At 41.2% G+C, this 474,833-nt stretch overlaps 6 protein-coding genes, 1 non-coding gene and 1 pseudogene across 23 annotated transcripts; 5 read left to right on the plus strand and 3 right to left on the minus strand.

Moving 5' to 3' along the window:
* Positions 1-7,470: 7,470 nt before the first annotated feature.
* On the minus strand, positions 7,471-21,066 carry LURAP1 (leucine rich adaptor protein 1). Its single transcript, XM_047728155.1, has 2 exons — positions 20,653-21,066; positions 7,471-10,585 (listed from the first exon to the last, which is right to left on the minus strand). Exons 1-2 carry the CDS (start codon positions 20,854-20,856, stop codon positions 10,055-10,057), a joined length of 735 nt encoding a protein of 244 aa, XP_047584111.1. The 5' UTR covers positions 20,857-21,066; the 3' UTR covers positions 7,471-10,054.
* A 3,507-nt stretch (positions 21,067-24,573) lies between these two features.
* On the plus strand, positions 24,574-33,845 carry POMGNT1 (protein O-linked mannose N-acetylglucosaminyltransferase 1 (beta 1,2-)). The gene is made up of 22 exons (XM_047725287.1): positions 24,574-24,705; positions 25,208-25,377; positions 26,002-26,116; positions 26,270-26,388; positions 27,030-27,095; positions 27,185-27,298; positions 28,092-28,209; positions 28,403-28,501; positions 28,668-28,795; positions 29,135-29,205; positions 29,434-29,509; positions 29,694-29,777; positions 29,867-29,908; positions 30,124-30,182; positions 30,513-30,585; positions 30,670-30,798; positions 30,884-31,009; positions 32,019-32,083; positions 32,281-32,325; positions 32,554-32,689; positions 32,963-33,072; positions 33,172-33,845. The coding sequence occupies exons 2-22, from the start codon at positions 25,258-25,260 to the stop codon at positions 33,257-33,259; spliced, it is 1,983 nt and encodes a 660-aa protein (XP_047581243.1). The 5' UTR covers positions 24,574-24,705; positions 25,208-25,257; the 3' UTR covers positions 33,260-33,845.
* A 2,143-nt stretch (positions 33,846-35,988) lies between these two features.
* On the minus strand, positions 35,989-40,794 carry TSPAN1 (tetraspanin 1). Of its 2 annotated transcripts, none has more exons than XM_047725290.1 (8): positions 40,647-40,794; positions 40,138-40,202; positions 37,541-37,747; positions 37,257-37,331; positions 37,060-37,158; positions 36,825-36,980; positions 36,641-36,724; positions 35,989-36,469 (listed from the first exon to the last, which is right to left on the minus strand). In XM_047725290.1, the coding sequence occupies exons 2-8, from the start codon at positions 40,192-40,194 to the stop codon at positions 36,422-36,424; spliced, it is 726 nt and encodes a 241-aa protein (XP_047581246.1). In that variant the 5' UTR covers positions 40,195-40,202; positions 40,647-40,794; the 3' UTR covers positions 35,989-36,421. The 2 variants fall into 2 exon arrangements, with proteins under 2 accessions (XP_047581246.1, XP_047581247.1); XM_047725291.1 differs by having other exon boundaries at positions 40,615-40,787.
* P3R3URF (PIK3R3 upstream open reading frame) lies at positions 38,700-45,372 on the plus strand. 2 transcript variants are annotated; one of them, XM_047725292.1, is made up of 4 exons: positions 38,700-38,837; positions 41,514-41,698; positions 44,642-44,944; positions 45,227-45,372. In XM_047725292.1, the coding sequence occupies exons 1-4, from the start codon at positions 38,773-38,775 to the stop codon at positions 45,268-45,270; spliced, it is 597 nt and encodes a 198-aa protein (XP_047581248.1). In that variant the 5' UTR covers positions 38,700-38,772; the 3' UTR covers positions 45,271-45,372. The 2 variants fall into 2 exon arrangements, with proteins under 2 accessions (XP_047581248.1, XP_047581249.1); XM_047725293.1 differs by lacking the exon at positions 38,700-38,837 and adding an exon at positions 43,640-43,698 and having other exon boundaries at positions 41,551-41,698.
* A 23,700-nt stretch (positions 45,373-69,072) lies between these two features.
* PIK3R3 (phosphoinositide-3-kinase regulatory subunit 3) lies at positions 69,073-219,698 on the plus strand. Of its 2 annotated transcripts, none has more exons than XM_047725289.1 (10): positions 69,073-69,218; positions 169,686-169,792; positions 171,885-171,983; positions 182,891-183,071; positions 183,695-183,820; positions 199,805-199,947; positions 202,836-203,012; positions 206,663-206,737; positions 207,167-207,337; positions 215,973-219,698. In XM_047725289.1, the coding sequence occupies exons 2-10, from the start codon at positions 169,734-169,736 to the stop codon at positions 216,169-216,171; spliced, it is 1,230 nt and encodes a 409-aa protein (XP_047581245.1). In that variant the 5' UTR covers positions 69,073-69,218; positions 169,686-169,733; the 3' UTR covers positions 216,172-219,698. The 2 variants fall into 2 exon arrangements, with proteins under 2 accessions (XP_047581245.1, XP_047581244.1); XM_047725288.1 differs by lacking the exon at positions 69,073-69,218 and adding an exon at positions 78,400-79,254.
* A 4,054-nt stretch (positions 219,699-223,752) lies between these two features.
* Positions 223,753-432,394, minus strand: MAST2 (microtubule associated serine/threonine kinase 2). Of its 14 annotated transcripts, XM_047725732.1 has the most exons (31): positions 431,895-432,394; positions 404,056-404,203; positions 399,507-399,649; positions 351,486-351,517; positions 319,122-319,319; positions 283,434-283,525; positions 261,773-261,848; positions 260,372-260,392; positions 258,466-258,544; positions 256,090-256,244; positions 254,150-254,225; positions 242,471-242,680; positions 237,222-237,323; positions 236,279-236,411; positions 235,406-235,467; positions 235,053-235,138; positions 234,375-234,583; positions 233,194-233,332; positions 231,155-231,287; positions 230,225-230,390; positions 229,587-229,688; positions 229,229-229,351; positions 228,944-229,053; positions 228,455-228,609; positions 227,926-228,209; positions 227,620-227,817; positions 226,787-227,010; positions 226,483-226,605; positions 225,930-226,066; positions 225,622-225,815; positions 223,753-225,315 (listed from the first exon to the last, which is right to left on the minus strand). In XM_047725732.1, the coding sequence occupies exons 1-31, from the start codon at positions 432,081-432,083 to the stop codon at positions 223,811-223,813; spliced, it is 5,604 nt and encodes a 1,867-aa protein (XP_047581688.1). In that variant the 5' UTR covers positions 432,084-432,394; the 3' UTR covers positions 223,753-223,810. The 14 variants fall into 14 exon arrangements, with proteins under 14 accessions (XP_047581688.1, XP_047581689.1, XP_047581686.1 ...); XM_047725733.1 differs by lacking the exon at positions 260,372-260,392; XM_047725730.1 differs by having other exon boundaries at positions 225,622-225,812; positions 227,620-228,209.
* On the plus strand, positions 244,320-244,427 carry LOC125099405 (uncharacterized; annotated as a pseudogene).
* LOC125099455 (U6 spliceosomal RNA) lies at positions 326,757-326,860 on the plus strand. Its single transcript, XR_007127182.1, has one exon. It is a non-coding gene; the product is annotated as a U6 spliceosomal RNA (small nuclear RNA).
* Positions 432,395-474,833: the final 42,439 nt, after the last annotated feature.

Here is a 474,833-nt window from a genome sequence, read left to right on the forward strand (position 1 = left end):
AAGTGCACATTCATTTCAAAGGGATATGGAACATTCACTCAGGTCATTTTCTGGACCATAAAAATAAATCTTAATAAATTTTTAAAAAATAGATATCACACAGAATGTATTTTCTGCATTTAAACTTGAAATCAATAACAAGCTCTCTAAAAAGCCCCAAATACCTGGTAAGCAATATTCTTCCAATTAACTCATAGGCCAAAAAAGAAGTAGCAAAGGAAATCATAAAACATTTTTAACTGTATGATAATAATAAAATATATTTTAAAATGTTGAGATGGGGGCACCTGGGTAGGTCAGTCAGTTAAGCATCCGACTCTTGATTTCTGCTCAGGTAATGACCTCAAGGTTGTGGGATTGAGCCCTGATTCAGCCTCTGTGCTGGGAGTGGAGCCTTGCTTAAGATTCTCTCTCTCCCTCTGCCCCTTCTGCTTGCTCGCTCTCTCCAAAAAAACATATGACACATAGGCAAATCAGTGCTTAGAGAGAAATGTATAGCTTATATTAGTAAGGAGAGGCTTAAAAATCAATGATTTTAGGGGTTCCTGTGTGGCTCAGGGGGTTAAGCCTCTGCCTTTAGCTCAGGTCATGATCTCAGAGTCCTGGGATAGAGCCCCAAATCAGGCTCTCTGCTCAGCGGGGAGCCTGCTACCCCCCCCACCTACTTGTGATCTTCCTCTCTGTCAAAAAAAAAGAAAGTGATTTTAAGTTTCCACCTAAGAAACTAGAGAAAGATGAGCAAATTAAACCCAAAATAGAATAGAGGAAATAAAGATTAAAGTTCAAGGACATACAAAATGAACAACAGAGAAAATTAACAAAGCCAAAATTTGGTTCTTTAAAAAATATTAATAAAGTGGGCAAACTCCTAGGAGGATTGATCAAGAAGAAGCACAAATTATTTACAACAGGAATGAAAAAGAGGATGTGACGACAGATATTATAGATATCAAAGGATAAAAGGGAGAGGATCCTGGGACAATGATGACAATGTTGGCAGTGTAGTTCTATGTCTACAGATCCCCACATAAAAACTTATGCCGTGACTGGAGAGTAAAATTACAAAGAAAAAAAACAGGAAAACATTTATAACAAAATTTGGTGACAAAGGCATCTCCACAACCCCCAAATACAAGCAAGTAGGAACGAACCACCAACAGCCACCAGACCTGCACAGGATCAGGATCTGTGCAGGAGAAAGAAGGAAACAGAGTAAGATCAGGAGAACTCAAAAAAGCCTACAGAGAGTCACTGGAATCAAGACAGGCCAACTGAGAACAGTAAATGAAACTAGGAAGGATCTGCGGCCTAAAATAGCAGATGAGCGCCAAGGGCCTGCAGTGAGAAAGAAGGTCAAAGGCACTGGGGCAGATCTGGGTCCTATGAACTGTCAAACTGACCCACCAAGGCTTCCTTCTGGTACCATGGCCCACACTGAGGAGAAGTTGCTTGGAGTGGAATCAAAATGTAGTAGGGTGGGGACAACACAGAGGAAGGAAAGGAATAAGGCGACCAGCCTAGCGGAGGGAAAGAGAACCAGGATATCCCAGAAAGCAAGCCAGACAAAGTAACAGAAGAGGGAGCTCTGTGATGTGATATAAGTTTTTCTGAACCCCACCTCATTTTTTAATTTCAGGAAAACTAATTTCATAGAAAATGAACAATAGAAAAGTATCGGGGCGCCTGGGTGGCTCAGTGGGTTAAAGCCTCTGCCTCCGGCTCGGGTCATGATCCCAGGGTCCTGGGATCGAGCCCTGCATCGGGCTCTCTGCTCAGCGGGGAGCCTGCTTCCTCCTCTCTCTCTGCCTGCCTCTCTGCCTACTTGTGATCTCTGTCTGTCAAATAAATAAATAAATAAATAAAATCTTTAAAAAAAAAAATAGAAAAGTATCAAGGCCAAATCCCATAGAAAGTTATAAAAGCTCCGTAAAAGTCACATTACTACTGATAATGAAGCACACCAGAAAAGCATACCACAAAACTGCTAACTTCTCTTTCAAAATAAGCCAAAAGACACTAAGAACACAATATGATACATGCAAGGACAACATAAGTCAGAATTAGAAGAATTCAGATGTGATGCAACAGTACTCAGGACGGAATGAGAAACGAAAGAAAAAAATAATTTTAAAGTGAAGACTAAACTAGAAAGTATACAAGAACAGTGAACATGAGAGATGATGCCTTAGAAGATGGAAAAGAGGAGATGTTTAAAAATAAAAAATATGAAGAGATAAAGAGTTGGACACTGACAAATAATAAAAACAGGCAAAAAGATTAAAAAATTAGATATATGAGTCCCAGAAGAAAACCAGAGCAAAGGAACAGAATATTAAAACTATTCAAGAAAGTTTTCTAAAGTTTCCTAAAATAAAGAAAAACTCAAAAAGCTGAGAATGTGGTCCCAACATGACCAGCAAAAAGACATTCTAGTAAAACAATGTTTATTTCATTTTAAAGATTTTGTTTTTAAGTTATCTCTACACCCAACGTGGGGCTTGAACTCACAACCCTGAGACCAAGAGTTGTATGCTCCATCTACTGAGCCCGCCAGGTGCCCCTAAAATGACTGAACTTTAAAGAAAATGAAAAAATCTTTCGGGGATCTGAACACACACACATACACACACACACAGGAAAAAGTAAATCATCATTAGGCTTTAATAGAAACACTGTATGCCAGAAGAAAATGAAGTAACATTTAAGAGACCCAAGAAAGGAAAGTGTGAACCTAGCAAAACAAAACAGACTTTGTAAGCATAAAGGGCACAAACTTATCAACATGCAAGATCTCAGAGAACACTGTTGCCAAGTACCCTTCCTGGGGAATCTACTAGAAAATCAGCTCCGACAACCAAAGTGAGTAGAGATTTTTTTTTTTAAGATTTTATTTATTTATTTGACAGAGAGATCACAAGTAGGCAGAGAGGCAGGCTGACAGAGGGGAAGCAGGCTTCCTGCTGAACAGAAAGCCTGATGCAGGGCTCAATCCCAGGACACTGAGATCATGACCCGAGCTGAAGGCAGAGGCTTAACCCACTGAGCCACCCAGGCGCCCCAGAGAGCTATATTATATAATGATTATATTCCCTGACAATGATTTACTACAAAGGTTTTTAATGAGGTAGAGAATGTGAAATGCATTTGTAAAATACTTTCTTCATGTTTTCAGTACTCATACTGGTGGTGGTATTAATATGGTTATTCTGAGAGAGCTTTGTGGATGAGATCAAAGAAATGAGTAATTATGGAGTATTCTAATTCTATTATCACCTGTGTCCTTGAAAACCAGGATTCTTGGTACAGAAAAAAGGAGCTAGACAAGAGACTGAGAAAAAGCTCTTTAATCTTGAATTTGAATTGAAAGTATAAATATGGGGGCACCTGGGTGGCTCAGTGGGTTGGGCCTCTGCCTTCGGCTCAGGTCATGATCTCAGGGTCCTGGGATCGAGCCCCGCATTGGGCTCTCTGTTCAGCAGGGAGTCTGCTTCCTCCTCTCTCTCTGCCTGCCTCTCTGCCTACTTGTGATCTCTCTCTCTGTCAAATAAATAAATAAAATCTTAAAAAATATATATTAAAAAAAGAAAGTATAAATATGTACTTAAGAGGTATTTTACTATGTGTGTGTGTGTGTGTGTGTTTATACATAATACAGTTGACCTTTGAAAAATGGGTTTGAACTGTGCAGGTCCACTCATACATGGATTTTGTTTTTCTAAAAATACAGTATAGTATTGTAAATGTATTTTCCTTGTGATTTTCTTAATAACATTTTCTTTCCTCTAGCTTATTTTATTGTTAGAAAGAAATATATAATACATATAACACAAAATATGTGTTAATCGACTATTTCCTGTAATCAGTAAGGCTTCCAGTCAACATTAGGCTATTAGTGGTTAAGTTCTTGTGGAGTCAAAAGTTCCATGCAGGGGCACCTGGGTGGCTCAGTGGGTTAAAGCCTCTGCCTTCGGCTCAGGTCGTGATCCCAGGGTCCTGAGATCGAGCCCCGAATCGGGCTCTCTGCTCAGCAGGGAGCCTGCTTCCTCCTCTCTCTCTCTTGCCTGCTTCTCTGCATACTTGTGATCTCTGTCTGTCAAATAAATAAATTAAAATCTTAAAAAAAAAAGAAAAAGTTCCATGCAGATTTTCAAAAGGGCACGGGTCAGTGCCCCTAACCTATGGCATTGTTCAAGGGTCAACTGTACTATTTTGTGTACTTTTGTCTATGGTTGAAATTTTATATAAAACGAAACAACTGCAAGTGATTAAAAGCCATTAAATACATTAAAAACTAAAAATTCACAATAATAATTTAAAGAGAGAGCAGAGCAAAACAAAATTGTCGAACACCAAGTTGCCAGGGCATCAATTTACTACTTTAAAAGTGATAAATAAGGAAAGAGAGTTGAGCATTCATCTTGCTATTCTGATATAAACTTTATTTTAGGGTAACCTAATAGTCCTAGAGGATGTGAAAAAGCTTTTCTGTATTGAAAGAGCTACTAAAAGAGGGCATAATAGCATTAGAAAAGTCATCATTTTGTAATCTCTAGTGAAATAGCCAATTTATAAAGTGGACTTTAATGGATTTAAAACAATCTGGCAAAAAGTTGACAGGAAGCTTAGGATGCAGAATCAGGCTATCACAACCTGAAAAATGGAAGGAGCCTGGGACCTGAAACGGACAGTGGAAGAGAAAGAGCCGAAGCATCACACCTGTGATCCCCTGCAAGTGAAAAATAAATCTTTATTGTGTGGAATCACTGACATATGAGGCAACTCATTAGGAAAGTTAGCTTATTGTAAAAGAATACCATTTATATATATTAAAACACCTAAGTACACAGTTATATATACATATTTAAAGATACAAACATATCCAAACACATACTAAAATATTAGAGGGGATGCCTAGGTCAGGGAGAGGAATGAGAAGAGGGGTCAAGGATCAAAAGAAGAAAATAAAGCAATAAAGCAGCTAGTATCAACTGAGAATGAGAGTACATCATGCTCTAAGGAGAACTTATGAAGGAATAAAAATGATAATTTTGGGGCGCCTGGGTGGCTCAGTGGGTTGAGGCCTCTGCCTTCGGCTCAGGTCTGATCCCGGGGTCCTGGGAACGAGCCCCGTATCGGGCTCTCTGCTTAGCGGGGAGCCTGCTTCCTCCTCTCTCTCTGCTTGCCTCTCTGCCTACTTGTGATTTCTCTCTGTCAAATAAATAAATAAAATCTTTCAAAAAAAATGATAATTTTAAAAGGTGACAAGGAGAAGCACCTGGGTGGCTCAGTTGGTTAAGCATCTGCCTTTGGCTCAGGTCATGGACCCTGGGATCGAGCCCCACATCAGGCTCTCTGCTCAGTGAGGAGCCTGCTTCTCCCTTTCCCTCTGCCTGCCACTCTCCCTGCTTGTGCTCTGTCAAATAAATAAAATAAAATCTTGGAAAAAATTCAAATTAAAAGGTGACAACGAATCTACCCTTCCCAGAGACAGCCCAGGCTAGTGTGCTGGTAATGATCTTCTGCCTTGAACACAAAATGGTTCTAGAGAGGAGGCAGTACTGAAGACAGAACCTGCTGGAACCCTCTACCATGTTCACCGGGAAAGTGTCAAGCCCGAAAATTCCCAAGCTGGGAATTTCTCCCTTCAGCTTCAGCTCTCCCTGGTGGTGATGATGCATTCTCCAGACACGGGAGCCTGGACCTTGGCCATCACCTTCCCACCACCCTTCACTCCAGGCCTAGGGAGGCTAGACAAAACATAGGGGCTTATTCTGGGCCTGGGTGCTTCCATCCGCCTACCCTCCATCTCTGTCTTTGGTAGGCTGAATAATGGCCCTTCCTCCAAAGACATTCATGTTCTAATCCTCAAAGCCTGTGAATATTTCACCTTTTATGACAAAAGGGACATAGAATACAAGGTTACATTAAGGATCTTGACATGGGGAGAGGATCTTAGATCATCCCAGTGGGCCCAATAAAATCCCAAGCGGATGTAATCACAACATAATCCTCGTAAGAGAAAGGAGAATTAGAAAGAGATGAAAGATTAGAAGCAGAGGTCAGAGAGGAGAGAAGATGCTATCTGCTGCCTTGAAGATGGAGGAAGTGGCCATGAATCAAGGAATGAAAGCAGCTTCTAGAAGCTGGAAGAGGCAAAGAAATGGATTCTCCCATAGAGTCTCCAAGAGGAATACAGACAGGTCAACACCTTGACTTTAATTGAGCTCAGTGAAACTGATTTGGGACTCCTGACCTCCACAACTGGAAGATACTAAATTTGTGTTCTTTTAAGCCAAGAAGTTTGTGGTCATTCATTACAGCAGCAGCAGCAGCAGCAGGAAGCTAGTACATTGGTCCTGCTGCTGGGCAGGGTAGCCTGTTCTAGAGGAGTGACGTCTGTGACACTGAGAAGAGGGGAATCAGAGAAGACTTTTTGGAAGCCCAAGCAGCCAGACTGACCCAGGTTCATATTACAGTTGTTTTATTACCTATCTGACCTTGAGCAAATGTCTAAGCAACAATACATTGTTAATAATCCATTATTTATAGGGTTGCTAAGAATTAAATAGAATGTTTTAAATTACCTACTACTACCTAATTACCCACTTTTTAACAAAATAAGTCATACCTCCTTGTGGGTTTACACACATTCATTCTTCCATGCGTTCAGGAGGTGTCACTGAGCATCCAGTAGGGCCTGGCCCCGTGCACACAGTGACTTGTGTGCTACAAGCCCCTAGCATTTCTCACCCGAGCTGCCACTGAGCTTCCAGTCTGTCCAGTGCTCAACCTTACCATCCCATCCTAAATGTGGGCCCTTACCCTTGCCCATTCCCGTGGTCGCATATCTCCTTGATGGTCCGTCATTCTGTCAGCCCCACCCTTTACCCTCCTAGGCACTGTTTCTGCAGCTGCCACAAGTGGTCTCATCTCTGCCTTTACCCAGTTGTGCCTATCCAACTGTGCTGTATTCCCTTGACCTGTGGAGCTCCCCAACTCCACAGGACCCATATGGATCTCCTCATCTCAAAGCTCCCCATCCCCACCCCACTTCTAACTTCCAAGTCGGAAATGCTGAGCTCTCTGCCACCATCATATCTGGGCCTACTGGCCCTCCCTGGAAAAATAGTTGGTCTGGGATAATTTTTCTTCTATCTGCTGTCCAGATTCACAAACCCTTTACCCAATCTAGGGCCAAGGTTCTCTTTCCTGAGAGCCTTTGGCTCTTTCTCCCAACACTAAGCTGCCTCTCTAGGGTGGGGTTAAGAACCCAAATATTGGGGCGCCTGGGTGGCTCAGTGGGTTAAGCCGCTGCCTTCGGCTCAGGTCATGATCTCGGAGTCCTGGGATCGAGCCCCGCATCGGGCTCTCTGCTCTCTCGGGGAGCCTGCTTCCTCCTCTCTCTCTGCCTGCCTCTCTGCCTGCTTGTGATCTCTCTGTCAAAAAAAAAAAAAAAAAAAAAAAAAAGAACCCAAATATTGAACCAGAAAAATTGCTTTTGGTCCTTCGGGCTTGAGTGGTGTTGACTGGGTGGGGTGAGGCAACAATCAGTCTGGCCAAGTGGCACTGTGGATCTGGGTTCTCTAACCCAGGCCATTGCCATGGATCTACAGCAGGTGACACTGGGGAAATCTCTGCCCTCTCTAGGCCCGTCTCTCCAGCCTGTTAGTGCACTGAGAAGCTGGTCTTCTTTAAGGCTCTATGCATCTACTCCTGGCAATGGTGCATAATGGCCACAAGAGGGCGCGCAACCCCTTCAGCTCGGAAGTTTGCAGCCTAATCAAACAAGCAAGCTTCAAAAGGGATACAAGCCTTCTAAGTGAAAAGGTAGCTTACCCAAGAGCACGCTACAAAATGGCAACAGAGTAGGGACCGAAAAAGGGTATTTGAATTCCCAGCCTGAGGGGAAGTCCGGAGCCCCAAGACCAGGAGAGGTGGTATGGAGAGGGCTGGTAGGTAACAGAGGAGGAGAGGCTAAGAATATATTTCAGAGATTTGGATCACTTTGAGGGGATGGGAGAAGGGAGGGTCTTTAGGGAGAGAGCCATAGGCTGAATGCATTGCCCCAAAACGACTGGAATGGTGCTTGCAGAACAAAACCTGAGGAATTTGGGGGAAGTGGAGATGAACTTAGCTTCTTTCCCTTCCCCAGAATGAAAAGTAAAGAAATTGCAGAAGTTACTCTAGGATCTGGGGGGAGACTCCTCCGTACACGACAGCACAGCAGCTAGGCAAGGATCACCCGACATCCTTCTCTCTCCTTTTTGCTTTTCAATAATTAGTTTCAGGCCCCAGGAAAGATAAGGACCAAAATATGGGCAGTTAGCTGGGGTTTAAAGGGATAATCTCCAAGAATTCATTCTCTGACATCAGGTACAGCCTCCGCCTCAGACCTGTCCCCTCCTGGGCCCCAGGTTGGCAGCTTCTGTGAATTCTTTCTTTGCTGTAATTCACTAGGGCCCTAGGACCCAGGCCCAGAGCCGGTCTCCTGCTCTCTCCTCAGGTCCCAGGAGTCTAGGGCTTGCTCTAAGGGAGGAAGGAAAGCAGCCTTTCTCTGGATCTCTCCCCCTCCCAGGACGTGGGCCCTAGGACCAAAGAGCCTCTGTCTTTCCCTGCCACACCCCCACCATCACCACCACTCATTGTAACCCAGACAAGGGGATTTCTTGTGTCTCAGCCTCTGGCAGGCATCCTTGTGACCAAATGGTGGAAGGTCCGAGGCAGAATGGGGGAAGGGAAATCACAGGATCAGAGAAGACACCTCCCCCTTTTGGAAATTATGATACACCCCCAGAACTCCCAGACTTCAGGTGTCTCCTTCCTCTGATTTCCATCAGCAATAGGGAGAGAAGGGGGTTGGATGGGGGATCATCTGCATATAAAAGGCCTGTGGAAGTGGAAACCTAGAAGGTGTGGAGACACAAAGGCTGAACCTCCTGGCAGACAGATCTGGAGCCAGAATACAAGAATGAGGGCAACCCAGGGACAGGGAAAGACAGGGGGCCAAACAGGGCAGGCCAAATTTTGAGAGCCGTAGGTAGAGGGCCCTGCCTTTCCCTCCCTAAAAGCACAGATACAAGAGTGTCACATCGACAGGGGTATGGCCACAAAGGAAGTGAACCCTCTAGAATAAAATGAGAACACCCCATTTAAAAAGCAAGAATCTGGGGTGCCCGGGTGGCTCAGTCAGTTGAGCATCTGCCTTCGGCTCAGGTCATGATCCTGGGGTCCTGGGATGGAACTCCGTATTGGGCTTCCTGCTCAGTGGGGAGTCTGCTTCTCCCCTCACTTGTGCTCTAACAAATAAATAACATCTTAAAAAAAAAAAAGTAACAATCTTTCTGAAAAGAAACACAAACCTCTGACAGTGAGCTTTCCTACCAGGAAGGGGGAAGGGTATGTTCCCACTTGCAAGAAGTAACGGTATGGAGAATAAATGGTATGGTCTTGCCTAGCAGCAGGGGCTCAGCTGCCCGATACTGGCCTCCCACCCCTGAGAGATGGTACAGAGGAAAGCCTACTCCATCCTGGCAGGAAATGACATCACTCACCAGATAGGAAGGGATGGTTCTACCAACCCCAGAGGCTTCTGGGAGGGCCAATCCATGGAGGGTTGGCCCTGAATGTCCATGTCCCCCGACAGTTCTCCATCTTGGCCAAGAGGGGGGGCCAAGACTCCTAGATGTTGGTTGAGGTAATCGCACCCCCAACTCTTCATCATCAATCTCGTAGGCGTCCTAAATCCCTCAAATCCTTACCTAGTTCCGGGAGGAAGGGGGGGCACGGAGGGGGAGGGGAAGTTACTATCTTACGAAAAGCCACAGGTCAAACATCTAGAGTCAATGTATCTATGGAAATAGCTCTAGGGTCCCAATAATTGAGGGATAAAGGCAAAGCCTCCTCAGGGACCAGAAGGATGATAAGGTCAGATTTCCATGGTAACTGATTTTGATGCAGCCTCTTCCTAGACCCAGAATGAGGGAGAATAAATTTCCAGGGAGACCAGGGCCTAGCAATGAAAGAGCCACAGGAATACAAAAGGGTGGGAGAGTTACTATAAGAAGGTCACGTCATCCTGACACTGCCAGTACCAGTGGGCCTCAAAGCCCAGTTTGGCACTCTCATCCTCTAGTGGCTCAGGAGGTCCACCTTGGAGCCCCTCCCCTGGGGGCTTCCATACAGCCCTCAAATTCCCTAGCCTGCTGGCTGTCAGGTCCACCTCAGTCCTGGCCCTGTCCCCACTGGGCCCTGTCCCCACTGGATATAACCTTTGCCCAGTCTCAGGACGGGGAGCCCCAGGGGGGCCCTGTTCATCCAGCTCGCTGGGGACCACCGTGTCTAAGAAGCTGCCAATGGAGAGACTGTCCAGCCGGTCAGTGGAGCTGGTGTCCGGCAGGCTGTCCCAGCTGCCTCGCCTTGAGTGGTCTGGGCTCCCGCCTGTCAGGCTATATTGGCTGCTGGTGAGGCTGCTGCAGTGGCTGGTCACTGTCCCCCTCTCCTCCAACAGCCAGCGCACAGCCTCGATGCCCTCATTCAAGGTCAACAGCTGCTGCAGGATCTTCACATCGATGGCTCGCAGGTAAGCCTGGGGGAGTGGGAGAAGGAGTCAGTCTGAGGTTCTGAGCCATGGGTTTCCCAAATGTTTCCAGGGGGCCCCGCTTTGTAGTCCAACCAACCATGCTTCAAAGGCAAGAAGCTTGGGAGCAGAAGCATGGCTGGTTTAGAGCATGGGGTCTCAAAGCAGACAAGATTGCTGTTTAAAATCTCAGTTCTGGGGCGCCCCTGCCTGGCTCAGTCAGTGGAGCACGTGACTCTCGATCTAGGGTTGTAAGTTCAAGCCCCATGTTGGGTGCAGAGATTACTTAAAAACAAAATCTTTACCAAAAAAAAAAAAAAAAAAAAAAAAAAAAAATCTCAGTTCTACCACTGACTAGCCAGATGACTGTGGGCAACTTTCTTACATTCCTTGAGCCTTGTTTGTTTGTAAAACAGGGCTAAATTACTCATTTCACAGGATGGCTGTGAGAATTTGGAGATGCTGTTTATTGAGTACTCAACACAGTGCTTGACACAGTCTCAGTAAATGTTTAGTATTGAAATCTGATCCTGCTAAGCTTTGAACTTAGGTAAAGTATTAACTACTGAAACAGTCCAGATTCAAAGAATAGCCTGATAGGGAGCCTGGTGTTAATTACAAAGTAGGGCCAAAGGGAGGCAAAAGCTGGGGAAGAAAGAGGAAGTGAACATGGTCCCCCAGACTCTTCAGGGTGTCTGTAGCCATTGTTCAAAGGGTCAGAAGCCTGCTGGCTGGGGATTCGGGGCTTCTCTCCACCACACACCCGTCTCCCTTCCGTACAGGGAGTAAGTCTGATTTTCCGGGGAATCTCCAGGGTCCCTCCCAGTTCAGATGCCCTAAATATCTTCCCCAACGACAAGTCTGAAACTGTCCCTTTCCTGCTCAAGAGCCTCTCCGGGCTTTGCACTCCTCTTGAAGAAGAAGATCCAAACCCTTCAACAGCTGGGATTCCAAAGCTATCACAATATAGCCCTTGTGCATCTCCCCAGCTTCACCTCTAGCTCACTGACCCGGGAGACTCTGGTCTTGTCACACATGACTTTCCGATTGCGTTTTATTTGGTTTCCTTGTAATCAAAGTAATGGATGCCCATGGATTAAAGAGGCAAACAGTTCTGTGAGAATTATCATGGACGTAATAGGCCTGCACCCTAACCCTAAATCTCGCTTCCCAGAGACAACTATTATTCATTTTTTTAGCTGTTTATTTTGGTACTTACCTTCGAATCTCCAAATAACATGCTACTTAGTGACTTTTAAGTTTTAGGTGTTTTCTGTTGACTTCCCACATGATGGAAGGTTAAGGGTTTAACTCTCATCCTACTACCCACTCCTCTGCCACATAGACACCTTTCCCATCTTCCAGTTTTCCCAACATATGCAATAAAATGAGTTGTTGGGTGATTACCTTATAAGGATTTGGAAATGCCATTCACAGCTAAATTGTACAGTTTACTACGGTTACTTTTCATTCCCTACTTCACATTTTCCTTAGAATAATAATAATAAAAATTTTTAAATGATTTTTTTTTAAGATTGTATTTATTTGTCAGAGAGAGAGTGAGAGCATACACAAGCAGGGGGAGCGATAGGCAGAGAGAGAAGCAGGCTCCCTGCTGAGCAAGGAGCCTAATGCAGGACTCGATCCTGGGACCCTGGGATCATGACCTGAGCTGAAAGCAGACACTTAACCGATTGAGCCACCCAGGTGTCCCAATAATAATTATTAATCCTTAGAATTATGCCTTAGAATAATAGTAAATGATATATAGCGTACCTTATATATTCCATTATTGTTATATTATTATCACTACAATATTACTCCTCTTCTTTTGCTTCATTTCCTACATAGTGATCAATAAGTCATCCCCACACCCTCTCCCAGTTGTCTGAATTTTCCTCTCAAGGCATTTAAACATATCACATTCTAACTATTGCTGGTTCTTAGAGGCAGCTCTTCAGGAGCCCTCTGATTGGCCCCAGTGTGAACCAGTTGCACAACTGTCCCCTAGGGATTCCCCCTTCACTAGCCTCCTGGGCTTCTCCCTAGTTGGATCCCTTGTTTCCTGGGTCCATGTCTTCTTCTTTCTTGGTTTACTCCTTCATTGTGTGTGGGTGCTTTTCCTCCAGTTCCTCCAGTAGCTTCCTGAGAAAGTCTACAGAGGAGGTACATTTGTTGAAGCTTTACACGTTTTAAAATGCTGTTCTTCTCCTCTCACACCACTGACAGTTTCTTGGGTATAGAATTCTAGGTAAAAAATAATTTTTCCTCAGGATTTAAGGCATTGTTCCATTGACTTTTTTTCCCCCAAAGATCTTATTTATTTATTTGACAGAGAGAGAGAGAGATCACAAGTAGGCAGAGAGGCCAGCAGAGAGAGAGAGAGGAGGAAGCAGGCTCCCCTCTGAGCAGAGAGCTCAATTCGGGGCTCGATCCCAGGACCCTGAGATTATAACCTGAGCTGAAAGCAGAGGCTTTAATCCACTGAGCCACCCAGGCGCCCCTGTTCCATTGACTTTTAATTTTCAGTGTCACACTTGGAAAGTCTGATGCCATTATGATTCCTGGTCGTTCATATGGGACCATCTTACTATTCTTTCTGAAAGTTTTCAGGATCTTCTCTTTGGTCCCAGTTCTAAATTAGCCCAATAATTTGCCATGGTGTGTCTATTTTCATCCATTGAATTGGCTACTTGTTGGGCAATTTTAGTTTTTAAAGATTTATTTATTTATTTCAGAGTGGGAGGCAGGAGCAGAGGGAGAGGAGAACGGAAGCAGACTCCCCGCTGATCCTGGACCCTGACACAGGACTGCAGTAGGGAATGGGGGGAGAACATGACCTGAGCTGAAACCAAAAGCTGGATGCTCAACCGACTGAGCCACCCAGGCGCCCCGTATTGGGCCCTTTTATTTTATTTATTTATTTTTTTGTTGTTGTAATTGCTGTTTTATTATTGGGCCCTTTAAAAATTGGAGACACATGTTCCTCAGTTCTGGGAGATTTTCTTTATTTCTTTGGTGATTATTTCTCCTCCACTAATTTTCTACTTTTTTTTTTTTTCCTGGAAATCCTATTATTTGAATAGAGGGTGTCCTGGATGGATCCTTTTTTTTCCCCCCCCCCCTTCCATCTTTTTCTATATTTGTTCTAGTTTCTGAAGTATTTCAACATATTCAATGCTTCTGTTGAGTTTTTTATATTTTCCTATCATGATTTATTTCTAAGTTGTTCTAGTTCTCTGAATGTTTTCCTTTTAAAATAAAAAATTTTTAAAAAGATTTATTTATTTGAGAGAGTGAGAGAGTTCAGGCACGAGAGAGCAGGGTGGGGTGGGGGAAGGGCAGAGGGAGAAAGAGAATCCCCAGCAGACTCCACATGGAGCTCAGTCCCACAACCCTGAGATCATGACCTGAGCCGAAATCAAGAGTCAGATGCTTAATGGACTGAGCTACCCAGGCGCCCCTGAACACTTTCCTTTTTATAGCTTCCTGCCGTGCTGCAATAGTACCTCTTATCTTTTTAAGGATATAATTAATGTTTTTTTAATAAGTTCTCATCTCCCGGTATTATCTCCATCTCATTCTAGGTGTTTTTTCTGTTCGTTTATGTCTAAATAGTCGGAGGGTCTCATCAGATGTCTTACAGTCTCTAGCAGCTACTTATACTTCAGAGTTGTCTCTAAAAAGCTGATTGCAAATTTTACATACGTACGTGAGGCTTGCCAACTCTGAGCCTCACTTGGAATTATCTGGCTGGGTTATTTGGGTTAGCCCTGAAGTCAGTATCTCTAGTATTTTTCCCTTGGGTTCACCATGTTCATCCATCTCAAGAATATAATGCAAGCAAAGCTGCTAAGTAAGGGGAAAGGCTGGAAGGGTATTTAATAACATTTAGTACATTTTTACTTAATCCCTCTTTTTAAAAAAGATTTATTTATTTATTTGAGAGGGAGAGATAGAGTGTGCATGCAAGGGAATGGGACTGGGGGGGTTAAGTGGGGGGTGGAGGTGGGGGAGAGGCAGAGGGAGAGGGAAAGAATCTCAAGCAGACTCCCCACTGAGCATGGAGCCCCACTGTGGGGCTTGATTTCACCATCCTGTGATCATGACCTGAGCTGGAATCAAGAGTTGGATGCTTAACAACTTGAGCCACCCAGGCACCCCTACCTAATCCCTCTTGCTCTCAACTTGTTGTCTCTAATCTAGAGACATTTGGTTCGAGTTTTTAAAAAATATATAACAATTGGGGTGTCTGGGTGGCTCAGTCAGTTAGGCAGCTGCTGTCGGCCCAGGTCATGATCTCGGGGTCCTGGGATCGGGCCCCACATTGGGCTCTCCGCTCAGTCAGCAGCGAGTCTGTTTCTTTCTCTCCCTCTGTGAACTCTCTCACTTTCTCTCAAGTAAGTAAATTAAAATCTTAAGGACATAACTGTCTTACAAGTAGAATGATAAATCAGAATATGACTAAGTATTTGTACATTGAGAAAAATACAGGCACTGGAATTAAATAGACCTGGATTCAAATTCCAGTTATGCCATTAACAAACCACAGGGAATTAGAATTTTTTTCCCCTTTAAACCTCATTTCTTCATTGTAAAATGAGGATACTATCTCATTTAGAGGTTTATATCAAAAAATGGAAGGAACATGGGGCGCCTGGGTGGCTCAGTGGGTTAAAGCCTCTGCCTTCAGCTCAGGTCATGATCCCAGGATCCTGGGATAGAGCCGCACATGGGGCTCTCTGCTCAGCAGGGAGCCTGCTTCCTTCCTCTCTCTCTCTCTCTCTCTCTCTCTCTCTGCCTGCCTCTCTGCTTACTGGTGATCTCTGTCTGTCAAAAGAAAAGAAAATAAAATCTTTAAAAGAAAAATGGAAGGAACATATTAACCCGCACAGGATAGTGCTTGGCAGGTATCAGTTTGTGAACGGTAGCTACGTGGCTTTAGATGTTACTATGGTCAACTTATTCACCATGGCATAAGCACAGAACAAAATTCTGTACCTGAAATTATTTGTGATTTTGGAATAATATCACAACTCTAATTCAATTAAGCAAATGAGTATTTGGCACCTGGGTTGTCTAATAATAACAAAGATCATGAAGAAACTGTCCCTGCTTGACAGAAACTTGCAGTTTCAATAAGGAGATATGGACATAAATAACTGAAATACTACAGGCTACGCAGATTATTAATGACATGCAATAAAAGATGATCTTCAATTATTTTGTACTGGGGAAATTTTTTTTTTTTTTTTTTAATTTGAGAGAGAGAGAGACAGCAGAGGGAAGGGCAGAGGGAGAAGCAGACTCCCACTTAGCAGGGAGCCTGACATGGGGCTTGATCCCAGGACCCTCGGTCATGACCTGAGCTGAAGGTAGACTCTTTAACCAACTGAGCCACTCAGGTGCCCCTAAGTTTTGTTTTTTCTTTTAAATATTTTATCCATCCATTTGACAGAGAGAGAGAGAGACAGTGAAAGAAGGAACACAAGCAGGGAGAGTGGGAGAGGGAGAAGCAGGTTCCCCACTGAACAGGAAGCCTGATACAGGGCTCGATCCCAGAACCCTGATATCATAACCCAAGCCGAAGGCAGATGCTTAACGACTGAGCCACCCAGGAACCCCAGGGAATAAATTAACAGTGAAACCAACAGTCCTAGTCCATAACCAAACTAAATGTATTAAACAAAACTTCTCATACTAAAAATGCTTCTCCTGCTATATTGTCTCCTTCCTTTCTTCCCCTTCTTCCATTCCCTCTGTACTATTTTTTTCCGAAACTTATATCCCTAATCTTCTGTTCGGATAAAGAAGTGGCTGGCACTTGGTTGGCCAGTTAGGGAGGGGATCTTAGAGTACAATTCGTAAACAGACATTCACAAACTCTTTTGTTTTTAGCTTCACTTGTGCCCCCCAATTCCCTAAACACTGGGTTTTCCCAACTCCTTGAAAGCTTTGAGTCTCTGCAGTGCAAATCATGTTGCTTTTTCAGCTTTCCTCGCTGCTGGTTTGGAATTCAGCTTTTTTCAGGTCCTCTAAGTTACCACACTTCCTTCTGCTTTTCAGCTTCCAAAATTTTGTTCCTATCATCTTCTCTCCTACGTTTGTCATCATAATAGTTTCATGGCTTTTATTTTATTTTTTTTTAAAGATTTTATTTATTTATTTGACAGAGAGAGATCACAAGTAGATGGAGAGGCAGGCAGAGAGAGAGAGAGAGGGAAGCAGGATCTCTGCCGAGCAGAGAACCCGATGCGGGACTCGATCCCAGGACCCCGAGATCATGACCTGAGCCGAAGGCAGCGGCTTAACCCACTGAGCCACCCAGGCGCCCCTAGTTTCATGGCTTTTAAAATAATCCTTCTACTGGCTTTCTAGTGACATTTCAGAAGGAAATGGAGGTAAATGCATGTGTTCAATCCGCCATCTTGAATTAGAATTCCCGCTGACTTTATTCATCCTTCAAGCCCCAGCCTCAAATGCCATTCCTCCTCTAGGAAGTCTTCCCTGCTCTTCCTTAAGACAGAATTAATCCATTCAGTTATGACACAATATTTAGTGAGTCTTTTTATAGGCATCACATTGTGTTCAAGGAAGAAAAGACACCGTTTCTTAACCTCAGAGAGTTCACAGTTTATGGGTAGGATAAGACAATGATATAGGCACTTAAGACTCAGCATGGCAAATGCTAGGGGAAACAAATGCTATCCAGAGGGCCATGGCTATCTAGAAGGCAATGACCCAATCAAAGCAGGTAAGAAAATGCTTCCTACAATAAGGCACATGAGCTGAGACATAAAGGTTGAATAGGACTTCATCAAGTAAACAGTGGAGAGAGGCATTCCAACTAGAGGACTCAGTATGTGTCCCCTCCAATTCAAAGTGGCCTTTCCATGAGTGCCCGGCTGGCTGAGTTGATAGAGCATATGACTCTTGATCTAGGGACTGTAGATTCGAGCCCCACATTGGGTGTAGAGATTACTTAAAAATAAAATCTTTTTTTTTTTTAAGATTTTATTTATTTATTTGACAGAGAGAGAGCTCATGTAGGCAGACAGAGAGGGGCAGGCAGACTTCCTGCTGAGCAGGGAGCCTGAAGCAGGCTCGATCCCTAGACCCTGAGATCATGACCCAAGCCAAAGGCGGGCGCTTAACCAACTGAGCCCCCAAAAATAAAATCTTTAAAAAAAGAAGGAGGAGGAGGAGTCGTCTCTCCAGAGTACAAATCTGACCACGTCACTCTTTAATGAAGACTCTTCCAAGAAGCCCACCCTGGGTTCTAATAACACTTATCATCCTGTACCAGAGTTATTAGTCTGTCTCCCTCCTTCCTGTGAACTCAGCTTGTGAGCTCCCTGAGAGCAGTCCTACACAGTTCATTGGTGGCACTTAGCCTCATACTGTATAGGTCAGATTCGGCTTTGTGATTTTCTTGCCTTTACTATCCTTGGCCCCTCTGGTGGTCTCCAGGATTCATCTGGTTGAGTTTTACTGTGTTGCTGGGAAATGAATCTGAGAACTAGATTCTATAGTCCTGTGACAGTGGGATTCCCTGACTGTGACAGCAACACTTCCCAGAATAGAAAAAAAGCAAGGCTTTCTTGCCAGAAAAAGAAACACTCATTCCATACCGCCTCTTTGAAAACAGAAAGGGGATAAATCCTCAGGAGAGATGCAGCCTCAAAGACCACTCCAACCCAGTTCTCTTCTCAGGGGGATTCAAGTCCCCCACTAACCCTCTTAACAAAGACACATCAGACTCTGCCCAGCCCTGGGGTCACAAGTGTGGCCTCCTCCTTGCTCAATCCCAATCAGGCCCTGGGGTAAAGCCCGGAGATCCCAGGCTCAGCTCCCTGGCCGTGGATTGAGATTCTTAGACAACTGTTACTAGAACTATCTGATCCCATAAGCCCCTGTCCCCTCATCCTCAAAGAGGCAGAAAAACTGAGGCCAACAGAAAGTCAGGGCTCTGCTCAAGATCTCAAATGATTCAGGAGCTGGGCCAGAACTTGAACCCATGACTTCCCCCTTCTTGCCTAAAGCTTTTTTTTTTAAGCCAGCTCTGTGGGGGTGGGTTGTCTGCAGCAACAAGTTTTTTGGGGTAGGAGGATTAAGTAGGGAAGGTTTCCATTGTTTCCCCTTCCCACAAATCCCACAGTCTGCCTGGTTCACTCAACCTGTGAGAGGGGGAGGGAACCAAGAGGAAAAGAGCCTAGAGGCAGGAATATCCTTGGCTTTAAGAGCGGGCCTGTCCCCCGGCCCTGCAGGATTGCTGGGAGAGGGACAGTTGAAGGACTGTGCTTAGAGAGCTCTGACCTGTTCTGCCACTAGTGGCTTCAAGGGAAACCCTCTGCCCAGCCCTGCCGCTCCCCCACAGTGGGCAGGGCTGAGTACACAAAGACATCAATGACATCTTGGTCAAGGAAGGAGAAAGGAATCGGGGTAAGGAGCGCTTCCCTGTTCTGGCCCCCAGTAGGTTCCCTCCTGTGTGCCTTTAATGGGCAGCTCAGGGTCCCAGACCAGGCTAGGTCAAGAACGCAGAGACCTAATCAGAAGTTAAATGAATGTACGCCCTTAAAGTTTACAAACAGCTAATCACCACCAAAGGCAAAAGAGTTAGAGCCAGAGAAAAGGCATGGCTTCTCCACTGGCTCCCTGTGTGAGCCCAACTGAACCCCTTTAACACCTGCAAGCATACTTCATCTACAGGATGGGGAAAAGATGACCGCTTTTCTCACTTCAGTGGCATAAAATGTCTTTAAAGCGCCTGGCACGAAGCAGATCTCAATGGTAAAAATGTAAAGTGCAGGAAGATCATGTGAGTTCAAAGCCTGGCTCTGCTTTTTACTTTTTTGTATGACCTTGGGCAGTTACTTAATCTCTTTGTGCCTCAGTTTCTTTATCTATAAAATATCATTTGCTAATAGGGTTACTGTGAGGATTAAGTGAGTATTTTGTAAAGTGCTTAGCATGATGCCTGGCACCACTCTGTACAAAGAAGCGAAGCAAGCCCCTCCCTTAGGTGGGCAGTCACAGCCCTGCTCTGAAGAATCTGGCATTCACCTCCAACCTTCAGGGCCGAGTGCACACACGGCATTTAAGTTCTTCCCCCATGGAGCCTTCCCTGATTGCTCTGCCCAGAAGGCTCTCCTCCCTGCCTAAGAGCCCCCATGCCCTCCTTCTCTGTTCTCTCACAGCCTAGCTAGGCAGATGGTGGGCTCAGAAAGACCTATTAGCTGACACACTCACTGTGGCCTCCTGGATCTGAGCCAGAGGATTCTTCAGTTCCCCAGAACTGGCTGCAAATTGGTGGCAGGTGTAAATTACCCCCCTCACCGGAACCAGGGCCTTGGGGAGCCTGGACAGCCCCAAATGCCCTTCTGGCTCTGAATCTAGACCAGCAGCAACAGGGGAGGGGGAGGGTGCCTATTTCCTTCTCTTCTCCCCAAGAAGGTACAGATGAGATGCAAAAATCCTGTATACCTGGGGGGTTATACCAGGAGGTGATGGAGCCAATAGCCATGGCGCTGCTACTCTGACCACCCAGGTTCTAGGGACTTCCAAGTACTTTATGTGGGGATTGGGGGAGTTGGGGAAAGGGAGGATGTTTTGGGTAGCCCTAGATTAGGGGGTTTTCACCCTGATCTCTTCTGTGCTGAATCCTATCATGAATACCCAGGTCTCAGACTAGCAAACCCTGGGCCCAGTGTGCAGTAGAAGAAACTGAGGGCCCTATAATGGTGGGCAGGGCATAGATGGGGGGGCAGGAGGAGGGGGCAGATTTGTGCTGTGCTAGGTTCTCAGTGCTTCTCAGCCTCACCTCTCCCCTCCCGATTATCTGGCAGGAAAAACTTCCAAGAGCTAGTGCCTCCCACCTCAAGTCTTCAGGACCCACTCACCCTTGGAGGGGCAATTAATGGACCCCAGGGTTTAAGGATTGATCTGGGAGGAATCCTGAGGAGTTAGGTAGGGAGTTCTAATTCGCTCGTCTCCAGTCCAACTCTGGAGGCATAAGTCTGTCCCTTCCAACCCTAGCTGGGAACTCCGTCCTCCTGGCCCATGGAACCCACACTCACCAGCTCCATCCTCAACGCCATGATCTTGTCCCCCAGGCTGTGGCCGTGGCCGGTGCTAGGCGCCCCCGAGAGCATCAGGGCGCCGGAGGTTCCCGGCTCCCATTCGCCTCGCAGCCCGCGGAGCAGCCCTTCAGGGGTCTTCCTGCCCACCTTGCCCTCCACATCTCGCAGGTCAGGCGTCTGGAACTCCGCAGTCCCCTCCATGCGGGCCTATGGCTGAAGAGGACTGGGCCACCGGACGGCGGGGTCTCGTTCCCGGGGGTCCTCCTTTGCCGGCTGCTGGTGCTGAGCGGAACCGGTGGGTCCCCGCCCGCGCCGCGCGGGGGCGGGCGGAGGGTGCCGTAACACTCAGAAAAGCCGCGCAGAGCCGTTCGTGCGTGCGTGAGCGTGTGTGTTCGTGTTCGTGTGTGTTCGTGTTCGTGTGTGTGTGTGTGTGTGTGTTCGAGTGCTGCGCACACAATGTACCTAGAATGGGTGGGGCTGGGCGATTTGTACTTGGATTTGCACTTGAAGGAGCACTAGGAGAGTTCAGTGCCTTCTCCCTACACTGCCAGCTGAGTCTAGCCAGTCACATAGCAGGCGCCCGATAAATGTTTGCTGAAAAAAGCTAAGCATCTTCAGGGGTATGGGAGTTTAAGGAACAGTGGTGACAGAAGCTGCAGAGGATTTTGAAAGGCTTCCTGAAGTGGAGAGGCTGGGTGTACAACAGTGGTTAGAATTTAGCTAGTTACGGACACACACACACGCACACACACACACTTTCAGTGTAACCACTGGATTTATTTATTATTTATTTATTTATTCATTTATTTTGAAATATTTCTCTACACCCAACATGAAGTTTGAACTCAGCCGGGAGATCAAGAGTTACATGCTCTTCTGACTGAGCCAGCCTGGTGCCTTGCCTCTGAGTTTAAATAAAAGGAGAAAATAAGGTTCTTCTGGCCAATGAGAAGCAACCAGTATTGAAGATGAAAAGGTCCACATGGACCAGATCATGTTTGATCCTGTAGACTGACGCTTTTTTTCTTCTAAGATTTTATTTATTTATTTGAGAGAAAGAAAGAGCACAAGCAAGGGGAGGGGCAGAGGAAGAGAAGCAGGCTCCCCACTGAGCAGGGGGCTCTCTTGATCCCAGAACCCTGGGATCACCACCTGAGCTGAAGGCAGCCACTTATAACCAACTGAGCCACCCAGGCATCCCTAGACTTATGCTTCTTAAGCTTGACTGTGGTTATGAATTTTCTGCAAATCTTGTTAAAATGCAGACTGTGATTCTGAAGATCTGGGATGGAGCCTGAGGTTCTTTTCTAACAAGCTCCCAGGTGATGGCCATGCTGCTGGGCCAGGGACCATACTTTGAGTAACAGGGTAACAGAAGATGGTTCTATGGTGCTTGGATTATATTTTGTAGGCAATGGGGAGCGATGAAAAACTTTTTTTGTTTTGGCTTGATTTGGATGTTTTATCCAAGTAATTCCAGCACAGGGTCACAGAAGGATTTACAAATGTAAAGATAGTTAACTTGGTCTATCGTTTTCCACCTCTAGCCCCACTCCCCAAAGGCAACCACATTCAACTACTTTTTTCTGGTGTTTATACATATAACCCCACATACACTTATACAGGACTACTATTTATTAATTTTAAATATTGTCTACTGACTTCCTATTATGATAAATATGATTTATTTCACACTCTGTGCTTCCCCTCTTCCACTGGCCCTATATATTTCTATCACTATTTTAAGTTCATTTAATGGTTACCTCTGTAATATTAAGTAAAATATTTTTCCTTAGTGTCTCTCAGTCCACAGAAGGGTTATCAGAGGTTAAAAAAACAGATTTGCCTTTTTGAAAAATTACTCTGGATTTTGCAAGGAGAAACGATTGGAGGGGTACAAATCTGGAGTCAAGGAAACTGGAAGGCAAGAAACTGAAATGGCCTGGACCAGGGGCTGTTTGTGAGGTTGGAAAAGAGGCCAGAATGGAGAACTCTTAAGGAGGTAAGATTGACAAGACTGGTTATATTCATTTAATTATAGTGGCATTCATGATGGCTTGTTCAAGAAAACAAATGATTCGAATAAATATTATGGAGAGTCTACTATTTGCTAGCCAGTGTGTGTGGTACAGAGAATACAGTGATGAGCAAACAGACCCGGACTGGCTCCTAGAGAAGAGGATTCAAGGGTGACTCTTAGCCTTTTGGCCTGGTGCCATTCAAAAAGGAAGGGAACCCAGAAAGAGGACTAGGAGTGGGAAGAGATGATCACAGCAGGGATGGCTTTGAGTTGGAGGGGTCTGTGAAGATGTCCAGCAGGCAGCTGGACACAGGTCAGCCTAGAGCTCAGGAGAAATGTTAGGACTGCAGAAACAAGTGTAAGAATCTAGGCGGTTAACAGGTCAGGAGAGTGGATAAGATCTGTGAAGAGGGAGACTGAGCAGCAAAGATCAGAGAGGAGCCCTGAGCGACATCTTTTTCAAATGCTAATAAAATGTGCTGGGTTTTCTTCTATTCTCTAATACATACCTATTTGGAAAAATCACCGCCCCCCCCCCAAAAAAAAACAGTAAAAATCACCCATGTTAACATTTTGGGGGATACCATCCCACCATTTAGGAAGCAGGTGGAATATGGAGAGCTCAAAAAAATCTAACTGGTCTTCTGGCTTCCTCCATTTCCTTTTAAAACATTCTCCACCAAACAGTAAAGTTTCTGTTAAATAGTACTATATCACTTTTCTGCTTAAAACTTCCCTGTCTACCTACTCACTTCGGATAAACATCACCATCATCTAGAAACTTGTTAGAAATGCAGTATTCTGCTCTGCCCAGACTATTGAATGGAAAACTCTAAGAACAGAGCCTAGCAATTTGTGTTTTAAGATGCCCTCCAAGTGATTTTTTTTTTTTTTAAAGATTTTATTTATTTATTTGACAGAGAGAGATCACAAGTAGGCAGAGAGGCAAGGGGAAGCAGGCTCCCTGCCCAGCAGAGAGCCCGATGGGGGATTCGATCCCAGGACCCCGGGATCATGACCTGAGCCGAAGGCAGAGGCTTTAACCCACTGAGCCACCCAGGCGCCCCCCTCCAAGTGATTCTGATGCAAGGTAAAATTTAAGAACCACTGTGTTAGGCTAAGTTCTTTGTATGTATTATCTCATTAAACCTTCAGGACAAGTCTGTATTATTCTTATCAGTGTAGGGGGAGGGGGTCTTGAGAGAGGAATCGAGCCGGGATACCTCAGTTTGAATTCCAGCTCCCAGCTTTGTGACACTGGATCTCATTACTAACAGTACCCACCTCATGGGATTGTTGTGGAATTAAACGAGGTGGTGTTAAGTAAAGTGCTTGGAACAGTGACCGGCATAGAGTAAGCATTATATAAGCATACCCCCATTTCACAGATTAGGAAATCCAGGCTGAGACGTGAAGTGACTTGCCTAAGGTCTAGCTAGCGTAGTGGTAGAATCAGATTTTTAACTCTCCTTAGCCTCCAAAGGCACACCCTAAACCAGGGTGCAAGCCTTGCCGAAGCAAGGGAAGCGGGTAGCTGTGCCGAGGCCTGTAGGCCCTCTGACCCTGGCATCCCGAGTGGTCTCATCCAAGGCTCTAGGGTTCGCCATCCATGATGCTGGGGGCCAAGGATAAGTTGGGGGGAGGGGCTGCTGCTGTGTTCCAGCAGCCATCCCGCCCGCCAGTTGCGAAGCTGCCGGGGAACTGAGTATTCCGAGTGCTCGCCGGCCTCTGACACCCGCCGCTGCCGCCGCCGCTGCCGCCGCCGCTGCCGCCGCCGCTGCCGCCGCCGCTGCCGCCGCCGCTGCCGCCGCCGCTGCCGCCGCCGCTGCCGCCGCCGCTGCCGCCGCCGCCGCCCTAAGCACCGCCCGCCGCCCTCTCACCCCGCGGCGGCGGCGGCGGAAGCGGGGAGGCGGGGCGGACCGGGCCGGGGCGGGGCCGCGAGCGGCATGGAGGAGGCGGAGGCCGCGGCGCGCCGGGCAGAGCAGTGCGGGCCGGAGAGGGGCCCGAGCGGCGCCCGGGCCCCCTGAGCCGTGAGTCCTCCTGGGCGGGAGTCCGGGAGGGGTGGCGCGGCCGGGGCAGGTCTCCCGAGTCCTCAGGCGGCCCCGAGCCCTGGAAGGAGAAGAGCGGGGCCAGATAGGAGAGGGCGAGAGCGCAAGCAAGCGGGTGGAGGATTGGGGGCCAGGGTTGGTGGGGGGTGGTGTTTGTGCCCTATGCCCACCCCCAGGACTGGGGAGTCCTGGAGCTTGGTCTTTTTAGGGGCTGCTGAACATTGAGAGTCGATTACTTGGCCTCTGTTCTGGGGGCCCTGGGCAGCTCTGCCAGTTACCCCAGGCACCCCAGCCCCAGGGGAGTTTCCAGGTGACCCGACCCCTCTGAATGGTTCCTTTCCAGAGCAGTTGAGCCACTTTTCCCAGGTCACACAACCTGGATGTCTGCAGGAAAGAGTTGTTGGGAGGTCCTCCCTGGTCTCCCCAGAAGGCATCAGACTTTGGGAGGTACACCCTAGTCCCTGTGACCCTCTGGTCTTCTCAGATTCCTGAAGGCATGGGTTGGCCAGGACAGTGGTGACTCCCCAATCCGGCATGGACGACTGGAAGGCCAGCTCCCTCATCAAGCCCTTTGGGGCTCGGAAGAAGCGGAGCTGGTATCTTACCTGGAAGTATAAACTGACCAACCAACGGGCCCTGCGGAGATTCTGTCAGGTACAGAGCTGTCCCAGCGCCCCTGGGGGCTCCCTCCCAGCTTTACCCTAGCCTACACTATGGGCACTGGGACCTACCTTGGCTGCTCCCAACCCTGGAAGGAGGCAGCAGGTTCCTAGAGAGGAAACCTCTTTGTGTCATGCCCCTCCGAGGTGGTGGTTTGGGCCCAGAGTTCTGGAATCAGAACCCAAGTACAACCCCCTAGGCTTCTGACAGAAACCTGAAGTCTAATCAGGAAGGCTTTGCTCAGGGGCACCCACCTGTCAGGCCGTTAGAGCTAAGACCCAGGTCTTCTGATCCCCAGCTTGGTTCTCTGGGATTGGCTCCATCTGTGGGAACTAATTGTGGAGGGGACCAAGAAAATCAAGACCTCAAATGGAAGAATACAGGAGCTCTGGGTAGGGAAGGCCCTGATGAAGAGAAGGGTCAGGGCTGGTTCCCTGGAGGAAGTGATCTTGAAATTGGACCCTGGTTGGGGGGAGTAGAACTGGGTGGACAGAGGAAGGAGAGACAGGCCTCAGGCTCTCCCTGTGTCCTCATTACAGCCAGGGGCCTTCCTTTCAGGAAGACCCTCAGTGATCTGGAGGAGCACCCCTCCTTAGTCATCTTTACCCCTCCCCTCAGACAGGGGCAGTGCTTTTCCTACTGGTCACCGTCATCGTCAACATCAAGTTGATTCTGGACACGCGGCGAGCCATCAGCGAGGCTAATGGAGACCCAGAACCAGAGCAAGACTATGGTGGGGCCAGGCTGAGGATGAGATTGGCTGGTGGGGTGAAGGATGGGGTGGGGGTGGGGTTCCCCTGGGATCTTATAACTGAAATGGTAGGCAGATGCCAAGGGATGAGACTCTGCTGGAGAGAGTATCTCCATAACTGTCGCACCCCCACAGATGAGGCTCTGGGCCGATTAGAGCCCTCACGGCGCAGAGGCAGTGGTCCCCGACGGGTTCTGGATGTGGAGGTATACTCAAGCCGCAGCAAAGTGTATGTGGCAGTGGATGGCACTACGGTGAGTGGGCCACTGTCTGGTGTAGCGGCCCTGTATTCTCAGGGTATGGTTCCCTGGCTCCGGGATCCACAGCCTGGGTGGGTACTGCCTCTCTGACACTTTCGAGCTATGTGGCTCTGGAGGCCTCAGTTCCTTATCTTTAGGCTGGGACTAGTGATGTCAACTTGTCAGGATTTGGTGAAAAGTGTGTGAAATGTGTTACATGTAGTGGCATCTTATCAAAAGTGAGCATTAGCAGTAGTAGGCAGACAATTTATTGATTGCTTTATTTCATAACTATCTTCTGGTCCCTTCTTTGGCTTTGGCCTTGTCTGGGGCATTGGGGACCAAGGGGGAAATCAGACCTGGCTCCACTTTGAGGGGCTCAGTCTGATGGATTATGAGGAAGAGACATTCAGGGGCTCTAGGAGCTTTGAAAGCCGTGGAAAGGAGGGTTGTAGAAAGATCTGGTCTCTTTTTTGATGGGTAAGTTAAGGTGGTTTTCTGGAAGGGGTGGCCTTCAGGCCGGATTGGAAAAGAGCTGTTCACAGAAGCACAGGCAGGAGGGAGGTTTCCCACAGCTGGTTTTTTGAGTTCCTGTAAGGCAGAGAGGCCTCGAATGCCAGTGTGAAGAGCTGGCCTTGGTCTCTGCTGCCCGGTAGGTGCTGGAGGACGAGGCTCGGGAGCAGGGCCGCGGCATCCACGTCATCGTTCTCAACCAGGCCACGGTGAGGTTCTAGGGGTGGGGGGCCTGGAGGGCTGAAGCTGAGCCCTCCTTGCTGGTGACATTAACTCACGAGAGATATGACCCCACCAGGGCCACGTGATGGCAAAGCGTGTGTTTGACACGTACTCACCTCATGAGGATGAGGCCATGGTTTTATTCCTCAACATGGTGGCACCTGGCCGAGTGCTCATCTGTACGGTCAAGGTCAGTGACTCTGCCTGGATCCCTTTGTCTGTGCCCCCAGCTCCGACCTTGCTCATGGCCCTGGGTTCTCTACCCCTAAGAAAGCATAGTGGGAGGAGCCTCTGGAGGAAAGTAATGAATGTTCCAGTCTTGGCCTTGTCATTTATATTTAGCAGGTAGTTATTAAGCACCTACTGTGTGCCAGGCACTGTTTTGGGTGTTGGAGATACAACAGGAAGCAGCCTTTATGGAGCTTACATTCTGCAGGGCAAGATCAACCACAAAAAAGCCCAGTACAACGATAATGTCAGGAAACGATAACTTAATGAAGACAGTAAGGCAAGGAAGACAGAGTTATGGGTGATTCCTTTTAGAAAGAGAAGGTCTCTGTAAGGAAGTGACCTATAAGCAGAAAGCAGGAGGAAGTAAGGAGAGGGCCCAGCAAATACCTGGAGGAAGAGTGTCTCAGTAAGAAGGTGGCGAGGGCACAGGCCCTGAGGAGGGAAGGTGCTGTCATGCTTCAGGAGCTGCAGGGGTGCCTGTGGAACTGGAGATTCAGGGAGGGGAGGTGCAGATTGTGTGGGATCCTAGTAAGGATTTACTAGCCTGGTGACCTTGGATGATTCTCAGAATCTCTCTAAGCAGTTTTTTTATCTGTGAAAGGAGAGTAACCTCAGAGAGTTGTCGTGACTGTTTAATGAGCTAATGTAAAATAAAAGGTTTCGCATGGTGCCTGACACAGAGTGAGTGCTCCGTGCAGCCAGGTCTCCCAGAAAAGTGCCAGTGAGGCTGACTGCCTTCCCTGGTCTCCCAGGACGAGGGCTCCTTCCACCTCAAGGACACAGCCAAGGCTCTGCTGAGGAGCCTGGGTAGCCAGGCCGGCCCTGCCCTGGGCTGGAGGGACACGTGGGCCTTCGTGGGACGCAAAGGAGGTATGGGCACCATAGACCATCCACCCTGTAGTATCAGGGGCGCGGAAGGAGCAGAACCCCAAGAGATGGGGTGGGGTTGGGGGCAAAGAGGAGCCAGAAGCAGTGGGCTGGATGAAGGTGGGCAGAGAGCCAGGAAGAAGCTTTAAAACTGGAGCTTGGGCCTCCGTTGCACCTCATTCCTTTCCCTTGCTAGGTCCTGTCCTTGGGGAGAAACATTCTAAGTCACCTGCCCTCTCCTCCTGGGGGGACCCAGTCCTGCTGAAGACAGATGTGCCGCTGAGCTCAGCCGAAGGTGGGGTTAGTGGGGACTGGGTTCCAGGGCAGTGCCTGGGCTGGAGGTGGGCCTTGGGTCCTATTTATGAAGCTTTATTTTCTTGACTGGGTGCCTGGGGCTCTGTAGATCACACTAGCCTCGTGCCCCCTCACACATCCTCCCGTTGACCCCATCCCTCTGTCAGAGGCAGAGTGCCACTGGGCAGACACGGAGCTGAACCGTCGCCGCCGGCGCTTCTGCAGCAAGGTGGAGGGCTATGGGAGTGTGTGCAGCTGCAAGGACCCCACACCCATCGAGTTCAGCCCTGACCCAGTGAGTGGCGCCTGAGACAGGGAGGCTTAGACCCCTTCTCCGCTTGGCAGGGAGATCTAGGAAAGAGCCAGGCTGGGCTCTGCTGATCCCAGCCTGAGAGAGGGAACCAGAACCTGGGGATTTACCTTGACACGGAAAGATCGGGGGAGGGGAGGCATGTGAACAAAGGCCTGGAGTTGGATTTGGGTTGAGTGTGTGGAAGGGCCTGGACAGAGAGACAGACCCCCTGCCATTTCCCTCTCTACTCTGGAGTCACCTTCTCTCCAAAGAACTCTTCCCTAGGTGGGAATCCTGGTTTGAAGAGGGAGTGAGGCAAGAGCTAAAAACTTTCTCCCTCAGCTCCCGGACAACAAGGTCCTCAATGTGCCTGTGGCTGTCATTGCAGGGAACCGGCCCAATTACTTGTATAGGTGAGCCTGGGAGAGGGCCATTCAGCGCTGAACGGGAGGGTGCTTAGCACGGGGGACCCTTGGGCTCATCGGCCTGCGGGAAGAACTCTTGAGGTGGGAGGAAAGGCAGCAGATTCTGGGCCCATTCACCCATGTGGGGGGACAGGGGGAACGTGAGCCCATCTGTTAGCACAGAGGGGCCCTGAACTGAGGGGACAGAAAGGCCTAACACATCCCTGGGCTCCCCAGGATGCTGCGCTCTCTGCTGTCAGCCCAAGGGGTGTCTCCCCAGATGATAACAGTATTCATCGATGGCTACTACGAGGTGAGTGGGGTTTGGAGGCTATGGGAAGAGCAGAGCCTAGGGCCGTGGGTGTGGGGTAGCAGTGATTACAAGAGAGACAGCCCGGGCAAAGGCTGTGCAATATGGACGGCTTGGCATGGCAGATCCTGCAAGGTGGACGGGGGGCAGGTGGTTCACATGGTGACCAGTAGCCATGTCCCCCCAGGAGCCAATGGATGTGGTGGCACTGTTTGGTCTGAGGGGTATCCAGCACACGCCCATCAGCATCAAGAACGCCCGTGTGTCTCAGGTACTGCCTAGGCAAGGATGGAAGGGGCAGACGCCTGACCCCACCATCCACCCCAAAGCTCATATGCCCTCTTTCCACTCCCCACCCAGCACTACAAAGCCAGCCTCACTGCCACTTTCAACCTGTTTCCTGTGAGTAGTAAGGACAAAGCCCTTGGGCCTGGGGTGGGGAAACATGGGTATAAAGTCTGGTCTTAATAGACAGCAAGCTCTTGCCCTCTCTGGGCCTCAGCCTCCTGATCTGGAAAATTGGGGTAGTGCTGCCTGAGAAGTGAGATGGGGGTAGAGGAGGCACAGGATGGGAAGGGCCCCCTTGGGGTCATGCTGTCCCCTACCTCTCCCTGCAGGAAGCCAGGTTTGCGGTGGTTCTGGAAGAGGACCTGGACATTGCTGTGGATTTTTTCAGGTGAGGGAGTGCCACTTCGTAAATGCCTCTGTGAGTTGCCTCAGGCCTCTTTGCTTAACTGGCTTTCCAGGGAAGAAGGCAGTAGGGTGTCTGGGAGAGCTCTGTGGGAGAAGTCAACTCAAAAGTGGGGGGAAAGCCTGAGCACAAAGGTAGGATGGCAGATATTGGGGTTGGAGTAGAGTGTAGAAAGGATGGGCGAAGATAGTGGGGATCTGGGGGATGGGACACACAGGCATGATTCCTGAGTCCCATCTCCAGCTCTTCCAGCATTACTGTGTGACTGTGTTTGTCCTTGCCCTTCCCTGAACCCTTGGACCCTGCCTCTCTCAGTTTCCTGAGCCAGTCCATCCACCTTCTGGAGGAGGATGACAGCCTGTATTGTATCTCTGCCTGGAACGACCAGGTAAGCCCAGGGGATGGGGTCAGCTGGGGCATTAGTATAAGCCCCAAGCTAAGACCTCCCACCGTGGCTCCCCCCTGTCTCCAGGGATACGAACATACAGCTGAGGACCCAGCACTGCTGTACCGCGTGGAGACCATGCCTGGGCTGGGCTGGGTGCTCAGGAAGTCCTTGTACAAGGAAGAGCTTGAGCCCAAGTGGCCCACACCAGAAAAGGTGCCCTGGCAGGGTAGGGGGAGTGGGCTGGAGCCCCCCCGCCAACTCCAGACCTCTTCATCTTCATCCTCTTCCGGGCCCGTAGCTCTGGGACTGGGACATGTGGATGCGGATGCCTGAACAGCGCCGAGGCCGAGAGTGCATCATCCCTGATGTTTCCCGATCCTACCACTTCGGCATCGTTGGCCTCAACATGAACGGCTACTTCCACGTGAGTGGGAAGCGGAGTGTTGCGGTGGCAGGCACCGTGTGATAGACGGAGCAAGAATGTGGACTCCAGAGCCATCCCAGCTCTGCCACTGACAAACCTTGGGGAAAATCCCGTACCTCTTTTGCCTCAGTTTCTTGATTTGTAAAATGAGGATAAAAATCCTACCTACCTCGTTAGGTTTTGAGATGATGAGCTTTAAATGAGTTAATATATGGAAAAGGCTTTGGACTGCAAGCATTATGTAAGGGTTAGCTGGTATTATTTTTATTATTACCATTCTTAGTGTCAGACTGCCGGTGTGGGGAGGGTATTTCTGCCACCAGACACTTACATAGCCCTGCCAGCTCTGCCCTCTCCTGTCCTTGCAAATGTGGGGGGGCTCAGGCCTCTGCCTGAAGTGTACAGGGATGTCCCCAGGCCCCCATGCCTTACCTGGCTGTGTCCAAAGGGCCACTCCCCAGTTACAGCAAGAGTACGCTTTGAGACAACCCGGCCCAAAGGAACAGATGGATGGCTTGGAACCTCCAAGAAGCCAGAAGGACCCTGAGAGGCTGGCTTATACAAGATCCCAGTCATCTCCTAGAGAGGGGTAGGCATTTACCTGAGGTCACTGTCAGTACCTTAGTCACAGCACTTTCCTCCCTCTCAGCACAGCCTGTTCTTTTGCCCACCATGCCTGGTAGGGCCTGTTCTGGCTTCTGGGGCCCTACAGCAGCAAACCCCAGGACAACTACTGGGAGCAGGGACTAGGTCAGGGGTCAGTAGCACGAGCTGCTGGTATGGGCCTGAGCTCTCTAGCAACGGTGGAGCCCAAACTAAAGCTAGTAAGAGCCTGTCAAGGATGTGACAAAGAAGAGGATGGGGAAGACAGGAGAGGCTGGGAGGGGGCGGGTTAGAGGGACCTCTGTGGGTCCAGAGCTTCATCTGTGGGCCTTGTGGGTATGTGGTCAGTGGGTAGGTGTGGGCCTGACCGTGGAAGGCCTGATGCTTACTTTCACACCCACTCCAGGAGGCCTACTTCAAGAAGCACAAGTTCAACACGGTTCCAGGTGTCCAGCTCAGGAACGTGGACAGGTAGGGACTGGGGACAGGGCAAAGGGGAAGATGTCTGGGAGCCTTGATGACCAATCCCCAGTATTCCCTTCCAGCCATGGGGCCTATTTTTTTTACCCCCAGCCCTGCTGCCGCCCAGTACCCATGTGATCCTTTGCCTTGCCCCTGGAACCTGAAGGGTGACCCCTTCCCCTGACCCATTTTTCCTTCTCCTTCAGTCTGAAGAAGGAAGCTTATGAAGTGGAAATTCACAGGCTGCTCAGGTATGGCCTCTGCCAGTAGGGATATATGGCAGGGAGTGAGGAGGCAAATATTGGGTGTCTTGGCCCCATAATTTTGGGGCCCACTGCAAAATGAAAATCAGCACCTTGTTCAAAGATTAAGAATTTCAAGACAGCAATAGCAGAGCATTAAACTAAGCATGGGGTCTTAGGGTACCCACCTGTGACATAGGCTCTGTCTTGGCCTTTCTCCCCTACCCCCTGCTACAGTGAGGCTGAGGTTCTAGACCACAGCAAGAACCCTTGTGAAGACTCTTTCCTGCCAGATACAGAGGGCCACACCTATGTGGCCTTCATCCGAATGGAGAAAGATGATGACTTCACTACCTGGACCCAGCTTGCCAAGGTGCCCCACCAATACACCCACCCCATGCTTACTCCTCCCCACCAGATATAGGGAGCCTTTGTTCTGGGATCATCTTCTACCCTTGAACCTTCTCTTCATACTCTGGGAACCTCTCTTCCAACCCCTTTGTCCAGTTCCATATTCTAGAAGATGCTACATCTTGCAAATTGAGGAGACTATTGAGGAGGGGTGGGGGGTTGGGCCAAGCGTCCTCAATGCCCCCTCCCCGAAGCTCTCTGACCACTGCCTCTCCCCCTACCCCGCTTTTACCAGTGCCTCCATATCTGGGACCTGGATGTGCGTGGCAACCACCAGGGCCTGTGGAGATTGTTTCGAAAGAAGAATCACTTCCTGGTGGTGGGCGTCCCAGCCTCCCCCTACTCGTGAGTGACTCTTTTCTGCCCTGGAAAATGGGAGACTAATGGGATTAGAGGACATAGCTAATTACCTCTTCCCTATACATTTTCAAATTATCTTCCCAGGGTGAAGAAGCCACCATCAATCACCCCAATTTTCCTGGAACCACCCCCAAAGGAAGAGGGAGCCCCAGGAGCCGCAGAACAGACATGAGACCTCCTCCAGGACCCTGCAGGGCTGGGTACTGTGTACCCCCAGGCAGGCTAGCCCTTCACCCCATCCTGTAGGATTTTGTAGACACTGGTAGGGGTCTGGGTTGGCTTGTTTTTAACATGAGACTTAATTACTAACTCAAAGGGGAGGCTTCCCCTGCTCCAACGCCCCTGTACCTGAGTTGGAGGTCTATTTATTTACTTCCCTGTTGGGAAGGGCCAGGATAGTACCTGGGAATCATTGGGGTCCCTGGGCAGCTGATCCTGCCCTTTGCACACTCCCTCCTCCCAGGCCTGGTTCAGAATCTAACCTATTTATTGACTGTCCTGAGGGCCTTGGGAACAGGCTGAAGCCCAGAGGGCCTGGAATCCTTTCTCGGCTGGGGTGCTGCCCTGGGGATGGGGCTGGCTCTTACTCAGGAACCTGCTGTGCCCAACCCACGGATAGGCCCGCTGGGGCCCAGCCTGCTGCCACAGACTCACTCAGAGACCCTCAGACACAGAACCAGGCCTCTTCTCAGCCTCCCCTTTGTCCAGATTTCCAAAGCTGGATAAGGTGGTCATTGATTAAAAAAGGAGAAAACCTCCAGGGATGTGTTTTATGGTTATGTGTGAGGTGGTTTGGGGTGGGGGCATTTGTGTGTGAGAGAGAGAGAAAGAGAGATAGGAAAGTGAATGGTCATGATAGTTTTCCTTACTGTCCTCCACAGGGTTTAGCTTCGTTTGGGGCCATTTGGCCACCAGGGGATGCCCAAGTCTCAAACTCCCAAGATTTTTCCCTAAGCTCCACCTTAGGACAACAGAGCCTGACCTTAGCCCCACCCTACTTGGGGCTGAGCTTAGAACAGCCACCCTAAACCCCTTCCCTACGGAGCTTTTATCTTGCCTAGCTTGTCTGGTCAGATACCTATCCCCAAAGATGGAGCAGGAGAGCAAAAAGAGATGCTTGGGGGATGAGGGAGGTGATGGAAGAGCAGGTGAGTCTAGTGGGGATTGAAAGGAAGGTTGCGGGGGTGGCCTGAACTGGGCCGGCATTATTCAGGAGGCTGGGTCTGGGTTGCAGATAGAGTTATAGGAGCAAGGATCTGTGGCCCTCAGGCAGGGTACTCCGTGTGCAGATTCCATATCTAGGCATTTTTCTGGAGAGAAACCATTGTTTTCATCAGATTCTCACCTAACCAGTGACCTGAAGAGATGAGGAAGATATAACTTAGATAGCTCTGGAAGCACCAGGAAATGAATGCGATTGTCTGGAGGTAGTGGAAGAGAAAGCACTAAGGCAGGGGGCAGGACATTTAAGGGATCTGTCCAGGACTTGGGATCAGGAAGCTGAGTGTAGAACACGCCTCCTGAGAAGGGGTCAGCCTGCAGAGTCCTTTCAAGGTGAGCCTCGTGAGCTCCTTATAGAGAGCCTTGGCCAGGGAGGCAGGAACTGTCTAGAACCCCCGCCTTTTCACCAGCTCCACCCCTCCCACACCCACTGGTGCCTGGAGCCCAGCTCCCTGATGGCATAGGTGGCACAGGTGGTGTGTTGCTTGGACCATTTGTCGCCACCCTGACGCCTTCAATGTTTACTGGAGATAGAGCTAGTGCTTCAGGTGCCCCAACAGCCAGGTTGAGGGGAAGTTAGCCCATGACTAGGTAGAGTTCCCGCCCTGGGCAAACAAATCCCTTACAGCCTCTGTGTAGGTACCTGGTGTGTGAGAGAGGTCAGGTGCTGAAGCAGGGAGAGGGACTAGTGGCGACTTGCTCTCCCTGCCAGCCTCCCACCCCCAGTAGGCTTCTGATCTAGGCCTCAGACTAACTCTCAGGCACTGTGTGTGGCCCTGGCCAGGTTGTTGTTCCTTCTTGGGCTCAGCAGGGGATAGTAAATAGTTCTGGGCTGCCCTGGAAAAGCCATGGAGGAAAAATCAGGGGTCAAAGGGAAGCAAGGAGGAGCATGGTCTGCCAGCCTGGGTCTTGTTGGTCATAGCCTCCCTCGTTCGTGATGTCAGTCCTGGTTCAGCAGCTATCAGATCTAGGTCTGGGATCTTCTGGCTTTCAAGTAAATCTGATCCCACACCAGCCAGGACCCCACTAGGCCCTGGAGTCAGAGAGCCTGGGCCCAAATCAAGGCTCAACTCTTCAGGGAAGGTTGTAGATGTGGAATAAGTCACTTGGGCTTTCTAGGCCCAGTTTCTGGAGCATGGGGTAGTTAAAATTAAATAAGAGATCAGATCTGTAGAGTCCCAGAGGCAAGCCAGAACGAAGAATAAACAAAGTTCTTTCTAAAATCCCCAAGGCAGGGACAGGTGTGGGGCTTTGCCCCAGTGAGAAGGGTGGACAGCTTGGATCTCTGATGGTGGCTTCTGGAGGACTTCCAGAGCCTAAGAAGTGACCCTGTCCCATTGCCTTGGCAGTATTTCTGGTGACTCCGCCCCCACTTGGGCAAAGCCTTGTTATTTTCATAGCTTTCCAGTCCATTGCCCCTACTCAGGAGGAGGGTGGTTTCAGGCCAAAGTCCTCACATGTTATAGGAAGGCAGACTGGCCCAGCCCCCATGTCCTCCCTGAGTGACCTCCTGGTCATCCCTGTTAGGCTCCCTCCCAGGCCTGGAATTCAAGGGAAGGAGAAACAGGCACCCACCTCCACCCTACTTCTCTTCTGAGGCTTTTACAGGGGCCTTGTGAGTCATCAGCCCCTCAGGAATCTGAGGCAAGGCGTCCTGCCTCTCTAAGGATACACAGAAAGTTCCGAATGGAGACATTTTAATTGCGTGATGAGTTCTGTTGTGCCTTCTACATCTCCGCCCAGTGCCTGCCGGTTTTACATATGCCTGTGCGATGGTTATCTTTCTCTCATCCCCCAGGGGCTGCTGGGATCACCAAGAGCACCCCTGTGCCACAGGGTGTCAAGGGTTTGAGGGACAGACTGGAAGTATGGGCAGGAGAACTGGCACCTTAGAGGTTCTGTCCCCCCACCCCCTCCCATGGAAGGAAAAGTCAGGCACAGCCTGAAGCGGGCCGTCCCGTTTGGCCCCAAGTCCAGAGCAGCAAGGCCAGCCCTCTCTGGCCCAAGTGACACTGCTGGATCCTGTCCCCACCCCAGCCACTGCTGCTTGGCAGTGCCAGGGTGCCCTCCCAGATTCGTGGGTGGCAGCCGTGGCAGCGGAGGTAGAAGCAGACTATTTCAGGTTGCAGTACAGATACATGGACACGATCATGGCAGCCAGCTGATGGGAAAGGAACCGACAGAGGTGAGGGATGTGATCAGGGCCCTTATGCTTTAGTCCCCCGCCTCCTAGACACCCCACCAGAAGTCTCTCCTCCAGCAAGGCCTCCAAGATGGGTCAAGCACCCTGGTCTAGTGGGGTTACCCTGCCCCACCCTCCTCACCCTGTTACCTCCAAGCCCCCAATTCCAGCTGCCACACCACCCACAGTGGCAGCATTGGTCCGGATGTCATACAGAAGCTGGCTGAAACAGCCCTTGGGGGAGAGGGGAGAGCATCCACAGTCAGCCGCTGCACCCCTCCCTCATTCAGCACTTTGTGGCCATTAAAGCAGCCCCCAACCTTCCATACCACACCTGTACAGTCTTGTCCTTAGCCTTCTCCTCGGTGCAGGGTTCTACTGCTGTGCCATTGCCGTTGTCAGCACAGCAGTACGGGGGAAAGGTATGGTTCTTCATGAAGTAGGGAGAGCCCTCAAAATCTGTGTAGTTGTTGAAGCCACAGCACTTGAGCTGAAGAGGAGGAGGGCAGGGTGGTCAGCAGGGCCTTGCCTCTTTCCCCCACCCCAAAATGTCCCCCAGCCCACCTTACCCCTTCCATGGTGGTGTTCCACACTTGGGTGAAGTCCTTCTGGGACCCGTAGTCTTGCTTGATGGCGGGCACCACCAGCAACGTCAGGAAGTGCTCAGCCTGGGTGGGGCAGGCCGGTGCTCAGGGCCCTGGGGGCCACAGCCCACTTGCAGGGCTCTTCCCTGTCTTTCCCCCTTGCCCTGTCCCCTGCTCCTCACCATGGTGGTGTACACCAGGGCGACCACGGCAGCTGCCACCTCCGCGATGAAGATGAGGAGGAGGATCAGGAAGAACTGAATAGGGACCAGAGGTCTGAGTTTGGAAAGAGGTGGTCCCTTGTGCCTTACCTATTGCAACCCACACCCCGTATGGCAAAGCAGCGGCGCCCTCTGCTGAGGGCCCTGGAGTCCAGAGCATGGCTTGGGGATCTCCAGGGCCTGGATTCAAGGGTGAGGGGACCCTGGGTCTTGGTTATGGGCCCGGGGAGCTGGGTTTGACACACCATCATGAGAGCACACTTGTTCTCGGTCTGAGCACCGTAGCAGCCCAGGAAACCGAGAGCGAAGAGCACAGCACCGGCCGCGATGAGGAAGTAGCCCACATTGACGAACTGCATGGCACTGGACGACAGCGGCCCGAAGATCTTCAGGAAAGACGACCCGTCGATCGACACCCAGATGCCCACGGCCAACAGGGCGACACCACATAGCTGGGGACAGAGAGGCAGGCCTTAAAACGGTGTGGGCAAGCAGCTCCTTACCACTCATTTGAGATAGGAAGATGGAAAATGAGAAGCTTCTCCCTTTATTGGCTAAGGAGTCTAAAAACTCATCCTGTAGGGAGGAAAAACATTCTGTAGAGCCAGAAGGATGGGAGCTGGGCCACCCAAAGCCGGCACCAGGCTGCACAATATAAATGGAATCGTGGGTTCTAGAAATATCCACAGAAAGGGGGAGGGCAAGGCAAGACTTTCCCTCACTGCTGTCAGGGTACTGCTGCATAGCTAGGAGTGAAAACAAGTGGGTGAAGCCAGCTGGGGAGTGAGGGGGGGCCCTACCCCATTTCCTTGCTGAGCTGACTGCCTCTGTTCTGGGACAGGTGAAACAGTGGGGTGGAAGCCACAACAGGCTCAACAGTCACCATAGCAACAGAGGCGGGGCTGAGGTTTACACCTGCTACCAACCCTGGAGGGGGACTCAGTGAAAAGGGACACCTACCTTGGGGCTCTCCAGGATCAAACTCCTGGCCTGCCCTTCATCTAACCTAGACCTCACCTTGCCTCACAGGGAAAACTGAGGCACGAGGGAGGGAGTGCCGTTGGGGCTGCTCTCAGAGGCTCTCTGGCTCAACCCCAAATCACATGGAATTCAGAAGCCCAGATCAGGGGGAGGTACGGTCCAGATGCCACAGCTTTTAGAGAAAAGCCTCAGTGATCCAGGCACCAGTGGATAAATCAGCCTGATTCCACCTAGCTGTCCAGTCCCCAGCTGTAGAAACTGAGGCTAGAACCAGGAATGAGATGCCAGATTGTGGCTGGATCCCAGGCATGTTTGCCCAAGGATAGAGGGCTGGGCTCCCAGCCTACAGGGTCAAATTTCAAGGAGCCTGAGACTTGCCCTGCCTTGCCCAGCCAGGCAAAGCCTGAGCAACAGAGGCCAGAAACCAAACCGGATTTGCCTTTAACCCTCTCGGGCCTCTCCATATTGCTGGGATCCCCCTGCCTTCTCCAGATACATGGGCAAAGCCTACTTCTCTGAAGCCAAAAGAGGCCCAAGGCATGCACCATATCAATCTGAGAGGTAACACACCCGCAGCCCAATTTCTCCAAATCTCTCTATAGGTCATGTCTCCACCTCCTCACCTTCCACTCACTGTAAGCCCCTCTAATGTAGTTCCAAGATCTGTGGTGGCATCCTGCACTAAATCAGGTAGACACTTCATGAACCAGACCCTTCTGACCTCTCTGAGATCGTGGGCTACTTGTTTTCCTCTTGTTGCTCTTTCTCTAGCTGCTTCCAGGTGACCATTTCTCCACATACTCTTTGTAAGTTGGGTTTTGCAGAACTCACTTGGCCTGAGTGCTCTTCCCCGCTCCCATGGTTTCACTGACTGTTTGTGGTCCTGTGACTTCCAAACATCCATGTCCAGCTCCAACCGGAGCTGCAACCCCATTGGGTACGCAGCTGCCTGGAGGACATCCCCTGGGTTGCTCAGACCAGAGACATGGGCTTTATCTTCAAAGCTTCTGTTTCCCTCACCCCTCCTTCCGTCCCTCAGCCGCCATCTGAGGGCTTTGTCCTTCATCCATTTTTTCCCGTCTCCACCGTCATCTCCAGGGTCATGCCTCATTACTCAGTTTCCTCTGTTCCTGGTTTCCTGAACAATACCTGATTTCATTACCTCTGGGCCTTTTTTGCATGCTTTACAACCCCTTCACCCAGCGCAAATGCCCAGCCACAGCTGTTTCCTCCAGATAGTCTTCTCAGACCAGGGTTTAAGTCCCTCATGGGTCTCCTATAGCCCCTGTGCTAAGGCCAGACATTATATGTTGCAACTGTCTACCTGGCCTGCTGGACCTGAGATCCTCAGGGGCAGAGAAAGGGCTCACTCACCTTTCCCCCAGCACTTAGCACAGAGTCTTAGGCAATAACTGTTTGTTGAATGAATAAGTGTTTCTTGATCTCTGCACTGAGGTCTCCGGGCGTCTCTCATTTCAACTCCCCATCTGTCCTACAGAGCCACTAAATTTCCTTGTACACCAGGTAAGCATGGGAAAACTCTTCCCCCCTCCCTGGGCCCCCAATGCCATGAAACAGCGGCAATTATTCCTGTTAGCCTATCCCACCTTGCCCTAATTTGGGTCTGAAGCTTCCTGGTAGGGAGGAGCTTCTCCTAGGCTTTTCTACCCCAACTGTGGCAGCCAGGCTGCTCCTGAGACCAGGACTCAGCATTTGGGGAGACTTCTGCACTCTATCTGAATGGGAAAAGTGTGCAACAGAGTCTGGGCCCAGCAATCTCCCATTTCCCAGCTTGGGCTCTGCTGTGGTTGTGACCCCCTCCCATAGGGAGGCCCGAACAGCCCACAACTCCCATACTTACAAAGATGAGGAAATTGAAGAGGATCATCATGGTCTTAAGGAAGCTGAAACACTGCATGGTGGCTCCTGGGAGGCAGACAAGTGGGAGTTAGGGATTCCTGCTGCCCACCTCTGCTACTACCTGGGCCGGCCCTTGCACTGGGAACCTGTCATACCAGATTCCAGCATCTAGGACCCCTAAATCACCCTGTTTCTCCTACATCTAGCCTCTGACCCCTCAGGGCTTCTCCAAAGTCCTATCCTGACACCCCTGCCTCTCTGTAGGGCCCAGGTCCTCTCCCAGCACCCGACACTGGGATACTGATCCCCCAGCTCTCTCCACAGGCACCCCAAGCCCAACTCCCACACCATAGGTCACTCCACGCCCTTCCCTCGCCCTGATATATCCCGGACCCCTCCATCAAACCAACCCTAGGCTCTCAGGACCCTCCCCCATTGGCCTTCCAGTTTCCCAAACCCGTTTCCAGGTTGATTTTACTTCATAGGATGATCTCAATCCTGTGCCATCACCTGTTCAGGGCTCTTGGTAGTTCTGAAGGAAGGCTCTGCTGAGGCTCCAGAGGGGACAGCCTACGCAAGGGATTTGCCACTCCAGTGGGCAGGCAGTGAGACGGGGCTGGCTCTCCCGCTCCACCGCTCACCTACAGGAGGGGCAGCCTTTTTAAAGTCCTGGGCTCACCTTCCTGCCCGCCCAACCCTACAGCCAGCCAACCTCTTCCTTCCCTGCTGCCCCCTGCTGCCTGGAGATCTGTCCCCATAGCCACCGGAGCCGCCGGCCTCGTCGTCGTCGGCCTGGCAACGCCAACCACAGCAACACCCTTCCTGATCCGAAGGAGGAAGAGAAGTGAGAGGGTAAACAAGTGGCCTCCAGAACCTCGAACCTCACGCGCCCTCGACCACAGAGGCTCTGGCCTGCGGATCCATTCCTCCATACCCCGTGGGCTCCCGGGCCCACTCATCTGCCCAAGCAGCCGTCTATGGAGGCACCCACAGATCCACACACAAACACCTAGCCGTGCCCATGAGTGCCCATGAGTGCCCATGAGTGCCCATGAGTGCCTATGAGTGCACATGCACTCTGTGCTGTGTGTGCACTGACTCCCAGCAACTGAGAAACCACAAAGCAACCTCAGAGGGACATACTTAAAGTCTGTCTCCCCGTCTCTGCAAGGAAATGACCCAGGTTTAGCAGCTTCTACCCCCTTCTCTGAGGAGCAAATGACTTCTGGTCCTTTTCCCTATACAGAATCTCAATTTCCCCATCTTTCTCCTCCCTTCCTCTTTCCTCCTTACCCATCTCCCTCCCCAGGCTTTGCTTCCTCCCATCCAGTGTTCTTAGCAATGGGCGTCCAGCACCCCTTTCCTTTCTGCCAGCAGGTGGCGCCATGATCCCACAAAAGCATCACCCCCACTTGTAAGACTCCGCAGTCCCAATGTGACCTCTTCAACGGCTTCACTTGGACCCCCGCCTGTCTCTTTCCACTGCCGGTCCTCCTTTCCACTCCAGTGCTCCGGATATCGAGGTGCTGGGGAAGTTCTGGCTTTGGAGTCATGCAGACCAGGTACTTCCATGTTACTTCTGCTGCTGCTTAGCTGTGCGATCTGGGGCGGGGTTTGGGGGGGCCGTGTGGATTTCTTAGGATTGATTTTAAGCTCAGGCTGGTCTATATAAGAAAATAGTTATAGGGAACTTAAAGATTTTATTTATTTATTTGACAGAGAGAGCTCACAAGTAGGCAGAGAGGCCAGCGGAGAGAGGGGGAAGCAGGCTCCCGGCTGAGCAGAGAGCCGGATCTGGGCCTCAGTCCCAGGACCCTGAGATCACTACCTGAGTGAAAGGCAGAGATTTAACCCACTGAGCCACCCAGGCACCCTATAGGGATTTTAAATAAGATTTTATTTTATTTTTTAAAAAAGATTCTATTTATTTATTTGACAGAGAGAGATCACACTGAGCCACCCAGGCACCCCTTAAATAAGACCTTAAATAAGATTTTCTCTGGGACAAACAGGAATGACCACAGAGTGGGAAGGTCAGAGTGTGGAGAATCACAGCCAGAGGGGGTGTGAGATGGATGAAGTGGACTTTAAAAAAAAAATTTAGGGGTGCCTGGGTGGCTCAGTCATTAAGTGTTTGCCTTCTGCTTAGGTCATGATCCCGGGGTCCTCAGGTCTAGCCCTGAATTGGGCTCCCTGCTCAACGGGGAGCCTGCTTCTCCCTCTCCCATTCCCCTTGCTTGTGTTCCTCTCTCCCAATGTCTCTATTCTGTCAAATAAATAAATAAAATCTTCAAAAAAATTTTTAAAAATGTAAATATAGTTGACATTAATTATGTTTTTTTTTTTTTAAGATTTTATTTATTTATTTGACAGAGACAGTGAGAGAGGGAATACAAGTGGGGCAAAGGGAGAGGGAGAAACAGGCTTCCCACTAAGCAGGGAGCCTGATGCAGGGCTCTATCTCAGGACCCTGGTCTCATGACCTGAGCCAAAGGCAGATGCCCAATGACTGAGCCACCCAGGCACCCCTAATTTTTGTTTTCTATAATGGGAGGAAACAGCTGAAAAAACTTGAGATAAGGGGCCAATAACATTAATATCTGTGTAGATCATATATTTTTTTTTAAGATTTTATTTATTTATTTGACAGAGAGATCACAAGTAGACGGAGAGGCAGGCAGAGAGAGAGAGAGAGAGGGAAGCAGGCTTCTTGCTGAGCAGAGAGCCCGATGTGGGACTCGATCCCAGGACCCTGAGACCATGACCTGAGCCGAAGGCAGCGGCTTAACCCACTGAGCCACCCAGGCGCCCCTGTGTAGATCATATTTTAAATGCATTACATATATGGTCTTTTCCCCCCTTGTCACAGCAATCCTATGAGATAGATGCTCTTTTCTCCCCTTTTTAAATATGGGGAAACATAGGCACAGGAAGGTCAAGTACTTTCCATGATCACACAGCTTGTAAGTGGCAGATCCAGGATTCACCCCTAGTTGGTCTGATGCTAGAGTCTCTAATTTAACCACCAAGCAGACTGTCTATAGTGATGGGATCTCTAAGTGAGGAAGAGCCGACTTCCAGAAAGAACAGGAGAGGAGGCCTTGGTCTGGGACTTGAGGAAGAAAATGGCCAAGGCCAAGTGGGTTTATAGGTGCAGTGGCTAGAAGTTGATGGGAGCAAGGACCATTTTCTAAGACTGAGGATAGCAATAGAAGATGGAAGGGGTGTGAGGACTTTTAGGGTGGTGCTGAGGACCCCAAAATCTCCTAGCAAGTTCCTACAGGAACAGAGAAGATGGAGGCTCGGAAGGAGGGCTGGAGGTGGAGTAAGAGGGAAGAGAGAGGGGGCAGATGTCCACCACTCCACAACAACTCAGTGCAAGGCCTGGCTGAGCCACTCACATTCCTGTCTGCTATAAGAAAGGGTTGACACAACTTACGTTGCCCTGAGGACCTAGGTGTTCCTCCAGCTGCACTAATTCATGGCTTTCTCTTTCCCCTCAGGAAGAATGGGAGCCAGGTCACCTCCATCTATGATCCCAGCGCCCAGCACATATGAAGTTGTTAGTGAACAATTCCTGAATGATTGAATGATTAAATGAGTGCAGAACAGCAAGAGTTAAATGTCTGGGCTTTGTACTGTAGCCATCAGGGATTGGAACCCCTGCCTGCCTCTAATTGTGCGACCTCACCTAACTGAGCCTCAGTTTCCTTATATAGCTGATCATTATTCATGGCTTCCATATCTTCCATATCTGTGAATTGACCTACTCACTAGAATTTATTTGTAACCCCACGCCAATCCTCATGTCACTTTTGCGGTCACTCACAGACATTCACAGAGCTGCAAAAATGTTGAGCTGCCTCCTTCCCATGTTCTTAGCGGAAGCTGAATAGGAGGGTTCTCTGCCTCCTTGTTTGACCTCTTAGAATGTATACCTGTTCTTGTGGTCCATTCAGTGTCACATTTTCCCCATTTTTGTGCTTGTGGTGGTGATTTTGCTGTTTATTGAATAATGCTGAAGTGCTATCTAGTGTCTCTGAGCACAAGAAGGCTGCAATGGGCCTTATAGCCGATGTGACCAGAGGCTGATAGGAACGTAACCCTGTAGGAGCGTTGGCTCCATTTGCTAATGTGCTATTTGTGGTGGGGACTTTATTAGACTAGGACTACTGTGAATAATGAGAACTGACTGTATATGAAATAGGAATAATGATAGAGTAAGGTTGTTGTGGGATTAATGAGAGAGTGTTTATAAAGTACTGGGTGCTCTTTGGCACCACAGTAAATGCTTAAGAAACGTTGTTAATATTGTCAATGTGGGTAAATGAGAAAGCCAGGAAGTAATTTTCCCCTCCTCAGAGTTCCTTTTCCCTAGGGGCCAAGCTGAGGTTTTTCTGGCCCTTGGGCTGGACCCATGGAGAGCACTGTGACCCATGGGGTGGGGCAGGGGACCAAGACCTATAAAAAAAGAGCACCACCCTTATGTGGACTCTATGTCATAGAGGCTGCAGCTGCCCTGTCCAGGCGCACCCTCGGCACACTACAGAAGCTTCCTGTGCCCATGGGGCCTTCTCAGCCTTTCCGTGCCCCTCGGCCCCGGGGCCTAAGCTCCCCCTACCGTAGGCCAAGGCTAGGCTGGCCTCGGCCTCGATTTCCGAAGATGTTCAAGTGTAGCCGCAGAACATACCGGCAGAAACCCCAAGGTCCAACTGCCACCCCTGCAGCCACCAATCCTGCCACTGTGGCCACAGATATCAACAACACTCCTACCGCCACCACCAGTGTGTGGATCCTTCCGCCACAAGGTTAGCCAAGGGCCTCCTGGCAGGGTGGGAGTTGGGAAAACCAGGGCCATTCGTTTTCCCCCATCTTAGCCCTGCAGAGGCACTCTACAGGGCATACCCTGTGTGAAATACCACCCTCAAAGTATGGTGGGGTCTTGATGGTAGACGTCCTAAAGGCTGAGAGCCTTAATAGAGGGTGTATTGTCTGAGAGAGGAGGGCCTGGGGAACTGTGACTCTAAGAACGGTGGAGCTTCCAGGACTGCTGTCTTCCTCACACTCTCCCCTCTCCTTTCTCTCCTCAGTTCTCAGACACCTCTGTCAACCTGGCAGCTTTCTGATCTTCTAGAAATGTCCAGAAACTAGTCCAGAAGCTTGGCTGGCTCCAGACCTGCATCTCCTAGGGGCCATGGGTGGTTAACAGCAGGCAAATACAATCATTTCTGTTGCAGCTGCTTACTCCACTGTAAGGTGTTTCCAGACAACTATGCTGGGTAGGAGGGTGGGTTTGGGGCTGAATGCTCCCAGGGACAGGCTTCAGTGAGGACAGCTGGGATCACAGTTAGACAATGGAAGGACAGGACAAGGTCAGCAATGCACACCATTTCTCAACGCACACCTCAGCTTTTGGTCAGCCCCATGAGGTAGGGGGCATTTCCCCCCACTGCACAGGGAAAAGGGTTTCCACAGACATCTTGGAAGTTACAGGGAGCCAGGTCCTTGAGGAGGGAGGTAGAGGCATGGATCAGACAGGGACCGGATGAGAGATTTCAGGACTTGAGTCTAACTCCAGGAGTGCTTCAGTGTGAGCTGTATGTGGCTCTGTGGCTGCGGTGGTCAGTGTGTGGATGTAGTTGGGGTGTGTGTATGTGAGGCCAGGACAATGGGAGTGTGAATGGATGTGTGGGTGGGTGTGCCTCCGTGCATCCAGGTGTGTTTGTTAGGGTACAGCCGTGTGCCGGAGGGAGGCATCCCTGAGAGGAATGAAGGTCAGGAATGGGGTGTGGGCAGCCTGAGGTGCGAGAGGGTTGCTTCTGGGGAGGGCAGGCCACCTTTAACCCCTGAGCTATTCCCTGAGGCCAGTGTGTTCCAGGACTGTCAGCTGCGCTGGGTGCTGGGCGGTTAGGGGTGGGGCGAGACTGAGTCCAGTCCAGAAAGGGGGAGGGTGCTGAACTCCGGCCTGGGGATTTTCCATTTGGCTTTCTGAGTGTGTGCCCATGTGTCATCAGGTGTAACTGAATTGCTGTGGGGTGTGTCTCCATGGCGTTGTGTCTTAGTGGCGGGAAACACTGTGAGGGACTCTTCTCCAAGGTGTCACTGTATGAATGGGTGTGTGTCTGGGGCTCCCCTTCCCTGAGGGTTGGGGGTGGGAATGAAGCCTGAAAGCCATGGCCTGGCCCCCTGGGGCTTCAAAAAGCCTGGGAGGAGAAAATGAATTGTGTCCGTGTCCTTCCATTCCAAGGCTTGCCAGACACCAGGACCCAGAGAGGCAGGACCAGGCAGAGACGTCACTGCCACATTGCACCCAGACTGCACAGGCTGGGGGATGAGGCTCCTCTGGTGTGGGGAAAGTGGTGTTGAACCTCAGTCAAAGCAGGAAGGTGGCTGGGCTGCTGCCCAAGGCCCACCAAGGGGCCCACACGTTTAAAGACACATGTCACAGTCCATGAACATATGCAGACGTGTAAACAGAAGTAGACTCACAGACACACAATGCAACAAACACAGGTGCATGCAAGTACAGGCTTATAAACAGAGCTACACACTGCCACTAATGCACGTGGACCTCCCCAGCTGGCAGATGCACCCACACATACACATGTTTATGAAAGAACATACGCTGACATAAACATGCGTGCATCTCGAACGAGCACCTAAGCATATAGACGGACACATGCAATCACACTCATGCAACCCAGGCACACACAGACACACACACACATGCAGACACACTCACCAGACTTCCCTGCCTGCAGCCCCGGAACCCAGAAGCTTCCCTCCCCTAGAAGAGTGGGTGTGTGTGTGTGTGTGCGCACACACTTGTGTCTGTGTGTATCTGTGTCTCTGAGAATGTGTGTATATGTGTGTGTGTGTGTGTGAGTATGAGAGAGACGGGGTGGGGGGGTGGGGAATGCTGAACTGTGGGAACCTGATGACATCATCTCTTCTGGCTATTTTTAGCTCCCTCTGCAATGACGGGCTCCTCCAGGGCCCCTCCCCTTCCAGGCTCCCAGAGGCAGCCGCAGCCAGAGGGCACCCACCACTCCAGTCTAGGTGACCCCTGGATGACTGGGTACCGGTCACTCGTTCCCACCCCACCAGAGCTCCTTGGGGGTTGAGAACATCAGAGGAAGAGGCTTGGGCCATGTGGCAGCCTGGAGCAGGGGCCTGGGTTAGGTGAGCAGACCTGGCTGGTCTCTAGCACCTAGGGTTCCTCCACTTCTGCTTTTCAATCTGAAACTCGGTCTCAGTCAGTAGTGCCTGCCATGTGCCAGGGAGGGTGCCAAGTTCTGGAGATAGAGCAGTGTGCAAGACAGCAGGAGTTCTTCCTGGGGGGTGTTACAGCTCAGTGGGAGACAGACATGAGACAGATTACACAGGTACTGCACCGGGCTGTGGCAAGGACTCCGAACATTGGTGGCAAGGGGACTTAGTCTGGGATGATGTTCTCTGTCTCTTTCTAGCTCCTGGAGATAACCTGAGGGAATAAGAGGGGCACCCTCCCTAACATTGCACCTTCCACCCTGACAACCACACTCTAGAATTCCATAGAGCAGAGCTTCCTCCTCGTACCCTAGGAAGTGCTCCCAACATCTCCCCAAACCAGCGTCCAAGTGGTGCCCCCCCCCAATTCATGGTGTGGTTCTTTGGAACCTTCCACGAGTGATCCTTAGGAGCCTGTCCTGAGTCCTCCATCTGTAGATGAGAGGGGCAGGGCTGGCCCACACCTCCTAAGGCCCGAGCAGCAACGTGAGGTGAGAGGCTGAGGGAGGAAGAAGCGCTAGAGGCACAGATGTGGGAAGAGCGAGGGGGTGGGGTCAGGAGGGGAGGACAGTGGCCTGAAGGGTCCTTGCCCAGAGAAGGCTTCCTGCTCCAGCCCACCTCTGGGCAGCCACCAGAAAATCCGGTTTGGCAGCTTCCGGCCAAGAGCCCAGGGGCTGGAGGAGGGGTCCAGACAGCTCCTAGAAGGCTGCCTGGGGGCGGGCTCATCTTCCAACCCAGAGTCCAGTCAGGCCCCAGGCTGAGCAGTCCTGTTGGGGTAGCATTTTGTAATATTGGGACCCTTTGGAGTGTGGGGGGAATAGCTCTGAGCTGCAGGCAGGAGCCTGGAATTCCTGTCCTTGTCTACCCCAAACCCTAGTGTGATCCGTGGAAAGTCCTGCCCCCTTTCCAGAAAGGAGTGCAAGAAGGCCAGTTTCCCCATCCCCAATTCCTGCCCTCTGGGTTTTCCTGGGAGTCTGACTCAGGCAAAGAAACACAAAGTTTGTGTTTGGGACAATGGGTAAGGACTGGAACGACCGCCCCCAGGGCGCCAGGCTGGAGGTCCCTTGTCACCAGTGGGTCAATGACAGGAAGCCTAGCTCCAACCCTACAATGCTATAGGGGTCACCCCACCCTTACCAGTACCCTCACCCACACCCCTACTTCCGTCCTCTGTTCCTTCCTCACCTTCAGAGAAAGCTCCCGGGCTCCCTGGGGAATCTCCCATACCTACTTTGCTGGCTACTTGCCCTGTGCTCAACCCTCCCTCCCCCTCTGCCCACTTGACCAGGCCAGTCTCCCAGTTAACTTTCTGGCCCAGGATCCTGGGGCAGGCCTGGGAGGAAAGGAAGCTGGGTGGAAGGCCTGCCCAGGAGCCTACTTTTCCTGCTACCGTCAGATATTCGAAGGCCCAATGAGGAGCTTGGGAGGAGTGGGGTGGGCTGATTGCTGGGGACTAGGCCTAGGCTGTCCTGGGCATATTCCAGCCCCAGGGCAAGTGGGAATGCTACGTTTTATCCAAAAATCTTCTGTGCCTTCAGCGAATACAGAGAAGAGAGCCCAGAGCTGAGACTTGCTTCCTCTGGAAAACAAACACAAAAACCCAGGACAAATGGGTCCTGGTTATGGTCACTAAGTCCATGATAAATTCATGAAAACACAAAAAATGTAAAATTCTAAATGCATAGAATCCACAGTCATGGAATCTTAGCATCACAGAATTCTAGAGTGGTGAAATCTGAATTAGAGTCAGAAATATGGAATTCTGGCATCACTGATTCCCAGATCTCAAGGTTAGAGTATCCTCGAATAGAGAAGTCTTGAGAAGTCAATTAGTCAAACCCTTACCTTCAGGTGAATGTCTAAACTAGAGGACGGGCATTGGCGACAGGGAAAGGAGTTCACACATGAACACTGAGGAGGAGGCAGAGAGCTCAGGACACATGAGCTTAGAATAAGTTAAGAAGCCTGCAATAAACCAGACAAAGGACAGACATCTTCCAAGAGAACACATTCTTGATTTCTGAGGATGAGGGGAGTGGAACAGCAGGAGGGGGACCCAGAGAGCGGAACAATAGAAACAAAGAAAACATAGCCTAAAGAAAATATTACCAAGTAGCCTAACCAGTCACAATGTGACACTAGTCACAATGCCTCCCGATTTCTCCATGACTGGGGTTAACAGCAGCCCAGGACATTTTTAAATGTTAGTAAGACATCTTATCACACTGGAATGGCAAGCCACATCTGGCTTTTTTTGGAAGAAAAATACTAAGTAGAAAATATTCTGTAGGGGCGCCTGGGTGGCTCAGGGGGTTAAGCCTCTGCCTTCGGCTCAGGTCATGATCCCGGGGTCCTGGGATCGAGCCCCGCATCGGGCTCTCTGCTTGGCAGGGAGCCTGCTTCCCTTCCTCTCTCTCTGCCTGCCTCTCTGCCTACTTGTGATCTCTGTCAAATAAATAAATAAAAATCTTTAAAAAAAAAAAGAAAAAATATTCTGTATACCACAATTTTGGGGGGCTGCTGGGAAGAGCCAACTCTCCAAAGAGGATGTTGAGGGGTGCCTGGGTGGCCCAGTCATTAAGCATCTGCCTTGGGCTCAGGCCATGATCCCAGGATGCTAGGATTGAGCCCCACATCATCCATCATCATCATCATCATCATCATCATCATCATCATCATCGGGCTCTCTGCTCAGCGGGGAGCCTGCTTCTCCCTCTCCCACTCCCCCCTACTTATGTTCCCTCTCTCATATGTGTCTCGCTGTCAAATAAAGAAAATCTTTAAAAACACAAAAACAAAACAAAGAGGATGCTGAGCTGTGACCAAAAAAGCCACGCTGTGGGGTGGGGTGTGAAGCCCCTAGCAAGGCCTTGGTAAGGGACCCCGTGGGGGAGGGGCATCTCCCTGGGGTGGTGCCTGGGAGACGTATCTCTACAGAAAGAGCCAAACTGGAGACAACACGTGGTATGGGGACTCCCGCCTGATTATGGGGTTGGTTACTCAGTAAACGACACGGATATTTACCTAGCATTTCTGGGAAACTACTGCAAACTCAGGAACCCAGAAGGAGCATTTCCAGAGAGAGGAAAATGCCAAACTCTTCTGGGCATGGAAAATGGGGCAATGTCAGCTGGAGATCCTCTTGCTCGGCTGCCTGTCCTTGGATTCAGCTCAAAACCTCAGCCCCAACCCCTACCCACATCCTCATTTGCTTCCATCTCCCTGCTTGCCTGCCATTCTCCCTACCTCCATTTGCTGTGTGACTTTTGGCAAATCATGTCCCCTCTCTAGGCCTCAAACCACCTTTGCTTTCTTTTGAAGTTGATAATTGGGTCCTAAGCACAGGTTTTAGCATTTTATACTCCTGGTTTTGTCCTGTTCCCTTTCAGATCTCTCCATGCTCAGCTTTCAGACAAAGTGTTAGACAGCTTCAGGGGAGAAAGCAGGGAATAAGGAATATAAATTAATGCTTACATTTGACATCCTATATACATCAGTTCCTATGACAGGTGTTTTATAAATCTTACATGATGCCTGCAACCACCCTGTGTATATAAGTCATTGCTCCCATTTTATGGTTGAAGGAACTGAGGCTCAGGGAGGATAAATAACATGTCCAAGGTCATTAGGCTAGGGAAAACTGGAATCTCAGCGATGGTCTTAATCTGAGGGCGGTGGTTTCAGATTAGCATTAATCCATGTGGCTTCAACAGGTCAAAGGAAAACCCCTGGATGGAAGTTTCAGGGAGGAGTAGTCCATGTGGCCGGCCCTAGGTAGGTAGGGAGGTCCATTTAGGGAAGTGTGCGATAGGGGTTGACAGTCTGTGCTGTGAGAAAAGCTGAGTCTCTTCCTATTGGGTGTTCCCACCTCAGACTACTGAGAGCTGGACTGGGGCGGGTATCTGCGGGATCCGGATTGGAATGGAGAGAGAGGGGTGGTCCTGGGCTGGTCTTCAGGGGCTAGAGAGGCTGGTGCCACTGCTCCTGGAGAGAGTGTGTATGTTTTGGGGAGGGGCGGTGAATGGGGGCTTCTTCACTTTCTGGGATGGCCTAAACACCCTTCCCCCCTCCCCCCCAACGAAACTGGTTTTCAGGGCTCTGGAATCTGGTCTGGGTGTGGTGTGGGGGGGGGACTTTCCAGCTGGGATAGCATTGTGGTGCCTTGGCATTAGACTCACCTCTAGGAACCTTTTGGATCCCTAAGCTTCAGCTACCTTGCACAGCTGTCTCTATTAACTGACTCGGCGGAGTGTAAGAATTTCAAATGGAGCCCTGACTTTTGCCCTTCCCAGGGTGGGTGTCATCACAGGAGGCTTGGAGATCCGATAAGTCATTGGCTCACAGCGTCAGAGAGGCAGGCAACCCTGACGGCCATCTCATCCAAATGCTTCACCGTGAGGGTGAGGGAGGAGTGTGAAGTCCTGAAAGGGAGCAGGACCTGCCAAAGATTACACAGCAGCCAATGCTGTCCCCACCAAGTGCCTGGCACTCCCCTTGGCACTGAGGACACAGTTAAGTCTCCTTCTTCAAAGCTTGCAGCCCAATGCTTGGTAGATACACGGAGAGAAGTGTCAGGGTTAAAAAAGAGGTTCAGACTTGGGACACTGGGGGCTTAGAAAGGCAGGGGCATGGACCCCTACAGGCTTCACTGAAGATGTATAGGTGGTTTTGGAGCTGGACTTAAAAGGAGCAACATTTTAGCTGATACAAAGGGGTAAAAGACTTTGCGGCTGAGAAAGCAAGAGCCGCCTCACCTAAGGACGCGAATGAATTGCCCTGCAGACTGGCCCATGGGGGTGGAGTGGAAGTCTGATGAGTGGCAGTCTAGGCCCGGGCTAGGACCTGAGGTCAGGACTGTCGCTTTGTGAGCACACAGTAGTCACAGACGTGCAGGCCGCAGGGATACAAGGGCGCCAGCAGACGGAGGGCGGGGGATTCTTAGCAGTATGGGTGGGGACTGCAAAGCTCTCCTACCCCCGGGCCGGGGCTGTTTCCTTTAGTCCAAGTTGCACGCATGCACAGAAAACCTTGGTCCCCACTTCCCTCGACGAGGACCCAGGCCGAGGCTGAGGTCCGCCCAGCCAAGGGGAAGAGATTACTCCCCGCTAGCTGGCTTCCCGCCCCAGGTTTCACGGCGGTGTGCACTCCTCTTCCCTTGAAGCAGCTTCCCTCCCACTCCCCCACTGCTCCCAAACCGGTCACTGGTCAGGGACAGGACCGGGAAGTCCTTCGTTATAGAACTTGGGTGGCTGCGAGCCCTCCCCTGCTGCTGTGATGCAAATCCGCTCCGGATTTATTCTCGGGCGTCCTTTCCGTAAAGTGCGACGCACCCGGCGCCAGCACTAGTCTGGAAGGGCCTCCTCCCGCCCTGACCCAAGGGCGCCAGGGCCTTGAACGGGGCAGGGGAAGGGGACGGTACTTTCCCCGGCCAGGGAAGCAACCCGGGGGCGGGGTGGCGGTGGGAGCCCGGGAATGGGGCTGCCGCGGCCCTAAACCTGGGGGCGGGGCTGTAATTGATCGTGCGGGGGAGGGGGGGGGCTAAGGGTGGGAAGCCGGAAGCCGCGGTGTGGAAGACCCGAAATGCAGAGTGGGAGCCACCAAGAGCCTGACTGGGAGTGCGGGGGTGGGAGCACCTTGGGCAGGTAGAGCCCCTGGTCCCCAGGTCTGGGCCGGAGGTTTCGGTAGAGAGATTAGAGGTGTAGGGCTGGAGAGCGTTGGGGGTGGAGCGAGGGGGAATCCTCCGGCCTAGGAGGGGCTATCCCAAGCCTGAGCGCGGCTTGGGCACCTCACTTGGTCTCTGGTGTCTGGTCTCTGTACAGTTGTGGTTTGTGACCTGAGAACGAGTTCCAGCGATCCCTGTCCTCATCTCGCAGGGAAACCAAGCTGTAGTTTGGAGACCTCGGAGGCCTGGAGCCTGAGGCTACTAGGGGCTAGATGGATGCGGGAGTGGGGGTGCTCGGTGCACTCCCAGGAGCTCCAGATTCAGGAAACTGCAGGATTGGTGTGAGCAGTTTATATAAAATGCTTTCCAAATCAGCATGTATACATAGGCATAGAGAAATGGCATTTACTGAGTGCCTACTGCATGCCAGACCAGGGGTATTCACCAAATTGACAAAAAGAAGAGTGATTTTTACTTCTTTCTCGGTACTTTTACAATCAGAAAAGAACAATGCAGGTCTTTTTATTGAAGAAAAAAAAAATAGACCGGGTTTCAGCACTGCTAAGCCACTGATTTGGCCTTGGAAATGTTACTTTAACTTCTGCAAGCCTCAGTTTTCTTATCCAAAGATGAGGATAATAATAGGAGAACCTAGGTACAGGGTTTGCTGTGAAGGTTAAATGAGTTACAAGCATCAAAGGTGCTTGGAACAGTGCTCACACTAAGTGGCAACAATGAGGACACTTAGTTTGGGAGTGTGTGTGTTGGGAATGTGGGAGTAAAAAGCCTTCTGGAAGAATGGAAATCTGAGCTAACTCTTAAAATATGAAAAGGAACTAGTCAGTGGAAAAGGGAGGAAGAGAAGGACATTAATGACAGGGAATGACATGAGCAAAAACAAGCTGGTGAGAAACAGGACAGTGAATTAGGGGAAACTACAGACAGGAGGCGGGGAATGGAGATGAGGTTAAAAAGGTAAGCCTGGATCAAACTGGAGCAAGGTGCGGGGCTTAAACTTACTGAGACTGGTTTTCTGAGAGATATTGAGGGGTCTTCAGCAGCAGCAGAAGGAAAGAGCCTCCCTGTGGGGCAGTGTGAAGTCCGAGAGACCTGTGAAGAGGTGGATAGTGATGTGAACTACAGCGGGAAGCCCTGGAATGGAAAGAAATGTGGATTTGAGAGATGGAAATGACAGGACTTGGTGACAGAGGGATTGAATGGGAGACAAGGAGATGTGAGGACCTTATCCTGATTTCCAACTTGGGTCCCCTGGGTGGTGCAGCAGGAAGGGTAACACATTTGAGGGGAAGCTGAATTCAGTTTTGGACATGCCTGTGACCACACCCCTGGACAGACCCTCAATAATTGGGGTCCTGCCATCCCACCTGGCAATTACTCTGTCCAGAAGATGGGAGAGGTATCATTAGCCACCACTGGCTGTCTGTTCCCTGGCTGCGGCTGGCTGGAGGTCTGGGTGGGGAGGTTGGGGGGGGTGCTGCCACCACTGGGCTGGGCCTAGGGAGTATTTTGTGGCTCTGGGCTGGCTGGCAGTTTCTTTGGGTACAATCATGTCACAGGAGCCTGGTAAGGTTGTCAGGTCCCAGGATGGGGACAATTCTCTGTGCTGCTTACTGTCTCCATTTTAGAGCTGAGGAAACTGAGGTTCAGGAATTGAGTGGCAGAGCCAGAGAGGGAACCAAGGTCTGTGGGATGTCTTCTCACAGTACCGGCTGCCACATCATCACTGGTGACATTTGCTCCAAGAGGGGCAAGGGAAGTACCCAGAGCCACGGCTCCTTGTGGGAGAAATGTAATCTGGAGCGGTAGTGAGGCTCAGGGAAGGAGGCAGGGAAAGCTTCCTGGAGGTAGTGCCATTTGTGTAGTCATAAAAGCATAATCTTGTTCTCTCTCTCCCAGGCCAGCAATCATTGGCAATTAGCCATTGCCTGCAGTGAGGGAGACCTTGTCTTCTGAGGGCCCTCTAGGCAGACCGTGTCCACGGAACCCCAAATAGTGGCAGGCTAGAATTCTTGGAGGCATTTCAGGCCTACAATGGGGGCACTTTTACCTACCTCTGGCACCCATCAGCCTGGGCATCCCTTCTGCCCTGGCACTCCATTGGCAGCTGGAAGCCCAAGGCCTACCCATTTTCATATCAGGGTTCAGCACAAGTTTATGGTCCATTCCCAGGTTTTGTTTACTTAAAAAAAAAAAAAAAGCATCATGTGAGGAAGTGATGGATTCTTTCTAAGGGTGGACTGGCAAATACAAGAAAACTGATCTTTCTGTGAATGATGGGGGAAATGTTGTAAGACACAAAAAGAGTTGCTAACCTTATGTCATCCACCAAGTGTTTTTCCCCAGGTGTCCAAATGGCTGAAATGGTAAGTGGGTGGCCAAATTCTTGGGAGCTAAGAAGGGGTTACTTTCAAAGTAATGTTTAAGTAATATTTGATCATTGTGGAAAATACATGCAAGTAAGAAGAAAAAATATATAAAGCATCTATCATGGAGACATAAATGCTACCAGCAATTTTAATATATTTATCTTTTTCATTTCTGGGCATAGGTGGCTTTCTTTTACATGGTTAATATACTGTGTAGACAGTTTTGTATCATGCTTTCTTACTCAACAAATTGATATGAACTATCCCATATCTTTTAATGACTGCATAATCTTCTATATAGAGCTACGTTTTACCAAACCCTAATCCTTACACATATAGATTTTCTTTCTTTTCTCCTTCTTTTCCGTCTGTCTTCTTTGCTTTCTTTTTTGCTATTATTAAAACTCTGTGATGAAAATCTTGGTGCCTAAATCTTTTTATTTATTTATTTATTTTTTTTTAAGATTTTATTTATTTGTCAGAGAGAGAGGAGAGCGAGCGAGCACAGGCAGACAGAATGGCAGGCAGAGGGAGAAGCAGGCTCCCCGCCAAACAAGGAGCCCGATGTGGGACTCGATCCCAGGACGCTGGGATCATGACCTGAGCCGAAGGCAGCTGCTCAACCAACTGAGCCACCCAGGCGTCCCAATGTGCCTAAATCTTTTAAAAAAAAAATTGTTTATTTATTTGAGAGAAAGAGAGTGTGTGCACAAGTGGGGTGAGGGCCAGAAGGGGAGAGAGAATCCTGAAGCAGATTCCCCACTGAGCCCAGAGCCTGGCATGGGGCTCATCCCAGGACCCTGAGATCATGACCTGAGCTGATATCAACAGTCAGCTCCTCAACTGGCTGAGCTGCCTAGGTGCCCCCTTGGTGCCTAAATCTTTGCCCATATTTTGGATTTATTTTTTTACAAATTTTTCTAGAAGTGAAATTACTGGGTCAGAGGATCAAAATATTTTTTGAGATCTTGATATATATTTCCAAAATGCTTTCCAGGAAGAAAGTTTCTACCGATTATACTCCAGCATCCTGATAGAGGTATTAACATTAAAAAAAAAATCTTGGGGCACCTGGGTGTCTCAGTTGTGGTTGTGGTCTAAGGGTCCTGAGATCGAGCCCTGCCTCGGGCTCCCTGCTCTCTGTGGGGAGTCTGCTTCTCCCTTTTCCTCTTGCCTTCCCCGCACTCTTACTCTCTCAAATTAAAAAAAAAAAAACCTTTAAAAATAAATTCTTGCTAATTTGATAAGTAAAAAATGGAATCTCAGTTTTTTGGTGCTGAGTAGTTTCTTGGAGGTCAGAGCAACGTGGGTCTACTAGGTCAATGATTTGGTCTATTTGGACTGGTGAATTCATCTACAGATCAGAGTGTCTCCTTCACTAAATTGGTAGGGTTTGGCTATTGTGAATATTTATTGTTTTTACCTGCCTGGAATTCTCTCTTCCTTTCGTTTGCAGTCTCCCAATTTTTTGTTGGAGTATCCCTCCTCCATTTTGATCCATATAGTTCAAATGGGACTCCTTTCCCCCACCCTGCCCAATTCCAGGGATAGTCATTGAGACCCTGGCCCAACCAATCATCACAGTAATTGGCTCAGTGATGAGCATTTCTAGTCCCTTTGACACCCCCACCCCGCCCCACCCCATGACTATAACTTTGTCATCTGGCTTTGGAGTCAGAATTGGCTTTAAATCTGGGCTTTGGCCCTGACTGGGGGATTATTTGCCATTTTATATAGGGTGGCCAGAAGAGAACTCATTGGTAAAGTGATGTTTAAATAGAGACCCACAAGAAGGGAGGAAGCAAGCTCTGCCTGTACTGGGGGAAGAATGTTTCAGGCAGAGGGTAGAGCAAGTGTGAAGACTCAGAAGTGGGAGTATGAGGGGCACCTGAGTGGCTCAGTGGGTTAAAGCCTCTGCCTTCGGCTCAGGTCATGATATCGGGGGTCCTGGAATCGAGCCCCACAATGGGCTCTCTGCTTGGCAGACAGCCTGCTTCCTCCTCTCTCTATTTCTGCCTCTCTGCCTACTTGTGATCTCTGTCAAATAAATAAATAAAAATCTTAAAAAAAAAAAAAAAAAGAACTGGGAGTATGTGGGATATATTTAAAGACCAATAAGGAGGCCAGTGGCTGAAATGATGAATTCACCCTCTCGGAGCCTCAGTTTCTCATCTGAAAAATGTCAATGATAATAGTATCTGTATTTTAGAGTGGTTGTGATGAGTAAATGGGATAATGCTTAGCACAATTCCCGGGCTTTCCAAGCTATTGTTATTAAGATGTCAGCTCAGTATTCAAACTTGTTGGCCTTCTTTTTTTTTTTTTTTTTGGTGACTTGTGCTTCTCCTTCCAACCCAGTTCCCTTCCTCTGATTCATGCTCTTGTTAGCCTATTAGCCTATGATCTTCTACTGCAGTTTGTTCATCTGTCACTCATGATTACCAACACCTACTATATGCTACACTAGGTTATAGGGCTTTTTTTTAATATGCCTATTGTCCCGTGGGGGAAAGTGCATCTGTACATTAATAGCCACCATAGAAAGCAAAGCAGGCCCAAGAGAATAATAAAGGGCTCTGGCAGTTCAGAGGTGAGCTCTTAGAAGGCTTCCTGGAGGAGGTAGCATTTGGACTGACTTTTTTTTTTTTTAAGATTTTTATTTATTTATTTGACAGAGAGAGAAATCACCAGTAGGCAGAGAAGCAGGCAGGGGTGGGGTGGGGGTGGGAAGCAAGCTCCCTGCTGAGCAGAGAGCCCAATGCCAGGGATCCTGAGATCCCAGGACCCTGAGATCATGACCTGAGCTGAAGGCAGAGGCTTAACCCCTTGAGCCACCCAGGCACTCCCCGGGCTGACTCTTGAAGAAAGGTTTTTCATGGATGCAGATGAGGTAGAAAGGGCATTCCAGAAGGAAGGAAAAGGTGTGAGCATGGGCACAGAGCCTGGCATGTCCAAGTCACAGGTGGGGAAGGGGGAATGGCCTGGTATGGTACAAGCAGAGTGTGTTGGAGTGGGGACAAAATTTTGAAGGGACTTGATTGTCTGGTTAGGGAGTTCAGACTTACTCTGCCAATGATAGAGAGCCATTAAATATTTTTAGGCAGTGGGTGATATTGGTCACAATTGTGTTTTGGGATGATCTGTCTGGCTGTTGAGGAGGAGAGCTGGGAGTCAGCAGGGGCACGGGATGGTAGCAGGGACCCAGGGAAGAGGCCCTAACAGCTACCCTGGTGAGAACTGATGGGACTTTAGGAAAGGAGATGGAGAAGGATGATAGGCAGAGAGAAACAAAATAGTCTAACTGCTCTCTAAGCATCATCAGGGAACATAAAGGAATTGACCAAATATGGCTACAGTGAAATTGTGCTGTTAATTCTTCTGAAATTGGGCTTTGGGCAATTGAGGTCAGCTATTTTCAGTCCCACCCCACAGAAAGACCTTTGAGAAGGGGGAGATGGATAGGAGTAACACGCGTCTGCCCCTGGGCACCTTCCTGTTTTGGCATTTGATAACTGCACGAAACTTCAGCAATTGGGGCACTGTAGCCGACATCCTGTCCTTCAGGGATTAACTTTCTGAACAGGGATTTCTCAAAGCAGCTTGAATTGAGAGGTGGAGAATTGAGTTTTGGCCCTAGGAATGTCAGGCTTAAAGCTCTGTAAACTTGGAGCAGATAATGCTATGATTCCCACATAATCTTTTCAAAAGGCTGTTTTGACTTTCTAAATGATCCATCTAGCTGAAGAAAGAAATCAAACATCATCCAAAATTTGATAATTTGGGGGAATCCTAGATCTGCCATGGTGCCTTTTTTTTTTTTTTTTAAGATTTTATTTACGGCGGCTGGGTGGTTCAGTTGGTTAAGCATCTGCCTTTGGCTCAGGTCATGATCCCAGGGTACTGGGATCAAGACCCATTGGGATTGGGCTCCCTGCTCAGCAGGAAGCTTGCTTCTCCCTCTCCTCCCTATTGCTGTTCTCTCTCTCTGTCTCTGTCTCGTTCAACTAAATAAATGAAAAAATTTTAAAAATTTTTAGCTTTTTTTTCCTTTAAAGATTTTTATTTATTTATTTGATAGAGACACAGCAAGAGAGCAAACACAAGCAAGGAGAGTGGGAGAGGGAGAAGCAGGCTTCCTGCTGAGCAGAGAGCCTGATGTGGGGCTTGATTCCAGGATCCTGAGATCATGACCTGAGCCAAAGGCAGACGCTTAACGACTGAGTCACCTAGGCACCCCTAAATAAATGAAATCTTAAAAAAAAAAAAAAAGATTTTATTTATTTGGCAGGGAGAGAGAGAGAGCACAGAGCAACAGTCAGAGGGAGAGGGAGAAGCAGGTTCCCCGCTGAGCAGAGAGCCCTATGATGTGGGACTCAATCCCAGGATCCTAAGATCATGACCTGAGCCAAAGGCAGATGCTTAACTGACTGAGCCACCCAGGCACCCTGCCAATTCCTTTAAATAAGGAAAGTCAATCCAGACCATGGGCTTCAGGATTTATAATACCAGCTGGCATAGCATCAGGAGGCTAGGGGGCCTCTGGCCTTAAACATGGGTGACCATTCAATGACCTCCTACAGTTTTCTCATCCGCAGACAGAAAGGAGTCCTGTGGGCTGACTTTGGGGTAGAGGGAATTGGAGGGAGGGGAGCCAGCAGATGATTATCATAATAGCCCAGCTGCGCATTTTTTCAGCTACGAGCATTTTTACCCACATTAGCTAATTAACTGACAGTTTGTCCAAGTGGAGATGAGGGATGGTAGGAGACAGGGAGCTCATGCCTGATCACGCTTCCAGGGTCTGGAGGGGACTGATAACGTGACTACGGTATTAGGGCCAGAGTGTTTGGACAGGGGCTAATGGACAGGAGCTAATTCACAGGCTCTTGGGCCCATGTGCATGATGGTCAGCTGGTTTGCCCGAGACAGTGTGATAAATGCCCCATTCAGTCCAGGAGCAGTCATGGTCAGAGAGACCCAGTCAGACCCCGTTACTGATCTGATGACAAGTGCACGGGGTATTAGCTGCTTCATCACAGATGTCTTCTCTGGAGAAGAACTGTCTCTGTGTCCAGGAAACTGAATGAGATTCTTCATGGTCAGAGATGTTGCATATGATTTTTTTTTTTAAAGATTTTATTTATTTATTGGACAGACAGAGATCACAAGTAGGCAGAGAAGCAGGCAGAGAGAGAGGAGGAAGCAGGCTCCCTTCTGAGCAGAGAGCCCGATGCGGGGCTCGATCCTAGGACCCTGGGATCATGACCTGAGCTGAAGGCAGAGGCTTTAACCTTCTGAGCCACCCAGGCGCCCCTGATTTTTTTTTTAAATAGGAAAATTTCACATCAGAACCCAATCAGTGATAAATTCCTGTTATTCACTATTTACCTTCTATCAGAAAAACCAGGAGGGACATGCACATTTACAGAAATGAGTGTTGGCACACAGCTCATACTAAATCAGTGTAGGCATCTTATAATTTAACTTTTAAATTCACTTAAAAATTTTATGTATGTATATGTATATACATGTATATATACCTTTTTTTTTTTTTTTTTGGTGTACATTTCCATGGTTTAGATGGTTAAAAAACTTAACCATAAAGAGCTAGGTAGTAAATATTTTACACTTTGTGGATACATAGTCTCTGTCATAAATACTCAACTTTACTTTTGGAATGCTGGAACGTCTGCAGATAATACATAAATAAATGATCATGACTTTATTTATGGACACTGAAATTTGGATTTATATAATTTTCATGAACTATTCTTTTGATTTTCCCCCTAATCATTAAAAAATCTCAAAACTATTCTTAGCCTGTGGGTTGTACAAAGACAGGTGGTAGGCTGAATTTAGCCCTTGGGCTATACTTTCTGACCTCTGGCTTCGACCAGGGTTTCTCAGCCTTGGCACTATTGACATTTGGGGCCAGATAATTCTTAGCTGTAGGGGCTGTCCTGCTGCAGAATGTTTAGCAGCATCCCTGACCTCTGCCCAAAGATGCCAATAGCATCCACTCTCCCTTTTAGTTGTGATAAGTAAAACCGTATCTAGACATTGCCAAGTGTCTCCTAAGGACCAGAATTGCTCCCAGTTAAGAATCACTGGTTTAAACAATTGTACAGTCATTTAACCACCACCACAATTAAGATACAGAACAGTTCTTGGATGTGAGGGCAATCTGGCTGCGACTTCTGTCTCTGCATTCATCACTAGGGTTGACACGGCCGATCTGGTTGACTAGGCGGGTATCCCCTTCCTCCCTCACAGCTCCATGTGTGTCCCTCCTGAAGCTGCCAGAACTCTGTCAAGGAGGGCGACCTTCCCCCAATAGAGGACAGATCTTTGGTCAAGGGCGTGCTAGTAGCTGCATTCCCCTGCTAACACCTCCGAACAAGATCCCAAGATACAGAACAGTTGTATTATTCAAAAAAAGTGTCTCTTGGGGCACCTGGGTGGCTCAGTGGGTTAAAACCTCTGCCTTTGGTCATGATCCCAGGGCCCCACATCGGGGCTCTCTCCTCAGCAGGGAGCCTGCTTCCTCCTCCCTCTCTCTCTGCCTGCCTCTCTGCCTACTTGTGATCTCTGTCAAATAAATAAATAAAATTTAAAAAAAAAAGTGTCTCTCAGGCTACCCTTTTATAGTCAACACCTCCTTCTCTCCCAGTTCATGGTAGTCATTATTTTCTGTTCCTATAATTTTGTATTTTTCTGATATAAATGGAATCATATGGCCACTCACCTTTCTTGGCTTCTTTTACTCAGCATAATGCATCTGACCTTCATTCATATTGTTGAGTGTATCAGTAATTTATTCCTTTTTATTGTTGAGAAGTATTCAGTTATATGGATATATCACAATGTGTCCATTCACCAGTTAAAAGATATTTGCATGGTTTCCAGTTTTTTGTGATCATGGATGAAGCTGATTTCATTTGTGTGGGTTTTTTTTTTTTTTTAAGATTTTATTTACTTATTTGACAGAGAGAGACACAGCAAGAGAGGGAATACAAGCTAGGGGAGTGGGGGCGGGGAGTAGGCTCCCCACTGAGCAAGAAGCCCGATGTGGGGCTCGATCCCAGGACCCCGGGATCATGTGTGTGGTTTTTGTGGGAACATATGTCTTCATTTTTCTTCTGTAAACACCCATGAGTGTAATTTATGGATCATATGGTAATTGTATGTTTAATTTTTTCAAGGTGACTGTATCATTTTAAATTCCTACCAGCCATGGTTGAGAGTTTTATTTCTCCAGGTTCTTACCAGCACTCAGTATGGTTAGGTTTTGTTTGTTGGTTTGCCAATCTGATAGGTGTGTAGTGGTGTCTCAGTGTAGTTTTAACTTGGTTCTCTAATCATAAATGGTGTTGAGCATCATTTTATGTGCTACCTGTATCTCTTCTTTGGTGAAGTGTTCATATTTTTGGCCCATTTTTTTAATGAAGTGGGGTTTGTCTTCTTATTACTAAGTTCTTTATGTACTCTAGGTACAAGACCTTTGTTGGATAAGTGATTGGCCAATATTTTCTCTCAGTCCATAGCTTTTCTTTCTTTCTTTCTTTCTCTCTCTCTTTTTTTTTTTTAAGATTTTATTTATTAGAGAGTGAGAGAGGGAACAGAAGCAGAGGGTGTGGGAGAGGGAGAAGCAGGCTTCCCGCTGAGCAGGGAGCTTGATGGACCCTGGGATCATGACCTGAGCCGAAAGCAGACACTTAATGACTGAGCCACCCAGGTGCCCCCATAGCTTTTCTCTTATTCTCTCAACAGTGTCTTTTGCAAGCAGAACCTTTTAATTTTAGGAAGTCCAGTTTACCGATTTTTTAATTTTATGGATTAAACTTTTTAATTTTTTTAATTCTTAAAAAAATATTTGATTTATCCATTTGACAGAGAGAGAGAATGTACAAGTAGGGGAAATGGCAGTCAGAGGGAGAGTGAGAAGCAGGTTCCCCATTGAGTAGAGAGAGCTGGATGTGAGGCTCGATCCCAGGACCCTTGGATCATGATCTGAGCTGAATTCAAGAGCCACCCAGGCACCCCTATAGATTGTACTTGTATGTCATTTCTGAGAAGTCTTTGCCTAACCCAAGGTCACAGAGATTTTCTCTTATGTTTTCTTCTAGAAACGTTACAGTTTTAGGTTTTACATTTAGGTCTATGATCCACTTTGAGTAAATTTTCATATAAGGTATGAAGTATATTTGGGGTTCTTTTTTTTTTAATGTGGACATTTAATTGTTCTAGCACCATTTATTGAAAAGACTATCCTTTCTTCATTGAATTGCCTTTGCACTTTTGTCAAAAATCAATGAGCTTATATGTGTGGGACTATTTCTGGGATCACTATTCTGTTCCACCAATCTATGTGTCAATGCTAATTTTGCTAATACCATACTGTCTAATCACACACTTTAAATAAAATTCCTAAAGGTGAATTCTTTTGGAATGATTATTTGTCCAGTAAGTGTTCTGGCATGCTTAACACATCCAAGATTGTGAAATATTTAAAACCTAAAACTAACATTTTGGTGGAGATACTGTAACAAATTTGGAGGGTGGCAGAGTGATGACTCAGACATGTGAAGGTGCTTAGAGAACACTGAAGCACCCATGGCTTCAAGCAAATCTCGTAACTTCTCTAGGTCACAACTAAAAAGAACAAAGGAATGAAACTAAGTGCATTTGATAAACATTTATGGAGCAGTGTTCTAGGTATTAGTTATACAGAAATACAAAGCATACATCCGAACATCTAACTTCATAGAATTTACTTTCTTTCTTTAAAAAAAACTGTATTTATTTGAAAGAGAGAGATTGAGCGTGAGAGACTGAGCACAAGCAGGGAGAGCAGCAGGCAGAGGGAGAAGCAGGCTCCTTGCTGAGTAGAGAGCCCAACATGGGTCTCAATCCCAGGATGCTGGTATCATGACCTGAGCTGAAGTCAGACACTTCACCTTCTGAGCCACCCAGGCGCTCCTAGAATTTACTTTCTAACTGGAGGTACAGTCAATTAAAAAAAAAAATGTAAGCCACATTATTTCAGGCTGTGGTTAAGTCCTAGTAGTAAATGAAAATAGGTGCTGGAATAAAAGTTGATTCAAGGGGACTACTTTGGCTAGCATCATCATGGAGGGCCACTTTGAGGAGGCAACTTTTGAGCTGAGACTTGAATGACGAGAACTTATAATGAATATCTGGGATAAAGAATATTCTACAGAGAGGGCCCTGAGGCCTCTCTGATCCTGATAGGAGGAAGGCCAAAGCTGATGATGCAAAGGTGTGAGTGGGTGTAGGGAGATGGGTAAGAAGATGAGGCCGGAAGTAGATAAGGGGACCTTTACAATCAAGCTTCCACTGGGCCTCCTCATCTCCCACTGGTCTGCCCCTCACACTCTACTCTCCAGGCATTCTGAACTTTTCTGTTCTCTAAATAAGCTGTTCTTGGGGCGCCTGGGTGGCTCAGTGGGTTAAGCCGCTGCCTTTGGCTCAGGTCATGATCCCAGGTCCTTGGTTTGAGCCCCACATTGGGCTTTCTGCTCAGCAGGGAGCCTGCTTCCTCCTCTCTCTCTGCCTGCCTCTCTGCTTACGTGTGATTTCTCTCTGTCAAATAAATAAATAAAATCTTTAAAAAAAAAATAAATAAGCTGTTCTTTTCCTGACATTTCCATGGTCTGTCCCCTCAAGCCAGCATGTGTGGCTGTTACTATTCTTTCCTTCCTTTGAATAATAGGATTTCCCTGAATTTAAGCTGAGGGCAAGTGCATAGAGCCTTCTACCTTATCTGGACTACTGGCTTACCTCCGGCCTGTGATATGATGGAAAAAAACCCAAAAAACAAAAAACTTCTGTCTTGTTTGATATGCTGTATGTTGGCTTAGAGCACCTTTGCTTCTACTCTTACTTTTCCTCATCTTCTTGGTGAACCCTTCTTTATTCTTCAAGACCAGGCCTTAAGTACGGCTTTTTGCATCCTTTCCAGGGAATGTTAATTGTTTCTTCCTCTGTGGCCTCACAGTACGCTGCATATATGGCTACCATAGTGTTCTATTCCATCAGTGAAACTAATGTAAGGCCTGCACTGTGGTAAACAAGGAGTTTGTGGTCCGGAGAGAAAAACAGGCCTGTGACGGAGTAATTGCAAAATAGTGATAGTACGCTCTCTGTGAGGAGTGGGTTGGAGGGGAGCACAGGTATCCCTCATTCTTCCTTCCTCCTTGACTCCCACATCCGATTCTAATGAGGCGTCAGGGAGAGTAAGGCTGAATGATTCAGATCTTAGGAAACCCCCCTAAAGGTGGGAACAGCCAGGACACAGTGTGTCTTCTCTCCTGGAGACCGGAATGGGTTGCTGCTTGTGGCTACCCCTGGAGACACAGTAAACGCCTAGGAGCTGCCAGCTCCTGGGAATCATCTGTCACCAAAGCTGAAAATATCGTGGCAAGATGACCAGCCTTTGGACTTATTCTTGAGGACTCAAGAGGCCCTGGAAGAGACTCTGAGAAATAACTGAGAGACATTTTGAGGTGGGGTTAATTCCTTATAAGTAGGCAAATGGGGGCTTATGCTAGAATAACTTGGTACAAAAATGTTATTAAATAATATAACCTTGTTTCATACAGGCAAATGAGCCCGAGGACATGTGGGTTATGTTTTGGGGGTTCTAGCTGGGATTTCTACAGGCTATTTGTATATCTGTATCTGTGTATCTTTATATCTTCCTGAAGTTTATATCTGTACCATGGACTTATCACTACTGCTAGAAATAAAGCCAACTAAACTGTTTAGGGCAGTGACCAAGATAACATTTGAAAATTGCACATGGAGGTAGATAAAAGACTTCTAGAAGCCTCTATGAATTGTGAGATTCAAAGGAACTGTGAAAAACCTGAAACTGAAGAAGCTGTGCAAACTTCTTTTGGGCCTAAGGCAGATGAAGAGGGCCCAGCGAGGTCTTTAGAAGGGGTGAGAACACAGTCCTACTCAAGTTTGCTAAAGACGTTAGCTAGCCTGCGGTCTTGGAAATAACAGGGAACAGAGTTTCTGTCTTGGATATGGTTAGAAGTTCTCCTGTATGAAAAAAGCCCCAGCTGCCACCAGAATTATTGGCCTAGGGACTGGAGCAGGTGAAAGGAAAGGCCTTTCAGTTAATATAGAGATTTATGAGGATCCAAAAGTTGGGAGTATTTTTGAGGAAGACCATCCCTGGCATGAGGAAAGTGTGTTCTTTGTGGAGTGCTCTGCTGAGATGCTGTGAGTGGTGGATACCAGATATGGAGAAGTGATAGCAGAACCTCTGAGCGACAAAGGAAGTTTTCAAGGTTATCAAGCCTTCAGTGTCAGTTGGCTGAGTGTTGAATGTTCTGACCAAATTAGTAGTTCAGGGGGTTTAATATCTACTATCTATCTATCTACTTATTTGAGAAGGAGAGAGAGAGAGGAGGGGCAGAGGGGGAGAGAGAGAGAGAATCTTAAGCAGGTTCCATGCCAGCATGGAGCCCAACGCAGGGCTCAATGAAAGGCTAGATGTAGGGCTTGACATGGAGCTTGATCTCACAACCCTGAGATCATGACTGCAGCCAAAATCAAGAGTCAGACACTTAACTTAATGAGCCATCCAGGCACCCCCTGCAGGATTTATAACCACAGGTTTGCTCAGATTTTTTTCTCTCTGCTCTATCAGAGAGTATGAGAAAAGATACCTGCTTTTGAATTGGGGCTAGAGATACTTTTATAGAAGGCGGAGGAAATAGGAGCTGAAGATCCAAGCAGTATGAATCAGGTGCCCCAAGGGAAAGGGGCTTTAGGGAAAATTTCAGCTGCCAGATCCAAAGTGGTCTTTTAGATTGTGCCAACTGTTGAAAGTAACGTGAGAAAAGGAGGAGGGGAGGCAGCTCAAGTCTTGGAGTAAGGGAAACTGAATCAACTGACGTGATTGTAGCTATCCAGCAAAGACTCCAATGACAACTATACCTGAGGACTAAATGGGACAGTTGAAAGTGCTAATGATGGCCCTATAGGTCTAGAGAAAGAGGTATGAAGATGGACACTTCTGAGGCTCTAAAAAGCAGAACACTGGAGGAAGTTGGGGGTCAGGGAGCTGCTGGCCAAGAAGAAATCCTGGCTCTAGCATCCCTAAAGCTGAAAAACATCAGGGAAAGAGGAAGTGAAGATGGGCCCAGAGTTTGAGCTATTTTCAATGCTCACAAGAGGAGGCCCTGGCCAGGTCTCCCAGAAGGTCCCATCTTTGTCTTATGGAGACAGAATCATAGGAGGAAGGCCAGCCAAGAAAGTCATTAAGTCCCAAATGTTGCTTAATGGTGAATTTACAAGAAGCAAGCACACAAGTCACCTCCCATGGCAGAAATTCAGTGGGTCAGATGCAGTTTTTAGTCCTGATTGTGAGACTACAGGTTTTGTGGAGATGAGGGAAGAGGTGAAAAATCTGTAGTTATATGTTGACCCTGGTGGTATTCAGGAGAGGTAGGCACATTGGTAGGGATCAAGTGTAGGCTAGAGTATTTACCAGAATTCTGCAGGGACAGAGCTTCTGGATGTTTTCACCTCATCCAGAAGTAGAAGCCACAGGAAAATCAAGGCAATGAAGAGCTAAAAATTCCCACCCTCTCTGTTTCCACTTTGAGTCTTCTACCTTAAAGCTTTAATTTAGAGGATTCCCCAAATTCAGAAGTGGAAAGAGAAGGTGTCATGGAAGGACCAAAACCAGGAATAGTTTTCTCTAAGAATGAGGAGTGACTGGGCTTAGGATAAGCAACATAAGCTTGAAGCTGGAAACCCACGCCCTTTAGAAAACAGTGCAGGAAGTCTATATTGTCTGAGATGGGTGATTTTTTAGCTCACTTTGAAGACCTACTGATTAACTGCACCATCTCTGAGTTTCACATCCCATTGATTCCCTTTTGTGATAGAGAAGAAAAAAAAAAAAAAAAAACCAGGTAGGATCTGGGATTGTGTGGATTTCCTGGCTCTGAATAGACAGTCTGAAATAGTCCAGCACACTGTGTTCCTTATACAGGATGGCTTAGCCACTTCCTATGGAGTCAGTTGTTTCCAGCATTGGATGTTAGAGCAGGTATTATAAGTCCCTAGACTGCAGAGGACATAAACAGGGTGGATTTTATCTGTCCTGTGTAGATTTAACAATATGAAGGGATGGGGGTTTCGGGACCCCTGTTCCTGTTCAGGGTTTACTGGACAAAATGATTGGTCATGTGAATTTATCAGGGAAGTGTTTTATTTATTCATTTATATATAATATTTATATAGTCATTATATATACACATATATATATACACACTCATATGTAAATTCTCCAAAACCTTGAAAAGCATGAACAATGGCTCTTCAAGAGTAGTGAAAGTGTTTCTTGTTTGCCCAGATTGTTTTTGAATCTCAATCTATGTAGCTTGGGTGCAGCTGACCCCATACTCTGCTTCCAAGGGTGCCACATGACCTAGGCCTGTACAATTAGGACATTCCATCTCACTGGACTCAGTGATTGGTGCAGGGGTGATCATGTGACCCAAGCTAGGCCAATAAGACTCAACCCCCAGAATTTTTCTGCACTTGTATGGAGAAACTTGCATTCTGCTGGATGGAGTTGCTAAGCAGGTAGAATGTAGCCTGCAGGTGCTGGAGACTATCCTTGTCACCACCTGGGGAAACCTCAGAGGGAAGGAGAACTGAGAATGAATCTGGTTCCAGCTAACACTGTTTGAACACCTCTACTTAGCTGTGTGTCAAGTAAGACCACCCTTTTATTTGGTTTAAGTTTGTTTTCTGTCATTTATAGCTAAAAAAGTCACACCAATATAATGGTGATACTAGACCAGGTGGGAGATTTTACAACTTGAGTATTTTTATTCGATCTCAATGAAAGGTGATGACATGTAATTACACAGGGGCTAAACACAGGTCATGAGAAGATATCTGTTGTTAATAACTAGTCCCACCCTATCAAATATGGGAAACTAGAAATATTCATAATGTTTATGGGTATGAACAACTCTTCTAGGATTACATTGGAAACATTTTTTGTTTTCTAACTTGGTATTATCAAGACAGACCCAGAACACCAATTCAGAAATTAGCTTAAAATTCAGAAGGAAGGGGACGCCTGGGTGGCTCAGTGGGTTAAGCCGCTGCCTTCAGCTCAGGTCATGATCCCAGGGTCCTGGAATTGAGTCCCGCATCGGGTTCCTTGCTCAGCAGGGAGCCTGCTTCTCTCGCTGCCTCTGCCTGCCTCTCTGCCTGCTTGTGTGTACTCGCTTGCTCTCTCTCTCTCTCTCTGGCAAATGAATAACATCTTTAAAAAAAAAAAATTCAGAAGGAAGTCAATTCCCTCACTCCCTTGACCCCTTTCTGGAGTTCATGGCCTTGGTAACCTTGATGACCTACTTAGTTCAGGCTTGTCCTAGCTATTGTCCACCTGCCCTGATAATATTTTTGAGGGTATCAGAGTAGGGACTATGTTAGAAAAATAAAGAAGAGGAAAAGTTTATATTTTTTGTTAACTTTGCTTCCAGGGGTGCCAAATTATTTTGTCCAATAGTGAGGAGCAACACTATTAAAAAAAGCTTTCCTGGATCAAAAGAGGGAAGTCACAGATAAGTTCTGAGACAGACCAGTTGTGTCAGGTACTAGACTACACCTCAGGGGCTCATGTTTCCCAGTGTTAGGCTGGTTGCTTCTTGTAACTGGGTGATGTAGATCTGTGAGCATGCTGGTGATTTCTCTTCACTCATATACTCATGGGCCTCTAAGAGTCAGGCTCTGAGACAGGTCTAGCAGGAAGCCTTAGATACCATGCTTACAGTGACATTTGACTGTATGGTCCAGGGCAAATCATTACTACCCTAACTGTGAATGTGGAGTTGGGAAGAGGAGTGATTGGCAGGACCCAAGCCAAGCATATGTGTATGGGGGTTGTCCCCAGAGAAAATGCTCTAAGTTTCCCAAGGGAGAGGACCAGAACATCCTCCAAAGGAGATGTTTCAAGTCCTGATTAATGGGGTTATACAGAATATTTGACATCTTTGGCTGCCTAGCATTTGAACACCCTTCCTATTTTGGAGGACTCCCAAATCAGATGGGAGGGAAGGCCCATAAACTCTAATATGAGGTTGAGTGTGGTGGTAGAAGATGCAAGAATGAGATAAAATGCTGTTTTAGGATTTGGGGCTGCCCATTAAACTCAAAATAGCTAATGCGTGATATAATGTATAGCCTGAAAGAGGGAGAGGAAAATCACAGTGACTGATCAAAATAATTTGCCACTGCAGGGAGAACCTGTGAAAAAAGCTGTTTGCCTGTTTGTAGCCCACACAGTAAGCATTAGGGTTCTTGAGGAAGCCCTCTCAGGCACTACTACGGGCCCTTTGGGGAAAGAGTGAGAAAATTGGGCAGTATTTCAGAGGGTAAATGTAGTGGCCTTAGTTAGGATTCTTGGGTTGCAAGTAACAGTATCTAGTTGAGCCTGCTTAAACAAACAAGGAATTTCACACATTGGTACTAAGAGGGGGAGAAACAGGATCCAAAGGGAATAATAGTGATTTTCACTGAGTGCTTCCTTTGCAAGAAGCACAAGATGAGCAGAACACAAGGTAGTCCCTATTCTTGAATTAAAAAAATGTAACTGTGAGTGTATCATTTTTCAAATTCTCAGAGCTGAAGATATAAATGACCAGGCCTTTCATGTTCTATACTTGTACTTTTCTTATTCAAATGGTGATCTTAAATCCCAGAGGTTGCATCATTTCCCCAGACTTCAAAGATGATGGCCCTACAAATGTATCCAGGGAGGATGCAGGAGGCCTTGTTTTAACATATTGATTTTATAAAATATTTCTAAAGGATGCTTGCAATTTTATTGTTCATAGAAGCTGGGATAATGCTTTTTTTTTTTTTTAAACCAAAATGTCCAAAACAGGAACTGCACTGATTTTGCCCTGTAATAAGAAAACAGGTAAGACAGTTCAGATTTGAGACCTGTGGAATTATAGTGTAATTATTGTACATTCCAGAACAGAGGCAAGAACTGCAAATCGTTCCAAACTATTGAAATAATGACCACAGGAAGTGAGCATACTTTAAAACCCTATATGGTGTTACATTTCAGAAATGAGCTGGGTTGGAAAAAGAAACCAGCTTCTCTTCTCGCTGCTGAGTTTTCCTGAATTTCCTACAAGCGGCTTGGAATTTCGCAAACAATTCACAGCTGATAAAATAGAAGGGCAGCAGAACTCAGAGGTAGCCAAGCAGGATAGAAGGGTCACTGTCCCTTGCATTTCTGTAACCAAAAACTGTACAATTTTTAAATTTTCTTTTTGTCCTCTTAAATAAACAGGAATCAGCTGAAGACCTACAGAAAGGATTATCAGGGTAACCTGAACTTAGGCTGCCCCAGAACCTTCTTGGAGAGTTTAGTTTCTTCTTACAGCTTTTGTTTAAAGAACATTCGCTGGCTACCCACTGTGTTCCAGGCCTGATGCTGGACACTAATGATTCAAGAACATGGTCTCCACCCATGAGGAAATCCCTCATCATGGGGAAGAGATAGACCTGGAAACAGACATTTTGAACATGGTGTGCCAAGGGCTGTGCAGAGGCTGGCATATGAGTGGGAGTTTGCCACTTAACAGTGGAGTGTGTTTTTGAGGAGAAATTTCTACTGTTTTGAGGACTGCAGTATGACTAGTCTTACGAGTGACAGGAAAAAACTGTGAGAAGTGATGGGAAGAGGTAGGCAAGGGCTAGATCATCAAAGCCTTGAATGCCAGGCTGAGATTTAAATTTAGGCTGAAGGTAGAAGGAATTAAGGCAGGGTTTATGCAAGGAAGCTTTCTTTTTTTTTTTTTTTTTTTTTTTTTTTTTTTTACCTGAGCCAAGGCAAAGGCTTTAACCCACTAAGCCACCCAGGCACCCCGCAAGGAAGTTTTTTATTTAGAGTCATCATTCCCTGCGGAGTATGGACTGGAGGGGGCCAAGCAGAGAGATTATAAGGAGGTTGTTGCAGAGTCTGTTTAAAGATGATGAGGGACTCTCTGGTTGACCTGATTTTTTGGGTCAGCTTTCAGTGAAAGTTTTTCAGGCTTGGAGGTAATCATACAGATTTGGAAAACAGAAATAAACAGACTATATGTTTAAATCAGGCATATATAGGTTTGGGCAGCCGAGATGTCACCTCCTTTAGGAAGCCTTTACTCACCTGCAGGTGGGCAGAAATCATCACTGTTTGGGGCGCTCACATAGAACTTTGTCAATTTACTATAATTATTTATTCCTTTGTTGGCCCCTCCTCTATGGGCTCCAGACTCAATGTTAGGCACTCTGCCTTTTTTCTTTTTAAATTTTATTTATTTGACAGAGAGAGACATAGGGAGAGAGGGAACACAAGAAGGGGTAATGGGAGAGGGAGAAGCCTGCTTCCCGCCGAGCAGAGGGCTAGATGGAAGTCTGAGGATTCTCAGATCACAACAGGAGTGGAAGGCAGCCGCTTAACAACTGAGCCACCCAAGTGCCCGTAGGCACTCTGTTTTATTCATTTTTGTATCCCCAGTGTTTGGAAGCATCAATAAACATTCATTAACTGAATGAAGGGGGGAGGGAAGCTGTGGAAAAGGTACTGAACTGGCTGTCAGGACATGGGGCTGTAATCCTGGCTCTGCTACCAAGTGACTTCGAACATGTCCCCTCACTGCTCTGGGTCTCAATTTCCTCATCTGTAAAATGAGAATAAAAATACAACCCTCCTCCTCAGGGTTATGGAGATTAAATGAGGTAACAGAGCTCACCAGCTGCCTGCCCAGTTTGTGCCCTGCCCTTGTCAAACAGCCTAGACTATTGTTCCTGTCGTTTGGATCTCATTTGCTCTCTCTCTCCTGGTGAGAGCTGAGCTGAAAGCCGTTGCCTTGATGGAGGGGAAGTTTGCAGCAGCCGCATAGGTACCATCCAGGTGGCCCCTATGTTGCTGGAAGGGCAGACAACAAAAAGAGAGGAGTATGTTAAGCTAGAGAGAGAGAGACTCCTGCTTTTTTGTGATACCCTAAAGCTGAAGGAGGACTCAAAGTGGGGAGAGTAAGGCAGGGAAGAGAGAGAGCATGTCTGAGGGGTCTGAGGAAGCCCTTAAATGGTGTCCCCTAAACCCAGGAGTTTAGCAGCATCTGGAGGAATGCCACTTCTATGAAGACCACTCATTCATTCAATGTTTTTTTTTTTTTTAAAGATTTTATTTATTTATTTGACAGAGAGAAATCACAAGTAGGCAGAGAGGCAGGCAGAGAGAGAGAGGAGGAAGCAGGCTTCCCGCTGAGCAGAAAGCCCGATGTGGGGCTCGAACCCAGGACCTGGGATCATGACCTGAGCCGAAGGCAGCGACTTAACCCACTGAGCCACCCAGGCGCCCCATTCATTCAATGTTTTAATTTTTCAGTGCCTTGGGCTGCTATCATTAACACTATCATAGTTTTTTTTTTTCTTTCCCTTTTAAAAAAATTTTTTATTTAAATTCCAGTTAGTTGACATACCGCATATTATTAATTTTGGGTGTACAATTTAGTGATTCAACACTTATATACCACTCCTGGTGCTCATCACAAGAAATGTACTCCCTAATCCCCATCACATAGTTTTTCAAGTTTTAAGAAAGATGTGCAGGAGAGAGAAAAAAATTGTAAATGCCAAGTAAAAGGAATACCACTCTGAAAAAAAGGGAAAATCATGATTTTAGACATTACTATCTTTAACCACTGAGCCATCCAGGCGCCCCTAGACATTACTATCTTAAGAGATGACTATCCATTCCCAGGTGAGAGGTCTTTCTAGAAGATCCACTAGCACTGGTCTTTTTACATTGGTCTTTTTACTTTTTACAAAAGTAAAGGGAAACTTTTTTTTTTTTTCTAAAGATTTTATTTATTTATTTGACAGAGAGAGATCACAAGTAGACGGAGAGGCAGGCAGAGAGAGAGAGAGAGGGAAGCAGGCTTCTTGCTGAGCAGAGAGCCCGATGCGGGACTCGATCCCAGGACCCTGAGATCATGACCCGAGCCGAAGGCAGCGGCTTAACCCACTGAGCCACCCAGGTGCCCCTAAAGGGAAACTTTTATGTCAAAACTTGATATGTGCCCAACCTACAAGGCATATGGCTGAGGAGGTCCTCAAATTTCCAGCTGATGATTTGTAGAGTTTTCTTGGAATACCATTTACTGAGTTTATTTAGCTGCTGGACTTGGCCTTATCATAAGATATTTGGTCAAGAAAGATGATGAGAGAGGGGGGAAAAAAAAGAGGGGGATTGAGGCCAGTGATTCTTCCCCAAAGGCCAAAGTCAGTTCTGGCATTAAAGCTAGTGACCTTAAAAAAATAATAAAAGTGTGTTTCCATTTTGCAAGGCTTTTAAAAAATATTGTGTGCTCAGATGGCACCTTTAATCACGAAGAACTTTTGGCTGAGTTCCAGGCTGATTCTGCTGGCACAGAGAGCTCTGAGATCATACCCTATATTCAGTGCACAGGAGAAATATTTCATCCATCTCTGAAAAAAAGAGGGGGAATTGGAGCATATTTGAACAGTTTGATAGCAAGACCATACCAGGGTGAAAAGTGAAGGACACCTTATTCATTTGGAGTTATAGAAAGGTACTATTAATTCTAAATACTTAAGTGGCAATTTTTAAAAAAAATTTTCAGTGTTTCACAGTAAGCTAAGAAGCTTGCATAAATCTGAAGGCAATCTCTTATTTCACAGATAAATGAAGGCAGACAGATTTTTTTACTTACCTAAAATTACTTTAAATTAAAAAGAGTGGCACCTGGGTGGCTCAGTTGGGTTAGGCGAGTCTGACTCTTGATTTCCACTCAGGTCATGATCTCAGGGTTGTGGGATCTAGCCCTGTGTTGGGCTCTGTGCTTAGTGGGGAGTCTGCTTGAGATTCCCTCCCTTTGCCTGCATCCCCACCTTTTTTATTTTAAATAAATAATTTTAAAAAGTGTTTATTTATTATTTATTTGATACACAGAGAGAGAGAGAGAGAGAGAGAGAGAGAGCAAGAGCACAAGCAGGGAGAGCAGCAGAGGGAGGGAGAGAAGCAGGCTCTCTACTGAGCAGGGGGAGCTTGATGTATGGGGCTTGATCCCAAGATCCCAGGATCATGAATTGAACGTATGGCAGAGAGTTAACTGACTGAGCCACCCCAGCACCCCTAAACAAATATTTTCTTAAAAATTAAAAAAAGAAAGGAAGGAGGCAAAGAGGAAAAAAAGAATCCAAAGTAGCAGGTTGTGACCCAGGAGTTTGAGCTCTTAGAGCTGAATTTAATCCACACCCAGGCCAAATATAATTCTCCAGGATGGAAATGGTCCAGGACACCAGAGCTAACATTCTCTGCCTTTGCCAAAGAGCCTGAGGTGGTTTGATGACATGCAGTCACAGCCTCACTTTTATTTCTCAACTGAAGGAAAGTAAGGCCAGCTTCATATGACAGGTGCTTCCCACCATAGCAGGGCAGTGGTTCCAGACCCATTCAAAGGAAATGTGCTTCCTCTTGATTCATCGTTGCCTCTTGCATTACTGTTATTTTTTGGAGGTCTATTCAAAGCTTTGCTTGTTGGATAGTTGGGTCATATAATTTTAGGTGGCAAGATTGACTCAAGCTTTACCCCAAGTGCCAGTGTTGAGGATCAGACTATATACTGTGCTGCTTCTTCACTGCATTTCTCCAAGTCTTAGGCTTGGGAAAGGCTGGGTGATTGCTCTGCATTTTAAAAATTGAAACCCCACCACTAAATGATGTAAAGTGGTCCAGGCGAAAGCTGCTGTGGAAATCTGAAAGCCATTATCTTTTCCACACTTCCTCTCTTCACCTTCATTTTGTTTGGGAATGCACAGGGACACCCGTGAACAAAAATAAACCAACTTGCCCTTGACTGATCGTTCTGCCTTTCGAGTTATCACATGTGAGTACTTCTGGCTCCCAGATATGGTGAAGTAGAGACTGCTGGGAAGCCGGCCACAAATTAGAGTTGATCTTCCAGCATCTCTTACCTAGAGAAAGGGCTCAGGACATTCAAATTAGCAACATGCCCTATCCCAAAGTTGATCTGGCTTTTGAATCAGGTTTGGATTTCAGAAATGTAAAAAAAAAAAAGAAAGCATGTAAGAATCCTGATGTATTTCCTCAGTTCAACCCTGTCCACTTACTCTTACCCGCCCTTTTAAATTCAAGACTCTACACAGAGACCATACACATTTTGACTGCTGGCTCCCAGGACTGTCTCAACTTAGAACACCTTTAAGGAAGGCAGGCTCACTTTAGGAGGTAGAGGGTGAAACGTGGCAACTCTTCCACAGGAAGGAATCAATAGAGTAGAGCCACTCAGGGTAGGAGGTTTCACTAGGGCTTAAATCAGGTTGTCAACCCAAACACAATGGGCTTTGTTACTCCTGTGTAAAGAGGAAATGGAACAATTATTGGCCTCCCCAGACTGTATTGTAGGGTATGCAGGATGTCAATTCCAGGCATAACCTTTGGGAGACAAAAATCTGCTTTTGGCTATTCAGTGTTCCCCAGCAAGTTAATTAGCTGTTTCTGAAATGCATGGTAATATTCAGCATTTTCATAGTGAAGCCCATTATAGTTTTAAGCTTGAGGAAGGGACTGGGTGTATACGGAAGGGGGTCTGTTAGGGAAACAGAATAGGGCCCTTTTGGCTGGGGATTCTAACACCTGTGATTTATCTCAAATCACACACGCACTGTAATTTCAAGGCATGTTTTCTGGCGTGAGCACTCGAGCTGAGGGGCCTGCTGCAGCTCCCTATTTATTTCAAGTGTGGGGAGTTACCTTTGGGTTCAAAAGTCCTTGGGTGGGAAGCGCAGAGAAACTGCGAAATGCCCTTAAGAAAAGCCTAAATGCTCAAAGGAGGAAGCCGGGACTGGGTTGTGGTAGCGGTCTGGGAAGGCTACCGGGCGCCATGGGCATTTCCTCTCACCGAGGGGTAACGGTCCTGCAAGTGAGTTTAGGGACCTTTTCTTTATTTGACAACTTATTGCGGGGGATGGGGGCTGTCCCAGTCCAGTAAAGAGGTCTGTGGGGGAGACACCCTGCCCGGGGACTTCCTAAGGACCAGAGGAGCGCACGTCCCGCCAAGTGACAGCACGCGCCCCTCTCAGTCCGCTCCCCTCCCCCGCAGCGTCTCAGGGCAGAGGTGTCTCGCACCAGCTCGTCCCCCCCCCCAACCCCCCACTCGTCCGGCCCGACCGAGCCTCAGCGCGAGCCCCGCCTGTCTCCGGGCAGCCTGAGCCCCTGAGCGCTCGCCCAGCCTGTCAGTAACCGCCGTTTGCGCTTTCTTTCTTTTTTTTTTTTTCCTCCTCTTTTCTTTTCCCCCTCTGCCTTTGTCCCGCTTAGTAACTGGGCTCTGACCAATCGCCGCCTTGCCGGCCAGCGCCGGCTGGCTCCTGATTGGTCCGCTTGCGGCGCGCAGCCGTCTCCCGCTCCTTTGCTGGAGGAAGGCAGACAAAAGACGCAAGCTCCGGGCTCCGGCAACCCGGCTCAGCCAATCACCACTCACCTTATCCTCTCTTTCTACCCCCTCCTTCCCTCTCTCCTCTCCCTCCCCTCCTGGCTCGCGTGCTCCCGGCACTGACTCCTGGCGTGCGGCCAGCGCCCGGACTGTACCATTCTGATTGAGGCTGGGGGGAGAGAGGATGAATGATTAAGAAGTCGAAACGCAGAGAGCGTTGGGGAGAGTTGAAAGCCGAAGTGGAGGACGGCTTTCGGAACGCTTGCACAGGCACCTGATAGAATCCCCCGTTCATCGAGTCGGTATAGAGGGGAAGGAGCAGTAGTGATGTCGCCTTCCCCCCCTGCCCGGTGCGGTTGGGTGGTACCTCAGCGGGGGAGCGTGAGGCGGGGGAGGGTGTCCCTCTCCGCGCCGTTAAAATGAAACTCTAGTGGCTGGACTCAGGGCAGAGCGTGAGGGGAGCCGGCACTGGCGGGCTTACTTACGGCCCTGCGGGAGCGCCCAGCCGGGCAGAGCTAACTGGACTTTCCGACGGGCCCCCATCTCGAGGCTGCAGCAGCTTCGGTTCCGAGCTTGACTGGAACGGAGCCCGAGTCCCGGCCCCTGAGGGGATCGCTCTCTGCAGACCAGTGGGGCCCCCGAAACTTGAACGCAATACCCACCCCCCCTTTTTATGCCTTCCTTTGTCACTTCCTCACCTTTCTCCCAGCGCGTTCTTTTTATCTCCCCCTTTTCATTCTCCCTCCCTCGAAGGACGCAAAAGTGGCTGCCGAGGAAAGATTTGGAGGCAGTGGGAGCTTTTCTCTTTGGAGAGCGACAGTGTGGAAGGGATTTTTGGGAAGCTGCTTTTTAACATCTCAGCCCTCTGCCTCCACCCCCCACCCCCCGCCCGAAGCCTCCCTGTACCTCTCTGAGGAGAAAAAGCCCGTAGATTGAAAGTTCGGGGGGCATTTTGCTGGGTGCTGTAAGAGGAGACGGGGGAGGACCCCATCCTCGTCCTGGTAGTTGGCTGGACTTGTACCGGCCGTTGGAAACCCAGAAGTATATATCCGTGTGGGACTTTACAGATCTATATTTTTAGATTTTTAAATATCAGATAAAAAAATATATATGCTTTCTATATATTTCCTGACGACCTGCCCCTGACAGCGCGATGTACAATACGGTGTGGAGTATGGACCGCGATGACGCAGACTGGAGGGAGGTGATGATGCCCTATTCGACAGAACTGATATTTTATATTGAAATGGATCCTCCAGGTACTTGGGGAGAGAAAAAGAATCTTGTGATGGGTCTGATTTGTATATAACGAGACCTTGGTGGTGTTTTCAGGGCAGAAGTGTTCCTGGGAGCGCTAGGTTTGGGATGAGGGGCAGATTTGCAGTTAGAGCTGCAGTAAAACTGCTTCTGGTTTATCCGTTTAAAGTTTGCAGTTAGGACCCTGATCCTATTGTCCTGCGAGGGTGGGGGTGGGGGCTGGAGTGGGGGTGGGAGGAAAGACCCGTTTCTTTTACTTCGTGTCGTTCAGGTTTTTGTTGTGCCCCCCCCCCCTTCAATTAAAGATTCTTCTACCTGCAAAGGATGCTTTATACCCGAGCCTTGAACTCAGCCTTTTCCTTTGGGGGAATTCTTTAAAGCTTGTCATTTCATAACGTTTGTCTTACTTGGTTCCTTGTGTTTTACCTTCGTTAACTTCTGAAACTGGGTTGCCTATGTGATTATTCATTTTAAGACCCCCTTTTTCTCTTACAGAAACCAAATGCCGGTTAGTAATTTTCAGGGATTGGGCGTTTTTATTCAGTCATGGTCTTAGTCTGAGGTTTTTCTTCTCAGGACATAGTCTCTCAGACAGATCTACGTGCAGTATTTTATTACTCGTTAATTTATGGTGATTTCACTTAATTTATGGGATAGGGTTTAATGTAACTTCAATTCTTAGACTAAAAAAAAGGAGGAATCTTTTGTGTGTGAATCTATGTGATGTGTACATATATGTGATAGGTTCGAATACACATAATGTAAAGTATACATATACTGTATTTTTACTTCAGAGCTTTGTCTGAGACCCTTACAGACATTTTGTGTATCTGGTAAGAAAGGAAAAGGAAGGGAAAATGGAAAAGTTGGGTAATTGTTTTTCTTTAAATTCTAACCTCATTTTATGATTATTAGCTGTCAGATTTTCAAACCCCTTTTTGCAGTTACAGATAGTGCTTTACGTAATGATTTGAATAGGTAGAGGGCCTTTGTGACTCCTTATTTTTGTTGAGATTGAATTGGTTATGTCTTAAAAATGTGTTGCAGTTAAGCTTACAAAATAAATTGTGTGTCATTGGGGAGCCTCAATTATTATAAGACTATGTATTTTTGGAAACATTTGAAAGGATTGGAGCCCATGCAAGTACAATGAAGTATAACTGTTTTGTAGAATGTTTATAGAAATTATTTGTGCCCTTGTGAGCTGTAAATTATCTTTTTTTTTTTCCCAGTTAGAGTGTTAAATGATGCTGTATTAAAAACTCCTATTAAATCAGCCTTTTTTACTCTTTATGATAATTTAGAATTTTTCTCTTTCCCTTCATTTTGGAGCTTTCTTTATTTGTTTTTGTCATTGTGACTGCAATCCAGATGCAGCTTTTCAGTGTTTTGCAAAGTTTGTAAGATTTGCCACCCATCTATTGTGTGTATTTCCCCCTTTGTTTCCCCCTAACGGTAAAGCATCATTTCTATTAGATGCATTTGTCATTCATGTAAATGAAAATTTAATACATCATTGATTCCTCCTGTAAAAAGTAAAGTTAATAATTCTAGGTTTTTATTATAAGAATTCTATATTCAAACTGCCTCAGAATCACTATATTGTAGTATCTTGCCTTGCAGACATACAAAGGGAATTTGTTGGGCGGAGAGGTGAATAGGGAGGAGGGGAGAAAAATGAAGAAGGAACTAATGTTTGAAAAATTTGGGCCCAGTGGAAAAATATTGGCCAAGTTCAGTTGAGTTGTCCAAAAGTGGTTTAAAAAAAAAGAGTTGACTATTATAATTATGTAGTGATGTGGGTCTTATAAGGTTGTATAGAAAATTCTGATCCAAACGTTGTGCATTTACATAGAAATAAACTTCTGAGTTTAAAATGCTCATCCTTGGATGAAATTTTGCATACTGAGATTCTATTCAGAGTATTGGAAGTATGCATATGCGCTCTTTATTACTCATTTTGTAGTCTTAGTGTAGATTATGGTTAGTTATGCCTAACAGCTCTTAATAAAGGAAGCACACTTGAGTATGCTGGAATATTGCCTGTGATGGGAATGGCTTTTAATGGAAATAATGTGATGCCAGTCTTGTTTTGTGTGATAAATCAAGGTTTTGAAACACTTAAAACTAAGTAAATTATTAGTGAAGAGGTTGCAGCATGTCTTGTATCTGTCTTCTTCCTACCTTCTATCCCAGCTCAAGCTCTTATTTCCTGACTGGACTGCTTTGATAGTGTTCTAACTGTTCTTACTGTTCTCCCCGTTTCTACTTTGTTCAGTCCACAGTATTCTTCAAGTACCGTCTGATGATTTGCCTTCCAGTGGTAAATCTCCCAATGACTTTGAAAACCTTCCAGTGCCTTTCCTTTGTGTATTAAAAAGAGTACCAGATTGCTTACCTTGTCATTTAAGTCCCTGTTTTTTTTTTTTTTTTGTTCGTTTGTTTGTTTCCAACCAAGTTTTCCAGTCTAGTTTCTTACTAGAGTCCATCATATAGGTTCTGTGGAAAGCTATTTTATACTTGCTGTTTCTTGAATGACTGCTTTTTCCTCTTCCAGGGATGCTTTTCACTTGTTGAAATCTTATATGTTTAATATCTACGTTAGATGCCTTCTTTGCCAGGATATATATTTCCTGATCCCTGATATTAGAAGATATCCTTCCTTTCTTTTCCTTTTCTCTTCTAGCACTTCTCAGAACTCCTTTTCATTCTATGAAGTAGATTCTGTTTTTATGTATACTATCCATCCCATGGAATTATCTTCCCATCAAGTTATGAGCTTCTTATCTTGCTCAAGGTCTTGCAAACAGTAGGGAATTTAATAAATTTGTGTTGAATTAATAAATATCTAAGGAGCACCATTTCTTTCTAACCTCTAAGTGCTTTTCTACTTACTGTCCTTGGTCACCTCATTCCTTGGCTATTGCAATAACCTAGAGTTAAATAACTTGAATTAGACAGTTGTTGACTTAGGGTCTTTAACTGTAATATTAGTATTACAGTTTTAAAAATATGATTTTCAAAAAAAATAAAAAAATAAAAATATGATTTTCATTTATATTTAAGACTGAACCATAAATGCAAAATTGTTACCTATTATTGCTTCCAGTGGCCTCAAAAACTGTTTTCCAAAGGTGTTTCCCTCCAGCCTATTTTTTAAAAAACTACCATTACCATGCATCCTAAAGGTTTATAATAACTGCATGGACTGCTGTATCTACTGTAATTCACTGACAATGTAAGGATTGGATCCAAATGGAAATCTGATGTCTTAACCTTTATGTATTTCCCAGAAGCAGTAGAAATAGTGAACAGTTTAGATGAAACAAAAGTTTTTATTTTGGAAATGTTAAGAGTGTGGTACAGAGAATTGCTTTTGAGCATCTTGGTTAGTCCTCTTGTGATTTGGGAATCAGGATTATTCCATAACAGAACAGTTGCTGGGTAGGCCTCTCAAAGAGCCCAATCTCTTTGTATAGGAGCTCTTGGAGGATTACAGATATACAGATGATGATAAACTCATGCCCAAAGCTTATAGATTAGTTGTCTGTAAGCTAGCACTTTCAGTTTTGACGTTGTTGTTTTTATTTTGGGAAGATACAACAGGTGATTTCTTTTTATAATTTAATGGATACAATGCTTTTAAAGATTACCTATAGACAGTTTTCTTTTCTTTTTTTTTAAGATTTTATTTATTTGACAGAGAGACACAGCGAGAGAGGGGAACCCAAGCAGGGGAAGTAGGAGAGGGAGAAGCAGGCTTCCTGCCAAGCAGGGAGCCTGATGTGGGGCTCGATCCCAGGATACTGGAATCCTGACCTGAGCCGAAGGCAGACGCCCAACAACTGAGCCACCCAGGCGCCCCAGCAATTTTCTTATCAAGACAAATTTCTGAAATTGGAGGGCAGCAACATCTTAGTATAATTAGAAAATTAAAAGTTTTTATTGGCAAAATATAAATATAGGAAGGTCTAGAAAAGTGGTTCTCAGTTTTTTTTTTTTGGTTTGAGTACCCCTTTTATAATCTAAAATTGAGGATCCCAAAGAGGCATTTACTAATATTTACTGTATTAGAATAAAATTAAGAAATTTAAAAATATTTAATTCCTTTAAAAATAATAAAATGTTACATGTTAACATCTTTTTTTTTTTTTTTAAGATTTATTTATCTATTTGAGAGGGAGAGTGTGTGTGTGTAGGGAGGGGGAGAGGGAGAGAGAGAATCCTCAAGCAGACTGCCGCTGAGTGTGTGCCTGTCAAGAAGCTTGATCCCAGGACCCTGAGATCAGGACCTGAGCCATAGTCAAGAATTGGCTGCTTAACCAACTGAGCCATCCAGGTACCCCTAATATAATTTATTTTAATGAAAAAATAACTATATTGAAAGGAAACAAGTGGGGTGCCTGGGTGGATCAGTCAATTGGTCATCTGTCTTAGGCAATGGTCCTAATGCCAGGACCCTGAGTGGGGCTCTTTGCTCAATGGGGAGCCTGCTTACCCTCTTCCTCCATCTGCTGCTCCCCCTGCTTGTGCTCTTTCTCTTTCTCTCTCTCTCTCTGTCAAATGAATAAATAAAATCTTTAAAAAAAAAAAAGGAATCAAGTGATGAGAGTGGCATTGTTTTACATTTTTGCAATAACTTTAATGTCTGGCATTTTAATCTTTAATATCTGGCTTAATAGGAAATGTCTAAATTCCCATGTCTGGGGTGCCTGGGTGGCTCAGTTGGTTAAGTGTCTGCCTTAGACTCAGATCATGATGCCAGGGTCCTGGGGTCAAGCCCTGCATCCAGCTCCCTGCTCAGCGGGAGCCTGTTTCTCCCTCTCCCTCAGCCTGCTGCCCTGCATACTTGTGCTCTCTCTCTCTCTATCTCCCTGTCGAATAAATAAATAAAATCTTAAGAAAAAAAAAAAGTGTCTGCCTTTGGCTCAGGTCATGATCCGGAGTGCTGGGCTGAAGTCCCACTTCCGGGTGCCTGCTCTGCTCACTGGGGCGTTGTCTTCTCTCTCTGTCCTTCACCTTTCACCCTGTGCCTGCGCTCATGTGTTCCCTCTCTCAAATAAATAAATAAAAATTTTTTTAAAAGAGTTTATTTATAACAGAGAGAGATAGCAAGAGAGGGAACACAAGCACTGGGGAGTTGGAGAGGGAAAAGCAGGCTCCCTGCTGAGCAGGGAGCATGATGCGTGGCTTAATCCCAGGAGGCTGGGATCACAATGTGAGCTGAAGGCAGATGCTTAAGGACTGAGCCACCCAGGCACCCCAGTAAATAAAATCTTAAAAAAAAATCCCATGACTGCTCATTCAGTCTGTTTGAGATACCACAGGTCTTAACCACTGGAAAACTCCACTGTACAGATGTGAGAGAATGAGAGTGCAAAAGGCAAATAATGTCTTAGTAATACTATGAAACTATTTTTGATCCCTTGGATCATCTGAAAGGTTCTTGGGGATATACAGGGGTCTCTGGACTAGACTTTGAAAACTACTAGTCTAGAAGTTACATGGTTTGCAACTACATAGTTTGATGGTCATTCTAGGAAACTATTTTCTGACTTTTTTGAATACAGATGAACAGATTGTTTCAGGAAACTTACTTGCTTACTCTGGCATACTTGGTATTTTCATCGTTTAGATTAAGTAACATTCTGGTAGAGAACTAGCACACTGGCTGGCTTTGTGGTTGAGGAAAATATTTGCTGAGAAACACACTAAAGAAATAGGTCACCTGCCACTATGTGGTCCTTACTGTTAGCAGGTTGGGCATTCTACTGTGGTTGAATTTTTGTCTGTAACTGAACATTTGATGGGTTATTATATAAATGCTTCTCCTGTGTGTGGTAAGATATTTCTTTTATGAGCTTAGTGTCATTTTTAAAATGATACTGTAGTGTGGGACAAATGTTAATATAATCAAATGATGTAAAAGCCATGCCAAATTTGTTTGCATTTTCTTATTGAAAAAGATTAGTCATTGCTTTCATTTAACGTATTATAGTTTAGAGTATACTCAGCTATATTTCATTAGAAATATGATAATTCTCCATTTGATAATGCTTTTAAAATTCATTCTTCTTGTTTTCATGCTGAATACCTTTATATTTTTCTTAGAATATAGAAAAGATTGGATATGTTTATTTAAGAAGGTAGGTAGAAAAATAACTACCAAGTATAATTATGTGATACAATTTTATTGGTATTAAAGGGGGATGCAGTGTGAGTGAAGTAGAAAGAACACAGGCTTCGGAAACATGATCAAGCTTCCAAACCTAACTTTACTTCTTACCATTACCAAGGTTATATGGCTAGGACTTAACCTCTTTCTGCATAGAGAAGCAAGATGCAGTGCTCTTTTATAAAATTGATTTAATACTCTTCCTTTCAGAGTTGTTCTGGGGATTAGATGTACTACATCAATATCTAACGCAGTCTTTGGTACATGGTATGGACCCAATTCATTGTAGCTTATATCTTTTTTTTTTTTTTTAGTTTATTTTTTTAGTAATCTCTATATCCAACATGGGGTTTGAACTCCCGTCTCCAAGATCAATAGTCACATGCTTCTCTGAATGAGCCAGCCAGGTGCCCCAATTGTAGCTTATATCTTCTTTGAGCAGGGAGCCTGGTGGGGGCGGGTGTGCAGTGGGGACAGGGAGTCCAACACTGGGCTCAATCCCAGGACTCTGGAATCATGACCCAAGCAGAAGGCAGATGCTTAACAACTGAGCCACCTAGGCACCCGTGTAGCTTATATCTTACAGCATATTGTTAACATGTAGTTATCCCAAGTCTACCTCTTGGAATATTCTTGGGCAGTGAAAACCTTTTGAGTTATCTTACTCCATTTTTTCCCCCCTTCATCCCTGACATTTAAACTGGGGTCATTTTGTTTTTGGAAGAGTTCTTTAGGGTCTCTTCTAATTATAGCATCTCATGAGTCTATGGAAATGTCACTCCAAGTATCCTTTCTTTTTAGTTTCTATTGTCCTTGTTTAGTTCCTCATCGCACACATTTAAAATGATTCATAATGAAGGTAATAGTTACTAACATTTGTTGAATGTATAGACCAAACACTATGTTAAATGTTTTTACATGTGCTATTACTGTTTGCCACACAACAGCTTTATAAAATAGGCACTATTATTACCTCACTTTACAGACAAGAAACTGAGACTTAGATGTATTTAATAACTTATTCAGTGCCTCACAGCTAGCAAGTGGCAGAGCTGGTCTGTCTTGCTAATGCCCTGGTTCTTAACCAATAAGCACCTCCTAACTGGTTGCTGGGTTTCTAATCTCTTCTTTTCCTTCCCCATAAATTTATCCAGAATTCTTCAGCCACATTAATCCTGCTCAAATGTTATTTTGAAATAATTTTTGAAATAATATAAGGAAATAATCAGCGCTATCCATTTCTTTTAAGCAGAAGCCATATTCTTAAACTAGGCATACATGATCTTTAGCACCAATTTACATTTCCAACTTAATCATTAATCCTCTATTCTCATTTTTTTTTTTTAAAGTAAACTCTACTCTCAGTGTGGGGTTCAAACTCACAACCCTGAGATTAAGAGTCACCTGCTTTACTGACTGAGCCTGCCAGGTTTTCCCCTCACCCCACCCCCTGCCTGCCCCATTCTCATTTTTACTTTTATTAGCCTAGTTCCTTGGTATCCACTGCATACACTTTCTTATTTCCATCTCCAACCTTTTGCTTATGCTGCTGCTTATGTTAGATTAAGCATTATGCCCATCCCACCCCCCCCCCCATCTTCAAATTTGGATCCTTTGCAGGTCCCCTTTCTTTCTTTTCTTCCTCCAAAAATTAGAGAATTGAGGGGCGTCTGGGTGGCCCAATCAGTTAAGTGTCTGCCTTCAGCTCAGGTCATGATCCCAGGGTCCTGCGATGGAGCCCCGCATCAGGCTCCCTGCTCTGCGGGAAGCCTGCTTCTCCCTCTTCCACTCCCACTGCTTGTGTTCCTTCTCTTGTTGTCTCTCTCTGTCAAGTAAATAAATAAAATCTTTAAAAAAAATTATAGCACTGAATCCCACAATTATCTAGGACTATGGTCTATTGTTTTGATACAGAATCATGTTATGTTAATGACATTTAATTATTTTGTGAATATAATTTGTCTCCCCAATACAAGATCAGTTTCTTGAGGTCAAACTATGTATTTCTTTCTTTTTTTGCTTGAAATACCCTGTTCTCCAATATTTTGTTAAAGTCTTAGGCCTGTGGACCCAACCAGTTTCATTTTGTGACTTAAGTTTTAAGTTTGCCTACTGCTTTCCCACCTGGGGCTAGTGCGCTCCTGCTCGCTCGCTCTCTCTCTGACAAATAAATAAATAAATAAATAAATATATGAATAAATTCTAAAAAAAAAAAGATTTTATTTATTTGACAGCGAATAAACCCGGGGAGCATCAGAGGATGAGGGAGAAGCAGGCTTCCTACTGACCAAGGAATGCAATGCAGGGCTGCATCCCAGGACCCTGGGATCATGACTTGAGGTGAAGGCAGATGGTTAACCAACTGAGCCACCCAAGCACTCCAAGATAATTTATTCTAAAAAGGGAAATAATGAAAAAGTACAATCCTTAATGTTGTTAGCAAAATGTTTTTGAGTTTGAATTAAAATTATTTTTGAAATTTTGAAGAATTAGAAGTGAGTAGTAAACTTTTTAAAAAGTTTGTTAGGCTAGTTGTACACAGCACTGTGCCAAATGTAGATTTAAATTACCCAATGTGTTACCATACCAATTAAATTTAGAAGGTGTGGGACTTGATTGGGATAACAAGGTAAGGTCAGCCATGTAGCCTCCTAAGCTTAGTTTCCAAATTGTTTGCTGATACATATGATCTATTTGTTGATCTTTGTGAATATTTATAAATTAATATAAAGTAATAGTTTGGTTTTTTTTTAAGTATTAAAGAGGCAGTAGGCTAGGTCCAGCCTGCTACATCTTGCCATTTTGCATGTGTCTTGTCAATATAAAAATTGCCCTGTGCCCTGTGAATAGAAGCAGCACAAAGCTAAAGTCAATACCATGATGTACTACCATCCACCTTTTCCAACCTTGGACTTCTGTTGGTGGGACAGATTGTTTACCCTTGTTTAAGGGTATAGGGCAACAAATCCAGAACTTGTGGCTATGTCATCTTAAATACTTTATAGTTTTTGTTTTTAAACTTAAGAAAAAGTAAATTCAATCATGAATCAAAATTTAAAATTTGTGTATAAATTGTTTTGGAGAACAGCTTATTGAAATGAACTGTTTGTGCTTGGAAAATGCCACTTTAGAGTTTGTTCTTTCGTGTGTACTATTCTTTTTAACTTTCTTATTCCTCAAAGACAGTATAATATTCATATTGAATTTCTAATATGCATTTGTGGAATTAAGCACAAACCTTTTTTTCTTTTTCTTTAAAGACTATTTTTAGATAATCTCTACACTCAATGTGGGGCTCTAACTCACAACATAAATCAAGAGTTGCATACTCCACAACTGAGCCAGCCAGGCATGCCAACCACAGACTCTTTTTGAGATTAGTTCCGGGAGACGTTTCATAAAAAAATAGTATATTGTCAGCTACAAGCATCAGAAATCTAATTTAAAATGGATTAAGAAGTAAAAAAATTTTGTCTTCTCATATGAGCAGCTTCAGGTGTTGGTTGATTACATCAGTTCAACAATGTCAGTAAAATCTATTCTTTCCGTGATTCAATTTTGCTCTCCTTGGAATTGGCTTCATCCACAGGCTAGTAGCAAAATGGTATAGTGATTCCAGGTGTCCTATCTGTACAGAAGAACTTTTTTTTTTTTTTTTTTTTTTGTGAATAGAATTGACTAGAAATTTTTAGAATTATTCAAGTATAGTTATATACTATCCATATATATATTTATGTATATACTATATAATATCATATTGGTTTCAGGTGTACAATATAGTGATTCAACAATTCTATACACCTACACAAGAACTTCTAAAAGAAGAAAGATCTCTCTTCCTATGCCTCTTTTCAGAGAGAAGAAATGTCCTCTAAAAACGTCTAGCAGACTTCTTTCACACCTTTTTGGCCAGAATTGAGTCCTATACTCATTCCTGCCTCAATCACTAGTGGCTGCCCTTGAACTAACCATCGCCGTGCTTGAATTTGGGAGTGGTAATAACTTCTCCTGAGGCCTTGTATTGGGGACGGATTCTGTTAGGAAGGAACATGGAGGGGATGAATGCTAGCTAGGTAGATCATCAATAGTGGCTGAAAAGTAATTTGGAGAACTATACCGCCTTCCAGAGTTCTTTGTGTTTGTAAATAGAAAGAATTAGCATTTTTTTCCCTTTTTCAGAACTGTAATCTAGTTGTGGGAAACAGGTTTCCTTATTCTAAATGGGAATTCACAGGGTCACATAGTGTTGAGAGTTAATGTAAGACAGGCCTTTTTGGGTAACCTGGGTAGCTCACTTAGTGAAGTAGTCACGCTTGATTTTGGCTTGGGTCATGATCTTGGGGTCCTGGGATGGAGTCCCACATTGGGCGCCATGCTCAGCAGGAGTGTCTGCTTGAGGATTCTCTCTCTTCCTCTCCTCCTTCCTCTGCACATGTTTCATCTCTCTCCAAAACAAATAATATATATTTAAAAAAAAGCCTTTTTGTCAGTTGCTTACTAGAAGATGAGGAAGCTAACTTCTCTGGTTGACCGTTTCCTTGTTTGAGGCATGCAGATATTGGAAATAGAGTATGTTAGTGCATCAGTTAAATGAGTATGAGAGAGCATTTTGCCAAACCATAAATTCCATATTCTTTTTTTTTTTTTAAAGATTTTATTTATTTATTTGACAGAGAGAAATCACAAGTAGGCAGAGAGGCAGGCAGAGAGAGAGGAGGAAGCAGGCTCCCTGCTGAGCAGAAAGCCTGATGTGGGGCTTGAACCCAGGACCTGGGATCATGACCTGAGCCGAAGGCAGCGGCTTAACCCACTGAGCCACCCAGGCGCCCCATAAATTCCATATTCTAAAGTTTAGTAAATGAAGTAATAAGCTTGAGACCTGTGGCATGTATTATGATTTGAATGACTAGTCTTAAAAATTAGGACACTACTTTAAAGTAACCTATAGGTCATGTCTTTCAGTTAAAATGTACTGTGTAGCTAAGTATTGACTTTTCAGTATAAATTGTATAGTGGGGTGGTTAAGAGATGTTTTCGGAATCAGAGTGCCTGAGTTTAGATTGTGTCTTTGCCATTTTCTAGTTTATGTCCTTGGGCAACTTAATTATATTTTCTGTGTTTTGGTTTCTTCACCCCAAAATTAGGGCTGATAATGGTCCCTACTTCAATGGGATTATTGTGAGGATTTAGTAAATTCGCAACTGTAAAACACCTAACATGGTACCAGGAACATATTAAGTGCCCATAAATGTTTTTGTTCATGTATTCATGTTTTTCAACAAATATTTGATGGCCAGGCACTGCTCTAGGTATAACAGTGAACAGAACAGGAAAACTTGATATATTCATGGAGTGTTTTAAGGGAGGGGAGAAAGTAGAGAATAAATAAATTTATGGGGTACCTGGGTAGCTCACTTGGTTAAGTATCTGACTTCGGCTCAGGTCATGATCTCAGGTTTTGGGATTAAGCCCTGAATCGGGCTCCCCACTCAATCTCTCAAATAAAATCTTTTTAAAGAAACATAACATACAAAAAAAAAAAAAAATCATAACATGCTATTTAGGGACACCTTGGTGGCTCAGTCGGTTAAGCTGCTGCCTTTGGCTCAGGTCATGATCCCAGAGTCCTAGGATCAAGCCTCATCTGGGACTCCCTGCTTAGTGGTAGTTTGCTTCTTCCTCTCTCTCTGCTGCTCCCTGTGCTTGTACTGTCTCTCAGATCCAGAGCTTGTGGCTATGTCATCTTAAATACTTTATAGTTTTTGTTTTTGTTTTTGTTTTAAAGATTTTATTTATTTATTTGACAGACAGAGATCACAAGTAGGCAGAGAGACAGGCAGAGAGACAGGCAGAGAGAGAGGAGGAAGCAGGCTCCCTGCTGAGCAGAGAGCCTGATGTGGGGCTTGATCCCAAGACCCTGAGATCATGACCTGAGCCGAAGGCAGAGGCTCAACCCTCTGAGCCACCCAGACGCCCCAGTTTTTGTTTTTAAACTTAAGAAAAAGTAAATTCAATCATGAATCAAAATTTAAAATTTGTGTATAAATTGTTTTGGAGAACAGGATTGGGGGCACTATTTTTACTTTTTTTAAAGTTCTAATTTAAATTTGTTAACATACAGTGTAATATTAGTTTCAGGTGTACAGTGGTGATTGAACATTTCCATACAACACTCGGCACTCATCACAAGTGTCCTCCTTAATCCCCATCACCTACTTAACTCATGCTCCTGCCCACCTCCCCACTAGTAACCCATCAGTTTGTTCTCCATAGTTAGGAGTTTGTTTTTTGGTTTGGCTCTCTTTTTTATCCATTTGCTTGTTTGTTTTATTTCTTAAATCCCACATGAATGAAATCTTATGGTGTTTGTCTTTCTCTGACTGCCTTATTTTGTTTAGCATAATACACTCTGGCTTCGTCATGTTGCAAATGGCAAGAATTTATTTTTTTTATGGTTGAGTGACAGCCCATCGTGTGTGTGTGTGTGTGTGTGTGTGTGTGTGTATTTGTGTATCACATCTTCTTTAGCCATTCATCAATCGGTGGACACTTGGGCTGATTCTATAATTTGGCTATTGTAGATAACGATGCTATAAACAATCGGTGGCATGTATTGCTTTGATTTAGTATCTTTCTATTCTTTGGGTATATATGTAACCATGCAATTGCTGGATTTTAAGGTAGTTCTATTTTAAACTTCTTGAGGAAACTCCATACTCTTTTCCACAGTGGCTGTACCAGTTTGCATTCCCAATTCCCATTAAAAGTGCAAGAGGGTTCCCCTTTCTCCACATCCTCATCAACACCTGTTGTTTGTTGTGTTGTTGATTTTAGCCATTCTTTTTTTTTTTTTTTAAGATTTTATTTATTTATTTGACAGAGAGAAGGAGCACAAGTAGGTAAAGTGGCAGACAGAGGAAGAGGGAGAAGGACAAGCAGGCTCCCAACTGATCAGGGAGCTCAATAGGGGCTTGATCCCAGGAACCTAGATGCTTAGCCGATTGAGCCACCCAGGTGCCCTGATTTTAGCCATTCTGACAGGTGTGAGGTGATATCTCATCATAGTTTTGATTTGTATTTCCTGGTGTTCAGTGAAAGACATTCCATGCTCCTGGATTAGAAGGACAGATATTGTTAAAATGTCTCTACTACCCACAGCAATCCATAGATTCAGGGCAATCCCTGTCAAAATACCAACAGCATTTTTCACAGAACTGGAACAAACAATTCTAAAGTTTGTATGGAAGCACAAAAGACCCCAAATAGCCAAAGCAACCCAGAAAAAGCAAAGCTGGAGGCATCACAATTCTGGACTTGAAGTTATATTACAAAGCTATAGAGATCAAAACAGTATGGTACTGGCACAAAAACAGACACACAGAGTAATGGAACAGAAAGAAAACCTAGAAATGAACCCACAACTATATGGTCAGTTAATCTTCAACAAAGCAGGAAAGAATATCCCATGGGAAAAGGACAGTCGTTTCAACAAATGGTTGGGAAAACTGGACAGCAACATGCAAAACGATTAGACTGGATCACTTACGCCATACACAAAAATAAATTCAAAATGGATTAAAGACCTCAGTGTGAGACCTGAAACCATAAAAATCCTAGAGGAGAACACACGCAGTTAACTTCTTTGCCATCAGCCGTAGCAACTTCTTCCTAGGCATGTCTCCGAGGCAAGGGAACCAAAAGCAAAAAATAAACTATTGGGACTATATCAAAATAAAAAGCTTCTGCACAAATATAAATAGCTTCACAAAATGAAAAGCTTCAATAAAATACGAAGGAAACAACAACACTAAAAGGCAACCTACTGAATGGGAGAAGATATTTGCAAATGACACATCTGGAAAAGCATTCATATCTAAAATATCAAACAATCCAATCAAAAAGCAGGCAGAAGAACAGACATTTCTCCAAGGAAGATATCCAGATGGCCAACAGACACATGGAAAGCTGTTCAGTATCACCGATCATCCGGGAAATGCAAATCAAAACCATGATGAGATATCACCTCACACCTGTCAGAGTGGCTAAAATCAACAACATAAGGAGTACTATTTTTTTTTTTAAGATTTTATTTATTTGACAAGAGACACAGAGAGGGAACGTAAGCAGGGGGAGTGGGAGAGGGAGAAGCAGGCTTCCCTCTGAGGAGGGAGCCTGATGTGGGGCTCCATCTGAGGACCCCAGGATCATGACCTGAGCGGAAGGCAGATGCTTAACGACTGAGCCACCCAGGCGCCCAAGGATTACTATTTTAAATAGGAAGACAGTGAGGGCCTGATTTAAAGGAAATGAGGGAGCAAGGCATAGATCTTTAAGTATGAGGGTGGGCCAATGTGCCAGGTGGAGGGAATACCAGATGGCTTACTATGAGGCAGGAGCATCTCTGTCTTGTGTTCAAGGATTATCTGGGAGGCCAGGTTAGCTGGAGTGGAATAAGGGGAAAGTAATGAAGATAAGTAGGGGCCCCTGGCTGACTCAGTCAGACAAGCATGTGACTCTTGATCTTGGGATCATGAGTTCAAGCCCTTGTTGGGTGTAGAGATTACTTACATTAAAATTTTAAAAATATGATATTTATTTTTAAAAAATGAAAACAAGTATTGTGGATGGTAGGGAAGACCATATAGGACATTGTAAGAACTTGGCTTTTATTTATTTATTTATTTATTTTTTTAAAAGATTTTATTTATTTATTTGACAGAGAGACAGTGAGAGAGAGCATGAGCGAGGAGAAGGTTAGAGGGAGAAGCAGACTCCCCGTGGAGCTGGGAGCCCGATGTGGGACTCGATTCCGGGACCCCGGGATCATGACCTGAGCCAAAGGCAGTCGTCCAACCAACTGAGCCACCCAGGCGTCCCAGAACTTGGCTTTTAAAACTCGACTAAGATGAGATGCCATCCAAGAGTATTAAACAGTGACATATTATGATCCCTGGCTTAAAATTATCATTTGGGCTGCTGGGGAAGGATAGGAAAAGGTGGAAGTGGAGAAAATGGTTAGGAGGCTATTGCAGTAAACAAGCTGAGGGATGATGGTGTCTTGGACAAGGGTGGAAGCTCCAAAGGTAGAGAAAAGTGGTTGGATTCTGAATATTATTATTATATAATAACTATTTTATAATTTCTTAGCTTCATGTTTCTCTATAAGCTTTAATAATTAAAAGATTTAACTTTTAAAATAATGCTGAACCATTTTTATTTATTTATTTATTTTTTAAAAGATTTTATTTATTTATTTGACAGAAAGATCACAAGTAGGCAGAGAGGCAGGCAGAGAGAGAGGGGGAAGCAGGCTCCCCACTGAGCAGAGAGCCTGATGCGGGGCTTGATCCCAGGACCCTGAGATCACGACCTGAGCTGAAAGCAGAGGCTTAACCCACTGAGCCACCCAGGCGCCCCAATGCTGAACCATTTATATATATGTGTATGTGTATATATATATATATATATATATATATAAATTTTTTTTTTTTAAGATTTTATTTATTTGACAGACAGAGATTACAAGTAGGCAGAGAGGCAGGCTGAGAGAGAGGAGGAAGCAGGCTCCCTGCTGAGCAGAGAGCCCGATGCGGGACTCGATCCCAGGACCCTGGGATCATGACCTGAGCCGAAGGCAGAGGCATTAACCCAGTGAGCCACCCAGGCGCCCCTATATATATATATATATATATATACTTTTTTTTTTTAAGGATTTTATTTATTTGACAGAGAGGGAGAGAGATCACAAGTAGGCAGAGAGGCAGGCAGAAAGGGGTAAGCAGGCTCTCTGCTCAGCAGAGATGTGGGGCTCGATCCCAGGACCCTGAGATTAGAGGCTTAATCCACTGAGCCACCCAGGTGCCCCATTTTTATATTTTTAGATGTATTTTTCTCTTTAAGATTTACTAGAGAGTGTGCTTGGGGGAGGGACAGAGAATCTTTTTTTTTAAGATTTTTTTTTTTTTTAAATTTATTTGACAGACAGTGAGAGAGGGAACACAAGCAGGGGGAGTGAGAGAGGGAGAAGCAGGCTGTGCACCAAGCAGAGAGCCTGATGTGGGGCTCGATCCCAGGACCCTGAGATCATGACCCAAGCTGAAGGCAGACGCTTAACAACTGAGCCACACAGGCACCCCGGGACAGAGAATCTTAAGCAGACTCCCCAAAGAGCCCAACACAGGGCTAGATTGCAGGAACCCAAGGCAGTGACCTGAGCTGAAATCAGTAGTTGGATGCTTAACTGACTGAGCCACACAGGTGCCCCATTTTTCTTTTTTAAAGTGTTAAGATTTCTAATCTATGACATCTGGGTACAAAGCAGCATAATCTGTGTTTACTTAATGAAGACCTAGTCATGAGTTACTTTTATGAACACTACTGTATAAATTTGGAGTGCACTATAATTTACTTTCAAAAGTAGCTTTGGAAAGAAGTTATCTTAAGGTTCTTAGCTTCTATGGTGGGCTCCGAAGGGGAGAAGAATTTTTTTTTTAAAGATTTTATTTATGGGGGGGCGCCTGGGTGGCTCAGTGGGTTAAGCCGCTGCCTTCAGCTCAGGTCATGATCCCAGGTCCTGGGTTCAAGCCCCACATCGGGCTTTCTGCTCAGCAGGGAGCCTGCTTCCTCCTCTCTCTCTGCCTGCCTCTCTGCCTACTTGTGATTTCTCTCTGTCAAATAAATAAATAAAAAAATCTTTAAAAAAAAAAAAGATTTTATTTATGGGTGCCTGGGTGGCTCAGTGGGTTAAGCCTCTGCCTTCGGCTCAGGTCGAGATCTCAGGGTTCTGGGATCGAGTCCCGCATTGGGCTCTCTAGCTCTGCGGGGACCCTGCTTCCTCCTCTCTCTCTCTGCCTGCCTCTCTGCCTACTTGTGATTTCTGTCAAATAAATAAATAAAATCTTAAAAAAAAAAGATTTTATTTATTGGGGCGCCTAGGTGACTCAGTGGGTTAAAGCCTCTCCCTTCAGCTCAGGTCGTGATCTCGGAGTCCTGGGATCGGGCCCCACATGGGGCTCTCTGCTTGGCAGGGAGCCTCTCTCTACCTGCCTCTCTGCCTACTTGTGACCTCTCTCTCTGTCAAATAAAATCTTTAATAAGAAATAAAAAAAAATAAAGATTTTATTAATTGACAGAGTGAGAGAGAGGGAACACAAGCAGAGGTAGTGGGAGAGGGAGAAGCAGAAGAAGCTGAACAGGGAGCCCGATGTGGGTCTCAATCCTAGGACCCTGGGGTCCCAACCTGAGCCAAAGGCAGACGCTTAACGACTGAGCCACCCAAGCACCCCAAGAAATTTTTTTAAGGATTTTATTTTTAAGTTTTCTCTACACCTGAGGGGGTGGGGCTCGAACTCACAACCCCGAGATCAAGAGTTGCACTCTCTACTAACTTAGCCAGGCTGGTAACCCAAGGGGAGAAGAAATTAAAGAGAATTAAAGTCATGCCATACATCTTTCATTTTATTTTGTATGCTAAAGTTTAGAATAATTAAAATATGCTAAAGTTTAGAATAATTTATGTGATTTTGATTATTTTTTTTTTAAAGATTTTATTTATTTATTTGTCATAGAGAAGCGAGAGTGAGCACAGGCAGACAGAGTGGCAGGCAGAGGCAGAGGGAGAAGCAGGCTCGCTGCCAAGCAAGGAGCCCGATGTGGGACTCGATCCCAGGACGCTGGGATCATGACCTGAGCCGAAGGCAGCTGCTTAACCAACTGAGCCACCCAGGCGTCCCTGTGATTTTGATTATTAATGTAATGCTTAAATGCTTGAGTATAGAGAATGCTGTAAAATAGGGAAATGTTGCTCACTGTTTAGGAGCTCTAGACTCAGATTGCTTGGATTTCCAATTCTAGCCCTGTCTGTTTATAGTTTGTGACCCTGGACAGTTTCCTAACGTATAACAGGGAGAAGAATATGAACCCCGTTGTAGGGCTGTTGTGAGAATTAGTACCTGTAAGACCCTTAGAGCAGATATCTGTTGTTTTATTATTATTTTCATTATTATTGACCTGAGATGCTTTGTGATATATCTTCTCTCTTCCATTCAGAGGAAGCACCAGCCTAACATTTTCAGTTAGGTTGAAAAGTAATCTTTTTTTTTTAAGATTTTATTTATTTATTTGACAGAGATCACAAGTAGGCAGAGAGGCAGGCAGAGAAAGAGAGGGAGGAGGAAGCAGGCTCCCTGCAGAGCAGAGCGCCCCATGTGGGGCTCGATCCCAGGACCCTGGGATCATGACCTGAGCTGAAGGCAGAGGCTTTAACCCACTGAGCCACCCAGGCGCCCCTTGAAAAGTAATTTAAATCTTTATTCCAGCCTCTCAAAAATGCCAAAGGGGATAATATCCATACCATACCATAATACTACTTAAAATCTGATTTTTCCATTTGTGATCAGTGTCTTTGCATGGTTAATCCCAAACTTCCTTTTCTTTTTCAAAACTTGCAAATTCATAATAATTTGAATGGTCTCATTCTTTTTGTCTTTTCCTCTCTTTCTCAAATTTATTCTTCCTTTTCCAGGAATATCCGTCTCTATTTTATTTTTTTAGGTTATCTGTCTCTCTTTAAACTCTCTCCTTTTCCTGAGTCATTGCTCTGATTTGTATAATAAGGGTCAGGAACCAAGGGAGTAAAGAAAGGAAATTATGAATGCTCACACAACAACGTTTTTGGTTTTGTCACACTTAGCTGCTGTAGAGGATATAGTATGTTTTGTCTTTTAGAAAGAAGTCTACTTAGCTTTAAAAGCATTATCAGGTGGTATAGACCATTGCAGGACATTAGTTCTGGACTTGGGTTTAGTTTTTTCTCCTACTAGTCATAAACCGTAACACTGACCCAGACCTCTCTTTTGATTACTAGGGATCAACCATGGGCATTTAGAATAGAGTTGCTGGATAAAATACATGCAATGTCCCATGCAATATTTGTGATGAAAAATTGTTAATCTGAAGTTCAAATTTAACTGGCTGTCCTATATTTTTATTTGCTAAATCTGGCAACCCTAATTTAGAGAGAGGGTAGACAGTTGACTAGATAGTATTTCCCAGTATACTTTCCCTGTGGTGTTTAGCGATAGGTGTTTACCTGTAACTTGATATAGTGGCTATTAGTATACTTTTAGTTTCCATGACAAAAAGTCCAACTGAAATTGGTTTAAACAAAGAGAATTTATAGTTTCATATAATTGAGACGTCCAGAGGGAATAAGGGCCCCTGACATAGTTTGATCAGGACTATCAGGCTTTGGCCCTATTTTTCTGCATTTCTCTTGGCTCTCCTATCTATCAGTTTCTTTCTCAGGCAGGCTTCCTTGGTGTAGTACAAGATAACTGCCTTTGGCTGCTGAGATTACATGTTTCCTAATATCTGGGGGAGAAAAAGGATGCTTCCCACAAATAAAACACAGATATCCTGAGCTTGACATTAGACTGTTCCAGGTTCTAAAGGATCACTCTTAAAATCTGAGCTATTAATTACAGCTTTCTGTCTAGACCAGTGGCTCTTAAACTTGAGCATGTATCATAACCACCTGGAGGACTTGTTAAAACAGAGATGCCAAACCCAACCCCCAGATTTCTGATTTTAGTTGGTTTGGGGCTGGGTTCTAAGAATTTGTAGTTGAAACAGGTTTCCAGATGTTCTTGATTTGCTGGTCTGCGAACACTTTGAGAACCACAGCTGTGTCAAATCAGAGCCTACTCCTGGAGCTGGGGAAAGGGTCAGTCCCACACAAATACCTTACCAGTGTGTGGAAGGAACAAGACACTTCTTAAAAAAAAAAAAAACACCCAGGGTGCCTGGGTGGCTCAGTGGGTTAAAGCCTCTGCCTTCGACTCAGGTCATGATCCCAGGGTCCTGGGATCGAGCCCCGCATCGGGCTCTCTGCTCAGCGGGGAGCCTGCTTCCCTCTCTCTCAATCTGCCTGCCTCTTTGCCTACTTGTGATCTTTCTCTGTCAAATAAATAAATAAAATCTTAAAAAAAAACCACCCAGATTTATTTATTTATTTGAGAGAGAGAGAAAGAGCAAGCAGGAGCATGGGAAGGGGCAGAAGGAGAGAGAGAAAGAATCTCAAGCAGACTCCTTGCTGAGCACAGAGCCTGATACGGGGCTTGATCTCACGACCCTGAGATCATGACCTGAGCTGAAATCAAGAGTTGGATGCTTAACCAACTCAGGTACCCAGGTGCCCTGGAACAAGATATGTTCTGAGGAAATAATTACAATGTCCACTAAGGAGAGGAGTGCTATTTTTTTTTTTTAAAGATTTTATTTATTTATTAGAAAGAGAGAGAGAGAGAGGGAGCGAGCATGAGCATAGGTAGAGGCAGAGGGAGAAGCAGGCTCCCTGCTGAGCAAGGAGCCCGATGTGGGACTCGATCCCAGGATGCTGGGATCATGACCTGAGCCGAAGGCAGCCGCTTAACCAACTGAGCCACCCAGGCGTCCCAAGGACTGCTAGTTTTAATCTACCCAGCTCTCCTGCCCTCTTTCTTGGGTAACAGCGTCCTATTGTTTTCTTAACCACTCATTTCCCATTTATAATCAATGTGGCTTGGGTAGAGTTGATTTAACCCACTGGCTTTAATGGTGGGCACAAGACCCTGGCCTGGTCATTAAGATTATTGCATTCACCTGTCCTCAGTGATTAGCTCAAGAATTAATAGGGCAGCCATCTTTGTAAACAGTCAGTGCACATTACTATACATTACTATTTACTGTCCTGGCTATTGATATAAAGATGGCATAATTCCTGTCTTTAAGAAGCTCAGATTGTGGTGAATACCAACATGTAAACAAATGCGTGTAGTATTTCTCTTTATAACTCCTTTCTCCTGGCTTCCATCTAATACACATTTCCATTATATACTTCATTACTTCCTTTGTAATCCTTAACCACATTTATTATCAGTTGTTTAGTGTCTTTGGTCCTCATTAGATTATAAATTCCATCAGGATAAGGGCTATAATTTCCGGCTGGGTTTCCAGTACTTAGCACTTTCTGTGGCACATAGAGGTGCTCAGTAAATGTGGGTTGAGTGAATGTTTTAACTGTCCTAATAGAAAAATATGGAAACAGAAGAGGGAATGATTGGTTTACTGGTGGGGTAGTGGAGACGTAACAGCCTGGATAAATGCATAGGACTGTTAAAACACCTTGGTATATTTTGGGAACTGTAAGTAATTCAGTTTTGTTGAAACATGATGTATGAGGTGAGAAGTGGTGGCAGATGAATCTGGAAAGATAGGTGAGGGCCAAATCCTGAAGATCCCTGAAAGCTACCCTACAGGTTGGGGAGCCATTGACTGGTTTCAAGTAAGAAAAAGAATATATTAGCAGCAAAGTGATAAATGGATCAGAGGGGAGTGAGATTAAAGAAGTGAAACTGGTTAGGAGGTTATTTCAGAACAGATGGAAGATGTTATGAAAGCCCAAGGTAAAAAAGAAAAATATGGAAGAAGCGGGGAGATGGAGACTTGGTGTAGAGTTCATTTTCATGTGGACTCATGGAGATTTCCACTGTTGTACTAGCCACTCTTTTATTTTTTTATTTTTTTTGAGAGAGAGCACAAGTGGGAGTAGAGTGGGGTGGTGCAGAGGGAGAGAGAGAAGCAGACTCCTCGCCAAGCAGGGGGCCTGACATGGGGCTCAGTCCCAGGACCCTTGGGATCATGACCTGAGCCAAAGGCAGACTCTTAACCAACTGAGCCACGCAGGTACCCCACTATTAACTATGATTAACTAGTGATCCCTAGTTCTGCTCCACACCCACATAATATTTGTAACTGGAGATTGTATTTTTATTTCATTTTCTAATTAAAAAAAGAGATTTCCCACCCCAAAGCCTAATATAAGGTAGTAGCAGTGAGAATAAATAGAATTGTCTAAAAAGTAGAATTGATGGAACTTAGAGACTATCCTGAGAAAAACGAGAGAATCTAGGATGACATTTAGTTTTCTGGCATAGGAGATGGTGGTGCTGTAAACCAATAGACACAATTTAAGAAAGAATAATGGGTTTGGGTCATGTGGCTTCTTAGATCCAAATGAGGCAGAGGTGAAATGGAAAATGTTTTCTCCTTTTGGAGGAGTTGTTTTTCTCGTAGACTTTATTGGGGGAAGGAAAAGAGAACAGCTTTTACTGCTTCTAGGGTTGAAGCCTAGAGCAGATGGTAGTAAATCAGATACTATTAAGTTCCTAAAGGTGTGGGAGAGATTGCAGTGGGTCCTTGACTACTCCCAGGGTACTAGTTGCCAAGGTCAATTTAAATTTCCAGAAGTGGGGCACCTGGATGGCTCAGTTGGTAGAGCATGAGACTCTTTTTTTTTTTTTTTTAAAGATTTTATTTATTTATTTGACAGAGAGATCACAAGCACGCAGAGAGGCAGGCAGAGAGAGAGGAGGAAGCAGGCTCCCTGCTGAGCAGAGAGCCCGATGCGGGGCTCGATCCCAGGACCCCGGGATCATGACCTGAGCCGAAGGCAGCGGCTTAACCCACTGAGCCACCCAGGCGCCCCGAGCATGAGACTCTTGATCTTGGGGTCATAAGTTGGAGCCTCACATTGGGGATAGAGTTGTCTAAGAAAAAAAATTCCAGATATTTAATATGCTTCATCTTATTTAAACAGCTTTTTAAAAGCAAGTGGACATAAACTTTATTTTGTATGTTCTTCTTTTTAAAAGTTTTTATTTAAATTACAGTTCATACACAGTGTAATATTCATTTCAGGTATACAATATAGTGGTTCATAGTTTCATGTATCACCCAGTGCTCATCACAGTAGTGTATTCCTTAATCCCCATCACCTTAACCCATCCCCCTCCCCCAACCCAACTCCCTTCTGGTACCCATCAATTTGTTCTCTTAACTATAAAGAGTCTGTTTCTTGGTTTGCCTTTTTCTCTTCTTCCCCCTATGCTCATTTGTTTTGTTTCTTAAATTCCACATATGAGTCAAATCATATTTGTCTTTGACTTACTTAGCATAATACTCTCTAGCTCCATCCATATTGTTGCAAATGGCAAGATTTCATTCTTTCCTATGGCTGAATAATATTCCATTGTATATATATACCACATCTTCATCCATTCATCAGTTGGTGGACACTTGGGCTGATTCCGTAATTTTGTTAATACAGTTAAGTCTGCTGTAAACATCAAGAAGCATGAATCCCTTTGAATTAGTATTTTTGTATTGTTCGGGTAAATATCTAACACTGCAATTGTTGGATTGAAGGGTAGTTCAATTTTTAACTTTTTGAGGCACCCCTGTATTGTTTTTCACACTGGTTGCACCAGTTTGCATTCCCACCAACAGTGCAAAAGGATTCCCTTTTCTCCACATTCTTACCAACACCTGTTATTTCTTGTGCTGTTGATTTTAGCCATTCTGATAGGTGTGAGGTGATATCTCATCATGGTTTTGATTTGCATTTCCCGGATGATCGGTGATACTGAACAGCTTTCCATGTGTCTGTTGGCCATCTGGATATCTTCCTTGGAGAAATGTCTGTTCTTCTGCCTGCTTTTTGATTGGATTGTTTGATATTTTAGATATGAATGCTTTTCCAGATGTGTCATTTGCAAATATCTTCTCCCATTCAGTAGGTTGCCTTTTAGTGTTGTTGTTTCCTTCGTATTTTATTGAAGCTTTTCATTTTGTGAAGCTATTTATATTTGTGCAGAAGCTTTTTATTTTGATATAGTCCCAATAGTTTATTTTTTGCTTTTGGTTCCCTTGCCTCGGAGACATGCCTAGGAAGAAGTTGCTACGGCTGATGGCAAAGAAGTTAACTGCGTGTGTTCTCCTCTAGGATTTTTATGGTTTCAGGTCTCACACTGAGGTCTTTAATCCATTTTGAATTTATTTTTGTGTATGGCGTAAGTGATCCAGTCTAATCGTTTTGCATGTTGCTGTCCAGTTTTCCCAACCATTTGTTGAAATGACTGTCCTTTTCCCATGGGATATTCTTTCCTGCTTTGTTGAAGATTAACTGACCATATAGTTGTGGGTTCATTTCTAGGTTTTCTTTCTGTTCCATTACTCTGTGTGTCTGTTTTTGTGCCAGTACCATACTGTTTTGATCTCTATAGCTTTGTAATATAACTTCAAGTCCAGAATTGTGATGCCTCCAGCTTTGCTTTTCTTTTTCTGGGTTGCTTTGGCTATTTGGGGTCTTTTGTGCTTCCATACAAACTTTAGAATTGTTTGTTCCAGTTCTGTGAAAAATGCTGTTGGTATTTTGACAGGGATTGCCCTGAATCTATGGATTGCTGTGGGTAGTAGAGACATTTTAACAGTATCTGTCCTTTCAATCTAGGAGCATGGAATGTCTTTCCATTTTCTTGTGTCATCTTCAGTTTCTTACATGATTGTCTTATAGTTTTCTGAGTATAGATATTTCATCTTTTTTTTTTTTTTAAGATTTTATTTATTTATTTGACAGACAGAGATCACAAGTAGGCAGAGAGGCAGGCAGAGAGAGAGGAAGAAGCAGGCTCCCTGCGGAGCAGAGAGCCCGATGCGGGACTCAGTCCCAGGACCCTGAGATCATGACCTGAGCCGAAGGCAGCGGCCTAACCCACCGAGCCACCCAGGCGCCCCAAATCTTTCATCTTTTTGGTTAAGTATTTTATTGTTTTTGGTGCTATTGTAAATTATATTTATTCCTTAATTTCTCTTTTTTCTGCTTTATTATTGGTGCATAGAAATGCAGATTTCTGTACATTGATTTTGTATCCTGCAACTTTATAGAATTCATTTATTAGTTGTAGCAGTTTTTTGGTGGAGTCTTTCAGATTTTCTATAGAGAGTATCATGTCAACTGCACTAGTGAAAGTTTTACTTCTTCCTCGCCAATTTGGATGCCTTTTATTTCTTTTTGCTTTCTGAGTGCTATGGCTAGGACTTCTAGTACTTCATTGAATAAAAGTGGTGAGAATAGACATCTCAGTCTTGTTCCTGACTATGAAGGAAAAGCTCTCAGTTTTTCCCCATTGAGAATGATATTCACTGTGGGTTTTTCATATATGACCTTTATCATGTTGAGGTTATGTTCCCTCAAAACCCGCTTTGTTGAAGGTTTTATCATGAAGGGATGCTGTACTTTGTCAGTGCTTTTTCTGCATCTAATGAAATGATCATATAGTTTACTTACCCTTTCTTTTATTAATGTGATAAATGTATCACATTGATTTGTGAATATCAAACCACCCTTGCAACCTAGGAATAAATTCCACTTGATCATGGTGAATGATTTTTTTAAAGTATTGTTGGATTTAGTTTGCTAATATTTTGTGGAGAATTTTTGCATTTGTGTTCATCAGTGATATTCGCCTCTAGTTCTCTTCTTCAGTGGTGCCTTTATCTGGTTTTGGGTACTGCTGGCCTCAGAGAAGGAATTTGGAAGTTTTCTTTCCTTTTCTATTTTTTGAAATAGTTTGAGAAGAATAGGTAGTAACTCCTTTTAAACGTTTGGTAGAATTTACCCGTGAAGCTGTGAAGTCATCTAGTCCTGGACTTTCGTTTGTTGGGTGTTCTTTGATTACTGATTCAGTTTCTTTGCTGGTTATTGGTTTGTTTATGTTTTCTGTTTTTTCCTGTTTGAGTTTTGGTAATTTATATGTTTCTAGGAATTTATCCATTTCTTCTAGGTTGTCTAATTTGTTAGCATATAGTTTTTCATAATATTCTCTTACAATTATTTGTATGTCTGTGGTGTTAATTATTTCCCCTGTCTTATTTGTAATTTTATTTATTTGGGCCCTTTCTCTTTTCTTTTTTGATATATCTGGCTAGGGGGTTCATCAATATTGTTAATTTTTTCAAAGAACCTGTTCCTGGTTTCATTGATCTGTTGTTTTTTTAGTTTCTATATTATTTATTTCTGTTCTAATCTTTATTGTTTCCTTCCTTCTGCTAGCTTTAGGCATTGTTTATTGCTCTTTTGGGTGTAAGTTTAGGTTGTTTATTTGAGATTTTTCTTCTTTTTTTTTTTTTAAAGATTTTATTTATTTATTTGACAGAGATCACAAGTAGGCAGAGAGTCAGGCAGAGGGAGAGGGGGAAGCAGGCTCTCTGCCGAGCAGAGAGCTTGATGTGGGGCTTGATCCCAGGACCCTGAGATCATGACCTGAGCCGAAGGCAGAGGCTTTAGCCCACTGAGCCACCCAGGCGCCCCGAGATTTTTCTTCTTGAGGTAGGCCTGTATTGCTATATACTTCCTTCTTAGGACCATTTTTGCTGCATTGCAAGTGGGCATAAATTATAAGAAAACTGTTACACCCTACGACCCAGCAATTGCAGTACTACTGGGTATTTACCTCAGAAATACAAATGTAGTGATCCTAAGGGGCACCTGCACCCCAATATTTATAGCAGCAATGTCCACAATAGCCAAACTATGGAAAGAGTCCAGCTGTCCATTAACAGATGGATGGATAAAGAAGACCTTGTATATATACATATACAATGAAATATTATGCAGCCATCAAAAAAAATGAAATCTTGCCATTTGCAATGACGTGGATGGAACTAGAGGGTATTACGCTAAGTGAAATAAGTCAGTCAGAGAAAGACAATTATCATATGATCTCAGTGATATGAGGAGTTTAAGAAACAAGACAGAGGATCATAGGTGAAGACAGGAAAAAAAACAAGAGGAAACCAGAGAGATATACCATAAGACACTCTTAATCTTAGGAAACAAACTGAGGGTTCCTAGAGGAGAGGGTGATGGGGAGATGAGGTGGCTGATGGACATTGGAGAGGGTATGTGTTGTGGTGAGCGCTGTATGTTGTATAAGACTGATGAATTACAGAGCTGTACCCCTGAAACAAATAATACATTATATGTTAATAATTTTAAAAAATTAAAAATGTTAATAATTTTAAAAATTTAGAAAAATGTTAAGATTCATGAGTTAGGTTCAGTATTGGTGAAAATGTGATTGCTATAGCCATTTTGGAAAGTTTGGCAATAATAATTGGTCAGATTCCTCTTCTGGTAATCTGTTCTGTAGAAATGAAAGTATCAACATGAAAAGTATGTTGTTTTTAATGGGAAAAATTGGAAATACCTGAATGTCCATCAATAGTGGGCATGGATATAGAACGTAATGTACTTATATTGTGGAATATTATGCAACCTCAAGAGAATGAGTTAAATCTGTATATTTTGACCTAGAAGGATATCTGAGAGGTTGTAGATTAAGACAAGCAAGTTATAAAGAAATGTGTATAATATCTTTTATAAAATAAAGATGTAAATATGTAGGGTTTTTTTTTTAGGATTATATGAAAATGGAGAAAGGTATAAAGGTGTATTTTATTCTTTTTTTTTTTAAAGATTTTATTTATTTATTTGACAGACAGAGTTCACAAGTAGGCAGAGAGGCAAGCAGAGAGAGAAAGAGAGAGAGAGAGAGGAGGAAGCAGGCTCCCCGCTGAGCAGAGAGCCCGATGCGGGGCTCGATCCCAGGATCCTGGGATCATGACCTGAGCCGAAGGCAGAGGCTTTAACCCACTGAGCCACCCAGGCGCCCCGGTGTATTTTATTCTAAGTACTCTTCTAATGGCTGGGAATATAGCAGTGAACAAAACCAAGTCCTTGTTTTATGCAGGAGCAGGTATGATAATAAATTAAGAAGTAAATATATAGTATGTTAGGTGAAGATAAATGCTGTGGAGAAAAACCCAGCTGGCTAAAGGGAATGGAGGGCAGAGAGGAATTACTGTTTTATTCTGGATAATCAGAGGCCTCGCTGATATGGTGGTTTAACCTTCTTTTTTTTTTTTAAAGATTTTATTTATTTATTTGACAGAGATCACAAGCAGGCAGAGAGGCAGGCAGAGAGAGAGGAGGAAGCAGGCTCCCTGCTGAGCAGAGAGCCCGATGCGGGGCTCGATCCCAGGACTCTGAGATCATGACCTGAGCCGAAGGCAGCGGCTTAACCCACTGAGCCACCCAGGCGCTCCGGTGGTTTAACCTTCTTATTGTGAAATAAAATACATGCTAATAAGTATATAAAACATACATGTAGTTTATGTAGTATAGAAACATAAATGTAGTTTATTAACATTTGTGAACAACTATGTAACTACCATGTAGATAACGACGTTGAAGGTGGCCAGTTTCCTAGAAACCAAAGGCATGCCCCTTTTCAAATATATCCCCCCTTCTTCCCACCAGAGTAACCACTGACTTAACTTTCTTTGGTAACTATTTTCTTGTTTTTCCTTATAATTATATTCCTAAAGAATATATTTTAGTTTTGCCTGTTTTTGAATTTGCTGTATATGGAATTATACTGTATGTATTCTTTTGGGTATTTTGCTCACTATCATGCCGAGGCATCTATACTGTTTTTATGTAGCTGTAGTTTCTTTTTTTGTTGTTATTATATGGTATTTCATTGTAGAACACAGTTGATTTCTACTTTTAATAGACATTTGGATAGTTTCTATCTTGGTTATTATGGACAATACTGTTATGAAGATTTTGCACATGTCATGTGAATGCATTTCTGTAAGGTATATCTAGGATTGAGAATTCTGGTTTATAAAATGTGTGTATCTCAGCTCTTCTAGAGAGTGCCAAGTTATTGCCATCTGTAATGGTATTTGAGCATTAATGACACTTAGAGGAACCCTAGATGTTGTCAGACATTCACATTTTTGCACATCTCCTAAGTGTGTGGTGGTATCTCATTATGGTTTAAATTCATTTGCATTTTCCTTATTCCTAATGCGATTGATCATCTTCTCACATATTGGCCATTTGGTTATTCTCTTGTATGAGACACCTTTTCATGTCTTTTGCCCATTTTTTCTATTGGATTGTCTTTTTTTCTTACTGGTTTATTGGAGTTAAAGATTCTGGATATTCTTGTCTATTACATGTATGTATTGCAAAATCTTTTTTTTTTTTTAAGATTTTATTTATTTATTTGACAGATAAAGATCACAAGTAGGCAGAGAAGCAGGCAGAGAGAGAGGAGGAAGCAGGCTCCCTGCTGAGCAGAGCCCGATGTCGAGCTCGATCCTAGGACCCTGGAGTCATGACCTGAGCCGAAGGCAGGCTTTAACCCACTGAGCCACCCAGGCGCCCCTGTATTGCAATATCTTAAGGTGACATTTTGGGCAGAGACTTGGAGAAAGTGAAGGGTTGAGTTGTGAGGATAGCTAAATGAAGTGTACTAGAGGTAGAGTGAATAGCAGTTGCAAAGAACCTGATGCAGGAGTTATTTTTGAAATGTTGCAAGAGCAGCAAAAGATGCTGACCTGAGGTTGGAAAGGAGAACAGGTTAAGGGGATCTCAGAAAAAAAATGAAGCAAAATGGGGAAAAAAACTCATGGAGTAAGCATTACTAGTAAAAGTATAGATTATAAAATTATTCCTTGATATTACCACAAATATGTACAAATAGACTTTGGTGAAGGAAAAGACCTAGAATATGATCAAATGAAAACATTGATTTGATAACAGCATTGTGGACAATTTTTGTCCTTGATTTATTATTATATAGCAAAAACAATATCAAAAGTACATAAAAATTACAAGATTTACAAGTAAATACTAAATACAAAAAATTAATCTTCAGAAAGATAGACTTAGAGCTGCCCCTTACTCTTAGGCATTGATAAGTAGAAACTTCTTGCTAGTTTCCTATTGTTGCCATAATGAATTACTATAAATTTAGTGGCTTAAAACAGCTCCTATTGGGGCACCTGGGGGGCTCAGTGGGTTAAGCCACTGCTTTTGGCTTGGGTCGTGATCTCAGGGTCCTGATCTCAGGGTCCTGGGATCGAGCCCTGCATTGGGCTCCCTGCTCAGTAGGGAGCCTGCTTCCTCCTCTCTCTCTCTCTCTGCCTGCCTCTCTGCCTACTTGTGATCTCTGTCAACTGAATAAATAAAATATTAAAAAAAAAAAAACAAAAAAAAACAGCTCCTATTTCTCATCTTAAGAGTTTTGGAGGTCAAAAGTCCTAAAATCAAGATGTCAGCAGACTGCATTCCTTTTGGAGGCCCTAGAGAAGGATCCATTTTCTTCTAGGAGCTTCCTGCATTCCTTGGCTGCTGGTTCCAGTAGTGTTGCATCTTTAAGTCTCTTTTTCTATCCTCTACTTCCTTTGTCATATCTCTTTCTCTGACTCTGATATTCTTGCCTCCCTCTTTAACGACTTTTGTGATTTCTTTGGTCCATATGGATAATCCAAGGTAATCTTTCTGTGTCCATGTTCTTAACTTAATCACATCTGCAAAATCCCTTTTTCTACATAATATAATATATTCACAGGTTCCAGGGATTGGGATATGGACATCTTTATAGGGCTATTATTCTATCTACCTTACAGACTCTAATCTTGAGAATAAAATTTTCACTAACCCTGTTTCTTAGGTTTTGATGAATGAGGAATTGGAGGTACAGATAAGAGAGAGGACCCTTAATAGCAGAGAATGAATTTGATGAATGTCTTGTCTTGAATTTTGTACATCTGCTGTAGAAGGCTAGCTTAGAGTTAACCTTACACATGATGTGAGGGGTGCCTGAAAGACAACTGGAAACTTTCAAATCATATGTTCATGGAGTTGCTGCCTTGAGCGGATAGAGGATTGTACTTTGTTAGAAGACTGGTTTGAATTTAGTCTGCTTAAAAATGGTGTGGCATTGAACAATTCTCATCTATAAAATGGGAATAGTAATACTTAATTCACAAAGATCTTTGTAAGAATTATAAAACTATTCCATATACACACATATATACACAAATATAATAAATCTTACCTTGGATATGGCATATAGCAGGTACTCACTTTTCTGAAAGATGTTTTTGTGATACAGTGAGAAAATGTTAGGTTAACGCGAGGGGTTTATGCTAGAAGTTTTGCTAGAGGCCACTGCATACCTTACTTGCTAGAAGCTAGGTGACTCGTATTTGGCTCTAAGATCAGTATGGGTAAAATTTTGGGCAAAAGGAAGCAATGAGTTAGTATTTATAGCAAGTGTGGCTGATTATCATTTTTTCTGTTTAGCCTATTTTACCTTTTTCTATGGGAAATTTCAATTTTTTTCTCTGTCCAGGCTGATCATTTTTTCCCCCTGCCTTCAGTAAAATTTCATGTGGTACTTACAGCATGATTATTCTTGGATCTTCATTTCTCTCTGGTAAGCCTAAAAGCTGATCATCTTGTGTATAAATTCAACAAATATTTGAGTGCCTTCTCTCTGTGAGACACCCAGCACTGGTGATTGAAATGATAAATAAAAGAATGTGTGTCCTCAAGGAACTCACAGTTGAGCACAAAGACAGGTCAATAGCTAAACTATAATGAATAAGCTTTACATTAGAAGCTTGAGAAAAGCTCTATGGAATAAAAAAAAAATAGTGGTGTTTAAAGATGTGAGGGATGGTTTCACAGAAAAAATAAGGTATGACCTGAGTCTACCCCCCCAGAAGTAGCTGGATATAAAGGATCCTGGTGAGAGAAAGGGGTTGAAGGGAGGGAGGAAGGAATGAGTGTTTTGTGAAGTACAGGGAGCCATAAGTACAAAGATATAGAAAGTGTTGTGTAGGGGCGCCTGGGTGGCTCAGTGGGTTGAAGCCTCTGCCTTCAGCTCAGGTCATGATCCCAGGGTCCTGGCATCGAGCCCCGAGCCCCGCATCACATCAGGCTCTCTGCTCCGCAGGGAGTCTGCTTCCTCCTCTCTCGCCAGCCTCTCTGCCTACTTGTGATCTCTGTCTGTCAAATAAATAAACAAAAATCTTAAAAAAAAAAAAAAAAGAAGAAAGTGTTGTGTATTTGGATGAGCTGTGGGTGTTTTTGGTGTGGCTAGGGCAAAAGGTGCCTGTGGGAAAGTAATAGGAGAATGAGCTTAGAAGAGTAAGCAGAGGGGTACCTGGGTGGTAGAGTCGGGTAAGCGTCCAACTCTTGGTTTTAGCTCAGGTGTGATCTCTGGGTTGTGGGATCTAGCCCCATGTTGAGCTCCATGCTGCTTGATTTTCTCCCTCACTCTGCCCCTCCCCCCTTGCTCTCTTTTCACGCTCTCCCCCTTCTCAAAAAAAAAAAAAAAGAAAGAAAGAAAGAAAGAAAGAAAAAAGGATTAAACAGGGGCCAGACTATGAAGGGCCTTATAGTCCATGTTGAATGAAGAGTTTGGCATTTATCCTATGGGTAGTGAGGAACTCTTGAAACATTGTGTGGTGAACCAACATGTTAGATTCCAGACTCAAAAGCAGCAGGAAAGGTAGGAAATGAACAAGGAAACTGGTCTTTGGGGAAGCCAAGGGAGAGCTTTTTAAGAAGGAAAAAATGGCTAATGGTGAAAAATTTGAAGTAATTGTGAAATAAAAATAGAAAATATTCTGCTGGACTCTGTTGTTGAGGAGACCTTAACAAGATTATATTTCGTGAATGGGGTAGAAATCAGATTACATTAGATTCAAGAGTGAGTGGGAGGTAAGAGAATAGAGACTACAAGTATAGACCACTCTTAGGAAACTTGCTATGAAACAGAAGTGAGTAGATAAAGAGAGGGATGTAAATCTAAAAAACAAAAAAAAATTTTTTTTTTTTAAAGATAGAAGAGTTTCATGTGTATTATGTTTTGGCAGAGATGGTAAGGTAGAGGTAAATTTGAGTTATATGAGGTGTGATTTGATGGAACAGGAAGGCTGAGTTTGGTGGTAATAAGAGATTATAACCCCAGGGAAGGAGAGATACTTTTAGCCAACACTTTTTTTTTTTTTTAAGATTTTTTTATTTATTTATTTGACAGACAGAGATCACAAATAGGCAGAGAGGCAGGCAGAGAGAGGGGGTGGGGGAAGCAGGCTCCCCGCTGAGCAGAAAGCCCGATGTGGGGCTCGAACCCAGGACCTGGGATCATGACCTGAGCCGAAGGCAGCGGCTTAACCCACTGAGCCACCCAGGCGCCCCTTAGCCAACACTTTTAAGGAAGAAGATGGGTTTGAAGAAGAATGTAGATTGGAAAACTGGGTAAGGTCAGCATGTAGATAAATTACTAATAGGGTAGTTGATCTCAAAGAGTAAAGACTTGTAAATTTGTAGTGACACAAATTGCCAGCTTGTGATTTTCTTGAATTCAGCAGGTGGTTGGATTGATTCCCCATGGTTGAGAAATTTACTGGGCTGGTGTTGTGAAAGAACAAGAAGCTGGAGATAGAAGAGAGTAGTTGATGTACAACTTTGAGGGACTAGTTAAGTAAATTATGACACATTCATGTAAACTCTTTTGTAGCTATTGAAATTTATGTTTATAGTTTATAAAGTGCTTATTTTATAATGGTAAGGTAAAGTGTTGTATGTTGTATAAAGGTTTAATAATGATGAACTAGGGGCACCTGGGTGGCTCAGTGGGTTAAACCTCTGCCTTTGGCTCAGGTCATGATCCTGGGGTCCTGGGATCGAGCCCCGCATCGGGCTCTCTGCTCAGCAGGGAGCCTGCTTCCTTTCCTCTCTCTCTGCCTGCCTCTCTGCCTGCTTGTGATCTCTCTGTCAAATAAATAAATAAAAATCTTAAAAAAAAATGATGACCTAGAATAGGCAAGGGATTGTGTTAGGCATAATGATGAAAAAATACTCTGAAAACCAATGAGTATTGGTCATCCATATTAGCACATAGACAATCATTTGACAGAGGTTATTATTTCTACTTTACAGATGAAGAAAATGAGAGTTAGCAAAAGTGACTTGTTCAGAGTCATAAAGTTGGTAAATGGCAGAGAGATAACTTTTACAGTACTTATTGAATAGTTACTGTGTCAGACATTATTTTATATACACAGTCTAACTTAATATTTTCCTCATGTATTGCTCTAATTTTTACTTTCCAGTTAAGAAAACAGATTCTGAGGTGAATAATAGTATGAGGAATAGATAAGTTTCAAAAGAGTGATACCAACAAGTGCTTTAGAAGTTCAGCCGAAGGAGGTATTGTGGACTAGGGTAGAAGAGTCTTTGGAGACGATGGTATTGGACTTAAGGATATGTAGACTAGTCTTATTTTTGGGGTCTCTTTGACTTGTTTTTTTTTTACCTTAAAAAAAAGGTTAATAGTCTATATCATGTTTCTGGAGCATTTGCTCAGATTTAAAAAACAATATTATTCTTGCTTTTTTTTCCCCCTTATTTTTTTGCCTTTTTAAAAAATTTTTTATTTTTTATTTTATTTTATTTTTTTTAATTTTATTTTTTTTTTAAATTTTATTTTTTATAAACATATATTTTTATCCCCAGGGGTACAGGTCTGCGAATCTCCAGGTTTACACACTTCACAGCACTCACCATAGCACATACCCTCCCCAATGTCCATAACCCCATCCCCCCTCTCCCAACCCCCCTCCCCCCATCAACCCTCAGTTTGTTTTGTGAGATTAAGAGTCACTTATGGTTTGTCTCCCTCCCAATCCCATCTTGTTACATTTATTCTTCTCCTACCCCCTTAACCCCCCATGTTGCATCTCCTCTCCCTCATATCAGGGAGATCATATGATAGTTGTCTTTCTCCGATTGACTTATTTCGCTAAGCATGATACCCTCTAGTTCCATCCACGTCGTCGCAAATGTCAAGATTTCATTTCTTTTGATGGCTGCATAGTATTCCATTGTGTATATATACCACATCTTCTTTATCCATTTGTCTGTTGATGGACATCTAGGTTCTTTCCATAGTTTGGCTATTGTAGACATTGCTGCTATAAACATTCGGGTGCACGTGCCCCTTCGGATCACTACGTTTGTATCTTTAGGGTAAATACCCAGCAGTGCAATTGCTGGGTCATAGGGTAGTTCTATTTTCAACATTTTGAGGAACCTCCATGCTGTTTTCCAGAGTGGTTGCACCAGCTTGCATTCCCACCAACAGTGTAGGAGGGTTCCCCTTTCTCCGCATCCTCGCCAGCATCTGTCATTTCCTGACTTGTTAATTTTAGCCATTCTGACTGGTGTGAGGTGATATCTCATGGTGGTTTTGATTTGTATTTCCCTGATGCCGAGTGATATGGAGCACTTTTTCATGTGTCTGTGGGCCATCTGGATGTATTCTTTGCAGAAATGTCTGTTCATGTCCTCTGCCCATTTCTTGATTGGATTATTTGTTCTTTGGGTGTTGAGTTTGCTAAGTTCTTTATAGATTTTGGACACTAGCCCTTTATCTGATATGTCATTTGCAAATATCTTCTCCCATTCTGTCAGTTGTCTTTTGGTTTTGTTCACTGTTTCCTTTGCTGTGCAAAAGCTTTTGATCTTGATGAAATCCCAATAGTTCATTTTTGCCCTTGCTTCCCTTGCCTTTGGTGATGTTCCTAGGAAGATGTTGCTGCGGCTGAGGTCGAAGAGGTTGCTGCCTGTGTTTTCCTCAAGGATTTTGATGGATTCCTTTCTCACATTGAGATCCTTCATCCATTTTGAGTCTATTTTCGTGTGTGGTGTAAGGAAATGATCCAATTTCATTTTTCTGCATGTGGCTGTCCAATTTTCCCAACACCATTTATTGAAGAGGCTGTCTTTTTTCCATTGGACATTCTTTCCTGCTTTGTCGAAGATGAGTTGACCATAGAGTTGAGGGTCTATTTCTGGGCTCTCTATTCTGTTCCATTGATCTATGTGTCTGTTTTTGTGCCAGTACCATGCTGTCTTGATGATGACAGCTTTGTAATAGAGCTTGAAGTCCGGAATTGTGATGCCACCAACTTTGGCTTTCTTTTTCAATATTCCTTTGGCTATTCGAGGTCTTTTCTGGTTCCATGTAAATTTTAGGATTATTTGTTCCATTTCTTTGAAAAAAATGGATGGTACTTTGATGGGAATTGCATTAAATGTGTAGATTGCTTTAGGTAGCATAGACATTTTCACAATATTTATTCTTCCAATCCAGGAGCATGGAACATTTTTCCATTTCTTTGTGTCTTCCTCAATTTCTTTCATGAGTACTTTATAGTTTTCTGTGTATAGATTCTTAGTCTCTTTGGTTAGGTTTATTCCTAGGTATCTTATAGTTTTGGGTGCAATTGTAAATGGGATGGACTCCTTAATTTCTCTTTCTTCTGTCTTATTGTTTGTGTAGAGAAATGCAACTGATTTCTGTGCATTTATTTTATATCCTGACACTTTACTGAGTTCCTGTACAAGTTCTAGCAGTTTTGGAGTGGAGTCTTTTGGGTTTTCCACATATAGTATCATATCATCTGCGAAGAGTGATAGTTTGACTTCTTCTTTGCCAATTTGGATGCCTTTAATTTCCTTTTGTTGTCTGATTGCTGAGGCTAGGACTTCTAGTACTATGTTGAATAGCAGTGGTGATAATGGACATCCCTGCCGTGTTCCTGACCTTAGCGGAAAAGCTTTCAGTTTTTCTCCATTGAGAATGATATTTGCGGTGGGTTTTTCATAGATGGCTTTGATAATATTGAGGTATGTGCCGTCTATCCCTACACTTTGAAGAGTTTTGATCAGGAAGGGATGCTGTACTTTGTCAAATGCTTTTTCAGCATCTATGGAGAGTATCATATGGTTCTTGTTCTTTCTTTTATTAATGTGTTGTATCACATTGATTGATTTGCGGATGTTGAACCAACCTTGCAGCCCTGGAATAAATCCCACTTGGTCGTGGTGAATAATCCTTTTAATGTACTGTTGGATCCTATTGGCTAGTATTTTGGCGAGAATTTTTGCATCTGTGTTCATCAAGGATATTGGTCTGTAGTTCTCTTTTTTGATGGGATCTTTGTCTGGTTTTGGGATCAAGGTGATGCTGGCCTCATAAAATGAGTTTGGAAGTTTTCCTTCTATTGCTATTTTTTGGAACAGTTTCAGGAGAATAGGAATTAGTTCTTCTTTAAATGTTTGGTAGAATTCCCCCGGGAAGCCGTCTGGCCCTGGGCTTTTGTTTGTTTGGAGATTTTTGATGACTGTTTCAATCTCCTTACTCGTTATGGTTCTGTTCAGGCTTTCCATTTCTTCCTGGTTCAGTTGTGGTAGTTTATATGTCTCTAGGAATGCATCCATTTCTTCCAGATTGTCAAATTTGTTGGCGTAGAGTTGCTCATAGTATGTTCTTATAATTGTCTATAATTGGTGTTCGTTGTGATCTCTCCTCTTTCATTAATGATTTTATTTATTTGGGTCCTTTCTCTTTTCTTTTTGATAAGTCTGGCCAGGGGTTTATCAATCTTATTAATTCTTTCAAAGAACCAGCTCCTAGTTTCATTGATTTGTTCTATTGTTTTTTTGGTTTCTATTTCATTGATTTCTGCTCTGATCTTTATGATTTCTCTTCTCCTGCTGGGTTTAGGGTTTCTTTCTTGTTCTTTCTCCAGCTCCTTTAGGTGTAGGGTTAGGTTGTGTACCTGAGACCTTTCTTGTTTCTTGAGAAAGGCTTGTACTGCTATATATTTTCCTCTCAGGACTGCCTTTGTTGTGTCCCACAGATTCTGAACCGTTGTGTTTTCATTATCATTTGTTTCCATAAATTTTTTCAATTCTTCTTTAATTTCCTGGTTGACCCATTCATTCTTTAGAAGGATGCTGTTTAGTCTCCATGTATTTGGGTTCTTTCCAAATTTCTTCTTGTGATTGAGTTCTAGCTTCAGAGCATTGTGGTCTGAAAATATGCAGGGAATGATTCCAATCTTTTGATAACGGTTGAGACCTGATTTAGGACCAAGAATGTGATCTATTCTGGAGAATGTTCCATGTGCACTAGAGAAGAATGTGTATTCTGTTGCTTTGGGATGAAAAGTTCTGAATATATCTGTGATGTCCATCTGGTCCAGTGTGTCATTTAAGGCCTTGATTTCCTTGTTGATCTTTTGCTTGGATGATCTGTCCATTTCAGTGAGGGGAGTGTTAAAGTCCCCTACTATTACTGTATTATTGTCGATATGTTTCTTTGATTTTGTTATTAATTGGTTTATATAGTTGGCTGCTCCCACGTTAGGGGCGTAGATATTTAAAATTGTTAGATCTTCTTGTTGGATAGTTCCTTTGAGTATGATATAGTGTCCTTCCTCATATGTTATTATAGTCTTTGGCTTAAAATCTAATTGATCTGATATAAGGATTGCCACTCCTGCTTTCTTCTGATGTCCATTAGCATGGTAAATTCTTTTCCACCCCCTCACTTTAAATCTGGAGGTGTCTTCAGGTTTAAGATGAGTTTCTTGTAGGCAACGTATAGATGGGTTTTAGTTTTTTATCCATTCTGATACCCTGTGTCTTTTGATTGGGGCATTTAGCCCATTAACATTCAGGGTAAGTATTGAGAGATATGAATTTAGTGCCATTGTATTGCCTGTAAGGTGACTGTTATTGTATATTGTCTCTGTTTCTTTCTGATCTACTACTTTTAGGGTCTCTCTTTGCTTAGAGGACCCCTTTCAATATTTCCTGTAGAGCTGGTTTGGTGTTTGCAAATTCTTTCAGTTTTTGTTTGTCCTGGAAGCTTTTAATCTCTCCGTCTATTTTCAATGATAGCCTAGCTGGATATAGTATTCTTGGCTGCATGTTTTTCTCATTTAGTACTCTGAATATATCATGCGAGCTCTTTCTGGCCTGCCAGGTCTCTGTGGATAAGTCTGCTGCCAATCTAATATTTTTACCATTGTACGTTACAGACTTCTTTTCCCGGGCTGCTTTCAGGATCTTTTCTTTGTCACTAAGACTTGTAAATTTTACTATTAGGTGACAGGGTGTGGACCTATTCTTATTGATTTTGAGGGGGGTTCTCTGAACCTCCTGGATTTTGATGCTTGTTCCCTTTGCCATATTGGGGAAATTCTCTCCAATAATTCTCTCCAACATACCTTCTTCTCCCCTCTCTGTTTCCTCTTCTTCTGGAATCCCAATTATTCTAATGTTGTTTTGTCTTATGGTGTCACTTTTTTTTTTTTTTAAAGATTTTATTTATGTATTTGACAGAGAGAGATCACAAGTAGGCAGAGAGGCAGGCAGAGAGAGAGAGAGAGAGAGGGAAGCAGGATCTCTGCCGAGCAGAGAGCCCAATGCGGGACTTGATCCCAGGACCCTGATATCATGACCTGAACCGAAGGCAGCGGCTTAACCCACTGAGCCACCCAGGCGCCCCTCTTATGGTGTCACTTATCTCTGGAATTCTCCCCTCGTGGTCCAGTAGCTGTTTGTCCCTCTTTTGCTCAGCTTCTTTATTCTCTGTCATTTGGTCTTCTATATTGCTAATTCTTTCTTCTGCCTCATTTATCCTAGCAGTGAGAGCCTCCATTTTTGATTGCACCTCATTAATAGCTTTTTTGATTTCAACTTGGTTAGATTTTAGTTCTTTCATTTCTCCAGAAAGGGCTTTTATATCTCCCGAGAGGGTTGCTTTAATATCTTCCATGCCTTTTTCAAGCCTGGCTAGAACCTTGAGAATCGTCATTCTGAACTCTAGATCTGACATATTACCAATGTCTGTATTGATTAGGTCCCTAGCCTTTGGTACTGCTTCTTGTTCTTTTTTTTGTTGTGAATTTTTCCGCCTTGTCATTTTGTCCAGATAAGAGTATATGAAGGAGCAAGTAAAATACTAAAAGGGTGGCAACAACCCCAGGAAAATATGCTTTAGCCAAATCAGAAGAGATCCCAAATCGTGAGGGGGGGAAAAAGGGGATCAAAAGGGGTTCAGAAGAAAAAAAAAAAAACTATTAAAAAAAGAAAGCCGATAAAAAAAATAAAAAGGAAAAAAAATATATATATATTAGATAAACTATTTAAAAAACGTTAAAAAAAGAAAACGGTAAAAGTTAAAAAAATTTAGTAGAAGAAGAGAAAAAAAAATTGAAAAAGAAAAAAAAATTAAATTAACTGCAAGGCTAAAGAATCATGGGGAGAAAGCCATGAGTTCCATGCTTTGCTTTCTTCTCCTCTGGAATTCCGCCGCTCTCCTTGGTATTGAAACTGCACTCCTTGGTAGGTGAACTTGGTCCTGGCTGGGTTTCTAGTTGATCTTCTGGGGGAGGGGCCTGTTTTAGTGATTCTCAAGCGTCTTTGCCCCAAGCAGAGTTGCACCGCCCTTACCGGGGCCGGGCTGAGTAATCCGCTTGGGTTTGCTGGGTTTGCTTTCGGGAGCTTTTGTTCCCTGAGCGCTTTCTGTAGAGTTCCAGAGGACGGGAGTGAAGATGGCGGCCTCCCGGTCTCCGGCCCGGAGGAACCGAGAGCCCGGGGCCCCACTCCTCAGTGCGCCCTCAGAGAACAGCGCCCAATGACTCCCATCACCCTGGCCTCTGGCCGCGCTCGAGCTGACCGAGCCTGCGACCGTTTCAAGGTAACCCCGAGTTTAGAGCTCACTCCTCGGCTCTGTCTCTGTAGCCGGCTTCCCCGTTCTAATACCGGTAAGCTCTGCGACACTCAGACACCCCCGATCCTTCTGTGACCCTGTCGGACCTGAGGCCGCGCTGACCCCGCCTGGGCTTCACCCCAGTTAAGCTTCTGGAGCGATGTCCCTCAGCGGAACAGACTTTTAAAAGTCCTGATTTTGTGCTCCATTGCTCCGCCGCTCGCCGGGAGCCGGCCCCTCCCCCCGCGGTCTATCTTCCCATCGCTTTGGATTCACTTCTCCGCCAGTCCTACCTTGCAGAAAGTGGTTGATTTTCTGTTTCTGGAATTGCTGTTCTTCTTCTCTTCAATCTCCCGTTGGATTTATAGGTGTTTGCAATCTTTAGATAAGCTATCTAGCTGATCTCCCGCTACCTGAAGTAGTCTCAGCCTGCTACTTCTCCGCCATCTTGACTCCTCCTCCCCCCTTGCTTATTTATTTTTTTTTTTAAAGATTTTTATTTATTTATTTGACAGAGAGAGATCACAAGTAGACGGAGAGGCAGGCAGAGAGAGAGAGAGAGGGAAGCAGGCTCCCTGCTGAGAGCAGAGAGCCCGATGCGGGACTCGATCCCAGGACCCTGAGATCATGACCTGAGCCGAAGGCAGTGGCTTTAACCCACTGAGCCACCCAGGCGCCCCCCCCCTTGCTTATTTTTAATGAAAGACCAACTTACATGTAGATGTCATAAAGGGACTGAACATAATTTCTGGATCTCTAGTGCATCACTTTTGAGACTGCTTTGGAGGGAATGGAAGAAATAATGTCTTCCAACTAACTTTACAAGTTGAATCATGAACTCATTGGTAGGCTTCTAGAATGGGTTTCAAATATAAGTATAAATCTCTCTATCTAGTTCTTTTTCCCCATTACACAATCATTTATATTTCAGTACTTATTATGGTTAATGGAAAAAAACACTTCATTTGAACCACAGAACCTGAGATTTCGCTCTTCCATGCTGAGCTAAAGGGGGAAAAATTAGGACTTTTTTTTAGTTAAATTTCCACTTACCTTTTTCCCCATTCTTGGCACTTTCATTCTGTGGTTTTAGTGGAAGAAGCATTTCAATATAAAACATTTTACACATGAGGAATCTTCAAGAATTACCAGAAAGGACTTAATAAGATTGATCTCACTTTATTCATAGTTAAAGTAGGGATTGCCATATGTAGATATATTATTTATCAGTTTTTATATTTGGAGATATCTATAATTGGCATCTGTAGATTTCTATAAGAAGTAGTCCCCATTATAATTTGTCTAATTTTTAGATCAAGTCCATATGTAATGGCTTATGGCTTTATTTAAAAAGATTTTATTTATTTATTTGACAGAGAGAGATCACAAGTAGGCAGAGAGGCAGGCAGAGAGAGAGAAAGTAGGCAGAGAGGCAGGCAGAGAGAGAGAAAAGGGGAAGCAGGCTCCCTGCTGAGCAGAGAGCCCGATGTGGGACTCTATCCCAAAACCCTGAGATCATGACCTGAGCCAAAGGCAGAGGCTTAACCCACTGAGCCACCCCGGCGCCCTGGCTTATGGCTTTAAATGAATACTTGATACTTTTTAATAGGGCCCATCTGATAACTACAAAGAAGTAAAGGTAATGTAGTCATTTTAATGAGCCATGAAAAGGTAACTTCAGTAGCAAAAGCACATTCTAGAAACATTACCAAAACTGACTTGAGAAGAAATTTAAAATCTTTATAGTCTTTTAGCCATAAAAGAAATTGAATTAGTGATTAAAAAAAAAATCTACCTACCAAATAAATTCCAGGCCCATATAATTAATTACAATTTTTAAAACACCATAAAATTTACCAGCATAAAAATTTTTGAGTGCATAGTTCAGTAGCATTAAGCATTATGCACATTGTTGTTGAATATATATCTACAACTTTTTCTTCTTGCAAATTTGAAATGCCATCCACTTTATTTTTTCTTTAAGATTTTATTTATTTACTTGACATAGATCACAAGTAGGCAGAGAGGCAGGCGGGGGAGGGGGGAAGCAGGCTCCCCCCTGAGCAGAGAGCTTGATGCGGGGCTCGATCCCAGGACCCTGGGATCATGACCTGAGCCAAAGGCAGAGGCTTTAACCCACTGAGCCACCCAGGCACCCCTGCAATCCCCTTTAAGTAACAACTCCCCTTTCCTCCTTTCCTCAGCTCCCAGTAACCTCCATTCTGTTTTCTGTTTCTGTGTATTTTATTTTTGGTTACCTCATATAAAGTGGAATCACAGTGATTGCCTTTTTGTGATTGGTTTATTTTACTTAATATAATGTCCTCAGGGCTCATTGCTGTTGTAGAATGTGACAGCATTTCTTTTTTTTTTTATTTAAATTAAGTTAATTAATATATAATGTATTATTTGTTTCATCAATTGTATAGACCCAGTGCTTATTATATCATAAGCCCCCCTTAATGTCCATCACCCAGTTATCCCATCCCTCTACTCCCCTCCCCTTCAGCAGCCCTCAGTTTGTTTCCTATGATTAGAGTCTCTTCTGGTTTTTCTCCTTTTATTTTTTTCCTCTCTAACCTTATGATCCTCTGTTTTGTTTCTTAAATTTCACATATCAGTGAGATCATATAATTGTTTTTCTGTGATTGACTTATTTCGATTAACATAATACCCTCTAGTTCCATCCACATTGTTGCAGATGGCAAGACTTCATTGTTTTTTAAAGATTTATTTGAGAGAGAGAGAGAGAGAGAGATATCACAAGTAGGCAGAGAGCCAGGCAGAAAAAGAGGAAGGGAAGCAGGCTCCCTGCTGAGCAGAGAGCCCAATGTGGGGCTCGATCTCAGGACCCTGAGATCATGACCTGAGCCAAAGGCAGAGGCTTAATCCACTGAGCCACCCAGGCACTCTCCCCAGCTTTTTAAAAAAGATTTTTATTTATTTATTTGAGAAAGGGACAGTGAGAGAGAGAGCATGAGAGGGGGGAAGGTCAGAGCTCAGAGAAACAGACTCCCCTTGGAGCTGGGAGCCTGATGTGGGACTTGATCCCGAAATCCCAGGATCATGACTTTAGTGGAAGGCAGTTGCTTAACCAACTGAGCCACCCAGGTGCCCCAAGACTTCATTTTTTTGATTGCTGAGTAGTATTCCATTGTGTGTGTGTTTGTGCATGCGCGGATGTGTGCACGTGTGCACATGTGCACCACATCTTCTGTTTTGGTGTTTGTGTGTGTGTGTGTGTGTGTGTGTGTGTGTGTGTGTGTGTGTAATCTATTTATTTATGGTCATATATCATTTACGTTGGTTGCCATAAAAAAAATTACCACCTCTGGGGAAAGAGGAACTGATAGGCTGGAAAATGAAAGTGGAAAAAACTGAATATATCACATCTTCTTTATCTATTCATCTGTCTTTGAACATCTGGACGCTTCCCATATTTGGCCAACTATTGTGGACATTGCTGCTATAAACATTGGGGTGCAGGTGCCCTTTCGTATCACTACATTTGTATCTTTAGGGTAAATACCCAGAAGTGCAATTGCTGGGCCGTAGGATAGTAGCTCTATTTTCAACTTTTTGAGGAACCTCCATACTGTTTTCCAGAGTGGCTGCACCAGCTTGCATTCCCACCAACAGTGTAGGAGGGTTCCCCTTTCTCCACATCCTCACCAACACCAGTTGTTTCTGGACGTGTTAATTTTAGCCATTCTGACTGGTGCGATGTGGTATCTTACTGTGGTTTTGATTTGTATTTCCCTGGTGTAGAGTGATGAGCATTTTTTCATGTGTCTGTTAGCCATTTGTATGTCTTCTTTGGAGAAATGTCTATTTATATCTTCTGCCTATTTCTTGGGTGGATTTTTTGGATTTTGGGGGTGTTGAGTTTGAGAAGTTCTTTATAGATTTTGGATACTAGTCCTTTATCTGATATGAAATTTGCAAATATCTTCTCTCATTCTGGGGGTTTCCTTTTAGTTTTGTTGACTGTTTCTTTTGCTGTGCAAAAGCTTTTTATCTTGATGAAGTTCCGGTAGTTCATTTTTGTCTTTGTTTCCCTTGCCTTTGGAGACATGTCTAGCAAGAAGTTGCTGTGGGATTGCTTTCTTTTTTTGAAGGCTGAGTAATATTCCATTGTATGCATATGCTACATTTTTAAAATCTATTCATCTATCAGTGGACATTTGGGTTCCTTCCACTACTGGCTATTGGGGATGGTGCGACCATGAACATGGGTGTCCAGATGTCTCTTCTAGACCCTGCTTTCAATTCTTCTGGATATAAACCTAAATTGGAATTGCTGGATCATATGGTATTTCTATTTTTAATTTTTTGAGGTACCTCCATACTATTTTCCAAAGTATTGTGCCATTTTTACCAACCAACAGTGCACCAGGTTTCCAGTTTCTCTACATACTCAGCAACACTTGTTATTTCATTTTTTTTTAATAGTAGTCACCCAAATCAGGCTTATATAGTTTTATAAGTGAGTGTAATAAGATATTTACAGATAATCATAGCTTAAGATAAACTCTTGAGTCTAGAAAAATAATTATGCACTTGCCTGTTCTAGGTATTTCATAAACATTGAATCATAAATTTTTGTCCTTTTTTTTGCCTGGCTTATTTCACTTAGGATATTTCCAAGGTTTATCCATATTATAACATGTATCAGAACTTTTTTTTTTTTCAGAACTTCATTCTTTATGGCTGAATAATAGTCCATTATGTGCACATACCACCTTTTGTATATCCATTGATTTGTCGATGGACACTTGTGTTTCTAGAACACATGGAATTGTAACAACATTTGAAAAAGTACCTTACCTTAGAACACAACCAATGAAAGATGCACATGACCTTTTATGGAGAAAATTACAAAATTTTATTAAAAGACATTAGAGAAGATCTGAATAATTGGGATACCATATTAATGGATAGAAATACTCAGTACCATAAGCACATTAGTTCTTTCCAAATTAATTTATAAGTGTAATACAATTCTGTTTAATATAATGATAGGATACTTCAAATAATGCAACAAGTTCTACCCAAAATTTATAACAGGTGAGCAAACTGCCAAAAAAAATAAATTTCCTGGGCGCCTGGGTGGCTCAGTGGGTTAAGCCGCTGCCTTCGGCTCAGGTCATGATCTCGGGGTCCTGGGATCGAGTCCCACATCGGGCTCTCTACTCAGCAAGAAGCCTGCTTCCCTCTCTCTCTGCCTGCCTCTCCATCTACTTGTGATCTCTCTCTGTCAAATAAATAAATAAAATCTTAAAAAAAAAAAAAAAGAAAAAGAAAAAAAAATAAATTTCCTTAAAGCCATACTAATTAACAATGTGCTGGGGGGGATGCTGGGTGGCTCAGTTGGTTAAGCGTCTGCCTTTGGCTCAGGTCATGACCCCAGGGTCCTGGAATCGAGCCCTGCAGCAGGCTCCCTGCTAAAAAGGGAGCCTGCTTCTCCCATTCCCTGTTTCTCTCCCCCTGCCTGTGCTCTCTTTCTCTCTCTCTCCCCCCTTCTCTTCACTTGCTCAAATACATAAAATCTTTAAAAAACAAAACAATATGCTGGGGCGCCTGGGTGGCTCAGTGGGTTAAGCCACTGCCTTCGGCTCAGGTCATGATCTCGGAGTCCTAGGATCGAGCCCCGCATCGGGCTCTCTGCTCAGCGGGGAGCCTGCTTCCTCCTCTCTCTCTGCCTGCCTCTCTACCTGCTTGTGATCTCTGTCTGTCAAATAAATAAATAAAATCTTTAAAAAAAAAAAATGGGGCGCCTGGGTGGCTCAGTGGGTTAAGCCGCTGCCTTCGGCTCAGGTCATGATCTCAGGGGCCTGGGATCGAGTCCCGCATTGGGCTCTCTGCTCAGCGGGGAGCCTGCTTCCCTCTCTCTCTCTCGGCCTGCCTCTCCGTCTACTTGTGATCTCTCTCTGTCAAATAAATAAATAAAATCTTAAAAAAAAAAAAACCAATATGCTAATATGTTAACAATGTGTTAGTTAATGGCACAGGATAAACCAAACAATGGAGCAGAACAAAGACACCAGAAACTGAATTTCATGTAAGGAAACTAAAACATATGGATAGAGTTTTGCAGGCAGGTGAGACAATGATGAACTGACTAAACAATACATGATAACGAAACAGTTGGTTATCTATATGGGAAATAATAAAATGGGATTTCTATTCACACCATATATGTAAATTTCTAATGATTAAAGATGTAAATGTGAAAAGCAAAACCTTTAAAAAATATGGAAGAATATTTTAATTTTTATGTATACATATATATATATATATATATTTTTTTTTTTTTTTTAGAGAACGAGAATGAATGGTGGAGGGGGAGGGGCAGAGAGAGAGAGAGAGACACAGAGAGAGAATATCTCAAGCAGGCCCCCCAAAAAAAGCAGAATTTAATTCCAGGGTCAGTCTCACGACCCTGAGATCATAACCTGAGCCAAAACCCAGAGTTGGTCACTTAAGTTATTGAGCTACCCAGACATCCCTGGAAGAATATTTTTATGATACCAGGGCAGGGAGGGTAGGAAGGATTTCTTTAATAAGGTTTCAAATTTGAGTTGTGGAGGAAAAGATCAATAAACAGGCCTAGATCAAAATTAAAGATGTAGAGTTATCAAAAGACAACATGAAATGAAAAATACTCTGGGAGAAAATGTTTGCAGAACATTTAACTTAAAAAGGATTAGTATCCAGATGCTATAAAGAATATTTTATAAACCAATGTAATAATAGATAGTGGGTTGGAAATTCATAGAAGTGGAAATACAAATGACCTGTGGACATGAAAAAGTGTTCAATCTCCTTAGTTGTTACAGAAATGCAAGTAAAAAATCTCAATATTTTATACTCACCATTTTGTTGAAGATGTGGAATAATGAGAACTCATCATACCCTGCTGTGGGGAATAGAGTAGCCATTGGAACCCCACTTTAGAAAAGGATAATTTTAGCAATATCTAGTAAAGTATATATCTTATGGCAACTCTAGGAGGTAGACAAGAGTTTGTACCCATGACAAGTAGAAGAGGAGTTCATAGCAATGTTATTTGTTAAAGCAAAAAGCTGGAAATAACCAAAGAATTCATCAATAATAGAATGAAGAATTTATAGAAAAGTCATATAATATGACTATATGTAGTCATGTAATAGTAGTCATGTAATGTATCAATATAAGTGAACCTTAAAAGCAATGCAGAATGAGGGGCACCTGGGTGGCTCAGTCAGTTAAGCGTCTGCCTTTGGCTCGGGTCATGATCCTGGGGTCTTGGGATCTAGCCCTGTGTCATTCTCGCTACTCAGCAGGGAGCCTGCTTCTCCCTCTCCTTCTGCTGCTCCCCACCTCGTTGTATTTGCTCACTTGCTCTTTCTCTCTCTCTCTGTCGTGCTTGCTCCTTCTCAAATAAAATCTTTAAAAAAGCACAATGTAGGGGCACCTGGGTGGCTCAGTGGGTTGGGCCTCTGCCTTCAGCTCAGGTCGTGATCCCAGGGTCCTGGGATTGAGCCCTGCATCAGGCTCTGCTCAGCGGGGAGCCTGCTTCCCCCTCTCTCTCTGCTTGCCTCTCTGCCTACTTGTGATCTCTCTGTGTCAGATAAATAAATAAAATCTTTTTTTTTAAAAAAAAAGCACAATGTAGAATGAAATATTATGGGGTAATTCCTCCTGTGCAAAAGTCATAAACTGACAAATTTGGGAGAGACATAGCTCCTGGGGAGAAATAAGGGAACTTGGAAGGGGTGAAAAACAGTGGCAGAGGAAGAAAAGTGAGGCTAGGAGCCTAAAAAGGAGCAACAAGAACATATAACTAAACATATAATTACAAAGGTTCAGAACCAGGTAGTTTTTCTGTTATATATAAAATTGTGGTAATGGGTTGAAACTAAGCCCTGAATTGAAACACATCCTCCTCTCTATGATTGATCTTTTTATGTATTTTTATTTTTTTCTTTGCCATGACTTTAAAAGATCTGATAAAAGTCTATTTTAAATTAGGTGGAATTTTGTTTTATGTTTTAAAGATTTATTTATTTTAGGGAGAGTGCATGAGTGAAGGGGAGGGGCAGAGGAAGAGGAAGGGGGAAGCAGACTCCCTACAGAACCCAGAACCCAGATATCGGGCTTGGGGGCTCCACATCATTGTTCCGATATCATGATCTGAGCCCAAACCAAGAGTCAGATGCCTGACTGAGCCAGCCGTCCATGGGCCCAAATTTGGTGGAATTTTAAAAGTACCTATGGCTCTTCTCTCTCTCTCTCTCCCTCTCTCTGTTTCTCTCTCTCTCTCTTTTTTCTTTTAAGATTTTACTCGTTCATTTGACAGGGAGCACAAGTAGGCAGAGCAGCAGGCAGAGGGAGAGGGAGAAGCAGGCTCTCTGCTGCTGAGCATGGAGCCCGATGCAGGGCTTGATCCCAGGACCCTGGGATCATGACCTGGGCTAAGGCAGCGGCTTAACTGACTGAGCCACCCAGGTGCCCCAACTTTTTCTCTCTTTTATTGAGATCTAATTTACATGCTTTAATATTCATCATTTTAAAGCATATAATTCAGTGGGCTTAAAAATTTTTTTTATTTAATTTTTTTTTATTTTATTTTTTTTTAAAGATTTTATTTATTTATTTGACAGAGAGAGATCACAAGTAGACGGAGAGGCAGGCAGAGAGAGAGAGAGGGAAGCAGGCTTCTTGCTGAGCAGAGAGCCCGATGCGGGACTCGATCCCAGGACCCCGAGATCATGACCTGAGCCGAAGGCAGCGGCTTAACCCACTGAGCCACCCAGGTGCCCCTTTTATTTAATTTTTTAAGAAGATTTTATTTATTTGAGAGAACGAGAGAGGATGAGCAGGGGTGAGGGGAGCAGCAGAGGGAGAAGGAGAAGCAAGACCTCCCGCTGAGCAGGGAGCCTGATGTGGGGCTTTATTCTACGACCCTGAGATCACCATCTGAGCTGAAAGCAGACATTTAACCAACTGAGCCACCCAGGGGCTCCTATTTATTTATTTTAAAAAAAGATTTTATTTATTTTGGAGAGCATGAGCCAGAGGTGGAGGGTGGGGAGGAAAGGGAGAGGGACAAGCAGAGTCCATAGTGAGTGTGGAGCCTGATGTGAGGCTCATCCCATCACCCTGAGATCATGCTGAGCCAAAATCCAGAGCCGGCCACTTAACTGATTGAGCCACCCAGGTGACCCTGTAATTCAGTGTCTTTTAGTATGTACACAGAGTTGTGCAACTTTCACTACCATCTAATTCCAGAACATTTTTATCACTTTAAAAAGAAACCATGTAGTTATTAGCAGTCACTCCCCTTTCCCCTTCCCTCCATCTGTCTCAGTCATTAATCTACTTTCTGTCTCCATGGGTTTACCTGTTCTGGACACTTCATATAAATTAAGTGACATGGTACATGGCTTTTTGTGTTTGGCTACTTTCACTTAGTGTAATGTTTCCAAGGTTCATCCAATTGTTTCACGTGTCAGTACTTCATTTCTTTTTATGGCTATATAATATTCCATTTTACGGATGTACCACATTTGTTTTTCCACTTATCAGTTGATGGATATTTGACTTTCCTCCACTTCTTAGCTGTTACAAAGAATGCTGCTATGAACATGCACAGATTTTTGTGTGGACATTTTCAGTTCACTTGGGTATATAGCTAGGAGGGGAATTACTGGGTCATATGGTACCTTTAGCTTTTTGAGGAATTGCCACACTGTTTTCTACATTTTGTGTTGTGGCTACATGATTTTACAATTTTTTTGCCAGCTTCTATGAGGGTTTTGCCTTTTTTGTATCCTCACTGACACTTGTGGTTATCTTTTTGTATTTAGTCCATTGTCTTTTTTAATTATAGCCATCCTAGTGGGTGAGAAGGGGTATCTCAGTGTGGTTTTGATTTGTATTTCCGTAATGACTAATAATGTTGAACATTTTTTCATGTGCTTTTGGACATTTGTATTTCTTCTTTGGTGAAATATCTGTTCAATTTTTTATTCTCTAGGGGGCTATTGTAAAGAGAATTGTTTTCTTAATTTCATTTTTTCTTTCTTTTAAAAGTAGGCTCCATGCCCAGTGCAGAGTCCAGTGTGGGACTTGAACTCCTGACCCTGAGATCAAGACCTGAGCGGAGATCAAGAGTCAGACACAAATAAAATCTTTTAAAAAAAGGGGGGGGGGGTGCGCCTGAGTGGCTCAGTGGGTTAAGCTGCTGCCTTCGGCTCGGGTCATGATCTCAGGGTCCTGGGATCGAGTCCCGCGTCGGGCTCTCTGCTCGGTGGGGAGCCTGCTTCTCTCCCTCTCTCTCTGCCTGCCTCTCTGTCTACTTGTGATCTCTCTCTGTCAAATAAATAAATCTTAAAAAAAAAAAGAGTCAGACACTTAACCAACTGTGCCACTCAGGCACCCCTTCATTTCATTTTTGGATGGTTAATTGCTAGTGTATAGAAATTCAGTTGATTTTTGTGTTGATCTTCTATTCTCCAGTCTTGCCGAGCTTGTTTATTAACTCTGTGTATGTGTGTGTGTGTTCTTTATAGTTTTCTATATGCAGGTAAAGGTAGTTTTACTTCTTTCTTTCTAATCTGGGTGCCTTTGATTTATTTTATTTCCCTAATTGCTCTGGCTAGAACCCCAGTACAGTGTTAAATAGAATTGGCAAGAGAAGACATCCTTGTATTATTCTTGACCTTAGAAGAAAGCATTCAGTCTTTCACCATTATGTATGATGTTAGCTGTAGGATTTTTGTAGATGCCCTTTATCTGGTTGAGGAAATGCCCTTTTCTACTTGTTGAGTGTTTTATTGGGAAAGGGCGTTTGATTTTTGTCAAATGCTTTTGCTGCGTCTATTGTGATAACCAAACCTTTATTCTATTATTCTGTCAGTATGGTGTATACATTATTAATTTTTGTTAGTTGAACTAGCCTTGCCTTCCTGGAATAAATCTTGCTTGGTCATTGTATATAATCCTTTTTAATGGGTTGTTGGAGTTGGTTTGCTAGTATTTTGTTGAGGATTTTTGTGTTTGTGTTCTTAAGGGATATTGGTATTGATCTGTAGTTTTCTTCTCTTGTTTTGCCTTTTTTTTTTTTCCTTCCAGAGAGTATACACATGAGTGGTGTGGGGAGAGGGGTAGAAGAAAAGGGAGAGAGAGAATCTTAAGCAGGTTCCATACCCACCACGAAGCCCCACACCGGGCTCAGTCCCACAAACCTGAGATCATGACCCGAGCCAGAATCAAGAATTAGATGCTTAATCATCTGAGTCACCCAGGTGTCCCTTGTATTGTCTTTTTCTGGTATTGGCATTAGGGTAATACTGGCCTCATACAATGATTTGGAAAGTGTTTCCTCCTCTGTTTTGTTTCTTCACTCCCTTATCCCTAAATCTCATCCTAGTTTTCTTCAGTTTTATTACTTATTTTAAAAAAATATTAATGGTTTTCTTTTTGGTTCTGGTTTTTTCTTTTTATGAACACCCAGAAAAACGTTGTGGTCTTTGTAATTGCATTTAGGTTACCAGTTGGGAATATGACTTATGGTACCTAGTCAATTTTTTTAGACATTTATTTATTCATTTTAGAGAGAGCAAGAATGAGTGCAGGAGGGAGGGGCAAAGGGAGAGAGAGAGAGAGAATCACCAACAGACTCCCTGCTGAGCAAGGTGCCTGACATGGGCTCAATTCCAGGAACCTAGGATCAGGACCTGAGTTGAAACCAAGAGTTGGATGCCCAAGAGACTGAGCATTCCCTGCTCCCCCTCCACCCCCGCCATTCAAGTTTTAATGAAATTTGTGAAATTTGCTTAGGATACTGTCTTTCTTGGATGGCAAATTTTAAGGGTCCATTTAAAATGAGAGACAGAAGGGATCATGTAGATGTAATCAAATATTTTATAGATAAGCAGTCAAAAAAGTATGAGAACTGTCCAAAATTATATCGCTAGGTTATGGCTGAACCAGATTTTATTTGTTTTTTGTTTTTTGTTTTTTGTTTTTTTTTTAAATTTTTATTGGGTCGCCTGGGTGGCTCAGTCAGTTAAACCGCTGCCTTCGGCTTAGGTCTTGATTCCAGGGTCCTGGGATGGAGTCCCGCATTGGGCTCCTTGCTCAGCAGGGAGCCTGCTTCTCTCTCCGCCTCTGCCTGCCACTCTGCCTGCTTGTGCGCGTGCATGCGCACGCGCTCTCTCTCTCTGACAAATAAATAAATAAAATCTTTAAAAAAATTTTTAAAAATAATAAGATTTTTATTTATTTATTTGACAGAGACACAGTGAGAAAGGGAACACAAGCAGGGGGAGTAGGAGAGGGAGAAGTAGGCTTCCCGCCAAACAGGGAGCCTGATGCAGGGCTCAATCCCAGGACCCTGGGATCATGAACTGAGCCAAAGGCAGACACTTAATAGCTGAGCTCTCCAGGTGCCCCTGAACCAGATTTTATTTTAGGCCAATAGCTTTCATTCACCAGTGATTAGTAATCTGTGAAAAGGATAAGTTAAAAAAAATTGTTTCAATTCCATCTATGTATTTGTCAGCAAAGCTAAGAAACTGTATTTTGTTTATTTGAATGGAATATGTCTAAAATTTATCATGCCTTAATCATCCTATTCTTCAACTAGAGAAGTCCCTGAAAATATAATTAATTTGTCATTATTGGGAAGAAATTATTATTAGCATTTTGAAATCTTCAAAACTGAACAAACTGCTGTTTACCTAAATTATATCAAGTGAGTGGGCAAAAAATGGTAGTGTCAAAATAAATTGAAATCTGAAGGAGTTCTGTTTCTAGTTTGAGGAAGAACACAGAAAAGAGAAAATCTGTTACTTATTTCAACCTCAATGTTTTAGCTTTTAATTAATTAAACATTACATTTTATTTCTCCTAATTGTTGAAGTCATTGCTTTGGTTGTGAGACAGTCTTTTAGAAAAACATACTTTCCAAAAAAAAAAAATAAACCCCAAAAAACATTTTCCAAGAAGAAAAAACAGCAATATAAGAAAATATCATATATGTCTCCAAAGATGATATTTCAACTTTGCTGAGCCTAGAAACCTGACTAAAACTACCTGCTGGAAACCTCATGGTTTTCTCTCACAACATCAGTAACATACAATCCAAATTCTATATTCTCATTGGCTGTTGTACTGTTTTCATTCAGGGATTAGTTTTGCCAACAACATCTGATTTGGGATTGAGATTTAGCTCACAAAGCAGGTTGGTTGTTGGGACATATGAAGGGGAGGTTAGTGTTACTAATGAGTGTGCTACAGATAAATCATTTTAGTGGTGAAAAATAGCATTTGTCCACATATGATCAGAATTGTTCTGTAGTTCAATGCTGCATGCCGAATAGTCAGTGAAGTCTGGATTTGAATGTGGCAGTTCACTGATGCTGAGGGGAAATTTTGTTTAATCATTGTCTTTTAAAAAAGTTCGTTAAAGCTGTCAGTTTTTCCCTTTTATTTTTATTTTTTATTAGTTTCAGAGGTTGAATTTAGTGATTCATCAGTGCATAGAATACCCAGTGTTCATATCAAGTGTCCTCTTTACTGCTTATCACCCGGTTACCCCTTCTCCCCATCCACCTCCCCTCCAGCAACCCTGTTTATTTCCTAGAGTTCAGTGTCTCTTATGGTTTGCCTCCCTCTCAATTTTCATCTTATTTTATTTTTCCTTCCCTTCCCCTATATTCATCTGTTTTGTTCTTAAATTCCACATATGAGTGAAATCATATGGTATTTGTATTTCTCTGACTGACATATTTTGCTCAGCATTAATACCCTCTAGTCCCATCCATGTCATTGCAAATAGCAAGATTTCCCTTTTAGGGAGATAAAATGTTGTTTTTGTTTCTCTCCTTCTGTTTCTATAATTTTATAATTTATAATTTTTTAATTTTATGATTAAATTTATAATTTTATAATTTATAATTCATAATTTTACATTTATAATTTTATAATTTTATTTTTTAGTGTTTCAAAAACTGAAGCTTTAATTTATTATTTATTTATTTATTTTTAATATTTAATTTATTTGACAGAGAGAGACACAGCTAGAGAGGGAACACGAGCAGTGGAAGATGGAGAGGGAAAAGCAGGCTTCCAGACGACCAGGGAGCCCAATTCAGGGCTCGATCCCAGGATCCTGGGATCATGACCTGAGCTGAAGGCAGACACTTCAACCAACTGAGCCACCCAGGCGCCCCTGAAGTTTTAGTTTAAATAAAATTTTTTTTTCCTTCCCCTGAACATAATTGTTACTTGGATAGCCTCATTAACCAGTCATTTTTTCCTAAGCATTTTTATGCATCTAAGATTATATCATAACATCTAAGATAGTTTTAATTATTTTTGTTTTAATATTCTTATTAGTGTTATTTTGAGTATAATTAAAATACAGTATTATATTAGTTTCAGGTGCATATTTTTGTTTGTATTCCTCTTAAATAATGAGTTTAGGAAAAGTATTTTAATAAAATTACTTAGTTTTTTAAATTTATGCATTTGAGAGAGAGGGAGAGGCAGAATGCACACAAAAACAAGCAGGGGGAGAGGCAGAGGGAGAGGAAGAAACAGACTCCCCACTGAGCTGGGAACCCGATGTGGGGCTCAGTGTGGAGATCAGTACCAGGACCCTGAGATCATGACCTGAGCCAAAGGCAGATGCTTAACCCTCTGAGCCACCCAAGTGCCCCTTAAGATGGCTTTCTACTAATGTGTTCACTCAGAAAACCATGGTTAAAACTTCCTTGTATAATTTCTGAATTCCTGACCCTGAGATCAGGGTCAGGAGCTGAGATCAAGAGGCAGAGGCTCAACCGCCTGAGCCACCCAACCCAAGTGCCCTGGTTTCAGTTACTAATATTTACCCTCCAAATAGTAAATCCCATCTTCTACAAATATCCTTGACAAAAAATTTCTCAGTGTAAGAAAACTATTTCATTTACATACACCTTTGCTATATAGTATTGGAGGTATTGTGTCTAAATACTAAGTACATAAAAAGATTATCCTGTTAAATATTGCCAGAGTTAAATATTATCAAACACACATGACAAACCTGAAGTATTTCATCAGATGATAAATTCTTTTTTTTTTTTTTTTTTTTAAGATTTTTAATTTATCTGTCAGAGAGAGATCACAAGCAGGCAGAGAGGCAGTCAGAGAGAGAGGAGGAAGCAGGCTTCTTGCAGAGTAGAGAGCCCGATGCGGGGCTCGATCCCAGGATCCTGAGATCATGACCCGAGCCGAAGGCAGCGGCCCAACCCACTGAGCCACCCAGGCGCCCCCAGATGATAAATTCTGACTACCTGCATCGCCTTTGCTTAAATATAGGGCAGAGGGGAAAAAAAAAAACTTTTCCTCTACTCTCATAGGCATACTTTGGGGTCTGCAAATTAAACTGACAAACACCTAGTTAATAGGAGAAAAGGTTTATTACTCATATACCCAGGAATCTTCACAGGAAAGAAGTAGAAACCCAAAGCAGCAGTTAAGTTTGATAGTTTGTATGCCATTTTTTTCTTTTTTATTGAGCTATATTTGAATATAACATTAGTTTCAGGTGTACAGCATAATGATTCAATATATGTATATATTGCAAAGTGATCGCCACAATAACTCTGGTTAACAGGCATCATCACATGTAGTTACAAATTTTTTTCTTGTGATGAGAACTTTTAAGATTGATTCTCTTAGTGACTCTAAAATATTTTACTTATTGGGGCACCTGGGTGGCTCAGTGGGTTAAAGCCTCTGCCTTCGGCTTGGGTCATGATCCCAGGGTCCTGGGATCGAGCCCCGCATCAGGCTCTCTGCTCAGTGGGGAGCCTGCTTTTCCCTCTCTCTCTGCCTGCCTCCCTGCTTACTTGTGATCTCTGTCAAATAAAAAATAAGTAAAATATTTTTTTAAAGATTTATTTATTTATCTTAGAGAGAGAGTGCGCAAGCAGGGGGAGGAGCAGAAGGGGAGGAAGAGGGAGGTATAAAGAATCTCAAGCCAACTCTGCACTGAGTACGGACCTGACACAGGGCTGGATTCCACCGACCCTGAGATCATAACCTGAGCTGAAACCAAGAGTTGGACACTTAACCAACTGAGCCACCCAGGCAGCCCTCTTAGCACCTTTTAAATACACAGTATAGTATTATTAAATATAGTTACCACAATGTACATTATATCCCTAGGATTTATTTTATATCTTCAAGTTTATACCTTTGGACTACCTTCACCCATTTCACCCATCTCCCACCACCTGCTGGCATCTATCAATCTGTACTCTGTGAGGTTTTTAAGGTGTTGTTGTTATTTTTAGATTTTATTTATTTGAGAGAGAGAACATAAGCTGGGGGGAAAGGCAGAGGGAGAAGGAGACGCAGACTCCTGCTGAACAGGGAGCCTGATACAGGGCTCGATCCCAGGACCCTGGGATCATGACCTGAGCCAAAGGCAGACACTTAACCAACTGAGCCATCCAGGTGCCCCTCTCTGAGTTTTTTCAGATGACCCATGTAAGTGAGGTATGTTTATTTCTCTGTCTGACTTATTTCACTTAGTATAATGCCCTCAAGGCCTATTCATAGTGTCCCAAATGACAAGATTTCCTTTGTCTTTTATGACCAAATAATATTCCTGTGTGTGTGTACACACAAATGTGGCACATATATATATATATATATATATATATATATATATATATATATAAATATAATACATATTATATTAATATGTATATTCAATAACATATATATTATTTATCCATTTATTCTTAGGGATTCCATATCTTGATTATTGTAAACAATTCTGCATTGAACATGGGAGTGCAGATATCTTTTTGAGTTAGTTTTTCTCTTTTTTCACATAAATATATGGAAGTGGACTTGCTGGCCCACACAGTAGTTCTGTTTTTATTTTTTAATTTTTTAAAGATTTTATTTATTTGATAGACAGGGAACACAGTCAGGGAGAGGGAGAAGGAGAAGCTGGCTTCCCACTGAACAGGGAGCCAAATTCAGGACTTGATTCCAGGACCCTGGGCTTATAACCTGAGCTGAAGGCAGACACTTAAGACTGAGCCACCCAGGCACGCTTCTATTTTTAATTTTTTGAGGAATGTCCATACTGGTTTTTTTTTTGAAGATTTTATTTATTTCTATAGTGGCTGCACCAATTTGCATTCTCACCAACAGTGCACAAGGGCTCCCTTTTCTCCACATCATCTTGAACACTTGTTATTTCTAGTCTTTTTGAGAATAGCCATTCTGACAGGTGTTAGGATATATCTCATTATGGTCTTTATTTGCATTTCTCTGATAATTAGTGATCCTGAGCACCTTTTCATGTACCTATTGACCATCTTTACACCTTGGAAAAATATCTATTCAGATGCTCTGCCCATTCAATCAGATTGTTTTTTGTTTTGTTTTTTTTTTTTAAAGATTTTATTTATTTGAGAGACAGAGATCACAAGTAGGCAGACAGGCAGGCAGAGAGAGAGAGAGAGGAGGAAGCAGGCTCCCCATAGAGCAGAGAGCCCGATGTGGGGCTCGATCCCAGGACCCTGGGATCATGACCCGAGTCTAAGGCAGAGACTTTAACCCACTGAGCCACCCAGGCGCCCCCGATCAGATTGTTTTTTGCTGTTGAGTTATATTAGTTCTTTATATATTTTGAATATTAACTCTTTTTCAGAGATATGATTTGCAGATATTTTCTCTGATTTGGTAGGTTGCTGTTTCATTTTGTTAATGGTTTCCTTTGCTGTACAGAAGCTTTTTAATTTGATGTAGTCCCACTTTTTGTTGCCTTTGCTTTTGGTATCAAATTTAAAAAATTACCACCAAGACAGATGTCCAGGAGTTTACTGCCTATGTTTTCTTTAGGAATTTTATGGTTTTAGGTCTTACACTCAGATCTTTAATCCATTTTGAGTGGATTTTTGTGTATGGTGAATGATAGTGTTCCAGTTTCATTTTTTGGCTTGTGGGTGTCCAGTTTTCCCAGCACTGTCATGAAGAGACTTGTCCTTTATCCACTCTATATTCTTGGCTCTTTTCTCATAAATTGACACATATATGTGGGTTTATTTTTGGGCTCTCTATTCCATTCTGTTGATCTGCATGTCTGTTTTTATGCCAATACTGCGCTGTTTGATTACTTTAGTTTTGTAATACTGTTTGAAATCAGGAAATGTGATGCTTCCTTTTCTTTCTCAAGATTGCTTTATGTAGGGGCGCCTGGGTGGCTCAGTGGGTTAAGCCGCTGCCTTCGGCTCAGGTCATGATCTCGGAGTCCTGAGATCGAGCCCTGCATCGGGCTCTCTGCTCTCTCGAGGAGCCTGCTTCCTCCTCTCTCTCTGCCTGCCTCTCTGCCTGCTTGTGATCTCTCTGTCAAATAAAAAAAAAAAAAAAAAAAAGAAAAGAAAAAAAGATTGCTTTACGTATTTGGGTTTTTTTGCAGTTTTATACAAATTTTAGATTGTTTCTATGAAAAATACCATTGAAATTTTTATAGGGATTGCATTGAATCTATAGATTGCTTTGAATAATATGGACAGTATTCTAATCCATGAGCATGGAATATCTTTCCATATACGTGTGTGTTCAGTTTCTTTCATCAGTTCCTTAGAGTTTTCAGTATAGAGATCTTTCATCTCTGTGGTTAAATTTATTCTTAGGTATTTTATTCTTTTTGATGCAGTTGTAAATGGGATTTCCTAATTTCTCTTTCTGATATTAGTATATAGAAATGCAACTGATTTTTATATATTGATATTGTATCTTGCAACTTTACTGAATTTGTTTATTCTAACAGTTTTTTTGTGGAATCTTTAGGGTTTTCTATATGTAATGTCATCTGCAGATAGAGACAATTTTACTTCTTCCTTTCTGATTTGGATACCTTTACTTCTTTTTCTTGACTAATTGCTCTGGCTGCGACTTCCAGTATTGTGCTGAATAAAAGTGGTAAGAGTGGAGTGCCTGTGTGGCTCAGTAGGTTAAGCATCTGACTTCAGCTTGTGTCATGATGTTGGGGTCCTAGGATCAGACCCCGCATCAGGCTCTATGCTTAACAGGGAGTCTACTTCTCCCTCTCCCTCTGCTTCCCCCTCTGCTCTTGCATACCTGCTCTCGTTCTCTTCCAAGTTGATACATACATACATACATACATCTCCCTCTCCTTCAGCTTCTCCCCCTGCTCCTGCATGTGTGCTCTCGCTCTCTCAAATAAACAAACTAAAAAAAAAAAAAAAGAAAGAAAAAAAGACTGGGCATCTTTTTTTAAGTTACTTTATAAATATGACCCCATTTCTAATTAAAAAAAAAAAAAGCAAAATAGAAAAATAATAAAACAGCTATGTTAAGAGTTGGGCATCTTTGTCTTATTTCTTTTTTTTTAAATATTTTATTTATTTTTTGTCTTATTTCTGATCTGAGAGAAAAAGCTCTCAGCTTTTCGCCGTCAAATGTGATATTAGCTATAAAATTATCATATATGGCCTTTATTATATTGAGGTATATTCTAAGTCCACTTTATTGAGAGTTTATTGAATAGATGTTCTGTCATCTGTCATTGAATAGACTTCTGTCAAATATTTTTTTCCGTGTCTATTGAGATGATCGTATGGTTTTTATCTTTCATTTTGTTAATGTGGTGTATCACATTGATTGATTTGTGTGTGTTGAACCATCCTTGCATCCCTGGAATAATTCCCATTTGATTATGGTGTATGATCCTTTTAATGTCTTATTGAATTAGGTTTGCTAATACTTTGTTGAGGATTTTGTGGCTATGTTCATCAGAGATACTGGGCTGTAATTTTCTTTTCTTGATAATAGCCTTGTCTAGTTTGGGTATCAGGGTAATGCTGGCCTTGCAAATTGATTTTGGAAGTCTTCCCTCTTCTGTTTTTTGGAAAAGTTTGAGGAGTGGTATTCTTCTTTAAACGTTTGGTAGAATTCAAGCGTGGAGAGCCATCTAGTCCTGGACCTTTGTAGGGGGGCTTTTGATTACTGACACAAGTCTTCTTAATAGTAATCAGTCCGTTCATATTTTCTATCAAGTCTTCTTAATAGTAATCAGTCCATTCATATTTTCTATTTCTTCATGATTCAGTCATGATAGTATATTTCTAAAAAATTATCCATATTTCTGGGTTGTCTAATTTTTTGTGCATAGCAATCTCCTGTGATCCTTTGTATTTCTCTGGTATCAGTTGTAACCTCTCTTTCCTTTCTGATTTTTTTTCATTTCTGATTTTATGTTAACTCTCTTTTAGCTCTAAGTCTAGCTAAAGGTTTATCTATTTTGTTTATCTTTTCAAAAAACCATTTAGAGTTTATATGCCTGTTTAAGGAAGAGTGGTTAAGTTGTGGAGAAGCGATTAAACAAAGTGAAGGGGGTTTAGGCTTCTGGGGGCAGTGAATTATGGGAAGGTAAAATGTGGGATAAACTAATGGAGGTTAAGGGTTATTTCAGTAAAGTTTGTTTTATGCAGACACAAGTTGGCTGACGCCTGTGATAAGAATAATCCCCACTGGTTAAGAGTCATTCTCCTCTTCTTGTATGGGAGTGGAAGACATCTTTATAAATGGAAATATATGCCCTGCTTTTTAGGCAGAGAGCGGGAGGGCATAGAATTCCTCCTGTGTTTACTGTTTCTAAATTGCCAATACTCCTTATGCCAAAGCGACATATTTTGGGCTGGCATATTCTTATTCCCTTCACTGAGCATGTTTTGTTCTTTAACAAATATGGCTTTTTTAATAGATTGTAGAGGCTCAGAACTTGAGCCTTTTCTTTATTCTAGCCCTTTTTTGTTCATTTGTTTCAGAGTACTGTTCAGTTATATATAAACCCTTTTTGTACCTGAACAAAAGGAGTAATGAAAAGTCCCTTTTTGAAACAGATATCAGCGGTTCTCAAATTTTTGGTTTTTTAATTTTATTTTTATTATTTTTTATTTAAAAATTTTTAAAAAGATTTTATTTATTTATTTATTTGACAGACAGAGATCACAAGTAGGCAGAGAGGCAGGTAGAGAGAGAGGAAGGGGAGCAGTTTACCCGCTGAGCAGAAAGCCCGATGCGGGGCTTGATCCCACTACCCTGGGATCGTTACCTGAGCCGAAGGCAGAGGCTTTAACCCACCGAGCCACCCAGGTGCCCCTAAAAAAAATTTTTTTTTTTTTTTAATTTAAGCTATCTCTACACTTAGTTTGGGGCTTGAACTCACCCACCCAAAATCAAGAGCTGCATGCTGTACCGACTGAGCCACCCTCAAACTTTTTGGTTTGGGACCTTCTACACTCTTAAACATTGTTGAAGTCCCTATAGACTTTTTGTTTGGTACTATATTAGAAATTGAAAATGGTATTTATTTATTTAAAAAAAAAACATGACAGGGGCGCCTGGGTGGCTCAGTGGGTTAAAGCCTCTGCCTTCGGCTCTGGTCATGGTCTCAGGATCCTGGGATCGAGCCCCACATTGGACTCTCTGCTCTGCAGAGAGCCTGCTTCCCTTCCTCTCTCTCTGCCTGCTTCTCTGCCTACTTGTGATCTCTGGCTGTCAAAAAAAATAAATAAATAAATAAATAAATAAATAATCTTAAAAAATAACATGACAGTGCTGTTACATGGAACATATATGGCACATTTTTAATGAAAAATAATTTCTCAAACACATTTAGTTAGAAGAATGGCATAGGTTTACATTTTTTTCAAATCTCTTTAATCTCTGGTTTAATATAAGGCAGATGGTTTCTTTTTTTTTTTTTAAGATTTTATTTATCTGACAGAGAGAGATCACAAGCGGGCAGACAGGCAAGCAGAGAGAGAGAGAGGAGGAAGCAGGCTCCCTGCAGAGCAGAGAGCCCGATGTGGGACTCGATCCCAGGACCCTGAGATCATGACCTGAGCTGAAGGCAGAGGCTTAACCACTGAGCCACCCAGGTGCCCCAGGCAGATGGTTTCTTATAGCTGCTGCTTTCAATCTGGTTGAAGTCTATGAAGAAAAATTTTGCCTCATACACATAACTGCAAACAGGAAGACTATTTTAATATCAATTAATATTAATATTTAAGTTCTTCCTTGATACTACACCAAAACTTGACTAGTGGTATTTTTTTTTTTTTTTTTTTTAGATTTTATTTATTTATTTGACAGAGAGAGACACAGCAAGGGAAGGAACACAAGCAGGGGGAGTGGGAGAGGGAGAAGCAGGCTTCCTGCAAGCAGGGAGCCAGACATGTGTCTTGATTCCAGGACCCTAAGATCATGACCTGAGCCGAAAGCAGATGCTTAATGACTGAGCCACCCAGGTGCCCCACAAGTGGTAGTTTCTTAAAGATTATTTGAAACATGGAAGCAGAAACTGTATGAAAGAACTTTTCATACTCTGTTGTATTACAGTTCATTGGTGTGTCTTACACTTTAATGGATTTCTTACTCATGCATGTTTTTGTAACATTATGAATTGGTCTTTGTTGTAGTCTGTTTGGGCTGCAATAACAAAAGTGCTATAGACTTTATGGCTTATCAACAGCAGACATTTTTTTTTTTTAGATTTTATTTGTTATTTGAGAATGAGAGAGTGAGCGAGTGAGTATGAGCAAGGGGGGAGGAGCAGAGGGAGAGGGATAAGCAGACTCTGTGCTGAGCGTATAGCCTGACATGGGGCTCGATTTCAGGACCCTGAGATCATGACCTGAACCAAAATCAAGAGTCAGACACTTAAGTGAGCCACTCAGGTGCCCCAACAGCAGACATTTATTCACAGTCTGGAAGCTGAGAAGTCCATGATAAGGGTGCCATCAGATTTGGTATCTGATAAGGTCCCACTTCAAGGCTGTATTCTCATGATGGCTTCACATGGTGGAAGGGACAAGGGAACTCTCTAAGTTCTCTTTTATAAGGGTGCTAATATCATTCATTAAGGCCTCCCTCAAGACCTAATCACTTCTCAGAGACCCCACCTCCAAATAGTATCACTCTGGGAGTTAAGATTTAACATATGAATTTTCTGGGGATACAAACATTGTCTATAGTATTCTTTTTTTTATTTTTTATTTTTATTTTATGTATTTATGCATGTATGTATGTATTCATTCATTTATTTGTTTGTCTATAGCATTCTTTTTGGAAATATCAGTTGACTGAATTATGTAGATCTTCCAGATATTTTCACATGTTATTCTGCAGTATGAAGTAATCACATTAATTTCACCATTGATCTCAGTAGAACAGTTTTTAAGTTATTGGGAAGCTTTCAAGTTTTGGAAAATTCTAATACTCTTTTTTGAAAGCTTGATTTTATCAGTGACAACAAACAGTGTAGTTTTCTGTAAAGTGACAGGCTTACTTTATTTTTAGGAAATATGTCTGCCAAAACCCAATCCTGAATAATTACAGTTTGTTAGTCATTTTTAAAAAAGATTTTATTTATTTTTTTAAAAGATTTTATTTATTTATTTGACAGAGAGAGAGATCACAAGTAGGCAGAGAGGCAGGCAGGGGTGGGGAAGCTGGCCCCCTGCTGAGCAGAGAGACCGATGCAGGACTTCATCCCAGGACCCTGAGATCATGACCTGAGCTGAAGGCAGAGGCTTAATGCACTGAGCCACTCAGGTGCCCCTAAAAGATTTTATTTATTTATTTGAGAGAGAGGGAGAATGAGAGCATGAGAGGGGAGAGGGTCAGAGGGAGAAGCAGACTCCTTGCTAAGAGGGAAGCTTGATGCAGGGCTCAGTCCCAGGACCCTGGGATTATGACCCAAGCCAAAGGCAGATGCTCAACCAACTGAATCACAAAACTCCAGGTATGTGATAATGGAGAATAGAGTACATATAGTGATGAAATAGTACGATGCCACTGCTTTATCTTTTATCCAAGGTGCTTTTACACTATCACTGAACCGTATACATTGAAAAAGGAAATATTAATGTGAGAATAGTTTTGACCTTATATATTTCCTGAAAAAGCCTCAGGGACTCCCATGGATTTGTGGAACACACTTTGAAAACTGCTTCTCTATATCAACGGAAGAGTGCTTTATCTATGTCATGACTGTTTTAGTGAAAATCACCCTGGCCATTTACTTAGTACTGTGTAGGAAGACAAAAAGAAAAAATTCTGGTAGTGAATTTTGTAAAATTGTTCTAAGAAAATACAAAATATAAAACGTATTATTTTAGCCATTTTTTAAAAAGATTTTATTTATTTATTTGAGAGAGAGACAGTGAGAGAGAGCATGAGCGAGGAGAAGGTCAGAGGGAGAAGCAGACTCCCCGTGGAGCTGGGAGCCCAATGTGGGACTCGATCCCGGAACTCCGGGATCATGACCTTAGCCGAAGGTAGTCGTCCAACCAACTGAGCCACCCAGGCGTCCCTTAGCCATTGTTTTAAGTGTGCAATTCAGTGGCATTAAGTACATTTACAATGTTGTGCAACTATTACCACTGTCCATTTCCAGAACTTTTCATTGTCCTTAGCAGTAATTCAGTACCTATTAATATTTCCCCATTTCCCTTACTTTGCAGCTTCTGGTAACCTCTGTTCTACTTTTCTGTCTTTATAAGTATATCTATTCTAGTTCCCTCATATAAGTGGAATCATACAATATTTGTTCTTTTTTTAGTCTGGCTTATTTATTTAGCACATAATGTTTTCAAGATTCATTCATGTTGTAGTCTATCAGAATTTCTTTTTTTGTTTTTTAAGATTTTACTTATTTATTTGACAGAGAGACAGCAAGAGAGGGATTACAAGCAAGGGGAGCAGGAGAGGGAGAAGCAGGCTTCCCGCCCAACAGGGAGCCCAATGTGGGGGCTTGATCCCAGGACTGTGGGATCATGACCTGAGCTGAAACTAGATGCTTAATGACTGAGCCACCCAGGTGCCCCAGAATATCATTCTTTTTTATGGCTGAAGAATTTCATTATATGTATACACAGCATTTTGTCTGTTCTTCAGATATACATGAGGTTGTCTAGTTTTTGTCTATTGTGAATAATGCCATTATGAATATTGGTGTCTTGGGTATCTCTTTGAGTCTCTGCTTTTAATTCTTTGGGTCGTATACTTAGATGTGGCATTAATGGATCATATTGTAATTTGATGTTTAACTTTTTTATGTTTAACTTTTGAGGAATCATCAAACTATTTTCATACATTTGTACATTTTTACATTCCCACCAGTAATGCACCAGGGTTACTATTAAACTGGATCCTTACTAATACTTGTCATTTTCCATTATTTTGATAATAGCCACCATCCTAATAGGCGCGAACTGATAACCTATTGTGGTTTTGATTTGCATTTCCCTAATAACTAGTGATGTGGAGCATCTTTTCATGTGCTTATGGGCCATTTGTATGTCTTCTTTTGGAAAATTCTGTTCAAGTCCTTTGCTCGTTTTTTTTTTTTTTTAATTTTATTTTTTAAATTTTTATTCATTTGACAGAGAGAGAGAGAGATCACAGGTAGGCAGAGAGGCAGGCAGAGAGAGAGGGAAGCAGGCTCACCGCTGAGCAGAGAGCCCGATGCGGGGCTCGATCCCAGGAGCCTGAGATCATGACCTGAGCCGAAGGCAGAGGCTTAACCCACTGAGCCACCCAGGTGCCCCCCTTTGCTCGTTTTTTGATTGAGTTGTTTTTGTTCTTTATTTGTTCTCTATATATTCTAGGTATTAAACCCTTATCAGATTTAGGATTTGCAAATACAGTTGACTCTTGAACAATCCAAGTTTGAACAGTATGGATCCATGTATACATGGATTTTTTTTTAGATAAATATAGTATAGCATTGTAAATGTATTACTTCTTCCTTACAATTTTCTTAGTAACATTTTCTTTAGCTTACTTTATTGTAAGAGTGCATTATATAATATATATATAACATATAAAATAGGTGTTAATCAACTGTTTATGTCATCAGTAAGGCTTCCAGTCAATAATAGGCTATTAGTAGATAAATTTTGAGTCAGAAGTTATACATGGATTTTCAATTGCATGGAGTTGGTATTTTATTCTTTTGGATGCTGTTGTATAGGGAATTGTTTTTTTTTTTTTTTTTCAATTTCCTTTACGATTGTTCATTGCTGAATTCATTGCTATTTTTGGAAACACATATTTTTATGTGTTGATCTTGGAACCCTACAACATTTTTTGATTCTTTGGGATTTTCTATGTTTAGGATCATGTCATCTGCAAACAGAAGTAGTTTTTCTTTTTCCTTCCTAATTAGGATGCCTTTTACTTCTTTTTCTTGCCTAATTACTTTGTCTGGGACTTCCAGTCTCACTGCATTTTTGCATCATTTTGCTCAGGTTCCAAAGTCCTGTAAGAAATGATCCAATTTGCTTTATTTAGATTATGTGTCCATTTCTTAGGCCCTTACCCTAGGGGATAGGAAGAGACCTTGATCTACTTAGATGTACATATGGGGAAGGAGTTATTCTATTAGATGCAGTGTGTTACTATTGTCAAAGATGGAGAAATGGATGCTAAACAGGCAAACAACAAACAAACAGCTGTTAGCTCCAAGACCCCATTTGGTCATTATCAGTTGTGGCAAATCTAAGACTGAAGCCTAGCTCCCTTGATTCATAGGACAATATTTTTGTCTACTGGTCCAGTGGTTCTTTGTTACATTTTAATCATAAATTAATTTTCTTAGAATACTCAGTTAATAGGCTTGAATGTTCATTGTTACCAATTTCCACAATGTAATGAGACTGCTTTAAAACAGCATTTTCTGTTACATGGAAAAACTTATTGGGTAATATTGAATTCTTTCAATGACCCCCTAAGTTAATCTACAAGTTTATGTTGAAAATGTGTATACAGCATTTTATGTTAAGTTTTTTACTCTCCATCCAGTAAGAATTGCTCAGACATTCTTGCAGTATCAAAACTTCATTTTGGTACTCCTGTTTAAACGTTTTCCTAGTTATTTTATTTGTTTAAGATGTTGACTTCTGAAGGACAGACGACTTTCATTCGAAATCATCTCCCAAAGCATGTTGTAAATTCTTGGCTTAAAAAAGGACCATTCATTTCTGTATGAGTAAGAAGTGGTCTTCAAAGTGGTTAAAATGGTAGAATCTAGAGCAAAGCAAGGCTGCTTGGGTTCATTTCCCAGCTCTAACTCTTACTAGTTGGGCAAGGGCTAGTTACTTAATCTCTTTCTCTTTGTGCCTCAGTTTTCCATTTGTAACATGGTATAAATTAATAATGTAAATAATTTAGAATAATACCTGCCATATAGTAAGTAAACATTCAGTAAATGGTAGTACATGGCCCCACTGAAGGGGAATACTGGTCCAGATATTTTTATTAAGCTCTTTACAGTGGATTTTTAGTCATTGTTTGCTTTGATGAATTTAGGATTAATTAGTATATCAGGAAATTCCATTACTAACTCTACAAAATACTTGTGGAGATTCAGCACAATATTAGGTACAGAGGTTATAATGATGACCATTATACACTGTTTTTTTAGGATCTTAGAGGCAAGTAGGGACCACAAAAAAGGAGTTATTTTTACAGAGACTGACAAGTACTATAATAGGGATAAGTAGGGAATGCTTATGGTATCAAATAGAGGGTCACTTTAGTCTTGCTGGGGGGAGGGGAAATCTGAGAAATTTCCCTGAAGAGGTACTGAGCATGAGTTACACATAGAAAATAACCCTATGGGGACTGGGTGGCTGGAAATAAGGTTTGGAGGCCTATAGCATGAAATTACCCCAGGAAAGTAACAGACCAGAGTATTGCAAACTTACATGTCTATAAGTATCATTGAGTGAACCAGATCAGATACTTTTTTTTTTTTTTAAGATTTATTTATTTGAGAGAGAGAGCATGAGAGGGGAGAAGGTCAGAGGGAGAAACAGACTCCCCTTGGAGCTGGGAGCCTGATGCGGGACTCGATCCAGGGACTCCGGGATCATGACCTGAGCAGAAGGCAGTGGGTTAGCCCACTGAGCCACCCAGGTGCCCAGGCCAGATACTTTTTAAAAAATGCTATACCAGCAAAATGAAAATAATAACTGATACTTTCGCTTTAGGTATTTGGGAGCCTCTAGGGAATATTTTCTTTGTGGTAATGGGCGCAGAATTTCCAAAACTTCCAGTTTTTTTGAGAGAAGCCAGAAATGAAAATTTTGAGTGGAATTCCCTAATTTTTAAGTGTTGGCAAATCAGAAAATTCTGAGACTGGAGTTGATGGGGGAGAGTATGCATTGTAACAGGTATAGAGTTCTGACCATTAAAATCAGCCTTGTGGACTGCCAGTCTATGATGTCTTGGCTGTATAGAGTGGTGGTTAAGGAGACAACTAAACATAAATCTCTAATGATACCCTAACTGGCCTGGGAAAAGTTGCCTCTGGCAGATTTAGAAAGAATGTCCAGAGGGGCACATGGGTGGCCCAGTTGGTTAAGCATCTGACTCTTGGTTTTTAAAGATTTTTATTTATTCATTTGACAGAGAGAAATCACAAGTAGGCAGAGAGGCAGGCAGAGAGAGAGGAAGAAGCAGCCTTCTGAGCAGAGAGCCCGATGCGGGGCTCGATCCCAGGACCCTGAGATCATGACCTGAGCCGAAGGCAGCGGCTTAACCTGCTGAGCCACCCAGGCGTCCCCTGACTCTTGGTTTTGGCTTGGGTTGTGATCTCAGGGTTGTGGGAGTCTGCTTGAGGCTCTCTCTTCTCCCTTTGCCCCTCCTACTCATGCACTTTCTCTCTCTCTCTCTAAAATAATGAATGAATCGAAAGGAAAGGAGGGAGAGTGGGCAGGAGGAAGGAAACCCAGAGAATTAGAAAAAGTATAGAGGAATTAGAGGGTCTCAGATGCTGAGTAAAGATAGCGTTTCAAAAAGGAGGGAATTATTAGCAGCATCACATTCTGCAGATAAGGACTAAAAAATGTCTACTGAATTTAGTAACAAGGGTCACTCACCCTTGGCACAAGTGTTTTTAGTGGAGTTGTGAGGTTGGGATGCAGGATTGCAATAGACTCGGGAGAGAATTTAAGTGGAGAGAGACAGTATACACTCTTTGATAAAGCTTGGGTATGAAGGAGAAAAGAGAACAGAATTTGTATTGGGGTTCCTGGGTGGCTCAGTTGATTGTCTGCTTTCGGCTCAGGTCATGATCCTAGAGTTCTGGGGTTCTGAAATCAAGCCCCACATTGGGCTCCCTGCTCAGTGGGGAGTCTGCTTCTCCCTCTCCCTCTGGCACTCTCTCTCTCTCTGTCAAATAAATAAAATCCTTAAAAAAAGAAGTTATAGAGTATGGGTTCTTAACTAGGTATTTATGGACACCCCACTCTCAATATTATATGCAAACTGTACATACATTTTTTTGGAGAGAAGCCATAAAGCTTTCATCAGCTCTTCAAAAGTTTTTATAATCCAAAAGAACGACTTCTGTCAGGGGACCTGTAATTGAATGAATTGGACATACTTACAAACTGGTAGGAAAGGAGCCAGTAAAGCAGGAGAGCTAGAGAGTAGGAATATGGTTGTGAAGGACTGAAATCTTTCTAGTGTAAAATGAGATACAGAGAATTTGGGTAGAGGGACTAATTTAGACAAGAAAGAAAAAAATGATTGTAGATGCAATTACTTTATAGGCGAATGGCAAGAAACTGAAGTAGCTCTTTGGCACAATTTTTTTTTAAATTTTTAATTTTTTTCAAAAATTTTATTTATTTGAAAGAGTGAGTGAGAGAGCACACAAGCTGCGGGGGGAGGGGCAGAGGGAGAAGCAGACTCCCCACTGAGCAGGGAGCCCAACATGGGGCTGGATCCCAGGACCCTGGGCTCACTACCTGAACCAAAGGCAGACACTTAACTGACTGAGCCACTCAGATTTATTTATTTGAGAGAGAGAGTGCAGGGAGGATGGGCAGAGGGAGAAGGAGAGAGAGTCTTAAGCATACCCTGTACTGAGCATGGAGCCTAACAAGGGGCTCTATCTTTCAACCCTGAGTTCACAGCACTGAGATCACAATTTGAACCAAAAACGAGAGTCAGATGCTTAACTGACTGTACCACCTAAGTACCCCTCCACACAATTTTTATTTTCTCTCATGTAGGGGGTGAAATGGGGTTTGCTAAAAATGAGTGAGGAGAAGTAGAATATGATGTTTGAAGAAGGTGGAGAAGGTTTGAAATGGCTGTAGTGAAGAATGGGAGAGAGAGAAACCTAGGTAAATATTTGTGGTTTGTGTGTGTGTGTGTGTGTTTTGTTTTGTTTTTTAAAGATCTTATTTATTTATTTGACAGAGATCACAAGTAGTCAGAGAGGCAGGCAGAGGGAGAGAGGGAAGCAGGCTCCCCGCTGAGCAGAGAGCCCAATTCGGGGCTCGATCCCAGGACCCTGAGATCATGACCTGAGCTGAAGGCAGAGGCTTTAACCCACTGAGCCACCCAGGTGCCCCAGTGTGTATGTGTGTGTTTTAAAGATTTTATTTATTCATTTGACAGACAGAGATCACAAGTAGGCAGAGAGGCAGGCAGAGAGAGAGAGGAGGAAGCAGACTCCCTGCTGAGCAGAGACACCCCCCCCCATGCAGGGCTCGACCCCAGGATCCCGGGATCATGACCTGAGCCGGAGGCAGAGGCTTTAACCCACTGAGCCACCCAGGCGCCCAAATATTTGTGTTTTTAAAAAATTTTCTTTTAATTAAAAAAATTTTTAAATGATTTTATTTAAAATAAAATGTTATGACAGCAACATGCAAGAGAAAGAAACTAAACCACTTTTTGTTAAAGAGTTTCTTTCTTTCTTTCTTTCTTTCTTTTCTTTTTTCTTTCTTTCTTTCTTTCGTTCTTTCTTTCTTTATTTGACAGAGCGTGAAAGCACAAGCAGGGAGAGTGGCGGGCAGAGGGAGAGGGAGAAGCAGCCTTCTCACTGAGCAGGGAGCCCGATGCAGGGCTCAATACCAGGACGCTGGGATCATGACCTGAGCCGAAGGCAGACCCTTAACAACAGCCACCCAGGCGCCCCAAAACACTTTTTTTAAATTAAAATTTTATTTTAGTTTTAAGTAAACTCTATACTCAACATGGGGCTTGAACTCATGACCCTGAGATCAAGAGTCACATGCACTACTGACTGAGCCAACCAAGGGCCCCCTGGACCATTTTCTTACACCATACACAAAATTAAATTCAAAATGTATTAATAACCTAAATGTAAGACCTGAAACCCTAAAAATCCTAGAAGAGAACACAGGCAATGACTTCTTTGACATTGGCCATAGCAATCTTTTTCTAGATGTCTCCTGAGGCAAGGGAAACAAAAGCAAAAATAAACTGTTGGGACTACATCAAGATAAAAAGCTCTGCACAGCAAAGGAAACAATCAACAAAATTAAAAACCAGCTTGCGGAATGGGAGAAGATTTTTATTTTTTAAATAGGTTTTTAAACATTTTTTAAAAGGTTTTATTTATTTATTTGTCAGAGAGCGAGAGTGAGAGAGTGAGCAAGCACAAGCAGGGGGAGCGGCAGGCTGAGAGAGAAGCAGGCTCCCCACTGAGCAGGGAATCCGATGATGCAGCACTTGGTCCCAGGACCCTGGGATCATGACCCAAGCCAAAGGCAGATGCTTAACCAACTGAGCCACCCAGGTGTCCCTGGGAGAAGATTTTTTAAATGACATGTCCGAAAAAGGGTTAGTATCCAAAATATAAAGAACTTATAAAACTCGACACTCAAAAAAAATGAATAAGCCAATTAAAAAATGGGCAGAAGACATGAACAGACATTTCTCCAAGGAAGACATCCAGGTGGCCAACAGATGAAAAGATGTTCATCATCCCTGATCATCAGGGAAATGCAAATCACAACTAAAATGAGATACCACCTCACATCTTAGTCAGAATGGCTAAAATCAACAACACAAGAAACAAGTGTTGGTGAGAATATGAAGAAAAAGGAACCCTGTGCACTGTTGGTGGGAATGCAAACTGCTGCAGCCACTCTGGAAAACCGTATGGAGTTTCCCCCAAAAGCCAAAAATAGAACTACCCTACGATTCAGCGATCACACTTAAAGCGATCACACTTTTTTTTTTTTTTTTAAAGATTTTATTTATTTATTTGACAGAGAGAGATCACAAGCAGGCGGAGAGGCAGGCAGAGAGAGAGGAGGAAGCAGGCTCCCCGCTGAGCAGAGAGCCCGATGCGGGGCTCGATCCCAGGACCCTGAGATCATGACCTGAGCTGAAGGCAGCGGCTTAACCCACTGAGCCACCCAGGCGCCCCAAAGCGATCACACTTATTTACAAAATGCAAACTGCTGCAGCCACTCTGGAAAACAGTATGGAGTTTCCCCCAAAAGCCAAAAATAGAACTACCCTACGATTCAGCGATCACACTTAAAGAGATCACACAAATACAAAAACACTAATTCAAAGGTAAACCTGTACTCCAGTGTTTATAGCAGCATTATCTATAATAGCCAAATTATGGAATCAGCCCAGTGTCCATCAGCTGATGACTGGATAGAGAAGATGTGATATAACTACAGCCATAAAAAGTGAAATCTTACCATTTGCAATGACATGAATGGAGCTAGGGAGTATAATAATAAAAGTGAAAGAAGTCTGATAAAGACAAATACCATATGATCTCACTCAAATGTGGAATTTAAGAAACAAACCAGCAAAGGGAAAAAAAAAAAGACAAATCAAGAAATAGATTTTTAAAAAGATTTTATTTATTTGAGAGAGAGAGGGAATGAGCATGGGGGGGCAGGTGTTGCTGGGAGGAGAAGGGCAGATGGAAAAGCAGTGAGCAGTGAGCCTGACTCAGGTATCTGAGGACCCTGGGATCATGACCTGAGCCAAAGGCAGACGCTTAACTGACTGAGCCACCTAGTCCTCGCAAGAAATAGGTTCTTAATTATAGAGAAGAAACTGATGGTTACCAGGAGGGACGTGACTGGAGTTGGAGGAGGTTAAACAGGTGATAGAGATTAAGGAGTGTGCTTGTGATAAACAGTGGGTGATATATGGAATTGTTGAATCACTAAATTCCATATGTTAAATTAATATAACACTATATTAATTAACTGGAATTAAAATAACTTAAAAGAGGAACAGATTTTGTTTTGTTTTAAATCAGAATTGCCAGCTGTGTTGTTAAAAAAAAAAAAAGGAAAAGGCTCAGGTTTCATTCTGGATCAACTGACTCAGAAGTCCTAGGGAGTTGGATTGAGGCATCTTCATTTAAAAAGTTTCACATGGGGGCGCCTGGGTGGCTCAGTGGGTTAAGCCTCTGCCTTTGGCTCAGGTCATGATCTCAGGGTCCTGGGATTGAACCCCGCATCGGGCTCTCTGCTCAGCGGGGAGCCTGCTTACCCCCCCTCTCTCTGCTTGCCTCTCTGCCTACTTGTGATCTCTCTCTGTCAAATAAATAAATAAAATCTTAAAAAAAAAAAAAGTTTCACATGTAGGGTGCCGGGGTGGCTTAGTCAGTTAAACATCTGCCTTTGGCTCAGGTCATGGTCTTGGGGTCCTGGGATCAAGCCCTGCATCTGACTCCCTGCTTGGTGGGGAATCTGCTTCTCCCTCTCCCTCTGCTGCTGCTCCACCTGCTTGTGCTCGCTCTCTCTCTCTCTCTGTCTCTCTGTCAAATAAATAAAATCTTTAAAAAAAAGAATAAGTTTCATGTATGATTTAAAGAAAGTTTTAAAATATTACATATAGTAAAATTTGCTCTTTTTAGTGTATAGTTTTAAGAGTTTGACAAATGTCGTAGTGATACCCTTTATTAGGATAGAATAGACCAGAGGACTAGATTGGTGAGGACGAGATTTTTTAAAACTTTATTTAGAGTCAATTAATTAACATATAGTGCATTATTAGTTTCAGAGGTAGAGTTCAGTGATTCATCAGTTGCGTATAACACCCAATAATAATTACTCAGTTACCCCATACCCCCACCTGACTTCCTTCAGCAAACCTGTTGCCTAATTCTGTTTAAGAATCTCTTTTGGTTTGTTTCCCTCCATGATTTCATTTCATTTTATTTTTCCCTCTTTTCCCCTATGGTCCTCTGTTTTGTTTCTTACATTCCACATATGAGTGAAATCATACGATAATTGTCTTTCTCTGATTGACTTATTTTGCTTAGCATAATACCCTCTAGATCAAAACTACAGTTAGATACCAGCTCACACCAGTCAGAATGGCTTAAAACTAAGTCAGGAAACAAATGTTGGGAAAGGATGCGAAGAAAGGGGAACCCTCTTACACTGTTGGTGGGAATGCAAACTGGTACAGTCACTCTGGAAAACAGTATGGAAGTTCCTCTAAAAATAGAGCTACCTTATGACCCAGCAATTGCACTACTAGGTATTTACCCAAAGGATACAAACGTGATCCGAAGGGGCACTTGCACCCCAATGTTTATAACAGCAATGTCCACAACAGTCAAACTATGGAAAGAACCTAGATGTCCATTGACCGATGAATGCATAAAGATGTGGTATATATATATACAATGGAATACTACTTAGCCATCAAAAAATGAAATCTTACAACGATGTGGATGGTGAGGAAGATATATTTGGTTTTGAACACCATCTAATTTCTTACTGCACTAAAACTGTAGCCATAGAATTAAGATTATTAAACTGAATTGACATTTTCTCCATTAAGTTTAGATTAGGGACATGTGCACATTTTTTTGTGTGGGGAGGTGGGTAGAGAGCCAGATAGTGACTATTTCAGGCTTTGTAGCTCACATCTGGTCTCTGTTGCATATTCTGTGTGTGGGTGTATGTGTGTGTTTCTAAACATTAAAAAATATAAAAACCGTTCTTTGCACTGTACAAAAATAGGCAGAGGGCCATAGTTTGCTGACCCCTGGGAGATAATACAACAATAAATTGAACTCTGATTTGTAGCATTTGCTGGTTTCTGAAGTGTACATACTCCCACTGTGACTGATTTTAAGCTACCAGAGTGTTATACTGAATCAAGAGTTTGAAAGAGATGTGCGGTAGCACAAAGTATTTCTACTATATAAATACAGCAGTTGTAGATAGGTAGATAAAACATAGTAAAAATTAATGAAGTAATACATTTTGAATGTTTATCACCTTTCTCTTTTTTTAAAAGATTTTATTGAGAAAGAGTGAGCAAGAGTTGGGGGTGGGGGGAAGACAGAAGGATGAGCATACTTCTTGCTGAGTGAGGATCCTGATGTGGGGCTCAATCCCAGGACCCTGAAATCATGACCTGAGCTGAAGTCAGATACCTAATCAACTGAGCCACCCAGGCTCCCCTCGTCTTTTTTTAAGTAATCTCTACACCCAGTGTTGGGTGCCTCAAACTCACGACCCCTAGGTCAAGAGTTGGTTGCTCTACTGACTGAGCCAGCCAGACATCTATCTTTATTTTTAATATAACTTCATTGTGCATTTATATGATTTAATTTTTTTTTTTAAGATTTTATTTATTTATTTGACAGAGAGATCACAAGCAGGCAGAGAGGCAGGCAGAGAGAGAGGAGGAAGCAGGCTCCCTGCTGAGCAGAGAGCCCGATGCGGGGCTCGATCCCAGGACTCTGAGATCATGACCTGAGCCGAAGGCAGCGGCTTAACCCACTGAGCCACCCAGGCGCCCCTATATGATTTAATTTTTAATGATTGCATATAACCTTGGCTTGCAAAATTCCTGAAAATGTATCAGCTTTTGCTAGTCTATATGAGTTGGCATCAACATATTGAAGCTAAGGCTAGAGAGGTGAGATAATTTCCCAAATCAACTCTAAGTGCCAGAATCAGAATAAACTCATTTTATTTTATTTTATTTTATTTTATTTTATTTTATTTTATTTTATTTTATTTATTTGACAGGGAGAGAGAGAAATCACAAGTAGGCAGAGCAGCAGGCAGAGAGAGAGGGGAAAGCAGACTCCCTGCCTAGCAGAGAGCCAGACTCGGGGCTTGATCCCAGGACCCTGAGATCATGACCTGAGCCGAAAGCAGAGGCTTAACCCACTGAGCCACCCAGGCGCCCCTCTTTTAATTTGATTTTTCTTTTTAAAGATTTACTTACTTGTGAAAGAGAGAAAGAGCATGTGTAGGAGGGGCAAAAGAAGAGGGAGAGAGAATCTCAAGCACACTCCATGCTGAGCATGGAGCCTGATGCTGGGCTCAGTCTCTTGACCCTGAGGTCATGGATGACCTGAGCTGAAACCAAGAGTCAGATGCTTAACTGACTGTGCCACCCAGGTGCCCCTGATTTTTACTTTCATCAAAACAATAGAAGTTCATAGTTTAAAAACTCAAAAGGTACTGTGAGGTTTATAGTAGGAACCCCCCCAGAAAAGCAGCAGTTCCCTGATCTACCCTCTGTATCCCCAATTTCTGATCTACAGTCCTAACGTTTAACTCTTTTAGTTTTTTCTTCTGGTTTCTACCTCCCTATTTTTCATAATGTGCTTACACTTCTGTTTTAAATTTTTTCACTTTTTGATATTACTGATTCCTTCTAAGGAAGATGGGGATTTAGCTCTCTTATGCCTTATATGTTCTTCTTCTTTACCCACTTTTCTAATACATGACAATTATAATTGTTTCTTAAATTACCTTTTTTTTTTTTTAAAGATTTTATTTTTCAGTACTCTATACCCAAAGTGAGGCTTGGATTTACAACCCTGAGATTAGGAGTTTCATGTTCTACTGACAGAGCCAGCCAGGTGCCCCGTAAGTTATCTTTTAGTATTTACACATTATGATCATATAAACAGTGCACACAGACAAGAAAATTGAGAGCTAAGGAAAAACAGAGGCCCAGAGTATATGAGGTGTGGGAAAATGAGCAACCTTCTAAGAGCAAGGGCTGTGAGATTAGTAGTGTTCTTCAGGAAAAGCCAGACTTCAGAGCAGGCTAGGAAGTGGGGAAAAAAACACTTTCTGAGAAGATACTGAAATAAAATATATTATGATTATATCGTATATAATTTTTTGAAATTAGTAATTGCCATAAATTTTAAACATTTGCCTCATTTTTAAAGGTACTTATGACCGCATTTTCCCCATACTCTGTGACAGAACTGTAAAACTCATCTCAGTTTGGTTAAACATCAGATAATTCCCTTTTTCCCCTTTCAACATACTCCCTAAGTTGCCCTTCATTCTACTGCGAGAATCCCACCTATTATTCACAATTCTCATCCTGGTACTCCTGTTCACCATTACCCTGGGGATTGCCTTTGCTTTTCTCCTTAGCATTGGCATCCATTTTCCTGAATCCTGTACCATCTTTTCTTTTCTAGGTTTATCTTTTCATTTTGCTAGAGCACATCATTCAGGAACTTCCTAAGAAAGGATTCCAAGAGATAAGTTATAAGTTGTTTGAGACCTTGTATGTCTGAAAATATTAATTCTACCCTCGTGTAATTGATAATTTGGCAGGATATATAATTTTAGATAGAAAAATCATTTGCCATCAAATGCAAAGGTTTTTCTCCAGTGTTGTTAGTTTCCAGCCTTGCTGTTGAGGAATTCAAAAGCATTTCAGCCCTTTGCGATGTTTTTTTTTTTTTCCTCTTACAGTAGATTTTTAGGACCATCTCTTTATCCCTGATGTGAAATTCCACAGAGATGTACTTTGATGTGAATATTTATCATTCCTTATGTGGCATACTTGGTGTGGACTTTTTTTTTTTTTAACATTTTATCTGAGAACGAGAGAGAGAAAGAGAATATGAGCGGTGTGGGGCAGTGGGAGAAACAGACTCCCTGCTGAGCAGGGATCCTGATGTGGGGCTTGGGCACCCCACCCTCCCATGCCCTGGGATCACCATCTGAGCAGAAGACAGCCACTTAACCTGCTTGAGCCATCCAGGTGCCCCTTTAGTGTGAACTTTTATTCTGGAAATCTCTGTCCTTCATTTCTGAACATTTTTTCTTATATTTATTTTATTTTTAAAAGATTTTATTTATTTATTTATTTGTTAGAGAGAGAGAGAGAGAGAGAGAGTGCGCGAGCACAGGCAGATAGAGTGGTAGGCAGAGGCAGAGGGAGAAGCAGGCTCCCCGCCGAGCAAGGAGCCCGATGTGGGACTAGATCCCAGGACCCTGGGATCACGACCTGAGCCGAAGGCAGAGGCTTTAACCCATTGAGCCACCCAGGTGCCCCAAGAACCACATGTTTTAAATCAACTGTATTTTGGCTCTTGTAATCTACTTGCCTAATTTTTTTTTTCCTATCCCATAGAAGATTTTCAAAGAGACATGTATATACTTCTTGCTACTCAAAGTTTGGACCAACAGCATTGGTATCACCTGGGAGCTTGTTCGAAATGCAGAATTCCAGGCCTCAATCCATACTTAGCCAACAATATTCTATATTTTTATAAGATCCCTGTGTTATTTGTAATTTATTGTAAGTAAATGTGAGAAGCACTGGTCTAATTCACTATGCCTGGTACAGCGCTTGATGCATATTAGGTGTCTTCTGTTGGACACTCAGAAAAGCCTTTCTTATTAGAAATACTGTTTTGGGGGCGCCTGGGTGGCTCAGTGGGTTAAGCCGCTGCCTTCGGCTCAGGTCATGATCTCAGGGTCCTGGGATCGAGGCCCGCGTCGGGCTCTCTGCTCAGCAGGGAGCCTGCTTCCCTTTCTCTCTCTCTCTGCCTGCCTCTCCATCTACTTGTGATCTCTCTCTGTCAAATAAATAAATAAAAATCTTTAAAAAAAATTAAAAAAAAATACTGTTTTGGGATCAGAGTATAGATATTATTTGAAGCTATGGGAGTAGATGCAAGTATAGAGTAAAAAGTGGGTCAAGGAAATAATCAGTTTTAAGGTGTGGATAAAGGAATAAAGGGCCTTCTAGGAAAATTGAGAGCTAAGGAAGAACAGAGGCCCAGAGTATATGAGGTGTGGGAAAATGAGCAACCTTCTAAGAGCAAGGGCTGCAAGATTAGTAGTGTTCTTCAGGAAAAGCCAGACTTCAGAGCAGGCTAGGAAGGGGAAAAAAACACTTTCTGGGAACATACTGAAATAATAAAATACTTTAATTACAATGTAGGGAGAATGATCAAGGAGGAAAGCCCAGAAGACATAATGGAATGATTGAGCAATGAAGAGATGGTTTAGTAGGGAGGCGGCTACACTGGGGTAAGAACACAGGAGATGACAGGTGACTAAAATGAACTTCCACTCTCTCGACCTTGTACTCTCCATGTTTCAGGCATTTCTTTAAATTCTCTCTTGGACTTTTTTTTTTTTAAAGATAGACATGCTGTTCCTTTAGTGTAGGACACCATCTTTTCTTCCTTGATTCTCTCTAGATGCAGTGCCCTTATTTTGTGCTCCATGGCATCTTATTTTTTTCTGTGTCTGCCTCCTTTTTTCTTCTTAAATATTTATTTGAGCGAGTGGGCAGGAGAGGCAGAGGGAGAGAGTGAATGTCAAGCAGACTCTTGCGGAGCCTGATGTTGGGCTCAATCTCAGAATCCTGAGATCACGGTATGAGCTGAGACCAAGAGTGGATGCCCAGCTGATTGTACCACCCAAGGTCCCCCATCACTCTTTTTTAAAAAAATTGAGATCTAAATCATATACTATAATATTTACCCTTTAAGATACACTTTAAAAATACTTATACTGTGTTTAACCATAGCACAGTAATTATATGTTTTACTTTTTTTTTTTTTAAAAGATTTTATTTATTTATTTGACAGACAGAGATCACAAGTAGACCAAGAGGCAGGCAGAGAGAGAGAGGGAAGCAGGCTCCCTGCTGAGCAGAGAGCCCGATGCGGGACTCGATCCCAGGACCCTGAGATCATGATCTGAGCCGAAGGCAGCGGCTTAACCCACTGAGCCACCCAGGCGCCCTATGTTTTACTTTTTTAAACTGCCCACCAGGGGCACCTGGGTGGCTCAGTTGGTGAAGCGACTGTCTTCAGCTCAGATCATGATCCTGGAGTCCTGGAATCAAGTCCTGCGTAGGGCTCCCAGTTCAGCAGGATGTCTCCTTCTCCCTCTGACTCTCCCCACTTTCGTGCACTTTCATTCTCCCTCTCTCAAATAAATAAAATCTTAAAAAAAAAAAAGATTTTATTGGGGCACCTGGGTGGCTCAGTGGGTTAAGTCTCTGCCTTTGGCTCAGGTCATGATCTCAGGGTCCTGGGATCAAGCCCCACATTGGGCTCCCTGCTCAGCAGGGAGCCTGCTTCCCTTTCTCTCTCTGCCTACTTGTGATTTCTCTGTCAAATAAATAAAAATAAAATCTTAAAAAAATTTTTATTTATTTATATGAGAGAGAGACAGAGAGAGCATGAAAGGGGAGGTCAGAAGGAGCAGACTCCTTGTGCAGCTGGGAGCCTGATGGGGGACTCAGTCCCGGGACTTAAGGATCATGACCTGAGCCAAAGGCAGTTACTTTACCAACTGAGCCACCCAGGTGCCCAATAAATGAAATCTTTAATAAAAAAAATGCCCACTTGTCTGTCTTGTCATTATCTTTGGCATCTGGCCTAGCACCTGTGTCTAACAGCTAATACTCATTGATCGCTGTGTGTCACACACTGTTCTAAGTTTACATATATTGACTCATTTAATCACCTTAAGAGGATTTAGCCTTATTTTATGGATGGAGGAAACTACTTTAGCCCTATTTTATGGATGGAGGAGACAAAGGCCTAGAATAAGTAGGTCAGCCACTGTTGAATGAACACATTTATTGTGTGTACTGTGTATCGGCCACTGTGCTATATGTTTGGGTTACAGAATTAAGAAAGGCTTTGGTCAAAACTTCACCTGGTTAAAACTTCACCCTAAAATGAGGGATATATAGCTGGCTCCTGGTTTTGTGGTACTCAGAATCAAAAGGCTTGAAGTCTCTCTGACTGCTTATATATTTGGGTGTGCCCCTTCTCTCTCTACCACAGACTGGAGACATACATTCAAATGTTGTTTTAGCCTTTTTTCTTCTTCCATTTTTTAAATTTAAAGCCATCCTTTATAAAGTCAAACCCCAGCATAGGCTATAAGGGCTGAGATCTGCCATTCCTCCCTGGTTTTAATAAGTACCTCACTCTGATTCTTAACTTTTTAAAATTAAATATTTTATGTAGAAATAATTTCAAACTTACAGAAAAGCTTCAAAAATAAGAATACAAAGAACATAATCAGGTTCACTTGTTAACATTTTATTCAGTTTGTTTTATAATTCATGTTCTATATGTATAAAGTCATACTGCTCTTTTCTCAACTATTTAAGTTACAGTCATCCTGGTCCTTAACCCCTAAATACCATAATATATAATTCCTAAGAATAGGAATGTTCCTTTATATTCCACAGTATACCATAGTTATCAACTTCAGTACATTTAACTTTGATAAGATACTTCACTGTTTATAAATTATTTATAGATTACAACTAAAGAAATAATCTTTTTACAGTGCTTTAGCCCCTGAATACTCTCTTTAATTAAAAAATACCAAAGTGGGCCCCTGGGTGGCTCAGTCGGTTAAGCGCCTGCCTTCAGCTCAGGTCATGTTCTCAGGGTCCTGGGATCAAGCCCACATTGGGCTCTCTGCTCAGCAGAGAACCTGCTTCTCCCTCTCTTTCTGCTGCTCCTCCTGCCTATGCTCTCATGTTCTCTCAAATAAGTAAATAAAATCTTTAAAAAAAATACCAAAGTGAATTTTTGAAAGTTTTTCTAAAAAGTTGGAAAACATAATGTTGGGCCCTGCTGGTCATGGCACTCAGCTCACTAAGGATTAGGTTTGAGCAGTTTAGCATTTGCATTGAAGTTTCTGCAGGAGGGGATCAATTGCTCCTTTTGCTGGGTTTCCATTAGACTTTGTTTTTACCTTTACTGTAATATTTACTTCGTTCTGCTGAGTGTTATGGTTAAGTGTTTCTATATGTTGTTCATTTAGGTTTGTTCTTTTGAGTGCTGGAAACACCTTGTCCTTGTACCTTTCATAGCTCTAGCAAAATGCTTTATACAGTGTAAGTTTAAACTGTTAATCCTTATAAATGGATAAGTAGAAGAATTTAAAATTTTGCAAAATTATAGGTCCAACTCTAGCTACTTTTATAAGCCACATCAAGTCCTTTCCAAACAAGATAGGTATAAGTAGCATTTAGGAAAAAAGTATGGATTATAGCAAGGTCTTACCCCATCTAGTAATTTTGGTAGCCTGATGGGTTTTGTTTTTTTTTTTGTTTTGTTTTGTTTTTGTTCTTATTTTTTTTAAAGATTTTATTTATTTATTTGACAGAGAGAAATCACAAGTAGGCAGAGAGGCAGGCAGAGAGAGAGGAGGAAGCAGGCTCCCTGCTGAGCAGAAAGCCCGATGTGGGGCCCGAACCCAGGACCTGGGATCATGACCTGAGCCGAAGGCAGCGGCTTAACCCACTGAGCCACCCAGGCGCCCCTGTTTTGTTTTTTTTAAAGGTAACAGCTTTTTTTAAAATAACAGTGAGATAAAATTCACATAGCATAATAATTCACCCACTTAAAGTGTATAATTCAGTAGGTTTTAGTATATTTACAGAGTTTTGGAACCATCACCACAGACAACTTGGTAACATTTTCATTACCCTACTCTGCACACATTAGCTGTCTTCCCTTTTCCTCTTTAATCCCACCACGAGCCATGGGCAACCATTAATTTACTTTTTGTCTCTGTAAATTTGCCTGTTCTGGATAGTGGAATAATCTAATGTGGACTTTTGTACCTGGCTTTTCACTTAACCTAAATGATTTCATGGTTCATATATTTTATAGAATATTTCATTCCTTTTTACTGCTAAATAATATTCCCCGGTATATACCACATTTTATTTACCCATTCATCTATTGATGGATATTGGGTTGTTTCCACTTTCTGGCTATTACAAACAATGCTATTATAAACATTCATACACAAGTTTTTTTTATGGGCGTGTGTTCCAGTTCTCTTGAGTATATAACTAGGATTGAAATTGCTGGGTAATGTGATGACTAGGTTTAACCTTTTGAGGAACTCCTAAACTGTACAGTTGTATCATTTTATATTTCCATCAGCAGTGTATGAGAGTTCCAGTTTCTCCACATTCTTATCAACACTTGTCTTTTTGATTACAGTTTATCTTTGAATAATGTGAGAGTTAGAAACACCAATCCCCGTGTAGTCCAAAATCTGTATAAATTTTTACTTCCCAAAAACTTACCTACTAATAGCTTATTATTGACCAGAAGCCTTACTGATAACAGAAACAGTTGTTTAATACATTTTTGCATGTTGTATGTATTTATATACTGTATTCTTACCATAAGGCAAGATAGAGAAAAGAAAATGTTAGTTAAGAAAATCATAAGAGAAAATAATTTTCAGTGCTGTATTTATTGATTATGTAAGTTTATGTTGTCTGTTTACAAAATCATCTTTCAATACCTGCATCAATGTGATATGATACAAAACACTGTGAGATGTTATACATATTACTAACAGCAGACATAAAAAATGAGAAGATAATGTGAAAAAATTCATACGTAGTTGCAGATACAACAATTCATGCATTGATAATGAAGCATCAATATGATTGGCAATGATGATGATGACAAAAACGTTTCATGCAGTTCTTGCTATATAGTTATTAGATTTTCATATCAAGATACATGTATAACAGATAAATTTATTATCTACAGTATGTACATATAGTTCAGTATGATGATTATTTGCTGTTAAGTGGAATTTGATCATCATAAGATCTTCATCCATGTTGTCTTCATGTCAAGTTGGTTGAAGAGGAGGAGGAAGAGTTGGTCTTGCTGTTTTAGGGTGGCATAGGCAGAAGAGGAGGAGGAGGTAGGAGGGGAGGCAGGAGAGGCAGGCACACTTGATGTAACGTTATGGAAATATGTAATAATTTCTATCTGACATTTTTGCTTTTTCATTTTTCTAAAAAATGTTCTATACAGTACCAATCCTTCTACCATTTCAGTGCTTGTATCATACAAATGAAGGCAAGATAGAGAAAAGAAAATTCCTATATGAAGTCAAAAGCAGTTTTGAATATTTAGAACACTTCTGCCAGATTGTCTAATGTCAGCTTGTTTTCTGGAACTGCTTCTTCACCTTCTTGTCATCTGACACTGGTTCAGTAGCACTCATCTCCATCATGTTGTCTTCTGTTAATTCCTGTGATGTGTCACTTAGCTCTTGAATTTCTCCAAGTTCTTAAAACCCTTTACTCGCCACCTTTTTCTTCTTCTTTTTCTTCCATATCCACAGTCTCTTTCATGATTTTTTTTTTTATTAACTCCGTTGTAAATCCTGTGAAATCATGTATAACATCTGGACACTATTTTCTCCAGCAGGAATTTATTGTTTCAGGCTTGATGGCTTTCACGGCTTTTTGTGTAACAGTGATGGCATTTGATCCTTCTAGACTTCCATGATGTTCTCTCTATCAAGGTTCTCTTCCCGAGTGCTGATAATCCTTTCCAAAGAGTACTGTACATGATGAGCCCTAAAGGTCCTTATGACTCCCTGATCTAAAGGCTGATTTAGAGATGTGTTTGGGGGCAAATGGGTCATTTTAACACTTTTGGTATTGAATTTGTGGGGTTCTGGGTGGCGAGGGACATTGTCTGATATCAAAAGAACTTTAAAAGGCAGTCCTTTACTGTCAAGGTACTTCCTGGCTTCAGGGACAAAAAGCATCAATGGAACTAATCCAGAAAAATGGTTCTCATTGTCTAGGCCTTGTATAGCCAAAAGACTGGCAGCTGGTGTTTATTTTTTCTCTTCAAGGCTCAGGGGTTAGCAACTTTATAGATAAGGGCAGTTCTGATCATAAACCCAACTGCATTTGTGCAAAATGGTAGAGTTAGCCTATCCCTTCCTGTCTTTTTTTTTTTTTTTTTTTTTTTTTTTCTTTTTAAATCCCTTCCTGTCTTAAATCCTGGTGCTTGCTTTTCTTTCTTACTAATGAATGTCCTTTGTGGCATTTTTTCCCAGAAAAGGGCACTTTTGTCTGCATTAAAAACCTGTTCAGGCAGACATCCTTTCTCCTTCATGATTTTCTTAATGGCCTCTGGGAACTTGTCCGCTGCCTCTTGGTTGGCAGAAGCTGCTTCTGCTATTATCTTGACATTTTTAAAGCCTCTTTCTAAAATTACCAACTACCCTTTGCTGGTTAAATTCTCCAGTTTTAGATCTTTCACCTTCCTTTTGCTTTAAGTTGTCCTATAATGACTTAGCTTTTTCCTGAATAATATTAGAGTCTATAGGTACCTTACAGCAATCCTGCACCCACATAAAGGCTGCATTTTCAATACAGGATAAAAAGGTATCTCCTAAAAAGTGCAAGGTTTTTGCATCTACTGGCATAGCTGCAGGGATGGCTTCTCAAATCCCCCCCCCCTTTTTTTTGAACCAGTGGTCCTTAGACTGGTGGGCAACTGCAGACCTCAGTCAAGCAATTCAACTTTTTCTTGTAATGTCATGATTTTTCTTTGCTTCTTGGGAGCTTTCAGCATCACTAGTGGCACTTTGTATGGGTCCTCTGGTGTTATTCTAGGTGTAAGAACAATGGGAGATTACTTTTTACGGCAATATATAATTCACGGAGAGATGAACTGTTCATGCAGAGATGATTAGTGACACAGGGCATTTCTTCCTTTTTTTTTTTTTTTAAGATTTAATTTATTTATTTGACAGAGAGAGATCACAAGTAGATGGAGAGGCAGGCAGAGAGAGAGAGAGAGGGAAGCAGGCTTCTTGCTGAGCAGAGAGCCCGATGTGGGACTCGATCCCAGGACCCTGAGATCATGACCTGAGCTGAAGGCAGCGGCTTAACCCACTGAGCCACCCAGGCGCCCCACGGGGCATTTTAAGCTGATGCTCATAACGCTTGATCTCACTGCAATAACAACAGGAGATGGCTACAAAATTATTAGAGTAGTACAGGATGTACTACGGTTAATTTTATGCAGTTATGATTTAATACTGTATCTTTACCTTTGTTTAGAATTCTCTCAGCTGCAAATGGGGCCATGTATAGTCTGTATGTGTTGCATAAAATTTTGATAAATTTTAACTTTATAATTTGTGTATATTTTATGGTAGTAAATGATAAAAATAGACTAGTATATATATACATTTTATGCATTCATGATATACTTAACTTTTTCTTAAGCTTTTTGATATTTCTAGGCTATGTGCTTTGTCTGCAAGGTTTTTCAAACTGTTGCAAATCTCCAAGAAATTTTCTAACATATTTATTGGAAAAAAAAAAATCTGTGTATAGAAGGACCCATGCATGCAGTTCAAACCCCTGTTATCAAAGGGTTAACTGTATAGTCATCCTAATGGTGTGGAAGTGGTATCTTTTTTGTTAAGTTTTAATTTATTATTTATTAATAAATTATCAATTAATTAATAATAATAATAAAATAATTAAATTAATTATTATGAATTAATAAATATTATTTATTTGACAGAGAAGGAGAGAGGGAGAGAGCTCTAGCAATCAAGGGGAGAGGCAGAGGGGAGGGAGAGAGAATCCCAAGCAGACCTCACGCTGAGCCTGGAGTACCACAGGGGATGGATCCCATGACACTGAGATCACGACCTGAGCTGAAATCAAGAGTTGGATGCTCAGCTGACTGAGCCACCCAGGCGCCCCTGGAGTGGTATCTTACTGTGATTTTGATTTTCATTTCCTTGAGGGCTGATATTATCTTTTCATGTACTTGTTGGCCATTTGTATATCTTCTTTGGAGAAATGTCTATTCAGATCCTGTGCTCATTTTTAATTCAGTTATTTGTCTTTTTATTAAGTTGTAAGACTTCTTTACTCTAGATACAACTTTATTAGATATATGATTTACAAAGATTTTCTGCCATTCTCTCTGTTGTCTTTGTACTTTCTTGATGATGTCATTTGAAGCACAAACATTTTTAATTTTGATCAAGTCCAATTTATCTGTTTTTTTTTTTCCTTGCTTTTGTGCTTTGGTTCCTATCTAAGAAATCAGTGCCTAGTCCAAAGTTATGAAGATTCAGCCTGTTCTCTTTAAAAAGTTTTACAGTTTTGGGCTGCCTGGGTGGCTCAGGTCGGTTAAATGTCTGCCTTTGGCTCAGGTCGTGGATTCCAGGGTTGTGGAATCAAGTCCTGCATTGGGCTCCTGGCTTGGGAAGGAGCCTGCTTCTCCCTGCCTTGCCGCTCCCCCTGCTTGTGCTCTCTCTCTCTCCTTTCTGCCAAGTAAATAAAATCTTTTTAAAAAAAAGGTTTAGAGGGGCGCCTGGGTGGCTCAGTGGTTAAGCTGCTGCCTCGGCTCAGGTCATGATCTCAGGGTCTGGATCGAGTCCCGCATCGGGCTCTCTGCTCAGCAGGGAGCCTGCTTCCCTCTCTCTCTCTCCTCTCTCTCTCTGCCTGCCTCTCCGTCTACTTGTGATCTCTCTCTGTCAATAAATAAAATAAATAAAATAAAAAGGTTTATAGTTTTAGCTTTTACATAGGGTTTTTGATCCATTTTGGAGTTAATTCTGCAGTGTGGATGCAGGGGTCTGTCTGACTGTATTCTTTTGAATGTGGGTACCAGTTGTCCTAGCACCATTTATTAAAAAAGACTATTTTTTCATCATTGAATTTTTTTGACATCCTTGTTAAAAACATTTGACAGTAAAGAGTTTCTGTTTTGAAGAACATAATCACATTGTTCCTGTTTCCCCCCATATTGTCTTTTTTGTTAATTTAAAAAAATGTAGAAACCATCTCAAACTTACAGAAAGTTGCAAGTACAGTACTAATAACTTATTTTCTTGAACTATTGAGAGTAAGTTTGCTGACATGATACCCTGCAATGATCACATTTTTGTGTATTTCCCACCAATAAGAACATTTCCTATATAATTGTGACACAAAAAGCAGAAATTAATGTTGATACATTACAGTACCAATCTTATCCTCAGCTTCCATTCAAGTTGCATTCTTGTTCCAGTAATATCCTCTATAACAAAAAGGATTTAGTCCAGAATTACCACATCTCATTTGTCATGCTTCTCTAGTCTTTTTAAATCTGGAATGATTCCAGCCAGTTTTTGTTTTGTTTTTTTTGTTTTTGTTTTTGTTTTTTTTTTTTGTAGAATGTCTCTAAATTGTGATTTGTCTGATGTTTTCTCATGATTAATTCAGTTTATACGTATTTGGCAGGAATATCCCCAGAAGTGATATTAATTGTCCTTCCCAGCGCATCCTGTTGGGGCCCCAAGATTTTATCATTACTGGTGTATTAACTTGATTGATTACTCGATTAAGGTAGTGTTTGTCAGACTTCTCCCACTATTATTATTTGTCTTTTTACTTTTGTGACTATAAGCATTTTGTGGGAAAGCCCTTTGAGATTATATAAATCTCCCTGTTAATCTTTTTGGTTTTTCATTTATTCATTTATATCTGAATGGGCACATGGATTCTTATTTTGTTTGATGGCTTATATTACCTTACTATCATTTGTATCAATGCTTGAGTTGTTCCATATTTGATAGTGGAAGCCCCTTCAAGGTGGCTTCTTTATTCTTTTGTGATGGCCCCTCATTCTTCGAGCACTTGCTTTTTACTTTTTGGTATAACATGATGTTCGAGGTTCATTTGGCTCTTGCTCTACCCCAGCTGTAGCCCAGCTCTACCTCAACCTTGGAATCTGCTTTTCTTCAAAGAGCCCTGGTTCTTTAGTAGAGAATAGCATTAAAAACTAAGATCTGGGTGCTAGTTATGCTTACTGGGGATGCTGCTGATCGTAGGACCTCTCAAGGGACAGAGGGAATAGTTTTATTACCTATGTGTATAGACATTTGCATCTCTCTTTCTATTAAATTTCATGAGTTCATATTAATAGCTGTAATTCCAGTTCAAACTAGAGGGATCCTTCTGTTTTTTTCACTTTTCCATATTTGTAACTTCCTTTTAGACTATGAGAAACCTGGTTCCTGTTATTTTTAATAGTTGTATTTATTTGATCTATCACTCTGTATGTACCCCATCTCTTATAGTCATTGCTGCATTCCCTCGACACCTCCCAGCCTCCCCTCCCCCCAAGTAGAAACTCTTCACCCTTATCTGACTTTGTCCCATTATATTGGTATGCCCTCTTCTGAGGATTGTATCCTCATTGGCTTGGTCTCCACTATTCTGGGCCATCCGGGCCCTACGCCACTGCACTTCCTCCTTCATTCAGCTTTAGCATCTCATGCTTGGCTGCACTGGTGAGGCTCTCCTCCTCACCCTCCTCCAGCTCTGAGATCCTGTGCTGTGTTGCTGCCTTCCTATATGGACATAATCCTCCTTCACCTGCTTTGGGCTCTGACAACCAACTCTTGGCCATCATGACCACTCTCACTTAATGGCTTTTTGGACTAAATTATTTGTTAAAGGGTGTCCCATTGTCTTTTGAGAGACAAGTCTTTTGAGAGACGAATTAAAAGTTAGTACTTTGGGGACACCTGGGTGGCTCAGTTGGTTGAGCAGCTGCCTTCGGCTCAGGTCATGATCCCGGCGTCCTGGGATCGAGTCCCACATCGGGCTCCTTGCTCATCGGGAGCCTGCTTCTCCCTCTGCCTCTGCCTGCCATTCTGTCTGCCTGTGCTCGCTCTCTCCTCCCTCTCTCTCTCTGACAAATAAATAAATAAAATCTTTAAAAAAAAAAAAAAGTTAGTACTTTATAAGAAGGGAAAAACCCCAAGTAGCTTGAAAACTTCACCTTTTAGGCAGTTACTGGTAGAGTTCTAGAAGGATTCCTTCTTTGGCTAATGTTTAACATAAAATAACACTTAATTTATGATTATTTAAATCTTAATGTACATTGGTTAATGAGCTGTTCCTGACTGAGGAAATTAGAAACAAATAGTAATTTATAGCTACCGAATAATATTCATTTTTCTTCTAGCTCTTCCACCAAGCCACCTAAGCCAATGACTTCAGCTGTTACAATGGAATGAAGGACAGTTCTGTTTCTCTTCAGGATGCAGAATGGTACTGGGGGGATATTTCAAGGTAACTGGAATACTACTATATTTCACTGCAGTTTAGAAACAAATCAGTTTTGAGAAGTTAAAATAAAACATTTTCATGTCCTACTAGTTGTCATTTAAAAGATTACCATTTTAAAAATTCTGAGAACCACTTCAGAAGTTTCTAAATGCTGTCCTTCCACAAGAAATTGTCAAGAAGATCTTTAAATTACAGGTGTGATTATTACTTTTAATACTATATTAAGGATTGATCTCTGAATGATGAAACTGAAAAGATTTAGGATAGCTACATGTGTTTTTCTATAAAAGATAGTTATAGGTACTTAATTTTCTTTACCTTTCTGTCTAAGGCAACAGTTTCCACAATCTTTGCATGCATAAGAATCAGTTGGGGTGTGGCCCAGGAATCTACATTTAACAGCCTCCCCAGGTGGTTTTGATGCACTCTTCACATCCCTCATTTTGAGAAATGGGACTGTAGAGCAGTAAAATGCTTCTTAGGTAAAATGTGATTTTTGGAAATGTTGAACCTAGAGAAGGGAAAAAGTACTATATATTGATTTTGAATATTCAAATTCTTGTTTTCTTGAGTTTTTTTAAAAAAGACCTATCCATTCTGTCAGATTGGGTTCAAGGTTGATGGTGTATTCAATATGCTTGTATTTATCTTTCTTTTGTTTGTTCTCTTCAACTACCAAGTGGCACTCATTTTTTTTGGGTTACCATTTTAACCATCTTTAAATGTGCAGTTCAGTGGCATTAAGTACATTCACACTGTTGTTCAACCCATCACTATCTCTGTCTCTGGAACTATTTCATCTTCCCCCAAAGCGAAACTTTGTACTCATTAAACACTAACTGCCTTTTCTGCCTATTATTCCCAACCCTGGGACACCACCATCCTACTTTCTGTTTCTATGAATTTGACTACTCTAGGGTACCTCACATAAGTGGAATCGTACAGTATTTATCCTTTTGTGGACTGACTATTTCACTTAGCGCAATGTCTTCCAAGGTTCATCGTTGTTATAGCATGTATCAGAATTTCCTTCCTTTTTAAGGTTGAATAATGTTCCATTATGTGTATATACCAAATTTTTATTTTTCATTCATCTGGACATTTGGCTTTGAACATCTGGATTGTTTACAGCTTTTGGCTATTACAAATAATGCTGCCATGAACATTGGTGTATAATGTTTCTTCAAGTCCCTTTTGTTTTTTTTTAAATTTTTATTTCTTATTATTTTTTTAAAGGGGGAGGGGGCAGAAGGAGAGAGAGAATCGTAAGTAGGCCCCTGCCCAACGTGGAGCCCATATGAGGCTTATCTCACAACCCTGAGATCGTGACCTGAGCTGAAATCAGGAGTTGGCTGCTTAGCTGACTGAGCCACCCAGGTGCCCCTCCAGTCCCTGCTTTTAGTTCTTTGGGGTACATACCTGAAGGTGGAATTTCTAAGTCATATGGTAATTCTATGTTAAATTTTTGAAGGAGACCTAATATATTTTATATTAAAATAGATCAGAAAATATTTGTTATAATTGTGCAACTGTTTAAATTTATATTCTAAGACCTTGTGGGTCTGTAACTCAAGAGTCTTCTGTGCCCTGCCATATCCTGAGTGTTCTAGTGTTTTTTCTTAAAGTCCTAAACCAACTCTGCAGGAGGAATTTATCATCACTATAAATTCATATTGGAGAAGATTATATTGAAAGGTTGTGAACTTAGTGAATTTCCCCGCCTCTGGTCAGACACAGCTGCCAGTGTTGCTTAAACACAACCTTCTTTCTAAACAGCTGCTGTTTTTTCCTGAAACCCTGCAAGTTCAGACCTGCCTAAGGAAGCCCTAAAGGCTTAATGGAAATACTATCCCTACAGACGGTTGAAATCGGGAAGAGTTTAAAAAGCAAATAGACCTTCCTTAGATTGCATAATACTGAAAATCAAAACAGAAAAATCCTATCTAGGGGGAGGAATTAAATGACCTCTGAAGGCCCCCATTATTCTATGACCTTAGACATACTCCTCTCCCAACTAGCTTTAGTAATAATATGTGAAGAGGACAATTGATGATTACACTTTTTTTTCATTTTTTCCTATAATTCTATTTTTCAGGGAGGAGGTTAATGACAAATTACGGGATATGCCAGATGGTACGTTCTTGGTCAGAGATGCCTCAACAAAAATGCAGGGGGATTATACTTTGACTTTGCGGTGAGTATTTTTCAGCATTGTGACTAGTGTGCACTATTAGTGTTATTTATTTCTGGGTATACATAGATTTTTGTATTTATTTAAATGATTATTTACACATTTAAAAATATTTTTACTTAATTTAGATACATAAGTTTTAGTTGTTTGACTACCCTTTCTCCATATGTTAAATATTTAAATATCTTATATAAAGATGGCTACATTTTAATTTTTATTGTAGGAATAAAACTAAAAAGCTAAAACCCCTCAAAGTAAGTTATGAAGTAAGAATTAATACTGTTGACCTTGTATGTGAAGTAGAAGTCATGGGGACAGCCTGAGGTTATTAAGATATGTTGGGAATCTACCTCTCTAATAGCTCTATTATTTTCCTCAATGCAGACTTCAGAGAGTAAAGCTTAACATAGTTTAGGCTTACAAGGATATGTAGAAGATAAAATAATTCTTAGCCTCTATCATGCCATCCATGTGGGCATATTAGAATTTCCTAAGTGATGGGTGTATCACCTTTTATATTTACAAAGATGGGACATATATATATATATATATATATTTTTTTTTAAAGATTTTATTTATTTGTCAGAGTGAGAGGAGAGCGAGCGAGCACAGGCAGACAGAATGGCAGGCAGAGGCAGAGGGAGAAGCAGGCTCCCCGCCAAGCAAGGAGCCCGATGTGGGACTCGATCCCAGGACGCTGGGATCATGACCTGAGCCGAAGGCAGCTGCTCAACCAACTGAGCCACCCAGGCGTCCCTGGGACATATATTTTAAAAGATTAGGAAAACTGCATCAGATATTTTTACATTTAATTTTAACAATTAAAATAGTCTAATTACAATAAAGTACTGTGGTTTTTTTTTTAACAAACTCTTTTTTTTTTTTTTTAAAGATTTTATTTAGTTATTTGACAGAGAGAGATCACAAGTAGACAGAGAGGCAGGCAGAGAGAGAGAGAGAGGGAAGCAGGCTCCCTGCTGAGCAGAGAGCCCGATGCGGGACTCGATCCCAGGACCCTGAGATCATGACCTGAGCCGAAGGCAGTGGCTTAACCCACTGAGCCACCCAGGCGCCCCAAAGTACTGTGATTTTTTAAAAAAGGGACTACCTAAAGAAAAATATAATGAAAATAGCAGCAATATTGTGCTACGCATTTTACATGTAATATCTTATTATTCCTTACAACAACCTTATGAATTAGGTATTATTAATATTTCCATTTTATAGATGGGGCAATGAAGCTTAACTTGGTTAAGAAACTTTCCTAAAGACATATGGCTAGTAAATGGCAGAGGATGGAGTCAGATTCAGATTTATCTATTCTTTGCTGCCTTTCTACCTACTATCTTCGGAAAAATCATGTATTTTATGCTAGAAATTTGGAGTTTCTTGTAAAGACATTATAAGAAGTTAATACCCTGGACTTTAGTTATGCTGAGGAATAAACCACAATTCTGTAATGATTCACTTCACTTAGTTTTTTTTCCCCTGCTCTAGTCCGGCTTCTGTCTTTACCATTCTCATAAGGACTGTTAAACCAATGACCACTTCTCTCTTCTTACCTCACCTGACCTCTTGTCAGCTTTAGTCATCGGCACTTCTTCCTAGAAACAGGTTATTGTCTTGACTGTTGTGACATCACACTCCTGATTTTCTTCCTAACTCTAGGTCAGCCTTTACTTTGCTCAATATCTAAATGTTAAGTGTTCCAGGCTTGGAGTTGGGCCTCCTTCCCTTCTCCGTATTGGTTCTCCCAAGGTGAGCTAGTCCTGTTCCATGGCTTTAATATGCAATTAAATGGTGATGATTCATAAACCCCATCTCCAGCTCTGACCTCCAGATCTCCACATGCATATATCCACTTGCCTACTTGACTTTGCTACTTACATAACTAGGGTACATATTAATTTGAACATGGTCAAAGAAGAATTCTTATTTTCTAACCCAACTCTTCCTACCCAAACTGTTTCTCTTCTACTTTTTTTTTCTTTCTTTCTACTTTTTTTTTTTCCAGAAATAGAACCACCACTTCTACAGTACTCAAGTTACAGCTTTTCCCCCTCTTTTCCCTCATCTTCACATCCAGATCCATCATTGAACAAGTCCTGCCAACTTTACCTCCAAATCTATATTCATAATCTCATCATACTTCTCTACCACCCAACAGTAAGCCCACTGTCATCTTGCTTGATCTTTTGCAGTCATTTCCTGACAGGCCTCTCAGCATCTTACAATTTCTGACTTTCCCCACGCCTGTTGACCATTTTCTGCACAGAAACTACTAGAGTGATCATTTTAAGGAATGAGTCTGGATTACTCCCTTGCTTAAAGTTCTCTTAAAAGAGTTTCCCTACTGCACTTAAGGTAAAGAATTTGGATTTTATTCTAGCTTACAGAACTCTATTTGACCTGGACTTGGTCTGCTTCTTAAACTTCATTCCCCTCCCTCCCCCGTACATTCAACCTCTCTAGCCTTTTCACACTTCCGGCAAGTGAGCTTATGCCTCCCTCAGGGCCTCTGCAATAGGCCTTTCTGATCTTTGCATCTTTGTTTACTTTTTGTCATTCAGATCTCTGCATAATTGCCACCTCTTCAGGTCTTCCTGAACTACTCTATCCAAAGTAGCTCTCCAAGGATGTATGGTGCCTGAGTTTAATTTTCTGTTTGGGCCACTTCTGTATTTTCTTCTCCTTTGCCATTTTGTAGTTCTCACCCCACTAGAATTAAGTTCTCTGCTATTGGGGACTTTTTTGATCATTGTTATATTTCCAGACTGCAGTGTGTGATAATGGATAGGCATTAAACAATGGATGCCTAATAAATATTTATTAACAGAATGAATGTCCTCATTTATCTGAAAAATGGTTTTAATCCCACACTAAGGCATTCTTTTATGATGGTTAGATTCCTAAATGCAACTAACTATAAGCAACAATTTTTGTATCCTGGGCTGAGGAAAAAGAACCTGCAAAAGTTCCGTTACTTACCTGAAGTTGCAGTGCTGTTCAGGAACAAAAGCTGGCAAGGGCTCCCACTCAAAGCCACCGTGAGAATTCTTATGCTAGAGACCTACAGCTGGAAGGGATCATTAATGCTACCTCATTCAACTGGGTTTCTGCAGATGTTGGAATTCCCTGCAAACATTTTTCAGAGTCATTGAGCTTTCCTGTGATCTTTCAGTCAGAGGGAGCTAGCATCTTCCCTTTGAGGCAGCCCAGTCTATTGTTGGGCAGCTTTAAAGTTTAGAGGGTTATTGTTGTGCTAGGTATTATGGTAGGACCAGGAATAAGGGCATGAATAAGATGTGGTTTTACCCTCAAGAGTTCATAATTTGGTGTGTAATGGTGGAATAGGAGAGATACATACATACTATGCCTTAATGCATTGTAGTGTTATATTAGAGTTCTCCCCATTTACCCCTTCTCCTAACTCCTGGTAACCATTGTTTTACTTTCTGTCTTTGCAAATTTGATTATTTTAGGTACCTCATATAAGTAGAATCATACAATATTTATCCTTTTGTGTCTGGCTTATTTTATATAAAGTAATGTTTTAAGGTTCATCCATATTGTAGCATGTCATAAATTTCTTCCTTTTTAAGGCTGAATAGTATTCTATTGCATGTGTGTACTACATTCTATTTGTCCTTTGGTCCATGGACATTGGCAAGAATATTTTAAAGTTTTTTGTATCTAGCAGAATGTCTGACATGTAGGTACCCAGTAACTATTTGAAAAGAAAGAATAAATAAGAGAAAGACAAAGAGAAGTTTTTTCTTAGAAGAAATAACAGGTTAGTTGGGCCTTGGTAGATTTTGTTAGGCAGAAAAGTGATGGTCTTACTAGGGTTTAGTAGATACTCATAGCTCAGCACTAATTACTTTGTAGAGGATCTAACAAAGAGTTAACATTTTTTGCTTCATAGTAGCCATAATCTGGTGAGGGCAATGGGAATAAGAAAATTGCTTTGAATTAAACCAAAATAATGGGAGAAGTTCAAACAATGTGCTTTGGGGGCTGAAAGGAAGGAAAGAGATATCTTGTTGAGAGAATATAGAAAGCTGCCCTTCATGGAAAAAATTGCATTGCCATGTATCTGGAAGAAGGGAATAGGTTTGACCATGTAAAAGTGGGAGGGAAAGTTGCAGGATTAGGTAACAATAGGAACAGAGATATGGAGGTGAGAAACTATAGTGCCCTGTTCTCTGAGATGCAGTCCCTTTGGCTAGAGGGCCAAGTCAACAAGAGGAATAAGTGATCGGGGATGCAGGGTTAGAAAAGGCTCATGTTAAGGAGGGCCTTGAATTCTAAAATGTGGAGTTTGCATTTAATATTATAGGTGGGCAGAGGAAACCATTGCATTTTTTTAGCAGGGAAGTATATGATCAGACTACATTTGAAAAGAAAGAATAAAAGAGGATAGATACTAGTAAAGGGTTAGAATATCATGAATCATTGGGGTGCTTGGCTGGCTCAGTTGGTAGAGCATGCTACTCTTGATCTCAGGGTCATGAGTCAAGCCCCACTTTGGGCGTAGAGGTTACTTTAAAAAAAATTTTTTTTTAGAACAGACTATTATGAATTGAGAGGTAATGGTGATCCAGAATAAATTTATTCTTTAACCACTTAATATTTATTGAATGCCCACAATGTTCTAAGTACTGTTTTAGGAAAAGGAAATGATGAACAAGCTGGACATGGTCTCCTGTCTATCGTGTTTATATTTGGAGGTAGAAGTAGGAATAGAGGAGAAGACGACACAAAACACATAAAAATAACTTCACAGTATATGAAATGCTATATAAGAAATACACAGGATTATGTGATAGGGATATAGGGAGAGGGAATTTAAGATAATTTTAAGAAGGAGGGCCTCTGTGAGGAAATGACCTACCTTTGGATATGTAAGATATGTAAGGATATGTAAGAACCATCCAGGAAAGTGTTCCAAGAAGAGGGAACAGAAAATGCCAAGCACTGATTTTGGAAAGATTTGGTGGATCCAGTGAATACAAAGATTGCTGTGCCTGGCTTACAGTGTGAACCACAGAGTGGTAGGAGATGAACTTGAAAGTGGGAAGGAGCAGATGCATAGAGCCTAATGAGCTGTGGTAAGGAATTTGAATTTTATTTCTAAGCAAAAAAACAAAACAAAACAAAACAAAAACCCCAAACCACAGAAACCACAACGAAGAAAGTGTTTTAAGCAGGGGAATGAAATGATGGAAAGGTGGAATACACTGTTAGCTAGGAGAGCAGCTCTAGGAAAGGAGTTGAGGAGTCAAAGTAAGAGGCGATATAGAGCTAAGAGCACAAGGGTTTAATAATAGAGTAGGTATGAGGTTGTGGGGAGAGTTAAAGATGACTGGTTTGAGCTTGCTGGGCTTAGAATGAATGTGCCATTTATAGAAATAGGCAAGTCAGGAACAGTTTTTTTTTTTTTTTTTTTAAAGATTTTTTTTTTTTTTTTTTTTTAAATTTGTCAGAGAGAGAGGGAGAGAGAGCGAGCACAGGCGGACAGAATGGCAGGCAGAGGCAGAGGGAGAAGCAGGCTCCCCACCAAGCAAGGAGCCCGATGTGGGACTCGATCCCAGGACGCTGGGATCATGACCTGAGCCGAAGGCAGCTGCTTAACCAACGAGCCACCCAGGCGTCCCAGGAACAGTTGTTTTATAGAGAACAGGGAAAGATGTTGATTTTTACCTGCTCCAGAATTTCCAGGTAAAAATATATCTAGAGTATAGCTAGAAATGCAGATTTAATGCTTAGAGGAGAGCATAAAACTAGAAAAAGATTCAGGTACCACCTACATAGAGTAAATGGAATTTTAAGGAGAGAGTATATAGAGGGAAGGAAAGGTAGAGGCTGAAGGCAAATATTTCTAGGGACTGTGTTTAGCAGCAGGAAGGAACAGAGGAAGAACAGTCAAAAGAGTTTGAGAGGAAAGTGTAATGTCATAGAAGTCACAGGAGGACAAAATATTAAAAACAGATGGTAGGGGGGAGAAGGAAGGGAAAGTAGAAATCTTAGCACTACAAAGAATCTGAGCCTGGGGTAGAGGGAGGAGGCAGGCCCAGTCTGAATTTAGTAAAAGTTGTTAGTGACCCTCATGGTGCCTGGGTGGCTCAGTCAGTTAAGTGTCTGACTCTTTATTTTGGCTTAGGTTGTGATCTCAGGGTGTGAGGTTGGGCTCTGTGCTTGGCATGGGGCCTGCTTCAGATTCTCTCTCTCCCAGGGCAGGTGGGTGGCTCAATAGGTTAGGCATCTGCCTTCGGTTCAGGTCATGATCCCAGGGTCCTGAGATCGAGCCCAGAGTTGGGCTCCCTGCTTTGTGGGGAGCCTGCTCTCCCTCTCCTCTCCCTTTGTGCTCTCTCTGACTTTCCCTGTCTCTCTCTCTCAAATAAATAAATAAATGAATAAATAAATCTTTCAAGAAAAAGAAGATTCTCTTTGTTTGCCATCTACCCCCCTGATGCTCTCTCTCTCTCTCAAAAAAAAGTTGTTGGTGACCCTCAAATGAGAGGAATGAGAGTGAAATCAGACTGTGAGGGGTAACTGATAAGGAAATAGAAGTTTTCCAATTCAGTAACTTTTTTTTTTTTAAGATTTTATTCAAGAGAGAGATTGTGTGGGTCAGAGAAGGAGCAGAAGGAGAGGGACAGGCAGATTTTGTGCTGAGCTCAGAGTCTGACGTGGGGCTTGACTCCATGAACCAAGATGACGACTTGAGCTGAAACCAAGAGTCAGATGCCCAATCAATCGATTGAGCCACCCAGGTGCCCCCAGTAACCATTTTTTTTTTTCCAGTAACCATTTTTTAAAATAGTATTCATTGTAGAAAATTTGCATATTAAAAAATTTTTTTAAAGAGCTATTTATTTATTTGAGAGAACGCGAGCGAGCAGGGGTTAGGGGAAGAGAGAGTCATAAACAGACTGCGCTGAGCAGACTCTGTGCTGAGCAAGCCCCGTGTGGGCTTGATCTCACAACCCTGAGATCACAAACTGAGCCAAACCAAGAGTCAGGTGCTTAACCAGCTGTGCTACCCAGGTGCCTCGGGATAGTTAAATCCTTAGGAATCTGATATATGTCAGGCATTAGGCCAGGTTGTAGGATATGATTAGGAATAGCATGATTCTTCTGTTAAAGAAGAGTACAGTGAGGGAGAGAGAAATATAATTGAAAATTCACCATTCTTGGGGCACGAGGGGCTTTCAGCTCAGGTCATGATCTCAGGGTCCTGGGGTCAAGCCCTGCATCAGGCTCTCTATTCAGCAGGGAGTTTGCTTCTCCTTCTCACTCTCCCTCTGTGCTCTCTCGTGCTCTCTCTCTCTCAAACAAATAAAATCTTAAAAAAAAAAAAAAAAGAAATTGCTTTCTGTTTCACTGATAACTTTGAGATAGTCAAAAGATATCTATCTCTTGGTCCTGTTGCCACAGCTATCAACATATTTACACCTGAATGTGAATGCCCTCTTTCTCTTCTTCTGGTGGATGACTGTAAAAGTTTTTTTACTTGTGGGCTAAATCCCATCCCATCCCTCTATTCTGTTCAAGGACATCACCCTTAGGAATTATCTTGTCCCTTTTCTAAGGCCATCATCTGTTTTTGTCTCTCTACTGAGCCATTCTTCAACATATAAATATGTGATACTATCTCCCATTTAAGAATAATAAGGAAGGATGCCTGGGTGGCTTAGTCCCTTAAGCCTCAGGCCTTCAGTTCAGGTCATGATCCCAAGGTCCTGGGATGGAGCCCTGGGTTGGCGTCCCTGCTCAGTGGGGAGTCTGCTTCTCCCTCTTTCCCCCACCCCAGCTGGTGCTCTTTCTCTCTTTGTCAAATAAATAAAATCTTTTAAAATAAATAAAATCTAAAAGAAAAAAAATTTCCCTTGAGCCTGTATCTCTTTCTAATCACTTCCCTATTTTTCTGCTCCCTGTTTATAGCAATACTCCTCAAGACAGTTCTTGTAGGCATTTCTTTTTCGTCTCCTTTCACTCTCTCTAATCAATTACAGTCCACTGAAACTATTTTATCAAGATCATTTAGTGATCTCTACTTCACCAAGCCCTAAGATCATTTACCTGGTTGATCATTTTCTCTTTGTTGAAATGCTTTCTTAAAAATACACCATGCTCGGGGAACCTGGGTGGCTCAGTGGTTTAAACCTCTGTCTTTGGCTCAGGTCATGGTCTCAGGATCCTGGGATCGAGTCCCACATCGGGCTCTCTGCTCAGCAGGGAGCCTGCTTCTCTCTCTGTCTGCCTGCTGCTCTGCCTACTTGTGATCTCTCTCTCTCTCCCTCCCTCTGTCAAATAAATAAATAAAATCTTTAAAAAAAAAATACACCATGCTCTTAGTTCTCTTTTAACTTTATTAATTGCTCTTGGTTTCCTTGGCTGGTTCTTCGTCATCTTCTTAACTGCTAAACATCAGTGAACCCCAGGACTTAGACCTGGGACCTCTTCTTTTGTTCAACTATGCTCATTTCAAGTAATATATAGGCTGACAGTTCCTAAACTTTAGATTCTTCCAAGTAGACTGCTGGATCATCTACCCTCAGATGTTCACTAGCATCTCAAACTTAACATGTCTAAAAACAAAATATTTTCCCCCTTTAAACATGTTCTTTTCATATAATCTTCTTCATCTCAATAAATAACAATTCTATTCTTCTGATTGCTTAAGATAAAAAACTTGAAATCATCTCTATGTTGTCTCTTTCTCTTATACCTGTCCATGTGATTAGTATGTCTTGTCAGCTTTCTTCTGAATATATTCAGAATCTCACGATCTCACAATCTCCTCTGCTCACAATCTCCTCTGTTACTATCCTTGTTCAGGATGCCATCATCACTTGCCTAGATTATTTTAATAGTCTCCCAACTGATCTTTCTCCTTCTACCCCTGCTCACTTTGACCAGTTTCTTCTCAACCCAGCAGTTAGAGTGAGCCTTTTAAAATACATGATAGATGATATCATTCCACTCAGAATCCTCTTGTGTCTCCCCATCTTACTCAGTAAAAGCCAAAGCCCATAAATTGGCTTACAGACTGTTATATGATCTGACCTTATTTTATAGCTCTTACTTCTCTCCTACTAGTACTCTCCCTTTTGCTCATTCAGCCCCAGCATCACTGGCCTCCTTGCTGTTCCTTGATCATGCCAACCAAGCTATTACCTCAGGGGCTTTGTTCTTTCTGTTCCCTCTGCCTGAAAAACTTTCCCCCTGCTGTGCTAGTTCCCTCACTTCATTTAGAACTGTGCTTAAATGTCACCTGAATAGAGTGTTTTTTCTTGTGCAACATCTAAAATAGCAAACCCTCCACCCCCAGAATGATCGCTTTCCTTTACTCTGCTTTATTTTTTTCCATAGGCCCTATTACCATTTGATACATCTAGCTGTTTATTCTTATGTTCTATTTTAAACTAAGTCTGGCTTGTTCATCCTTATGTGAACTGTACCTCATACTGTTCCTGGCATATATAATAATCAAAATAAAGCTTTTGGGGTTTTGTTTTGTTCTGTTTAGAGTGGGGGGGAGGGGCATAGGGAGAGAGAATCTTAACCAGCCTCCATGCCCAGCGTGGAGCCAGATACGGGGCTCAATCTCACAACCCTGAGATCATGATCTGAACTGAAATCAAGTCAGATGCTTTAGCAACTGAGCTGCCCAGGTGCCCCAAATAAAGTTATTTTGAATGAATGCATGCCTCTTAACTTTTCTCTAGCAGAGAGACCAGCCTGCATTTATTGTGAGTATATGTCTGGGTGTACATACCTATAATAACTACATATGATTAGGTGGTCCTTCTAATATGCATTTTATAGGAATAGTTCTTCATCCATCTAAATACCGACTTTGTATAAGCATTATTAAATCATTCCATAGATTCAAACCTGTTATGTTTGACCTTTCACAAATCCCAGTGCCTCATTTATCATGTGTAATAGCGTGGCATAAAGAGATGTGGAGACGTATTTTTCCCCCCATTAAGTCTGCATGCTGTTAGAAGAAGAGTTGAGTGGGAATAGGGCAGTGTTTGCTATGATAGAATGAATCAACCTGCTGTGGTTTGATTACACTGTGTGGAACTTGGAAAACACTGCCATTTTAAGCTTTGGTTATAAATGATCTTTAAGGGACCATTGGATATGACTCAATAAGCAAAAGTGGTCTAAACTATTTAAGCATCAAATTACCTCATTCTAATATAAATGGCTCTTCAAAAGCTATACTTTAGAAAGCAGTTGAAAGACAGACAGTTGAACCATTTAACTATTGTGATGGTCTAAATAAATAGTCATTTCTAAGAATTATAAGCAAATATAAAAGACAAAATAATGTAAGGTGCTAGATTAATTACTCAATTATAAATCATTCATGTTTGTGCATTCACAATAAAACCTGGAGGGTGTTGGTGATTATGTGTGACTCAATGTTTATCATCCCCCTTCATACAGAGATGGCTTCTGCTTACCCCCACAGATATACAACCTTGCATCTTTAGGTCCCAAAGAGATTGTCTCTGCTCTTTCTGAAAAAATATTATTAGAATTTAAATTAGAAAATCCATTCAGAAAATAAACAAAAGATCTAATTTACTTCTGTTTTAGTTATTTTTCTTAAGTGATTATTTTTGTTAAATTTGTTGATACTGACTGCTGGATAGGTACATTTGCCTTTAGTAATCAAGATATTTTATAGATAAATGAAATAGTTGTAAAAATAACAAGATATTGTATATACTTTTACACACATAATTATATATGCCTTTTTACCAGTTCCAGTCTCATTAACATAGTAAAACTTATTACATGACACTATACTTTTATATCTCCATATGAAAGTAGTACTTTGATAGAATTTTGGGGAAAAAAATCTACAGTTGCTGTCTTGTTCACAGGAAGGGAGGCAATAATAAATTAATAAAGATCTATCATCGAGATGGTAAATACGGCTTTTCTGATCCTCTGACATTTAATTCTGTGGTGGAGCTCATTAACCACTATCATCATGAATCTCTTGCTCAGTACAATCCCAAACTTGATGTGAAGCTAATGTACCCAGTGTCCAGATACCAACAGGTATGATTATAGAAGTTTTTTTAAAAAGATTATTTATTTATTTATTTGAGAGAGAGAGAGAATGAGCAGTGGGGGAGGAGCAAAGGGAGAGGAAGAAGCAGACTCCCCATTGAGCAGGGAGCCCAGTGTGGGGCTTGATCCCCAGACCCCCAAGATTGACCTGAGCCAAAGGCAGATGCTTAACTGATTGAGCCACCGACATGCCCCTATAGAAGTTCTTGATAGCTGTTCAAGTAATTTTTAACATCATTTCATTTTAATTTACAAGGCTTAAAAAAGAACAAATCTAGTCATTTTAAATTTCCCACTTAAGATTTAAGATATTTCTGGAACTTATTTTCTGGCTACTAGTCCTTAATAGCTTGTTGCATGTACTTATTAACTTTGTATAAAAATACTTCTGTTTCTGTTTCCTATTTATACTTTGTTTCTTAATTTTTCAAATATTAACTATTTTGATGTGATCTAAAGGCTGAGAGTTAAAAAAAGGATTTAGTGCTTTTGCATGCTTAATACAGTGGCTTAAACTTACAGTAGAAAAGCAATTTAAAAATAAATAGATGTGGAAAAATTCACGTGTCATAATTGTTAACATCCTTTATTTCTTGTGTTTAACTGTACAGGATCAGCTGGTAAAAGAAGACAACATTGATGCAGTTGGTAAAAAACTGCAAGAGTACCACTCTCAGTATCAGGAAAAGAGTAAAGAGTATGATAGGCTATATGAGGAATATACCAGAACATCCCAGGTTAGTAAATTTTTGTTGTTTAGGCCAGTTAAGTATGCAGTGGTACAGTTACTTCAAATTTTCTGTAATTCACCTGCCAATCCTTAGCTGTCTTAATATTTTCAGCAGTCTTTTTGAAACTGTGATGATACAGATTCTTCTCCCGTTCATAAATCACTTTTTAATTGTTTTTCTTATTAATTTTTTTCAGTTAGTGTTAACTAGGATAAGGTTTGACTGAAAATGACAAAAAATAACAATAGCAAAGATTTCAGAATGCGATTTATTTTTCTTTCATGTATAGACACAGTGCCAGGGATATTATGTCGACTACACAGTCATTAGGGCTTAGGGTTCTTCTGTTTTGATGCTTCGCCGTCTGTACAAGTTGGCTTACTCCACTATCAGCCATCACAACAATATTCTAGCAAACAGGATAGAATAGGAAGGAGAAAGGAAAGTTTCCTGTTTTTAGGGCTACTTCCTAGAAGTATACACTGCTTCTATTTTCATCCCACTGGTAAGACATAGCTGCAGATTGCAACTAGCTGCAGGGAGGCTAAGAAAGCTAATTTTTATTTGGTCAGATATACCCAACTATCATTTGAGAGTCTACTGAGGAAGAAGGAATTAATGGGAATTATGAGACCACCAGGAGTTTTAATCACAACTTTAAGATTGTAAGTCTTTTTTTTTTTTTTTTTTAAGATTTTGTTTATTTATTTGAGAGAGAGAGAGAGTGTGCACAAGCAGGGGGAGGAGCAGAGAGAGAGAGGGAGAAGCCAACTTTCCTGCTGACCAGGGATCCCAACATGGAGCTCCATCCCAGGACCCTGGGATTATGATCTGAGCTGAAGGCACATGCTTAGCTAACTGAACCACGCAGGCATCCTAAGATCATAAATGTAAATAATCAATAAGATTTCTTTTATCATATGTATGTAATAGAACAAGATTCTGAAGAATAATCTACTTTTCTTCCTAGAACTTTTTTTTTCTAGTTCTTTTCCTAGAACTACTTTTAAAAAGATATATACTTTATTTATTTGAAGGAGAGCAAGCACAGCAGGGGGAGGGGCACAGAAAGAAGTAGACTCCCTGCTGAACAGGAATCATTACCCCTGGGGCAAATAATACATTATATGTTAATAAAAAAATAAATAAAAATAAAATAAAAAATAAATATTTGGGGCTTCTCTAGATTTTGCTTTTCTAGTTTAATTTTTTTGTAGTCAGTGAACATACTCATTAAGGTTGCAGTCTTTTGAAATTTATTGACTTACGACCTAGTACATGCCTTATCTTAGTTAACTTGCACACTGACAAAGACTAGTAAAGTTGGTATAGTGCTCTTTCAGTTGTCAGCATAGTCCTCTATAAATATCAGTTAGGTCAAAGTGATTTATAGTGTCATTCAGGTATTCTATATCTTTACTGATTTTTTTTTTTTTTTTTTTTTTTGCTGGTATCATCAGTTAATTAGGAGTCTTTTTTTTTTTTTTAAGATTTTGTTTATTTATTTGACAGAGAAAAACAGTGAGAGAGGAAACACAAGCAGGGGGAGTGAGAGAAGGAGAAGCAGGCTTCCCACTGAGTGGGCAGCCAGCCCGATGGGGGTCTCAGTCCCAGGATCCTGGGATCATAACCTGAGCTGAAGGCAGGCACCTAATGACTGAGCCACCCAAGTCCTCTAATTAGGAATCTTAAAGTCTCTAGTTACAAATGTAGATTTGTCTATTTCTCTTTTTAGTTCTGTTAGCTTTTGCCTTTTATGTATTGAAATTCTATTAAGTTCTTATACATTTATAGTAAATTTACTCCTTTATAATATGAAATATTCCTTGGGGTGCCTGGATTGCTCACTTGGTTGAGTGCTGGACTCTTGATTTCAACTCAGGTCACGATCTCAGTGTTGTGGGATCGAGCCCCTCATCCTCCATACTGAGACTGCTTGAGATTCTGTCTCTTCCTCTCACTCTGCCCCTCATGCACCGCCCCCTCCCAACTCTCTCTCTCTCAAATAAATATATAAATCTTTTTAAAAAAAATATGGAATATTCCTCTTTATATCTGGTAATCTTCCTGGTCTTGAAGTCTGCTTTTTCTAATAGATCCCCATCAGCTTTTGTACACTAAGTATTTGCATGATATTTTTTTTTTCTGTCCTTTTACTTACTCACTTACTTACTTTATTTATTTATTTATTTTCTGTCCTTTTACTTTCAATCTATTGTGCCATTATAGTTAAAGTGCATTTCTTTTTTTTTTTTTTTAAAGATTTTATTTATTTATTTGACAGAGAGAGATCACAAGCAGGCAGAGAGGCAGTCAGAGAGAGAGGAGGAAGCAGGCTCCCTGCTGAGCAGGAGCCCGATGCGGGGGTCGATCCCAGGACCCTGAGATCATGACCCGAGCCGAAGGCAGCGGCTTAACCCACTGAGCCACCCAGGCGCCCCTTAAAGTGCATTTCTTATGGATGGATAATAATATATAGTTGGGTCTGGCTTTTTAATCCAGCCTGATAATCTCTGCCTTTTAGTTGGAGTGTGTAATCCATTTGTATATCTTGTAATTATTGATATGGTTGGGTTTACATTTACATTTTTGCTGTTTGTTTTCTTTTTGCTCCATCTGTTTTGTTCCTCAACTCTTTCAATGTTGTCTTTTGCATTAAACATTTTTTAGTATTCTGTTTTGATTCCTCATCTGGACTTTTAGCTATGTCTGTCTTCTCTTTTTTTTTTCCTATAGGAAGTTGCTCTAAGGATTACAACATGCATTCTTAATCACAGTTACTTAAGTTCATACTGTACCACGTAGCATGCGAACATAATAACTGTGCTATTACATAATTCTGTTTCCTCCTCTTATTATTGTCATGTATTTTCTGTCTATATGTTAACCCCATAATTTATTGTTCTAATATTTGCCTATTCTAGGTACTTTATATAAAAGGAATCATACAATATTTGTCCTTTGGTTACTTCACTAGTTATAGTGTTTTCAAGGAAAATCCATGTTCTAGCATATATCAAAATATCATTTTTATGGCTGAATAATATTGTATTGTATGTGTATATGACATTTGTTTATCCATTCATTTGTTGATGGACATTTGGGTCATTTTCCAGTTTCTGACTATTGTGCATAATGAACATTGGTTTACAAATAACTGTTCAAGTCTCTGCTTTCATTTCTTTTAGATATATACCTAGGAATGGAATTGCTGGATCATATAGCAGTTCTGTATTTAATCTTTTGAGAAACTGCCAAACTGTTTTCCATACTGTCAAAACTATTTTACATTCCCACCAGCAATACATAAAGATTCCAGGATTTTCTCATCCTAAGACTTGGGTTTTTTTGTGCTTTTATCTTCAATTTTGTATAACCATCTGAACAGTCATGAAGTGGTATTGTTTTCATTATTGTTGAGTTTTAGGTTTTTTAATCCCTTATCAGATACATGATTTTTAGGTATTTTTCCCATTTTGTAGGTTGTCTTTTTGCTTTCTTGATAGTATCCTTTGACACACAAATGCTCCTAATATTGATGAAATCCATTATTTTTTCTTTTGTTGCCTATGCTTTTGGTATCATATTCATGAACTTGTTCCAAATCCAGTGTCATAAGGCCTTTCTCCAATGTTTACTTCTAAGAGTTTACTGTTTTTACTCGTAAATTTAGATATTTGATCCATTTTGAGTTAACTTTTATATGTGTTAAGATTCCAGCTTTATTTTTTTACACGTGAAAATACATTTTCTGTTGGCTGTGGTCCCAACACCATTTCTCCATTGAATGAACTTGGAATATTTGCTGAAGTGAGACATTGATCATAGCTGTGAAGGTTTATTTGGGGGCTTTCTATTATATTCCTTTGGTTTATATATCTGTCCTTATGTCAAGGATATGTTTTGATTACCATAGCTTTGTAATAAGCTTTGAAACCAGGAAGTGTGAGTCTTCCAAGTTTGTTCTTTTTCAAGATTGTTTTGGCTATTCTGGGTGCCTTTCAATTCCAGATGAATTTGAGGTTCAGTTTTTCTATTTCTGTAAAAAATCTGGTTGGGAATTTGATAGTGATTGCATTGAATCCATATATCACTTTGGGTAGTCTTATCATCTTAACAATATTAAGTCTTCCAGGCCATGAACAAGGATGTCTTTCCATTTATTTATGTCCTCTTTAATTTCTTTCAGCATTGTTTTGTAGTTTTCCTTGGTTAGATTTATTCCTAAATGTTTTATTCTTTCTGATGCTGTTATAAATGAAATTGTTTCCTTAGTTTCTCTTTTGGATTATTCACTGCTAATGTATAGAATACAGTTGATTTTGTGTATTCATTTTGTATTCTGCAACTTTGCTGAATTTATAAGATCTAAGAGTTTTTGGTGGATTCTTTAGGGTTTTATAAAAACATTATTTCATTTGAGATAGTTTTACTTCTTCCCCTTCAATTTGGATGTCTTATAATTGCTTTTCATTGCCTAATTGCTCTGGCTAGGACTTCAAGTACTTTGTTGCATAAGGTGGTGAAAGTGGGTCTCATTGTCTTATTCATGATGTTAGGTAGAAAGCTCTCCCATTTTACCATTGAGTATGATGTTAATCTTGTGTTTTTCAAATATGGCTGTATTAGTTTTCTATGTCTGCTCTAACAAAGATGACAAACTGGATGGCCTGAGACAACAGAAATTTATCATCTCACTGTTCTGTTCATTGTTTTTCTTAGCTTCTGGTGGTTGCTGGCAGTCGTTGGCATTCTTTGGGTTGGACACATCACTCCAGTTTATGCCTTCATTATGAGTGATATTATCCCTCTGTGTCTCTGTTTTCTCTCTTTGTAAGGATAATAACTAATCATTGGATTAAGACCTATCCTAATCCAATATGATCTCATCTTAATTCACATAAGACTCTATTTCCTAATAAGGTCACATTCTAAGGTCCTGAGGATTAGATCTGATCACATCTTATGTGGGAACACAATTCAATCTATAACAATGGCCTTTATTATGTTGAAGTTTCCATTTCTAGTTTATTGTTTTTATCATGCTGGGTTATTGGATTTTGTCAAGTACTTGGTCTGCATCAATTAAGATGATCTGATCATGTGGGTTTTTTCCTTCGGTATATTAATGTTGTATATTGACTGAGTTTTGTATGTTGAACCATCTTGCATTCCTGGGATAAATTCCATGTGGTAATAGTGTATAGTTACAGTACTTTGAATGTGCTGCTGAATTTAGTTTGCTAGTATTTTGTTGAGGATTTTTTCATCTATATTCAAAAGGGATGTTCTGTAGTTTTCTTTTCTTGTAGTCTCTTGATCAGGTGTCAGTGTCAGTAATCATGGCCTCATAGAATGAGTTAGAAAGTTCCCTCTTCCCTCCTCTTCAATTTTTAGAAGAGTGAGAAGGATTGGTGCTAATTCTTTTCTTTTTTTTAAAGATTTTATTTATATATGTATAGAGAGAGTGCATGAGAGGGGGTAGGGTCAGAGGGAGAAGCAGACTCCCCACTCAGCAGGGAGCCAAATGCGGTACTCCGTCCTGGGACTCCAGGATCATGACCTGAGATGAAAGCAGTTGCTTAACCAACTGAGCCACCGCCCAGGCACCTGTTAATTCTTTAAATGTTTGGTAACTTCTCTAGTGAATCTGTGCGGTCTTAGACTTTTCTTTGTCGGTTTATGGGATTATAGGTCTGACTGTCTATCTGTCTGTTTTTGTAGGCTCCATGCCCAGTGCGGAGCCCAGTTTGGGCCTTGAACTCATGACCCGGAGATCAAGACCTGAGCTAAAATCAAGAGTCAGACAGTTAGGGGCACCTGGACACCTTAGTCAGTTAAGCACCTGATTCTTGATTTCAGCTCAGGCCATGATCTCTGGGTCATGAGATTGAGCCCTGTGTCAGGCTCCACAATGGACGTGGAGCCTGTTTAAGATTCTTTCCCTCTCTCTGCTTCTTTTTGAGTCAGTTTTGGTAATTCTGTACTTCTAGGAATTTGTCCATTTCATTTAGGTTATCCAATTTATTGGCATACAGTTTTTTAATAGTATTCTCTTATAATATTTATTTCTGAAAAGTGGGTAATATTCTCCTTTAAACTTAGAATTTAGTAATTTGAGTCTTTTTATTTTCCTTAGTCTAACTAAAGGTTTTTCAATTTTGTTGATCTTGGTAACTAATTTTTAGGAGCACCTGGGTGGCTCAGTCAGTTAGGCATCTGTCTCTGGCTTGGGTTGTGATCCCAGGGTCCTGGGATTTAGCCCCACATCTGGTTCCCTGCTCAGTGGGGAACCTGCTTCTCCCTTTCCCACTCTCCCTATTTGTGCTCTCTCCCTCTCTCTGTCAACTAAATAAATAAGACTTTGTCTGTAAAAACTTTTTTTTTAATTATTTATTTTTTTAAAAAAGAACTAATTTTTAGTTTTGTTGATTTTCCTCTATTTTTCTATTTTCTGTTTCATTTACCTCTCCAATCTTTATTATTTCCTCTTGCTAGCTTTGGGTTTGGTTTGCTTTTCTTTTTCTAGTTTCTAAGGTATACAATTAGATTATTGATGTGAGATTTTTTTTTTAAAGATTTTATTTATTTATTTGACAGCACAAGCAGAGCAGCAGAGGGAGAGGAAAAAGCTCCCTCCACTGAGCAGGGAGCCCAGTGTGGGGCTCTCAATCCCAGGACCCTAGGATCATGACCTGAGCTGAAGGCAGATGCTTAACCAGCTGATCCACCCAGTCGCTCTGAGATTTTTTCTTTTTTTTTAAATGTAGGTATTGACAGGGGTACCTGTCACCTGGATGGCTCAGTCAGTTAAGCATCCAACTCTTGGTTTTGGCTCAGGTGATGATCTCTGTGTCTTGGCATTGAGCCCTACATCAGGCTCCATGCTCAGTGGAGAGTCTGCTTAGGATTCTCCTCCTCTCCATCTGCCTCTCCCTCCACTTGTGTGTGTGCCTGCTCTCTCTCTCTCTCAAATAAATAAAACCTTAAAAAAAAGGTATTGACAGCTGTAAATTTCCTTGGGCACTGCTTTTGCTATATCCCATAAGTTCAGTATGCTGTGCTTTAGTTCTTAATTATCTCAAGGTATTTTCTAATTTCTCATTTCTTCTTTGATCCAGTGACTGTTAAAGAATGTGTTGATTTCCACATATTTGTGGGTTTCCCAGTATACCTGAGAAGAATGAATGTTCTTTGCATCTGAAACAAGTCTCTTATAGAAAGCATATGGGTGGATCATGGGTTGTTTTTAATTTTTTCTTTTTGTGTGTGTGTGTTTGTGTTTGTTTTTGTTTTTTAAGTAGGCTCCACGCTGGTCGTGGAGCCCAATGTGGGGCTTGAACTCACGACCCCAAGATCAAGACCTGAGCCAAGATCAAGAGTCGGACACTTAACCGACTGAGTCACCCAGGCACCCTGGGTTGTTTTAAATTTTTAATCCATCTGCAGTGTCTGCCTTTTAGTTGGAGAGTTTAATCAATTTACATTTAAAATAATTACTGATTACTGGTAAGGGAAGAACTGACTTCTGGCATTTAGTTATTAGTTTTTTGTGTGTCTAATGTGTCTTTTGCACTTACGTTCTACCATTACTAGATTTTTTTTAGTATTTAATTGATTTTTTTGTAGTGCATCTTTTTTCTGATGCCCCACTTCTTTCCTTTTCTGTATTTTTTTAAGTTTTCCTTAGGAAATACCTTCAAGATTATAATTAATATCTTAACTGCACAACAATCTAATTTCAACTATAACTTATTCAGATTTGCAGCAGTATATAAATACTTTGCTCCTATACATCGTTGTTTCTCCCTCTTTATATTGTTATTGTCACTAATTTTCACATTGTATGCCCATTAACATAGATTAATAATCATTGTTTTATGCATTTGTCCTTTTTTTAAAAGATTTTATTTATTTATTTGACAGAGTGAGAGAGCACAAGCAAGCAGAGCAGCAGAGGAAGAGGGAGAAGCAGGCTCCCCACTGAGCAGGGAGCCCAATGAAGGGCTCGATCCCAGGACCCTGGGATCATGACCTGAGCCAAAGGCAGTTGCTTAACCAACTGAGCCACCCAGGCGCGTTTTTTTTTTTTTTTTTTTTTTTAAGATTTTATTTTTTTATTTGACAGAGAGAGACACATCGAGAGAGGGAACACAAGTAGGGAGAGTGGGAGAGGGAGAAGCAGGGAGCCAATCCCAGGGCAGGGCTCAATCCCAGGACCCTGGGATCATGACCTGAGCCCAAGGCAGGCTTTTAATGACTGAGCCATGCAGGTGCCCCTGGATTTGTCCTTTACATATATAGAAAAAAAAAAAGGAGTTATAAACCAAAAGTACAATACTACTTGGCTTTATATTTTCTATGCAGTTAGCTTTACCAGTGTTCTTTATTTCTTATTATTCTTTGAATAACTCTCTAGTGTTCTTTAATTTCAGTCTGAAAGTCTTTAGCATTTCTTGTTGAGTAGATCTAGTGGTAACAGACTCCCTCAACTTTTGTTTATCTGGGAATATCTTAATTTCTTCATTTTTGAAGGATGTTACTATTTGGATATAGAATTCTTTGTTGACAGTCTTTTTTTTTTTAGGACTTTACATATGCCATCCCACTGCCTTCTGGCCTCCATGGTTTTTGATGGGAAGCCAGCTATTAATTTTATTGAGGATCCTTTGTACATGACAAATTTCTTCTCTTTTGCTTCTTTCAAGATTCTGTCTTTTGACAATTTGACTATAATGTAAAATACATGTTTCTTGTATCTTTGTGTATAGCTTATAATTATAATTGTTCCCTGTGGAAAGGTTAGTCTGCTATGAGCTATTCTAGTATTACTGTAACTCATGGTCTTGTTTTGACGCTAATATTTATACTATCGATTTTTCCAGCCCAAAGCCACTGATCTTATTTCCAAGCTAGTGTCTGTGCTGGGCAGTGTTAAGATAGAGAATACACCTGGATCTACAGGGCTGTGGGGCTTACTAGGGGATGCTGCCCTATGAAGATTATTGATTAGATATGAAATATAGTACTGACTGGGAAAAAGTGTGGGATTTCAGTGGCCAGAAATTCTATAATGGTCTGTTTTCCTACATGAGATGTTTAATTCCATTTTATTTTCAGGTTTAATAAGTCACTTACTCAGAATGATCTTAATAACTTTTTCTTTCTGTCTGATACTTGAGCTGTATGTCTGGTGTGCCTGTGTATGTTTTTTTACACTGCACATTTCAGCTTCTCTGTATTTCTTTTTAGCTCTCTAAATGAATGATCTGTGAGGTCAGTGTTTGGGGTAGAATGGGGGAAAAGTTACTGATGCTTCTTCAGATTGAATCAACATAAATGGTCAACATCAGGGGATGGTGAAATGATCATACATATAATAGAATGTTATACAGCTATGAAAATAGATTTTCAGAAATTATTTTAAAACTTTAATTTTTGGGTGCCTGGGTGGCTCAGTGGGTTGCGGCCTCTGCCTTTGGCTCAGGTCCTGATCCCAGGGTCCTGGGATCGAGCCCTACATCGGGCTCTTTGCTCAGCAGGGAGCCTGCTTCTCCCTCTCTCTCTGCCTACCTCTCTGCCTACTTGTGATCTCTTGTCTGTCGAATAAATAAATAAAAATCTTAAAAACACTTTAATTTTTAAAAAGGACAAAAGCTATATAAATATTTGTGTTAAATTCAGCATAAATTATTGCTCAATTCTGTATGAATTACTGCATACAAAATAAAAGTCCCCATTCCCTGGAGGCAACTGTTATTACTAAGTGATTTTTAGGAATTCCTGATGACCTGAGAAATGCTTACGATGTAGCTTCAGGCAAAGGAGACAGCATGTAGAAGTGTGTGAATGAGTGATTTCAGCTGTGGTTATACCCACTGACCAGAAAGGAACACTTAATGAAAATATGCTGCAATGTATGAGGTGATAGAATTAAGAGGATTTGGGAAAAATACAGTTACAAATAGAAAGGAAGAAATAATAGAAATAATAGTATGCACATTAATAACAATATGTATATAATGAAAATGACCTTTTTAAAAACAAAATGATATAAATTATTCTATAACCATCAAAAAATGATGGCCTATGTATGCTGATTTTGAATAATTTTTAAAGATTTATTCTTTTTTTTTTTTTTTTTTAGAGCTAGAGAGCATGTATGAGCATGAGTGGGGGGAGGGACAGAGGGAGAGGGAAAATCCTAAGCAGACCCTACACTGAGTGAAACCAGACATGGGGGTCGATCTCATGACCCTGAGATCATGACCTGAGCTGAAACCAAGAGCTGAACGTTCAAACGACTGTACCACCCAAGTGTCCCCTGATTTTGAGTAATTTCTAAGACGTATTAAGCAAAAAAAAAAAAAAAAAGGGTAGGGAAAAATGTATGTGGTGTACTGTCATCTATGGTTAAAATATATCATGACTAGACTAAGGTATTCAGTAAATGTTTTTGGATGTATAATCTCCCCCACTTTTTTTTTTTAAATCTGATTCTCTCTTTTTCACACACTCTCTCTCTCTCTCAAATATAGCTGGGGTTATCATTATCTCCATCTTATAATGGAACTTGAAGCATAGAAAGACTTTATTAAGGGACATAACCAAATTTTAGCATACTCAGGACTAGAATATAAATCTCCTAAATTCTAATTTAGCTCATTTGTAGTATCTAGGCATGATACTATGCTTGACTTTAGAAACACAGAGGGAGAGATAAGACTCTTTCCCACAAAAGGTTGAAGTACTCTGACAACATTTGTCAAACACAGTGTGCTTTTGCCAAAATGGCATACTTTTCCCTTTTCTCTGCATCAAACAAAGCAATGATGGATTACTGTATTCCTGTGAACATACTTATTTAAAGGGCAACATACAACACATTTACTCTCACAAAGACTATTAAGTTAAAGATGCAAAAGAATATATATACTATGAGTCTACTCATAGAAGGTATAAAACTAGGCAAATGTTAATTTTTAAAAAATTTTGGATGGGGATATAAAGTGGTAAAATCATGAAGAATAACATGGAAATGGATCATCATAAAGGGTAGGGTAGTGTTATTACCAAGGTGAGGGAGGTAGAGTGGAAAGAGACAGGAAATTATGATCCAGAAAGGGCACACAAAGAATTTCTGGGGTTGCTGATAGTGGAAGTTTATTTTATAATAATTTGTTCAACTGTGCATTTGTTTTATGCATTTATTATATCTCACACTAAAAAAATAAACATTAAAAACATGGCTGTATGTAGAAACAATATGATTATTTCTGTAGATCAGAAGTAGAACAGAAAACCATAATAATAATTATAAATGGAACTTCCAGATCTAGAAATAAGTAGAAACAACTGAGAATTTGACCTCCCTGGTCATTCTTTCTTGGACTTCTTTGCTGATTTCTCCTCTTTGACATTGGTCCTCTTCTTTTTTCTGGTTACTTATTCACTCTCTGATGATCTCAAATAGTCTCATGACTTTACATACCATCTGTATGCCAGTAATTCACAAACTTACATCTCTGCTTCTTCTAAATTAATTCTAGACTCCTAAATATCCAACTACCTTTTCAACAGCTCCACTTGGATGTTTAATAGGTGTCTCAAATTTAGCATGTCAAAACTGAATTCGTGAACAAAACTGAACTCAAGGCTGTTCCATGCTTTGCCTTCCCTATCTCAGTTGGAGCAATCACATTTGTTTTGCTCAGGTCAAAAGCCTTGAAGCCAACTGAGACACTTTCTTTTACATCTTCTATCTAATCCATCAGGAATTCCTGTTTACTTTACCTTTAGAATGTAGCCAGAATTCAGCCCCTTCTCACCACATCCGCTGCTGCTACTACCTTGTTCGAAGCCCACTATCATTTCTTGCTTTGATTTACCACAGAAACCTAACAGATCTTCTTGCCCTTATCCACGTTCCCCTCCCCCTTATCAATTCTCGGTAGAGCAGCTGGTAATACAAGTATCTCCTGCATTTTGGAAGTTCAGGTTACACCACTTGGCTTTTATGAAGGACCTACATTAGTACTTGTTTTTACTAGCTGGAAGAAATCTGAAGACTTTTGCTTTTACAAAAAAGAGTGAAAAGGGACAGTAGCATCCCAAGCTTATTTTGCAGTAAGGTTTTAGAGACTGCGCACCTCCCCAAGTGGTGGGAGAGGTGCCGCCTCTTCCTGAGAACTGCTTCAGCCTCCCACCGTCAGGCCACCATAACTTTGAACTGTGTCTGTGTGCATCTGTGTTTTATCTCCATTTACTTTGTGCATCCCTTAGCAAGATGTGTCCTAAGGTGTCAGAAAAAAGCCCTGGAGACGTTATTTTTTGACTCTAGGAACATGAAAGATTTTTCCTGTGTAAATTAAGGTAATTGCTTCTTTGCTTTACGCCATTTTGGCTTATGAAAACTTTCATAGGAACTGCGTATTTGGAGAATGCTGGGGAAACCTGTACTTGTAAAACATAGGTAGGATCATAGTACTCCTTTGTTTAAGGCCTATCTCTGGTTCCATGGTTTACACATAGGAAAAACCAGAGTGCTTTTTATAGTACCCAGTATGATCTGTGCCACTCTTCCTCCTTGACCTCATTTTTTCTAACTCTCCTTTTCACTGTACTCCAACCACACTAGCCACTTTGGTGTTCCTCAAATATACTAGACCTGCTTCCTACCTTTGAGTGTTTGCACTGGCTGCTTCCTTGCCTGAAACATTCCCTACCCATCTCACCTGGCTAACCCCCTCACCTCCTTCAAGTCTTTGCTCAAATGTTGTCAAGTCTCAGATGGCAACTTGATTTAAAATTGCAACTCGCATTTCAGTCCTTCTTTCCCACTCTACTGTTCTTTTTTTCCATAACGGTTCTTACAGATTCTTAGTAATTCTAACAAACTGTGAATTACTTACTTATATGTCTGTTATTTATTGTCTGTATAATCTGTAAGTTCTGAGAGGGCAGAAATATTTATCTAAGCTTGCTTACTTATGTATCCCAAATGCTGCAAGTAATACCTGGCATATAGTTAGTGTTAAGTTATTTGTTGAATGAATTTATACAAGATAATGAACCAAAAACACTTCATCTTGGTAAGGCCCTGGAGTCAGTCTCATGGTCTGAATTAGAGTCAAGGGGAGGGTACTAACCCTCCTGTAAAAAAGGCGAGAAAAAGTGGCTACTGATGCCTGCTGCTTAGGCTTGTATAGAACTGCATTTCTATTTTCTTGTCATGTCTAGACAAAATGCTGCCCATATCCTTAGTAATATTGGGGATTTTATAGCAGAATATGAGTTCTGAACTGCTGATGTGAGACTGGGTTCTGGGCATGGAATCCTTGTTTGGGGAGCTGGGTATGGGAGTAGATGGAAACAGCCAAAACCCCTGGGTCAAAGCAGGGAGAGGGCTAACTGTCTGTGTGAGAACTGAGAGCAACACGTGAAATGGCTGAACAGAGAAGAGCTCTGGAGGATTTAAGGCTTTGGGAGGTGGGGAGAGAAAGGGAGGGATGCAGTGATTAGCAACCAGTACAGGAGATGTGCTGGGAAGGTGACTGTTAAAGGGAGATTAAAGACTTTATCTCCTCTGTTTATAAATATTTACAAGTGTTACAGACCTCCTCTGTTTTTGTTTTTGGTTTTTTTTTTCTGTGAAATCTTAGATAAAGTTTGGATTGCTTCGATATAAGGGATTTCCTCCCAGAGAATGGGAAGAGGTTGTGTATCTTGAGTTATAGTTGGCACAGGGTAAGAATAGACTGCGTTTGGGGATATTTGGCATCTGGATCACAGGTAATTAGGAGGAAGTGATAGGATTTAGTGATGGATTGGGGTAAGGGACAGGAATTTGGCAATGAGATCATTGGTGACCTTGGAAAGAGCAGTCTCTGTGGAATGGTAGGTACAGAAGCCAGAATAGAGTGAGTTGGAATGTGAATGAGAGATGAGGAAAGAAAGACAGCCCATATACACTATTTGTTCAAGAAACTTAATTGACTGGGGCGCCTGGGTGTCTCAGTGGGTTAACCTCTGCCTTCGGCTCAGGTCATGATCTCAGGGTCCTGGGATCGAGCCCCACATTGGGCTCTCTGCTCAGCAGGGAGCCTGCTTTCCCCTCGCTCTCTGTCTGCCTCTCTGCCTACTTGTGATCTCTCTGTCACATAAAAAAATAAAATTAAATTAAAAAAAAAAAAGAAACTTAATTGACTGGAAGAGAATTTAGGGTTAAGGGATTATTTTTTCAAAGTGGTGTTACTAGAACTTGTTTATATGCTGATAAGAAGGAATCATTAAGGGGCTGGAGAGGAGGAAGGAGAGAGGGGACGTAGATACAGGGAGATTTATAGTTTCTGTGGTAGCTATAGTGGCATTGTTTATGGGGCAGCTACTGCTTGGGCCATGCTGTAAAACACTAGTGTTAGTAAAGTGTAAATTATTAGTGTTGTCTTTAAAGATACAGGGCCAGAACTTCATAGGTAATTTTTGACCTTGCAAGGGAGCCAAGACTCTCCACTGTAATTTGAGAGTTGTAGAATTTGTAGCTATTTAGATGTTGGCATTCCAATAAGCTCACAGTACTATTTGAGATATGTATGATATAACCTCAACCACACGGATCAGCATAAGGTTCTTATCTCCTCCATGAAGCCTCTATATAGCGGTAAATAACTAATTCACCCTTACTTGATTGCGTCTATCAGGACATGAAACAGAATCTTATTGGGGTTCAGGAATCAGTTTCACCTCTGTGTTCTAAAACCTGCAGGGCAGGCTTCATGTTTTATTAATCTCTTTATCACCAGATTGTACTTTCTGTACAGTGGCTTCTCAGTAATCATTTGTTGTCATTAATCAATGCTAGATAGTTTTGAGGAATTATCCCATAAGCACCAAAACTTTTAAAATTGTAAACATTCAGGATAGCAATTCTCTAGAACTTTATGCATCATTCTTGACTTTCTAATATAAATTGAACAAAGTTTAACCCTCTGAAGATTTTGGGGAATTAGGGTTCAGATGCTAAAGTCTTCAAATAACCTCAGAGCTCCTCAAAACGTGTAGGAATACTTATCCTGATGTTGAATGGCTCTGCCTACTGGGCATTTGTTTTGTGAAGTTTTAGTTTTTCACTTTATTCTCCATCTGATTTTAACTGCTATTCTCCCTTTCATTTTCTGCTGCTTCTTTGTTTTCATTTTAAAGATCTTTTTTATTTTTAAATAATCTACACCCAACATTTGGCTTGCCTTACAACCCCAAGATCAAGAGTCCCATGCTCTACTGACTGAGCCAGACAGACGCTTTTCTGCTTCTAACCAGATAAATCTATTGATGAATCTGTTTGGAAAACTATGCATTTTAGAATTGATAGAGTAAATAGACTCTATAGGACTCTTCTGGGAATAAGGCTATGCACACTGATGTATGAACTCCTCCATTCTATTCATTCATTCCTTTAACACCTGTTGGGGGTCAGCACTATAACAAGTGCAAAGGCATAATTTTATCCTTGTCTTCAGAGAGTTCAGGATTAATCTCTCTTAGCAACTCAGGCCTTTTTGTGGTGATTCTCAGCTATATTTCAAGTAATAGTGTGGTGGTGTTTTTTTTAAAGATTTTATTTGGTTATCTGACAGGCAGAGATCACAAGTAGGCAGAGAGACAGGCAGAGAGAGAGGAGGAAGCAGTCTCCCCGCTGAGCTGAGAGCCCGATGCGGGGCTTGATTCCAGGACCCTGGGACCATGGCCCGAGCCGAAGCCAGAGGCTTTAACCCACTGAGCCACCCAGGCGCCCCAGATCTTTTTCTTTAAGATTTGAGTGATGTATTTTGCATATAAGTAGTAAAGGTAGGAGTTAACTAGGAGTTGCTTTAGCCATCTAAATTCAGTTTTATATGGAATTGCAACTGGAATTATAAGATTTGTTTTAAGACCAAAGTTACCAATAAATAAATAAATAAAGTGTATGTCTTTCCTTTTTCTCTTCTTTAGGAGATACAGATGAAAAGGACTGCAATTGAAGCTTTTAATGAAACAATTAAAATATTTGAAGAGCAATGTCACACACAAGAACAACATAGCAAAGAATATATTGAGCGATTTCGCAGAGAGGGGAATGAAAAGGAAATTGAACGGTAAATCTACCTAACCCTTCCAACTGCATCAGTGAGATGAGACTTCTTTTCTTACCCCAGTAGTCTCTTTTGTGTTTGCTTTTACACCCTTAAATGTCATATATGGAACTATTTGCTGTTCTAATGGCACCAAACTGAATCTTCTCTTCTCTGTGTTCCTTCTGTGTCCTTCCAAATTTTTAACTGCTGTTCATCCTTTAGGATTCAACTTACACGTCTTTTCTTTCTTTCATTCTTTTTTTTTTTTTTTTTTTTTTTTTACACATTTCTTTTCTAAGAAAAATTTCCCTGATTCCCTAGACTGGTTGAGAAGCTTTTTATCCCTACCCTGACAGTATCTGGTCCTGATTCCTCCTGTAACATTTACTAAAGATCACAACCACTGAACTGCAAGCTTGTTAATGGAATAAGGATGGTGGCTTATTTTCCCTGATAGCTCTAGCACCTGTTGTGGTCCCTGAGAGTACATGGTGAATCTCACTGAATTTTTATTGAACCGAAAATCAACAGCAGCACTCTGAGAATAAATTGAAGGCTGAACAAAACTGTGGGCAGGAAGACCAGCTTGACTGTTGCTGGTGACTGCAGTGTTTGTGGTGATCAGGTTAAATGATGGTGAGGGCCTGAACCAGAGCAATGGCAGGAAAGGAAGGGGAGAATTAATGGAAATGCTGAGGACTCGATACCTGACCAGATATGATAGGTGTGGGAGAAGTCAAGGATTATTCCTACATTTGCGATAAGAATGAATAAGGAATGGTGTTATTCACCAAAATAGGAAGTGCATGAGGAAAGTTCAGGGTTGGAATCAATGAGTTTGAGGTTTCTGTGAGAACCTAGATGGAGTTGTCTGAGAGGCAGACAGCTGGTTATTTGGTTTTGGAACTCACGGTACGGAAAGGATTTGGGAAGCATAAGTGTGTAGGTGATAGTAGGTGCTAAGAAGATTACCCAGAGAGAGTGAGCAGCATGAGAAGTATTGGGGTCTGGCAACTAAAAGGATATTGGAAGTCTTTATCATAGCAAATTTAGTGGAATGTTGGGAGACCGAGGCAGAAAACAGTGGGCTCAGGAATGAAAAAGTGGATAATAAATAAAAATGAATCATCAGTAAGGGAAAAGCAAAACTGTTCACTGGCACCAAAGTGTCAGTGAACTTCTGTGTGTATAAGAATAGGGCTATAAGGGCTGTTGAGGCAGTATAGCTTAATGGTTAAAACCATGGGCTTGAATTCTGTATCATTTACTATCTGTGTGATCTTGGGTAAGTTACTTAACTCTCTCAGCCTGTTTCCTCCTCTATAAACTATAGATAATATCTTTTTGAAATGCTGTGAGAATCAGGTGATAGACACACACATGCATATTTATGGTACAGAAAGGCATGTGTGTGTATGTATATATGTATCTTGGCATATGATATCAATAAATAGCCATTATTATTATTATTAACAATGAAGGGATAGAAAAGAACTTGTAGTTTTATTGCAAAGGGAGGTAAAGTAAGCTGATGATGAAGTTTTAATAGTAATACAAAACCACATATTTCTGAGTGACGAATGAATGACACAGACAGTTATTGCCTTCAGAGCAGAGCAAAACTTTGCTGGAAAAGCTTATCGCCATTATCTGCTGAGTGCTTGCCGAGATATACCAGGCACTATTTGGTCCTTTTTACATGTATTACCACATTTTTTTTTTAAAGATTTTATTTATTTATTTGACAGACTGGGATCACAAGTAGGCAGAGCAGTAGGCAGAGAGAGAGAGAGGGGGAAGCAGGCTCCCTGCTGAGCAGAGAGCCCGACATGGGGCTCCATCCCAGGACCCTGGGACCATGACCTGAGCTGAAGGCAGAGGCTTTAACCCACTGAACCGCCCAGGCGCCCCACATGTATTACCACATTTAAGTCACATAATAATTTAGTGAAGTAGGTACTATTGTAGCCATGCATTTTAAACAGATAAGGAAATGAAGGCACAAAAAAGCCGAATAACTTGCCCAGGCCATGTAGTAGGTGGCAGAGATTCAGGCTCAGGTAGGCTGACTGCAAAGCTGTTGCTCTTAACTGTTAGGTTGTGCTACCTCTTGAAGATCATACATACAGCTTTACTTGTTCAGTCATGACTGAATCCAGGGTCCAAACAGGGTCATCAGGATTTTCTCTCATACTCTATCTTTTGCCTTAGTTTTTCCTCTGTGCTGGCTTCATCCTCAGGAAGGCTTTCCCTATGAAGTGGCAGGATAGCTGCTGGGAGTCCTAGAATCACATATTTTTGATTTGGCAATCTCAGTGGGAAGAGAGAATCTCTGTTGGCAATAGTTCTAGCAAACTAGAATTGACTCTTATTGGGTCAGTTAGGTTATTATTCCCATTCCTGAACCAGTTACTGGCCTGAGGGTAGCTGTAGGATGTAATGGAAAACTCTTTTTTTCTTTAAGATTTTATTTATTTATTTGACAAGCAGAGATTATAAGCAGGCAGAGAGTCAGGCAGAGAGAGGGGAGGGAAGCAGGCTCCCTGCTGAGCAGAGAGCTCAATGCGGGGGGGGGGGGGCACTCGGGGCTCCATCCCAGGACCCTGGGATCATGACCTGAGCCAAAGGCAGAGGCTTTAACCCACTGAGCCACCCAGGCGCCCCTTGTAATGAAGAACTCTTAATGGCTGGGCTGGGTTGTGTGAATATTCACGCGTGGCTGAGATGGGGGTAGGGATTCCTTACCTAAAGGGAACACCAAGGTGCCATTTCCAAAAGAGTGAGAATAGATACAGGCTAGGCAAGAACAACAGATGTCTACCACACTTAAGATATTAGGACTAAGCTCACATTATAGAATGTTTCTGCTCAGTTCCTGTTTTAGCCTTAATATGTCAATATTTTCACAGAATTATGATGAATTATGACAAATTGAAATCACGTCTTGGTGAGATTCATGATAGCAAAATGCGTCTAGAGCAGGATTTGAAGAAACAAGCTTTGGACAACCGGGAAATAGATAAAAAAATGAACAGTATCAAACCTGACCTAATCCAGCTGCGCAAGATCCGAGATCAGCACCTTGTGTGAGTAGTCTGGGCCTGTATGGGAGGAAATACCAGCACCAGATGACTGCTGGCAGTAGACATGTTAGAGGCAGAAGAAGAGATTTTAATTGGGAACTGGCCAGTGAGATTGTAAGAAATTAGGAAAGCACATCTGGTAGTACTTGGTGGTACCAGAGTTTACTTAAAGTCAACATGTGGGGCAAACCAGAATGTAGCATTCTAGATTCTAATCCATACAAATGGGAAATCTCAGAGGGAGGGTATGGCATGAGCAATGTGGTGTAGCTTAAAAAGGACAGGTTACTCAAAATGGATGAAGGACCTCAATGTGAGAAAGGAATCCATCAAAATCCTTGAGGAGAACACAGGCAGCAACCTCTTCGACCTTAGCCGCAGCAACTTCTTCCTAGAAACATCGCCAAAGGCAAGGGAAGCAAGGGCAAAAATGAGCTATTGCGATTTCATCAAGATCAAAAGCTTTTGCACAGCAAAGGAAACAGTTAACAAAACCGAAAGACAACTGACAGAATGGGAGAAGATATTTGCAAAGGACATATCAGATAAAGGGCTAGTATCCAAAATCTATAAAAAAACTTAGTAAACTCAACACCCATAGAACAAATAATCCAATCAAGAAATGGGCAGAGGACATGAACAGACATTTCTGCAAAGAAGACATCCACATGGCCAACAGAGACATGAAAAAGTGCTCCACATCACTTGGCATCAGGGAAATACAAATCAAAACCACAATGAGATACCACCTCACACCAGTCAGAATGGCTAAAATTAACAAGTCAGGAAATGACAGATGCTGGCGAGGATGGGGAGAAAGGGGAACCCTCCTACACTGTTGGTGGGAATGCAAGCTGGTGCAACCACTCTGGAAGACAGCATGGAGGTTCCTCAAAAAGTTGAAAAAGAGCTATCCTATGACCCAGCAATTCCACTACTGGGTATTTACCCTAAAGATACAAACATAGTGATCCAAACGGGCACTTGCACCTGAATGTTTATAGCAGCAATGTCCACAATAGCCTAACTATGGAAAGAACTTAGATGTCCATCAATGGATGAATGGATAAAGAAGATATGGTATATATATACAATGGAATACTATGCAGCCATCAAAAGAAATGAAATCTTGCCATATACAACGACGTGGATGGAACTAGAGGGTATTATGCTTAGTGAAATAAGTCAATCAGAGAAAGACAACTATCATATAATCTCCCTGATATGAGGAAGTGGAGATGCAATGTGGGGGGTTTGGGGGGCAGGAAAAGAATAAATGAAACAAGATGGGATCGGGAGGGAGACAAACCATAAGAGACTCTTAATCTCGCAGAACAAACTGAGGGTTGTTGGGGGGATGGGGGGAGGGAGAGGGTGGTGGGGTTATAGACATTGGGGGGGCGTTGTGTGCTATGGTGAGTGCTGTGAAGTGTGTAAACCTGGTGATTCACAGACCTGTACCCCTGGGGCTAAAAATACATTATATGTTTATTAAAAAAAAAAAAAAGGGGCAGGTTAGTGTTTGCCTAAATACAAAAACCAGAATCTTTGACTACATAGTAGAACCACAGAAATAGAAATTACCCCTCATGAGCACAGACAACAACACTAATAGTGGGGGCTTACAAATAAGTATACAAGGCAGTCTCTCTCTCTTTTTTAAATCATTTTTTTAAATTTATTTTCAGCATAACAGTATTCATTGTTTTTGTACCACACCCAGTGCTCCATGCAATCTGTGCCCTCTCTAATACCCACCACCTGGTTCCCCCACAAGACAGTCTCTTAAAGGGTTTTTATAGTTAAGAAATGAAATTCTGTATTCAAGTAATAGGTATATGTGCCACCAGTAGCAGGCATGCAAGATAATTTGAGGAGTGAAACTCAACTCTTTAATATTATAGAAAACTGTATGATTTAGCTAGATATAGGGATATTACTCAAATATAGATTAAAAGATATATTTTCAGAACAAGATGTTAGATTTTTAGGACAAATGATTGTCTTATAGAAGGAGAGAATCCATGAGAAAGGAAAATATAAGGTTTTGTTCTAGGTAATGAATAGACTGCTACAAAATATGTTTATAGGTGACTTTTATGCATGTAACACAACTTGATTCAAACTCGTGGTAGAAGACAAAGACCTCTGACTGGGTTTTCCATTGCCTTCAAGGTTTCTTTGTATGAGAAGGAGAGAGGGGAGAAAATAAAAGCTTAGAGGTGGGAACAGTGGCTACTGAGCTTCAGTAGAGTAAGATCTAAGGTGATAAGTTTTGAGGGCAAACAATTAGAACTATGCTGTGCTGAGTAGTTTTTAGTAACTCCTCTCTAGAGATCATTTCCGTTTGCTATTGTGGAAAAAAAAAATGAAGCAAGTACACATAGCATACAGAAGAGCTTTGGAAACAAGGCAAGGAGGTACCTTGTCTAAAATCAGGGGAGTCTGCTCTTGGGAAGCTTATGTGATTCTGGTCACGTAATGAAGCTGAAGAAAGGTCCAAGAAGAAGACTTATGCCATGGACCAAAGGAATGATTGGAAGTCCTTGTTTGCTCTGGAAATTGATGAGATTATTAAAAAAATACACCATCCCAAGAGGCATGAATAAGTATGGCAAACTAGACCTTGAATGTTCCTTTAATGAGTTACATAAACTATATATAAAAGAGTTTAGATAACATCATGGGTGACAAATCATGATCTGCTAGTAAAGATAATTAGGGTGTTTAGGGAGATATTTACAGATTATCTACTATATGCTGGTACCATTTTCAGCATTGGGAATAACCATGAACAATAGGACAGACCCCTTTCTTTAAAGCAGCTTACATTTTAGTAGGGGAGACAAACATAAGTGAAAATATAAAATAATGAATTTCAGGCAAGTGCTATGAAGATGATAAAATAAGGTAAAATATAGAGAAGAGTGACAAGGGGACTGTCTTAGTTGGGATAATCAGGGCAGTCCTCCCTGATGAGGAGAGGATGTTTATGATGAGACCTAAATGATCAGGAGCCTGGTTGGAGGATGGGGATGAATGAAAGAGTTTTCATACTCACTCAGATTTTTACATCAGTGGCTGTTCAGTGGAACTAAATTTAATGGTGTGTTGTTTTACATCTGAAGTTTTGGTATATTTTAAAATACTATGATTTGCCTAGTGATGAGGCACATTTATATTAATTACTCAGGTAGCCATCATGAATTTCTTGTGGCTTGCTTTGGTACAAGAATAGACCTTGAAATTGTTTTAGAATGTTTTAACTCCGTGTAGTGGGCCACACAGGAATTGAGTCTTCTGGCTTTGCGGAGATTGCAAATGTGACACCATGCTCACATTAACTCATGATTTCAGAAACAGATGTCCCCATGTGTTTGAGTGCAAGTATATGTGTGTTTATGGTTGTACAACCTTCTAGAAAAGGAAAATGAAAAATGAGAGAAGTACCTAAACTCAGGTAACTCCTCTGCTTTTTTGCAGAAAGTTGGGGGAAAGTTAAGGGGAAACTAGTTTAAGGAAATCTCTGGCCACTTTGAGTGGGAGTGGGTTAAAATAAGAGGTTCTTGGACTCTGGAAATTTGGTTAGCTTCACATGTCCACTTAGGCAGAATTTTGCACAGATACTGACACTGGTGTCTTTCTTCTGGCAGGTGGCTCAATCACAAAGGAGTGAGGCAGAAGCGCCTCAATGCCTGGCTGGGAATCAAGAACGAGGATGCTGATGAGTAAGTTCTCTACCTTTCTATCAGAGGGTTTTGTTCCCAATCTAAGCCTTCTTTATACATGCTAAGATGTTGGCTCTCATTTTCACTTGAGGACATTGAATCAAGAACTTTGTACTTCTTTTAAATTGAATTGCTTGAAGAGTACCCTGTAGGCACTTGAGGTCAGAGACCCCCTGAGCCACGTGAAACCTGGGTGCATAAGCATTGCTCATTCAGACATTCATGTGTCAGCTGATTGGATGAAACTTGTGAATTTTGTGTTTTCTGCACCATAGGCAATAATGAAGTTGTTAAAAAAACTTCCAAGTAATTGTAGTTTTATTTTGTCATTTCGTGGTTAAAGATTTAGAAGAGTGTTTTATTCATGAGTTTGCTTTTAGATGTGAGTAACCTGATTGTTAGAATAATATTTTAACATTTAATTTTTAGGACCTATTTTATCAATGAGGAAGATGAAAACCTGCCCCATTATGATGAGAAAACCTGGTTTGTTGAGGATATCAATCGAGTACAAGCGGAGGACTTGCTTTATGGGAAACCTGATGGTGCATTTTTAATTCGTGAGAGTAGCAAGAAAGGATGTTATGCTTGCTCTGTGGTGTAAGTCTTTTCTGGCAGTTTAACCTTTTGAAAATTTGTGCATTGATTAATAGAAACTCAATCCCTCCTAAAATTCAGTTAAAATTATTTGAACTAGAGTAATGAGAACCCATGGCTTAGACCTTTAATACCTGTATAAAGAAAACAGTTAGTTGCTTTAGGAGAAATGGTATCTGAAATTATTTGGGGGATTTTAATTTCACATGGTAAGCAGATTAGCCCTGCAGTGTTGCTATTGGATTTTCAGGTATTTGTGAAAAGTAATGTGAGATCTTCAATTGAAAGATCCTCTAAGGAGGGGTGCCTGGCTGGCTCAGTCAATAGAGCCTGTGACTCTTGATCTCAGGGTCATCAGTTCAAGCTCCACATAGGTTGTGGAGTCTACTTTAAATAGGTATGTTAGTTGAAATTTTTTTTTTTAAATCCATAATTTTTTAAAAAAGATTTTATTTATTTATTTATTTATTTGTCAGGGGGGAGAGAGAGAGTGTGCACAAGCAGGCAGAGGCGGAGAGAGAAGGAGGCTCCCTGTCAAGCAAGGAGCCCCATGTGGGACTCGATCCCAGGACTCTGGGATCATGACCTGAGCTGAAGGCAGCAGTTTAACCGACTGAGCCACCCAGGTGTCCCCCCCCGCAAAATCACATAATTTTGTAGTAGTCTCCTGCATATCTAATTTGGGCTTCAGTGTTAGTTTAAATAAGGCTTAAGAACTGTTTTTACTTCAGAAGAAAAACTATCTAAATTTTATACTTAAGTAGTATTCTGTTGGGGTAGTGATCAAATATTTTCCTTAAGATGATCTTATGACTTTGTTTGGAAAAGCCTATTTTATTAGTTTCCATCCAATCATTTCTTTATTTACTTATTTATTTAGATATATTTATTTGAGAGAGAGCAAGCGTGTGAAAGAAGGGGAAGGGACAAAGGGAAAGAATCTTCAAGCAGTCTCCCTGCTGAGCATGGAGTACGGGGCGGGGCGGAGTGGGGTGCTGGTTTGGGGCCTGATCCCACCCTGTTACCCATGAGATCACTACGTGAGGGGAGGTCATGAGCACTGAGCCACCCAGGTGCCTCTATTAGTTTTCTTTTAGTAGAAAGTGAGATTCTGGGGACATCTAACCATTTTGTGTGTCGTGTATAGTCCTTTTGTATGTCACATTTTGTGTGTTGTGTATAGTCCTTCAGTGACAAAGACCATAGTTAGAGAAAGGTATAATATGACTGTTATGAGAGCGAGCTTTGGTACCAAATATATTAATTCAAATCCTGACTCTACTTACCAGATGTATAATCTGGAGTAAATTACTTTACCTTTCTCTGTCCAGTTTCCTTATCTGAAAAATAAGGATAAGAATATCTACTTGAGGGTTTTTATAAGTCTTAAATGAGTTAATATATGTAACGTGCTTTAATCAACGTTGGTACATAATAAGTGTTATCTACCAATATTATTATGATAATGATGCTAATGATGGATATGGCAGAAAGCAAGCAAAAATAACAGGATGATTTTGCCCTCAGAGGGTAAGGTGGTGAGGATGGACAAAAGATACTCATATTAACAGAGTGCTCAATGCTTTATGTGATCATCTTGTTCTTAGTGGTCTCTGGAGTTAGAGTTTGATTCCAAGTTTACCTGGTTTCAAAGCCCACATTTTTCTATTACACCATACTTTCTTCATTTCACAATTAAATATCCAAGATAAATAGAATTACTGTGAAATAGGTATCATCAGTAGGCTGTACACATAAAGAACTATTAATTCTGGTGGAAGAGGAGAGGGTTGGGAGGTTTTGTGGAAGAGGTAGTTTTGAACTGGACTTGGAAAGGATGAATAATGGGATATCTATGGGCAGAATATGGGGGAGGATTTGAAAAGTGCATTAGATTACTGTTTTTGCAAAGATACAATTATTTAAAATTTTTTTAAAGATTTATTTATTTGAGAGAGACAGAAAGTGAGAGTGGGAGTGAGTGAGCACGCAAGCAGGGGGAGGAGCAGAGGGAGAGGGGAAGCGGACTCCCCACTGAGCATGGAGCCTGACTTGGGGCTTGGTCCCAGGACCCTGAGATCATGATCTGAGCTGAAACCAAGAGTCAGATGCTTATCAGACTCAGCCACCCAGGTGCCCCTACAGTTATTTAAAACATTATTTTCTCTCTTGCCTGGGTTGCTTAAGTTATCTGAGTGGAAATGCCAGGACAGGATTGTTCTTACAGAAATTGAGATCTTTTAAAAATAAAAAGAAGAAAGGCAGTAAGACCAGTGCATTGTACTCTTACACTCACCCAGGTCATTGGGTGGCAGCCTCTGGGTTAAGGACTTGGCTGGTGGAAGGTGCTGCCCCGAAGCTCAGCTAACTCCTGGGAGACCAAGGAACAGCTTGAGTACCTTGAAGAGGTGTATTCTTTTCCTTCTTCCTTTAGCCATAGACTCCCAGACCTAAGTCCACAGCAGTGTGGATTTCCCTTGCTTATGAAAACCACCTGTAGACATATATCATGTTCCCATTCACACTGAGGATGGTTGGAAGCAAAGAGTCTAGCATCACAAAGACTCCCATTTGTTTGCCAGCCATTCTGGCTACAGGAAGCCTGCCTACAGTAATCTCCCTGTATACTTAGAACACTTGCTGAAGTAGGAATATGAATATGTTCAGTTTTTTAGGAGATTCTCATAGCAAAATTAACATGATCATGTAGGAAGTCACACATGGAACTCATTTGTTCTTCCATTTTGATTTCTATTAATGACATCATCAAGAAGCCTAAAAAGAAATTGCTTACCTCTACAACCTTCTTAGGCTGAAGACCCGCAGCCAGCAATGCCTATATTCACTACGTTAAGGATTCAGGTAGTGAGCACTTGTGATCCTTACTGCTATTTGAGTTAAGAATTTAATAGGGCTAGAACTAGTGAGATCAGAAAGGTAGTAGAAGATTTGAATGGTATTTTAAAAACAACTAGAGCTAACAACAGCAGAATATACATTCTTCTTTTTTTTTTTTAAAGATTTTATTTATTTATTTGACAGAGAGAGATCACAAGTAGATGGAGAGGCAGGCAGAGAGAGAGAGAGAGAGAGGGAAGCAGGCTCCCTGCTAAGCAGAGAGCCTGATGTGGGACTCGATCCCAGGACTCTGAGATCATGACCTGAGCCAAAGGCAGCGGCTTAACCCACTGAGCCACCCAGGTGCCCCAGAATATACATTCTTCTTAAGTGCACATGAAACATTATCCAGGATAGGCCATAGGTTAGGCCACAGTCTCAGTACATTTAAAAGTGTTGAAATCCCACAAAAAAATGTTTTCTAACCACAGTGGAAAGAAATTAGAAATCAAAAACAGCAGGAGAGTTGGGAAATCCTCGAATGTGGACAGTAAACAGCACATTCCTAAATAACCAATGGATCAAGCCCCGCTTGGGCTCTCTGCTCAGCGGGGAGCCTGCTTCCCTTTCTCTCTCTGTCTGCAGCTCTGCTACTTGTGATCTCTCTTGTGTCAAATAAATAAAATCTTTAAAAGAAAATAACCAATGGATCAGAGAAAGAAAACAGGAAATTAGAAGATACTTTGAGATGAGTAAACAAACACAGCCTATCAAAACTCACAGAATTCAGCTAAAGCAGTCCTAAATGCCAAATTTATACCTGTAAACATTTATGTTTAAAAAAAAAGGAGACCACATATTAATAAAGTAACCTTCCACCTTAAGAAACTAAAAAAGGAAGACCAAACTAAACCCAAGCAAAAAGGAGGGAATAATAAAGATTAGAATGGAAATAAATAAAATAGAGAGTAGGAAACAATTGAGAAAATGAGTGAAACCAGAAGTTGGGATGGAACTGAATTACAACCTCAAGCAAAACTGCCCCCATCCCCACAGAGAAGAAACAAATTACTAAAATCAGGATGAAAGAGGGGGTCATTACTTGTAGTCCTTATAGAAATAAAAAAAGATAATGAGGGAATGCTATAAACAATCATATACCAAAAAAATTAAACCCAGATGAAATGGACAAATTCCTGGAAGCACACAAACCACCAAAACTGACTCAAGAGGAAACGGAAAATTTGAACACAACTATAATAAGAAATTGGGTTAATAATAATTATAATAATAATAAAAGCTACCCACAAAGAAAACCCCAGGCCCAATTGCCTTCACTGTGAATACTGCCAAATATTTTAAAAAGAATTAACAGAAATCCTTCACAAACTCTTCTAAAAAAGGGGGGGGCAGTGGGAGAGAAACTTCCCAGCTCATTTCAGGACGGCAGTATTACTGTGATACCAAAACTAGACAGAGACATCACAAGATAACTATGGACCAATATCCCTTAGGAACACAGACACAAAAATTCTCAACAGAATAATAGCAAGGCAACTCCAGCAGCATATAAGGATTATATGCCATGACTAAATAGAATTCATCCCAGGTAGGCAAGGGTTTTTTTCAACATAAAAACAAAACAATGAACATAATATACTGCATTAATAGATAAAGGACAGAAATCACATGATTAAGTAGAATCACAAAAAGCATTTGACACAATCTAGCACTCTTTCATATTAAAAAACAGTCTGAACAACCTAGGAATAGGAGGGTACTTCCTCAGCTTGATAAAGTTGAAGAAAAAACTCAGAGCTAATGTACTTAATGGTGAAAGTTAGTGCTTTCCCCTAAGATCAGGAAGAAAACAAAGATGTTTATTCTCACCACTTGTAACCATCGTTGTACAGAAGGTTCTAGTTCAGGTAAATTGGACAAGAAAAAGAAATAAAAAGCATCCATTTTGGTAAGGAAGATGTTAACTATTAGAGCTAATAAATAAGTTTGGGAAAGTTGCAGGTTAAAAGATCAGGATTCAAAAATCGTTGCATTTCTAAATACCAGTAATAAACAATCTGAAAATGAAATGAAGAAAGCATGCTACATAGAATATCATCAGAAATACCTAGGATTAAAACAAAAAGAAGTGCAAGCGCTGTATGGTGAAAACTATGAAACATCACTGAAAGAACTTAAAGGGAGACCTAAATAAGTGGAAAGACATCCTGTGTTCATGGATTAAAATATTTAATATTGTTAAGACAGAAATAACATCCCAAACTGATCTACATGTTCAATGTAATCCCTATCAAAAATCCCAGCTGGATTTTTGCTGAAATTGACAAAATGATCCTACAATTTATACAAGGGATCCAGCACAGCCAAAATCCCTTTGAAAGAATAGAAAAAGTTGAAGTACACCTCCTGATTTCAAAACTTACAAAACAAAGGTGTAGTAATCAAAATTGTGAGGTGTTAAAAAGGATAAACATGTAGATCAATGAATAGATTTGAGAGTCAAGAAATAAACCCTTACATTTATGGTCAATTGGTTAACAAGGGTCTCCAGACCATTCATTGGGGGCGGAAGTTGTCATTTAACACATGAAGCTGGGACAACTGGAAAGCCACACGCAAAAGAATAAAGTTGGACCCCTACCTCACACCATATATAAAAATTAACTCAAAATGGATCATAGACCCAAATGTAAGAGGTAAAAGTATAAAATACTTAGAAAATATTGACATAAACCCTTGTGACTTTTGGGTTAGTTTCTTACAAACTAAAAGCACAAACAACAAAAGAACTATAATTAAAAACATTTTATACCAAAGGGCACTATCAAAGTGAAATATTTCTCCCACAGAATGGGAGAAAATATTTGCAAATCATGTATCTGTTAAGCAACTAGTGTCTAAATCATAACCCTTTAGTAAAACAACCAAGGGCCTCAATTTAAAAATTGGATAGACATTTGAAAAAATGGCAAAGGATTTGGATAGACATTTTTAAAAATTCACATGCATAGTGTTATATTAGTTTTGGGTGTACTACATAATTCAACAATCCTATACATTTCTCAAAGTTCAGCAAGATATCTTTGCTTTTCATCTCCTTTATCTATATCACCCATCTCCCTACCCACCTTCCCTCTAGTAACCACCAGTTCTCTGTATTTAAGAGTCTCAGGGTTATTTGGTCTTTTTTTCCCCCGTGTTTGTTCATTTGTTTTGTTTCTTAAGTTCCACATATGAGCCAAATCATATGGTGTTTGTCTTTCTCTGACTGATTTCACTTAGCATCATGCTTTCCAGGTCCCTCCATGTTGTTGCAAGTGGTAAGAGTTCATTCTTTTTTATGGCTGAGTAATATTCTGTGTGTGTATATCTCCCATATTTTTTTTTAAAGATTTTATTTATTTATTTGACAGAGAGAGATCACAAGTAGACAGAGAAGCAGGCAGAGAGAGAGAGAGGGAAGCAGGCTCCCTGCTGAGCAGAGAGCCCAATGTGGGACTCGATCCCAGGACCCTGAGATCATGACCTGAGCCGAAGGCAGCGGCTTAACCCACTGAGCCACCCAGGCGCCCAATATATCTCCCATATTTTCTTTATTCATCTATCCTGATGGACACTTGGGTTGCTTCCATATCTTGGCTATTATAAATGCTGCGGTAAACATACGGGTGCATGTATCTTTTTGAACAGTGAAGGAAATCAACAGAACAAAAAGGCAACCTACTGACAGAAGACTTTTGCAAATGATATATCCAATAAGGGGTTAATACCCCAAAAATATATATATATAAAGAATTTTATATATATATAAATATAAATATTTTTATATATATAAAGAAAATTCTAAATTCTAGAATATATATATATTCTATATATATATATAAAGAATATATATATATATATATAGAATTTATATATATATAAAGAATTTATATATATATATATATAAAGAATTTTATATATATATAAAATTATATATATATATATATATAAAATTATATAAATATATATTTTATATATATATATATATAAAGAATTTATATATATATAAATTCTTTATATATATATATATATATATATAAAGAATTTATATATATATAAATTCTTTATATATATATAAAGAATTTAGACAACACACAAAAAAAACCCCAAATAATGCAATAAAAATGGGCTGGGGACCTGAACAGACATTTTTCCAAAGACATGCAGATGCCCAACAGATATATGAAGAGATGTTCAACATCACTCATCATTAGGGAAATGCAGATCAAAACCACAGTGAGCTACCACCTCACACCTGGCAGAATGGCTAAAATCAACAACACAAGAAACAACAGTTGTTGGCGAGGATACGGAGGAAAAAGAACACTTGTGCACTGCTGGTGGGGATGCAGACTGGTGCAGCCACTCTGGAAGACAGTATGGAGGTTCCTCAGGAGATTAAAAATAAAATTACCTTATGACTCAGTAATTGTACTACTGGGTACTTACGCAAAGAAAATAGAAATTCCTTTAAAGAAGAACTATAAATGGTCAATAAAGATACAAAAAGACGCTCCACATCATTAGTCCTTAGGGAAGTAGAAATCAAAACCACAATGAGATGGGCGCCTGGGTGGCTCAGTGGGTTAAGCCGCTGCCTTCGGCTCAGGTCATGATCTCAGGGTCCTGGGATCGAGGCCCGCATCGGGCTCTCTGCTCAGCAGGGAGCCTGCTTCCCTCTCTCTCTCTCTCTGCCTGCCTCTCCATCTACTTGTGATCTCTCTCTGTCAAATAAATAAATAAAATCTTTAAAAAAACAAAACAAAACAAAACAAAACCACAATGAGATACCACTAGGATGATTATAATAAAAAAGATGGACAATAACAATTGTTGACAGGGATGTAAAGAAATTGGAACCCTCGTATACTGCTGGCTAGAATATAAAATGGAGCAACCACTTTGAAAGACAGTTTGGCAGTTCATCAAAAAGAGATACCATATGACTCAGCGGTTCCATGTCTGACTCTCTGTATACCCAAAAGAATTAAAAACATGTGTCTATACAAAAACTTGTACACAAATGTTCAGAGCAGCATTATTCATAATAGTCAAAAAAGTAGGAACAACCCAAGTGTCCATCAGTTGATGAATGGATGAACAGAATGTGAATATCCAGACAGGATGTTATGCAACCACAGATGAAGTACTGATACATCTACAATACGGACAAACTTTGAAAATGTGCTAAGGTGAAAGAAATCAGATATAGAAGGTTGTGTGGTATTGTAAGTTTCCATTTATGTGAAATGCCAAAATAGGCAAATCCATAGGGACAGGAAGTCGTAAGTGTTTGCCAAGGTCCAGGGGGAGGAGGAAGGAATACAGAGTGACTGCTAATGAGTATATGTTTTTTTTTTAGGTCAATGAAAATATTCTGGTAGTGGTGATTGTTCCACAACCTTGTGAATATTCTAAAAATCACTGATTTGTATACTTAAAAAAAAAAAAAAAAGCGTTCTCTTTCCAGTGCCTTCTTGCCTCATGAAGATGCAGAGCTGAGTGATTAAATTCAGCCACTCATTTTCTTTCCACCAGGTCTTGGTGCGAGGTGAAGATCTCTCTGTGATAAGTCTATAGGGGGATGAGGGGACACACATGGTCGCATTTTACAAACTTCATCAGAACACTTCTGCACCTCCTTTGCAGAAAAATTGTTCAGGTTTCTGGTCATTTGGATCTATCTATCGGTACCTGCCTTAATTCCCTGTGGTGTCTGTGTGTTGTGTCTTTGCAGTGCCGATGGGGAAGTGAAGCACTGTGTGATCTACAGCACCGCTCGGGGCTACGGCTTTGCAGAGCCCTACAACCTGTACAGCTCCCTGAAGGAGCTGGTGCTCCATTACCAGCAGACATCCCTCGTTCAGCACAACGACTCCCTCAATGTCAGGCTTGCCTACCCTGTCCACGCACAGATGCCCTCCCTCTGCAGATAAAGAGCGAGTGGGAAGAGAGGTTGCTCTCTAGCATTTTTTCCTACAGTTTTTATTAGACTATGAGGGCATTCTTTCTACGTAGACTGCTTGTTTTGCACAAGAAGTGATTCTGTGAATGTGGAGAGGCCGAGCAGCAGCCGGCCGGTTTGGGGCACAAGAGGCCTGAGGATCTCTGAGACTCAGCTGTGCCGCTGCACTGACATAGGAAGCTGGAAGCAGATGATGTTTTTTGGGAAAGTCTGTTTCATCGGGTTATTGTTTTGTTTAGCCAGGCACCCTCAACAGAACATGTTAGGCTTGATGGGGTTGAGGTGTTATATCTGGAAATCTCTGAAGAGTCCACGTCCTCTCTTGGTCTTCATCTCTGAGAAGTGGGCAGCAGCATGGCTCTGTGGGGAGTTCTGTTTTGATCTGGCGGTCTCTATCAACCTCCTCCCAAAATGAAGGCTGTTTTAGTTCTGTGGTAGAATGGCATTTGGTGAAAAAGACAACCAAAGGAAAATGGGGAGGCTTGGGATTTCATTTAGATAATCTTAGTCAAGGAGTAAAAACACCTTCAACTGAAGGTACTTTATTAACTAACATAAGTTAGGTGTCAACATCTCAGTAGCTCCTCCCTGTAAAGAAGCATTATGTTTAGAAACCAAATTGATCTCAGCAGAACAATGTTTGTTGCCAGACTAACGTCTGATGGAAGAAGACAGCACTAGTATCTGAATGCACACTTCTGTACCAAAACTTGAAAAGAAAACCAGAATTTCTTAGTTTTAGCAAACACTAAAATTGGTCAGTGTAATTCTTTCTGCCCTGCCCTTGTTTCTCAGAGATGAGGAATAGTGTTCTTTTGGGGGGCATGGTGAGCTTTGAATCATAAAATGAAGTTGGTGCTTGTGTGGTGTTTCTTTAGCCTAAAGAATGATCTGTTGTTGAAAACCTTTGTAACTTGTTTGTATGAGTAAAGAAAAGGTGCAATCCAGTGCTTTTAGATGGCTTGATATACCAAATAATGATATAGAACAACAGTCTTATATGTGCTTCCCTAAATTTAAAGGCCCTGCAGAAACAGTAAACATGGTTTAATTTCCCTTCATCTCCCTGTCCTTTGTGGGGTAGGGCTTAGGGAAGCCACAGGTGGCAAAGGTTGTAGCAGGAAGGGAGCCAGACTCTTGTCAGGGTCTCAGTAATTCACAGACCCAGAGGCTCTGGTGTCTAGAGTGAGGGTCCTCCACATTGCCGGTGTGCTTCCATGCAGTGGTTTCTGAAACTTTTGTAAAGAGGAAATAATGGCTTGGAGTTTAGAGTGTTAGTAAAAGCCATATGGAAGTTTTCCTCTTTGCCATTTTTGTGAGCCTGACATTAAGATGATGTGCACAGACTGTCCTCATGCTCCAGTGGCCCTGATTTTAGGCCAGGAATCTTCTGCTCCAAGTGGTTTAAGCTTTCCAGCTGAGTGAAGCTAGGCGAGTGGGGTTGGAGGCAGGCGTGTACTCCTACCTCCATCACGCCCCACCCCCATCAGTCAACACTTATTCGGCAAATAGAGTTAAGCTGCCTCTGAGCCAAGGCTGGAACCATAATAGGCTCAGAGTGAGTCAGCTGTTTGAGTCCAAAGCTGTGCAGTCAGGCATCCTGGAGAAGCAGCCAGTATCTGGGTCTTGGTGCATAAGGTTTACAGCTAGGAAAGCTCTAGTGATGGAATGAAAGAAAGAAATCCTGCTTTCCCTGAGCACTTATCTTGGTGACAAGGTCTAGAATGGACCATGATGTAAACATAGATAAAAAATTTTGGAAAAACTTCTAGAGTTACTAACAATGAGGATAGGAAGGAAAGGGCCTATCTTCGGCTTTTCTTTGGTTCCCTTGCAGTTTCAGGATTAGGCAAGGCAGACAGTTGAGCCCCTCCCTCCAGTGTCATGTTCTGACTTAAGCCCTTAACTGAAAGCCAGCTGCACATCTCTTCTCCACATTGCCAGGGAAATTGCAGGGAAATCTTGCTGAGGGTTTTACTGAATAATGTCAGACTAGTTGCTGCTGGGTGGCCTTAACACCTGGTGTTGAACCTGCTTAAGCAGTTGGATGTTCAAGATTGGGTGCAAAAAAATCCCTCCTTTCTGGTATTAAAATTTAGTGTGTTCTGACCCTCTTTTAAAATAAAATGGGAGTAAGGACGCATGCATGTGACATTGAACCATGTGTTGCTTCTTTTCAGGCAGTCACAAGGGTGCATGGGGAGGGAGCTAGCCCCATCTAATACTTACTACCCTTATAGATAAGGGCTGGCTTGTGGAGAAGGACTGTTTTGTTTTGTTTTGTTTTTTGCTCCTATATTCCTTCACTTTTTCCTTCCTGTTTTTCATTCTTGAAAATTCACAATTGCTTTTTGGGAACTAAGGCCTAGGGATCATTTGAGAAGTTGGAAAATATCTCTTCTGACTAGTTGCCATATGATGTGTTTGATCCCGAGCCAGTGGAAATGGCATAGGGGCCAGTCTGCTAACCACATGGAGGGGGAGATGCAGCTCCTATACTTCGTGGCCTTGGTGGCCTTCATCTGAGTCTAGCTCTGTGTCCTGTCCCATGATTTGGGCCCTGGGACTTTCTCTCTTGGCATCCTAACTGCAGCTTCACTGAAGCAGAGAGTAAAGGAGACAAAGACCAGAGGGGCTCACTGTTTTTCTGGCTAGGACAGCCAGCCACCAGCATGGAAGCAGCTTGAGGCTGGCTGAACACAGGCCCTCCACCCAAATTTTCCAGGTGGAGATTTCATCAGAGAACAGTGGTCTCTGTCTCTTCCTGATCATAGATGGAAAATCATGGCCAGGGCTCAGGACTGTATAGGCTGTGTCCTTACCACTGATTTGGCCAAGGTTGGGGACTTCCTACTCCATCTCCAAGCCGATGGGACCTCCCACTTACTGTGGACCTCATGTGCTCTAAAGAAGCATTGATAGCCAATGTGGTGTCTTCCATAGGTCTCTTTTTGCTGCAAGGAACCAGCCTCATGGGTCCTCTTGGCCAGGAATTGCATCTGGACAATTCCTGGTTTTCAAGGTGGTCTCTGTTGCCAGTTAAGACTCCAGAGCTGGGCTCTTTGCTGTCACCTGCTCCTTCTTGCTCTAGCTCTAGCCACCTGTGACAAACAACCTTGTTTCCTTACAAATTCCAGCATGTGACTTTGGTGCCCTGTTGTTACTTGTGAAAAACCTATTCTGTTGTCTTTGATGTAGTCAAAAAAAAAACAAAAAAAACAAAAAAAAAAAGGCCATGTAGTTTACGTAAAAATATCTGATTCACAAAGAAGCCAACTATATGTCTTGTGTTGGGACAGTTCATAATGTAGTTCCTAGACCACTTTTGCAAATTGTTCTTGTCACCAGATGTGTTCAGACATTGCTGTGCAGTTGTGGGGTGGGTGGGTGGGGGAAGTGAGGGGAGATAATTTTTTGGTCTTTTGTTTTTTTATCTTCCCCAAGAGGGGACAGTCTGGCCAACTTGCTCCAGTAATGCAATAAAGACATTGCAATAAAGCACCTTTTTGTCCTCATGCTATAGAGGGGTTGGGCTAGGGGTGGGCGGCAAGAGGAGGATTAGGATATTGAAAGCCCTGAAACTCCCAAACCTTCTCTCCCATGAGCACCAGAAGATTGGTCCTGGGGCTGAACTGGGGCCACTAGGCATGCTCTTCCCCTGAGCAAGAGAAGCTGACCCTAACAGGCATGATGCCAGCATTTTGTCCATCCAGCACAGAACACAGTGAGACTCAGAAACCAGTCCTGAGAGAGTTAAATCTGAGAGCTGTTTCCTCCTCACCCCATTCTGAAGTATTTATTAGAAAGCCCAGTTTACTGATTCTCATCACATCTTTCTGCCTGGAAATAAAAGTGTTTCCACAGTCTATTCTCTGGGGGCAGGGAAGATGTTTGTTGCCTAAGGCCCTTGTCACCCTCCTGCCACAGCACTTTGTTAAGGTTTCTGTATGGTAGACCGTAATTAACAAAGTGTGACCACCTCTTTGCACAAGACAGTGTAGTTCCTGTATACTCTTAGGCCCCACCCAGGTGTGTAGTGAATGCTACATCAGACTGGGTAGGGGATAGTCCACTGCTCTAAATTATCTCGCCTATATCCTCTCACCCCACTCCTAAGAATTATAGAGGACTTCCCCACATCCCAAGAATTGTTCCACTCTTTGCGTAGGATGCTCAAATTCCTGTCTCCAGCCCAGTCTTCCGAACTCTACCTGTCGGCTGGATAGCTCCACTGGGCCTTGAATGTCCCACAGGCACTACAAACTTTCTGTTTACAGAGAAAACATGCTTGGCTGTGAATTCTCTTACTTTTCTACCACCAAACCTACAAACCTATGTCCACATAATTCCTCTGCCTCTCACCTGTTAAATTACACAAGTTAGCCCTCCTCCAACTAAAAGCCAACTTTTCCACAGGTTGTATAATTTTGGATCCTGTTTTCTCCCTCCTTCTCAGGAATTTCACATGATTAGTTGTCAATTCTTTCACTGTTGTTTTCTCTCAACCAATCATCCAGTGACATGTAAACATGGTTGAGTGTGTCATTCCACTTTCTAACCTCTACTAAATCCTATATCCCTTTATCTCTTTGCCCTACTTCAAAGACAAACCTTTTTACAAAACTGTCTAAATTTGTCTCTATTTTCTCTCCCACCATTTCAGTACAGGTTCCACCACCAGCTGAAACTGCTTTCCTTGAGGTCTTCAGTAACCATCATCGACTACTGCCATGAACAACCCCCCGCCCCCCCGCCCCGGCACTCTATGATGACTCAGCGGCTGGTTTTCCTCCTAGATCTTTGATTGTTCCTTTTAATTCTCTTGGACGACTCTGGCTGCCTTCTCACTTATGTCTTTTTCCCTGGCAATTTTATCCATATCCATGATACCATGTACCATCTTTAGGCCATTTATGTCTGCCTGTGTTTCTCCTGCACAACCCTCTCTCGAGAGGTACCTCACAGCATACTGAATGTGGGGTCATTAGCCCAGGTTCACATTTCAGTGGCGGAAATATATACCTCATTTGTTTACATAAGTCAGGAAAGCAGTCATCATCCTTGAGACCTTCCTGTGTTTCAGGTCGGCATAATACACACCACCAACCTCTATCAAGTTTACTTTCTGAATGCCAAAGACATCACTTCTCCCCAACTTCATTTCTTCACTACTCTAACCTTAATACTGGAAGGGCCTCCCTCCTTCCACAGTTGCCCCCCTCAAATCCATCTCATATAACCAGTTATCTTTTAAATACGAATCTGGGGGCGCCTGGGTGGCTCATTCATTGTCTGCCTTCAGCTCAGGTCATGATCCCAGGATCCTGAGATGGAACCTTGCATCAGGCTCCCTGCTCAGCGGGAAGCCTGCTTCTCCCTCTCGCACTCCCCTTGCTTGTGTTCCCTCTCTCGCTGTCTCTCTGTCAAATAAATAAAATCGTTAAAAAATACAAATCTCAACCTGCATAAAACCATTAAGTAACTTTCAATCACTCTTAGGATAAATTACAAAATTCTTAAAGTGGTCTGGTTTCTCTCAAGTTTAGGATCTCATCCCCTACTTCAATTACTCTTCCCTGGATCCTTCCCTTCAGCCAGTCCCAATGTCTTGGGTTTTTCTTCTGTACATATTCTCTGTACAACTGCCATCTATTCCTGTGGCCTTACCCAGATTTGCTGATGGCTGCCAAATCTGCGTCTGGCCCCTACATGTTCCGTCCTCAAGGCTGTCCTAGTTCAGACCACTAGAATGGATCACTACATCATTTTCTCTCTGGTCTGCGTATTCCACTACAGTCTCCTTACACTGCAGCCAGCGTCTTCCTAAGCCATAAATGTTGATTATACCACTTCCCTCCAGTTACCTTTCAGAACTCCTTACTCCCCTCAGGCTAATCTGGTGGTGGTTCTCAAAAGACCACCACTGGCACTTGGGGCAGCTGCCCTATGCATTACAGGATGCTTAGCACCTCTGTGTCTCCTCCTTCCCTCACCCCCATTTCCAACCCCCTAAGGAGGCAGTTCCTTTCTCACAGGAACTGTTGCAAGATGTGCCTGCCCCACCTCCTTCACCTTTGCTATGGTGCCTTTAGCCAGATCCTGATATATGTGGGAGGCTCCCTCAGACAACCAGTTACCTGTGTTCCCAGCATCCAGTACAGGCTGGCCGAGGTCTGCAGCCAGCGAATGACTGAAGGAAGAAATGAGTTCAAGAAGGAACTGAAGGCTAAGGGGCACAAGCTCCTTGTGGACTCTGGCACCATGGGAGGGTACGCCCTCTGGCGGCCACAGCCTTCACCATGAAGGTTACAGAGGCTGTGGGTTGCAGGAGGCAGCAGTCAGCGGTCCTGAGGCATCCCCCACCCCCCGCCAATCTCCAGGCCTCTGGATGACTCTCCTTGAAATCTAAGCATTGGATTATGGGACAGTTTGTGCAAGACCAGAGTCTGAAAAGTCCTGCTTCACCATGGAGGTAGGTACTCCACCGCCCTACTCGCAGCTTCTGTGATCCCATCTCCTGACTCCTCTGACACAATGGTCCCACGGGTCACAGGTGTCCTCCCCACTCCCACACCACCCACTCACCCATCTGCCAAGTGAAGTACTACTCACTGGGGGCTGCCCACCTCAGTAATGTCCACCTCCAGCAGTTAGGCCTGCCTGACAAAAGCCCAGGAAGGACTCGCTACAAACATTAAGGCATTAAGGCAATTCTGCATTTTCATCTTAGGTGGGCCTTCAACATTTTAACAAGTAACTTCTCCATCCATTTCAAAACTCTTCCCTCTCTTGAATTTTGGGACTCTTTTCTAGCTGCTGCTTCTTAAGTCTTCTCTCTTTGATTTAAATGCTAATGCTCCTCAATGTACAGCTATCGTTATATTGATGGCTCTCAAATTTCTATCTTCAGTCTAGATTTTCCTATTGAGTTCCAGGCCCATGCATCCAGTTACCTTCTGGATGTCCAACAAGTACCTCAAATATATCCCAAGTTTAACTCTTCACCCCCTTCCATCTTTTTTCCTCCTCATTTTCTGGCTGTGAAGCACTCCAAGTAAGAGGATAAAGGTGGTTTCTGGAGTCAAGAGAGACCGAGGTTCTAATCCTAGTTCTGCCCAAGCCATGTTACTATCTGAAAACCCAAGTTTCCCTCCTCTATAAAGCAGAGATACTATGCTATGTGGCCTGTAGTTCCCCATCACCTACAGAAAGTCTATACTCCTGGAAGTATCTTTAAATATGGCGCCTGCCTGCCTAACTCACTAGACCCATTTCTGCTTTGGTTTCTGTTCCTTGAATATACCAGGTGTATGGTAAGTGTTATGCTCTTTGCCTGGACACTCGTACTAATCCCACTCTTCTAACCCAGTAAACTGCTACCTGTCATCTGTTCTTCAGGTTTGAGCTCAGATGTCCTAGTCTCTGGGAAGCCAAGTTGGACTAGGCAGCCCTCCCCTGATAGTGGAAAGTGTGTTATTTACCACTATATTCCCAGCAGCAACATAGACCTTGAGTTAACATTTGTGTTGACTGAAAGAAAGCAAAAGACAAAGACGGTTTCCAAGAGCATGTATTACACAGGTCTGAGTGCAAGAAACAGCAAACAACTGCTATGTTTGCTTTAAAAGCTCATCAGGTACCAGTGCCAGGTCCTGATGCTTTTGAGGGCCCCCTGGGTCTCGGCCCCTCTGGAGTAGACTGGGCCCAGGCTCCTGGGTGAGGGGGCAGCTTCTGCATGGAACGTCCTGCCTCCTGTCACCTGAGGCATCAGGCACTTTGGTGATGCCCAGGGCTGGATCCTCTTTCTCTCTCTCTGTACACTCGGGCTCCCATAGCCGGCTTTGGTGGGGAAACTCACAAGGTGGATGGACCAGCCCAGGGGCACCAGGTGGCCATGACTTCCCCTCCTGTCTGGGAGACAGGTTCTCAGGGTGGGCTGGAGTTACGGTTTCCAAATCCTGAGAGCTGGCCATCCCACTTTCCATTGTTGCCTTTCTGCTTGGGGATGCCCTGTCTGGACCCTCAATAAGAAATTTCCAAGACCATGGGCCTGGCTCTCCAGAGGTGGAGGAGGCAGCAGAACGACTGGTGGGGACAGGTCCTGAAGAGCTGGGACAAAGTGCTGTTAGTGCCTGGGTGTGGAAGTGCTGGGCCTTCCAGCAGCCTTCAGGAGGGATGGGGTCAGTGGGTCCAGCCTCACCTAGGCTGGGGGCCCCTGATGAGCTGGCAGCCTCCTCAAAGGCTTGTGGGATCCCAAGCTCCCTCTGGGGAACACTAGGGCCTTCCATTCTGGGAGGCTTCAGTGTGACCTCTGTCAAGAGACCTGAGACCACTAGGCCCTGACTCTTGGGGTCCCTAGACAAGAAGGCATCCTCTTCCTCACCCTCTCCTGCTCCTGTGAGGGGTGCGGCCCGGCCCACTTCCGGGGTTGGTGCCAAGTTCGGCTCCCGTACACCTTGGCTGTTCTCAGGTCCCTCCTCGGCGTCATCCTCTGAGGAGTCAACCTCACGGATGGCTTCTTGCTTCTGCAGTGACTCTCGCCGTTCAGCCCGGTCCTGTCGGAGGGTGCCTAGGGCCCATGAAGGAGAAGGCTGCAGCACGCCCTTCCCAGACAGCACACTCCTGGTCCCGACCACCTCTAGAGGGCTGACTTCCCTGGGTGGCAGTTCCTTCTTCAGCTCGGGGTGGGGCAGGTCAAGGCTATGCTTTCGAGAAGTGGCTAGCTTCTTCTCGGAAGCAGCAAGTGCTGCTGCCAGTTTCTCGGCTGATTGTACTCTCTTTAGCAGCGGTGAGCGGGGCGGCTCTGCACTCTTGGGCCGTGAGAGCTGCCTGCCCAGAGGAGGCGACAAGTGAAGCTTGGCGGGGAAGGCCTGGGCTCCATGGCCAGACAGGGGTGATGGGGAGCGCTGGGGTGAAGCTGCTGGTGGTGGGGAAGGGGTGTGGGCCAGTGGTGACAGTGGGATGCTGCCGGCTGACTTGCGCCGCGGAGAGCGGTACTGGCGCTGGAGCTTGGGTGCCAGGCCGTGCAGGGAGCTGGGCCGTGTGTGCCCAGAGCCAGCTGGAGAACTGGGCACGCTGGAGCTGGGGGAGCTGCTCTGTGACGAATTCCCTCCCACTTTGCACACACAGAAAGACACACAGACAAAGGCAGAGCAATGTTAGCCGACAGAAGTGACTGAGGGGCAAGACAGGGTTAGCCCTGGACTGCCCCAAGATCAAGGTGACCCCTCCGGTGATCCAGAGCCCAAGCTACAGAAATAAAGTCACTCTTCACCCCCGAACCCTCCTCCCCACGACTGCTGGGTCTATCGGGGGTAGAGTGACTGAGTTTCAGAATGGGGCCACAGAGAAGCACAGAGGGCCTAGGCTCTTTCCTACCTCCCAGGGGCGCTCTCTGTGATCTGCAGACACCACGTCATACCTGAATGCACAGCATCCGGAGTCACCCGGTAGCCCTGAGTGGGCGATCGGGGGGAAAGGCTGTGGCTATGTGTGGGAGAGCCTGGCCCGCTCTCCCCTGACGATAAGGATCGGTTAAGGGAGGAAAGGCTGCGGCTTGTGTGGAGCAGGGATGCCTGCTTGGTGATCTTCCGGAACAGGGAGCTCTTCTTTCTGCTGCAGAAACAAGGGTTAAGGGCTGAGTTGGGGCACAGGACATAGCATATATCGGACCCAGTGGCCAGGACCCCTATCACATGCTGGCCACCCAGGTGGCTCAGTCTGGCTCACCTTTCTTGGCCATCTTTGCCCCGGCTCCGCTTACTCCTTCGAGCCATCTTGGCCTTGTAGCTGCCCTTCCGAGCTGGCCCCACTTTGATGGATGTGTTCTCCAAGGGCGTTGTTGAAATAGATACCTTGTTTCCGCTCTGAGGAACAGAGTGTGAACCCAAGCTCAGGTAGTGAACATATCCTTGCTCCCACCCATACCCTTGGGCATGGCGACACCACAGCTCTAGCTTTTGCCCCGGCATTAACAAGTCTGAACCACAGGCCTTTATTCCCTCTTCGCAGATTAGGAAATGGCTCCAACTGGAGCCTGGGCACTTTGGGGTTGAAAAGGTAGAGAAGAGGTTCATCTGTCTTGTTTTTCAGTCCTATCCATGGCTCAGAAGGATCCCTGGGCCTTGGTCAGTAAGGACATTGCCTTCCAGTGAAAACCCACTGCCCTGGGTGCCTCCATTCTCAGTGCCACATGTGCCCAACTTTCCCACCCCCCTAGGGCCACAGACTCACAAGGCCGGAGTCGTTCAGGGACCACAGAAACAGCACACCCAGCACTAACCTTCAGGATGAGCTCCACCACTTCTGTATGCACGAGCCCATGCACAGGCTCCCCGTTGACATGAGTGATGAGGTCACCCTGACGAAGCCCCGCCTCACTGGCTGGACCTCCATCCTCCACGTGCTGCCCCAGGAAGATAACAATCCTCAGCCTGGAGCCTAAGCATGAAGTATGGGGCCTGGTTCTGTTGTTACCCACCCTCCTCGGACCCCTGAGGATAGTGTGGGACAGAAGCAGAGATAGATAGGCCCTGGTGAGGGCACGATGAAACTGGGAAACAACAGGTCTGGATGCCCATACATACCCACACCATGTGGTGCACGGTGTAGACGTCCGAGTCACCCATGTAGACACGGATGGCCCGCAGGGTGAAGCCATACTTCTTGCCGGCTCGGTGGATGATGATGGGAGGCCTTGAGCTGCTGAGAGCTGGCAAGAAGTCCCTGCTTGGAGAAGAATCCCTGGATGATGGGTTGGATGACTGGGAATGCGGGGACATAGGGCTGGCCAGTGGAGAAGAGGTGTGTTCTGGAGAAGGAAAGACAGGACTGAGCAGGTCAGAGGACCCCCGCCTGGCCATGATCCCAGCCCAGCCCCATCTAGGCTGCTAATCCCAGGCAGCTGTAGTCACAGGCAGAGCCTACGCCCAGGGACGTCTTTCCCATAGACATGGAGCAGCAAAGCTCCTCGCCCAGAGCCTCCACAGGAGCAACTCGCACCGAGTTGCGTACTTGTATCCATCAGGGGCCGTAGGGCAATTGCGATTCAAACATCCCAATTACTCTGCGAGCTACCACTAGTTTTTTGACAAGGAACTTGAGACTCAGATTAAGCAACTTTGTCAAGGTCGGGAGCCATTTGGTGATGGAACAAGGACTTGAACGTGAGCTCTCTGCCTCAGAGCTGGCCCTTGTTACACGGTGCCATCTTGCCCTGTGGCACATGCACGCGCAACCTGACACCAGTGCACAACACAGACCTCCTGTAACAGGGCAGCTGTGACACACAGCTCTTGGATACTTGCTCCTCAATACACAATGTACAGACGTACCAGCCACACGCAGACCCCTGCCACAGACCTACACAGATTCCAAGGCTCTTCCTGTGAGGTTTAGCCTAGTTCCCTGGGAGCCCTACCTGCAGGAATGAGGAGGGACAGGGTTGTGGCTGAGGCAGACTTGATCACTTTGTTGATGGGACGAGTGGTGCGCTTTTCCACAGAGTCCCCCGAGAGCAGCCGGTGGCGGGCCCTGCGTACTGCCAGGTCACTGATGGCCTTGGCTGTGGCTCCCTCAGTCAGCTGTGGGGTCCCACGGCCTCCTGCAGTCTCCACAGCTGTGGGCCCAAGTGAGCAGTGAGACCTGCAATGCTGCGGAGCCTCCCCATCCTGCCTGCCTGCAGCGGCCTCCAGTCCGGGCCCTCGGGCTGCCTGCTGGGCCACACCTGGGCTGGAACCGCAGCTCTGGCCAAAGGGCTCCTCGTCTAGCTTTAGCCGCCGCTCCACTGGACGTTCAGGGAGAGGCCCAGATACACCTTCTCCAGAAGGGGGTGTCAGGAGCCATGTCCCCTCCTGCTGCTGTCTCCTGGGGGTGCTGCTGGCCTCCTCAGGGCCCTCAGGGAAGCGGGGGGCATCCAGGAGGCCTGAGCAGCGGCGTCGCACTGTCAGTGGAGGGCTTGAGTCGCTCTCCGTGTGGGATGACTCAGACACCGACAGCCGCTTCCGCAATCTGTGAGACACAAGGCCCAGGTGAGACAGGCAGGCGGTCTCCCTCCTCTGGCCCAGGCTTCCTTAGGGGCTCACAAGGATTATAAGTCCCAGAACTTCTTCCCTTGGACAGTCCCCTGGAAGCCATGCTTGTGAAGCCCCCTCACTGCCACCAGCACTCCACCCCGCATCTGAATCTCGTCCATGATCTGAAACAACGGATGGATGGCTGTGCTGCCCACCCTAGGGGGAGTTCTGGGTGCTCACATCTCAGGGGAGCCAATCACCCAGCTCCGGTCTCGGCCCTTCAGCCCTGCCAGGCCGTCAGAGCGGTCATCCTTCTCCTCGCTCAGGCTGCGCTTGGTGGGGGGTGGTGCCCGGCGCTCCTCGAGCAGTGACAGACGCTCCATACTACTGTACACCTGTGGGCACAGAGTCTCTGCTGGGGACAGGCCCCAAGAGCCACACCGCCCCACAGTGTCCTTGGCATCTGAAGCCCAGGAACTGGAACGAGTCCTGCCCTCTCCTCCTCCATGCCAGGTGCGTACTGGAGGAAGCGGCTATCCCACCGTCAGGGGCTGGGGCGCTTCTTGCAGTCTCTGTCATATGCAGGCCCAGCCTTTTCTCCCCCTTTCCCTAGGGCCGGCCCCACCATCTGCTCCCCACCATCTGCTCTGTGGCCCCAGCCACAGCCCCTGACAGGCCCTCTTCTCCCAGTCCTCCTGTTCTGCCCATCCTGGGCCTGCCACGTCGCACCTTGCTGAACCTTGGAGAGCACGAAGAGAACTGGCGGATCTCCAGGCAGCCATCCTCACTCACTTCTTCCTCGTCCTCTGAGTCCACATGGTGGTAGCGCTCTGAGCGGGCTGGACCAGACACACGGGACGGTTCCCTTCAGAGGCCCCTGGTAGTGCCTCCTTTTGACCCTTATCAGACCTCAGAGGGCCTGAAGAAGTTGCTCCTGATGCCAAGTTCAGGGTGCACAGGCGTTTCTGCGCAAACGGACAGGATCCCCACTCCTCCCCCTCCCCACGGCCTTACTGTCAAAGTAGCTGGTATCATCCTCTGACTCCAGCTGGGGAATAAATTCAGCCTTCTGGCGAAGAAGTCCTGTCCAGTCCAGACCGGTAAAGAAGGAGTGCTGCTTCACCTCAGAGGCGCTGCCTGTGGACAGGAAGGGCGTGGGCCAGGGCGCGGGTTGAGCTGTGTGGGGTCCCGACCAGCAAGTCCAGTGAGAACCCAGCCCTCAGGAGGTCGGTCCTGAAGGCCTCCACTCCAGCACCTCTCTTCCCAAGCTTACAGGAGCAGGGCAGTCTCAGGGCCAGCCCGAGCTTCCTGGGTGAGTGGACTCAACCGCTCTCTTGCAAGCTGTGAGAAAGGTCAGGTGGCCCTGTCCTACCTGTGCCCAATCTCTCCAGAGGGTTCTGATGGAGCAGTTTGGAGGTGAGGTCCTGGGCATCCGTTGGCAGAGCATCATCCCCCTCAGGCCATACGATCTCATCTGTAGAGTGGGGGAAAGAGGGAAGGAGGCGCTTACAGCAGGGTCTCAGAGGCTGCAGGCAGAGTGGGAAGATACAGAGGAGGGTTCTAGGATAAGAGATGGGGAGAGAGCCACAGAGGGCCCAGCCCAGAGCCCCTGAAAGCCTTGCCTGGGGCCCAGCTCCTTAAGTTCTATAGGTTCCTGTCCTCCTGGGGGGGGCGTGTGTCTCACATCCACTCACCATGTCCCATCCTGTGATCCAGGACTTCCCCTGTCCTGAAGCTCTAGCTCAGCCTGACTCGACACTTCAGACACTAGTGTACTCACAGACACACACACCACAGGCACACTCATGCCCATACAGGGTGACATAAACACAAAGAGAACAAGCCCTGGGTGACAGTATGCACATGCACACACGTGCACGCACGTACACACACACACACACACACACACACACACGTGAAGTTACAACATAAACCTCACAGGTGAATGCATATATCATATTTGTGGGTCCAGACTCGGTCTCCCCAGGGTACCAGGGTGACGGTACCTACCACTGATCACTTGCCCGAAGAGCTCCTCCGGAGTATCTCCAAAGAAAGGGACGCAACCCACCAGGAACTCATACAGGATTATGCCCATGGCCCACCAGTCCACAGGCTTTCCATAGCCCTGACGCAGGATCACTTCAGGAGCGATGTACTCCGGGGTCCCGCAGACCTGAGCACAGAGAAGCCAGGCTGGCTCAGCATCCTGAGGCAGCTCACTGGCATCACGGCTGAAGGGGTAGGGATGTTCCCACTCCTGGAGAAGTCTCTGAAGACCCCGCTTCCTTCAGTTAAAGAGCAAGGTCAATAGGAACCCAGGGTATTAGAGTTGGAACTGCTGGTGGAGTACTTCCCAGTTAACCAAAACATGTAATTCTAGCCTGGAAAACTGCCCCCTGAGCCCTCAACACCTCTTTATGGCATCTAGTTCCCAAACTGGCCTCTACCCTCCAGTCTCTCAGAGGACTGTCCCTACAGTCACATGACTACTGTAGGGACTTGTGGACAGTTGCCATCTGAACTGTCAAATCAGGAAACATCCAGAGGCTACTCTCAGGACGCTGGGTCACAGCCCAGTGGAAACTTCGAGCTGTGCTCCAAGAACAACAGACTCCAGAAGGGCCTTGCCCTTGACTGAGGATAGGAGGATCGGGACTCATCTCAGGTTAGTCTCTTAGAGTAACAATGGTTATGTGACCTATTTTCTCCAAACCCTGAGGAAGATGATTTTGGATTTTATATCCATTATGATTCTTGAGGCCCACCCCATTTTCCAAATGTGCTACCTTATTTCAATGCCTCCCTGGAACCAAAAGTCGGAAAAGATAGAGGAGTTCCCAGTCTTAACATGTAGCCACGGGGTTAAGTATGTGGCCCCTCACCCCATATTCTGAAGTCTGGTCCTCAACCCCCAAGGTCTCAACCATCCTTCCTTACCTGCTTGTCCAGGAACTCCCGGGCATCCTTTTCAATGTGACCCTCGTACAAGTTTGTTGTCAGGCTCATGAGGCCAATTTTAGAAAGGCCAAAGTCAGTAAGCTTGATGTGTCCCATGGATGTAATCAGGAGGCTGGGAAGTCAGAGACACAAAAGTATGGGGTTATTTCCTGGTTTTCCAAGAATGCTGATTTTAGTATATGCCCAATTTTCCCGCTCAGGCTTTTATAGGCTTCCTGTGGGACTTAAGCAGGGTAGCTTCAGGAGGGAGACAGGCAGTTGTGAAAGAAAAGGTATCTCTGGCTTTGTGAGTTCTGCATTCTGCACAAGCAAATCACCTGCCTTTTGCCCATTCACCCAACTCATTACCGTTTGCTGTCCTCAAACCATATTCTCTGCTGGGGGCAGGTACCAGCTAGCTGAGGGACAGACTTGCTTCACAGAGCAATTAGCCTCAGCCCACAGCTCTCGCCATACCCAGTCCCCTCTCCTCACCTGGGTGTCTCACCATACCCAGGCTCAGGGAGAGGGGAAAGGGGCACAGAATCGTGTGCCATGTCCACAGCTGGTTTTAAAGGAGGGCTAGTTGGGAGAAACCAGAGATAGGACTTCACAGAAAATGGTCTCTTTCTTCTCCAGTCACATACTCTGCCTGAGTCATTTCATTTCATAACAAAGGCTTCACCCTGCCACTCCTTTCTTCTATTATTCCCAAATCAGCATCTTCCCAAATATTATTCCCAAATCAGCATCTTGACTTCTTTTAAAATCTCTAGGCCTACTAACTGCCCAGAGGTCTTACAGCACTGTGAACTCGACCTGTCCAAAACAGAGCCATGCCTCCTAATGGATCCTCTTTGCAGAAAATGATTTGTTACCTCTGAGCTCTGTGATAAGGACCTTATTGATTATTTATATTCTGGCTCCTGAAAGGTCTTACAACAGAGTAACTAATAAAACAAAGTAGGTATGATTATCCACATTTTAAAGGGGGAGGAACAAAGAGGCCCGGAGGTTTAATGAACGGATCCAAGTTCACAGAGTTAACAAGTGGTCATTTGAACTCTGGTCTGTCTAGTGTCAAAGCCACTTTCCATGACAGAGGCTTATCCTCATGCACTAGTCCTGAGCTGGAAATCTGGAAAATATCCCAGATTCCTGCTCCCTTTTCCTCTCCCACACCCATGCCCACCCCCACATTTTGGTTTCGTTTCTACGTCCTAACGGTTTCCCCTCTCTTCTGTACCCTGCAGGCGTGGTTGGCTTGGCCTGGTCTCCTGCAGCAGCCTCACCATCTCTCTGCTGGCAGAGTGATCTTGCTAAGCCTAAACCAAAATCTGAGCGTGTGATTCTATCACACCTCTGGCTAACAGGCCCTATGAAGACTCGCTAGGACTGTTCACAATAAAACCCAAACCTAACAAAAAGACCCCTGATGATCTACTCCCTGCCTCTCTCTCCAGCCTCATCCCTTACCACTCCAACCAGTCAAGCATCCCTGTCTCCGCGCAGCGTACTAAGGTAGTTCCCAGCTTGCCGGCTCTCATACCTGTGTGCCTTTTGCAAATCCCGCTTCCTGGCTTTAGAAAGCTCCTCCCACCTTTCCTCACCTGACTAATGCCTTCTGAGAAGTAGCCTGTAGGCAGACAGCTGTTTCCCACACTAAAGTTCTGTAGGTCAGGGACTACCTTACAGCCCAGATAACAGTGCTTGGCCCAGACACGTCAGTAAATGTCAGAACACTCGTTCAGCAATCTCCTAGATGGTGCCAACTCTCTCCAGCTTGGTTTCTTTAGCAGAGCTCTTCAGGGGCTTTTACAGGTCGCTGAGGCCTTACGAAGCCCCGGCCAGACTCGCAGGCAACAGGCTTTGCATCTGGGGCAGTCAGGGGCCAGAGAGCTAGGCCTGGACAGACACCCGCATGAGAACTGTTTTCAAGCAGCCATTCTGGGACAGATTCAAATATGCTGTGTCTGCCTCCACTTATTTAGAGACCCAAGAGGGAGACCTCGGACTAGGGCCCCAGAGAGTGGGCGTACTTGTCAGGCTTGAGGTCACGGTGCACGATGCCGTAGTTGTGCAAGTACTCCAGGGCCAGCACGGTCTCCGCAAAGTACAGACGCACCATGTCCACAGGCAGGGCCCCGATGTTCTTCAGCAGGGTGGCACAGTCTCCTCCTGCAACAAGCCCAGGAAACTCTTAAGGAAGGACCCAGTTCCCTACTCAGGGTGGTCTCAGGCTTCCGGTCTCTGAGGCCTCGGGGACTCCCCTGGGGCTAGAGACCGGGAGTCTCGCTCTCCCAGTGCTGGGACAGGGGGGCAAACAGAATGTGGGGAGTAGCAGGCAGAAGTGAGTCTGCCAACGGCTGTCACAGCCACTCTTCAGGCCAGGGAGGGTAGGAAGCTGGGCCTTCATGCCTGTGAGGGGACTGGCAGGGGCGGAGTGAAGTGATTTCCGGGTGGGAGTCCTGCATGTTACAAACACATCTGACTGAGCCTCCGACATGTGTCCACTTATGTCCTTCCTGTTGGCTATCCTTTGGTTTTTGAATAAGGCAACATTGTAAACTCCCAGCACGTACTCCCTGAATTAAAAGGAGAGTTTTGTTCAGTTTCAACTTCAAGACTTAGGCCAAGTGTCTCCAGAAGCTGCACCCAGCAGTGCGAAGGAAGAGTGAAGGTCACTGGGAAAGCGGTCGTCTCTCCCCCAGGGGGCCCCATGATGCTCTTCGACTCCATCCCCAGAATATTTTGTGTGGTGTGTCCCCTTCAAGGGATGTCCCCTTCACAAGCCGTCCATCAGGACAGTGGCATTCCTCCCTCCCGCATGCCACCCTGGGCTTGCGTGGTCTGCTCCCTCCTTTGTTCCCGCCTGGGCCAGCCGTAGACAGCATCCAGGCTTTGCGGCACAGGCTTCTACAGCTGTGGGGTTGATGCATCCTGTCCCCAAAAGCCTCTCTTTGCACCTGACATGGACAGCCTCACGGCAGTTACTATCCCGGAAGCTTCTCCCTGGGCGGGGCAAGGAGACTTGTGCCCACCATGTGGCCCAGCCACGTGGCCGAACTGTCTCTGAGACCCTAAGGCAGAAACCAATGCCAAAGAGATAGGGAAGCTGGGCCCTGAAACGTCACCCCTATCTAAAGCTGCTGGTTGCAGCTCCGGGCCAGGCCTCACACAGTGCCTTGGCCTCCATGCCAGGCCACCTCTCCCCCAGTACCTTCAACATACTCCATCACCATGCACAGGTGGCGCTTGGTCTCAAAGGAGCAGAACATGCTGACCACAAAGGGGTTCTCGGCAAAAGTCAGTATGTCGCGCTCCACGAAGGCCTGCTGGATCTGGTTCCGAAGGATCAAGTTCTGCTTGTTGACCTTCTTCATGGCAAAGCGCTGCCGCGTGGACTTATGCCGCACCAGAAATACAGCCCTGGAAACACAGCCCATCCCATCTCTCATGGGCCCTCAGCACCTGGGCTGTGCTCCCTACCGCCCAGAGCGGGGCATCCAAACTGCCTCCTCTCCCACCTTATAAATGCACAGACCAAAGGAGCAGGGGTGTCCTTATTGATGAGAAGGAGCCTGGTTTTCCAAGAAAACCTTCTGTGGGCCTCCTACCCACAGAACTCTTCAATTTCCCAATACACCAAGTCCCAAGGACACAGTTCAACCCTTCCCCAGAGCTCAGCTAGAGGAAGACTGATACCAAGAGGAGCGGGGACCTTGTCTGGGAAAGGAACAACGCCAGATGTCCTGTCTCTCCATGAGGCTTTGGGGAGGGAGAGGGCCTATCCTGAGGCAACTGCCACCCAGAGGACCAGGTATCATACACTTCTAGAAGGAAGAGCCCAAGGGCTGACTCAGCTCCAGTCCTGGCCACACCTCACCCCTGCCTTTACCCATAGGCGCCATTGCTGATGAGCTTAATAGTTTCGAAGTCCTCTTCAGAGGGTGTCTTTTTAGATGTCAGAGATGCCCCACGGCCCTGGAAGACAAGAGCAAAGGCAGGAGGCAAGCATGCTCCTTAGAGCCCAGGTGCTCTGGGAAGCTGGAGGCCCGGCCTCCGCTCAGCTCTTAGTCCTCGTACAGCCCCACCCAAGCTTCCTGATGCAGGAGCTGAGTGACTTCGGAGACAGCGGGTGCAACCATCCACTCCCCATCCTGCCCTCAGATGTCCTCTCCAAGAGGACTTGCGCCCTCTGCTTCAGAGGGCCCAGCCTCCGGGATTGGGGCAGGAGCTCAAGGTCTTTACCTCCACTGAATCATCTGTCTCTGGAGTGTCAGGACTGTCATAGCTGCTCAACTGGGCCATTTCTAGAAACAAAGCAAGGGCACAAGAGAAATGTGTGCACAGCGATGTCAGACATCCAACAGTCCCCCCAGAGCACACAATGGCACGTACAAGGTGGGCATTTGGATCTCCTGCATCAGACTGGGTGCAAATCTGGTCCTGTGGCTCTCTCCCCAGAGCAGTCACAGCTTTTGGACCTGTCTGCCAAATAATAGTGCCACTCCTATTTCTAGAAGCCCAGTGCCATTCACAAGGCCTGGCAAATTTTAAAAAGCTTCCTTCAAATTTAGGACAATTCCTGGAAAATAGAGCCAAAGGCGGGGCTATTGGTCTGTATCCCACTCCACCGGTGAGGTTGGGAAGCAGGGAAGGTGGATGAAAAGAGACCAGGGACTTAGAAGCCCAGGGTTCCTGTGGGAACATAGTTGAACCCTGGAGAACGGAGAGATCTGCTCAAGCCTGGGTTGGGACCCCACTGAAGTCACAGGAGGACCAGTAAGGTGGCAGAAGGGGAGGTTAGCATGCACAGGAGGTGGCCATTTTTGAAAATGCAATTGTGGTCCTTTGTTGTTGACCTCTTTTGACATTAGGTTCTAAATCCAACCCAGCGGGGCTCATGGCAATCCGGGTTGGGTTATACCAGATGGATGTGTAAACCAATCTGAAGGAGGAGCTACACCATGACAGAGAAGATGGGGTTCCTCCGACTGCCCCAAGGCCCCTGGCACTGAGTTGTGTCCATGTCCGACCTAAGCCTCTTCTTCAAGTGGCTTCCCTGCCGTTCGAGCTTGTTGGCTGTGGGGTGTGTCTGCAGCCACGAGGCAGCATGCTCACCCTCTAGGGGATCCCGTGTGAGGCCCAGTTGACTAACGATGTAGCGGGGAATGTCACATTTAATCCCTTGTCCCTCTTTGGCATGGCCCTCGGCTGCTTCTAACAGGTGGTAGAACTCTTCAGGGTCAAACTCCTGCACCAGGGGAGAGAGGCAGTCAGTGGTGAGGGCTACAAGGGAAGGCCTCTTTGGTGTTGACAGCACATGCCCCGAGCATGATGAAAAGGACTTTTTCTTTGTGATGGGACACCCTTGCCCCCGAATGCCCAGAAGCTTCATGATTCAGGGATCATAAGAATGGGGACAAAGCCGTCTTCCAGGTCAGCTCCAGACTGGACAGCCTAAGCATATGCTGTCTTCCCGACAATAAGAACCAGACCTTTTATTTGTTTTCAAGATAGCTCAGCCTGTTGACCTGGTCCAAAGCCTCCTGCCAGCCACACACACACATATACACACACACACACACACACACACGTAGACCTGCCTTCAGATATTTACCGGCACCCCCTGTGTGCTAGGGGCTGGAGAGCCATGAGGACAGTACAGCAGTCCTGTCCCATCGGAGGCACTAAGAGACTAACTGCATGACAGAGGGAGCACCTCAGGATCAGGGACTCTGCTTTGTTCCTGTCTGTGTCCCCAGAGCCTGCCCTAAAGTAGGTGCTCAGTAAAGTGCTGGGTATGGTGAAGTGAAGGACTCGACCTATGCCAAGGGAACTGTTCCATGCTCCTGACAGCCCAGACCCCCACTCACCTGGGGCCAGCTGGCCATGAGGGGGCCAGACTAATACTCCTCAGGAGCAGCCATTTTCCTCACAGGAACTGGTCTGGGCCCCCACATTGGCAGATCATATTAAATAAGGATTATCGCAGTTTTGCTGGTAGTAGGATACTTCCGCTCCACGCCCCACCCCCTCCTAACCTTCCCGGGAGTGCGCTCACCAGGCATTCCAGGAGTCGAGCTGGGCGGGCAATGACAATCATCAGCTTCTTTACCAGCTGCATCACGAAAGCCACTTCTGAACTCTCTGAGCGCTCGTGAGCCTGTAGGGAAGACAAAGGTTGGTGAAGCAATCCACTGGCACAGCACGGCGGGGCTAATGCTGGCTGGGGCTGGGCAGAGCTGGCTCTGGGGAGAAACGGTGGGGTGGTACAGAGACTTCTGCAAAATGAAGAAGTTAGAGAAAGCCAGTGCACCGTGACAGGGAGCTCTAGGGCACTACATGACACCACGGGATGTCACAGAAACACGTGCCTTTATCTGTTCCTCCATCCAGACCCCAGCTCAAGGGGCAACTCTCATGGGAGCTTTCACTGTTCACTTCCCAACCCAGGCAGAATGTCAGGAACAGAAAGACTTCAAAGCAGGAGGGAGGCGAACCGATATCATTTTAGAAAGATCACTCTGGCTGTGGTGTGGACCGTGCATGGAAGAGTGCAAGCCGAAAAGGGGGAAGAAAATCCATGAAGGGGCTACTACAGTAACATGCATGAGAAAGCCAGAAAGCCCCGCAGGAAGGATGGAGAGAAAGACACAGCCTGGGGCCATTTCTGCGGTGGAGGACTGAGTAGACCTGAGGGCTGGAAGAAGCAAGAAGAGAAGGGAAATGCAGCTACAAGTTCAGGGGCATTTCAGCGAACCCACAAATGAAACAAATATAAGAAGGTAAGTAGTTCGGGTAAGGGCGGGTGGAAAAACTCTGTTTTGCACGTGCAGAGTTTGAGGGGCCTATACTAACCTATACTAGATACTTCCTTGGGTATCTACCCAGCCCAGGAGCCTTTCTCCTTTTTACAGAAACCGCTCTGACATCTAGCAGCTACACCTGGATTGTGTGGCTGCCCCTTCCAGCCCACCTCCAGGAGCTGACCAGTGTGGATGACTCTCCTGTGAATTTAAAAATGGATGGAAAGACAACTGTTAATATCAGCGTGGCAGGACCGTATAAGCTACTGCTGGGTGAAAAGGGATGGCTGCATCTACCAAAGACACAGAGGAAAATGGCATGAGAGTACAGTGACCACTTCCTGAGCTTCCCCCAGCTTCTGGTTTCTGGTCCCTCACGGCCCGGTTGTATTCCTGTCTTCAATTCTTGAAGACCCACGCTTTTCATCTTGGTAATTAGTTTCCCTTCCTGCTTAAACTACTCTGAGCTGGCTCGATATTACTTGCAACCGAAGAATACTAGCTGACCTGCCAAGCCGAAGTGGAATCCTCTTTCTGAAGCCGGAGCTAAAGAGAACCGGGAGGGAGGAATGCAGTCAGGTGGGTGCACTCAGTGTATGGGCGACACCGGGAGACACAGAAGGAAATGAAGCTGTCAAGGAGAGCATGAAGAAAGGAGGAGGAGGAGAACCGATACGCAGGGTGGTGCCGTGCGGAGCACCAGCATTTAATACTTTTTTTTTTTTAAAGGTGTTTTTTTTTTTTTTTTTTTTTTTAGGTAATCTCCCATCCAATATGGGGCTTGAATTTACAACCCTGAGATCAAGAATTGTGTGCCCTTCCAACACGAACACCAGATTTAAGAGCTGGGCAGAGTAGGAACTCGTAAAGGGGCAGCAAGACTGTAAGATTGGAGAGAACAGTGTCATGACCCCCAGTGGGGAAAAGGAGCCAGGAGAGGTATTCGTGGTGCAGAACTCTGAGGAGTTGTGAAGACAGATGAGGATGGAAAGAGGCCACAGGATCTTTTCGGCAATTGGTCGATTTGTTCCTTGGTGAATTTTGCCTGAAACAGTTTTAGAGGAATGGTGGGAAGGGAAAGTAGAAGGCAGAAGACCAAGCAGCGAACAGGTTGTTAGGAAAGAATAATAGCAAATGAGGACCATTTAAAAAAAATTGGGGGACGCCTGGGTGGCTCAGTTGGTTAAGCGGCTGCCTTCGGCTCAGGTCATGATCCCAGCGTCCTGGGATCGAGTCCCACATCGGGCTCCTTGCTCGGCAGGGAACTTGCTTCTCCCTCTGCCTCTGCCTGCCTCTCGGCCTACTTGTGATCTCTCTCTCTCTCTCTGACAAATAAATAAATAAAAAATCTTTAAAAAAATTAAAATAAATTGGTTATGATATGAAGAGAGACGCTGGGCACTTGGTAAATAGAATAAATGAGTTTTATTCTTTTAAGATTTAGCCCAAATATCAACTGTGAATCTTCATCTAGGTTCTCTGGCTGTACCCCACCCCTCACCAAACACGCAAGAACCACAAGTAACTGCTCCCCTTTCTATGTTCTGTTGCTCATATCACATGGTACCACATGTCATTTCTTAACTAGTTGTCTGCCTCTCCAGCTACACGGTAGAGCCTCATGAGACCTCGTAAGACCGGGGCTCCTTTTCTTCCCTTATGTGCTAAGACCAGCACAGGGCCTTTTACATAGAGGATGTCAATGTTTGTTGATGGAGTGTCTGAAGAGATGATCTCAGGCTCTGGAGTAAGACAAACCTGGGTTTGGGTTCTAGCTCTGCTGTAAGAAAAGAGTTACGGTGGGCTCACCCAGCCTCTTTTAAAAGCTTTGGTTTCCTCATCTGTAGATTTGGTGGTGGTGCGAAGATTATATTAAATTAAATGAGATCATGTATTGCCTGATAACTGAGTGCTCTATAAATGATAGTGATTTTATTTCCAATGTAAATCTTACATTGTCATTTTCCGAATTAAAACCATTCAGTAATTTCCCCATTGCCTTTGTGATAAGACCTAAGTTCCTCATAGATATACTTCAGCCTTTGCCCCTCCTCCTAACCTCTCCCATTCTGACTCTTCAAATTCATCCACCAACTTTTCCCTGCAGGCATCCCTCACCTAGTCATACCAAACTACTTCATCTGTGATTTCTGGAATGTACCTAGTTCCTCTGTGCCTCTCACAAGTGGCTGGATTCCAGAGGCTGGCTAGTACCAGCTCCTGGTGGGCAGACTGACCCTAAGTGGTTGTTCCCGTGAATCCTTTGATTACTCTCATGTTACATTTACTATTTACATTTGCTTTGTTGTACACAGGTTTGTAAATATTATTGCCTAAGATATTTGTATATAACTTGGGCTCTGTAGCTTTTTTAATTCAAAATTCACATGTTAATGACTTATGATGGTGGTCTACTATGGGCATTATGTAGTTAAAAAAGAAAATACTTCCCCTCAAAAAAATTTTTAATGTGGAAATGATAAATTTCACAGAAAACAAGAAAGGAAAAAAGAACAACAAAAAACTTTTCCTAAGTCTGGTGAACTCCTACCTACACGTCAAGACTCAACTTTTCGCAAACCTTCCATGCAGAACTGTGCTCAGAATGGACCTCGACTATTCAGTGCTCCTCAGTCACGATCACTATAATACATAAAAGTGAGATAATTCACGTAGAGGGCTCAGGGTGGTGTCGGCACACAGTACACTCCAATAAACGATAGGTGTTCTTTCCACTTGTTGATGGGCCTGTAACCCCACTCGAAAGCAAATTCCTTGAGCTGGAACATGGAATGAGCTTTTTTACGCATCCCCAGGACCCAGCACATCAGGGAATGGATGAATGCATTGGCTCCATATTCAGTGCTCTTACCGCACAACCTACTCCTGGGGCAGGGTGGGGTGTGGGGTATGGGGTCACGAGTCTCGGAAAATGCCTGAAGGTTTTGGGCAAGGCTCTGACTTTAGCATTTCAGAAGATCAATCTTAGATATACAAGCAACCGGGAAGTCACTCCAGCTTGATCCTTTACCTAAGGCCACAGTCCTGGATTCCTATCCACAGTCAGAAAGTTACTCTTGAACAGAAACGAAGAGCTGCTAGGGATTCGCATGTGAATTTAGTGTGCTCAAGTCATACTTTTACAAGATTTGAATTTAAGCATTACTCTTGAAATCAGGAAAAAAAGTGCATTTTTGTAGAAGGAAGCACTTTTTCATCTATTAAATCAAAACTTTCCTCACTGTGACTCTTGCCCACTGGGTTAACAGGCCTTTTGGAGGACAGGGAACAATCTGCTACCTATTATGTATGAGAAATCTTCCATATTTGACAGCAATAATCATGGCCATCTTTAGTCATCTTTTCTCTAGATTCAACTGTTTCCTAATTAAAAACAAAACAACTCCTCGCTCCTAATTTCTAGACTAACACACTGAAGTCCTGTTTGATCAACAGCTCTGGGTTCTCAGCTCAGTTGTTAGGACACCAGAGCAAGGTCAAGCCCCTGAGGTAATAGGGGTCTGAATTAGGAAATACTCTAGTACATGAAGGGGCACATGTTCTCCCCACTGTACCCCACTGGTGTAATATGAGGCAAATGTGATTTGAGGGGAGAAGGCAACAGACGCCTTACTGTAGAGATGAAGAGGAAAGCAAACCCTGGAACAGGAACTCATTGTATGGGGCACCTGGGGGGGGCTCAGTCGGTTGAGCGTCAGACTCTTGGATTTGGCGCAGGTCATGATCTTGGGGTCCTGGGATTGAGTCCTGTGTCGGGCTCACACTCATCACAGAGTATGCTTAGGATTCTTTTCCCCTCCCTCTCTGTCTGCTCCTCCCCCAACCATTCATGTGCGCTCACGTGTTCTCAAATACATAAATAAAATCTAAAAAAAAAAAAAAAGAACTCACGGTATACTCTGGTCTTGACCATCTCTGGGTTACTTTATCTCTAGCCTCCCAAGAAGTCTTTTCACATTGGGGAGGATCAGGTCTCTAAACACCTAAATCCCTACCAGCAAACTTCTCACCATGTAAATACAAAATGTCAGCAAACGGATAAACCCACAGTGCAAGACCTGGCTGGTTTTCCCCAGGGTTAGTGGAAGCAGTCTGAAGGCTCTGCTTACCCCAGTATTTCCACTAGAAGAGAACCCACCACAGTCACTGGGGCCACTTTTAGGCTTTGGGTTACAAACATAGTCAAGTATTTATGAATATTACCAATGTTGGAACCTCAGGCAGAGTTAAGTGGGATCATAAAAAAAGCCCACAGAACTGAGTTCTTTGGATACCAAACAGGTTTCTCTTAGTGATGCAAGGGACTGAGGAGGAACCGAAGTCCATCAGCACTACCCTTGGGGGTAAGTCCTGCATATGAGCAAGGAGGTGACAAGCCGGCTAAGAAAACTGGAAACACCATTAATGCCGTTCTCTTAGCTTGGAATAAATAATCCACTACCTCACGGAGGATGTATGAGGGTTCCAGCACAAGGACACTCACATCTTGTAGAAGTTTCTCTAAATTCTCTTGAAGTTCATAGAAGTAGTGTGATGTAATGAGACGATTGCGGGATTTATCCAGGCAGTCTCGGGCCATCTCAATCACCTGATGATGAATAAAGCTCAAGGTTCCATCTGCCAAGGGCAGCACACTGTCTGGAGTGTTGGAGGAAATGAATTCTGCAAGACGCTCTTCCATTTGCGCGGTGGCCTGCAAATAAAAGCAGGAAAAGTGACACTTCCCTTCTAGTTGCCGCTTAGTCGGGAGCTCAGCCTGAGGATAAGCTCTGTGATCCTGGTTTCCCGATGCTGCATTTGGGGAACCTGACGGCTACACACATGACAAGATGACCCTTAAGTCATATCAAAACAGCCAAGGGGCTGTTCAGTCGGGTTAAGTGTCCAACTCTTTTGGTTTCGGCTCAGATGTGTGATCTCGGGGTTGTTAGATCAAGCCCCGCATGGGGAGTGGGGAGTCTGCTTCTCCTCTCCCTTTGCCCCTCACCTCCCTCATGTACTGCCTGCCTCTGTCTCTAAAATAAATAAACAAATCTTTAAAACAAACAAAAACATTATAGTCCAGGCCCTCTCTCATCTGGCCTTGTTTCTCTACCCCACTCTTTGGAGGGTGTGCTCTTTTGCTCTGAGGACCTGGAAGTGGTTGCTGCTACCCACGCTCACCCCCCGCCCCCCACCCTTTAATGTGCTGCCTCAGGCCTGTTGATGTTGTTCCCTGTGTGTGGCTCCTTCACCTGCCAGGCCAGCCTGGCAAACTCCTAGAAATTCCTCCAATTTCAGTTCCCACATCGTCTGTCTCTCCTGAGAAGTCTTTGATTCCTCCAGACCACCTAGGATTTCCTTTCCTCTGTGCTGCCACTGGCCCTCCCAACTGCATAATCTTACTGCATGGACACTGATGCTTTCTAAAGACTTCTCTGCACTGGGAATTTCACATCAGAGAGAATTAGATTTACCTCAGGAGCCTCTTACTTGACCTTAGGACCCAAGTGGACTAAGCAGATGCTCAAAGAGTGTTTACTGAAGGTGTGAACCTGCCTCCTCATGGACCTGGACCCTCAGCAGGGCAGAAGAGGTGTCTGGCTCAGGAGCTTCTCGGGGACCTAACTGCATAGTCATGCCAAATGATAAATTACACCAGTTAACAAGTTTCTGGCTGCCTATCTAGGACTTGGCCTTCTTTCCTTTGCCACTAGGGGGCAATTTCTGATTTCAGTGTGTGTTCAGGAGTGTGTGTGTGTGTGTGTGTGTGTTTGCGTGCTCGCGTGTGTGTATGTGTGTGAGATATTTTCACCATAAGCATTTTGCCACATTTTTACCGCTTAACTAATTGGCCATAAAGCAATTTTGCTGTAAAGGAAAACAATAACTGGTTGACCGATTCATTTGGCAGTTTGGTTTCATTTCTCCAATGATGCAGTTAGTACTCTCATTCTTCATACACATCCTAGCCTTCGTAACAGTCTATACAGTGGCTCAGAGTTTTGAACCTACATTTCCCATAGAATCTGGAACGTCTATAAACGGACATGTGACAATATGCTAAGGACAAACAACAGCACGGAAGGCTTTCACAATGCAACACAAGGCTTAGTTATAAATACACATTCTCGTGAGGTGCCTGTGTGGCCCAGTCAGTTAAGTGTCCGGCTCTTGGTTTTGGCTCAGGTTGTAATATCAGGCCCGCACTGGGCTCTGCACTTGGCTTGGAGTCTGCTTAGGACTCTCCCTCTTTCTCCCTCTGCCCCTCCTGCTCATGCTTGCTCTTTCTCAAATCAATCAATCTTTTAAAAAAATACGTATCCTTGTATGTAGAAACTAATACTTCTCTTAGCTTTGCGCAGTGGCAGTATCGTAGCCAATGAGGTTTATCCGAGGCGCGATTATTGCTAATTGAAACTAATACTTCTCTTAATGAAGGATGAAATTTTGGTGAAAAAAGAAAAAGTGCGAAGCCAAGCAAGATGATGAATCATAAGCAAACCCAAAATGTCTAATATTATAACCAAAAGACTTTGAAGACAAGTGCAGAGGTACAATCAAAAATCAAAATAAAATCAGTTATTTGTGCTGTTGCCATGAATCTATATTATACATTTTGAACGTATTAAAATATTTTGTATTTTGCAATAGCCTTTTAATTTTGTTATTCATTTTTTGTTTCATTATGCCTTTCTAATGAATGTCCTTCATTTATTTTGGGGGACCTTAGGTTTTACAGCAGAATTGCCTAGCAGCCAACTAGTTATGTAGTGAAAGTGTTTATGTGAAACCATCTAGAGCCACGAATATAAACACATATCTAAGTATATGTGCACACAGGTATATGGTGTGTGGAGAGACAGAGGGGAGGGAAGAAGGATGGAAGAAAAGGAATCTTTTTCTTTTTTTAAAGATTTTATTTATTTATTTGACAGAGATCACAAGCAGGCAGAGAGGCAGGCAGAGAGCGAGGAGAAAGCAGGCTCCCCTCGGAGCAGAGAGCCCGAAGTGGGGCTCGATCCCAGGACCCTGGGATCATGACTGAGCCCAAGGCAGAGGCTTTATCCCACTGAGCCACCCAGGCGCCCCCAACAAAAGGAATCTTAATACATTTTCTCTAAGGGTGCATCTTAACATTGGCGGAGACATCCATACAAAGCACATGCAATGTTAGAATGACAATACTATACGTAACACATATGAGGAGAGGGACGAAACATGTGAGGTGCATTTTAAACACTACATACTCCTAAACTTTAAAAAAAAATTCTTCACTTAAATTCAATTTAGTTAACCTATAGTCTATTATTAGTTTCAGGGGCAGAATTTAGTGATTTATCTGTTGCATGTAATACCCGGCACTCGTTACATCACATACCCTCCTCATTGCCCATCACCCACCCCAACCCACCTCCCTTCCAGCAACCCTCCTTTTGTTTCTTATAGTTCAGCATCTCTTTTGGTTTGCCTCCCTATTTCCATCTGATTTTTCCTTCCCTTCCCCTCTGTTCATGTTTTGTTTCTTAAATTTCACATGAGTAAAATCATATGGCATTTGTCTTCCTCTGACTAACTTATTTCACTTAACATAATATTACTTTGGTTCCATTCACATCATTGCAGGTGGCAAGATTTCATTCTCTTTCATGGCTGAGTAATATTCCATTGTATATAAATACGACATCTTCTTTATTCAACTGTCATTGGACATCTGGGCTCTTTCCATAGTTTGGCTATTGTGGACATTGCTGCTATAAACACTGCGGTGTCATGTGTCCCTTCAAATCACTACATTTGTATCCTCTGGATAAATACCCAGTAGTGCAATCACTGGGTTGTAGGGTAGCTCTATAACTTTCTTGAGGAACCTTCTTACTGTTTTCCAGAGTGGCTGCACCAGTTTGCATTCCTACCAACAACCCAAGAGGGTTCCCCTTTTTCTGCATTCTTGCCAACATCTGTTGTTTCCTGACTTGTTAATTTCAGCCATTCTGATTGGTGTGAGGTAGTATCTCATTGTGATTCTGATTTGTATTTCCCTGATGCCAAATGAGTGATGTGGAAAATTTTTTTAAATGTGTCTTTTGGCCATTTGTATGTCTTCTTTGCAGAAATGTCTGTTCATATCTTCTGCCTATTTCTTAACCGGATTTTTTCGGTTCTTTGGGTGTTGAGTTTGAGAAGTTCTTTATAGATATTGGACACTAGATCTTTATCTGATGCAGCATTTGCAAATATTTTCTCCCATTACGTAGATTGCCTTTTAGTTCTGTTGACTGTTTCTCTTGCTATGCAAGAGCTTTTTATCTTGATGAAGTCCCAATAATTCATTTTCCCCTTTGTTTCTCTTGCCTTTGGAGACATGTCTAGCAAGAATATGCTGTGGCTGAGGTCAAAGAGGCTGCCACCTGGGTTCTCCTCTAGGATTCTGATGGACAACTGTCTCAGATTTAGAGGTCTTTCATTCATTTTGAGTCTATTTTTGTGTGTGGTGTAAGGAAACAGTCCAGTTTCATTCTTCTGCACGTGGCTACCCAATTTTCCCAACACCATTTGTTGAAGTGACTGTCTCTTTTTCATTGGATATTCTTTCCTGCTTGGTCGAAGATTAGCTGACCACAGAGCTAAGGATCCACTTCTGGATTCTCTAGTCTATTTCATTGGTCTCTGTGTCTGTTTTTGTGCCAGTACTATACTATCTTGATGATTATTACACCTTTGTAGTACAGTCCAGAATTGTGATGCCTCCAGCTTTGGTTTTCTTTTTCAACATTGCTTTGGTTATTTGAGATCTTTTCTGGTTCCATACAAAATTTAAGATTGTTTGTTCCAGCTCTGAAAAATGCTGATGGTATTTTGATAAGGATTGCATTGAATGTGTAGATTGCTTTAGGTAGCACAGACATTTTCACAGTATTTTTTCTTCCAATCCATGACCATGGAATATTTTTCCATTTCTTTGTGTCTTCTTCAATTTCTTTCATGGGTGTTCTATGGTGTTCAGAATACAGATCCTTTTACCTCTTTGGTTAGGTTTATTCTTAGGTGTCTTATGGGTTTTGGTGCAATTGTAAATGGGGTTGATTCCTTGATTTCTCTTTCTTCTGCTTCATTGTTAGTGTATAGAAATGCAATTGACTTTTGTGCACTGATTTTATATCCTGCGATTTTGATGAATTCCTCTATCAGTTCTAGCAATTTTCTGGTGGAGTCTTTTGGGTTTTCTAAATAAATTATCGTGTTGTCTGTGAAGAGTGAAAGTCTGACTTCTTCTTTACTGATTTGGATGCCTTTTATTTCTTTCTGTTGTCTGACTGCCAAGACTAGGACTTACAGTACTAGGTTGAACAACCGTGGTGAGAGTGGACATCCCTGTCATGTTCCTGACCTTCCTTAGGGGAAAAGCTCTGTTTTTCCCCATTGACGATGATATTTGCTGTGGGTTTTCTGTGTATGGCTTTTATGATATTGAGGTATGTTCCCTCTATCCCTCCATGGTGGAGAATTTTTATCAAGAAAGGATGCTAAATCTTGCCAAATGCTTTTTCTGCATTTACTGAGAGGATCATATAGTTCTTGTCCTTTATTTATGTAGTATATCATACTGATTGATAGGCGAATGTTGAACCACCCCTGCTGCCCAGGAATAAATCCCACTTGGTTGTGGTGAATAATCCTTTTAATGTACTGTTGGATCCTACTAGTTATTATCTTGGTGAGAATTTCTGCATCCATGTTTACCAGGGATATTGGTCTGTAATTCTCCTTTTTGGTGGGATCTTTGTCTGGTTTTGGGATCATGGTAATGCTGGCCTCACAGAAGGAGTTTGAAAGTTTTCCTTCCGTTTCTCTTTTTTTTTCCTTTGCCAAAAGGCTGACTTTTAATATTGAACTCTCAGAAAGTATTAATTTTTTAAAAAGATTTTATTTATTTATTTGACAGAGATCCCAAGTAGGCAGAGACACAGGCAGAGAGAGGGAGAGAGAGAGAGAGAGAGAGGGAAGCAGGCTCCCCACTAAGCAGAGAGCCCGATGCGGGGCTCGATCCCATGACCCTGAGATCATGACCTGAGCCCAAGGCAGAGGCTCAACCCACTGAGCCACCCAGGTGCCCCAGAAAGTATTAATTTTTTTAAATTTTATTTTTTAAATTTCTTTTCAGTGTCCCAGAATTCATTGTTTATGTACCACACCCAGTGTTCTGTGCAATACATGCCCTCCATAATACCCACCACGAGGCTCACCCAACCTCCCACCCCCTGCCCCTTCAAAACCCTCAAATTGTTTTTCAGAGTTCATAGTCTCTCATGATTCATCTCCCCCTCCAATTTCCCCCAACTCCCTTCTCCTCTCCATCTCCCCATGTCCTCCGTGTTATTTCTTATGCTCCACAAATAAGTGAAACCATATGATAATTGACTCTCTCTGCTTGGCTTATTTACTCAACATAATCTCTTCCAGTCCCGTCCATGTTGCTACAAAAGTTGGGTATTCATCCTTTCTGATGGAGGCATAACACTCCATAGTTTATATGGACTACATCTTCCTTATCCATTCGTCTGTTGAAGGGCATCTTGGTTCTTTCCACAGTTTGGCGACTGTGGCCATTGCTGCTATGAGTATTAGGGTACAGATGGGCATTTCTATTTTTTGAAACAGTTTCAGAACAATAGGTATTAATTCTTTAAACTCTTGGTAAAATTCCATTGGGAGGCTCTCTGGTCCTGGACTCTTGTTTTTTTGGGTATTTTTGATTACTAATTCAATTTCTTTGCTGGTTATGGTTCTGTTCAGGTTTTCTACTTCTTCCTGTTTCAGTTTTGGTAGTTTATATATTTCTAGGAATGCATCCATCTCTTACAGACTGCCTAATTTGTTGGCATATAATTGCTCATAATATTCTCTTATAATTGTATTTCTTCAGTGTTGGTTGTGATTGCTCCTCTTTCTTTTATGATTTGATTTATTTGGACTCTTTCTCTTTCCCTTTTTGGTAAATCTGGCTAGGGGTTTATTCATCATTAATCCTTTCAAAGAAACAGCTCCTAGTTTAGTTGATCTGTTTCACTGTTTTGTTTTGTTTTTTTAATTCTAGGTCATTGACTTTTGCTCTAATCTTTATTATTTCTCTTCTCCTGCTGGATTTAGGCTTTATTTACTGTTCTTTTTCCAGCTCCTTTAGGTGTAAGCTTATGCTGTGTATTTGAGACTTTTCTTGTTTCTTGAGGAAGGCCTATATAGCCATACTTCCCTCTTAGGACTGCCTTTGGTCCATCCCAAAGGTTCTGAACTGTTGTGTTTTCATTTTCATTTGCTTCCATATGTTTTTTAAAAATTTCTTTAATTTTTTGGTTGACCCATTCATTTTTTAAAAATTTTAAAAAAGATCTTATTTATTTATTTGACACAGAGAGAGAGAGAGAGCAAGAGAAAGAACATAAGCAAGGGGAGGGAGAGAGAGAGAAACAGGCTCCTCACTGAGTAGGGAGACCAATGGGTGACTTGATCCCAGGACCTTGGGATCATTACCTAGCCAAAGACAGATGCTTAATTGACTGAGCCAAACCAGGGTCCCTGGATCTTGTTTTTTTTTTTTTTTTTTTTTAAGATTTTATTTATTTATTTGACAGAGAGATAGATCACAAGTAGGCAGAAAGGCAGTCAGAGAGAGAGGAGGAAGCAGGCTCTCCGCTGAGCAGAGAGCCCGATGCGGGCCTCAATCCCAGGACTCTGGGATCATGACCTGAGCCGAAGGCAGAGGCTTTAACCCACTGAGCCACCCAGGTGCCCTGGATCTTGTTTTTTAAATCCATTCTGACACCCTGTGTCTTTTGATTGGAGCATTTAGTCCATTTACATTCAGAGTAATCACTGAGAGATATGAATTCAGTGCCGCTGTACTACCTGTAAAGTCAATGCTCCTGTAGATTGTCTCTATTCCTTTCTGGTCTTTGTTACTTTTGTACTTTCTGCTCAAAGGTTCTCCTTTAGTATTTCTTGCAGGGCTGGTTTAGTGTTCACAGATCCCTTTAGTTTTTGTTTGTCCTGGAAACTCTTTCTCTCTCCCTTTCCGAATGACAGCCTTACTGGATAAACTATTCTCAGCTGCATATTTTTCCCACTTAGCACATTGAATATATCATGTCTGTCTTTTCTGGCCCGCCATGTCTCTGTGAACAGGTCTGCTACTCACATGTGTCTACCCTTGTAGGTTAAGGACCTCTTGTCTGAAGCTGCTTTCAGGATTTTGTCTTCATTTTTGAAATTTGCAAGCTTCACTATTATATGCTGAGGTGTTGACCTATTTTAATTGATTTTGAGGGGGGCTCTCTGTGTCTCCTGAATTTGAAATGCCTGTTTCCTTCCTCAGAATAGGAAAGTTCTCAGCTATAGTTTGTTCAAATAAACCTTCTGCCCCTCTCTCTTGCTCCACATCTTCTGGGACCCCTATTATCTGGATATTATTTTGCTTCCTGGAATTGCTGAATTCTCTAAGTTTTCCTTCATGATCCAGTAGTTTTCTTTCTCTCTTCTTTTCAGTTTCCTTATTTTCCATCATTTTATCTTCTATATAACTGACTCACTCTTCTGCCTCATTCATTCTCATTTTTACAGCCTCCATTTACGACTGCATCTTGGTAATTCTATAGTGTCTTCTATGCTTTTTTCAAGCCCAGCTAGTATTTTTATAATCATTTTATTTTTTATTTTTTTTAAAGATTTCATTTATTTATTTCACAGAGAGAGATCACAAGTAGGCAGAGAGGCAGGCAGAGAGAGAGAGAGACAGAGAGAGAGGAGGAAGCAGGCTCTCCGCCGAGCAGAGAGCCTGATGCAGGACTCGATCCCAGGACCCTGAGATCATGACCCGAGCCGAAGGCAGCGGCTTAACCCACTGAGCCACCCAGGCGCCCCTATAATCATTTTAAATTATAGTTCAGACATCTTACTTATATCTCTATTGATTAAATCCCTGGCAATGAGTAATACCTCCTGTTCTTTCTTTTGGGGTGAATTTCTCCATCCCATCATTTTATCCAGAAAAAAAAAAAGAATAGAAAAAAAACAACAATAGAAAACAAAACAAAACAGAACAAAAACAAAAACAAAACAAGAAAAAAAAAAAACTCAAACAAGAAAAACAAAACAAAATAAAAAACTAGATCCTGGGTGTGTTTTGGTCTGCTTATTTTAAGAAAGTAGATCCCAGATAGGAAAGAAGGAAAAACTTATATATATAAACAAAATAAAATACAGATATTTATATAAATACAAAATAAAATACAATGCAACACAAAATAAATATATATATAATGTACATATTTAAAAATTTTAAATTTAAAAAGAATTGAAAAAAATAAAATAAGTGAAAAAAAATACTGAAAGACTAAAGTATTAAAAAAATCAAAACAACAAATACTATATATATAAAGCTGAAGGTCTGCAGCCATCTATGATCAGTAAACTTGATGTGAGCCAGTTGTTCAAGCTGCTCTTTTGGGAGAGGGGACACTAATTCTCAGATGTACTTGCCCTAGTGGAAATTTGCCTTCAGTGCAAAGGGAGTCAAGCCTTGGTGTAAGCGGCTCGGGATTCTACTATGTGGTGCTGTTTTGCTCCCTGAAGGCTTTCAGCACCAACGGGAGGGATGAAAATGGAGGCTGATCTCTAGCCCCAGAGCTGAAAGTTCATGCTCTCTTCACCAACTCTTTGGTGAGCCCTCACAGAAAAGCAGTCAATCACTCTTGTCTCTCAGGTTTTCCTCAGAATTCTGTGCTCACCTGGCCTGTGCCTGAGTGTTTTCATCTCAAGCACATGGGTAAGTTTCAAAACTCCATTTTTTTTAAGACTTATTTACTTATTTGAGAGAGAGCATGAGCAAACAAAGGGAGAAGGAGAAGACTCCCCACTGAGCTGGGAGCCCTAGGCAGAGCTCGATCCCAGGACCCTGAGATCCTGACCTGAACTGAAGGCAGACGCTTAACTGACTGAGCCACCCAGGCACCCCTCAAAACTCCAGATTTTATGGACACCTGTAGCATGGACCAGTGTTCTTTCTCCCAGGGGAGGGCGGGGGTCCTCCCCTTCCTTCTCCCTTTTGCTGGATGGTCCCCTGCCAGGAAAGCGGTCCCATGATTGCACAGCAATTCACAGTTTACAGCAACAAAGAGCAGAAAGCCGGCACCTAGACTCGCTGTTTCTAGCCGTTTTCACCACTCTTGTGCCTGGGAACTCTGCCACACTCAGATACCCCCTCTCTTCTTGTGATCCCAGGGATCCTGACACCATGCTATGGACCCTGGGATTCCACCCCACTTTGCCACCTGAGCACTTTTAAACAAGGGATGTACCCCACTGTAGCAGACTTCTGAAAAGTCCGATTTTGCACTCCGCTGCTTATAATACTTTGTGGTATCTTCCTTAAGCAGGCTCCCTTCCTTCCACCGTATTCTGACACATCACCCTGGATTCAAGTCTCAGCATCTCCTACCTCCCCAAAAGTGGTCACTTTTCTACTTGCAGAGTTAAGCATTTCTTGTCTCTGATCTTTGACTGATTTCTTAGGTACTCAGAATGATCTGAAACTATCTAGCTGTATTCATGCAACCAAATTTAAGGTCCATTTTAAGCCACCCCAACTCCTCAACTTCGCTATAAAGGATCAAGCATAACATGATTCCTTAGCTGACTATTGTGCCCTTCTTCCTCACTCTTATTCTCTAAAGCCTGCTTCAAGGCTAGAAGACATAGACCATAGGGCCCAGGGCAGCAGAGAAATAACAGCTCACACTTACTGAGTGCTTACTATGTTCTGGGCCCAGTTAGAATTGTTTAATGCTCATTAATCTTCATAAACTCTCTATGAGATAAATGCTCTTATTATCCCAAACTACAAATGAGGCAAATGAAGCTCAAAGAAGTTAAACCACCCGTCCAGGGTAGGGGCTCCTGGGTGGCTCAGTCAGTTAAGCGTCTGCCCTTAGTTCAGGTCATGATCCCAGAGTTCTGGGATCAAGCCCTGTACTGGGCTCCTTGCTCAGAGAGAGCCTGCTCCTCCATCTCCTCCCTGTTTATGCTGTCTCTCGTTATTTCTGTCACTATCTGCTCTCTCTCTCTCTCTCAAATAAAATCTTAAAAAAAAAAAATAAGTAATCTGTCCAGGGTCCTATAGCTAGTAAATGGTAGGAGCAGATTTTAACCCATTCAGTCTGGTTCCAGGATGTATGTCCTTCCTTACTGCTATCCTTCACTGTGTATGTCAAGAGGGAAAGCACAGGGCTTCATATCATTTCCCTAAGCCATCCACGTGTGTCCAGGAGACTATACCGGAGTCTAGAAAAAGGATACTCTCAGAAGAGCAGGGAACCACCACACATTGTAGCCCCTACACTCAGAGGAATAGGTAGACCCAGAGAAGTCTGGACAAGAGGCTTGAGGTTTTCATGCTCCTTGTTGTCCTGAACAGGGAGCCTGTGTCAGTGCCCTGGTTCTGACAGAGCTGGTTATGTTCTGCAGGAACAGGGCCTGTCATGAGGAGGTGAGGTCAGAACGTATAGATATGCCATGTCAAAAAAGAAATGCAAATGGAAAACAAGCCCCTGGGTTCCACATACACAATGGTTTCTAGCCAAACCACACAGCCACAAAGACTAGTTCTCAACTCCCTCAGGAGAGTAATCTGCCTTCCTTTCTCAGCAGTTTCCTGCTTGAAAACTGTCTCCCACCCTGCTGCTCCCTCCAGCCAACCTCCTGCCAGTCCAGCACACCAGTCTGTGCACACTCCAGGCCTGGTGACGAGGCAATGCTAAAGAAATCTGCACAGAATGAACATGCTTTCTGACAGCCAATCCCGATCTGCAGGGACCCTGACTTGGGGCCCTGATGCGCATGGTTAGAAACAAGGTCCCAGTCTTTTCCTTCCCCATAACATATGGGGCAACAGCTTTCTAACATCTCCCTCTAGACACCTCTCCAGGGAGTGGAGAAATAGAGGCCCTGCAAATATGAGCCCCAAACTCACAGTCCTCTGCTGCCTGCCTCTACTCCAACAGGCCAGCAGCCTTGTGCTTGTAGCCTCCTCCTCCTGAGTGCCTTTCTGTTCTTCTTATTGCCTCTGGTGAGAACGCTCCACCCCTTAGCCCCAGTCTTCCCGCAGGGCAGCCATCTTCAGGATCCTTACCTTGGGGAATCTTTCTTTGTATACATGATTCATCATTATAATTTCACTGTCAAAGGAAACTGGGGACCGTCCAGGACTAAATAAGAAAGAAACAATTGTGTTATTTTAGTGCCACGGAACTCTCAAGAAGAAAGATGACCATTCCCAGAGTCCCTGCCCTCCCACTGACTGCAGCACCCACACACTCCCACCTTAAGAGTGCTGGGTTCTAGAGCCTTCTTTTTTCCTGAAGCTCTCAGCACACCTTGTTTAGCTCAAATGGTGCCATCTGAAAATAGGCTACCTTCCTATAAGAAGCCTGGCTTTCCACAAAGACCTCTGCCAGGGCCTGAAAAGGCCTAGAAAGGAGGAAAACACTCCTGAGTCTACTTGTGGCTTTCCTAGGATGACCTCCCCCAGAACAGGACTTTCTGGGTCTTCTTTGCTTTGGCCAGTGGTGTTCTGAGTATATCCCAGCATGTTCGAGGAATCGAATCAAATCAAACCACCACCAGAAAAACCAAAGGAAGACTGTGTATATATGTATCCTTTCCAAACAAACGAGCTGCAGCCAATGAGACCAACTTGGGCTCTGATCTGGGAGATAAATGAGGCCAATCCAGCCTGCAATGAGTTATTAGCCTGGGTCATCTAAATCTTCCTCTTTGGCCCATGTGCAGTTATATCTTCTTAAAGGATTTCAAAGTTCGAGCCATACAAATGAATGGATATTTGAGTCCTGCCACCAGTTTGGTGCCCCTGACACATGACCCGGGCTGAGCAAGGTTCAGAATTGTTCTCTGCTTTTCCTCCTTGGAGTGGGCCATGGTCTGCTTGCTGTATCCATACACATTACCAAGTATTTTAAGAGTAATATAGCAGGGATTTCCCCGATATACTATATCCCTCTCAGTCTCAAATGGGCTAACAATGAACTGTTTACCCTGTGGACTGCAGAAAGCACCAAGATTCAGGTGTTCCTCTGAGTGAGACAAAGAAAGGCACTGGGATCCACACTACACAAAAACTCACTTGTGTTTTTGATCCTTTGCACAGCAGTCCCCGTGATCATCTTCATCAGTCTCTGAACTTGAACCAGTCTTTGTGGTCTGGCTCAGCTTACTCCCTGATACTCAGAGTAGCAACATAACCTGAGGGGATTCTTTGTGGAAGGCCCTGTTCCTTTGGGCTCCCACTGCGAACATATTAGCCAATTAATTATTTTCCAGGGATTCTGGAAAGCTGAACTCAGTCATTAAAGCCACGCCCATTTTAATTTTCACTTAACCTGGAATTTTGGCATTATTTTACCAGCTAATGTCAAAGAAAAGAGCTAATCAATCGAAGGAATTCACAGATAAATCAGCTGCTAAGCTTTGTTTGGTTTGATGAGCCCAGGTGATTCAGGGAAATGAGTGAAATTCCGATGGGCATTTCATTCTGCTTCTGAAGCAGGCTTCACCTCCCAAGTCAGCCACAAGGGTGAACTTCAGCAGCCCCTTTCTTTGCTGCTTAGTTCCTGTGCCCTGGGCCTGTGGGTTCCACAGCCAGGTACTATCAAAATGGACGATACTATCACTCTCCTTTTACTACATGGAGCTTAAGTATATTTCCACTGCTAACTACACTCTAGGAGAAAAGCAGGGACCTCTTGGCAGCGTCATCAGGCAACCTGAGCACCACTGGCCTTGGCTCATTTGAGCAGAGCCCCGGGTTGGCAACCTACGGCCCACAGACCAAACCTGGCCCGCTGCCTGTCTTCGTTAATAAAGTTTACAGAAAGGCTGTGGATGCTTTCACGCTACAACAGCAGAGTTAAGTAGTTGCCCCAGAGACTGTGTGGCGTCCAAAGCCTAAATTCTTTACTCTCTTGTCCTTTATAAATGTTTGCCTATTCCTTTGCTGTGCTCATAAGCTGGGCTCCACAGGCCCTAAGGCAGCGGACAGAGAGTAGCCCTCACCTGAGGCTGCGAGAGCGGGGCCGCATGGCTGGGGACTGCCGTCCCTCCTCATCTGGAACACTCTCTGTGCTGAAATGCTTCGTCAAAAAGTGCAGCTCATCAGCTGTGGGCTGGAAGGGCAACTGGTGGAGTTTCTCCTGTGAGGAACATGATGACTAGAGAGAAAAGCAACAAGCAGCATTACAGACATGTCTAAGGGCAGTCCAGGCACAGAGAGGACTTGCTAGTCAATGTAAACCCACGGGGAACCCAAAGCAGCCCTTGTCCTTTTAGCATCCATTGTGCATGATTCCCCTCTCTACTCCTTCCGAGCCTTCAGTCCTGAGGAAGCCAAGATACTAGGAGCCTTCACGAGTCTGGCAGGCAGTTGGACCCAGGCATTCACAAGGTGTGGGAGCTCTATAACCACCTAGGGAACCTCTCTGGGAGGCAAAAGGCTGATTCTTCTGCATGGATGCTCTGCCCTCAGTGAAGCTTTTGGCTAGCTGGAATGGAAGTGATTAATAAATCATGCTTCCTGGCCGGGGAATTGTCCCAAGTATATCCAGCCTACAAATGAATTCCTGTAAGTTTTCCCTTCCACAATGTTGGGAGAACTCAGTAATGTTTCCTTTCGGCTGTTACCCAAAGGACAACTGGCATGGCTGAGGCTAGGCAGGCTGTGGCCAGACTCTAAGGACACAAGTAGGCAAGAAAATCTGGCAGGGAAGAAAATTACTTTTAGATCTGGAACCCAAAGGTTAGACCTGACCTGAAAATGACGAAGAATTCCAGACATGGCCCAATGACTGAGATTTGCAGACAATGAGCCCACTGCCAACCACAAGAGACCACGTGAGGGAGCAAGTCATGCTCCTGTAAGTATCCCACAGATGCAGCGGCCATGGGACAGCCCGGTACAGCACCAGAATCAGCGAAGGGCCCCTTTCCTGACAAGACTGGCTAAGAGAGCAGGCATGTCTAACCTCATTAGCTCAGCTTCTGTTCATCAAAGATGATGAAGAATCTGGGGCTCAAATATTCAAAGCCATTCAGAGTCAAAGCTGCAGCACCACACAAAGAAAACTCTCTTGCCACAAGTAAGTCTCAATACCAAGTGAGAAATCAAAATTTGGCGGGGGGGTGGTGCAAACAGCACAGGCTTCTGTCATGGAATATTATAACACGTGAGGCTGTGAACAGTTCAGGGTAGGTCTCCACAGGGCTCTGTCTTGGCCACATTTTGGGAAATGATGTGCACAGAAGCTGTAAAAAGTATCTTCACTCAACTGCCACGGACAGGAAGTAAAATTGGTATTTTAAAGTATCAAAATAAAATAAGCAGCTGCTATGGGTTCAGTCTATTAAAATTTACTGAACAAGTATATGATTGATATATATATACACATTCATGTATATATATACATATATATGTATATATATACATACCTGAATATATATATATCTTGCCTTAGGTCTAAAAAGGTCACCTGTCTGGGTAAAGGATTATAGGGAAAGTTAGATATGAAGCCTAACTGCTGCTAAAAGACCAATGAGATCTTTGGATTAATTTATGAGTTATATGTAAGTCAAGGGAGGAAATGATACTTCTTCTATCTGCTTGGGAGTCACAAATGTCAACAAGCTGCCCTGGGAAGACCTGAAGAATGGTGGAGGACGTGGGGAACAGGCCACCCAGCCGGCTGCCTGACTCAGCCTGCAAAGCCTACAGTACTTACTATCTGACTCTTTACAGAATGACTTTGCCAACCTTGTCATCCTGGCTTCAATTAAAACTTGCTCAATGAGGAAGACTCAGATTATGGTCAATTGTGCATAGCAGCAATTAGGATATCTGTTGTGTTTTAGGCTAAAACCTCCTCTAAAAAAACATAATGAGAAGTTTTAGAGACAGGCCCAGCTTTTTTGCTGATACACATCAAACCAAATACCAAATAACAATCATCCTTCCCTTCTTTTTTAAAAGGAAAAGGTGAAAGAGGAGAAAGAGGGTCCACCAGGCCTTGGGGACATGGGAGGGGTTATCTGCTCTTGGTTGCAGTTCTAGAAGCAAGCTGAGGGAAGCGGGGGAACCATGGTTAGGGTCCTCCATGTCTGGCAAAGCAAAAGTCCATCCTCAAGCCCCCCTCTGACTCCACTTGGAAAAATTATGCCCAGAGAGCATGCTGGTTAGTCCTTCCCAAAGGTGTTTAATGTTTATATCTGGCTATGGCTGTTAAGGGCCACCACTGCCCCACTCAGCCTCATCTCCAAACAATCTCTCTGAGTTTAAACTGACTTTGGAAGAAAAACTGAGAACCACTTTGCAACCCTGTAGGGATAGGCAGCGGTAACCTGTCAGGAGGTAGTTCCTCGGGGTAAGATCCAACTACTTACTGAGACAGTAGAGCTAGGAGTGTTGGTTCCATAGCCTGAAGAAGGCAAAGAGGCCAAAGACCAGCGCCGTCCATCAGTCCTATGTAAAATTAAGAATATTAGGCAGTTTATACAGGACCCCACCCTGAGCCCTGGACCTGCCTATCTTTCCATCAGCACTGTTTTGGGCAGTTGGTTCACTGATAGACTCTTCCTTGTCTCTATAGACAGTACTGCTTGGTCTAGTACAGGCTTTCACGTCTTTCTCCTCCATGAGGCCTATGGTGGTATGTTTTCCACTGCAAAGACAAACATATCTAACTAAAAAGGAGTCTGTGACTTTGAAAAAGAACATCTGTTATACAATACTGTGGTTCTGAAATAAAAATCTTCATAATCTCAATGCAGTCATATTTATTTATTTATTTATTTATTTATGTATGTATGTATGTACCGTGTTCACTTTTAGAGAAGCCACGACAGAGGATTCCAGCTAAAGGCACCATCACAAGGACAGAACAGCCACTGAAATGCAGCTATTCCTTTTTTTTTGAAGGCCCTTTGTCTTTGTCTTTCCCAGGTCACTGCACTGATGAGGAAGACGTGGCCCACCATCTGCGTCTGGTATGAATCAATCATTGGCAAACAGTCCCAGGTTACTTAAGATCCACCAGAAAGCAGAAAACCAGTCTTTGAAAATGTTTGTGAAGACTGGCAGTAACCTCATGAAGAAAGAGCAGCGTCAGTATCTAAGATTTTGGAGCTAGGTTTCCTGTTGCTCTTGCGAGGACTCACCCCAAAGTTCTTATCACAGAGGACGAGCCATTTGCTTTGTTGTGGAGGAGAAAGATCAAGCAGGTACCTGGTGTGAAGCTTTTATTACATGGACAAGTCATTCTTTCCTGGACTATGGTATGTGCTGTCACACAAGTGTTTTTTCTTGTGAAGCTCAGGGGCATAGCCTGCTCTAGTTGAAGCTGGGGAAAACATCCTTGCTGCTACCATAGAACTTTAGAACATTAGCAATGGAGGACCTTTAGAATTTAAATACCCTCAATCTTCAGAGAAAACACACGACCCAGGGATTTAGTCCAGGCTTCACAGTTAAGGGGGGTGGAGAGAGGCAGGGAAAGGAAAGAGAAAAAGGAGGACTCCATCTTGCCAGGGCTTCCCCTTTCAAAACACTCCTCCGCACACCCACCAATACTGAGCAGCTTTTCCTACTAGAATCTGCAAGGGGACAGCCCAGGGTTCCATGCTACATGCACCTGATTCAAACTTCATGCCACCCAGGCAGCTAGCTCTGCTGGAACCTAGTCTCTGAGGCAAAAAATGTCCCGGAGGCTGTTCAAACATGATGTTCTCCCTGACCTCTTTTGTTGGGTCCTGGGAGTTCTATATGAGAAAGCAAGTCAATTCCAGGAAAACAGAGCTTGGCAAAGACAGCACTAGTCTAACTCAGGGAGGAAGTTCCCAAACAGTTGTCACATAGACCTTTTCACAAGTCATCTTTCCGTCTTTAAAAAGAAATGGGAATCAGCTGCAGGGCAGCCATTTTTCTGTAATCTGAAAAGCAAGGGCTACCGTAGTCAGAAAGAAATGCCTCTACAGGATGCCTCCATTTCCTCCGCCTGGTCATCTCACTGGGTGCCTGAGGAAATTTGTGGGAATGAGGGAGACTTGTCTCCAGGCTCGGAAACTTGGAACTATCAGCATTTCCTGCCTCTAAGTATACGAGCTCTGAGCCTTGGTTCCAGCAGGGGTTCCCTTAGGGCCTCTTCGCTAGATATGAAAGGCCAAATGTTCATACCCACAGTCAGAGAAGACTCGGCACAACCAGTTCTCACCAAGCACAACATCACAAACCATATTATCTGGCCATGCATAGCAGTTTCCCAGCCCCTCTCCCCATCATGTCCACTATTACCTGTCTGCTCTGTGGCCATGGCTGTAGTGAAAAGACATATATTATAGTGAGAATCAAATGGAACCAGAAAGACTGATCTGTTTGACCCCTGGCATTTGGTCATGTTTGGCAGGGGCAAACTTTCTGCTTAGGAATGTGTATATGTTTGAGGTGAAATGCAGGACTGATGGAGCTATCCTTAGCAATTCCTTAAATGTTTTGCTTTGTGTGATATTCCAAACCCATGTGATCCTGTAAGGTTCAAACCTGACCTGAGTAACCTAGCAAACACAATTCCTGAGTACTCTGGCAGGGCTGAAGTCCTCTTCCCCACCCCTACCAATACCTAGCTGCTTTTCCTACTATGTCCTGTTAAGAGGACAGCCCAGAGTTCATGTTCCACACATATGACTCAAACTTCATGCCACACAGCACAGGCCTGTTTGGATCGTAATACCAGGCCCTGAAACCCCCTAGCTGATCTTATTCCTAAAGCCCTGATAATGAGGCAGACACAAGGGCACAAATGGAACATGCTATTCCATCTGCCTACAATGGCCTACACTTGTGTCCTTCCCTTTCAACATGGCAGGCTCACTCTTATCCTTCAGGTCTTAGCTTAAAAGTCAACCCCCTGGGGCACCTGGGTGGCTCAGTGGGTTAAGCCGCTGCCTTCGGCTCAGGTCATGATCTCAGAGTCCTGGGATCGAGCCCCGCATCGGGCTCTCTGCTCGGCAGGGAGCCTGCTTCCTCCTCTCTCTCTGCCTGCCTCTCTGCCTACTTGTGATCTCTCTGTCAAATAAATAAATAAAATCTTAAAAAAAAAAAAAAAAAAAGTCAACCCCCTTCAGGGAGGCCTTACATGACCGCCTTGTAAAGATCCTCCAGCCCCATTCCCTTCCTACACTCTCATGCAGTAGCACGTTCTTTCACTTCATGGTGCTTATCACAGTTTACAACTATAAGTGCTTGCCTGTTCATTATTCTTCCCCATCACTCATTTAAACAAAATGCAATGATTAAGTGCTTGTTATACACCAAGAGACACAGCTTTCAAATACTAAGGAATCTCTATTAAAGGCACTTTTATTCTGGTTGAGGACTAAGAGTAAAACCTTGGGTCTCCCTGGGATGAGAGGCCATTTTCTCACTGATCATGCCAGGATACCTCAGGAAACCAGGGACTTGTGCTTAGGTTTATAAAAATAAATCCAATTCGTGTAAGTACTTTCCCATTCAAACATCTAAAGGCAAATACCTAGGGCCTCTGGAAAGCAAAATTTGAACAAGATGAGGAAAGTAGGAAAGGAATGTTGATGGCTAACAGCCCAAGGCAGCGCCTTAAAGGAGGAAGCTAACATTTAACTGACATTCACGCAAATGCCACACACACATTAGTCACAGGGTTTTCTATCAACTTACCTACGGGCAGGAACAAAGGAAAAGTGAGCAGGTGCATTTGGAGAGAAATTCCGGGGGCTATCCAAAGGACTGTTACCTGTGGGTGGGGAAAGGAAAAGAAACCCTCTGTGAAGTCTGTTTCTGAGGAGGACTGAGGCGACCTTTAGGGAAGTATTCTCACCGAGCACTGGCAATTAGCACTCAGGTGGTTATGTTTTTAGGCCCCCCCATCAGTTTAACACTTCTCTTAGTAAAAGTTTGATAGCCCATAGGTTTCTCTCTTGTTCCCAAGTTGCCTGTAACCATCTATGTCTCTCAGACATCCATTCTAGTTACAGCAGCAACTTGTCAATTTCCTGCCTTCCTAGGAACTCCTCAGGCTCCAATCTGCCTAGTCAAGTTAACACAACTTTCCAAAGGCTTGAAGAATTCATTTGGTGCAGATGCTTAAACATTTTTTGAAAGGGAACAGGACTCCTTCCTGATCTAAAAGTCTTTTGGACATATATCTCTGCACACTGCATCCAAGGCTAACCCAGAAATATGCATGCTTAAGAGAAACTCAAGTTCTCCGGTAGGGACTTAGGATAGCAGCATTCCTTAAGAGACCAAACACAAGTCCCCCCAAGTCTGCAAACATGCCCAACCTCCTCATGGTATAGGAATTACCTTCATTCCCTTATTCGTTTTCACATGTTCCCTGTAAATTGCTAATGTACAGTACAGAAGGTTCGAATAAAACTTTGCTTACCTTTGCACTAGTCACAATAGTTCTTGAACCTAAGACTGCCATACTTCTCTGGCCTAACTTCCAGCTGGGGGTTAGTATTCAAAAGCTCCTAGCTGGCAGAAGCTGTCAATGTGTCTCTATACAAGGGGCCATGTCAAAGTAAGCCCCATACTACATGATGTGCTGACCTCTCTGCCAATCTCTGTCCACCTCCCCACTTCGTACTCATTTTCCCACACAGCACCTCTGTATCAGTTATATAAAGGCATTCTGAGGGCACCTGGTTGGCTCAGGCAGTGGAATGTGCAACTCTTAATCTCAGGGTTGTGGGTACAGCCCCAGGCTGGGCATATAGATTACTTAAAAATAAAATCTTTTAAAAATAAAAATAAATAAATAAAGACACTCTCTATGGGAAAACTAATTAGGAGGAGGCATTTTCAGCTTCCACTTATCCCCTTGACCGGGAGCCTCAGTGAGGTCACAGCCTTATGTACTAGGTCTGCTCTCAACCTTGCCCCAACTCTGGGTTTCCCAAGCTCTGTGTCTAGGATTATCTCTTATGATCTATTCTTACCTCCTGGCTAGCACAGGCTGTCAGGGTGTGAGAGAAATGATCCGCAGTAGTTGTTTCCTTAGCCAGGCCTTAATAAGTATCAGGTCTCCTCAGAATTATCAAATCCTTAAAAAAAAATTCTATTCTTTTAAAGTAATGTCACTCCAAAAATAACAAATATCTTCAGCTTGATCCTTGAGTGTAAAGCTAGATGCCCTTTTTTGGTTCCCCAAAATCCTCAGCTAAAGCCTCAAAGAAATCCCTAAACATGGGTATCCTACGAACAATGACTGCCCTTCCAAGGACCAGGTGCGGTGCTGGTTATGGGACAGAACATAAAGAATCTTTCAGGTGCTAACAGTAATGCTAGGGATTCAAAAAACATACACATGTCAAAAATAACTAACACCAAGAGGAAAAAAGTCCCTGCAAATCATCACCATCATCATCATCATCATTACCACCACCACCACCATCATCATCAGAGCATCACTAAGCTATGAGATGACTTCAAGCAGCCTAATAATCCTTAAAGGAGGAGATAGTAAGGGATACAGAAAACATAGTTGAAGAAGTGATATGTAAGAATCTCCAAGAACCCTCAGCATGAGAAAGATGAAGAAAACTACACCAAAACACATTATAATCAAATTGTTCAAAACACATGATAAAAATAAAAATCTTAAAAACATTTGAGTGGTAGGTGAGAAAGACATATACAGAGGAACAAAGATAAGGATTCTAGCAGATTTTTAATTAAAAACAATGTAAGAGTATCTTCAGTAACAGAGCAATATCTTCAAATTATGAAAAGAAAAACCCTACCAACCCAGATTCTATACCCAGCTACTGTGTAATAAAGAATTTGATGGCTTTTGTCTCAGTTCCTGGGAATGAGCCTCGTAATGTTGGAACTTCCCAAGTGACAGAAGTGTCTTTGATATTCATGGTAGGGCCTGATACTTTATGCAAATGAGATGACTCAGGATGGTGGCTGGTCAATCTAGAAAACCAACCATGTGGTTAGAGGGTCAGTGCTCTAAGCCATTTGATAACAGTTTGACCTCCAGGGAATGGAAGGGCATGCTAAAGGCTGAGTTTAATCACATATGCAATGAGTCCATCAATCATACCTACATAATGAACATTCTGGATACCAAAACTTCAGTGAACTTCCTGGCTATTACTCTGCATATTGCTACAATTAATATGCTGGGAGAAGGGCAGATCCAGATATCATGGGGAGAACACACCAAAAACTTCACATGTGCGGCCATCCCAGACTATAATTTGAGTCTCTTTTATGGGCTGGTTCTGATTTATATTCTTTTTGCTATAATAAAACTCTATTTGTAAGTATAACACTTTCCTGAGTTCTAGGAGTCATTCTACTAAAATACTAAACCTGAAGAGGTAGTGGGAACCTTTGAATTTATATCCAGTTGGTCAGAATTATGGGTGGCCTTGGAACCCCAAGCTTGCAGTTGGGTGTCTCAAGTAATGACAATTTTGTGGAGGACTATGTCCAAAACCAAATCCAGAGTATGGCTTAATTCTGGGTAATTAGTGTTAAAAGTCATTGCACCAGTAAAAATATTTTTTAAAACCAAGGTGAAATAAATATCTTTTCAGATTAAAAAAAAAAAATCCTCAAGAACAGCAGACTGCACTGTAACTTAAAAAAAAAAGTCCTTTAGGCAGAAAAAGATACCAAGTTAAAATATGGATCGACACAAAAGAATGAAGAGAAGTAGAAAAGTTAACTATGTGGGAAAACAAAGATTTTTTTGTTATTTAAATCTCTTTAAGAATAACAAATATTTAAACAAAAATAATAATAAAGTGGTGTGGTATTTACAACATTTGAGAATAAAAAGTTTGAAAGCAGCATCAGGTTATAAGAGGGAAAATGGGATGGTGTTAATCTTATACTATCTGTGAAGAGGTATAATATGATATATATTGCACATGTCAATGCAACTACCAAGTAACAGTTATAGCTCATAAGCCAGTAAAAGATATAAAGTGGAATAAAAACCATTCGACCCCAAATAAAGCAGAAAAAGAGCAAAAAGAAGAAAAAACAGATGGAACAATGATAACACAAGTAGGAAGATGACAGTTTTAAGCCAAACCGTATCACCAACAGTAAATATAAATCATCTAAAAGCCCCAAATAAAAGGCAGAGATTGTCAGATTGGATTAAAAAGACCCTATTAAGGAAACTGAAGCTATATTGTAACTCCTGAAAAAAGAAAACATCAGTTTCATGTGTCATACTGATAAATTCTATCAAGCATTTAAAGAAAAACTGGTACCTCTGCAATTTCTTCCAACAGAAGGGGAAAGAACACTTCCTAAACTCATTGTACAAGGCCAGTATTACCCTAATACAGATACCAGAAAAGAACATTAGAAGGAAAAACTACAGACCAGTATCTCTTATGGATATAGTTGTAAAATTCTCAACAAGACATTAGAAATATAAAATTTTACAATGCATAAAAAACTACATAACACAATCAAGTGCAATTTACTCCAGGTATGCAGGATTGATCAGACATCTGAAAATCAATCAATATAATCCACAACCACAACAGACTAAAGAGAAAAAAACCACGTAATTGCATGAATTGATTCTGAAAAGGTATTTGACAAAATCTAAAACCCATTCCTGATAAAACTCTCATCAAACTAGGAATAGAGAGGAACTTCCTCAACTTGACCAAGAACATCTACAGAAGACATACTGCTAACATCAGACTTAATGGTGAGAAAGAGGATGCTTTCCCCTCAGGACTGGGAACAAGGCAAAAATGTCCCCTCTCACCAGTCTCAACTCATACTGAACGCTGTAGTCAGTGCAATAAGATTTTTTAGAAATTTATTTATTTGAGAGAGAGAACGTGCACTCACGAGTGCGGGGGAGGGGCGGAGGGAGAGGGAATCCGAAGCAAATTCCAAAATGAGCACGGAGCCCCACCTGGGACTCCATCTAACAACAACTGAGATTATGACCTGAGCCAAAACTAAGGGTCAGATGCTTAACAGATTGAGCCACCCATGTGCCCTGCAATAAGAAAGAAAGTAAAGGTAAATACATTGGGAAAGAACAAATAAAACTATCTCTGTTTGTGGATGATAGGATTGTCTACATAAAGATTAAAAAATTAAATGGAGAATCAAAGAAGAAGAAATGAAGAACTGAATCAAAGAACTGAAGAAGAAAAAGAAAAAGAAGAAAGCAAAAAAATCACTGCTGGAACTAATAAGCAAATACAGCAAAGTCACAGGATACAAGGCTAATATACAAGTCAATTGCTTTGCTTTATATCAGCAATGAACAACTGGTACTTGAAATTAGAAACTATACACAAGGGGCGCCTTGGTGACACAGTTGGTTAAGCGTCTGATTTTGGCTCAGTTCATGACCTCAGGGTCCTGGGATCCAGCCCCATGTCAGGCCTCCTGCTCAGCAGGGAGTCTGCTTCTTCCTCTGCCCCTCGCTCCGCTCGTGCTCTTTCTTTCTCTCTCTCTCTCTCAAAAACAAAAACAAAAACAAAAAACCATCTTTTAAAAAAATGCACAAGACAATTAACTTTAACATAAAAATGAAATATGTATAAATCTAACAAAATATATACACTATATTCTGCAAACTATAATAATGAAAGAAATCAAAGACCTAAATAAATGAAGTACTGCATGTTCATGAATTGGAAGATTCAATATTGCTAAGATGTCAATTATTCCCAACTTGATCTACAGATTCAATGCAATTTCAATCAGAATCTCAGCAAGCTCGTCTCTGGTGTTTATATGGAAAGGTAAAATAACCAGAAAAGTAACACAATACTGAAGAACAAAGTTGGAGGACTGACGTTATGTGACTTTAAAACTCATTATAAAACTCAACATCACTAGTCATCAGAGAAATGCAAATCAAAACCACAATGAGATATCACCTCACACCAGTCAGAATGGCTAAAATTAACAACACAAGAAACAACAGGTGTTGGCAAGGATGTGGAGGAAAAAAACCAAACCGTCATGCACTGTTGGGAATGCAAACTGGTACAGCCACTGGAAAAGAGTATGGAGGTTCCTCAAAAAATTAAAAATAGAATTATCATAATCCAGCAATCCCACTACTGGGTACTTACCTAAAGAATATGAAAACACTAATTTGAAAAGATATATGTACTCTCTATGTTTGTTGTAGCATTATTTACAATAGCCAAAATGTGGAGGCAACCCAAGCACTGTCCACTAAGAGATGAATGGATAAAGATGAGGTATAAACAATGGAATATTACTCAGCCATAAAAAAGGAAAGAAATCTTCCCATCAGCAACAATATGAATGGATCTAGGGGGTATAATGTTAGATGAAATAATCAGAGAAAAATACCATATAATTTCACTCATATGAGGAAATTAAGATATAAACAAAGAAAAACGGAGACAAACAAAAAAAGAGACTCTTAAATACAGAGAATACACAGGTGGTTACCAGGGGTGGGGGGAGATGAGTGTGGGATGATGGGTGAAACAGGTGAAGGGGATTGAAGAGAACACTTATTGTGATGAATACTGTGATGAATACTGAGTAAGGTATAGAATTATTGAATCACTATATTATATACCTGAAACTAATATGACACTGCATGTTAATTATACTGGAATTTTAAAAAAACTCACTAAAAAGTTATAGTGATCAAGACAATGTAGTATTGGTGAAAGAACAGACATAGAGATCAAGAAAACGGAACAGAGCATTCAGAAACAGACAAACTCAACTGTAGTCAATTGATATATGACAAGAAAACATAGGCAGTTTGAAGGAGAAAGGACAGTCTTTTCAATGAATGGTGCTGGAACAATTGATCATCTATATGCAAAAAAAGGGCATCTAGACACAACCTTTCACAAAAACTAACTCAACATTGATAATGTAAATGATCCTAATGTAACATCTGCCTAAATGTAAAACACAAAACTTCTAGAAGATAATATAGGAGAAAATCAAGGTGATGTTGGCTTTGGTGATAACTGTTACAATATGAAACCAAAAGCACAATCAATGGAAGAAAAATAAGTGGACTGCATGAAAAGTAAAAACTTCTGCTCTACAAGAGATATTATTAAGAGAGGGGTACCTGGGTGGCTCAGTCTGTTAAGCGTCTGCTTTCAGCTTAGGTCATGATCAGCTTCTCCCTCTCCCTCTGCCGCTGCGTCTAACAAACAAAATCTTTAAAAAAATAAAAACAAAAAACAAGCAAAAACCACACTGCTGGGGGTATGCCAAGTGAAATAGCAGCCTAATGAAAGAACTCCAAATGGCCAAAGCTAGAACAATTTGGAACAAAATGAAGTATTAATAGGTTACAAATATTTATATAATATTACATTATATTCGAATGCTATAAAAGTTATACTATGAAATAAATGTCTATGGACCATATTGTTTATGACATAAATGATTGAAGAAATTCATAAATGGGGGAAGAGACAAACTGATAGAATACAGAACACCTGAAAAACACTATCAACCAACTTGACCTAATTAATACTTAACAGAAAAAAAAGCAGAATATACATTCTTTTCAAGTGAACTTGGAAATTTACTAAGAATAATCATATTCTGGGCCATAAAACAAGATTCAACAAACTTAAAAGAATTCCAGACTAATATGATATTGATTAAAAATCAGTAACAGAAAGATCTCAGGAAGATCTCCAAATCCGTGGAAAGTAAACAATACACTTCTGAATAACTGAAAGAAATCAAAAAGGAAATTAGAAAAATACTTTAAACTAAACAAAAATTAAAACCTAACATCTGAAACGGCTAAAACAGTTCTTACAGGGAAAACTGTATCACTAAATACTTGTATTAAAAAAGGACTAGGGGCGCCTGGGTGGCTCAGCGGGTTAAAGCCTCTGCCTTCGGCTCAGGTCATGATCTCAGGGTCCTGGGATCGAGCCCCACATAGGGCTCTCTGCTCAGCAGGGAGCCTGCTTCCTCCTCTCTCCCTCTGTCTGCCTCTCTGCCTACCTGTGATCTCTGTCTGTCAAATAAATAAATAAAATCTTAAAAAACAAAACAAAACAATACAAAAAAAAGGACTAAATTCAGTGACCTAAATCTCTATCTTAAATTAGAAAAAAGAAAGCAAATGAAACTCAGAATAAAGGAAATCACGAAGATCATAGGAGAAACCAATAAAAAAACACAACAGAGAAAATTAATAAAACCATACACAGATTTTAGATTAATAAACTACAGACAGACTGATTAGGAAAGAAAGAAAACACAAATTACCAACAGCAGGAATGAGAGAGGTGATATCCTACAGATTCTAGAGATACCAAAATAATAAGGCAATATTATGAACAACTTTATGTCAACTGGCAACTTAAATGAAACTGAAAATTGAAAATTTTCTTCAAGATGCAAACTACCAAGGCTCATTCACAAATAAATAGGTTACCTGAATAGCCCTGTAATCTATTACAGAAATTAAATTTATTATTTAAAACATACACATAAAGACAATTCCAGGCCCCATAGCTTCACTGGACAAGTCTACCAAACATTCAAGGAAATGTCTGTACATAAATTCTTCCAGAAAATTGATTCTTCCCAACTCATTCTATGAAGTCAGCATTACCCTGATTCCAAAATCAGCCAAAGATGAATGTATATACATACATTCTTAATGAAACTTCAGCAGATCAAATCCAACAATTGTAAAAAGGGTAACACATTATGACCAAGTAGATTTATCCCAGGAATACAAGTTGGTTAAAATCTGAAAAATCAATACAACCTATCATTATAATAGGCTGACAAAAACTATATGATCATCCCAGTAGACATAGAAAAATCATTTGTCAAAAATCCAACAATCATTTTTCAAACATTTATGCATGTATGTAGGTATGTATGTAATCTCTACACCCAATGTGGGGCTTGAACTCATTACTCCAAGATCAAGAGTCGCATGTTCTACTAACTGAGACAGCCAGGCGTCCCCCAACAACCATTTTTGATAAAACCTTTCACCAAACTAGGGATAGAAGGAAACATTCTTAAATGAATAAAGGGCATTGGTGATAAAGTATAGCTAACACTATACTTTAATGGTTATGACACAATGCTTTAAGATCAGAAACAAGAGCAGGACGTCTGTGCTCACCATTTATATTCAAATTTGTACTGGAGGATCTAGTAAGTACAATAAGAAAATAAAGAGAAATAAAAACCATCTGGGTCAGAAAGGGAGAAATATTTGTTTTAAAGTATAATATTTATATTAATGTATTTTTATAATAGATTTACATTTATATAAAGTATTTATTATACTTCTTAGAAAACCCGACAGAATCTACAATAAAGCTACTTAAATGAGTTCAGCAAGGCTACAGGATACAAGGACAATACACAAAAATCTATTATATTTCTATATGCTAGCAATAATCAGAAATTGAAAATAAAAATACCACTTACTGCATAAAACCATGAATATTTAGAGGAAGATCTGACAAAAGATGCATAAGAGTGACACAAAACATTGTTAAGAGAAGGACATTAAGAGGTACAAACTCCCAGTTACAATATAAATAAGTCATGGGTGCCTGGGTAGCTCAGTCGTTAAGCACCTGCCTTAGGCTCAGGTCATGATCCCAGGGTCCTGGGATCAAGTCCTACATCAGGGTCCCTGCTCAGCGGGGAGCCTACATCTCCCACTCCTACTCCCCCTGCTTGTGTTCCCCCCCCCCTCTGTCAAATAAATCTTTTTTTAAAATTTTATTATTTTATTTTATTTTTATTTTTATTTATTTATTTATTTGACAGAGATCACAAGTAGGCAGAGAGGCTGGCAGAGAGAGGGGGGAAAGCAGGCTCCCTGTGGAGCAGACAGCCCGATGTGGGGCTCGATCCCAGGACCCTGAGATCATAACCTGAGCTGAAGGCAGAGGCTTAACCCACTGAGCCACCCAGGTGTCCCAATAAATAAAATCTTTAAAAATATATATATATAAATAAGTCATGGAGATGAAAAGTACAGCATAGGGAATATAGTCAATGGAGACAGATGGTGACTTCACTTATCATGGTGAGCACTAATGCACAAAAGTGTTGAATCACTATGTTTTACATCTGAAACTAAACAAAAATTGTATGCAACTATACTTCAATAATAAATTTTACAATTTTAAAAATAAAAATAAATTTAAAGTATTTTTAAAAACATTGCTAAGAGAAATTAATGATGGCCTACCTAAAAAGAGAAATATACCACAGGTAAAAACATTCAACAATGTTAAGAAGTCAGTTCTCCCCTAATTGATCTACAGACTCAGAACAATCCAATCAAAACCCCAGCTGCCTTTTTTAAAAATAGATTTTATTATTTAGAGCAGTTTTAGGTTCACAGCAAAACTGAGCAAGGGCACAGGATTTTCAAAATACTCTCTGCCCTCACTCATGCATAGCCTTCTCCTACCAGCTACATTTTGGGCAAGCTGATTTTTAAACTTATATGGAAATATAAAAAACAAGGAGACAAAAAAAGAACACATACTATATGATTCCATTTAGATAAAATTCTACAAAAGTCAAACTAATTTATAGCTGACAGAAAGCACACCAGTGGGTGCCTGGAGATGGGAGGAATTCTAGAATGTTATGAGGAAACTTTTGGACATGATGGATACATACACTATTTTGATGGTGGTGATAGTTTCATAGGTGTATATATATGTATGTCAAATTTTCTCAAATTATATACTTTAAAATAAATGTTTTGTAAATTAAATTTTAACACAATTTTTTGCTCCCCCTTTTTTGAGTGTAGTGGGATTGAAGATCCTTCACATTTTTTGGAAATCTTTGGTCTTTTGCAGTTTAGTTTTTAAATATATTTCATGACCTTCATGGCTATATTATTATTATTATTATTATTATTATTATTTTAAATTTATTTATTTGACAGAGATCACAAGTAGGCAGAGGCAGGCAGAAAGAGAGGAAGGGAAGCAGTCTCCCTGCTGAGCAGAGAGCCGGATGCAGGGCTCGATCCCAGGACCCTGGGATCATGACCTGAGCTGAAGGCAGAGGCTTTAACCCACTGAGCCACCCAGGCGCCCCCACTGCTATATTATAGATGAAAAATAAATATCACAAAGATATGTAGCTCTCAATGGAAGAAGTGCTTTACTAGCCATATTATTTAGATCATGGTACTCATCTTTCAATTCTACCCAAAGGACGGTAAATTTCTTCTTCTTTTTTTAAGATTTTATTTATTTGTCAGAGAGCAAGAAAGAGAGTGAGTACAAGCGGGGAAGGAGGCTGCAGGCAAGGGAGAAGCAGGCTCTCTGCTGAGCAGGAAGCCTGATGCAGGACTCAATCCCAGGACCCTGAGACCATGACACTTAACCAACTGAGCCACCCAGGTGTCCCAGGATGGTAAATTTCCACCTTCCTTGATGCCAAGCAGTTTTTTTGAAAATGAAAGGAAAAGTTTCTAATGTTATTACATTTTTAACAAATAGGTTCAAAATCTATTAAACTTTACATTGGGAAGATGAGAACATCTTATTTCCAATGTTTTTAAGAGGCAGATGTATCCGTTTTAATAAGTGGCATCATTTTTGTCAATAAAATCACATACAAATGGGAACATTTCCAAATATCCATTTTCAAAATGGTCTCTCCATGGCACAAATTTTCTTTCAAAATGAAGCTACTTTTTCACTCACTGTTACACGTTACCTTCACCTTGAACAGACAGACTAAAAAGTGTATTTGTCACTGCTGCCCACTCCCCACCTCAACTTCCAGGCAGCATACTACTGAAAAGCACTTGTTAGCACAGACAAGTTCTGCAAATTTGGGAGACTTGACATTTTGTAAAAGAAAACTGCTACAACATTTAGTTTGACCATTCTTTTAAGTAATTTGCCATAAGACAACCAGTAAATTTCCTTCTTACACAAACCATTTCAAAGGCTCCCTCCACACTGTATTACAAGGTTCTGTACAAATGCACTTTTAAGAGACCAAACTGGTGGTTACCAGGGTGGGGGCGGGGAGATGGGTTAAAAAGGTGAGCAGATGAAGAGTACATACTTATTCTGATGAACACTAATGTACAGAATTGCTGAATCATATTGTACACCTGAACCTAATTTAACACTGTACACTAATATTGGAATTTAAAAGAGACTTAGTAATAGCAAAAACTCAGGCGAGGTATGGAAGTGCACCTGTAAGCCACAATATGCTCAAGGAAATTGGTGACTGAGGATGTACAGTGGAACTCTAACTCTGTTCATGGTAGATTATGTACAGTTTATGACACAAGCTAACACATGGGTCTAATGTGGGTAGTACCAGTGTGGATCCATACTTAAATGCTAGTAAACCCTGATTTAATTCTCATTTTTCATGGTAAAAAAATAAGTTTTTGTATTTTCCCCCCATGCCCGAATGGATGGTGTTTAGAGAACCACTTTGGCGAATGCTGTTATTCAAAAATTCTAAGTAGCAGAATGATGGGTACAAAGTGATATATTAGGGAAAAAGTCCAGTTTCAAAATTCAGAATGGACTGAGTAGAAAGAAAAAAGGAGTTAAGGAGTTTCTTCGATAAGTCAAATGAAAGGTGATAAGGGCCTTCATAAGACCATAAAAAAGTCAGAATGTATTCACCCAAAGTTAGTTTATCAAAGTTTTTTTCTGTCTTTTTTCTTCTCCCTACCCCAGCTTTTCCCAAGTCTTAAAGAAGATATAGTAGATACTTACCATGGAATATTACTCGGCCATAAAAAAGAAAGAAATCTTGCCATTTGCAACAACATGGATGGAGCTAGAGAATATGCTAAGCAAAGTAAGTCAGAGAAAGACAAATACCACACAATTTCACTCATATATGGAATTTAAGAAACAAAACAAATGAGCAAAGGGGAAAAAAGAGAGAGAGAAAGGCAAACCAAGAAACAGACTCTTAATTATGAAGAATGTATAGTTACCAGAGGGGAGGTAGGTAGGGGGATGAGTTAAATAGGTGATGGGGATTAAGGAGTGCACTTGTCACAATGAATACTGGGTGACATATGGAAGTGTTGAATCACTACATTGTATACCCAAAACTAATATTACACTCTATGTTAATTAACTAGAATTTAAATAAAAACCCCAAAAAATAAGAAGATTAAGATGTTAAAATATTAACATTTTGAAGCAAATATTTAATTATTAAAAATCACATTATTCGGAAGAACTCTTAAAACAAAAACAAAAACAAAAGCCCTCTTTCTTAAAAATGGCCAGAAATGGATAAACAGGACAAAAAAATCTCATCAAGGGGCACCTGGGTGGCTCAGTGGGTTAAAGCCTCTGCCTTCAGATCAGGTCATGATCCCAGGGTCCTGGGATCGAGCCCCACATCGGGCTCTCTGCTCAACAGGGAGCCAGCCTGCTTCCCTTCCTCTCTCTCTGCCTGGCTCTCTGCCTACTTGTGATCTCTGTCTGTCAAATAAATAAATAAAATCTAAAAAAAAAAAAAAAAAATCTCATCAAGACAGAAAACTCAGCAGCCTATAAGGCAGGCTTTTTTCAACTTTACCAAGCAGTTTAACAGTTGCAAGAGATAGTTCAAAGGCAAAGAGTCATCCATGCCAGAGAAACAAGTTATAATGAAACATGTAAACAAACAGAACAGAGAATATCCCTAGCCATTAGTGAAATACAAATCAAAACCACAATGAGTTACCACCTTACACCAGTCAAAATAGCTTAAATTAACAAGATAGGGAACAACAAATGTTGGTGAGGATGTGGAGAAAGGGGAACCCTCTTACACTGCTGGTGGGAATACAAGCTGGTATAGTCACTCTGGAAAACAGTATGGAGGTTCCTCAAGACGGTAAAATAGAGTTACCCTATAACCTAGCAATTGAACTACTGGGTATTTACCCCAAAGATACAGATATACTGAAAAGGGTACCTATACCCCAATGTTCATAGTAGCAATGTCCACAATAGCCAAACTGTGGGAGGAGCCAAGATGCCCTTCAACAGGTGAATGGATAAAGAAGATGTGGTTCATATATACAATGGAATATTACTCAGTCGTTAGAAAGGATGAATACTCACCATTTACATCAACTTGGATGGAACTGGAGGGTATTGACTTTCAAATCAAAACTACAATTCAATGTATACCAGGTCATTGTGCTGTATATTTTAAAGGTCTTACAATTTTATTTATCAGTTATACCTTAATGAGACTGAAAAAAAATATAAAATTCACTTGGAATTAATTTCTGTAAAGAGTTAAATCTTTCAATTTCTCCATATGGACATACAATTGCCCCAGTGTTACTTTCATCATAAATCAAGGGTCCATATATATATATATTTGCCTCTGGGATCTCCTTTTTCCTTCCCTTACATTGATTCTTCAATATTCTTTATTTAAGCTAAGGGCATTATTACTCATTAATCACCCAAGCAGGAAATCTGGAGATAATTGATTCTAATCCCTGCTTATTTAACTTCATTAATTTTTCTCATATTCATGTACTTTCTCCATTTCTGACATTCCCTTACATTTTTTTTTTAAAGATTTTATTTATTTGACAGACAGAGATCACAAGTAGGCAGAGAGGCAGGCAGAGAGAGAGAGAAGGGGAAGCAGGCTCCCCGCTTAGCAGAGAGCCCGATGTGGGGCTCGATCCCAGGACCCTGGGATCATGACCTGAGCCGAAGGCAGAGGCTTTAACCCACTGAGCCACCCAGGCGCCCCATTCCCTTACATCTTGATAACGGCAATTGTCTCCTAACTGGTCTTGCAACTGCCAGTGTATCCTTGCTTTTGTACTCCCAAGCACCTTGTACATATATTTAATACAGCCCTTAACGTATTTACTAGGTGAAATTTGCTTCCTGAATACACAGCTTCCCCTGAAGTTCTTTCGAGTAATAAGTGCTTGCTTTCACACATCCCTTTGCATCAAGCCCTGGGAAGCCCTAGAAGTGGGGTAGGTATTCTGCTGACTCCTCATATTCTCTCTCAGGTATTCTCCAGCCTAATGCATTGAATTACCCATATCAGTATTTAGAAGGCCTCCCAAACTTAATATACCTAAGGGTCTCAAGGATTGGAGATCCTGGAAGCAAATGTTTGGTCTGGGGGGGTGAAGTTTCTAGATGGCACAGGTAGAAAGACTGGAGGTGCTTGGAGAGCAGCAAGAAAAATGAAATTAAAATTATGCACACATGGCCTAAGTAACTGTGGTACTATGGAAGAAAAGCTCACTGGAAGACAGGAGTTCAAACAACTGAAAAATCAATGAGTGTATTCAAAACATCAAGAATAACAGGAGTTAGGGGCGCCCAGGTGGCTCAGTTATTAAGCGTCTGCCTTCAACTCTGGTCATAATCCCAGGGTCCTGAAATCAGGCCCCACATCAGGCCCCCTGCTCAGCAGGAAGCCTGCCTCCCCCTTTCCCACTCCCCCCGCTTGTATTCCCTCTCTCACTGTCTCTCTCTCTCTCTCTGTGTCAAATAAATAAAATCTTAAAAAAAAACTCTAGGAGTTAGAAGTGAAGAGTAACAGAGTTAAAAGCTAAGATATTTACAACTGCAACGATGGGTAGTGATAGAATTTAAGAGTATAAGATTCAAAGTTTGGGGGCGCCTGGATGGCTCAGTGGGTTAAGTGTCTGCCTTCAGCTCAGGTCATGATCTCAGGGTCCTGGGATAGAGCCCTGCATTGTCTCTCTGCTCAGCGGGGGGCCTTCTTCCCACTCCCCCTCTGCCTGCCTCTCTGCCTACTTATGATGTCTCTCTGTCAAATAAATAAATAAAATCTTTTTAAAAAATGATTCAAAGTTTAGGGACATTAACAAAGAGAATAATGAAAAGATAAGGAGAACAACTTCCTCTTCCTTTCAGGTCCAATGGTATAAGGTCATGGGATAGGTAAGAGCTAACACTTGAGAGGGCTGCAGGACAATCTGTTCTAACCTCTCCCTCTCCTACAAGATTGCATTAGAACAAGACTGAGCATATAGGAGATTTTGCTGATAATAAACTCCAGAAGGTACACTGGAAGGGTTTCAAGAGTCAGAGAGCGTTAAGAAAAAGGGACAAGACAGGGAATATTCAGAGATTTCTGGGAATTAAGAGTGTAGGAGATGGGAGAGGAGGGTGCCAGGGGATTCCTGTAGTGATTGACAGGAATGAGGGATAATGAAATTAGCCCTAGTGGATTCAAGGAAGATAGAGTGAGGAGGCTGTAAGTATTAGGGAGTAAAGAGGAATGAATTACTGGGGCTTGCTCCAAAGGTTCAAGGAAGTCACCCTCTAAGTCCCAATATACTAGTTTAAAATCAGGTGATACTTAAACATCATATAAATCTGCATGACCACAGATCTATTAATCTTATCCCCAAAATTTATACAGTATATTCCATGACTCAGCAATTCCACATTTACATACACAGAGAATCTGTAAAGACAACATTGAACTCTGTAGCACCATCAACATCTAGACATAAGTGACATCTATGGACTAAATCCAATGACAGCAGAACCACATTCTTCTCAAGATCACATAGAGCATTCATCAAGACACACCACATTCTGGGCCATAAAGCACATCTGAACAAATTTAAAAGAACAGAAATCATAAAATGTCTACTTTCAGATCTTAATGGAATTAAATTAGCAATCAAGAACAGAAAATAACTGGAAAATGGCAGAATACTTGGAGATTAAAAACACACCTTAAAATAACACATGGGTTAAAAAAGAAATCTCAAGATAAATAAATTAATACATTAAAAATATTTTTAACTAAATGAAGATGAAGTTACAGCTTACCTAAATTTGTTAGGTGCAGTGAAACACAGCTTTGAGAGAAAGTCATAGGATGAAATTATTTTATATATTATATATATATAGATAGTATTAGCATATACTAGGAAGAAGATCTAAAATTAATCATCTAAGCCTCCACCTTAAGGAACTAGAAAAAGAGCAAATTAAGTCTAAAGTAAATAAAAGATATGATAAATACTGGAGGAGAAATCAATGAAATAAAAAACAGAAAATCAACAGAGAAAAATCGACAAAACTAAAAGCTAGGTCTCTGAGAAAACCAACAAAATGGATAAACCTCTAGCCAGGCTAAGAAAAATAGAAGACATAAATCACTAATGTTAGAAATTAAAGAAGGGACAGGACTACAGATTCCATGGATATGAAGAGGAAAATAAAACAATGTTATGAATAGCTCTGCGTCCATAGATATGAAAACCTAGATTAAAAAGGCCAATTCCTTAAAAAAACAAACAAACAAACAAAAACTACCAAAGCTCAGGCAAAAAATAGATAATCCAAATAGGCTTAAAGAAATTTAATCAATAATTAATAGCCTTCCAAAACAGAAAGCACCAGGCCTAGTTGTGTTCAATAATGAATTCTATCAAACATTTAGTAAGAAATTATACCAATTCTCCACAATCTCCTCCAGAAGATAGAAGCAGGGGGAACTTACTCTATAAGGCCACCATTATCCTAATACCAAACCAGATAAAGATGGTACAAGAAAAAAACAAAAAAACAAAAAAACCTACAGACCATTATCTCTCATGATAGATGTAAAATCCTCCAAAAAAATATTAGCAAATCAAACCAACAATGCCTGAAAGGAATTATACACTGTAACTAACAGGATTTATCCCAGGTATGCAAGACCGGTTCAATATTGGAAAATCAACTAATGTGACCATCAAATCAACAAGCTAAAGAAGCAAAATCCAATGATCATGTCAACAGATTCAGAAAAAGCTTCTGACAAAATCCAAAACTCATTCATGGTTTTAAAACTTCTCAACAAATTATGAATGGAAGGAAAGTTCCTCAACTTGATAAAGAACCTTTACAAACAGCTAATATCATACTTATTGGTGAGAAACTTGAAGCTTTTCCACCAAGTGGTACCTTCTAATCACTGGTTCTCAACACTGCACTGGAAGTCCTAGCTAATACAATAAGACTAGGAATTAAAAGGTATAGAAAGGGGTACTCAATATTGTCAAGATGTCATTTCTTCCTAACTTAATATATGGATTCAACACAATCCCAACCAAAATCTCAGCAAATTATTTTGTAGATGTTGACAAACTGATTCTAAAGTTTATATGAAGAAGCAAAAGACCCAAAATAGCCAACTTAATATTGAAGAAAAAGAACAAAGTTGGAGAAATAATGCTATCCAACTTCAAGACTTACTATAAAGCTATGGTAATCAAGACTGGATGGTACTTAAAAGAAAAAAAAGACTGTATGGTACTAGATAAAGAAAAGACAAATTAATGGAACAGAATAGAGACAGAACAAATAGGCAGAAACAGACCCACATAAATATAGTCAACTGATCGTTGACAAAGGAGAAAAGCAACAAAACAAAATGAAAAAACCCAGTCTTTTCAACAAATAGTGCTGGAACAACTGGACAACCACATGCAAAAAAATGAATCTACAGACCTTCATAAAAATTAACTAAAAATGGATCACAGACCTAAACATAAGATGCAAAACTATAAAACCTCTTAGAAGGTAACATTGGAGAAAACCTTTATGACCCTGGATATGGCAATGACATGTTATTTACTTTTTTAAAAGATTTTTTATTCATTTATTTTTGAGAGAGAATGAGAGAGAGAGAGAGAGAGAGACAGAGTAAGTGTGAGCATGAGTGGAGAAGAGGGGCAGAGGAAGAAACAGACTCTCTGCTGAGCAGGGAGCCTGATGTGGGGCTCAATCCCAGGACCCCAAGGTCATGACCTGAGCCAAAATCAAGAGTTGGATGTGGAACCGAACGAACCACCCAGGCACTCTGACAATGACATTTTAGACACAACACCAGGGGTGTCTGGGTGGCTCAACTGGTTAAGCGTCCAGCTCTTGATTTCAGCTCAGGGTCATGAGATCGAGTCCCACATCAGGCTCTGCACTGGGCATGGAGCCTGCTAAAACTTTCTCTTTCCCTCTCCCTCTATCTCTCCTCTCCTGCATGTGTGCCCACTCCCTCATTCATTCATAAAAAAATATAGACACACCACCAAAGGCAGAATCCATTAAAGAAATAATTAAGTTGGTTTTCATTAAAATTAAAACCTTCTGCTATGCAAAAGAGAATTAAAAAACAAGCTGAAGACTAGGAAAACATATCTGCAAAAGCCATCTGATAAAAGACTATTATCAAAAATATACAAAGAACATGCCTCTCTGCCTACTTGTGATCTTTCTCTGTCAAATAAATAAATTAAAAAATATATATACAAAGAACATTTAAAATTCAACTATAAGAAAACAAACAACCTGATTAAAAAACATGCAAAAGATGTGAAGAGACATCTCACCAAAAAAGATGGCAAGTAAGCATATGAAAAGATGTTCAACATCATATGCCTTAGGGATATGAAAATTGAAACAATGAGATACCACTACAAACCTATTAGAATAGCTAAATTCCAAAACACAAAATTCCAAATGCTGGTGAGGATGTGGAGCAACAGGAACTCTCATTCATTGCTGGTGGGAGTGCAAAATGGTACAGACACTTGGGAAGACAGTTTGTTAGTTTCTTAAAACTAAACATACCCTTAATCATATGATCAAAGCAATCAAGCTCTGTGGTATTTATCCAACTGAACTGAACATTAATGTCCACAAAAAATCTTCACAGAGATATTTACCACAGCTTTATTCAAGCTGCCAAATTTAGAAGCCACCAAGATGTCCTTCTGTAGGTGAATGGGTTTATAAACTGTGGTACATCAGACAATGGAATATTATTACTCAGTGCTAAAAAGAAATAATTTATCAAGCCGTGGTAAGACATGAAGGAATCTTAAGTGCAAATACTAAGTGAAATAAACTTGAAATAAATAAATAAACTTGAAATAAAATTAAGTGAAATAAATTTGAAAAGGCTACATACTGTATGATTCCAACTATATGAAATTCTGGAAAAGACAGAACTATAGGGACAATGAAAAGATTAGTGGATGCCTGGGGTTAGAGGCAGGAAGGGATGAAAAGGCAGAGCACAGGGGGTTTTCAGGGCAGTGAAACTATTCTGTATGAAGCTGAAATGATAGATACTTGTCACTGCACCTTTGTCAAAACCCACAGGATATACAACACCAAGAGTGGCCCCTAATATAAATTATGGACTTTGAGTGATAATGATGTACCAATGTAAGTTAATTGACTTCAACAAATGTACCACTCTGGTGCAGGATACCCCCCCTCACCCCGTGGTGTGGGGATGGTGTATAGGGGAGCTCTTTCTACTTTCTGTTCAGTTTTGCTGTGAACCTAAAAACTGCTCTAAAATTTAAACAAAGTTTATAAATTAAAACAACAACAACAACAACAACAAAAAACAACACCAACAAACTAGGAAGGTTCTATTTCCAGAATGACTAAGTACCTACTAAACTGACCTTACTGTAGTTATAATCTACTTATATATACTAAATATTTAATAACAGATTGACCTATATGGAATAAATAGCCTTTCAAATCGACAGACTTCATATTACTCAACAGATCAGGATGTATAAGATCTGAGGATATAATCTAATGGGAAGTTTGATCTGCATGGAACAATCAGTGCTGCCTTTCTTAGCATCTAGGTTAGGTAAAGAGTCTACAGCCATGAATTGGGCTTTTAAGTTAATCCTTTTTCCCTGGGTCTGAGGCCCACCTGGATTTTCTGCAGTGATTAGGGAGAGATGATGATGATGACAGGTAACATTTATGGAATATGAAATATGTTATACATATTAATTCAAAGCTACAGTCCACAGCCCTAGGCAGGCTGAAAGATCAGATGATGTTCTCAATCAAAGTCCCTTGAATAGGGAAGATCTAGATCTAAACTCTAACTGCTGGGAATCTAAATAATCATCTCAGAACGGAAAAGCCAGTAGTAATTAATGCCTAGTACTCATATTATAGTTGTGAAATAATGTATAAGGTCTAGAGATGCTAAATTTATTTCTATAGGATGAAAAGGCCAGGTCAGATATAAGCTGTTTTTACAAAGTTCCAGGGTAGAGTACACATAACCCAGTCAGTTTGAGGAGGAACATACCTAAACACAATGAGAGCTTTGCTTTCCAGTCTCAGTAAGTCTCCAATCCCCTGGGTCCTCCTGCACTCTTCATGGTGTCTTCTAACGTGACAGTTAGTGTTTAAGAGTTTTATTGATTCCTGGAAACGGGCCATGAGCCCACTGAATAATAGTTGGATAGGAGCCCAGTAAAGTGAGAACCTTCTCCCAAGGACAAAAAGCAATTTCAGAATCGCCAATGCTTAGACAACTATTCCACATGCACCATTTTTTCCCTCCAAAGACACAGTAAACTGTGAGCAAGGAGACAAACCCAAGTGAAAAAGATCGGTCTTATTTGGCTTGATGATGAGCTGTTTCATTGCTTTGGTACTGTTTTACTGCCCAAAGATAGACAAGCTCCATGGCTTACCCACGCAGTAAGCTCTAAACAGCTTCCTATGGTTCCAAGCCTGTTCCATTTCCATTACACCTAGGTCTGGAACTCCCACTGTAAATAATGTAGCAGTGAAAAGTTTAACAGTGCAGCAACCCCTTTAGCAAAGCTAAGGCCCCTTTGCTGGCCTCCCTGGGATGCAAAAATACATGTCTAAACTAAAATATATGGCTAACTCAAATGAGGTCTTCTCCCTCTTAATTTTTCTATATTCCCCAGTCAGAGGCAAGTAAATCAGTCCTTATACTGTTTGGAGGAGCCCATATTCCATATGGAGCAGAGTCTGAATATAGAGATCATGCTTCAATTACAATATGTGAAATTAATACCAACTTAAAACGAATATTCCTATCACTTTTGTTTACTCCTATTCTAACAGAGAAAGTTATCAGGAGTTGTATGAGGCAGAAAACCATCTTTGTAAGGACTGCCCCTTGGGCATGGTAGGACAACATTTAATAAAGCTCTTTTCACATGGTCCCAGAAGGCTGGAGCCATAACATGCTCTCTATATACCAGTACAGATGCCATAGACCCAGGAAACAAACCCGGCCCCAAAACATGCAAAAGGCCAAAAGGAATGTTGGCAGGTCGAAGCAAGAATCAACTAAGAGTCAAAAACAGACTGAACACATCCTCCCATAGAAAGCATGCCCATGAACTCTGTATTCCTCAGTCAACTGAGTGAAGTAACAATGTAGTATGCTGAGCCACACAAAGTGAGAAGTAGGAAAGAAATTAGGTGTCACTGGTCACTCTTTCCCCCACCTTTCTTAACCTTCAAGCACTCACCTGTGTGGCCATGGAGTGGTGAGTGTGGCCTTGGTAGTGTAGGTGATGTGTTAGAGGTCACAATCAAACTCTTGCGGTTACTTGTCCGACAACTGCAATGAAAACAGAAATGTCAGTTATAATAGGGTCCACCATGGGCTCAGAGAACTTAAATGGCTACTGAGGAACAACAGTGACATCATTCCATGGACTGAGCAGTATACTACTTCAAACTGAGCTGGGGCAGCAAATTCTGTTTGCCCCAGAAAGACTTCATAATTCGTAGCATTCTGCCTTACAATTACTTTTGTCACTGTCTTGACTTTTATCTTGTATTGCCATTGCACTTTGTAATGTTTAGGTTTTGCTTCCCAAGTAAATTCAAGGAGATCCTCTAAACAACCATGATTTAGTGGCATCTGAAGAAGAATGGTCATGGTAAATTTAGAAAACAAAATACACAAGTCATATTCTCATATTTCATAAAAATTAATGTTCTTGCCATAAAAATGAAACTATTAACTTAACCCATGAAATTTATTTTTAAAAATCTGCTTAATCAAGAATTAAGTAATACTTTCATTTCACCATAAATTTCAGAACAGGTGGGTTCTTTCTAAAAACTGTCTTCCTATAACATGTTAATTAATGCCTGAGTCTTTTTCTTGTGGTTGGAGAAAACCAAATCATCATGAAAAGCCATTTCATGCTATACTTGCTAGTGAAAACGTGTATAAATGTATTTGAAAGGCATTAGGGAAACTTGCCATTTATATTCATCCAAACAAATATTTACCAAACACCTACTTGACACCAGACACTGTTCTAGATGTTAGGGAAGCAATAGGAAACAAGAGAAAAGTCTCTGTTCTCAAACTGGAGTGCTGCTATGAAGAAAGATAAAGAGAGGGATGGGGGGAGGAGTCGGAATGTTCAAGAAATAGTAATGGGCGTCAGGAGGGGAGAACGATAGGAAAAAGAGTAGGTTAGAAAGGGTATGGGGGTAGGTCACAGGCAGACTCTGTAGGTCTGGTAGACTATCCTGAAGAACTACTGGAAATGTGACAGGAAATCACAGGAAGGATTGAAATCAAGCTCAAGAATGAGATCATGATAAGAAATAATGAGCACTTTCCCCTAAGAAACCATCAGGAAAAATCTAATCCTGTCTCACAGCCCTCATTACTCAGTCACCATCATATGTCCAAGCTTCTTATTCTCTAATGTGAAACAGTCTCCCTTTATTCTCTGATCTTCCAACAAGAAAAGCTTGCAGTGTGTCTCCATGAACTCATTCTGTCATCAGCAAACTCCCTATATTCTCAACTTCTTTGCTCAACGTTCATTTTAAATTCTAGTTCTAACTGAATCTTGCTTAAACCCCATCATAATACACACACAGGACACCACAGTCCTGGTGAAATCCCAACCATTTTAAACCCAACTTTCCATCTATTTTACAACTGCACTCAGGCAGCTGAAGGGTGACTAAAGAAAAACCCCAAATCATGCTGGCCAGTGTCTCTTTATATTTAAGATGATAACTATCAAGTGGGTCTCCTTAACCATACTACGGTTACCTGGACAATGTGTGCTCACTCTCTCTCCAAGACAACTAACTCTCATCTTCTCTCCAAACTTCCAGCACTCCTTCCCCAAATCTCACACTCATCTGCTGACTTTGCTTTTTATTCAACTGGGGGTAAAAAGCAACAACACAAAAATGCTTCATATTCTGCTATACAAGTCTATTAGCCTAAATTTGTATCCATATACTCTAGTTTCCTATCTACAACAGCAGAAGGAAACACCATGCTCCTGTCAAAGGCAACTCCTCGGACTTTCCCCTTTAAGGTCTCCACCTACACTGCCCTCCCTCTCCTCTGCCATAATTCCTACTTCCTACTAAATCATTCTCATCATCATAAAAACATGTCATTTCTTCCATCACACAAAAATAAAAACAAAATCTTTCCTAGGCCTCCCTGGCTTGTGCAGTTCTTTGCTCCCATCTTTAAGAAAGATTCCATGTGGGGGTTCAACACTTGTCATCTTCACACCTTCATTTCCTATTCTCTCTTCAGCCCACTTGAGTCAATCATCCCATTCTGCCATTGAAATCACTGTTGTCAAAATCACCAATGACCTTGATCCTCATCTTATGTAACCTCTCAACATTTAGTTTTAACTCCCTCTTTTAAAAAAATTTTTTTAATTGGAATTTAATTTACAGTCACTAAAATATACAGATCTTAAGTGTTCTGTTCATGAGATAATTGTATATAGCCATATAACAACATCCAAAACAAAAGACGGTAATTCTATTACCCCAGAAAGTTCTCATGTGCCCCTTTCCAGTCAAACTCTTGTCTCCCAATCGGTTTCTTCTAACATATGGCATTATTTTTTTTTACTGGATTTCCTATAAGTAGAATTGCACACTATGTATTTTTGTGTGGGCTTGCCTTTTGTTCAACCTAATATCTGTATAACTCTTCCTGAGACACTTTTCTTTCTTTAGTTTCTAGGACATGATGATTTCCTGGTCTTCCTATCTCACTAGCTGCTCATCTTTTATTCTCCTTTGCTAGCTCCTTCTCTTCCTGACCACTAAATCATTTAGTACTCAGGGGCTCAGATCTGAAATATCGTTTTTCTCTCCCTACACTCACTCCCTAAATTATTTTTTCCCCTCCAGTTTCATAGTTTTTGAGAGAGAGAGAGAAAGAGCGTGCACGTGAGTAGGGAGTTGGGGGAAAAGGGCAAGGAAGAGAGGAAGGAATCTTAAGCAGGCTCCATACCCAGCATGAAGCCCGATGAAGTGCTCGATCTCACAACCCTGAGATCATGACCTGAGCCAAAATCAAGAGTCAGATGCTTAAGCAACTGAGCCACCCAGGCACCCCTCCAGTTTTATAGTTCTAAATCTTTGATGTTAATTAACAATACCTAGCATTTTATTGCTAATACTGTGCTCTCTCCTGAGAGTGCAAGACTCATATATTCAAGTGCCTATTTGACATCTCCAACTGGATGTCTTAAAAGGCATCTCAAATTAACATTTCTAAAACAGAGCTCTTGCAGTTCCCTCTAAAATCTGCTACTCCTCCCTAAGTTGTACTATCTCACTGCATGGTACCACCATTCATCTGGATGCTCAGGCAAAAACCTATGAATCATTGTTCGTTCTCTTTTCTTCACACCCACATCCAAAACAACCAGCAAGTTCTGTGGAATTATACCTTAAAAATATACCCTAAGCGGCGCCTGCCTTCAGCTTAGGTCATGATCCCAGGGTCCTGGGATCGAGCCCCGCAGCAGGCTCTCTACTCAGCAGGGAGCCTGCTTCCTCCTCTCTGCCTACTTGTGATATCTCTCTCTGTCAAATAAATAAATAAAATATTTAAAAAATATATATATATATACACCCTGAGTGCAAGCCATTCTCATTACCTTCGATACTACTACAACTCCAGTTCAAGTCTGTAAAAGATTTATGAAGGATCTTCCTTCCACTTTGATTCTTCCTGCCCACCCCCTGCTCCTACCAGTCTATTCTTCACCTATCAGCCAAAGTAATATTTTAAAAATCATAGATGAAATCATGTGAATTCCCTTTTTAAAAACTCCAGTGGTGGAGCACCAGTTAAGAGCCTGTCTCTTGATTTCAAATTACGTCATGATCTCAGGGTATCGGGAGCAAGCCCCACATTAGGCTCCATACTCAGTAGGGAGTCTGCAGGAGATTCTCTATCCCTCTCCTTCTATTCCTCCCCCACTCACATATATGTGTGTGCGTGCTCACTCTCTCTCTCTCTCTCAAATAAATAAATAAATCTTAAAAAAAAAAATAAAACCTCCAATGGCTTCCCATCCCATTTGCAATATAATTCAAATTCCTCACTATGGCCATTCAAATTAATCCTACTATAAAGGTTTGTTGTTGTTGTTTTATGTTAAGGATCTCAAGTAAGATTTTGTCTTTTAGATCTTCTTAAAAAGAAACATACCTATGTTTATTCAGCCCCCTGTTCTAAGGGCAAATAGGATACAAATATTGTCAGTAGGCCCTTCAGTTTTGAACATTAGAAATTTTACAAAACATACATATGAAACCATATTGACCTTTGGTGAGCTTACCCAGATCAAGGGACTCCTGAGTCAAAAGATACCTCAGAGACTTCTGCACTTCATGTTACCCTACTCCCTTAATAATTAACATTCTCTCCTCCTGGACTTACCCAATTATACCAAATTTTTAGAAAGCATGAGTTCAAATGAGGACTTGTATGGATGCTCCTTTATTCTTCCAAGCAGGCTAATGTCTCTCTTTTCTTTGCATTCTTCTAGCACTTGTAGTTTATCCTACACTCAGTGTAAGTGTCACTGTGGTATAGTAGAAAGAGACAGGGCTTTGCAGTTAGAAGATCTGAGTTTGAAACTGGCTGTTTGACCTTGAACAAGCCTCATAAACTCTCATGCTCTGGTGTTCTCAATTATAAAATGAAGGTAATATAAACCTTATGTGTCATTCTGGACTCTGCACCAGTTTGTATTCGACCCACAATAAATTTTGTATATCGACCCATCATAAATTTTGTTGGCCTTAACATCAAAATATATGCAAAGCTGATCATTTTTTCACTTCTTTTACTACTACCACCTTGGATCAAGCCACTTATCTGAATTAAGTAAACTAGCTTCCTTGTTGGTAGTACTGCTTCCACTTTTGTTCCCATGGAATCTGTTCTCAACAAAACAGCCTTTAAAATATAATTCAGAAAATACTTCTACTTCCAATCATGATAGAGTAACAAATAATATAATTACCCTCTCATATAATAAACTAGACCAAAAAAATGAAACAATTTTCAGACCCTGGACAAGTAGTAATCTAGGACAGTGATCGTTAAGAGAAGGGGAACAAACAACGTGAGTACTATGATTACCCAAGCTTACTATCTGAAAAAACTTCCCAGCAACAGTGCAGGGAGGAGGTGCCTGCACAGAGCCTGGCAGTCTCCTTGAGTTGAAAAAGCTACCCAAGAAAAGGAGGTGAAAATTCCTCAGTGTACACATAGGGTCAGAAATAGTTTGTGCTCTGAGCACTCAGGAGATGAAAATCTGGTTATTCATGGGACAGCAGAAAGAAAATATTAGTCCCAAATGCTACTCTGGTCCTACCTAACAAAGCTTAAAAGCAATCCTGAAAAAGATCAAACTATTTCCAAGTAACTTAACTGTATCTCAGTTAAGGCTCAAAAATATTGAAAGGAATAAAAATGACATATCTGATAAAGGGTTAGTGCCCAAAATATATAAAGAACTCATAAAACCCAACACCCCAAAAAACAAATTACCCAGTTTAAAAATGGGCAGAGGACACAAATAGACATTTTTCCAAAAAGACATACAGATGGCCAACAAACACATGAAAAGATGTTCAACATCACTCATCATCAGGGAAATACAAATCAAAACCACGACGAGATACCACCTCACACCTGTCAGAATGGCTAAAATTAACAACACAAGAAACAACAGGTGTTGGTGAGGATGCAGAGAAAGGAGGACCCTCACACTGTTTGTTGGTAGGAATACAAACTGGTGCAGCCACTCTGGAAAACAGTATGGAGGTTCCTCAAAAAGTTAAAAATAGAACTATCCTGGGGGGGGCGCGCCTGGATGGCTCAGTGGGTTAAGCCTCTGCCTTCAGCTCAGGTCAAGGTCTCAGGATCCTGGGAGGGCTCTCTGCTCAGCAGAGAGCCTGCTTCCCTCTCTCTCTGCCTGCCTCTCTACCTACTCGTGCTCTCTCTGTCAAATAAATAAAATCTTAAAAAAAAAAAAAAAAAAGAACTACCTTGGGATCCAGCAATTGCACTACTAAGTATTTACCCAAAGGATACAAAAATGCTGATTCAAAGGGATACATGCACGCTGATGTTTATAGCAGCACCATCAACAACAGCCAAAGTACGGAAAGAGCCCGAATGTCCACTGACAGATGAACGGATAAAGAAGAGGTGGTATATATGCACAATGGAATTATTACTCAGCCATAAAAAATAATGAACTCTTGATATTCGAGACACTGTGGATAGAGCTAAAGAGTATTATGCTAAGCAAAATAAGTCAGTCAGAGAAGGACAAATACCACATGTGTATACTCATATGTGGGATTTAGAAACAAAACAAATGAACACAGATGGAAAAGGAAGAAAAAGAGATGATAACCAAGAAACAGACTCTTAACTATAGGGAACAAACTGATGGTTACCAGAGGGGAGGTGGTGGTGGGGAGATGGGTTAAATACGTGATGGGGATTAAGGAGAGCACTTGTTGTGATGGGAACCAGATGTATACAAGTGTTGAATCACTAAATCCTACACCTAAAACTAATATTACTCTGTATGTTAATGAATTTAAGTAAAAAAGGAATAAAAATATTCACATATAACAAGTCTACACTGTTTCGTATGTAATAAAAAATCACTAGGCATGGGAAAAAGCAGGCAAATAGGACCCATAATGAGTGGGAAATCAATAGATGCAGAAACGATAGAGATGACAGAATTAACAGAACACTAAAATTGTTACTATAACTATATTCCATATTTTCAATAAGCTATAGGAAAGTATCGGCATGTGAAGGAGAGATTTATGAATATTCACGATATTTAAAAAACACAAATAAAATTTCTAGAGAATAAGAGTCTCAGATGAAAATTAAACTGGATGGCATTAACAGAGATGAGGCACTGCAGAAGATCAGTGAACCCAGACATAGCAAGAGAAGCTATGCAAAATGAAACAGAAAAGAAAACGTTTAAAACTGGAAACAGCAACAGCAAGCAGTGAGACAACTTCAAGCAGACTAAACGTGTAATTAGAGTCCCTAAAAGGAAGGGAGGGACCAAAAAAATGTTTGAAGGACTAACTGCTAAAAAATTTCCAAATTGATGGTAACTATAAACTCACAGATCCAAGAAACTCAACGGACCCCAAGGACAAGAAACATGAAGAAAAATATGCCAAAGTACATAATAATCAAATTACTTAGAATCAGTGATAAAATCTTAATAGCACCACATATAAAGATTATCTAACACACAGAAGAACAAAGGTAACAATGACAATAGACTTCTCATTGGAAAAAGATGCAACCCAGAAGATAGAAAAGACACGTCTTAAAATATTGAACACCAAATTCAATACCAAGTGAAAATATCTCTCAAAAAGGTAGCCAAAATGACTTTTTCACACAAAGAAAAGCTAAAATAATTCATTACCAACAGACCTGCATTAAGGCCTTCAGGCAAAAGGACATGATACCAGATAGAAATCTGGATCTACACAGAGTAAAGAAAAGCACCAGAAATGGTGAATATATGGGCAAATATAAATCTTGATTTTTTATTTTTAAAATCACTTTAAAAGATAATTGAGTTTTAAAGGAAATACAATAATTTACTGTGGGCTTTACAAGCCGATGTAGATATAAATGGGGGATAGCCACAGCACAAAGCTTTGGAGGGAAGAATGGAAGCACAACACTGTGAGGCTCTTACATTAAATGTGAAGTGATATAGTATTACTTGAAGGTAAATCGTAATGAGTTAAAATTTTATACTATACAAACTAATACAGCTACTAAAAAAAAAGGTATAGTTAATAAGCCAACAAAGGAAATAAAATGGAACCATAAAACATACACAATCCAAAAAAAGGCAAAAAAAGGAAGAAAGGGAAAATAAGTACAGTTGGGCAAAACAGAAAACAAATAGTAAGATATTTAAGCCAATTACACCAATAATCACATAAAATATAAATGTTCTCAAAACATATTCAAATTACAGCAGAGACTTTCAGATTGAACAAAATAGCAGGGCCAAACTATATGCTGTTTATTATTTGTGACAGCCAGAAACTAGAAACCACCTCAAATATCCACTGACATGAACGATCAGTCATAATATATCTATACACTGGACAACTACTCTGTAATAAAAAGGAATGAAATACTAAGTCAAACAATGGATGAACTGCAAAATAATTATGATGAAAGCAAGAAGCCAGACATAAAAGAGTACACACGGAATGATTCCATTTATATTAAATTTAAGAAAATGCTCACTAACCTACAGTGATACCAGATTAGTGGTTGCCTGACCAGAGGCAGGAGAGGGATCATACAGAGGCATGAGAAAATTTGGGGGACTTCTAGATACATTTATCTAGACTGTCATGATGGTTTCACAGATGCATGCATATATCAAAACCCATCAAATTTTATGTTTTAAACATGTACAATCTATTATGCTTTGATCATACTTCAACAAAAACTATAAAAAATATTTTTTTAATGTAAGTAATATCAAAGTCACTCTTCTGCTTAAAATTCTCCCTGTCTACAACAAAAACTAAGGATGTACTGCATGATGACTAACATAATAAAAAAAAAATTAAAAAAAGAATGTAAAAATTTGAAAAAAAAAATAAATAAAATTCTCCCTGTCTCACTGAGAATGAAAGTCAATGTTCTTACAGTGGACTACAAGGCTTTACATGTTCTGAATTACATTTCCTCTTTCCCTCTTACTCTACTCCAGATACATGGGCTTCCTTCCTTCTCTTAGAGTAGGTCCAGCATGCCACTGCCTCAGAACCTTTACAAATGGTATTTCCTTTGCTCTGTTTCCCCAGATAGCCTCATGGTTTGCTCCCGCACCTCCTTAAGATTTTTGTTCAAGTGCAGTCTTCTCCATGAATTTGCCCCTAATCATGCTATTTAAAATGTAACTCCCCCCACAAAACTCCCTAGCTCCTTTTCCCAATGTATTTTTCTCAAGAGAACTTACCACTATCTAACATACTACACATTTTGCAAATTCATTTTGTTTGATGTCTCTCTTCCCATTAAAATCTAGGCTCCATGAGGCCTGAAGCCTGTGCATGCTTTGCTTACTGCTGTATTCCTCAGTTTCTAGAACACTGCCTGGCACATGGAAGGCTCTCAAAAAATATTGTTAAATGAATGAATGAATGGATGGATGAATGGATTTGTCATAAGGATTAAAATAAGAGAGGATACCTGTATACCTCGCCTGTGTAAGGTATATCAAACCATTGTGTCTAAATTCCTTGTGTAAGAAAATGAAGATCTCTTGACACCACAGGAACAGATAATTGGTCCTAATTTCATTGCCATGATCTTATTTAAAATTTAAAACAAAATCCAAAACGCTGAAGATCGTATTTCCAGGCCACATGCCTTTTTATGAAGGTACACATAATCTCAACTGGCAAATCTGCAACAGCTGCGAGGGGAAAAAAGGTCAGACACCCTCGTACAGATGTCATGACTCAGCTGGGCTCCGAAACAAGGAACTGGCTAATTTTTCCATTTCAACAGACTCTGGCCATTTCCCCTGTATCCTAGAAGATAAAGATCAGGTCTTAATTCCTTCATCCCAGTAAGATCAAAGTACTGGATGTTTACAGAGTCAGCCGCATTAACTCTCAGCTGACAGGAGGAAACCTAGAAGTCCTCTGAGCTGATTCTCTGATGCCTGTTGCAAGAACTGGGTTAAATCAGACTGCTGGTTAATACCATCCCAGTCACTTGGTCACTTAGAGCAAGACCTGGCATTTCACTTTCCTATATGCTTCACCATAGTCATCTCGGTGAATAGTGGCAGCAACAACTAAAGCACCCTGTGCAATCTCTTGATACTGTCGCATTGAGGCCGTATTTGGAGAAATCCCAGCCTTCAAAAATGCTTCTTTCCATCAACTAGCAGGTATGCAAATCTGCCCCTGCCCCCTCCCTGGAGGAGCCGCTGTAAACTCATTTAGCAGGTCTCCTTCCCAGTCTGAAGCGATACCTCTCTGATCTCCAAATCCCACAAGTCCAGCTGCTCTGAGAAACTTGAGAATTCAGTACTTGGCTAACAAGTGGCTACTTCCCTTCAAAATTCAGAGTGAGGAAAAGACCACTTCTGGTTCATTAAGCGTGATCAATAAAATACAGAAGAAACTGGGATCATTTAAGATCAAGGACTTTCAAATGTTATTTCAGAGTAACAACCATGACAATGTCCCTGTGAAGACTAAGAAGCTAGACTTCAGGGGCGCCCGGGTGGCTCAGTGGGTTAAGCCGCTGCCTTCGGCTCAGGTCATGATCTCAGAGTCCTGGGATGGAGCCCCGCATCGGGCTCTCTGCTCAGCAGGGAGCCTGCTTCCTCCTCTCTCTCTGACTGCCTCTCTGCCTGCTTGTGATCTCTCTCTGTCAAATAAATAAATAATCTTAAAAAAAAAAAAAAAAAAGAAGCTAGACTTCAAATTCATTCTTCGAGGTTAGCATTACAGATACCAAAACTAGGCAAACACTCTCTCAAATAAATAAAATAAAACACTACAAAAAAAAGGAAAGCTACAGGCCAATATCTCTAATGAACACAGATGCAAAAATTCTCAACAAAATATTAGCTAATCAAATACAACAATACATTAAAAAAATCCATCCATCACAATCAAGTCGGATTTATTCCTGGGATAGAAGGGGGAGTGAATATTTGCAAACCAATCAATGGTTATCACTTCAATAAGAGAATGGACAAAAGCCACATAATCATTTCAATAAATGCAGAAAAAGTATTTTTGTCAGTACAATTTCCATTCATAAAAAAAACCTCAACAAAGTAGGTTTAGAGGGAATATACCTCAACATAATAAAGGCCATATATGAAAACCCACAGAAAAATAGCATACTCAATGGGGAAAAACAGCTTTCCCCCTAAGCTCAGGAAGAAGACAAGGATGTGCACTCTCACCACTTTTACTCAACATAGCACTGGAAGTCCTAGCCACAGCAATCAGACAAGAAATAAAAGGCACCCAAATTGGTAAGGAAAAAGTAAAACTTTCACTATTTGCAGATGACATGGCACTGTATACAGAAAACCTGAAATACTCCACCAAAAAACTGCTAGAATGGATAAATGAATTCAGTAAAGTCACAGGATATAAAAATCAATATACAGAAATCTATTGCATTTCTAGACATCAATGATGAAGTAGCAGAAAGAGAAATTAAGAAAATAACCCCATTTGAATTGCCAAATTCCAAAAGAATAAAATACCTAGGAATGAACGTAGTAAAGGAGGTGAAGGACCTGTATTCTAAAAACTATAAAACACTGATGAAAGAAATTGAAGATGATACAAACAAATATAAAGAAATTATATTCTCAGGTTGGGAGAAAATACTGATAAAGTGTTGATACTACCGAAAGCAATCTACAGATTTAATGCAACAGGGGCACCCAGCTATCTCAGTCAGAGCATGTGACTCTGTCTCGGGGCTTCGAGTTCCAGAGCCCCAAGTTGGGTATGGGGATTACTTTAAAAATATAAAATCTTAGGGGCACCTGGGTAGCGCAGCTGGTTAAGTGTCTGTCTTCAGCTCAGGTCATCCAGGGTCCTGGGATGGAGCCCTGGGTTGGGTCCGGCTCCCTGCTCAGGGAGGAGTCTGCTTTTCCGCCGGTCCTTGTCCCTGCTCATGCTCACGCTCTCTCTGTTTCTCTCTCTCAAATAAAGTAAAATCTTAAAAAAATTTTTAAAAAAAATTTTTAAATAAAATCTAAAAAAAAAAAAAAACACAGCATTTTTCATAGAACTAGAAGAAATAATCTGAAAATTTGTGTGGAAACACGTGTAAAAAAGACCTTGAATAGCCAAAGCAATCATGAAAAAGAAGAACAAAACTGCAGGTACCACAATCCCAGGTTTCAAGATATAATACAAAGCTGTAGTAATCCTAACAGTATAGTACTGGCACAAAAATAGACACATAGAGGGCATAGAACACAATAGAGAGCCCAGAAATAAACCCATGATTATATGGCCAATTAGTCTTTAACAAAGAAGCAAGATTATGCAATGGGAAAAAGTCTCTTCAACAAATGGTGTTGGGAAAACTAGACAGCTACATAAAAAAGAATGAAACTGGACCACTTTCTTACACCATACACAAAAATAAACTCAAAATGGATTAATTATTTGATCATTTGATCATCCCAGTAAATGGGAGAACTGAAACCATAAAAATCTTGGAAGAGAGCATAGGTATTGCCCCCCCCAAACCCTAAGGGGACTACATCAAAATAAAAAGCTTCTGCACAGCAAAGGCAACCATTAACAAAACTAAAAGACAATTTACTTAAGGAGAGAAGATATTTGCAAACAATATATCCACTAGGGGGCTAATATCCAAAATATATAAAGAACTGATACAACTCAAAAACACAAATATATACAATTTAAAAATGGGCAGAAGACATAAACAGACTTTCTCCAAAGAAGACATACAGATGGCCAACAGACACATGAAAAGTTGTTCAACATCACTCATCATCAGGGAAATGCAAATCGAAACTACAATATTGTCTCACACCTGTCAGAATGACTAAATCAAAAACACAAGAAACAACAAGTGTTGCTGAGGATGTGGAGAAAAAGGAACACTCATTCACTATTGGTGGGAATGCAAACTGGTGCAGCCACTGTGGAAAACAGTATGGAGGTTCCTTGAAAAATAAAAAATAGAATTACCATATGATCTAATAATTCCACTACTAGGTATTTACCCAGAGAGTACAAAAACACTAATTCGAAAAGCTATAGGTATCCTTAAGTTTACTGCAGCATTATTTACAATAGCCAATATATGAAAACAACCCAAGTGTCCATCAATAGATGAATGGATAAAGAAGATGTGGTATATATATGCAATGGAGCATTACTTAGCCATCAAAAAGAAGGAAATCTTGCCACTTGCAACAATATTGATGGGCCTATAGGGTGAAATCCCAAGTGAAATAGAGAAAGACAAATGATAGATGATTTCACTCAGATGTGGAATTTAAGAAACAGAACAATTGAACAAATAACAAAAGAGACCAAAAAAACCAGAATCTTAACTATAAAGAACAAGCTGATGGTTACCAGAGTGGAGGAAAGTGGTGGGATGGATGAAATAGATGAAGAGGATTAAGAGTATACTTTATCAGCGTTAAGCATGGAGCAATAGAATTGTTGAATCACTGTTTCAATAGCTTCCTAACTATTCTCCCTTGTTTACTCTTGTCTTCTCAACACAAGTAGTCATAATGATCTTTTAAAACATTAGATTATTTTACTCTGCCCAAAACCTTCCAAAGCCTAATTTTTAACATAGAAGTTATTAGCTACACCAGTCATTGCACTAATTCTTCTACCTGAAATGCCCTTTCCTCAGTAATACAATGGCAAAAATCCCTTACTTCTTTCAAGACCTTACTAAAATGTGACTTACCCATTTCCCTATATGATACTGTGACCTGTTCTCCCGTAATCTCCCTTACTTTTTCTTTTCTTCTCTTTTCTTTCATTTCTCTCTCTCTCTCTCTCTTTTTGATGGAAGCTCTTCTTGGATTAACCAAGTATTTTTTTTTTTAAGATTTTATTTATTTATTTGACAGAGAAAAATCACAAGTAGGCAGAGAGGCAGGCAGAGAGAGAGGAGGAAGCAGGCTCCCCGCTGAGCAGAAAGCCCGACTCGGGGCTTGAACCCAGGACCTGGGATCATGACCTGAGCCGAAGGCAGCGGCTTAACCCACTGAGCCACCCAGGCGCCCCAACCAAGTATTTTTTAACCCCTCCTTCATTGATTTGGAAATTATACACGGTTTTATTTTTTTAAAAAAGTAATTATTATTATTAAAGTTTTAATAAGTACTCCTATCTTAATAAAGTCTAAGATTAGCCAGCATCTCAATCCTTCCAAACAAAATTAAAAGATCTTAACTCCAATTCTCCCCCATCCCCTTTCAATTTACATGTTATTTGGTCCAGTATTTCAGGTCTAGCTTGCTGTTATATTGCCAAATTAATAATTATTACTGTTGTATGCAAGAATTGCATGCTTAAATTTACTCATAGATTTTCCAATTCCTTTGCTCAGCATTTCCTCTTGGATCTCACACCTTTCTTCTTAGCAATGATTTCAGTCAGAATTTGATAGTGATAAAAAAACTTCTCAATTTTGATGTTTGCCTGAAAGTGTTTTTATTTTGCTCAATAACTTCCAAGGAAAATTAAGCAGGTATAGAATCTTACAACCTCTTATTGAGAGTGACTTTTTTCACAGTATCTTAAGGATATTATCCCATTATTTTATGGCTCCTGTTATTGCTGTTAAGAAGCTTGCTTTTAGGATTATTATTCCTTTGTAGTTAATTTTTCTTTTTTCTCTAGTTCTTTTTTTTTAACCGCTAGCTTTGTTTTTTAGATATAATTCACATAACATAGAATTCAACCTTTTAAAGTATGTAATTCAGGGTTTTTTAGTATATTCGCAAAGCTGTGCAACCATCACCACTAACTCCAGAACACTTTCATTACCCCCAAAAGAACTCCTGTAACCATAAACAGTCACTCCCATCCTCCCTTCCTCCCCCACCTCTCTTACCAGGCAACCACCAATGTATCTCTATGGATTCATCTATTCTGGATATTACATAGAAATGGAATAATACATTATGTGGTCTTTTGTGTCTGGCTTCTTTCAGTTAGCATCGATGTTGTCCAGATTCACCCACGTTGCAGCTTTTATCAGTACTTCATTTCTTTTTATGTCTAAATTATATTCCATTGAGTAAATACGCCACAGTTTATTTATCTATTCATAAAGTGATGGACACTTGGGTTGTTTCTATTTTATGGCTATTTTAAATAATATTGCTATGAACATTTGTGTATTTGTGTGTATATCTGTTTCCAATTCTCTTGGGTGGGCTTCCTTACTGAATTTATTTGTTAGAGCTCTTTTAGCTTTTGTGGATTCTTGAGGGTTTTCTAGCTCCTTTCAAAACCTCTGTTTTTATGGTTCTGCAATTTTACTGCAATGTATCTAGATGGAGACTTATTTCTGCTTATTGTACTTCATGATGTTATTTTATTTCTAATCAGTTTTGGAAGGTCTCAATCATTATCTCTATAAATATTGTTTTTCCCCCCATTTCTCTATATTCTGTTGGACATTCTTATTGTATCTTCCATACTTCTTAGCTCTCTTTCATTCTTTGTATCTTTCCATCTCTGTGCTGCACTCTAGATAAAATTTTACTAACTTTGTCTGCAGCTTTACTATGTAACCTGACTGTTAATTTTTCAAATTTAATGACACAACATATTTAATTTCTTGAATTCTAATTTACATTTTCCCCAAATATGCCTGGTCTTTTTTACTAAATATGTCTTGGGGTGGAAAACCATTTATCATGCTAATGGACATCAAAAGAAAGCTGGGGTGGCAATCCTTATACCAGACAAATTAGATTTTAAACCAAAGACTATAGTAAGAAATGAGAAAGGACACTATACCATACTTAAAGGGTCTATCCAACAAGAAGATCTAACAATTGTAAATATTTATGCCTCTAACATGGGAGCAGCCAATTAATAACAAAATCAAAGAAACACATCCACAATTATACAATATAATAGTAGGGAATTTTTATACACCCCCCCCCTTACTGAAATGGACAGATCATCTAAGCAAAAGATCAACAAGGAAATAAGGGCTTTACTAAATAAGTCTTTTTTCTCTTGTGTCTTTTATATTTTTATTCATTTTAAATATACTTATTTCATAATCTTTATCCATAATGTTACTTTCTGAAGTTCTTAGGCTTATTCTTTCTTTCTTTCTTTTTTTTTTTTTAAGATTTTATTTATTTATTTGGCAGACAGAGATCACAAGTAGACAGAGAGGCAGGCAGAGAGAGAGAGAGGAGGAAGCAGGCTCCCTGGTAAGCAGAGAGCCCGATGCTGGGCTCGATCCCAGGACCCTGGGATCATGACCTGAGCCGAAGGCAGAGGCTTTAACCCACTGAGCCACCCAGGTGCCCCATTTCTTTTTTTTCTATTGAATCTCATTTGTGGTAGATTGTTTCCTTGTATGATCTATAATTTTGTACTGTGAAATCACCTTCAGTACGGCTTTATTTATGGGAACATTGCACTACCTGATTTCAGAGTGTGTCATTTAAATGAAATTTTGAGTTTCTTTCTGACAGATTTGTCAAGGTTATCACCAGCTCAGAATCAGTTCCTAGACCACATATACATTTATAAACTCCAGGCCCCAAATTCAGTTAAATAAAAGCCTACAGTTTATTTTCAAGGAGAACTTTTTATTATTAAGAGCCCTATTTATTTATTTATTTATTTTTTAAAGATTTTATTTATTTATTTGACAGACAGAGATCACAAGCAGGCAGAGAGGCAGGCAGAGAGAGAGGAGGAAGCAGGCTCCTTGCTGAGCAGGGAGCCCGATGCGGGGCTCGATCCCAGGACCCTGAGATCATGACCTGAGCCGAAGGCAGCGGCTTAACCCACTGAGCCACCCAGGCGCCCCTAAGAGCCCTGTTTAAAACCAAGATGAGACTAAAGAACTTTTCATCTCTCCATGCCAGTGGTAAACTGTTTTCCTAGTCCGCTGAGGATAAAGTCCTCCGAGGGTCCTAATTATATATGGAATATCAATTCTGTATTACCTTAGAGTTTCCCCTACCCAAAACAAGTTCAAGGCCTATTCTCTTTCCCCTAAAGGATATCAAGACTAATACACTTCCTCTTTAGCCCACTTTTTTTTAGAAGTTCCACACTGGTTCCCACTGTTCAGGTACTGTTTTCTTAGATTTGGGTCTCTTGGCATTTTCCTTATAGTCTACTGAATTTAGCTACACATTTAAAGCAATAATCGTGGGGCGCCTGGGTGGCTCAGTGGGTTAAAGCCTCTGCCTTCAGCTCAGGTCATGATCTCAGGGTCCTGGGATCAAGCCTCGCATCGGGTTCTCTACTCAGCGGGGAGCCTGCTTCCTCCTCTCTCTCTGCCTGCTTGTGATCTCTGTCAAATAAATAAATAAAATCTTTAAAAAAAAGGCAATAATCGTAATAGCTAATATTTATTAAGTGCTAACTGGGCACCATTTAAGGCATTACATGTAGCATCTCAAACCCTATGGAGCAGGTACTATTAGTATTCCCCTTATACAGGCAAGGAACTACGAGGCAGAGAGAGGCTCAGTAGTTAATCTTAAATCACAATAAGGTACCAACATTTTTTGAAAATCGAATGTAATTTACATCACGTTGCTCTAGGACTTTCTCAATGTGAAATTGCTTCTTGGTATTTTGGCTAAGATCATGTGTAGGACTTTCTTAATGCGGATCTCTACTCTAAAGATGATTCAGAGGCATGTGTCCACAAAAACAAGGATATGATTCAGCTTGTAGCAGTTTTTAACAGGCAAACTTAAAACAGCAACATCATCCTGCAACAATAACAGCTTAGAGTGAAAAGAAATAAACATAGGTCTAAAGCTCAAATGTCAATGTCCAAGGTAACTCCACATGGATTTAAAAGATCCAGAATGCTTGGAATGAATCAACAGTTAGAAAGTAAAAAAAACCTGAGGAGAGGGGGAAAAACTGGCCAAATGTAAACCAGTGCAACACCCTCCCCTGTCAACTGTATGACATGGTGGGAAGGTTCCCTAACATGGCGACAGCAACATGTCCCCACTCCCCTTCAGTAAATGTACCCACTATCTAGAGACCAGATAATTCTGTCACTGGTGACTGTAGTTGATGTTCACATTCCCAGCATTCTTCTTCTTCTTCTTTTTTTTTTTTTAGGTTTATTTATTTGAGAAAGAGAGAGAGAGCAAGCACAAGCAAGAGAGAGAGGGAGAAGCAGACTTCCCACTGAGCAGGGAGCCCAACGTGGGGCTCAATCCTAGGACCTTGGGATCACGACCTGAGCCGAAGGCAGATGCTTAACTGACTGAGCCACCCAGGCGCCCCACATTCCCAGGGTTCTAAGTGAATAAACCTGGCCATAGAGATGGGAAAGAAATTCAAAAGCCCAAGAGTGGTCACTGCTTCAGAATTCATGTATTCTAAGCATGTCTGTATGTTCAGGGCCCAGAACTGATACACAGTTATTATTACTTGGATAAATAATGAATGGGAGAGAATGGTCCTGTCAAACATTTTTAAAGCTGTACATCACTTGGTAGTCAAAGGAAAATGGCCAGTGAGACTAATGATTTTTTTTTAAAGATTTTATTCATTTACTTGGAGAGAGAGAGAAAGCACAAGCAGGGAAGCAGAAGGCAGAGGGAGAAGCAGACTCCCCACTAAGCAAGGAGCCTGATGTGGAACTTGATCCTAGGACCCCGGGATCATGACCTGAGCTGAAGGCAGATGCCCAACTGACTAAGCCATGCAGGCATCCTGAGACTAAAGATTTTTTCCTTGAATGAAGTATACTTCCACTAAAGAGGTCCTCCACAAATACAGGCCCTGGTAAAATGAAATAGTATAAAGCTATTCCTGATTACATAGTATCTAGGAAGTTGTGGTAAATTTGGTTTGTCTTTAGTAATTCCCATGGTTTCCACATTTCTTTGGAAATTCCAAATTATGAGCTTACTCCCATGTTACATTTCCAGACCAGCTTCTTTGAAAGCTATTGGTTAAAGCGAGACACAAAAATGTCCTGAAGGGCTGGCCCAGTCAGAAGGGCATGCCACTCTTGATCTCAGGGTCATGAGTTTGAATCCCACTTTGGGTGTAGAGATTATCTAAATAAATAAATAAATAAATAAATAAATAAATAAATGTAAAAAGGTCTTATAATGACTCTGTATGTTATTCCAACACCCAGATTAAACCCTGCATTAGTGACAGCCCTTCTTTTCTGCCTCCTTCCTCAATAAATAGCCCAGCTGTCTGGCCTGTGCCCAAATTTCCATAATAGAGAAGATTAAAACAAAATTCTGTTTCTAGAAAGCAGCAATACATACAGAGGCTACTTGAAGGACCAGGCCCCCACTTTCAATAGCCAAAATTCTATCACAGTGGTTATTAGTAACAGGTAATCACAAGGTTCTACACCAGGCACACTAAGGACTAAAAAATGTGCATATATAATCAATCCTTGGCCTTCAGAGGCCCAAGAAAGAAGAAACTTAGGTCAGAGAAGAGAACTCAAGCAACATAAGCTGACACAGTTTCCCTTTAAGAATTTGGGTGTCAAATGGCCAAAAGACACAGGAAAAAGTGCTCAACATCACTCAGTATCAGGGAAATACAAATCAGAACCACAGTGAGATATCACCTCATACCAGTCAGAATGGCTAAAAATAACAAGTCAGGAAAGGACAAATGTTGGTAAGGATGCAGAGAAAGGGGAACCCTCCTACACTGTTGGTGGGAATGCAAGCTGGTGCAGCCAGTCTGGAAAACAGCATGGAGGTTCCTCAAAAAGTTGAAAATAGAGCTACAATCCTACAGCCCAGCAATTGCTCTTCTGGGTATTTACCCTAAAGGTACAAATGTAGTGATCTGAAGGGGTACATGCACCTGAATGTTTATAGCAGCAATGTCCACAATAGCCAAACTACGGAAAGAACCTAGATGTCCATCAACAGATGAATAGATAAAGAAGATGTGGTGTATATATACAACGGAATACTATGCAGCCATCAAAACCCCCCAAATCTTGCCATTTGCAACAACATGGATGGAAAAAGAGGGTATTATGCTGAGCAAAATGAGTCAGGCAGAGAAAGACAATTATCATATGATCTCTCTGATATGAGGAATCTGAGAGGTAGGGCAAGAAGTCATGGGGGGTAGGGAGGGAAAAAATGAAACAAGATGGGATCAAGAGGGAGACAAACCATAAGAAACTTAATCTCAGGAAACAAACTGAGGGTTACTCAGGGGGTCAGGGAAGAGGGATATGGTGGGTTATGGACATTGGGGAGGATTTGTGCTATGGTGAGTGCTGTGAATTGTGTAAGACGTGATTCACAGACCTGTATCCCTGAAGCAAATAATACATTATATGTTAATTAAAAAAAAAAAGAATCTAGGTATCTATGCTCCACAAAAATGAAAGATTAAACTAAGAAGAAGGCAGAAGGTCTAGGGAACTCAGAACCAACAACGGAGAGAGGTACTGGGAATACCATGACAACAACTATGCCAGAGTACTGGAGAGTAATCAATCTAGAGTGGAACAGAAGATGAGAGGGTTCTAGGAATAATGCTGGGGTGATTAGATCATCTGATGTAACATACTGAGAAGCACTTTGCAGCTTAGATAGAAATTTCTGTTATGGATAAAAGAATTCTTATGCTAAGAAAGTAGTCAACAAAATCAATGATGGGAAGATGAATTTCTTTGGGTCAAAATTCAACTACTAGGGATGTCTGGTTGGCTCAGTCAGTTAAGCATCCAACTCTTAATTTTGGTTCAGGTTATGATCTCACAGTTTTTAGATGAGCTCCATGCTGGGCATGAAGCTTGCTTAAGATTCTCTCCTTCTCTCCCTACCCGGCTCATGCCCGCTCTCTCAAAAAGAAGGAAAGAAAGAAGGGAGGAAGGAAGGAAGGAAGGAACTCTTAAGAAAGACGTCCAAATACAGAACACTTTACCTTATCAGAAATACAAATGAGTAACATTTTAAAAATAAAAATGAAACAAAACTAGCAATAATAAGAATAAATACAGAAGAGAATTTAATTAGCTATTTTATAAGTTAAGATTATAGATATTGAAAGGATAAGTGGATAAAGAAAATGTGGTATAATAGATTATTATTCATCCATAAAGAAGAATGAAATCTTGCCATGTGCAACAACATGGATGCACCTCAAGGGCATTATACTTAGTGAAATAAGCCAGAAAGAAATAGATAAATACCGGGGCGCCTGGGTGGCTCAGTGAGTTAAAGCCTCTGCCTTTGGCTCAGGTCATGATCTCAGGGTCCTGGGATCGAGTCCCGCATTGGGCTCTCTGCTCAGCAGGGAGCCTGCTTCCCCCACTCTCTCTGACTGCCTCTCTGCCTACGTGTAACCTCTGTCTGTCAAATAAATAAATAACCTTTAAAAATAAATAAATAAATAAATAAATACCATATGATCTCACCTATATGTGGAATCTAAAACAAACTTAGCTTATGGATCTAGAGAACAGACTGCAGTTGCCTGAGGTGAGGGATGGGGGAACAGCAAAATAGGTGGAGGGAGTAAAAAGATACAAATTTCCAGTTATAAAATGAATGTCATAGGAATTTAATGTACAGCATGGTGATCTGGTTAATAATACTGTATTGCATATTTGAAAATAGCTAAAAGAGGGGATCTTGAAAGTTTGCAACACAGGGGAGCCTGGATAGCTCAGTCAGTTGAGAGCATCCAACTCGATTTCGGCTCAGGTCATGATTTCAGGTTGTGAGATAGAGCCCTGTTTTGGGCTCCACACTCAGTGTAGAGTTTACTTGAGATTCTCTCTCTCTCTCTCTCTGCTCCTGCCCCTATTTGATCTCTCTCCCTTGCTCTATATTAATTCATTAATTAAATTTAAAAAAAGTTCTCATCACAAGGAAAAAAATTTGTAGCTGTGTATGGTGATGGGTGTTAACTGGACATACTGTAGTGATCACTCACAATATATATAAATATCAAATCATTATGTTGTAAGAAACTAACATAATGTCAATTATACCTCAATTTTAAAAATTGTTAAAACTCAACAGATGAGGTAAACTCTGAGGTAAAATAATCAAAAAGAGAATTAGTGAAAGACAGTACTAAGGAACCTACTCAAAGACACACTGAATGCATGGTTATAGGAGTTATTTCCTGAATAAGCTCCCTTATTTGGGACCATAATGCAGAGGCCCAAGGACAGAGTTATAGTTAGAGGAAAAAAACTGCAGTATAATGAGTTTCTTTATGAACCACAGACACTTCCATATAGTCTAGTTCACTGCCTTGATCCTTCCTCTACGTGAACTTCTTATAAACATTTAGACTAGGAAGAATCTACCTCTTTAAAAATAATTAGTAATCCAAATAGGACCAGAACAAAATCCATGCAAAGATACCATAAAAAATTAATGTCCAGAAAATATAAAGAACTCCTACAACTCAACAACAAACACCAGATTTTAAAATGACCAGAGGACTTGAAAAGATATTTCTCCTAAGATATACGTATGGTCAACAACATATAAAAAGCTGCTCCACATCACTAATCATTAGGGAAACAAATCAAAACCACAATAAGCTACCACTACACACCCACTAACTGGCTATAATCAACAGGGCAGAATATCTAGTGTTGGAAAAGAAGTAGAAAAACAATCCATCAAATATTGCTGGTAGCAATATAAAACGATACACAACAGTTTGGAGATTTTTAAACAGTATAAACTTACCATACAACATAATTTCATTCCCAGGATCTGCCCAAGAAAAATGGAAACATACGTCCACACAATGACATGTATGCAAACATTCACAGCAACATTTATACCTAACAGTCCCAAACTGGAACCAATCCAAATGTCCACCAACTGGTGAATGGATTAACGAAATATGGTCTATGCATACATAGTCAGCAATAAAAAGGAATAAACCTCAAAAACATTACACTAAAAGAAGCCAGAAACAACAACAAAAAACTCTACAAAGTATATGATTCCATTTATATGAAATGTTCAGAAACAGCACATTTATACAGCCAAAATCAGAGCAGTGGTTGCCTAAGATAAGAGGTTGTCTGGGAGAAAATAGGGCAATGGTGTAATGGGCACAAGGAAACTCTTTGGGTTATGAAAATATTTTAAATTTAGATAAAAACCACCGGATAACTTAGAATTGAATTTTATAGTATGTAAATTATATCTCAGTACACCTAATCTTAAAAAACTACACAGGCATCTAAGGCTGCATCTAATGTATATAGTGGACTTAAAAATCCTCCCTCCTCCTCTTCCTTCCCAAATAATTCAGTCTAGAAGCCGTTAGATGATAACGACGATGGTCAAGTGGTTGGGGGAAGGCACCCACGCATGCCTGGTACGTGTATACATTCCCTGGAACAATGAACCCAAATATCAGCAACCGTGCCTATCACTCATAGTGTGGCTTTTAAATCCCATTACCCACTAAAAGGAATCTGTGTTCCTTGAAGAAATGGCTAATACAAGGGCCAGAAAGTTACGAGGTTCTGAAAGAATGGTGGGGACGTGTCCAAAAAAAAAAAAAAAAAAAAAAAAAAAAAGACAGCAGGAAGAGACTCTCCTTGACCTTATATGGTACAATTTGAACATCAAAATATATAATGTTATTAATACATTATAACCCATTAAATAGGGGCACAAACTGTGGCTCAGGTGATTAAGAATCCCACTCTTGATTTCGGCTCAGGTCATGATCTTGCAGTCATGGGATTGAGCCCTCCATCCATCTCTGCGCTCAGTATAAAGTCTGCTTTAGATTCTTTCTCCCTCCCCCTCTGCCCTTCCCCACTTGTGCTCTCTCTCTCTAATAAATAAATATTTTTTTCAAAATGGACTATAACCCATTAAACAAAATAAGAACCCCCTAAATCCATGCTGATACAAGAGAAAAAATGAACAGGGAGAAGAGAAACCATTCCATTAATAATGCAATGCCAACTGATGAGTGCAGAAAGAATGATGGAATTTGAAAAATAACATTTGACAACAAGCAGAGTAACAATTCAACCAAGAAACATCAATGGAAGCTAAAAATAATGGGTTAGAATTTGATGAGAAACGGGGTTGTTCCATAATTTCATTAAAAGTCACATAAATTTTCCTCAAAATACTTACTAATTAGAGAGGCTTTAAAAAAAGTAACTTTACAGCAGACACATCTAGCACATCAAGTGATCAAGGTTAATACCAGGGAGATGGGATAAAATGAAAGCCTATATCAACGATAGGATGCAACAAGAACAACACACCACCCTTTTTCAGGAACAGCAAAAGGAACATCCTGCTAAACATGCTGAAAGGGACCAGAATTTGCCACCCCAAAATATGCTATTTTGGTAAAAGCATTATTTTAAGCCAAAGACAAATGAAAATCAACAGATCCAGAAAGAGTTCTCTGCCCTCTCATTATCTGCCTGAAACCAGACAGATATCCCTTTGAGGAATGTGTCCCTCTGTACCTGGGAGAGAAGAGCTACAATGTGTCTGCATAAACAAACTTTACTTTCCATTAGTTCCTCCACATAGTTTCTGTATGCCCCATAAATTATCATCCCTTGAAGTCCAAACCCGCTTTTCTTTGTAAAAAGGAACGTAAGCTTCTGAATCTAACCAGTTCTTTGAGCTATGTTTCCTTTTCTATGAACTCCTAAGCATGCAAATATTAATAAAAATTTATGCCTTTTCTCCTGCTAGTCTTTCTTTTGTTAGTTTAATTCACAGGCCCCCCAGGCACTGAACTAAGAGGGTAGAGGAAAAGTTTTTCCTCCCTAACAATGAATAACCTGAAACTAATCCTGAGGAAATATCAGACAAACCCAAACTGCAACACATTCTATCAAAGAACCAACCTGTAACATTCAGAAGTATCAAAGTCATAAAAGTTGAGAAAAGACTACAGAATTGTTCTGAATTTTAGGAGACTAAAAGAAATAAAATTTTAACACATGATTCTTGGTTGGATCCCTTTGTTATAAAAGACATTCCTGGGATGTATGGAGTAATATGAATTAATCTGTAGATTAGGTGATGGTATTTATCGATGTTAATTTCCTGATTTTAAGGACTTATAGCTACAAAAATGTCTCTGTAGGAAGTACATGCTGAAGGATTCTGGGGGGATGGGATATATGGGGAATAGATTCTCAAATGGACTAGGGAAGGGGTTGGCAAACTCTGTAAAGGGCCAGATAATAAATATTTTAGGCTTTGCAGGACATATGTGATCTCTGTTGCACAGTCCTTAGGTTGTTTTGTTTTAAACATCCCTTCAAAAATGTAAGATTCATTCTTAGCATAAGGGCTGTACAAACACAGGCTGCAGCTTGCATTTGGCCCATGGGCTCTAGTTTGCTGACTACTGGTTTGGGGGTGGGGAACTCTCTGAACTATTCTTGCAATTTTGAATTTTTTTTTAAAAAGATTTTATTTGAAAGAGAGAGAGAAGGCAGAGAGAACAGAGAGAGAGGGAGAGAGAGAGAGAGAGAGCACGACTGGGGGTGAGTGGTAGAGGAAGTGGGAGAAGCAGGCTTCCTGCTGAGTAAGGAGCCAGATGCAGGGCTTGATCCCAGGACCCTGGAATCATGACCTGAGCTGAAGGCAGATGATTAACTGACTGAGCCACCCAGGCGTCCCTAGCAGATATTTTTAAAAATAATTTCAGGGCACCTGGGTGGCTCAGTCGGTTAAGTGTCTGCTTTCGACTCAGGTTTTGATCTCAGGATCCTGGGATAGAGGCCCACATCGGAGTCCTTGCTTCTGCCTCTCCACCACTTGTTCTCTCACTCTCTCTCTCAAATAAATAAATAACATCTTTTTAAAAAGTATCTGCTAAACTCCAGAGCAATCTCAGAATGGCTGTCATAGAGGTGAATAAGGCTGAAAGCTGGAAGCTTACTGGATAAAAAGCATTATCATCTCTCACTCTGGCATTGCCGGGAATTTTCCTACTGCCAATTTAGGCCCATTCCTCTACTCACAGGATCTAGTACACTGTTGAATGAAATAATGGATGAATCCACCTCATTTCCTAGGACAGGAAAACGGATTCCCTCCACATAAGGTTGGAAAACACAGTCTTCATCCTTAAGGATCATTTTAATATGATTTTTTACTTTTTATTTATTTTACTTTCTTTTAAATAGTCCCCATGCTGTGAGCCCAACACAGGGCTTGAACTCCCCACCCTGAGATCAAGACCTAAGCTGAGATCAAGAGTCAGATACTTAACCAACTGAGCTACCCAGTCGCTCCTTCATGTTTGTTTGTTTGTTTTTAAGTCAGCTACTCTGAGATATAATTTCTCACCCATCATACTGGAAAAATTAAAAAGCTTGAATGGCAAGGCTGTGAGCAAATACAGTGGTTCCCCTGCTTTTTAATTTTTCAATTTCTTTTTATTTCCACAGTCGGGAAGACATACTGTCAGAAGGTCAGTAGTAACCTAATGCTATGTCAGAGTGTCTGTATTATTCACCTCACTTCATCTCATCATGCAGGCATTTTGTTATCTTACATCATCACAAGAAGGGTAAATATAGGACAGAAAGATATTTGCAGAAAAAGAAAGACCACAGTCATGTACTTTCATTACAGTATACTGTTATAATTTTTCTATTTTACAATTTTTTGTTGTTGTTAATTTCTTACTGTGACTAATTTACAAATGAAACTTTATCATAGGTATGTACGTATAAGAAAAAACATAGTATATATAGGGCTTGGTACTATCCACAGTTTCAGGCAGCTACTGGGTCCCCCACAAATAAGAGGGGACTACTGTAGACACTGTCTTACACCACTGGTGGAAATACAAAATGATATAACCACTATGTTGGGAAACTGAACAATAGCTTATAAAACCACATATGCATTTTTTCTTTGACTCGGCATCCCCAATTCTAGGAATTTATCCTGAAGGTACACCATGAAAATTAACTCTTCTATATTAGGTAACTGTTTCTCTCATTGAAAATTATTTGTATCTTTGACTCTTCCACTAGTGTGCTAGTTGTTCAAAAGACTAACTCCAAACCTCCTATCTACCAAGACGGGGGAAGGGACTGACCCTCCAAGGCAATCAGGACTGGCACTGGTTCCTCCTTTGGTAGCATCTGGGGGCATGAGAGAGAAGCAGCTGCAAGAGCCCCTCCTAAAAAAAAAAAAAAAAAAAAAAAAAAAAGCCATGGACAAATAACATGTATCTTTGCGGTTGCCTGGGCTGCTGGGTTCTTGATATCTGGATCCCTTCTCACCTCTTGGAGCACTTGCATAACAAGAGTCTATATAAAAGCTACCCCAGGATGCCTACTAGGAGCCAAGAGAGGAAGCCAAGGTTTTCCTCAGTGCTGCAATCAGTTAGCAGCTACTTAAGCAACAAGCTCCAAAGACCTTCGCACACACAAAAAATCTCCTGCTGCACTACTTTGAGTATACAATCTTCACTACAAAACAATAGTTACCAGGTTTGAAACAAGACCAAGGAACTGGTGACATTTGAAGCATCAGGTTGAATAGCCTGGAAAGAGTCTAGCTAAACTCTCTCAAGAGTAAGGCTAACAAATAGATAATGAGGGGAAAATTCCTTTAGTGTGGGTATTGAAGCTAATACATGGAAAGGGAATGGGAATCACTTTTGCAAACTCCTAATACAATAATGGCAACAATGATCAATAGTCAATACTGTCAAAACATGGTAGGGATCTAACATTATCTGCCTCCTGACAATTGTGCACTGCACCAACTAGTAAGCATTCTTCCCCAGTCCCCCAAATCAAACCAGAATCAGATCAAGGTACCAGTTTACAGGAAATACAGAGGTCATAAAAACATGTTAAATAATATATCAGGAATGCAAAGAGCAAAATCCAGAATGTAGGAAAAGTCTAGAGGACAAACTTAGTTTCTTCAACAAATGAAATGCCAAAAGAAAAAGAAAAACGGTGGAAAAACTTAAATTAAAAGAAACTTAGAAGCAGAGTGACCAGACATCCCAATTTGTCCATGACAATCAGGTCTCTGCCTATTGTCCCAGTATAATTATTAACAGAATCTCCCAGTTAAGGTAATAAATGGTAAGATCACCGTACTTAAAACACATATTAATCAAATGAACTGTGTTCGGCATAGTTTGGATATTGATTTAAAAAAGAAGAAGAAGAAGAAGAAGAACAGAGGCGACTGGGTGCGTCAGTTGGTTAAGTATCTGCCTTTGGCTCAGTTAGGTCATGATCTCAGGGTCCTGGGATGGAGCCCTATGTCCAGCTCTCTGCTCAGAGGGGAGTCTGCTTCTCCCTGTCTCTCTCCCTCTGTGCTTCCTCTCTCTCTCTCAAATAAATAAAATCTTTAAAAAAAAAATTTTTTTTTAAGTTATAAATAAATAAACATGGGTATCTGGGTGGCACGGTTGGTTAAGCATCCGACTCTTGGTTTCAGCTGGGGTCCTGATCTTGGTGTGGTGAGATCAACACTGTAAGGTCTCTGTGCTCAGTGTGGTGTCTACTTGGGGTTTCTCTTTCCCTCACCTTCTGCCCCTCCCTCCTATTCTCTCCCTCTCGTTAAAATAAATAAGTAAATCTTTAAAAAAAAAAACCAAAAAAGCAAAGAACACTGGAAATTTGATGATACTGGTAAATTCTTATTTTTTTAGGTGTTAAAGTGGTAATATCTTTAAAGACCCCTTACCTTTAGAGATGCAAACGGAAATATTTACAGGTAAAATGACACAGTCTGGGATTTGCTTTAAAATAAATGGGTTGCAGGGTCTAGGTAGAGATGCAGAGAAGATAATATACTGACCACGAGTTGATAAGTAGATACTCAAGACATGAGACTACTCTATCTTGTAATGCTTTTGATATTTTCTATAATACAACATTTTTAAAAAAGAGATTTTTTTCAGTAAACAAAATTCTCCTACTTCCAGAAATAGAAATATCCTAGAAACTTTCAGCTTTTTGATCTTAATCCAAGAGCAAGACTTTGGCATCTTGCCAACTAGGACTATATATTTATTCAGAGTTACCTGAAGCCAGGATCTACGAAAAATTTTCTGCCATACCAAGGATAATTCACAGCTAGTATTCTAAAATTTTTTTTTTTTTTAAATAATAAAGTACTTTCCCTTTCCTATCTCCTGAAGGCACTTTCAAGTTGTTCTTTCCCTCACACAGGAGGACAGGAAAAATGAAACACCTTAAACCAAGTTTGATGAACTTTTCTTACTGCCAAAAAACAGCCTCAGAAGAGTTGTTCTCATTTTAGTCCACATCCTGCTACGCCCCAACAGGCCAGCTTTTGGCAGCAGTTAGTGAAACGGTATGAGCGGGCAGGAGAGCACCAGCTGCCATTGCCTTATCTTAGCCAGTAACAAAGCTTCCACAGGCAGGGCAGAATAATAAGTGATATCTAGAGTTATCCAAGGGAAAATAAGAATATGAGAAAACAAATGGAAGCAAATGAAGAGTGAGGACCAGCAACATGTGAGTTTTCCAACAAAGACAGCAACACAGTAACTGTTACACCAGCCTGGGTAGAATTCTGAGCAATTTTACATTGTAATGACCCATCTAATCCTTACAGCAACCCCTGAAGAACCTACTATTATCCCCATTTTAATGATGTAGGAAACTGAGACAGAAAGAAGTGAAGTAATTTGCCTTCAACAGGGCCAGGATAAGGACAAGTTCTGGCGATGTTCCGCTTTAGAGTTACTTTGAAAAGCAGTTGTTTAAAAAAAGACAGACAAGAAAAGCAGGTGTTGGTAAAATGAAAATAGTGCTTTCTCTCTGGCAGGAAACAATCTTGACACTACCAAAAAGGGGTTTCAAAGGCTGTCTCATTTGGGAGGAGGCCCAAAAGAACACCTGTCCTTTGCCATAAAAGTCTACAAAAAGCCTCTCACACATGTGACATGGGAGTGGCCAGAGGGCTGAATTAGTATCAGTTGCAAACTTCAGTAGTGAACTTCTTGTTTGCTAAAGATTTTAAGCCAAGGCTGAATAGCTTTTTCCTAGACAATGTATAAAAAGAATTCCTACACAGTATGGAGTGAGCTAGAGTTAGAACTCTTCCAGTATAACTCTAGTAAGGATTTCTTGTTATAAATCCTCCCAACTACAGGGCTGTAGTTTAAAACCGAATCAAAATCTAAACCGTTCTATGTTCCTGGAAGTTGCCAACACCAAACTTTTATCCCCAGGAGGTCTAGCTGGACCCGTGAACAGCGAAAGACACAACTTCCTTTCTTCTCTGCAAGGACACCAGTTGCACCACAGACCTTATCTAGCACCCCTTCAAATCAGGCTATGTCAACAGTGCAATACCCATGTCTGAGTGCCAATCAATAGGCTGGAATCATATTCTTGGAAGATGGACAAGTTGACTAAAGTTTACAGGCTAATCAGTTCAACCCAAATCATTATATTTACCATGCCTCTTAAGGTTGATCAGATCCTACCAAGACACCTAAGAGCCACCTGATGGCTAAAACAGACCCATCTACCCTTTCTCATCAAGGAACAAAAAGAAATGCAGTACAGACTGGGTGGGCATCATTTTAAAACTGTGCATTGACTGTTCATCAAATTATTATGGGCAACAATTTGGTTCTAGCACATAACTAAGGATCTAAGCACATGACGAAGATGTAGTCAATAAGGAAGGTTAAGATTCTGAGCAGGGCCAGTTCTAACAACCATGCAAAGGGATACTATTTTCTAGCCCTTTAAGGCAAAGCAGCCAGAAGCCTCAATAGCTCTATTAGTTTGCTAGGGTTGCCAGAACTAATACCATAGGCTAGGTGGCTTAAACAAAAGACATCTACATCCTCACAGTTCTGGAGGCTAGAAGGTGTCGGTAGGGTTGCTTTCTTCTGAGACCTTACTACCTGGCTTGTAAATGGCTGTTTTCTCTGCATCTTTGTGGTAAATCCCCTCTTTATAGGTCACCATTCATATCAGGGTCCACCTCAATGACCCCATTTAACCTGTAAAGACCTTACCTCCACATACAGTCACATTAAAAGTACTGGGGGGGAGGTTTATAACTTCAACATATGAATTTTAAGGAGGACACAATTCAGTCCATATCAATAGTTATACCTCACGGAATAAAAGACAATTCAATATGGCCACTGCAAGATGGCAGTGTACAAATCCTAGCTCCCTTTCTCATGTCATCTCTCTCTCTATATTTATATATTTGCTTATTTAAAAAATTTTATTTTTAAGTAATCTCTACACCCAATGTGGGGCTCAAACCTACAATCCTGAGATCAAGAATTGTATGCTCCATCAACTGAACCAGCCAGGTGTCCCTTGGGCATCTATTTCTTTTTTTTTTTAATTTATTCATTTGACAGACGGATCACGAGTAGGCAGAGAGACAGGCAGAGAGAGAGAAGAGGAGGAGGCAGGCTCCCTGCTGAGCAGAGAGCCCGATGCGGGACTCGATCCCAGGACCCTGAGATCATGACCTGAGCTGAAGGCAGAGGCTTTAACCACTGAGCCACCCAGGCGCCCCTACATCTATTTTAAATAGAGGTCAAATTCACTGCCAGTAGCTCTTAATTTTTAGTTCTTCATATTGTTTACTAGAATCATTTTTCTCTTTTCTCAACTTGTATTTGCTCAATTGCTTAACAGCAATGTTCAATAAACACATCTACATGGTAAGGATTTTGTAGAATTTAAGTGTACCATTGTACTCACTAGCCATTGATGCTCTTTTAGGCCCTGAATGTGAATAGAGAGAACAAAACTAAATTAGTGGATGAGCTGCAATGAGCAGAGGTAAAAGATAAAATTGAATAAAATAAGCCTAAAAGAAGAAAAAAGATAATAAAGGCAGGGACCTGGAAGCGACAAAGGACTATAAAATACAACTCCAACACCCAGTATGGGGAAATTTAGTAAAGAATGTCATGAACATGTCTTTTAGGAAGAGAAAACCTAGGGCTGCAAAATAATATAGATTCAGAATATACTGTATTAGATTAATGAAGTATCTTAGATGGAGAAGCAGAACAATATAGATGTTAAGAATATGGTCTTGGGGAACCTGGGTGGCTCAATGGGTTAAGGGTCTGTCTTTGGCTCAGGTCATGATCCTGGGGTCCTGGGATTGAGCCCCACATCAAGCTCCCTGTTCAGTGGAGAGTCTGCTTCTCCCTCTCCCCTCTCTACCACTTGTGCTCTCTCTCTCTCTCTCTCTCAAATAAAGAAAATCTTTTTAAAGGGGCAGGGGGCACCTGGGTGGCTCAGTGGGTTAAGTCTCTGCCTTTGGCCCAGGTCATGATCTCAGGGTCCTGAGATCGAACCCCACATCGGGCTCTCTGCTCAGCTGGGAGCCTGCTTCCTCCTCTCTCTCTGCCTGCCTCTCTGCCTACTTGTGATCTCTCTGTGTCAAATAAATAAATAGAAATCTTAAAAAAAAAAAAAAAGAATATTGTCTCTGAAGCTGGACTGCCTAGGCTTTAATCCCAATTCTGCCACTTACCAGCTGTTTTATCTTGAGCAATTTATTTAACCTCTCTGTGCCTTGGTCTTCTCATTTGCAAAATAAGCATAATAATAATCCCTGCCTCATAGAATTGAGGGGAGGACTGAACAACCTCTAATTTTTAAATGCATACAATGCTCCCTGGGACCGATTAAGTCCTCAGAGTTTGTAGGTTTATTAACTAAATACAAAATAGCACATGTTCCATCAGAAACATTAGACCAGAGGGTTTAGGACAACAGATATTAAAATGAGATTCTGTGGGGCTAAATGCCAGTTTCTTTTCTTTTCTTTTTTTTTTTTTAAAGATTTTATTTATTTATTTGACAGAGATCACAAGTAGGCACAGGGGCAGGCAGAGAGCGAGAGGGAGAAGCAGGCTCCCTGCGGAGCAGAGAGCCCGATGCGATGATGCGATGTGGGGACCCTGAGATCATGACCTGAGTTGAAGGCGGAGGTTTAACCCACTAAATGCCAGTTTCTATTACTTATTAATAATTTCCTTAACCTCTCTGTACCACAGTGCCCTCATCTATAAATAAATTTACTTGGATTATCTACTTCATCAATAAAATGGATTTATATTACCATCTCATCAGGGTATTCTGAGGATTAGAACAATGTTCAACACACATTAAATGTCTGGCAAAGTTACCTATTTTTTTTTTTTAAAGTTACCTATTCTTATTCTTCTGCTGTTTTATTTCTCAACCTTTCTTGACTAAGCATGGTAAAACAAAGAGTCTGTCCTGCTTCTACTAGGTTTATCTAACATATGAATCAGTCTACCAATAATCTCATGAGGCAATCTTCACTTGTGATCATAGAAGCCTGAGTTCAAAATATTAAGAAAGATTGAATTTCTGCTTCCTGCCATGATGGGGAAACAAACACCAGATTCACCCTTGTGCTTCATAAAGTAAAAACAAAACAAAAACGAAACAAAACTCTACATGTGAAACAATAGCTTTTACATATTTTATAGAAGGGAAACATACAAAGTAAGCCCTAAAATTGCCCCAAAGTAAGTCCTAAGATTGCCCCAGCTTACTACCTTGAGAACATTTCTAGGAAGCAAACACAGAGAGTACCCAAAGAGCTGAGCTGTCTACCCAAGTCGAAGAGTCAGAACTGAGAAGCTGGGGAGGTTAAGGTGGCTAAAATTTGGAAGGCAGAGTACTAGAAAGGAGAGAGCTACACTGAGAGAGCTCAGCAAGGGGGTTCCTCCTGAATTTTCAGCCAAGTGATGTGGGTGAGAAAACTAAGAAAATGAGTAGGCATTACACTCCCCAGAGATCACACAGGAATAGATCGTATTCCCACCAGCATGAGTGGGGGGGGGAGACTCATAATGCATAGACATTGACTAGAGTACTCAGAAAGCACTGCCTTAGAATTAAGAAAAAATTAGCTCCCAGTGTTGCTCTAGGCCCACCCAACAAAGCCAAAAAGTAATCCTCAAAATGATCAAATTATATCTGAATAATATAATTGCATCCCAGAATAAAATTCAAGAATGTTTAAAGAAATACAAACATATGCAGCAAACAAGGTAAAATCATCTTGCTGTGTCACTGACTGGTACCTGGCATAGGAGGGATACAAAAGAAGAATGGGATGAAACATTAACACAGACATGTGTACAAGTGTAGGAAGAAAATATTAAAAAATTTAAGATGTTTTCAAGCCCTAAGCTACAAGACCACAGGTGTGAAGAGATAAGATTTCAAGTCACATGCCAAGAAGGGGGCACACGTTAGGCTGTGGGTACTACCCAACTTACCATTTTACCCAGCATCATATACCAAGTCTAGTACCTCTGGAAAGGTGACTTCAGGAAAAGTCAGCCCTTAACATTGTCCTGTGTCAGTCTAACACTGCACTAGTATGTCTGTGGAATTTGAACTCCTGTATCAAATAATGTCACTTAAATTTATATAGTAAGTGTTGTTTCTACTCAAATTTCTAGTTTTCCTGGTTACTTTTTTTTTTCTAACATAAAGCTTAACAAATACCTATTGATCAAACATACTTTCTTTTGAAGAATTTTTTTGATTGGTTTCCAAGTTACCTCTCTCTTGATTCTTCTCATTCCTAAAAAGCCCCACTCCTTTTCAGTCTCTCCTCTGCCAGTTCCTCATCTCCCCAATCTCTTGAAGTCAGATGGCCTCAGAGCTCAATCCTTTGACATTTCTTCCTTCTTTATCAACAGACTCTCACTGGATGATCTCATAAACCTAATCATTTGTTTCACTTAAATACTGACAATTCCTTATATACCCTCAGCCCAAATTTCACTTATCTTTAACCAAATGTCTAATCTGCGATCTCTTACAGTTTCCCAGTGTCAGTTTCTGGATTTTACAGTTTTCTAGATGTTTAACCCCCAATTTTCAGTCATCCTTCACTCATATTTTTCTCAAACTCTGCCATCTAATCCATCAACAAATCTTATCAATTCTACCTCCAAAATACATAATTAAATCTGGCCACTTTTTACCACCTGTACCACCAAGGGTTCAAACAATCATTGAGTCTTTCCTAGATTACACCAGTAACCTTCTAATTTAGCCAGAGAGATCCTTTTGATTTAAGTCCGATCATAACATTCTTCTGCTTCAAACCCTCCAAGAGCTTCTCACGTTACTCAGTATAAAAACAAAAATTTTTACGATGAATTTAAAGCTCCATTTGGCTTATCACTATGTCTCAGACTTCATTTCCCACTTCTTACCTCTCAACTCATTCCACATAGCTTCACTGGACTCTGCTGAACAAAGAACACATGAAGCAAACTCTTAGATCAGGTTTTCGGCATTTACTGTGGCCTCTGTCTGAAACACTCTTCTCCAGATACCTCTTTTCTGGCTCTGGGACTTTCCTTCAGGTCTTTGCTCATATGTCAACTTACGAGTGAGGAACCTCCCTGACCATTTTATATAAAATGTCAACCCCTGGGCCTCACTTTCCCTATTCTCCTCAACCTACTTTATTTTCCCAATATCGCATATGTCCATCTGTTATATATTTACTCATTTACTCATATTTACTCCACTAGAATCTAAGCTCCTCTGAGGGCAGGGACTTTAGCTCTTTCTGATCACTCTTCTGTTTTACAGGCCTAAAACAGTGTCCAGTACATAGCATGTACTCAAATGGTAACTAGATAAAAAGTCAGAAAGAAATGAGGAGAAGAGGGTTATTTTCAGCAATCTGAACAAATCACTTAACCTATTTCAGAATCAAATTTTCCTGTTGTGCAAAATGTGGCATTTGGACTAGTTAACCTTTAGAGAGCTGTAGCATTCTGTCACACTATGCTTCTCCCATGGAGTGGTCACAGGGTTGTCCTGCTGTCACAATGGGCACATAACTGTCTAACTACTGATATGTTTTCTTTCTCTTGAATTTTGAATATAGCAGAAATATCTGACATTCCTCTTACTCTTCTCTGTGACTTTTATTCTGTTTCTCCCCATTATTAAGGAGAAAGTTTTGGGTTTTAGCTACTAGGCCAAAAGCAATCACCAAGGCCCACATTCACGTCGCAGCAGGTTTCCTTACCTCCACTGCAGCGGGCGGCTGCAACAGGGACTGCCAGGACTGCTATGAGCTTGTGGGTTCAGGAAAAAGACAAGAGGAGAAGTAGTAGCCAGGGCACAATCAGCACTAAATGGGATTTTAGTGAAGTACAGTGCTGGAGCTGATGTGGGTGAAAACATGTGCTGGTTTACTTCAGATCCTCGGCAAAGAGTGGAGATTCTGACAACATACCACGGTAGAAAAAAGCAGGGTCAGGGATAATTTCTCAAGCAAAAAGAAACATTCAAAGTGGGTTAGTTTAGGCAAGAGGCTCAAAAAAAAAAAAAAAAAAAAAGTGGTCAAAAATCATTCTCAAATATCCTACCTCAGTGCAATGGCACATGAAGACCATCAAGACTAAAATTTAATCCATAGAATTAAAACCAAAAATTTAAGCTTTGGGTATTCAAAGTATTTAGAATTGGCTTCTGGAAAAATACTGCAAATCTACAACTCACCAATTAGCAAGCAGTAAGTAATATTTTGTGTGCAATGACTACAACTTCCTATAGAAATGAATATATCCATAAAAGTAAAACACTAACAGATTATATCTACCATAACACCAACTTATTTAGCTAACTTTTGCCTAATGAAACTTTAAATAACATCACTTAATTCTGTATAATGAATTTTGCTTCTACTTAAATTTTGGTTTTTTAGATTACTTTTTTCCCCTAAAAACAACCTAATCGTCTCGATACATGTTAAGTCGTACTGAAGACTATTAAGTAAATAACATCATTAGACTGAAGATAGATGGTAAATATGGGTTTCTACTTCTTTGATCATTGACTGATATGTCAGATGATGAAAAAATAATTGACAGATGCACAGCATTTAATTTACTATAGTAGGAACATGGCTTTCTATAGAAATACCATATTTAGCCACAATATTTCATTTTAAAGATTTTGAAAAACTTAAGTATCACATAAGCACCTGTTTAAAAATATTAGTTTCCTGTACTGTTGTTACTGACTACTTATATACGGTTATATTCTACTTGTGTTTAATTACATATAGTCAAAGGAAATCTTTACCTTCCTACTAATTATCCCTTTAGCTGGCTTCAGAATATTTCCCAGATGAGTACACAATACAAGGATATAAAAGGATAGAAAAATAGAGGGCAGAAAACTATTTTAAATTACAGGTGTGCTCAAATTTCCATAAACTCAACATATTAATAAAAATGACAAGAATTGAAAATATTAACTTTGGATTAATTTCTCATTTTCAAAAAGAATTTTCACTTTTCTAAAGAACTATTTCAAAAAATCAGTTCCCTAGTATATAGAAGCTAGAGCTAAATAGAATATACAATAAGACAGTTCTTATTAACCTAAATAATATTGCTTATACAAAATTTTGGAGTCCTAACACATAAAATGAGGCTTAGCTATTTTGATGCATATATAAATAAGATTATAAATCTATAAGAACCAAATCTCATTCTCTATTTGCTAGTAATTGCCACTCTGCAAACTGGTTATACAATGAGGCTAGAGTTTAAAAAGGATTGTTTGAAAAAGGAAAGGTGATTTATAAACTACTTACTAGTTCCGCAGGGGGAATTTTCCTAAGCTAAATTCAACGTCACTAAAACAGACACAACGATTACCAACCATAGTGCACCAACATTTGGAGAGAATGATTTTGACCACTTACGTTCTCTTACACTACAAGCTTAATTTTAAAAATTTACAATTTCGCTAACAAATCCTCTTTACTTTAAATGACACTTTAGTTCATGAAGCTTCTTTTTACAGTCTTTAACTTTTAGTCTTAGTAGGAGAATAAACACTTTTTTAAACATACGCCAATATTTCCAATTATATGCTTCAAACAACTACAGTCTTCCAAGGTCTGGTACAATCATTATTTAATCAATGAGCATCCACTAACACAGAAGAGCAATGACCCACTGAAGAAGTATGTGTGCCTATTCAAGTATATCATGCTATCTCCAGGTAAGCTCTAACATTCATGGGAATAAAGTCTGAAGGGCATGCCCTCCACTCTGTGAGTCATGCAAAGACAGTTCAAGACAGATTACTGAAGTGGAATGGATTCTAGGACACTTCTTTCCCTGGTTCCCTACTTTGCTGATCAATGTGCCCTTCCTCATTAAATAAGCCTGAGAAGCTGTTGGAAAAGCTAACCTGACATAGAAGCCTTCTTCCATTCCCTAGCTATGAAATCCTTATCTAAGTATTTTTCTATTTTTTCTATTTTATTTCTCTATTGGCCAACACAGAAATAAAATTCAGGTCACACCCTAAAGGACTCAGGCTTAGATCTGCAAGGGCAGATCTGAGGTCCTGAGCTGACAGGCCTGGGGCAGAAATACAACACCCTCTCTAGTCCAAGGAGAAGATACTTTCATTTCCATTTGTTTCTCACATTCTTGGGGCTTGTATACGCAGCTTCGACACTAAGTTTAAATACACATCTGTTTCACGACAGGAAAAAAAGATCTTCATTGTTAACCCAGTTCCCCAGGTACCTAAGCACCCCTAAAATGGCATCTAACTCGATTTTCATAATTAGAAGCCCCATGGGCCCCTGCCGGGGACCAGAGTTTTGACCTTGAATTTGTGAGCCAGCTAAGCCCTCTTTCTGACAGGCATCTCCAAAGCAGAGTCTTTATTCAAGCAAATGAAAGTGTGTTAGTTGGCATTAGTTCTTTTCCTGACATCTGCCATTTTCCACTCAGAGACCCCAGCCTCCTTACTGAATCCGCAGACATGGTGCTCCCAGTCTCTCTCTCCTCCGTTTCATCATTTTCCTGGCTACTCAAAGCTTTTGCCCTCTCACACTCGGGAGTCTTGGCAGGAAGTTCTCTCACACAAGGGGTATGCGGTCTATAAGCCAAAGGAAACTTACAAAGGCTCCCCAAACTTAAGAGAAAAATTAAAGCACTGTTCTTCAAAAACATAATATTCAGAATTCCCTCCCACCCCCTCTGCGAAAGACCTAAGAGACCAGGAGGCAGCAGTGAGCCACAGTGAGGAGTCCCAGATCCCAAATGAATCAGCTGTCCTCTGATCTGCCTGACATCATTCACACTCAGCCTGTAACAAATCAGAGCGTCAGAGAGCACCTTGTTCCTCCTCAGTGACAAGTACCAAACTCCCTCCCCCACAAGTCAGTTGCAACCTCCAACCCTGAGGCCTGGTAGCAGTGAAGACTCTGGCAAAAATTGTACATACCAACTTGAAAACTCACACTGTGACAGAAATACCATTTACTCTGGAGGCGTGGGCCAGTATAGAACAGCTGTTGCAGTGGGCACGGGACTGGAAGAAAGCACACTAAGATCCCAAATCGGTAAATTAAGGAGCTAAGAATAGGTGGGCATTTCTGTAACATTATTCATTCTCAAACCCATGTCAGGTGGAGGATGACAGTCTTAATGTTACGGCTCAAAGCACAGCCATTATTCAAATTCTGAATTTGACCAATTAAAATAAACTCTGTATTCCTTCCTTTGACAAAGTTCAGCATCATTTTTAATTCAATTTCTACTACTCTCTAATCACTTGAATAACCTTGTGGTGAGAAAAGCCAAAAGAAAGCTAAGAAAATAAACCCAGAAACTATTTGGTTTAACTTGTCAGTAACTATTAATGAAATCATCTGTATGGCAGATGTTACACAAGACATTATGGTAAGCTACAGAAGAACTCTAATGAAGGGTAAGCTACCGAACTTCTGTATGCTTTGTTTTCCCTATCTGTAGAATGAAAATAACTTCAGGTGCCTAATAAATAGGTTGCGGTGAAGATTAATATATGAAAAGCGTAAAAGTGCCTAGCAAAGAGGAAGTGCTATAGAAGTGTTAGCTTTTTTTTTCCTCCAAAAAAGATTTCATTTACTTATCTGACAGAGATAGTGAGAGAGAAAAAGCACAAGCAGTGTGAGTGGCAGGCAGAGGGAGAAGCAGGCTCCCCACTGAGCAAAGAGCCCAATACTACACGGGACTCAATCCCAAAACCCTGGGATTATAACCTGAGCCAAAGGCAGACGCTTAACCAATTGAGCCACCCAGAAACCCCAAAAGTATTAGCAATTATTATAGTTCTTGGCCTCCAGGAGCTGGCTCCCAATGTAGAGAAGGAGATAAGCCCCAACATACAAGAAACCATCAGACAAAAACAGCCTGGCCTGAAGAAAGCCAAGTAATCCGGTGGAGCTAAGCGAACCAGAGTAAGTAGAAGTCTTGGTCCCCTGCTTAAGAGCCCCTGCCAACTCTGAAGGGCTCCTCTAATTTATTGACATGACAAAGTATGTCAAACTGTTTTTCTAGGGTAACAGCCAAACAATTAATTCCTACCCCAGCCAATATTTTTTCAACTGCAGGTCACAACTCTTTAGTAACTCATAAAATCAATTTAGAAGTCAGGACAAACACTTTCTTAAAAGGGAAAGAGAATGAAATAGAACAGAAAATATCAGAGTGCTTCACGCAGTAAGAATTGTTTTATGAAACATGTATGTCTATGACATCTATTACTGACAATACATACAAAAACAAAGGCGAACAGGTGGGATGGGCTGCAATGTAAAATTTATTTTTTTATTAAGAGTGAGAGTTTAAAAGACTAGAAAGCCACTGTACTTATTACCCAAGCAAACTCACTCTCACCTAGTAGCTACACTCACTTTTCCTCCCATTACCAGTCTAATCACTTGGCTCTCACAGCTCCTATTTCAGAATCCCCTGCTCTAAGTCCTAATGAAAATGGAAATACTCTCAGAAATCTACAATGTCTCAATAAGTCCTGAGTCCCACTTTAGGAAAGTTTTGTGATAGTATCAGGGTCAGTCACAAAAGCCCACACTCCCACAACTAAGAAACCTGCCATGGTCTATTCCCATCCTAAGCTGAGGCCAAGCTGAAGCCATGCAGTTAATTAAGGCCAGGCCCTAAGTTTCTACTCAATAAAATCCATTCTCTAAAACTCAAGTTCAGGGCGCCTGGGTGGCTCAGTGGGTTAAGCCGCTGCCTTCGGCTCAGGTCACGATCTCAGGGTCCTGGGATCGAGGCCCGCATCGGGCTCTCTGCTCAGCAGGGAGCCTGCTTCCCTCTCTCTCTTTCTCTGACTGCCTCTCCATCTGCTGTGATCTCTCTCTGTCAAATAAATAAATAAAATCTTTAAAAAAAAATAAATAAAACTCAAGTTCATTCTCCTTATGATGACATGACAGCGACCAATGTTTATAAGTACTTATTATTATAAGTATTTATAAGTACATGTTATTATAAGTACTTATTATGTACTGGATTTTATTCTAAGCACTCTACACATAATACAGAGGTAGTCCTCATCATCACAGTCCTATGATACATGTGCTATTATTATTCCCATTGTTAAAACACACACACACACAGAGGTTAAAATCTTTAAAGGGGTGGTAAAGGGGAAAAATACCTTTCCTCAATATATCTGCACCAGTTACCCTACATATGAATTATGCTAACCATAAGTATTCCTATGCTCAGCCAAGTTGGTGAACTGAAGTAATCTCTAGAATCAATGTTATGAACCTCTGTGCTATAAATACCTTTCGGCAGAAGATTCTGACAATAGCAAATACATTTCTCTCTAGCCTGCTGTGCAATAATAAATTGGGGGAGGTGAGAGAGCATGGAGCTCTTTAAATAATGCTAAAGGTTAGAAAATATTTGAATTTTAGAGAATGGAATCGTATATTATGTTCTTCATCTGACCCAAAGAAGGTATCACTCTTACTCATAGAGTTTAACGTATCTCCACACAGAGCACTTTCTTTAAACTTACTGGCATTATAATACATTCGTGCCAATATCCCTGTAGCTTTGTCAGCACTACAAAAGCTTAACATTTCCCCAGGATTGGAGAGCACCCAACAACTTGAGGTATGGAAAATCAAACAGCAACCTCTTCTTGTTTGTTCACACAACAACTATTTATTGACTGTGTTACCATCCTTACAGCCAGACAAGAAAGGTCCCTGCCATGGGCTACTCACTTTAGCAGTTCTGCAAAACCACAAACACAAAATATAAATTCCCTAAAGAAATGGGTTGCCTCTGTCACACCTGTGATCTGGAATACTGCACTGACAAAGTGGAACCCTAAAAATCCATTCTTACTATTTACACTGTTCAAACCCCGGGAAAACACTTGCCCACATCTTTCTTCCTATGTATTTTTTTTCTTCCTATGTATATTTTAAGAAGACAACCATGTCAGATTGCTATTATAGACTGTGAAGCAACAAGCTTGTTAAAGAACTCTGTTGAGATTATAAAATATTTTAATAGCAAAGGGCCTTAAAAGGAAAAAGACAAATTAATTAACCTGTCAAATCCTTCCTCCTCTCGGGTAACATGAATATAACAGATTTCTTGGTTAATACAAATGCTGGTTCCTAATACAGCCAAATTAACTATTTCCTTGATTCCTTTCTGTTCTAATCCATGGTTTGAAAGATATCCGTCATTTAGCCAGTATCCACCATTTGGCTCAGTACTCAGTAACAGAGCACATGGCAGCTGAGGAACATTTTGCAGAATTAATTCATAGTACTAGTAAATTTATTTTTGTGCAGGTCTAGACATAACATATGTAAAGCCATAGACTAATTTTTTTATATGACAATTGTACAGTTAATGCTAAGACTGAAAAGTTTTTTCTAAAAATACATACTTAGATTTATCTAAAAATGACAAAATTTTTAAATTTAGCTTAAATTTTTTTTTTAAAGATTTACTTATTTATTTGACAGAGATCACAAGCAGGCAGAGAGGCAAGCAGAGAGAGAGGGGGAAGTAGGCTCCCCGCTGAGCAGAGAGCCTGATGCGGGCCTCGATCCCAGGACCCTGGAATCACGACCTGAGACAAAGGCAGGGGCCTAACCCACTGAGCCACCCAGGTGCCCATTAATTTAGCTTAATTTTTTAAAGATTTTTTTTTTAAGATTTTTATTTGTTTATTTGACAGACAGAGATCACAAATAGGCAGAGAGACAGACAGAGAGATGGGGGCGGCGGGGAAGCAGGTCTCCCGCTGAGCAGAGAGCCCAATGTGGGGCTCGATCCCAGGACCCCAGGATCATGACCCAGTTTTAACCCACTGAGCTACCCAGGCACCCCAAGATTTTTTTATTTTAGAGAGAGAGTACATGAGCAGGGGGCAGGTCAGAGAGAGAGCGAGAACCCTAAGCAGACTCCCAACTGACTGCAGAGCCCTGAGGCTCAATCCCACGACCCTGAGACCACCCCAGCCAAAACCAAGAGTCTGACACTCAACTGACTAAGCCACCCAGATACCTGAATAATTTCAAATATTTAAAAATAAAAATAGGGGCACCTGGGTGACTCAGTTGGCTTAGTGTCCAACTCTTGATTTTGACCTTGGGTCATAAAATTGAGCCCCACATGGGGCTCCTCTCAGCAGGATATCTGCTTAAGATTCTCTCTCTCCCTCTCCCTTGCTTGTGCTCTCATGCTCTCTGTCTAAAATAAATAAATAAATCTTATAAAAATAAAAACAAAAATAACTTTGGAAGCATGAAAATTTTCCATTTTTAACACTTGATTTTTTTTATAAAAATATATTCAAACTTGTGCTCACTTGGGCAGCACATATACTAAAACTGGAACAATACAGAGATTAACATGGCCCCTGCACAAGGATGGCACACAAATTCATGAAGCGTTCTGTATTTTTATATTTTGTAATATATTTTTGGAAACTGAAAAAACACATTCAAAGTCGGTACTCTGAACACAATTACATTTTATTTTTAAATCCTAAAGATCATTATAATAATGAGTACAAGCTATAATCATGACAGAGATAGAAAAGCAGGAAAGTGGAGCTTAAGAAAAAGAAATTGGGATGCCTGGATAGCTCACTCTGTTAAGCATCTGACTCTTGGTTTTTGCTCAGATCATGATCTCAGAGTCGTGAGATCAAGCCCTGTTTTGGGGGGGGGGGGGTCCATGATCAGCATGGGGTCTGCTTGAGATTCTCTCCCTCTGCCTCTGTCCCTCTCACTTGTGCACTCTCTTCCTTTCTCTATCTCTCAAATAAATAAATATTAAAAAATAAATTAATTAATTAGTTTAAAAAAAAGAAAAAGAAAATCTACAAATAAGTTGCTTAAATTAAAAAACAAAACTAATGGGGCACCTGGGTGTCTCAGTGGGTTAAACTTCTGCCTTTAGCTCAAGTCATGATCCCGGGGTCCTGGAATCAAGCCCCATGTTGGGCTCCCTGCTCAGCAGGAGCCTGCTTCTCCCTCTCCTCCCCACATGTGCTATGTCTGTCACTATCTATCTCTTTCTCTCAAATAAATGAATAAATAAATAAAATCTTAAAAAGAAAAACAAAAACTAATGAAATGAACAAGACTTCACCACATCCAGAAAGCACACCTAAATTTATCAGCAGTAAAGAAAAGTCAATAAACAGGAAATAAGCCATTATATTCAAAGAAAGGAAGCAAATGTCAGTATAGAAAGCAGGTATAATTGTTCTTAAAATAATATTATCTATCCAATATTTAGCCAAATGAAAAGGTGGTTTTTTTTCTCTTGTGGCTTAATGGTGAAGTAATCACAGAAAACAAAGAAATATTTATAGGTTTAATGTAAATTATACTGAAATTTGTCACTAAAATGGCTAAACATTTAAGCTGGATAAAAAAATGATGAAACAAATGGTCACTGACAAGAATAAAGACTTAAATGAAATTATTAATTTTACTGATGATAAAGCGAGGAAAAAAAATCACACCTAACTTTTAAAAAATATATATATGACTAAGTTCTATACATCAAAACAGAAACAAAAGTCATGTTAAACAACTTCATTATATATATTACTGAGTTACTTGAAGAGGAAAATGAGGAAGAAGAAATGAGAACATCATTAACTTGAAACGAAATACAGGTTCTGACTTATGAAAAAATGAAGAAAAAACTCTCAATTTTAGGCATTAAAATTGTGAAATTTTCACCTGCCAACTATGACACAGTTATGGAAACAAAACTAACCATTCTACTACAAACCCCCATAAAACCAGACAAAATATTTGAGGCAGTAGTTTTCAGGCACTGGGAAAAGGCAATACAAAAATGCAAACCCAGGGCGCCTGGGTGGCTCAGTGGGTTAAGCCGCTGCCTTCGGCTCAGGTCATGATCTCAGGGTCCTGGGATCGAGGCCCGCATCGGGCTCTCTGCTCGGCAGGGAGCCTGCTTCCCTCTCTCTCTCTCTCTGCCTGCCTCTCTGTCTACTTGTGATCTCTCTCTGTCAAATAAATAAATAAAATCTTTTAAAAAAAAAATGCAAACCCAGAAAAAAGGGAAACTCAAATGCAGAGGCATCCCAGTTGTCCCTACCCTCTGCTTGGGAACAATTTTCTTATAGTGGCAGAGAGAGCTATAGTGCAAGCAAAACACAGTAGTTCCACTAAACTGAGAAGGCACTCAAGAATTGAAATTCTCAAGAATTTCAAAAGACTGAAATCTTATAAAGTAATGTTAACTGAACACGACAGAACTCAAAATCAATTACAATTTTTTAAAAAAGCCTACACGATTCCTCAACACTTGAAAATTAAGCCACACTTCTAAATAATCTATAGGTGAAAGACGAAATGACACAGGAAATTAGAAAATAATTTAGATTCAATTAAAATTAATATACAACATATCAAACCTTAGAGTATGCAGCTAAAGGAGTGCTTAAATGGAAATTTATAACTTTAAATGCTTACGTTAAAAAAGGAAGATCTGGGGTGCCTGGGTGGCTCAGTGGGTTAAAGCCTCTGCCTTCAGCTCCAGTCATGATCCCAGGGTCCTGGGATCGAGCCCCGCATTGGGCTCTCTTCTCAGCGAGGAGACTGCTTCCTCCTCTCTCTCTCTCTCTCTCTGCCTGCCTCTCTGCCTACTTGTGATCTCTGTCTGTCAAATAAATTAAAAAAAAAAAAAAAAGGAAGATCTAAAAATCACTAACTTACACCTCTACATAAAAAAATGAAAAAAGCAAATTAAATTCAAAATACAAGAATACATAAAGCAAAAACAGAAATCAATGACTGAAACACTGTCAACTATACTTCAATTTAAAAAAGGGAAGGAGGATAGAAGAGCATGGTCACAAACTCTAGAAGCTGCCTTGATGGTTTAAGCACATGTTTTTAAAAAGAAGAAGAAATCAATGAGAGAAAAGAAATAGAAAAAAAAAATGAACAAAACCAAAAGTGGGTTCTTTGAAACTATTAATAAAATTAATAAAAATCTTTGTAAGACAGGGACATTTGGCTGGCTCAATTGGTACAGCATTCAACTCTTGATATCAGGGTCATGAGTTCCAGCCCCATGTTGGGTGTACAGTTTACTTTAAAAAAAAATCCTAGTAAGACGAATCAAGAAGCAAAGGAGAGAAAACACAAATTACCGTTCTTAGGAATAAAAGATGGGTTATTGCAATACTTCAACAGGCAATAAAAGAAAGAGAATGCCATGAACAACCTATGCCAGTAATATATAAGATGGATAACTTACAAAAAAAATTCAGGAGCGCCTGGGTGGCTTAGGTGGTTAAGCATCCAACTCTTGGTTTTGGCTCAGTTCATGATCTCAGGGTCCTTAAGACTGAGCCCCAAGGGGCGCCTGGGTGGCTCCGTGGGTTAAGCCTCTGCCTTCTGCTCAGGTCATGATCTCAGGGTCCTGGGATCGAGCCCCACATCAGGCTCTCTGCTCCGTGGAGAGCCTGTTTCCTCCTCTTTCTCTCTGCCTGCCTCTCTGCCTACTTGTGATCTCTGTCAAATAAATAAATAAAATCTTAAAAAAAAAAAAAAAAAAAGACTGAGCCCCAAAATGGGCTTTGTGCTCAGTGTGGCGTGTGCTTGGGATTCTCTCCCTTGCCCTCTCCCTCCCCCTCTACCCCTTTCCCAACTCATTCTATTTCTCTCTCTCTCTCTCTCTCAAATAAATAAAACTGGGGCACCTGGGTAGCTCAGTCAGTTAATCATCTGTCTTTGACTCAGGTCATGATCCCCAGGGTCCTGGGATGAAGCCCTATGTCAGGCTCCCTGCTCAGCGGGGAGTCTGCTTCTCCCTCTCCTGCTCCCCCTGCTTGTGGACTCTCTCTCTCTCTGTGTCAAATGAATAAATAAAATCTTTTTTAAAAAAATAAAATCTTTTTTAAAAGTTCATAAAATATCTTATCAAAACTTAAGATACAGGGGCGCCTGGGTGGCTCAGTGGGTTAAGCCGCTGCCTTCGGCTCAGGTCATGATCTCAGGGTCCTGGGATCGAGTACCGCATCGGGCTCTCGGCTCGGCAGGGAGCCTGCTTCCCTCTCTCTCTTTCTCTCTGCCTGCCTCTCTGTCTGCTTATGATCTCTCTCTGTCAAATAAAAAAAAAAAAAAAACAAAAAAAAAAAACAAACAAACTTAAGATACAGACAATATGAATTATACTAAGTGACAGAAGCCAGACAAAAAGGCAAATATAGTGTGGTTCTACTCACATGAAATACCTACAATAGGCAAATACATCAGACAGAAAGTAGAATAGAGATACCAGAGGCTAGGAAAAGGAGACAATGCAGAATTACTGCTTAAAGATTACAAAGTTTCTACTTAGGGTGATGAAAAAGTTTAGAAATATAGTAGTGATGGTTGCACAACATCGTGAATGAACTTAATGCCATTAAATTATACACCTGAGAATGTATATAATTCAATGGCAAATTTTTATGTTATATGTATCTTATTACAATTTTTAAAACTTAAAAAAATTAATTCAAAAAGGATTAAGACCCAAACATAAAAGCTAAAATTACAAAACTTCTAGAAGAAAACACTGGAGAAAATCTGCATGATCTCAGGATAGGCAGGATTTCTTGGACGGAGGATAAATACTCACAAATCGAACTCACAGTAAAAAATAAAAACTTGGGGCACCTGGGAGGCTCAGTGGGTTAAGCCTCTGCCTTCAGCTCAGGTCATGATCTCAGGGTCCTGGGATTGAACCCCGCATCGGGCTCTCTGCTCAGCTGGGAGCCTGCTTCCCCCTCTCTCTCTGCCTGCCTCTCTGCCTACTTGTGTTCTCTCTCTGTCAAATAAATAAATAAAAATCTTTTTAAAATATATAACTAATAAATAATAAAAAATAAAAACTCACAACTGAACATCAAAGCTAAAACCTTGTGCTTTTTGAAAGATACCATTCCATATACTTCCAAAGGAAATGGTAAACCATAGACTAGAGGAAAATAGTCACAACACATCTGACCAAAAAAATCTGTATCTGGAATATATAAACATCCCTTACAACTCAATAATAATAAACCAATTTATTTTTTTAAGTGAGCAAAAGATTTGAGCACACATTTCACAAAAGAAGATATACAAATAGCTAATAAATATATGAAAAACATGCTCAACATCATTTTTCATCTGGTAAATGCAAGTTAAAACTACAATGCAATACCACCACCCACCCACTAGAATGGCTAAAATTTAAAGTCTGACCATAACAAGTTTTAGCATGGATGTGGGTCAACTAGAATTCTCAGTATCACTAGTGGGACTATAAAATGGTACAACCATTTTGATGAATTATGTGATTTGGGGTGCCTGGGTGGCTCGGTTGGTTAAGCGACTGCCTTCGGCTTAGTTCATGATCCTGGAGTCCCGGGATCGAGTCCCACACTAGGCTCCCAGCTGCACAGGGAGTCTGTTTCTCCCTCTGACCTTCTCCTCTCTCAAATAAATAAATAAAATCTTTGAAAGGAAACCAACCTCACAGGACTTTAAAAGAAAAAAAAGAATTATGTGATTTTTTTTTTTTATAAACTTACACATACACTTAACATTTATCATTTGATGGCGGTGGGGGGGGGACAAAAACCAAAGAAATCTGTTTGGCAGTCGGGTTCTCTCACTTTTTAAAAGACTAAAGAAATATTTTAATCAGAAGAATTTCCACATAGCAAATACAAGGAAAGTGACATTGCGATATAAGGAAATAAAAGAAAATGTGAAAAGTACATCTGCATCACATATTCATTTTCTACTGAGTAACAAATTCCTTCAAATGTAGCTACTTAAAACAATAAACACTGATTAGTTCACAGTTTCTGTGAGTCAAAAATTCAAGCACAGCCTAGCTAGGTCCTCTGCTTAGGGTCTCACAAGGCTATAATCACAGCGTCACGTGGGTTGTATTATTTCCCAACATGCTGCTGCTTACTTTCTCAAACCAGTACAGTCTCTATGGTGAGTCCACTAACTAGGCAAAGTCTTACATACCATAATATAGTCTCAGGAGTGATATCTCATCACCTGTACTATGTTCTATTGGTTAGAAGCAAACCACAGGTACTGTCCACACTCAAGAGGAGGAGGAATATACAAAAGCATGAACACCAAGAGGAGGAGGACTGCATAGGAGCCACCTTATATTATGTTCACCATACATGACCATGAAGAAGATTCACCACCAAATAATCTCAAACTGATTTCTACAGACTACTTTGAGACCATCACAGATTAAGATTTACCATGAACATGCTGCTACTTTTGCTTTTCTTTATAATATCCCAGCAGTGAAATGATGAAAGAAGATCCTAAGAACTGTTGCATGGCCTTAGACAATGGTTTTAAGAAACAGTGACATTGTAGTAACAGAGATAACAACTTATAAGATGATATTAAAACATTGTGTAATATCTCCTATGACAACAGTAATTTACGAAACTCGATTACAAAGTTTGATGTGTGAAATTCATGGCATCAGAATGCCCTTTAATGAGAACTTAACTTTTTAAAATAATATAAGGGGTGCTAGGTGGCTCAGTGGGTTAAAGCCTCTGCCTTCGGCTCAGGTCACGGTCCCAGGGTCCTGGAATCAAGCCCCGCATCGGGCTCTTTGCTCAGTGGGGAGCCTGCTTCCTCCTCTCTCTGCCTGCCTCTCTCTGCCTACTTGTGATCTCTGTCTGTCAAATAAACAAATAAAATCTTAAAAAAAAAAATAATGTAAGAAACAAAATGGCTCAAGTAAGTTTGTTAATTTCGCACAATATTGTCAAAATAACACAATTTTTAAAAATTTTAATATATTTTATTTGAGTATCATATATTCAAAATATAATTTCAATATATAAGATGAAATATTAATGAATTATTTAACATTCTTTTCTCCCACTTTTCTTGAGATATAATTGGCATAAAGATAACACCATATTTTTAAAAGATTTTATTTATTTATTTATTTGAGAGAGGGAGAGCACAAGTAGGGGAGCAGCAGGCAGGGTCGAGGGGAGGGAGAAGCAGGCTCTCCACTGATCAGGGAGCCAGATGCGGGGCTCGATCCCAGGACCCTGGGATCATGACCTGAGCTGAAGGCAGACGCTTAACCGACTGAGTCACCCAGGCGCCCCAAGACCATTTATTTTTAGAAATCTTAATTAAAACAATGATTTTGCTAAAATAAAGGCAAGGAAAAATATAGAACATTAAATAACAATAATAAATAATTGTTTGCCGTTACTTTATTGCTCAAACAGATGAATACCTAGATGGTGACAACATTAATTAAATTATGATCCTTAATATTTTGTTAACTTTCAATCATAAAAATTGATAATGGAAAAAAATTGATACTGGTTATAACATCGGGGTGGTTCACTTGTTAATGATGAGGTTTTTTTTAATCTTTAAATGTTTTCATCTTATATCTGGATAAGAGCCACGATTTTCTCTTTTTTGGAAAATTACCTGTTAAAAAGTACTGGAAGTCCTCCACCAAAATGCCCAATGGATTCACCTCAAAGAGCCACAGAGATAAGTATATCTCATGGGGGCTGCCCAGGAATGTCTTTTCTTGACTTCCAGAGGTAAATCTGAAGGGGCTATCTGAAGTTTGCTGACTCTACCTTTATAAATTTATTTTTCCTCTATACAATCAGGTTTTATTTTAGGTTTGTTTATGGCTAAGTTACTCCCACTGGTGGGAACAGTGATTAGGATACTGTTTTCATGGCCTGACCTCTCTCAGGTAATAACCCCCCAAAAGTGGAAACGTATGTCCATAAAAAGAGTTGTACATGAATAATCATAGCAGCTTTATTCATAATATCCAAAACAGGAAGCAATCCAAATAACCATCAAATAGTGGTAAATTTACACAAGAAAAATACTAAACTAAGCATTAAAATTAACAGGAGCAGGGGCACCTGGGTGGCTCAGTAGATTAAGCATCCAACTCTTGATTTCTGCTCAGGTTGTGAAATCAAGCCCTGTGTGGGACTGACACTGGGCGGGGAAGTTGCTTAATAAGATTCTCTCCCTCCTTCTGCCCCTCCCCCCACCCTCAGCATGTGCACATTCTCTCTCTCTTTAAAAAAAAAAAAATGAACACGAGTACTGAAACAGGAGGAAGCCTATTACAAAAGAACAGATACTGTATGAAATTCTGCCACAGGCCAAACTAATATATAGTGCCAAAAAGCAGATCAGTGGTTGCCTGGAGCCAAGAGGTGAAATGAGAATTGACTGCACAAGGACACCAGTTATATTTTTGGATAATAAAATATTCTACACATTGTTTGTTGTGGTCTAACTACCTCCCAAAGGCCCCACCTCCAAATACCAGAAGATTGGGAAACAGGCTTCAACATATGCACTTTGGGAGGACACAAACATCCAGTCCAAAACACTACTTAACAAAACATGATAAATGCACTGCATGTCAGTATCATTTCAGCATTATTTTAAATTTAAACCTGACCTTGATGACCCCCTAAGAACTGTCCTCAAGTAGAGTATAAATATGTCACAGAATACGAAAGAAAAGAATGAACAAAATTTATAATGTGAATTTTGTTTGCCTTGGTTTATAATACCATGCCATGAGTCTGAGAAGCTTTAAACTGCTTAAAATCTTAGCTAAGTTTGCTAGGTTTTGATGGGCTAACTCTCCTTGGTTTACAGTTTATTGCCTTCAGCTACAATATTAAAGGTTACTCTTTTCTTTCTGTGTATTATGTCCAGATAGTAAATAGTTCTTGTCTTACTAGAATAATTTTCTTTGCTTTATGCTGACTTAGTATGTCCTTAATTATTTAAGAAAACAAAGGCTCCTCATGAAAAAGCTGTGATTCTTCAAATTTAGTTAACTTCTATGTTTATTTTAAAGTATTTTATTGGGCATACTTTGGTTTCTCTTCAGATCGCATAAATCTTTCACCTTTTAAAGTATTTTATTGGGAGGCGTCTGGGTTGCTCATTCGTTGGGCATCTGCCTTCGGCTCGGGAGCCCCATGTCAGGTTCCTTGCTCAGGAGGAAGCCTGCTTCTCCCTCAGCCTGCCACTCCCCCTGCTTGTGCTCTCTCTCTCTCTCCCTTCTCTGACAAATAAATAAAAGCTTTAAAAACAAAACAAAACAAAAATAAAGTGTCTTATTGTTACCTTGCTTAAACTGGGTATTGTTTCTCAAGCACTAACGCTCCTATCTTTTTTTTTTTTTAAAGATTTTATTTATTTATTTGATAGAGAGAGAGATCACAAGTAGGCAGAGAGGCAGGCAGAGAGAGATGGAGAAGCAGGCTCCCCGCTGAGCAGAGAGCCCGATGTGGGGCTCGATCCCAGGACCCTGGGACCATGACCTGAGCTGAAGGCAGAGGCTTAACCCACTGAGCCACCCAGACGCCCCTAACGCTCCTATCTTAATTATTTTCACTGACAACTCTGAAGTTTTGTCTTCCCAAAATCCGATCCTAGATATAGGAAACAATAATATTCCAGTATATCTTTAGTAACTAAAACTATCTTTGAGATATTCCAGAGCATTCCTGGAAAAACCACGAAGTGTTGTTTCAAGTTTTTAGAGAGGTATTAGAAATAGATTTATTTGATATTTACTTTTGATGAGTTTCATGGGAAAACTTCTCAAATCAGAAAAGACATTCATCCCTCCCTAGTTTAAATCCATACAGGCAAAATTAGTATAAATATCCTAGAAATTGTATAATTTATGGGAAGCTCCCAGAGATCTGCCAATGCCCTCATTATGTATAATATTTCTATTTATGAGCCCAGATCGTGTTTTTTTTATTTTTTTAAATATTTTTTAAAAGATTTTTATTTATTTATTTGACAGAGAGAGAGAGATCACAGGTAGGCAGAGCAGCAGGCAGAGAGAGGGGGAAGCAGGCTCCCTACTGAGCAGAGAGCCCAATGTGGGGCTTAATCCCAGGACCCTGAGATCATGACATGAGCCAAAGGCAGTGGCTTAACCCACTGAGCCACCCAGGCGCCCCCAGATAGTGTTTTGCCACATTTTAGGAAATAAGAGTTTAGTGTTTTCAGTCTTAATTTTGGTTATTATTTAAAATGCTTACTAGGTTACAATCTTACTTTTAAAATTTGAATCTAGCATTTTATTATTTAAAATGCTTTGTTGCAGGGGAGCACCGGGTTGGATCAGTCGGAAGAGCGTGCTACTCTTAATCTCAGTTTGAGCCCCACACTGAGAGTAGAGATTACTTAAATAAATAAACTTTTAAAAATAAATAAGCTGCTTACTTGGTAACAAGCCTACTTTTAAAATTTGAATCTTCTAGGTCAATGTAGTTTTATTAAAAAATATAGGTATCTAGGACTTATTTCTGACTCACTAAATCTTTTTACTTGAGATCCTTCATAAAGCCTTGATATATAAATTATGCCATAGATTATCATATGCTATATATCAGGATTTTCTCTTCTGTAATAATTATGTTCATGTTTTATAAATCAGCTATTATATTTACTGTCTTCTCTGAAAAGAACTACTCTTAGTGACATTTTGCTAAAATATTTTTGAATTAGCTCTAATATCCTTGTTTTGTATGCCCCAGAAACAACCTAATTCCCTGGTTAGTTGCCTTATTCTTGTTATGAACTCTCATTAGACCTTTCACATTTAAAAATCACCAGTAATAAACCGACCACAGCTATTTTAAGTCTCTGTCATCCACAGAGAGATTTTGTTTTACACAGATGCTAGTCTGAATGATCTGCTATCAAACTAGAAGTCCGAGTCTGTGTTTTCAACAAAGGATGGTCTCAGAGCCCCCTGGAAAAGGACTGTAGCAGGTATCTCAAACTACTGACACTTGAAAGAATGGACTCTTGGGGACAGGTTTCTAAAGCCATTGCTTGGACAACTGGACAACTTCCAGACCATTCCAGGGAACTGAGTCAGAATTTCCAGAACTCTTTTTAATTGAGAAGCGGACCATTAAACTAGATCCAGTTAAATGAGAATTAATTACACAGGCCTAAATGAACCAATGAGAGATGATTATAGTTATTTGTTTGGAATATTGCCTTAATACTGTCTTCTAGATATAGAAGGAAGCCTGCTCTCTTCCTTCTTAAGCTATTAAACCCTAAAAAATGTATTACCCTTTGCTTTTGTAAAATGCAACATTCCTGAATCATATCTGATTTCAAAGACTTTTCCCCCCAGTGAGATCTGAGTCTTGCTGAATTTTCTTATTAAATGGCCTTAAAACATCATTGTAAAAAGTTGCACAACAAAGGATTTGCCCATTCCCCCCCCCAAAAAAAGAATTTGCTTGAAATGTCCTATTTGAGAATGATGCTTACTTATTTAAGCCACTTTTAAGAAAATACAGTTGGCTTTATGGGACCAGTACCAGTGAAACCCTCCCAGGAAAATTGCCGTGGTTCCTAGCTTTCCAGGATTCAGCCTTCTAGATGGTAAGGAAGGTCACTTCCTGGAAGGCCCAGGACCCTTAGGACATTCGGGGGATCTTGAGAAAAGTATTCACCCAACTTTATAGGTACTGCAGATGAAATCTGATAGAGCATTTCTTTAGCTTGGCTTTCTAGCCTCAAAATACAAGTAATAGAGACTTTTAAAAGTTCAATCTGAGATTCTTTATAAATTCTCCAGCAAAGCAAATTGAAAAGGTCTATATGGAAAATTAACATTATTTCTATCCCATGTAAATAACCAAGCCAAACTTAAGACCAGCCCTGTTTTGTGATTAAAATAATATTTGAGATTGCTTTAGATCAAGAGGGTAAGGACTGTAAGAAAACTTGGTATAATAAAAAAAAAACATAACAATCTTCTGATGGAAAACTATGTATTAGAGAATACATAATTTGTTCTAGCCTTTTATTGCCTTTGAGCTATTTTACAACTCTGTAAATTATATATAATTGATACTGACATACAAACAGTTCTTGTCTATAGATTTTATAAATAAATTCTGTAAAGTTGAGGTTCAATTGACTTCCCTTCTCCCCACAGAAAAATCCAGTTTTGTAACCATTTACAAATATATTTCAACATTTCCTTATACAGATAAAGCTATGCTTCTTCTACTTCTCTAAATTGGCCGCAACATCTGCCTGGTTTATTTTTTTTTAATCAATAGCTTCACACATTTTTTTTAATTGTAATTTATTATTATAAAACTATATTTTTCAGGATAGAAAAATAGAACATATTTTATTTTACAGTTTGTTAGCATTATATAAAACTCCAACTTTATATCTCCATTTGTATTTTTGTTCCAGGCTAACCAAACACTAGGAACAGGCATACGTGATTGCCCATTATGTGCTGAACTTTATACTAGGCCCCAGGACCAGAGAATTGTACCACACAACATGTCCTGAACTCATGGAGCTTACCATCTGCTATGGACCAAACCATGTCCCCACCCACCCTCAAAGTCATATGTTGAAGCCCTATTTGGAGATAGGTCTTTAGGAAGTAATTAAATGAAGCCATAAGTGTGGGGCCCTAATCTCAAAGGACTGGTGGCCTTGTAAGAGGAAAATTTCTTTCTTGTACACACACCCCCTACCCTTCCTCTCCCGACTCCCTCCCAAAGGCCATGTGAGCACACAGCAAGAAGGTGGTATCTACAAGCCAGGAAGAGAGTCTTCTCCAGAAACCGATATTGCTGGCATCTAGATCTTGGACATCTGCCCTCCAGAACTGTGACAATACATTTCTGTTATTTATGTCACCAAACCTATGGTATTTTGTTATGGCAGCCCAAGCAGACTAACAGATCAAACAATGGGAGAATACAGATAAAAAATTCTTCATTTACAACTGCTGTAAAAAGCTATGAAAGAAAAGAATGAAAGTACATCTGGGAAATCCAACTTAATCTAAGGACAGCACAGTACGGATGAGGTCAGAAAAGCTTTTCATAAGGAATTAAGATATAAGCTGACGCTTGACAGAAAATAAGAACTAGCAAGGTAAAGATGAAAGAAAAAACATTCCAGGTACAGGGGAACATACTGTGCAAAATATGGAGACAAAGACAGGAACCAGACTGTGTAGATAGTTTTATGCGCCATGTCAAGACTTTCAAGTATGATTCTAAAAGTAATAAAAAATTCACTAAACAAGTTCACATAAACATCTAATAATCAAATCTGTACTTTAAAAAGTTTTTTCTGGTTACTGTGTGATAGAGGAGTAATAGACTAGGGCTAAGCAATGCGAGACAAAGACCAGTTAGGAAGTTATGGCAACAAACAGAGGCAAGAGATTACAATGGTTTGGACTACATGGACATACTAGTGATAGTAGAAAGAAGTAGAGGAAATATTTGAAAGATATTTGAGAGACATAACAGAAAGGAGTTGTAGGTGTAAGGAAGAGAAAGGTAATAAGAATAACCAAGTTTTCTATCAGGAAGTGACACCATTTAGTAAGCTAGGGAATATGAGAGGAGTAGGTTTTTGAGAAAGACAATGACTTCAGTTTTACAAATACTAAACTTCAGATGTTTCTGAGATATCCAAGTAGATTACAGTGAATTGGTAGTTGTGAGGTCTAGAGATACAAATGTGAGAAGAATTAGCATAACAACAGCAATTCTAAAAATAACAGTAACAAAATGAGCTCTCAAAGAATTTCAGTTTTCAAGTCCTGTGTCCACATACTCATGGCTCACTGACAAAATACATCCATTTCTTAACAACAAAATGACTCCTGCTAGGAAATTAGTGATGACTATTGTTCTATCCTGCCAACCTCTGCCAATTCCCAGCATTCTCCCTGGAGATAGAGAACTTATGTGAATCATTTCCTATATAAACCCAATTTTAAAAAAAAAAAGGAGAAGATACACTATTAAGTATAGCATAGAGCTATTACTCTGGCCTTCAGAGTCCTTAAAACTACCAAAATTTCCTGATTTTCAAAGTCCATAGAGAAACTAAAGCCCTATATCAGGCACCACTAATACCACACAAAGGGTTTACTATTGTAGCAGGTGGTATCTCTTTTTAGCACATTCTCCAGAAGCATTTATCCAGGCAAATACCATCAAGTTGCATCAGAGTGGGAAAGTACATGACACTGTTCCACATGTCAGTTTCACAGGGGCAAAAGTTAGACACATCATATCCTTGAGCCCCAGAAACTCCTCCCTGCCTACCACCTATCATTGCATTTACTTACAACCAGCATTTACTTTCATCCAATATTTGATGTCTAAGTCCACCGCCCGAATGAGTAAGCCAACAATGCAAAAGGATTATTATTCTCAGGGACTCCAAGATAAAAGTCACCAATAGCAACACACACACACACACACACACACACACACACGACAGGAGCTTCAGCTATTTCTTCACTCCTATAGTCTCCTCTTCACCTCCACTGGACTGCTCCCAGCCTCAAAGAAATAAAGCAATGACATTTCAAGAAATATGAATATAATTACCTTAAGTTGTAATGAATAGTAGAAGAGCTTAACTTTCTCAGTAACTAGATACATAAACACTATTTACAATGAACTCCTAAGTGTAGGGTCTAGGTATTGGAGCTGAAATCCACAAAAAAGTAATTGTATTTGAAAGGAGTTGCAAAGGAGGGCTGCCTCATGAAGCTGGCCAAGGGAAGCTATTCAGAGATGGTCCAATTGAGAAAAAGCAAAATAAAATATTCCCATAGCTTGGAAAACAAATGCAAATAGCTTTAGAACTTCATTTTCTCTCAATTCTTTTTCCACAGATATATACACTTTTTTTTTTAAAGATTTTATTTATTTATTTGACAGAGAGATCACAAGTAGATGGAGAGGCAGGCAGAGAGAGAGAGAGAGAGAGGGAAGCAGGCTCCCTGCTGAGCAGAGAGCCCGATGTGGGACTCGATCCCAGGACCCCGAGATCATGACCCGAGCCGAAGGCAGCGGCTTAACCCACTGAGCCACCCAGGCGCCCAGATATATACACTTTTAACAAGGTTATCAACTCCTCTAGGTCTGGTATTCTAGATTATACTTTTTAACGTATTGAAAAATATCCAGATGGGCTTAAATGCAAAATAGCTTTCTAAATGTGAAAATCTTATTTCAGAAAGCTATATCTAATATAAATGGTATGAGCCAAAAGAACTTACATAACCAACTTGCCCCAACAAAGCCCTCATCATTGCAGGTCTGGATTTTCTCATTTCCCATACTGGAATTTAGTTGTTCTCTTCCCTTACATGACCAAAGCCAATCATGAATGTCCTGTGGCTTTTCTAAGGTGCACTATTGTTCATTTAACTTGGTTTAGCATCTTACTAATGTTTAAAAAACAAAACAAAACAAACCTACAGGCCTAAAATGGTGTTATTTAGGCCAAGTCACCAAAGCAAGGCATAATACCTAACCTAATTAGACTTACAATCTCTCCCAGAAATGTAGTCTTAACAGGTCAAGAATTTTCTGGTCAGCACCAATAATGGTAATCTGTCACATGGACCCTCCCCATCCACCTACTAAAACCCTTTCATCCTCAGATGTGACCTCACCTAAAATAACCCATTTTTCTGTTTATGACTTCCTTGTCCTGCCTTTAAAAACCTTTCCCTTTTTGTAGCCCTTTGTAACTCTCCTCCACTTGTTGGGTGGGATGCTGCCTGACTCATGAATCATTTAATAAAGCCCATTACATCTTCAAATTTATTAGGTAGAATTTTTTTTAACTAATTTGTGTTTCTGAAGAATTTACAGCTCCTAACAGGTAATTATGGCCTGCTAATAATAAAATTAAACTACTGGTTTTTCAGAAGTTTATTAATAACAGGCACTGCACTAATTTCTATAACAAATAGCTGAGGGCTTCATTGCAGGTACCATGCCATTCATTTTACATGCATAATTTTTTACAAATAAACTGAGGAAACCAAGGCTACTGGGGACAAATTGTCAATGCTTCTGTCTAAGGCCAGTATTTCATAAGTAGTGAGATGTGTGTCCTCCATTTTAAAAAAATATTTTATTTATTTATTTGAGAGAGAGAGCGCACGAGCAGAGGGAAAGGCAGGGAGCCTGATGTGGGACTCGATCCCACGACCCTGGGCTTATGACCTGAGCCAAAGGCAGACGCTTAAATGAGTGAGCCACCCAGGCACTCCTGTGTCCTCCATTTCTGCCTACTTGCGGACATTCCAGCAATTGTTCCAGCCTCTCTCACATTAACTTCTCCTTCTCTACTGGATAATTTCATGGACATAAAAACATAATGTAATATCTCCCGTATGTGTTTTAAAGAGAGGGAGAAAACTCCATGACCTTTTCCAGTTATCACCTGATTTCTATGATCCTCTTTTCAGCAAATCTCTTTGAAATAATATTACTCACTAATCCTCCCCAAAATATCAGAAAAGGAACAAGGATAATTAAATGAAATTCCATATACTCTTCACTTAGATTTGCTAGTTTCTCTCCATTCTCCTCTTCTTCTCTCTCTGTGCACAGAGGCAGGCAGGCAGGCAGGCACACATGCAATTACTTCTTATTAATTAGCTGAACCATTGGCAAGTCATTTGTAAACACCTTAAAACCTCTTTCCTCAAATATTTCCACAATTAATCCTTGCCTAACAAGAAAGAACCACCACACAACTGTCCCACTAGAAAGTTTAACACTGACACAATAATACTATTGAATAAAAATCCACATTCAAGTATCCTCAATTGTCTCAATATTGTTCTTCAACTATTTTTTAAATCCAGTATCCACCCAAGAATTAAGCATTACATTTATTCACCAAGTCTCTTTTGTATCTAGTAGTCTGGAACACATCCTTAGTCTTTTTTTTTTTTTTTTTAATCTTTCACAACTTCAACATTTTTGAAGAGTCAAAGCCAATAGCTTCTACAGATTGCCCCCTCAGTTTGAACTTCTCTGATTGTTTCTTCCTATAGCACACTGAGGTAGAACATTTTTAGCCTAAATACTACACAGATAATACTATCTCTCATTCTCTCTTGAACCCATTCAAATCAAGTTCTATACCCACTTCCCATCAATATTGCTCACCTAGGTCACCAACAGGGAATTGCCTATTAACTAAATCCAAAGGTCAATTCTTAAGCGTTCATGTTACATAACCTGTCAGCAGCTTTTGGCATACTTCCTCCTCGTCACTTTGGAAACACCACTCTCTTCTGGTTTTCCTCCAGCCTCACCGGCTGCTCCTTTCCAGTTTTTTCTTACCAACAGATTCTCCTTACCTCCTAACCAGTAAACACTCCAGTGACCCAAGGCTCAGTCCTTCTATCCCTTTCTAGACTCACTCACTCACCAGGTCAGTGCTGCTCAAACCAGCTGCAGTGAAGGAGCAGAAGAAAATTTTAATCCATCACAAACCACTGCAAGATGAAATAAATATGGAATAACAGAAAATGATCAAATGCTTGATGGTTACAACAATGTCAGCTGCTTACTCTAAATTTCTTTACTTAACTCATGGCAAACTGGTAACAAACAGTTCGATAACCACCACCAGTCAGCTGACCACACTTGAGTAGCATTTTGGTAGTTTATTTCTCCAATCTCCTAACTCTGAAAATCATTTATATGTTGTCGATCTCCAAATATATATCTCCAGATCAGATTTCACCTTTGATCCCCAGTTCATATACACAATTATCTTTTCAACACTCCTTCTTGGATGTCAAACAAACACCAAAGTTCTGATTCCTCCAACAATTCCCACTCCTGCCCCTCCCAAGAAGAGAAACAACAAAAACAACCCTGTTCCACTTACATATTCCCCATCTTGCTCAATAAATGGCAACCATATTTATCTAGCTATTCAGTCCTAAAATCTTGCAATCACCACCAATTCCTTGCTTTCTCTCATATACCAAAATTAATTATCAAGAAATACTGTCAGCTCTCCTTTCAAAATATATCCAGAACCCATGTATTTCTTACCACCTCAGCTGCTACCACCTTGTTTAAGCTACCACCACCTTGACTGATTTTTGTAATGGTTTCCTCACACACTTCCCTGCTTTCATTTCTGCTCTCCCTACCCTCTGAGCAAGAAGTGACTTTTTAAAAACCCAAGTCAACTCAATTCAACAGAGAAAGAAAAGTTGTTTCACGAATGGAGCTGGGACAACAGCTATCCACATCTAAAAGAATTAAATCGAATCCTCATCTTACACGACATATAAAAATTAACTAATAATGAATCAAAGTCCAAAAGTAAGAGCTCAAACCATAAAACTCTTAAAAAGAAACATGAGTAAGTCATCACAACATTGTTCTGTTTTCTCAGATTCTGTATTTGCCTACTGGCTTTTTCCCCTCAAGTAATCTCTACACCCAATGTGGGGCTTGAACTCACAACACCCAGATCAAGCATGCTCAACTGAGTCAGCCAGGCACCCCCTATTTGGCACTTATTAATTATAGGGCCAAACTAAGAGCTAAACTTGGTTATATCTCCCCTGCCATCCAATTTTTTTTTCTTTTTTTGCAAAAATCCTATTAACAAACCTTCTAACCAATCCTGAGTCTATACTCCCAACCAACTCCTTTATCAAACTCTCACACATCAAGCTAGTATTTCCCCTGCCCTGTATCACTCAGGGGCAAGTACCAGACAACTAAATACCATTACTACAGCCCAAAACCCACCAATGTTATTCAAAGTAGCCAGTCCTAAGCTGGTTTCCCTGCTCTGCCTTGTCTTTTCTGTACAAACCCCAATAAAGACTCTTTCCTCTTGCTCCTTTCTGCCTCCTGACCAAACCTGGTGCTTTCTCATGTGGCCTGCATGGCATGGCATGTCCCTTTCTGTTGGGGAAATTTTAGGTAATAAATTTTTCTTTCAATAGTATTAGCCTTTCTGTGTTATTACTTAGTTACCTTTATAGTTAGCCTAGAAACAAATAAGACCTTAAATTAGGCAATGGTTTCTTAGATATGATATCAAAAGCACAACCAAAAAAAAAGCAGATAAACTGGACTTCATCAAAATTACAAACTTCTACACATCAGAGGTCACTATCAAGAAAGTGAAACAACCACCCACAGAATGGAAGAAAGTATTTGCAAATCATGTATCTGATAAGGGTCTAGTATACAGAATATATAAACTACTCTTACAATTCAATAATAAAAAGATAAATACCTCAGATAATAAATGGGCAGAGGACTTGAGTGAACATTTCTCCAAAGAAGATATGCAAATAGCCAACAGGTTCATGAACAGATACTTTACAGGGGCACCTGGGTGGCTCAGTTGGTTAAGTTTCCAAGTCTTGAAAAGCCCTGCACTGGACTCTGAACTCAGCAGGGAGTCTACTTGAAATTCTCTCTCTCTCTCTCTCTTTGCCTCTGCTCCTCCCCCTACTCATATACACTCTCTCTCCCTCAAGTAAATAAACAAATCTTAAAAAAGAAAGAAAGAAACAAACAAACAAACAAACAGGGGCACTTGGGCGGCTCACTTGGTTAAGCATCTGCCTTCAGTTCCGGTCATGATCTCAGGGTCCTGGGATCAAGCCCAGCATTGGGCTCCCTGCTTAGAGGAGAGCCTGCTTCTCACTCTCCTCCCTTCTTGTGCTCTCTCTCGCTATCTCTGTTGCTATCTCTCTCTCTCAAATAAATAAATAAAATCTTAGAAAGAAAGAAAGAAAGAAAGAAAAGAAGGAAGAAAAAGACTCTATCTACATCATTGTTATTAGAGAAAAGCAAATCAAAACTACAATGAGATATAAATTCAGCAAAGTTGCAGGATATAACACAAACACAAAAATCAGTTGCATTTCTATATACTAACAATAAACAACCCAAAAAAGAATTTAAGAAACAAGTCCATTTATAATAATATTACAAAGATTAATAAATAATTAATTAATCATAAATAATTAAATAATAATAAAATAAATTAATTAATAAAATTAATTTTATTCTTTGTAATAAAAATTTAGGAATAAGTTCAACTAAGGAGCTGAAAGACCCACATACTGAAAACTATGAAACATTTCTGAAAGAAATTAAAGAAGACTTAAATAAATGGAAAAATATCCTATGTTCAAACATAGGAAGACTTAATATTAGTCAATCCGATAATATTACCCAAATTGATCTACAGATTCAAAACGACCCCTATCAAAATCCCAATGACATTTTTACAGAAATATAGAATCAAAAGAAATCCTAAATAACCAAAATAATCTTGAAGAACAGAGTTAGTTCTTTGATACCAAACTTTCTTATTGAAAACTTACTACAAAGATACAGTAATCAAAACAGTATGGTACTAGTATAAGGACAGACATTTAGACCAATGGAATAGAATAGAGAGTTCCAAAATAATTGTTCACATATATGATCCAATACTTTTGACAAGGGTGCCAAGACCATCCAATGGGGTAAAGACAGTCTTTTTAACAAATGATTCTGGGGAAACTAGATACTCATATGCAAAAGAATGTTAGACACTTATTACCATAGACAAAAATTAACTCAAAATGGATCAAAGACCTAAAACTATAAAATTCTTAGAAGAAAATACTTGGAAGATACCTTTTTGACGCTGAATCTGGCAATGATTTCTTGGATAGGACACAAAGAGCACAGGCAACGGAAGAAAAAATAAATCAACTGGACTTCATGAAAATTAACAACTTTTGTGTATCAAAGATATTATCAAGGGAGTGAAAATGCAAATGCAACCCAAAGAATGGAAGAAAATATATGGAAATCATTTATCTGACAAGAGTTAAATACCAAAAAATATCCTTTAAAAAAAGGGGGGGCATGCCTGGGTGACTTAGTCAGTTGAGCATCCATCTTTGGCTCAGGTCTGAGGATGGAGTCCCACATCAGGCTCCTTGCTCAGCAGGGAGCCTACTTTTCCCTCTGCCTGCTAATCCCCCTTCTTATGCTCTCTCTCTTTCTCTGACAAATAAATAAATAAAATCTTTAAAAAAAAAGAGTTTAATATCCAGAATATATAAAGAGCTCCCACAACTAAACAATAAAAACAACCCAATTGAAAAAATGGGCAAAGAAACTGATTTTTTTTTAATTTTATTTATTTATTTGACAGAGATCACAAGCAGGCAGAGAGGCAGAGAGAGAGAGAGGAGGAAGCAGGCTCCCCGCTGAGCAGAGAGCCCGATGCGGAGCTCGATCCCAGGACCCTGAGATCATGACCTGAGCCGAAAGCAGCGGCCTAACCCACTGAGCCACCCAGGCGCCCCAAAGAAACTGATTTCAACAAAGGTTTACAAATGACCAATAAGCACATGAAAAGATGCTCAACATCACTAGTAATTAGGACAATGCAAACTAAAGCCACAATGAAATACTACTTCAAACTTGTGAAGATGACTATTATTTTAAAAGTGGAAAACAAGTGTTGTGGAGAAACTGGAACCCTCATGCATTTTTGGTTAGAATGTAAAATGGTGCAGCTACCATAGAAAGCAGGATGGTGGTTCCTCAGAAAGTTGCACATAGAATTACCATATGATCCAGAAACTCCCCTTCTTGGTATCTACCTGAAATAAGTGAAAACAGGGACTCAAACTTGTACACCCATGTTCACAGCAGCAATATTCACAACAGCCAAAAAGGGGAAACAATCCAAATGTTTATCAACAGATAATGGATAAACAAAATGTGATATATACATACAATGCAATATTATTTAGCCTTAAAAGGAACTAAGTATGACACAAACTAAAACATGGATGAGTCTCTAAAAAAATTGTGTTAAGCAAAGAAGCCCGACATGAGAGTCCACATATTATATAATTCCACTTAAATGAAATGTTCAGAATAGGCAGATCTATTAAGACAGAAAGTAGACTTGTTGGTTACCAGGTACTAGAGGGAGTACAAATGGAGAACGAATACCAGCAAGTAGGGGTCTTCTTTTCAGGTGATGAAGATGTTATGAACTAAGACAGAGGTAATTCCTGTAAAACCTTGTGAATACACTAAAAAACAGTGAACTATATACTCTTAAATGGTAACTGTATGAGACGCGGATTATATCTCAATAAAACAAAGTGCCCTTTTCCAAAAAACGAAAAACAGAAATAAAGCAAAACAAAACAAAAACTAGGACAGATCACATCTTTCTCTGCTTAAAACCACCCACTGACTTTCTGTCCCAATCAGTATAAAATACAAAAATCTTATCTGTAGTCTGCAAGGTACTACAAAATCCAGCTTCTGCTTCATATTCTTTGGTGCCTCCCTCCTCACCAACCCCAACACCACCGTTCACTCACCAACAGCCACCCTGGCCTCCTTGCTGTCCTCCAACATCCCAAGCATGTTGGAACCTTGTCAGAACCTTGACACATGTTGTATCCTCTACATGGAATGCTCTTGCCCAATATATATCAGCATCCCTCATTCCATACTCTCTGTTCTCCGTTCAAACCTTAATGAAAATATTCCTAGACAACACAATTTCAACCCCTGCTCCATTAAACATATACCATCATATCTCTTACCTGGTTTTTTCTTCATACCACTCAATACCCTATGACACACTTGGTATACATTTCTGTGTGTCTCTCTTGAACAGAGAAGCTCCATAAGACTAGAAACTTTGCTTTCAACACTACTTTATCTCCAGTATCTTGAACAGTGCCTGCACGTAATAAGAACTTAATAATAAGATGAATGAATCTTAACAAACAAATGAATAGAAGCAAAAAGACAAGAGAAATTCAGTAACTCGTTTTACAAAGAAAACACCTATTAAAGGATATTGGCAGGATCAGGCCCACCTGATCTACCTGACTCTCAAATACAAGCTCTTCATTTCTATGGTATATTTTACTTCCCAATTTGGAGACATTGGAGGGATTACTTGTTAAGTGGAAGAGTGTTTACTTTGTAAAATGCCAAGATATCTCATCTAAAAATCCATTTTAAAATTTCTATCCATTTTATGCAATTATTGTATTACATGGAAAAGCATAACAATTGATAGCCTCCGAAATTACTGAACTTCATTTATTTTACATTGCTCAGCCACTTTCAAAATTACGTTTATTGAAGGAACCGGACTCTCTCTCTCAAAAGACAAGACACCAAACTAGCTGCCAAATTTCTCTGCTGCCATTAAATATGCTAGAGAAAATATGCCAAAGGAAATGAGGCTTTATACCTGGAATGGGCATATAGTAGCATCTGCTCTTGCAAGAGCCATTCTGGGACAGAGACAAACAGGAACAGAAGTACATCTCCTTCTCCTTCCAACCAAGACTCAGAAGGCAATTACACTAACTTCTTTTTTTTTTTTTTAAAGATTTTATTTATTTATTTGACAGAGAGAGAGATCACAAGCAGACAGAGAAGCAGGCAGAGAGAGGGGGGAAGCAGGCTCTCCGCTGAGCAGAGAGCCCCATGTGGGGCCAGATCCCAAGACCCTGAGATCATGACCGGAGCCAAAGGCAGAGGCTTAACCCACTGAGCCACCCAGGCAGCCCCCTTTTCTTTTTTAAGCAATCTCCATGCCCAACGTGGGGCTTGAACTCACGACCCTGAGATCAAGAGTTACGTGCTCTACTGACTGAGCCAGCCAGGTGTCCCAAGACAGTTACAATAACTTTTAAAACTTCCAAACTATGGGGCACCTGGTGGCTCAGTCAGTTAAACAGTTAAGGGTCTGACTCTTGGTCTCAGCTTAGGTCATGATCTCAGGGTCACGGGATCAGCATGCATCTGGCTTTTCGGACTTGAGCTCTGCGTGCTCAGTGCAGAATCTGCTGGAGATTCTTCCCCCCTCCCCCTCTGCTCCTCCTCCAGCTCATGAACGCACTCTCTCTCTCTCTCTCAAATTAATAAATTAATTAAATATTTTAGAAAACAAACAAACTTCCAGACTAGTCTATAAGGACCAGAAAAAATGGAATAAATGGGTAAGTCACTTGTTTCATTAATATCAGTTTCTCCACACTTACTATAAAATTAAAGTATTATTTAAACTTACTCAAACAATGAGCTTCCACAAAACAGCCAAAGGGGCTTTACAAAAATCTCAGAAGACAACTAATTACTAGAGTATTTTTACAAAACAAAATCCTAAAATAGCAAGAACAGAAAGAATTACCTTGTATTTCACACACTGACAAAAAAATACATAAAATGTATATATAAAGTACATTTAATAAATAAATATGAATACTATGGTGTCCCCCTCCTTATATGCTTCCATAGGAAAAGTTTTGAAGCCATTGTTTTATCATAGTACTATTTCCTTAGTGCTTCCCAAATCTGGCTTCTTAGCAAAATCATGGTGGATGTGGATGCAGGTGCATAAAAATACAGGTTTCTTGGGCCCCAACACATAGATTCTGATACAAATAAGTTTAGAATCTGTTCAGAATTTTAACAAGCATTCTAGATGATTCTGATTAGCCAAATCTGCAGTAGTGCCCTAAAAGAATTCTAAAGAGAAAAAGCAGGCCAAGAAAATGAAAGAATTTAAGTCTAGAGACAAAGATTATTTAGCAATTTCCCGAGCCCTAAAGCCAGAATAGAAAAAAAAGGGTGAAGGAAAGCCTTATTCCTATCCTGAATCCAAATTTGGTGCTACCCTTGCCGCTAAACTGTCAGAAAACTTGGCCTCTCCCTAGTACCATGTTATGAGACAGATGAAGATGCTAAGAGTTTCAACGTGAACATTCCCAAAAGCTTAAGTCTGTTTAAAAAAAAAAAAAAAAAACTTGGTAAATCCCAAAACACGAGTATAAAACTATGAAGGGTACTTAAGTAGCAGCTCTTCCTCAAATGCTAGCCAAAAACCAAGACAGAGAAGAGGACTTGTGGGTGAGAAGGGGTGGGGGAAATCAGAGTATCTGACCTAGCAAGAGAAACTGGCTGGCCTGCCAGGTTCTCTGGCCCAAATAAGAAGAGGGGAGGGGTGGAATATATGGGACTCCTCCAAATAATAACTGACAATGGTCCCCAGGAGGGATTCCTAAGCTAGTGTTCATAATCATAATCATAATAATCATCAACTTACAAGCTGCCTCTTCTTGGAAGGCTCAACTCCTTCTGAAAAACAAAGCACAAACACAAGTTACACAGAAATAAGGACACACCTAAGTCCTACAGGTCTGCATTAAATGTCCTACAGCATTATCTTAACAAGAGCAAAAACTATTTCCAAACAATAACCTCTTCCCTTATCTTTTAAATTCAGCAAAATAAAGAACAGTCAGTTTAACTATTTCCAAAAGGAACGTCTCAGACTACTTGCAGCCTTTTCCCCACTAGATGGAACCATCTCACCAGTGGAGATTACTCCAGCTACACATTGGGTGAGCCATTAACTTGATGAATTAGAAAGTATTCACCCATCATTAAGAGTCCGGGATAAGAAAGAAACGACATGGAATTTTTCTTTAATTAGGAAACATTTTAGAAAAGAAGTACAGAAAGTAATATAACAAAGGGATGACTATAGACACCACTGGTGTGAGAACACCAGTCACAGATGGGCCTCAGTGACTTGCTTTCAAAATTTATCTCTGACCTCCTCCCTCCCTTGCACACTTTGATCCAGCCATACTGGACTCTATTATTTGTCAAACACATTGGCATTCTACTATTTTAAGGTCTTAATGCTAATCTGTGCATTCTACTAGAATGCTGCTCCTCCCCCAAATATTTCCTTGACTAACTCCCTAACAGCTTCAAAAATCTTGGCTCAATTTTTACTTGAGCATGAAGTCTACTAACCTGACAGCCCTACATAATATTGCAACTTACCATCCCATCAACCTCTTACCCTGCTATAACTTTTTTTTAATATATCACCAATATACTTTCAATACATTTATCACTAACATGTTATGTAATTTAATTATGCTTATTGCCTATTTTCTATACTCCCCCACTAGAATCAAAGCTCCATGAGGGCAAGGATCTCAGTATGTTTTATTTACTAGTAAATCTGAATGACTTAGAACAGTGACTGACATAGAGTAGATGCTCAAAAAGTAACTGTTGAACACATACCCTCCAATACTTGGTATTTGCAGACTTTTTAATTTTTTTATTAAAAAAGCTTTCCCTTCTGATTTTTTAAGAAAGATTTTATATATTTAGTTGACAGTGAGAGAAGGAGAGAACAAGTAGGGGGAGCAGCAGGCAGAGGGAGAGGGAGAACCAGGTTCCCCTCTGAGCAGGGAGCCTGATGTGGGGCTCGATCCCAGGACCCTGGGATCAAGACCTGAGCTAAAGGCAGATGTCCAACTGACTGAGCCACTCAGATGCCCCAACTTTTTAATTTTTTAAAGATTGTATTTATATAGTCCTTATACATAAAGGGGGAAGAAGCAGAGGGGAAAGGAGAGGGAGAGAGAACCTCAAGCAGACTCCGCACTGAGCGCAGAGCCAAACACAGCCAATCCCACAACCCCGAGATCATGACCTAAACTGAAATCAAGAGTCGGACGCCTAACTGGATTGAGCCACCCAGGCACCCCAGACTTTTCCATTTTTACCAATCTATTAGCTCTGATCATAGTATGGTTTTCAATTTTTTCAAATTTTTTAAATTTTATTTTTAAGTGATCTCTACACCCAACGTGGGGGCTCAAACCCACAACCCTGAGATCAAGAGACACCTTCTCCACCAACTGAATCAGCCAAGCAACCCCCATCATAGTATGGTTTTAATTGGTATTTCCTTTAACTATTAGTGAAGTTAAGCAAGGTTTCATGTGTTTACTGACCACTAGGGTTTCCTCAACAGGGAGCAGCCTATTTATACTTCAGCCCATTTTTCTATTAGATTTTTCTGCTTTTCTCATTGAATTATAAGATATATTCTGGATAATAATTATTCATAAGTTAATTCATTGAAAATGTTTCCTCAGTCTAATCTTTTTTACTTTTATTTTTAATGGTGTCATCAAAAGATTTAATTTTTACGTAGTCAAACTTACCAATCTCTCCTTATATTACTTTTTATACATAAGAAATACATCTCTAACACACAGCCACATAAAAATATTTGCTTATATTTTCTCCTAAAAGAGCTGTAGGTTTCTTTTCACACAAATAGGAATATTATCATATTTTCTTCTATATAAATGATCGATTATCTTAGGTCATTTGTTAAATGAAGTACAATTTCAGTACAACATTAAGTTTCCATAAATGCAGGGATGTCTCTCTTGACTATAATCTGTTCCACTGTACTGTCAGCCCCTGTGCCAATACCACACTGTTTAATTGGTATAGCTTGACAATAAATCTTGATACTCGTAAGGCAAGTCCATTCACATTGTTATTGCTCTTGAAAATTATGAGACCTAATCTTGGGGTTTTGCTCTTACACATAAATTTTAGAGTCAACTTGTAGATAAAAACTTTGACACTGCACTTGTTCCAGAGTTGATCCTGTGAACACATGAATAAGAAAAGCAGAACAGCCTTATTGCTGATATTTTGAGTAGTCTGGATAGAAGATCAAACCAGCCACAACATTCCCTAAAATCCAGGACAAGGCCCTAATTCCCTTCCTTTCCATGAAAGCTAAGAAATATGAGGAAGTTGCAGGAAAAAAGTATCAAGCAAGCAAAAGTAGGTCCATTAAGCTGTAGGGAAAGAAGCCATCTCCTTAACATAAAAATGTAAGGTGAAGCATCAAGAGCTGATGTAGAAGCTACAGTAAGTTGTCCAGAAGATCTTGCTAAGATATTTAATGAAGGTGGCTACACTACCCAAAAGATTTTTAATGTAAATGAAACAGCTTCATTTTGGAAGAAGATGCCATCTGGGACTTCCATAACTAGAGAGGTCAAGGCATTAAAGCTTCAAAGGACTGGCTGACTCTATTGTTAGAATCTAACGCAGCTGGTGAATTAAATTGAAGTCCATGCTCACTGACCATTCTAAAAATCCTAGGGTCCTTAAGAATTATGCTAAATCTACTCTGCCTGTACTCTATCAACAAAACAACAAGGCCCGGATGACAGCACATCTGTTTATAGCATGGTTTACTGAATAGTTGAAGCCTGCTGTTGAGACCTGCTCAGAAAAAAATAAGACTCTTCTCAAAGTATCACTGCTCATTGACAATGCATGTGGTCACCCAAGAGCTCTGATGGAGATGTACAACAAGATTAATGTTTTCATGCTTGTTAACACAACCATTCTGTAGGCCATCAATCAGAGAGTAATTTTGACTTTCAAGTATTATTATTTAAGAGGCACATTCTGCAAGGTATAGGTAATGATTCCTCTGACAGATTTATGCAAAGTAAATGGAAAACCTTCCAGAAAGGATTCACCATTCTAGAAGCCATGAAGAACATTCGTGATTCATGGGAGGCGGCCAAAATATCAACATGAACAGGAATGTGAAAGAAGTGAATTCCAACACTCAAGGGTGACTTTGAGGAGCTTAAGATCTCAGTGGAAGAAGTAACTGCAGATGGGGTGTAAATAGGAAGAGAACCAGAATTACAAGTGGAGCTTGAAGGTCTGACTGAATTGCTGCAATCTCATGATAACACTTGAACGGATGAGGAGTTACTTCTTATGGATGAACAAAGACAGTGGTTCCTTGGGATGGGATTTCCTCCTGGTGAGGATACTGTGAAGAATGTTGAAACAATAACAAAGGATTTAGAATACCACATAAACTTAGTTGATAAAGCAGTGGCAGACTTCTGCTCAGGTCATGATCTCGGGGTCCTGGGATCAAGCTCCGTATCCGGCTCTCTGCTCAGCAGGGAGCCTGCTTCCCCCCACCTCCTGTCTGACTCTGCCTACTTGTGATCTCTCTATCAAATAAATAAATAAAATCTTAAAAAAAAAAAGCAGTGGCAGAGTTTGAGAGGATTGACTCCAATTTTGAAAGAAGTTCTATGGGTAAAATACTATCAAACCACATGTCACACTACAGAGAATTCATTCATGAAAGGAAGAGAGTCAATGTGGCAACTTCACTGTTGTCTTTTTCAAGAAACTGCCACAACCATCCCAACCTTTAGCAACCACCATCCTGATCAGTCGGCAGCCATCAACACCAATGTAAGACCCTCCACCAGCAAAAAGATTACAACTCACTGAAAGCCAAGATGGTGGCTAGTATTTTTCAGCAATAAAGTATTTTTAAATTAAGTTATATAGGTTTTTTTTTTTAAGACAGAATGCTATTGCTCACTTAATAGACTATAGTGTAAACAGAACTTTTATATGCATTGGATAACCAAAAAACTCATTTGACTTGCTTTATTGCAATATTTGCTTTACTGTGGTGGTCTGGAACTGAACACACAATATCTCCAAGGTACACTTATATTTGCTTTATCACATATTTAGCCACCCATTCATTTTTAAAAAACAAAATGCATCTTCAAGTAGACTACAAACATCAGCAGACCCTTAAGCATGTATATCATTACCCAGAATTCAGCATTTATTTACTATGCTTTCATGTTGGATATATAGATAGAAATAAATTTACAGTGAACTGCACAAATCTTAAGTATGCCAGATGATAAGTTTAATTAATGTAAAACCCAGGTAACCCAAATCCCTAACAAAATATAGAACATGTCCATCAATCCAGAGAGTTCCATCATATCCTTTTTTGGTAAATTCCCAACAAACCATTATTACCCCACCCAAGCAAATACTATTCCCATTTTTCCACCATGGATTAGTTTTGCCTGTACCAGAACTTCATTAAATGGAACAAGTATGAACACTTGTATATAAAACTTCTTGCACTCAGCACAGCATTTTAGAAATTCATCCATATGTTGCATGAAACATTCATATGAAATTCATATTCATATTCATTTGAATATACCAGTTTATTTAGCTTTTCTCCTACTAATGGATATTTGGGTTATTTCCAGTTTTGAGCTATTAACATTCCTGCACAAGTCTTTTAATAGGCCTATGTTTCGTGTGTCTTGCGTAAATACCTAGGTATGGGATTACTGGGTTATAGCATAGATGTAAATTTGTTTTATAAGAAACTACCAGATCTTTTTCTGAAGTGATTATACCAAGTTACACTCCCATTAACAATGTATTAGAATTTTAATTGCTCCACACTCTAGCTAATATAGTAATAATAATTACTAATAATAAGATTGCTCTATACTCAGCCCAAGAACTGTGCCACATTCATGCCAATATGTGCCATCAGTATTTAAATTTTAGCCTAGATTGTAGCGAGTGCGTAGGTGAATCTCATTGAGTTTTAATTTGCATTTTGAAGATGACTAATGATGATGATGTTAAACTTCTTTTTGTGTGCCTTATTAGCCATCAGTACATATTCTTTTATGAACCATCTTTCTTTTATGAACCCCCTTTTGCAATTGGGCTATTTATCTTTTTATTTTTGAGTTATAAGAATTCTTCATATAGGGGCGCCTGGGTGGCTCAGTGGGTTAAAGCCTCTGCCTTCGGCTCAGGTCATGATCCCAGGGTCCTGGGATGGAGCCCCACATCAGGCTCTCTGCTCAGCAGGGAGCCTGCTTCATCCTGTCTCTCTGCCTGCCTATCTGCCTACTTGTGATCTCTTTCTGTCAAATAAATAAATAAATAAATAAATAAATAAATAAATAAATAAATAAATCTTTGGGGGGAAAAAAGAATTCTTCATATATTCTAGACCCAAGTCCTTTGTTAGATATGTCTGATGAATATTTTCTCTCCGTCTGTGGCTTGCCTAATAAAGTCATTACTGGTGTCTTTTGATGAGCAAAAAGTTTTAAATTTTTTTTTAAATTTTATTTATTTATTTGACAGACAGAGATCACAAGTAGGCAGAGAGACAGGCAGAGAGAGAGGAGGAAGCAGGCTCCATGCTGAGCAGAGAGCCCGATGCGGGGCTCGATCCCAGGACCCTGAGATCATGACCTGAGCTAAAGGCAGAGGCTTAACCCACTGAGCCACCCAGGCGCCCCAAAAGTTTTAAATTTTGATGAAGGTCAATTCATCCATTTTTTTTTTTTATGGTTAATGCTTTCAGGATCTTGCCTTAGAAAACTTTGCCCATGCCAAGAGCACAAAAATATTCTTCTATATTTTATTTCTAGAAGCTTTATGGTTTTTAGCCCTTAGGCCTATGATCCATTTTGAATTAATTTGGGGGGTAATATGTGAGTTAGGGTTAAGGTTCATTTTTTTTTCCATATAGATATCCACTTATTTCAGCACCATTTATGGAAAACACCATCTCTCCACCAACAGATTTCTTTGGCACCTTTGTTGAAAATCAAATTAAAATAGAATGGGCTATTCTGGGACTCTCTACTGCACTCCATTTTTCTACCCTGTGCCAGCACCACAACTTTGATTCTGTAGCTCTAGTATTAAAGTCAGACCACGTCACCTTTTAACTTCATTCTTCTTCAAGAATGATTTGGACATTCTAGATTTTTTGCATTTGCATATAAATTGTTTCATATAAATTATTAATTTGTACAAAAATGTCTGTTGGGATTACAGACCAATTTGGAAAAAACTGAGATCTTAATATTGAGTCTTCCAACCCATGAACATAGTATTTCTCTACTTACTTAGATCTACATTAATTATTCTACGCAAAGTTTTATAGTTTTCAGCAAAAGATCTTCTTTTGTGAAACTTACCCCTAAGTCAATATTTCTAAAGCTGTTGTAAATAAAATGTTTTCCAATTGCTTGCTTCTAATATAGAAATACAATCAAGTTTTATATATTGACTGAGTCCTACAACTTTGCTATATTCATTATTAGTTGTAATAGCTGTTTTGTAGATTCTGTGGGATTTTTATGTATAAACAATTACGTTCTCGGGGCGCCTGGGTGGCCAGCAGTTTAGGTGTCTGACTCTTGGTTTTGGCTCAGGTCCTGATCTAAGGGTCATGAGATCAAGCCCTGCGTTGGGCTCCCCGCTCAGCAGAGAGTTTTCTCCCTCTCTCCTCCTTCTGCCCCTCTCCCCTGCTGGGACACTCTCCCTCTCTCTCTGAAATAAACTTAAAAAAAAAAAAAAAAATCATGTTCTCTATAAATAAGAGAGTTTTACTTCTTTCCACTTACATTAGCCTTCACATGGCCAAATTATCTAACATAAAGTGTATTTTATAATAAAGTGTTGGCTAACTTAACATACTGTATTAAAACCTATACTGAACGTGAAAAACAGAATGGTTGTAAGTATATCAATTGTGTGACTGACTGGAGAGTAGCATACTACATTACCACTATCCCAGGAAAATACTAAATTTAAAAATTCGACATACAGTTTCTACCAAATGTGTATCATTTTCACACCATCATAAAGTTGATAAATCACAAGCCAAACTATCATAAGTTGGGGACTATCCTTATTAAACTCATCTTACATTTCTGGGTATAACCCAACTTTGTTAGATTAACTTTGCTAATATTTTATTAATGATTTTTGTATCTATGTTCATAAGGAATAATGGTCTCTAGATTTTATTACAATGCCTTTGTCAGATTTTGGTATCACAATTATACTGGCCTCCTAAAATTGGCTGGGAAGTGTTCCTGCCTCTATTTTCTGAAAGAGCTTGTGTAAGATTGGTGTTATTTCTTCCTTAATTATTAAACAGCATTGTTTTGTTTTAAAGATTTTGTTTATTTATTTGACAGAGAGAGAGAGCCAGCACAAGCAGAGGATGCTACAGAGAGAGAGAAAGAAGGAGGCTGCCCGCTGAGCAGGGAGCCCAATGCGGGGCTCAATCCCAGGAATCTAGGACCATGACCTGAGCCAAAGGCAGACGCTTCACCAACTGAGCCACCCAGGTGCCCCTATTATACAGTTTTCATTAATAAAATAATCTAGGTCTGGAGGCTTTTATTGAGGATTTTGCCTCTTTGCTAAGTAAGATTTGCCTATGTATTTTCTCTTCTCAAATTGTCCTTATCAGTTTAGGCATCATAATCCTCATAAAATGTGGTTAGAGAATGTGTCCTCTTTTTCTTTTTTATTCTGAAACAACCTATATAAAACTGGTAATATCATTCTTTGAACCTGTATGACAGTTCTGGCTTCTTGAATAGTTTAAATAGGTAACATGAGGTGGGTTATATTTGGGGGTAATAATAATAATAATTCTACAAAATGCTTACGTGCCCTTCTCTGAGTTCCTTTTAGATAAGATAACGAAATGTATCCATGAAGATCTATCCCTTCTTCCTTACCCTCTCTCCTTGGACCTCCACAAAAGCCTGCACTTGCAAGATGGATGCCCAGGGCTCCAGATGAGTACATTCTATGCCAAGCACCCTGGTACCATAAAGACAGGCCCAAGACAAAGTGGAACAAGAAGTGCTCTCCAATCAGATAGGACTTCCCAATCCTCCCTTTCCCAGAGAATATTCAAAGCAAATTAAGGAGGGAAGCTGCATAGTCAGGAAGTTTAGCTGAGATAAGAGCACTCTCATTTAGACAGATAACTATAAATTTGATATATCACTTCATATCAGAAAGATGCTAATACCTGACAATACATTATAACATCAGGTGAAGCCCATCCCATTCTGGCTTCTCTGATCTACTAGTTATATCTTGACTCTCCATATTCTTCATGATCAGAATTCGCATTCTGAACACATTCATGTCTATCCCACCTTAAAAAAAAATTTATTCCCTTGATTACTACATATCCCTCTTCAACCACTGCCTCATCAAGTCTTTTCCCTTCACAACCACACTTCTTTTACTTTTTCTTCTTTTTTTTGTAAGTAGATTCCACACCCAGCATACAGCCCAACGCAGGGTTTCAATGCATGACCATGAGACCAAAGATTTGAGCTGAGATCAAGAGTCCAAGGCTTAGGGATGCCGGGGTGGTGCAGGCAGTTGAGTATCGGACTCTTGGTCTTGGCTTTGGTCATGATCTCCGGGTCCTGGGATCGAGCCCCGTGTCAGGCTCTGCGCTCACCAGAGTCTGCTTGGGACTCTCTCTCCCTCTACCTCTGCCCCTCCCCACCCCCAGCTCACTCTCGTCCAATCTCTCTCTAAAAATAAATATATCTTTTGGAAAAAAAGAGTTGGAAGCTTAATGGACTGAGCCACTCAGGGACCCTCCCACCCCATTTTTTTAATCACAACCACACTTTTTTAATTAGTCAACGTTCACTGTCTCCAATTTCTCACCTCCTCTTTGTTCTTCAGCACATTGCAAACATCCCCAGACTTAACCACCCCCATTTAAACTATCCTTGCCAGGGCACCTGGGTGGCTCAGCTGGTTGAGCAACTAACTGCCTTCAGCTCAGGTCATGATCCCGGACTTCCAGGATCGAGTCCCGCATCGGGCTCCCAGCTCCTTGGGGAGTCTGCTTCTCCCTCTGACCTTCTCCTCTCTCATGCTCTCTCTCACTCATTCTCCCTCAAATAAATAAATAAAATCTTAAAAATAAAATAAAATAAAAAATAAACTATCCTTGCCAGGCTATCAATGGACCCCATGTAAAAAACCTCCCATGCATTTTGTCTACCATTTCTTTTTCTGGCTTGACTGCTCAGCAGAATTTGACAGTATCATTCACCCTTCTATCTTGAAAGAATTTTATTTCCCCAAAACCACATTCTCCTGTTATAGCTCTTATTTCTGAAAACACTACTTAAACACCTTTGCAGGCTCATCCTTTACCATCTGAGACCTTTAAATGTTAATTGTCCTTAAAGCTCTGCCTGGAAACTCTTTCTACATATTTTACAGATGACTCCCATATTTGTATCTTCATCCCATCTCTCTCTCCTGAGTTCTATAGTCTTAAATATAACTATCTTGTCCTTAAGATGTCTAAAAACTCAACCTGGCTTTCTACTCAATCTAGCTCATCTGTATTTTCTATTTCAGTGATGGTACCACCAAATCCAGAGTCATTCTTTTTTTTTTTTCTTTTACTTATAAATTTTTATTTAAATTCTCAAGGGTTAACATATAGTGTAATATTGGTTTCAGGAGTAGAATTTAGTGACTCATCACTTTCATGTAACACCCAGTGTTCATCTTAACAAGTGCCCGCCTTAATACCCATCACCCATCTAGCCCATTCCCCACCTACCTCCCTCTATCAACTCTCAGTTCAGATCCTTCTTGATTCACTTTTTCTCACCTTCCAATCCAATTATTCAGCAAGCCTTGCCAATTCTACCTCCAAAAGGTCTATCTTTAGCCTGTCAGTTTCACTTTATCTCCACTGCCATGTCCCCTAGTCCAAACCAGCATCATGCTATACCACCTTCCTAGTTCATCACCTTTTAGTTTGTTCCTCTGGATCCTTAATGTTATATCAATATAAATATCAAGTAATTAGTATCTGTCTAATATTATCTAATCTAATACTATCTTTGTTTAACAAAGCAAAAAGCCAAAAAGATCATTTTAAAATGCAGAACTGATTGGGTCATTTTTCTACTTAAACTCCTCAATGGATAAACTCAAAAATCCTTTCCGTAGCCTACAGGGTACTACCTGACTGCTACTGCCTACCTCTTCAGTGTCCTTTGTACAACTCCCCAGTCTCACTGCAGTTTTGATCTCTAAGACAAGGCATACCCTCTCTTCACCTTCAGGGCTTCATACCTATTATTCTGCCAGGAATACATTTCCTTATCTCCTTTCATACATTCCTGAACCTTAGCTTAAATCTCATTTCCTCTGGGAAGATCTCCCTACATACAGTTTCCCTAGCCTACCTCTACATACTTCCAACTCTTCACCATCATTAGCTACTTAATTATCTGTTTTCTGAGAATGACTGTTAGCTCTAGAGGAACAGAGATTAGTCTTGCTCACAAGGACATTCTTAGTATCCAGCACAATACTTAGCCTAGTAGGTACCAAATGAATATTTAATGAATAAAAAAATAACTCAATCAAGTAAGTAAATGGTACTTAGTATCATTATCATCACTATAATGCTCAAAATAGGGTCTTCTTACTCATTTGGAGTTAAACTGATGAAAAATATCAACTGCAATAAAGGTTGGTAAAAGAGGCTTTACTAGGGAAAGGATATACTCTGTTATCAACGCTTATTTACTGACAGTCTTCTGGCTGGTAGGTATTATAATGATCGTAAAAAAGAAAGAAAAACATAACCCACCACAGAAATCTACTTTAACACCGTTTACTAAGTGGGTTTAAAGGAAACACTATTGGGCACATGGGTGGCTCAGTGGGTTAAGCCTCTGCCTTTGGCTCAGGTCATCATGGTCTCAGGGTCTGGGGATCCGAGGCCCGCATCAGGCTCTCTGCTCAGCAGGGAGTCTGCATCCCCGTCTCTGCCTGCTTGCCTGCTTCTCTGCCTACTTGTGATTTCTCTCTCTGTGTCAAATAATAAATAAATAAATCTTTTTTTTTTTTTTTTTTAAAGGAACCACTATCCCCAAATACAGTCCTCTCCCCTAAGCTCTGGCAGCAAATAAATCTGCTGGGATGCACAAAAAGCTCTCTTTCCTGTGTAGCAAATGTACTGTTACTACTGCTCTGGGCATTATGGTGCTTTAGCTCCACTCGAGTATGAATCTATCATAAGGTCTAAAGCCAAGAGGGAAATCAATGTAAACGCTGCTACAGTACTTATGAAACTAATGTATTTCACTCACCTCGTTCCATTAAATTCAAATGTCATCACCCTGAGAACAGGTTTCAATGATACAGTATTTACATTATACAATATTAAGGAACATGGAAAAGAGCACACAGTATAAAGTTCATGTTATGGCTCAATAACACATAACTTATGTAACCTGGAATTTCACCTGCCTCTAAAGCTTAGATGAAATGTTTATAAAGGTCAAATAAAATAATGTATATGAAAGTATTTTATTCTATAAATTGTGACACAAATGACAGATGTGTTCTCTTGTGAGTTTGAAGAACAGTAAAGACAGCTTGATGATACTAACAGGATATTCCACATGGTATAAAAACTCAGGGCTCAGAGTCGAAACGTTTTTAAACACAGTTCTACTGCTTATTATGCTCATAAATCTTGGTCAGTGATTATGCCTTCCTAAATCTCATTTTTCTTTTCCGCATACCTGCAATAACAACTAACAATACCTACTTTGCGGGGCGCCTGGGTAGCTTACGGTTAAGTACCCAACCCTTGGTTTTGCCTTAGGTTGTGATCTCAGTTTGGTTCCATCACCCTACAAGGGGCTTTAAGCTCCACACAGGGTCCACCTGGGATTCTCTCTATTCCCCCCTCTGCCCTCCCCTGGCTTGCACACACATGCTCTCTTTCTCTCTCAAACAAATAATTTTTAAAAAATAACTACTTCGCAAAAAACAAAAACCTACTTTGCCTATCTCACAAAGACAGCCCAAGGTTAGAATACAAAAATGCATTTAATGGGCACCTGGGTGCTGCAGTCAGATTTTTGTTTTGTTTTGTTTTAATTAAAGATTTTAATTTATTTATTTGTCAGGGAGAGGGAGAGAGAGCACAAACAGAGGGAGCAGCAGAGGGAGAGGGAGAAGCAGGTTCCCCGCTGATCAAGGAGACTGACTCTGGCTTGACCCCAGGACCCTAGATTATGAACAAGCTGAAAGCAGAAGCACTTAACCAACTGAGCCACCTAGGCATCCCTGGTGGGGCAGTCGGTTAAGCTACTGACTCTTGGTTTTGGGTCAGGTCATGATCTCAGGTCGTGAACTCGAGCCCGCATAGGGCTCCACACTCAGCACAGACTCTCCTCAGGATTCTCTCTCTCTCCCTCTGCCCCCTCCACTCCACCACAACTCTCTCTCTCTAAAGTAAATAAATAAATCTTTTTAAAAAATACATTTAAAAACAAAGTTTTCAAATGAAAAGATGCTCTGCATCATATGTAATCAGGGAACTGCAAATTAAAATAATGAGATAGCACTATACAACTTCTATAAAAATGCCCCAAATTTGGAATGTTGGCAACAAAAAATACTGGTGATGTGGGGCAACAGGAACCCTCATATGATATTCTTTTTCTATTTTTTTATTAACATATGATGTATTATTAGCCCCAGGGGTACAGGTCTGCAAATCACCAGGTTTACACACTTAACAGTACTCACCATAGCTCATATGATATTTTAATGAGGGATGTATGTCATTGTACATTTATCCAAACCCATAGGATGCACAACACTAAGAGTGAACACTACATTAAACTGTGGACTTTGGGTGATAATAATGTGTCAATTTAAGGTTCACCCTTGGGGGAAAAAAAATATCACTCTCATGAGTGATATTGATAATGGCGGAAACTGTGTATGTGTGGGGTCTAGAGGATACGTGGGAAATCTCTGTCCCTTCCTCTCATTTTTGTTGTAAACTTACAACTGCTCTATAAATAAAGTAAAAAAAAAAAAAAATGCCCCTCCCCACCCCCCAAGAAAAGCTTAAGGTTTGACAGCCTGAAATATCATTAGTAACAGGAGCTGCATTTTCCTAATTTGACCCACCTGGACCAAGGCTGTAAAGCTAATGGATAAGGCACTATTCTCCAAAAACTAACTCTATCCCCAAAACTCAAGGATATATTGTTTAAAGTCTCTAAAACTTTATTACAACTATTTTGGTTCCCTGAAACTAATATAGTTTGATACTATCTGCTGAAGATGATATTCCCATATTTTCTTCAACTATATTCTAAAGCTGAAAAGAAAGCTGTATATACTAAATTCTAGGAAAATAACGATTCACTCCCTTTCACTTGTCCACAAAACAAATTTCCAAAGGTATTACTTACAAAATGAGATGGCGCTGTTCACATGGGGAATCATGGTCTACGTGCATTACTCATAATTCACAATGATTAAACCCATAAAATATTTCCAAAGGAAAGACAAAGGCCAAGTGTCCAAAGGCAATAACTGCTACCCCCACAAGTAAATATGCAAGCCAAGAGTCACAAGACTGGTATTTGTCCTTTACATCAATAGTTCACCAGCATAGAGAGGACTGGTGGGTCAAGGCTATCTCTGCCTCAGGCAGCTCCCTCTCTGAGCCTCCCTCACAGTTTCCAGTTGAATTCTCACTCATATTCATTCATTCACCCAATCGTCTTCCACTGCAATAGCAGCACTCTTCTTAGAGAAGGAAATTAACAGGCTTCAAGAAACATATAACTCAACCTTCCACTCCACAGAGAGTAGAGTTTGAGGGTTCAGTTTCGGAGACAACACCTCAACTAACATATAAAATCAAGGTGGGGGGGCGCCTGGGTGGCTCAGTGGGTTAAAGCCTCTGCCTTCGGCTGAGGTCATCGTCCCGGGGTCCTGGGATCAAGCCCTGCATCGGGCTCTCTGCTCAGTGGGGAGCCTGCTTCCCCCCTCTCTCTCTGCCTGTCTCTCTGCCTATTTGTGATCTCTGTCAAAAAAATAAATAAAATCTTAAAATCAAGTGGGGAGAAAATGGCATTCTCACCACTGAATGACTAGATAGCTCTTTATAGAACTTATAAATAAAACAATACAGTGTGACTAACATAAATAACACTGCTTGGGGTGAGGGTAGGAGTGGAGAACAACATTCTAGGGCCCACTCAGACTCCACTGCTGATAACAATTAACATCTGTACTTCAGTATCCCACTGGATGAAAGAAGACAACAAATATTTTTTAACTACTTAATGAAAAACAATATAAATACAGAAAAGTACACATAAGCATACAACTCAAATTTTCACAAACTGAATATAGTAGTGTAGCCAACAGCCAGGGTTTTAAAAAAAATGAGCATCACCATCAACCCAGAAATATCCTTGTGCCTCCAGCTTTCAGTCACTACCTACACTCCCCAAGGAAACCATCATCTTCACTTCTAACTTTTATAGATCACTTTTGTTGTTTTGGCATTTTCTTAAATCCAATATAAAGTCTATACTCTTTTGAGTCTAGCAATTTTATTCAATATATGTCTAATTTGAATCCCAGAAAGCAAAAAGTAAAGAAGTTACAAAATTTGAAGATATGGTGGCTAAAAAAATTTCCAAAATTGATAATATGAAATGAATACACATATATAAGAAGCATAATATACTCAAGTGGGCTTAATTTTTTTTAAATCCAGACCAGGTAAGTGATAGTAATACTGAAAAACACCAAAGACAAAAAAAAATCTTAAGAACCAGAGAATAAGATCCATAAACTACAAAGGAAAGACAATTACAGTGGCAGCATATCTCTTAATAGCAATGATGGAAAAGATAGCTGAGTAATATGCATAAAGTTTGAGAGAAAATGACAACCAACGTAAGGTTAGGTATCCATACAATCTTTCAAGGTCAAAGACATAATAGAGACATTTAAATAAATATAAGTATTTGCTAACAAACTACCCCATACTAAAGGAATGTCTACATGATATACTTTAAGAAGGAAAATGATCCTAAGACAAAAGTCTAAGGCCCAAGAAGGAATACTAAGCAAGAAAACTAGTAAATGCACATAAATGTCAGTAAGTACTGATTGTATAAAATAACAGTAATAAAAATATCTGAATTTTTAAATTATTATTTATTTATTTATTTGACAGAGATCACAAGTAGGCAGACAGAGAGGAGGAAGCAGGCTCCTCGCTGAGCAGAGCCCAATGCGGTGCTCAATCCCAGGACCCTGAGATCATGACCTGAGCCAAAGGCAGAAACTTTAATCCACTGAGCCACTCAGGCGCCCCTGAAAAAAATTTTTTTAACTATAATACTGAACAAAAGCAGCATGTAAGTTTAGAGGAGGGAAGGAGCCCTGTTGTTCAAGATGGGGTAAAATTTTGATTTTGTTCTAACTCACCAGTAGAGTTAGAAAGATCAAGGAAGGAAAACAACCGAAAAAGTTTCTATCAATATATTTTTTTTAAGATTTTATTTATTTGAGAGTGAGAGAGCAGAAGCAGTAGGAGGGGCAGAGGAAGAGGGAGAAGAAGACTCCCAGGCTCCATCCTAGGACCCTGGGATCATGACCTGAGCTGAAGGCAAATGCCTAACCAACTGAGCCACCCAGGTGCCCCTCTATCAATATTTTTAAACGGGGGGGGGGGGGGGGGGGAAGGAGCAGTAAGGCATGGAAATGCAGGACATGGAATACAAGAAATAATAGGGTAAAAAAAATTCATGTGTATCAGTAATCTTAATAAATGTAAATAGACAAATTTACCAGCATAGACAGGAAAAAACAAAAAACCTACTGCATGCCATTTGCAGATAATCCAAAAGCAAAATGACATAGAAAGTTTGAAATAAAGTGATAGTTGGCTTTTAAAAAAACTAACAAAACTTGGGACACCTCGGTGCTCAGCTGGTTAATCATCTGACTCTTGATCTCAGGTCAGGTCTTGATCTCAGAGTCATGAGATCAACCCCTGAGTCCAGCATTGGACTCCATGCTCAGCAAAGAGTCTGCTTGCGATTCTTTCCCTCTCCCTCTGTCCCTCCCCCAACTCCTGCACTGGCACAGGCATAAATTCTCAATCTTTCTCAAATAAATAAATCTTTAAAAAAATAAAAGAGACACAAAGAGGGACATAAGAACAGACTCAACAGAGATTTCTGTTTTTTATTTAAATTCAATTAACATATAATGTATTATTTGTTTCAGGGGTACGGGTCTGATTCATCAGTCTTAAAGAATACCCAATGTTCATTACATCATGTACCCTCCTTAATGTCCAACACTTAGTTGCCCCATCCCCCCACCACTCTCCCCTCCAGCAAGCCTCAGTTTGTTTCCTTTGTTTAAGAGTCTCTTATGGTTTGTCTCCCTCTCTGGTTCTATCTTGTTTCATTTTTTCCTCTCTTCCCTTATGATCCTCTATCTTATTTCTTAAATTCCACATATCAGTAGGATCATTTGAATAACTGTCTTTCTCTGATTGACTTATTTCATTTAGCATAATACCCTCTAGTTCCATCCATCAACAGAGATTTTTCTTAAAAAGCAAATAATATCAATTTTTTTCCTCAATAAACAGACAAAATGGACAAACTCCTAAAAATATATCCTATAAACCTTACCAAAACTACCTAAAGATGAAATAGGAAGCTTAAATTAAATCCATTCCATTTAAAAATCTGAATCATACATTATGCCTGAGTTGAGTTTAGCACCAAAATTCAAGTGGTTATGCAATACAAAATTTATAAATACATCTCAAATAAATTAATGGAGAAACAACGCCATATTCTCAAAAGATACAGAAAGGACACATCAAATGGGTACCAGCTTATTAAAAGAAAAGCAAAAAAAAAAAAAAAGGCAAAGAATCAAGGGACGAGAAATGTTCAAGACATTAGAAAAAAGAAAAAGAAGAGAGCTGAAATAAAGGTAGACATTCTCAGGATGAAACATAAATGTTGCAAACTTAAATACTTCCACGGGCCAGTAAAGTAATGTATTTCATAAAATCTGAAAAACTATTACTGCAAGAGATGACATTATTTCAGGTATCAGTTAAAAAAAAAAAAAAATTGGGGGGGGGGGGCGCGCCTGGGTGGCTCAGTTGTTAAGCATCTGCCTTCAGCTCAGGTCATGATCCCCGGGTCCTGGAATTGAGCCCCGAATCAGGCTCCCTGCTCCACGGGAAGCCTGCTTCTCCCTCTCCCACTCCCCATGCTTGTGTTCCCTCTCCCACTGTCTCTCTCTCTCTGTCAAATAAATAAACTCTTAAAGAAAAAAAAATTTTTTTAAGCAAAACTAAAATAAGTGCCAACTAAAGTAAAACACACCATCAAAACATACCACAATTTCAGAGCTGTTAAGTAAAAAGATGTGAGCCTTAGAAATGACCAAACACAGACGCCCCTGGATGACTCAGTCGGCCCCTGGATGAATCAGTCCAGCTCCTGATTTCGGCTCAGTTCAAGATCCTAGGGTCCTGGGATGGAGCCCTGAATCAGGCTCCCTGCTCAATGGGGAGCATGCTTCTCCTCTCCTACTGCTGCTCCCCAGCTTGCACTCTCTCTCTCTTTGTCAAATAAATAAAATCTTTAAAAAAAGATTCTTTCTGCCCCTCACCATACCTTCTCTCCCTCTCTACTAAAATAAATAAATAAATAAATAAATAAAGGAAGGAAGGAAGGAACAGAGTAAATATATGAAGCAGCAAAATACAAAACAAAGGAAGGATCCATAAGGACTATATTCATCAATTTTTCTTTAAATCTCTTAAGGTGGCCCCAAAAAACCCACTTCCACAGGAAGTGATTCACAGACCTACAAATCTGTGATCCTGATTTACAGAGGAGAATGCAGGAATTTAATTCAGAGATGATAAGGGGATGCAACGTTAGATTACTATTAGATTTCTAAATGAAACAACTCCATGGACAAAATACATCCTATTTAGGGAAAATGTGCCATTAAAATAAAATCCAGGAAGAAGAGGAACTCTAAAGGTCTGAGGCTGGCCCAATTATCCTTCTCTGCATAGATCTTGAAGTTAATCATGATGACAGTAAGAATTTGGAAATTAGATGGGACATGGGGAAGATGACCAAGAGGTTGATAGAGAAGGAGGAAAACAACACTCAGGAATGAAAAATGTCAGAGAACCTTAATATGTTCAATATAAATCCCTCCCAATAAAAGACAGTAGTCTGTTGAGGCTACAACATAGAACAGGAATACATACGACAGAGAAAAAAAAGAGAAGGTACACGAATAAGATAAATCATTCAATTTTCAAAGTCATTTAGTTTACTGACATGATGAAAATATTTAGTAGTACTAAGGACTGATGAGTATAAATTGCAATTTCTCTACTTTTATTTCAACTTCTCACAAAAGGGAATAAAAAAAATCAGAAGGAAATCACTATGTTACATTTTTGTCCATATATCATCATCTTTTTAAAAGTGAAGTAACTTTAAAGAGGAAAAGGAATGTTTGAAATCTAGCTGGTTCTTGAAGACTTTGCTTTTAAGGACTACAAATCTAAACTGAATTACTTTCATATGAGGATCGTAACTAATTAGGACAGTTCATAATTTTCAAAATTTAAAAAAATTCCAAGAAAGCTTTGTCAACAATGCTTCTTCCCAGCATGATTATGTTGTCATATGTTCTCCAAAATAATTAAATGCCCCTGGACAATGGCACTTTTAAGTACTCTCATTTTTGAACATCAAAAGCACAAAAGGGATGGAAGAAACATTACATGGTCTTCACCCGAGGGCAATAACTTTACCAGCACAACAAATATTCTTAACTCAGAACCTAGGAAATGGGGCTCTCTCTCTCCATATACAATGAAACCCAATCACTGTGTCTGCCTTCTAGGCAAATATGTAGAAATCATGAAAGTAAAAGAGTTGATAATAAAAATGTATTTATGGTAGCTATCAGCTGACCTTTCAAAGTTAAAATAAAGATGATTGAGAAATATAGCAAATATAAAAGCACCTTCTTTCATCCACAAGGAACTTCAACCTCAAAAGTAGCAACAGGATGAAAGCTGACCCAAAGACCCAAACCTGAACCACTCTTCAAACAAGACAATGTCAGTTCCTACACAGGATAGAGTCTCCTTTAGTCTAAGGGAAAGATGCTGCCACATAATCTCCCAGATGTCTAAAAGGACCCAAGGTTGCTATAATGTGTGAACGTGCAGGCTGAAACCACTAGAGCACTTTCTCTAATAAAGTAGGAAGCCAGCTTGAGAATACACAGAGCAGAGAAGCAGAGCAAGACACTAGGTCACTAGATTACCCAACTCTGAAACCCATCCAACCTCTGGATATCCATATTCAAGTCAATATCTTTTTTAAAAGTATTTAAATCAGTCAGAGTCGAGTTTTCTGTCACTTTCAGATCAAAGTATCCAGACCTATACACCTAGCCTGTCCACTTACAAGTTGTTTGTCCTTGAGGAAGTTACCAAGCTTCACAGAGCTGAAAAAATGGCCAGTCAGAAAAATCTCCCACTGCCACCACTGCTATTACCTCCAACAAATCATTAGATCTTCTTGCCTCTGGGGTGCCTGCGTGGCTCAGTTGGCTGAGTGTCTGCTTTTGGCTCAAGTCATGATCCTGGGGTCCTGGGATCGAGCCCTGCAGTGGGCTCCCCTGTTCTGTGGGAGCCTGCTTCTCACTCAGCCCCTCTCCCCTGCTTGTGCTCTCTCTCAAAATAAAAAATAAATAAAAAAAAAATTTTAAAAAAAGAAATAAAATAAAATAAATGAATAAAATCTTTAAAAAAAAAAAAAAAAAAGGATCATCTTGCCTCTACAGTGGAATACAGAATGGGAGGCAGTTAAGAGTTTTTCAAAATTTAACCATGGTTATTATGGCTAGAATGTGGCAGAACTATAATTTGAACCAATCTTCTGTTCTTTCTTTAAAATTAACTGCACCTGAAAAGGTAGATAAAACCTACCTGTCATCAATGTCTTGATGACTGAAGGAGATAATGTACAGCCTAACAACGAAGGGCACAAAACAGGCACACAATAAATGCACCATTTGTCACACTGCCACCTCCCAGAAAACCTGGGAAAGAAAGTAAGAAAGTTCAAAGCAGGGCTGTATCTTCACTGGTTTTCTAGAAAACTTTTAGGAACTCTAAATTATTTATCAAAAGGCAGTTAGTAAGGCTCACACATTCATTTGGATTTTTATCTTCTAATCTGAGGTTATCCAGTAAATTACTTGTACCACTGGATACATTTTCACTTTTGTGTGTTTATATACACAAATCTAAAACTAACTTTTAAAGTTTTACATTATAACTTACCTGTTTAAAACAAGAATCTAAACTGCTGCTTTTCTTTTCTTTTTTTTTTTTTTAAAGACTTTATTTATTTGACAGAGAGAGATCACAAGTAGACGGAGAGGCAGGCAGAGAGAGAGAGAGAGGGAAGCAGGCTTCTTGCTGAGCAGAGAGCCCGATGTGGGACTCGATCCCAGGACCCTGAGATCATGACCTGAGCCGAAGGCAGCGGCTTAACCCACTGAGCCACCCAGGCGCCCTAAACTGCTGCTTTTCAAATATTATTTCTATTTTAGAATGTTCCAATGCAGTCTTTTGAAGAATGAACTGTTAAAGTAATGAAAAATACTTGTGGGGAAAGAGATGGCTGTAAGAAAACACCCTCCAGTGTATGTAGTCTGGCAATTTGGAGTTCCCACTAGATAGAAACAAAGACTCAGGAGGAAGGGCATTAGGAAACAGAGTGAGCGGATACTGGAGACTGACTCAGTCACTAGGGAGAAAATGACTGAGTCAACACAAAGAAGACACAATAATTGAAAATATTCCCTACTCAACAAATAGGATTCCCTTTCAGAATCCAGGGAACTAAAAAGTTAAATAATGATATAAATATGCAATGCAATTAAATGTGCCAGCCATTTTCTATCAACAGCTACTTGAACACACATCACGATTTATGAGAGGTCTCATAAATACTTCTTAAAATACCCCCAAGAAATCAAATGACAGATCTCATCAAAGCAACTGCACTAATAGGAGAAATTAAAATAAGGCATTGACTTTTAAAGGCCAGTCATACTGAAAAAGTGCTGAAGATTCAGCAAGTGCTTCCAGGATGCTTTGTATGCTCACAATGCCATTAATAAAAAAGATAAATAATAAGAACTACAAATATCATAATCCACCTAAATTTTACCAATCCTGTATATTTTCCTTCTGAACGCTTTAAAGAAACCAAAATAACGTTAATATATGATCTTTCAAAAGACCCAAGTTGCTTTGTATAAAAAAAAAAAGTGCTTTACAAATGTCAAAATAAAAACAGGAGAAATAGCTACATTTCATGAGGAGAACTGCACAGGTTGTTTGTTGAATTCAGTGTTTTATACTGAAACCTTCACTGGGTCAGTCCTTAAACACATTCAATGTTGGACTAAAGGAAACTGGCTCGTTCTTTATTAATAAGACCAAGACAGGATGATCTACTTTACAAAGGATGAAAAATTTGATCATAAATTTTAAAAGAAATGTGGTGTGTCTTCTCTTAGCACTAAGGACATTCACTAAAACTCAGTTGAATGCTATCTACCAGTCTCTCCATTTTCCTTTCATTATTATACCTTACTTACCTCTTCATGTGCCAAATTACCCAAGACTTCGAAAACAGGTGTCAGATATGTGGCTATTATATATGACTGTTTTGTATGTGTGTACATATGTATCAAAGTCGTAATTTTAAAAAGTTCCTAAAACTATGTGTAGAGTCAAATATATATTACACATGTGACTTAATTAAGGAGGGGGGTGGGGAAGCAGGCACAGTGGTCAGGAGCAGAACATGTTGACTGTTAACAATCTGTCAACAGTAATATCTAATATAAAAAATTAGACTTGCATGCTACAAAGGTCTGATTTAGTTGCGCCACTCATTTAATATATTGTAAGTAAGCACAAGCAGCATTTTTTTTTCTATCAAAGTAGAAGGGTCTTGGACAATTTCTCTAATTATAACTATACATGATGGAATAAAGAGGAACTCAGAGGCATTCTACCTTGCTTCAAATGAATTAAATAAAATTGAAGCAATCCATTTAGTACCGTTTTCAAAAGACACTAAGAGGAAGAAGATCAGTAAAAAGGCTATCTGTTACTCACCTGTAACCCTCTCCTTCGCAGAATACTGGAATCATCCATAATAGATACCAGACAAAAAAAAAAAAAAAAAAAAAGGCCACTCCCCAGACAGTCAACTACTAGTGCCTACTTGCTTACTGCTGGGTAAAGAGACAAACAATCCCTTTCTCCATGCTGTGCCCACTAACCACCACTCCACTAATCAGTTCTCAGTCCAGTGTGTGTAGACAAGTCTCTGCCTCACATCAGAGCCACGTCTTTCTTCACAGCAGTACAGACAGGTCTCATCTGAATCACCACCAAAATAGAGGAAAATATTTCATATTTGTTTTTCTTTTCCAGGCATACTCCTTTGGTTAAAATATTTGAAGAACCAAGAAAAGGATAAAGGTCCCAGAAAAAATCCAATCTTTGATTTCCTGACTTCATTGCTTATTAAAAAGGTTTGACAGGCAAAACAAGAGCGTCTCCACCTGCAGCTACAGAGCTTTTAAAATCCATGTCACGTTTTCCTTTCCAAAAACAAAACCACTTCACATACGTTTTTAAAAAGATAACAATTCTTCAGAAATACAAAGAAAAACACATTATTCCGACGCCTGTATTTTAGGCTGAGGCTGATGTAAAACCAGTTATTGTTCTCACTAAGTCGGCAAAATTCCTTTCATCCTTTGTATAGACAAAGCAAATGTCAGATTCTTTCAATACTGTCACAAGCTCTTTTGTTTCTTTATCTCTAGATACGCTGGTCTTCACTTCTTGGGCAGTCAAGAAAGCCTCTTTCTTCAGGAGCTTAGATCACTGCTAAGGTCGGTTTCCCTGCTCTTTTATGTCCTGGAAGGGGCTAGTACACGTGTGGTGAGTTCTGAGCATGGACGAATTCATTCATCTATTCACTGCTGATAGTACTGTCACAGGAAAAGCTCCCCATTCCATCAGACTTCTCAAAGGGCACAGCATGAAAAAGTCTAGTTTTACTCAGGCTTTAATGATCTTGGAATCATTTCTTTGGTCACTGGCTGCCATTTTCAAGACTTCAGCCAAGTTTAAAGATGCTTCTAATGTCTTAATTTATATTAGAAATATATATACATATATGTACTCTTAAAATATATATATATTTTAAGAGTTCTATAGTGAAAGGTTAGCTCACATGGTATGATTTTATTAAACACCCTATAAGTAATGTTTTAAACTTTCCAACTTTATACTAATTTCCAGAGTCTTAGTAAACACAGGGGAAACGTGAAGCAAACTGGTGGTGTATCCAATTAAGTCACACACACACAAAAAACTGTTAGCAAAGGCAGCACTATATTTTTAGGAGGAGGGTTAAAACATTATTTACCAATTTATAATCATTCATTCTTAAAACTATAGGACATACTATACAAATTATTCACTCTCCAAAGGACTGCAGGAGATAGTGATCCAAATTTCCTAATTTGACAAGTAAAGGTATATATAAAGCATTGTTATATTCTCAATAGTATAAAGAGTATACACATAAAAGTATATATAAAGGTATATATAGCATATATGAAGCAGGCTGTTATGGTCTCCTTAGAGACTATATATATATTTTACTCCTTAGAGTAAATATAGCAATAACCATAAGACCGATTCAGTTTGCACTCAACAAGGAGAAAAGAAAAGCTGCCGCTCATATAATTATGGCAGCTGTACCATCAGTCTGGGGCTTAAAAGAAAGTTTATTTACAAAATCTTTTTCTGGTCTTCTTAAAACTGACTGTAAGAACAAGAACTAGCCATACTGCTGAAAATAGCACAGAAAGCAGGATTCATCTCCCTTTCATTCAGCAACAAATTTCTAATCCTTAGACAACCAGTGTGGTCTTTCGTTGTGAGAGCTAATAAATCCACATCTCCATGGACTCTTTCCATCTGCTGCTTTAAACCACTAACGGCTGGATTATGTCTATGGGGAAAACAAACACAAGACCTGAACAGACAGCTGATTTGCATAGGGTATACTATCCCCTATGTGAGCTTCTGCAAAGTTACAGGCTTTTAAAGCCACAGAACTTCTCTATCAAAGTAGATTTTATTAACTAAATAAAACATATATCAGCAGAGACAAGGTAGGAATAGGTCTCTAATCTATCTCCTGAGAAATATAAATGGTGCAGTCTGATTAACTGTTCAGACCAGAAATTCAAAATTCAAACTCTTCATTCATTTACTAATTCAGGAATCATCTATTATGCTAAATAAGCACTGAGATGGGCATGGGGAAAGATTACCAAGATTAACACTACTCATGAACTACAATTCCGCTCTAGAAGATCTCAAATCCAATGGGGAAGTCAAATATAAGCAAATAATTATGATACAGTGTAAGAAATTCTATCAGAGATAAATAAGACAAAGTGCTAAAAAAGGAAGGTCATTGAGGGCTCAGTTCATTACATCAGGACAACTCCAAAAAGGCTTCCAGTAGAAGTGTCAATCTGGTCCCTGAAACTAGTGTTACAGATTATCAGCCCTTGGCCGCGATAGTCTCCCTTTCCTGTACACAGCTTAAAAATCCCCAACCAGTCCTTAACTATCTAAAAAATTAAGTAAAAAAAAAAAAAAAAACAAACCTCCTCCTCTTGGCATTCAAGGCACCCCAAAACACTGAAACAATAGATTGTATCTCCACTACCTTACTGTAATCTGAGCCTTCCAATAAGAAAGAAAAACACACGGTTTCCTGAACACAACCATCCTTTTCCATCTCGCATCCTTTGTGGTTGCAAAGAAATGCAGTCATCTACCTTATAAGACTGTTGAAAGAATAATTTAAATAACATATATCGATGATTCTTAACTTTTTTCACTATCTCTAATGACAAAAGTGAGTGCACCCTGCGCAAATTTCCTTCCACAACCTGGTTCCTTTAAAGTTTCGTGTTCTAGGGTGCCTGCGTGGCACAGTCAGTTAGGCATCTGACTCTTGGTTTCAGCTCAAGTAACAATCTCAGGGTCATGAGATAGAGCCCCAAGTTGGACTCTGCACTCAGCGTGGAGTCTGCTTGAGATTCTCTCTCCTTCTCCCTCTGCCATTCCTGCTCATGCTCTCTCTCTTTAAAATAACCCACTTAGGGGCGCTTGGGTGGCTCAGTGGGTTAAAGCCTCTGCCTTAGGCTCAGGTCATGATCCCAGGGTCCTGGGATCGAGCCCCGCATTGGGCTCTCTGATCAGCAGGGAGCCTGCTTCCTCCCCCCTCTCTCTGCCTGCCTCTCTGCCTACTTGTGATCTCTGTCTGTCAAATAAAAAAAAATAAAATAAAATAACCCACTTAAAAAAAAAAAGTGAATTTTCATGTTTTATTCTTAAAATTCATACAAATTTGCATTTCTTCTCTCTAACCTAAGAACACTTAGGTTAATGAATAAAAACATTAATATTGATTAAGTACTGATTAAATTGCAGGGAGACAGAAGAATAACCAGAGAAATGAGAGAAAATAAAATGCTATTAAGGAAGCCAAGAAAAGACTGTTCAGGGAAGGCTGAACAATAACAAATGCTGCCAGAAGACCCAAGAACACCCTTGAATTTACTGACATGAAATTTCATCAGTGGTGTCCTTTGTAAAAACAGTTTCGGGGTAAATGTGTGATAGGAGCAGAAGCCCAATTGCAGTCGGTTACAGATTAAGTAGGAGATGAGGAAATAAAGACAGAGAATCTAGACAGCATTTCCAGCTTCCATTTAATTCTTTTCTATCCTCTGACAGCCAATTTTCTTAAAAAAAAAAAAAAAAAAAGAAGAAGAAGAAGGAGGAGGAGGAGGAGGAAGAATGGATGGTTTTCAGAGCATAAACAGATAGAAGGAATACTTCTTCCACTCTAACATTATAAAAAGCAGGTACAGGCAACAAAATATCTATAATCTTAGTAGTAAAGAAGCTAAAGAAGTTTCCAAATTAGAGTTATTTTCTCTGCAAAATAAAGAAGGAAATCAGCAGAGGGCAAAGAGGTTGGAGATTTGAGAAGAGCAAGGAAATCTGAAGATAATGTAGAGAACAAGATGATGAGTTAAAGAAAAAGGTAGGACTGGTGAGCAATGCTGAGGGACTGACTGACATTACCCATCATAATTTTATAAGGCCACCAATCCGTTCCACATGTGGCTTTTTTCAGTAGACTACAGTGACACAAAGACAGAAGTTTTACCAGACTGATTTACAAAAAATGGGACAAAAGATTTATGACATTGACTAAAGAGTTAGTTAATGGACCATGGAATCAAAGCTAAAAAGGGAGGAAAGTAAAGATGAAAGAACAGGAAGAAATCAGAAGAATCTAATGGAGATACTGGTAAGCCTAAGAACTGGTATGCTTTAAGAATAAGCATATGAGGGGCGCCTGGGTGGCTCAGTGGGTTAAAGCCTCTGCCTTCAGCTCAGATCAGGATCTCAGAGTCCTGGGATGGGCCCGAGTCAGGCTCTCTGCTCGGCAGGGAGCCTGCTTCCCCCTCTCTCTCTGCCTGCCTCTCTGCCTACTTGTGATCTCTGTCAAATAAATAAATAAATTAAGTCTTAAAAAAAAAAATAAGCATATGAATAAGCTGAAATCTATCAAGCTGTAGTGAGAAGGTTATCCAGCATTATGATTTTAGAAGGTGAACATTTCAGTGGTATGACAATGCACAAACTACAGTCCCAAAGAGAGTATACAGGTAGACTAGAAGTAATGATGATAAGGTCCAGCAACTATGATGCAGGAATATTGATAGGGTCCACATGGTTGCTGAAGATAAAGATAATGAAGATAATAGCAGGAGTTGGGAGATTTATGCCTAATGACAGTATCTAACATGAAGGGAGAAATAATTAGAAGATTGGTAAATACAGCATTAAGAAAAGGAAGGGTTTAGACATAAGGACTGCTAAGAAAAATTACCCTAGTAGTTCACATTGAATTCTGCTTCAAATAAATTTGATTTATAAATGGATGTATTAATTTAACTGAAACCCCTTTATTTCATAATTGAATAAATCTAGGACCCACAAAGGGAATGCAACATGCATAGAAATTACATGTAGGAACGTGTTTCTGCTAGAACATGCATATTTAACTAAATAGAACAGATGGTGGAGGGTTGGTTAGCCTAGAAAAGATGAGAACATCTTCATCAATTATTCTACATTAATTTGGTGTTAATAAGACAGGGGCGCCTGGGTGGGTCAGTCGGTTAAGTGCCAATTCTTGGTTTCAATTCAGGTCATGATCTCAGGATTGGGAGGTCTCAGTGTCGAGTTTGGAGATTCTCTCCCTCTGCCCCTCCCCTCAAATGTGCACACTCTCTCACTCTCTCCCTTTCTCAAATAAATAAATTTTTTTTTAAAGGACTACTGGGGGGATACGTGGCTGGTAGAACATGCGACCCTTGATCTCAGGATTATAAGTTTGAGCCCCACACTGCACACTGAGTGTAGGGTTTGCTTAAAAATAAAATTTTAAGGGGTGCCTGAGTGGCTCAGTGGGTTAAAGCGTCTGCCTTCGTCTCAGGTCATGATCTCAGGGTCCTGGGATCAAGCCCTGCATCAGGCTCTCTGCTCAGTGGGGAGCCTGCTTCCCTCTCACTCTCTGCCTGCCTCTCTGCCTACTTGTGATCTCTGTCTGTCAAATAAATAAATAAACTCTTAAAAAAGAGAAAGACTATTTAGCAACAACTAGGTTAAAACTAAGTATCTGCCTAAATAAAATTGAATACATAAATTCTTAGACTACTTTGCATCTACGTATGTTCTCAACATAAATTACCATTCTTTATCAGAAAGGGAATATCTTGTAACTACCTCAATTTGGAAAGCTATAAGGAGCTTACATGGTAAACATGCCAATGTAAGCACAATGAGAAAAGTCAATTTGCTACAAAACCTAAGCCCTAAAGGCAGTCTCAGAGATTTTCTCACTAGACCCAACACAGCCTCTGCCTGTGACACTGCACGTAGCACAAAACACAGAACCTGGAGCTTCTATGGTTCGTGACAGGTTCAACAAAAGAGTCTTCTTTATTGTTGGTTACATGGAAACTCAGTCAGTCAAGTAAAATTCCTTCAAAATAGGTAGGCTTTTTATTGAGGAAAAATATGCTCCCCAGGGTAAAAAGACAACTGATTATCTGATATCCCCTATTTTAGAATTCGCATATTTTTACAGTTAAGATTCCTCACTGAGACCTCACAGGAAATAATTTTCTTTGGGAAGTATTTTTAAGATTTTTTTTTTTAAAGATTTTATTTATTTATTTGACAGACAGAGATCACAAGTAGGCAGAGAGGCAGGCAGAGAGAGAGAGAGGTGGAGGCAGGCTCCCCGCGGAGCAGAGAGCCCGATGCGGGGCTCGATCCCAGGACACTGGGATCATGACCTGAGCTGAAGGCAGAGGCTTAACCCACTGAGCCACCCAGGCGCCCCGGAAGTATTTTTATTTGTAGAATAAAAATTAAGTATCCTCTATGTATCAGGCATTATTCTAGGTAGTAGAGATAAAACTGTTAATTTAAAAAGATAAAGAGTGCTTGGTGGCTCAGTCAGCTGAGCATCTAATTCTTGATTTCAGCTCAGGTTGTGATCTCGGGGGGCCATGGGATCGAACCCCGGGTCAGGCTCCACACTGGCCATGGATTCTGTGTGGGATTTTCTCTCTTTCTCCCTCTGCCAGCACCCCTGCTTGCTCGCTCCCTCTCTCACTCTCTCTCTCTCTCTCTCTCAAAAAAAAAAAAAGATAAAAATTTCTGACTTCTTGGAGCTTACATTAAAGTGGGTATAGGCAGACATTAAACAAGACAATGAGTATATCAAATATACAGTATGTTAGAACATGATAAACACAATAAAGAAAATAAACAAGGGGACAGAAATGTGAGGATTTTTCATGCAAATTTGATATTTAAAATATTGAATATATTGATGAAAAAGCTATTCTAATATATTAAGGCAAATATGTTTAATCGAACCTCTATCAAAATCCAGCAAGACTTCTTATAGGTAGAAACAAACTTTTATTCTAAATTTTACATGAAAAAGCATTAGATAGCTAAAACAATTTTGAAATAGAAGAATAAAGTGTAAGGAATCATTCTAACCAATGCTAAGATTTAAGGTCTCATAGACCAATAGAACCCACACAAATATGCCCATTTTTGACATAAAGTGTAAAAGCAATTCAATGGAGAAAGTACAGACCTTTCAATTAACTGTACAGGAGCAAGGGAACATCCACAGGTAAGACAAGACACAAACAGACGAACTTTGAACTATACTACACCATATGTGAAAATTAATTCAAAAGCCATCATGGACTTAAATGTAAAACTACAAAACTTGGAAAGATGATGCAGGAAGATCTTAGCCTCACCTCTTCTCATGGATATACCTAGATAACATCAACATCAGTGTAAAAAGTCCAGGAAATGACCCAAAGCCTGGCAAAACAGACTCTCCCCAGCTAAATGTAAAGGAGAGCCACATGGAAGATGGTAGAAAGGGAGGAGACACAGACAGCTGGTCTGAGTGCAGGCCCCACCTACCAACAAAAGCTTCTCAGGGGGCAACACAGGGAGACCACCCTGAAATTCAGTGCTACTGGATCTCTGGTCTGAATCAACTCAAGCCCAAGGTGGCCCCAGAGTGGCCCACTAACAACACAGGGACCAAACCCTGCTCACGATAGGAAAAGAGAGCCGTTACAGATGACCAGATTGAAGGTAAATGTGGCTCAACCACAACAGTAAGGTGCACACAACACATGTAGGAAGAGACAGCCCTGAAGCACCAGGTTCTGGTGAACAACAGACACAGCACTGCAGGGCACTACAGGACCTCTTCTTGACTACTTACAAGATGACTACTTACAAGAGCAAGAGATGTAGCTGACAAAATGAGGAGACAGAAGAATAAGTCCCAAATCAAAGAAGATGACAAAATCACAGCAAGAGACCTAAGCAAAACAGAGGTAAGTAATGTGCCTGATAGAAAATTTAAAGTAATGGTCACAAAGATACTCATTGCATTTAAGAAAAGAGTGAAGGACCTCAGTGAGACCCAAAATAGATAGAAAACATAACAAAGAACCAGTTAGAGATGAAAAACTCCGTAAGTGATATTAAAAATACCCTAGAGGGAATAACAGTAGACTATAAAAAGTGAAGACTAGACAAGTAACCTAGAGGACAGAGTAATAGAAAGCAATCAAACTGAACGAGAGAAAAAGGAATAATAAAAATTACAACAGACTAAGGGAACTCAGCAACACCATCAAGCACAATAACTCACATTATAGTGATTCCAGAAGAGAGAAGAAAGGAGACCAAAAAAAAAAAAAAAAAAAAAAAAGTATTTGAAGAAATAACAGCTGAGAACTTCCTGATCTGCAAAATAATTTAACATAAAGTAATTCTAATCAAAACTATGTATGGGGACGCCTGGGTGGCTCAGTTGGTTAAGCAGCTGCCTTCGGCTCGGGTCATGATCCCAGCGTCCTGGGATCAAGTCCCGCATCGGGCTCCTTGTTCTGTGGGGAGCCTGCTTCTCCCTCTGCCTCTGCCTGCCACTCTGTCTGCCTGTGCTTGCTCTCTCTCTCTCTCTCTCTGACAAATAAATAAATAAAATCTTTAAAAAAAAAAAAACTATGTATAAATAAGGTCAATGTTCAAAATTGCAATGTACTTGATTACAACTTGAATAAGTTCAAAACTTGGTATCTCCATTTGCCCCTCCAGATCATCCTCTGTACCCCAAAATGTAGGATTATTATGAACTATATCAGAAGGTTCCCTTGCCCTCTTCTGTCCAGTTGGATTCAGCCAACAGGTAGCACCAACAAAAGGTCCGAGAAAGAAAAGAGGATAACAGAGAAATTAGGGGGCAATTTATTTTCCTGAGGTGGTTCCTAGAGGGTCAAGTTAGGCTGGCTGCATCCCACTACCACAAGTTATGCCAATTATCAGGTCACCTTCTACATAAACAGCCCCTCTAACTCCCAGGTTCGAAGAATCAGTTCCTCCCCTCACCCTTTCAGGGTTAGTAACAGTACCGACTTGCTATTAAGCAGAAGGTACTATACGTATGTTGCCATTTCAGTATACCCCACCCATATCCCTTTATTAAAATGTCATAATTTGCCCGTTCTGTTTGCTGCCAGGACCCTAATATGTGGAATATAATTAAATGTATTTTTCTCTTTACTTGCCTACTCTAAAGAACAGAAAATCCTTTCTATTCATAGAAAATATTATGTAATCAAAACCAAATTCTCCCTATATGTAATCCTGATCAAAGTCTTCAATATCCAGGGACGCCTGGGTGGCTCAGTGGGTTAAGCCACTGCCTTCGGCTCAGGTCATGATCCTGGGGTCCTGGGATCAAGTCCCGCATCGGGCTCCTTGCTCGGCAGGGAGCCTGCTTCCTCCTCTCTCTCTGCCTGCCTCTCTGCCTGCTTGTATGTACTCTCTCTCTCTGACAAATAAATAAAATCTTTAAAAAAAAAAAAAAAGTCTTCAATATCCAAACAGAAAATCAGTAAATCCAGGGGAGGGGCACCTGGGTGGCTCAGTGTTAAGTGTCTGCCTTAGGCTCAGGTTATGATCCCAGGGTTCTGGGATCTAGCCCCATATTGGCTCCCTGCTCAGCAGGAAGTCTGCTTCTCCCTCTCCCACTCCCCCTGCTTATATTCCCTTTTTCACCCTCTCTCTCTGTCAAATAAATACATCAATCAATCAATCAATCAATTCAGGGTGGAGGAATGCAATTCAAATAATCCAACCTGCCAAAGACTTTCCCCTCCATTTACTTACAAGTCTTAAAATAGACTTCAGAGTCAGAACTTGTCCTGAATGCCTGCTCTAACATTCACTTAATGTCCTACAGCAAAGTATTTAACTGTTCTGTTCAGTGTTTTATTCCAGGCACCTAGTATAGTGTTGATACATAGCAGGTACTTCATAAATATTTGTGGAATAAATGGACAAATGAACATACCTCTCAAATATCTCCAATAAACCTACCCTGTCTACATAAAAGAATAATGTACCAATATCCGTACTTCTCAATCTTTCCTCAGCATTCTTAAATAAACCTATGATAGCAGTACATGACATTAATAATACATTTAAAAGACTTTCTGTACAAGATTTAAAACAAAAACAAAACAAAACCTATAGCTTTTAACTGGTAGTTTAACAATACCATTTTTTTACATATGTGATATTTTATGAAACACTTGCAAAAACATTCTGTCATGTATTCTAAACCTCAACAAATTCTACAAGAGGTCTTTCAATAGTCCCAATAAACCAGTTTAAGTAAAAAATAATAATAATAATAATTTTAAATGTCTTTTAAAAATATGAAGCCCACTATTTTTTAAGGTTATATACCTTAAATTCTCTAATAATTTATAAATTATTGCAGAAGATATGATAAAAATGTTTAACAAATCCAAGTTAAAATTCAGCTCTGAATTTGTTCAGGAAAATAACTGGTCTGTTCTTTTGCTTCTTTCTTAAAGATGTTTGTGAGAACAAGCAACAAAGCTGCTAATGTCCTATTCAATCTTATGAAAATCTCTCAATTTTTAATATCAAATCTCTTATGAAATATTACTTTGAAAAGACACTAGGTGGCATTAGAAACATGTTCCTCTTACAAAAAAGAAGAAACTAAGACTGCAAAAGACAGCAATTCTCAAATTGACAGTGAATGATCTAAACTCCTATAAATCTTACTAAGTTGAATACTTCACTATTTTGCTCTTTCACATATAAATTTTTCATGCTCTCCTACATTCCTTTTTGTTCTCTGTACTCTTTTGCATGATTTAACCCACAGCTTCTAAATCCCTATCAATAGCTCTAAAACTGATCTCCTTTACTCTAGGTGTTTATTTCTAACTCTTAAAAGGTTATCTAACAAGTGGATATCCGCATTCAAAAGAATAAAACTGCACCCCTCTATTTCACACCATATACAAAAACTAATTCAAAATGGATCTGTGAAGTAAATATCAAGATAAAACCATAAAACTCTTAGGAGAAAGCATAGGAGTATTATCTTCATGACCCAGGATCTGGCAATGTATTCTTAAGATGGGAGACCAAAAGCACGAGCAAAAGAAGAAAAAAATAGACTTCACCAAAATTTTAAAATTTTATACATCAAAATATACTATTAAGAAGTGAAAAGAAAATACAGAATGGGAGAAATATTGCAAATCAACATCTGATAAGGATCTAGTATCCAGAATATATAAAGAACTCTTACAACTCAACAAAATTTTTTTTTTAATATTTTATTTATTTATTTGACAGAGATAGATCACAAGTAGGCAGAGAGGCAGGCAGACAGAGAGAGGGAGAAGCAGGCTCCCCGCTGAGCAGAGAGCCTGATGCGGGCTCAATCCCAGGACCTGAGATCATGACCTGAGCCGAAGGCAGAGGCTTAACCCTCTGAGCCACCCAGGTGCCCCACAACAACAAAATTTTTAAACGGGCAGAGTACTTGAACAGACATTTCTCCTAAAAATACATGTAAATGGTTAAAAAAGCACATTAAAAAAGATGCTCAACATCATAGTCATCAGGGAAAGCAAATCAAATGAGATACCACTTCCTATCCACCAAGATAGTATAATAAAAGATAACAATTTTTTAAAATGGAAAATAAGTGTTGGCAACTGGTAGAGAAACTGGAATCCTTGCACATTGCTGTGATGATGTAAAATGGTATAGCAACAATATCCCAATTTCTTAACAAGTTAAAGATAGAATTATCATACGACCCCTCAATTTCCACCCCCTAGATTTAAACCCCAAAGAATTGAAAACAGGTACTCAAACATGTATACATACATACATGTTCACAGCAGCATTATTCACAACAGCTAAAAGGCAGAAACATTCCAAATGTCCATTAACAGATGAATGGATAAACAGTGTTAAATACATACAATGGGGGGCGCCTGGGTGGCTCAGTGGGTTAAGCCTCTGCCTTCAGCTCAGGTCATGGTCTCAGGGTCCTGGGATCGAGCCCTGCATCGGGCTCTCCGCTCAGTGGGGAGCCTGCTTCCTCCTCTCTCCCTACCTGCTTCTCTGACTACTTGTAATCTCTGTCTAATAAATAAATAAAATCTTTAAAAAAATACATACAATGGGAAATTATTCAGTCACCAAAAAAATGAAGTACTGATATATGCTAGAAGATAGGCAGACCATCCAAACATCATGTTAAGCCAAAGAAGTCAGACACAAAGGTTACATAGGGTAGGATTCCATTTATAGGGAATATCCAGAACAGATAAATCTATAGAGACAGAATGCACACTGATGGTTGCCAGAGGCCGAGTGGAAGGGGAAAGAGAAGTGCTTAATGAATAAGGGATTTTACTTAGGAGTGACAGAAATGTTTTACAAATGAATAGAGGTGGTGTTTGCACAGTACTGTGAATGTACTAAATATTCACTAACTGTTCACTTTAAAATGGCTACACTTATGTGAATTTCATCTCAATAAATTATTTATAAAAGCATACCTAGGGGTGCCTCGTGGCTCAGTAGGCTAAGCATCTGCCTTCAGCTCAGGTTTTGATCCCAGAGTCCTAGGATCTGGCTGCCATCAAGCTCCCTGCTAGGTGGGGAGCCAGCTTCTCCCTCTCCTCCTCATTTGTGCTATCTCTGTCACTATCTCCATCTCACTCTCTCAAAGGAATTAATAAAATCTTTCAAATAAATAAAATAAATAAATGGGTATCTATACCATATGACCGATCATCAATATGCTAAGAATCAGACTCATTAATTTCCTCTCCAAGTTTGTTCCTTTTCCTACATACCCAATTTCAATGAAAGGTACCACAATCTGGGGCGCCTGGGTGGCTCAGTGGGTTACAGCCTCTGCCTTTGGCTCAGGTCATGATCCCGGTGTCCTGGGATCGAGCCCCACATCAGGCTCTCTGCTCATCAGGGAGCCTGCTTCCTCCTCTCTCTCTGCCTGCCTCTCTGCCTACTTGTGATCTCTGTCAAATAAATAAATAAAATCTTAAAAAAAAAAAAAAAAAGGTACCACAATCTAACCCTCAGTTATAAATGAATTTATTCTTATTTCCTGATTCTATCTAATCCAGCAGTTTCCCATGAGTATAACCTGTATTATAAATAACTGCTTCTATTACTATTTAAGGTACCTAAAGGCATGCAAATAAAGAATAACATTTAGTTCATACTTATGACAAATCTGGCACTATGTCATTTTACATGGATTGTCTCACTTTATCCTAACAACTCTATGAGAAAGCCCTATAATTATTTTGGTTTTAAAGATGAGAACACAGATGATTAAAGTTCAGTGACTTCCCTAGGTTTATATGATTACTAAGTGGCAGGATAAGAACATGGAGTATAGGCCTACAGCTTTAGCTAGTATTACGTCCTTTGTAAAGTAGAAGCATTCATAATCATTTCATTCAAATATATTTTCTTGAGTAGGAGTAAAAAAAGTAGAATTAATGGGTAAGCCCATAGGAGTTATTCGCAAGTATTACTTATCATGATTTCTGGATTTGTATCTCCAAAGGAGGTAGGGATATTTTTTGAAAATCCAAACAACAAAACCAATTATCTCTTTAATGGTTTAACAATGTTACATGATGCTCTCCCATTTCACCTTATTATAAATGCACTTCATTTTGTCTCTATCCCATTAAAAATTAATATTCAATGGCAAAAAATTTTTTTATAGTCAGATTTTTTTTCCATCTTATGACTTGTGCTACTTTTTGTACTCTAAGAATATTTACCTCACCCAAAATCAAAGACCTTCTCTTGTGTTTTCTTATACATGTTTTATTATCTTCTCCATTTCAAGTTAATTTTTGTATATAACATGAGGCAAAGGTCAAAGTTCTTTTTTTTTCCCCATGTAAACTGCTCCAGCAACATTTGTTGAAAAGGCTGTATTTTTTCCTACTTAATTACTTTGGCACATTTACCTATTTCTGGACTTTATATTCTGTTCCAGTGATCTACATGTCTATCCTTATATTGATATCACACTGTCTGGCTAACTGTACTTTTATAGAAAGTCATAAAATTGGGTGAAGTGATTCCTCTAAATTTTTTTTTTTTTTTTAGATTTATTTGAGAGAGACGGTGAGAGAGAGAGAGAGAGAAAGAGCATGAGCAGGGGAAAAGAGGGAGAGGGAGAAGCAGGATCCCCACCAAGCCAGGAGCCTGATGTGGGGCTCGATCCCAGAAACCCAAGATCATGACCCAAGCCAAAGGCAGATGCCCAACCAACTGAGCTAGCCAGGTGCTCTGAAGTTATTCCTCTAAGTCTCGTCTTCTTTTTCAACATTTTAGTTATTCTAGGCCCTTTGCATTTCAATATAAATTTGAAATCATCTTGTCACTTTCTGAAAAAGACTGGGTTTTTATTTTAATAGAATTGCACTGAATCTATAAATCAATAGGGAGAATTTACATCTTGATATCAAGAGTTCTAATCCATTAACATACTATATCACTTTATTCATTTAAGTCTTCTTTAATTTTTCTCAGTAATTTTTTTTTAAGATTTTATTTATTTATTTGACAGAGAGAGAGATCACAAGTAGGCAGAGAGGCAGCCAGGGGGGAGGGGGAAGTAGGCTCCCCACCGAGCGGAGAGCCTGATGGGGGGCCCAATCCCAGGACCCTGAGATCATGACCTGAGCCAAAGGCAGAGGCTTAACCCACTGAGCCACCCAGGCGCCCCTCAGTAATGTTTTATAGTTAAAATGTACTGGTCTTACAAAGGAGTTCTTAAGTTGATATTTACTTGTTACATATTTTAAGCTATTGTAAATAGTAGTGATTTTTAAAATTTCAATTTCTTTCATTGCTGGTATGGAGAAATACAATGGACTTTTGCTTTTTTCTATATATAAATTTTTGTATACAACACCGATAAGAAAATGAAAACGTGAGCCACAAACAGGGAGAAAATATTTAAAAGCATATTATCTGATATACAACTAGTATCAGAATAAACAAAGAACTCTTAAGACTCAGTAATAAGACAAACAGCTTAAAATTTTTTAACTGACAAAAGATTTGAACAGATACCTCATCACAGAAGATATATGAATGGCAAGTCAACACACACACACACAAATAATTCGACCTTAATAGCCATCAGAGATACAAATTAAAATCACAATTAAATACCCCTACACACCCATTAGGATGGCTACGATTAAATTAATAATACGTAATACTGACAATGATGTGAAGCAAATGTTAGTGGAAATGCAAAAATGCCACTTTAGAAAACAGTTTGGCAGTTTCTTATATAGATTAACATACGCTTACCATATATCCCAGCAATCTCATTTCCAGGTATTTATCAAGAAGAAATGAAAGCATAAGCCCACACAAATACCTGCACACAAACTTTCATAGGAGCTTTCTCAGTAACAAGCAAAAACTAGAAAGAATCCAAATGATCATCAGCTAATGAATGGACAAAGTCTGATTATACCCATGGCAAAGGAATGCTTTCAGCAATTAAAAAAAAAAAGAAAAGAACTGCTGATACTGAAAACAATGTGAGCGAATCTCAAAACCATTATACTAAGTAAAAGAACTCCAGACACAAAAGATTACATACTATATGATCCCATTTACAGGAGATTTTGCAAAAGGCAAAAATCACAACGATAGAGAACAGATCAGTGGTAGCCAAGGGCTGGGGCTGGGGAAGGGAACAGACTGCAAACAAGAGAAGGGAATATTTTGGGGTGACAGATATTTCAATACCCTGATTTTCTACACCATATCATGTTTTGGTGATAGTGACACAATTATATACATCTGGGAAAGTTCATCAAATTGTACACTTAAAATGGGTGAACTTTATCCTGAGGTAAATGATACCTCAATACAACTGATTACAATACAGATACAGAGATCTTCAAGTCTCACAGCAGAAAATGCAAAGCTACAGCTACAGAATGGCATGACTAAAAGGGGAAGTTGCTGAGTTTAGAATCTCTCTGTCACATAAAAGTGGGTAAAACAAAAATTTGTGGGTATTGCTCCTTGAAGTTATTATATGATAATTAAAGAATAATCATGTCCATCAAAAGATGAATGGAGGGGCGCCTGGGTGGCTCAGTGGGTTAAAGCCTCTGCCTTCGGCTCAGGTCATGATCCCAGCCAGGGTCCTGAGATCGAGCCCCGCATCGGGCTCTCTGCTCAGCGGGGAGCCTGCTTCCTCCTCTCTCTCTCTCTCTGCCTGCCTCTCAGCCTATCTCTATCTGTCAAATAAATAAATAAAATCTTAAAAAAAAAATGAATGGATAAAAGAGATGTAGTATATAGATACAATGGAATATTACTCAGCCATCAAAAAGAATGAAATCTTGCCGTATGCAACAATGTGGATGGAATTAGAGGGTGTTATGCTAAGCAAAATAAGTCAATCAGAGAAAGACAAATACCATATGATTTTACTCACATGTGGAATTTAAGAAACAAAACAGATGAGCATGGGGAAGGGAAGGAAAAATAAAATAAGATGAAAACAGAGAGGGAGACAAACCATAAGAGACTCTTAACTACAGGAAACAAACTGAGGGATGCTGGAGGGGAGGTTGGGGGAGTGTAAGTGGGATGGACACTAAGGAGGGCACTTGATGTAATGAGCACTGAGTGTTATATGCAACTGATCAATCACTAAATTCTACCCTTGAAACTAATAATACACTATATGTTAATTAAATTTACATTAAATTTTTTTTAATCACAAAGATCTAAAAATGAATAAAGCTTAAGCATATTTCAAATGCTTAAGATAAAAAGAATGTTATGAGAAGGTTCTAAGTAGTACCATGGATTTTTAATTCCTTTAAAAGTGTAGCCCATATATGCCTACCTCAAGAAAGTTCTGAGCTATTATTAAATTAAAAATACAATAATAGTTGTGCCTAGGTGGTTCAGTCATTTGGGCATTTGACTTTTTTTTAAGATTTTATTTATTTATTTGAGAGAGAGGGAAAGCACAGAGGGAGAAGGAGAAGCAGAGAGAGCTGAGCAGGGCACTAATGTGGGACTCGATCCCAGGACTCTGAGATCATGACCCAATCCAAAGGCACACATGTAACCAACTGAACCACCCAGGTGCCCCAAGGGCATCAGACTCTTGGTTCCAGCTTGAGTCATGACTGAGCCTCTGCATTGGGCTCCACGCTCAGCACCAAGTCTGTTTGAGATTCTCTCCCTCTCCTGCTGTCCTTCCCCTCCCCCCCCTCAAATAAATAAATCTTAAAATAATTTTTTAAAATATAATAATAATGAAAACTTTAAATAATCAAAGTCATTAAACACCCACTAGAATGACTTTAATTTTTTTTTAAAAATAACAAATTTTAGTGAAGATGTAGAGAAACGGGAACTCTCATACATTGCTGGTGGGAATACAAAATGATTTTCAATGCAGCCATTGTGGAAAACAGGTTAGTGGTGCCTCAAAAAGTTAAACACAGAATTACCATGATTCAGCAATTCCACTCCTAGTTATATATCCAAAAGAATTTAAACCGAGAACTCAACTACAAGGTAGATATACCTCAAAAACGTTATGCTAAATGAAACAGACCACAAATTACATGATTCCCTTTATATGAACTATCCAGATTAGGTAATCCATAGAGACAGAATGCAGATTGGTAGGTGCCAAGGATGGGATGAAGGTGGAATGGAGAGTGACTGCTTAATGGTTAGAGGTTTTTCTCTTAGGGTATATAATGTCTTCGAACTTAACTCCAAAGTTCAATCTGGTGTTGAGCTCTCGTTCTTTAAATCTTACTTTTTTCTCTTAAATCTCATTTGCTGGTTCTTCTTGAGCCATCATTTCTGTTTTGGAGGTTCTGACTGAATGTATTCAACATAGAAAATGTGCCATCAGCATATGTGATTTCTTCATTAAAGAAGCATTCTTCATTAAAGAAGTTGATGAAAATGATTATTAAGGGGCGCCTGGGTGGCTCAGTGGGTTAAAGCCTCTGCCTTCAGCTCAGGTCATGATCCCAGGGTCCTGGGATCGAGCCCCGCATCGGGCTTTCTGCTCGGCAGAGAGCCTGCTTCCCTTTCTCTCTCTCTGCCTATCTCTCTGGCTACTTGTGATCTCTGTCAAATAAATAAATAAATAATCTTAAAAAAAAAAAAAAAGATTATTAAGGACAAGAATAGAGATCTGTGTGACATCATTTTAGGCTGGTACTGACACATTAAAAAAAAAATCAACCTTCTTCTGCAGACGTTATACTTCAAACAAGTATTAATCCAACCAGCTGTAACATTAGCAAAGATATTCCAAAAAGTTCTTTACTCACTTAATAAGAAATTATACATTGCTTACTATGTGCCACATATAATGCTACATGTAGACAGATGGACAGAGTCATTCTTTGCAAATGATCATTACTATTGTTAAAAAGAAAGCCACAGACTCAAAATGGCATCCCTTAGGTTAAGCCTAAAGTCAGAAAGACAATACCTAACCTAACTGTAGTTTCGATCGCCAACAATATAACCTTTAACCCATCTAAAGGATTTTCCCAGTCAATACTAGGAAATTTACTAATAGACCCCTCCTCCCCTTAAGAGGGCAACCTTGCCTAAATAATGCATTCCTGGGGCGCCTGGGTGGTTCAGTGGGTTAAAGCCTCTGCTTTAGGTTCTGACTGAATGTATTCAACATGGAAAATGTGCCATCAGCATATGTGATAAGCATTCCTTCTATGTGTTTATTAAAGAAGTTGATGAAAATGATTATTAAGGGGCGCCTGGGTGGCTCAGTGCGTTAAAGCCTCTGCCTTCGGCTCAGGTCATGATCCCAGGGGCCTGGGATCGAGCCCCCCATCGGGCTCTCTGCTCAGCGGGGAGCCTGCTTCCTCCTCTCTCTCTCTCTGCTTGCCTCTCTGCCTACTTGTGATCTCTGTCAAATAAATAAATAAAATCTTTAAAAAAAGTTTAAAAAAAAATCTCAAAAGCAAAAATAAGCAAAATAAGTCAATCAGAGAAAGACAAATACTGTATGAGTACTGTACATGTGGAGAATCAGTCAAATCCTACCAGTTAAAAGATTCTTGGGATTCACAGTCCTCCTCCTAAAATGCCAATATTCAGTACTATTCACTGCTTAGGTCACCCTTTTTTTTTTTTTTTTAAAGATTTTATTTATTTATTTGACAGACAGAGATCACAAGTAGACAGAGAGGCAGGCAGAGAGAGAGAGAGAGAGAGGGAAGCAGGCTCCCTGCTGAGCAGAGAGCCCGATGCGGGCCTCGATCCCAGGACCCTGAGATCATGACCTGAGCCGAAGGCAGCGGCTTAACCCACTGAGCCACCCAGGCGCCCTTAGGTCACCCTTTATACTGAGACATACATTACTTGAATCCAACATTCTGATTTCCAAGAAAAAGCATCCAAGCCTAATCCTTCCAACTGCAATCTCTGTGTCTAGTTTCTCATTACCTATTTGTTAATCTCAATGAAAACTCATCCACTCAATAATTATTATTATACATTATAATAACCATTATAGGATGGTTAAACATTGGTGCTGCATAAATATTAGCCAAATGAAAAAACTGGAAGACAAAGCTAAAAGAAGGTTACTCAGTTAAAGGTATTGTAGAAGCACTGTGTGGTAATAGATGGGAGCTGCTCTTAAGGTGAACACAGCACAACATACAGACTTGTGGAATCACTATGTTATACACCTGAAACTAACATAACATTGTGTGTCAACTATACTTCAATTAAAAAAAAAAAAACTAAAGAAAGAATAGACGTGATCAATTTGTCTTTGAATAAGACTTTAGAGTGTGGGGCGCCTGGGTGGCTCAGTGGGTTAAAGCCTCTGCCTTCGGCTCAGGTCATGATCCCAGCCAGGGTCCTGGGATCGAGCCCCGAATCGGGCTCTCTGCTCAGCGGGGAGCCTGCTTCCTCCTCTCTCTCTCTCTGCCTGCCTCTCTGCCTACTGTGATCTCTGTCAAATAAATAAATAAAATCTTAAAAAAAAAAAAAAAAAAAAAGACTTTAGAGTGAAAAAAGGCCTGGAAAGGAAGAAAACTGAATACGGTGTTCACATAATAAGGGCGCTACAATGATCTCAGCAAAAAGACTGTAATTATGGCTTAGAATGGGCTACAACTGTGGTGAAAAACATGTAGACACCTGGAGATGTTGCGCGCTAACACTTTCTGGGTGACTGGGTGGGGAGGGGAGGAAGGATAGAGGAGGAGTCAAAGAGTTCCAGGTGTTGGGGCACCTGGGTGACTCAGTGGGCTAAAGCCTCTGCCTTCAGCTTGGGTCATGATCTCAGGGTCCTCGGATGGAGCCCTGCATCAGGCTCTCTGCTCAGCAGGGAGCCTGCTTCCTCCTTTCTCCCTCTCTGCTTGCCTCTCTGCCTACTTGTGATCTCTGTCTGTCAAATAAATTTTAAACATCTTTAAAAAAGAAAAAAAAAGAGTTCCAGGTCTCTGGCTTTCAGCTACTGGGTGGATAATAGTGCTAATTAACAAGGCAGGGAACAGCCAAGGAAGAACTGGTTTAGGGGAACATAAAGGCAGAATAAGCAGATGGAGTCTTGGGGCACCTGGGCAGCTCAGTTGGTTAAGCGTCTGCCTTGGGCTCAAGTCATGATCCTGGGATCCTGGGATGGAGCCCCAAGTCGGGCTCTCTGCTCAGTAGGGAAACTGCCTCTCCCTCTCCCCCTCCCTCTGTCTGTGCATTGACTCACACTCTCTCTCTCTCTCTCAAATAGATAAAAAAGATTTTTTAAAAACAAAGTTAACAAGTGTAAAAAGCTAAAACAGATGGAGTCTTAGACATGATGATATAGTTCAGTGGATTCATGTCAGAAATAAAAAGAGACAAAAAAAAAAGAAAGAACGAGACAAAGCTCAAAGTTTTAGATATTACTTAACATATTCATGAGAAAGCAAAGCAGAAATTAAGTTTATTTGAAAGATGTGAAAAAAAAGGCTCAAATAAGTCTAGTCTTTACTCAAATTTAGACAGCTAAGTATCAGATACATCCTGGTCTTCCAAGTTCTAATCCAAAGGTGTTTCTCCCGTGCCACTTTTAACACTAGATTTTCAATTGCATATGAATTGCATATGAATTTTTTTTTAAAGACAAAGTTATCTCGGACAAGATGTCATCTAAGTTTTTTCCCACCTGGGAGCATACAATATAATGACTGTATAATCCTTTTTATAAGAACATGCACCGGAAGCCACTAATTAGAATCATGGTTTCTATATATATGGGGGAAATAGGTCTTCAGAGAAATCCTCTCACCAGATACTAAGAAATGAGGGATAAGTCTAAAAATCTCTTCATAAACACCTACCATGTGGATGGCCTCAAAATGAAAATATTTGCAGGGGGCCTGTATAGTGTAGTTGGTTAAGTGCTGACTCTTGGTTTGGATACAGGGCCTGATCTCAGGGTCATTAGATGGAGTCCTGTATGAGGCTCCATGTTCAGCACCATGGGGCTTCTTAAGATACTCTCTCCCTTTCCCTCTGTAACCCCCTTTAAAAAATAAATAGGGGTGCCTGGGTGGTTCAATCGGTTAAGCAACTGACTCTTGCTTTCAGCTCAAGTGATGATCTCTCAGCAGTGAGATGGAGCCCCATGTCAGGCTCCACCTCAGCATGGAGTCTGCTTTGGATTCTCTCTCCCTCTCCTTCGCTTCCCACCCCCCACTGCTCATGCCCACCCCTCATGCACACAGGCTCTCAAATGAAAAAATAAAATAAAATAAATAAGATCTTTTAAAAAAAAAAAGAAAGAAAGAAAGAAAGAAAGAAAAGAAAATATTTGCTACATTAAGCTTTTGATTATCCATTCTCCAGATTCTGGTCAAGTCTAACCTCCAGCAAACTTATCTCCCTAATAATTACACCCAAGAATAATTATTCTTGTCCCCTTTTAGTTATGTTTTAAGTCATAATCGACAGTTCATTAAATGTTAAAATTAGTTGTTACATATGACTCCTGTTGACCCAGAAATTCCTTGGAGGCTGGGTCTATGTAGCAATAAGTCTATTAAGAATGAGGATACAAAAAAAAACAAAAACAAAAACAAAAAAAAAAGAGAGAGAGAATACATGGTAGGAGAGATTCTTCAGGAATGTCACAGCCAGAAGCTGGGATGGCAGCACCCAGTTATATTCCAGTGTGGGGATAACTCAAAGCAGGAAAATATATTCAATACTAACCAGCAAATGTGCCACATAAAAAATCCCTGGAAAGGAGAATGGAAAGGGAGGAACTAGCCTAAAGTTACCATAGATAAGTGAATAGCTCAGGAAAGAAAGGCACAGGAGAAAACAAAAGGCAGATACTTGGGAGTAGAAAACTAAATACAAGTCTAAAGAAATAATTCTTTTGTAAATCCATATACAAAATAGATAAATAAATAGATAAATAAATCAACTTTCTAAATGGGCAAAAAACAGGAAGACATTTCTTCAAGAAAGTTTGCAAACAGCCAATAATCACATTAAAAGATACTCAATGTCATTAGTCATTAGGAAAATGTGAGTCAAAACCACAAGATACCACTTCAGACCCAGTATGATTGCTAAAATCAAAGACAGACAATAGTAAATATTAGTGAGGATGTAAAGAAATCAAAACCCTCAGACACTGCTGGTAGGAATGTAAAATGGCACAGCCACTTTGGAAAACAGTCTGGTGACTCCTCAAAATGTTAAACACAGAGTTACCATACAACCCAACAATCCTACTCCTAAGTATATACCCAAGAAAAATGAAAACATGTCCACAGAAGAATCTTTAAACAAATGTTCATAGATGCATTATTCATCACTGTCAAAAGGTAGCAACAACCCAAATATCCATCAGCTGACAGAAAAATGTGGTATACCCATACAATGGAATATTATTTTATTCAATGATAAAAAGGAAGTACTTTCATGCTACAGTGTAGACAGACCTTAAAAACATCATGCTAACTGAAAGAAGCCAGTCACAAAAGGCCACATATTCTATGAGTCAATTTATATGAAATGTACAGAATACGCAAATGCACAGAGGCAGAAAGGAGATTAATGGTTACATAGGGCTGGAGGGATGGGAGGACAAAGAGTGACAGCAAAAGGGTATAGGGATCCTTTCTGAAGTGATAAAAATGTTCTAAAACTGACTGTACTGGGGCACCTGGATGGTTCAGTCATTAAATGTCTGTCTTCAGCTCAGGTCATGATCCCAGAGTCCTGGGATTGAGCCCAACATCAGGCTCCTTGCTCGACGGGAAGCCTGCTTCTCCCCCTCCCACTCCCCCTGCTTGTGTTCCCTCTCTCATTATCTTTCTCCCTCTATCAAGTAAATAAACAAATAAAATCTTTAAAACTGACTATAGTGACAGCTCCATATATCTGTGAATATACTAAAAATCATTTAATAGTACAGTAACTGGGTAAATTGTGTCTTACATAAATTATATCTCAATAAACTTTTAAAAAGAAAAAGGAATTCAAGAATATTCACTTTGGTTGGCCTATGCTAGGACTCCAGCAACCTCAGTCCAGGAATTCCCTCTGAAACAACATCTTAAAAATAAAACATTCAGCTTTATTTTAGTGGCAATTAATTCTCAAAAGGGTGCATGTTAGAACTAGTTATAATGTTTTAAAGAAAATACAGATCCCTAGGACCAGCCCAGTCCCATTGGATCAACATCTCTATGATGCAGGGAGCCTGGCTGGCTCATTTAGTAGAATGTAACTCTTGATCTCAGGGGTTGTGAATTTGAGCCCCAGTATGGGTGTAGAGATTACTTTTTTTTTAAGGTTTTATTTATTTGAGAGAGAAAAAGAGAGCACGAACAGGGGGAGGGGCAGAGGGAGAAGCAGACTCCCCGACACAGGACTCAACCCCAGAACTCTGGGATCATGACCTGAACCAAAGGCAGATGCTTAACTGATTGAGTCACCCAGGAGCCCCAAGAGATTACTTTAAAATCTAAATTAATCAATCTCTATGATAGGGTACATAGATCTATATATATTTATTTTTATATTCCAGAGGTTAAAAGGAAGAAGATGTGGGGTTTTAATGGACATGCTGAGAACAAGGAGATTTGAATATAAAAAATCCCATAAAAATATAAGACTTTAGAGTGAAAAGTAAGATATTATTATTAAATTGATCTTAAATTTCTTGGATCTGATAATATACTATGGTTAAGAGATTGTCCTTGGTCTTACAAAAAATAATTAAGGGTGAAGTATCATAAGAGGAAAAAAAATACATATATACACACAGATAAAGCAAATGTGGCAAAATGTGAGTTACAACCAAATTGACCCATTTAAGTAAATTTATGTGGATATTCACTGTATTTGAAATTTTCAACATAAAAGGTTAAAGAGTGGGAAAATTCCTGATTCTTCCTGTGGCCTAAGAGTCACAAACTTCAGATCATAAGGAAATCTTCTGACCCAAAAATTAACCTCCCACCTGCTATAAAGAAGACTCTTTTCCCTATCCCCACTTCCCAGAATGGACAAATGAACAAAGCTTTCTTATCTATACATGCCAACCCAAAAGATTTATAATCCTAAAGAATAGATGAGATTATATTTTAATGGGAACAAGCTTCTGTTACTGTACCCTGAAAATTACTTGTGTGCCTTGTCCTTTAGGAAGAATGTGAGATAAGCAGGAAGTCAAAGGACACCTTCAATAGAAAGGCAGAGGTATTGAGGATAAAAGTGTAGAAGATGCAATTACAGGCAGAAAACAACCTGCCAAGACTACACAGCTTAACCTTTGTTAGATTCTATCTATCATACAAATCCTAAAAGGCTTGTTCTTGCATCCAGTATATACCGAACTGCCCACTATCTTATCCTCATATACTAAATATGTGTATCACAGAACTATACACAGAAGCAACATAACTTCACAAGGTTGAGAATCCTATCTATTGCAAAGCTCTTTCCCATAGAGCGCCCGGGTGGCTCAGTCAGTTAAGCATCTGCCTTCGGCTCAGGTCATGATCCCAGGGTCCTGGGATCAAGCCCTGCATCAGGCTCACTGTGCAAGGAACCTACTTCTTCTTCTCCTTCCCCTCTTGTGCTCTCTCGCTATCTCAGTCTCTCTCAAATAAATAAATAAAATCTTAAAAAAAGAAGAAAAGAAAAGAAAGAAGAAAGCTCTTTCCCAGAAAATGTATTCGTTCAATCAACCACACTAAGTCTTTTTCTTGACTCTCCATACCTAATCAGTACAGTAACCGCATGAAAGCAATCAGAATATATTCAATTAAATCCATTCTTTTTCTATACTTTACTTTGAAAAATTAAACTATCAAAATCCTAAAAAGAAAAATAATAAATGTGGCCATGGCAATCAAGAATTTGTTCACAGAGCAAGGGACAGTCTTTACCAACACTTACCAAGCCAGCAGTAAGAGAAGGAGCAGATTGTCCAAGGGACTGGTTCCTCATTCGAACCAGGTTTGATGCTTCTCCTGAAGACTGCCAAGTCACCTGTCCCACACTGCTATGTACACTGCTGGACAAGGGGAGCAGCTGCTTACCTTCAAACACAAAGTTTGGAAAATATACTTGTAATTATTTATTAATGAATGAATGAAAATATACAATGATATCAAGTGGATAAAAGTACAGTGATCCAAAATAGGGGCGCCTGGGTGGCTCAGTGGGTTAAAGCCTCTGCCTTCGGCTCAGGTCATGATCCCAGGGTCCTGGGATCGAGCCCTACATCAGGCTCTCTGCACAGCAGGGAGCCTGCTTCCTCCTCTCTCTCTGCCTGCCCCTCTGCCTACTTGTGATCTCTGTCAAATAAATAAATAAATAATCTTAAAAAAAAAAAAAAAGGTACAGTGATCCAAAATAAAATGAAGTTCTGCCATATTCATTTTAGAATCTGTAGCCCTTTAAAAAATTCCAGCTATCTTGGTGGAAAGGAGAATTGTAAATAGAGTACTGAAATTGAATTAACTATTTTAAATTCTCTAATATCCATCACCATGCCAGCACCCAACCTAGCAGGCTTTCTCCAGTCCCTTCCATGCAACTTAAGTTTCTCACCAACTCAATGCAACATGAGTGGAGTTGGCAGTTTCTCCTAGATAAGTTTGGCCCTCAGGTTTTCAGAAGATGAACAAGGAATCTATAATGCTCTGGCCAGACTTCATGTGTTCAGTCCAGGTTGACTGACTGCCTTAATCCCAAAGACTACAAGAGAGTCACTTACAAAAGACAGAGTACCTAGAATTGCAATGACTTTCTAATTGAGGTGCAAGTCCTATTTCAATCTCTTCCTTCATAATGTTCCTTAACACTGCTGCTAGTGATTTTACCAAAACAAACGTGATATCATTCCCTGCCCTAAAAACACTTCTTGTGACTCCCTACTGTTCAAAATTAGCCAAACGTTAAAAAAAAAAAAAAACTAAAGAGATCCTCCTCCATAAATCCAGATTATCTTCCTGGCCTCATCTCCTTCAACTCTTCCATACCCCTTTGCTCACTCAACTTCAATATTATGCCCTGCATTTTCACCTGGATTTATCTTGATCACCCAATTCACTTGAAAACCTTTTCCTCGGGGCTCCTGGGTGGCTCAGTGGGTTAAAGCCTAAGCTTTCGGCTCAGGTCATGATCCCAGGGTCCTGGGATCGAGCCCCGCATCGCATCCAGCTCTCTGCTCAGCAGGGAGCCTGCTTCCTCCTCTCTCTCTGCCTGCCTCTCTGCCTATTTGTGATCTCTGTCTGTCAAATAAATAAAATCTTTAAAAAAAAAAAAAAAGAAAGAAAGAAAACCTTTTCCTCTTCCTGGCAAAATCCTATTCAACATGGAAATACCCACTGTAATAAAGGTGTGAGCAAAAGGAGTTTTTAGTTTTGTTTTTGGTACAACATTCCCTTTTATTGCAAACAAAATGTGATGCAAATTATTTGGAGGGCAATTTAGCAAAACTGACTAAAATTTTAATTTGAATATGTTTGGACCCAGCATTCTACCTGTAGTAATGTAGTATAATGAAAAAACAAATCAGAATGCTCACCTAGCAATGCTCACCAGAATAAAACTAAAAATAACATAAACGTTTATTACAATTTAAAGAAATTACAGTATCTCTACAAAATCACATACTGAACCCATTAAAAATAATGAGGCATCTCAAAATGTAGTCAAGAGAAAAGTGTTTAACATTTCCTGTTGAGTAAAGAAAGCTGAAAGGAAGTGTATGGCATATGATATCAATTTTTATTTATTTATTTTTAAAGATTTTATTTATTTATTTGACAGACAGAGATCACAAGTAGGCAGAGAGGCAGGCAGAGAGAGAGAGAGAGCGGGGAGAAGCAGGCTTCCTGCTGAGCAGAGAGCTCGATGCAGGGCTTGATCCCAGGACCCTGGGATCAGCCCTGAGCCGAAGGCAGAGGCTTTAACCCACTGAGCCACCCAGACGCCCCTCAATTTTTATTTTAAAGAAAATGTTTGTGTATATTTACATAAATTCTTAAATGTATATTTAAAAATAATGGAGTATATATAAAAAGTATACATATATAAAGGGTATATAGAGAGTATATATATATATAAAGTATATATAAAGGTTGGAGGAAGGGAGACAGAAGTAAACATTAAGAACTTTTTTTTTAAGATTTTATTTAATTATTTGTCAGAGAGAGAGAGCGTGCTCACACAAGCAGGCAGAGCGGCAGGCAGAGGCAGAGAGAGAAGCAGGCTCCCTGCCAAGCAAGGAGCTAGACACAGGGCTCGATCCCAGGACCCTGGGATCATGACCCGAGCTGAAGGCAGCAGCTTAACCAACTAAGCCACCCAGGCGCCCCTAAGAAGAACTTTTCACTTTAACATAATGTGGTCTTTGAACTCAAATTTTTTATTACTGGCATATTTACTTTTTTAAATCAGAAAAATGCAATGTTTTTTAAAAATCTAGTTATCTTCCAAGTCTGTGTGTAAATGTATGCTTTACCAGAAAGTCTTCCCACAAAACCCTCTACAAATAATAGTTCCCTACTGAAAACTTCCATTAAGACCAGAGTAGAGACAGCCTGTCCACTTTCCTTCTACAAATGTTGCTAAGTTCTCCAAATCATCTGCCTATCCTCATCTATATATGCTAGCTCCTTGACTTACCCTATACACATAAACAAAGGCTAGTATCATATTTCTATCTCCCTTCAAAATTAGGGCTTGCTGGGGAAAGAGATTTATGCACCTGCAAAAGAAACCCATTTGGACATATACTAGTCTGGCCTTGAAATGTACGAAGGATTGCCAAGAATTTGAGGAAAACAAACAACATAAAACAGAAGCAACAATATGAACAAATGGAAAAACTAGCCCTTTAGTAGAGAAATAATTCAGAAAAAAAAACTTAAAACTTCTAATTATTCTCACAGTGATTCAAGAGGTTAATATGTAAAATATTCCCTATTAAATATTGCTGAATGAGCACACGTTTTTATCTTTTGTCACCCAGGACAGTAAGTGAAAATAAAGAAGTAAAATAAACAAAGGCTATAATGAGGGAGGGGGGAGTAACTGAGGAGATGAATAAAATTTGGAGAAAACCTAAAACAGACAGATGAATCGTAACCAATGGAACTGGGCAAAGAAAGACACAAGGTGGGGCACCTGGGTGGCTCAGTGGGTTAAAGCCTCTGCCTTCGGCTCAGGTCATGATCCCAGGGTCCTGGGATCGAGCCCTGAGTCGGGCTTTCTGCTTGGCAGGGAGCCTGCTTCCCCTCCTCTCTCTCTCTGCCTGCCTCTCTGCCTACTTGTGATCTCTATCTGTCAAATAAATAAATAAAACCTTAAAAAAAAAAAAAAAAGGAAAGAAAGAAAGACACAAGGTAAAATAAGCATAGAGGAGGCCGCAGTTAAATGGCAGTTAAATGAGACAGTAGGCTACCCTACAAAATCTCAGATAAGTTCAGTACTCAGAAATGCAAGCTACCAAAGAGGACATAAAATTAAGATGTAAGGCTGAACTCAGATTAACTGAAAATATATAAAGAATCAAACACAACCACATTCCCACATTGTACCACCCAGTAGCCAATAGCCAATTACTTCAAAGGATAGAAGGAATATGGCATCTCAGAGCAAAGCAATGGATTCTGGTTATTAGGTGCTCAAAAGAGTTGATTCAGAAACAAAATAAAACTTTAAAAAAATTTTAATACAAAAATCAAAATTCTATTTACTCAGATAGTATTTATAAGGTTATTACCTTATAATACCTCCTTAAAAGAAGAACAGAATACTATGAAAGCAAAAAATGGCTCTATGTGATTAAGTGCCTGGCAAAATAACAATTTCAATCAAAGAGTGAAAAGATAAAGCCAAGGGAATACTCCTGAAAGGGGACAAAAATAAGAAGAAATTTAAAACTGGAAAGGAATACAGGAGGATTTTATTTTCTTCTCTACTATCCTTTTGGCTGAGACCAGTGGATTCTTTAATAGTGTACTGATTGCTTAAAATTATGTCACATTTTAATTGTTTCCTATTTGGACGATGACTTCCTTGTATCATTTCTTCCCCTTGAATTTTTTAAAGACTTTTCTATGGGGAAGGTGGGGAGGCACTGTAGGCTTTGGAATAGATTTTGAAAATAGGAAAAAGAAAATCAAAAAAAGCAAAGGATCTGAGGTCCACAGAATAAGAAGACAGCAAAAGTCAAATTCGAAAAGAAAAACCAGTGATAGTCGTCAACTACGAAATATCTAGCAGGTTGAGGCTACCATTCAGATATGTCATGAGGAAATAGTAAAGAGAGGAAGATGGCCTTACCCATAAGTGTTCTATACAAGACTACCACCAGAGAAGAAGGTGTCAAGATGCCAAGTCAGTTGATATACCCTTAAATATAAGTGATATATACTTGAATGTGTGGACAACACAGTTGTACATTTCTTAAAAAACAAAATTAGATACTCACCTGACAGCGAACTGGCCAGGCTTCCTCTTCGCAACTTACAGTCATCCTGACTAAGTTGTCGTTGGAGTTTAGCTTTTCCGGTGGATGAAAATATGTCAGGATTACTGAGCTTCCTAAAAAGCAGGGGACTAAGTCCAGCTATCACATCCTTTAAAGAAAAAAAAAAAGGTAAAATAGAAGTCTGTAATGTCTTTTCTAAAAGTGTAAGGACTTTATATCAAACATCTCTACAACATTCATTGCAGTTAAAAAGTGCCAGCATGGGGCGCCTTGGTGGCTCAGTGGGTTAAGCCTCTGCCTTCGGCTCAGGTCATGGTCTCAGGGTCCTGATATTGAACCCCGCATCAGGCTCTCTGCTCGGCAGTGAGCCTGCTTACCCCTCTCTCTGCCTGCCTCTCTGCCTACTTGTGATCTCTCTCTCTCTGTCAAATAAATAAATAAAATCTTTTAAAAAAAAAAAAAAAGGGCCAGCATTTTATACTTTCTGCTCAACAGCTAAAGCTAGAAACATACTTCTTAGTAAAAGCTTTTTGGGTATGCTATGAAGGCTGTGGGACATTGATTATAAAATGCCAAAGGGGCACCTGGTGACTCAGTCGGTTGAACATACAAATCTTAGTTTCTTTTTTTAGATTTTATTTATTTATTTGACAGACAGAGATCACAAGTAGGCAGAGAGGCAGGCAGAGAGAGAGGAAGGGAAGCCGACTCCCTGCTGAGCAGAGAGCCCCACTCCGGGCTCGATCCCAGGACCCTGGGATCATGACCTGAGCCAAAGGCAGAGGCTTTAACCCACTGAGCCACCCAGGCACCCCCAACTCTTAGTTTTGACTCAGGTCTTGATCTCAGAGTCATGGGATCAAGCCCCAAGTCAGGCTCCGCACTCAGCAGAGAATCTGTTTGAGATTCTCTCTCCCTTCTCCTCTGACCCTCTCCCACCCTCTCCCTCTCTTACCCCCTCAAAAAAGAAAAGTAAAAAATAAGTCTTTTTCCATAAAGAGTACATGTCTAGTTATGTTTATTTACTTTTCTCCTTCTGTTCACTCTTCCTATATCTAGTTTAAAAAAGCATATTTTCATTTTTAAAAAATCATAAATGGCAGAACTTCCTTTACTAACTCTTATACAAAGTTAGAAATGCCTCTATCATTCAATTAATGCTAAAATAAAATGTAGAGCTTTCTTTATAGGTCTATAATAAGAGCTAAATACATTTCAATGAAAAAGCATGAAGTACTCTGGAGAAAATGCAGACAATATGAAACATTGAAAGGGTCTCCCTTTTGCCTTTATTTTAATCCAGTTCATCCAAATCCATCACAATGCCTGCTCCTCTTCACTCTAAGCAATGTTCAACATATCATCAAGATTCAGACATTCTGGGGGCACTTGGATGGCTCAAGTCAGCATCATGATCAGGTCACAATCCCAGGGTCCTGGGATAGAGCCTCACACCAGGGAGCCTGCTTCTCCCTCTCCTCCCAGCTTGTGCTCTCTCTAGCTATCCCTGTCACTATCTGTCTCTTTCTCTCTCAAATAAATAAATAAAATCTTTTAAAAAAATTCATACATTTTGAAGCACTCACTCACCTAATTGGTGACTAAACTATTTTGAAAAAAATAAGGCAAATGAGACATATTTTTCATATTTCAATGAAGGAAGCTATAACAAACACAGACAAGTTGCACATCTAAGTGATATGGACAGTACAAAGACAAAAATGAGAAACTTAAAAAGAAATAACTAAAATCTAGGTTTCCTGCCGTGTGAAGGACAAGACTCGGGTAACTAGTAAAAGCCACAGGGGGAAAAAATGGGAAAATGCCAGCCTCCTTAAGATTTAAGGGAAAAAAAAACAAAAAACAAAAAACCCTCTAAGATCATATGGTGTGACTGATGGGTTCAAAAACATGGGAAAGTGCCAATATTGGTTGGTAGTGGCTATCCAGAATATAATTTATATAAGCCCAAGGGGAAAAAGAAAAGTTAAAGAAAAATAACAGAAGAAACAAGGAAACAGTATTTTTTAAATTGGTACTAAATGAGGGCACCTGGATGGCTCAGTGGGTTAGCTCAGTGGGCTGAGCTAAATAAAGTGCCTTTAGCTCAGGTCATGATCTCAGGGTCCAGGGATCAAGCCCCACATCAGGTTCTTTGCTCAGCAGGGAGCCTGCTTCCCCCTCTCTCTCTGCCTGCCTCTCTGCCTACTTGTGATCTCTCTGTCAAATAAATAAAATCTTTTAAAATAAATAAATAAATAGATTGGTAGTAGATGGATAAAATGATAAGGAGGGATATTTAGGCACTGAATCATTAAAGCAAATGATATGTCAAGATAGCTGTAACAGTGAGCAGGGAGGTGGAATTGGAAGGCGTAGCTAATACAGAAAGAAGGCAGTAAGAGAGCAGTCTACATTCCCACCATTTGGTGTGTCAAGAATGAAATTGTACCTATGAATCAAGGACAAATCATGGAAGGAAGCCAGGTTTGGGCACTAATGCTGATAACCCACCAAAAAGGGCTGGCCATTCACACAGGCAACACCCTCAGCAACCAGCTTTCGGTGGAAGAAAATAAGGAAGCCCTGAAAGATATCAAGCATTGAAATAATATCTCAGATGAAGACAATATGGAGAAGGAAAGGTCTCATCCTCAAAATAAATTACAAATGAGCTACATCAGAGAGCCGGCACTGGAGTGCCTGCTACCGTGTATGGATGAGCAATTAGTCTTAGCCAGAAAAGGAGCAACCACCAATATAGGACTAGATCACTATCAATTAAAAGAAAGCCCTATCCTTTTCAATCATCCTATTTCCTATAACATACCAAAAGAAAAAAAGCTAGAAAACAGAAAAGTAAAAGAAAATCATGCTCCTTCTTATTCTAAGTCTCACCTGTCAAAACCTTGCAAAGGGAAGAAAATAGTAGTTAAATTGGATATGAAATTTTTTTTTAAAGATTTTATTTATTTGACAGAGAGAGATCACAAGTAGGCAGAGAGGCAAGCAGAGAGAGAGAGAGAGGGAGGGAGGAGGAAGGAGGCTCCCCGCCTAGCAGAGAGCCTGATGCGGAACTCGATCCCAGGACCCCGAGATCATGACCTGGGCCGAAGGCAGAGGCTTAACCCACTGAGCCATCCAGGCAGCCCTGGATATGAAATTTAACTTTTAAATTAGTATTTTTAAAAGATTTTATTTATTTCTTTGAGAGAGAGAGAATTCTGGCTTTTTTTTTTTCTTTGTTATGTTATGATAGGAAATAGGATGATTGAAAAGGATAAGACTTTCTCTTAATTGGTAGAGATCTAGTCCTGTGTTGGTGGTGGTTGTTGATCCTTTTGTGACTAAGACTAATTGCTCATCCATACACTCTGTAGCTTATTGCTTTCTCTTTTAATTCAGAGTACTGAGTTGTGGCTATTTTGCCTATTGCCCTGGGAGACCTCACAAAGATTCGCTCTCTGTGTCTTGGCTCAGAACCACCTCCCTCCTCCACAATACCAAAGCAAATCTCGTTAACTTTACCCAGAAAGCTATGTTGTGCTTACACTGCACCTGTGCTATTAAGGATAGGATTCAAAATAAAGGATTCACAGCTGAAACCTGGAGTCTACACTCAAAGACTAAAAACTTGGATTAACTCTCATTAGGAGTTGCCTTACCTACCTTCACCTACCAAAGACTTGGTAGGTGAAAAGAATTCTGTACCTTGTGGCAGATTCTTCCTGATCTACCCTATCAAGAGTCAAACCCAGGTGCCACACTAATCAAAGTCCATCCTCTTAATCCATAACAAAAAAATCTTTGCTTATCTATACGTATGTATATATATATACACACATATATAAACATGAACTTTGACCCATACCTCAAGCATATCAAAAACAGACAAAAATTAAATGGATCATAAATCAAGCTATAAAATCTAAAAGTATAAAACTTCAGAAGAAAATACAACAGTAGATTTTTGTTACTTTGAGAGTTCTTAGATAAGATACAAAACATAAGTTTAAAAAGAACAAATTTATAAATTAGACTTTATCAAATTTAAAAACTACTACTCTTAAAAAGATACTGTTAAAAAATGAAAACAAATCACACACAAGGAAAAATTACTTGCAAAACACATGTGAGAAAGGACTGGCATTCAGTATATAGAGAGATCTTTCAAAATTCAATAAGAAAACACAAGCCAATAAAAAACATGAACGAAAGACTGAAAAGACACTTAAACAAGAGGCAACTATGGCAAATGAACACATAAAACCATCCTCAACATCATTTATCATTAGGGAAACAAAAAGTAAAATCAAATGAGAGATTAAAAAAAAAATCAAATGAGAGGCAAAAAGAAAAACAAAACCCCACAGCTGCAAGCTAACATCTCCCCACAGAAACAACTGAAAAAGCACGAAGAAAATGTCAGAACCACCTTTGTCAAAATTCTGGGAAATAGTCAAAGGTTTACAGCCAAGAAAATGCTGAACCAAGAAGTCAATTTGAAAATAGCAGGAAAGCGGGGCACCTGGTTGGCTCCACTGGTTGGGTGTTGGGACTCTTGGTTTCAGCTCAGGTCATGATCTCAAGGTTGAAGGATCCAGTCCCACTTTGGGCTCTGCACTCACCAGGGAGCCTGCTATAGATTCTCTCTCCCTTTCTGTCTCCCTCTACCCCGCTCATGCACACACATGCGCTCACTCTCTCTCTAAAATAAATCAATAAATCTTAAAAAAAAATAAACTATTATTTTGATAAGAGGACAGCTTTGCGGCATTTTCACTTGCCCTTGCCCACCCACTCCTAGATATGGTCTGCAGATGTCAACTGGTGTTTCCAGTGCAGGACCCTGACCCCTGGTTCCAAAAGGAACACAACAGACCTTTTTTGCAAATTATTGTTTATATCTATTCCAACTTGTCTGGGGCTACCTGAAGGACTGACACAAGGCATACCTTGATTTCACCTAACTCTGAATCTGTTCATGATAGAAAAGCAGAAGGTATTGCTCAAAAACACTGTGAAAAGATCCAACCACCCACAGCAACCTGGGCCAAAAGATTATAAATGAGACATAAAATAAGCTGCCTAAAACCTGGGAGGAAAAGAGAAGAATTTCTTTGGGAAATTAGGGCAATTAAAAATACCTGTGTGTATAGGCTAAAAACCCAAGGCAGGGACACCTGGCTGGCTCAGCAGGAAGAGCATGGGCTTTTGAGCTCAGGATCCTGAGTTTGAGCCCCATGTTAGGTGTAGAGATTAAATAAATAAAGTTGGGGGGTGGGGAGGAAGCAAGCCCTGGGCAAAATGAATGCTCAGGGAAGACCTGAAAAGATTTTAAGCTTTCATCTCAGCCTGATCTCTAGTCTGGCGAAGCAGAGTCCATCTGCAAAAACCCTGGAGGAGGTATGTTTGTTTAGCTACTGGTGATCAAGGAAGTCTCCATCAAAACACAAGCTAAAAACAGAGACTTCAGGGACGCCTGGGTGGCTCAGTTGGTTGGACGACTGCCTTCGGCTCAGGTCATGATCCCGGAGTCCTGGGATCGAGTCCCGCATCGGGCTCCCAGCTCCATGGGGAGTCTGCTTCTCCCTCTGACCTTCTCCTCGCTCATGCTCTCTCTCACTGTCTCTCTCTCAAATAAATAAATAAAATCTTTAAAAAAATAAAAAAAAAAAAAAAAACAGAGACTTCAGCACCACACAGAGCAAGGAATTCAATTTCTAGGGGGGAAAAAAAAGTTGGGAAAACTCACTAGATAAATGCACAACTACAGCCTTCAACAATCAAAAAACGACAAACTTAGAGAAAGGCGAGAAGGTGATTTCCAGAGTTACCAACATTCAAATGTCCATTTTCAGCAACAACAACAAAAGCACAAGACATACAAAGAAATGAAGAAGTATGCTCCGTTCAAACAATCAAAATAAATTAACAGAAACCATGCCTGAAGAAGCCCAGCATTAGACCTAATAGTAAACTTTAAATGCCTGTCTTAAATATGCTCAAATTGTACAAATGAAAATCCAAAAAACAGTGCATGAAAGAATAACAAGGTTGCATTTATAAGACACTCAAGGAAAGACAATGTGAGCCAAGATTTTATATCCAGGACAACTAACCTTCAATGTAAAAGGCACAGGCAAACTGTTATCAATATAAAATAACTCTGAATATTCTTCCAATAAGCCCTTCCTAAGGAATCTACTAGAGAAGAAGATTCATACAATCAAAATAACTAAAGTGATATTACTATAGTGATTAGCATTAAATATACAGTCATTTGTAGAATAAATAAATGTACATTAAAAGGGAGAGTACAGAACATAATGACTATATAATTTGAAAGGGCAGATATAGGTCAACCACAAAATGGAAAGGGGAAGGTAGAGACAGCTTATTCAAAATAACTTAAGAGTTCTCATTAATCATCATTGGTGACAGTATATTAGTAATGCCATTAGAGACATATATTTAACATATGACAAAGTAAATGAATAATTCCTGGATATTCTAATTGCTGATTCAAAACCCTCTCAGGAGCTTCTGGGGTATAATCTGAAACTGACCCCTGTACTCAGAGGGCAGGGAGAGGCAGAAGAAAGACAGAGAACTCCAGGTTGGTAGGTGGCAGCGTTATTAAGCAAAGGGAACTTACATACGAGGCTTGTCTTGGGAACAACAAGAAAAATGGATCCAGACACCCGCCCGCCAGATCTTGGTTTATAGAAGCTTTAACTAGGTGCCGTCACGTGTCCCATGCTGGTGTTTTCAACACTACATCACTATCTCAAGGCTATGTCCTTGGAGCTGCCTGTGGGACCAAGAAAGGCAAGTGGAACCCATATCCTAAGGACAGAAGGTTGTGGGTAAGGAACCTCCCAGAACCCAGGTCCAGCTCACAGGTCAACCAGTCACATCTTTTTGATGACATTCCCCAATACTCAATTCTTTCACCCCCTGAATCTTTGGAAATATGATTCTTGGTACAGAGAAGAAGAAATACTAATGTAATATACAGGAGATTAAGTTTAAAAAAAAGAAATCTCTGTAGTTCTTTGCAAATATACTGTTAACTGACAACGTAGTTATGTATTTCTTAACTGCACCCACTGAAAATTTATAGAAACAATGACCAACATAATAGCAGGGTCCTGAGATGGAGACCTGCCCTGTGTCTGGCTACGCACTCAGAGGGTATTCTGCTTCTATCCCTCTCTCTCTGCCCCTCCCCCTCAAATAAATATGCAAGTCCTTAAAAAAAAAAAAAAAAAAGCCTATTAGGATCAGGTCCAAAAGCCTAAGGAATGAAAAATGCTCTTCTCTAGACAACAAGACAATCTGAGCTTCAATTAGTACAAGAACACTTTATATATGGGTTGAAACACAAATATATTTAAGTGTATAACCACACTGATAATAAGAAACTAATTAACTGGTCACCTTCTGAAGATGACAGGGAACCATCTGTTATCTTAAAAACAGATAATTTTAAAAGAAAGAATCAAGTCTTTCTTAGACGTACGATACCTCTGAGAACTAAATAATACACGAAGGGAAGCATCTCCTTAAAATGTTATTCCATATAGTCATCGAAAACAAAATGATAGAATTGCATCACCATTTTGCAACTCCCAACTACTGAATATTGGCAATGAGCATCAACAACTGCTAAAATCAAAGAGCAAACAGCAGATATTATTACATATGCCTCCTGTTGAAAGACCACACAACCATCCATAATCTTGCCAAAGGAATTGAACCTAAGGCCAATGAAGACTCTGTATCCAGCTGCAAACTGCAAGAAATACAAAGGACAAAGAAATGTTCTAAAATACACCTAAGTATGCAAAGCTACACTGTGGGAAACTCTGTATGTCAAACACCTCGGGGGTTTTCAACATATAAATTCTAAGGAAAAGGAAGAGATGGAAGGGAAACCAACAGATTAAAAAAGATTTTACCATATCTAGATTTTTTAAATGGGCAAAACTAAATTGTAATGTTTGAGATGCAAACTTAGAAGGAAATTATTACTTTTTAAGTCAGAACAGTGATTACTTTTGGAGGTAAGGTGGGGCTGTGATTGAGGTGGGACACAGGGAGAGGAATTTCTAGAATGGCTGGCAAAAATCGTTTTTCTTTTTTTTTTTTAAAGATTTTTTTTTTTAATTTATTTGACAGAGACACAGCAAGAGAGGGAACACAAGCAGGGGCAATGGGAGAGAGAGAAGAAGGCTTCCCACTGAGCAGGGGTTCGAACCCAAGACCGTGGGATCATGACCTGAGCTCAAAGCAGACACTTAATGACTGAGCCACCCAGGTGCCCCCAAAATCATTTTTCTTAACTTGCATAGTGGAGTGGTTGTAAGGGTGCTCATTTCATAATTTTTCATTAAGCTATACATTTGTTTTGGATGCTTTTCTGTACTTGTTATATTTTACAATAAAAAGGCTAAAAAGAAAAAAGGAAAGAAGAAAAATAATCACAAAACACGTAGCCTGCTACAAAAGTAAGGGTATATTCTGCTACACATGAAGTTAGAGCAGTGACAAAAAAACAAGCACTATAAAAAACACAGAAACATTTAATGAGACCCAATACAAACGAGAAATTCTAAATCTTGATTTAACAATGAAAACAACACTACACAATAGACACTCTTTTTCTTATTTCATATTCAAACTTACTAAGCTACTGGGAGAATTCAAACTTAGTCCAAAGCATGCTTTTTCTCCATGTTATATTTAAATGACACTAATAAAGAATTCATAACAATCAATAAGAAAAATAAAAAGAAAGTCTACAGAAAAACAAGAAAGTACGTGGATAAGGAAGTCACAAGACAAAAAATCCAAATAATAGATATAAGGGAAAAATCTAACATATATAATTCACTAGCAATTAGGGAAATATATTTAAAACACTGACATGCCAAATAAACCTAACAAATTACAAAAAAGTAATAACCTGGCAACACCAAGAGTTGGCGAAGACATAGAGAAACATCAGTGGCCAAAGTGCAAATTGGTACAATCACTGTAGAAAGTAATTTGCAAAAATATCCAGTAAGAAAAACTCCTACATATATGCACAAGCAAATAAGGACAAGGATATTTACTGCAGCACTGTAATAGGGAAAATGAAAATGACCTAAGGGTCCATTATTATAAGAATGAATAAACTCATTTATTCATTAAAAATTAATGAAACTGGGGGCATCTGGGTGGCTCAGTCGTTAAGCATCTGCCTTCAGCTCAGGTCATGATCCCAGGGTCCTAGGATCGAGCGCCACATCAGGCTGCCTGCTCGGTGGGAAGCTTGCTTCTCTCTCTCTTACTCCCCCTGCTTGAGTTCCCTCTCTCGCTGTGTCTCTGTCAAATAAATAAGTAAAATCTTAAAAAAAAAAAATTAATGAAATGGATTTAAATATATTAACATAGATCAAGGTTAGCAAACTTCAGCTGCCAGGCCAAATCCTAACCAGAGACTATTTATGTCCAGCCAAGAAGTTAAAAGCAGGGGCGGCCTGGGTGGCTTAGCGGGTTAAGCCTCTGCCTTCAGCTCAGGTCATGATCTCAGGGTCCTGGGATCAAGCCCCACATCGGGCCCTCTACTCAAGAGGGAGCCTGCTTCCCCCTCTCTCTCTGCCTGCCTCTGCCTACTTGTGATCTCTCTCTCTGTCAAATAAATAAATAAAATCTTCAAAAAAAAAAAAAAAGTTAAAAGTAGTTTTATATCTGTAAATGGTTGGAAAACAAACCAAAGAAGAATATTTCATTAAATATTTTCAATATGAAGAATATGAAAGTTATGTAAAATTCCAATTTCAATGTCTATATTATAGGAACATAGTGCAGTTACCTATTTACCTATTATCATATATTTACCTATTATCATATTGATGCTGTCATGCTACAAAAGAAATGAGTACTTAAGAAAGAAACAGTATAACAAAGGCTAAAATATTTATTATCTGGCCCTATAGGGAAAAAGTTTGTTGATCCACGATATACATAATTTTCAAAAACAATGATGAGTAAAAAAAAGTAAGAGTGAAAGGATCGATACAGTAACACATAATTTATATAAAATTTAAAAACAAATACTGCTACATCTTACTTATGAATGTCTTTCATAATGAATTTTTCCCCCACTTGTGCAGCATCAAATACACACCACTTTCAGGATTGTGGTTTCCTCCTAGAGGAGGGAAGGGATGCTAACAGTAACTGTATTTACTTCTTTAAAATCTAAAACAGGGCACCTGGCTGGCTCTGTCAGTGGAGCATGCAACTCTTGATCTCAGGGTTGTGAGTTTGAGATCCACGTTGAGTGGAAAGATGACTTAAAAGTAAAATTAAAATAAATAAAATAAAAGGGGTTCCTCACTAGCTCAGTCAGTTTAGTGTCTGCCTTCATTTTGGGTTGTGATTCTGGAGGTTCCTGGGATTGGGCCCCATGTTGGGGTACCCTGCTCAGCAGGGAGTCTGCTTCTCCCTCTCCTTCTGCTCTTCCACCCACACTCGTCCACACGCTCTCGCTCTCTTGCTTTCTCTCAAATAAATAAAACCTTTTTAAAAAAGTGAAAAACAGTCTGCCAAAGGGGAGAAAATACCTTCAAATCATATATCTGATAAGAGTCTAGTATCCAGAATAAATATAGAACTCTCAACATCTCAACAACAAACAACCGAGTTTAAAAATGGGCAAATAAATAAATAAAATTAAAATGGGCAAAGAACTGAGTAAACATTTCTATAACAAAGATTAAGCATATAAAAAGATGTTCAACATCATTGACCTATAGGGAGATGAAAATCAAAAAGCACAATGAGGGGCGCCTGCCAGGCTCAGTCAGAAGAGCATGAGATTCTTGATCTCGGAGTCATGAGTTTGAGCCCCACACTGGGTGTAGAAATTACATACATACATACATAAGCAAGCACAATGAGGGCACCTGGCTGGCTCGGTAGGTGGAACGTGAGGTTCTTGATCTCAGAGCTGTAAATTTAAGCCTATGTTGGGTATAGAGACTACTTAACATAAAATCTTTAAAATTTTTTTTAAAAATTTCAATTTAAACATTATTTAAAAGCACAATGAGATATCACTTAATCCACAAGGATGGCTAAAAATTTTGTAAGAATGTGAAAATAACAAGTGTTAGAAAGGTCATGGCCAAACTGGAACCCTTGTACATTGCCGGTGGCAATGTTAAAATGGTACAGCCACCGTGAAAAACAGTTTGGCAATTTCTCATAAACTTAAACATAAAACTACCATATGCTCCAACCATTCCACTCCTGTCCATATCACAAAAAAACTGGAAAAACAGGTATTCAAACAAAAACTTATACACAAACGTTCATAGTAGCTTCCTAGTAGTTCACCTCGATCACCAAAAGGTAGAAACAACCCAAATGTCCCCCAGTTGATGACAAACAAAATGTGGCACATCCACACAATGAAATATACTCAGCCATAAATAGAAATGAGGTACTGATCCATGCTACTGTATGGCTAAATCTCAAAAACATTATGCTAAGTGAAAGAAGCGAGACATAAAAAGGCATGTATTGTATGATTCCATTTATATGAAATGTCCAGAGTCCACAGTAACAGAAAATGGATTAGTGGTTGCCAAAGACTGGGAGGAGGAAGAAACAGGGAGTAACAAACTTAATAGATATATTTCCTTCCGGGGTTATGAAAATGTGCTGCAATTAGGGGCACCTGGTGGTTCAGTCAGTTAAGCATCTGCCTTCGCCTCAGGTCATGATACCAGGGTCCTAGGATTGAGCCAGTGTTGGGCTCCCTGCTCAGCAGGGAGTCTGCCTGTCACTCTCCCTCTGCCCCCCGCTAATGTGATCTCTCAAATAAATAAATAAAATAAATAAAATCTTTAAAAAAAATGTTTCGGAATTAGACAGTGATAATGGTTCCACAACATTTTAATGTAGTAAATGTCACTAATTTTATGTTAAGCATATGTTACTGTAACTTAAAAAGTCAAAGAACATGTGGAAGTGGGCTCTCTAGGACCATGCTTCCTTCCTATTATAGTGAGAACAGCTGAAACCCAGTCACTTTTCTCTCTGGCATCTCTTTGGCTTCTTCTGGCTTTTTCCCTCTTCCCCATGGCCCACCGACAAAGTGAAAAATGCCTGAGGACAGCCTTCTCTAGCCACCAAGACTGAAGGAGTACAGAGGTTGGCAGTGACTAGTCCTGCCAGAGGCTGAGGAAAACAAGCTTTTCCAGATCTCCTAGATGTTCTTAGAAAAAGGCCTTTACTTGCATTCAAAATGGTTATTACCCAAAACTCTGTGGACCTACAAGAAATGAAAGGAGACTATAGTCCTAGGCTATCTATACCCAAAATAAGAGGATTTCTATATAGTTCTAGGTGAGGACTATATTGTGGTTTGAAGCTTGGAGCAGGGACTAGCTACTTGTTGACCAAACATGATCCACCTTCCTCTTGGGCAGAACTAGATTTCCCAACCCTTTAGCAGTTAGGCACGGTCCTATGATTGAATTCTGGCAATGCAAGATGGGTGGAAGTAATTAATCATTTCCAGACGAGGCCCATCAAAGCCTCCCACGAGATTCCCCTACCTGCTCCAGATGACCTTGGAAGTGATGTGCAGGAAATGGTAGAGTTTAGATTCTTTTGAGTGTATCTGTTCCAGCAACTAGTGTTCTTTAATATAAAGGACTACTAACATGAGAGGTACTAATAAAATGTCCCCTTCTCTTATTGGTCAAAGGCAGGACTCAGACGTTCCTGGGTCACCTGAACAAAACCATCTTGAAACCATCTTGAACAAAACACGTTTGAAAAAGCAGGGGCGCCTGGGTGGCTCAGTGGATTAAGCCTCTGCCTTTGGCTCAGGTCATGATCTCAGGGTCCTGGGATGGAGCCCCGCATCGGGCTCTCTACTCAGCGGGGAGCCTGCCTCCCCCTCTCTCTCTGCTGGCCTCTCTGCCTACTTGTGATCTCTCTCTGTCAAATAAAATAAAATAAAATAAAATAAAATACGTTTGAAATAGTTTACGGACTTTTTAAAAATTAATACCAACTATTTCTATTCTCTGCTTTTTAAAACATTCCTGAAAGCCTCAAAGAGTTGTGCAAATTAGAAGGCCTGACAAGTCTATATAACCTCTGCTTTACTGAAATATACGCAGAGAAATTATGTGACTTGTTAATCTCCAGCATATTAAGGGTTAAAAAATTTGTGCATCTACTACTCAGGATCACCCTTAGGAAGTATTGCTACATTAAAGTTAGCATACCTAGGGGCGCCTGGGTGGCTCAGTGGGTTAAAGCCTCTGCCTTCGGCTCAGGTCATGATCCCAGGGTCCTGGGATCGAGCCCCACATCGGGCTCTCTGCTCAGCAGGGAGCCTGCTTCCTCCTCTCTCTGCCTGCCTCTCTGCCTCCTTGTGATGTCTGTCAAATAAATAAATAAATTTATAAAAAAAAAAAAAAGTTAGCATACCTAAATGGTATCACAGAATTTTTAAATGTGGTTACATTGGCCTGAATTTGTTCTTAATTACATTCCAAAACCTAGGGAGATTACACTATCTCCTAAGCCAGTTACTTAACAAAAAATTCATAAAAGGTTCCCTAAAGGGAAAAACGCACAAATTAAAGTCTCCTTTTCAAGCTGAACAAAGTGAAAGAATAGTTCAATAAAACCAACAAATCAAAGGTCAAGACACATCTTTTTCTATTATATTTCTTTCTAAAACCAGATGAGAACACTAAAAAAATATAACTTCTATATTCACACATTCTGTGTGTGAACATTAAAAATATGATGATAGTGCGGTGCCTGGGTGGCTCAGTGGGTTAAGCCTCTGCCTTCAGCTCAGTCATGACCTCAAAGTCCTGGAATGGAGCCCTGCATCGGTCTCTCTGCTCAGCAGGGAGCCAGCTTCCCCCTCTCTCTCTGCCTGTCTCTCTGCCTACTTGGGATCTCTCTCTCTCTGTCAAATAAATAAATAAAACCTTAAAATAAATAAATATATATATATATGTGTATATATATATATATATATATATATATATATGATGATAGTTTCTTGGTATCAGGCTTTTTTTTTTTTTAAGATTTTTATTTATTTACTTGACAGAGAGAGAGAGAGATCCCAAGTAGGCAGAGAGGCAGGCAGAGAGAGAGAGAGGAGGAAGCAGACTCCCTGCTGAGCAGAGAGCCCGATGTGGGGCTCGATCCGAGGACCCTGAGATCATGACCTGAGCTGAAGGCAGCGGCTTAATCCACTGAGCCACACAGGCGCCCCGGTATCAGGCTTTTAATAAGTGTTTTATGTGGATTAATTTCTTAAATCCTCACAACAAGGGGCGCCTGGGTGGCTCAGTGGGTTAAAGCCTCTGCCTTCAGCTCACGTCATGATCCCAGGGTCCTGGGATCAAGCCCCACATCGGGTTCTCTGCTCAGCAGGGAACCTGCTTCCCTTCCTCCCCCTCTCTCTGCCTGCCTCTCTGCCTACTTGTGAACTCTGTCAAATAAATAAATAAATAATCTTTTTTTTTTTAAGATTTTATTTATTTATTTGACAGATAGAGATCACAAGGAGGAAGAGAGGCAGGCAGAGAAAGAGAGAGGGGGAAGCAGGCTCCCCGCTGAGCAGAGAGCCTGATGCGGGGCTCGATCCCAGGACCCTGAGATCATGACCTGAGCCGAAGGCAGAGGCTGTAACCCACTGAGCCACCCAGGCGCCCGAATAAATAAAAAATCTTAAAAAAAAAAAAAAAATCTTCACAATAACACTATGAAATAGATAATAATATCATCTGCTATATATAAGGGATAATTAAGGCTTAGAGAACTTAAATAACTTATCTTATGTCACAGAGCTGGGATTTCAAGCCAGAAAATGACTCAATCTTAATCATTACAAATTCATTCAGAAATATTTATTGAGTATCTTCTACATACAATTCTAGAAGCTAGAGATACAGCAGTGTAGTAGATACAGTGTAGTAGATACAAATTCCTGCCCTCAGGAACCATATATTCTAATGTGGAAGAATGATAATAAACAACAAATATCTGACAATGTCAGGTAAATAAAAGAAATGAAAAAAAAAAGAGGTAAAGGGAATGACTAAGTGTTACTTTAAAAAGACTAGTCAAGAAAGGGCTCTTTGAGGAGGTGATATGTGAACAGAAACCTGAATGAATTATAGCCAATAGACAGATACATCTGGAAAAAGAACATCTCAGGTAAAGAAAACTACCAAGTGTAGAATTCTTCAAATAATAATTTTTAAAACATCCTCAGGCACGAGCATGCTTAATATGTTCAGAGACCATCAAAGCAGCCAGTATGACTACCTCTTGAACAAGAGGAAGAGTGGAAGTAAATTAGTGAAGGCCAAGAGTCAGATTATGTACAATCTTACAGGACAAAGCAAGCTTTCCATTATAATGGAAAGCCACCACAGGGTTTTGAATTAGTGGGTGACAAACTCTGATTTAAGCTTTAACAGGACAATACCAATCTTTCTGTATACAAAATATCATGGGGTGGGGAGAAGTAGGAACATAATCAGACCAGTGAGGAGACTTTTACAGTAATCCAAATGAATGATAATAGAGGCTAAGATTAGGGTAGCAGCAAAGCTAATGGGGAAAAGTCTCATGCAATTTTAAGGTAGCACCAACCAGACCTGATGGACTGAATGTAGAATATGAAGTTAAGAAAAGAATCAAAGACAACTTCCAAGTTCTGATCTGAGTAAATGAGAGAATGGTAGTGCCATTTATTGACATGGGAAAGACTGGAAAGAAGCAGAATGGGAGTAAAAAAATCAAGAATACAGTTTTATACACATTAAATTTGAGATCTATTGACTATCCAAATGAAAACAGACATAGGCACAGACTATTGAAATTAAGAGTCTAGAGCTCAAAAGAAAGGTCTTGGGGCACCTGGGTGGCTCAGAGGGTTAAAGCCTCTGCCTTCAGCTCAGGTCATGATCTCAGGGTCCTGGGATCGAGCCCCGCATCGGGCTCTCTGCTCAGCTGGGAGCCTGCTTCCCCCCTCTCTCTCTGCCTGCCTCTCTTCCTCCTTGTGATCTCTGTGAAATACATAAATAAAATCTTTAGAAAAAAGGTCATGATTAGGTAAATAAATGTGGGAATCATCAGCACACAGATGGAATTTTAAGCAGTACAATCTGATGAGATCATATCAGAAGGGAGAACAGACTGTAAAAGCAGACTGAACCTTCCGAAGCACCGCTGAGATAGGAAGAAAACCAAGAGAGCAAGGTCCCAGAAGCCAAATGATAGAGTGATCAACAGTGTCAAATGCAAACAGGTTGAGTGAGATGAAGACTGCAAATTGGCCACTGGGTTTAGCCACGATGACCTTGACATAAGTATTTCAGTGGAATAATGGAGCCAAAAGTCTGACTGGAGTCGGTTCAATAAAGAATGAGGAAAGAGGGGTGCCTGGGTGGCTCAGTCATTGAGGATCTGCCTTCGGCTCAGGTCATGATCCCAGGGTCCTGGGATTGAGCCACGCATTGGGCTCCCTGCTCAGCAGGAAGCCTGCTTCTCCCTCTCCCACTCCCTCTGCTTGTGTTCTCTCTCTCACTGTGTCTCTCTCTGTCAAATAAATAAATTCTTTAAAAAAAAAAAAAAAAGAATGAGGAGAGAGGAAATGAAAACAAAGATACAGACAACTCTTCAAGTAGTTATAAGGAGGAGCACTCTCCTACTTGTGGTCAATTATTTCATATCACTTGCTCTTTTGCCTGAATTACTGCAAAAAGCCTCCTAACTGGTCTTTGTTTCCACAGACCAATTCAGTCCCAGTACTGTAGCCAAACAGACTGGATTAAAATTAATGTTAGTTCACATGATTCCTCTACTCAAAACTTTCCAATGGCTTCCCATCTCATTGAATGTAAAAGCTGAAATCCTTGTAACTGCCTACAAGACCCTTCACAAACTGCAAACTCTCCACAATCCAGCACTTCTCTCCACCTTTCCCCTCTGAGCTCATCTACTACTCACTCCACTCCAGCCACACTGGCCTCCTCCTGCTCCTCAAATACAAATTTTAAAAGTGGAGCCACGCTTCTGGCCGAGGGTACTTCCTATTCTCTCTACCAAGTATGCCTTTCCTCAGATTATCTAAATGCCTCTGTCTTTTACAACCTTCAGGTCTTACTCAAATATCCCATTCCAACGGGATGCCTTTCCTGATGCTATTTAAAACCATAACCCCTCAACAAAATGAATGTAGAGGGAACATACCTTAACATAATAAAGCCCATTTATGAAAAACTGGTAGCGAACATCATACTCAATGGTAAAAACATGAAAGCATTTCCTTTAAGATCAGGAACAAGATAAACATGACCACCCTAACCACTTTTATTTAACATAGTACTGGAAGTCCTACCTGTAGCAATCAGACAACAAAAAGAAATAAAAGGCATCCAAACAGTAAGAAGGAAGTAAAATTGTTACTATTTGCATATGACATGATACTGTATATAGAAAACTCTATATGACCTGAATCTAAAGATTCCACCAAAAAAACTATTAGAACTAATAAATGAATGCAGTAAAGATACAAAATTCATATACAGAAACCTGTTTTTCTTTATACACTAATAACAAAGTAGCAGAAAGAGAAACTAAGAAAATAATCCCATTTATAATTGTTCCAAAAAGAATAAAACACCTAGAAATATATTTAACCAAGGAAGTGAAAGATCTATACTCTGAAAACTATAAGACTCTGATGAAAGAAACTGAAGACAACACAAACAAATGGAAAGATACACTACACCCATGGATTGGAAGAATTTATACTGTTAAAATACCCATGGAATCCCTATCAAAATACCAACAGCATTTTTCATGGAACTAAAACAAATAATCCTAAAATTCGTATAGAATCACAAAAGACCTCAAATAACCAAAGCAGTCTTAAGAAAGAACAAAGCTGGAAGTATCACAATGCCAGATTTCAAGGTATGCTATAAAACTACAGTAATCAAAACAGTGTGGTACTGGCACATACATCAATGGAACAGAAATAAACCCATGCTTCTTTTTTTTTTTTAAAGATTTTATTTATTTATTTGACAGGAGAGAGATCACAAGCAGATAGAGAGGCAGAGCAGAGAGAGAGGGGAAGCAGGCTCCCCGCTGAGCAGAGGGCCCGATGCGGGACTCAATCCCAGGACCCTGGGATCATGATCCAAGCCGAAGGCAGAGGCTTTAACCCACTGAGCCACCCAGGTGCCCCAAGAAATAACAATTTTTGGCGAAGATGTAGAGAAAAGGGAACCCTCACACATTGTTAATGTGAATGTAAATTGGTATAACCACTGTGGAAAACAGCATGGAGGTTCCTCAAAAAATTAAAAATAGAAATACCACACAACTCAGTCACTCCACTATTGGGTACTTAACCAAAGAAACGGAAAACGCTAATTTGAAAAGATATACGCACCGTTATGTTTACTGCAGTGTTATTTACAATAGCCATGATATAAAAGCAGCTCTTAATTTCAGCTCAGGTCATGAGCTCAGGGTACTGGGATCGAGCCCCAAGTCAGGCTCCATGCTCAATGGGAAGTCTGCTTCAGGATTATCTCTATCCCTGTGCCCTTCTTCCTACTCACTTGCATACTGTCTCTCTCTCTCTCAAATAAATGAATGAATCTTTTAAAAAATTAAAAACAGGGACACCTGGATGGCTCAGTGGATTAACCATCCAACTCCTGATTTCAGCTCAAGCATGATCGATCTCAGGGTCAAGAGAAGGAGTCACACTAAGCTCTGCAGTGGGCATGAAGCCTGCTTAAGATTCTTTCTCTCCTTTTCCCTCTGCCCCACCCCCACTCTCTCGTGCTCGCTCTCTCTCTCTCTCTCTCTCTCAAAAAATAAATAAAACCATAATCCTCCATCATTCTTTATCCCCCTTCCCTACTTTGTTTTTTCATAGTATTTATCTCATATAACATACAACATATTTTATTTTATTATCTGATATTCCCTCCACTATCACTTCTCGGCCTTTGGCTAAGATCAAGTGTGACATTCCCTCTACTAGAATAGAAACTTCATGAAAGCAGGGTTTGTGGTCTGCCTTTTCCACTCCTGTAATCCAAGAGTACACAAAACAGACAAAAATTGTTGAATCAAAGAATGAATGAAAGGGGCACCTGGGTGGCTCAGTGGGTTAAGCTTCTGCCTACAGCTCTGGTCATGATTTCAGGGTCCTGGAATCCAGCCCCATGTCAGGCTCCCTGCTCAATAGGAATCTGATTTCCCTTCTCCCTCTGCCCCGCCCCTCCCCCCACCTTGTGCGCACGCTCGCACACTCTCTCTCTCTCTCTCAAATAATTTTTTTTTTAATTTGACATACAGATCACAAGTAGGCAGAGAGGCAGGCAGAGAGAGACAGGAGGAGGAGGCAGGCTCCCTGCTGAGCAGAGAGCCCGATGCGGGGCTCGATCCCAGGACCCCGAGATCATGACCTGAGCCGAAGGCAGAGGCTTTAACCACTGAGCCACCCAGGCGCCCCAAATAAATAATTTTTTTAAAAGAAATGAATGAAAGAAGCAGCAGTGTAAGAGTAATAAATTTTTCTTAGAATAGAAAATATTATAGCCATGTTTGTATATTGATGACAACAGAACATACACAACATGCAACAGAAAAGGAAAACTAATGATTAATTTCAAGAATAAAACTCTTAATTGATGTAGAGGTTGGCCTTGATAGGAGTAGAAAGAGATTATCCACAGCAATAGGACAGAAGAAGGTGGGTACAGATAGAGGTAGGTTGGGTAAGTTATAATGGGAGCTTGTGGAAGTTCTCTTCTGATTATTTTTCCCCCTCAGTTAAATAGTAAATAAGGACATCAACAGACAGTAAAGAGGACAGAGTGTTGGAGGTTTGTGGAGAAAAATTAAACTATCATTTAAGAGTGAAAGGACTCAGGGCACCTGGGAGGCTCAGTTGGTTAAGCAGCCAACTCTTGGTTTCCTCTCAGGTCATGATCTCATCGGTTGTGGGATCGAGCCCAAGTGGGGCTCCCTCCTCAGTGGGGAGTCTGTTTGAAGATTCTTTCCCTCTGCCCCTCCCCCCACTCACACTCTCTCCCTAAAATAAATAAATAAATCTTTTTAAAAAGTTGGGGGAGTTAATGGACTAGGGAAGGGATGCCTGGGTGGCTCAGCCAATTAAAGCCTCCAACTCTTGATTTTAGCTCAGGTCCTGATCTCAGGATTATGAGATCAGCCCAGAATTGCTTCAGCTCAGTGCTGGGTGTGGAGCCTTCTTAAGATTCTCTTTCTCTCTTTCTCTCTCTCTCTCTCTCTCTCTCCCCCCCTCTGCCCCTCCCCACCCCTCTAAAACAACAATAACAACAACAACAAAAAAAACAGTGAATGGACTAGGAAAATGTCATAGGACTGAGGAGTGGCAGTCCTGATAGACTCTTTAGTCACAAACTAAGAAGTTAATATGGTCATTTTTTTCTCCAACCATATTCAGTTACTTAAACATAGGTACAAAATAGGCAAAGCTGGTATAATGATGTTTGGAATTTAGTCAAGTCTCAGAGTTGGTGCAAGGATAGCTGGAATTTACTTGTGGATAAGTCACATATGACAGAAAGGGAAAATGGCAAAGAAACTGAAGGTACACACACAGGAAAGATCATGATAGTCCATGAAATGTTAAGTTGACAAAGAAGGAAAGTATAAGCATTAGGTGACTGACAATGAAAAGATGGTTTAAAAAAAAAAAAATGGCTAGAAGTTCCAAAGACCTTGAACAATTTTTGAAGAGGAAATTCTAAAAGGAGTGTGAGGGGTGCCTGGGTGGCTCAGTCGTTAGGCATCTACGTTCAGCTCGGGTCATGATCCTAGCTAGGGCCTGGGATCGAGCCCCACATGGGGCTCCTTGCTCTGCAGGAAGACTCCTTCTCCCTCTTCCACTACCGCTGCTTGTGTTCCTTCTCTCACTGTGCCTCTCTGTCACATAAATAAATAAAATTAAAAAATAAAAGAAGTATGAAATAGGAAAATAGAGATGATGTGAATGTCAGAGTATAGCAAGCTCAAAACTAAGATTTTAGAGGTGGGACAATTACTGGTAAAAACGAAATATACCTAATGAACACTGAAGTAGAAGGTTCAGGTTGATTTCAATTTTTTACATCAAATATTTACTATATATTCACTGTTTACACGGCTCTAGTACAGAGATGAGGAAAGAACCTTTGGGAGTTAACAATGAGGTTCAAAACTAAAAGAAAATGTTGTCAACTATGTCTCACTAATGATGCATTTTGTGGAAACCCTTATTCCCAATAATGTCTAGCCTCTGTTCTCCCTCAAGGACTTTTTCTTCTTCACCAAGGCTAAGCCTTGATCCAACAAACCCAGTTTTCAAACCCCTTTGGGACCCCAAGTATGTGTATTAATGATGAAAAACAGTTAACACCTGCTGATGAAAAGTAATAATTACCAAGGTACCATAGGGATTTCATCAAGAAAATACAAAATTTGGGGCGCCTGGGTGGCTCAGTGGGTTAAAGCCTCTGCCTTCGGCTCAGGTCATGATCCCGGGATCCTGGGATGGAGCCCCACATTGGGCTCTCTGCTCAGCGGGCAGCCTGCTTCCTCCTCTCTCTCTCTCTCTCTCTCTGCCTGCCTCTCTGCCTATTTGTGATCTCTGTCAGATAAATTTTAAATAAATAAATAAATAAAAAGAAAATATAAAGTTAGTTGACAAATTTAGCAGAGAGTCATGGCAGCTAAGACCAGCAATGAAGGAAATATACTGACTGCAATATTTAGCTGCTTCTGATACTCATGTCTGTGGGTCACCATCATTAACTGGGGTGAAAGCCTTTAGGCCGATCTTTAGGCTAAGGAGCATCTTAGCCTAAAGCCAAAGAAAGGAAAATCAGGGAACACTGTCTCACCTGCTTCAATCATCCCAGGCCCTCTACTGCCCACCTCCCCACCTTTGATGAAATCAAATCTTCCAAAGCTAACGGGTTTTTAGGAGCTAGGCCTTTACCCATTTTACTTGTAGATAAGACAGGAAGAAGGGCTAAAAAATTTTCTACACTGAAAACTCAGAATTCTCAAATGTCCATGTCTCAATCACCATGTTGAACATTCTATCTCCCACACAGTTGCCAAAGTAATTCAACTAAAACACAAGTAAGACCATCCTGCTCCCATACTTATTACCCTTTTACATAGTATTAAAGACCTTTTACAATCCAGGCTCCTTCAGTGTCTTAACTCACCACCTATGCTTTAAACTTGAAGCTCCTACAAAACCAAACTGATTTTAGTTTCCCACACATAATATGCAGCTTCCCCTCTGTCTACTTTCTTTTCTGTGCTTTTGCCAATGTACTAACATTATAGCACAGAGGAAAGAGATGGTGCTGCTTCCCATGAAAATAATTTTGAAAATTTCTCAATGGTGCTGAGGGAATTCTAGGAACCAAAATTAAATTCCACCTTCCTTCATCCTCAAAAATGTCTCATTTCCTTTAGTTGGCTATTTCTATCATACTACCATTATTACTCAAATCACCTAAATTAAAAATATTTGAATAAAATTTTTCTATTCATAAATAATTATTAGCACCTGCTGTGAGCAAAGCCATTGACTACGCATTATGGCAGAAAAAATGATGATATAGTTCCTACCTTTAATCATTTATGACTTAAGGGGCACCTGGGTGGCTCAGTGGGTTAAAGCCTCTGCCTTCAGCTAGGGTCATGATCCCAGGGTCCTGGGATCGAGCCCCACATCGGGCTCCCTGCTCGGCGGGGAGCCTGCTTCCTCCTCTCTCTCTGCCTCTCTGCCTGCTTGTGATCTCTATCTGTCAAATAAATAAAATCTTTAGAAAAAGAAATCATTTATGACTTAAAAACAAAAATGAGAAATACAAAATATGGAAGAATAAAAGTGCTAAAACACTGATTCATTCATCTGTTCATTGAGCAAATATTTTTATTCAGATACTACTATATACCATGTAATGGGCAAAACAATGTAATATAGAAACAAGGTGAGATAAGAATTAGTATTTAAATTAGGTACCTATCTACTATGTGCTTCTAATCGTTTTTTCCTTTAATCTCCTAGAACCCAAGCTTTCACCTTCTGAATCACAGAAATTTGAGAACTGAAATTTCAGGAGATTTAAAGATTTATTAAGCACAATCAAGGATCCTCTTAGGTGACCTCACATCGAAAACAACTTCAAAGAACAGTTTCTGAGGCATTTGAGTTAGACCTGGAAGCTTGAATAGAATTTCAATGGGAAGAAGCAGAGAAGAGTTTTTCAGATGGATGACAAATTAAAATAAGTATACGAAAATACCCATTAGTAAACAAATACTTACTGACTGCCCATTACTGTACCAGTTAAAACACTAAGGGGATACAATGATGAATAAGACAGCCTCTGAGAAGTTTCTTCTCTGAAGAGACACTTAAAGACAATTAGCATATTCATTGAGCAAGTATCTGTTTCAAGCACTACCACATATCTATGTTTCTAATAATCATTCAGACTAATAACTATGTTTCAAATACCATAGTGGGCCTTAGTTGTACAACAGTAAATGAAACAATGTGGGCCTCAGAGAATTTATAAAGCCAAATCTTGGGAACCAAGAGAAGGGGAATCTAACTTCAATTCTTCTAATAAATAGTGGTAAATATCAAGTAGACTTTAAACGCCAAGATCTCCAGAGTTTATTCTATAGAGAATAAGCTAACGAAGGTTTCTGAAGATAAATGAAAAGGGGGCACCAGAGTGGCTCAGTAGGTTGTGTCTGCCTTCAGCCCATGTCATGATCACAGGGTCCTAGGATCCAGCCCCAAGCTCCACTCAGTGGGAAGCTCGCCTCTCCCTCTCCCTCCCCTTTCCCACCCCACCTCATGCATGTGTGCTCTCTCTCTCAATTAAATAAAATCTTTAAAAAAAAAAAAAGAAAGAAAGAAAAGAAATGAAGCGATCATTTAACAAATATTTATCTACTACAGGAACTCAGGCAGGTAGTGAATTTTTTTTTTTTTACTAGAATACAGAATAAACTAGAGGTTAAAACTAAAAGCAGAGTAAATACAGTTAAGGTATTACAACAACCAATACAAATGTATAAATGGTGAATTAGGGTGATGACTGTGAGAATAAAGATTTAAAGGTGTCATGAAGGTAGAATCAGCAAAAACCCGGATAAGGGGGTCAAGGAAAAGGAGAAGTCAAAGACCATGGATACAACTTCAATGTGGATGACAAGAAAAAGGAAGGACAGGGAAAAGCACATTTCGAAGGAAAAATAATGGATTCTGTTCTAAGGATATAGCAAGCCACTGATTCATAGATCCAAGTCCGGCATCCTGTTCAGAACTTATTCCTAAATACCAGTATAGTATGAAGTATAACAAGCATTACTTCATGTCATGAGAAGAGAAAAACAAAGTCATCTGTGAGAATTTGAGATTTATTGATTAGCTAAGCTTACTCCCTGAATGAAGGTAATGCTTCTGACCTCATAACACACATGTGAAATCTTTATCTTTTCAAAATCAAATAATTACAAGTTATGGGCTTTCAAGGACACTATCAAATTATAAAAATCACAATATTAAGATCACGAAGGCTGAGTCTATAGTGAAAACATTAAGCACAAAAATGGAAATGGAGAGCTAAGGAAAAAGGTCAAACCTGGAAACTTAGATCGCTCTACAAGGAGGTTCTGTGACACAAGGCCATGAATAAAAGACCAGAGACCCTGTTCCACATCCTAAGTACTTGCCATGAATAGGGTAGACATGCCAAAAAAAACAGTACAATAAAGGAGAGAGCCAAGAAGAGAGGACATATCCTCAAGAAACATTTAGAAGGAAAGAAGAGAAAACAAAAAAGACACACGGGAAGCAGTCGGAGAGATAGGACTGTAATGGACATTATGACAAAAGAAATGAAAATACCAAGAAGGAACACATGGGCAACAGTGACAAATAGTTCATAGAAGTCAGACAGAATGAGGACTGGGGTGAAGTCTAACAATTTTAGTCATTAAAATTCCCTAACTGGGGGCGCCTGGGTGGCTCAGTGGGTTAAACCTCTGCCTTTAGCTCAGGTCATGATCCCAGGGTCCTGGGATCGAGCCCCCGAATGGGGCTCCCTGCTCAGCGGGGAGCCTGCTTCCTCCTCTCTCTCTCTGCCTGCCTCTCTGCCTACTGTGATCTCTCTCTGTCAAATAAATAAATAAAATCTTTAAAAAAAAAAAATTCCCTGTTACATATCTCTCTGCATAATTCTTTCACAATGAAAGCTTCATTATGAAAAACTGCATTATTTTTTCATTTGAAAAAGAAGTTTTAGTGTCCATTGTGGACATTCACACAGTGGAAAACTACGCAGCAATGAAAAAGAACTATTTCTACAAGCAACAACATAGATGAATCTCACAGACATGATTTAATGAAAGAATCTAGTCAGAAGAGTACAAACTGCATGGTTCCCTTTATAACAAGTTCAAGAAGAGACAAAACTAATCCATGGTGACAGAAGCTGGGAAAGTGGTTACCTTTGGGGAAGGGTAGTAACTACGAGAAAACACAAAGAGGCACTGTAGGGTCCTGGAAATGTTTTACATCTCGATCTGAGTAGTGGTCACATGGCTGTATTCATTCTATAAAAATTAACAGGCTGAATGAACTTTGGACTTATGCATCATATTTAAGTCATAGCTCAAAAAAAAAAGTAAATAACATACAAAATTAAAAATATACAAAGTTATTGGTGACCTTGAAGACAAGAGTTTTGGAATAGTTTAAGAGTAGAACTCAAATTGTAAGGAGTGCCTTGGCTGGCTCAGTTGGAACAGCATGCGACTCTTGATCTCGGGGTCATGGGTTGGAGCATCATGTTGGGTGTAGAGATTACTTAAATAAACAAACTTAAAAAAAAAAAAAAAAGCCAAACTGTAATATGAGGAATGTATACAGGTGAGTAAGCTGAGACAGTGAATACAAACTCATTTTCCAAGAAGGTTCCTAATGAAGGAAAGAAGAGATAACAAAGTAACTTGGGTGGGTTACACAATGCAGGGTAATTGTGTTGTTTTGTTTTTATCTGAGGTATAGGACAAAAAGAAAATTATATACATAACAAGGGCCTACCTCAGATGAGAGGGGATGAAATCAAGGACCTAAGTACAGGGATGAGCTTCAGAATGGAGGATGAATACTTCTTTTTCTAGGATTGAAGCAAAGGATGAGTAAACACAGAAATTTTGAGATAGAGAAGGACCTGGCTGGCTCAGTTGGTAGAACATGTGACTCCTGATTAGGGGTCATGAGTTCAAGTCCCACATTGGGCTGAGAGCTTGCTGGCTGGCTGGCTAAATAAACAAATAAAAAACTGTAAGATAGAAAAGAAGGGAAAATCAAGTAACCTTGAACTCTCTGGTGAAGCATGCAATAAGGTCAATTGAATCAAGTAAACTGAGTCAGGAAAGGATCAGAGCTTTAAATACATTTTAAAAGTTTCAAAGAGAAAAAAAAAAAAAGTTTCAAAGAGGTGGGTGCCCTGGTGGCTCAGTTGGCTCAGGTCATGATCCCAAGGTCCTGGGGTTGCACCCTGCATAGGGCTTCTTGCTTAGTGGGCGCCTGCTTCTCCCTCTGCCTGCTGCTCCCCCTGCTTGTGCTCACTCTCTCTCTGTATTTCTATCTATCTATATATATATAATGAAAAATAATGTCTAAGTAAAATACTTATTTAAGTGATGGGAAAGAGGAAGGTCTAATAAAAGTCTTGAAAACGTCAAGGATGAAGTTACTAGGATCTCAAGTAGGGCTCTGCAAAAGGAAAGCTGTCACTACAGTTTTTACTACAGAATATTTTTTCTGCAAATCCTACAAGGTCAGTAACACATTCTCCTTTCACCACACTTCCTACAGCTACTGGTGGCAACTTCTCCCTGATAAAACTGACCTTTATCCCCTATTTCTAAATACACCTAAGCCTGATGAATGAATTATACAAACACATCCTGTCCATTCAGAAACTCCATAAATTCTTTTACACTGCTTTCTAGCTCTGTTTTCCCATGAAGATATTTTCAGTGGTAAACTCCCAGAAGACAGAGCCTATCCACATAAATTCAGGGCTTACAGCGCTGGATTTGGAATTGCACATATGCAAGTGTTTTTATAAGTGCGTTCTCATGAAATAGATCGTTACCAAAGAGAATCTTCAAGATTTGAACACTTTCCTACCAGACTATCCAATCATAGCCAAATCAGAGCATGCTTAGAAATGACATCGGTTTTTATAACTGTCAAGACAACCTCTAGGAAATAGGGTAACATTTACTATTTCATATTGATTTTCCCTACTTTACACTATTTACCCCTCTGGCTAACTCCTCAGAATCCGTTGAGTAAGCCTATTCTTCGCAGTTCATTTACTCCCAGGCTACATTCCAGCGTCCCTTCTTCACATCCAGAATCCCTGACTACAAACGCCCACAGGACCATTTTTCCAAACCCCAATTCCCCCATTTCCCATTCAACCCCAGGCCACGACTTCCATTTCTCCACTCCCCATTTTTCTGCCTTTCCAGACCTTCCTTTTCTCCCCACGAACTACACAGTCCCCACCCCTCAAACGCCCTGGCCCAAGTCTTCCCGCCTGAGATCCCCTCCCCCACTGTTCCCATTCAGGCTCCCGCTCCCCATCCTTTCCCTCCCGGACGCCGTCTGGCCCCCGTACCTGCTCCCTGACCTCGGGCCCCGAGAGCCCGGTCCGCTCCTCCAGTAGCTGCCTCCCGGGAGGTGCCCGCCGGCGCGGCGGCAGGGGCTGGGGTTGGGGCAGTTCCACCGCCCGCTGAGCCCCATCCTCCCGGCGGCCGGCCGGCGGCGGCGCCGGCTGCGGTCGGTCGCGGCAGCGGCTCCGCTTCATATCTGTAGCTGGGCCCCGCGGGCGTCAGCACTGCGACTGTCCCAGCCCCGTACGGCCCCGGGCCGCAGCGCTACCGCGCCAACCACCGCCCGCGGCCACCATGGCCGGGCGGGCGCCCGAAGCCACCGACCCCAGCTCGCCGCTCCTCCGCGCTTTCTGGGGCCTCAAGCGCCGCGACCTCCTCGGCGCTCCTTAGAGAGGCGGCAGCATCCCCGCCGCCTCGTCTTCTCCCACCCGGCACACGCTCGGCCCGCCACCCGCCGCCGGCTCTACAGCCAGCAGCCAGCCGGCCCTACAGCCAGCAGCCAGCCGGCCCGCCTGCCTCTGGCCCTACCCCGCCCCTTCCCTCCCCGGCCCGCGCGCGCGCGCGCGCGCACGGGGAGCCCGCCCGCCTCCTCTAGTCGCGCGCGGCCTCCCGCGCACGCGCCAAAGAACGGTCGCGACAGACCCGCCCGTGGCCTCCCAGCGCGGTGAGTAGAACGGAAGGGGGCGGGGCTCTTGGCGCCGCTACTGCGGCTGAGGGCGCTCATTGATTCTTTCATTCATCCATTCATGAAATCGTGTGCCCCGCCAAGCGAAGCGCTAGGGATCTGAAAATGAGTTAGAGGGGCGCCTGGGTGGCTCAGTCAGTTAAGTGTCTGCCTTTGGCTCAGGTCATGATCCCAGGGTCTTGGGATCGAGCCCCATATCGGGCTCCTGGCTTGTCAGGAGGTCTGCTTCTCCCTCTCCCTCTGCCTGCCTCTCTGCCTACTTGTGCTCTCCATCCTTCTGTTAAATAAATAAAATCTTTAAAAAAAAAAAAATGAGTTAGAACTGATTAGTGTCTTCAAGGATCTAGGGGAAGAGGGACCAGGAACAAGTAGAAAACAAAATATACAATTAATGAATGGAATACTAATGTGTGCCCTTTTATTGAGCACTCACCAGCTGTTTTCACATCACACTTTGGATGCAGGTCTGCTCTTTCTCCTGTTAAAATAAGAAGACCAAGGTGAAGTGACATGCACCAGGTCACTCAGCCAACCAGTGACCAAACTGGACAGGACTCAAAATCTTGCTTTTTGTCCCTTTGCAGTTTTCTGCTGCTTCCAGAAAGTAAGACAGGCTATGGAAAGTCCTATAAACAAGGAAGAAATGATGGATTCCCTTCCTTCTGGGAGGAAGGGGAGGACAAAAAGGATTGTTCTGGAACAATCCTCATGACTCCCCACTGACAATGAAGTCATGTTATAGCCCAGTCCAGCCTGGCCACAGCCAGTCCAGCTGTGGCCTGGGCAGCCCTGCCTGCACTTGCAGTGACTCATCTTCACAGCAACGTGGCTGTAGCTCAGCCCTGTCTGGCCTCCTTCTGGCTTCAGCTGGTCTGCCACAACCTTGTATTTTTCCTCTTTAGTCTTGGACACGGTTTCCTCCTAGAAACCTTTCCCGAAGATTTTCTTCACCCACTTTCACCCACTTTTCCTAGGCCTTCTCCCTGAACCTTCTTAGAGAAGTAATAATAACCAGCATTTTAGAGTGCCTACTGGAAACCAGACACTGTGCATTCAATTCATACACACAAAACAAGAGTTAAGTTATATTATTTCTAGTTTATAGTTGAGGAAACTGAGGCTCAAGTTGCCTAACATGCTCAATATGACATAGTTTATAAGTGCAAAGCCAGGACTCAAACCAAGGTCTGTCATATTCCAGGTCCTACACACACAATCAAGTATACTGCCTATCACCAGTCTGCTGCTGTATACCCTGTTTCAGTTCCTCACCACCATCCATTCATTTGTCTCAATCAAATTTCATTGTCATCCTAGACTGTCTCCTTACCTTCTGCCCCCATGTCCAATTAACAAGTCCTTGTTACTTCTGTAACCTTACTTTCTCTCCACAGTCTCCTCTTTCCATTCCACTGACACCACCTCAGCTCAAGTCTTACCTTCTCTCACCTACCTGACTTAGAAACTTTCAAAACTTGGAACCCCCAGGTAGCTCAGTTGGTTGGGCATCTCTCTTCAGCCCAGGTCATGATCCCAGGGTCCTGGGATCAAGTCCCGTGTTGGGCTCCTTGTTCTGTGGGAGCCTGCTTCTCCCTCTGCTTGCTGCTCCTCCTGCTTGCGTGCTCTCTCTCTCTCTCTCTCTCTCTCTCATTCTCTCTGACAAATAAATAAACAAAATCTTCAGAAAAAAAGAAACCTTCTAAACTGGTTCACCTACATACACTCCTTTTCTCTTCAAACCCATCCTCCAAAAAGCCATTAAAAGAATCTTCATATAAGATGATGTTATGCCTTTATTTAAAACAAATGGATTTCCATGACCTCCAAGATAAAATGTTCACTTATTATATTTGACAAGACCATCCAAGATCTAATCTCTGTCTACCTCTCCTTCTCCTATTAATTCCTGCTGTACCAACTATTTACAGTTACACCAGCTGTCTATAGTTACCTGCATGTACGGGAGCTGCCACATTCTTGGTTACAAACATTAGAAACAACCTCTGAGTATCCTAGACCTAAGGGAGAATTTATTTGAAGGCTATATAGAGGGGCTCACAAAATTGAACAGAGACTGGAGAAGCAGGCTTATGAAACTGACAGGAAACAAGAAGTTCTACAAACTGAAAATCAGGAACAATGTCAGGACACTGCTGTCACCACCACTCCCACACATACCACCAGACAATGTACTATGCTGCTGCCATGCACCTCTGTAAAAGGACTCTAATCTCTTCATAATTACATCACCATTCCAGATTCACAGTCTCTGGCAGGAGAATCCTCTGACTCAGCCTTGGTAATTTAGGGACCAGAAATCCATTCTAACTTTTCACCTTCCGCTATAGGGACTACGAAAGTCAATGTGGCACAGAGACTCTAAAATGGCCCTCATGATCTGTCTCCTCACCAGCATTCATGCCTTTGTGTGATCCCCTCCCCTTGAGTGCAGATGGGACCCATGACTTACTTCTAACCCATAGAATATAACAAAGATGATATGATATCTCTATCCTGATTACTTTACATTTTTTTTAAAGATTTTATTTATTTAGGGGCGCCTGGGTGGTTCAGTGGGTTGAGCCTCTGCCTTTGGCTCAGGTCATGATCCCAGGGTCCTGGGATCAAGCCCTGAATTGGGCCCTCTGCTCAGCAGGGAGTGTGCTATTTTCTGTCAAATAAATAAATAAAATCTTTTTAAAAATTTAAAAATTAAAGATTTTATTTGTTTATTTGAGCAAGAGAGATCACAAGTAGGCAGAACAGCAGGCAGAGAGAGAGGGGGAAACAGGCTCCCCACTGAGCAGAGAGCCCGATGCAGGGCTCGATCCCAGGATCCTGAGATCATGACCTGAGCCGAAGGAAGAGGCCTAACCCACTGAGCCACACAGGCACCCCTTACTTTACATTTTTAAGAGTCTGTATTGCTAGCAGACTCACTCTCTCTCTTCTAATGGTCTTGAAGAAGCAAGCTACATGTTCCAAACTGCTTATAGAGAGAGACATGTAGCAGGAAATTACAAATAACTGCTAGGAGCAAGAGGCCAAGGAGCCAGGAAAAAAGCAAAAACAAAACAAACAAACAAACAAAAAAAACAAAAAAACCTCAAAGTGTTCTGTTCTACAACTAAAGGAAATTAATTCTACCAACAACCTGAGTGAGCTTGGAAATAGATCTTTCTACAGTTGAGTCTCCAGATGAGAACACAGCCCAGCCATACCTATACTCCTGAACCACAGAAACTGTGTGTGTGTGTGTTTTGGTTTGGTTTTGGGTTTTGGGTTTTTTACCTTTTAAATAGGCTCCATGCCCAGCATGGAGCCCAATGCAGGGCTTGAAGTTATGACACTGAGATCAAGATCTGAGCTGGTATCAAGAGTCAGGCACTTAACCAACTGAGCCACCCAGGCACCCCAAGTGTGTGTTATGTTAAACTGATAAGTCTGTGGTAATTGGACAGTAATAGAAAACAAATACAGCCAAATACTCACTTTCTCAGCCTCCCATCAGTCAGAGATGACTATGTGATACAATCTGGCCTGAAACTACTTTTATCCCTGTCTTCTCCAGCTTAATTAATGACAAGCCATTTTTTTTTTCAGTTGCTTAGGCCAAGACCTCAGAATGATCCTTGATCCATTGATCATGATCCAGAATGATTCTCTTTCTCATACACATGACACCCACTCCACTGGCAAATCCTATGCAAATTAAGAGGATATTACAAAATCTGGGAGAGAGGTGATGATCACAAATACTAAAAGAACAATAGTGGTGAAGGAAGAAAGTGGATGGATTTTAGCCTCATAAAGTAGAAAAACAGGACCTACAGTCTAAAGAGAGAAGATGAGAACATTTCTGAGTTCTGGCATGGGCGGTTGAGGTAGGGAGCAGCGGAGAAGAAATTTGAAGGTGATTATGGTTGTTTTAAATGTTTGTTCTTAAGTGACTATGAGAAGCCCTAATGAAAATCTCCAGTGCATTTTTTTATTAAATTGACTTAGAGCTTAGAAATGAGGGCTACCAGTATTTAGATGTGTTACTAACATAAATTGTTCTGTAATCTTGAAGTATAAATGAGACCACATTTCTTTGCTTTTATTCTATTTCATCACTCAGGCTCCTCATGTCACATTATCAGGAAGTCTAGTGCTTCCTCCTTGGTTATCTAAAAACTCCAAGGTTCTTATATATTCTAAAAGATATGGCAGTTACCTATTGTAATATAACAAACCACCTGAATATTTGCTGCTTAAAACAACCATTTGGGGGCGCCTGGGTGGCTCAGTGGGTTAAAGCCTCTGCCTTCCGCTCAGGTCATGATCCCAGGGTCCTGGGATAGAGCCCTGCATCAGGCTCTCTGCTCAGCAGGGAGCCTGCTTCCCCCTCTCTCTCTGCCTGCCTCTCTGCCTACTTGTGATCTCTGTCTGTCAAATAAATAAACAAAAATCTTTAAAGAAAAAAAAAAAAACAGCCATTTATTTAGTTGAAAATTGTGTGGGTCATCTAGGTGGCTTTTAGGTCTCTCCAGTTTAGCTGATTAATGCCAGGTTTGCGAATGCATCTGCTGTCAGCTGAGGATAGTCTAGAATGGCCTTTCTCACATGTCTGGCAGTTGGAGGCTATTGACAATAGTAATGGGAGAAACTAAGTCACATATTTCTCATCCTTTAGCATGCTAGCCTGAAATTCTTTACATGGCAGCAATGGTAGGAGTTCCAAAAACAGAAAAAACAAACAAAGAAAAAAAAAAGAAACAAAAACAGCAAGCCCCAGTGTGAAAGCACTTTTCAGGACTTTCTTACTGTCACATTGGCAATTGTGACATTGCCAAAGCAGGTCATTGTGGGAAGGGACTAAAACTATATAGCAAGAAAGAGTAAATTCAGAGAGGGGAAGAATTTGTGACTATCTCTGAAATCTACTCCAGGAAGATCAGTCCAACTTCCATAGCCAAGTCTAGCTAGAATTAGACTAGTCTATTAGCATCATTACTTCCTGCGACAATGTTGTGGACTGAATGTTTATATCCTCCCAAGATTCATGTGTTGAAGCTCTAACCCCCCAGTTTGGCTATATTTGGAGATGGGGCTCTAAGGAAGTAATTATGGTTAAATGAAGCCAAAGGGTGGGGCCCTGATCTAGTAGATTATTATCCTCATGAGAAGAGACACCAGAGAGCACTTGCTGTCCCTCACCCCAGGCATTCATGCACCAAAGAAGGCCATGTAACCACATAGTGAGAAAACGACCATCTGCAAGCCAAGAAGAGAGCTCTCAACAGAAACTGAATCACCAGGAACTCTGACCTTGGACTTCTAGCCTCCAGAACTGTAAGAAAATAGGTTTATGTTGTTTAAACCACCCAGTCTGGGAAACCTGGATGGCTCAGTCAATTAAGTGCCTGCCTTCAGCTCATGTCATGATCCCAGGATCCTGATATCGAGACCCGCATAGGGTTCCCTATTCAGTGGGGAGCCGCTTCTCCCTTTTCCTCTGCCTGCTGCTCCCCCTGCTTAAGCTCTCTCTCTCACTCTCTGTCAAATAAATAAATAAAATCTTAAAAAATAAAAAATAGGGGCTCCTGGGTAGCTCAATTCGTTAAGCCTCTGCCTTCGGCTCAGGTCATGGTCTCAGGGTCCTGGGATCGAGCCCCTCATCAGGCTCTCTGCTTGGCAGGGAGCCTGCTTCCCCCTCTCTCTCTGCCTGCCTCTCTGCCTACTTGTGATCTATGTCAAATAAAAAAATAAAATCTTTTAAAAAATAAAAATAAATAAAGCCTGCAGTCCATGATATATTGTTATGGCAATTCAAGCAGACCAATACAGACCATAAAACAAGGTCTTCCTAATCTGAAAAACAGTTTTTGAGGGAGGGCAATTCCATTGCATCAGTGCCAAGATCGGCCAAAGATGCCTAGATCAGAGTTCCCACAACCGAAGCTCTTAGTCCTATACTATTTCAGTTCCATACATAGCACAGTCACTTGCCAGAAAAACAAACATTCCCAAGACAAATTTCCCAAAGAGCCCACATTCTAGAGACCAGCAGTTTTTCTTCTCAAACACTCAAAAGGCTCCCTTTGCCTGGGCAATGATTGCTTGCTAATCCTGGAGAATCTACACATATCCTCTTGCAGAAGACCTCTTTCAGTGATATTAACATGATCTAACCCTTCCAAGAAAGACTCCCTAGGTAATTCAAAGGGGCGCATATCATTCTTCTAAGAGTCAGCTTCAAGGATTATTTATTATAATAATAGCAAAACCAGATCTTTTTCCCCAATATTCATTTTCCCCTTTTTTGATTATTGGACGTATGGTCACCTAGAATAAAGACAAGTTTCTTCAACCTTCTTTGTGGTTCATGTAGCTCTGTGACTAAGCTCTGCTCTGACCAATGAGATGTGAGCATAAGAGTTGAATGCAACTTTTGAATTATGCTATTAAAGGTATTCCCTTTCTTCTTTTTTCTCTTCTTCCAGCCTATTGCTTAGAAAGCAGTCATAGTAGAACTCTATCTTGGACCACAGGGATGAGAAAACATCCTAGGATGGATGACAGTGCAACAGTGTGGAAAGTTCCAAGATGAGGGGTGCCTGGGTGGCTCAATCAGTTGACCATCCAACTCTTGATTTCAGCTCAGGTCATGCTATCAGGGTCATGGGATCAAGCCCGAACCTTCAGCGGCTCTGTGCTCAGTGGGGAGTCTGCTTGAGATTCTCTCCCTTCCCCTCTGCCCCTCCCCCACTCATGCTCAAGTGAGCGTGCTCTCCTCTCAAAACAAACAATAAATAAATTTTTTAAATGTTTTTAATTTTTTCATAAAAAGCAAAGAAAGTTCCAAGATGAACTCATGGAGCACAACCAGCATCCTTGCCCTCTGTACTATTATGCGATAGACAAATACGCTTCTTTTTTTTTTTAAGATTTTTTATTTATTTATTTGACAGAGAGAGATCACAAGTAGGCAGAGAGGCAGGCAGAGAGAGGAGGAAGCAGGCTTCCCGCTGAGCAGAGAACCCGACTCGGGGCTCGATCTCAGGACCCTGAGATCATGACCTGAGCCGAAGGCAGAGGCTTTAACCCACTGAGCCACCCAGGCGCCCGACAAATACGCTTCTATCTCGTTTCAGTCACTGTAAATTTGGATGTGTTACATGTAACCCAGCCCCCACTGTTATCACTTAATATGATGATTTCTAATACCTGTTGTGTTAGAGAAGCTGATGGTTCACAAACGTAATCTTGGGCAGGGCACCAGCTACAGATGGAAATTGAAGTCATATTCAATATAGTAGGATACACTTGTCAATAAAAAAGACAGGAGTCTCGGGGAAATCCAAGAATAAAAGTATAATCTGGGACGCCTGGGTGGCTCAGTTGGTTAAGCAGCTGCCTTCGGCTCAGGTCATGATCCCAGTGTCCTGGGATCGAGTCCCACATCGGGCTCCTTGCTCTGCAGGGAGCCTGCTTCTCCCTCTACCTCTGCCTGCCATTCTGTCTGCCTGTGCTCGCTCTCTCTCCCTCTCTCTCTCTGATTTAAAAAAAAAAAAAAAAGTATAATCTGACCTCAGTGAATTTGGATGTGGAAGCATCTCCAGGTTCCTCAGCAGTAGGGGTTTAGGGCATTTTATTCTGTGCTCTGTCATTACCATGACTAAGTTTCCCTCTTGAGCTCTGCTTTAATTCATGCATGTTTTTGATTTTCCTCCCAGAATTAACCTTTTTTTATCCTCTGTAACCTATCATTGCTTTATATCATCACTTCTGCCTACCAATATTCTCTCCTTAGCCAAAATTTTGTCTCGATCATGGCCTTTTCTAATTTATTGGTCTCTCTATGCAACTTTAAAAAAATCATTTCTTGCTTCTAATGCCCGATCCATTCCCTACTTCCTAATTCATTTGCTTAAGATTGAGAAACTAATTAGCCAAACTCTACCTGTCAAGTTACTTTATAGTTGCTGGATATCATAACACATTATTCAGGGATACCTTCGTGGTCCAATCAGCAATGTCTAGGAATTGGGATGTCGATGTTATGTGGTACAGAATATGACTGCCTAAAACCATCCCTAGACAGAGATATGGAAGGGATAATTTTCCATAAAGAGGAATGGTATTCTTGTCTCAAATTATGAATAAAATTCTGGAATTATGAGTAAAATGTCTTGGACAGATAAATTGGAAGATAATAAAAGTGAGGCCAAAAACCACTTTGGAGGGGCGCCTGGGTGGCTCAGTAGGTTAAAGCCTCTGCTTTCGGCTCAGGTCATGATCTCGGGGTCCTGGGATCCAGCCCCACATCAGGCTTCCTGCTCAGTGGGGAGCCTGCTTCCTCCTCTCTCTCTCTGCCTGCCTCTCTGCCTACTTGTGATCTCTCTCTGTCAAATAAATAAATAAAATCTTTAAAAAAAAAAACCACTTTGGAGTCTATATGGATAAATAAAAGTATTCAGACTCTTGTCAGATTTTATAGGTAGAGCTAAAGGGGAAGGGAGAGACAAAAAATATTAAAGATGTAGAATTGCAGGACTTAATGAATAGTCAGAAAGGGGAAATAAGCAAATGGGATGAGTCGTGGATGATTTTCAGGATTCTGGCTTAAATAACCAGGTCAATGGTGATGTTTTTCATATCCTTGAGAATACTGAAGGAAGAAAAAATTTCATAATTTCATTCACTCATTTATTCACACATCCAACAAGTATTTTTTCATCTTGCAGGGAGGGAAATATTGAACAAATACACTAACTGGATGTTAAAAAGAGGCATAATTTTGAAACATGTTGATTGTGCAGCCTCTCTGAGATCTACCAGATGAACGAATGGGTCTAAAATTCGGGGAACACTCTCAGTCAGACATATACATGACAGAATGAGAATGCTAACAAGCAAATGCTCCCAACCTTCTCTCCGCCACCCTGAGTCTTCCCCTGGCCAAGAGAGTTCTATGGATGCCAGGCTGCTTCTTTGGACTTTGGGAATGCAGAATAATGAGAATGAGAACGAAGAAGAAGAATTTAAGGGATAAAAGAAGTAAAACTTAGTTCGAGAGGCGAAGTTGAATTACTTAAAAAGAGCTATAAGAGAGGAGGAAAGGGAGGAAAGTAGACAGCTGGAGGTAAGGAAGCAAAGAGAAGAAAACTCTATGGGTGGCTGGGAGTACTTGTTTTGTGGTCTGTGGAGGAAGTGGGTAGGAGAGGAAGAGGAGCTGTAATAAGTATTGCTACAAACCCTCTTCTCTGTTCCCAAGCAATGCTGTAATGATTTGCATCATTTTGTTTTTGATTTGCATCATTTTGAAGTTACTTTTGGCTGCTGAACTATGTACTTCTCTAAATATGATTCCATGCAAATATTGTGCTATGTTACCCTCTCTCATTCATTAAGGGCTATATATAAATTTGGGAGCACATGGAAATTGAAGCCATTGCTCTGTGTATATGTATGTCATACAGGGTACGTAGCTGAAGTAGAAAGATTAAGGTCCAACATTTAAGGTAAGGATGATGGATGAACAGTTGTTTAAGAAAAGTGAGGAAGCCTACAACTTCTAAAGCATCTTAAACATTCAGATGCTCCATCGTTGCAAACAAATGGCAGCTTGAGACTAAAATAACCATGAGCATTATAATTTTGGAGCACAAAATTAATGCTATTAATGCACAGAATTAATGCAATGTGAAATAATAATATAACTAATAAAGATTAAGAAATAGAGAAATTTTTAAAACATGATTTCCTCGTCTTTCACTTTGGAGAGGGCAAAAGATATTGTTTAAAGCCAATAAATAATAGAGATAAAATTTTATTTAAAAGTTAAAGGTTTGGGGGTGCCTGGGTAGCTCAGTTGGTTAAACGTCTGCCTTCAGCTCGGGTCATGATCCCAGGGTTCTGGGATCGAGCCCCACATCGGGCTCCCTGCTCAGAGGGGAGACTTCTTCTCCCTCTCCTTCTGCCTGCCTCTCTGCCTACTTGTGTTCTGTAACTCTCTGTCAAATAAATTTAAAAATCTTTTAAAATAAATAAATAATTTTAAAATTAAATTACACATTTTGGGTTTTCTTAAGATTTTATTTAATTGTCAGAGACAAAGAGGTCTTTTAGTTTTTATATTTATTATATAACTTATTTTCTTTTAAAAAAGATTTTATTTTCGGTTTTTTAATTTTTGTTTTACTTATTTTAAAGATTTTATTTATTTATTTGACAGAGAGAGGGAACTACAAGCAGGGGGAACAGCAAACAGATGGGGAGAAGCTGTCTCCCTGCTTCTCACGTGCACATGCATTCCTCTCTCTCTCTCTAAAAAAACTAAAACTAGGGGCACCTGTTTTAGTCCTTAAGCATCTACCTTCGGCTCATGTCATAATCCCAGGGGTCCTGGGATTGAGACCTGCGTAGGACTCCTTGCTCAGCGGGGAGCCTGCTTCTCCCTCTCCCTCTGCTGCTCCCCCTGCTTGTGTTCCCTCTCTCACTGTTTCCCTGTCAAACAAATAAATAAAATCTTTAAAAATAAATAAATAAGATAAAAATTTAAAAACTGAAACTAAAATAAAATCTTTTTAAAAGAAAGGATGTTATATAATAAAGATAAAAATTAGAAGTTCATCATCTTAAAAAAAATTCTTGACTGCTCAGAGCAAAAAAGAATCTGGATATCATGGGGAGCAGAGCTACTCCAAGTGTTATCCTCGAGACTTGAACCAGTTGGCAAACTGTTTGTTATTGATCTATAAAGTGAAAAGTAAAGAAACTGAGAGCAAGCTCTCACAAAACATTTATAACAATTTGGCAGAGTAATTTTATGTCTGTGAATCTACTTGTAAGAAATTTTCTATGTCTTGGTCTTATTTCATTTTTTCTAGTTTTTTTCTTTATTCTTTTTTTTACTGAGGTATGATTGACATACTATATTACATTAGCTTCAGATGTACAAGGTAATATTTTAATATTTGTATCTATTTCAAAATGATCTCTCAGTCTCCATCCATTTCCATTCATAGTTACAAAATTTTTTTTCTTGTGGTGAGAACTTTTAAGATCTACTTGCTTAGCAACTTTCAAATATGCAGTACGGTATTAATTACTACCATGACCATGCTATACATTACATCCCCATGACTTACTTATTTTATAACTAGAAATTTATGTCTTTTGATTCACTTCACTAATTTTGCCCATCCCCTGCCTCTGGCAACTACCAGTCTATGAGCTCAGTTTTTTTGGTTTTTTTAGTTGGTTTGTTTTTAGCTTCCACATATAAGTGAGATCACAGGGTAGTTGCCTCTCTTTGTCTGACTCATTTTATTTAGCATAATGCCCTCAAAGTCCATCCATGTTGTTGCAAATAGCAGAATTTCATTCTTTTTTTTTTCTAAGATTTTATTATTTATTTGACAGAGAGCAAGAGAGTACAAGCAAGAGGAGTAGCAGAGGGAAAGGGAGAAACAGTCTACCCACTAAGCAAGGAGCCCAGTGTAGGACTCGATCCCAGGACACTGGGATCATGACCCACACTGAAGACAGATGTTTAACCAACTGAGCCACCCAGATGGCCCAGGATTTCATTCTTTTTAAAGTATGACTTGGGGGCACCTGGCTGGCTCGGTTGGTGGAGTGGGTGGTTATTGATCCCAGGGTTATGAATTCGAGCCCCACGTTGGCTATCCAGATTACTTAAAAGTAAAATCATTGGGGCACCTGGGTGGCTCGGTCATCAAGCATCTGCCTTCAGCTCGGGTCATGATCCCAGTATCCTGGGATCCAGGCCCACTTCCGGCTTCCTGCTCAGTGGGAAGCCTGCATCTCCCTCTCCCACCCCCCCGCTTGTGTTCCCTCTCTCACTGGGTTTCTCTCTGTCAAATAAATAAATAAATAAATAAAATTTAAAATAAAAAATAAAATAAAATAAAATCCTTAAGGGGCACCTGGGTAGCTCATTCGGTTGGGCATGGGACTCATGGTTTCAGCTCGAGTCATGATCTCAGAGTTGTGAGTCCCAAGTTAGGTGCCCTACTCAGTGACGAGTCTGTTTCTCCTTCTCCCTCTTTCTCTGCCCCTCCCCCTGCTTCTTCTCTTTCTCTCTAAAATAAATAAATAAAATCTTTAAAAAGTGAAATTTTAAAAACATTTATTTTATTTAATTTAAAAATGAATAAAATAAAAATTAAAAAATTATGAAGTATGAGTGAATAATATTCTACAGTACATATATACCACATCTTCTTTATCCATTCATTTATTGTCAGTGGACATTTAGGTGGTTTCCATATCTTGGCTATTGTAAATAATGCTGCAATGGATATGGAGGTGCCAGTATCTTTTCATATCAGTATTTCTATTTTCTTCAGATAAATACCTAGAAGTGAAAAAAGAAAAAAACTTAGAAGTGGGATTACTGGATTACATGGTAATTCTTTTTTTTTTTTTTTACTTTTTGAGAAAGCTCCATACTTGTATCTCAAGTTTTCTCAAGTTGTCTTTATTGAATTTTACAAAAATATCAGTCTATGCAATCAAAAAAATTATTTAAAGTCTCAGATAGCTGAGAAGCACAGATCTAAAGCAGCAGCAACATCACCTGAAAATTTTTTAGAAATGCAAATTTCTTGAGTTTCTCTTATTTTAGACATTGTGCTGCTCAGGACCTCTGAGGAAATCAAAATTAAGCTAATCTGATGGTTGAGTAGATGTTAGCCTGATAAATATCTCCAGAGCTCATACTCTTTATATTTTACTATGTTACCTCCATTTATTCCTTCATTCATTCATTTAGCAAACATTCAAAGAGTGCCTACTACATGTCAGGGCTTATTTCTGTTGAGTAAACTAAGATGAACATGGTCCTTGGCCCCACTGAATTTATACTCTAAGGGGAACTTCAATTTTTATAGGGGTTTTAATTCTATGTCTTGAATTTCTATTAAGTTCTACTTTCTATTCTTCCATTTTAATGTAGTACCACATCCTTATGACAAAATACCTTCTATATACTGCTGACTCTCAAATTTATAACTTTAGTTCAAATTTCTTGATTATCATTATTTATTATTTTCAATAATTTCATTTTCTGTCATTTACTGAAGAATATCACTCCAGAAATGCTACCCTCTCTCTCTAATATCATAATTTTCCATCTCTCTTCTGGATCATTCTATCAGTGCACTTTAACGTTCCTCTTGTCCTCACTTCTACCACCAGCTACTCCCAATATTTTTTGCTCCTCTGTGCAGCAAAATTTCTTAAAAATAATTGTCAAGGGGCGCCTGGGTGGCTCAGTGGGTTAAGCCGCTGCCTTCGGCTCAGGTCATGATCCCAGGTCCTGGGTTCGAGCCCCACATCGGGCTTTCTGCTCAGCAGGGAGCCTGCTTCCTCCTCTCTCTCTGCCTGCCTCTCTGCTTGCTTGTGATTTCTCTCTGTCAAATAAATAAATAAAATCTTTAAAAAAAATAAAAAAATAAAAATAATAATTGTCTATCTGTGCTATATCTAATCCCACTCCTCCATCTTATTTTTTAAAGTTTTTTGTTACTAAATTTGCAAACATAATACAATAATTAAGAGAATAGGGCCGCCTGGATGGCTCAGTGGGCTAAGCCTCTGCCTTTGGCTCAGGTCATGATCTTGGGATCCTGGGATCGAGCCCCACCTCAGTCTCTCTGCTCAGCAGGGAGCCTGCTTCCCCCTCTCTCTCTGCCTGCCCCTCTGCCTACTTATGATCTCTCCCTCTGTCAGATAAATAAATAAAATTTAAAAAAAAATAGTACAGTGAGGGGCGCCTGGGTGGCTCAGTGGGTTGGGGCCTCTGCCTTCGGCTCGGGTGGTGGTCCCAGGGTCCTGGGATCCGGCCCCGCATCGGGCTCTCTGCTCACAGCAGGGAGCCCGCTTCCCCCTCTCTCTCTGCCTGCCTCTCTGCCTACTTGTGGTCTCTGTCTGTCAAATAAATAAAATCTTAAAAAAAAAAAATAGTACAGTGAATCTTTAAAAAAAAAGCGGGGGGCGCCTGGATGGCTCAGTGGGTTAAGCCACTGCCTTCGGCTGAGGTCATGATCCCAGGGTCCTGGGATTGAGTCCCGCAAGGGGGGGTGGTCTCTCCTCAGCGGGGAGCCTGCTTTTCCCCCTCTCTCTCTGCCCACCTCTCTGCCTACTTGTGATCTCTATCACATAAATAAATAAAATCTTAAAAAAAATAAAAATTAAAACTAGTACAGTGAATCCCTATGCACACATCCCAAATGTTCTTCAATTATGAACATTTGTCATATTTGCCTCATCTTATCTCTTTTTTTATTTCTTTTTGTTGCTGTAGTATTTTAGAGCAAATCCCTGACAGTATGTCATTTCAATTCTAAATACTCATGCATTTTTCTAAAAAAACAGAAAAGTTTCTTACATAACACAGTATCACTATCACCTCTTACAAAATTAAAAATAGTTCCATAAAATTAACTGATAACTGGGCCACATCCAAATTGTTCAAATTGTCTTCAAAATGTCTTTATACAGTTGGTTTACCCATTCTCTTAAATGCACCCCAATTAAGCTTCCCCCTACACCACTCCACCCAAACTTCTCTGGTCAAAATCATCAATATCTACAATGCTGTTAAACCTAATAATCAATTTTCATCTTGTTTGGCATCTCTCTCAGTCAGAGACTTCCTGACTTCCTTATCCACTATATGCAGCCAATCACCAAATTCTCTTAAGTCTATATATAGAAAGACCTCAACTGGGATGCCTGGGTGGCTCAGTTGGTTAAGCCACTGCCTTCAACTGCCTTTTATATATTTGCTCCCTCCCTACTTCTTCTATTTTTACAGAAAATTGTAAAACAAACCCCAAGTACCATTACCACCCAGCTTGTATAATTATTAACATTTTGTCATTCTTGTTTTATTTATGCTCCACACTCGTTTTTATCCTCTGGAGTAGCTAAAGGAAATCTGAGACAATATATAATTTCAATATATATCTGTACAGATAAGAACTTTTATAACATAACCATATTATATTTTCACACCTAACAGAACTAATAATAATTTCTTAATATCATCTAATACCCAGTCTGTTTTCAATTTCCACCTTTTGTCACAAAAATATCTTTTTGCAGTTGTTTGGAAAATTCTTCTCAAGCACCATTCATACATTGATGTGGTTGAAATATCTCTTAAGTTTCCTTTAATATAAAACAGTTTTACCTCCCTCCTTTTTATGCCATTTATATGCTGAAGAAACCAGGTTATTTGTCATATAGAATTTTCCACATTCCACATTTAGCTGACTGGGATCCTCGTGGTGTCATTCATATATTCCTCTATCCCTAGTGTTTCTCTGTAAATTGGCAGTTATATCTGGAAGCTTGATGAAATTCAGGTTCATTTTTCTTGGAAAAAGTACTTCATAAGTGGTGCTGTGTAATTCTCCCTACATTCTATGAGGAGACACATAATAATTTGTGGTTCTACTTGCAATGACAATAAGGCTGATGAGTACATTCAAATTCAAATAGTGAACTTGATCTATCCATTATACAAGATTTTCCCAACAACTATCCTAATGGTTTTGGAGACAATGAGAATCATTGCCTAAATCTATTATTTCATGAAAGAATCTAAGTCTAATATTTCATTTAATGGAAAAGCCAACATAGTCCCTGATTCTCTTTGTTTAACAATTTTCATAATAGTGACTGCCCTGCTATCTCCAAAGGAGACCAGTGGATGTTAGAGGTTTTTCGTGGTTAGTTATGGGCACTTGGTTTCAATCCTTGTTGGTTTTACTCTTCAGTGTTTGAATGCCCCATTTTTGGCCAGTGGGACATCCTTTGGGTTGCCTCCTGTATCTTTTTATCCTTTTGACAAACCGCAGGAGTCTTTGGTAGTTTCCTTGCTTTCTGGAAAAGAGGACATCACACAATAATCTTGCATATTTCCTGCATCGAACCTGGAATCAGTCCATTCCCTCTTTCCTGTTATATTTTTTCACCTAACATTTGAAAAATGACACTTTTATCTAGCTATTTGCTTAAGCCAAAAACTTAGAAGTCATCTTTTATGCCACTGACTTCCTTATCTACTACATGCAGCCAATCACCAAATTCTCTTAGGTCTATCTATAGAGAGCCCTCAACTGGGAAGCCTGGGTGGCTCAGTTGGTTAAGCCACTGCCTTCAGATCAGCTCATGATCCTAGAGTTCTGGGATCGAGTCCCACATCAGGCTCCCAGCTCCTTGGGGAGTCTGCTTCTCCCTTCTCATGTTCTCTCTGCCTCTCTCAAGTAAATAAATAAAATCTTTAAAAAAGAAAGAAAGAAAAACCTCAACTTCTTCATTTCTTATTTCTACTGCTACCTCTCTAGTCCAGGCCATTATCATCTTTCATCTGTACAACTGTAATAGCTTTCTAATTAGATTACCCATTTCTATTTGCCCCTTCTAATCCATTCTTCAACCAGCATTGTCTTTTTGAAAGTATAATTCAAGAGGCTGTGTTTACTACAGCACATGTTTTGACAATTTCCCTTTCTAAAAATTTCATCAAATTTGATAAACAAATAAATAGATAAATAAATAATTAATTAAAATTCCAGTTTGTGACAAATTCCTAGAAGACCAAAAGCTGACAGGGTCAATTGTCCTGGTAATGTTGTAGTTATTTGGTGAGGTGATAAATTTCCTAGTGTCTATTTTATTATGCTTTAAACTTACATACATGTTACACACATTTATTTTGCATGGATCTGTGCAAGACACATTTATTGATCACTAAATATCCATATGATTCCTTACATTTCCCATCATTCTTTGCAGTTAGATGAGATCATTTGACCAGAACTGACCAGTGAGCTATGAAAGGAACTAAAATATGTAAGTTTCAAACTAAAATGTAAAAAGAGGGGCACCTGGGTGGCTCAGTGGGTTAAAGCCTCTGCCTTCAGCTCAGGTCATGATCCCAGGGTCCTGGGATCGAGCCCCACATAGGGCTCTCTGCTCTGCAGGGAGCCTGCTTCCTCCTCCTCTCTCTCTCTCTCTGCCTGCCTCTCTGCCTACTTGTGATCTCTGTCTGTCAAATAAATAAATAAAATCTTTAAAAAATAGTTAAAAATTATTAAAAAAAATAAAAATAAAAAACAAAAATAAAATGTAAAAAGAGGGAGTATAAATTTGTCATGTTCTCCCTTCCCTGTAGGTGACTGCAGAGACTCACTGGAAGCATGGAATTGTTGAGTTATCACATGGAAGACAGCTAACAGGTGATGATCTCAGGGTCTTGGAATCGAGCCCTGCATGAGGATCTGCACTCAGTGGGAAGTTTCCTTCTCCCTCTCCCTCTGCTCCTGCCCCCTCTCATACTCTCTCTCTCAAATAAATAAACAATATCTTTTTAAAAAGAAAATACAAGTTTCTTTTTTTTTTTTAAGATTTTATTTATTTATTTGACAGAGAGATCACAAGCAGGCAGAGAGGCAGGCAGAGAGAGAGGAGGAAGCAGGCTCCCTGCTGAGCAGAGAGCCCGATGCGGGGCTCAATCCCAGGCGCCCCAGAAAATACAAGTTTCTTAATAAGGAAAAAAGAAAGGCTATTAGAATCTCCAGAAAAACAAAAAGTCATAGTCCAAAGATGAAGCAATTTAAAAGATGACCTATATTGAAGAATCAATAGCGGGGCACCTGGGTGGCTCAGTGGGTTAAGCCTCTGCCTTCAGCTCAGATCATGATCTCAGGGTTCTGGGATGGAGCCCCACATTGGGCTCTCTGCTCAGCGGGGAGCCTGCTTTCTCCTCTCTCTCTGTCTGCCTCTCTGCCTACTTGCGATCTCTCTCTGTGTGTCAAATCAATAAATAAAATCTTAAAAAAAAAAAGAAATCAATAGCAAATAGAATAAGAAAGTCCATTTAGCCCTGACATTTCTATTTTTATTATTAATGTTTTATAATTTTTAGGTTAGATTTTTTTTTTAAATCCTAATGCAGGGGTGCCTGGGCAGCTCAGTTGGTTAAACACCTGCCTTTGGCTCAGGTCATGATCCCAAGGTCCTGGGATTGAGCCCTGCTTTGGGCTCCCTCCTCAGCAGGGAGTTTGCTTCTCCCTCCCCCTGCTCTTGTGTTCTCAATGGCGTGCTCTTTCTCTCTCTTTCTCTCTCTCTATCCCTCTCCCTCTCAAATATATACATAAAGTTTTTCAAAAATAAAAATAAAATAAAAATCTAATGCACTTGGGGACATCTTTGTAAACTTCATCCGTAATTAACTGTGCTAATCTCAGATTGATTTCTTGGCCTTCTACTACTTTGCTCTATCTTGCAGAGGATTGGCTCATGCAAATTATGTATCTAAAGTTTCCTAACATGGTTACTCTTGTTTAGTGGGAAAAATGTTGGAGGCTCTCTGTTACAGACAGAATCTCCAACATAGGCTATGTCTTTTCCATGATTCCAGGTCTCACCAGCCTCCCTTTCTCCCTCTCTCAGCTCCTATAAGGCAATTCTTGAGTCTACGGTTTCAGTTCCCACTGAGTTTGTCTCAAGTCATGGGATCTGTTAACAACACCTCCTCCTCTCATTCTCCAGCCCTGGGGGTGGTAGAGGTTTCCTGTTGTGCCTAATTTCTGACTTGCTTCCCCATCCCCTGTTACACTAATCTCTTTTTTAATTAGCTCCCTATAGTAAATTCCTTCTATTTAACTACTGGAATGGGCTCTGTTTCTCTGACCAGACCCTAGCAGATATAAATAATCTGTGTAGTGTATATATACCATGAGAATTAATGTTACTCAGTCATCCATCAAAGGACAAGGAAGTGAGCACTGAAACTAAAGAGTTCCCGTAGCAGTGAGTTAGATAAAAGCTTTACCACACAGTTGTTATTATTGTTGATTATAGAATTCCAGAGGGCATTTACCCTAATATGAATCATTCTCTCCCAGTATCCAATCCTAAATTCTACAACTATCTATTGAATGTCTGTTCATGCTGTATCCTGAAGGAGACACAAAAATGAATTAGACATAATACTTGCACTCAAGGATCTCAGAATCTACCATAAAAACTAAAACATGTACAAGTGATGAGAAATAGGCAATGCCTATTGGCATTGGATGGAACAACATGGACAAAGGAGTGGACTTGGGGATATGTAGGTGGTCTATAGTGAATGGTAAATATTTTAGTTTGTCTAGTAAAGTATGTGAATAGAAGTCATGAGAAATAAGATGGAAAGGCAGTAAATAGCCAAATCTTGGAAACTCTTTGAATGCCAAACTTCAGAATGTAGAAGCTTTAGGCACTGGGCCATGGGTTGGCAAACTAAAAACCTGGCTTGCTGCCAATTTTTGCTGGGCCATGTAACAGGTCAACATTTGTAATCTATTTGATGATAGAATACGCTAATTTTGAGCCCTAATTAAATGAAATGTTAGCTCCCCTCAAAAAAGAACTCCATTCTCCTTATGAGTAGAGCTGTATTACAAAAAACAAAAATAGAAACAACAACAACAACAAAAACACACAGAAAAGCTAAACAACCCAGTTAATATATTTTCAATAAAAGTTTGTGGAAATTTGGGGCTCCTGGGTTGATCAGCTGGTTAAGCGTTTGCCTTCAGCTCAGGTCATGATCCCAGGATCCTGGGATTGAGTCCTGCATTGGCTTCTGTGCTGGACAGGAGTTCTGCTTCTCCCTCTCCCACTCCCCCTGCTTGTGTTCCCTCTCTCATTGTCTCTCTCTCTGTCAAATAAATAAAATCTTAAAAATAAATAAATAAGGGCACCTGGGTGGCTCAGTGAGTTAAAGCCTCTGCCTTCGGCTCAGGTCATAATCTCAGTGTCCTGGGATCGAGCCCCACATTGGGCTCTCTGCTCAGCAGGGAACCTGCTTCCCCCTCTCTCTCTGCCTGCCTCTCTGCCAACTTGTGATCTCTGTTTGTCAAATAAATAAATAAAATATTTTTAAAAGGGGCACCTGGGTGGCTCAGTGGGTTAAGCCTCTGCCTTCGGCTCAGGTCACGATCTCAGGGTCCTGGGATCAAGCCCCGCATCGGGCTCTCTGCTCAGCACTGAGCCTGCTTCCTCCTCTCTCTGCCTGACTCTCTGACTACTTGTGATCTCTCTCTCTCTGTCAAATAAATAAAATCTTTAAAAAAAAATATTTTTTTTTTATGGGGCGCCTGGGTGGCTCAGTGGGTTAAGTCGCTGCCTTCAGCTCCGGTCATGATCCCAGGTCCTGGGTTCGAGCCCCGCATCAGGCTTTCTGCTCAGCAGGGAGCCTGCTTCCTCCTCTCTCTCTGCCTGCCTCTCTGCTTACTTGTGATTTCTCTCTGTCAAATAAATAAATAAAATCTTTAAAAAAATATTTTTTAAATAAATAAATAATAAAAAATTTTTTAGAAGTCTGTGGAAATCTGTTTTCTCTGTTGCTATATGAGCACCTGTGTAATATCCTCAATTTTTCCACTTGGCCTACAAAGCCTAGAATTTTTTTTAAATTTTGTTTATTTTTTTTAAGATTTTAGAATAGATAGGTAAGTGAAAACATCAGATCAAATGATATAAGCATTTTAAAGCCAATTGCTTTCCAGAAAGAGTATCAACCTGCCCTTTCACCTGAGATCATGACCTGAGCGAAGGCAGAGGCTTAATCCACTGAGCCACCCAGGTGTCCCCAAAGCCTAGAATTTACAGAAAAGGTTTGCTGACCTCTGTATTGGGCAATAGAATAGTCAGGCAGAGAAGTGCTTTGGGAAGGTTGGTTGCATTTGCATCACCATTTCAAGAATCAGTGGCAGGGAGACTTGAAGAGGCCTCAATACAATAATCCAGTAAAAGAAGATGAAGGCTGTTATTAGTCAAAATGTATCTGGTTTCAAGTGTTCAAAACCTAATTCAATGAGGTAAGCACAGAACACACTGCTAATTTCCTATCCAATATCCATTCTTCTGTCTTCCATGTGAAGGAATACCAATTTTATACAGGACAGCAGTGCTTATAGCAGCTAAAAATTCTTACCTTTCTAGAGTGAAAATGTGGGTAATCTGTACTTAGGAGTGACCATATGACCCAACTCTGACCATTGAGAGAATAAAAGAAAGTTTCAGAGTTAGGTTTCCAGAGGTATGTGGATAATATGCTTACTCCTTCAGTCCTCTGTTCTTTATCCTTTCCTTCTCTTCTTGATAAGGCAGCAGCAGACTCTACTTGGGAGGTACAGCCTCTATTTTTTCTCACACTAAGGAGAGTGGAACAGGAAGACAGAGAAGCCTGGTCTTTTATGACATTCTGTAATCTGAAACAGTTGCTCTTACCCTAGATGCCTGTTCCCATGCATTTTTTTATAAGAGGAAAATAAATTCCTATATGGTTAGACCATGTTAATTACCTAAAACTGAATACATCCCTAACTGATGAAGAGAATATATTGGAGGGATCCTAAAGTAACTCACAGATTGTACAAACTAAACTGGAGTTCAGTAAACTGTTCTTGGAAGAAGCTGGAATGCTATAGATCTTCCTTCTTTATCTCATTATTATTCTCTGCATATTGAATTAATACTCTTTTCTTATCTAATCTGGCTTTCTCTACTCCTCAGTCCATACAGCAGAAAACATGGCCAACAACAGCTTCTATGTCTTACATTAAATATTGACAGTAATGGAGCACCTGGGTGGCTCAGTGGGTTAAGTGTCTGCCTTCCACTCAGGTCAAGATCTTGAGCTCCTGGGATAGAGCCCTGTGTATGCTCAGCTGAGAGTCTGCTTCTCCCTCTCCCTCTGCCCCCATCTCCCCCAGCTCATGCTTCTTTCTCTCTCTCAAATAAGTAAAACTTTAAAAACAATAGTGAAAATTATTAAAAACTTAATGAATAGTAAGAACTAGTTTAATACATTATATTCTCTTATAATGTAATATTATACAACCACTAAAATGATAGCAATTAAAAAGTATATATAGAGAAAATGTTTCTAACATAACCTTAATAATATTAGCAATGCTCCAAGTACAAATTCAAATAAAAACAAGGTTTACAAAGTAAAAATGAAATTTTACCCCAGGGTAACTACTGCCAAAAGTTTAGTGTGTTTTCAAACTTTTTCAGGGCACAGGAAATTGTATATCCTGGTACTTTTACTAATTGTTGTACAATGAGCATTTTTCATGTCATAATATAGTCTTTTAACATATTTTTAATGGCAGATAATCTACATACAAAGAATGTACAATTATTTATTCAACCATTCCCTTAGCTATAAAGCTATTATTAGTGTTTGGCTCCAAGTAATTAAAACTAAGTTGTCTTAAAGGAAAAATTATAAGCTGTTAAAAGGATCCTGTGTTTTATAGAATGAAGAGGCAGGAATGCACAAAGTAACTAGAATGTGCAATGGAATGCTCTGGAGAATGTTTTATCTCTGTTTCTTTTCCCTGCTTCTCTCCACATCCCTGCCTCATTCTCCTCTCTCTACAAACTGGTGTTCTCTGCTCTTCAGTCTCTCTAGAGGATAATAGCCTCGACATAATTCCTGATTTTTCACACTCCGTCCATCCAAGATATCAGCTCAGAATTCCTAGGTGAGAAAGATAATTAACCTAGTTTGGTCAGGTGTCTACCCTGGTCCAGTCAAAAGTAGCCAATGGATCAAGGTCAATGGATCAATGAGGCTGGAGTAAGGAGGGTGATGACATGAACAGTACCCTCCATTCTCAAAGACAGGTGAATCATCATGAGCTGAGAATATAAGTCAGAAGATGTCTACCATGGTCTCCATATGTCAACTTCCCTTCTTAGAATAGATAGCTAAGTGAAAATATCAGATCAAAGGATATAAGCATTTTAAAGCCAATTGCTTTCCAGAAAGAGTATCAACCTGCCCTTTCACCTGCAGTAACTAGGAATTCCTGTTTGCTTATACCTGTTAACTTTAAGGAAACAGTGGTTAATTTGAAAGGGGAAAAGTGGTATCTTGTTGTTGTTTTAATTTGTGGGTTGTTTTTTTAATCACTAGTAAGCCTGAGTATTTTTCCAGATATTTATGGACTAGTGCTTCCTCTGTCCATGGCAGAACTTTGTGTGGTTTCTTCCCATCTGCTTGGTAAAGAAAGTGAAGATTTCCGCTACCGGACTGAAGAGTCAGGCTTCCTTACAGGGCAGATGAGTAAATGAGACCTCCGGAGCTGTTAGTTAAACATCTGCATTTCTTCTGGGCTACCCACACCTGCTCTCCAGCAACTGCTGTCTCCTGCCTGGTTCCACTCCCTGCTCCACCACCAGTTCTCCCAAGTCCTCCCCGCCTCTCTAGGAGCTATAGCTGAGTTTGGATAGAAGTCCATGCTGTCTGGGGCGCCTGGGTGGCTCAGACAGTTAAGCATCTGACTCTTGATTTTGGCTCAGTTCATGATCTCAAGGTCGTGAGATGGAGCCCGCATTGACCTCTGTGCTGGGTGTGGAGCCTGCTTAAGATTCTCTCCTTCTCCCTCTGCTTCTCCCCCCGACCCTGTCTTAGAAAAGAAAAGAAAGAAATTTAAGAAGTCCTGGGCTGTCTGGACAGCTCTGTCTTCTGGGAAGTCAGTTCAGAAGTTAAGTCCCCACTAACAGGAGCCAACACTCTAGTAGTCGGTACTGCAGCATAGAAGCTGGACACTTATATGTGGTACCAGAAACAGCTACCCAGAGATTTTTAACTGTGCTGATCTTATGGATGGAACATGCAACTATAAAGACCAAAGTTTCATTCCCCTGCACTGCATTTGTCCGTGAAGTTGGACCCATCCCATTACAGCCTCTAGTGCAAAATTCTGTCATTGCATTTGACATATTGTGTTGTCATTGTCTGTGCTAATGTCTTTTTCCTCCCTGAAGTATTAACTCCTTGAAGATAGAGACTGTAAGGGCCTATTCAGCCAGAGCAGCCCCACCCCGGTTGAACTGCCATTTTGCTGTAAAGCTTAAATTGACCTTGCCCCCCCACCCCCACCCCCCGCCCAGGGGAACCAGTCCCAGGTAACAAAGTCCAAATACAAGAGTGGGTCAGGCCAGGTGGAGGTATTCAATCAGTGGGGGCTCATACTGTCTCCTAGCTACCAAGGAGTATGGGCCCCCGCCCTTTGGGAGCCTTTTGGCACCAATCCTAACCAAGGTGTGATAGGCTAAATCGAATGTCTACTAGGGTAAATTGTAATTCAGTTGGTCGCCTAGCATCACTGAGGAGTTTCCTGTGTGTGTGTGTTAAAATCTCATTGGCCACCTGTGTGTGGCCAGGCCCAACCACATGGCCTTTGCTCTATAAAAGTTAGTCTGGAAAGCAGGGAGGGGTCATCCTCTCTGTAGGGGCGGCCCCGACCGGTCTGTTTGACGGTCGGTCTGATTCCTGATGCTTGGCGCGAAATAAAGCTTTGCTTGACCTTCGCTTTGTATCAGTCTCACTCCTTTAATCAAGGACCCATTATTGGGGTACCCAATTTTGGGGGGACCCAACAGAGACAATATCTATCTTGTTTATCTGTGTCCTTAGTTCTATGAAACTCCTCCGCTAGACTTGCTCTGCCAACATTTCCTCAGAGCTCCCCGGCTGGAGAGAATAAAAAATAGAGACCATAGGTAAAGGCCCAAGATGGATCATTTGTTATTCAAAAAACTAAAGAACTGAAAGTTTTTTTTTTTTAAGATTTTATTTATTTGTTTGACAGACCATGATCACAAGTAGGCAGAGAGGCAGGCAGAGAGAGAAGGAGAAGCAGGCTCCCTGCTGAGCAGAGAGCCCGATTCGGGGCTCTATCCCAGAAACCTGGGATCATGACCTGAGCCGAAGGCAGAGGCTTTAACCCACTGAGCCACCCAGGTGCCCCAAGAACTGAAAGATTTTTGACTGAAGACTAAACTTACAAGGCTGATAGTGAAGGGAAGCTAACATTTTCTAAATGCTAAGCGATTGTATTATTCGGTACACTTTTGCTCCCTTGGTTTCTCTCCTACAGTTCTCGGGCTTTCTGCGCCATAGGAAAGATGGTAGCCCGCAGCCCCAGACTTACAGTACCTCAGAAAAAAAGAACCTGCCACCAAAAAGGAGAGGACTTCTCTCCTACAGTGTGGAGCTTAAGCCAAGGAGGAACTCCTATTAGCTCTTCTTGGTCACATGTCCCCTGTGGACCAATCACTGAGCCAGGAAAATGGACTTCTACAATGGGCTATGGCTGAGTTATGTTTCCTATAAAAAGAGGAGCAAGTTTTGTTATCCAAACGGGTGAATGTAAAAGTTTGCTAAATAGCCAAGAGCATTAGCTACCAGAGCTAAAAATTGCTGGAGTCATTGTCTGCCTTGGGAGCCACTCCTTCAACACTCTTAAGTCCTGGTCAGTCTGCGGCGCCAGACTCTAAAGACTGCCTTCTTGTACCCTGAGGGTATGGATTAAAAAATCTTAAGGGAACTTTTCAGCTTTATGGTTGAAAGAGAAGATGCTTTTTTAGTCAAGCCTTGAATACTAGGCCTGGTCTGAAATAATCAAGAAAACTAGATAGCATCTCTGGTTAGATCTACTCCCATTAGCAAGTTTGTAGATAGGAAATTTGGCATTTGGATAGAATTCGTGTAAGTCCCCAAGCAGTTTCGGTTGTTTTGACACCAAAACACAGTCACACCCCATTTATCTGACCAACTTCATTACCAGTCCTCTTTCACTAAATGATAATGTGACCTTGAAATTCATTCTCCTCTAGCCATTTTCTCCATTTGCCTTTTAAGAGAGATTTGCTATAGAAATTCATTCATCCATTTCCTCAAAAATAATTTATTAAATATCCTCCATGGGGGTGCCTGAGTGGCTCAGTCAATTGAGTGTCTGACTCCTGATTTCGGCTCAGGTCATGATCTCATTGTCGTGAGACAGAGCCCTGCTTCTAGATACATGCTCTGTGAGAAGTCTTCTCGTCCCCCACCCGCCTTCTGTTTTTATGTGCTGGCTCTTTCTCTCTTTCTCTCTAACATAAATAAATAAAATCTTTTAAAAAGTAAATACCTGCTATGTACTAAGACTATGCTGGGCACCTTAAAAAACCTTAAGAGGAGAAAGCCTGTGGGGGATTGAATCTGCAGATGTCAACCTGACCACATGAAGCCTTCTGCTGAGTCTTTTCAGACCAGACCTGACTCTCAGGTCTGCAGAACATTGAACAAGTCAAGAGTGACTTACTAGGTGTGGTTTCCAGGTCCCCTGACCCATCTTCTTTCTGATTCAGTCACACGCACAAAATGATAGGACAATTTTTTCAATCAAACAAATAAATAAATGGGACTGTCTAAACAACTGGGGACTTGGAAAAGATACAGTTGCATTTTTTCTCTGGGAGTGGAATGTAACTGACTTCGCACATGTGCACCTATATGCTCAATTTGCGCTTTGGTCCAAGGGTGGGTGGTTCTAACCCCACCACCTATATCCATGCAGTTGGCAATGTTCTTTCTCTGTAACTTAGCAGCAACAGTAATAGCAAGGTGAGCCCAATAGCAAGGTCAACTGTTCAAGGGTATCTCTGAGAACTATGGCTTCTTAGTAATGCCAAAGAAATAGTCCCCCTGGGTTTCCTCATCTCTGCTCTGTTCTGTTGTCAGAGAAAGTTATAAACACCATTTCCTTAGGCTAACGTAAGCCAACACTCAGCCACAATTTTTCTGAAAACAACCGGATGAGAGTTAAGAGGTCTCAGGTGCTTGTAAATGGAGCTTATAGCACTTGTATCTACCCAGAACTTGGTGTGGACTCTCAAACATGCCCTTGCTCTGTATGAGACAGGAGTACAAATGGCACTGTTTGATCAACCATACAGCAGTGTCTTCTAGCATGAAACTTCAACCTGTCAAAGCCTTATAAGGATAGAAAAGATTATTCTGTGATCTTCTTATGACATAAGACAAAATCTTCCCCCAAAGCATTAGGACAAATGAAAAACAGAATGGATGGGAATGCAGAGCCAATTACAGCGTTGCTTAGAAAATCCAGACATTTGGTGAGTGACAGTGAGGGGAAACTGAGACAAAACTGCAGGCAAAGCAAAGGGAGCAGCCAAAGCTGCCTCTTAGATACCCAGTGGCCATTGTACACAGAGCAGGCAGAGGCTGGATCAAGAAAAGAAAAGCTGATTGAGGTCTCATCTTTTGTAAGGAAGTCTCTGTTGCTTGTAAATGAATTGGGATTATGTGCTGTATTCAGTCAATAGATATTTTGATAGCGACAAGTCTGGAAAATCATAATCACTCCAGTGTCCAGGCGGTGAAAAGTCTGCAGCCCAGCCCCCAGGCAGGTCAAAAGAGGGCAGATTATGCCCAGTACACTGCATGGAGGTAGCTCAGAGTTAGAATGGAAATGAATGTCTCTGGGTGAAGAAAACAGACTATTACTTGTGAGACAGATGGTCTAATATCTTGCGACTCTCTGCATTTACTTCCTGTGTCACATTCAAGGCTTTGGCAAAGCCTTTTTGAAAGTGGCAGCCTCATGTCACCATGTTGCTGGGATTAAGGACAGCATTGTGATCTACATTTCCACACTCAAAGCTCCCACCCAGGAGCACTTCAAAATAGCCTCTTAGATCTACACCAAGACCAGGTGTGCCAAGTCTCAGCACAGATACAACCAGAAGGAAACCACTTTCCTTCTCTGACCCTCAGTTCCATCTACTTACCGGTATAGTGCAATGTCCTAGTTTAACCCAAACTGCACTCAGAGTCTGGACTGTGATGGAGCTAGTGGGCTAGTGTGTGCTCTGTGTATGAGTTAACACAGGAAAGTTTCCCCGGGAGAAATGAGAGCTGGAAGGAGGAAACACCAAGGATGCATACACCAGAAGGACTGATGTCTCCTTGGAGAGTGGTGTCTTAATCTGAATTCCCCTTGAAACAGACTCTGAAACAAGGATTCAACAACAAGCAGTTTATTAGGAAACACAAGCAGGAAAGTGAGGAGTGAGAAAGGGAAGGAAAGGTCAATAAAGAACAAACTGTCAAATGAATTACCACAGTAGTTACTAGAACTTAATTAATTGGAGAAACTGTAGGAAATTGTGTAGACTATAAGCCTCAAAGTTACTGCATGTCAAGGGTGAGGAACTGGGGTAAATATACACCAACTCCCATGGGTCATTGGTTGAGGACTGCTGGGGAGGTGGGGGGAGCTCATTCCCTTCCCTACCACTCCTGTCAGTGTACTTGCAGCCTGCCTGATACAAAGGTTGAGTGACCTTCAGGCAAAAAAACGTATCTACAGGAGCATCTGGGTGACTCAGTCGGTTAAGCCGCTGCCTTTGGCTCAGCTCATAATCCCAGGGGTTTTGGGATTGAGCCCCTGTATCAAGCCTCCCTCCCTTGCACTGGGCTCCCTGCTCAGGAGGGAGACTGCTCCTCTCTCTCCTTCTGCCCTCCCCTTGCTTGTGCTCACTCTTTCTCTCAGATTTAAAAAAAAAAAAAAAAGACAGAAGGCACATCTTTCAGAATGCCAAGTCCTGGGGCACCTAGCTGGCTCATTTGATGGAGGTGCAACTCTTAATCTCACAGTTGTGAGTTGGGGCCCCACATTGGGTGTGCAGATTACTTAAAAAAAAAAAAAAAAGCCAAGTTGTTCTTTGTGTAAGGTTCTTACGTGTCTGTCTCAGACTTTGAGGAATAAAAGGGAATCAGAGCTGATCACTTTCCCTACCCCATCTAGACCTTCCAACTTAAGGTATTTGTGTCAGTGTGTATTTATGTATGTATGTGTGGGATCGCATCATTGTGTATGTTTCTGTCTGTCCATGATGTGTGTATACTATGTGTATGTGTTCATGTGTGCATGTCTGTGGACAAGAGTGTCAAGTCTATGGGGGTGGAGGAGTGGGGCTGTCTTGTTCTCCTTCGCTACTTTCATCAAGCCCAGAGGTCTCTTCTTTAAAGCTACCCTGTGATTTGGGATCTGAGAAATTACGGGGACAAATTATCCAGCCAGCCCTTCCTCTTGGAGCCAGCTGCATAGAGACTGATGATGATTGATTGTCCAGCCAGGCAGAGCCAAGACCAGAGCCTAAAAAGCATATTTATGAACAAGAGCAGGGGAAGCAGGGACAGGAAACAGAGAAAGTGGAGGGAGGTGAAACAGATGTGGACAGCTCAAAAACTGAAGCCAAAAACAAACACACAAACAAAGGAGAAACAGGCCCATAAATACAGAGAACAAACTGGTGGCTGTCAGATGGAAGGGAGTTGGAAGTTGAGCAAAATGGATGGAGGGGAATGGGAACTATGGGCTTCCAGTTATAGAATGAATAAGTCACAGAGATGAAAAGCATAGCAAAGGAAATATAGTCAGTGATATTGCAATAGTGTTATATGGTGACAGCTGGTAGCTACCCTTGTGGTGAGCAGAGTATAATGTATAGGGTGGTCAAATCACTATGCTGTACACCTGAAATTAATATCACATTTGTGTCAACTATACACATTTTTTTACATATTAAAAAAAACTGAAGCCAAGAACTGAATTGAGAAGCCCTTTTCTATAATATACAGGATCCAGATAATGATTTTCCAACCCTTTATCTTAGGAGGCTGAGATTAGCCAGGCAGAACTTCCCGGATGGTCCTGTTCGATGCCAGCCCAAGGTGAACGGGGCCAAGTTACAAAATAAACTCCTTGGTTGAAGGCAAAAACTCAGCATGGCTTCCCTGGGACCCAGTATAGCAGCCAGAGTATGACCAGATGCACACTGCACATACAGGAAATCCACTAGCCACTTTGGCCATACAGGAAGCAATAGTCCTTGCGATAACAATGGCATATGCTTGCATAGGGACAAACAGTTTATGAGGCCCTTTAACTGTATGATCTCATTTGGGCCTCATTTAGGCCCTTGGGGGCAGTGTCATATCCATTGCACAGTTAAAGTCATGTAAGCTTAGAAGTTAAGTGATATTCCTGTGGTTGTATAACTGGTTAGCTAGGACTAGAATCCCAGGTTTGTCTGTCTCCAAAACCAGAAAATTCTGTCTCTTCTAGTTCCTTTCCTAAACTGGTGTCCTTAATGCTCCCTTCCTAAAGGCGTACAAGAGCTCCTGGGGGAGTGTCTGGTTGGCTCAGTCAGTTAAGCATCTGCCTTTGGTTAAAATCATGATCTCAGGGTCCTGGAATCAAGTCCCCGCATCAGGCTCCCTGCTCAGCAAGAGTCTGCTTCTCCTTCTCCCTCTGCCTGCCACTCCCACTGCTTGTGCCAAAACCCAAAAAAAGGGTTCCTGGAAAAATAAGGATCCACTTCATTGGACCCTATAAAGCCCAAGAACTTAATTTTCCTCAAATAGATAGGGTCCTCAGCTCAGCCACATAATGCTCTTCCTGACAATTCATCCAGGGCTCCTTGTATGAGCTGGGATAGAGGGAACCCAGGAGCAGAATATCTCAGGAGGTGTCCAGATGTATTAGAAACCTTGCCCAATATAGGCACCTGGGCCTGTTCAGCTCAGACAGAGAGAAGGAAGGCAGAAACCCCTCTAGGATTCTTCCATCAGAATCAGGGTGCAGGGGCTCCTGGGTGGCTCAGTTGGTTAAGTGTCTGTCTTCAGCTCAGGTCATGACCCCGGGGCCCTGGGATCAAGCCCCAAGCATAACGCTCCCTCCTAAATGGGGAGCCTGCTTCTTCTTCTCCCCTCTGCTCGTGCTCTCCCTCACTATTACTCTCTCCCTCTCACAAATAAATAAATAAGATCTTTTAAAAAAAAATCAGGGTGCAAGTACCTCTTGGGCTATGTTGAAGTGAGGGAGAAGAATTGAGAAGCGAGGAGGATGGAGGAGGAGTTGATCCTGGACTTGACTGATGAAATATACTTATGACAGATTTGCCTATTCTGGAGATTTCATGTAATACGTGGTCTTTTGTGACTGGTTTCTCTCACGGAGCATAATTTTTTCAAGGGTCATCCATGTTGTGGCACATATCAGTACTTCATTCTTTTTTATAGTCAAGTAATATTCTATCGAATAGAGATACCACATTTTGTTTATTCGTGCATTAGTTGGTGGACATTTGTGTTGTTTTCTCTCTGTGGCTATTATGAATAATGTCACTGTGAACCATCATATACAAGTTTTGTGCAGACATATATTTTCATTTCTTCTGGAGCAAAATTGTTTGATTATATGGTAACTGTTTTTAACATTTTTTAAAAATTTACCCTTTACTTTTTAAAAGTAAACTCTAGGCCCAACATGGGGTTTGAACTCAGGACCTAAGATCCAAAGAGTCATGTGCTCTACCAACTGAGCCAGCCAGGCACCCCCAGACACCCCTGTTTTTAATGTTTTGATGAACTGCAGAACAGTGGCTGTTCTAATTGAAGGTTCTAATGAAGGTTCTAATTTTTCTACATCTCCACCAACACTTGCTATTGTCTATCTTCTTGTTTCAGTCACCCTATGGATGTGAAATGATATCTCATTATGGGTTTTTTGTTTTTGTTTTTTAAAGTTTATTTATTTCAGTAATATCTGCACCCAATGCGGGGCTTGAACTCCCAACCCTGAGATCAAGAGTCTCATGTTCTACCAACTGAGCCAGCCAGGCGTCCCACCATTGTGCTTTTGATTTGCATTTCCTTAATAACTTTTCATGTGCTATTGACCATTTGTATACCTTTTATGAGGAAGTGTCTATTCATAAATATGCTTTGCCCATTTTTTTAATCCTTGCTCATTTTTAAATTGGATTATTTGTCTATTATTGAGTTGTAAGGGTTTTTTTATACATTCCTGATACAGTCAGAAGGTATATCCTAAGGATACAAAAATTTTGAAGAAATCTTCAATGTTATTCAATAATCTTCTTATTGTTGTTGTTGTTGTTGTTTAGAGAGGGAAGCATGGAAGGAGAAAGGGAAGGGGAGAGAGAGAATCCCAAGCTGTCTCTCTGCTGGGTGCAGACCCCAGTGAGGGGAAGCTCTATCTCACAACCCTGAGATCATGATCTGAGCCAAAATCCAGAGCTGGACACTCAAATGACTGAGCCATCCAGGACACTCAACTGACTGAGCCACCCAGGTGCCCCAATAATGTTACTATTAATAGTAGTAATATTGGTAATGTATTTTGAATTTAATGATGTGTATTATGTGGCCAAACTATGGAAAGAGCCCAGATGTCCATCAACAGATGAATCAGTAAAGAAGATGTGGTATATATACACAAAGGAATACTACTCAGCCATCAACAAAATGAAATCTTGCCATTTGCAATGATGTGGATGGATCTAGAGGGTATTATGCTGAGCAAAATAAGTCAATCAGGGAAAAACAATTATCATATGATCTCATTCTATGTGGAATTCAGGAAACAAAACAGAGGATCATAGGGAAAGAGAGGGAAAAATAAAACAAGATGAAATCAGAGAGGGAGATAAACCATAAGATAGACTCTAATCATAGGAAGAAAACAGGGTTGCTGGAGGGGAAGTGGTCAGGGGATGAGGTAAGTGGGTGATAGACTTTAAGGAGGGCACAGGATGTAATGAGCACTGGATATTATATAAGACTGATGAATCGCTGAACTCTACATCGGAAACTAAAAATACATTATATGTTAATTAATTGAATTTAAATAAAAAACAAGTGTAAAAAATGATGTAGTTGTAGGATAAAACAAATGAGTAAATTTTAGCAGTATTAAAACCCAGGATTTTCAGTAAACGAGAAGGGAGATACAATATAAAATTTAAAAATAAAGAAAAAAATCCTATAATGTTCATCTTGAGTTGGAAATTAGTATGGATTCAGCTTTGTCTTCTGAAAGCACCTAGAGGCTATAATTTGTAATAGATTAAATGGATGATCTATACTATATTCCCTTCTGCCTGCTCTGAGTTCAGCTGAAGCTACAGTAAATAGTTCCAGTCATGCTTATGAATTCAAACCTCTGGAAGAAGTGCTGGGATTTAATAATCTCGACAGTCCTTCAAACAGTGAGGGATGGAAGTTAGTGGATAAATATCCCAGCATTTCTGTCCCTGTGTTGGATAGTTCTGGGGCATATTTTAGGCTGTTCCTCAAAGGATTCCCAGCAGGATTGAGCCCGATTTGCTCACAATAGTAATGTTTTCATTAATACACCCTATATGGTTTTTGTTTTTTTTTTTTCCCTTTCCTGCTTCATTTCCCCACTTCCTGATTTATACTTACTGGGATCACCTTCCAAAGAAAACACTTGCATTCAAATCCTTGTCTCAGGGTTTGCTTTCAGGGGAATCCAAATGAGGACAAACTCCAATGTAATCAGTATACCTAGCACTGGCATTGTGATCTCTAATTATTATCTTTTATTAAATGAGCCAAAATTTCTATCTTTTTAAAAGATTTTACTTATTTATTTGAGAGAGAGAGAGAGAGCGAGAGCACACGAGCAGGGAGGAGGGGTAGAGGGGGAAGTAGACTTCCCACCAAGCTGGGAACACAATATAGGACTGGATCCCAGGACTCTGGGTTCATGACCTGAGCTGAAGGCAGATGCTTAACTGATTGAGCTTCCCAGACGCCCTGAGCCACAATTTCGTAAAGAAATAGCTTATGAGAGGTATGGGGCAGGGAAAGTATAAGGTAAACCTGGGTTATCTTGTTGTGCCAGAAAACAAGGAATCTCTCAAAGTCTAAGGGAAACATATCATAAGCACAAGGAAGCAGGATGAAGGAATTCTCATTGGCCAAATTTGGGATAACTTTAGAATCAAAAAGAATAATGGCTGTGATTTTAAAATACTGAATACATAATAATTAGCAAGTCCACAGTACTGCTTAGAGACAGAAAAAGAGACGGAATTAACTGAAAATAAACTTTATTATTTTATTTTTTTATAGAGAGAGAGCATAGCAAGAGAGGTAACACAAGCAGGGGTAGTGGGAGAGGGAGAACAGACTTCCTGCAGAGCAGGGAGCCAGATGCAGGGCTCGATCTGAAGATCCTGGGATCATGACCTGAGCCAAAGACAGACGTTTAACAACTGAGCCAACGGCTCCAATCCACACTATTCTGAAAATTGGCAACTATAAGAGATTAAGCACTCACCTTACCTTTTTTTTTTTCCCTCACCTTACCTTTTAAGCAGGTAAGGAAAGTTTCTCTTTATGGGAAATCAGCTATTAAATGCAAAAGGAATAATTGAATTAAGAAATTGCCATTTCTCTACTCCCTGTAAAATACTTGTTTAAGGCGAGAAAACCCGGGGGATGCTGAAATCACGAGTTAAAGCCTTTGGGGGACAAGATATTTGTACCATGCCAAACCATTACCAACAGATTATTTTGCTGCTAATTGCAAAAAGAAAAATGTATCCTTACAACTTAGAGATCGGGGGTCATTAACCAAGTGATCAAATCTAGCATCACTATTAATTAAACAACCTAACATTATGGGCATCATATTGTTATACAGTATAAAGGACCCAGTAAAACCTACTAAATATTCTAGCCTCAATATTTAATTGAGTTTAAGCAAACTTTTAGTCCTAACTTCCAGTTACAGAAAAATAAGGGACATATCAAGGTAAATTACACTAGTAGGAAACAACTTTGTCTCCTCAACTCAGTAAGAATGCTGCACTGTGTGTTCTCTTTCCTTGAACTGTCGCAGGAAATTCTCTTCATGCAAAAAGCTGGGGTAAGGGCGCCTGGGTGGCTCAGTTGGTTAAGCGACTGCCTTCGGCTCAGGTCATGATCCTGGAGTCCTGGGATCGAGTCCCGCATCGGACTCCCTGCTTGGCAGGGAGTCTGCTTCTCCCTCTGACCCTCCCCCTTCTCATACTCTCTCTCTCAAATAAATAAATAAAATCTTAAAAAAAAAAAAAAAGCTGGGGTAATTATAGGGCTCACTTCATCTGATTCCCTTCTCTCAAGAATCACTCTGTTGTTCTACCTGTTTTTCAATATCTGAAAAATATTCTTCTAAATATTTTGTCCAAATTATTACCTGTTTTATGCTAGAGTGAAAATATGGTTGGAAGTGAAAGTTTAGGAGGAGATACTTTGAGAGTACGTAAATATTCTCTGACATCTTTTTACTCAATAGTTTCGGCATCCATTAACTATTTTTATTTATATCATTTATTGTTGTGATTGTTGAAAATAGTGACTACCTATCATTCTTCTACATTTATTAGTTGATCTGTTACCAGAAACAAAAGCTTTCTCTTTTACCTCCTTCACTCTTTATTTAGTTACTTAGTTCAAGCGGTAGAGACTCTGAAGTGGTTCCTATGATCCCTGGTGTTCACTGCCTTATGTGGTACCTTCCTTTTGAATGTGAATGGGACCAGTAACTTGTTTCTAACCAATAGAATATGGCAAAGGTGACTGTATTTGTACGTGATTATCTGTTTGTGATTATATTGCATAAGATTGTAACTGTTTCACTGGGAGATTATCTCTAATTGCTAGATTGGAAGGAATAAGCTGTCATGTTGTGAGCTGCCATGTTGTGAGCCCACGACCCTGAGCTCATGACCTGAGCCAAAATCAAGAGTCAGTCTCTCAACCAACTAAGCCACCCGGCATAGTATTATTTTTAAAAGCTCTTCAGGTTATTCTAATGGGCAACCAGGGCTGAGAACTATTGCCTTCGAAACAGGCAATTGTCTGAAAAGTACTTTGTGGAAAAAGACCTATTTGAAAAAAAATCCTGTGAGAGGTGTGATTCTCTGGCTAAACCCAACTCCTGGAAGCCCTGAAACTGACCCGTAGAGGAAATATAATCCAGATCATAAGAAGTCTAGCCAGATTTGTCTCACTTTTCTTAACCAAAATAAAATCATGGGCATTAAATAGACGTCAAAACCAACATATGTTTTAGATGCAGAGTGGTCCCCAACCAAGATTCAAGATTAGATTTTGAGGGAAGTAAGGACAGGGTGGAGTGTGAACTTTGAGGTCAGTTCTCTTCCCATGTATAAAGAAGCTACTTTACTTGTTCTTTGATATTCTGTTGATTTGCTTACCAAATTAATATATATAATGTCTGTGGAATTATTGAGCACTTCTGGGCTGTGCACCAAAAAGAATCATATACTTTCCTTCCATGACCCTCTCCTAAAAAAACCACTATATTTTCTGTCTTCTCTGCATTCCAGAGTTATGTATTTCTTTGGTTAATATGAGAAATTCTGTTTGTCTCTGCCTCTGGTAATTCTACAGCACATGTTCTGCTCAAACCTTAAAGCAGGTTCTCTTATCAACCATTTTTTTTCCCTACTCCTCATTTCCAACCACACTATTATTTCTCAGGAGAAATGGAAAAAATAAAAAGAGAGAAAAGAAAAATACAAATAGTATTGAACTTCTGATTAATAAATTTCCTCTACTTCATTGTGAAGTAGTTTACTAAGTTGGAAAGTCTCCATTCTCTAGTCTTTAACATAACTTTCTAAGGAAAACAATGGTATTAGCCAAACTGTGTACTAACAACTCAGAATTCTTTTTTTTTTTTAAAAGATTTTATTTATTTATTTGCCAGAGAGAGAGAGAGAGAGAGAACACAGGCAGGCAGAGTGGCAGCAGAGGCAGAGGGAGAAGCAGGCTTCCCGCCGAGCAAGGAGCCCAATGTGGGACTCCATCCCAGGACGCTGGGATCATGACCTGAGCCGAAGACAGCCGCTTAACCAACTGAACCACCCAGGCGTCCCCAACTCAGAATCTTAAAATAATGTATACTCTAGGGCACCTGCATGGCTCAGATGGTTAAGTGTGTGCCTTCGGTTTAGGTCATAATCCCAGGGTCCTGGGATCAAGCCCCACATGGGGCTCCCTGCTCCACGGGAAGCCTGCATCTCCCTCTCCCATACCCCCTGTTTGTGTTCCCTCTCTCGCTGTGTCTCTCTCTGTCATATAAATAAATAAAATCTTAAAAAAAAAAAAAGTATACTCTAACCCAGTAGCAATTAGCTCCCTCTGGTGTCCAAATTTTAGTCTCTAAATACCATTTCCCATTAAAAAGGACCTAGAGATAGATCTTTGGATAAATGGCCGATTTCAGGCCTGGGGCAAGAAACTTTAAGATGAGCCTAAAATATCTTGTGCCTGAAAGCAAAGAACTTATCAAAGACTACTGGTGGTATGTCAAAATCATACGGGAGCCAACAAGAAAGGGATTCCTACTTACCAAAAATGGGAAAACCTGAATATCAATGAAAATAATGATTGCAAGGAATTGAACCAAATCAAATAAATAAAGATCTATTATTTCATAATGACACTAAAATTTATTCTTTGGTCACCTTTGGTAGTTTCTAGGTCCCTGAATCATTACTCTGAAAAATTGATAATAGTAAGCATCCAACTCTATCCTGTCTTTACTATACAGACTATACTTTGAGTATGATGTGGGAAATTTCTTTATAGAAGTATCATTGCTAGTAAATGAATGATAAAGAAGTGACGGAATTTAAAAGCCAATGTTTTGCCACCTCTAATGAAATAATGGATTTGGCAATTATCTAGGCAACATCACACATATAAGATTATCTAATCACTACCACAACTCTAAGAGAAAGGCTCTCTATTCCTATTTACCAATAAAGTTAAATAACTTGCCCAAAGGCAAATTGCCCTGAACCTAGGCACACTGACTCTGGTTTTTACTCTTAAATATTTCATGATATTTCTTCTTGAACATAATTGGAAACTACTGAAGGAATATAAGCAAGGGTGTGATATAAATCCCACATGTAGGAAGGTATAATCTCACGTGTGATATAATCCCATGTCTGATTTGCAGGTAGAGATGAATTGGAGCAGGAATAAACTTGAAGCAGAAAGAGTGAAATGTTATTTATTCATTCGTTCATTTAATGAATATTTTTAAAAATTTTTATTTGTTTATGAAAGAGAGAGAGAGAGCACGAGCAGGGCTTAGGGTCAGAGTCAGAAGGAGACTTCCAACCGAACAGGGAGCCTGATGCAGCACTCAATCCCAGACCCCGGGATCATGACCTGAGCAGAAGGCAGATGCTTAACTGACTGAGCCTCCCAGGCGCCCCTCACTTAATAAATATTGAACAAATCCCATGTGCCAACCACTGTCCTAGATACTGAAAATAAAGGAATACAAAATAGAGAAAAATAGGGGCACCCAATCTTACAAATCCCTTGCTCAGTTGCTCCCTAGTCTGTCCATCCTGGTCTCAAGGTTAGCCAGAGACACAATGTTTACAACCAATATACAAGGAAAAGGTGAGAAATCAGAGCATGAGAGAAGAGTGCCTAGGCTAGATTTTAAAAAGTGGCCGTAGAGTCCCTCCATTTTCTGCTCAACAATCAGTTCTCTGTAACACACGTAGTTCTTTAAGAACTCAAATAACTGGGGGCGCCTGGGTGGCTCAGTCGGTTGGGTGGCTGCCTTCGGCTCTGGTCATGATCCCAGTGTCCTGGGATTGAGCCCCGCATTGGGCTCTCTGCTCAGTGAAGAGTCTGCTTCTCCCTCTCCCTCTGCCTGCTGCTCTGCTTAATTGTGATCTCTCTATCTCTCTGTCAAATATATAAATAAAATCTTTACAAAAAAAAAAAAAGAATTCAAATAACTGAACTCAGACAGTTTAACTGGGTGGGTTGTTTTTGTTTTTGTTTTGTTTTAAATCCAGGTAGTTAATCTTAGTTTCAGGTGTACAATATAGTGATTCAACAGTTCCATACATCACTGTGTGGCTTTTCACAACAAGTGCACTCCTTAATCCCCATCCCCTATTCAATCCTTCCTCTTGTCTGCCTCCCCTCTGGTAAACTTCTGTTTGTTCTCTATAGTTAAGAGTCTGTTTTCTGGTTTGTCCCTTTTTTTTCCTTTGCTCATTTGTTTCATTTCTTAAATTCCATATATAAGTGCAATCATATGCTATTTGTCTTTCTCTGACTTATTTCACTTAGCATTATACACTCTAGATCCTTCCATGGTGTTGCAAATGGCAAGATTTCATTTTTTTTAAGATTTTATTTATTTGACAGACAGAGATGACAAGTGGTCAGAGAGGCAGGCAGAGAGAGAAAGAGGAGGAAGCAGGCTCCCTGCTGAGCAGAGAGCCCGATGCGGGGCTCGATCTCAGGACCCTAGGATCATGACCTGAGCCGAAAGCAGAGGCTTTAACCCCCTAAGCCACCCAGGTGCCCCAAGATTTCATTTTTTATAGCTAAATAATTTCTTTTATATACATACCACATCTTCTTTAACCATTCATCTATGGATAGACACTTGGGTTGCTTCCATAATTTGGCTATTGTAAATAATGCTGCAATAAACATAGGGGTGCATATATATCTTTTCATATTAATGTTTTTAATTCTTTGGTAATTCTTCAGGTTTTTATAAGCAGAAATGTGTGAAAGCCATTTGTCTTTTGTCATTCAGAAATCAAAACAAATAACAACAAATTATACAGTATAGCTATTTCACCCAGAAAAAAAGTCAAAGCCCTTCCTGAATACAAGACACTAGGTGATATTGCTATTAGCTACCTGTCTACTTTCATATCCTAAGACTCTTCTTCCCCTTGCTAATATTTCTCCAGTAACAATGGATTCCTTGTTATTTCTTAAATATCCTAAAGCATACTCTCACTATAGGACCTTTGCATTTACTTTTCTTTTCTTTATTTTTATTTATTTATTTTTATTAAGTAAACTCTATTCCCAACGTGGGACTTGAACTCATGACCCTGAGATCAAGAGTTGCATGCTCTACTGATTGAGCCAGCCAGGTGCCCCTGAATTTATTTTTCTTTTCTTTTCTTTCTTTCTTTTTTTAGAGAGAGAGACCACACATGAGCAGAGGCGGAAAGGGGCAAGTGAGGAGGGAGAGAATCTTAAGCAGGTTCTATGCCCAGTGTGGAGCCCAGTGAGGGGTTTGATCTCACAACCCTGAGACCATGACCTGGGTTGAAATCAAGAGTCAGATGCTTAACCGACTAAGCCACACAGGCACCCCTGCATTTACTTTTCTGTCCAGAATTCTCCTTTACATGGCTCTCTCTCTCCATTCAGTCCTCTGATCAAGTGTCATCTTCTTAGAAAGGCTTTCTTTGACGACGTTGTCTAGAATAGTACCCCTTCCCTAATATGTCACTTTATCTCTTTATCCTTCTTTATCCTCTTCATAACTCTTATCATCTCCTGATATATATTTATTCACTTATTTGTTGATTTCTGCCTTCTTGTTTAGAATGTAATCCCACAAGAATAGGAACCCTCTCCTTTTTTTTTTTTAAAGATTTTATTTATATATTTGACACAGAGAGAGAGACAGTGAGAGAGGGAACACAAACAGGGGGAGCGGGAGAGGGAGAAGCAGGCTTCCCAAGGAGCAGGGAGCCTGATGCAGGGCTTGATCCTAGGACCCTAGGATCATGACCTGAGCCGAAGGCAGATGCTTAACGACTGAGCCACCCAGGTGCCCTTAGAACATTTTTTGTTCACTACTGTATCACCGCAACTGAAAGTGTTTGCTACATTGTTGGCCCTCATTAAGCACTGGTTGAATAAATGGATAAATGAAGCTCACTCTCATGTCTGCTTTCCCTTTTTCCTTTTGTCCCTCTCTGTAAAAACAGGAAAAAAAAGTTAGCAAGAATCTCAGCAAGCAGTAGACCTCCGCCACAGACTTTTCTGGGACGTACTCTACTGAACAACTTTCCTGGGGCTTTTAAGAATGACTCTTTCAGTTCATTCAACCACTGTCATAAAATCCTCAGGGTCCTTGACCCATTTTCTTTTCATTCTATCTGTGCGGCAAAACCTTAATCCTGGATGAATCCAAATGGTTGCTTTTCTATATCCAGGCAGGCAGCAAAGCACTAATGAAGGAAAATCATTCAACTGGGTAAATCCATGGCACTATAAATTCATGGTTACTTATTTCAAGCAGTGAAAATGAGATAAATAAGAAAAATAATAGCTAAATGTTTATTCCTTAAAATGATATAAATACTTTATATGCATGAATGCGTTTAATACTTATAAACCACCATAAAGTAAATATTCATTGCATTTTATTGTTGAAGAAACGGAAATGTAAATAACTAGCCAAAAGTAACACAGCTAGTAAAGGACAGAGTCTTTTTTTTTTTTTTAAGATTTTATTAATTTATTTGACAGAGAGAGAGAGATCACAAGAAGGCAGAAAGACAGGCAGAGAGAGAGGGGAAGCAAGCTCCCTGCTGAGCAGAGAGCCCGATGCGGTACTCAATCCTAGAATCCTGAGATCGTGACCCGAGCCAAAGGCAGAAGCCCAACCCACTGAGCCACCCAGGCACCCAAGGACAGAGTCTTAATTTTCAACTCAGGCATTGTGATTCTAGCACTTAAGCTTTTAACCCTTACTGCCAGAAAATTTTATTATGTTTCCCTAAACAACTCTGTCTCTACCACCAAGTATAACCAACAGGGCTACTTGGTTGCCTAGCTTCCAGAGGGGTACTATTCATGTTTATGTTATAAGCAATACTGAGAGGAAAATTTATAACCTTAAACTTAGATTCTAAAAGAAAAAAGACTGAAAATCAGGAACTAAGCAACTCAAAAACTTAAGCTAAAAATAAGAAAACAGTAATTTCAATGAAAACTAAAATAAGTAAATAACATAAAAGCAGAAATTAATGAAGTAGGAAACATAGATATAATTGAGAGGATCAGCAAAGCCAAAATTAGTTATTTGAAAAGAATAAGATTGAGAAATCTATAGTGAGACTGATGAAGAAAAAAGGGAAAATGCCATTAATAAATATTAGGAATTAAAAAGGAGGGGTACCCGGGTGGCTTAATGGTTAAGCATCTAACTTGCTCTCCAGCTCCAGTGTTGATCTCACAGTTGTGAGTTCAAGCCCCATGTTGGACTCCATGCCAGGCATGGAGCCTACTTAAAAAAAAAAAAAAGGAATTAAAAAGAAGCTGTAACTATAGATACAACAGAGATTAAAATTTCAGAATATTATTAACGATAGTACTATTTTATTGTGTGCTAATGAATTTGAAATTTTTATTAAACAGACAAATTTCTAGAAAAACATAAATTAGCAAACCGGACTCAATAATAAAGAGAAAACATGATAGTTTCATAACCATTAAGGAGATTGAATCAACATGTAGAAATTCTTGCACAAAGAAAACAATGGAACCACATAATTTTATAGGCAAGTTAACCTCTTCCAATCTTATCCAATTTCAACCTTACTTAAACTCATGCAGAGAAAGAAAAGGAAAAAAGGAAACACTCTTAAATCTGAGTTAGAATGT

This window comes from Lutra lutra, chromosome 4 (genome assembly GCF_902655055.1).
Source record: "Lutra lutra chromosome 4, mLutLut1.2, whole genome shotgun sequence".
Taxonomy (NCBI): domain Eukaryota; kingdom Metazoa; phylum Chordata; class Mammalia; order Carnivora; family Mustelidae; genus Lutra; species Lutra lutra.

Coding starts and splice junctions, on each gene's coding strand:
- LURAP1 (XM_047728155.1), bottom strand. CDS start 20,856: ATGGAGGGGACTGCGGAGTTCCAGACGCCTGACCTGCGAGATGTGGAG. Junction 10,586..20,652: donor TGGCGTTGAGGATGGAGCTG/GTGAGTGTGGGT, acceptor CCACTCCCCCAG/GCTTACCTGCGAGCCATCGA.
- POMGNT1 (XM_047725287.1), top strand. CDS start 25,258: ATGGACGACTGGAAGGCCAGCTCCCTCATCAAGCCCTTTGGGGCTCGG. Junction 28,210..28,402: donor CTTCGTGGGACGCAAAGGAG/GTATGGGCACCA, acceptor TTCCCTTGCTAG/GTCCTGTCCTTGGGGAGAAA. Junction 29,206..29,433: donor CGGCCCAATTACTTGTATAG/GTGAGCCTGGGA, acceptor TGGGCTCCCCAG/GATGCTGCGCTCTCTGCTGT.
- P3R3URF (XM_047725292.1), top strand. CDS start 38,773: ATGGGCAAAGCCTACTTCTCTGAAGCCAAAAGAGGCCCAAGGCATGCA. Junction 38,838..41,513: donor GCACCATATCAATCTGAGAG/GTAACACACCCG, acceptor TTCTGCCAGCAG/GTGGCGCCATGATCCCACAA. Junction 41,699..44,641: donor TTTGGAGTCATGCAGACCAG/GTACTTCCATGT, acceptor TCTATGTCATAG/AGGCTGCAGCTGCCCTGTCC.
- TSPAN1 (XM_047725290.1), bottom strand. CDS start 40,194: ATGCAGTGTTTCAGCTTCCTTAAGACCATGATGATCCTCTTCAATTTC. Junction 36,981..37,059: donor GGAACACCACCATGGAAGGG/GTAAGGTGGGCT, acceptor CCTCCTCTTCAG/CTCAAGTGCTGTGGCTTCAA. Junction 36,725..36,824: donor CTAAGGACAAGACTGTACAG/GTGTGGTATGGA, acceptor CTCTCCCCCAAG/GGCTGTTTCAGCCAGCTTCT.
- PIK3R3 (XM_047725289.1), top strand. CDS start 169,734: ATGAAGGACAGTTCTGTTTCTCTTCAGGATGCAGAATGGTACTGGGGG. Junction 169,793..171,884: donor TACTGGGGGGATATTTCAAG/GTAACTGGAATA, acceptor TCTATTTTTCAG/GGAGGAGGTTAATGACAAAT. Junction 199,948..202,835: donor AATGAAAAGGAAATTGAACG/GTAAATCTACCT, acceptor ATATTTTCACAG/AATTATGATGAATTATGACA.
- MAST2 (XM_047725729.1), bottom strand. CDS start 432,083: ATGAAGCGGAGCCGCTGCCGCGACCGACCGCAGCCGGCGCCGCCGCCG. Junction 234,584..235,052: donor ATCAGCAATGGCGCCTATGG/GTAAAGGCAGGG, acceptor CTGTGTTTCCAG/GGCTGTATTTCTGGTGCGGC. Junction 226,067..226,482: donor TGGTGGAGCTCATCCTGAAG/GTTAGTGCTGGG, acceptor TCTGTTCCTCAG/AGCGGAAACAAGGTATCTAT.